At 37.4% G+C, this 576,716-nt stretch overlaps 2 protein-coding genes, 3 long non-coding RNA genes and 2 pseudogenes across 16 annotated transcripts in view; 4 read left to right on the plus strand and 3 right to left on the minus strand.

Annotated features, from left to right (window-relative positions):
- The first annotated feature begins 36,999 nt into the window (after window positions 1-36,999).
- LOC147580230 (uncharacterized) lies at window positions 37,000-79,405 on the plus strand. The gene is made up of 3 exons (XR_015252659.1): window positions 37,000-37,375; window positions 76,125-76,251; window positions 78,956-79,405. It is a non-coding gene; the product is annotated as an uncharacterized LOC147580230 (long non-coding RNA).
- A 14,488-nt stretch (window positions 79,406-93,893) lies between these two features.
- Window positions 93,894-326,370, minus strand: WDR72 (WD repeat domain 72). Of its 5 annotated transcripts, XM_086710722.1 has the most exons (21): window positions 326,093-326,303; window positions 299,597-299,760; window positions 295,400-295,506; window positions 289,443-289,521; window positions 288,126-288,300; window positions 287,376-287,452; window positions 286,188-286,307; window positions 285,197-285,342; window positions 284,718-284,814; window positions 279,795-279,936; window positions 270,835-271,062; window positions 268,102-268,322; window positions 264,514-264,709; window positions 234,307-234,509; window positions 186,794-187,620; window positions 184,069-184,160; window positions 179,818-179,897; window positions 173,886-174,084; window positions 102,111-102,215; window positions 98,944-98,995; window positions 93,894-96,557 (listed from the first exon to the last, which is right to left on the minus strand). In XM_086710722.1, exons 2-21 carry the CDS (start codon window positions 299,747-299,749, stop codon window positions 96,554-96,556), a joined length of 3,303 nt encoding a protein of 1,100 aa, XP_086566848.1. In that variant the 5' UTR covers window positions 299,750-299,760; window positions 326,093-326,303; the 3' UTR covers window positions 93,894-96,553. The 5 variants fall into 5 exon arrangements, with proteins under 5 accessions (XP_086566848.1, XP_086566851.1, XP_086566850.1 ...); XM_086710725.1 differs by lacking the exon at window positions 98,944-98,995 and having other exon boundaries at window positions 326,246-326,370; XM_086710724.1 differs by lacking the exon at window positions 98,944-98,995 and having other exon boundaries at window positions 93,894-95,451.
- Window positions 325,301-394,072, plus strand: LOC147580231 (uncharacterized). Of its 3 annotated transcripts, none has more exons than XR_015252660.1 (8): window positions 325,301-326,590; window positions 338,625-338,742; window positions 349,120-349,202; window positions 367,551-367,673; window positions 377,782-377,892; window positions 385,114-385,228; window positions 387,183-387,262; window positions 393,445-394,072. It is a non-coding gene; the product is annotated as an uncharacterized LOC147580231 (long non-coding RNA). The 3 variants fall into 3 exon arrangements; XR_015252662.1 differs by having other exon boundaries at window positions 325,302-326,590; window positions 367,551-367,636; XR_015252661.1 differs by lacking the exon at window positions 377,782-377,892 and having other exon boundaries at window positions 325,307-326,590.
- LOC112855575 (epithelial cell adhesion molecule pseudogene) lies at window positions 354,429-355,924 on the minus strand (annotated as a pseudogene).
- Window positions 359,325-359,389, minus strand: LOC112856770 (U4 spliceosomal RNA; annotated as a pseudogene).
- Window positions 394,073-397,991: 3,919 nt separating the features above from the next.
- LOC147580232 (uncharacterized) lies at window positions 397,992-455,294 on the plus strand. Of its 2 annotated transcripts, XR_015252664.1 has the most exons (6): window positions 397,992-409,161; window positions 412,570-412,776; window positions 423,223-423,274; window positions 432,081-432,328; window positions 433,624-433,742; window positions 455,131-455,294. It is a non-coding gene; the product is annotated as an uncharacterized LOC147580232 (long non-coding RNA). The 2 variants fall into 2 exon arrangements; XR_015252663.1 differs by having other exon boundaries at window positions 397,992-412,776.
- Window positions 455,295-515,684: 60,390 nt separating this feature from the next.
- UNC13C (unc-13 homolog C) overlaps window positions 515,685-576,716 on the plus strand; it is a 627,591-nt gene continuing 566,559 nt past the window's right edge. For 3 of the 5 annotated variants that reach the window (XM_086710726.1, XM_086710727.1, XM_025918786.2), the window contains exons 1-6: window positions 515,686-516,347; window positions 519,338-519,412; window positions 531,591-531,686; window positions 534,600-534,721; window positions 535,676-535,740; window positions 548,904-552,152. In XM_086710726.1, the coding sequence (XP_086566852.1) occupies window positions 549,161-552,152 (2,992 nt within the window). In that variant the 5' untranslated portion in view covers window positions 515,686-516,347; window positions 519,338-519,412; window positions 531,591-531,686; ... (1 more) ...; window positions 535,676-535,740; window positions 548,904-549,160. Of the gene's footprint in view, window positions 516,348-519,337; window positions 519,413-531,590; window positions 531,687-534,599; window positions 534,722-535,675; window positions 535,741-548,903; window positions 552,153-576,716 lie in introns of all 5 variants that reach the window. The other 2 variants (XM_086710729.1, XM_086710728.1) reach the window with 2 other exon arrangements.

Below are 576,716 nucleotides of genomic sequence, written 5' to 3' on the forward strand. Positions count from 1 at the left end.
TCTGTTCAACATTCTTATGAAATATATTTTATTGTTTTCCCCATTTTACAGATGAGGCAATGAAGGTTTACTGATGTGCTAAAATTACACCAGTAGTGATCAGCTGCAGTTTTTCTCTTCCACCATGTTATGTTCCCCTTATTCCCAGAGACCTCCCAGTTTCTGAACATCTTTAACTACTCGTGCAACCATTTATCTGAACTGTCTGGTCCACATGCTTTCAAAATTCCCATTGTTCCCCTGGTATCTGGTTTGTGCCCATGACAAGGCATAAAACTAACTTTTAAAATTATTAAAACAGATATGTGCATTATCTTTTCTCTGGGCCACAATATAGAGAAAAAATGGTTTTTGGAAAAAGAAAGCTTAAACTTTGATTATGTCAATCATTGACTGTGAGATCTGGCTCAATCTCTTGCATCCTTTTTATCACAGATCTTATACCTGTGTGTACTCTTGGAATTGTGAGCATTTCCTCATCTGTAAATTGGGAATAATAACACTTGCCTAGTTTTAAGGAGTAAATGAGATTCCAGGGAGAAAAAGCTTAGTTAGCCAACAGTAAATGTTAAAAATAGCAATGATTATTATTATTTTTTAAATTATTACCATCCACCTAGAAGAATGAACTTTGAGATAGATGAACAAATGGCTAAGCATTGTATGATAAAACCAGGAGGGCCTGAACAAAAATGTTCTATGCCTTTCTGTCTATAAATGTTTCCATACTTGCACAAGTATGCAAGTATGAAAGATGCATACATAAGGATTTTCATCATTACATTGTTTGTAAATGTAGAACACAGGATGTCTTTGACTTTGGCTAATTGATTATGGTGTCTCTCTAGTGCTGAATTGGATGAGCAGTCTACTTAATTTGTGTAAGAGGAAACATCCTGAGCCTGGTAACTGAAAGTTGGGTGAAATCACCATAGCAGGAAAGTTTCAACCCCACCACACCCTGTACCTGAACCAGAGTGCAGACCTGGAGTCCCTGGAATGAAGTAGCATTTGAATCCCCTAGAGGAAGGAGCTTGCAGCACTGCCAAAAATGTATCCTGTAAATCCCCCTCCTGGACTTCTCTGTGACAAAAGTCAATGGAAAACAGTGACAGCTCACTAGAGGCAGGACCCAGACTCTTCAGGCATGAAAAATTATGTCACCCCACCAGACTAGGAACACCTCTAGCCAAGGTGCTTATCAAAGGTAATAAAACATGAAAAGGGTAGTGGGATAACGGAGTTCTAAATACTAAGTGTAACCATGTGACGAGTTACAGAAACAAAGACTATAATGGTTATGAACATTTCTTCCATATTTTGGTCTCAATGTATTTGCATATATATTAGCCAATTCTGTCTTTCCCCTTCCCATTTCTCAAATGTAAGATGTGTTCACCTCATTATAAGAAAAAAAAAACATTGAGACTATGTGCGGTGATGGATGTTAACCAAACTAATTGTGATGATCATTTCACAGTATTCACATATACTAAATCACTATGTTGTAAACCTAAAACTAGAACAATGTTATACGTCAATTATAACGCAATGAGAATAGAAAAAAATGTGTTAACAATAGTTAACCTTATAGTTCAGTATAAATGTCAGGCTATCAAAAGGGGAATGTGACTCAGAAGAGGAAAGAACATCAGCCAAACTATGAGTAGAATGACTTTGTTTTCCCTTTGTATAGAGAGTGTGTTTTGATTGCAGGAAGAATAGTTGCATCATGTTAGTTGTAAATAAGATTTTGCTATTGTCTTTATTTGGAAGTTATGTGTGGTTAAGGAAATATGTATGGACACGTTGACAAGGTGGTTTTGTATTTTGTCAACTTTGCTAAGCTGGAGCTGTTTCCCAGAATTCTCTGTCCTGTAGGACTTTGGACTAGGGCTGGTCACAAGAGATATTTACATAAGATTTGGAAGGTGAATTTAAGCAGCAGCCTTTTTTCAAGCACCAAAAGTGGCTGCAGGGAGCCAGACAGCTCCTGCACCTTGTTGCAGATCTGCTGGCCCGCACGCAGGCCTCCCTCCCTCCTGGCAGACCTCCTCCTTCACCTTCCTGGGTCAGGTATGGGTTTGGTCCCAGGGCTGAAGGTGCCACCTTCTGCAGGTCACCCACCTCATCAAGATTAGTCATTAAAAGCCAGACATGAGTTCCAGTCTGCCCTTGCTCTCTCTTATTTCATGTACATTTTTTTTCTCCCCAGCTGCTATCACAGCTGACCAGTAGTAAATTCAGCCCAATGCCAGGTGCAACACCCTTGCAGAGACTTCTTCACCACTTCTCAGAGTTGTGTAAGATCTAATCCCTGTTAAAAATCCCATGTTTTTCACTATTGAGAATGGTTTTGCTTCTGTGGTCAGACTCTGACTTATACACTTTTCTTTGCTTTTTATTTAAAATTTGATAATCTGAATATACAGCTTTTCATGACAGAAGGCTTTATCATGCTGATCCCACACTTCCTGTGGCTGTGGCCACAATTAGCTGGAGGAGAGTAGCACCTGTTCCCCAGGATGATGCAAGCACTGTCCATTTGCTGCAGTTCCCAACTGGCCCTTTTCACTCATTTATATTTTATGCCTGATCCCCCAAATCATTTGGGTTTGTGACTCCTAGACTGGAGACATTCTTTAAAGGTCTGGTATGATTTCTGTTCTATTGCCTGACATAGATCAAACAACATTTTCAAGTTGGTTGAGTGACCTGTGACAAAGTTCTAGTATCTCATTAATATAACTATTCTGTATTAAAGTTAGTATTACATCCTTGGTAGGCAGAGAATCACACCCATACTTCATTCACTGTGAACAAACTCAGGTACTTCCCCCAGAAGGAGAACATTAAGTCAATAAAAGAGCGTGATGGAAATTATGCTTTTCACAAGCTTTGGAGTTAGAAGGGTCTTGAGACAATACCCACTTGGCCAGTTTTAGACTTTGCTCTACTGTCATCTGACTTCCTTTGAGACTCTTCTGGTCTTGGAGATGAGACTGTGGGTGTCAGCAGGTGAGGCTCCTCCATTTTGTTCAACCAGAGAAGCTTCCCATTACTTGTTTCATGTTGGGTTTCTGCTGAACTTTATTTTTCTGTAAAGGAAGACCTTGTCTAACCCTTTCATTTCACAGATGAGGAAATTCAGGCACAAAGGGTCTCAGAGTTGACACCTACCTACTGAGTGAGGTCCAATAAGATCTCAGGACAGCAGACTTCCATCTAAAGATTTAGCCATACACCCACAGTCTTAAGAGGCAATTGTATTTGTTGGGCCAATAGAACCCAGATTATAACTCAAGAGCAGAAAAATCAACTTCTTGACCTACCCACAAGGGTGAAATTTGAGATGTTGCTCATTCCCAGCTGGGCAGGGAAGACTTCAAGCCCTTATTATTAGTCTTTTGAGGTTTCTATACCAGGACCTGAATGAATAAGAAATAGAGAAACATTCAGAAGTTATTTATTTCCCTAGTTAACCAAGGCAGTTTATTTTATTTTTTTCTTAAAGAAGAGGCATCTTGTTCCCTTTAAATCCACTTAGACAAAAACTAGATGTTATTGACAGAAGGCCTGCGATATGCATCTCAGGTTTTATATGGGGATTTTCATTTTGTCACATCCAGTTTAAGCCACCAGCCTAATTTAATTACAATTAATGAATCACCATTTACCCTGAGGCAAAACCAGGTTTTCTTGCTGAAGAGGTGTTCAGTGCATAGCATTCAAATTCATGACCTAGACCTCAAATTAACGGGCTGTCCATTAAGAATGGATGAGTGGCTTTGAAGACTGCATTTATCAGTTGTCGACAGTCCTCTCTTGCAGTCCCCAGTGGTCCCTTTGGAAGAGACAATCAGAACAGGAAGATACTGCAAAGGGAATGTCCAGGGCTCCCTAATGCCAAATGAGGTTTCATTAAAGGACAGTTTTGCCCTTCTGGGGTGGAGTCCATGAAGTGGTAGTTAGCCCTGGGGTCTAAAAGGAGGCTCTGTCTCAGCAGCAGGATTTTCTGTACCCAGAAAGAAATCATCCCTCTTAGAAATTGAATCTTTCCCACAACAGGGGATGTTTCCATCCTGTATCTTTCCCCTGTTGGGGAAAAGCTAATGGAACCCTACTCCCAATTCAGGCAGTGAGGATTTGGTGAGTGCCTATATATGTGCCTAAGCATCAAGATATGTAGACAACAATACCAATAAGTGTAGTATTACGTGTAAATATGAGGGGCAGAGACAATCTTGGGTCGAGATAGGAAAGGATTTCATCTTACAGAGTTGTCAGTCATGCCGTCTTTGCCAGGGTTGATTATCCAGCTGGTCTAATTGGCTGGCTTGGTGGCCCTTTCTTTTTTCTATTGCTCCATTGGTCAAAGAGGGCACCATTCCATGAGAGCAAAGGGTCATCTTAGGTAAGTGCTATGGGAGCTGTGCTTCCCTGCGAGCCCTCTGATGATGCAGGATGCAGAGACTGAGATGGACTGGCTGGGCATCAGAAGAGGTATCTCAGGAGGTGTGAGAGTGACCATGAGAGGTGAGAAGGCATTCCTGGTACTGTCATCAGGAGGTACAAAGGCTACCTGCAGCCAGGCCCATCCATAAGCAGGACATGGCTCTGCCTGGAGGGTGAGGTCCTCTCAGGAGCCAGCAGGAATGATGACTGAGTCAGCCTTTCTGGCACCTGTGCTCTGATCTGCAGCAGTCACTGAGGATGCTGTGGCTGTGGCTGCTTTTAGTGGATCACTGCCGTCCTAAAATCCATCTTCACCTGGTTGCCACGCAATTGGCCCTTCATTTCTGTTCAGCATGGTATTGAGTTCACAGCTGTTTGCCCTTAAGGCATCAGCCATAGTCTCACCTCTGGCCTTCACCAGACCCCCTAAAGTCTCACGACTTCTTGATCGCTGGCTTATCCCCGTTTCTCCAAAGAAGATAAAAACAGCGTAGTAACTATCTTCTTCCAATATCTACTGCTGCCACCTTTCTGTAGTCACTTCCTTATTTGAAAAACCTGCCTTCTTATATTGGCAAATCACCCTGCTGCCTCTGCCCTAACTGGTACATGAGGCTGAAAAATGGGGATGCTGAACTGCAGAGCTAGGGGGAAGTACACTAACTCTGAGAAAATGAAGTTTATGAAGTTTGAACTTAACCTTCCTGATTGCCTCCCCTATACCTCTTACCAGCATCCCTCTCTTCTCTTTCTATCAGTATCAGCCCATGGCATGTGATAAGCTAAGTGGGAATGTCCAGTTCAATATTTGATACATATTCCCTCACTTAGTAGGACAGAGCAGAGCCCACAGGATCATATGAAAGTAAATAACCTGGTTCTTGCCCTCAAAATGCTGATCATTTTGTTGAGGAAACATCATCATAACAACCACAACCACCACCCCCATCACTCCCACTCCCCACATGCAATTAAATAGCAAGAGAATGATGCAAGAGTTGTTATAGAAGATGCCAAATATGTATTCTTGAACTTAAGTGTACCATGTGTTGGGTGGAGGCAGGGAGTTTGTGGGATGGGTACTCAGGGCACACTTTATAATGTAAGAGTGATTTAAGCTTATTCAGAAAGAGGGTGAGAATTTGATGAGCACCATTGTAGTTTGCCATGATACCTTAGCATCATATTCTCTACTTATTTGATGTGTATCTAGGTTTTCTCCTCAGGTAGACTGCAAGTTTTGAGTTCAGGAACCCTGCCCATCCAGGTTCCGTCTGAATCTTGCTCCAGTCACAATGAAAAACACCATGTCTTCTTGAAGTATATGCCAGAGGCATGCACTAGATTGACTCAACTGAAATCACACTCTGAGAATATTTGTCTACACAGGAAAGAACTTAAAGTCTGAGGCCAGCTTGAGTAAAAAGGGATCTTCAGGCAGCAAAGGTCATGCAGACCATCCCAGGAAATGCAGTTTCTTTTCTCTGAGCAACTGCAGGCATGGTCAAAAAAATCTCCTTTCTAGCCTATACTTTCCAGAAAATCCCAATGAGTTTGTGCTAATAATTCTTCTAATAATTATAATCTTATTATTGTTTTCCCCAAGAGAGAATTGCCATGAAGCTTAAGATTCAGACTCTCACTCATATTGACACCTCCTAAATTCTTTTGCCTAAGAATTTTAAATTCCTTTTCTAAAAGAGGGCCCTCAAAATGATATTAGTAGCTTCAGTTCCCAGAAAGTTTGGACCTGCCCCTGCAATTTATCATTTATTTACTAAATGTTTTTTTCATGGAAGCCCAGCAATAGTCTCATGAAGTAAATTTTATATAATTTAGACTTTATCAGGAGTCCCAGAGAGTTTAACTGACTTGCTCAAGGTCACACAGCAAGTTAATAAAGATTCAACTTCTATAAATAAGTTTCAGAGCAGAGATGAGATATTCTTATAAATTATCCAAGATTGAGCATTGGAGTCTTTTCATTTCCTCTCCCAGACAGTGAAAATGAGAACACAGCTCTGAGTAACATTATGTTCTTTCAAAGCTACCCTCTGCCTGTAAGGTGAGAAGCCTGGGGTTGCGGTCCTAGGCTAGCAAGGCTCATGGGAGCAGATGCCAAATGGAATTCTGTGGTTGTTTATTAGTGCTTAAAGTCCACCACATTCTCCGCTTCAAACTACAGCAGCAATGGGTTAGAAAACAGCATTAGAAAAACTGAGTTAATTTAATAACATGTGTGGGGCATCCAAACTGTTGATAGTTTCTGAGTTTCATATTGTTTTCTCTCTCTCTCTCTCTCTCTCTTTTTTTTTTTTTTTTTTTTTTTTTTTTTTTTGCCGTAGGGGAGTCAATCATGTCTTATAGGATGTTTTCTTGTTTGTTTGTTTTGGTTTGGGTTGTTTTTTTTTTTTGTATGGGAAAGAATTGTGCCAACAGCCAGTCATTTGTGAAAAGTTCTTCATCAGCATTAGTGAGTATCTATTGTGAGCTCTGCAGTATGCAAGGAGCTGGCCACTGTGAATACGGCAGTCTTGAGTATTTAGGAAAACAGTTATCTCTTTCTGTAAAACCCTGGTTCTCTCGGATTCCTGAAGCTGAGGCCCCATCAGAGAACCAGGAACAGAGGTAGAAGGCCTGCATGAGGGGGCCATGTTTCCAAAGCCCTCTAATGTACGTTTTCTGACCTTTTCTTAAAGTTAGGTTTTAGCAATATCATGATACAGTTGAACAGAGACATTGATAATACATCCTGAAACCTGTGTTCCATTTCCAGACTACACAAACTATAGTGTATTATAGGTTTATCAATTAAAAACAAATCCTTCCATTATCTTGCAAATAGCACATTTATATATCATTGCATTTTTGGTGACAGAAGTGCTAATTTATGGAATGCAAATATTTCAATTTATCACATTTCTGATAGCCCTATTCTGACATCTCATCATAGTGAAATGGCATAGGAGCCAGCCCTCCATAGGTCTCTGAGAAGTCCTGGTCTTAAAGGGCTATTTACCAGAATGCCTGGCCTTGGCCTCCTTGGCCTTGCATTGTCAGCCCTCACAAATTTCTCTGGTCTCCTCCCATATCACACTCCCTTTTGCTCATCATTTCATGACTCCAGTCTTCATGCCCTGGACCTTAATCCATGCTATTCTTGCCTGCTCAGCTTCCATGGGTCTGGCCCCATAACAGTCTTCACATCACAATTTAAACATCACCTCCTCAGAGGCTTTTTCTTGATTTCTCACCATGTTAGCTACTCTATTAAGCTCTGGCAGCTTTTGTAACACTAATCACATTATACAGACCCCAATTATATTTAAATAGTCACTTGCAGGAAACCTATTTGTGTGGCTTGGATCCATCTTACCTCCAGAACACCTAGTTAAACTTGGCCCAGCCCTTATTTCCAAGTTTGCTTTTGTTTTGTCCTCTTCCAAAACTGGGGTGTGCAGTTAAGATTCTGTGCCCTGTCCCTTGTGTCTCATAACCTAGATGGAAAGATTGTAGCTTGGCTCTTCACTGGTTTTCAACCAAAGAAAATCCACTTGCCATCAAGCGATTCATGTGTTTAGACCCTGGTTAAAGAGGTGAGAGACAGGAAAGGACCAGAGTGCACAGGTGTCTAATGTTTCCTTGGGACTACCTTTCATCTCTCTTCCTCACTTCCTGCCACTAGAGTTTAGAGTGATCTATGGTTTCTTTCCTTTTGGGAGGCAGAAGAGATAAAAATGGTTCTACCAACATTAGGCTCATTGAGTTACATATGCTGCTACTTCCAGCAAGCATGTCAATTAATTTTTCTAAAAATGCCAGCCATCTCTAATGGGTTTCTGATACATACAGTCATCTCCATCTATTTCATGATTAGCTAATTGCTCTCCCACTTGAAGGTAAGCTCCCTGAGAGCAGATAATATGACTACTGTCTTCACTGCTAAACCCCTAGAACTTGTGTGACATAAAGCATTAACAGACCTTAAAATATTTGTCAAATCAATGAATGAATAAGTAAAATTTAACCCCTAAAAGTGAACAAGATGGAGCACGAATGGCCACTTGCCAGGCATTGTGTTAAATGCTTTATATCTGATACTTTAATTCTTAACAATTCTATGATTTGAGTGGATAACTGTTGTTATCCCCATTTTATAGATGAGGAAATTGAGGCTTTGTGAGTATTTTTCAGTGTCACACTCCTTATATGTGCTGGAGCCTGCATTCAAACCCATGCCTTTCTGGTTCCACAGCCTGAGCTTTGACCACTTTGTTCTTTTGTTTCACTGCCTTTCGACATAGAGAGCAGCAACAGCAGGAAAGGTAATAATAATGATGGCTGTGCTTATTGAATACTGTGTTCTTATTACTATGCTAACTATTTATAAAAACTATGTTTATTGCTGTCAAAAACTTGTGAAATAGGAATTATTGTTGTCTTCATTTTATAGATGGGGAAACTGAGGCTTAGAGAGAACCATCTAACCACTCATAAGCTATTTAGATAATTTTGAATATAAATCAACAGAACAGCCACACAAAATCCATGTAACTTAATTTTTGCCATATTTCAACTATTGAAGCACACAGACCTTTCTAATAATATTCAGAGAGGCAGTGTCACACCAGAAGCTTTCTCAGAGGCTGGTGTCTCACAAATGATAGACCCTCTGTTTCTGGGAGCTTTTTGTGTTACTTCCCACAATTATTTTTCATTTCCCTCTGCTGAGCAAGCCAGTAATTGGTGCCCTCTCATCTAGTTGCTCTCTGGATGACAAATCACATTACTCTGAATTTCCCATCACTTTCTAACTATTTCTAAGGCCAGTGGTCAAAAACGACAAATGAAACTTTGATCACCTGTCCTCATAACAGGGAGTCTGAGCTTCCAAAGGCCCCTAGTTGCTGGTCACAAGGTCCATGGCTTCTGGAGGCCCCAAAGAGGGACTCAGATCAGGCAGACACAAACCTTAAAGGTTTTGAGCTGTATTAATTTCCTGTGCCTTCCAAAACACAGTACCACAAACTTAGTGGCTTAAAACAATAGAAATATGTTCTCTCTCAGAAGTCCAAAATCAAGTTGTGTACAGGGTAATACTCCCTGGGGACCTTATTGGAGAACATGTCCTTGCCTTCTTTTGCTTTTGGTGGCTCTAGGTTTCCCTTGGCTATGACTATGTAACTCAGATCTCTGCCTCTGTCTTCACATGGCCTTCTTGTCTGTCTTTTCTAAGGGCACTTGTCATTGGATTTAGAGCCCACCCTGTTAATCCAGGATGATCTCATTTTGAGACTCTTAATTGCATCTGGAAAGATCATCTTTTTAAATACCATAGTCCCTCCTTATCTGTGGAGGAAACGTTCTAAGACCTCCAGTGGATGCCTGAAATTGCATTTAGTAATAAACCCTATCTATACTATGTTTTTTCCTATGCACACATATATATGAAAAATACTAGTTTACAAATTAGGCATAAAAAGAGATTAACAACATAACTAAAGTAAAACAGAACAATTGTAACAATAAATTTTATGTGAATATTATGTAATGTTATATAACAATAAAATTTATGTGAATGCAGTCTCTGTCTCAAAATATCTTATTGTATGGTACTAACCCTTCTTCTTGTGATGATATGAGATGATAAAGTACCTACATGATGAGATGAAATGAGGTAAATAACATAGACACTGAGAAGTAGCATAACACTACTATTAACCTTCTGATGATATGTCAGGAGGATAATCTGCTTCCAGAATGCAGTTGACCATGGGTAAAGGTAACTTAAACTGTGAATAAGGACGATTACTGTAAGATCACATATACGGGTACTGGGGTAAAGACTTGGTTGTATCTCCTTTGGGGATCACCATTCAACTCACTTCAGGGTCCATGCAGATTTCTTTCTGCTAGCTCCAAGTTTTAGCCTGGGGATGGCAAGAGGCTGAGGAATATCATTAAATGCACAGGTGCTCAGCTTTTAAACAACTTGGTGGTTACTTTCCCAGCTTTTATTTTATGAACAATTATTGTGCACATCTACTGTGCTTGGCACTAGGAGCTCAGAGCTAACCTGAACTGCAAGCCTGTTCTCTACTTCTCAAAATCTAATCAGACAGACAAGGTCATAAATACTCATGGGTCAGTGTGGCATGTTCTCTAAAAGAGGAACGGTACAAAGCATGCAGTGTGTTCAGTGAACATATGAAGAAGAGAGGACAGGCAATCTCGATTCTCTTCTATTACCAAGGAACTTGAGGACCAGTGAGACTGAATTATCTAAGATCCCACAAGATGGAACCAAGGCTTAAACCCAGAGCTTCTGATGGTTACTTAGAGGCCACATGCTTCTGGCCTCTGAAAACAAAGAATTTGTCCTCTTAGAAGGCAGATCATCACATCCTTATGACTTTGGTTTGGATTCTACAAAATTCTATGAGATCTGGAGAGCTGTTGTGGAGAAAGGTCATATAGACTGGTGGTTATCTAATGTTCTTGCTTTTTGTCTCATCAAGCTTTCTTTTCTTTTTTCTTTATTTCTTTCTTTTCTGAGTCAAGAGATAGTGGATATGGAAACCCAAACTATCTTTTGATAAGATGTTTTCAAGCAACAGTGAGACAGTCCCTGATTTGCAAACTCTTTACAATCCAGATGGTATAGCTCAATTTTGGTGTCTGAAAGAATTTTGACCTTGAAAACAACCACCCACACCTCCATTGATAGAAGATTATTACAAAAATAATGGAAGATTGCAAACTATTATCAATACTTTTTATGCTGCCAATTAAGCTGGGTGTGTTCTCTACTCCAGGCTTACTGCTGGACTTTCTCTGTTCTGAGACAGATGTCAAAGCAATTCTGTCAAGTAGTTTCTCTGGGTCACAATTCTTTCTGGGGACACAATGTGGTCAAAGGGTTGTTGGTGAAGTCTGCTTTAAAAAATGTGTAAGTTGATTTAGCTGTTCCGAAAGGAGTTATTGCTAAGACCGCTTTAGGTCCTAAGAAGTATTTTCTTTCTGTCAAAAATTATTGTAGCTATTTTTTAGTTCACGTAGATAATGTCATAGAAAGAAGAGCATTTGTGGTTTGTTGTTCCAATATAAAAAGAACATTAAAAATGGAAGAAGACATTATGGAAAGGAAAAGGGATAGGGGCAACATAGAAGGTGTCTTGGTTGAGTAGGAATCATCAGAAGCCCACTAAGGATATGACAAGAGGTCAGGCAGCATAAGCCCACCTAGAGTTGTACAGCCCTTGGTTACTTGTAGATGTGTTCCTTATATCCTGGATTTCTCCTGTCTGATCCAAATTATGAATTGAATCCTGTCATGCTCCTGTTGAAAAGCTTCAATGACTCCCCTTAGTTCCTAAGATGGAGCTCAAACTTCTTCATTTTCCTTTAGCCCCATCCTTTGCCACATCAGCAGTCACAAGACCTGTAGCTCTCCACACAGCACACAGGCCCATGCCTCTGTGTGACACTCCTGCTGGTTCCGCAGAGTAGAATTCTCTGTTCCTGCTCATCTGCCAAAACCCTCAGTTCAAGCCTTCTCCCCAGAGGTGCTCCCTGGTGTTCCCCAATCCCCTACTCCACTTCTGTCATACACACCATCTTGCACATACCAACTCACTAGCTAAGTGGCCTTGGGCAAGTTATTTCATCTCTATCTCAGTTTCTTTATCTATAACATGGTGATAATAGAAAGGTCATTGTGAATGACATGTAAAGCTTTTTTTTTTTTTTTTTTTTGAGTTCCTGAATATATATCTGCAGCAGTTTTCATAGTGTATTTAATCATTAATTTATATTTCTCTCTCCTCTGGAGTCACCATTCTATTTTCTGTCTACCAAAAATAACTAAGCTTCAAGTATCCTGGAGATTAGTGTCCTCGCTTAGCCAAGAAAGAGTAAAAACAGGTTTGCTTTGCTAACTTTTAGCTAATAGGTAACATAAACCTGGATTTTTTAGGAGACATAGTCTTCCTAAGAGAGGGCATAACATGTTTCTGTAAAGGAGTGGGGGCTGTGTCTCATACTTACCCTGAACCCAGAGGAGGCTGGATTACGAATCGTGCCTGACTGGCTGCCAGGAGATCAGGGTGTGGGTGGGAGCCATGGTGGAAGGATCTTTGTTCTACTATTGGTGCTATTCATTCATTGAATGAAGCTGCTACCTTGTTTTGGTGATGTGACCAAAGATGAGGGTCCTCCCATATTTCCACAGCCACATGGCTGCTCTTTCCCAGATTCCTATATAACCCTAGGGAGGTGATGGGGTCTCCAAACACATGACTGAGATTAGAATATTACAACTCAGGGCATCTGGGTGGCTTAGTCAGTTGAGCATCCAACATCTGCTCAGGTCATGTTCGTGAGTTTGAGACCCACATCGGGCTTGCTGCTGTCAGCCTATCAGTACAGAGCAGGCTTCCGATCTTCTAGTCCCTCTCTGCCCCTCCCCCACTTGCAGCCTCTCAAAAATAAATAAACATAAACAAAAAAAAGAATATCACAACTCTATGAATAGAGGCTCAGAGCCATATATGACTTTACTTGGAGCATATAAAGCTTGTTTAAAGTTATTTTTTCTATCTGAATTATGTGGAACAAATGCATACTCCTTCCATTTACAGTTTGTATAGTTCTGTGTGTGTGTGTGTGTGAATGAGTGTATTTGTTAGTCTATATTTGATGGTACGTGTAATATTAGATGAAAGGGCAGGTAATAAGAGTTGCCAGACTTATCAGAGAAAAATAACAGATGCTTTGTTAAATTTAAATTACAGATATTCATAGTAAGGATTTAGGATAAGAATATCCCATGAAATATTTGGGATGTACTTATATAAAAATATATTCATTTGTTTATCTTAATTCAAACTTAGCTGGGCTCTTTCATTTCATTTGGCGACGCTAGCAGGTACTTATATCTGTGTGTGCATGTGTATGTGTTCGTGTGTGTATGTGTGTGTGTGTGTGTGTGTGTGTGTGTGTGCATTACTAGATGCTTGCATTGCTAGATTAGTTACTGTAATTTCCTTTTTCTCTTGTTTAACTTGACTAAAGATTCAGGGAGTCCTGGAATGGGGATAAGGAGATACATCCTAAAAGCCTGGATAGAAAAAGTTTCCCAAAATTCAGAAAGACTTCAGCGTAACAGCCGGAAGAACAAAGCTGAGAGAACTCTTAACTTCAATGGAAAGGGCCAGCTTTCAGCTATGCTTCCAGGGCCAAATGAAAGCCTGAAAGGCCTGAAGGGATATGAAGGCCATCAGTGTGTTCTGGTAAGGTGTGATGGGAACCACATGAGCTGTAGCCAAATTTGTGTTTGCTGTGTGAGCCGACACAAGTTGTTTAACCTCTCTGAGCTTTAATTTTACTGTCGGCAAAATGAAACATAAGACCTTAGAACAGTGTACCTAGGCAAAAGTGCCTGGCATGTTACAATAATTGTGAATGTTTTTGGATTCCCTGAGGTATCTTAAAACACACTGGGTTAAGTCAAGCATAATATTCAGCCCACTTCTGTGTCTCATCCCCTTCCCACCTTTTTCTTCTTCTCAGTGGGGTCAACCTTTGATACACACTATCAGGACAGCAATGCTTAGTAGTGTTATCTATTCTTTTGTATACTCTAGCATACTATCTAGAAATAATGGCATTCATGCCAGGCAACAGGTATAAGCCAAAACTGCCCCATGTAAACCAAATGTCCCAGGCTTACCAGGACTTCCCTTTTAAGAGCTTCCTTGGGTCTGCTCACATTCCAGACCTTTCCAGGTTGGGTCTCCTGGTGTACAAAGGGGCATTTCCATAAAAAAGGCAGCTTGCCTCCATGGATAACTGTGACAGTCAAGCCAGTTTATATAGAGGAGTTCATTCTCAAGATCCAGGGCTAATGTGCAAGGCAGGAATCTTAATTCCTCTTCCTCCTTCTGAGCAGTCTGGCAGAATTCTGGGCATGGTATCTGTAGTGTGCTCCCCTTGTTCCAGCTTAAATAGCTCAATTCCTCCTGTGGGCTGTACCATGTGCTCCTGAAATAGGATATGGCTTGGACCTGGGCATTTGGAAGATTTCTTCTACTAACCTGGGTTGATAACTGCTCCATTGAAGTAGTTCATCCGTGCATCCTTTTCTCTCTTGACTACCATTTCACCAGAAGAGAATTAAATGTCCATAGATTTAATTAATTCTGCCCTTGTAAGCCAATCATTGCATGCTTTCAAGTGCATATTTGCAAATGCTGGGGCTGTCTTTGACTTGATTCTCTGTGCCAGAGCCTCTTGTGTCCATAATCCCTCCAGGCTTAGGCCAGTTGGCTGCTTCAAAGGGCCAATCATCTTGGATGGTTCCACAGTAAAGACTTAAAGTTTCTCTACAAGGCTAGACTGAAAGAGCTCTTTTCCAGCTGACTTGGTTTTATCAGCCACAATAACAGCCAGTCAATGAGCTATCTATGGACTCATGCATGGTTGATCCAATTCAGTTGTTAAGGTGCCTGAAATAACATCAATCCTATTGATTGCTTCACCATTAATGACAATCAGCCCTTATGATGACAAAAAAAAAAAAAAAAAACCAAAAAAAAAAAAAAACCAAAAAACAACCCTTATTTGATTGGGAAATTATCAATAGAGTCATAAGCATGACATGTAGATATGGCCCAAGTGGGTCCCAGAGGACTTTTTTCCCCCTTAATTCCAAAAGATGAGTCTTCCTGATTGTGATTATAATCAGAAAATGGCACTGTGTATAAAGGGGAAGGGGGAGACAAAAGGTGAGACCCACCTTAAGACAAACAGTCCTTTTCTCAGCACACATAAGGTTTTTGCTTTGATTAGTGATCGTAGCCAAAAGAGCTATGTTTTAATCCTCATAATTGCCCCGAATTTATAGTAGTCACTTCATTCCTCACAGAGACCCACCTGTTTTCTCAAATGCACATAAGCAGGCAATGGCACCTGGAATAGTCCATAATTTTAACACTTGTCTTGAGTTGGTGATAAATGAGCTGAATTGATGCAGAATGATTGCCTGCAATCTGCTTTTTTCTTTCCATTTTTCTTCAAATGGAAGGAAACAAAATGTATATGGAAATATATATTTTATATGTACACACACACACACATATATATATATATATATATATATATATATATATGTATATGTACATACATTCTTTGCATCTTTCTGGTTTGTCTTCATTTGTTTCTTGTTTGAATAGAAAAGAGCAAGTCTGATTCACTACGCATTCAGAGGAAGAAAAAGTGTTTTATGCCAAGGTTTCAAAATACACTTCATTTTAATTTTAGAAGTAGGTAGAGGCTACTTATACATTTTTTAAAAAATTTAAAAGTTTCAAAAAAAAAAGAAAAGTTACATTTAAGGCACCTGTGTGGCTCAGTCATTTAAGCGGCCAACTCTTGATTTTGGCTCAAGTCATGATCTCAGGATCATAGGATCAAGCCCTGCATTGGGCTCCATGCTGGGCATGGAGCCTGCTTACAATTCTGTCTCTCTTTTCCTCTGCCCTTCTCTCCTACTCATACTCTCTCATTCTTTTATTCTTTCTCTAAAAAAAAAAGTTTCAAAACCTGAAATTACATTGAAACACTAAACTTATAAAATATGAGAAAGTATCCAAAAAGTCATTTTGTAGAAGAGATAATTTTTATAGAATGAGAATTCCAAATGAATACAGAAACATGAGAATGGAAACATACAAATTAAAAACATTTAAAAGTATTGACATGCAAATCCATAAACTATTTTTCCTGTTGGAAAACAAACTAATGCATTACATCAGCAGTGTACGGTATCTTTAGATAAAAATATGCTTTTTCCAGTTTGAGTTTTTTGGTTGTAGGGAAGTGTGATCAGATTATGCAGGGTGGAGAAATAGAAGCAAAGGAACCAAACTAAATTAGTAGTTAATCTCTCTCATTAAAGGACATGTAACGGATAAATCCAGATTCAGAGCTCATCTTTCCTATTTCTGGTGGGCTCTGTGCATTTCTCTTTTACTCTCAGCAAGGTCAAATTATTTTCTATATTATGATTTTGACTTCTGCTTAACGGGCAGAGATGTAAGACTATTCCGATGATGGCTGTCCAAGTCTGCTTCACCTTTTGGCTAGGATTGAGGATCTTAAAAATAAATGGCCCTGTTCTATTTTCTAAGACTAGGTTATACAGCATAGTATCAACTGGACTCAATGAAACAGAATAGCAACTGTGATATTATGCACATGATCTGATAGAACTTTGTGATTCAAATTATGTAACTGAATTACCTTTCACTTCTTAATGCGTCTCCTGCATTAAACTTGACCACAGAAATCAACTTATACTTGAAGAAATGCTAACCTCTTATTTTACCATAGGGTGACAAATACTGGTCCTGTCATCAGATAATGATTTTATGGGGGGAGGAGGCTATAACCAAATTTTCTTTTGAAAATTCAAATTACATTTAAGTGGCAACTAATATTTATGGTCTTGAAGTATAGAATGCTTACCTTTTAACAAAAAGAAGTATTTCATTGTGTTCTGTAATTGGGAAAAACAGCAGGCTGTGGGACATGATGCTGTAAAAAGATCACTTGGGCTGCAGGGTGGATGGTCCTCATACAGAACAAGTTTAGGCTAGTTTGAAGGGAGTCGTGCTCTTGTTTCAGAAGCTATGCTTTTGCTCTAGCTAAAGCCAATATCCCAACTCCTCTATTACTTTCTTTCCATTCTGCCCTAACTTTCTTACTCACTGACTATATGACTCTGGAGTGGGAGGGATTTATTTCCTCTAGAACTTAGTTTTCCCATCTGGAAAATGAGGATTCAAGGCTTACTCAGTGTTTCAGAAACATTTATTCTGATGGCATATCCTTGAAAGATGCTGTTCATGCAAGCAATGTCTTTGGCGTACCCAGATTTAGCAAAGCTCAGAGTACTATGAGAATTTGTTAGTTACTCTATGATTGTGCATCAATGGGAGCCATACATTGTTGGTTGTGGAGAAGGGAAGGTGCCCTCTGAAACATCTGCTTTTCCCCTATTCAATAAGCCTTCCACTGTGCAAATGACTGAGAATTAAGTTCCTTTAGATATAACTTGGAATGATCTCTAATTTAAATATATATATAGTTTTTGAGAGAGAGCGTGTATAAGCAGGGGAGAAGGGTGTGTGTGTGTGGAGAGAGAGAGAGAGAGAGAGAGAGAGAGAGAGAGAGAGAGGGAGAGAGAGAGAGATGGAGAATCTTAAGCAGGCTCATGCTCAGTGAGCAAGCCGGATGTGGGGCTCAATCCCACAATCATGGGATCATGAACTGAGCAGAAATCAAAGAGTTGGATACTCAAGCAACTGAGCCACCCAACTGCCCTTAAATATATTTTTTAAGTGCTTTGGTACTGTATTTTGCTTAACAAATTGTTTCTTACTTTGCTCCCAACTGTTTAGAAGACCTAAGTGTTCTGTGAGGCTGTAATAAGGAAATGCAGGATCTCTGAAATGAGAATGAACAGAATTCTGTTTTATCAAGTAATAAATCTCACAAATAGTATCGAGGAGAAGAAACCAGATACAAAAGAGTAAATACTGCACAATTCCATTTGCATAAAGTTGAAAACAGGGGAAATTAGCAGACTGTGAAAGAAATTTGACTGGTAGTTACATTCGTTGGGAGGAATCAGACTGGAGAGGCAGGAGGTGGACTTCTGGGGTTCTGATAAAGTTCTGCTTCTTCATTTGGGTAGGGGTGTTCAGTTTGTGAAAACTCACCCCACTCTATGCTTAATGTCTGAACATTTTTCCATACAGATGTGTTTACTTAAAATGAATACATAAATAAAAGATATGCTGGGCTAGCTGCTCTCGAAGGGAAAAATAGCACAGAATAACATCAATATTACTTGTTGAGTGTTAACCATGTGCCAAGCACTGGTAAAGGTTTATGGATACATTATCTCACTTAATTCTCACAGCACTATTAGAATACTCTTAATATCCTCAGTTTACGGATGAGAAAGCACAGAACAGACAGATAAATTTGTCCAAGGTCCATACAGGGAGTAAGCCATTGAGACAGGTCACAGAATGCAGACTGTTGATTGCAGAGTGCATGCTCTGAACCATGGCACTTCAGTAAATGATGCACGCTGTCATAGCCCCAGGTGTGTCTGGGGGCAAGTCCTTTACTGTCCTGCAGCCTCCGTTTCCTTCACTGCCTCTTTTATAGCTCCCACACTCTGGTTTCATTTCTATTGGCTCACAGATTCATTCAAATGTGCCCCGCTTCCCTTTAAGTTCTTGCCCCGCTCCCCTCAGAACTCTCCTGGGACAGCCCAATGAGACATTAGCATACAAATAGAACTTTAACCTGAAGTACAATTGCAGAACACTTCTTCTTTGTGGGTGAGCGGATGCTGTATGTGAGGGTTGCCTGAATTTGTTCCAGGGCAATGCTGCCCTTGTTATTACTTAGCACAATTCTGCCAACCTTCAATCATTTTTGCCGCATCCTTGCCACCACCCAAACAGGGCCCTGGCCATGCTGCTGCAGTATTCATTAGGATGGGATTTTACCTGGATAATGCCTTTTGAGGAATGCATCCCAGCATTTGAGGCAGCTCCCAGCAGAACAACCTGCCATTTGTGATGCCTCCGTCAGGTTAAACATTTTAGATTAATCAATAAGTAAATGGCAAATAAATGGCATGAGCTCCATGTCCAATATAAATGAGATCAAAGGAAGAAGCAGAAAAGGGCAGTTTCGGCATTGTCCAATATGCCTTGAGCATGCTGCCTTCAGCTCTGTCTACTTGAGGCGAAATATCTAGATGAAAAGTGAACAGTGAAGTGCATCATCCAGATGTTTTAGAACATCAGGGTGTCTGGTGTCCTTTACCTTAACACACTGACTTCATTTTGAGGTGCCAGAGGTGCTATTGTTCTGAATCTCCGTCACCCAGAAGAAAGGTCAGGACTCTGGCGAGCCATTCTCCTTCCTACAGTATAAACTGAACTGGCTGGCCCCAGAATACAGTGGGATGAAAATGCCACAGAAGCATCCCTAGCTTTGAGAATTTGCCAAACACTGCCCCAAGTATGCGTTTCATAAAGAATTCCATTCATTTCTCCCAATTCTTTCTGCTAATTTACTTCAGTTACACTTTTCAGATGTGTAATATCTCATTCTTGAGGAAAAATATGTTGCAGCCAAAAGAGCTGACCTTCATGCGTTTTCAGACTCTCTGCTGTGTACCTGACAAATGAGGCACCAAGGCCTTTCCATATTCTGTTTGGGGGTCTATTGGCTGAGGAATCCTTGGTCATCCCACCTGCCTGGCATCTAGGATCATGATGAATTGTCTCCAACTCTGGCCTCAGATTGTTTTTTAACATTTAATTTAGTTTCTTCCTGTGCTTGGATGAACATGGCCATGTTATGGATTTCTGCTCTAATGTACACCAGCAGGCTGGAAGAACAAGCCTCAGCAAGCTGTGGAAATTAGAGAGGCTGGATCAATAGGCAAGGTCATGACCCCCCGGCTCCGATTCTGTACACTGTCCTGAAATTCTCTCCCTTGAAAATCCTCCTGCTGCTTCTAATGTGAATCCGTGTGTATTCCCAGAGAGGAATTCATGTAAACCAGCCTACCCCAACCTCTCACATCTCAGGGAGGGACACCCATAATCACAAACACTGAAAAATTTGTGTAAACAACAGCCTAGGAATATAAATATCTAGGCATTTGCTTTATGTGCAGTTTGTTAACTCCATTGTCTAAAGACCCTTTCACAAGAAGGACAAATAGATGAGGACAAAGAGAAAACAGACCTGCCAATTCTGGAGCAAACCTCCAAGAAATTATCCTGTATCACACGTGTACCTTAAACAAAGGGACACCGTCTTCTGTGCCTACGCCTTGAAATTTTTATGGAACACGGAATTTTAAAAATCAGCCTGTTTTAACCTCTAAGAAATATCTCTGGGCTCAAATAGATTGAGGAGAAAATATTTGAAAATAGTTTAAAACATAGCTGGTGCTAATACAAATTTAGATCTTGTTGATATAAAGGACCTACATTCCCAAACACAAAGCAATATCCATAACAATCTAGTTTTCTATCTGGAGATTTACAAGTTGATGTGGTTCAGAGTTATAATTTTCCTGGGTGGAAATAACTAATGCATCAAAACTTCAAACCTGCAAAAGCAAACCCACTACTGGTAATTTATCATATTCACTAATCACTGGTTCCAAAACGACCTGACATCCAAATGATCAATTCTGGAAAAAAAAATCTTAAAGATCTGTCTTTTTGAGGAGAAGGTTAAGGATGTGCGAAAAATGGGAGAAGGGAGGTTCAGATCAAGAGGAGAGATAGGAGGCCTCAAGAGCTGCTTATCATCTGGAATGTGGGTGCTACTTTCACTTGGTAAATCTGAAGCCACAGAGCCCAGAAAAGCAGGATCTCTTTTATTTGGAGAGTAAATTCAGTATGTGATAAGGCACATCTTTATCTAAACCTCTTATTCAGGAACAACAACAGGAGCACATTCTATACAGCCCAGTAATTCTACAATATTTGGTAGTTTTGCTTCAGAATTTAGGTACCTGGGTCGTATTCAGAAGATGACCTTTGCTTCATTTGTGACAAACCACTGAGCAAATCTCCTGTGTTTCTATTATGTCAGAGATTTTTAGATGAAATAATGTCACGTTTAAAATCCTCAGATGGATGAGAAACTTAACAGAAACCCATGGGGGAGAAGAAAAAAAAAAGAGGTTAGAGTGGGAGAGAGCCAAAGCATAAGAGACTCTTAAAAACTGAGAACAAACTGAGGGTTGATGGGGGGTGGGAGGGAGGGGAGGGTGGGTGATGGGTATTGAGGAGGGCATCTTTTGGGATGAGCACTGGGTGTTGTATGGAAACCAATTTGACAATAAACTTCATATATTGAAAAAATAAAATAAAATAAAATCTTCAGATGGAAAATTAGTTTTTTTAAAATATTGCTTTGTACTTAAGAATGAAGATCTTTGCTTGCAAAGGATATTATTTACAAGAACTCAGAAAAAATGAGGATGTTTTCTTAGTAGCATAGGGACTAATTGCAAAAGAGAAGAGGATTCTACCTCCCAATGCCAGACTCTGCCTTCTGATACAGGGATTTACCTTTGTTATGGCAATTTAATGCTGCATAACAAGTTACCCCCAAAATTAGTGGCTCAAAACAAAAACAGAATTTATCTGTTGTTCATGAACCTGCAATTTGGACAAAGCTTGATGTATATAGCTCATCTCTGTCCCACATGGCAGCAGCTGAGGCATCCTGAATCATCTGGAGGCTTCTTTACTCAACCTTGATATTGGCTGGGGCCTCTGCTCCTCTTCTTGGGGCCTCTCTACATGTTCTCTCTACCTGGGCTAATTTGGACTTTCTCACAGCCTGATAGGAGGCTTTCTCAGAGAGGAGCCAAAGTCCCGCAAAGATCTAGCCCTGGATGTCACGTAGCATCCCTTCTGCCTTACTCTATTGGTTGAAGCAATCACAAGCCACTGCCCCAACTCAAGGGGAGAGAACAAAGACCTCACCTTTCAGTGGGAGGAGCCATCACATTGTAAGCTATTGGAAATGGAGACATTGTTGCTTGTATGAAATAACATCTGCCATAATCTGTCTTCTGGACATAACAATTCAAATACCCACACATGCAAAATATACTCATGCCTTCCCTCTAGCCCTACAGATTTCATCCCATTGAAGCCTCAGCTTAAAGTCTGGGATCTCATCATCTAAATCCGGTCTCCAAGAGTAGAACACTTCTCTAGGGTGATTCCTCAGTTTCAGCTTCTGGAGCCCTGTGGACCAAAGAGATATAGCTGCATGTAGATGGGTAGCTCATCTTTGCTCCACTTGGCAGCAGATAGGGTGGCTCTAAGGCTGGGGACTTATCTCATCTAAAGTGTCATTCACTCACATGTCCAATAGGTGCTGCTGGTTATTGGCTGAAGGCCTCAGTTTCTCTCCAGGTGAAACTTTGTGGTCTCTTGTGTGGTGAGTTTAGGCTTCCTCTTAGCATGATAGCTGGCTTTCCCAGAACAAACATCCTAAGGAGAGAGCTAGCTGAATGCTGTTGTCTTTTTGTGAGCTGGCCTCAGAAGTCACAGAGCATCACCCTGCTGCACCCTATTGGTTAGAGCAGTCCCGAGCTCTTGCAGATGCAATTGGAGGAGCCCTAGGCTTCACTCTCAGTGGGGGAGGCCTCCAAAGCACACTGTAAGAAGCGTAGGTGGGAAATATCATTATGGTCATTTAGGAAAACGTAATCTGCTGGAATAGTCTACCTTGCAACTGGTGCCCTTCACATTGGGGCTGAGTGGCTAGTGGTCAGTAGTGCTGTAGGGGTGGGGAGCAGATTCTACTATGGGTAGACAGTTTAACTAAATGACCCTTGATGTTTCTTCCAACACTCAGATTATGACACTATGAAAAGGCCAACTGAACCTAGGTGATCTGAAGATATCATGCAGCCCAACTGTGTAGCTTTGTGACATATAAGAAAAGGGGCAGGAGAAATGGGATGTATGGATAAATTGAAGATGCCAAGAGTGTAGTCGTAGGATAGTCTGTGTCCAAATATTATGCCCTTGTCTGCTAACAAGAGCAACAGACTGTGACCTCAGCCAGTCCTGAGGTGTACTGTTCTGGCTGGTGAGGAAGGTGGCAGCTTATACAGGAGTTTTATGTTAAAGACTAACAGCAGGGTGAAACCTGAAAGCTCCAGTTGGAAGGGGTTGTACTCTCTGCCATCCCAGAATGTAGGCTCATGCAAAAAGCTGTGACCCTTTGGACTAATAAGAGTTAAATGCAATTGTGTGTGTGAAAGGGCTTTATAAACTGTAAAGTGATGCATCAGAGTTGTTTATTGTGTTGGGATTTCCATTCATACAGCAGAGACTTTTGCAAACGAAGCCAAACCCTCTTTTACTTTCTGGCCCACATGTGGATTGCTTACTTTTGGTCAGATTATCTTTCCATGAAGTGGTCTGTGTGCCTTTCCTGTGAGCCCCTTTCTTAATATTCTTAGTGAACCAGTTTGGTTAAAATAACCAATAGCAGGGGCTGTGTCAGTGGACGCAGCTAGGAGTGTATTGCTGTGGTTCTGCTCGTTGTCTCATATTGTGTCCTCTCCTCATTAGTTTTTCAAAACCAGGCACTTTTTCTGCTGCCCTTCGCTGGGCTGGCTTCCAACAGTACCTTGCTCTGGGGCAGAATTGTACTGGCGAATACATAATTCAGTGGTTTGTACTTTGCATCTATTAACCATGGCACCAAATGCAGGAATGACACAATGGTGAGGCTTTTGCTTAGATAGTGTTTTTTCTGAGTGAAGCTTAACATTCAAACCAATTTATAGTTCCTTTGCATAGTAGATAAGTATCATAATAGTCTTTTAATAGATGACTCAACGGAAATACATACATTATAAGGTCAATGTCACTGCAAATTATTACAAAAGGTCCAATTCAAGGGTCCTAACTCCCCATGTCTAACTTTTACTACTAGATTATGCATAGTACATAGTAGGTATTTGAAAATATCTATTGAACTTTATTATATTATCAATAGGTAATTAAATAAAATGCAACTTCAAGACTTTTTTTTTTTTTAATCCAAGACTGACTTAAAACAGACTCATTCAACTTATTTGAAAATCTCTGGCAGAATAATAACCATTATGTTTCCATTGGATAAATGATGGCAGCCCAATAATGTCTCAACTAACTAAATATCATATTTTTAATTATATTTAACTTGCCTTATGCTAGTTTTGGAAGTAGCAAAAGAGCTATTGATGTAAGTCTTTCTTTCTTTTCCATATCTTACACTTCAAAGATTTTATTTATTTTGTTATACAAAGTATGAATATTCATTATTATACTCATTCATACAACAAACCTAAGGATCTGTTCGTATAGATATTACTCCCACTTAAAAGATAGGAATCAAAAGGCTAGAAGAAATTTATTGGGAATTTGATCTTAGGCTCATTCTCTGGTTTGATTCTCTTTCTATAATCTATTATTTTTAAGTAACAAAATAATAACAATAGCAATAATAACAATAATAACAATAACAACTCTTTATTGGGCATTTATTGTATTCCAGACTCTGTGCTAAACATTTCACCCCCATTATCTCATATAATCTTCACAACAGCTCTTGAAGGAGACACTGTTACTAGTTTCATTTTACAGATGAATAAACTCAGACTGTGAGAGTTTGGGTAACTTACTAAAACTAGTAAGTGAAAGAGATGGATTTTGAAACTATACCAAAGTCTTTAACCACAACACTGTACAATTTCTCATGCCAGGTGCCATGGGAAAAAAAAAAACTGGAGATGGTGGGAAGGAGTGTGGGTGAAAGACATGGGCATGTACAGACTTTTTTTTTCCTAAAAGAGCATTTTAAATTACACAGTTAAGATTCAGTCATTATGTGAGTGAAACCCGTACTCCGGGAAACTTAAAGCTTCTCTCCTGCCCCCCATTCCATTGTCATAGACCAGTTGGTGTTCAAGTAGGAAGGAATGTGCTCTGGAGTGAATTTATATTTTATAAGATGGAATAGGCCATTTTCATGCCCCATTCACTCAGGCCTGTTCTCTATCTGTATTCTGATATCACCTAAGCATCTGTCCACTCAAGGGTATCATCCAACTTGGACAGGCCAGCCTGTGTAAACCACACTTTCCAGTTGCCTGGTTATCATTACTAATGTATCAGAATGCTTTCTGAGAACTTCTGTGCATCTTTCAAACCAGTGAACCACAGTTTTCTTATTCGATGTCTTGTCTCTAGAAATTAGCCTTCTTGTTTAATGTGATCCTTTTCCTCTGCCTCACTCTAGTTCTTCATGGCCTCCACTGTTTGCTGCACATCAGCTACTGTCATTGATGCTTCAGGCAGTGATTCGGAATATTTATTAAGAAGTTTTCTCTGGGAGATCTTTTGTCCTGGTCTTCAGTAACCCAAAGTTTTGGGAAATAGCAAATGAGTCTAGGAACTTAACTTAGCCTGACCCTGGGATGTCAAGGTATATATAAGATATCTTAATACAAGTGTTGTCAAGTTAAGCAGAGGAAGACCAGGTTCTTGAGTTCCATTATTATGATACTATTAAACTATTAAACTTCCCATAATAGTGTTGAAGATCACATGATGACTGATTTTCTAAGAGACTCAACAGTATGTTGGAATCAATATTGTTGATAGCTGGTGAACACACACACACACACACAAACTTATGGCCCAAATATTCTTCCACTGTTCCTTTCTGAACCTTAAATATGACCTGGGTCCAGACACTTCCATTTCTTTTCTTTTCATTCTATCTGGGTCCAGACACTTCCATTTCTTTTCTTTTCATTCTATCATTAAAATACATTTCCTCTTCAAGCGTTTTTCTGAATAATTTTAGGTTGAAAATTCCCCTAAATTGCTTTTTACCTAAACAGGAAGCTCCCAGGGTTTTCCAATTACTTGCTATTCCATGTCATGTATAATCATATTATATAAGTAACTTTAGGAGTGTGAACTGGGGTTGCCAGAGTCTGAATGTTTGTGTCCCACAAAATTAATATGTTGAAATACTAACCACCAAAGATGATGGAATAAGAAAGTGAGGTCTTGGGGAGGTGGTTAGGTCATGAGGATGAGGCCTTCATGGATGGGATTAGTGCTCCTACAAAAGAGACCCCACAAAGGTCCCTCACCCCTTCTACCATGTAAGGACACTGTAAGAAGTCTATGACACAGAAGAGGACTCTTACCTGACTGGGACGGCACCATGATCTTGGATTTTCAGCCTCCAAACCTGTGAGAAATATATCTGTGTTGTTTATAGACACTCATTTGGTGGTATTTTGTTCAGTGCAGAACCCAACAGATGAGTGGATCTGGCTCACGAACCATGAGATCATGACCTGAGCTGAAGTCGGACACTTAACCAGTTAAGCCACCCAGGCACCCCTATAAATACTATCATCTTGAAGGAACCTGAAATTTCTATACATGTTATCCTTAATTATCTGCCATAGTAATATTTTCAAGATTATAATGATTTCTTTCCAGCTAAATCCAAAGCATGTCATTTGACCTTTATGTCTTTTCTTTGCAATTCTTAATATTATTCACCATTCTTTTCAATCTTGTGAAAAAATTTTCCCTAATAAATGGTTTCCCTGTTTTTTTCCCCACCTCTCTGATTTTTTTTTTCTCCTCATGTGGGGACATCAGTTTTGGGTTTGTTTTGTTTGTTTGTTTGTTTTTAAATAATTACTCAAATGTGGAGCATCTAGGTACCAGGACATATATGAAATCATACAGGGCTCTTCTTAGGCCTTGGCACATAATGAAATTTGACATGCAAGATTTTAAATTTGCCTGGGGTCAATGTTACCTGTATTCCTTTTAATTTCTCCCGTTTGGAATGGTAATATCTATCTCATACCTGTCCACTTTGGAAGCAGAAATTTTTTGTTTCTAAAAAGTTTGTTTCTAAGATGGATAGAGGAGATTTTTTTGCTTCAGAATGATCCATACCTAGAATTTTACCCTGCCTTAATTTAGATGATGAGACTGAGGACTTTTGAGCTTATGGTATTTAGGTAAGGTTTTTGAACATAAAATTAATGCTTTAAAAGCTTGAGACTTTGGGAGATTTTTGTATTGGGTGAATGTGTTTTGCATGTGGGATGGATTTTAATTTGGGATGGCCAGTGAGAGGATTTCATTGTGTTTAATGGCGGCTCCCCAAAAATGTGCTCACGTGAAACCTATGAACGTAGCCTTATTTGGAAAAAGTTTTTACAGATCTTATTAAATCTGATTAAATTATTTTTAGATAATATCATCCCATATTATGTGGCGGGGTCTAGATCCAATGACAAGTGTTCTTATAAGCAAAAATCATGAAGATATTTGAGAGACAGTGAGTAGAAGGCTTTGTAAAGAAAGAGGCAGCTTGAGAGCGCCTGGGTGGCTCAGTTGGTTGAGCATCCAACTTGGTTGAGCTCAGGTCATGATCTCACGGGCTGTGGATTCGAGACCCACTTCGGGCTTGCTGCTGTTAGCATGGAGCCCACTTCTGATCCTCTGTACCCCCTCTCTCTCTGCCCCTCCCCTACTCACAGCTCTCTCTCTGTTTCTCAAAAATGTATAAACATTAAAAAAAAAAAGGAGGCAGCATGAAGTTATGTATTGCAGGAGCCAAGTATTGCCTGGAGCCTCTAAAAATCTGGATGAGGAAAGAAAGGATTCTCCACTAGAGACTTTGGAGAGAGTGTGGGCCCTGCCAACAACTTGATTTCAGATTTCTGACCTCCGAACTTTGAAAGAATCGATCTCCACTAGTTTTTTGTTTTTTGTAATTTTAAATTTTTATTATTGAAATATAATTGATATACAATGTCATATTAGTTTTAGGTGTACACCATAGGTTCAACAATTCTTTATGTTAAGCAATGCTCATCACAATGAGTGTAGTTATGATCTGGGGGACCTCAGTTCTTCTTTTTTTTTTTTTTTAGAAAGAAAGAGGGAGCACAAGCTGTAAAGGGAGATAGAATCTTAATCAGGCTTTGTGCCCAATGCGGAGCTTGATGTAGGGCTCAATCTCACAACCCTGAGACCATGACCTGGCCCAAAACCAACGGTCGAACACTTAACTGATTGAGTCACCCAAGTGCCCCGGGACCTCAGTTCTTGCTTATCAGCTTTAATTTCTCCAGAATCTCACCCTGAGATTTGGGAGTTTTGTACCATTGCTGTGTAGATGACTTTGTAATCTGCTTCTCCAACTTCTCCAAAAGTTCTGTAGCCTTTATCCTGCTGTTTTCTTAAGATCAGCATATACCAAATGTAACCCATCATTTCTCCACCCAGATTTTTGTTTTTGTTTTGATTTGTCCATTTCTTTTTTTTTTATGTTTATTTTTATGTTTATTTCTGAGAGGGGGGCAGGGCAAAGAGAGTAGCAGTCTCTGTGTGAGAGCTCAAACTCATGAACGCTGAGATAATGACCTGAGCTGAAGTTGGATGCTTAACCAACTAAGCCACCCAGGCACCCCTTGATTTGTCCATTTCTGAGAAAAATTAAGATTAAAATTTAGGTTAATGTGGACTGATATGGTAGCTGATAAAATTAGAAGAAAGGAATGTACTTGCAAGAATTTTCCAGGGAATAAATATAGGATTTAATGACTGGTGAGATATAAGGAATGATTCAAAGATAAAGACATTATTAGTAGCCTAAGCATCTCTTCAGTGTCCTGGAAATAGGCTCCACATCACTTTTGACTCCACAGTTTGTTCACACCTTACCTCCTTTCCCCAACCAGCCAATGTACTTTTAAAAAACAGCTCTGTTTTATTTTTATCTTCTACCAAGCCATCATAGCTGTAGAATTTTGTTAAAAGAATGAGTAAATGCAATGAATTGATCTCACTTTCAACTTTTCCTGAGGAGATTGATGTGAACTTCCAGTGGCTGCCAGCAGCTTTGAAAGCTCATTCTCTCAATTCAGGTCTCTGCTGACAACTTTTGGAGGCCATTGTTTCCAATTTGTGGTGAGAGTATAAAATCCACATGATTCTTTCAGCAGCCCCCCATCTATGTCAGAATGTTTGGAAACACAAACATTCCAGGTCTTGGTTAGCCCCTGCTGAGAGGTCTGACCCTCTTCTGCCATTTCTAGCTCTGTTCATCCCTTCACCAGGGCACTATGTGGCCCCTGTGGTGGGCATAAACACAGCCCCCCAAAGATGTCTACACTCTCATCCCAGTAACCTGTGAATATTATAGGTTACATGGCAAAAAGACTTTGAAGATATGATTAATCCTTTGTTGTGGGAAATATCCTGGATTAACCAGGGCACCTAGTATAAGCACAAGTGTCTTTATAAGGGAAGAGGAAAGCACAAGAGTCAAAGGAGGAGATGTGATAATGGAAGCAGAGGTCAGAATGGTATTGCTGGAAGGAGACCACAAGCCAAAGAATAAGGCCAAGCTTCTAGAATCTGGAAAAGTTAAGAAACGGATTTCCCACTGGAGCTTATGGGAGACATGTAGCCCTGTAAGACTGGTTTTTGGATTTCTGAAATCCAGAACTGTAAGATAATAAATTTGTGCTGTTTTAAGCCTCTAAGTTTGTGATAACTTGTTATAGCAGCTGTAAGAATCTACTAATCCCCTAAACCAATATTCTTCAGCACTGTTATCCTAGTCATTGCTTAAGACTCACCCTTCTAGGGGCGCCTGGGTGGCGCAGTCTGTTAATCGTCCGACTTCAGCTCAGGTCACGATCTCGCGGTCCGTGAGTTCGAGCCCCGCGTCAGGCTCTGGGCTGATGGCTCGGAGCCTGGAGCCTGTTTCCGATTCTGTGTCTCCCTCTCTCTCTGCCCCTCCCCCGTTCATGCTCTGTCTCTCTCTGTCCCAAAAATAAATAAACGTTAAAAAAAAAATAAAAAAAAAAGACTCACCCTTCTGTTTATCCATTTTCCTTCAGACTCTCATCCTTTCACATTGCTTTGTACTTCCTCTGCTCATCTAACCTCCCACTGATTCTCTTCTTCTCAAAACTTTTCAAATCCTGTAAATTCTCTAGACTTTCTGTTATGTTGCACAAAACCTCCCCTGTGTTCTCAGGCTCTCCACCAAATATGTTCCCTAACTGCTAGCTTTAACTGTGAAATGCTCTTTCCTGAGGACACCAACATCCCTGAAATTCCCTCAAGAAGATGCCTTTATCTTTCTTACATTTCCAAGTATCTCACTTCCAAAAATGTATAGCTTGTCAAACATTACACTTCTATCCTGTGTAAAAATCCCTGGTCCTTACAGACTACTCATGATATTTGGCCACATCACTCTTGATTTCTTGTCATTCTCATTTTCTAGCCTCATGGTTACTTCCTCCTCATTTATTGAAGATTTTAACCCTGGGTCAGTGAATTGTATCTCTGTCCCAAGCTCTGTTGTCATCTTGGGGATTTGAGAATTCTTAAGAACAATGTAGCCTCACCAATCCATTTCTTGATCTCTTATACTCCAGTAACCTTCATCTCCACTCTAGCCATTAATTTCCAAGGGCATATTCTGGGCCTTTTCATCACTTAGAATTTCTCCTCCTCTGAAATCCTGCATTCAAATATAGTATAAAAAACTAAGTCAAAAAATTAAACATACAAATAACCAGAATGTATTATCTAGCCCCACGACACCCCACCTCAAAGGAAATATCTGTTCTTCTCATGATGCCTGGTTTAGTAAATGGTAACACCATTCACACATGTGTCTAAGATATCACCTGGGTACTGTCTTTAATTCTTTTTAAGTGTATTTCTTTATTTTGAGAGAGAGAGAATGAGCCAGCAGGGGAGAGGCAGAGAGAGAGAGGGAGAGAGAGAATCTCAAGCAGCCTCTCTGTGCTGTCAGCAAGGAGCCCGATGTGGGACTCCAACTCACGAATCATGAGATCATGACCTGAACCAAAACCAAGAGTTGAACGCTTAACTGACTGAGCCCCCCAAGCGCCCAGGTACTGTCTTTAAGTCCACCTCTGTCTCCCAATTTTCACATCCAGTCAGTCACTATAAACTCCTACGGAGTTTAACTTAATCTCTGAAGCCTGTCCTTTAATCTCCAGCCCCATCATCATTACACTAAATAAACTTTCTTCTGGATCACTGCTGATTTCTAATTGTTCTCTCTCCAACTGACTCTCAATACCCCTTAAACTCAATTCTTTACAGAATTTGGGTGATCTTTCTGAAATATGTTACAATCATGTTACTTCTCTGCTTAAAATGTTTCAAGAGTTTCCCATTGCCTTTGTAATAAAGTTCATTTTAATGTATCTTTAATGACTGACTGCTGCTTACCCAGGTAGCTTCACCTGGTGTACCTGCCACGTACTGTCTTTTCTCCCCTACCACCCTTAAACAAAGTCATTCTAAAGTGGTGAATTACTTTAAGTTTACCAAACTAATGTTGCTGTTGGTGTCACTTTCAAGCTTTTCTACATGCTGTTCTCTCTAGCAATAACTCTGTTTCACACCTTTACTTATCTGATGGCATCATATGTCCTTTGGATCTTAGAGAGCCAGTTGCTTTTTCTGAAAAGCCTTACTTTATTTCACATCCGGCCTCCTCATCTCATCATTGAAAAAGGCTCCTTTTTCATGGAGCAACCTGTACATATATCTGCTGTAACACTTGTCATTCTCTACAACAACTCTGTCTTGAGTTATCTCTTCAACTAGTTCATAAACTTGAGGAAGCACTGTGTCCTTTTTGGTCATGAAGCCTCAATGCATGACATAGACAATCCGTAATTTTTACTGAAGTAACAGATTAACTAAGTATAGATTTGTGTTCCTAGATACACTATCTCTTATTTTCTTTATTAATTTGGGGCTTCTTGTATTTATCCTAATTGGAGCTAAACTTTACATCTAGATTAAATAATGTCTTTTTAAAAACTTTTTTTTAATGTTTATTTATTCCTGAGAGAGAGAGAGACAGAGCATGAGCAGGGGGGAGGAGAGAGAGAGAGAGAGAGAGAGAGAGAGAGAGAGAGAGAGAGAGAGAGAGAATGTGAAGCAGTCTCCAGGCTCTGAGCTGTCAGCACAGAGCCTGATGCAGGACTCAAACTTGTGACTTGTGAGCAGTGAAGTCACGACCTGAGCTGAAGTCTGACACTTAACCAACTGATCCATCCAGGCACCCCCATTAGTGCTTTAAAATAAATTCATCAGGGGCACCTAGGTTGCTCACTTGGTTAAGTATCTGGCTTCAGCTCAGGTCATGATCTCATAGTTCATGAGTTTGAGCCTGTGTCGGGCTCTGTGCTGACAGCTCAGAGTCTGGAGCCTGCTTCTGTCTCTCTCTCTCTCTCTCTCTCTCTCTCTCTCTCTCCCTCTGCCCCTCCCCAACTTGTGTTTTCTCTCAATCTCTCTCTCTCTCAAAAATAAATAAGATAAACATTTAAATAAACATTTAAGGAAATAATTAAATACATAAACAAATTTATTCATTATTAGTCACAGGATCAATTTACATGCTTTTTGAAAAATTAGAGTACATACATTTGTAAAATATGTGAACACATAAACTTGCAATAACTGTAGTATCTACTAGACTTGAGAACTGCTCATAGTTTGAGAACCTTTTGATAATCATTAAGATCCATTCTACCATTAACAGTCTCTGGTTTCATTAGTTTAGGTAATTTCCATTCATTAGTTAGACAAGAGCTTCTCCCTCTCCTTAATTCAGCATTTCCTAAATTTTGTACCATGGAAATCTAATGGTTGATTGAAAAAAGGTATTTCAGAATAAGCAGTTTTTAGAAATGCACATTACATTAAATAAGCATTAAATTTTTTAATGTTTATTTATTTTTGAGAGAGAGAGAGAGATAGAGACAGAATGTGAGTGGGAGAGAGACAGAGAGAGAGGGAGACAAAGAATCCGAAGCAGCTTCCAGGCTCTGAGCTGTCAGCACAGAGTCTGACACGGTGCTTGAACTCACGAAATGTAAGATCATGACCTGAGTCAAAGTTGGACACTTAACTGACTGAGCCACCCAGGCGCCCTGGGAAATGCACATAGTATTATCCTCTTAGAGATGCTTCATGTGTATAAAGACTCTGAAAAATACTACAGTAAAGAAATTTTTTACATGATTCAATCCAGCATTCCCCAATGTTATTTGTCAATGGAGCAGTTTTTTTCCCCAATGGAACACTATTAACATATGATATCTTGGAGCACTGATTTGAGAAAACATGATTTGCTACATGTTACATGTTACTACTGGGTGGGGCACTCTCGGCCAAGGGGACAAGAGATCCAAGAGCACCACATCCCACTGGTTTTTGTAGGCATTATGTATTTATCATCAGCTGGGGACCAATGCTGAGTAGATGTGCATGGCAGTATGAAAGATTTTGATCTGGAGACGTGGCCACCCATGCAAATCACATACTCACTGAACCAAATTCAGGGCATTGTAGAAATACTGAAAAATCCATTTGACCTCCCAGTGTAGTTGCAAGTCTTTCTGTCCTAAAGATATAACCATGCTTTGCAGTTTCTCAGATGCTGACCCTTAAGAAGTGCAGTTTGCACGAGGAGGCTGATTCTATGCCAGCAGAGAAACACTACTTTCAATGTGATGTGATGAGTTTTCTGCAGATACCTCTGTAGTCTTTGGCATTCCAGCCTGTACTAATCCACCACGTTTGCCAGAATAAGTGCAGAGGATCTCAGTAATGTCCCTGGTTCAGCACAGACATACTTAGTATCCAAGGCAGGCTCGAGAAGAGATGAGGAAATTCTTCTGGGCGTAGCCCTAAGGTCAACAAATTGGAAAAAGCCACAACTCACCCTTGGGAAGGATTAAATACGCTGACATCCTCCAAATTGATTTACCTAGATCAGACCACATGTTAATGAGGCAGGCAAGTTACTCTAATTCATCGTTACTATTCTAAATGCAGAGACCTTTTCACATTAAAGGGGTGGGACCACGGATTCAAATGAACATTGCTTACTTAGGGCTTGTCACTCACCCTGCCTGGACCAGTGTCCTCAGAGCCATTTACAATCTTTGTCCTCTGAACTGCACCAAAAAGAACTGGACATTCAAAGAGCACAGCTCCCAAGAAGTGAAGTGAGTTTTCCTCCTCTGTTATCTGCACCTCTGAATAGAGATACATGAATGCTCTTAGCCAGCAAAGTGTGAGCATTTAGATTTCCTCTGGGTGCAGACATTTCTAAGTGCTCTCAGAATTTCTGTTATTTGAAGGATCCCTTGAAAATGTCTCAGTCACTTTTCAAGACTGATTCCTCAATAGCACTGAAACACTATTTATACCACAGATGCAATGTCTACAGATCTCAACTTTGTCCAAATTGTGAGTTGGGAGGGAAGGATTTCTTCATGGCTTCACACCTATCACTGAGCTTTATCCTCACAAAAAGGTAAAGTTCCTGCCTATATGACAGCAATATTTATCAGTATGTTATAATTCATACACATACAGTACTTTGGAAACTTAATAAATTATTAAGTTTCCCTAATAGGTAAATAAATACATAAGTTGAAGAGCCACATAGTAAATATTTCAGGCCCTGTGCTCTTTGCAACTTTTCAACTCTGCTGTTAATAGTGTGAAAGCCACCATAAACAGTGTGTAAACAAATGTGTGTCACTATATTCCACTAAATTTTTATTTATGGACAACAATGAAATTGGATCTTTGTATTTTTTATCTCGGAAAATATGATTCTTTAAAAAAATTTTATTCAGTGTGCCTTAGTGGCTCAGTTGGTTGAATGATTCACTTTGGCTCAGGTCACGATCTCACAGTCTCTGCGTTTGAGCCCCTGTGTCAGGCTCTGTGCTGACAGCTTGGAGCCTGGAGCCTGATTCAGATTCTGTGTCTCCCTCTCTTTCTGCCCCTCTCCCACTCTCTCTCTCTCTCTCTCAAAAATAAATAAACATTAAAAAAAAAAGAAAAGAAATTAAAATTTTTTTCAACAATTAAATAGTGTAAAAACCATTCTTTGCTAGTGGGGTCATACTAAAACAGGTGGCAGGCTTCATTTGGCCCATAATTTATTGAACCCTGCTTTAACACATAGCTTTGAAAAAAAATCATAAAACCTCTTTGCTTATGTTTCCTTCTTAAGTTTTTTATCAACATTAACTCATCCTACTTGATTTGGAGAGAAAATCAGTGGAACTATGAAAACACATACAGAACAATTATTGCAGCATATAAATATGAGGAATTTCACATTTTACTTTTACAGAGTTATAAAAGTAGTGAGAAGACAAAAAATCAAGAGACATCAAGACAATTTTCCTTGCAATATGTACTTTGAGAAAAATTGCTATAATTATTCATTTACTTTCACTACTCTTTGACTTAATTTTTTCCTAGAAAAATGTACTCCTAGATTCATAATGGATTGTGAATTTTGCTTTCTAACAAATGACTGTTCATTATTCATAGTCATAGAAAACACACAATAAAAATTACTTTTTCTGATTACAAAAGCTATATTTGTTTATTTTAGATTACATGGAAAATGCACAAGAGCACAGTTTACTTCTAGTTCAAAAAAGATGGGGTTTAAAATCAAGAGATTAAAAAAAATCTTTTCTCATGTGTCGATAGCTATTATATAAAAGTTTTTCTGTTGGCAAATCAAATGTCAAAACACTTGGCTAGGAGGCTTATAGTTTAACCCTGCGCCTAGACCCAGGGTGAAGCAAAGGTCTCTAATTCTAAATATTTGTTGGTAAATGTTGCTCCACTAGCTACTTGGAAATCAGTTTCCATCAGATTAGGTAAAGCCTGCTAACCAAACAAAGCAGCAGTTGTAACTGCAGTCAGAAAACAGCCTGTTTTTCTTCTTCCTGTGCCTGTGCTGCATCAGTTTGTCCCTGGCCTGAGTCCTCTCCCCTCCACCTTCTTTGGTATAAAATGTCTTTGGTTTGCAAAGCAATATCAGTGAGTTTATTAGTACATTTTATGACAGGCTCACTATGAGCTGTGTGCGGCACAGGTGTTCATTCTTTCAGAAGGCCCCATCTGTGTGACTGGGCCTTCTTTGAGTAGGCTCACTTGTTGGCAGGTAGCTCAAAGCAACACCCCTGTAGCTTCCCTTTAATGGGAATATGAACATTGAGAGGGAAGCTGTGGACTTACAGGGCTTTCTTGAAGCAAATTCAGCTCTTTAAAGAAAAATAACAACAATTCTTTGCCTGCAAACCCCTCTTCCCTGCCCCCAGTGCACACCCCCAAATCAGACAGGCCAGATGTTTATGAAAACTGCAGTTTCCGCAATCAAAAGTACAACATTTACCATAGCTTTTATCAAAGATTTCAATTCCCCTCATCTTAAGGAAAATGACCCTTTTATTTTGTTGTGGACATAAAATTATGGCCCTGGGAAAATTGGAAGCATTTCTGTTGAGGGAAATCAATTTTCTCACTGCCATATATGATCAACATGTCACAGCCATCACCCAGATAATAATAGTAAAGTACAAGTAAAATGGCTGGTAATACTGGCTATAAAGATAGCAAAAGATAGAAGCAAGATAACACCCCCACCCTCCCCTACCCTTTTTTAAAGCATGTTTGCAGAAAGGAAAGAAGAAGACGAAGATAAGCCTCTAAAGGTTATTTTTGTTCCCCTAATTTTCTTCCTTCCCACCCCACTTTCTTCCTTTTGCTAGTGCTTTCTAGAGTGTAAGTATTTTATTTTGTGTACTAATCGGCCAAAGCATTAATGAAACTGTAGAGATATGTGTTCTTCCTGGAAAAGAGTAAGCACTTTATGTGTAAACCACTCTGGCTGCTTTTCAATCATCCTGTTAATGGGTGGCTAATTGTCAAAAGATGTGACCAGAGCGGGATGACCCAAGAGTGTGTTTAGGGGGGAGGCAATAGGGAAAGTACAGAAGCAGCTTCTTAATTTGGATCCAGCAAACAAAAGGAAACATCAAATCTGACCTCGCTGCTGGAGTGTTAATGGCTTTCTCCCATCGCGCCCCCTGCCACTTAGCATCTTTTGTGCCCCACCCTGGGAAGCTTCCCGGCAGAAGTGTGCATTAGCAGAACTCTACAGTTACAAAATGCTGCTTACTACAGACAAGGGAAAAAAAACCTTCAGTGATTAAATGTTCTTTGGACAAACACATCCATAGCTATAAAAGTACCATTTTTATTTCAGGCAAGCCTCTCAGTGATGTCCCTGCTGTGGCCACCAGCACAAAGGAGTGTTTTACCTAGAACGTCAGTGAAACCCTTCAAAGAAGATCCAGGTACTATCTCTCTTTATAGAAAAGTTGGCCCCACACATGAATATGGGAAGATAAAACTTCATTAATTCAGGCCAAGACCATAACTGAGAAAACAGCAGACAAGGTTTTAGCAAAACTCTAAATATTTTAAATAATTTAACCATTTACAAACAAAAAAGAATGAACAAAAATAATCATAAACAAATAAGCAATAGCAAAGACAAAAACCTAACTGCTTATTTTGGAATGCAAATGAGAATGGGAAGTAAGAATGAAAGGGAAAAATAATGACATCTAAGCTCAGGGAATCTCACCGATATAGTAAATATGTCTGTACAAAGATGTTCTTAGAAGTATTATTTAGAATTGAAAATAACCTATATGACTAGCAATAAAGAATTTAGAAAGACAAAGTGTGGCATATACATTGGATAACATGTTTCGCAGCTATTAGAAATATTGGTTTTGGAAAAAATAATACTTCAAAAAATATGAAAAAGCATATACTATAGTTTTAAGTAAAAAATAGTAAGTTATAGCCATTGGAAAAAAATGCAAGCCCAGGAAAACATACCAGAAGGATGTTATGGTTGTGTTAGGATGGTAGTATTATGGGTGAAATATGCTTCCCTTCTATTCCAATTGGTAATGATTTGGATATTGTATTGATTAAAAACAAAACAAACAAAAGCACAGGAAAAAAAAGCCCCAAGAAACTCTTTGATGGGGAAGAACATCATTCAAAAAGGAGCATTCTTTTTTCTCCACATTTTATTAGAATTTTTCCTGTTTTTAGGTGGTAAATTGAAAACAAAATGACACTTCAGGCTCTTTCTAGCCTAGAAGAAGCTATGTCACTCTGCTTCTAACAGCAAAGGCTCCAATGCCCTCACAACTCAGACTTTAGAACGTCATATGCTTCTGTACTGCTGATTCCAGATGTGACATGGAATTTGGAGATTTTAGACAATGCCTAATGTTAAATGACATTTAAGTAGATAATGTCTGCACTCCAAAATCAGCTTTTTCCCCCCATTTATTTTATACCATTTCCTCCAAAACCTGTTTTTCCTTATACAGTGAATGTGTGAATAGTTCATCTGAAAGTTTGTTTCTAGCTAAATCTCTTCTTTTTAAAAGACTAAGAGTTGGGGCACCTGAGTGGCTCAGTTGGTTGACTGTCCAATTCTTGATTTTGGCTCAGGTCATGATCTCATGATTCATGAGTTGGAGCCCTGCGTTGGGCTCTATGCTGACAGTGTGTAGCCTGCCTGGGATTCTCTCTTTCTGCTCCTCCCTGCTTGCATGCTCTATCTCCCTCTCAAAATAAATAAACAAACTAAAAAAAATAAATAAAATAAAAGACCAAGGCTTATCTGAGGTATCCATATCCCAGTCCATTTCCTGTTCACACTTCCACAAACGGGTGGACTATCTTCAGGTCACGATGCAAGTTCTGCATCAGGAAGCTACCGTCCTAATGGAGGAGACTGGTTGCCTGTTGGCCCACTTATCGCTGTGGCTGATCAGGCTCTCAACTCTCCAGACAGTGGGTGGACCATGTGTTGGAAAAGATCAAACTCAGTGGCTTATTGGAGTGGAATGGTTGGGAGAGAGGTGTTCAAAGAACACTTCCTGTCAGTTAGTAAAAGCACATCAATAAAAATAAATCAATGCCTACTTGTTTTCTAGGAATCTGCTTCATATTCAGCAAAGGCTCCCATTATGCTGCATTTCTAATCACGTAGCCTAGAAAAGATGTGGTTTAAGCTAGAGTAAAATATCCTGAAGAAAAGCATTACTCAGATTCTGAATCTTGCTTTGTGCACCAAAATATAAAGCAAAGATAGACTCAACGAAAAACAAATGAAAATGTTCTGTGACATATTTGGGAAATGGATTGTGAAAGAATTGCATTGGACTGGATAATTTAGGTTTGATTCCTGACTTGTTAATTTACCTTCTGTGTGGCTTTGATTCTTTCTTCCCCTCTTAGGGTGTTAGTTTTATTAATTGTAAAGCAAAAGGACTGAACTAGATCAGGGGACTCTAGGTGGAACATACACCACCACTCACCTTTGCAACACTTGTAACAGACATTGTTAGTCAATTGTGGCTCTTTCTCGCTGAGCCAAGCTGAGGCCTCAGAATCCATTTGATGGTGCTCTTGGAAGCCATTACTAATCAATAAGTTTAGATATGATGGATAAAACTTTCCAATTACAGACAAAAATGAGTTCCTGAGTCTCTGACCCTCCATGACTCTATATATTTTTTCTCAGTCCTTAACAGAACAGAATTAAGATCTCCTCTTTTAGATATCTAGACCACAAGTACACTGACACTCTGTAGGCTGCAGATCAACAGTGGTCCCAATTTACATGTAAGTGGTACTGTGTTTCAAGAATAACTGTGCTAAAAGCATCAGTTTGTCCAAATTCTGTTTCCCTTTCTAGTAGCCAATTTGTACCAATGGCAGATAGCTAGTGTTTCTTTGTCTGGCTTGAGTTCCCTGGCAATCCATACTACTACTATGTTATGTAGTACAGTAAAAAGGCAGCATTATTAATTCTTACAAGTGCAGGGTGATATTCATTCATAATTTTAATAGTTGACTTAAAATGTTATATATAATTTTATTTTCTTCCCAATCCATAAAAAAACAGAGCAATATTGACCCCTTATATAGATCAGCTGTTATGTGTTTCAGAATCCAACTGAACTGTCGCATTATATGCTCATGCTATGAAAATACTACCATGTCCCTTCTCCAAAACCTGAGCTTGCTCCCACTGATTCATTGGGTCCAGACTCATGCTTTGTTCTTTGTAGCCTGTTATTAGTTGGATTTATCACTGTGCCCTCATGTCTCATTATTTATCTTTACAATGTTACTCTGGGCTTGCTGTCTCCTTTCACTGGCCTGGGATCAGGGTGAGGCAAGTGAGGAGATGAGGGTGCAAAATCTAAAAAAGCAAGATCTCAGAGTTGTGCCTTCTTAAATTTTGCACCCTAGACAGGTCATTTGCCTTATTGTAGTTCTGGCCTTGCCTTGTGTGATCAATTAAAAATAGCAATTTTTATTTCTTTACTGGTTTTCAGCTCTTTAAAGTCAATTCACATGTGTGATCTAATTTTATTCTCTCAGTCCCTAAAAAGGCCAATAATTGATTTCCCCCATTCTACGAGGATACACATATTTTAGTTTGAGAAAAGTTAAAAGTCAGGAAGTATTAGAACTCACTATCATGTGTTCTGAATCTGAGCAGAATATTCTTTCTAGCAGAATGAAACCTCACCTCCTTTTCTGTGTTCTGTGACAGGGCATGCCTTTCTCTTCCTTCAAAATCCACACTTTCACTAACTTTTTAGTTCTAATTACTTCATTTATTCCAAGATTTTTCCCATTCCCATGTATTATTCCTCATTTGTTTTGCAAATGTGTATTACGTAGTATTACCTCTTACCTTTTTGGAGGCATCCTCTTTCCTTAATAGCTTGAATATTTTTTGAGATGTGAATGATGTGTAATACATAAAATCCTTTATTTCTAGAAAGTGTGAACTTTTAAATGGACTCTGTGAAGGATAGAAAGATTTGTATTTATAGTCAAGTTTTATAGATGAGGAAACTGAGTGATAAGGAAGTATGAGGACAGCTAGCAGTTATTAAGGACATCGATGTTGCAAGGACTGTGCTTAACAGTTAACATACAACATTTTCATGGATTTCACAAACCAATGAGGTAGTTGTTGGTATTCACATTTTAAAGATGAAAAAACAAAGCTTTAGAGAAAATAGCCAACTGCATACAATCATAGCACTTATAAATTCAGTGCCAGAATTCAATCCCAGGTCTGGCTCTATAATCCATGCATTTGAATGATCAGTCCAGGGCTGCAGAACCAGTGATGGTCAAATTGGAATTTGGGCCTGCGACTTAGTTCCTTTTTTATTGCCCTAGTCTGCTTCTGATTTTCTCAAAAGAGTATAGATATTTAATGCCTTTTTATTGTAAGTGAACTGATATTATATTAATTTTAGCTTATCTTTACTTTAATAATTTAAATGTCCCCTTACTCAAAATGAAAGCCTAAATAGAAACATTACCAATGTCTACATCTGCTACTTGGTTATGGGATGGATACAATGTCTTTGGAGAATGCAAATATAAAGATGGCTCAGTAGGATGTAGGCTTCATGTCTGTGTCTTGCAGGTTAAGAAGCATAAGAAAGTTTGTGATTATTAAGCACAGGTGGATCCCTAAGGGCATAAGAGAAGTGGGTTGTGGGAACAGTATGGCACAGGGATGGCAAATAAGCAGCATGACTAATCTATCCCAGCCTTCTTTCCAGAGGGGCTCTGCAGTGCCTCGCAATCCATCTCTGTACAGAACTCCAGGCAGCCACTACCCATAGACCAGGGCTGACTCTAGAAAGAAAAGTCAACTGTGAGGTGAAAGAGACTTAGTTACCAATCCAAAAATGCTACTTATTGGCTGAGTGGCCCTGGGCAGGTTATTTAACCTTGAAGATCCTCCATCATCTCATTATTAAGTAGAGGTAATGGTAGTACCTTCTTCCCCAGGTTGCTGGCAGGGTTAAAATGAGATACATATAGCACAGGCCCTGAACAGACATTAAGTATCCTTGCAAAGAAAATAGAGAAAATGCCTCTTTTAACTTTCCTTTCTAATAGCAAGTTATCCACAAAATAAAAAATAATAATGCAATATCTGGCCCCATCTTTTTTTGTTTTTTTAATTTCTGAGCTTAATCAGAGTAATTTTGAGTTTTCATGATTTTTTTTGTTCCTTTTTAAAGGTGTAATGCCATGAGCTCATGGAATTTAGAGTCAGCCAGACCTAGGTTTGAGTTACAATTCTGTCATTGACTTGGAAACTAGGGATAAATTGCTAAACTTACCAAGCATCTGTCTCCTCATCTATAAAACAGGAATGACATTACCTATACCACAAAGCTATTGTGAGATTAAAAAAGACAAAACACATAAGCCATAAATCACTTGGTAAATATTCTTGGTAATCATTCCTGCAAGGCAGGTCTCTAAGGGGCACCTGTGCCCATTCCAGTGAAAGGAGCCATCTGGCCATGACACTGCACTTTGAGCTTGTCCTGTTTAGTGCGACCATTGTGCTAACTGCTGTTTACCCAACTCTGATGAAGTTACTCAGTTCTCGTCCTTGGCTGCTTCCTGGCCTTTGTGCAATATCTCCTGATTTGAGGCTGGATCCCTGCAGATCATATGACCTGGTCACAACAGAAATGGTTACGCTTTAACTTGCGTTAGTAACCAGTGTTATGAACTATCAAGTGGAAAGAGACTGAAGGTGCTGGGGATCAGAGTTGGGGAATATCAAGGATGCTGTTCTACCTAATCTTTTGCATCTGATTCAATAATTATTGATTGCCTACCATGCACCAGTCTCCGAGGATATAAACAGGACATGGCCCTGCCTTGGGGAGCTCAGAGCCTGGTGAGATGTAGCAAGAATAAATTTTCCTTTATATGAACAGTTACACAAAAAGTAAGTTGGATATAATAAGGTTCCTTCAAGAAATATGTGTAAGAGTACACATGCCCACTTCAAAGAGAGTACATTTCTTAAAAGATCCCTTTGAGATTGAAAGAAAGAGAATACATATTTCTTTAAAGAAAAATAGAACTAGGGGCGCCTGGGTGGCGCAGTCGGTTAAGCGTCCGACTTCAGCCAGGTCACGATCTCGCGGTCCGTGAGTTCGAGCCCCGCGTCGGGCTCTGGGCTGATGGCTCGGAGCCTGGAGCCTGTTTCCGATTCTGTGTCTCCCTCTCTCTCTGCCCCTCCCCCGCTCATGCTCTGTCTCTCTCTGTCCCAAAAATAAATAAAAAACGTTGAAAAAAAAAATTAAAAAAAAAAAAAAAGAAAAATAGAACTAAAAGCTACCAAGACATACGCAGACTTCAATGTATATGTATAATTTTTGTGGAATATATATTGAAAATGATATAATACATATATTATAATATATAATAACTTTAAAACTCAGTGAACTTTCACAAACTGGACACACTTAAGTAAACAATAAGCAGACTGAGAAACAGAACCTTACCAGCACCCTAGAATCTGCCCCATCATGTCCTTTCTGATAGCATCAAATATAGTTTTGTATCTGTGCACTTTATATAAATAGAATCATATAGTATAGTATGCATATTTTAAGAACATTTTCCCATCAAATTTAAATGTATTATTTGATGCTTTCTTCATTAAATTAAACCAGGAAAGGTTGATTTACTGTGTAGCATAGGCTTGAAATAAAGTATTCTCAGGCTTACATAAACATTTCCAACTGTTTCTGCCCAGGATGATGTCTTAGTACCTGAATGTTCTGATTCTGGAGGTTACACTTCAGAATGTGAACTCATTCATTAGAAAAAGCTTTATTTGATGGAGGGCCAGGTACCTGCTTCCCAGCAACACAGCTTAAGTAAATGCCCAACTCAGACAGTCAACATTACTGTCTCAAAAATCTTTCATTCTGACATATTATCACACATTTGTCATTAGGGAACTGCATACTCACATATGTCCATAAATATTTGGTCTTAGTAGACCCAGGTTGACCTGCTTGAGAATCAGAACAAGGAAAAATCTTATCTCTGTCCTTGGAAAACATACAATTAAATGAAGGGAAAGTTTGAATGTGGCCTCTGAGAGACTCTGTTTCCCTGAAAACAAAATCATTTTGCTCTAGTCAATCAATAACTACATGGTAAATGTGAATCTTAGGCTCAGAAAGAGGTTATCGGCCACAACATTTCTTAACACTTTCATAATGTTATCAGGAATTAAAAGGTAACATTTATCAAATATTTACAAGTTGCGTGGGACACAGCACAGTGTAAACATATGAATCTGATAATATCCAAGCTACAGTTTTAAAACAGATCCAAAAAAATCTCAAAAATGTTTGCTCTTCAATGATACATTCTCCATCATGTAAAAATTTAACCATTGAGATGCTCTAATGACATGTGGAATGGGTCACACCAGGAAGAATGTATCTCAGGTGAAAGGTCAATATCAACAGAGATGAAAGAGATTGCATTAGGCAGGTTATGCCAACCAGGAAGGACAAACATTTTCTACATGAATGTAGGAAAAAAACCTATTATATAATGGAAAATGTGAGGCAAATATTATTTTATTTCAGTTGATTACATATGAAAGGTGTGTGCTAAAGTACACAAAAAAGAAATAGTCCTGTCTTCCTGTGGTTAACTCCATTCTGTCTTTTGCTGTATGTGGTGGCATTTGTCCATATTTTGGGTGGACAGAAACCTCATTTATCTTTCTCCTTCCCCAGTCCCTTGAGCACTTTGCCTCTGTATTAGGGCTTTGCCCAGTCCAGAGCCTCCATCACCACTTCCATTGTGGTGGATCTTTTATTGCATTAATTAGAGATGGTCTAGAAAAGGGGAGGAAAAGGAGCAGGAAGAGTGGAACATAAGCTGGTGGACAACAATCTTTAGAAAATATAAGATCATTAGCTGGAAAAAAAATAGAGTCACATAGCCCCAATACCTCAATCTCAGCACCCCCATCCTCCTGGTGAACTTGAATGATTCAGGACATTGCTGTTCAGTTTGTACCTCGTATACTGCTGCCGTCTCTGTTGTGTTTCACCTCAGGGCCATGTGTGATGGCCACAGCTCAGACAGAAGTGGAGTGGGCCTGACTAGAGAGTAAGCTATATAGCTATAGTGCTCTGAAAGATTTAGGACAGTGAAATAACACTTTCCAGAAAAGAAAATTTCCTAAAGTAGATTTTATTGGTGGAGCATTTGTTTCTTTGCTTTCAGAGTTGAAAGTGCTTACATTGTGAATTTCTTAGCCTTTAAATCTGAGAAGTGTGTTAAGCTTTACAATGATGGTGGATGGCAGCTAGAAATTCAAGGTTGTATTACAATGGTAATTGGAAATAAGGCCCAAATGGCCTTGTAGAAATAAAACAACAACAACAACAACAACAACAAAATGTTTCTTTCTAAAACACAATAAATGAAGATTTTTATCAAATATGGGAAGAGAAACTGGGGACAAAGAGAACCAGAACTTAAATATCATGAAACATTGGGCAACTACAGAACAGGCATACATACATACATTTTTTTTATTTCAGCATTTTGCTGTGAATGAAATACTGCAAACTATAAAAGGTAATAATTTGTTTTTATTTACATGCATGTAATCATAAGCTTTTTAAATTGGGCAATATAATGTAAACCAGACACCAGTTCATTAAATTGGAACTCTAATGGATATTCACCCTGTGTAAATAGGGTGGGAAAAAGGAGAGCTTTAGAACTAATTGACTTCCTGCCCCAGGCACCCAAACATCTTTCTGCAACTCTGGATTTGTCCCTCCAGGATACTACTGCCAAAATGATCAACACAAGGTCCCAAAATAACAATTTATTCTGCCCAAAGGACATTGTGCCCTCAGTCTCCTGGCCAGATGAATTGGCACAATTACATCCTTCTCTCTTGCTTTCCCCCTCAGGATATCCTAGGTGTCAGGGCTTTACATGTTGCGATGATTCAGAGCAAAAAATCTGCTAAGAGGAAAGACGGTGCTACAAGCGTCTTCTTAGATTCTTAGGTCCAAACTGATGGAGCGAAACACAAATCCTCCAATGGTCTGTTTCCTTCAAAACTTCGCTGCCCCTCAGGCACATCCACAGATCAAGTGGAAAGTTAATCCTTTCCTGACTCCTGACACAAATATGTTGGCGTTAACCAACAACAGCCCCAAATTAGCCGATTTTAAGTCTTCTTTCCCTTCACCAAGAATTAGCAACTTAAAGACCATTGTGCAAATGCCAGTTAATCTGCTGAGCTCCAGTTCTCTGTCTGAAGGAATCCAACAGAAAAATATACATTCATATCTGCTTTTGAAAAAAAATTTTTTAACATTTATTTATTTTTGAGACAGAGAGAGACAGAGCATGAACGGGGGAGGGGCAGAGAGAGAGGGAGACACAGAACCGGAAGCAGGCTCCAGGCTCTGAGCCATCAGCCCAGAGCCGGACGCAGGGCTGGAACTCGCGGACCGTGAGATGGTGACCTGAGCTGAAGTCGGACGCTTAACCGACTGAGCCACCCAGGCGCCCCTCATATCTGCTTTTGGAAAGAAAACTCTGTTCAACATGGTTGTTGGATCATTTCCTCTTATTTGCTTTGCCTCTTTTGCCTTAAAACTCCCTTCTATCAGCACATTCTTTGGACAGAGCTGTGTTTTGGGGGGGAAAAATTTCCTTTACTCATTTTTCTTTCTGAGTCAGACTCACTGAGCTCTGCATGAACAGACCCTTTCATGAGGAAACCCCACAGCTCACTCTCAGGATGTTCAGGAACAGGTGTGTGTCTGCTGAAAAAGCTTTTCTCAGTATAAATAAGCTCAAGGTAGGGTTCTTAACAAAGAGCTGGGAAGTTGGAAGAAGGTGGTCATTTCCTCAGAGGCTCAACATCTGACCCCACTGAGGTCCTCACTTTCAAGTACTAGGATGAGTGATTCTAAAACCCACACACAGGTGGGCACTTGAACAGTGTTTTTGACCCTGAAGAGCTGCCTGCTAGGGAATTACTCACCAGCAGTATTTCACTGCCATTTAAAGAAAATGGTTTGGTTACTTCCTAAAGTGAGGGATAGGGAGAAGAAAAGGGCCAGGTAGATTGTTCCCAGTGAAAATGAAAAAAGAGGAGAGATTTACATAAGTCCTTAGTAGTTCTTTAAGACTAAACTCTTACTTATAAATTTTTTTTAACAAATTTAGAAGTAGATGGGATTCTTACCAAGAGGGACATAGCTTTCTATTGACTTTTCATTTTAATGAGGATTAGTTTGAAGGATCACCTTCATTCTCCATTTATTTGCTCATTTGTTCATTCATTCAGTCAATATTAATTATTAAGTGCCTACTTATGCCAGGTGTGGTGGCAGGTATGGGGATACAACAGTGAGCCCAACTGGTCACCTCTACCTCTCCATGTAGGTGAAAAACAAGAAATGGATCAACTAATCACACAAATAAACATGAAATTACTAAGCTCTCCAAGGGCAGGGACATGGGACTATGCAAACCCGTAAGAGTGTTGTTCATCCTAGTTAGGAAGGTCAGGAAATACTTACCAGAGGAAGTTATAATTGAGTCTGGATGTGGAGGGGGAGTAGTACTCAAAGAACTGAAGGTATGGCTGGACTGGGGAGAGCGAGGATGAATGGGAGATAAGATAGAGCAGAAACAGACCTTTAGGGATGGGATCGTGCAGGCTCTCATTACCGGCAATGTGAAGGCATGGACGTTATCCTAAGAGCAATGGAAAGCTATCAGGGGGTTTTACACAGGAGAAATGATAGGATATGATCCAAGATGACATGACGTGACATAATACTATTAGGTTGGATTTCTGTGCCTGCAGCATGTTGGTGGTGGTAAGAACAGAAGGGCAGGCAGGCTATCAATAGACTGAAAGAGACCAGAAAGGTGAGTGGTACAGGTTATTTCATTTAGAAATCTTTACACATTAATTAAATCAATCTGATACAAGGTAAATCAGATTTCTTTTTTTTTTTTTTTTTGTCTAACACCTCATAAAATTCTTCTTTGGGACCTACTTACATTTTCCCACTCTCTTCCTAAGAGATCCTTCCCTCTGTTTATTCAACAGAAGATTTGCTTCTGCCATTTTATAAGCCAAAATCACTTAGCCTAACTGTCTAAGAATCTTTATTTGTAAAAGGGCTAATTATAGTCTCCAGGCTTTCCTTATGGAGTGAGTTATTATGAGTGTAATCTGCAGTTATAGGTATGAAAGTTACCTGTACACTAGAATACATGAGATCAATGTAGGTTGGCATTATTGCAATGCTTCTAATTATGTGTGATGTCTACCTTCTCTGGGAGTTAATGGAATGTTGATATGAATATTCTGGCAGGAAAAATAAGTTTAGGTGTTTTAATTATGATACTCATCAGATTCCTAGATAAGGCAACAATTAGTTCAGAATTAATGGAGCAAAACAGAGACAGACCCAGAGAGCAAATTGGGGCAACTTTGTAGCCACAGCCTCAGGTCTCTGGATATTATGAGACTATACTCCAACCCATTTACCATGGTGAAAAGGCATGTTTAATCCAGTAGGTGGCAACTGTGTCCTCAGAATGCATCCATTCACAACTGTGAGGAGTTGGAAAGGCTCTAAGAACTGAGAAATGAGGGTTGCCTGGGTGACCTAGCTGGCTAAGTGTCTGACTTCAGCTCAAGTCATGATCTCATGAGCTCAGAGCCTGGAGCCTGCTTCGTATTCTGTGTCTCCCTCTCTGTCTGCTCCTCCCCCTGCTTACACTCTGTCTCAAAAATAAATAGACATTTTTAAAAAAGATTAAAAAAGAACGTAGAAATGATATCATTGTTGTCTTTGGGGGGCACTGGTAGAGAAGAGCCTCTGGTCTCCCCAGAAGAACAAATAGCTATGCTTAATTAACCTCCACCTTCTGTTTGTGTAAGCAGGCTTAGGATTTGATCAAACAAATCTACTTTAACAGGAGGGGGGCACATCTCAGGGAGGGGAACAAGTAGCAGAACAGTCATGGGAGAGAAGAAAATAAAAACATACCAAACTTATTATAGAGCTTTCTATCCAAATTCCATGGAGGCCAAGCTACTGCAGGAATCTGGGTCTCTCAGATACTTCTGTTCTCTGTCCTCTTGCCCCTTTTTCATTAAATTTTGGCATAATCTCTGATGACTTTCAGAATAGAAAGAGCCTGTTCATTTTCCAGGGATGCACTAGGCAGTCATGAACTTGATTGTGTAGAGGAGGGCAGAAAAAAGAACTAAGGTGTTGGGGGCATCCTCTTCATCTGTGAGCATCACCTTCCACACATTGAGAATCAATTCTAACTTTATAACCTTCTGTGTTTCTCCTAAGGTCATCTCAAATTGTATTAGAAAAGTACTCCCCAAACTGAAGCAGTGAATTCTAATGTACGATAACCTTGTCTAGATATTTCTACTCTGTCTTGGTAAAGTAGTACTCCTTGGGGAAAGTTGTGAAGAGGTGCTGAAGAAATCCAAACCAGGCCTTATGAGATGTTTCCATTTGAGAGCAGAGAGGGCTCTTAGGGTCTGAGGAGGTAAGACCCTGAGAATCCCACTTCCTGTTCCTTAAGGAGCCTTTGGGATGCTATGTTTGTGACTATGTGTGTCTGTGTGTGCAGCAGGAAGTAGAGGAGTTGCACATTTACCTTTGTAAGAGATAGCGAATATAAAGGGGAGCCGAAGAATCTTCTGGAAGTTAGGATGGTCTATCAAATCTAATAAACGCTTACTAACATGAATGCAGTTTGAGATGCTCTTGAAGATGGGTAGGACTTAGGAGGCTGAGGTAGATTGGGAATTGGCAAGACATTGCAAGTAGAAGAAATAGGTGGAACAAGGAAAATAAAATATGAAATGTAGGACTTAGACAAAAAAACATCTAGTCAGTCAATATAGCTATACATTTCTGAGTTGATTAGAAAGGGAAATAAGGCTGGAAAGCTTAAGTATGGTCAAATTATAGAGAGCTTGGAAGGCCAGTCAGGAAGGTGGGAGGACCATTGATTCAATCACTCTGAAATATTTATGTAGTGTGACTATGTGCCAAACACAATTCCAGGTGCTTGAGATACATTGGGAAGCAAAAAAAAAAAAAAAAAAAAAAAGAATGTTTCTGCTGTTACAGGATTTACATTCTAGGAATGACAATCTGCTATTTATCTGCCTTTCATTCAGAATGTCCATGAACTAAATTCATCTCTACAACAACCCCATATGGTTGGTATTATTATTAACCTGCTTTAAAGATGGGAAACTGAGGCACAGGGAGGTTAAACATATTGCCCAAGGTCACACAGTTGGTAAATGTCTAGAGTGGCTCTTAACAACTGCATAATACTAGTTGTAAGAGCTGAAGGAAGAGAATTTCAAGGTGGTATGTTTGGCAAAAGGGGTAAGTGCAAGATTATACTGTAATAAAATACCATAGACGGACTAGGTGACTTAAACAACAGACATTTATTTCTCTCAGTTTTGCAAGGAAGCCTGAGATCCGGCTGCTAATATGGTCAGATTCTGGTGAGAGCTCTCTTCCTGGCTCACAGGCAACCACCTTCTTGCTGTGTGTTTACATGTCCTTTCCTTTGTGCTTGTGCTGTTCTTCTTCTTTCTTTTTTTAACCACTCTGTCATGGTGTGATTGGCCACAAAGAGCTGTGCATATATGTACTAAATGTATACAACTTGATCAGTTTGGAAATAAGTATGCACCCATTAAACCACTACCACAATCTATACCATAAATCTATTCATCACATCTAAAAGTTTCCTCCTGTTCTATTTATTATTATTGTTATTATTATGTATGTATGTATACTAAGAACTCTTAATTAAAACAGTCAAACTGAGAAGCAAAGAGTAGAATGGTGGTTGCCAGGACCTAGGAGGAGGGAGAATCCGGGAGGTATTAGTCAAAAGGTTTTAAGTTTCAGTTATGCAAGACAAAAAAGTCCTAGAGTTTTACCATCAGCATAGTGCCTATAGTTAACAATATCATATCGTATACTTAAACATTTCTAAGACAATAGATCTTATATTAAGTGTTTCCTTCCTCTTCTTACAAGGCCCCCAATCCTATAGGAGTAGGATCCTACTATTATGATCTTATTTAGCCTTAATTACTCCTAAAAGCTGTATCTCCAAATACAGTCACACTGGGTTGGGACTTCAGTATTTGAATTTGGGGGAGGGACACAATTCAGTCCATAGTACCAGGCAATACTAAGATTTTAAAAATCACCTAGTATTTGTATCCAGGCTTACTGCCTACCTATGTTTTCTCATTTAATCCTAGTCATAACCCTAGGAAGTAGACAATATTCTTCCCATTTTACAGATTGTGGAAATATATAGTTACAAGAATTTAAAGAAGTTTTTTAACCACTTGTACATCTATTGATGGCCCCTGACCTAAAACCCCTAGTCCACTTTCTCTGTACCACACTCCACTGCTCAGCTGCCGGCCACGATTCTTACTCAGTGCATGGCTGGGTACTAAAGGCTTTGTGACCGCTGGAAAGGAAGCACTCATTCTACACAAGAGGCTTCTGCTGTGCACAGAAGCCCAATGGCTGCTGAGAACCTGGCAGAGCTTCCTGGGTACTCTGGGAAACAACTCTCTGCCCCAGGGAACCTAGTATGGAGAGGAGATGCAGAAAAAGAGGGTTTGGATAGTGAATTTATCTGAGTCAGTTTAAGAAAAATGATTTTTTAAAAAGATTGTTTTATTTTTTTAAGGAGCTTTCAGAGGGAAAAATGGTACAACATTTTCCAGGGTAGAATGACTTAATTTAGTGACTGGGGGAAATTAAAATGTGTTTTCCGCAAAAGGAAATCTGAACCTCCTTTTTTTATAGCCACCTTTCATGGACTTTCTTTTTTAAATGTCTTCATTTTCTCATTCATTTCTACATGGTTTGCTATTCGCACGGCTCTATGTAAAGGCTGCCATGAAAAAGGAGCCTGTGGCTAAAACCATGAGAAAGACATTAGTGAAATAGTTTGTTAATTTTCCCAAGACATCTATCTGATCTTCTAGGTAGAACCATGAAGAGTTGGGATGTCTAGAAACTGACTTGCCCCTCAGGTGATAAGAAGTGAGTATTAACGGCATTCTATCACTTGGATATTTTGTACCAATAGGTCTGTGGGAAAGGTAAATCAAAATAGGAGCTAAATTCAACAGCTTATATTTGAACAAGTTACTGTGTTTTCTCATAAACTCATAATAAGTAACATAGATACATGGGTTTCATACCAGATGTCTTTTATTAGTGAGCTAATATTTATCTCCTGAAATTCTAATAGCTCATCTTTTCTTTCAAACACTCTCAGATCCTACATTTAATTGAATAGTTGCTCTGCCCTTGGAGAATTCACATATGTTAAATAATTTAATCTTAATGACCTACTGAAATGTGGTTATTTCCATGTTACAAGAGAGGAAACTGAGTGATGCCTGCCAGTTTTAGCTCCTGTAAGTTCACTGAGGACTGTGCCTGTTCATCATATGTACAGGGCTCACACAAATATCTGCCACATGGTAGTGGTCAGTATTTATGAAATTCCTGAAGAAAAACATAGCCAATTTCAAACTCAGATTTTAGGCTCTTAACAGCAATAAGAGTGACTTATGACATCAGAATGACTTGTATGGTAATCCTCATAGAAAATTATTTTCCTAAGTATTGCAACATTATAGACACACTCTGCAAATACCCATTTCAATTTACTACTCTTTTTAATAATGTAAGGAACATATGTTTACTGTATAAGAATTCTGGAATACAAATGATCAGTAAGAACAACAAACAGGGCGCCTGGGTGGCTCAGTGAGTGAAGTGTCCGATTTCAGCTCAGGTCATGATCTTGTAGTTTGTGGGTATGAGCCCTGCATCAGGCTCCATACTTTTTAGTGCAGAGCCTCTTGGGATTTTCTCTCTCTCTGCCCCTGCCTGACTCATACTCTCTTCTCTATCTCAAAATAAATAAAAGTTAAACAACAACAGCAAACAAATTTAAATCACTTGATACCAGGCCACTTAGAACACCTGCCTCTGTCTTGCAGCATCCTGTGCTCTGATAAAAATCTGTACCCTTTTTTTCAATTTTTTATTATTACTGAAGTATAGTTAATATATTAGTTTCAGGTTTATAACACTGTAATTCAAAAATTCTATACGTTACTCCGTGCTCACTGTTGTAAGTATAATCACCATCTATCACCTTACAGCACTATTACAATATTATTGGCTATATTCCCTATGCTGTACTTTTCATTTCTGCGACTTATGCATTTTATAACTGGAAGTTTGTATCTGTTAGTCCCTGCACCTAGTTCACCCATCCCGCCTCCCCTTCTCCTTTGCCAACCGCCAGTTCTCTTGTATTTATGAGTCTGTTCCTGTTTTCCTGCTTATTTGTCATTTGTTTTGGTTTTGAGATTTCACACATTAGTGAAATCATATGGTATTTGTTTTTCTCTGACTTATTTTACTTAACATAATACCCTCTAGGTCTATCTATGTTGTCACAAATGACAAGATTTCATCCTATTTTAATGGCTGAGTAATATTCCATTGCATACACATACTACATCCATCTTCTTTATCTGTATTTTCTTTCTTAACAAAAGGAGTGTTCTGTTCTTCCCATCTACCTTCCTGAGTTCTCCTTGGAGTCAAAGACAAGATGGGTTCTCTCTTTATGATCACCCAACAGGATCTAATAGGACCATCCCTTAAGGCTGTGGACCAGAAACGGGGATAACAAAGCTCCCATTTCAAACAGTTTTATCCAATTGCTATCAGTTAAAAACAAGCACCAGGGACAGCCTGAGAAGAGCAATGACTTTGTCCTCAATCTCAGTTGCTCAGTGTAAAGAACAAATTTAGGTGATTTGGTATTAAATCCCCAGATAAAATCCAGATCTGTCATAGCCATTCTATCTCCCAGATCCTAGCTAGTGAGCTACCCACTATCACAAGCCTTTTGGTTTTCCAAATTCTTTTCTCCTGCAATCTAGGACTTAGACACATTGAATTATATATACTTGACTAACTAAAATGTATCCTTGCTTCTCTGACTTCATTTCACATAAGTGATAACTAAAAGGCTGATATGATTGGTAAGTATAAGGAAGAAGCTGCCTATTCCAGTAAAATTTGTTTAGCACTGTGAAACAGAGCTTTGTTTTTCCCTCAGCTCATACTTCTCCTTGGTTCCCTAAAGTCATTGTGCTCAGCCTGACTGTGTCAGGTCCCTCTTTTCCAAGGTTTTTGCTAAAGGTATTGCCATCACTCTGACTCCACAAGAGCTTTCATTTCTTATTCTTTTATTATGATTTTTAAGATGTAAGTCTTGATTTTTGTGAGAGGTCAGGGAAGACTGGCAAATGTAGAAGGGAGAAAAAAGAGTAACATGATATTTTCTATAGAAAAATGCATTTTGGGTGTCAAGAGCTGACAGGGGAAAAACACACAGACATTCATGGCAAAATTGTTGATGGAAGCTTAGGGGACTAATCCTGATGCTTACTTTATTTTCTTTTTAATGGGATGTCAGTTCTGAAGAATAAACAGTCTTTCCTGAATCCAGAGTTATAAGCACTTATTTGTCTAGATAAAGTACAGAAAAGAAATATTGTGTGCTGTGGCCCATAAGTCATCTTCATGGCCTTTCAGGTAAACTACCAAGGATTTTTACTGTTCAACTCAGTGGAACACAAATTGGTAAACTGAGAGCTAACTGATCACAGCCATTGAAGCAGTTCATAGCTGACACCCAAAATTTCATCTTAATCTGAAGTGGCAACATCAATTACCTAAAAACGTGCCACAGTAGGGAATGCCCACATCCCCTATTATGGGCAAAAGGAGAAAGGAGCATGTATCAGATGCTTCAAGGAAAGGCCTATTTTATTCTGAGACTTCTTCCAAGTGTTCCCTACCAGAGGAGTAGAGTGTGGTCACCCTGCCCCTCATTCCCAACACTCCATAAGGCAGCACCTGTACAGAAATGTGGATCACAAAATACAAAGATGCAAAATGGGATTGTAGCACAGGACAAACACAGAAATAAGGTTACTGTAGTCAGTATGTTTAACAGCCTGTCCCTCTGTTCTAGTATCATGAATTGTGGAGGCAGGAACACTAGCAGTCAGAGTGTGAATAGCTAAAAATCAATTTAAAATCTGAACGAGGCACAATTGCTGAAGGAAGGCTGAGAATTCTTTGCAATTGCTCTGAAAAGCTAATGACAAGAGGAAGCTGTGAGTGAAGTGCAGAATGGCATGAAGCAAAATCAAAGAGCATGTGACAAGCAGACAATGTAAAATCTTAATGACAAAAGAAAATGTGAAATGATCTCACCAGGTTCTTACTGAGGAATGTTGGAAAGTTAATACCAGAGCCATATTATCCATTATAACATTAGAATACATTTAATTCCAATAGAGTTTCCTTCCTTGCAAATGGTTTACATAGTCCTTAAATTTGAACAATGGTGGTATAATGGGAAAACACTTGGAACCCAGAGCTGGCCTCAAGCCCTACCTGAGCCTATTGCTAACTGCTCATTTAGTCCACTCAGTCATTCCAAGAACACTTTTTGAAAACCTATATATTTTACACTCCATTTGTGTTGAAGCAACTGTCTAATAGTTTTGGAACTCAGATTACACATATGGAAACAGGGATGGTAATTCATATACTGACAACCTTGTAAGGTCTACAGAGAATCAGATGAGAGAGTGTTAAAATTAACTGGACTATGGCTGTAACTTTTCCTTTTTTTTCCAGACAATTCTAGCTAATAAATAAGCTCATTTAAGTTATTTAAACCTGGTCTAAATAATGTGGTAATTAAGTTGGCACTATGACTGCAGAAACTATCTTTTGGTCTTCTGAGCTACCACTGAACCTCTAGGCAGCACTGAGGCATCATTCTGAATGCTTTTAACACTCCATATGTGGTTCAATTTTACTAGAAAACTGTCAAATATCAATTGGATTAATAGGATTCCATTGATCTCTACACCTGGTTAGATAGAAAATATCAGATTTAGAAACTATCACATAAAAAAAAATAGTCCTCTGTTGTTCATAAACAGGTTGAGAAGTTAGTAGAGAAGCCTTGAGTGAGCTGCAGCTTGGCACAGACACCTCCTCTTGTCTTCCAGAAAGCCTTCCCTTGTCAATTTGTGCTCAGGTCGATTCAAAGGACACATTGTACTGGTGCCAACATTCAACATGCTTATGAAAATGCCTCTCCATTCTTTCCTGTTTCCACAGAGGCTTGTCTTTAAAATGGCCCTGCTGAGTGTTGGTAAACTCAATTGATAGAGTAGCCAGAACATTAGCATATGTATCTCTCTAGCTCAGGAATGGAAGAAAAGTTGGTTTCTCTTACTTTACTTTTATGTGGTTGCTCAATGAATGAGAGTTTAGACATAAAGCTTCTCCTTCTTTTCTGGCTTATTTTCTTACCAATGATCAAGCTTCTTCTGGTATGCAAATGGGCCATTTAAAAGGCAGAAAACAAAATCCTGTAATTATGTGGAGTAATTTTGACCTTATTACCAGGCTTTTAGTGTATATGTAAAGTCAGAAAAAGAACAAACGTCTCTCAAGACCTGCGCTAGGTAATGGTCAGCAATGTTACCAAATAGAGAACTTTTCCCCTGCCTGTAACCGTAAGAACACCATTGTAGCTGTCCCTGCTTGCATGTCCTTCCTCTTGCATGGGGCATGTTTGTCTGCATTGAGCTTTAGATTCCACACAGCATTGTCCCTGACACTCTCTAATTTCATAATCACAAGTCGGCAAAGTTTATTATCTCCAATTTATAGAGAATAATTCCAAAGTATGAATTGATCTTCAGGGCTTCAGTGAACTTGACTGAAATTCAGGTCTTCTGACTATAGGACTTTGCTGGTGAGTTTCTGAAACAGCTTGTATGCCTAGGAAAGGAGAACTAGCACTGGGTGAAAGACAGATTGTCACCATGTCTTAGGTCCTTTATGTGAGTCACCTTAACACCAATTTGTATACAAAAATTCACAAAGAAATTCAAACTTCACAATTTATGTTTTTACTACCCTAATCATTTTAGCATTCTGTCTACTTTGATAGAATGCACTACATATGTAGGTATGTTGTAAAACTTCTTCCACGTTCTCTTAACCCATCATATTAAAAACCATGCCTTCATACTCCTAGCATTTAACAGTATAATGGGGCTGTTTTAAAAATAATGTATTTTGAGGCTGCATTGATAGAAATACACTATTTGGAATGTACAAGGGGATAGCACCATTCTGTGCTAGGTCGGGTCACATCTCAAACACAACTTTCAGTTCAGCACATTGATAAAATTAATATTGTGTATGTCCAGAGGATCATGCGTCCACCACCGGGAACTAGGGATTTGGGCCTGGGGATGAAAAAATGTAGGGTGAACATGATTGCTGTCTTCACATTTGCAAAGGCTGTCAGGGGAAGACAGATTAGACTCACTCCATGCCGCCCTCCAGGGCTGAACGAGATTCAGTGTGTGGCAGCCACAGGGTGGCTAATTGAGGCTCAATGGAAGGAAGAGTTTTCTAAATTATTAGATCAGTTCACATTGGACTGAGTTGCCTCGAGCTATAGGTTGCTCCCAGGTACCAGAAATGTGCTCACAAAGGCTGAGCCATCCTTTGGCAGAATTGCCAATGCAGGTATTCAAGAACTGGAAAGGGATGTAAGGAAATATCTCAGATACCTTGTATTCCAGATATTCTTGGGTCCTAGGATTCATGGCGAAGCAGCATGCTCAGAGCCTTCTCTCTTGTTTTCAGACCATCGAAACTAGTTTTGTTAAAAACACTTCCACCAACAGGAAAACAGGAATTTGTTGGTTTTGTATATCCCTTTGGGTTTATTCTCAATTCTTCCTTATTTTCTCTCATTTAGGGAGAAGATTTTATTCCGTAGTGGAAATATAGATATCATTGAATTTCTTTTTTTTTTAAAATTAATTTGTTATTTTGAGAGAGGAAGAGACAATGCAAGTGGTGGAGGGGCAGAGAAAGAGGAGAGCGAGAATCCCAAGCAGGCTTCATGCTGCTAGCACAGAGCCTGATGCAGGGCTTGAACTCATGAAACCACAATATCATGATCTGAGCTGAAACCAAAAGCCAGACACTTAACTGACTGAGCCACTTAGGCACCCCAACATCATTGAATTTCTTATAAACTCCTGAAATTTAAAATAAATTGTCAGTGTTTTTCTTTCTAAAGACTTTGTGTTTTTAGAGCAGTTTTAGGTTCACAGCAAAATTAAGAGGAAGTACAGAGATTTCCTATATACCTTCTGCCCCTAAATATGCATAGCCCCTCCCATTATCAACATCCCCCACCAGAATGGTACATTTGTTATAATTGATGAACCTACATTGACACGTGATTATCAGCCGAAGTCCACAGCCTACATTAGGGTTCTCTCTTGGTAATGTACATTGAATGGGTTTGGATGAATGTATAATGGCATGCATCAATCATTATATTTTTTCTATATTCATTTTCTGTGAAAGCATGGTATCACTTGGTGGGGGATATTGATGATGGGGGAGGCTATGCATGGATGGGAACAGAGGATATATGAGAAATCTCTGTATCTTCCTCTCAATTTTGCACAAACCTAAAACTTTTATTAAACATGAAGTCTATATTTTTTAAAAGTTTGTGCAAAAGGACCTTGAGCCTACCACATTTCTGAGAATGTGATTGTACTGCTAGTTCATGAGCCCTCTGGTCTTTTTATCGGCAAGAAAGAAAAGGCACATTCAAACTTCATAATTGAGTTGAGTGTAGTATAGAAATGTTTCAAAGATAGGATGGGGCTTAGAAAAATAAATTGTACAGGACCTAGGGTCTAATAATAGTGGGCACAGTTACTACTCTGAAAAAGTAACAGGGAAGAACAGTTTCAAAAACCCACTGAGTGTCTCTGTGTAGAAAGAATTACTGTCTGGTATAGAGACTAGGCCAGCCCACCATGACCTGGCAGGGGTGGAGCTGAGAGAAAGCTCTCTCATTTTTATTTCTTCCCACCCTCTGTCAACTGCTAGTGCCTCTTATTGGTAGAACCAACTGAAAGCCTGTGGGCAAGGGCACCTGTCAGTGCTGTCCACATGTATCAGCCTTACAGGGCAGAGTAGGATAGGAGAAGAACTCAGAGTGGACATGGAGAGGCCAGAAGGAAATGATCAACACTGTCCTCTCTCATAGCACTCACTGAGTTGGTCATTTCCTATCTGCTGTCTTTGAAGCCTGGAATGTACCTGTTAGCAGAGCCTATTTAATTGACTAAGACTTAGAATTGGCTTTAAAATAAGATTAAAAGCAGTCATTGTTTTAAAAGAAATGTTCTATCTTCTGATTATGAGAACTAAGTAATTTAACAATAAATATTTCAGTGTAAACCAAATATTTGGGTTCATTTAAGAAAGGGTTTTATAGTAGGAGATTTATAAAAATCTCATACTTCCCAAAATGCTTTATTGGAATTGAAATGCTCCTTCTCCCAAACTAGCCATGCTTCTTACTGTCTTTTCCTTCCAAAGCCATCTGGTATGGTCTTTGATGGGAAATCTGTGATATACCTTCTAATTTCATTCTAAACATTCATATTCAATACAACAATGTATCATCATGTTTAGATAATTGAAATATTCAATATTTTTAGCTAGGTTAAATGAAAGGAAGATCATTTAAACATTACTCTTTGTTGTATGGCCTGTAACAACTTGCCAATAGAAGATACACATACTACTTATGGCATATAAAATGCCATAGTGTTGGGGAAATCAATAAGGTTATGACTGGAGAAAGAGGGATGGGCTAAATGGTCATCCCAGATTCCACGCACACATTTCCCTCTCTTCATCTATAAGGAATTATCAGAAAGCAAGTGAGTCTGGTATTTAAACATAAATTCATCTGTAATTTGGTGCTTTTCAATGGAGGTTTTCAGAGCTCAATTTCAGTTTCATCTCAAAGTGGAATTTCAGAGTTACTTGACAATAACAGGTTTGCTCTTGAAAAATGAAAGTGGAAAGTGAAGTCTGGACTCCCCACTCCCACTTACCATGTCATAGACTTTCACCTTCTTCCAGAGTGAAGAGCATGCTCAATGTTGATGGAAACACAGTGAGCTACCTTGTGGGAACTACTTTAGTGCAGCTAAATGTTTACTGTAGCAGAAATGTTCAAATCTTGTTGACAAATTCATAGCGCTAAAAGCAAAAGCGTTTCATAGCCTTATAGGTCCAGGTATGTTATATCCTGTGAAATCTAATATGAATTTGGACTCCAATAAAATATATGCAAAAGGCCCATATTTTGATCCTGAATTCCTCTAGTTTTTCATATAGGAGAGTTTTCTATGTGATGCATCCAACTGGAGGAACCGGTAAGATAATCAAGAACAAAGGTCTGTTGTGCTGCCCCAAGGAGTAGATCCAGATGGTCTCCTGAAGAGAAATTGTCCCCAAACAATTACCATCTTTTGCTTTGGGGACCAGGTAGGAAGGAGGTGTTTAAGCTGAGTATTTGTACATATTCTTTGGAACTGTTTAGATTCTTTTTTTTCAACGTTTTTGTTTTTTTTTTTTTTTTTTTTATTTTTGGGACAGAGAGAGACAGAGCATGAACAGGGGAGGGGCAGAGAGAGAGGGAGACACAGAATCGGAAACAGGCTCCAGGCTCCGAGCCATCAGCCCAGAGCCTGACGCGGGGCTTGAACTCACGGACCGCGAGATCGTGACCTGGCTGAAGTCGGACGCTTAACCGACTGCGCCACCCAGGCGCCCCGGAACTGTTTAGATTCTGATGAGGATGCAAGAGGTATTAGAAGTGTCTCAGATATAAAAACTATGCCTAATAAAAGCTAAAAATCAAATCCTCTGTTTAATACTTTGGAATTATTTCTGTTTAAATTTGGTAGAAAAACTATCAAACTATTAGTAGAATTTCTAAAAACTTTGGTGTAAATGATGGAAAGACAAAATATATATATAATTCATTGCCAGGAATTAGATTTAAGGGTATTAGCAAATTTGTTAACTTGTGGTCTGAGTTTAAAATTAGCAGGTTCTTAGGTAGCACTGCTCAATTACACCAGATATATTCTAAGGATATAATAGGACTCCATTTAGGTCATTAATATGTGACTCTCTTAATAATTTACTTTTTGATAAATATTGTCCAAGTGAAAATTTTTTTCAGATTCAACATGTTGCTTTTCCTAGAAAAATACCCAAAGCAGATGACTTTCCTAAGTAAAGCTGAAACTTGTAGAAATTAATCAAAAGGACATCTTTGTTCAAATAATTGGGGTTGGGCAGAGGGAGAACCCAGAACACAATGCATGTTATCCGAACCCTTGCACAAATATATCTTGGGAGACCAAGCTGGCTAGCTTGGTTCTTTTGCAATAGAGTCGGTTTAGAAAGCAACATAAAACCTTCACTATCTCATGTGTATTTAGTACACTTTACAGTGTTTTGGTAATAGAAATATTAGAAGAGTTTGTCAGAGTGTGAAAATGACAAGTGATTACATATAAATTTTGTCTTATGTTTCAGGTGGGAATAGAGGCAAAGAATGGTGTACAGTGGTCATACTTTTTCTTGAATGTTTGTACCATTTAACAAATAAGATCAGAAAGTGCTCTACCTACTGCCTTTTTCCAAAGTTATCCCTCACTGGAAGAAGAAAAAAAAAAAGCAATAATATAGTTAGCAATTATCAAGGAGTAAGAAATGATTGCTGGGTTTAAGCCAATGGTAGAATAAAGCATTTTCTTTCAAAATCCTGCAGAAGTCCATAGAGAAGTGAGTGGCAATTGCTAAGCATTATTTGTTCCCAAGATCATATTTTCTTACATGGGTGACCTTGGACAAAACATTAAAACTTCATTATATGTCAAGACACTCACTGCTCTACCATTCCTCAGCAGTTCCCCATCGTTTGAGGATGACGTTGTGACTACTCTGAATGGCATAAAAGATTCTTCACAACCTAACCCTTGGCTGCCTCTTCAATCTCATGTCCTAACACTCATACATCCCCCCATCACCACAAATGTATCACAATTAATTATTGTAGATCTTAAGTGGACTGTGTCTGCAAGCCCCCTTGCCTTCCTTTACTTATTTAATAAATATTTTGGGGGTATATACTGTGTGTCAGACACTGAGCCAAGGGCTAATAATAAATGGTGAGCAAGGCAACATGATCCAAGGCCTCATGCAATTTATGGTAGAGTGGGGATAACAAAGAAACAGAACACCCCCCCACACACACACCAACAACAACAATAAATAAATAAATATAAATAAAATAATTATAGATTGTGATAGGTGCTGGGAAGGGAAAATAAACAGAGGGTTAACATAGAGACAAAAGGGAATGATGAGTGTGAGGTGGTGACATTTGGTATGTGCCAGGTGAAGACCTGGGACAAAGACTTCCAGACCAAGAAAAAAACATATACAAGTTCTAAGTATGGAAGATTTTCTAAAGTTCGGTGAATTAATAAAGGCCAGTGTGGCTGGAGTATGGTGTGGAGGACATAGCATGAGGTGAAGGTGAAGAGGTAGCTTCAGATCAAGCAGTCCTATCGCTCATAGCAAGGAGTTTTATTCCAAGTGCAATCAAAAGTTATTGGTTAGATTTAAGCAAAGTTGTAACATGGCTTAATTTATGTTTTAAAAAGATTGTTCTGGCTTTGTGTGATGAATGAATAAAAGAAAGACAATAGAGAAAGTGGGTGGAACAGTTACTTAGGCTATTCTGGCAGACCAAAAAAAAGGGATAATAGCAGATGCATTCAAGAGATATAGGGGGGAAGAATTATCAATGCAATTGAATTTTTCTGTTTTCTGACTTATTTCTATTACCTTAAAGTCCCAAACCAAGCATCCCCTACAAAACTAAGCTACTTTGAAAGCCTCTTAATCCCACAGGGTTAGAGACCCCCTTGTTCTCTAAGCAGCCTGTCACATGGCTCTACAATGTGACATACCATAATATTGACTTCCTTGCCTGCCTTCTGTAAGACTGTGAACTATTTTTAGAATAATGGCTGTGTCTTGTCCATTTCTGTATCCTTGGCCTGAGAACAGAGCCCAGTGTGTAAGAGGTGCTCAGTAGATGTCAAATGTGTGTGTGAATCTTGCCTTCTAGATTGTTGGAGAGCTCTTCACATGACTTGCAACACTGAACGGAAGCCAGATCTAGGCACTTGGGATTGATTCTGATATTGAAAGGATTGTGGAAGAGCTTCTGCATACCAAAGACACCTACATGTATTAGAAGTGACCAACACATCCCAGACAGGAAGCCAAATTGATTTTCCAAAGCCACTTTGGGGGGAAGAGTTCTTGACTAAGGTAGACTTTCTCAAAAGTGTTTTGAGTTCCATTTCTAAACCTTGCTGTGACATTTACAGTTCAGAAAAGCTTGCAGCACATAGCTTACCAGACACTGTCATTTTTGACAAGGAGTTTGCATTTATCAGTCGTGTGTCTGGGAACTGTTGGGCAGAATCATAACCAAGCTGTCACCAGGGCCTCCTATTACCTTCAAGCAGATTCATTTTAATTCACCTCCATAAAGATTTAAGTGCCTAACATGAAACTTAAGGTGTTGTGCCTGGCTGTTAAAATAGAGATTGATGTCAGAATATTTCTAAAAGATCTCTATTCATAAGGAACTCACAGCCCTGTGGGGCAAACAACTGAACAGGCATTGCTGTTGAGGACGATAAGAAGTTACAGTGTGTACATATAACATTATATGTATGCACGTAGTAAGAGAAAACATAATAATTTATGTTTTCTTCTGGAAGGAGGAGTAGAATGTATATTTGGTCAAAAGGAACTTAACTTGAACTGGATTAGTAGTTTACCTGTCTCTCTGTCAGCTTCCCAGATGCAGGGAAGCCAAAGGCTTAAAGGCATTGGCTTCAGAGATAGACTGTCTGGGTTCAAATCAATTACTTTATGACCTGTATAACCTCTACCAAGTTATTCAACAATTATTCACCCCAGCTTACTCAACTGTTAAATGGGATAATAATAGTACATACCCTGTAGTGTTGCTATGAGGATTAACTAAGTTTGTACGTAAGAACATGATAATGTCATTCCAGGCAGTGAAAATAGTATGACCAGAAGCAATGGGTGTCCATGGAATGTCAAGGAATTGCAAATCTCTGTGAACAGAGTATATGGTATATTTGAAGAGGGAGATTGGAGAAGAGATTGGAAACACAGTGTGTGGCCCAGATCCTGAAGTGTTTGTAAAACATGCTAAGAAATTTGGATTTGATGCTATAGGTAATGAGGAGCTGCCAATGGTTTCAAACAAGGAAGTGGTGTGACCAGATCTATGTCTTAGAAAGACTCTTTTGTCAAGAGTAGAAGGGTTGGACTAGAAAGGGAAAGAATGAAAGGCAGAGAGTCGAAGCAAGTGATTATAGCAGTAATCCATGAGAGATGATTCAAAACCCATAATGAACAATAGGGAATGCTAACCTGCTCAGTTTAAGGTTTCTCAGGTATTTTGACCATAGGATTCTTCTTTCCTTATATAATATTCCAAGAATTCCTCAGGATTCAGTTTGGGAATGCTAGCTTAACACCTGCTAATTAAAAAAAAATTTTTTTTTTAATTTGCTCCCTTTACATTTTTCTGCATCTCAGATTTGCTATTCCTAGCACCCAGCAGGGAATCATGATCACAGACAGAGCTACTTGTACATTATCTGACATGGACAAGTTAGCAGATCAACGAATGAGCAAGTGTTTCATGGAAGCTGAGTTTATGCTGAGATCTTTGGATTTGCACATCAGCCAGTCCTTTGCCATAATGTTCTCTTCCCTTTGCCAGAGAAGCTTTGTGAGGAGAATAGTGTGATAAAAGTTGTATTTGAGGAATATTAATCTGTTGTTGGCCTATTTGGGGTGGTATAATGCTCTGGAAGCTTAGAATTCCCTTTCCAATGCATTTGGTGCAGTTCTCTCTGAATATAAAAATAACAAATCCTTAGAATATGCTAGGTATACTTACCTATAGCAGTAATCCATGAGAGATGATTCAAAACCCAGAATGGGGTATGAACAGTAGGGAATGCTAACCTGCTCAGTTTAAGGTTTCTCAGATTATTTTGACCATAGGATTCTAAGTGCTACATACTTGGACAATACACACACACACACACACACACACACACACACACACACACACACACTTATTCTTCATAATAACCCTATAAGGCAGAACTGATATTTTCCCTATTTTATGGATGTGCTGAGTCACAGAGAAAGCCAAAATCACATAGCTAGTAAAAGGCAAAACAAGGAGTGTCAGTGGCAACAGCTGGTGTGTGAAAGAATGTGTGAGTGAATGAGTGAGGGAGTGAACAGAGTAAAAGAACAAGAGATTATTAGTAAGCATTAGGAAAGTAAGAAGAAATTAAGGACAGTTTAAGGACAACATTAGAAGCCAAAACGGGAAAACAGGCCCCTGGTTAACCTGGGCAGTATTCCAAAGAAATTACTCTTCAAATGAGAGAGTTTGAAGTAGTGGTAGTAAAGAAAAAAAAAGTGAAATTCACTCAAGATTACAGTAAATAGGGCACATTGGGAAAGTTAACACATTTCTCTGCTGTCAAGATCAAGCTCTTGTATTATTATTGGCTTCTATAAGTGGCATTTGAAACAGATACCATTTCAACTGCAAAGAGTTTACTGAGTAAGACCCAAGAAATGTTTTCAATTTGCTGGATTCCGTGACCTCGAGAATAGAAATGGCATCTGTGTATCTAGAAAGAGGTGCAGAATATGTCCTATGGAAGGCTTGCTGACACAGTTCTAAACAAGACATCAGTCCCTACCTGAACCTGTCCATAAGCATGTACCTAGCCCTGTGTTAGGTGTTGTCAGGGACAAAAGCATAAATATTATCAATCAATAAACATTCCCAAAGTATACACTAGGGCTAAATGGATAAGATATAATCCCTAATCGCAAAAACCTCCTAATCAACTAGGAGAGAAATGGTACAAACACAGCGATACATTTAGATGACAGGTTTATAAAAACTCCTGTCCCAATAAAACATACCTAGTAAAGTGTACTATGAAAATAAAGTACAGAGTTATATAATAAGACCAAAACCACAAAATAAATTTAAATAAGAATGGCTCAATAAGGATTCAAGACAGGAGAAGGAATTTCAGGTGGGTCTAGGTTATTAAATAAATGATGAGGAGGAGGAGAAAAATGTTTCAAGAAGGAAAGAGAGCAGCAGTACTTAATGCTGATTACAAATCAGGGACACTGAAATGGTTAAAAATATAATAATCATAATCATAACCATAATGTCTTTGGGCTTCCTCATTGAAGAAAGATTTCACTGACCTTGACTTATGAAATTAATTACCCAAAGCATATAATGCTAACTGCAAACTGTTATTTCTTCTGAAAGCAAGGTCCATTCTTGGATGTTTCTGATTTCACTCTCCCCACCTTTCTACATTGGGGTTTTGGTCTTCAGAGTCCTATAGACCTTCTCTAACACTTTCAATTCTTGTGTTTCCAAGGTTGGCATCAATAGGCATTATGAGTCATTTGTTCACACAACATAGAAATTCTGCCTTCTTACTAGTTTAGAATTCTGTCCTTCTCTGACCCGTCCTTGACCCCAAAAGAGGCACAGCTGAGCACTTATCCAATTAGGCTCATCCTTATGCTAAAGAGGTATGCCCAGGCCAGTATCATCTACACACTGTACTTTTATATGAGTGCACAGCTCATGTGTCATAGCAGGCAACCTGGTGCTGACATACAGCAAACCCTGATTACCATCAATCTGCTCCCAGAACCATGTACCCAACCATCACAAGATATCACTTTGGGGCTGACACCTTTGGGGCCTAGTCCCAGCCAGGATATGTGAGTCACCTAGGAATGACAGTCTGATCAAAATGCATGATGGATAGGGCCTAACCATCATCCCATCACTCATGAGCAAGGAGGCAAAAATTGTCAAGGTAGGGGTGTCAGGTGTGGGGAAGGTAATTTCTGACAGGTGATTAATGCCAGGAGCTAGCAATCATCCAGGTACTGCCAGGAGAAATGGGCAGTTGTATATATTTTTCTCTATGACAGTGCCTCCCTTCCCCCACTCTTGACCTCTGGTTTTACAATGTTGCAGAAAAGCCTCACAGATGATTTTTTTCTCTTTCCCAAATTCTAAATATTCATGCCACTCAAAATCTAGAGCTTATATACCTTCTACATGCACACCTACCCCAATGTAATTCTAGTTAAGATTTCATAGCCCCATTGTCTTTTGAAAATCAACTGATATCTCCCTAGTTAATGTTACTCTGATGGTTATTAAGGAAGCGATAGGTCAGTCTGCCTTGGGCCAAATCTTGGTTTTGTCTAAGGCCCTGAGAAAATGATTGTACTTGTCTTTGTCTCAGCCTTCTCACCCTATAAAATAAGATTGATTTGAGGATTAAAGGAGGATCTCTCACCTTTATGGTTTATGATAAATGCTTAATAAATACTATGTACTATGGTTACTGTCCCTCTGCTGTGCTTGTTATGTATGAGAAAATTTTCAAAAACTGCATATTTTGTGAAACATGGGATACCTGAAGGAGACAGATAAAATGGTCAAGGGTAGAGGGTACTTGGACACTTGAATTAAACCAAAATGAGTGTGGGTCCTTTGAGATAGGAATTAGAACAAAATAGCAAAAGACAGAGAAGAGAAGCCATGCTTGAAACTGCTGAGTTCTGGTCCTTCTCTCCACTGAGCCCCAGATAGCGAAACCATCAACTTATTCAATATGTGGAGGATTCTGTGGAGGTGGTACAGAACCAGAGGTGTTAATTACCCCAGGACTCATTGGTGCAGCAAGTGGTGAGGAGAAATCCCGTCTGAGGTCACAGCAGGAACAGGTGTAGATATGCTGAGCATGAACAGCTTCACCCAGGCTCCAGGCAAGAGACAGAAGCCACACTGGCTATTTTAACAGAGAGAATTTGATATAAAGGTTTGTTAGGTTTTGAAAAACTGAAAAGGCAAAGGAACTCTGAGGTATTACGAAGGTAGCAACTGCAAAGAGCAGCTTCAAGCCCTTTGGTCGAGGGAACCAAGGGGAGAGGCTATAATTATTCCAACTTAGAAGCTTGGAGCCCTGTGGAGCTGAGAGTCAGACCTCTGAGGAGGGGGTGCTACTCAGCTGAAGCCGGGGATTTTGAAAGATGTCATGTGCTGGTTTTTCGAGTATGGGAAAAACTAACAGGGTTCAGCTGCTGTTACCAGAATATGGATGCTTACTGGGGTGAAGAAATGAGGCTGAGGGGCCACTGACAAGAACAGGAAACCCATAGGAAGGAAGGAGCAAGTCCCTTCTCTCCACAGCAGCCTTGCAGTCTCCCTCTGGCAACTGCTATTGGACGCACCCAGGAAGGAGCCACTGGCAAAGCAGAAATACGTCGTTTGCACCCTTCCACCCCACAGGGACCCAAAGTAGGGTAGAGAAGGGTGGATGTGGTGCTGAGAAACAGTAACTTACTAACTGGCATACTGTCTATGCCACCCATCCAGATGCAGGATAAACATGCCTACTGTGTGCCAAAGACTAGAGACTAAGATGTACTACGTTACCCTCCAGGGACTCAGGCAAAGGAAGGAGAGAAAAAAAACAAAGAGAATATGACTTGGAAGCATGACTAAGAAATGTAAACCAGTGTGGAGGAGAGAGGAAGGATGGGAAAGAAACTGCCCAGAGCGACAAGTTAAAAATGAGATCTGCTGGATGAAGACAAAGAAAGTAGGTAGACACTGATATATGGAAGAACAAATCAGGAAGGGTCTTATATGCCACATATGGAATTGAGATTTTTTTTTCCTGAAGGCAATGAAAAAATAGTTTTCATCTGATGCAATAGGTTTATGTTTTGATCAAAAAGTTTTTGAAAGTGGTTAGGATGGCAGCAGACTGGTTGGATTTTAAAAGTTGCAATAGTCTAGAAATAAATGTTTAATTGAGGTTTTTAAATAATTAATACATTTACAAAATAAAAATGATATGAAAGGCAGATATTAAGAAATCTCCCCTATAGATAACCATTTTCTTTTTTGTTCAACCTTTTGATGTTACTTTATCTAAATACAAGTGAACATGAACATGTATTTCACTTTTTCTCCCTGTCTTGCACAATCTTTTCTTATTTCAAGCAATGCCAGAATGAGAGTCTCCAAAGTAAGATTTCTGGTCCAGTGGGTAAATGCTTTTGTAATTTTGGTAGACATTGCCAAACGCAGTGAAGATTTTCCTTTTCTAGATGTATCATTTTGTACTCCCACCAGCATGACAGGAGAGCCCCTCTTTTCTCACGGTCTGGCCAACAATGTGTGCTGTGAACACTTTTGGAATTTTGGCCATATGGTAGTTGAGAGATAGAATGTCAATGTAGTCTCTCTAAGTGAAATCGTGCTCTTGTTTCATGCTTAGGGACCATTTGTATTTCTTTTCTTCTTTTTCTTTTTTTTGGGGGGGTCTCTATTTAGATCTTTTAGCTGTTTTTCTTTTGGGTTCTTTGGAAATGTTACTCATTCCCCACCCCCATCCCCCATTTTCTAAGGGTTGCAAATGTTTTTCCCAGTTGCTGATTTCTTTTTGAATTGGCTTCTGGCTTTTGTTTTGTTTGCCATGCAAACATAGTTTCCTAATCTCGGTTTATGAAAGAATTCACACATTCATTCTATAAATACGTTTATTATTTTATTTTCACATTTAAAATATTTCAGTGCAGGAGCCTGGGTGGCTCAGTCACTTAAGTGTCCAAGTTTGGCACACGTCATGATCTTGCAGTCTGTGAGTTCGAGCCCCACATCAGGCTTGTGCTGGCAGCTCAGAGCCTGGAGACTGCTTTAGATTCTGTGTCTCCCTCTCTCTCTGTCCCTCCCCTGCTCATACTCTGTCTTTCTCTGTCTCTCTCTCTCTCACTCTCAAAAATAAATAAACATTAAAAAAATTAAAATACTTCAGTACATTCAGAGTTTATACTGATATACAATATGAGGCACAGATAGAATATTATCTTTCCTAAATGGCTACCCAGTGATGCTAATGCCTTTTATTAAAATGTCCATTTTCACCTCACTGATTTGAGATATCATTATTATCATATTTTAAATCTCCCTATATACCTAGGCTTTCTTCTGGAGATTTGTTCCATTCCATTGATCAATTTGTCTCATCCTGAGTCAATACCACACTGTTTTAATTATTGATGCTTTATAATATATAATATATGTTTTAGCTTGGTAAACATCAAGTTGCCTCTTTTAGCTATTTTTTCAGCGCTTGGATTTTTCTTTTCAGTATATGAAGTTTATTGTCAAATTGGTTTCCATACAACACCCAGTGCTCATCCCAAACGGTGCCCTCCTCAATACCCATCACCCACCTTCCCCTCCCTCCCACCCCCCATCAACCCTCAGTTTGTTCTCAGTTTTTAAGAGTCTCTTATGCTTTGGCTCTCTTCCACTTTAACCTCTTTTTTTTTTCCTTCCCCTCCCCCATGGGTTTCTGTTAAGTTTCTCAGGATCCACATAAGAGTGAAACCATATGGTGTCTGTCTTTCTCTGTATGGCTTATTTCACTTAGCATAACACTCTCCAGTTCCATCCATGTCGCTACAAAGGGCCATATTTCATTCTTTCTCATTGCCAAGTAGTATTCCATTGTGTATATAAACCACAATTTCTTTATCGATTCATCAGTTGATGGACATTTAGGCTCTTTCCATAATTTAGCTATTGTTGAGAGTGCTGCTATAAACATTGGGGTACAAGTGCCCCTATCAGCACTTGGATTTTTTAGAGGAGTTTTAGTTTTACAACAAAATTGAAAGGAAGGTCCATAGGTTTCCCATATATCCTCTGCCCTGACACAAACATAGCCTCCACTATCATCAGCATCCCCCACCAGAGTGGTACATTTGTTACAACTGATGGACCTGCATTGATACATCATAATTACCAAGGTCCACATTTACCTTATGGTTCACTCTTGATGTTGTACATTTGGAGAAATGTATAATGACATGTATCCATTACTACAGTATCATACACAGAATTTTCTTTGTCCCACCAAATCCTCTATTTCTTGCCCACCCCACTACCCCTCCTTCTCCTGGCAATCACTGATTTTTTGTATTATTTCTATAGTTTTGCTTTTACCAGAATGTCATATAGTTGGAATCATATAGTAAGTCCCCTTTTCAGATTGGCTTCATTCACTTAGTGATACGCATTTAAGGTTCCTTTATGTATTTTCATGGTTTGATAGTTCATTTCTTTCTAGCACTAAGTAATATTCCTTTGTTGGATATACCACAGTTTATCCATTCACCTACTGAAGGACTTCTTGGTCATTTCCACGTTTTGGCAGACATCCTTGTGCAGCTATAGAGCTGCTATAAACATCTTTGCCCAGGTTTTTGTGTGGACCTTCAACTCCTTTGGATAATACCAAGGAGGGTAACTGCTGGATAGTATGTTAAGAATTTGTTTAGTTTTGTAAGAAACTACCAAACTATCTTCCAAAGTGACTATTCCATTTTGCATTCCCAAAACCCATGAGTGAGAGAGAGTTCCTGTTATCAGTGTTCCAGATTTTGACCATTCTAATAGGTGTTTGTAGTGGTTCCTTATTATTGTTTTAATTTTCATTTACCTGATCACCTATGATATGGAACATCTCTTCATGTGCTTATTTTTCATCTACATACCTTCCTTGGTGAGGTGTCTTGTTAATGTCTTTGGCCCATTTTCTAATAGCATTGTTTGTTTTCTTATTGTTGAGTTTTAAGAGATTTTGGTTTTTTTGTTCTTATATTTTTTTGGATAACTGTCCTTTATCAAATATGTCTTTTACAAATATTTACTCCCAGTCTATGACTTGTCTTCTTACTCTCTTAATAGTGTCTTTCATAGAGCATACACTTTTAATTTTAAGGAAGTCCAGCTTTACAATTATTTATTTCACAGATCTTATCTTTATTGTTGAATCTATACAGATATCATCATACCCAAAGTCGTGCAGATTTTCTCCTATGTTATCTTCTAGGAGTTTTATAGGTTTGCATTTTATATTTAGGTCTATGACCCATTTCAAGCTAGTTTTAGTGAATGCTGTAAGGTTTGTGTCTACATTCCCTTTTTTGCATGTGGATGTCCAGTTGTTCCAACACCATTTGTTGAAGACACTGCATTTGCTTCATTGTATTGCCTCTGGTTTTTTGTCAAAGATCAGTTGACTATGTTTATGTGGGTCTATTTTTTGGGTCTTTTTCTTCTCTAGATTCAGTGTCTTATGTGTACTTTAAATATTTATTTTATTATATCCTGCAGTTTAATAGGTTATTTGTGCGTGTCTCCCTATGTCCTGCCCTATGCCACCACCAGCATCATACCCCATTTCACTCTACCACCAACTCTAATTTCAAATACTGGGGCCTGTATCAGCTCACAGCAGAAGCCCAATATTTGCTGCCTTTGTACATTCTTAAGAAATGTGAATTTTAGAACTAATTATAATTAAACCTGCTGAATCTGATTACCTACTCTTCTAAAAGCACAATGAGTGGGTGAAAAGTCTCTAGACTGCAATACTTCGAGGAGTGGCTTAGTCCTACTGTCTCAGATGGCTGGGATGCTTGTCCTCTTCTGGGTGTATTCTAATGGCACTTAGGAATTACCTCTACGTTTACTCTCAGTTTCCATGTACTATATACTAGGGCACTGGGCCCTGGGGAGAAACCTTATAATATAGATCACTTCTCCTTTGTCCAACACTCCTTAAATTAGCCAGATTTTTCTTCTATTCTGCAACCTTTTTCACTGTGGTTACACAAGACACAATCCACTGAGCCTGCTCCCTCCTTATACATTGACTCCCTTCCAGGTTAGACTCCACTGCACTCCCTTTGGCTCCTGGCTGCTTCCCTGGGCCTCCCTGTCCTCCCAAAGCAGACCTTTGGCTACCAGTTGTCTCACAGCCTCTCTACCTACCATCTGCCCCATGGGAGATATTGCATTGTTACATCTTTCTCTTTCTCACTCTCTATATCATAAAAGAATTATTTACTTGAATAGAAGCCCCATTCCCCAAGGAGACAGACCAGAAATTTTTTTTCTATGGTTCTTCAGGTTTTCTCATTTTCCCTTTAGTAAAGCAGCAGGATCCTGAGGCTGGGTTTTAAACATGTCACTCTCCATATGAGTTTCCCTGGCCCTACTGGCCTCTGTTTTGACTCTTTCTTCTTCTTTTTTTTTTTTTTTCTTTTTGTTTTCTTCCTTTTTTTTTCCTGTTCTTCCTTCATGGCAGAGTAGCAAATATCACTAATATTGTTGCACTTTCCAGCAGCAATACCCTTATTTCTAAGCTTAATGTCTTAATAATAATGGACTTCAATTTTTGATCACCAGCAGTACCAAGATTTTTTCTGGATTTTATGTTCTGTTCTCACCCTCTAGGATTCAGATCTGTTCTGAACTTCACTTTAGAAGATGTAGTTTTCTTTTTATTTTCAATCAACCTAACAGCAATTAAATTAGTTTAGCTGACAAAACCACTTTTGACTGATAGAAACATGGATGAAAGCATAGATGATAGATAGATAGATGGATAGATAGATGGATAGATTCTTTTCTCTAAATCAGAGTTTCTTGACCTTGGGACTATTGACATTTGGGGCTGGATAATTCTTTATTGTGGAAGGCTGTCCTGTTTATTGCAGGATGTTTAACAGCATCCCTGGCCGTTTTCTATCTGCTAGACAGTAGTCTCCCTCCACCTCCCCAAGTTCTACAACTGAAAATATCTTCAGATATCACCAAAAGTCCTTAGGGGACAAAATCATCCCCCATTGGGAGTCCCTGCTTTAAATCCATTATGTTTCTAATTATTTGTACATAATAATGACAATATTTTATAGTATTTTTAAAGTTAATATACATTGTGTGAATACTGTAGGCCAAGCCAGACTTTCACATATAAATTTATCCTGTGCTTAAAATATCTCTGCAAATTAAGTATAAGGAAACAGAATTTAGAGAAAGTCAAATAGCTAATAAATGGTGAGGCTGTCTTTTAAGCAATTAGCCAATTTCAAAGCTCATGCTTTTTTCAATTATGTCATACATTTTACATCTTGCCTTGTATGACATAGCTGTATCTATCTATGGACATCTTTTCTTTGAGGATGAAGTGCTTTGTTTTCTTTCCTTTTTTTTTTTTTTTTCTTTTAGCTCATTAGTTCTAAATCTAAGCATGGTACTTGGCTCATAGCAGATATCAAGGAATATTAGTTGAGCTGAATATCTTTTAGTTTGGTCCGAGAATGAAATATTGCCATACTTTGCACATAATAGGTTCTTAATAAATATTTGCTTAATGAATATGCTACATAGTCTAGGAAAAGTAGGTGGCTTACCTTCTATTGGTTTTCTACATCCTTCTGAACTTTTACAGTGAGGGGTAGGGAAGAGATGGGGATAATTTCAAGATAGGATATGTACTTCTTTTCATCTGTGACTTTAATATAACCTTTCTATTTTTTTAAAGTTTATTCTTTATTTTGGGAGAGAAAGAGAGTGTGTGCATGTGTGTGGGGGAAGGGGCAGAGAGAGAGGGGGGTGGTGAGAGAATCCTAAGCAGGCTCTGCGCTAACATGGGGCTCATCTCACAAACCAAAAGATCATGACCTGAGCCGAGATCAAGAGTCAGCTTAACTGACTGAGCAACCCTTGTGCTCCAATATAACCTTTCTAAATCTTTTCCTTTCTACTCATTAGTTCTTTCAAATCTGGTCTTGGTCAACAATCCTAATCAGAGTAATGTTGTGTTGTCTTTCCATGGCACCATTTTCTGAGGAAGAAGAGCTGTGTTGCAAGCAGTATTCAATTTATCCTAAGTCTTCAGTGAGGAGAGTAGGGGATATTATGTTTTTCTTTTAAGTAGACAGAGTTATTTGGAGGCATCAAATAACTGACACAGCCAAAGATTATTAAATCAAATTCCTGACTCCTAATCTGTAGTATTACCATTACTAAAGTTAACTTTTTAAGAAATAATAGAAACTTTGCTCTCTTTAACCCCCATGATTTAATCAGCAAACTTGGAATGTTTCCTATGGATATACATTGTGGAAATGAAGAAGAAGACTTTTATTGTGTGCCTATACTATCCTGACTACTCTGACAGTCACTTTAAATTTGTAAGCTCATTTTGGAGTAGGTATTAGCATCTGCATTTTTAAAAATGAGGCTGAGAGAAATTAAGAAACTCCCCAAATCTACAGCTGGAAGTAACAGAAACTGGCATCAAACTGGCTCAGGCTTCAAACTATTTCTAATATTCTACTATTTCTACAATTGTTCTGTTTTAATTAATTTCCACAAACTCTGCTATAAATAAGGAGCAGTCAAAACAAATCTGCACTTAGAAAAGGTTTCCTTAGGTCCCCAAGGTTTTCAAGAGTCAGCCTTCCCACTTTTTCCCACAGAAAAAGTAGAAATGGAGGAGATTATCTCTGGGTCCACATGTTGTACAAATGAAGCAAGAGTGTAAGGCATGTTGGTCTGGAGGGGCTAGAAGTGTAAAACATACGTACTCTTGCCATCTCCCCAAGCCAAGACTGGGACCATTATGTGTATGGAAAGGTTGCTGCTTTGTACTCCAGAGATTGTTGTATTTCTCTAGTAGATGAAGTGATTCCAGGATACTCCACATGGCACTTTGGGATTCTTACAGATGAAAGGTGCTATATACATGTCAGGTATTACTATACAGCACTTATAAAAAGTGTTTCCACTTATTGGTGTGGACTCATTGTTGAAAAGCTTAGAGATGATAGTTATTGCTGGTAATAGCAGTCAGAATAGCAGTGTAAATGGCCTTTTTTGCTATAATTTGCTCCATATCTTACTGGGTTTTTTTTTGTGTTTTTTTTCTCCATAATCCAGGGTGGCCTAGAACAAAAGAGGAAGATATTTGCTGACAAGGCTTAAAAATAGAAGGATGACTGTTTTTCGTATTGTGATCAAGGTCAACAGCAAGGAAGAAATTTACATGAGTGCATCATAAATGAAGGTAGACCACAAGAAGTAGTTTTTAAAATTACTATATGTGACATTATTGCTTTTAAAACTCATAGTCTAAATGTTATTACCTTCTGACAGTGCATCCACTATAATTGGGAATTGTACACATTTTATTGGTAGAAAAGACAATATAATTTAATGTCTTTATATTTAGAAACTAATTTTAAAATATCCTTAGGCAGTCATCTAGGCTCTGCATCATTTGCTTGGCCAATTTTACTACCAACATGTGTCCATTGGCTTCCTAACTATTCTTTAACCATCTATAAGAAGCCACTACAGAGATATGCCCATCACCTTACCCTGGTGTCCCTGAACTCTTCACAGTCAGCTATTGTTCAGTCAAATAGTGCTGTCTTGGGAAGCAAAACATCCCAATTTTTTTTTTTTTTTTATTTAATCCCCATTTGGCCTCAAATATCCACTTATATATCCACTTTAGTGCCAGGAAAACTTCAAAATGGCAGAGAAATGAGACTTTCCTTTGTCTTTTCTCTGAGACTTGACAAAACTACTCTTCATATTTATTATGCACTGGCTACAACTTTTGGATCACAAACCATTGTCATATACATTTGCTTATATAATTCTCAAGATTTCTTTTTAAATGTCTTTTATTTTTTCTTTCATTTTTTGAGGGAAGAGGGGAAGAGGGAGAGGGAGAGAGAGAATCTTAAGCAAGCCCCATGCCCAGCTCAAAGCCCAATGCACAGGCTCAGTCTCATGCCCATGAGATCATGACCTGGGCTGAAATCAGGAGTTGGGCTCAACTGACTGAGTCACCCAGGCACCCCTCAAAATTTTTTGAATTAGGCATGATTCTTACTTTTCAGAGAAGGAAACTGAATTTGGAAAGGTTAAATGAAATGCCCCAGAGTATACAACCACTAAATCTAGTCAGAATTAGATTTCAAATTCAGGTCTCTTGATTTCAAATTCTAAGAGTTTTCCTTTAGATGAGGGGTTGAGACACTTTCTATAAGGGGTTAGATAGTAAATATTTTCAGCTTTTCAGGTTATAGGATTTCTGTTGCAACTGTTTAGTTTTGCCTGTGTAGAGAGAAAGCAGTCACGGGAAAAAAAAGGTAAATAAGTGGCTGTGTTCCAATAAAACTTTATTTACAAACCAGGCAGCAGTTGGGCTGTAGTTTGCCAACCTCTGCTTTATAGTATGCTTCTCCTATAATTGTACTCCATTTGTGATTTATTTATGGAATCTCTTCTGATTAAGTTTTCACAAAGTTTATTTATAATAATTAGAAGAGAAAATAATAGTGCTGTCTCCTATCCTAAGCTGCTATGCTGACAAAATTTACTAGTTTAATAGTCGATTAGTAGAGTAGAAATAGCACTGGACTTAGAGTAAAACACTTGGATTAGAAAATGGGCTCAGGGCATCTGGGTGGCTAAGTCAGTTGAGCAACCTACTCTTGATTTCAGCTCAGGTCATGATCTCAGAGGTGTGGGATCCAGCCCCGTGTCAGGTTCTGTGCTGAGCATGGAGCCTCTGCTTCTCTCCCCTGCTCAAGCTCTCTCTCTCTCTCTCTCTCTCTCTCTCTCTCAAAAAAAAAAAAAAAAAAAAAAAAAAAGTAAATGGGCTCCATATAACCTCAAACAGGAATCACTAACTTCTTTAAGACCCAAGCTATTAGGGGGGCGCCTGGGTGGCGCAGTCGGTTAAGCGTCCGACTTCAGCCAGGTCACGATCTCGCGGTCCGTGAGTTCGAGCCCCGCATCGGGCTCTGGGCTGATGGCTCAGAGCCTGGAGCCTGTTTCTGATTCTGTGTCTCCCTCTCTTTCTGCCCCTCGCCCGTTCATGCTCTGTCTCTCTCTGTCCCAAAAATAAATAAACGTTGAAAAAAAAAATTAAAAAAAAAAAAAAAAAAAAGACCCAAGCTATTAGGGACATGATTTTAACAGTCATTTCAATTAGCTAAACCTGTTGTGGTCATTGTTTCACAATGTATATAAATCAAACCATCGTGCTGTTTGTCTTAAATTTATAGTGATGTATATCAATTATTTCTAAATAAAACTTGAAAAACTAAGTAAATTAATTACATTTAAAAATTAAAAAAAAATCAAGGTTGAAAAAAAAAAAAAACAGTCCTTCCACTGGGTAGCCATAAGGATCAAACGTGGTACATTTGGCAATGACTAAACCAGTACCTGCTGCATACTAAGCCCTCAATAAAGACTTGTCAGATCTCTGGTTTAACATAACTAGAGCTTTCTTTCTTATAATTCTGGGATTTGGGTTAAGAAATAGCAGCATGTCATTTCATGTGTGTTTGTTGAGCCATTAGTTTATTACATCAAAATGGAGTTTGGGGCTAAAAAAAGACAGCTTTCTATAGAATTCTGGGGTTGTGAATATAACTATATTTTCACTACAATTGGTTTTTCAGCTATTCAGTTTAATCAGAGTTGTGGTAGCCATTGGTCTCCCCTCCCCAAATCCATTCTACTTTCAAATAAATCATCTAGAATTCTGTTAATCTTATTTATCTTGTTGGCGATTGGTTTTGGAATATGCATGTTTCCAGTCCCAGTCATTGAAACAAGAGAATTATTCTGTTTAGAAGCTTCTCAAAAAAGTTTACTCCCTCCTACAAAGGAGACATGAAAAGAGACAGTGCCTTTCACCCTTAACACATCTTTCTCACTGGAGATTTTGTCTGGAATTAATACAGCTAGCTTGAAACCTTGAGGGGCCAGCTGAGGGCAAAGCTGCCACATAGAAGATGGCAGAGCAGAAGGATGGAAAGAACTGGAACTTTTGATGACCCTGTGGAGCCTCTGAAGCAACCAAGGTAGGAATCTTGTTATGTTAGGTAACAAGATTATCTAAGATATTGTTTAAGCTCATTTGATTGGAGTATTTGATTGCTTGAAGCTATGATATAGCTTCCTATCATATATTGTTCTTTTAAAAATTTTTATTTAATGGCTAATGATGAAAATAAGAAATTTTGGGTTGCTGTCTTCTTTCTGCCAGTCTGATTAACTGAATGATTTCCACATAATCATTTTACTTCTATGAGTTTTAGTTTTTTTATTTGTGTAATGGAGTCAAATCAAAGGATTAAACTTCAAATAAATTTACCTGTTCTAATAATCTCTAAATCCATGATAATGCACAAAATGCCTCCTTAATTCTTTTTCATACGTGTTTTGGTCTAGATCTGCTCTGTCCTGTATGTTAGCCATTAGCCACATATAGCTGGTCCATATTGAGATGTCCCATATAGGCGCCTGGGTGGTGTAGTTGGTTAAGCGTTCGACTTCAGCCAGGTCACGATCTTGCGGTCCGTGAGTTCGAGCCCCGCGTCAGGCTCTGGGCTGATGGCTCAGAGCCTGGAGCCTGTTTCCGATTCTGTGTCTTCCTCTCTCTCTGCCCCTCCCCCATTCATGCTCTGTCTCTCTCTGTCCCAAAAATAAATAAACGTTGAGATGTCCCATACATGTAAAATATGAATAGAGTTTTGAAGATTTGGTATGAAAAAAAGGACTATAAAATATCTCATACATTATTTTTATATAACTTACATGTTGCAATGATATTTTGGATTCATAGGGTTAAATAAAATTTATTATTAAAATTAATTTTACTTCTTTTTTTAGTGCTAAAATCTACTTTTTTTTTTTTAACTAAAAACTGAAGGAAAGGGCAACAGACTGATAAGTCAGGCAGGGCTCTTATACTGCAGTCTTGAGAAGAATTCCTTCTCTTTCAGGAAATAGGTCTTCAACTGAAGAGTTGGTGCTTCCCCACATTATAGAGGGTAATAGGATTTACTCAAGGTCTACTGATTTAAATATCAATCACACCTAAACAATACCTTCACAGCAACACTGGTGTTTGACCAAATAACTGGTCACCATTGCCTAACCAAGGTGACATGTAAAATCAACCATCACAATTCCCATATTATTTTCCTCTGCTCTAAAATTCGTTTGCCTTCTGTAATTGAAAACATAGTATGTTTTTATACTCATCAATAATTTGAGTTGTATTACTCTCTAGTTTCTTATACATTTTGCTCCCCCCCCCCTTATTGCCAGCAGCATTTATTATGTTAGGAGAAAGATGACAAGACACACAAGCAAAGAAAATACCTTTGAGCTTCAGTAAGATTTGCATCTAGGGTATAATGTTTATTTCACAAACAACTAATCTGAGAAAATAGACAAGTTGGGCTATCTCACTGCAGAGGGGTAAAGAGTGCATGGGGAGGGCAAAGAGAAGACAAGTAACGTAGATGTAGGTGGATTCCTAAAAAGCAATCCTGTGTCTCATCCACAGTCTGTTTCCTAGTTGGGGGTTGGGTGCACAATAGAAACTTGAGATAAAATTCAGAATTCAAGAACTCTGGATAACTCCATCTGGATTTTGAGGTAGAGCTCATGAGGATTGCAAGCTCGACAGAAGTTTCCTGCATGCAGTACAACGTAGACACGATTGAGTAGAAATGCCTGAGACAGTCACGTTCCATGTCAGTGAAGTGCAGGAGATTCAGGTCATTTTTGTCCATCTCCCTCAGTCTGGAGGGACCTGAAAGTGAGCCAGACAAGAGATGCCTCTTGCTAGAAAAGAGGGTGGAAACAGCTGAGATACGTATGGACAGATGACAAAAGACCAGATAGGAATGAGGCAGAACATTTTTCCCCTCTGGACATTGTTGTATCCGGATATAATATTATCTGTCATCTAGTATAGACAGATGATTACTGAATAGTTCACGGATTCCAACAACCCTCAACTACTAGACCTACCTTACCTAAGTTGAAGGTGACCATATATCTCCATTTTTCTAGGATATCCTTGATTTATATTAGTTGCCTCATGCAAAACTCTTAAATAGTGGTTCTTCTCACTAAAGAAATTAAAACTAAAAAACTAAAAATTATGTGGTCACCCAACTAAGCTCTCAAAACTTAGGTGTGATATATGGGAAAAAGTAGAAAGCCTGAACCAGTTGAGATTATGTTTCTTCTACCTGGAAAAATGAGGAGGAAAATGTAAAATAGAAATTAAATTCATTTATGGGGAAAATAAAATTGAGTTTTTGGCAGGCCTGAGAGTATGTGCTGAAATTCACCTTTTCTAATGTAAAAGGCACCTAAAGGAGCTTACATCTTCAAGTCCATTACACTATGCACAAACCATTACTTCAATATGATAGGATATATAATACATTTTATGTATTTAGTTTCTGGCTCAAGTTCTCAGAATGCCTTTATCCTAGCAGCAAATGGAATCCTCACTAATTTATTATAATAAGATGGTAGAAAGCAAGGGATGCTTTATAAAGGGCTTCACCAGCCCAGCTAAGGGGATTTGGACTGTATTTAAAGGAATAAAAGAATGAGATTTGTATTTTAGAGTATTGGCTTGGGCAACAATGCAGATGATGGACTGGAGGAGGACTAGCCAGAAGGCTCCTGTGGCAATTTTAATGGTAAATAAGTCTGAAGTAACAGTGAGGATGCCAGAAAAGAGATAGGGAAGCCATTTAAAAAATCATAGAAAAAAAATATTTGGACATCAATTTTACACTGGGAATGAGAAACAAAGAGAACATTTGTAGAGGTGGAAAATGAGTTCAGTGTTGGACACATTGTCTTAAGTTTCCTCAGGAGGAGATGGTGGTTTTTCAGGTGAATTTTTGGGTTTGGAGTTGACACGAAGTTGTGTATGAGGAACATGTGATTTGGAGGTACCAGCTTATAAGAGGGTAAGTAGTAAGCACTGAAAAAAAGAGAGAAAGAGAGAGAGAAAAGAGGAAAAAAATATAGTGGTTACTTTCTCTTAGTCTTTTAGTATATGTAAAAATAACCTAAGTAAATTTTATGTCAAAATCAGGCTAGAAGGTATTTTTCTGAAATAAAAATAAAGCTCAATAACATACTTTATGAGCTTTTTGTTGGGAATTTCATAGGAAGAATTTTACCTTTGACCAGTGTTTCTCTACTGGGGGTATGTTGTCCCATAGGGGACATCTAACAATGTCTAGAAATGGGTTGTTATAACTACAGGGGGTCATGGGAAGGGACTGTTACTGGCATCTGGTGGTAGAGGCCAAGGATGCTACTAAATATCCTACAATTCACAAGACAGCCCTCACCAAACAAAGAATTAGCCAGCTCAAAATGTCAATAGTGCTGAGGTTGAGAAACCTCTGCCTTAGACAATTGAGCTAAGAATTTTGTTGAAAGAGCTGAAATCACCCTTAAATTGGTTTTCTGATCAAGAAACACCACAGAAAGACTTTGATGTAATGCATGAAAGTACCTTGATATCCTGGCTGAGAAGTCCATTCCAGTTAGCTTTTGTAACTCAAAAGGCCACTTACCTGCTCAAAAGCTCTTGTGTGCACAAGAGCACACTGGGTGCACGTCACATTGAGGGCTCCAAGGAAGTACAGAATTTTTACCTGTGGATCCCTCCAACATAGGTTAGCAGTTGATGCAAAGTTAAGTTCTATATGGGAGTGGATGGGAAAGCACATGCCACTAAAGACACCTAAAAAATAGAAGGTTGAAAATGGCCGCTAATTTTGGCTATTGCCTTGTCACATATGAGGATAAAAGGTGGTGGAAGTGGTCAGCAATATAAGGTAGTGGTTAAGAGCATGGGTTGCTGAATCCAGCTCTCTGAGCTTGCAAGACTCTTGGTCCTATAATTCACTAGTTGTATGAGCTCAAGCAAATTACTTATCCTCTCATTTGCTGCTCTCTTTTTCATCTGTAAAATAGGGATAAGATTAATACTTGCCTCAAAGAGTTGTGTTTGAGAGTAAATCAAATATCATTCTCAGAGCTTAGTCAAGTGATTGAGGCCTCATGGGCTCTCAGTAAATGCCATCTACATGGCTTGAGGAGGCTAGCAAAGAGGGTCTTATCAATGGAGCAAAAGACGACCTAGCGCTAGCCTACTGCTTTGAAGCCCTTTCTCTAAGGGCTCTTAGGTAACTGACGCAAAGGTACTTGTAGTATTAATGCTGTGATTATGACAATACTTCTTGTTTCTTTTTAATCAAATTAACAATGTGCTGGTCAATATATTTTTTTTTAATTTTTTTTAACGTTTATTTATTTTTGAGACAGAGAGAGACAGAGCATGAACGGGGGAGGGTCAGAGAGAGGGAGACACAGAATCTGAAATAGGCTCCAGGCTCTGAGCTGTCAGCACAGAGCCCGACGCGGGGCTCGAACTCACGGACCGCGAGATCATGACCTGAGCCGAAGTCGGCCACTTAACCGACTGAGCCACCCAGGCGCCCTGGTCAATATTTTTTAAAAGTGGTAACATTCTTGCTCTTGATTCAACTAGTTTTTACCATAATGAATGGAAGTAGATAAAATAGATTCATGCTTTTCAAATTGTAGTTCTCATAAGCCTAATGAAAAACTTGGGAACCACAGATAAGACAGGCAGTTATAAAAGACTCTAAATGATTCCAGGGTCTGAATGCAGTACCTGTGTGCATACAAACTACAGTGTCATATTTAAACACTTTTGTCACTGCTTATGAGCTGTGTGATCTTTGGGAAATTACTTAGCCCTTCTGTGTTTTTCCCCACCTATAAAATGAACATTGAAACTATCCCATGAAATGGCTGTGAAGATTGAGTGAGAAACAATATGTAAACTATTAGGCATAGCACACACAGAAAATGTTCAGTAAATGTTAGCTGTTAATATTTTATGTAATTAGCAAACACAAAAGTAAACGTGTACAAAATTCAAATGACTCTTTAAAGATAAACTTTGAGATGCCAGAGAAATTTCACATTTGTAGTGTGGTATTTTAAGGCTGCTTTGTACACTAGTTAGCTTTTCTTCTAAGAAGCCTGTAGTAAATTTTTGACAAGCATAGATGCAGAAGGTGACCTTCTAGTCCACTGGATAACTATGTAGCATAGAATATTTTGACCAATGTTCTTAGATGCTATCCAAAAAAAAACAAAAACAAAAACAAAAAAAAACCAACAAACCTTATGAATAGCTACCTACTCAATATTATTTTCAGCTGTTTAAAGTTTCACTATCTCACACTCATTAATCACACATTACGCTCATTAATCACATTACAAAGGAGGATCATTAACAACTATGGCCAGATGTGCAGGAAAATCCCCTGCCTGGAAGCCATGCCTGCTGGGTCGCTCTGCAGACTGAGTCACAGGCAACTGTCAGAGAACTTGGAATGGGGGACATGGCTAGGGTTTACAAGAACTGTACAATCTGGGTAATTTCTTGAGCTATGATCCTAAACAACCAGAGAGATGCAAACATAGAACCGCATATAGGGCAAGCAGAGGTAAGACACTCCAAGATTCCAGATAACTCTTCTTGTTAATAAATTCAATATACAATCATTTGAATCTGTGAAGTGAGAATTTACCCACTCTTTCAGATTAATTGAATTCTCAATTTTAGTGATTTCTTGGCTATTCTCCTCTCTCTCTGACTCTCTCCCTCTTTCTCTCATTAGAATAATAATTACTTTGTAATAATCATTATTGGTATTATTCACAATTGGACCATGTAATATACTATGATTACATTTCATCTCTTCTTTTGCTTAGTTTTCTGTCATACAAAATCCCTGTCACTAACTGATTACCAAGCTCATCAATAGAACCCTAAAATTGCTCTCCGTTTAGTAAGGCTTACTGGCGTTGTTATGGAGCCCTCCTTACTAGCGTCCGCACTTTCTGCTACAACTGGTGGGTTGCTTTCTAGGCCTGTATACAGCAGTTCACATGCCATTTATCTTCACCATCCTTTGGGGGTTTCTTCTTTCCTATGTTCCATGTGCTGCTCATTCTTGGTTTACTCCATTTTGTAGGTGAATTATATCCTCCAGTAATTGTATGCGAAACGGTGCATAGGATAGATGGAGTGGCTAAATACCAAATTCCAGGATGGAAATGGTTTTCGTGGGGATATTAAGTCACTGCCCCATTTTCTTCTAGCATCTGGAATTGCATTTGAGAAGTCTAATGCCATTCTGATTGCCTATCATTCACATTGGGCTAAAGTTCTCTTCCTTTTTCTAAAGTTTTTGAAATCATCCCTTTGCCTCCAGTGTTCTGAACTTTCACTAGAATATGCTTTCAGGTGAATCATTTTCATTAATTTTTGAGGAGCACACTATGGATTCTTTCAATCCGGAATTTGTTTCATCATTTCTGGAAAATTAGCATGATTTTATTTTCCATGATTTTCTTCCCTCTAATTTCTCTGTTTACCTTTTCTGGATCTCTCATTAATATTTTTAATATTGGACCTCTAATTGAATTAATCTGTACATTTTTTAACTGTTTTTCCTAGTTTCTTCCTGGGAGGTCTCCCCAATTATATCTTTTTTTTTTTTAATGTTTATTTATTTCTGAGAGAGAAAGACAGAGCGTGAGTGGGGGAGGGGCAGAGAGAGAGGAGGACACAGACTCTGAAGCAGGCTCCAGGCTCTGAGCTGTCAGCACAGAACCCGACGCAGGGCTTGAACCCACAAACCGTGAGATCATGACCCCCGCCGAAGTCAGATGCTCAACCGACTGAGCCACCCAGGCGCCCCGCCCCAATTATATCTTGCAAACATTTTTTAGAGAAAAAAAAAGTGCTAGCTTTTGAATGTGCATATGTATGTTTTATTTACTGCGGCATTCACAATGGCTAGAACAGTGCCTGGCACATAGTAGAAATTGGGGGAAAAAGGTGTGTTGAATTGAATAAATGAATGGTACCACATATTTTTAAATTCTTGAATGTTCTGTTTTTATAGTCTCCTTTTTGTTTCTTTTTTTTTTAATTTTTTTAAACATTTATTTATTTTTGAGAGACAGAGAGCAGGAACAGGGGAGGGGCAGAGAGAGAGGGAGACACAGAATCCGAAACAGGCTCCAGGCTCTGAGCTGCCGGCACAGAGCCCGACGCGGGGCTCGAACTCACGAACTGTGAGATCATGACCTGAGCCGAAGTCACATGCTTAACCAACTGAGCCACCCAGGCGCCCCTCCTTTTTGTATCTTGAAGGTAATTTCCTCACTTATCTCTCTGATTACATTAATTATAGATGTTTTGGGATTGTTTTTTACATTACCCTCTATCACCTGTTTCTGCTCTTTCTGCATGTTTGTTTTGGTTTCTCTCTTTTGAATTAAAAGCTTTATTCATATATTTGGTGATCTTTGGCTTTCCAGCTAGTGAAGCACAAAAATACTTTGTGTTTGGGAATAGGTCAGAGTGCTAGTCTTCCCTATGAGGTTTTCTGGTTATGATGTTTCACTGGAAGAGCCTGAGTAGTCAGCATCTGTAGGTCTTTTGTTCTCAGGCTGTATTTTTTTTTTTTTAATTTTTAGAATTGTGGTAAAATATACATAATATAAATTTTACCATTTTAACTATTTTTAAGTGTATACTTGAGTAGTGTTAAGTATATTCACATTGTTGTGCTGCCAATCTCTAGAACTCTTTCCTCTTGCAAAACTAAAACTCTATACCCATTAAACAACAACTCCTCAGTCCTCCCTTCCCTCCTTCTCTTCCCCCTCCCAGTAACCTCTCTTTTTCTTTCTGTCTGTATAATTTTACCCTAGTTTCCTCAGTAAGTGGAATTACACAGTATTTGTCATTTTATTGGACATTTTACCAGATTATTTCACTTAGGATAATGTCTTTAAGGTTAATCCATGTTGTAGCATGCATAAGATTTTCTTTCCTTTTTGAAGTTGAACAATATTCTATTGTATGTATATACATCTTATTTATCATTCATTCGTTGATGGACAGTTGAGTTGCTTCCACCCTTTTTGGCTATCGTGAATAATGCTGCTGTGAACATGGGTGTACAAATATAATTTTGAGATCCTGCTTTTAGATATTCTTTTGAACATATATCCACTAGTAGAATTGCTGGATTATATTGGAATTCTATTATACATTTTTTGAGGCACTGCTATACTGTTTACCACAGCAGCTGCACCATTTGACATTCCCACCAATGTAGCACAAGAGTTCCAATTTCTCAGCATCCTCATCAATACTTGTCATTTTGCGTTTTTGTTTTGTTTTTTGATAGTAGCCATTCTAATGGGTGTGAGGTGGTAACTCATTGTGGGTTTGATTTACACTTCCCTAATGATTAGTGATGTTGAGCATCTTTTCAAGTGCTTATTGGCCTCAGGCTTGTTATTTTATCATAAAAGAGTCATCTGTCTCTTGTCTAGTGTTAAGAAGAATGGTTATCAGCATCTTTGGAGCAAAACAGAAGGGAGCTAGGGTGAGGGTGTGGTCATCAGTGTACAGATTTTTACCCATCCTTTTTTTTTCAGGATGATGTCCTTGCTCTCAGCTAGTCTTACTGTCCTGAACCATAATCCTTCCTATTCAGCCTGACCAGGGAGGGAACCCCCAGGTATTTTTTTTTTTTACCATTAAATATGAAATTTATTGTCAAATTGGTTTCCATACAACACCCAGGGCTCATTCCAACAGGTGCCCTCCTCAAGACCCATCACCCACCCTCCCCTCCCTCCCACCCCCATCAACCCTCGGTTTGTTCTCAGTTTTTAAGAGTCTCTTATGTTTTGGCTCCCTCCCTCTCTAACTTTTTTTTTTTTTCCCTTCCCCTCCCCCATGGTCTTCTGTTAAGTTTCTCAGGATCCACATAAGAGTGAAAACATATGGTATCTGTCTTTCTCTCTATGACTTAATTCACTTAGCATAACACTCTCCAGTTAACATCTTATTCAACAAATAACTGTACTTTAGACTGACTACAGTATTATGTAGACATACCCTTTTTTTTTTTTTATGTAGACATACTCTTTTTTTTTTTTATATGAAATTTATTGTCAAATTGGTTTCCATACAACACCCAGTGCTCATCCCAAAAGGTGCCCTCCTCAATACCCATCACCCACCCTCTCCTCCCTCCCACCCCCCATCAACCCTTAGTTTGTTCTCAGTTCTCAACAGTCTCTTATGCTTTGGCTCTCTCCCACTCTAACCTCTTTTTTTTTTTTCCTTCCCCTCCCCCATGGGGAACCCCCAGGTATTAACTGGGGTAAGAAGTCAGAGTGAGAATCAAGGTGATTAACTTTCTTTGAAACAGTTTTCCTGTACCCCCACAAAAGTCACAGCTGACTCCAATTTTTGAGCCATTAGGACCCCTGCAACACCAAGCAGCTCATTTCTTGGCATCATCTTCTGTGGCATTTATTTGCTTTCTGGCTTTTAAAAATTTGCTGTTGTTATTCCTTTCCCCATTCTCTATTGTTTTGTTGGGTTCTTGTATTTTATCCCATTATTCCAGTGAAGCTTTAGGAGAGGATGGAGATAAATGTGTCTTTAATTTGCCATTTTAATTGAAAATCCTCCTGGTCATTTTATTATTATTCCTGACCAACACCCTTTTTTTCCACTTAGAGAAGAGGGTGGAAGGGAACAGAAGTAATGAAATGTTGTAAGATGTTTCACCAAACGTTATTAAAGTAAAAATAAGGATGAGTATCCTTCTCTAGGTACATTCTTATGTTTGATGCTTCTGATGCCACTTCTGGTCAGCCCCACTTTAACCCTTCCTTGACTCAGGTTTTCTGACCTATTCATCAATTTTCAGATTTTTGCCTCATGGGAGAAATTTCTAATATATACCAACCTTAGCAGGAAGGTAGAATTTAATATATGCTGTTTGGTTGTACCCATGATCTTTCAGGGGTTCATTGACTTTCTAAGTTGTGGTATACTTCTTTACAAGTACTTACATGTTTAGGTTTGGTCCATTCATCACATTCATGTAAAGCTATAGAAACATGTTTGCTAGTGTCATCTGATAATATGAAGACTGATAGAAGAGAAAAGCTACCTGTCATTTTATACAACCTTAGATGGACCATGGCCTATCCTACTCTGACACAAAACATTCTCAGAGGATTATCTTTCAGGACCCAGAAGAAAAACTATGAGCTATTTACTATTTATTATTATCCACTGAGCTTGGGAAAGCCTTGACCTTTAAATAAATTGTCAACAACTGAAATTAGCCTTTGATCCTGGGAGTACTAGTTAACATGAAACATTTTAAAAGAAGAAATTTTCATTAAACCAACCTGTTTAGCTTGTTTATGCCAAAATGCTCTCCCAGTCTGAGTAAAAAGCTTGTTCAAGCATTATAGTGCCATGATGGTTGATGAGAATTAATATTATTATAAAAATAGGCATTTTGGGCATGTATACTGATTTCAATTATTTGTAATACTACATTCAATAATAACAATACGGGCATATGGTGCCTGAGAAATTGAAATTATTAGTCTTAATGCAGAGTTAAGAGAACTGAGCTTCTGAGTATTATATAAATTACTTTTCTAATGTCACTCAGCTAGTAAGAAAGTGAAGGGGCTGAGACACAATGCCAGTACTTCACATTCCACATTCAATGCCTGGTATAATGAAAAATACTTGCTTTGAATTACATAGATATTTGCAGAAAGTGATCAAGGTTATGAAGGACAAGAGAAGTTAGAAGTGATATTAATGAGATTGAGAAGTATTAGATACAGAACCCTTTCCTCACCTTCCTCAAACCCTTCAATGACCTCCTTATAGCCTGGGAATTTAATTATTATGAGCTTTATCTGAGCCTGGAGTTGTATATATGGATGGTACTTTGGACATGTTGTCCAACCCTACATAAAAAGAACACTCTAAAGATTCCTTCACAAAAGCTACCAATATTTGCTATAACAGGTACTAATTTTTGCAAAATGCTAGAAATTGAAGAAATTCTTCCTGATAATCAGTTTCCAATACTAAAGAAGAACAGACTTATTAACATAGACATGGTCATCCTTGTTTCATTTCTGCCTAGGTACAGGAGCCACTGCCTTTCTCAAGGCAATGATCCATATCCATGCAATGTCTCAACACCCTCACTGTTAGCCTGTAAATCCTGTTTGTCTTCTGGCCCCACATTCAGGTGCCATGGGCCTCTCTGCTTGGACATAGCCTTCATTTGATTTGCACACACCTAACTTGAATGCAATCTCCTCTATTTAGAATAATCAGAGGAAATAGCTTCATATGGAAGATGAAAGGAAAATCCACAATTACTAAATTCCCTGGCTTCATAGATGTTTACAAAGAATGAAAGGAGAGGCTTTTGCTATTTCCCAGAAAAGCCTAGGTGGTCATGGAATAAACCAGTTTTCTTCCTTTTTCTTGAGAGAAAAGCTTTAGCTTGAGAGAAGGTAAAGAATTAAGATCCTAGTAAATAAAGAAACAAAAGCCTAATACTACCAACATGTACGAGAGCAGAATATGACTTCTGTATTAAGGGAAATGATGAATGTTTTCACATTATGGGAACCACTTTAGCACAACCTTAAAATAGTGTTTTAGAGATATGTGAGGACATAGAGAAATTTGTCTCTACACTTTAAACCTTTTCTCTTCCACAAGGGTTTTTAGTAAGAATGTGGTTTAGACTAGAGCTTGGAGAATGTGAAAGAAAATTTCTAGCCTTGAGTGTTGCTGCCACCTACATGGCAGGAAGCCTACAAACAAAACCTCACACCTTTGCAGACAGGAATCAACTGAAATATACTTTCTATGGAATCACACTTCAGAAATCCCCAAATTTGTTTCTTGACTATCTGAAAGACAACTGAAATGATAATATTTTATATATTTGCCTCACTTCCTGTCTGAAATTCTTCCATAAATTGGACCAGATGGTTTTGCTTAGATTGGCGAAAATACACTGATCATTTGAAATAGAGGCTGATCCAAGGAAATCTTCCTTATCATTAAAACGGTCCTAAGTGCAACCTGGTCCCTGTGGCTATGATTGTTTTAGGGACAGGATGAAGGCTCTTAATCTCACTGTTATAGGTTTGTTCTTTCTTTCCTTCCCTCCCCTCCCTGGAACCCTCTAAAATACAAAAAGAAAAATTTAAATACTATTTCTCTTTTGATTATGATTGTAAATTGAAATAGAGATAACATAGATGGAAGAAGTCTTTTCATATAGATAAGAGAGTTTATTTCTGATAGGAAATGTAGTTGCCACTGCACAATTAACAGAAAATCTCTTTAAAAGTCTAGAGGAAACTTGTGATGTGTCAAGAACACGTCATAGACCGTCCTTTTATCTTAGATGGCATCATTCTAGGACATGATGCTCCGTTACTGAGGCTGTGTGAAAACACCTCCTCCCCTGAAAATACACATGCAAGATCGAAAAGCCAATTGATGACTTTACAGATAATTGCAATTAAAATAATTGCTAAGTGAATAAATGATAGGTTTGCAAGCATGTACCAACCAATTATTCCTATTGCATAATGCTATGGATACTGGTGTTTTGCTGGCATTTGGCACTTTGCAGATTTAGGCAGGGCTATACTAAACAGGTACAAATTATCTTTGGTGTTAAAAACCTTGTATCCTTGAATGAAAAATTACTGCTACCTTTCCAATTAGTAGTGTGTTGACGACAGAAAGGATCCTTAAAATTGATGATAGGAAAACATGCTCTGTGCAATGAAAAAAGGCATTTGGAGAAACATTGTCAAAAGGAAGAACCATCGATGCCCAATATTTCCCCCTGTACACCACTAGAAGTAAGCCATTTCAAACATTCTCAATGGTTTATGGCTTTAGTTTTCACAGGGTTTTGTATCATTATAATCTTTCTCACAATGATGTGATTGTTCCAGTCTATTTACCTGTGGTATACTTTTTGGGATAAAGGTGTATCTATCCAGATTTAATAAACAGGGCCTAAGACTAGGGGGGTGGCAAAAGAACTCAGTACTCGGGATGAATGTATTTTAATACAAAATTTAAAAAGTCAGATTAATGCCCCAAATCCATGATACCAAAATTTAAAATAAAATGGGATCTGAGAAAGTTGGTTGAAGGGTGGCAGGAGTGAGGGAATTGTGGCAAGGCAGTCTGTGCCCTGCCAATGAGATGAGATGAGGTGACACACGATGTCTTCCAGGGTTTCAGGCTGGATGGACCCCACCCCCCACCCCCACCGTGGCATGCGCACACTGAGAGACCTGTTCATTTCTTGTTTGCATGTTTCTCATACATGCCATCTGTAAGGTCCTTGATGAAATCATAGCACAAAGTGTCTTCGGGACAAGGCCACATAACTTCATCAGAAAGGAAGCCATTCCAGAAAGCTTTAACTTGGCAACTTTTTTAGTTGTGCTGTTTTGAAATTATTTTACGATGCTAACTACGTACATGTTTACAAAGCAAGGACTTTCATATTTAATTACATACAACTTTGGGTCCTTGACATGTACAACAAGACTTCATGGAGAATCACAGCATATATAGTACTGCTTTTAAATAACTGTATAATCAAATGTATGCAATATAAAATTTTAAAAATTATATGAATAAGTCCATTCTGTGAAAATAAGACTTCAGAATCAATTGGCATTAATGTACTCTGAGCCTTCATTTTAAACACATGGCATAACACAATTCTTGTTGTTTGTTTTTTTTTTTTTTTAATTTTTTTTTTTCTTTTTCTTTTTCAACGTTTTTATTTATTTTTGGGACAGAGAGAGACAGAGCATGAATGGGGGAGGGTCAGAGAGAGAGGGAGACACAGAATCGGAAACAGGCTCCAGGCTCTGAGCCATCAGCCCAGAGCCTGACGCGGGGCTCGAACTCACGGACCGCGAGATCGTGACCTGGCTGAAGTCGGACGCTTAACCGACTGCGCCACCCAGGCGCCCCTGTTGTTTTTTTTTAAACATTTATTTATTATTGATAGAGACAGAGCATGAGAATGGGAGGGGTAGAGAGAGGGAAGACACAGAATCTGAAGCAGGCTCCGGGCTCTGAGCTGTCAGCACAGAGCCCGATGTGGGGCTGGAACCCACAAACCGCGAGATCATGACCTGAGCCCAAGTCGGATGCTTAACCGACTGAGCCACCCAGGTGCCCTGTCAATTCTTAAAATTTCAATTCTTGCATGTCCTCTAAAGATTGAAGAGAAACACTATCTTTTCTAAAATGTTCACTTGAATAATTATAAAAGTTTTTTTTTTTTTTAATACAGAACATCAGAGGAAAATGTGCAAGGAGGGAAATAAAAATCACCTCAAGTACTACTATCTAGGGATAGAATGTTAATTAATATTCAGCAAAATGTTTTCCTATCATTTTTCTAATAGTGACACATTCAAAGCAGCCTTAACTAGTTTCTAATACAGCAACAGAATGTTTCAGGTCTGAGGCCACCTCTCTAATTGTGTGTTTAGAATATTATAAATTTTACCTTATATTTGAAGTGTTTTACAGTGTTCAGATTGCTTTCCAGAGACCATCTTGTGGACTGACTTTGTCCAAGCCCTGAGAGGATGTTCTCCACATCCAGGGGGAAGCAAGGCTCTCTGACAAGTACAGCAAAGACAAGCTACCTGAACATATGGTGGTGAGGCCTGGGCCCTTAAACTTTTCCCCAGCAATAGAGTAGCCTGTATGTAATTCCACAATGAGTAACAGAATCCCCACTTGGAAATTTGAAAATCTGATACTCCTTGGAGGGAAATAGATAATCCTAAATATCACCAAGATTAACGACAAAAAAGAAACACAAGATGATTTTTTAATTAATTATTTATGACAACAACAAGGAAGACACTGGATACAAACAAATTAGCTGCTTGCTAATACAATTACTTCCCTTGCTAGGCCAACAAAGGATAAGCACCTATTCAAGAAGCAAAGAATTTTGAGTTTTTAGCTGTGGTACCAAGGGATTAGGGTCACCATGTGGCTGATCCACTTAACTGGGTGGCAACTTGCTATTTCAAGTTCTCCTTATGAGAAACATTGCTGAAACATGCTGAACATAAGTCAATATAAGGAAATCATTTTTTAAATTTTTTTTTAACGTTTATTTATTTTTGAGATAGAGAGAGACAGAGCATGAACGGGGGAGGGTCAGAGAGAGGGAGACACAGAATCCGAAGCAGGCTCCAGGCTCTAAGCCGTCAGCACAGAGCCCGATGCGGGGCTCGAACTCACGGACCGTGAGATCATGACCTGAGCCGAAGTCGGACGCTCAACCGACTGAGCCACCCACGCGCCCCAGGAAATCATTTTTAAACAGACGGGTGGACTTGCCCACATTTGCACCTGGATATTGGAGAATGCTATTTAAATGTCTTTCTCTAAAACTTCATTTTTAGGAATTAAAAGCTTTAATAGTTAATGGTGTTGGCCTCCAGAATTCATATCGATAAAAGAAGATTAAAATTAGTCATTTAATACAAATTATTAAATTTTAGCAAGTGCAAAATGTGATTCCAAAAAATCTTAAAAATCTCATTTAGTAATGTCAGCGTTATGCCAATTCTAATTTCCTATATCTGGTGACATCATAAAATATTTATCAAGGATTCAATATTGGTTTCCTTAGTCCCGGAAAATGCTAAATATGGCAACTGCTTAAATTTATTTTTATTCTTCATTGAAAAGGGAATAATAGGACATAGCTATAAAAACAAAGCTTATTTTTAATAAATATAACAGAACTTAAGCATTCAAATAAGTTTTAACTATTAAAATTGCCCTCTTGAGAGAATATATACATATTTGAAAGTGCCATCATAAAAATATTTTTGGTAGACCTTCTTGTAATGACCTACAGAGCCAGGGCACAGCATGTAAGAAAATGGTTTCCATTGCCTAGCTTGCTACCTTCCTTTATTTTGAAACTTATTCCAAGTAGCTGTGGACTATTTCTAATGTGTGTGTGTGTGTGGGGGGGGGGGGGGGGGAGTGTGTATATATGTTGATTTTCAAAAGATGACAATTTTCCATGATTATTCATATTGATAATATGTTACTCTTTGTGAAGTACAACTCAAAAACAATTTCAAGCAATGATGTCATATTACTAGGAGACAAAAAAATGAACACAGGTTTATGTCTGCTTTAAAGGAGTCACACTCATTGGATGTCTATGTTTTGGTATATTCATCCAGGTCAGTCATTACTTATAAGTTCCTTAAAGGTAGAGACCATTATATATAGCTATTCCAATATATAGTTCTCTTCTCTAATCTCCCATTGCATCCCAGCATAGGACCAGATGCTGCTGCCCTCAAAAATGTTTGTTGAATTGAAGTGACTGGAACTTCCCTATTAGATAGATAAATAGATAGACAAGTAGGTAGATAGGTAGGTAGGTAGGTAGGTAGGTAGGTAGGTAGATAATATCTTTAACATTTTTAACATTTTATTTCCATTTTTATGGATTAGGCAATATTTGTATTTATATGCACACTACTTTTCAATGATTTTCTATCAATCCAGGAATTATACAATATAAGGCACAGCAAATAAATCAGATCACTAAGGGCTTTAATAGATGAGAACTTTGTTCCTATTTATATTGCTTTCATATTTTATTTTAAAAATTCCTGCTAGTCAAGCTTCTTTCTGGGAAAAGAACTACAAGAGTTTATACTTAATAAGGATCAATTGTGATGTGCCGTAAGTAGATATATAGTTTACATGTGTATGGCCAGCAAAATCAACCTTTGGCTGAAGACATTAGCTTCTATATCATTAGAAGTCCAAATGAACCTGACCACATAAGATTGGTCCCTGTTATACTGTCTATCACTTATTTGGGCTAATTGATGACTAAATGGAACTCAGTATTTGTTGACAACATTTCATGCTTTGATGAGATTTACTGCAGGGTGACTGAGCCATATTAAAGCATATACTAAAACAAAATGTCCTAACCTAGCAAATCAAATAAATTTAGTAAAGTTTTAGATTAAATACATTGAAGCATCATTAAATTTAGAAGCATTGTATCTTATTTAAAAGCAATGTGGTTTTAATGTTGCCTGTATCATTTAGGAACTGAAAAGATAGAAGAAAATCTAAAACAGTGTTAAAATTTGTGTCTGCAGACTGACATTGCTTGTTGTAAATTTTAAAGGAAAATAAGAAGCAAGAATATAGAATGATTTCCACAATGTTTTTCAAAAATTAGATCAATTTGGATATTTTTAATCAGTAATTACATTTTCAATACACTCTTTCTAAGGCATTAGCAAATCTACTTACAATCTAATAATGACCAATAACAGCATAGTTTTTAATACAACAATAAACAAATGGCATGTTTGGGTTTCATAGTTTGTCCAAATCCAATTCCTATAGATAAGATTCCATTTAGCACAGTTTACAGGAGCACACCTTTGCTATCCATGAATGATGCCTTGGCTTACCTAGAAAGGAAACAGATTATCAGGTTATATAGTAAATAAAGAAAGAAGTAAGAAAGAAGAAAGGAGGAAGAAGGTGAGAGGGGAATGGAAAAACAGGGAAGGATGAAAAGAAGGAAGGAATGAGGAAGGAAGTGAAGGAAGAAAAGAATTACCTATAATTTCTATATTTCTTTTCTATGCTATAATATAATATGTTACTATAATAAAAATATTTTTATAAACTAGGCTTCAGGCAAATGGATTGTACACATTATTATGACAGGTGGCAAGTTGTTTTTTTCTTTTAATTGCCAAGAAAGATGACAGTTTTCAACAAGATGAGTTGGATTTGAAATTAATGAATTTGCATAAATTTCAAGTAGGTCAGTTTCTCTCAAGGAAACCCACAACTGCAGTTTTAGGATCAAATGTTATAAATGGTAGTTTATAAACTGGTTTGAATTCAAGAATCAAAAGAGCATTTATTTTTCAAACTACTTAGATGCTTGTCATTGTAGCCTAAAAACTATCACTTGTTTTAAATTATTTTGACTATCAAACATACTGGAGCATTGTGCCTTAGTTAACTATTTCTAAATACATTTATATTAATGACATGACCATGCAAACATAATAACTCCTACACCTACTGGCAAAGACTCAAAAAACTGGTTATTTGGCTTAGTTAAATATATATTATACATTTATATATATAGCTACATGTATAATTATGTGTGTGTGTGTGTGTGTGTGTGTGTGTGTGTGTTTATGTCTAGAATTTTACATCTTTTAAAAATTATTAGCTTAATGCTTAAATTTTTCCATTTGGGTAACTTTTTAAAAATGTTCATATTGTTAAACTCAACTAGAAGAAAGGGCTTATGTGTTTTTACTACTGAAATTGTTCTTACTTCTAGAACATTTTTTTTTTTTTAGCACTAACCCTAAGAAGTGTGTTCTCGATAGCTATGATTGATGGGCTGCTCACACATTCCACATTTTTTCTGCTTCATGCATCATCATCAGCCATCTCCAACACTCCAGTCCTGAATCTGTCCTACTTTCTGTTACCTGATTTTTGCTGTTGATTCATGAGCTAGAATAGTAAAAGAAAAAAAAAACCCTCCATCTTGGCTTTTCACAATGTAGTATCCGCTGGAAACTGTGAGAAACCTAGTTTTGTTCATCAGATTCATGCAAATGCAATATTGATTGACAATGATGTATATAGATCTATACACATAACGTGCTATATAAAAACCACTAAAATGTTCTATTAATGGCAGAATGCATACTGATTATAAACTACTTCAGAATGACGTGAAAATGCTGATCTGAATGCCTTTTTTTGTACTTTCAAGCTCTCTCTTGTCACTGCTATTTTTCAGTTGAAGCTATGTTTAAGTGCCCTGTCCCTAGTGCACTAGGAAGTAAAATCCTTAATTTTCCAAGCCAATAAGGTGATAAAAGCTCAAGGTCTCTCATTAACACTTGGATAAAAATTGTGAATGTCACACTAAATTTTTTATCATCATGAGTGCAAAGATAAGGGACAAGGAACGCTTTTTATTATATTCTGGAGAATAGGAATTGAGCTTTAATCATTGTGTATGAAGCAGTCAACAAGAAGTTAACCAGCAAAAGACTGCACTAAACTATTTTTGTGATAGCATCTTTCAGATTCAGAAGTGATGGGGCTTTAAAGAGCCAAAGAAAGAAAGCCATTATAATGGCCCTAAAATCTGAAAACAAAGGGAGCTGTAAGTTCACAACGTTATCTCGGTGCTTCTATTACTAGACATCAAGTTATTCCCACAGGTTTTGGGAATGTATAAATGCCAGTGAAGAAGCAAGTAGACTTCACAGAGTCTAAGCCAGAAACTTCAATCTGGGATTCACCTGTGAGTCAAAACTCTTTGCTAATGAATTATTCCAAAGGAAAGACACTGCTGAGGGAGACCTTAACCTAACAGACAAGACCTCCAGGTTCACTGACAGGGTCAGAGCAGTAAGAATGCTCTGGTCTAAAGTTGCTTTGCCAACCTTAATGGACTGCAGGCACTCACCTGGGTATACAGCATGAACCAATAAAGAGATCACAACGGCATGATGAATAGGTAGAGTGCTCCAGAGACCAGGTGAACAACCACTTCACCAGTCCTCTAAATTGTGACCTGTATGCACACTCCGGCCCATTTACAAATGGGTCATCCTAGTCACTTCACTCCTGAAGAAGCAGTGATGTCAGTGGGAAAGTAAACAATCTTCTGACTGAGTTCAAAACCCTTTGCGTTCAAAGATAATCAATTCATAAAGTCAATCTTATTTTTTACATAAATTAAAAAAATCGATTTTACCAATGGAATTTTAAAATATTATATCAATGTTTAAGAAACTTTGACTTTACCTTAAAGAATAAACTATTATAGTTTTTCTGTGCTTCAATATCCCTTTCCTCTCTGCAAATGCAAATGAATTGGTATCACAAATATGAAACTCTAAGGTTTAAAGTAAAATTATGTTTAGAGGATTTGCAAAGAAAAGACTTTATTTGGAAAGAACAATATATGAGGCAATATTCTTGAACTGTGCTTGGATGGAAAAATGATTTTTGTTTTCATTTTATATGTGCTGTTTGAACAACTGGTTTGTTCATTAAAAATGATGTAATAAATATATTAGTCATTTAGAGTTGCATAGATAAAACCATGTAAGGTCAATATCCATTAAAGCTAGAAGACTGACCACATTCAACTTTGTAACGGGGGGATTTTGCATGTACATGAAAATATTAGAAGGACTTTTAAATGAACGATGATATGCCAGGTGAAAACGGTGAGAATGATGCATTCAGATTTAAATGCACTCCTTTCCATATAGGGAATAATGAATATACCAATGCAGTTATAAGCTTAGCTATGGAAGCACCTCTCTTGATTTGACAGCACCTTCCCAAAGCTTATCACTTAAAACCCCCAAATTTTGCCTTTTCTTCTAACAAAAGTGGTTAAATATACTTTCCAGAAGAACACCATTCATACGTGGTAAAAAGAGGTACCCAAACCACCAAAGTGATGTTTATAGTTTTGGAGCCCCTCCATCTGAATGCCTTGCTATTTTTTTAGTTAATTGTGGGACACTGAGAAGTGGACAGTCATATTTTCACAGTTCGAGAAAGTCCCTCTATGCCACCAATTTCTCATATCTTCCTTCGTGCTCAGTTTTAGGAATTGTCCCTCTCAAATGCTCATACTTCAAGGAAATGCACTCTCTCATCAAAATCTTTCTTACTAAACAAGCACCTCTGTCAGAAGTGTCTTAATTTCTTATCACAGAATTTTATCCACACAAGGAGCAATAAATAATTCATGTCATTGCCTCTTTGTTGTGTGTCCCTGAACTGCACAGAGCTGGAAGGCTGACAGCTGTGTCAGGACAAGCACCAAAGATCTGACATGACAAGTGACTAACAAGTTTCTTTCAGTTCATAGTGAAAGAAGACAATGGCCCAAAGTACAGAAAGAAATCCTGAAACAAAATAAAACTGCTTCTTTCTTTTTACCTAAGTGTTTGCTATGAGCTTATTTCCAACCCACAAGCCCTGGTCATTTTATAGGACTGCCCAGCCCCCTTTATTCCTCACACTCGCTTGGCCATTTACGCCTGGCCACGGATCAATATGAGCAATTCTTGGAGAAATACGATGTCTCCATGACAACCAAGCCACAAATTCTCAGTGGAAGGCAGTGAGACCAGTAGTGAACTCTCCAGAGGTTTCTAGGCCTATAAGGCAAGATGTCTTAAAATGCAGGAATGGACAGAGGAAAAAGCCAGAGTAATTCATTCTTTATTACCCGTTTAATGATGTCCGATGTATAGAACAGTACTCACTTTTTAAGTTAAGATTCTTTATCAGTACCTCTCTTTACTAATTAATCTTTGTTTTGATATATGCTTTTGTTTATATCAATCAAATGAACTATGTTATATTTGAATTTTACTACAATTCCACTCATATTGAGGGATGACCGAAATTTATACTACTTTTGAAATGACATAAAGCCAATCTATTCTTGCCCAAAACAGTGAACAGTTAACACAAGTAAAAACTTGACTCATGGATTTAACTGCTTAGGGTTTATAGGAAACTATGTATTAAGACAGTTTAAAAATCTAGTCACTATTAGGCAATCTTTGTCAAAACTAAAAGCAATTTATAAATAATTTAATAGAAATTTAATGCTACCACTACTCTCTCCCTGTTAGAGTGGGACTAACCTGCATTTGTTTTTTTAGATACTATGGCAGCGGGTGGGATTAACGTTCTGATTAAAATTTTCTGTCGTTGTGAAAGGTGCCATTTGTCAGTTCCATGGGATGCTAAAGCAGAAGTGTGGTTGAGAACAGACACACTGCAGCAGTTCATCTTTTGAGGAATCTTGGTGTAGTGGAGGGAACTGAAATACAATGCCATCGCCACTGGGCCTATTGGGGTTCCGAGATGACTTAGGGGACCTGACATAGATTGCAGGCTGCACCTTTCACTGAAAATTAAATCTCAGTAGCTCTCCTCGGGGAAGGATCAGGGGACTGTTTGCAGCTGCCCCCTGTCAGCGAAGGCTACAAGATTTGGAAATCTCTTAACTAAGCTGACAGGCCACAGAGAGGATGAATCAAAAATCTGATACAAGGATCAGCACACAAAGATGCAAGAGGGTCGAGGGTACCCAGCAGCCAGAGAAAACAGGGAAGAAAAACTGTTCGGTGGGGGGAGATAGTTAACTCTTTCACTCATGGTAATAAGGTACCTTCTAGCACCTTAAGGCTTTGCAGTGATCCAGGAATGTCATTCAACCTCCACAGGATTTTTTTTTTCCTTTTAATTAATTATCTGTTAAAGACTAGGCATGTTTTGAAGCAAGACAGAAGCAGAAACAAAAATCCATGCATAAGTGTTTCTGGCTCTATCCTTCCAGTATATTTCTGTCTATTCTTTCTACAAAGAAAATACAAACATAAGCAACTTGGGATGTAGCATGAGGAAGGGTTATTACTTTCTTTTGTTCTGTTTGTTCCAAACAGTTGACATGTCCATGAGTCCATTACTGTTATGCTAAAATCGTCCAGATTAGAGCACTTTTGTCCAGGTGAGAGCATTGTTTGTATTTAGAAAGGTAAATAGATTGTAATGGTGGCAATCTGTGTCTCTTTTGTCTCTAACTCTCTCCTTCCGCTTGATCCCATTATTTGAAATATTTAAAATGCTGCCACTTCTCCAGTTTTCAATCTCGGCCTCTATTCTCCAGTTTAGCTTAAAATTGATGATAATGAACTAATAGTGTCAGCTTCCCTTCTCAGTCATAAAGCCTTTGTACTTCCTCCAACTGAATTCCTGATGAAAGAGGAAAAGGTAACAGCTCCACACTGTGACCCCTGGAGGTGACCATTAATTTGACAGTGCAGCTGCTAAGAGAAAACAGCATTACAATGTCCTCCCCGCCACCCCCTTCCAAGGACCCCAAAGCTGTGTCAAATTTATCATTTTATACTTGACTATTTTTAAATGGCTTTCACCTGGACTCTCAGACTCTTCCAAGACACATCTGTCAGGCATGTCCTCAGTGTCTTGGAACTTTGCCGAGTTTGAGTCGCTGTCATGCTTGACCGGACTGACTGGAGCTATTAAAAGGGGGGAGAGAGAGAGAGAGAAGAAAGAGAGAACAGTGAAAAAGTAGTAATAAACACCACTGAAACATTTCCTTTAAGTTCCACAGATATTTCCAGGGACACACTATGTAAACACAAATAATAAATTGAAATAAAATGTATCCTCTAAGTATGTATTGGCAGACATGTAATTAGTTGCAAAATCTATAGATGAGACTTTATCTTACAAGAAAAATAAGTTCATGGCATCAGCTTAAAAGCTACAAAGTAACAAAGTGATCCCTTCAAAGTAGAAATCGTATTTTTAATGCATAAATCTAAAACAATATAGTCAATTAACAGCCACAGGACACAGACGGAACGTTGGGCTGGTTAGTTAGAAAGACCAGCTCTGTGTGGATGCAATGGTTCCTTTTGTCGCACAAATCACAGCTGGTGAACATTTTTTATGCATTTTGTTTCTCCTTCATCAAATTAAAAACTCTAAACACACAAAAAATAAAAGCCTTATACAAATAAAATTTAAAATAGAGAATAAATACTTCGCAAATGTTTAATAAGAAGGACCAATGTTTGAACGGTGATTTCACACAACTTGTCTCCAAACAACTTGTCATTATTATCTGGGTAGGAATTATGAACAGAAATAGAAATGAGCACAGAAATCTAAAATTTCCTATAAGCACATTATACCACTAGTTCATTAGAGAAACAGTCTCAAGTTTCCACATTTTTGCACAAGTTGTAATACTTGGTTTAACTTATCTCCCTGAGTAACGTATTTCCATGTTATATTTGTTCAAGGAATCCCTTGTCAGGAAGAGTGGATATTGGCTTCATGAAAAAAACTCTGTGAATAACAAAACAGAGCAATTCCCCAATAATATAAATTGTTATACTTACTTGTTTGAAGCCAAACTACATAAATATGTATATTATTGACTATTGCTAATTTTATCTATCACAAATTTCTGCAATAAACACTACTACGGTCTCTTCAGATCTTGATAACACACACGACATATTATTTATAGGCCATAAAAACAAAAAAGAAAATATATAAGCCATTCATGAAATAGTATGTTTGTTGGCACAGTGAGTAGGCCTGGCCACTGTTCCTAAACCTCCATTAGGAAATGATAGAGCAAACACAGAGGCTGGAGGCTGTGTCACTTCACACACATACTCAATAAGTGACACAAAGGAACACAACCCAAGGTCTAAAGCAGCATGAGCAGAACTCACACCACCCACACTCCTCATCTTCTTTCCATGGAGTTTTTATTGCATTGGTGATCGTAACCTGAGGCCTACTGTATACACACCTTAAAGGAGACTAGTAACATAATTCTGATCCAAATATTCTCTTGAGTTTCACCAACCTCTCAGAACACAGTTCTCCTCTGTTCTGTCAAAGTGTGAGCATAGAGTTTGAATCCAGTGCTTCTCTAAAACCTTTTATTAGAGAACAAAATATGGGAAACGTATGAAATTCTGGCATTTAAGTTTTCAAAAAAAATATGGAAGTACATAGCATGTCTGTTTTATTCATCTCTGTATGCCATGGGCCATCAGAGGTATTCTTAAAGGATTTGTGGAATGAATGAGTGAACAAATGAATGAAACAAAGGTACCATGCTAGATGTCCTCCTGGCCCACGAGGGTATGTGCTTTGAATTATCTTCAACTAGATCCATTCAGTTTCTTGTTTAGGCCCACTTGAGACAAAGGTTGCATATTTATAAAATGGTGGTGGGGGTAGTGTATAATTTGAAGGGGAGACACATATGGCCTAAGTAGTTATTGGTGTAATTCCCTTTAATTTAATTTTTCTCGGTTTAGATCATATTTACAGATTATTTTTTAATCCATCAATTTTTGTAATATGTTTAAGCAGATAATTAAATGTATCAAAGTTGCAGAAAACTATTACACTGGTCAAGATTTACTAGACTGTTTTAATTTTTTTATCCCTAAATATCTTGTTAATTTTCTGAAATATTTACATTGGTGTTTCTAATAGGAGATTACTAGGGGATTCATCATACAGCTAAATCTATTATTAACAGCCAATGAGTTAGCACCTGTGTTTATTTGGGCAAATGCATTCCACTTGTCATCCCATACATTGTTCTTTCATAATTTAAAACTTTCATTCATTGATTCATTCATTTATTCTTCCAGTAAGACTCTTTTCTAGATATAAGGACTTCAAGGAGGAGAGCATGGTATTAGAACCACATAGCAAATGCCAGTAACAATTTTTAGTGACAATAAAGTGGTCCCAGGTTGAACTGACATCCCAAACCTCTCAAGAAAGTCAGAAAGTTAGGTATAGTTGTAGCTGCATGATCTTCATTAAACTCACACTAGTAGGTACCCTGCAGCTATTTTTGTCTCTACCTCTGATTCTGAAGGGTGTCTTTGTGAAGGGGTAGGAGAGTAGAAAGGGTATTATTCTTCAGATATTTTGCTTAATTACATTTCAGCTTCCAAATTTGAGATGGAACATGATTTGTCATTTTTACTGGCTAATTTATAGAGTACCTGGTTAAATTTACTATATAGGAAATACCTTCATTCTGTCAGTTGGGAACAGCAGACATTGGAGAAGTTAATTATTGCCATTTCACTTTTTTTTTTTTTGATAGGCTAATCTTTGCAATTGTTCTTTTGGGTGTTTTCTGTGATGTTTCATCATTAAACTCTGACATGATGTGTGACCAGAGCTTCCCTAATGAATCATTTCAAAAACAATGAAATCAACAAATATTGATCTAGCCCTTATTATGGGTAGAACTCTGTGCTAGACCATGGGAGGGGTAAAAAGAAAATAAAGGCATTTCAAATGTGCCCTCATACAACTTGTGATCTAGTTGAGGTATAATGAAAAGTAACTAGTAGGAGCATTAGAGACAATATTCCAAGAGTGACATACTTTTTAGGAATGCAGCAGTAATTCTCCTGTAATAGGAGGATTGGGGAGTGAATTTTGAATTCCTTGGAAAGGAGTATGGGTAGCCCAAAGGGAGCTCATTCAAGGCAAAAGAAAAAAAGGTGTGAACCCAGGCATGGTCAAAAAATACATTAGCCTAGTGTCACAAATGTATTTAACAGAATGTTGCTGCCTACTTTTATATGCATTTTTAATGAATTCTCTTAACATATCTCTTTGAGCTTTCCCTAAATTGCTGCTGTGGCTAATTCTTCTCACCTGTAGAAGTTAGCTATAGACAGGTTTTTCCTTGCCCTAGATAGTCAATAATTTGATCTTTACTGATGGTGGGCCCATTTATCACAGTAAGTTGTCCTTTCACTATACATATTGACTTTTATTTATCAATACCCAAGTCCATTTGTAGCTCATCACTAAAGTTCTTGGATATTTTCAGTAGTTTTTGAAGATGCATTTTAAAGCTTGTTAGAGAGATACTTTTGACATCAATATAGTGCAAATGATTGTTAGGTTCATCCTTAACTTAAAATCAACTGTTTATTTCCTCTGTAATGGATTCTGAAACAGTCCACATTTGGGGGAAGTGGGGCAAAAAAGACAAACTCTTCTTGACAGTTCTACCACCGAAAGATGTAAGGCTATTCCATTTACTCATCATGTACCTCAAAATGTTGACAGCGGAAACACCAATGTTCTAAATATCTTTGTAATGTCTTTGGTAGTGAAACAGAGAAATCCATGTACTTTGTATGGATGTGTTTGACTATAATGTGTTTAGCTATGAATATAATTCTAGATATTAAAGAAATGAATAGTTCAATGGTAGAAGAAACTCAGAAGATTGTATGACAAAGACACTATAGAAGGATTTACCGTAAGACCATGTGGTGACAGGGTCACCGTGTGGTGACAGTGGTTATGCTCCTCCATCTCCCTGTATACTCTATTTTGGTTTCAGTTAACCTCCAAAAATTCCCTCCTTCCCTTTGCCATCATTTGCAGAAAAATGGTATTAGCTTTTAAAGGTGGCTAACTCTAGGCAGCAAATAATTCCAAGAATTATTCTCCCCACCCCCCAGTAAGACAAGAGAGTGACCACTGGAAAAATCTCCATTCATCTCCACTAACAGCAGCTGGTTCTTCCAAGCTAGGCCAGTTCTGTAGACTAAATAGAGCCCCTGTTAAAAATCCATGTCATTTACAATGTGAATAAAATCTGCACTACAAATAGTGTTTTCAATACAATGACTTATGAATGATTTAAAAATAGATCCCATCCATCATATGTATGGACTTTTTGGAAGTATTGAGGATATTTATAGAAAACCATTAATAAAAAGATATAACAGTTTGAAATGTTGGTCTGAGTAGAATAAACCACTGTAGTAGCAGATAAAACTCAGAAAAAATCTTAATGACATCTTACTCAAGGGGACAAAAATAATGTACAGGTTGCAGAAGTCAGGAAAGACTAAAAGACCACTCAGATTTGTGGAATTAGCAGTGGAGAAGTCAAAGACCTGAGTTCAGATCTACTAGCTCAATATGGTGGCTAAGAGTTGATCACTTTCTTGGTTGATCGTTTAGGTCTCTTGGCAATCTTAAGGCATTCCTATGAATCAACTAAACAAACAAACAAACAAACAACTTTCTGCAGGCTTAGAAGAAAGAAAAACTACGTTAAATTCAAGAAGTAAATACTAATGCAACAGTCACAGATCACCAAAGACTGTTATATATTTTAAATTAGAGGGAGACATAATCAGTGAAAAGATTTGAAGTGCTAACACCAAATTTGTAAACAAAGAGGATGCCATTTGAATAGACCCCTAATTCACTTTACAAAGTGGTTCTCTCAGGACAGATGTCCCATCAGGAAAACATATTTAGCTAAAGAACTATGTACTTATTACCCCTACTTTAAGAGTATCTACTGAGATAATCAAGTGATAGGACCTTTTAATTATATTTGCATAATAATAGCTTATTTTTACTGCATCCTGCATCAGGCTTCAGGCTTATTTTTGTCAGTGTGGACTGGAAACTGGGGAAAAAATCAGATAAAGATGCCCAGAATTAAATAAAATATCTAATGCTTCTTTATAACTAAGTAATAACTGTTTTATGGACAAGTTCAGTTAACATTAAACTTAGGTGTTTTTGCTATCTCTCTGAAATTCTAATCTGACATGGAATATTTTCTGGATGACATTTTCTAGTATGAATTGCTTTAAGGATGACATTTTCAACTGGTAGAAAAATGAATTTTCTAAAATGCTGGGAAGGGTAACTATTATTTTGGTATCTTTACTAGATGTATAGAATTAAAATTATATTTAATTTAAATATTTTGAATGTATGTATATTACACACACATACACACACAGGATCAGATTTTTGACTACTTAGTCTAAGAGGAAAAAAATCTCTCTATAGCTAACTTCTACAAGTGAAATGCATGAGTGGAACAGCCAACTAATTTGGAGGAAGGAAAATGTGAATGCTAAAAAAGACAATCAATTAATGAATCTTTTTAAACAATGCTTTATTCCTTTCAGATACAGAAATTCCTCTGTCATCCAAATGTTTGGGCAGTGGGATGCTTTGGTAAGGTTGATAAATAAGCACATACGTCTCTAGCCCTATGCGAGGCACAAGGCACATACTTAGAGTACTTATTAAATGACTGAGTGAAACTGCTAATGAGCTTTCCTAAAAATTGAAAACCAAAGGTTAATTTCACTTATAGTTTAAGGGGAAAATCTCAAGGTCAGGCCTAGAGTTTACAGCTCAAACATACCCAAACAACCCTGCAATCTATTATTAATGTCAATAGGCAGTCTGCATAAAGAAGGAGGCTCTATCTTCCTTATTTCTGAGTGCAAAATGAAATTCCTCATTTTTTGGCATCCAAATATATATATGAATTGGAACAAAAATGAGTATCAACAATTTCATCATAGGGATGAAATTCTGAGTTCCCGGGGAGATATAATATGTTGCACTGGACAAAAGTGAAATTAATAGGATTCAGAAGATCTGTTTTTTAATTCTACCTCTGGTCCTAATAGTGTGACCTTGTGATTTTGAGTATGTCATTTTATTCTCCTGGACTCAGGTCCTTTTATTAATAAAATAAGAGAAATGGACCGGACAACTTCCTTGACATCTTCTGGCTCGGAAGCTCAAACACTCCTCCAGTTAACAATTCAAGACAATCAACTACTCAGTGTGTCATTGAACAAGATACCAAGATGGTAAATGGCTACTACATGAGCCTTAGAAATAATGACTTCTAAAGCTCTTTTGGAATTAAGTAAGATTGGTATTTTTCTACAAGTGGCAATGTCCAGTCTGACTGAGGACATCAAGGCAGCTTCAGAGGGATACTTGGGTAGTTGCAATGCTAGGGTCAGGCAGCCCTATGGAAAGATGACCGAGAAATAACTGAGGCTGCACCATGGCTACTAGTGAGAACAAACAAGGTGACTCCTTGGCATAGAAAAGCATCTGTCAGATGTTTACCAATGGTGCAAAACACATCTTTAAAAACAAATCTTGAAAAAAAAATCAGTTATATCTTACCCTTCTTCGAATCGTACTTATTCAGTTCATTTACTTAAACAATCCCTCTCTTTATCAATCAATTTGGCAAATATGAACTTTGGTGCAAGATAAATCATCCTAAACTAACTTAACTGGGTCCATGTAATAATTGCAAGAAGCACAGATGCAGCAGATGAGCCCTAGTCTGGATGTTACACGGTCTAAGTTAGGTTAGGCTTCATATGTGCTGGACTCCTCTGAGGCCTGGGTCCGTCTTGGCTTTCAGGCCTTAGGCATGATGAGCTTCCCAGTTATTATTTGTGAAATGAATGCAGAGGTGTGGTGTTCTTGTGGAATTAATTGTGTTTTCCTCAAGTCAAATCTCTTAAAGGGCAACTATTTCTATTCCTTTTATATGTAAGGATGGGGCCAATGAAGTCATTTGTCTTAGTCAAGCCTGACATGAAAACCAACTCTAATCAAATTATCTAGACTCTCAGACTGAAACAGACTACAGAGACAGATCGGAGGTAGAGTGGGAGGGTATGACAAAGGAAATGTGTGAGGTAAGTTGGGAATTGGAAAGGAGCATAACAGGTAATGATGCAACTGTTTCTTCTCTTTCTGCTGTGTTTCCTCAGCCCCCAAAAGAGTAATTCTTGAGTTACCAGTGAGGGTTTTGCCTGAATTTCTTTATGTACTCCTTTATAGTACCATTTCCTTGGCAAGCAGTGCTCCCAGGAGAGAGGGGGTGAGCAGGTGAGCAGGCACCATTTTGAAAAACATCAAATCAAAATAATTTGCTCAACTTTGGTTCCTGAACATTAATGAATAAATTCAGAGTGGCAATAACTCAAGGAAACATTATTTGTTATTATTTTTTATATTTATGTATCATCATTGGGTAAAGAAGATAATTTCTAGATGCAAGAAATAAACTGGTCAAATCAGCAAGCTCAATCCCAGCTTGCTATGTTTTACTGAGAGATAATTATTCAAGACAAAGAGACTCAGGAACATCTTATCTGAAAGGACTCTGTCCTCACTAAAAGGAACTATAGGTGATGGATGGATTCTAAGAATATATAGAAATTAACTCACACTCTTCATGCCATTTAGGTTCTGCAAAATTCATTTAACTTTTCTAGTAAGGACCAAATCCTATGGTAAATGCACAAATGCATTCATTTTGCTGTTCAGAAGTTCAAGAAGTTGAAAGCAGGAATAGATTTCAAAGCTGAAAACAAATATATCCCTACATATTGATAAATTGAAGAACAGTCAGTACAGGAAGAATTATAGAGGAAACTTATAGTCAACTTCCCAGCTTGAATTTGAAAATTTAAAAGAAGGTCAGGAAAACAAAAGATACCCTTCAATCAAAAGAGCATCAAGCTAGCATTTGAGACTAGAGATAAATGTGATTTATATATGAACTTAAGATAAGGATTCCCAGCATAGGGCAATTTAAAACAGCAAAGTCTACAGTTATCCATGAGGAAAAATGCCAAAAACATTTTTCCTCTTGAATTGGTGGGAGAAGAAACTGTCAAATGGCCCGACCATTGGAATTCATAAGAGCAGCAACCCTTCCATAGGCTGAACCTAAGACGACACCATCAGCATGGGGAGGATAGTTGGCAGGCAGTCTCAAATTCCCAGCTGATAGTCATCTCTATCTCAGGGGAGAACGTTTGTCTCAGATGGTTAATCAAGTGTCAGAGCTCTTTCATCTCCTAGATAGGAAATGGAAAATAAGGAAATCAAATTATCTAGACTATGCCTTAGTTTTCTACTCCTTTGTCAACATTAAGAAGGATGCAAGGAAGAAAAGGTCTAAGTTACTGCATTTTGTATCATTAGGCTTCATTACTCTGAAGGTGATTTATTTTTATTTAAATGACATCAAATGCTATGTTAGTGGACTTGAGAACTTACTGAAATTGAACGTAAGATATGCTTGGATGCTAATAATGTGCTTAACCACTGTATTATAATACAATCAGTGGCAAGCATCACTCTCTTATACATGCCCTCATACCAGGCAGAGAAAGCATAGGTAGTCTGTTGGCATTGATTGTTTCTTATGGTTATGCATATAAAATGTAGCCACTCATTTCAAAATATTAATTTTGCTGGGGGATAAATCATTGAAGGATGCCTTCTCAAATCCTCAAGCTGAGTCACTGCATAACATCCAGTATTTGTACTAATATGTCTAAGAGATGGTTGTCCAAAATGTAGAAATGACCTTGATAAGTAATACAAACTCTCATTTTCATACTAAGCAAGCCAGCGGCATCGCCAAATAAAGGGTAAGAGAAACATACCTAAAGAAAGTAACATTTTAAAGAGCAAACATGCATATGGATAAAGGGAAGCCAGTACCTATAATCTAGTGAGACTTTGAAAAAACTATGTTCAATACAAAAAAGATGTTTTTATAATGAAGAACTAAGTAATAGGTAACAAAAGGTAAGGGACAGATATTTCTAGGTAAGACAGTATAAAACAGTGACCTAGATCACTGTAAAATATCCCTCCTCCTAAATTTTTACAAGTTGTTTGGAAGAATACATAGTAAATCTCTAGGACTATAGACCACACTAAGAGTTCCTGAGTTGTGAAATGTGAGACTAATTAGATTAGCTATGGAAAACAATTGTGAGGCTGAATCACTGGGAACACATGCTGTGTACACATTTCAGTATAGTAAATTCTGGGAACTATTTAAAGGAAACATGATCCAAGTAACAAGTATAAATAACAAGGACATGGCTCTGAGCTATCATTGACTATGACTCAAGGATATTAGGCCAATGTAAAAATGTAGGCAAATGGTTAACTAAAGGCTGGCACTTTAGGAAGGGGACAGCCAACACACAAAAAAACAACCATCCAGGGGCGCCTGGATGGCTCAGTTGTTTGAGAGTCTGACTTCAGTTCAGGTCGTGATTTCACTGCTTGTGAGTTCAAGCCCCATGTCAAGCTCTGTGCTGACAGCTCAGAGCCTGGAGCCTGCTTTGGATCCTGTGTCTCCCTCTCTCTCTGCCCCTCTCCTGCTTGTGCTCTCTCTGAAAGATGAATAAACATTAAAAAAAATTTTGTTAAGGAAAAAAAATAAACCAACCACAAGAAAACCAACAAGTGAGCCCAGGAAGCCCCTGGATCTGAAACCCTGTATGTGCCTCCAGAGATTGTAGCCAATATAGCATATGGTGGAATTTAAAAAGCCAACCAAAGGTCTGGGAAGAATTACGAGGGAGGAGAGTCTATATCATATCAGAAAATCTCAGGAAGAAATTGGGAGGACCAAAGACTCCAGCATGGAAGTAAATGTGAAGAAGGTGACTGATATTTGTAAACTTCCCAAGAAATTATATATGCCTACTACTGCCATTTTCTCTCCTCTAGTTCCTCCAACCCCTCAAGATGATTATGCTGTCACCCTACTTTCCAGTTCCAGGGTCATTCCTCTATTTTAATAGCCTGGTAAGAGATGTCTCTCCCTCCAGTAACTCTTTAAATTGAAGTGAGTCATATCCCTAAAACCAGGATCTGATCATGTGGCTTCTGTGTAGAAAAACCTGCAAGCACTTCTGTTCAGTCAGCAATGGGGAATTCTAGAGCCATGGATTGAAGACCTTTCATAATACAGCCTCAATTCAAACTTAGAGTCTCACTGGGTGCTGGCCTCCTCCGCTCCTCCCTATTTTAGACTCTGATATCATATATTATAGCTGAATGAGACCACTCATTGTCCCATGGGTATGCCATTTATTTTCTACATCAGTGCCTGTGTGAAGATCCCCAACTTGAGATATCTTCTGTCACCCCATATGCAATTCCCCACTTGACAAAATGCTCCCCCCTTATTCAAGACTCAGTTCAAATGCAACCTTTTCCATGAAGTCTTTATCAACCTACCAGATAACATTAATTTTTCTCCCTTCTTCTGTTTCTTAGCACTGTATTTGGCCTGTGTTATTCTTCTTATCCCACTCATTGCTTATGTCTGACTACCTCACTGCATTACATTTAATAAGGAAGAAAGATATATAGACACATCTTAAAATTTTGAGACTGATGTCATGAGAACAACTGTGCTTCTCTAGTGAGTTCAAGTGCTGCAATCAGAAGCCTGGGCTAGAAGAATTACAGGCCTGATTCAGTGTGCCTTTTTCTGTCCTCCATAGCCTGTCCCAGACAGCTGGAGATTCATAGATTGTATTCTTGTTCCACAAATATTATGAGTCCAATGCATCAATTGGCAGTGGATGCTGAGTAAGTTGCCTTGCTCTGTATGGAATAAGGCTATGTAGACAATGGGTGGACAATGTTGAGGGAGATCTCTAGTCAAAAGCATGATTTTTTTAAAATCTGTTTTTATTTTTACATTTATTTATTTTTGAAAGACAGAGCATGAGCAGGGGAAGGGCAGAGAGAGAGGGAGACACAGAATCTGAAGCAGGCTCCAGACTCTGAGCTGTCACCACAGAGCCCGATGCGGGGCTCGAACCCACGAACTGTGAGTTCGTGACCTGAGCCAAAGTTGGACACTCAACCGACTGAGCCACCCAGGCGCTCCAAGCATGATTTTTACAATGGTCACTTCCCTTACCTTCAAAGAGCTTTATAAAGTAAAAGTCATCCATTGCAAAATATTGTACCTAGCTCCTACAACAGAAGGAAAATTCACCGATTTCCACTCTCTTTTCCTCACTCTCATAAATCATAAAGTTAAATTTACACTAGGGATTTTATTTCTCTGAACTCAATGTACAGGCATAAAACAGATTTTGTTCTCACAGGACATCCCATTTTTGTTTCATTAGTTCAAGGAAAGGGTCACTCAATTTTTAAAGCATTTAGTTTGATCTTTGCTATGATTCATGCTATCTAACATCCACAGACACACTCTATATACTGAAATGTATCTTATATATGGAATGTGTCTCTATGGACCCCATAATGGTGGTACCTTCACATAAAGTACCAAAAGCTACCTTACAGATACATGAGTCTGGGAAAGGTGACCAGAAAAAGAAAATACCAAAGAAAAAGAAAATTATTTGTTGAATATGTAAATAGTTTTTGTTTTACCCAAGTTATTATTCCAAGGTAATTTTGTCTCTCTCTCTCTGAAAGGCAAAATGCTTCCCTGGAGATGGAGGAGGGAAAGCTTTAAAAAATATTCCCCAAATATAAGGCCTAAATTTATTCTCATTCTATTTCATACATTTGCATTCTACGATTAACCATCTCACTGATTCTCCAGAGAGAAAGGTGATAAAAATTTTTATTAATATAATAAAGAAAAAAAGAAATAAAGATGATTTGTCATAATATAGCTAGATAAAATGAATTCTTGTGATCTTAATGTAAGAACAGACTATGATCTCTAAAGCAATACTGAATTATGGAAACATGATTTTTACATAATAGAACCATTTATACTTACCATTTAATCATATTAAATAATAATTCTTATGATTCTATTGGTTCATATGCTTTTTGTCTCTAAATTCTTCCCATGGAACAGTTAAGATATTTTAAAAGGTTTTCTCATTCTATTGCTATTAAGAGGCTTTCTTCCCCTCCTCTAATGGTGAAAATTTGATTTTCCATGCTGATGATCTACAGGGAACCATGATCATCAGGCTTTGCATAGAACCTCCCTTTCTTCATGAATTAAAGATCACATAGATTTATTCCTCAAAAGGCGAATAGGGAGAGGAGATTTGGATTAAACTCATTTTGCCAAATTATGGTTATTATTTTGTTTTAAAACCTAAAGATCTCAGATAGGAGGTTTGACCAACCAAGCACAGCACAGTTGGAGTTTGCAAAATGGCAGCTCGAACAGGGAGGCAGCTGTTCTCTCCAGGCATTTCTCTCATATTTCCTACGGGAAAGAAGTCCAACTTAAAGACATTCGGTACAGTAAGAGTAGGGAGGTAAACACAAATGCTTCAGAGGTCCATTTCATTGACAAATCTATACACAGATCAAATTGGCCCTTCCAAGAATAAACAGCCCCGCATCCCCACTGCCCACCTTCCCCCATCCTGAGGAACAGAATCTCAGAGATTCCAACCCACATATGGCAGAAGACCCTGGCCTCCAGTCAGCCAGCTAGTTATCCATGGAAGTGGCTCAAGGCTGACACCCAGATTGACTGGTTCACACTAATTTACTTCACACAGATTCCATTTATCTCCTAGAAGATCCCCTGGCAGCAGCTTATAATGGCATATCCTAGGATGCCTGCCTACATGAGTTTTTAAAGCGGCAGCGCTTGATGAATCTGAGTCCAGAAAACAGTTCACAGATTGAGGAGTAGGTGCAATCAGAAAACATTAAGAGGCACAGCTGGGACTTGGTAGCTTGCTTGACTGGTCTGAGCAGCTGAGCATTAACTGTGTCTGCTTTTCTGCTGGCTGCTCACCGCCACTGGGGCAAATCAGAGAGCCACTCCCTTTTTTCTTTACTACTCACGCTCCAAAGGAAAAGCGGAAAGAAAGTGCATGACCATCCAAGTAGCATGTGCAGCTGTAGGGAAAGCTAATTTGACCATTTAACCTTTACTCTTTAAATACTATGATATTGCTGATCTAGATAAAACTAGAGCTGATAGCTCTAAGATGCTGGATATTTGCACTAGGCAAAATGTTGCTAGGAAAAAAAAAAGTAAAAGAGAACTCCAAATTATTTTCTTTACTTTCAACACTGTGGAGCTAGTTGGTTACCATCTCAAAGCCTGCTCTCCTGTGTCTATGGTAGAGCTTGGGGAAAAGACACAAAAGGGTTAGATATTTATCAAAAGAATAAATGGGTGGGTAAATGTATGAGCAAACAAGTCACTATTATCGATTTGATAGTTTAGAAGTGTGGTGAACCACTGACTATTTTTAAATTAAGGCATAAAATGCTGAGAATCCTAATGGTAACATGGTCAGTTTCCAAAAGCAGAGAACTGAGATGTTTTAATGGCAGTGAAGCTAACAGCATTAAACAATAACAATTCCGTGGCAAATCTAAAGCAGTGACAGAGCACATTTAGTACTTAGAAGGTTAAACACTGGGTTGCAGTAGCTGCTTGGTGGAAAAAAAGTAGGATTAAGGCTTTTGCATGAGCTTTGACATGATTGTGTTGTCTGCCTGCTGCCTTAAGCTTTGAAAAACAGCTGGGATCATCTTCTTATAAGCTCCAACCCGAAGATGTTTAAGCAGTCCCCAATCCAATTAAACAGTGGTAAATAGAAGAAAGAATTTTACTGAGCACCATCATCACATTTTTTTCCTTAATGAAAAACAGCATAATTGCGGGTTACACAGATCCTTAATCTCACATTAAATCTAATAGATTGCTGATTTCTACAGAGCATGGCAGTCCCTGCTTTCTATGTTGGTGTGCTTAATTTTAGGTCATTATCCTTTATTATGTGACTTGTAATCCCTAAAGCCCATGATTGTGTCTGGATATTTGGCAAGGATTGTACTTGGCAATACAGGGATTCTACTTCTAAGAGTGATGATTTAATTGAAAGATATAGTATGATTAGATGTTGAAAGAATTACATATATTGCTTTTCTTTTGTAATTGCCTAGCTTTATAAGTGTTTCCACTATTTAAGATCACCCTTCAGTTTTGGGACTCTGCTAAAAAAGACAGCTTTCACAACTGAAAGACAAGTAGCTTATTGTTATGGAAATGTATCCATATGCTGTTAAAATAGCCAATTCAAATAAAATCCTGGCTCATCCACAAACTGGGTAATTAGGCAAGTTGCTTAATCTTTTTATGTCTCAGTTTCCTCATCTACAAAATAGTAGTAGTAGTAATATGATTAACAGTAATAATTCTACCAGAAGTATAGATTTGTTGTTACAATTAAATGAGTTAAAACATGCAAAGTGATTGGACTAGTGGCTAGAAAGCAGAAACCTAAATTAGTCCAATATTATTACTATTTCTAAATATGTCCTTGCTCAGAAATGTGTGTAAATGGCAGTAAGATATTCTTTCTTTCAGATCAAGGTTCTTTATTATACTAGCAATATAGTAATATTTAATTTCTCTGACCTAATAATGAAATATTTTAAATAGTTATATAATCTTGAACTTCACTTAAAATTGCAGAAACAAGAAGGTAATGTTAGTGGCCCATTTAAAAAAAAAAACATTTAAAGAGCATGTGGGTTTGTATCCATTTGATGATATGTATAACCAAATGAAATTCTGCTGAAGTCATCTGTAATTCTCCTTTTTCCTATCAAGAGTGCAGAATATGATAGAAGTAAAACTGGCTTCTGATAATGCAAGCAAACTAAACAGTCTTTCACCATGACTTATGTATGATCCTGGATTGCCAGTCTTTTTACTGGTTTCCATTCACATATAATATTTTAGGAATGTGTTAGGATTGAAATTGAAAGTCTAATCCAGCTCAGCCCCATCAAGACAAAAGCGTTCCTGAAGGGTGGTCATTGGATGGAGCACAAAACAAAAGATAGAAATAGTGGCTTACTTGTTACTGACTGACATTCCCTTTCTCATTCATTTCTAGGGTAGATCGCACCATATCAAATAATAACAATAAAACAATTCTTTTCCTTGGACATCAGGTTAAACCAAGAAAAAAAAAACATGTTTACATCTATCTTAATTAATCACAAATTTGAAAAAAATTATACATTTCTGTTCATCATTATGTTTCATAAACATAAATCATACAGGTTTGTTTTTAGCCATGGCTAAAAACATGTCCAGTTTGATCCAGATATTTTTACTGCTGTTCCTCCTGTCTCCATACATGTAGTTGGTCACAAAAATGGTCAGATCCCTACATGATTGATTCCTCTGTAAAAGCAGCTCAAATAACTGGATCAGAGTCTTAGTGATTGGCAAGCTCTTAGCAAGTACATTTAGGTATTAAGTAAGTATTGCCTTGCTTTTGGTCTTTTATACTCCATGAAATCCCATCAATATGAATTTATTAACAAGAGCAGTATCACAAACTTAAAATTCAAAATATAAACAGAATAAGAGGTGGGTCATATTACTCCTAAGAGAAAGAAAATCAGATTGTCCTAAGATTTTGATGAGAATTCTTTACCCCAGAAAATGGAAAAACATGGTTTAAAAATCCAAGGAAGGAAAAATTTGAGCTAAGATTTTCTATCCAGCAAAACTGACCCTTAACCATAAAGGCTGTAAGCTGAGATGAGCATGCAATAGTTTAAGGAATTTTATTCAAACAATCCTTTGCTAAAGGATCTACTAGAGAATGAGTTCTAGACAACCAGCATAACGGAACAGACATCAGAGGTAAGGTAAAACATCAGAGCAGTAGGTAATCACCAAATATACATGTGTACCTATAAAACTGAGACTGAGTGCTTGTTTTAGAAATGACTGTATGTTCTGACAATGCAGGGATAGATCAACCATGAAAATAGAGAGAATTGGAAGGATAAGGAGAGTGCATAAAAAGCAAGATAAACTCACTGATTACATTATGGGTATTACCTGAGAGTTAAAGAATATTACTTCTTTTATTATTAAAGTATGTTTGACATATAATAGTATCTTAGTTTCAGGTATACAACATAGTGACATGACAGTTACATACATTACTAAATGCTAACCACAATAAGTGTGGTTACCATCTGTCACCATACAAAGTTATTACAATATTATTGACTATATTCCCTGTGCTGTACTTTTCATCCCATGACTTATTTAGTTTATAACTGGAAATTTGTACGTCTTATTCCTGTTCACCTATTTCATACATCCTCCCAACATCCCTCCAACTGTGGCAACCACCACTTTGTTCTCTGTATTTATGAGTCTGTTTCTGTTTCTGTTTGTTTGTTTAATTTAAAAGAATATTACTTCAAATTAGATGCTGGGAGAGAAGGAGCGGGCATGTTATTAGCAAAGTTATTTCAATATTGCTCATAGTTGAGAACCAATCAATAATGGAAAATAAAAAAGTATTATATAAAGGTATTAGCATAAAGGTAAACATTGGAACAAAAAAATAAACTTTCCCAAATATTATCCCTGACCCTCCCCCCAACAAAAAAGCAGAGAGGGGAGAGATTTTGAAGAAAATAAAATGAAACAGACCATATAGTGAAACAATATGTACAATTTCATCTATTTGTGTATATGCACAAATTTACCAACATCATCAATAGATATTAATGGAGTTAATTAATCTGTCAGAAGAAAAGATGATCAGACTGGTTAACAAAGTAAATTCTAACACTGTGTTATATAAGAGAGACATACTAAAAACAGAGATTAGGAGAGATTAAAAATAAAAGGATGGACAGGATATAAACAAATTAAAAACAAAAAGTAGCAGTCATAGTTTTATTGAACACGATACATTGTAAACCAGAGCTCATTATATAAGGACACAAAGAAGGATATTTTATGATACTAAAAACTACAATTTACAATGAAGTTATTTCAATTACTAATATATGTGCACATAATAACCCAGCTACTTTAATAAAACAGAGACTACAGGAAGTACAAAGCAAAACAAAAACTAGTAACAGATAACTTTAACACATTTCTCCCAATCTAAGACAGACAATGGAGACAAAATATTGACAAGTATATAGAAAACTTACACAACTAAATCAATATGGTAGGTCTAATAATCAAACTCTGAATGCTAATAATAGACAGAATACCTGTTCTTAAGTGCACATAAATCATTCATGAAAATTGGCCACATTTTAAACTCCAAAGTAACTTCCCAATATTCCAAGGAATAGAACTAGTACAGACAATATTCTCTGATCATGATACATTGAAATTGGAAATTAATAAGTATCAAAAAAAGAAAACAAAAAATCTTTCCACCCAGAAATTTAAAAAAGTATTAGTAAATAACTTTTGGCTCAAAATGGAAATCCAATACAAGTTGAATAAGTTTTTCAAAATTACAGTAATTAACATAACATAAAACTTAACAGAATCTATGAAATTAATGCACAATTAATCCTGTTGTGAAAGGACATTTTATAGCATTAAAGAGCCAATTAATAAGAGTGAAAATGAATTAAATATCCAATTCAAAAAGGTACATAAAGAAAAATATGGTAAAACAAAAGAAACCAAAATGAAACAATTACTAAAGATATTGAGTGAGAGAAAAATAAAACAGAAAAACCAAGAAAGAAATCCAAAAGTTGTTTTTTAAAAAATAATCATAAAATAAGCACTAACAAATTTAACCAAGAAATATAGGGAAATTCATGATCACCCAATATAAATAATGAAAAAGGGGAAATAGCTATCAATAGAGAGGGAATTTTAAAAAGTCCTAAGAGATAAGAGGGTGCTCAACCCTATACAAATTATTTTAAAATCTAGATTAAGTAATTTTATGGAAAAGTTGTTACTGGTCAAAAGGTCAAATACACAACCACCAGAGCAGAAATGGGGAAAGAAAACTTACTTGATAAAATTTAATACTTATTTGTATGAAAAAAACATAATAAAATATGGTTGTTGGCTATTTCCTTGATATGATAAAATATATATGCCTCACCCCAAAGCCAGCATCCTACTTACTAAAGAAAAACCAGTGACTTTCCCACAAAAGTAAGGGAAACAACAGAATACTTACTTTTTCCATATAACATGTTAGCAATATTCATCAATGCAATTGGCCAAACAAAAACAATTGGAAACATAGTAACTGGAAATGGAGTTGTACACCCAATTTTTATTAGAAGATACAATTTCATATTTGGGAGCCCAGAGAATCTATGAAAAAACTCCTTTGAGAAAAGAAAAAAAGAATTTAGTTAAGTAGTATGATATATATATTGATACTTTTCAAAAATGCAAACAAAACCAGTTAGAAGATATAACGAAAAAGATCTATTTATAATAATTAAAAAATAATAAGAAATATCCAAAATTTATATGACAAAACTTTTAATCACCCTTAAAAGACACAAAAGTAGATTTGAAGAAATAGAGTTGAATAAGATACAATTATTCTTGTAAGAAAAAGCTTTGAGCCAGTAATTGAATTATTTAACTATGTAAATCTAGTCCTATGGCATACTATTTAAAAAAATGTTCAGAGATGTTAAGTCACAGAGATGCTATTTTAGTGGAAGAGCATAGCCTTAGATCTGAATTTATAATTTGGTGTTTAATAGACTACACTCAGTTTCCTAAGAATTGTAATCAAAATATGAGAAAATATCCAAAAACATTTTTTTTAGAGAGAGAGTGCACATGCACAAGTCGGGGAGGGGCAAAGGGAGAAGGAAAGAGAATCTCAAGTAGGCTCTATGCCCAGCAGAGAGGCCAATGTGGGGCTGGATCTCATGACCCTGAGATCATGACCTAAGCTGAAACCAAGAATCAGCTGCTTAGCTGACTAAACTGCCCAGGAGCCACCTAAAACAATTTTTAATTTTTTTTTAATGTTTTTATTTATTTTTGAGACAGAGAGAGGCAGAGCATGAGCAGGGGAGGGGCAGAGAGAGAGGGAGACACAGCATCGGAAGCAGCCTCCAGGCTCTGCGCTGTCAGCACAGAGCCCGACGCGGGGCTCGAACTCACGGACTGTGAGATCATGACCTGAGCCGAAGCCGGACGCTTAACCGACTGAGCCACCCAGGCGCCCCCCAAAACAATTTTTAAGCTTATTTATTTATTTTTGAGAGACGGGGGGGGGGGTGGCGGGGGAGGGGCAGACCAAGAGGGAGAGAGAGAATCCCAAGCAGGCTCCACACTGTCAGTGCAAAGCCTGACACGGGGCTTGATCCCACGAACCATGAGATCATGACCTGAGCCAAAATGAAAAGTCGGGTGCCTAACCTACTGCGCCACCCAGGTACCCCTGCAAAACCAATACTATAAAGATTTTAAACATAAAATTTAAACAAATAGAGTGAATATTTTTATCAAAATTTCTGGAAATGATTTCTGTTTGAAATGAATTGCATGAGTATTTCATGCTGTACTATTGCTGAGTGCCTAAAGCACTATTATAACATCATTAATTCTATGAACACTAAGCACTGACTGGGTGCCAGGAACCGTGTGAGGAGTTGGGGTACCCAATGGTGATCAATCTCTGTATTTCATTGGTAATCTTTATATTTCAGATGTCATGATTCTACACAATAACCATCAACCGTTTGCTATACTCAATATAGGGTAAAAGGCAGACCAAGAAAACAGCCCAGAGTAGACAGGAACAGGGAACATCCAAAATCTCCTCCTCACAAGAACTGTATTAGTCTCCACTGGATGTCATGCTTGGAATGAATGGTTTTCATTGCCTTGCTCAGCTTAAATTTCTGAGACTCAGAAGATTAACTGGTTGGTTGATCTACAGGCAACTGCCCACCCCTTGTCCATACTGTAGTAATGGTAGAAGAACTGATCTGCCAGTAGGTGCTTCAGGCATGCTTATGCCATCTGAAGTGGGAGCACAAATGACTATGTTGTCTCTGCAGCAATGCACAAAGAAAATGGGGTGTTCTCATGGCAGCAATTAGTGTTGGGAAACAACAACAACAAAAAACCCCACAAATGTCACTGATTTCAAAAGGCTGATATGATAAGCTGCATGACTGTGCAGTTGACCACTTGGATTTGTCTGCTGTATTAGGTCCATGCTGAATGTGAGACAGCCTTGTTGAATGAAAAATGACAAGTATAAAATTGATCATAGGGCATCCATCCACTCTGCTGAATCCCAACAGTAGTTTAGAGTTATGTGCTGATCACCTCCTACTTGAAACTTCCTTCCTTTAGGTAAAGTAGTGCATGCTAGCATTGTGTCATATTCCAGACCTTCCATCTAAATGTACCCATTGTACATGTCTTTTGGAGGTAAGACTTTGCAAAGAAAAGAGGAATGTGCAGCACCACCCTCCCCTATAGGGTAAACAGAGCGGGCCTGATTGAGGGTGTGAACACTACCTTGCTGCATGGTTTGTCTCCCCCACACACTGGGCTTGAAATTCCTGTTGGGCATCTGCACCTTGTACAGAATTGTGGCCGACTTCAAAGAGAGTGATTTTGAGGAGAGTTAGTCACCAAAAGGAGAAAGGTAGGCATTAATCTTTAATAAGCTCCATTTACTAATTTATAGAGGCAACAGGAATTGGGGTGAGGAGAAAAAAGTAAGCACTGAGGGAACTCTCTGTAGTGAATGCTAATGATTTTCTGACCATGCCATGAACTGTGCTTTTGTGTGTGTGTGTGGGGGGGGGGGGGGGGGTAGGGAGGATGTATAGCTCGATTGTATAATATTACATATAGCTTTGTAGTTTAAAAGTGATTATAAGATTTTAAAAACCAGCTCCAGCCACGTAAAAATGGAAGAGCCATTTGCCAGATGGGGCTTGTAGGTCGTTAAGTAGTTAAGAAGACATTTTTAGAACACAGTCAACAGAGACAGATTAGTATAACCAGTAGTGCAAATAGTGCTCACGTTTTTGTGGTCATCTTCTTAATGCCAATATAGAAAAGGTTGGGAATGACAGACAAGAAGCTTTAGAAACATCTTGGGGAAACTTAAAGGAGAGAAAGAACTAATACCTGTGCCCTGAGTATAAAGAATACAAACTTCTAAGTAAGAAGAGTTTGCATCAGTTAAGTATGGACAGCATTATGTATTCTTATAGATTTTTATTTCATTCAACAACCTTTTATTTATTCAACATTTTATTAATTCAACAACAAACGTATTTTGGGGACCCTAGTAAATCAGATACTGTCCGAGGTGAAGGCGAAGTAATACAAATAAAGGAAAAGCATAGTTGATGCCCTTATAGATCTCACAGTTTGACAAGGAAGGGATATTGGGCAAGGGATTACAATCACATGTGATGAATGTCATGTAAGGTGACCACAGAGTGCTTTTGGAATATGCAGCAAGGGGACATTAGACTATTTTGTTTCTTGAGAGAACTAGAAGGTAGAAAACTCTTTAAACTTTATTTATTTATTTATTTAAATTGAGACAAAGAGACAGTGTTTGAGCAGGGTAGGGACAGAGAAAGAGGGAGAGAGAGAATCCCAAGCAGGCTCTGCACTGTCAGCATAGTGCCGGAGGCAGGGCTCAATCCCACAAACCATGAGATCATGACCTGAGCCAAAACCAGAATCAAAAGTTTAACCAACTGAGCCACCCAGGTGCCCCAACAAACTCTTTAAAAATTAAGTCAGTCTTCAGAAGCTTTTGTTATTGAAGCTATTGTATATGTATATATATTTACACACTTCATGCCCTTTAATACTTAAAACAACCCTGCCAAGTAGATATATATTTCCACATTTATCAATGAGGAAATTTAAACTCAAGGTAGTTAAAGTAATGTGTCCTACTCACACACATTTGGCTTCAAAAACAAGCCAATTTGAAGAGGTTTTTGTTGTTTATGTTAAAGGCATGAAGTACATAGACTGCAAAGAAAGGTCATCTTTGACAAGAGCACCTTAATGGTTAAGAAGTCCATTATTAAGGTGAAGTTTTACTCTTAAATTTGCCTAGGCTTTGGTTTTATAATCAGCAATTTCCACCTTGCATGCGATGCCTTTCCTACCAAAGGAAATTATCTTCTCAGTATTCATGTTAGCCCGTTGCTCCTAGTAATGCAAGCCCCACAAGCAGGGAATGGCACAGCCCATCTGTCTTGTGGGGTGGTGATCATATGCTCCTATTCTAGCTGTGGCCTGGACTGAAATCAGGAGACCTCAGAACAAGCATGTATTTCATGTGGTTAGTGGGAAGGGATGAGATGGGGAAGGAGGCCCATCCAAGCCTTCATTGCTTTCACAGACTTCAGCACTCATCTTCAAAGTGTAATCTCTGGACCAGCAGCATCAGCGTCACTGGGGGAACTTGTTAGACTTGCAGATCTCAAGTCTGATCCCAGACCTACTGACTCAACAACTCTGAGTGTGGGCACAGGAATATATTTTAACAAGTCTTTTAGGTGATTCTGACACATACTTGAATCTGAGAACCACTGAACCACTCTACCCTCTTTCTTTGAACCATTTTTAAGTGCTTGTCTAGCTTTGTGCCTACAAGTATAAAGAGATATGAAGGCGGAGATCATTTAAAAGACTGATTTGTGCTTTCTTTCCACATAGAACAACATTTGAAGGATCAAGTTGTCTGCATTTCTCTCTTACCATGACGGGTACTGAGTTAGGAAAAGGTAGTGTCTTGCACCCAAGGGAATTAAAGAAGAGGTTAAGAGATATTGTGGAATGACTGCTTTTATAATTGAGGTGAATTGAATGACAAAGCTCTGATTACTCTATTAAGGCCACATGAATTCTGGTCTGAGGTCCCGACATACCCTTTATCTCCCTAGCTTCTCTCTTTCCTCCACAGTAAATGTTGGGGTCTCCACAGAAGCAGTGGCAAGAATCATACACATCAGGCAGAGGCTGCAAACCTGGCTCTACATTAGGATCACCTAGAACGATTTATGAACATACCTACAACTAGCCTAATTCAAAGCAATTAAATCAGAATCTTGAAGTGGGTGGGGGAGGGGAGTGAAGCCCAGGTGATTCCAATTAGCCCAGGTGATTCCAGCAATGGGAACTATTGACTGTAGCAAATTCATCGCTATTAAATTAGATAAACTACTTAGAGCGCCTTCGTCAGTACCAGGCATATACCACAAGTGTTTAATAAATGTCCCGTCCTTTATCTCTTTCCCTTACTCTAAAAAAATGTTGTGGAAAGTAAAAGTACCAATTAACATATTTTTCTAAGCAGTTAGAGTCTATGTGCCTCTCTACTTCTTAATTTCTCATAATACTTTGCCTTTGCTAAAGAGTTTCTAAAACTCATTATATTTCATATTTTAATGTCTAAATGTTTCTTCCTTGTACGTCTTTTTTTTCTCAACCCAGATGTAAATTCCTTGAATGCAGGGAGTCTCCTGTTGTAAGTTTCAGAATCCCTTTCCTTACAGGACCTGACGTTCATGATCATTCTAATTGCTACTTCTCAACATCTACAATAGGTAACCACAGGGCTCCTGATGTAGAAGCCAGTTTGTTTCTCCTGACTGTGTTTTACCCTTGAACCATGATCTACTGCCCAGATTTTTGCCTTGTTCTTGTGCCCAACTCCATAATACATTTCAAAATTCAAGTATTTAAGCCCCAGATTTAGGTCTAGGATTTCCCACTTATCTCTGCCATCTGTCATTATTTGCTTTCCTTTTCATTCACATAGGTACTTTTCATTCATGAAGATACATAGTAATCTTCCTGGGTGAACCATTGGTGTCTTTCTTAGTAATACAAGTTCCACAAATCAGAAGTTCAGTTAAGCTAGAAAAATCTAAGTTTAATTAAATTCAATCACTATTTATGGAATACTCCTTGGTGACAAGTACTGTGAAAAGTATTGAGGAAATAGACATGATGAGCCATAATCTATGTTCTACAGTTGCTTCCCCCTGTCATGGGTCTTGTCCAGGGATCAACAAACTTTTCTTAAAGGGACAGATAGTAAGTAGTTTAGACTTGTGGCTATACAGTCCCTATTCTAACTATTCAACTCTGCAGTTGTAGCACAAAAGCAGCCACAGCAAATACGTGAACTAATGGGTGTAGTTGTACTCCAATAACACTTTATTTACAAAAACAGACAGCAGGGTAGACTTGGAGTACAGGTTATCATTTGCAGACTCATGGTCTTGAACATTTCTGGTTGGCTCATCAAGCCCCAGTTGAGTTTCCACAGCATAATGATGGCAGTAATGTTAATTGAGAGCTCATCAGATCCTCTAAACCTAGGACTATAACATAGAATTCCCTCCATCCTTACACGTATTAAGCATTAAATTAAACATAAAAATTACTTTGTCTTCCCATTCAAAGCCCCATCCAACCACCACCAGGGTCCAGCAGAGAAAAAGATGTGTTTTGGTTTCTTCCATAGGAAATGGTTAGGGAAATGGTCAGTGACTTTCTGTAAATATATTGTCTCCCAGATAAATAGGACTCCATTCTAGAAGTGCTATAAATCAAGAAGAAGAGAGAATGAAAGCACCATTAATTCAAGGAATATTTACTGAGCACTGGCTATGTGACAGGTCCTGGAATATAGGTGTTGGGGATGGAGTGGCATATAAAACACGCATGATCTCCATCATCTATAAAGCTTAGAATCTTGCTAGGAGACCTACAATAAATATATAAATATAAAACAATGTAAATAGTCACTAATTACACATGAAAGCAAGTGATTTGAAAGACAATCACAGGGTGCTGTGAGAATGAATAATGAAGTGATAGGGAAGGCAGCAGCAGATACCTGTGCAGTGAGACCTGAAATGAGTAGAAATTACATGAAGAGTACCTGATGGAAAAGATCACAGGCTGAATGAGTGCCTTACAGAAGTTTGTGAAAGCCCTGAGGCAGGAAAGAGCTTGGTCCAGTATGGGGACTGGAAGGCTATGTGGCTGGAGTCCAGAAAATGGGGAAGCAGCTGGCAGGGACTAAAGCTGGAGACACAGAAGGATCAGACCATAAACTTAATAGAACTCGTTAAGAATTTTGTACTGTATCCTAAATGCAATGAGAAGACCTGGAATAACTTATGCAGGGAGGGGCACGATTAGACTTTGACTTTTAAAAGAATATTCTGACTGCTGTGTAAAAAAAAAAAAAAAAAAAAGTCTTGGAAGGGAAATTTGATCAAGCCCATTCTCCACCTTCCTCCTTCCAGCACCTTCTCTGGAGGAAGTGCCTTTATGCATTTTAAGTACCGAGTAAGGGGATGGGTAAAGAGAGAAAGTCATCTCTTCCTTCCCCAGGGTATAAACTGGACACACTTATTACCATAAATTCGCTTCCCTGTGCTAACACACAATTACAATGCTATCTACAAATCAAATAAGAAAATCAGAATCCCACTTATGAATCATAAAGTCACCATATAAAACAATTTCACTTTAAGATTCAAACATTATGGTCTGGACAAAAAGCAGGGAACCAGGGACAAACACTCACTTGAAGAGGATTCTGCTAATGAAAGGCATCAAAGAAATAGTAAAAATAGATGTAGAGGGATGACTCAGGTGTAGAAGATTTAGAATACACACACACGCACACACACACAGATGTGCATGCACATACCCATGAGCATGCACACACAATCTGCTGAGCAGGAAGCTTCTGACCCTATCTAGCAGTTGGTCTCCATTTGGTATCAGAGTCCTGTAAGATCAGGGTCAGTGAGGGAGGAAGTGGAGTGACCACTTGGCCATCTGCTGCTGAGCATATGCAGAGAAAGGACAGAATGTGTTGTTTGGAATGCCCCATAAGTGTCACCTGACATTTTTAGATTATCCCCAAATGAATTGTTTTACATCTGTGTGTGTGTGTGTGTGTGTGTGTGTGTGTGTGTGTGCATGTATATACTATTATGTATAAATACACAAAGACACAGATTCAGTGTCAGGTAATTTCATATTGGTAACAAAACCATATATCCATGATTAGAGTTGTAATGTTAGCTGTATGGTATATTAATGCCTCACTAGGCCCATGAATGCCACATAGTTTCCACTACTTGTTTACTAGCTTGTCAGAGTTATTCATCATATGCAGTGTCACAAAGCACATGGTCACATCTCATATGTCTGCTTCAAGGGCAGGACCAATGTGACCTTTGACTTTTTATTTTCCAAAAGATAAAATCATTCCTTAGGAAGATTGTCTATTTGCACAGCTATGCAATCTGCTATCGAAGGAGTCTCGATCTTTTGTAGTATTGCTTGTTAAATGTTTATAGATAATTTTCTACTATGAAGCTAGATGTCTGAATATTTTCAAATCTATTCTCTACTGGAACGGGTCTTAAACTGCTTCTCTTTCCTTATGTTTTATGATAAGAAACATAGAAAATAACAAGGTGGTTCAGAAAAGTCTTTTTATTGGATGATGAAAAACGTGTTTAATAAAAAGAATGCTCCCAAACATATTATAGTATATCTTGTCATATTATATATTGGAGGACATATTATATGTTTATCACTTATTTCTCTTATTGAAGCAAATATTAACCAGTAAAATCTAATGCCATTTGAGTCCATCCTCTTTTGCCTTAGAAACCTGTGACTACTGAAAGTCAGAGTTAGCATGGTGAGTACTAGTTTATGTGAAGTTCAGAAGACCTACAGGAAGTGGGCTGAAAGATTAAAATTACAGCCAAGAAAATCATTTCAACCATTGTCAACAGTCAATATCATTTAAATCTCTAGAACTCTTATAAAAAAAATAAAGGAGAAATAAAGGCTAATGCCTTTCTTTTGAGGATCTTTCCATAGCCAATGCTTCAGAATATTACATTTTTAGATAGGGGAGGAAAAAATAATAATGCCTGTAGAAAGGAGAGGTAATTTTATTATCTGGCAAGATAGTGGCTTCATCATTAAAAAATTCAACCAACTAGAATACACCGTCCTTTGACCTAGTAGATAAGAGGTCAGAAAGCAATTTTGAATAATAAATGAGACCTGTTGACCTCATGACCCAAATCTGGCAGGGTCAGTGTTTCCCCTTTCACCAGATGCTGATGGCAGACACACACACACAGACAGCTCAGCTAATGAGCTGCCTCAACCCAGGTTGTAGGTGCTGTAGTATTTTAGTGTTATGTAGCACAAGAGAGAAAAGGTTTTTAAAGCGGTTATGCTATGTAAAGAGATATTTATAGAAATATTTCTGTTCTCTTATGGAGGCTCCTTTCTTGCTTCTTAAATGTTTCTATTTAGTTGGTAAATTTAGTGGAAACCTAAGGGTTGGCCAAGATCTTTCTTCTAATGCTGATTTCTTTTATTATTTTAGCATTGGCAAAAAGTAAAACTTTCTTTTGCTATATTTATTTCATTTATATGATGATGTTTATAAGGTGATGTTTATAAGAATTTTCCGAATATGGAAATGAACCTACTTATCTCTAAAGGTGTGACTTTTGCCCTTCATTTGACTGCAAATAGTCCTTGTATTTAGATAAGGGATTTAGATGTACATAGTATTAAGCTATATGGATATTTCTGATATAGTAATTAGTTAAAATGTTTAACCTTATTTGAATTACACAGTAATCTAATCTAGAATTTTTAATTTTCACTAAAACCAAAAACAGAAATACAGTTAAACTAAAGTATCTATCCTTACAATTTTAATCTTTAAAATTTTCATTATTGCTTTTGGGGAAAATCAGCTGTTGTAAAGCCAGTTTGGTAAATATTTTTAGTATTTTAATAAATATCTTTTAATATGTCTCATTTTGACATCTTTGATTAAGAATAGTACATTTAATTTGTGTTTTCTTGGTATTCTTTTAAATAAAAAATGTCAGGAGTCTGGCAAAATTCCAGTTTAGCTAATTACATTTATCTTATTAGGTCTCCTTTTAGCTTTCAACTGAAAATTATATTCTTTTTCACTCTTCACATTAAACTCTTGACAATTTGTGAATTGCAAAAGGACCACTTAGAAAAATAACATTATCTCCCCTTACAATAATATAACACATTTGAGTAGGGAATGTTTTGAACAAACTGTTTGTTGTTTACCGCAAACTGGGAAACAAAAAAAAGCTAACAGTGGAGGATTCGGAGAAAATGGCACCACCACACATTCATCACAATTTCCCATATCTGCCAAAATGAGAAAAGCAAAATGGCAGCCAAAGGTGGTTGTTAACTGGTTTCAAGCCTATTCAACTTGATTCAACTAAATAAATATATATTGAACTTTTGGTGTGCAGGGTCTTGGTGAGTGTCATTTTGTTATATGAAAACATTATGTCCTATGCATATTGAACTTTTCTACAAAGTCACAAGTTTTCAAAGTAAATGCACTTGACTTAGATTTATGGTAAGGTTACACTCTCCTTAATAATATGGAATTCTCCTGCTATATTCACATATACCAGCTGAACTGTGAGACAGGAAAATAAAGAAAGTGAATTTACAGGCTTTAAGGAGAATAAAATGATACCTGACTGTGGGTACTGTGGAGCATTTCTTAGTCCCTTTTAAGTACTTCACATTTCCTTTCATTTTTATCTCATTATGACCTTAGTTGTTTGCTGGGGATTATTTAACAATCTGCTCTAAGAAAAACAAAAACAAAACCCCTAAACCCTAATTTGAACCATTTGCTGATTTTCTTGGTATGAATTCTTCCACCATAACCAACTTCAAGCTACCAAGTGACATCCCTGAACATGGAACTGGGCAGAGAGGCATACAATTGGCTCTCATGAGGCAGTGCTAGCTGGCTCCATCATACCACTGGACAAAAGGCAGATATTAGTGTCTTCATTTTGGAGTTGGAAAACTGATATGGAGAGATTAGGGGACTGACCTTAGATGAAGAGGTAAGGAATAGTAGGGTTGAAACTAGATACCTTTTACTACCACGTTCTAGGTTTTCTTCCCTTTTCTGTACTGTGAAGCCAGAAGGAGCACTGGAGATGGAACAAGAGGGCCTTACAGTAAAGAATAAAGCCAGCTGCCCCAGACATCATTTTCCCTAAACCCCTTTGACTAGGTTTGCTTCTTTTTCCTAAATGAAGACTATTTTGCCCTTATGTAAGCAGGTGCTCATAAAAATGTATAGGCTGAGGATGCATTGGTCTCTCTCTGCATTTAAGTACTTTTACATTCCTGACCATCCAGTGGTAGGTGGTGGCCAGTAACAGTAAATAAACAGTAAATGAAGTCTGTTCTTTTCTGGAGTCCTTTCTCATAATGTTCATCTGGGGTTATACACCAAATGAACCATTTTGGGGAGGGGGTAGGGGAGGGGAGGCAAATGTCCCAGTCCATTCACTCAAAAACAAAGCAAAATAAAACTAGTTTAACACGACAATAATTAAATTTGTTTTCATCTGGCAGAACTGTGAGACAAATCTGGTCCAAGGCTTTATTTAGTAGATTTTGAACTACTAAACAGAGCTCTGTTTAGATTTTGAAGACTAATGAAAAAACAAAAATCCATATCAAATATCTAGAGCAGGGGTGAGGAACCTCTGGCCTTTTTACTTCATTTCATCTAGGCAATAAGGCAGATTAAAGGCAATACCCTGATTTATTCTTATAAATAGTAAAAGGCAACATGTAATTGAGGGTCTTCAGCTATAATCTATTAAAATGTCACAAGTTGGGGCTATCATTCTTAACATTTTCATCTTATTAGTTTTTCTCCTGTTGGTTCATGTGCTTCTTTCTCACTTTTATCCCTTCTATCCATTATGCTGTAAAAATGTATTTATTTTTTTTGAATTTTTTATAACTTAAAAAAAATTTAAGTTTATTTATTTTGAGAATGAGACAGCACAAGTGGGGGAGGGGCAGAGAGAGAGGGAGAGAGAGAGAATCCCAAGTAGGCTCCACACTGCAGCACAGAGCCTGACCTGGAGGCTTGAACCCATGAAGCTACAAGATCATGACCTGAGTGATACCAAGAGTCGGTCACTTAACTGAGCGACCCAGGCACTCCAAGTCTATTTCTTATTTGTGGTCTTCTTTGCCATTTTCAAATCCCTATTAATGTAACAACAAACAATCTACTGTGTCATATTTCTCTCAACTCATCTGCCCCTCCCCTATCACCCACACTGCAAAGTAAATTAAAATGAGGTTTGGTTTATTTCTTTTAAATTAGGAGCACTTATTTGATTATTTTGCTGGATATATACCTTGCAATGAAAAAAAAAAAAAGTTTCCCAGCCCTGCATGATAGTATGACCTTGCAAAGAATACAGTAGGTCTTACATCCATTACCTAAAAAGTCTTATAGTACTCCTTCAGAAAGGGGGGCTATTATTTTCATTTTACAAAATAAAGATAGACGAAAGAAATGAGGTAATGTTTTTAAGCAAATAGCAAAATGAACTGACACTTGAATCTGTGTTTCTGCATTATTATTCTATGACATTTTCTACTATCCTACAGTATTCAAAATCAAAATATACACTAAATTTTTAAACACCTTTTCCTTGAAGATAAATGTTTGGGTGAAAATATATTCCAACATTTCCTTATGGAGAAAACAAGTAATAATGGTCTCCTTTACTTGCCAATGTAAATGTTTAACTGACATAATGAAAAGGTAAATGTATAAATGGAGCTCATACAATATCCATCCCTTGGAGAAAACATGTTATCAGCAATTAAATAATGAGATTGAGTAAATTAAAAGAGTATGAAGATATATGATGATGAAAACCATTTAAGATTTTCAGCATAAGAAAAAATGATAAAGTATTGTGTTAAAAACTAAGGATTAGGGTTCCCTTCATTTTTAGTTTTCATTATGTTGCAAAGAAGTCACTTTTTTTCTAATCTGTTACCTCACAGAATTCACATAAGTGTTTCTAGAATCACTGCCTCTCGTAGGGTCTGGAAATCAGCAGGGTGACATCCAGCAGTGTTCCTGTACATGGATGGATGGAACTGACTTATCAACTGTCACCTATATCACCCAATCATCCATGTGAAGAAGGCTGACTTGGCACCGAGCTGGCAATTATCTGGTGAACCCAGCCCAGTGAACTGCCTAGACTGATAAAAGTTCAAAGAATAAATATAATTGCACTGGGAAATCATCAAGAATCCTTTCTGATGATTCAAAAATGCAATATCTTGACTAGATGCAATTTACAATAGCAGCCCAACCAAACCATCAAAAATAAGACAAAAAATACAGACTGCTATCACGGGTATTTTATAACCTAGTTCAAAGCATAACATAAATCTAGTCTTACAAAAATATAAAGTATATTATAAAACATGCCAAGTACATGTAGAAGTTACTAATGTCATACAACACACATTACACATACAACACAATACATCCACATACATTGCATATACACATACAATAACTTGAATGAAGAATTCAGGTTATTAGAGCACCAATGAAAAGGTGTTTCATTCTGAATAGGTAAAAAAGAAAAGAGGAAAAAAGGTTTATTGACAACAGTAGGAATCTGTCTTCAACAATTAAACAATGGATACTTCCAGGGTTGCCTTGGCTAGAATAAGAAACTGCACTTTAAAAGGTAATTTACGGGGCGCCTGGGTGGCGCAGTCGGTTAAGCGTCCGACTTCAGCCAGGTCACGATCTCGCGCTCCGTGAGTTCGAGCCCCGCGTCGGGCTCTGGGCTGATGGCTCAGAGCCTGGAGCCTGTTTCCGATTCTGTGTCTCCCTCTCTCTCTGCCCCTCGCCCGTTCATGCTCTGTCTCTCTCTGTCCCAAAAATAAATAAACGTTGAAAAAAAAATTAAAAAAAAAAAGTAATTTACTTTATTAGCTCTTAATATATCAGGCTATCCAGAGAGCTTAGATACCAAGAGGCAGTGCCACAGCAGTCAGGACAAAGTGAATAGTTACAGTGTCATTACACTTAGTGATCTAAGGTTAGGACATTCTTTCCTGTTTTCTAAGTGAAGGGAGACATTTGTATTCAGCATTTATTCAATTTTCTTGAACTGTCAGATAATCTTGTAGAAACAAGTTGACTGATGCCTTTAATATGGTAATAAGAGTACCAAGGTAAGGAGCACTATATGTAAACTTTTGTGTGAACTTCAGGGTCCCTTGGACATTAATATGGCTAAGAGTTTCATCTGACATGCCACATCCAAAGCAATTATACTAACTGCTAGCAAGAATATGTCCAGAAGATCTCTAATGCTTTATGTGGACCCAACAAGAAATAGTGCCTTGATTGATGAGCAATGTCTGCCATAAGCTAGGAATGAAGATGAAGAAACTCTCATGGTGCCTTTTGTGATCTTGTGTAATGAGATCTGGGCTGAGGTCAAGAGACACCCAACCAACCAATGAACTTGGGAAAATGACCATCAAACATCGTGAGACTTAGTTCCTTTACCTTTAAATAAGGGGGGAGGCTACTACATAATTTCCAAGGTTCCTATTAGCCGTAAGATTATTTACTAACACCTAATATTTGTACAGTGAAATTAAAATTCAAAAAAATGTTTTATGTATGTAAATTTCTTGTATAATTACTATTAATTTATAGATAAAGAAACTAAAGCTCAAGGAGGCTAACCAAGGTGACACATACAGTGGTGCTAGAATTAAAACAGTTTTCATCCAACTAACACAATGCCTCACACATATACAAATGTACATTTTTACAAACATGCCAACTATATTTCCTACTTTAGCACCTACCAAATTGTCAAGTGCCAATTCCCTGACTCCTCCCTCCTGGGATTCCCATCTCTTGACCACAGTAGAGATTACTATTCTCTCTGAGCCCTGACATAGTATGAGACTCCTCAACACATCACTGCTAGAGCCACTACCAGTTGATGGGTCTCTCACAGGAGCATCTAGTCCCCTGGACTTCCTCCACAATGAAAAAGGTTTCCAGCTAGAGTCAACCCTTGAGGCCCAGAAGAGAGTGAAACAACAGATACTTTCCTTCCCCAGATCTTGCTATCTGCTTTGTGGGTCATGAAAACAAATGAGCCATAATGTTGTCCATGAAAAGCACTGGGGAAAGCTGTTTAGTACGTTTGCTGATATTGACTTGAAAAAAATCAACAACCCTGTTATACAAATCTGAAGAAAGAAAATGCTTCTAGTATCTTAACTGCTATATCTAGGTTATATGGAAAAGTGGGTAAAGAATGGCCTCTATTGTCAATGTCGAAATAGTAGCAATCATGGAACCATGGAGAGTGGGGTAGAGCTCAGGACAGGAGCCCAATCCTCTGTCTTTCCAGACATTGATTAACACAACTCCACTGCTACCGTAAATGTGTTTTGGAATCCAGCACTCATTTCATAATAGGAATTTATAGCCTCCAATATTAATTTTAATGTCTTATCCAATCTTAATAGCAAACAATTATCCTGTAATAGTATACCCTTAGTTGCCACATTTAAAACATTATCCTTGACATATTTGATTCCAGAGTACCTCTTCCTATCACCTAGCAGTTTTTTGGGGGATTGCTCCAGTAGATCACCTGTTCAAGACAAACTAAATTACAAGTCTAGCATCAGGTAGTCCTGATATTTTTTTTTAATGTTTATTTATTTTTGAGACAGAGAGACACAGAGCATGAACGGGGGAGGGTCAGAGAGAGAGGGAGACACAGAATCCGAAGCAGGCTCCAGGCTCTGAGCTGTCAGCACAGAGCCTGATGCGGGGCTCGAACTCACGGACCGTGAGATCGTGACCTGAGCCGAAGTCGGACGTTTAACCGACTGAGCCACCCAGGCGCCCCCTGATATTTTTTAAAAATGAGAAAAAAATTCTATGTGTCAAATTTCATTAGATGAAACTTCATTAAATATTATTCTGTAGATACTACCCTCTGTCTTCGGTCTTTAGAGAAATGACTTAGGGGTGGAGTGAAGGAGGTACAAGGATTATTTGATTACCTCTCACAATGATGATTTAGCAACTCAACATTCCATTAAAGTATGTTTGATGCAATGTTGAATTGATTTCCTAATTTATAAATTCAAAAATTAAACTCTACCCATTAGGTTGCTGTGTAAGAGAGTACCCTATATTGTATTCCAAAACATTATGTTGAGGAGTTCTTGATTTTATGTGCAACTTCTTCCTTCCAATTGAGCCAACGAGTGAGGCTGGCTTATTCTGATTCACAACAGTAAATGGCACCTACCTTTTGTTTTCATTTGCTTGATAGGAGTTTTTATACTGACACAAGAAAACAGCCTTAGAATAAAAAATCTCATAATGAAACTTTTCCTTTTTTTTTTTCTTGGCTTTTCAAACAATGGGGCACTGTACTTTTTAACTTACTCTATTTGTATACTTAAAATGTGGATTTTAAAAGTCAAATCCGCTTTCTTGGAGAGTAAAATCTTGGGCAGTTATCCCTTCAGGTATCTTCAGGTATGAAGCAGAGCCAGCATTTAGTCAACAGAAAAAAAAAAATCAAAAAGGAATAGCAACCTTAAATGGGTTACTTGTAACTTGGTATGGTGTTTTTCTGCTTGAGGTTTTTTTTATTTGTTTTGTTTTGTTTTGTTTTGTTAATTGAAAGACATGGACTCTGCTACTGCCATAGTATTTTCACTTTCTTGTAGCCAGAGCTAGAAGAGATACTCTTCGTTCTCAATACGAATGACATTTAATGTGTTAAATGTGTGGATTCGTGGTGTTTTTTTTTCCCCAATACAATGAAAGTTAAAGAAAAAGCATGCAGATTTTCTTTTCATTTTAAAAAATATGTTTTTAAAGATTATGTGAAGATCAGCCTCCCCAATAGACTCTTATTTTCTCTTACAGTATCTGTAGGAAAACCTCATTTGCAGACAGCTGCAATATGAGCTTCCTTTTCTTGCCCTGTCATTGACCTCCAACCTGATCTGAAAGAATCACCTTCTTTCAAAGTGAGAAGTTATTCATTTACCATAATAGCTCTATTCCAGGCCTCCTTAGCAGAAACTGACAATTGTGCCCAAATAAGAAGGTTTTGTGATCCTGACTACTGTTCTTACACAAGAGGACAAAACCACTACGAAATTTCCGTTCTGACAGCCACAGTAGGTGGCCATAAAGTTGCTGTTTAAAACTATGGCTGATGTGCGGCGATCACAAAAAGAGAAAGAAAAAATCATTAGGAGTTTGCACTTGCTCGGACTATATACTGGGGTTTGCCAATTATGTTCTCTTAACTTGACAGCTTATTCATTGAGCAAAAGCTGCTACATTAGAAGTTAGCTGACAGTCTGCTGTATGCAACTTTAAAATAAAACCACTTCATGAAGAGAAGTGAGAAACATAAATGATAAGCCTATTGGATAATCATTACAAATAAATAAAAAGCCTTTGATACAAGCAATTAGTCACAAGCATTACAAGCTGAAATGCAGTCCAGTGTTAAAGAGACAGTTTAGAAGCACATGGCACATTTATCACAGCTCCACAGACAAGTTATTGAGCTGTCTGTGAAAAAACAGAGCCAAACAGGAAAGCTTTCAGCAGCGAGCAGCAGTTGAGGTCCTTGATTGATAGAGCTAGATGATGCAAAGCTGTCCAATGGCTTTCTGCAAAATAAAGTGAAGGAACTCAAGGTCTTTCATGGCGCTCTCTGACCACAGATGAACAGCTACTTTATTACGACCCAGATTGAGGTTGCGCTTTGCTCCATATTCTGCCACTTTCTGATGCACACGGTTGACTTGACCAACCAGCCATTGTGTTTAACATAAGGACCTGACATCCTCACATTGTTTTTTAAAGGTTTACTATAAAGGACTGAAGATCACACTGGTTAAAAGCTCAGATTCTTTACTTGTCCTTACCAGCAACTGTTTTAACTGCCATGAATTGTGTTATGGCAGGCTTCCCATGCTGATCCACTTCTTTCTTCCTGCCCATCTTGTAACTCCAAAGACTCCAAGCAAGGATGGTCAGTACCATGACCCTAATATGTCAGGTAGTTTTCCCCCAAGAGTCAAGGTGCTGTATTGATTCATATTTTAAGTTTGTGCTTTAAAATAGTGAATGAGTTTTAGATAGGGCAAGGACACTGTTCTGAGTATTGTTTAAGAAAAGGCCATCAACTTTTCAGTTGCTTTTAGTAGGTTTCAAAAACTGAAATTTGTCTTGTTATGGAGTTTAACAGGAAATAATAAAATGCATTGATCATTTCTAGAGTTAATAAATTCTAACCAAATTTATTAATCTCAAAATAACCATGTTCCATTCTTCTTAAGTTATTCTAAAGAAAGAGAGAGAGAGAGAAAGAGAGAGAATAAATGAGAAAGAAGAGAAAGACTTGCTTTAGAATCATTTTTAAAGGTTACAGTCTTCCACACTATCTTTTTATACATCATTTCCAAACAGAGCTCACGCTGTAAAGATATTCTTACCTTAATCCTTTGTGTGAGATTAGAAGATTAGAAATCTTCAAGTTCTACTCCTTTATTGACATTTTAGGGACAAACATTTTACTGACCTTTAGACTATTTTATTTTGAGTATCATAAATTGCATTGTTCAGAACACTTGGATTTCTATCTTTCGTAAATGAGTAAACTGATGTAGCACTTTGAACAAAAGGATTTCATCTTAAATTAATTATGATAAGGATATATTTATTTCTAAAACTTAAGTGTGTAACCGAAACCTAATATTAGACCTCCTCTCCCCCCGCTACCAAAAAAAATAGGAATTTTCTTCTATTTTTCAATTTCTTGAGAAGGAAACAAAGCTATTTAAAGCTATTAATCTGTCCAGAACCTATATTCATCTCCTGAATGTAGAAATATAAAGCAAAGTAGTTATAAAAAACATAGTCAAAGTATGACAGTTTTACTTTGTTCAAGCAGTGTGAATATTCCTCTCCATAAAACAAGTACATGCCTTGCTGCATTTGGGCTCTATTTCTTTTCACAGCTGAAAAGGGGAAAATGGTTTGCTTCTCTCTAGGAACTCACATATTTCTCAATACCTCAGTTTCTTGCAAACTGAAGTAACTGGCACTTACTGGATTCTTAGACTTTTTAAGACCTCACCCCACAAAAGTAAGAACTCTGCATTTTACCAGGATCCCAGATGATTCATATAAATAATCAGGTTTGAAAATCTCTGCTTTAGGGGCGCCTGGGTGGCGCAGTTGGTTAAGCGTCCGACTTCAGCCAGGTCACGATCTCGCGGTCCGTGAGTTCGAGCCCCGCATCAGGCTCTGGGCTGATGGCTCAGAGCCTGGAGCCTGTTTCTGATTCTGTGTCTCCCTCTCTCTCTGCCCCTCCCCCGTTCATGCTCTGTCTCTCTCTGTCCCAAAAATAAATAAACATTGAAAAAAAAAAAAAAAAAGAAAAGTTCTGCTTTAATGAGGTAGTGCTTAGTCCTGCCTGTGTTTAGGTTCACCTGAGGACCTCTTTATTTTTTTAATATAATTTATTGTTAAATTGGTTTCCATACAACACCCAGTGCTCATCCCAACAAGTGCCCTCCTCAATGTGCATCACTCACTTTCCCCTCTCCCCCACCCCGCATTAACCCTTAGTTTGTTCTCAGTATTTAAGAGTCTCTTTTGGTTTGCCTCCCTCCCTCTATGTAACTTTTCCCCCCTCCCCTCCCCTCCATGGTCTTCTATTAAGTCTCTCAAGATCCACATATGAGTGAAAACATATGATATCTTTCTCTGACTGACTTATTTCACTTAGCATAATACCGTCCAGTTCCATCCACATTGCTGCAAATGGCCAGATTTCATTCTTTCTCATTGCCAAGTAGTATTCCATTGTATATATATCACATCTTCTTTATCCATTCGTCAGTTGATGGACATTTAGGTTCTTTCCATAATTTGGCTATTGTTGAAAGTGCTGCTATAAACATTGGGGTACATGTGCCCCTATGCATCAGCACTCCTGTATCCCTTGGGTAAATTTCTAGCATTGCTATTGTTTGTTTTTAAAGCTCCCACGTGATTCATATGTGCAACTGGAGGTAGGTACCACCATTCTGATCAAAGCTATGGATCCTGTTGTGTTTGTCTTTTTCCAGCAGCTGCTAGGAAGCTCAACTAGTCATATGTATCTTTTAGGTAGAGTATAATATATATATATATATTTAAATTCCAGCTTTATTGAGGTATACTTGACAAGTAATAATAGAAAGATATTTAAAGTGTACATTGTAGTGGTTTGATATATGTATGCATTATGAAAGGACCCCCCCCCCATCTAGTTAATTGACACATCCATTACCTCACATATTTGTTTTTCCTTTTTTTCTTTTTTGAGAACATTTCAGTTCTACTTTCTTAGCAAGTTTCAATTATACAATACAGTGTTAGTAATTGTACTCACTGTGTTTCACATTAGGTCCTCAGACCTGATTCATCTTGTAGCTGAAAATCTGTAGGTACCCTTTTATCACCCTCTCCTCATTTTCCCGCTCCCACCACCAGTCCCTGGCAAACACTGCTACTCTGTTTTTATGAGTTTAATTTTTTTTAAAGACTTCATATAAGCAATACCATGCAGTTTTGTATTTCTCTCTCTGGCTTATTTCATTTAGCACATGCCCTCAAGTTCCACTTGTGTTGTTCACAAATGGTGTAAATTATATTAATTACCATTTTATATTAAGAGCAACAAACAGTAAGTTAAAAACTAATATACATATATCTCATGCTAGTCATTGCACTAAATTTTTTTAATGTTTGTTTTTCTTGAGAGAGAGAGCCCACAAGCAGTTTGTGGGGCAGAGGGCGAGAGAGAGAGAGAGAGAGAGAGAGAGAGGGAGGGAGGGGGAGAGAGAGAGAGAGAGAGAGAGAGAATCCCAAGCAAGCTCCATGCTCAGTGCAGAGCCCAACGCAGGGTTCCATCTTATGACCAAGAGATCATGACCTAAGCCAAAATCAAAAGTCAGATGCTTAACCAACTGAGCCACCCAGGAACTCTTAAATTTTTCTTACGTATTTTTTTCATTTAACCCTCAGAGGAATATTACCTTTCCTATTTTACATATCAGCCAACTGAGACTATGAGGGGTTGAATACACTGATCAAAGTCAGATAGCTTATTAGTAACAGAACACCCAGGAATCAAAAGCACTTGTGTCTGACTATAAACTTACACTTTTATATCTCTGTGTATTCAATTGTTACAGCTTCTTTCCACCTGTAAAATAATTTTCTCTAAATTTCTACCTCTGTTCCTGACATACACATGTGCGTGCACACACACACACACACACACACACACACACACTAATTTTTCAGTTGCTAGGTTTGGTTTAGATTCTGAAGTTATAGGTGGACCTCAAACTTTAGCATGGATTAGAATCACCTGGGTTTTTTTTTTTTTTTTTTTTTTGGTTTTGGTTTTTTTAAATACAGGTCACTGATTCTAGGTCTTGGGTGGGCCCCAAGAATTTTTATTTCTGAAGAGATCCCAGGTGATGCTCAAACTGCTGGTCTATGCTTTAAGAATCACTGGGCTGGATTAATTGTAATGGATGTTATTATATTAGCGGTCTTTATTATGAGTTTCCTCAAATCACTTATGTAAATAAGGTGCATATAAATACAAATAGGAAAGAAGGATGATGATATATAAACTATGTTCATTAGATCTAACAATAAAATAAAGCTTCAAATAAGAAGTGATTTCCTATGCACTGCTGCAACCCCTTCCTGAGAGATCAATGGACTTCAACAGTCTCTTTTCTACAAAGCTAAAATTAGACCTGGTGTGGGTGGCAGGCAATGCCAGTACTTGAAAAGTCCAAGAAACTTACATTATGATATTGTTTATTTAGAAAATAAATTAGCAATTATGAACAGTTTTAAGGTCTTCTATGCTTTGTGTTCCCTAAGTTACTTAAATCATATCAAGATACATCTAATTATTCCACAAAATGTTTTGCTTGAAGTTATAAATTATAGTACCTGAAACAATAAAAGCAACGGAATATTGTTGAGTTTATCTCAGTGATTTATGCTCTTAGTGCAAAATTGACAATTTAAGATATTCACTTGGTTTTTCTTCATCACTTTTGAAAAGAAATTTCCCACAAAACAGAATAGTAGCTAGGAAGATGCCCCTAATTATTTGTGTTAGATATTGGTCAGATGAGATTCAGAAAATAGTATTTGTATCCATCTCAGCAAAGGCAAATCTTTGCAACTTTATCATTAGAAGTTAACAAGACTGATTTATTACACTGGAAATCAGGCATAGAAAATATGAAACTATTTTAATAGCCTCTTTCTCTTCCTGGCCTGTGTCAAGTTTAAAAGAAACCAATATGTATCTTTTACTGATAACTTCAGTGGCACATGTACTTCGAGCTGTTAAGAAAAGCAAGATCTATGTGTTGTAACAAAGGAGTTTTGAAAATACTCATTAACACCCACATTTGAGGCGAAGCCGTTTGATCTAGTAATAGGAATGTCAGTTGGAACACAATTCTTAAGGTTTTTTTTTTTTTTTTTTTTTAATGTGAAATACTGTTCCTGCTGAAAGTTGGTTAAAGAGCATGGGCTTGCCTATCACACTGATTACTTGATGTAATAGTAAGCAAGCTTCAGTGAACTGTGTGTCTTCCATCTTCCCAATCACTTAGGGATGGGCATCAGAGCTTGCCATCCATCATCCCTGGCCTGAAACATACGGTGCATCAGCAATCTTGGGCTGACCTAAATGATAGTAAATGCTGCTATGCTGTTCACAATAAGAAATTGTTGTCCACTGAATTACAGGTTTGTGATTAGATTGCTAACATGGCCAACTTGATGTATAAGTGAAGTGTCCAGGGAAGATATTCTTTAGGATCTTCTGAAGATTAATTTATACCCTTGAAATGTAGACCAATCACAGAGTCAAAAAATATGTCAAGGTATTTTTCTTGTAACCAAGAAAGCCCAGCTGTTATAACAGTCATTAATTTATTTCCGGCACCTTTATCTGCAACAGAATTTAATAAACAAGTTGTCTAATGGCTATCACCTTGACATGTCTAAAATTACCCAATATGATAATTAATTTCTTTGAAGTCAAATTCACATGGGAGCAATGGTTATATACTATTAGATATATCAACCTGAAATCTTGCTTATAATTTAAATTTACACATTTAAAAATGTTTAAATATGTCCAAATTCCTATCTGAGATTTCTGGTTGTGTGCTGTGCTCTCATACCTCAAACTTTGTCTAAAGATATCATGTAAATTACTTGGTAGACATGCTATGTATTATTTCCTTTGCTTCCTTTCCTAAGATTAAAATAGGTGGAATTAAAAATTGAACGTTAAAGAAATTCTCTCCAGGTCAACCACACAGCCCTAAAAGAAGAGTGGTTCAGGAAATTGGAGGCCTGGCTTTGACGCTGGGTTTTCTGTCTGAATTTGCTGTATCACCTTAGATAAGCCACTTGACTGCTCTCACCATCAGCATCCACATTCAGCATCAAAAAATGATATTTGCTAGTCTAGCCAAAGTCTTATTCAGAAGGCTGGCATTCATTTCTTCAACATTTACTGAACACCCCTATTTTTCAGTCACATTGCTAAATACATGAAATGAGGAAGGCATAAGTCCAGCTGATAGCCTAGTGGAAAGGGACAGACTAGAAAACAGGCAAGTACAGTGGAAAGCTTAGTGTGCAGAAAAGCCAGCCAGGAACTTATGAAAAATGAAAATTCTGAGGATCCACAAGCCCAGATTCTGAGTCAACAAATCTAGCTTGGCTCAGATATATAACGTTTTAATTTGCATTCCAGATGATTCTAACACATAACCAGTGGTCTACAAGATAATTTCCTAAGTGCAAAGAGTAAGTGTGGGTGCTTCTGAGTATATAGGATAAACAACTTATCAATCTTAAAAGCCCAGAAAAGGTTTTGGAAAAAGGTAGTAGAGAAATGGAAACTTCACAGGCCTCATCTGGGCACAGTGGAGGGAAGAGAGGGGAAAGCGTTCCAAGCAAGGAAATTGCATGAGAAGGAGAGTTCTTGGGGACTTGAGATAGCTGAGTCAGAAAGCAAGAGGCAAAGAGAAGACAGTCATTTGAAGGAGTTGGAAGGAGCCTATCATGAAGGACATCTGTTTCTCTTTTTAATAATTTATTTTTTGAACACATGTGCATTGAACGAGATGTGTAAAAAGGATATACAATTAAAAATTCTTCTTCCATCCTTTCTCTGCCTACCCATTTCTCTTTCTGGAAGGAAAACACCATTAACAATATTATAGGTATTAAATGCATATACAATAATGTATTAACATATATTTCTAACACCCTGTCCCAAGAAATTAAAGGATAACCTATATTATGCATAGTTCTGTACCTTGCATTTTTGGCATGGTAATATGTTGGAGATTGAACCACATCTTACTCTCTATAAACACTGCATATAGTATATGGTATATACATATAGCATGATTTATTTTGCCATTCATCTGCTGGTAGACAATTAGCTTGTTTCCAATCTTTGGCTGTTACAATACTATAAAGAATAAACTTGTACCTAAGTCATTTCAAACATTTGCATTTATCTAAACTCCAAGAAACAGAATTTTGGAGTCAAGGGGTATTAGCACTTAACATGTTGGTATATTTTGCCAAATTGTTCTCCATGAGGCTGTACCAATCTGCAATCCCATTGGCAAGGTATGAGAGGATTGTTTCCTTATTCTCCATAAAGAAGTTTGACCTTTATCTTGAGGACACGGTGGAGTAAATAGAGTTTTAAGAGGAAGAATGACCTGAGTAGGCTTATATTTTAGAAAGATACCCCTCACTGCAATGTGAAGAACGGATGCATTGGAGTAGGTAAGATAGGAAGAAAGAAGGGTGGTTAGAAGCTCAGCAGTTAGCCAAGAAGAGATAACCTGCTATGAATTAGGTGAACAGACAAGGATTTTCATCGAGTGTATATTATACGCCAGACTCTGTGCTGAGCATGTAAACTACTATCACATTTATTACTTACAACAACACTGATGGGTAGCTATTGTTATTTCTAGTTTCAGACACAGAAAAAATAAACAAACAAAACAAAGCTGCAGCTCATAAGTTAATTAGTGGTCTATGTTTCTGCAGGTAGCTCATGGCAAAACTGGAACTGAAATCCACTGAAGTATGGTTCAGGGCACGTACTTTGAACCACGATAATATCCTGTTTATGATGGAAAAAAGTAGATTCATTTGGGACTTACCAAAGAGGTAGAATTGACAGAATTTGGCAATTGATTATACACAGAAGATAAGGAAAAGGAATTGATCACTATTATCTGCCAAAACTGGGAACCCAAAAATATTTACAATTGGGAAGCAAGGGAGAGATGTAAGGGGAGAAATTGATTTTTTGTCTGCGGTGCCAGTGGGAGGTGAAGTCAAGGATGTCTCTACTGTCTGAGAACCAGGAGAGTGGTCTGGTCTGGAGATATAGTTGGGGGCATATGGCCACTGTGCTGGGGAGTCACGAGCATGGATGAGCTCACCCCGGGAGCAACATTAAAGGGACAGATGAGGAGAACATGAAAGAAACTAAGAATAAACCAGAGGTAAGAAAAAAGGTAAGAAAACCAGAAGAAAATGTTATCCCCAAGCCAAATAAAAACAAACTGAAACAAAAACACTTTTAATTACTTTACAAAGAAATTCTTAATAACTCTTTTTTTTTTTCATGTCTCAGATCTCTCATGTATTATGAAAGTAATGTTCGTAAAATGTTCCCTGAACACAAGGGAAAAATAGGTTACTAACACATCTCCACCAGTACCGTCTTGCGGAGGTGATAGTCCAGGGGAAAATCGCTTTCCCTAAGCTGGCTGAGAGTCCTGATACATTTCTTTAAAGCTCTAATAACCATGCAGAAAAGTGTCAAATTGAGGATTTAAAGGCAACAGCTGTAGTCTCGGGAGAATGTCTGGGAGTGATTCCTATGTACCTGACATAACTCAGAAGCAGGAGAGTCGTACTCAATGGCTAGGAGAATTCTCCTGCACCACCTCATATAAATCTACGGAGGGCTACCCGAAGGTTTATGTGAGCTGTGTGTCCAACATGTGTTAGAAAATCAGTCTCGTTATATTTTCCCTGTAAATCCTTCCAGGAGTCTTCGAGGTTTAAGGGGGACCTTCACATTTGGAATCGAGAAATGAGTATAGATTTTCTGAGACTGCCTGGATTGTGTAATATGCAGTTCATACGATATATTTGGGGGGAAGAATATGTAGGTGCTGTCAGTCAGTTGATGGATTCAGTCTCAAGAAGTTCCAACCTGCCTGCTCTCCCCAGTTCCCTTCTAAGAAAACAAAGCAAGACAAAACAAAACAAAACAAAACAAAAAAACAAAAAACCTCTTCTCAAAGGAAATACATCGTGTCTGAAAGTGGCTTGAACAATCTCAGTAGCATAACTAGTGTGTGGCATGACCTGGAGAGATGAGAATGATTTTCTTGTTTAACAGTTTATACAATCTATCTTGTAAATTACAAATAATATTCTCTTTTGTTAGCAAATCACCTTCCACTCCTGAATACACCAAAGTTGAAAATTTAGGATTAGACTGAAATGCAGAATACACATTTTTTATGTGCCTAAACTGATTGTTTTAGGAACAGAAGCCCTGAAAATTATATAAATAAAATTGTGGTATTAGTAAATGATTCTAAAAAAACAAGTATCTAATATATACTGTTAATATTTAAATAAAATTAATAGCAAGATTTTTAATAAACAATTTTAAATTATTAGACCAGATTTTCTATTTTATAAGTAGAAAAAAAACCTGAAATAATTCTTTCTAAGCTTTATTAGAAATATCTTAAAATTAAAATTCCTCCATTCTATAAAATTTTATCTTCAAAGTCAATTGCTCATTATCCCAGACATAACAAACATAGTTGCCTTAAACAGAAAAAGAAAAAAATATTGTTTACTTAGAGTGTTCCAAATCAAGCTTTGATTTTAGACACTTTTTTCTCCTAAGTTTGTTTTCTTTAAGCAAACTCTACCTATAATTCTAAATATTAGGCAATAAATAGCTGATTTTTGAACACAGGTGGGCATATTTACATCAAATGTGAAAGAATTATTTACTGTTTAATATGTGAATCACATATGTGTGAATCACACATTTATGTAAACATTTAGAAGCAGCAGCTTTCTTTCTTTCTTTCTTTCTTTCTTTCTTTCTTTCTTTCTTTCTTTCTTTCTTTCTTTCTTTCTTTCTTTCTTTCTTTTCAGTGCTGATACCCTGAAATAAACAGCTTTCAAGGGCATTTCCTCTTAAGCACATAAACCTTTGTTTTTGCAGACTCTTAACATGTTCAGAAAAGTGAAATCAATTCCTATGCAGTAGAAAATAGGGATTTTCTAACCAATCTTGTACTCAAAGCAGTAACTCCGACTTCTTGATTGGCACTGTTTGAACAGTAACAGGGAGCTCATTACACCAGGAGGCCGACCAGTTCATCATTCAACAACAGATCTACATTGGAATATTTTTCCCTGAATACTGTACACAAACCTCCCTACATGTCTAGCAATGGTCCTTGCTCTAGCTTCTGGAACAATCCCAACAGACCTCCCTGCTTTCACTAGGGTGCTCACTAGTCATGTCCCTCATACTAAGATTTTATCTTTTGAAGTAAATCATTCCTATTTGTAGTCAGTATTCCACTTCATAGTTTAGAAAGTTCTCCTTACTTCCTGCTCTAAAAGCGCTAACAATCCTCTCTAGCAGGACTATAGACCATCTCACTCAAATATCACACAATATTTAGGGTTATTATTTCCCAGAAGTTGGGCACTTAGCTTCTATCAAGGCAACCGATGTTATAAGCATATATAACTCAAAGATACTGTTGACACATACAAATTTCCATTGTCTTTGGGTTCTAGCGCAGAGTAGAGGACATTTTTAATTAAGATATAGTTAAATTATAAAACAATATTCAATTTACCAATTTGTCTGAGGGTAATTAGAAAAATTGGAAGAACTCAGAGTATTTCAGCACAGTAAGGAGTTCACTGAGACATACACACAAGTCCAAGGTTTTCTCTCCTCCTTACAGGACTTACAGTCCGCTCCTTTCTGCGCACGTGATCATTCCTCTTTCTCTCTGCAGATGAGGCTTCTATGCTTTGAATTCCTATAGCCATCCCATCCCTGCCTTTATGTGGTCATTCTGATTTATATCAAATAGAAGCCGTACTGGGCTTCTACATTCCCAACTTCCAATTTTGGGGGCAGAAAAATTTCATTTTGTCCCAGATCTCTAGCCACTACTGGTCCAATTAGAGATAAGTGGGGTCATAAGGTTACATGACCAGTAAGTAGCTCATGTATCTGCACTGTAGGTACAGGTTCTCTGAAAGGTCACGGGCAGGCTGTAAAGAAAAGGAAGCATCCACAGGCATCCTGAGTGTTGTCTACTATAATGCTATTGAAGCACGTGTCTGTTGGCTAAAACTCAGTATTAAACAGACAGCCAAGATTGATTTATCATCATAGAATAGTCAAACTTTTCTTGGGAAAGAATTTTTTAAAGTTTTTATTCACTTATTTGTTTAGAGAGAAAGAGAGTGTGTGCACAATGCATGCACACATCGGGGAGGAGCAGAGAGAGAGGGAGAGAGAGAATCCCAACCAGGCTCTGCACTGTCGGCACCAGAGTCCAATGTAGGGCTTCAACTCATGAACTGTAAGATCATGACCTCAGCTGAAATCAAGAGTCAAAAACTTAACTGACTGAGCCACCCAGGTGGCCCAAATAGTCACACTCTTAATCACCCTCTCAAGTCATGAGAATTTCATATGTCAGGAATTCCATTAAATATCTGCACTGGCTTATGAGACATTTATTTGCATTCACAAGACCAATGTAGAATGTGAGTCCAAGGAATAAGCCACCTGGATATCCTAAAGAAATATAGTTGCTGTAGCTTTAATTAAGCCCCTCCTCACAGAGTACTCAGGTCTGCTCTCACAAGAGTAATGATCTCATTTATCATGTGCCCCATGCCCCAGGATGACATTATGTGAGTGAGTGAATATAACTGGTGCTGTTCCAGATGCCTTTACTTTTTTTGTTTTGGTTTACTTGTTTATCTTTATAGTAATGATTAATTAACCAAAAATGAACCAAAAAAGAAAAAAAAAACAAACAATGAACATTTAAAGTAGGTAGACTTTCTGGTCTTCAGTAAAAGGTGTGCAAAGGTGATTCATACTCAACAATACAGTAGGTATGAGTTGGTCTTCCACCAAGGACAATGCTTTTGTAGGTACATACTATCTCACTTTTTCTTTTTTTCTTATGATTTCTTTCTCTCACACTGAAGGATTATATTTTTAAAAAAACTTTTTAATAAAAAAAAAACAAGAGACAATTTTTAGGATCTAGGGCTAGGCAGAATTTCTGTTAGCCTTGACTCCAAAAGTACAACCTCTCAAAGAAAATAATGATAAAATGGACTTCATCAAGATAAAAAAAAATCTCTGCAGGAGAGAATGGGAGCACTGCTGCCAGAAACTCTTGACCTTTCTCTAGAAACTGTCCTCAGCCAGATAAGCCAACTTGACTAGAGATTCCCAGGAAGTTGCATGTCCCTCTGCGTAACAATGACTGATACTGGGGTAAAGAAAAGCCTTGGGTCTTTTATCACTATCCATGCTGTACTCCCGGTATTGCTCTTTTGGAAATGCTCCTGACCTTCATCAGCATCCAGTAGCAAGTAGGGCTGTCCCTTCTGGACAAGCACATCTTTATCATTTCACCACAAATACTAATTTTCCACAATGACTGGAGTTTTTTTTTTTTTTTTTATTATTATTATTAATTGGAAATCCAACGAAAGGACAGCAGTATTATGTTGCTATATGGAATACCAGGGCTCATCGACTTGGGGCAGGGAGGAGATAAAGGTGGCAAAGTTTTGATCAGAGACTTTCTCCCATAGTTCATGGATTCCAAACAGTGAAAACCAACTCTGAGAGCAAATGTTGTGCTAGAAAACTGTTTATTTTGGGGGTGCCTGGGTGGCTCAGTTGGTTAAGCGTCCTACTTTGGCTCAGGTCATGATCTCATAGTTCGTGGGTTCGAGCCCTGCGGCAGGCTCTGTGCTGACAGCTCAGAGCCTGGAGCCTGCCTGCTTCAGATTTTATGTCTCCCTCTCTCTCTGTCCTCCCCTGCTCACGCTCTATCTCTCTCCCTCTCTCTTAAAAATAAATTAAAACTTTTTAAAAATTTTAAAAAAGAAAACTTTATTTTTTCTTTCTGTGACATTCAAACATTAACTGAGTTAACTTTGTTCTTCATTTGCTAAGTACCTTATTTTGTCCCAAATGATATCCCCAAATGTGTTATGTGAATGTGTGTGTATATTTCCTTTATAGTAAGATACCATCAATTCCAAATGTGTCATGAATTGTATAACCCTTGTTAAGCTGAAAGAAATTCTACATCTACTGTCCACATTTTGTATCTCACAATGGCACGCTATTCTTACAATACAATTCCCTTTCTTTTCCAATGTGCTAATAATGTTAGAGTCGAACACTGTGTGTGTTCAGAGGCTAGGATTTTCCTGATTCACTCTTGGCTGTTGTCTTTCCGTACAATATCATTTGATAAACTGCTTTTCACTATTCTTGCTTGCAATATTCACTGCTTTATCAGTTTGGACATCAGTTATTTCACTTGCATTTCCTTTGTGTTAATGTCACAGTTTTTTATTTCTAAAACATTTTTAATTAAGTGACCTTTCCCAGGTATTAAGCAGATCCTCTTGAAAGCCATCTGGAAACTTCTTAGCCCTTTATAATGAGTGAGTCGATTGTAAGGATAGCTCCAGATTGAAAATTTGATGGTCTCTTATAAAAGATTTACCTATTTCTACTGTCTTCAATCATATCTCTTGGTGTGATAGGCATTCTTCTGAATATAAGGGCATTGCATTTCGGTTTTACATCAAAGTGTAATGCTTCTGAAGATACTTTAAGTGACAATTAAAAATCCAAACTTACTTTAAAATTTAGCCAAAAGTAGTGCTGCTAATGCAAATAATTCAGCCAAGGTGAAAACTACATGAGGAGATCCCTTCTACACATGGCTAATTTCATGCATAGGCAATGACCTTAATTCTGTAGGTGACTGGTAACTGTCTTTAACTTAGATTCATGTATTCATTCAACAAATATTTATTTACAGCCTAATGTTGACAAGTGTTGACATAGGTATGAGGGAAATAGAATTAAAAAACATAGATAAAATCTTTATTTTCATTGAACTTATGTTCTAAGATTTATAAGAGGCACCAGAGTTCTGAAATGATAAAATGTGGAGAAAATGTATAAAATATGTCTCTCAGAATAGAGAAAAAAAAGTCATGTTGCTTTAGTGTCTTTAAAATTAGATTTCTTATTCAACTGTTTCTAGCGCCTTTAATCTTATTAAAACTTCTCCAAGAGTCTACTTTCATATTCACATATTTTCCTTGAAAAAAATTCTTTCATTATATAACTTGTAAACCAAAATATTAGTTTTATATAAGAAATAAAACAAAACCCAGAACTTTTTCTCCTCCTTTTTTTATTTCTAAAAAACAAATTAACAGAAAATTTCCATAGGATATATTCCAATTATTTTTTCTGTACTCAGATATGGAAATGTATATATGGAGAGGGAGATGGAGAACATAGGTATCCATGATGGCAGTGCTGTGTAGGATTTAAAATAACTCATACATTAGTCCCTCACTTCAATGCAAGGAAAACTTCCATTGGATACTGTCCTAGAATGTGTCTAACCAAGCTGCTAAAAATTAAACATAATATTGTACATATGTATTTAAATTTATATGTACATATGTGTGTATATAATTTATGTATATATGTTATGCTTTGATACCTACATATTTCAAAAGCAATATAAAGAAATAAGTGGTAGTTTTTTTGTTTTGTTTGTTTTGTTTTGTTTTTATGTGAGTAGTAACGTGTTCCAAACTCAACAGGAGTATCACTACTAGCTGTATCCAAGTGAACATGCACTTCCATGTGTAAAAGTGTTTTTTTGCTGTGCTTTTCTGTTTGTTTTTTGAGAGAGAGAGAGAGAGAGCGTAGAGCAGAGGAGAGGGGCAGAAGGAGAGAGAGAGAGAGAGAGAGAGAGAGAGAGAGAGAGAGAGAGAAAGAGAGCTAGAGAGAGAACCTTAAGCAGGCTCCACGCCCCTCACAGAGCTCTATATGTGACTTCATCTCACCACCTTGAGATCATGACCTGAACTGAAATCAAGTGTCAGAGGCTTAACCAACTAAGCCACCCAGGCACCCAAAGATGTAAATGTTAACTTAATCTTTGATGTTCCTGGGAAGTGATTCGTGGCCAGTTTCTCAACATGCCAAGGAGGTGCCTTATATCTGGGTACTGACACTTTATGTATTAGGCTATAATCAATAGTACTTGTTACATGCTCTTTCAGTGAAATAAATTGTGCCTGTTCTACAAATAAAGTTTTAATTACTAACACAAACATCCTCATTTTGAAATCTAGTAGCCCTGTATATTCCCTAACACAGCTTCATTACCAGGTGTAAAAATTAACCTAGGGTTTAAAAGTCTTAAATGTTGATATTTGAAAAGTATAGCCTGAGCCTGTGTGTTGCTTTTTTTATGCAAAAAGATCTTTTATAAGGGAGACTGAACTCAGTTTTCTCATCTATAAAATGGAGATGATAGTTCTAGCTCACAAAGTGGTTATCGGAATCAAATTAGATAATGTGTGCAAAGCACAAAGAATTTTTGGGCTGCTACTAAAGTTGGGGAATGGTAAAAATTTGAATTTGAACATTGAGGCCCATAATTGGATTAATGTTAACCCTTTGCATTTTAATAGCTGCTGTAAACGCTCATGAGACACAGATATTTAATTACTAATGTTAAGCCTACACAATCATTTAGCCCATTCAACTATCTCAGAGGGTAGAACTGACAGCCAATAACTTCAGCAGGTTGGAAGAAGACATCTCCAGAGCCCAATGAGACAACTAGTCTCCCTGCTTTAGCCCCTTCGATCTTTGATCCATCTACCGTACTCAGAAATAACTAAATCATAAGCCTGACAACTTCCTACAGTATAACATACAAAACCATTCACAAACTGGCTCCACCCCAACATTAAGCCTGCTCCATTCACCCATGAGATTACATTGTAATTACACCCCTCAGATAGTTCCTATGACATTGTGTAATTGTTAATTTGTCAGATTTTGCACCAAGGGCTGTACCTCAAAGTACAGTAGTTTGGCTAGGGTCAAGTCAATCAGTGCATGCCTCTCCACATCTCCCAAGATAATCACACTTGAAAGGAATCCCCATTGTTAGCATTTTTCACAGATTCCTTGAGATATCAGTAAGATAAACATTTTGAAATGAAAATTTAAGGTTATTCAGAAAAGAGAAGTAAGTAACTCTCCATAAGCAGGTGGGTTCAGGGCAGCCATTCCTAGTGACTTAAGCAAAGAACACACTTAATGTACTTCATGTCTCATTGCTTTTTGTATGTATGATAACTTGTGCAGTGCCCATTACTTATTAGGTGAAATTTAGATGCCCATTAAATGATGATTCCCTTCTTCTTCCCTTCCTCCTCTAACCCTACCAATGCACACACACACACACAGAATTTTTCAAGCTAATGCTGCCTCTTCATGGTATTGAGCAAGGCAAAATCTCAGTTCCTGTGAGAACCTAGTGAAAACTGAATACAGCAGTTTGGTGGGGACTGAGATGACCTGGAGCGCACACTCATTTGGAAAAGGTTGTTTCTTGGGGTGCCTAGGTGGCTCAGTCGGTTAAGCATTTGATTTTGGCTCAGGTCATGATCTTATGGTTCGTGGGTTCAAGCCCTGAATCAGGCTGTGTGCTAACAGCTCGGAGCCTGGACCCTGCTTTAGATTCTGTGTCTCCTTGTCTCTCTGCCCCTCCCTTGCTCATGGTCTCTCTCTGTCTCAAAAATAAGTAAACATTAAAAAAAAAATTAAGGGAAAGGTTGTTTCTCCTAGCCCTCTGCTACTCCTCTCCAACTTAACATCATCACACTAAAATGACAACTCGATATGACCTTTCTTGCTATTTTTCATGGGAAGCCCAGAAATCCAAAATATTTTGTGAAATCTCCTGGTTTTTAAATGTTGTCAGTTAAATTATTTTTCTTTACCCCCACGAAGCACTGTGTAAATTAAACAAAATACACATACAGGGAAGCAGTTTGGACTTGTACTACAGATCTTGAAGACTTGGCAGTCTAGAAGTACTACTATACGCATGTGAGCATGAAAGATCCACTGTTCTTTCCAAAAGACTAGGATGCTACTTGTAAGCACCCAGGCTGTTCATGGCTGGGTTCCAATGTGCTGTCTTCTCTTATGTAAGGACTTTGGTCAGTACCTGACTCACAAAATTATGGCTCTCATTTTAATCAGCAAGGAAGAATTTCTGCACTGTAAAATCTTATTAAGGGAATTTGATTGCAAATTGAATGTAGTCCAGCACCTCTCCAAAGCTCATTTAAGATATTTGATATTTGAAAGAAAAAGCCTAAATGGGCATGTTAACTATCCATTGACCTATACTATTCCAAATTCTATCCTGCACTCTCAGACCATCAGAATATAATGTCTTAGACTACATTATCTCAGTCAATCAAAGATATGGTTTCTGAGCTATGACTCAATATCATGTTCTTTGATTTTATAGATGGCTGATATAATAAATTACCATATTTGAGAGCATTTTTTCATAACTTTTGGAAAACTGGAGGTATATTCTACTGTGTGATGTAATACTACCTTATATTGGAATTCATGTGATAAATTCCCGGAAAAATAGTTCCAGGAAAGGATGTTTATCCTCACAGTTGCATCTGTATATGATTTCTTAATGGAAAATAATTTCTTTTCTTTAGTTGCCAAACCAAACTTCAAAGACATTAAGTGAAAATAAGAATCCTAGGCTTGTTTCTGAATTTTTGAAGCCCTTGTTGACCACTTTATTTTCCACTAATGTTAACATTGGCTTTAGATTTTAGAATAACCCAGTTATAATAGTTTGCTTTATTTTATTTGATTTGATTCTCAGTGGCCAACGTTAAAAAAATATATTTGCTAAATTTTCTATATTATTGCTTTTCTTTTTAATTCATAAATACAATTTCTTGAAATAAAGATATTCCATATATATCACAGATTTTGGTGAGTATCTGCTTCCAAAATGTGTTCTTCAGTACTTATAACAGGCCTGAATTTTTGATTTTAGAAGTACATTATTTGTGGATTTAAATGCATATTGTATTTCTAGAATTCCTAGAATTTTCACATCTGCTTATCAAATATTTATTAAGAATCTGAAAAAAATATCTGTTAAATGTCTTGCACTGACCTAAGCATTGGAAATATAATGGTGAGCACGTTATATTCTTTTCCAATCATGGAGCTCATAGTCTCATGGGAAGTAGACAAGAAACCAGGCAATGACAACTACAGGGCAGTCAGTGCAGTGACAGAAGTATAGGGTAGGCCACCCAACCTATTTCGGGGGAAGATAGAGTGCATCTCAGAGAATGTAATATTCCATTTGGAACATGAAGCTCTCAGGCAACAGTGGGAGAGGGGAAAGACTTTCAGGGAGGGGCTGTAGACTCCACAAGGCTGTCCTTTTCACCATTGTATCCTCAGAGGCTTGCTCAATGCTTGGCTCATGAGAGGCACTCAAAAAATTTTTAAGTAAATAAATGAGTGATAAAATAGCATGTGTGAAGCCCGAGAGCCAAGTGGGGACAGGTCCTTTAGAGGAACCAAAAGGGCTTGGTTTGGCTACATTGTAAAGTTTGAGGTGGGTGGGAGTGCACAAGATAGGACTAGAGAGGTATCCAGCAGCCAGGTAAAAATTATCCTTGTGAATCATTTAAATAATATGCACTTTACCCTAAAAGAAAAGGGAAGCCATGTGGGTTTAAAGAATTTTTTTAAGGATGCCTGGGTGGGTCAGTAGGTTAAGCGTGCAGGTCATGATCTCATGGTATATGGGTTCGAGCCTCTTGTCAAGCTCTGTGCTGACAGCTCAGAGCTTGGAGCCTGCTTCCAATTCTGTGTCTCCTGCTCTCTCTGCCCCTCCCCAACTCGTTCTCTCTCTCTGTCTCTCTCTGTCTCTGTCTCTCTCTCTCAAAAATAAATAAACATTAAAAAAAAGACTTTTTTAAAACACCACAAAAAAGTTTAAAAATAATAAAATAAATACTTTTTTTTCCTTTTCTGCATAAGAACTTGACCTTTGGTTAGCTCTAGCTGAATTCCCTTGGCAACTTGATAAAGGTTGAATGTTAATTACATCTCAGGGTGACATTACTGATCATAAAACTGGCCCCTTATTGGTAAACTGTATCTGGAGTATGAGGGACTATACATGAACCATAGAAGTGTTCATTATGATAACTTGAGGCTTCCCTGTGAGTGAACTTGGCAAGCCATGCCTAAGGAATTATTGCCAGAGTTATAAAGCTGTTTTGTGGGGTGACTCCCACAGTTGAGCCTCTGGACAACTGCAAGGAACCCCAGATGAGGAAGGCCCATTGCTGCCCTGAAGACAGCGGTGGTTCTTGATCTTTGTCCCTCTTAGTACACAAGGTGAGGTGTGGTGCATCATCCTCTTGTGAGTCTGAATGTTTGGTTGAGCCTAGAGAAGAAGGAGGGCACTAAACAACTGTAGGGTTGTAAATAGGAGAGTTAATATGAACAGATTTGTTTTTTATAGGACCACTTTAGCTGTTGGAAGCAATTTCCTCTAGGACATGTTACTCTAAGAATACATTGGCCAAAATTAGTTATAGTCTTGCTGAAATAAGATGGAAGCTTACAAGAAGGGAGAAAAGAGAAAAAAGTTCCATCCTGTAAATTTCATCTAGACCTTGATGCTCTAAAGCCCACTAATTGGGATTTACAGGAATGCAAACTAGTTTCCATATCTTTTGTGTGTGTGGCTCCTCTGCCACTTATTGGGGGAATAGCAAACTTGACTGGCAAATGAGAGCATCTGGAGGGAAAGAGAAAACACTAAATGGCACCATTTAAAAAAAAATCAGCAAATAATTGGGAAGAGTGAGGTTTGAATACTGTCTCACTCCTTAACTAGCTGTGTGACCTTAAGTAAGTCACTGGGCCTCTTTGATCTTCAAGTTTCTGGGCAGAAAAACAAAGGGCTTAGACTAAGTGACCTACAAAGAATCTGGACTCAAAGGTCCTGTGACTCCTATTATCTGAGTACCACTCATATGCTTTGTACTATACTAATCTCTAATCCCCTCCTTCTACCAAAAAAGACATTCAAAATCAAGTAAACACCAGATCCCTGTAACAGAAAGATCAAGGAGTAAGGGCCAGCAGCCGGAGTCAGTTCTTAGTCCAAAATAGAGTTGAGGACTCTGTTATTTTTCTACACCTGAATTTTACTCTGTGTAGCATGATGATCACCTCTATAGCTGAAGACCATTATTATGTGCTTTAGACTAAGACTGTGCTCTTTAGCCATCTTGAAGAAAGACATAAAAATCCAGTATAATTTAAGCCTGACATCTAAAGCAGATACGAAGTGAAAATAATTAATTTTAAAAAGCGCATCTCCAAGAGATCTAAGCACTTCCATATCTTAAGGGGACACTAAAATGTACTGACATATGGTTATGTGACATTAAAAATGCAAGGGAAACCTCCGTTTTTACAAAAAGTTTCAAATTAGGAATTTTAGTGAAAAGCATTGCGTTGTACTTCTAGGAAATCTCATCATGATCTCAGCGTAATAACCATTTGTAAAAGAACCCTTCACGGGGTCCATGCCAGGGAGCATTATTGGAAAATGGCCCGCTCCGACGACTTCCTGGAATTCCTCTCTGTGCAAGTCAGCAGCTTGCTTGGCACCAACTGGGCACTAAACTGAGACAGGAGAAGTGTAAGGGTACACTCCTAGGTGACACAGTTTGTGGTTTATAGCTTGAGTCTTGAAACAAGGCAGCTAGACAACAGCTGAGGCTCTTCAAGCCACGAGGTCAGTCTTTATTTTTAATAAAACATAAAACTAAAAGTAGCCATTGAAAAAACAGAACAGGGGTCATTAGGCAAGTATGTGGCATTGCCACGCTGCAACATACTAGGTGCAGGGTGTACAGAAGAAATGACATAGCCTCTCCTCATGATGGTGTCCAGCGGTTTCCAACCTGCATTTCATAGAATCTCAGCATTTCTCAGAGGGAACTACATAATCATCGGATTCAAACCATCTTTTAAAATAAGTACCCTAGCTATTATTAAAGAATTGTGATTTTAAAAGGCAAATTTTATACTAATTTTTAATACACTTTGAAACTATAAACACATTGATTTATGCTGCCAAATAACGGTTTCTGTGCAGATCCAAGATTTATCTATGTACTTATATTTAAATTTATAAACGCACCATTGATTAAAGAGGTTGCGTGTGTGTTTCCATGTTTGTAGTAGGCAGTTTTACTCATGTAAAAACACACAAACAAGTGCTATTGAAGTACTAATCTGCTTACCAGGATGAATCATCTTTTTTCACTATAGTGTATCCAAAACAATATACCTAATAAATTGGATGGGGAGACAAAAATTTTATATGACTATCCTCTACCCATCTTAATTTCAAATTTCATAATTCATTGAAATATCCTTGAACTAAGTGTTTAACTTTGTAATATGTAAATTATTATAAATTAAACTAATAAGATAACATTTGTCTATTTGATTGATTGCTTTATTTTTACAAAAGATTCAGATGCTTATGAAAGCTTTTAAACACCAACTTAGATCTTTTCTCAAATAACAACAAGAAACTAGTCATTGATAAAAATCTTTACATATGTTCATGCTTTACATAGGAGATAGAAGCTTATTAGTGAAGCTTGGCTTTATTTTTCTAATATTTTGCCAAGTTTTAATTACAGATAATTGCATATAAAGATCAAAAGAATATAATTTTCTTTATAGTGTAGAAATTACCTTGTAGTAACTCTGTGATATTTCAACAACTATGTATATGGGGAGAGCGTATTTTCTCTTTCTCCAGGAATCAAAAATGGAATATTTTGGAAATTGTGTTTTAAAAAAGCAGTTCATACTAGAAAAAGCCTATGGAGTTTTAATTGACTTTTTCATATCTGATTTGATAAAATGAATGAATAATTTTGAATTTCTGCTGTACATTAAAAGAATATATTAAAAACACTAAAATGTATAATTATGGCTTGTAAATTTGGGAAAATGAAGATTGGGCATGGAGGAGACAGGGAAAATGAGACTACAGGCAATACCACGAGGAAGGGAAACCTGCCAGTTGTAATAAATAAGATGACTTATGATGCCTTCACCCTCTTCATATAGTTATAACTGGAGCATCTAAGTGCTTTATACCATTAGTCACTATTATATCAGTTTCATTTTTACATTTTTTCAGTGCCTTTTATACGTATGATTTATGCCTACAGAATAACTACAGAAACCATACATCCCTTACATACAGATTCCAGAAGAAGACAGAACTCAGCTAAGTAAACTTTTAAGTCCAGTCTGTAATGGTGTTATAAGACACATGGTTTTCCAGGAAAACATACTCCTGTAGCTTCCCCTTTTCACGTATGGACTTCATCCAGGGCGCTACCGCTTTCTTAAGCTATATTATGGTGGAATCTTATCCTTTATAATGTTTTGGAGAAAGCTGAGGGTGGCGCCTGCACAATTTGATTTGGTGTAAAAATACACACCAAATCTGATTTCTGTTACATTAAGGCGTTCTCTGACAAAATACACAGAACAAGAAATGAAGTGAATTGTGTTTTAGAAATATCTTGCAAGCTTGTTTCCCCGAATACCTGACCACTAATTTTTAAAAATGGATCAAAACCCACTTTAATTGAATATTTAATAGATGATTTAATGGTCAAGTTAAGATACATCTTAAATGCTAAATATAAAAATGATTTGTGTTTGCTTACTGGAAATATTTGTAATACAAGTAAACATATATAATAAACTAATATTTAAAGCAAATTTACTATGGAAGAAATGAAATGACTATCTTTAATTTATAAATATACTACATTCATCAAACTATATTTTTGACTAATAGTTGGCTTTTATAATATGAATATCATAACAGTAGATTACCATTAACAGTAGAAATAATTTAACTCATTTTTTAAAATGTGCAATATATTTTCCTCTAAAATGAGCCATTGGAAATATAAAAATGGTAATGTTCTCCTAGGGAAAGGCCTGAATTAATAAGCTAGAGGGAAACATATCAATTTTCATAAATAAATGAGCTTACTCTTTTATAAATTCCATTTCCACATGATGACCCATGATGTAGTACGATTTATAGAGAAGAATCTGAGATGTGCAAATTGGAGAATGTGATCTGGTCTAAGGCTGTTTTCTAATGAGTCATAACAACATAGCAAAGGTACTTAAGTCTGTCATGCTCTGGTTTTCCTCTCACTGAAATGGTCAAAGGCTCACCTCATTTGACATCTGCTAAGAGAAATAAAAATACATGCCAAAACCTTTTGAAAAACGTAAGGTGTTATTTAAGTCTAGGAAAATCATGCTAATAGTTTGAAAATAATCCAGCTAATTTTTTTTGTTTCTAAAAATAATGTTCAAATAGATATTTGGGGGGTCCTGAAATGGCCATTTATTCACAGTACAATGTAAATAGACTTTAGCTAATTTAGAGAGCTTGAAATGTGTGATCCCTAAGAAAATTCCAAAAACTCCTTTGTATCTCTCAATATTAAACACAGACACCTTATGTTATCTGAGTTGTACTATTACATAGATTCCCCTGACATCTTTACTACAGAAAAAAAGGACAATTAAAACTTTCTATTCCCTTCCGGTATTACAAGAACAGACAAATGTTAACAGGTATGTTACTGATTCACACAGGTGTGAGTAGGCCGTGCTGTACTGTGTTACAGGTATTTTGCCATTACCTTCTGAAACACTGTTTCATAGTGCAGGGTATGTCATATAAAAAATAAATGATACTTCCCAATCTCAGCAGTTTGAAAGAAACATAAATCAATGGTGTAAGGGAAGCAGGTGATGTAATGACTCTAGACTTAAGTAGATGGCTTGAAGAGATGGATCATGAAGCTTAACCTTTGAAATTATTCATTGGATATTAATATAAACACATGGAAAAGCACATTTCAAAGTTACCTTGCTTTGCTAAAATTCTATTCATTAAATCAAGAGTTTTTAAATGGTAAAGAGAAATAACACATCCTATTCCTGGAAACTGTCTAATAGCAAACACTTAATAAGCCTGGTCTTACTTAATGTTTTAGTTAAGGATGTTTGTAGAAAAGGAGGTCAATAATGTCTACATAAATCCACATACATGAAAAAAAAATGGATGGTGAAACCCAAACTTGTCAATAAATGGTAATGATACAAATGCATCCAAAAGAGATGAGAAATCAGACCAAATTTTAATGCATAAAAATTGGGAAAAAAATAAGAACTGATTTAAGGAGGGTGGAGATTGAGATAATGGTCATATATAAAGGAAGATAAATACCTTTAAATTAGCAACAAGAACGATAGCAACTCAGGAGGTGTTACTGATGGGATCTGGACTCTGATGATCCTGATTGACATTTAGTGTTTGGTGTAAAAGCAGGGAGGCAAAATTTCCCTTTGTAATGTGAACATACCCTCTTTCTCCATGTGAGACATGAAGCACTCATGTTCCACCTCAGTAACCTAGCTTCATGAAGAGGCAATAAAAAGTTAAGAAAAGTAAGTTCTGCTTTACAAATAAAATTCTAAACAGAAACACGGGGTTTCTTTCTATCTCCTGCTTTACTCACTCTCTACTTTACACTAAAACATCTCACTTCTCCTCTTAAAAGAATTTTTAATGCTTCCCTTTATCTTTGAGGAAAAAGCCCCATACCAGAACCTTTACATTCTAGGTGCCTCAGCTTCCGAATCCAAACCAGAGCATCCTCATTTCCTGTTATCTTGCGAACACCAAATTTATCCCCATTTCCTCTGTGTTGTCCTCATGTTAAATATTTTGCCTGAGATATCCTCCACCAAGCTTCTTCTCAATGGTGTTACTTGGGTCCTTCCAGAAGCAGATGTTAAGATGGAGTTAGGAATGCAAAAGGTTTATTGGAGATTAAGACTTGTGAAAGAAAAAAAAAGGGGGAGAGGCAAAAGCAGAATTGGGTAAGGAGTTCTCTATTCACTATGCAGATCTGACAAAAGTCTCCTTCATCCCAGTGGAAACTCCAAAGCAAAGACTGGCTGTTGGAGGAGGTCTGTTTGGACTAAAAATAGCTAGGCTCTTGTACCACTACCTTCCTCAGTCATTGTCCCACGTCTGTTCCAAAATGGGGATGGATCCTGGAGATGCCAATAGCTGGAAGCTGTCAACTAGCCACATTCTTCACAGCTGGACAAGTAGACCTTTCTAGTAGAGTGATCTAGGCAGTTCATCTCTCCATGTCTGCAACACTGCTATTCTCCAAAGCACATGTGAATGTCTACTCCTGTGCAAAACCTACAAAAAAATCATCCTCAGGCACCTGGCGGCTCTCCATGCTTGCACAATAATGGGAACTTTTCTCACACCACATCATGGTCTCACTATGTTTACAGGGCTTTGCCTTTTGGAAAGTAGAAACTGCATCATAGTCTGCTCAGATTCCTAGTAGATAGCTTGAGAAACACAATTCCTATCATATAACATATTCAAAAGAGACAGATCAAATTGATGAATGGATGGATGGACTGATCCAATTGGTTATTCCCTACTTTGGTGCAGAGACACCAAGGGATATATCTTGTATATGTCAAGAGATATGAGCATTTCAAAATATAATTTTAATATACTTTAAGTATTAATGGCATGGATGAGACACATTAAAAATTACTATATTCTAAGCCAAGGTTTTGGAATTATGTTCCTTATCATTTAAATGAACTTATGTATCTTTTTTCAACCATTTTTCTCATTTCCAGTTTTCTCAATTTACAAATTAGGAAATAGTTCATTTAGTTTAGTTTAGTTTTTTTTTTTTTTTTTTTTTTTTTTTTTTAATTTTTAAGTAGCCTCTGTGCCCAACATGGATGGGGCTTGAACTCATGACCCCGAGATCAAGAGTCATATGCTCCACTGACTGAGCCAGCCAGGTGCTTCCAGTTTATCGAATTATTAAATTCTAGGATAAACCAGTTTTATTCTGTATTGTAAAATAATTTCAATTGAAAATTTTGGATTTTTCTTCGATGACTTCATGGAGTATGCTTAGTAGCTTAGTAAGACACATTTTTCATTTAATCAGCCAACAAATTGACTCTATGCCAGGCCTGGAACTAAGCTTGTAGGACATATAGATAAAAGTGAAAAAATAGGACAAGAAAATCTTTTTCTAATGGAAGAGACAATTGCAATAAGATAATTTACTACATAGCCTGGGAAGTGCTATGACAGAAGTATACACACAGTGGGTGGAACACAGAGGAAGTAACAAACACGAGAGATCCAAGAAAGGAACTCCTTGAATTAGTTGGAGGTTACTAATTAGATTTTTATCTCTCTGTGCATAAAAGAGGGGAGGGGCAGAAACAAGGAAAGCCTCAGAATGTAGAAGAATCAATCCCTTTCCTGAAGTCAGTAGTTCTCAGCAGGGTTGGTACTGCCCCCCTGGGGGAAGGCTTTGGAAACTGCTGGGCCAAGGAACACCGGTTTTCCCCAATGATTATGGAGACACTGGCATTTAGTGGTCAGGGACTAGAAATGCCAGATGCCTTGCAGTGTTCAGGATAGTCCTTCACAGTGAAAAATTGTCCTGACATTTCACATGTTTTTCACATATTCCAATGGACATTTATGAAAGTAAAAGCCCTGTGTATAATTTCCTGAGCCCAGAATCTAACTAGTTTACACAGACCTTTCAAAGTTTTAATATACCCCCAAATTTTTAAGAAGGCCTTTAACCCTGTATAAGAAGTGGCCAAATTTTTCTGCTGCTGTTGTCCATATCTTTGCCAATAAAATCCATTTGAACACCCACGTCACTGACAACACTACCACATGTGTGTGGGAGTCTGCATTAACAGCAATGGGATGTGTCCAGGCCAGCATTTTTATTATATATTTTAGTGTGGTCATGCCCAAACTTTTACCTACTGAGATCCATATTATTTCATTATAAATTACTTATTCTTTTGATTTTTCCTTTAAACTGTAGAGCGGTCATATTACTTAAGAACTTCATTTAGGCTTATAAGGGGGCATCACATACTATTGGCTATGTAGTCTGTGCTAGGATTGAGAGAGTTGAAAACCATAATACTTAAACTTTTTCTAAGATTCCAAAACCCACCTCATTCAGATGAAAAGAAACACAGGAGGCTGGAAAAATGTCCACCATTACCATGCTCTTACGTATATCGCTAGGGAGTGCTTTTATGTTGCCCCCAGATAAGCAGGGCTGCCTGGCTGGCAGACAGGTGTTCCAGAATAGATATAAAAGGCCCATGTTCACCTGTAATGGGTAAAAGATTTTTTTAAAAAAGGTAACAACTCTTCTTTGAACTGTCTCCATTTCTTGTAGCTTATTATTGAAAATGAAGTACTCTGCCTTGTTTTTTTTGTTTGTTTGCCTTCAAACATCTGTCAGCATTATTTTTTTCTGGTGGCTCTCTAGACAGATAAATTACTCTTAAACTGAATAGATAAATTTGAAGAAATGCCTCTGAATTAACACTTTAGGAAAAAAATCATCCCTATAATGATCTTTTCCATTCTCTTCCTACCTAGAGACCATTAACATATTGTTTAGCATTTCTTCCATTCTGCCTTATAGACTAGTTCTTTAATACATGTCTGCCACTGTCATTTATCATTCATCTGCTCACTCAGGCAACAAACATTTAATGAGCACCCATCATGCCCCACGTGGTACATTAGCAGCTAGGAGCACAAGATTAATAAGTTCCAACTTTTGCCCTCAAGGAGTTTAGAGAGGTGGGAAAGAAAGCAAATAACAAACAATTAGAGTGCCAGATGATATACACTATTTTAGAAGGATATACAAGAAGTGTAAAAAGTGATGTAATTGAAAATTCCAGTACCTTCCATTGAACTTTAGATATAATAAGTACTAAATGAGAGATTTTGTGTGAAATTAATTCAAATTGTTCCAAGACTAAAAATTGGACAGATACACTGATGAGTTGAAATGGAAAATAAACCTCCTGCCAGAATGTCACAATGATATTCTTATTGAATGGGATATTCCAATGGCAGGTGGAGATGAATGGATAATTTTTTTTTCTTCAGACACCATTCTTCAGCCAGATTGTCTTGGCATGTGCCAGACACTGTGCTATCTGCTGAGAATACAAAGCTGAATAAATCCCTGCTTTTTATCTCAAGGAGTTTAGTTGTACCGAAATTTCTAGAACTAGGGATGCACATCCATATTGGCTAAAGGGATTGGATTTGATGGAGGAACTAATATCACACCAAGTCCCAGGCTCAGGGATCAAATCAATGGGGAGGAGGCTGACCCGGTTGAGCAGGTTGTAAATAGAATTCCTAGTTAGCAGCATAAGGGCTACCGGCTACAAGAGATCACGAATGAGCCAGAAGTCCAGAGAGAGGCAGATAAGTCAGAACCCAGCCTGTGAATCCAAATACTGAGGAAATAGTGTTTGATGCAGCAGTTCCTTAAATAGTCTCATGGAGAAGGTGTAGCAGCATGAGGAATAAGAAGACAAGTTTTAGGCAAGGCTTGGGGCTCTCTAAAAATATCAGATGATTGAAATTAGATCATGACAAAATGACTAGTGACGAGCCAAACAATAAGCCATAAGGAAAGAGAAGATTTCTGGATGGTTACAAACTAGATCCATTCATGTGTCTAGTTTTAAATTTTTGCAACCTGCTGTGTATAACGTACGGTCCTAGGATGATGATGCTTAGAAAACACAATTTCAGTGAATATTCAAGATTATGTATATCTGGCTGCTAAAGAAATGCAATCAGCTGATTTTCCTTGTTTCCTCTTTCTCTCACTAATTAGGAGTTGGCTGAATCTTTAGTGCAAGCTTTTCCATGGCCCATCCATTTATCTATCCACTCAATAAATACTTATTACCAGCTACTAGGTAAAGGACCATCCAAGGGGATGGGAGGAAAAAAGATAAATAGACCCGACCTCTGTCCTTGAGGGGTCAGCGTTGGGAGACCAGTCTGAGCTCCGGAGAACAATAGTACAAAACACATCGATTTCAGCGACAGAATCTAGATCACTTTTTCTTTGTCAATAAATTTAAATGGGTATGCAGACAATAATCAATAAAGTGGTGCCTGCACAACTGTTACCAAGGAAATATTTAAGTCAATTCCTTGATGCTACTGTCTCTGTGCAGTCGGGCCAGGTTGGCATTCTGATTGCTCATGAGGAAAAAAGACGATGAAATACTCTAGTTCATATGCCAAGATGAAAATCATCAATCTCAATCTCTGTGAAAGATGAAACTACTTTTGGAAAAAGAACAGTGAACTCTATCAGTCTTTCTAAGGCAATGCAATCTTTAAGATGATACAGAGAGGGCAGACACAGTGGAGAAGTTCATAAGAATTTATATGGGAGAAAAGGGAAGTGATGAAATTTCTCCATCAATTTTACAGGAAGCTAAAAATAATACAGGACATATATTAAACCCAAATGACAACCATGTTTTTTGAAAGGTATGTAATGTATTCTAGGTGCTAAATAATTTAATCGCTTATCACAAATAAATTCATCTTCATCTAACATATGAATACCTTGATATTTATGTAAGATTTTCTATTACATAATTCAAATTAATCTATAAAAATGAAATTTTATATTTCCTCTTCTCCTCCTCCCCTAACTGCCAACCCATACCCCTTTCAACTAGTATGTTTATGCCAATTTTTTTTTAATATTTTACTTTTAAGTAATCGCTACACCCAACGTGGGGCTTGAACTACAACCCCAAGATCAAGAGTTGCATGTTCTACTGACTGAGCCAGCCAGGAGTCCCTGTATATGCTAATTTTTTTTTCTAGCATTTACCAGTTGGCATTTCTAGTTCCCAGATATAAAACCTTCTGTTTTTTAACCCCTAAAACTTATGTAAATTTATATTCCAAATGAAAGTCTTTAGCATTAAGTATGTCTTTAATGGAATAGCTTAGAGTGCCATACCCAAAGGTTAGTAGAAATTAGGTGTTTTGTATTTTCTGATGAATTTCTTCATGAGATTCTTCCCATGTTGTTTTGCCAAATATCTGCCCCACCCCAGGTAATACCTATCTCTATAACTGTCCTACAGGAAGCACTTGGTAAATACTTGCCAAGTTTAGAGGCGGTGAAGGAGAATTGTGGTTAATTGGGACAAAGAGCCTACATTTTGAAACCAGACTGCTTGGTTTTGACTCCTGGTTCTGTCATTTGCTGGTAATGAGAACTTGGGCAAGATATTTAACTTCTTTATATATTTTTTTCATCAGTAAAATGGGGATAATGATACTACCTCTCCCCACAGAACTGTTGCCTGGATCAGATAATTTAAGGTATGTGAAGCACTAAGAACACAGTAAGCTATTAATGTTAGTTGTTCGTCATGTCATTATTATTGTCCTTATTCTGGAAGGCTGAGACTTAGAAAAGGAAGGCATTGGCACAGTGTGATTCAAAGAGGACATAGATGTTTTCCAAAGCAGAAATTAAAGGCCTGTGGGTTTCTCTCTGATGTCCAGGCTCCTCATTCACACATGTATTAATCAGATGATTCTTGGGAGGAAGAAAAAGGCATACGTGTCTCTAGTACTCTTAGCAAACAGCTACCATCTCCCACTCCAACTTTTGACTTGGTTAAATCATGTTCATCTTTCAGGTCTTGGATTAGGCATCTTTTTTTTTTCTAAGAAACCTTTAAAACCTCAAAGACTGGGTTTGAGGCCTCTCTGATGTGCTCCTGCAGGCTCCTGTGGCCTTGGACACACTTCATAGCTACCCTGATGTTAGTTTGTGTCTTCAACTGGAGATTTTCAATTGATTCACTGTGGCACCCCTTACTGTTGGATCGGTACATAGAGGCATAGAGGAGTGATACAGAGGAGATATGCATGGAAGCTTTATTCAAAGTTTTGGAGACAGCACAGTGTGCCATGTGGAATATCAGGTTACCCACCCTGAATAAGCAAAAGCTTATCACATCTGCCTTCTTCGCCTAATCCACCCAAGGGCTATGGTTGGGGTACTTTCATGCAGAAAATAACAAGGAGGATCTCTGAAGCATTTATTTAATATATTAAATAAATATATTATATATGCATATATATATGCTTTTTATTATATATGCATACATATCCTTGTTTATGAATAATATACATGCTATTAGTATATCAACATTATGTGTATTATACGAAATACACAAAACTATAAATTTCAAAAAGAAGTCTTTAACACACACACAGCACACACACACACACACACACACACACACACACACCTCCTGATAGAGCTTAAGATAAACTTGGCAATGCCACTTACATCTTATTTGCTTAAGCTTGCACTACCAGTATTATCTTCAGTCCATGGTTTCTTGGTAAGAAATTCTTGTCCATTTTCTGAGGGTTAGTTTAGTTAATACTAGAAAATAAAATCTGTGGGTCATCTAGGCAGGGACACTTGAAACTGAACACAGTAGGGACAGCCTTCTGTAAAGTAGGTCTTCCACTCTTCCTTCAGCACACCTGGAATACCACTTGTGAGTGACACTGCACTACCTGACATAAGAGTCAAGTCAGGATACCCAAGTCAACCCATATATCAAATATTTTTTGTTTGAAAAAAACTTAAGTATAGACTTTCATGATCTTATTCATCTGTATCTAACCCATCAGCAAATACTGTAAGTTACACTTCAATATACATTCATAATCTGATCACTTCTTCATCCAAGCCACCATATTTGTTCCAAGCTGCCATCATCTAGGTTATCATAATGGCCTCCCAACTGGTCTCCTTGCTTCTCTCCTTGGTCCTTGAACTGGAGACAACATTAAAAATATGTGTCCTTTGTTTGCTCAAATTGTTTCCTATCTCTCTCAGAGAGAAAGCCTAAGACCTTACTATGACACCCAAGGCCTTCAATGATATATCTCCCATTACATTTCTGCTTCTTGCTTATGCTCATCACACAGACCTATCCTAAATGGCTTCTGTAGCCTTAAAGAGGAATGCCTTGGCCTTCTCACTTAGCCTGGGGAGTTCACAGAGGGTGGAAGTTGCATTTGCTATTAATAAAGGTAGTCAAGAGGCGCCTGGGTGGCTCAGTTGTTTGAGCATCAGACTTTGGCTCAGGTCATGATCTTGTGGTTCGTGGGGTCAAGCCTGGCATCTGGTTCTGTGCTGACAGCTTAGAGCCTGGAGCCTGTGTCTCCTTCTTTCTCTGCCCCTCCCCCACTCACGCTCTGTCTCTTTGTCTCAAAAATAAATATTAAAAAAAATTTTAATAAAATAAAATAAAGAAAGTCAAGAAAGTTTCCCTGTGAGGTAGTCAACTCTATTTCAAAGCCTTTCCACCACTAGACAGATTTCCTTCTGCGAAATTCAAAAGGCAGAAGGAAACCTGTCCTGATCCAGTCCTTTTGCTGATGGCCACCAGGACTAGAAAACTTTTCTGTTGAATTTATTTACCTTTATTTACCACAAATGCATGGTTTTATTTAAACAAAGAACACATTTTCATTATTTAATTTTGTAGATAAGTCTTTGAAAATGATGCATGTAGTAAAGATTATTTGCAATACCCATATTTGATGCATCATTTTCACAACCACACAGTTTAACATGAATTTAAATTCAGCCAATAATTTCCAAGTGGCAGTTTTATCTACAAAGCCTCCATTTCTATTTCAACCAATTTATTTGATGGAACAATTTAGAGCACTTGTTTCAACTGATCCAGATAACATTAAAAACAATAAAAGGAAATAACTTTCAAATGCATTTTAATAATAGAAACCATTGCTGTTTTTAAAGCAATGAATCTTAGTTTCAAATGTGAGTGTTAATTCTGCAAATTCCTATTAAACAGATTAAGGAGGAGAGCAATGTAACTGTTATAAAATGTAAACCCAGATAAAATCCAGCACTCTCCCATAAAATACTGATACACAAATATTAATATCTCAAGTAAAATACATGCTGTGAAATATAACAAGTGAAAACACTGAAAATAAATAAGATACAAAATTGTAAAGTTCAAACACACATTATACTTCAGTTCTCACTTCACTTGATTTCCATTGCTTTGTAGATGCATCTCATGTTCAAATAGTTCAAGAAACCTGGTGATTTTCTTTATTATGAGGGCTGAGATGGCAATGATTGAACACTCTGCATTTTCTTTGGTAATAGAAAGTATGATTTATGAGAGGAGAATAAAAATCTAAGAAAACCATTCAATAAATTATTTAATTTTCAGACCATGCTGATTTAGAGCAAATTTCCTTCATGCTGCCAGTATGGAAAATGCAGTTGACTGGATTAGAACACAGTGTTTAACAGAATATCTGGGTTTGCCTCCCCGTTTTTATTTTGTGATTCTAGACAAGGCATATAAACTCTTTTAAGCCCCACTTCATCCAGTTTTGAACAGTGGGATCATAATATGAACAATGTCTCAAAGTACAAGATACACACCACCAGTGGCATTCAAGAAAGCTGGCATAGTGATAGACTTTTTTACAAATACTATTTATTTTAATGTGTCTGCGAAAGATACATAATTAATATGTCAAAAAACATACAGAGGTAATTTTTCAAGATAAGCCTAAGCACCATGGGAATCTCTCTTTTTCAGTGAGTAGTTTCTTTTCAGAGCTACTCAGAAACTTCATTTCCCTGAACATGGACACTTAAAAAAATGTAAAACTGTTTACATAAATGTCTCAAATCTTGGAAAGAGAGACAGGGTTCATGTGAATTAGTGAGAATTAAAGGAAAAAGTGAGTTAACATTCATAAAGTACTTAGCATAGTGTTGGAGTGTATTAAGAAAACAATAATTGTTGCTATTTTTCCTTATAATATATTATTGCCATATTGCTATACTGCTAATAAACTCAATATACCCCACTTTGGCATAAAAGAAGTTTATGAATATCTGTTCATAAGAAGGGCATCATCTGTTAATTTCCAAATGATTTACAAATAAGATGCATTAAGAAATCAAAAAACCAAGAAAGAATAAAAGAAATGGGGGGGGGGGGCAGGTGGATGGGAGCTCACAGAGGACAAATGAGCAAGGACCTGAAAATAAAACAACATAAATCATTTATCATAAGAATATTTGGTGATAGGTGTGGTGACACTGGGTCAAAGTAAATCTGCCTATAAAATTCAAGGAATAATCACACCTGGTGCGTAGTTCCTACATCATTTCCTTTTCCTTAACCTTTGAATTAGAATATCTGAAATAAATAAAATAGCTTTTTCCTTACCTATTTTTAAAATTCCAACAAGTAATATATTATATACCACATAATAAAGGTCCAAAACTTTTCTTGTAATTTGACTAAGTTCCTCTGAATATTTTAAAACATAGGTGTTTTGTTTTGTTTTGTTTTGTTTTGTTCCAAAAAGAGAGAAAGAAAGGGAATGTTAATACCCAACATAATATTGCTTGGAAATGTTCCTCTTCAATGCATGTTATATGTTTCCATTAATTTCAATTATGGTTAGTATTTTCCAACAGACCCCATTTCCCAAGAAGATACATGCTCAGCATTTTGGTAATGTCTTATTTCTTTTAAATAAAACTTCCAAATTTCATCCACCAATTATCACAAACTAACTCTAATTTTTTTTTAACATTGGCAAAGGATCATTCAATAATGATCAATAATATCTTAGATATTAAGATAGTTAATTATCTAACTTAAATTCCAGATGTCTTCAGTCATAATAAGACTAAATTCCATAGTATATTTCCAATACCCAAGAATTAGTTGGGGACAGAACAGGGCCCAATCTAGTGAAACTTCAAATAATGGATAAGCTATGTGACAGCAAAACTTATCAAAAGTTTGACCTTGGTAACCTGCCATGAATTTCTCAACAAGAAAAGAGGGCTATGGGCCAAAGGATAAGTTAGACAGTCAAACTTAGGGATAAAACATATAAATGCCACATAATGACAGTTAACACATGATGAATGATACTAGCTGTCTTTGGGGAGTTGGAAGAAATGTATTAATGACCCTGTGGGTGCTTGCCGAATGAATCAAGAACCCACATGCACTCACTGAAAATTAATTTAGAAAGGAATTTTTCTCTTCTTGCTTGAAAGGTGTAATACAACTACAATTATGTGATATGATCAAAAAGGAGCTCCTGCAACTGGGTGAATTTATCAGATAATTAAAACTAATTTCTGGACAACAGACAAACAAATGACTTGAAATTGCCATTGAGCTTTATCAAATTGCTTATTGAATTGACCATCCTCAGTGCCTGTCTTGGCATTAGGAAATATTCTATCTATTTTGATATTTGGCCTTCCAGAAGAAGCCTCTCTCTGCTACATATCCTCTCTCACTACATAATGCTATCCAGTCAGTAATCTTATAAAAATAATAAGAACTAAATGTAATATATTTTTAAGAATGACACCTGTCCTAGGATTTAACATTTTAAATATGGTACCATTTCTCTGAGTCCCAAATGAATAAAAAGAAAATCTCTTTTTGAAAGCTAAAAGAAATACCTAATAATTTTTAATAACCTGGAACAAGTAAATTTGTAATGTGTTTTCCCTGAAAAAATATATATATTTGATCATAAATTAATTTGTTAAGAAAAGCTTACTAAGTGAGTTTGAAAATTATATTTTTACTTTTAAAAATTGCTTTTTATTTATTTTTTTTAAGCCACAGTGAATGGACTGAAAAATCAGGTAACATTTTGCAGCAGAAATTGAGATTCAATTGCTATCCATGAACCATACACATTATCATCATGAAGTTACAATGACAAAATTTGTTATAAAATCAAGTGGTCCACCTATCAATGAGTTTAATTTCAGTTTGTACTACATTTCTTATTTTTAGAAAAGGAAAAGAAACCAGGCACATGGCTATTATCAAGGTATCAAATGAAAACAAATTTAGGATCCATTACTATCAAGGTATTCTTAAAATGTATATCCCATTAAGCCAATAGTGTTAATCCTGTTTTCATTTTTAATTACTTCATTTAAAAACATTTTAATAAACAATATAAATTTTTGTTCTGGGAAGTATTTATTGATTATAACAGAATTTAGAAATTTTTTAGAAACCTGAGAATTATAAGAAGAAATTGATAGCAGAATAGGTCAGAAGCAGGGCACTTGGCTCGGTCTTTGCAGAAATGATATATTGTGAACTCATATTCTCAATACGCTCTAAGTAGTAGAAAAGTTCTGATGAAAGTGCATGTCCATAAATTTTGCACTTACTTTGCAGAGGCAAGGTGTCTGTAGTACAGTGTAACTCTACCTCCTCCCGGGTCCATTCCGTCTCCTGCAGAATCTGTCTCATCTCACAGTGAACATCCTCTGTCATGGACACTGGTTGACTGTTGCCTACTCTCTTACTCAAGGTCTTCATGTGCTGTTGAACTTCTGCCAAGAGAACAGCTTGTATTGCTTCAGTTACCTATAAAGATTTTTTTAAATATATTTTTTAATATTATTACAAATGCTTGGGGTCTTATAGAAAACTGACTTAAATAGGTTTCACATAAATTGTAATGCTCCATTCCACTACAATTAGCCTCTGAAACCATTGAAATGCAGATACGAAGCACTGGAACCCAAACGGTCACCCTTCAGCAAACATAAGAGATTCTGGATCCTGAGAAACTTAACAGAAGACCATGGGGGGAGGGGAAGGGGGGGAATACAGTTATAGAGAGGGAGGGAGGCAAACCATAAGAGACTCTTAAATATTGAGAACAAACTGAGGGCTGATGGGGGTGGGGGAAAGGGGAAAGTGGGTGATGGGCATTGAGGAGGGCACCTGTTGGGATGAGCAATGGGTGTTGTATGGAAACCAATTTGACAATAAATTATATTTAATATAAAAAAATAAAAATAAATTTTTTACACATTGTGAAAAAAATAAATTGCACAGATTTTTTTTTTTAATTTTTTTTCAACGTTTTTTATTTATTTTTGGGACAGAGAGAGACAGAGCATGAATGGGGGAGGGGCAGAGAGAGAGGAAGACACAGAATCGGAAACAGGCTCCAGGCTCTGAGCCATCAGCCCAGAGCCCGACGCGGGGCTCGAACTCACGGACCGCAAGATCGTGACCTGGCTGAAGTCGGACGCTTAACCGACTGCGCCACCCAGGCGCCCCAAAATTGCACAGATTTTTAATGGGAAAAAAAAGAGATTCTGAAAGGAAAAGTTGGAAGCAGTTCTTTGTTCTTTCTCCTAAGGTATTTTCATTTCCACCAGAAGGCAAAGAAAATTAATGTGAATGTATTATACTGCTCTTAAAGACAAATTTAGCTCCTCAAATAATGTCTAGCTCTAAAGCACTGTTTAGCTAAAAACACTTTAACTAGGTTTAATACAGAAAGCTAAAGGCAAGATTTTAAGAATAAATCTCACTAAACTGTGTATATGTGCACATGGTTTTGCACAGTTTAAAAATACTGCAAAGCTTGCCTTCCAGTTATTGTACATGTCCAGCGAAGGATCTTTGATTGGGTGAACCAGGAGGGGAATGCTTGTCACAGGGCATCTAATCCAATGTCTTCATTTTTTTCAATGAAAACCCTGAGACATGACATCCCAAGTTCCACAAAGATATGGTGGACAGGTCTTCTGACCCCTAATTCTGTATCCTTTGTAGTATATGTCCTCCCAAGGTTCTATACTCTTACTCCTCAGTAAAAAGCCAGCGACAATGTACCTTGGCCTCTTCCTGGCAAGATAGGAGACAAGGTCCAGCAGTTAGCTAGAACTCAAGGAAAGCCAAGAGCTGAGTCAATGAGAGAATTGGAAGGACATCGCTGACCTAGGTGACCCTGGGACACTTTCCCATTATCTTCCTCTGGCTGACACTTTCCCATTATCTTCCTCTGTTCCTACAGCCACACCCCAATGCCTGCTCCTCTTCCCCTCAAAAGCCTGACCTCTGTCAAGATTACTCATCCACCATTGCCACTATCCCCTCTGCATTATCCCCAGTCTACCCACAGGATGCCTAGAGCTAGGGCTTTGGGACAGCACCAACTGAGCCTACTGATCTGGAGATGCCGACACCAAAAGCAGAAAAGGCATTCATCTAAATATTTGTTCAGTCTCTTGTAAGTGCTGTGGTAGCATGTGCTATCTCCAGGCTCCAGGGACACTCAGAGAACTTATGCTGATGGCAGATGTTCACTGAACTGCCATGGCAGGATAAAGGCACTTGACTTTTACATATAGGGAGCTACACAAAAGTCTCAGGGCAGCTTCCTGATCCCTGACCATCCCCCCCTGTTCTTGTCTCCTCAAATGCTCATACTCAAATGCTTGGTCCGGTTGTGGACAAAAAGGCTAATGACAGATGTGATTTTACTATTGCCTATCAAGGCTACTAATACTGTAGTATCTCCTGTCACAGTATAGCCTGTGACATGATGCTTGCTCATATACATCATGTGACGAGATACTCAACATGGTGATAGCCATTGCACACCATGGTTTCAGCATGCAGTTCTGTATATCACAATACTGGTGAGCCATGGCTGTTAATATCTACCGTGTGATGAGATATATATGAACTATTAGATATGATATTTACTAACATATTATTCCATATTATATTAAGAGAACCATGCTTATTAGGTATGTCATATGATGGGACAGACAATTATTGATGAACAGTTTTACATCACTGAATTTATTTCGTTTTAACTCTGTCACACATTTTATTTGACAGCACTGCCTCCAAGATGTGGCAGAAAGAGCTCTGAATCAGAAATGAGAAAGCCCGAGTTTCTGATCCAACTATGACAATTATCACAAAGGCAACTTTTGCCAAGTCATGTACTACTCTGGGACTTCATGTGCTCACTTATAAAACAAAGACTGTGATGGTGGGTGAGGCTATGATGAGAGCTTTCAATCACTGAAACCTGTATGGAATTTGCTTCTGTCTCCACCTATAAATCAGGAGGATACTGAAGGATATCCTGGAATAGATCTGGATTGTGGTCTGTCCTTCAGAATGGGCAGTTTGGCCACATGCTCCCATGGGATCATGTCTCCCTTCTCACACTGGGATTACCATCTCTGAGGAGCACTTACAATTGCAGTTAGAATGTCCTATACACTGGATATAATATCCTATCACAACTTGGGTCAATATTCTTTCCTAAAAATATACAGGGATGTATGCAATTTCACTGAATGTTCCTAATTACTTTATATAGATTTATATATCATGACCATATTTTTTAACTATTTAATTTGGGGGCTTTTTGACATATTTGTCACTACCAATGCATATTGCAAGAGTAAAGAGTATGAGTATCATTGAATAATAAGAGGAAGCATAAATAATCGAATAAAACATATTAAACCATAATCAGTAGGATACTCAGAACCATAAAACTTAAAAGTGAATACTGAATGGTGTACACCCAATTAGAAACAAACTCAAACACACACTTTGTGCTCAGTGTGAAATCAATACTCAGCATGCCTCCAATCCACAGACAGATGGTACATCTTATAAGCATGTAATAATGTTATCACAGTGGTGATATGTGTGTGTATCTGGTGTATATCTGGTATAGCTGTGTGTATCTGGTGTATATCTGGTATACCGTGGGTACTTAATAAATGCCAATGGAATTGAAATAGATTCTGTATTCAAAAGTAGAAAGTGTGGAAAGTAGGCTTTATTGATAATTTCTGTCTATCAATACTTAAATCCCTCTAGTATATAAATATAGTAGATACATTTTATAAATAGTAAAGACAGAATTTACTCCAACAAAATATAAAATTTTTAAACAACATTTTATGTAACTTTTTGATTTAAGTAATGAGAGAATTGAAAGCACTATGACTATAAAGCTGTCTTCTAAATGCATATAAATAATTTTCTCTGAAAAGACAGCTATGCAAAGTATTACACCTTTATGTACAGAGATTTAAGAGAAGGTTTACAAATCCACTGGCTGGAAAGAGACAACCACAAATCTGGGCCACATACTTATTTCTAGAAATACTCCTATGCCATAGGCAAGGTAAAAAATTTAATGGTTTTCTACTAAAACTTTGACTCAGTAAAGTTCTGTAAAATAGCAGAGCATCATGAAGACTCGTAAGAGCCCCTGTGTCCTGCTTATGGTTCCAATGTCCAGATTTTCCAGTATAAAACCATTTTGTCAACACTCAGGTTGACACTGAATTTTCATGTGTTTGCAGCAGCTCCTGGAAAAGCAATACTCCCCAGAGGCCTGGATGTCATGATTTCCCCACTGGTGTTATATTATAAAATCCAGAAAATTTAGAGAAGTATCAGCAAATTAGCAACTCTAAAACCTAACTGTTGCTTTTCCAGGATTTCTTTCTTTTTAACAAAATTTTTAAATTTAATTATTTTATTTGAGAGAGAGAGAGAACATGAGTGGGATAAAGGGGCAGGGGGAAATAGAGAGAGAGAGAGAGAGAGAGAGAGAAAGAGAATTTCAAGCATAAAATAAATAATCAACAATTAAACCTATATCCCCGGGTTATTTATCAGGTTAGTGGCAGAGTCAAGAGGAGAGCTTTGAAGCTTAGACTTCCTATAGAGTGAGTAATAAATGTTCTAGTAACATTTGTCGCACTGCCAAACTTTACACAAGGTCATAGAATCATAGAACCTTAAAGGTCCATTAGTCCAAACTTGTCCAAACCCTATTAAAATTTACTTGAAGGTCAAATGAGCTATTACAAAATATCTTTAGTTAGAGCAATTCAGGATAAATTTTCTGTTGAATTCTTTTCCTTAAGGTTTTTTTCCCCTTGTTGAGGAATTGTTAGGCTGGGGGTAGGAGTGGAAATCTTATCTTTAACAGAGACTCTTAGTGTGGTTACTAATATGCTGGTAAAGTCAACATGTACTAATATTTATTTGATTGTCACAGAGGCTTTTTGAATAGCTATCCATTCATTCGTTAACTATTATTGACAGGCTGCTGTGACTACTGCTTTTCTGGGTATTGGTGAAGGAGGGGTGAGTGGGACACACCAAGTCCCTGCTCTCAGCAAGTTTCTAGAACACCAAGAAGACAGAAGGTAAGCAAGCAAAAAAGCAAAGGGTATGATTTCCATTAAAAGCAATTGCAACAAAGAAAGTAAAACTGGGTAATGTGATGGTGACTGGAGGGAAGCATGGGTGGGGAGGGTATGGTGACATTAGGTGGGTAATCAGGCAGGACTTCTCTGAGCAGTTGGCTTTTGAGCAAAGACCTGAATAATGAATGAAAAAACGAGAATTCCTGCCCAAGAGAACAGTCTTGAGGTGGGAATGAGCTTTCTGTATTTTTAAAATAAAATGGTCAATGTAGCTACTTAGAGCCTCGGGGGAATGATGAGCAAAGAGGTTAGGTTAGTGGCAAATCATGTATAAACCTGTAGGCCACGGTAAGAAGTTTCAATAGCCATTCCAACTGTGTTTGTTTGGTTTTGTGGTGTCAACTCCACAGTGTGTTCTGAGTAACTTACTTGTTTTCCTATAACCAAGAATAAACACTTGTAATTGGAATTATTGCTATGCTTGTTTTGCAAATTTGACATTTCTTACGCTCATGAAGAATAAAGTTCCAATAAATATTCATCTAATCAATGCTCAGATTAGATTTATTGTACAATGCACAAAGCCACTTGGTAAGATTTTAGGATCCCCAAAAGCCTTAAAAGAGATGGAAGGGCTTAAATTGGTCCGTGAGGAAACCAGCTCTCTAAAGCAGCTTACAGATGAGGACTCTCAAGATAGAAAAATGATTCCTAAGTACACACACCAAATTCTCAAGCTGAGGGACTTTTTTGTCATGGCACAGTTTGAAATCAAATAATAGACAATTCTGCCACAATATGACACTTCAATAGGCAATAAGTTACCTGCAACAACAGGAACATCCCCTCCTCAGGCCCCTCTATTCATACCTCCTAACCTGGTGCATCCTTGCATATGTCTTTTTCCACTTTTTCCCTCAATTATTAGTCTCTGTGTTAGTCTTGTTAAATGAAGTGCCTGGGAGGAAATATTTTGTGAGGAGAGCAGTACCCATTTACTGGTTCTCTCAGGTTAAGAGGAGTATGAATGAACCACTCATTGGATAGAAAGGAATAGCAAGGAACTCTTCTAATAACTTCAGGAACATGCACTATATCATACCTGCACAGACTGGTCTCTCCAACAGGAAATTAGCTTCAAAAGTGAAATGTCAGCTTCAGGTATATGGGATTCACTTTTACCTAGAAATACATAGAATACATTTTATAACTTGAGAGTATTAAAAAATGGATGCTACCCAATGATCTTCAATCCTGGCTGCATGTTAGAATCGCCTGGGAAGCATATTTTTCCACAAACACCAATGTCCAGGCTCCATCTTTCAGAGATTCTGATTTTAGGTCCCAGGGGGGAGGGAAAGGCAAGCATTGGTACTTTGTAAAAGTACCTCAGATGATTTTCATGTATAACCAGAGTCAAGAACCATTTATTAATTTATATGTATTTCTAATGATTATACTAATACATATTCATATCAAATCAAATTCATCTTTATACCTTAAACCCATCTTTGTAGTTTTTGCCAGCAGAATGCAATGACTAATACTCCCACCCAAGACAGATTGCCAAATTTTTACAATTCCTTTCTCATGCAAATAGGTCCTGAAATACTACCTTGCTATGAATCAGTATCTATCACACAGAAATCATATAAAAGACTTCCTTTGATTTGTCCTTACCCAGTTATACTACTCTGATCAATAGATATAGCACTTATGTTTTAATTTGACTCATTTTGTTATGTATTGTTTCTTTTAAGTTTGCCCTTTTGAATGTCCTTTCTATCTATTTGCCTTAATGTTCAGTGTGAAATTTTAAGAGTGAGCTAGAGCTTGGTTTATTTAAATTGATCTGTAGAGTGTCCAGCAGCCCCCTACACAAAAGAGCACTTAATAAGTGCCTTTTCATTAATTGAAAATGTACATATTATCATCCAAATGAAAAATTGATCAATTAAGGCTTTCTGATGGCTAAAGTATATTATCTAGGTGCCAGATCCTAGGAGTGAGATAAGGAAAAATGATGACGGCTTGCATTGGAGGGAAAATTACTGTAATTGTCTATCTAAATTAATGTATTAATATGTGTTTGAAATTCTGGTATTAACTGTTTAGGTTAGTATTATTCCAGTATGGTTTTCATAGAATCACCATTTTACATATTAATATATGTGTCTGTGTATGTACAAATATCTAATTTATAAATATTTTGTATTTTATATATATTTTATATATCATGTTAGTGGTCAAGGGAAATGTGATAGAAAATATTGAACATATTTCTATCTTCAGTCAACTGAGAATATTAAAAAAATATATAAGAAACTTCTGACTCATTATCATTATTTTTCCCTGAAGGAACATATGATGTGAATTTTAAATGACCAAGATCGGCGCATAAAACACGTAAGTATGATAGAACACTATGATTTTGAAGTCATATTCTCCATTTCTTCAGGAGCACAGCAGGTAAGAGAAAATTTTCTTTTGATCTCTCTCCTTCCCCACCCCGCCCTTATTCTGTTGACCTTGTGACTCTACCATCAAAGCTAAGTATTGGTCTCAACTGTAACTACTTACTGGCATCATGGGGTACTTCACAGTGCACTTTAATGTGATGTTAAAATTTTAATATGAGGTAGAAATGAGAGCCAACTTTTCTTGCCAATGTCAGTAAGCTAAAGAATTAATTGCAACATCAGGGGGAAAGATAAAAAGAAAACACCCCAGGCTTACCAATATTACTGAGTCACCATTTTTGCTGACACAAGTGGGTATTGGTTCCTGTCAACCCTTTAGAATGAGCACCTCAAAGTATTATTTTATTCTCCAGGCTTTGACTTTATTGAATTAATAGCATAAAATGAATCCCTCCTTTCCCTTCACCTCCCATATTCCAGTTATTAAAACACAAAACCATGTTTCCTTAGGACCTAGGTGAATCTTAAATGCTATAAATACGACCTCTAAACACGAGGGAGATTATTCAATAATGACACTAGTTGCTCTTGGCTTTGGCTGGGGCACCTGGAGCCTCCATGGCTCTGGTTAGCAATTCTCTTGGTCTCTGCAGAAACCACTCATATTATGCCTTGAATTCTAATCCCTTTATTAATGTCATAAAAAATTAAAATGAGGATAAATGTCCTGTTAAGGGCTACAGTTTAAGGATAAGGCAGGCAATCCAGACTGGGACCATTTGAAGGGGACACTGGTTGTAATCATAACTGAGAAGTATATTGACATAATGGAAAGAGCAAGTCGTTGGGGTCAGAGTCCTGGCCTCTCTGCTTAACAGCTGTTTGCCTCTGAGTGAGTCATCTAACTTCCCTGAGCCCCAATTTTCCTGAGGGTAAAACAGAGATAGTCCCTCCTACTGTGTGAGATTGTTTATATATTGAGATAATATGTGTAAAATCATTAGCATAATTCTTTGAATATACTAGTTACTCAAAAATTGGAAGCTATTAATAAACTCTCACTTTAAAATATTCAAAATATTCTTTTCAATAGACTTGAGAGGGCCCCTATGTACCATTGTTCAGGGCATCTTAATGTACTGATCATATGCTGTACAACTTTGGAGGCATAGTGCATGTCAAGTCCAGAATCTCATTCCCATTTTGCAAATGTAGTAAATAAACTTTTAAGGGAGTAAAAGAAATGCCCCAAATTGCATAAGTAGTAAGTGGCAGGACTAGATCTTAAACTTCAGCCATCTATTTTCAAAACCATTGTTCTATTTACTATTTACCCATGAATCCAAAGGTATTTAATTCCTTGAAGGCATTGCTCTGGGAACTGGAGACACAGCAGTGAAAAAAACTGTCATAAATAAATAATAACCCCCATGGAGCTTTCATTTTAGTAGCAGGACGTAGATGGCAAGTGAAAAAAAAAATATATATATATATATTACATCAGAAAATGAAAAGAATTTTGGAAAACAGTAAAATAGGGAATGGGGTAGAGTGTGCTGGGGAAAAAGGAGGGCACCTTCGTCGATGAGATGGCATTTGAGCAAGAAGGAAGGATGTAAGGTGGAGGTGGGGGGCAGCAGGTTGACCTCTGGAATCTGAGAAAAGAACATTCTAGGGAGTGGAAATAGCCAGTGCAAAGGCCCTATGTTTGGGTAAGAGTAAAAAGTCCAGTGTAGCTGGAGCACGCTCAGCAAGGGGAACCCCAAAGAGATGAAGTCAGGTGAGGGCGTGTGTGCAATGACAGAGGCAGAACAGCCAGGTTATATTGGGCCTTGTCTGCTGTCCTAGAGACTGGCTTTTATTCAGAGTGAAACAGAAGCCACTGAAATGTGTTGAACAAAAGCATGAGGTTCTGACTCAGTTTCTGATAGGTCGTTTTTGCTGCTTGATTGTGAACAGTGTGTGAAGCGGAAATAGGAGCACAAGGGTGGTTAGGAGGCTTCTGTTACTGTAGTCCAGGCAGGAGGGGATGAAGGCTCAGGGGTGGTCATGCGGGTAGAGAGAAACAGAATCTGGAATATATTCTGAAGGTAGAACCAACATGTTTATTATTAAAAGATTGGAATGTGGGGTATGAGAAAAAGGGGAAAGTCAAAACGACACCAAAGTTCTTGGTCTGAACAACTAGACGGGCAGATTTGCCATTTACTGAGATGTCAAAAATTTAGATGGGGCACGTGGGTGGCTCAGTAGGTTAAATGTTCAACTTCAGTTTAGGTCATGATCTCACAGTCTGTGGGTTCAAGCTCCATGTTGGGCTCTGTGCTGACAGCTCAGAGCCTAGATTCTGCTTCTGATTCTGTGTCTCCCTCTCTCTATGCCCCTATCCCACCCCTGTCTCTCAAAAATAAATAAGCATTAATTTTTTTTTTTAATTTAGAAAAGCAGATTTTGAGGATAAATTAGCGATTTGGCATCAAAAGAAAATATAAGCACTAAGACTATTTCTCAGAAGAATTCAAAGACCACTATAACCTTCTGAAAAAGCTATAAAATTCTCTAATATAATAATCACTTATTTGCTAATAAAGATACTGATGTAATAATCTTTCCCATAAATCACATGTGACCTTAATTTAATAACCAAATATTTCTTTTGCTGAAAAGTTTCAGATTTTCAGGCATTTCAAAGATCATTTGATGAAATTCATCACACTGAATGTCTTATAATGTTATTTATTTTAATAAAACATCATGTATATTTAAAATACAGGCAGAATACAGAAGTATAGCCATGTGAAATGAAAACTAAATCAAACAATAAATACACGTAATGATCCTTCTAAATTGTTGAGTGCTATCCAGTTATGGATAGGCAAGTTATTTTATTTCATAGAAGAAAAAAAATGAGGCTATATCTGTAACTCCCTTACCATTTCGTAAGTAACCATAGAAGCTTGAAATATTCGAAATCTCATTCCCGGGAATTCTTGCCTTGTTGTGCACAGATTCCATTTTGAAAGACCTGTGGGGGAAAAAACAAAGGATATTATTAAAAATGTATGAAAAGTATTTTAGAAATCAATTGAAGAGTGCACGACCACTTCAAAAAATTCAGGAACTGAACACAGATTATTTTTAGCAATGTTGTCCACATTAATGTCTTTGGTAAATCTTTATTTCCCCACTTTGTTCCTACCCGGAACCTTAATCCCTGTTGAATTGTGAACCTTAGTTTATACCAGAATTACCTTGTGACTCACTTTTGTAGGAGTCCCACTATGTTAAGTCCTGTAATTTGTGGCTAATGCAATGAATTTTTCAATCCTAAAATGTTGATATCTGCCAAAGAGTTCTCCCCAGGTACAATAAGGACCTGATGGAGGCAGGCTTTACACTAGTGCCAGTGATTTAATCATAGGAACTTTGAGATACTCTTCAGGAATACTCTCATAGGCAGATGGCTTTTTCCTTAAAATGCATTTACGTCATGTACCCAGTTAAGTACACCAGGATTTTCTCAACCTTCACAACCACAGTGAAATGTTAGCAAAACAGCCAAATCTGTTGGAAGGATTTGGTGTGACAAATCCAATACACGTTATTTTGATTTCCTAAAAAATGACATACAGTCCCTGACAGCAGATCAAAGTTGAAGTGACTATTTTACGGAGGCAGTCTCTAATCCTGACACCTCTACTCAATGATTTTTTTCTTAATGAAGAATTTTGTAAAGAATGAACTAATGTATGACAACAATTTTAAGGCCATTTAGTGGAAAGCATGCTGAAAGCCCTTAATCTCCCTTTAGGACACCAGACACATCCTCTACATTCTGTACTTCTTATCAGGAGCAAACTCAGAATGAAAACTTCCAGCAAACAGTAACTCATCAACTTAGTGGGGTCATGATTAGGCAAATATAATTTGTTAGCAGCCTAGATTTTTAAGAATTTGAAGAAATCTTAGTAGTCACCTATCCCATCCACTTCATATCCTACATGAGGAAAGCCAGGCCCAGAGGGGCTAAGTGACTTGTCCAAAGCGACATGGCTAGTTAAACAACAAAACCAGGATTTATTCCCAGGTTTTCTGGCTTCAGGCTGACGGGATTTTTGTTAACCATATTTAAGTGCTTTGTAATTTTCTTAGTACTAGAAGGGAAAATAAAAGAAGCCTATTTGAAATTTAAATGTGTGTGTGTATATATAACATATTTATATTTTATATTTATAAACAGAAAAAAAGAAAAGAGGAAAATTAAGTATGCAAATCACAGAAATTTACCAGTCTGTTTCCTCCCTCTTAAGGCCACAGAACAGAAAATGGGAAATGCTACAGTATAGAATCATTATAATGGAAGGAAGCATAACACTGAATCCTATGTAATCCACATAGACTTGCTACCCAACTTGCTAGGTCTACTGAGGGCAGAAACTGTGCCTATTATATAGTGCCTGGCACAGATACATGTTGAACTGAGCTCCTATCACATAACAGAAATGTCAAGGACCATTTACCGCCATGTAGTAGGCACTTCAGACAATGTCTCTTCTGTGAAGGCTTTCTGTTGGTTTCATCTCACACTAACTATTCTCTTTACTCTGGCCACCAAAATACTTATCTATACTACAAATATTTTTCTTCATTCCTTTGCCCTACTTCAGTGTTTCTATTTATTTCATGTGTATTATTTTTATCATTTGAATTAGTTCCTACCCAAATGAGACATTTATTTATACTTCCTCTGTAGGCTAGTGCTAAGGATATATTCAGTAAGCACCTGAATTCAATCCTCTAACATCATACAATGAAAAGCTATACTAATTTTAGCAGTGGAAGAAGGTAAACACACAGAGTTAAGTTTAGTAATTAATGCGGCTCTGGAATTAGAATGGAGCTCTGCTTTGAATCAGCCTCTAAGGAGGTGAATTTGTCTTGAAGATAAATTCTCAAGACTCAATGCCCTCATCTTTACAAGGAGCAAATTAATAATACCTATATGCCAGCTTTGCATATTAAATGAAATCATGTAAGTGCTTACATGGTGACTAATAGATATTAAACATGCAAAAAACAATAGCTATTGTTACTAAAGTGTACTTTTTGTAAATGAATTGCTGATAGCTTCCTCTAGTTTAATACACCAAAGTATAAATTAAATGGTGGGATTTCAGGTATGAAATTTTAAAACTTTTTCTGATGATATATGAAATACATTATTATTGGCATTTACTTAAATGTTCTTTGTTCATATTTAATTCACAGCAAGTAAAACGGATTTCAACGTGTGTATGAATCAATCTATCTATCATCCACCTTTCTATCTACCTATCTATTATTTCATTCATCATCCAACACTATGATTTTCCTGGCACATATTATGAAAGCAATATATATTTGTTGAATGAATAAATTTTAAAATATATAGATTTATTGCCCAGATTATCCTCTAATCTCAATGAATTAATAGCAAGATTTTTCTTAAATGTGTTTTAAGCTAAAGGAGTTGCTGCATATTTAGTCTTCACTTAGGAGACTAAAAGAAAGGAGGATGGAAAGGAGGGCGGTAGGTTAGAGAGATGAATGAATACAGCAAATAATGATAATTTTTAATGTCCCAAATAACAATAGTCAAAATCTTTATGCATGTCTTACCTGTCAATTCCACATGCCAACTCTAAAGGTGTGTTAACTAACTTATTAACTGCAAATAGTCTGTTCAATAAATAAACTATAGTGTTTAGGGTGTTTGACTCTTGCGAAGAATCACAATTATTTTCCAGCCCTCTTGGCATCCCAACTTGGTTTGGAAGAGTGGACGTGTATTTATTTGACAAGTCCAAAACTTTTTTGGAAAATAAATTTACTTTTGAATAGTCTTTTTTCATTTCGGCATTGCATAAATCCCAACCCGGCAGCATCAATGAGAAGTGATCCTCATTTGAGGCAAGTCCTAAAGAAACAGAACCCTGAAGCTTTAAAATATCTAGATGCTTAATGCACAGATTATCAAATTCTTTATCTACTCCCCACGGCAAAAAGCAAGAGAGGAACAATTTAGCTGTGTCTATCGTGACGTTGGCATCCACTTTTCTTGATGGCTTGGGGTGCATCTTTTTGGAGTTCTTTATTTTCTTCTGCCTTTTAATGCCTTCATTATCTCCTAAGGATTTGGCAGTATTCTCTCCCTGGGCTGGGTTCTCACTGACAGGCTTGGCTTGTGCCTCTGCTGAGAGAGAACCAGAGGCAGTTTTATTTCTTTTCAGAGTCAGTGTTTTCTTCTCAACTGTGCTTTTGGCTCTTCTCAGGATCTCACTACCATAGAATGAATTGGAAGGGTCAACGTCACAGACTGGAGTTGGCAGCAAAAGTTCAACAAGGTTTTCCAGATCAAATAGAAGGATATGAAAGCCAATGTCACTCCATCTTGTCTTCACAGGCAAGACATTAAAAGGTCCTGAGAAAGGCTTGACATCAGCAACCTAAAGGAGATTTAAAAAAATATATGTGTGTCAAAGTTCTTATTTTTAAGTGATTTTATTAAAGTGTCTATGATATTAAAATGGCATAAAAAGAAAGTATTAAGTAGCAGTACAACTAAAGGCAAGTCATTTGAATTTTTTTTGTCTTAGCTCTAAACATTCCCCTCTAAATTAAACGTTCTATATTCTAATAGTTCATAAAAAGTTATTTTTTCTTCCTAAGTCTTTTATTTTTCCTCTTAAAAAATGTGAATTAGGCCTATGGAGTAAGATGGCATCAGATTTATGTCCTCTAATATATGATTTCATGTTTTCATATCAGCATAGCCATGAATATACAACAGGGAAAAAGTGGGTTTGAAAATTAAGGAGAAGAATAGAACATCTGCAAGAATTTAGGAAGTCTTGACAAGAATTTTCTCACCAAATTTGTTTAAAATTTTAAATATTTGGAAGTAACCTAAATGTTAACCAATATCATATAACTATTTTTTTGTAAGCTTTGCCTAACAAACTTGCATTTATTATTTCTCTGCCTAAAATGATTTTGCCCAAAATATTGGCATGGTGGGCTCTCATACTTCAGTTATGTTTCTGTTCATTAAGAGGCCTTCCTTGAGTGCCCTCTCCCCTCACACCCATTAGTCTCCATCCTCTTCCTTGCTTTTTTTCTTCCTAGTACCTCTGGTTACCTTGTATAACATAAAATATAACTTGTTTACTGTATATTTTCCCCAGTAGCATTCAGACTCCACCTTTGCAGGAATTCTGTGCATTGTTTTGCCCCCAAGGCCTATAAAATGATGCTGCTATATAGTTACTAAGGAACTCAGTCAGTATGTGTTGACTGAATGATTAACGTATGTATGCAATGGAATACCATTAAAATATTTTAAATGTTTAAAAATTTTTATTTTAGAGAGAGAGAGAGAGAAAAAACAAATGGGGAGAGGGGAAGAGAGAGAGAGAGAAAGAGAGAGAGAGTATCAAGTAGGCTCTGCACTGAGCAGGGAGCCCAAAGTGGGGCTCCGTCTCACTACTGTGAGATCATGACCTGAAATCAAGAGTCGGATGCTTAACTGACTGATCCACCCAAGTGCCTCAACATTAACATATTTTAAAATGATGATGTAAAACTTTATTTATTGAGGAAAAAATGTGATGTGTGCTCTGTTAAGCAGAAAAAATAATCCTCCTTTTGTAAAACTACGTGTGTGTGAATATATAATTTTATATATTGATATAAATATACGTAAGTATATGTATATATACACATATATTTAATATATAAATAAATGTATGTATACATTATGTACAGTTAATATATATAGTCAACATAAATATATATAATATATAGTCACACACACGCTATATATATAAAATATATGTTTTATATACAGTCATAAAAGGCATGCACCAAAATTAACAATAGTTAATTGGAAAGAGAGAATTAAAAGGGTTTTTATACCTTAGGGGTTTTTTGCAATTTTTTGCAATGATATCTTTAATTTATGACCATAAAAAAGAAAGCTGAAAAAAATCAACCATTAAAACAATTTAAAGGTGAAAAAAAATGGGGCAAATTAAGAAAAATAATGTATTTCCATTAATAAGTACAAAGTTTAGTATAATTATTAATAAATGATTTTTGCAAATCAAAATATAGTACCATACAGTTTGAAAAATGAGCAAGTAACATCAATAGCAATTCACAAAAATAACATCCAAATTAAAGTAGGAAAAGAAAAAAAAAATAAAACGTAACCAAAAAGTGAAACTAAAATAGTAATAGCATTCATTACCTACTAATTTGGCAAAGAAGGCTTCTTACATTATTTATTATTATGTAATGTTTAGTACATACAAAATAACATGTAAGCCGTTAATTTAGTTCTTTTAGGACCTAACATCAATGTTGTATATGGAGAAACATGGGCATAACTATATAGCATCATTATTCATAATTGCCCCAGACTAGAAGCAACCTAAATGCCCACCGACAATGGAATGAATAGAGACATTGTGATGTATCCAGGCAATGAAAAAATAAGCAACAGTGAAAATGAGAAAACTATAGACATTCAACAATGTGGAGAATGTGTGATTCTACCAGCATAATGTTGACCAAAGAAGCCAGACACAAAATAATTAACCGTATGACTTTATTCATGTTAAGTTTGAAGAAAACAGGGGCAGGGGCACCTGGGTGGCTCAGTCATTTAAGCAACCTACTTTTGATTTAGGCACAGATCATGATCTGGAGACTGGTCATGAGATGGAGCCCCAAGTTGGGCTCCATGCTGGGCATGGAACTTGCTTAAGATTCTTTCTTTTCCTGTCCATTGCCCCTCCCCCACTCTCTCAATAAACAAAGAAACAAAAAAAAATAGAGGCAAAACACCCTAAGGTTTAAGGATGTATGCACAGATATTAAATCTATAAGGATAGTAGTTACTTTTTGAGTATAGGAAGGACATAGTTTCTACAGTGCTGAATATTTTATTACTTAATCTACATAGTGATTATGTAGGTGTCTGCTTTGAGGTAATTCATTGTGCTACATTTTTGTCCTATGTTATTTTTTCTACAGTTTATACGTTGCATAGTAAATAATGCTTATGAAATATTAAAGGAATGTTAACAAAGTGCCCCCATCCAACTAAAAAACAGAACCAGACCTGATTCTATACCCTTGACTGCTTTCAGAGGTAACCAATATCTTGAATTTCATGTTTATGATTTCTTTGGTTTTATTTATTTATTTATTTATTCATTCATTCATTTATTTAATGTCTATTTATTTTTGAGAGGGGGGAGAGGTGGAGAGAGAGGAAGATACAGAATCTGAAGCAGGCTCCAGGCTCTGAGCTGTCAGCACAGAGCTAGATGCGGGGCTTGAACTCCTGGACCTTGAGATGATAACCTGAGCTGAAGTTGGACACTTAACCAACTGAGCCCCCCGGGCGTCCCTCTTTGGTTTCATTTAATGTCTTAACCTTAAATAGTCCAACTGACTATTTTTTTTTGTTTTTTTTTGAATTTTGATATAAATATTAACATTTTTTCCAATTTGCTTTATTATGCTGAAATTTATATTTCTAGGATTCGATGATTATAGCTGTAGTTCTTTCATTTTTGCTGCTGTAAAATATTATGCTATATGATAATACAGTTTATGTATCTATTGTTTTTAAGTGGCCATTTAAATTATTTGCAAGATTTACTATTGCAAAAAGAAAAAAAAAGTTACAGTGAATATTCTTCTGGTAAAGACTTCTGGTTCACATTTGCAAAAATTTCTAGAGTGACAGTGATAATTCATAAGACATGCACTTCTTTAACTAGGAGATTATCCCAAATTCTTCTTCCAAGTGATTTGTACCAATCTGTGAATCTCAGTACCATTGTATGATGAGTTTCCATATGCCACATCATCATTAATACAGGATCTTATTTTTGTCAATATAGGGGGTATAATTTGGTATCCCTTGTAGTTTTAATTTTCATTTCTTTAATTATTACCATTAACTGAGTATCAAGGCAATAGTTCATTGGCCTTTTCATGATTGTTCTATAAAGTACCTACCTATGGCTTTTGTAAACCTTCTATTTATCCTTTTATTATTGATTTTAGGGTTATGTATTTATTCCAGAAGTTATCTTTTGCTGGTTATGTGATCCACATACCTTCTATTTGTGGCTTGTCTTTACATTATTTTTTAAAAGCGTTCTCTGATAAACATTGAGTTCCTATTTTACTACTGTCAAACTTAGGAAACATTTACTTTAAAGATTATACTTTCTGTGTCTTCTTTACAAAGAAAAATGAAAACTTTCCCTATTCAGAGGAAATAAAAACATTCACATATACTTATCCCAAAATTTAAAGTTTCACACACTTTTTGATTCTTTAATACTTTTTCATTTTTGTGGTGTGCTTACACTAGGAAATTATTTTCATACTTTTTACCTTGATATCCAATATTCCAATATCACTTGTGAATCTCTTCTTTTCTCACTGATCTGCTGCCTGGGACTTGAATCAATTTACCTAGGACTCAGGACATTCCATAGTATCCATAGCTTTACAAAAAGACTTCAGATCGGGTGGATAGGTTCTCCTATCTTGTTCTTCCTATGATCTTTTATTCTTTCATATAAATTTGAGGATGCTTGTCAAGTTCCAGATTGTATCTCACGCTTACTTAGACCATGCTTAATTTCTTTTGCTAGTTTAATGATTGTTCAGAGGGATGTTTATATTATTTGCTTATCATTTTTTAAAAACTTTCTGTAGCTATGGGTCTGTTTTCATTTCTGATATTAGTTTGTTGCTTCTGTTGTTTTTTTTCTTGCCAGAAGTTTGTCAATTTTTTTTTTGTTTTTTAAATATGAAATTTATAGTCAAATTGGTTTCCATACAACAACCAGTGCCCATCCCAACAGGTGCCCTCCTCAATGCTCATTGCCCACCCTCCCCTCCCTCCCACCCCCATCAACCCTCAGCTTGTTCTCAGTTTTTAAGAGTCTCTTATGTTTTGGCTTCCTCCCTCTCTGACCTCTTTTTTTTTTCCTTCCCCTCCCCCATGGTCTTCTGTTAAGTTTCTCGGGATCCACAAAGAAGTTTGTCAATTTTGATATTCTTTTCAAAGAATCAAATTTTGACTTTGTAGATCATCTCAATGGAATAATGTTTTTCTTGGAAGGTCACTTCACTGAGTATACTATTTTAATTGGACTTATTTTCTCACAGCATTTTTGAAGGCATTATTCTGTAGTCTTTTGGTTTCCTTTGATGCGGTTGAGGTGTCAGCTGGTAGTCTGTCACTCCATCTGTCTTTTCTCTGCTGCTTTTTAGATCTTTTTGTCTTTAATATTCTGCATAGAATCATGGAATCACTAGAATTCTTTTTAGGTGGGGATGCTTTCCCCCAATCCTACATTGTATCTGAGTATTCCTATCTTTAATTTTGTTAAGTTCTCAGACTTACCTTTTTGCATATTTTTTCTATCCATCCCATGAACTCTGTACAGGACTTTGATGAGCTGGCTGTTTGTCAGACACTCTATCTTTTTTCATTTTTTTTTTTTTTAATCTCTGTGTCTTTCTGTGCTACATGCTGAGCATCACTTCAGAATTCTCTTTTATCTTGCCTATTTTCTTCTTACCTGTCTCTACTATCACATTTAACTTCCCCTTGAGTTTTTAATTTTGATTTTTGCATTTTAATCTCTATAAGTTCTATTTGATCCCTTTAAAAACACATTTTTACAGTTATTTCTTACTCATATTTTTAAACCTTTATTTTTATTAATTTATTTTTTAATGTTTATTTCTTTATTTATTTTGAGAGAGAAAGAGAGAGAGAGAGAGAGCAAGCAGGGGAGGGGCAGAGAGAGAGGAAGAGAATCCCAAGCAGGCTCCACACTTTGTGTGGAGCCTGATGTGGGGCTCAAACCCACCAACTGTGAGATCATGACCTGAGCCGAAACCAAGAGTTGGACACTTAACAGAGCCACCCAGGAGCCCTGCTTTTTTTTTTTTTTTTTTTAAGTACTTATTTTTGTATGGTGTATCTGTAATTCCTATTTTTAAAATCTTTGTGTGACTCTGCTTTTTGATTTTGCTGGTGCTTTTCTGTTGCCTTATGTTTTGTAACTGTGTGTATGCATGTGTGAAACGTTATCAGTGAGAATCCTTTGAGTCATGGGTTGAAGATGCATTCTTCAAAAGAGAATCTGTATCTGTGACTGTCAGATACCCAGGGAGTATAAATGTTTATTAGCCCCACTGATAGATAAAAATTGGGTTTGTAAATAGTGTCAAAAATTAAAATTCAGTAGCTCCTCCTTATCCATAGTGTATATGTTCCAAAGACTCCTAGTAGATGCCTGAAATCACAGATTGCACTGAAACCTGTATTTACTGTTTCCCTATGCATACATACCTATGATAAAGTTTAATTTGTAAGTTAGGCACAGGAAGAGATTAATGATAATAACTAATAATAAAATAGAACTTTAGAAGAATATATTGCAATAAAAGTTATGTGAATGTGGTCCCTCTCTGAAAATCTCTTATTGTACAGTACTCACCCTACTTCTTGTGATAATGTGAGATGATAAAATGCCTAGAGAGGAAGTAAAATGAGGCAAATGACGTAGGCACTGTGGCATAGTTTGAGGTTACCATTGACTTTCTGATAATATGTCAGGAGAAGGATCATCTGCTTCTGAACCATGGGTAAGTGAAACCACGGATGAGGGAGGAACTACTGTATTTTGTTTCAATAAGCAATAGAGAAAATGGGCGCTCTGTTACATTATACAATGGGTGTAAATTGGTACCCCTTTTATGAAAGGCAATTGGTGCAGTGTATCAACAACTTTAAAATATATATACCATTTGGAGCACCTGGGTCCCTCAGTTGGTTAAGGATCTGACTCTTGATTTTGGCTCATGATCTCATGGTTCATGAGATTGAACTCTGTATCCAGCTATGTAATGACACCATGGAGATTGCTTGGGATTCTCTCTCTCCCTCTCTCTCTGACCCTCCCCTGCTCTTCTGTGTGCATGCATGCATGATCTCTCTTTCTCTCTCTCTCTCTCTCTCAAAATAAATAAACTTTTAAAAAACATTCTATACCACTGAATATAGAAATTCTTTTAAAAATGATTTATTCTAAGTGTCAAATTACAAAGATACACAAAATTACATGAGAAAGAATATTCATTGTAGAACTTTCTACAGCAATAAGCTGAAAATAAATGTCCCATAGTATAGATTTGGCTAAATATATTATGATATCTGCACACATTAAAATAAGCAGCTCTTAAAAAGAGTTTTTGTATATAATGCCATGGCAAGAAATTCACATATATTTTCTATGGAAAAATACCTAGATTTAAAAAGCACAATTACATTTTTTATAAAATTGCAGAGATTTCTTAACATCTCCTTTTAATTTGTCTATTTTTTTAAAGATTTTATTTTAAAGTAATCTCTACATCCAACATTGGGCTTGAACTCACAACCTTGAGATTAAGAGCTGTATGCTCTACCAACTGAGCTAGCCAGGTGCCCCTTGATTATATCGATTTTTCAAATTTCTACAAAAGCCTGCATTTTTACCATACTAAAAGTAATAAGGCTATCTAGATGTTTTTAACATTGTGCTTTACTCCCTCAAAAATACATTAACCAGATTAAATTTAGAGGCGTAAGAAGATTTACTAGATAAATAATCAAAGGTTAATATTTTAGGTATATAAACAACTCATAAAAATTAATAGTAAAATACTAATATTTCAAGAAATAAAATGAGCAATAAAACCAAAAATATCACAGCGGGGGATAGTATTTAAGCCATTTGTCTCAATAAAAAGGAAACAAGTATAAAATTTTACATATTATACTGGTTTTGAACCCTTAAATTTGCTAAAATTTTCTCAAACTTATAACAAACCAAAAGTAGAGTATCCCATGCTGTTCAGTGTTCATTTTAACAGGACTCTGATGACATCTAGATGGCCTTCTTCTTTTTCCAAAACATGATGACATGTATCAAGAGTCTTAAAAATATTCAGTATCGTTTTCTCTAACTGAGATGCACATGTTCTTGGAGGCTACCATTCCCAGGTCCATGTTTTGGGTTTATTTCTGTTTCTGTTCATTCAGCAGACATTCAGGAGGTTCTTGCTGGGTGCCTACTGAGTAGAACCTGGTATGCGTAGCTGTCCACAGAATACAGAACAAGACTCAGCATCTGCAAAGATGCAGCTCCCACTTTTTACACTCAGAGGGTAGGTCTCAGCAAGAACGACATAGCTAGGATAAGGACAAAGTAAGGACAAATGTAGGAAACTATGAAGGTCTGGAGCAGGTACCTCACATCCGGCCTTGATAACACAAGGAGTCTAAGCAGAAGTGACAACAGACTGCAATCTGAAAGATTCAGAAGAAATGAACTAAAGAAAAATGCAAGACCAGGTACTCTAGGCAAAGAGAAAAACATGAGAGGACCGCTGGAGTGATGGCTGGAGGAGGGGTGAGGATACGTGTAGAGAGCATGCACTGTGGCAATTTTAGTACTCCTGGAGAGCAGAATGTGGGAGTGGAGGATGAGCCAGACAGGACAGGAGCCAGATTACATTAAAGCCTTGCAAACTCTGTTGAGTCTCAGATTTATTCTAATCGCAGTTATGAGCCTCGAAGGGGTGTTTAAGCGAGGAAGTCACCTATTAACAAACTGTAGCTATGATTACTTATGAATTATGGGTTAATCAAGCATGTGGAAGACAGACTGCCACACTCCTATGTAGCTCCACTTCCCCAAAGCTATAATCTCTGGCCAGTGTCTAGACTCCTCAATTACTAGGACAATCAGAATCGTAGCCATGATTCTAGCAATATGACATGTTCCCTGGTCTGGTCTTGTCCTTGTATTTTGTGATCCATACAGCCAAAATAGACCAATTGCACTGCTGTAAACAAAGATCCTACATTTCTGTCCCTAAATATGATCACCTTAAGCCTCAGAAGCAACTGGACACTTTACAAAATTTTCAAATCATAAACATTATTCCAATTTTTTTTTAACATACAACAAAGTTGGTTTTCATTTGGAAACAAGTCAATTTAGATTATAAGTATAAAACGTTGCTATATTTTAAATGATTGAATATTATAATTCTATAATTATAATTCTATAATCATCATTGTTTAAAAATTTTTAAACCTTGGGGCACCTGGGCGGTTCATTCAGTTAAGTGTCTCAACTCCTGATTTCTGCTCAGGTCATGATCTCATGGTCCATGAGTTGGAGCCCCACATCTGGCTTCGCACTGTCAGCGCTTGGAATTCTCTCTCCCTCTCTGCCCCTCCCCTGCTCATGCTGTCTCTCACTGTCTCAAAATAAATAAATACAACTTTAAAAAATAAATTAAAAAAATTAAAAATTTTAAGAAATAGTATATTTTTAAAGTCATGTCACCAAAGGACTTTAAAAACAATATTAGCATCATTTTGAACCTAAGTAATATGGAGTGACAACAAATGCCAATAATAATAATTCTTGTTTTCACATTAATAGATTGGACATGCACAATTTTTAGTAATGTTTAGCAAAGTCTATAAAAAATGTTAACCTTATTTATATTCGTATTTGTATGGTAGTATATATACTATATATTCCACAAATGCAGATTCTATTCAAAGTAGAATGCTAAATAATGACTGAATATTGTGCAAAAATATAAATATAATTATGTTACTTTTAGAATGATAAAGTCTATATAAACCATCATTTTAACAGAACTGTTTTAGAGACATTCATCAGTCTGATTACAATTAGAAAGTCTAGAGCAAGTAACTACATATGAAAAGTATTTCATTCAATCTATGGCACTGCAAAAATGTAAGGGCTAAATATAAATTTTAAGTTATTAGTTCATGTATTGTTTATAGAATGCCCTGTGATTGCCTGACAGATAGTTTCCCAAAATGTGTTGTCCAGGCTTTGCACACATGGAGAAGGTGCTAGTATTTTCCCAAACATCCCATCGCTTTTTGTTCCACTGTTTCAAGTTCCAGGTTGAAGCAGGACAGGTGTTGTTAACAATCAGGACAGTGAGAGGGTAGCACTAAGGGACAATGGTCCATTCCAACCTCTGAACTTTGTGAGCCTGGGGAGTAAAATGGTATTGATATATCTACATGTGAATGCTCTAAACAGCAGGTGGGGAGTAGGAAGAGGCACACAGAGCCCAGCTCTTTGTGTGAGTACACAGACTTTGGGAAAAGCTACTGAGTCAGAAAGTCTGCAAGTAGAATCCCAGATGGCCAGCGGAACACAAATTATTCTTCCACTACCCGCAATAACCCAAATAAATGACAAGTAAAACTAAGGGCAACAACACAAAATTCAAACTCTCAACAACCTAATATACACATAAAAAGGAGAAGCAAAAAGACCCAAAAGTTTAGGGGAAAAAATGTAATAAATGTTAAGGTATAAGTCTAACATCTTTATTTTAAAAAGTCTACTCATTTATTTATTTTTTTTTTCCTGTGTCCTGCTGTGTTCAGCTTGTGCCTCATCTTTTTCTATCTGATTCAGAAAGACAAAATGGTTAAACAAGACTGGTTTTACCCCCTGCCTTTGAAGGTGGAAATGCACTGTCTGACAACATGTTCTGATAAAACTTCTCTCTGAAAACATATTGGATCCCCCACTGAGTTTGTTGTGAAAGAATCTGACCTGCCCAACCTACCACAACCACAAAATAAGTTTGGTAAAACTGATGCTTAGAACCACCTTCATCTTCTCACTTTTGTGACTTTGTGCAATAGTAATTAATTTAAATATTTAAACACTATGTGAAAAAACATATAGATGATAGCTGCAAAAATATTCTTGGAATCTGGCTGTGTTAGAGCCGGAAGAATTTAGAAATTATCTGATCTTAAACAAAGGGAAAATGAGGAATAGAGAAGTAAAGTGAGTTGCTCAGTTAGCCTTTTGCTAAATAGCCAAGTCAGGGTTTCCAAGTACATTTTTTTTCCCCTGACTATTCTTCTGATGATATTATATGACTGAAATTTCCCCAAGAATAGAATAATGTTTCTTATTTATGATTTCTAAGATGTACAAAGGGGTCTCATTAGCTAAGCATTCATTGTATGAAACACCATATTCATTGAAATGTATAAAAATGAAAAAGCCATCATTACATAAAAACATTCCCTAATGAACTGATCACTTATAAAACCAGGACCCAAACACGGCCTCCTTTCTAACATAAAGTCCCACCTCCACCCATTAGTCAGGCTGTCACTGATTATCAAATGATGCAATCCAATCACAGAGTAGATGGCAAATGCTGTTAAAAATCAAAGTAAATGATCCGGTTGCCTCAGTCGGTTAAGCCATCTGACTTCAGCTCAGGTCATGATCTCACCATTCCTGGGTTGGAGCCCCACATTGGGATCTGTGCTGACAGCTTGGAGCCTGGAGACTGCTTCAGATTGTGTCTCCCTCTATCTCTGCCCCTACCCTGCCCATGCTCTCTCTCTCTCTCTCTCTCAAAGATAAATAAACATTAAAAAAATTGAAAATAATAGAAATAAAAACAAAAATGAATGATTACACTGCATGCAGACAGGGAGGCCAGAACTATCTGCGTCACACCCAATGCCACTGACAAGGATCCAGCAGAGGAGACCAGTTAACAACTGAAGAAGAGAAAATTAATTCAGATGCTTCAAATGACAAATCTTTTAATATAAAGTATATAAGAGAGGCCTTTGGGAAACTTATCTTTTCAATACTTTTTATAAAATAACTATATTATGAAATTCAAAAAATGAAGGGTGACATATTGTGTGCCATACAATTAAATTAGAAAAAAAATTACACAAGACAAATCACACAATTTGTTCTATAGTCATTTAAAGAATTAGTGTGGGGGCGCCTGGGTGGCGCAGTCGGTTAAGCGTCCGACTTCAACCAGGTCACGATCTCATGGTCCGTGAGTTCGAGCCCCGCGTCGGGCTCTGGGCTGATGGCTCAGAGCCTGGAGCCTGTTTCCGATTCTGTGTCTCCCTCTCTCTCTGCCCCTCGCCCGTTCATGCTCTGTCTCTCTCTGTCCCAAAAATAAATAAACGTTGAAAAAAAAAATTAAAAAAAAAAGAATTAGTGTGTGGAGCACCTCAGTGGCTCAGTCGGTTAAGCATCCAACTCTTGGTTTCAGCTTAGGTCATGATCTCACGGGTTTGTGAGATTGAGCCCTGCTTTAGGCTCTGTGCTGGGCAGTAAGGAATCTGCTTGGGATTCTCTCTCTCCCTCTCTCTTGCCCTCCACCCCTCCTCCCACACACTCTCTGTCTCAAAAATAAATAAATTAATTAAAAAAAAAGAATTAGTGTATAATTGTAATCATAATCTAAACTTAGTTAATATAAAATAAATTACATTACTTTAACAATTTAATTTCATTTTTTTTCTTTTTTTTTCCTTTTTTTTTTTTCTTTTCTTTCAACGTTTATTTATTTTTGGGATAGAGAGAGACAGAGCATGAACGGGGGAGGGACAGAGAGAGAGGGAGACACAGAATCGGAAACAGGCTCCAGGCTCTGAGCCATCAGCCCAGAGCCCGACGCGGGGCTCGAACTCACGGACCGCGAGATCGTGACCTGGCTGAAGTCGGACGCTTAACCGACTGCGCCACCCAGGCGCCCCTTTAATTTCATTTTTAAAGTTAACTTTAAAAATTTAAGTTTAATAGTTAATAGTTAATAGTTTAAAAGTTTAATAGTTAACTCATCAGATGAACTTGTCATTTCCAATTCCTCTGACTACTGATAGATAACTTTCTACTTTCTGTGTGTTAATCACAGGAACTAGGATATTTACTTTTCAGTAATTTCACCTCTTCTTGTTCTCAACCTTCTTTTCCCAGGTGTACTTATAACTTTAATTGCATATTTTAATAACTTATGTCAACATTGAAGCACTCTGCATGTAAAATATAGTACCTAAAAAAAATAAAGTGTGGTAATCTGAAAGACTCTATGGTGAGGGGTTACTCTAAAAACTACTGGCTAATGAGATATGGATGAAGCCACTTTAATAGATTTGAACATAATCATAAAAATATATACAAGTATTCTGCTAGTTGCTCTGAAAATTTCTAAATTATTTCTATTCATCAAATAAACAAAAATTGGAAGTCACAGTTGATGCATTACAGGTGTAGCTTATGCAAGAAAAAAATATTAGGAATTTTACAAAATGTATCTATCCTCAACGGAAAGTATCCACATCAAAAGATTTATGACAATAAAAGTTTTTCAATAAAAGATGATAAAAGTTTTACTGAAAAGGTAATGTAATTTCCTGAAGTAGAAAATTTTCTGAGAAATAATTTTACAGTGTAGATGAATATATAATCTAACATATAAGAAGTTATCTTCAAAACTTATGCCACAAAAAGCAGAGGACATGGTACCTCTATAAAAAAAGAAATTATGCTACCTGCCTACATCTTTGCTACTAAAAATTTCAGGTAGTTTTTTTGCTTTTGCTTTATGAAAAAATGTAGAGGTTTTAAAAATATAAGTTGACTTTTTAAAAAATAATTTATTGTCATTAGCTAACATACAGTATATAGAGTGTAGTCTTGGCTTTGGAAGTAGATTCCCATGATTCATCACTTACATACAACACCCAATGTTCATCCCAGCAAGTGCCCTCCTCAATGCCCGTCACCCATTTTCCCCACCCTCTCAACCCCCCACCCCTATCAACCCTCAGTTTGTTCTCTGTATTTGAGTCTCTTATGGTTTGTCTCCCTGTTTGTAACTTATTTTTCCTTCCCTTCCCCCATGTTCTTCTGTTAAGTTTCTCAAATTCCACATATGAGTGAAAACATATGATATCTGTCTTTTTCTGACTGACTTATTTCACTTAGCGTAATACCCTCCAGTTCCATCCACGTTGTCGCAAATGGCCAGCTTTCATTCTTTTTCATTGCCTAGCAGTATTCCAGTGTGTGTGTGTGTGTGTGTGTGTGTGTGTGTGTGTATAGAATTTGAAGCAAACTATTTCTTCCAAAGGTATACCAATAATAGATGAAATATTTTTTTTATTTTTTTTTAACGTTTTTATTTATTTTTTGGACAGAGAGAGACAGAGCATGAACGAGGGAGGGGCAGAGAGAGAGGGAGACACAGAATCGGAAACAGGCTCCAGGCTCTGAGCCATCAGCCCAGAGCCTGATGCGGGGCTCGAACTCACGGACCGCGAGATCGTGACCTGGCTGAAGTCGGACGCTTAACCGACTGCGCCACCCAGGCGCCCCGAAATATTTTTTTTAAAAGACACACAAGAAGGGTTAGCCAAGCTCAAAAAGAAAGTAAACATCTCTGAGGACCAAACACAGAACAGGAACACAAAATGCTGAATAGAGCTAAAGTCGTAGGTCTGCTAAGATCAGATCTACAAGCCGGTGATTGGGCTTTAGAATTTGACTCCTAAGGATAATGTCAGGTCTGGGGGCAGGGGTGGATGACCTAGAAAAATTGTGATATCACTTGTATCTGAATCAACCCAAAAGCTAGTTCAGTGATTAGACAGACATACACCCACTATCAGTACAGTTCAGGCCTCATTCTGAACTCAGGACCTTGAGGAAGTAGACAAAAGCAACAGTAAAACCAACAGAGAATATCAGCTGAGCACAGAGGGAGAGAGAGAAAAATAAAAAACATCAAAACACACAAAAAAAATCTCCTCTAGATATTAGTTTGTAAACCAAAATATCAAAGTGTAGGAAAACTAATAATCAGAAAGACAGCTAAAAAATAAAAGCTGCGACATATATCTACTCTAGGTGAAATCAGTGCCATAGAATAAACTGACAAAAATGAACAAAAAAATTAAAGAATTAATACAAAAATGAACAAGAAGATATGAAAGAAAAAAAGCAAAAACAAAATGAATAAATGAAAAAGAATTTATTAGAAATATTAAGAAAATATGATAACTATATTAAAAATGCTGTAAAGGCAGATTAGGAAACAGTTATGAATAATAAATATGCCAACAGTTTGTGAAACAACTATACCTATAAGACTATTTTTCAATTCAGATCTCAGCTTATGGAGCAAACTCAGGTAGATCCCTTCACTTAAGAAAATGTTAAATTAATGGTACCTTGGGGCAAGTTTTACCTAACCCTCTATAGCCCTACGTCCACACAGACAGGAAGGAAGTTTAATGAGCTGGCCTAGAAATTGAACACCCTTGATGCCATTGTTGCCTTTTTTTTTTTTTTTTTTTTTTGTAGAAAAAATTCAGTCAAAGCTCCAAGCAACCAATTTATAAACTTTGGGAATATAATCCATCCTCATGTTCAGGCTGCTTGCTTATTTCTTTTTTATTGTTTCAATGCATCCATTGATGTGGCCTGGCTTTAAGTTATGCTTTATTATTACTTAATTCATATAAAAATTAAAGCCTCACATTCAGCGCCATGACATTTTAACTCCAAACTCATGTTTTAACAATCCCTTTTGTCTTTCTTAACACCTTTATTGAAGTGCTATATGCATACCATAAAATTCATCATTGTAAGTGTTCAATAATCTTTAGTAAATTTACAGAGCTGTGCCACCATTACCACAATCCAGTTCTAAAACATCTCCATTACCCCAAAAAGATCCCTTGGGACTATTTGCTGCCACAACCCATTCCTATCCCTTCTCCCAGGCAGCCGTTGATACACTTTCTGCCTCCAGAAAGGAATTTTCCTTTTCTGGACATGTTATGTGAATGGAATCATTCGATAGGTGGACTTTTGCATCTGGCTTCTTTCACATTAGCATAATGCTGTGAGATTCATTCCTGTTGTAGTACGTATAAATACTGCACTCTTTTTTATTGCTGCATCCTTATTAGTTTTATACTGGACAAATTATCTTATAATTGAGGAGAAATAAAAGTGTTTTTACATTTTCCATCTGAGATCTTCTTTATACTAATGAAAACGTGTTCTCTGCACAACATTTCTTTCCTTCCACATCTTTACCATATGAGTCTATGGACCTTCGTCATTTTACGTGGCCTTTTCCCAGAACATCTTTACTTGTAGCCTGCCTCAAACCCAGCCTGCACAGCACTGCTGCAGTAATTCAGGGTAAACATAAATGAATAATAAAAAATAAAGAAAAGGAAAATTCTTGGAGCATATTAGTTTCAGAGTCTCAAAAGCTCCCAAATGCCTGTAGAATTAAGTCCAAACTCACTGGGTTGGTACACCCAGATTTCCAGTCAAGCCCTTTTCTCCCTCTCTTGTGAACCTTTGCTACCCCTCCTCCTTCAATTGGTCCCATTTCTCTGACTGATCCTCCTGCACGTTTCACTTATTTCTACACGTGAGAAAGAGAAGGGGAGGGGCAGAGACAGACAGAATCTCAACCAGGCTCTGAGCTGCTAGTGCAGAGCCCAATGTGGGGCTCAAACTCAGTAACTGTGAGATCATGACCTGAGCCAAAAATGAGAGTTGGATGCTTAAGCTCCTGAGCCACCCAGGCGCCCCTCTGCTTGTTCTTCAATGGTGATCCTTGTCCTCTTCTTGAGCTCTACACCAAATCCTACCTCCCTCAGTGTTGCATCCTTGCTCACTGCAGCCCCATATTCTCTCTCTCCTCCCTCAACTCTTGAGCCATCACTCTCTGTACCACACTTTTTAAAACCAAAAAAATTTTTTGGTGTTTATTTATTTTTGAGACAGAGAGAGACAGAGCATGAAAGGGGGAGGGGCAGAGTGGGAGGGAGACACAGAATTTGAAGCAGGCTCCAGGCTCTGAGCTGTCAGCACAGAACCTGACACGGGGCTCAAACTCACAAACTGTGAGATCATGACCTGAGCCAAAGTCAGACGCTTAACCAACTGAGCCACCAGGCGCCCCTCTGTACCACGCTTTTATCCTCAGACAGTAGTCACAAATTGTTCATGTGTGGAAGCTTAATTTTCCCCCCAAAGTGAAGCTCTTTGAACCCCAGAAACTGTATTTTCTGGTGTGAGCTATTTGAGAGCAGGATTCATGTCAGATTCTTCTTTTCCTTCTCTTTCTTCTTTCCTCTTCCTCCTTTTCCTCCTTTGCAAATCAATATTTTGCAAATAGTATTCAAGAATATTCATGGAATGAAAAAATTATGTCTCTTACACAACCAGGAAAATGAATGCATGAAATAGTACTAACTGATCAATGAAAGCAGTTGGTTTCTCTTTCACTCTCAGACAAGAAGTGAACAAAAATTCAATTTTACTGTCAGGACTTCACCAACAAAGAGCCAGAAAAAGATCACAGGATAGGTGTGTGCAGTCTCTCACTGGAACATGAGACAGAGTCCTTTTTTCAGGGATGAGGGAAAAAGCCAAGTGCCACTTTGGTGGGTGCCCTCTAAAGGCAGGTCTGTCCCTGCCAAATATTCTTGGTGCTTTAGCAAAGTCAGAGATGCTCAGGTTTGCTTTCAATCTAGCAGAGCTTTGATTTCCTTTCAAACAGACAACAGAGGATTACCCTGGGATAGAAAAATCACACCAGAAAGAACAATGACAGATTTCTACTCCACAGCAACACGGCAAAGGTTTATTTAAACATGGTCCTGGAAGTAAAAAAAAAAAAAAAAAAAAAAAAAAGACATTTGGTTAGCGGTATTTTTTTTATTTATTTACTTTTGAGAGAGAGGGAGAGAGAGAGAGGGTGAGAGAGTGTGTGGAGAGGAGGGGCAGAGAGAGGGGGAGAGAGAGAGAATCCCAAGCAGGCTCCACACTGTCAGTGCAAAGCCTGACTTGGGGCTTGAGCTCACAAACTGTGAGATCATGACCTGAGCCGAAGTTGGACACTTAACCGACTGAACTACCCAGGTGCCCTTAGTGGTATTTTAACAAATGAAATACCCTTCTAGATTTGTAATCAAGGTTGTATACTTCCTCCTAATCACATTCTTTGGCATACACATTTCACCAAGTTTCAGGGAAGCATACTGAAAAGTCAGAAACTGTTTCTAACTTTAAAATATCACGGAGGTATTATTTGTTATCTAAAACATGTATTAAACCATAGTTCCTGCAACACCAGCCTCCTCAATAAAGAAAGTTGGCTTCATCTCCTGAACACGCTGGTGGCAACGTTCTTCTGCTGAACCAGGCTTTACATCAGAATACCATATTTTCCTTCTCTTCTCTTAAATCCTCTCTTTCTTCAATGTCTCTCACACTGTGTCCCCTCATTCATTTATTCATCTACCCATCAACTCTTCACTAAGCATGTACTGTGTGCCAGGCACTGGGTCATATGAAGACTCAATGGTGAGCAGGACAGACACGGTCCCTGAAGCATGCACATTGAAGTCTGATTGACCTCACTCAGATCCCTTCCAGACTCCTCTTCTAATTGTGATGGGCACGTGCCACTGCTGCCTGATTCTACTGCTATTAATCATTTGTCTTGGCCTTTCAGTCTTTTCTGATTTCTCTGCCTGTGTGTGTCCTTATGTTGAAAATGCCCCAGTAGTCATCTACAGAAAATCTACTCCCAAAGAAAACTCACCTCCCTAAGAGACTTCCCCTCTTCTGATCTCCTTTTTTAATTGTAATCTTGCTTTCCTTCGGTGTTTCATGATGCTGTTATTTCTTTTACAACATTCGCCTTTATCATCACACACACATACACACACACACACACACACCACTATTTTCAATCATTCCAATCTCTAAAAAAGCTGACCATGCCTCAGCCTCAGTGCATTCCACCAGCAGGAATTGGTTCTGTTAAGCATCATAAAACCTGAGGTATTTTACAGAATACTTCACTGTACCTAAAAGAGTCAGACAAGCTGAGTCATATAACCGTGGAGGGTAAATGTACTGACTCCATGGCATTCTCCTTCTAGTAAATATTCAATACTGAAAAATAATACTTGAAAGTTTTATTCCAGGTCTTTTTGAAAAAAAAGCAAAATCCAGCACATAAAAAAATACATTAAGGATGCTTTTGTTTAGGGTAACTTGGGATTCAGCCCTTGGGTGTTAGTGATGCACGTTTCCATAAACCCATCTCTAACCTTTGTGTGACCAGAGAAATTCACTTAAGAAACTGTCGCCTAAGTGAAAAATAAGTGCCTCACAACACTAGCCCATTTAAGCACCTAATTACAGGGTCAGTCAAGAGTCAACCTGCCCCATAACAGATTGCCTTCGTCAGTGGGTTCCTGTCTACCCAGAGCTTCTGTTAGTGTGCCTCCACTCCTGGCTCCTGGTATACTTGGATGTCATTGCCCTGACTTTGGACTATAACTCTTCAAAAATTTTACTGATGCAGAATTTGGGGTAATTTGGAAAAGGACAAATGTGTTCCTTAAGTAAGCCATTTCTCTATAGATTACAAATGAAAACCACGGTTTTCTTTCACTTCTCTGAACATGTTTGCACTTAAAGTCATAGAACGCTTTTCTAGGTCTTTTTAAAAGTCTTTGAAATGAAATTTCAGATGGAAAACTATTTAAATTGTTGGTTAAATTCTTAGACTATGCTCCAGCAAGATTGTTTCAAAACATACTTTAACCAAAAGTGAATATATCTAAGTTATTTTGTCATACCATTAAAGACTTTAGCACTTCTTTTAATATTTATTAATATGATAGGAAATTTGTATTGATGTTTTTCAGTGAGAAAAACCTAATGACTATTGGTATTTTTCTATAGTTTAAGTGTTAATATTTGGCCTGTTTCCTAATTTACATTTATCTTTTCCTTATCAATTTGTAAGAGTCCTTTTGTATGTAAAGATACTAATCAAGTCTCATTAGGCTTTAAATTTATAGATTTTGAGAATTTCCACAATTAAAAAAATGTAAATAGTAAAAACTACAACTTTTATTTCATGTATCTTTTGCGAATTTTGCTACTCTTAGGACCTTCACAATGCAATTGCTAAAAATATCATTACCTATTTTCTCCTGGTAATCTATCTTCCTATATTAAAACTTTCATTCATCTGAAGTTTATTTTTGTGAAAGGTAGACAGTAGGGATATCATTCTATATTTTATCCAAGAATTACACTCAATTGTACAAAAGCTACTTATTAACTTTACACTTTTAAGTGGCACTTTCCCAAAGGTCAGCTTATGATTTATATACATGCTTATTCCTAGACTTTTTTTTTCTTTCCCATTTATCTTTTGCCTGTTCTTGAGTTACTTCTGAACTCTACTGCAGATGATAGGTAGATAGATGGATAGATGATAGATAGATGTACTTAATATCTGAGAAGGAAACCCCATGCCCATCATTCCTCTTTTGCTAATTTTTCTTACCTCATTTTATACATTTATTCTTCCAGAAGAATTCTATAATCAAATCATTAAGGTCCTAAAAATTCACCAAGGAGATTTTGAAAGTTATTGTTATTAAATTTACAGATTTGTGACTATGGAAATCTTTAAAATACTGAGGTTTCCCTCTGGTATTCCACAATGTTATTGAATCAAGACTTTTTTTGTCTTTGGGTGATTTTTAAAACATGTGTTCATATGGTTCTTACATATTTCTTATGAAATTTATCCCTATTACTTTTTTTTATTGCTATATCAATGGAATTTTTATATTCATTGTTATTTTCTAACTTTTGCTTTTTGTATTAGCACATAAATTTTGTTTCGGCACTATCATGCTTAACTTTATTTCTTGTTTCATTAGATTTTCTGTTCTATTCATTTTTATATTTTAAAAGTTTATTTATTTATGTGTATATATATATATATTTTTTAACATTTATTCATTTTTGAGAGTGAGAGAGACAGAGCATGAACAAGGGAGGGGCAGAGAGAGAGGGAGACACAGAATTGGAAACAGGCTCCAGGCTCCGAGCTGTCTGCACAGAGCCGGATACCAGGCTCGAACTCCCGGAGTGTGAGATCATGACCTGAGCCGAAGTCGGACGCTCAACCGACTGAGCCACCCAGGTGCCCCTATTTATTTATTTTTGAGAGAGAGAGAAAGTAGGGGAGAGGGAGACAAAGAATCAATCCCAAGCAGGCTCCACCCTGCCAGCTCAGAGCCTGAGGCGGGGCTCAAACTCACGAACTGTGAGATCACAACAAAATCAAGTCAGATGCTTAAGCGACTGAGCCACCCAGGCATTCCTGTTCTATTCATGTTTTATATAGATTATCCGCTATTATATTTGAATGAAGAGGATTCGTTTCATTCTTTCCATTCCTATTTTTTCTTTTTCTTTACCTGTGATATTTGCTAATATTTTCAGAAAAAAAGAAACACGTTAATAATAGTAGGGATGGCATATTATTATAAATTAAATTGGTATTATTATTGCTTTTTTTTGAGACAGAGAGAGAGAAAGAGAGAGAGAGAGCATACGCACGCATGAATGGGGGAGGGACACTGGGAGAGGGAGAGAGAGAATCTTAAGCATGCTCCACCCCAGCCCAGAGCCTGACCAAGGGCTTGATCTCACAACTATGAGATCATGACCTGAGCCGAAATCAAAAGTTCGACTCTTAGCCAACTGAGCCACCCAGGCGCCCCTGAGTAACCACCCCACAATAATCCCTGTCTTTTAAATGTAATTTATGCAATAATAACAGGTAATTGAAAAAAATACTGGATCTGTTTTAACAACATAAACTAGTAAAGAGTGCACATTAATTTATAACCCTCAGTAGTTTTCCTCATCAAATAGTTTCTGAGAGAAAAAACTAAAATAGGATTTATCGGAGGGTCAGTAAAAATCTAACCAGGTCTGTACGTACATACTAATATAGGAGAATGTCTGCCAAATATTTTTGACATAATAAAGCAACTTGTAGAATAGTCTCTAATATAATTTCATATCTATGTGAAAGAGCAATTTATACACACAGACATACACACATGTTTTTGTTTTATGATCTAGAAAGGAACAAAACAGCAGCATCATAATATGGAAGCTAACACAAGGGCGGTGGTTTGAAGAGTGAGAGAGGTTTCTTCACTATCCATAAATGTCAGGGTCCTCCCTGGACTGTCAAGCACTCATTTCCTAAAATTCAGCCTTGATCCATTAGTGATACATGAAAACCAATACTGCTACATTGTTTTTTGGAAAGTTTTAAATTACAACACAAACCATACTTGAAAAAGTCAAATTACCGTATATATTACTGACATGATATCCAGGAAAAAAAATGGTTTTATTTGTTCTCCCCCTCTCAAATATATCAAGACATGCCATCTACTTTAACTGATTTAATACACATTACCACATAAAAATTTCATGGAAAGTACAACTTAAATGCTATTTTACCTATGTTCTTGTCTCTGAGGCTGTTTACCATTGGGATTCAACTTATTCTGGGAACTCTGCTACCTCTAATATACACATTTCCATTAGCTGATGGAGAGTCCCACATTGGTTTACCCTCTTTCCTAACATACTAGTTATTTTCCTAAGAAGACACACATTCCTGATGAATGGGCTCCTCCCTGTGCCTGCTGCCTTGTCCTTAATTTGATTCGAAGGTGGAAAATACAAGTTAGAAAGAAAAATAAAGGAATTGTTTAATAAGTGTAATGATAAATTATCATTTATCCAGTATCAAAAGCTTTCACACGTTTTCACTTTAGAAATGCTTGGTGTAAAAAATTGAATTCAGAGCTAACCTCGATATGGACTTAGGACATTTTTTGGTTTATGAAGACGTAAGACGTGGAGCATGATGAGTGCCTGGTCTCCATACCAGCAGCAAATTAATTACTTAATGTAATAATAACAGTGCTTATTGACTAGAAGACTTTAATTCAGCAAGTCAAATAATTCTTCAAAGTGCAGAAACAGGATATTAGAATTATTTTTTTCCCTGAAATGCCTTCCTCTGGCCTTGAGAAGGTGGTAAAGCTCCATTCTAGCCTTCAAAGCTGAAGCTCCTAGTTCTTTCGAAGCACAAAGCATTTTGGTTTCTAAAATAGGTAGGAGCTGGCTTAGGGCATGCTTCCCACTAAATTGCCTTTGGGGCAGTCGAATACAGTGCTGAGAACCTGGTCAAAATAAAAGCAGCTGGTGGAGGACAGCCTGAATCTGGTCTGGAGCTTTCTAACTGCTCATGTGTCTAGTTTTAATTCAGAATAATCCTCAATAGTGATTGCTTAAATTAAAAGCTGAAATGTGTATGTTTGCGTGTAGAAAGAAAAAAAAGAACACTTCAACAATTTAGTAATTTCCATGATCTAACCTAAAATGTCTAAACTTTAATTGAAAAGAAAGTTTCATGGAGAATTATAATAACATGCTGTTGAATTTTATACATGGAAGATAAATGTGGGAAACACTACTTTATCCATTAAAAATATACACGGTAACAAACTTTTAATGCACTTACTTGGACCTTCAGTTATAAAAACATAATCAAGTTTAAGTGTTGTGTTTAACTTTAAATGTTAAGTTAATATTGCTTTCTATATAATTATTCCTGGAAGAAATTTTCTATCATAACCTGAGGAAAATGGGGTATCTCTCAGTCATAAAATTAAGTGATCCTTGAAGTAAAATTAAGTATTTGAGGAAGGTAAGAGTATCCATATGCTTACTGATTTTTATTCATTCAATAAGGGTGAAGAAGACACTTTAAAGCAGACACAAAAAACAAACTAAAATACAAACTGCATCTCCCATATACAACTGGAAATGTGAGATAAGATTTATTTTATTATGTTTGTGCCTGCAATTAGAAATTTTTCTCCTTTAATCTATCTTTTCTCGATGCTATATATAGTTTATCTTAAGATATTTTTAAGGAAAAAAATCTAGATGTTCAAAAGAGCTCATTTATATTTCTCCATGGGAATTTTATCTTCATTGACAGAAACCAGTAACTATTTTTAAAAGGATTTTTTTATTGATTGACTAAATGAAAAAGATCTACACGGGGCTTTGCTCATATTGCACCAAACACATTTCAACAGTTATAACAAATGACTTCATTTTACAGAAAACCATAAGCAGGTAGGGATATACCAGTTACAAAATGCATAGATCTTACAAAAGTATGCAGAACCATTGGTGGAACAATAGGAAAGAACAAGCAACCCAACAATGCATAAATCAAACAACAAGGTGTAAATGAAAGTGCCAGCCATTCATTTTTAGATCCTTTGAGCCCTTGGTTGCTGGAGATAGTTGGTAGTAAAAACTGTCTCCCTCCAAAGGGTCGTGGAGAGCAGAGTGATTGGCAGCACAAATAGAAGACAAAGGAGAAAGCCTTCAATCTGCAGCTGATGCACAGGAAGAACATGGGGAGCTGAGTTTACAATAGAGCCAACATTACCAAGCTTATGGCATGGGCAATCATGGGGCCACCACACATCCCGGGTATCAGCAGGGCATCCATTTTCAGCTAAGTGTTAGAGTACCTTTTTGCTTTCTCTCACCACTGCAGGGGTAAAACAACCTGGTGGGGGAAACACACTGACTGGTAATAAATTACTATATTGGATACTTTTTGTTTTCTTTCTGCAATGACTTTACTGTGTATTCTTGCTATCATTACCAATTAAAGTGGAGCCTGCTTTAGCGAACTGTATCTAACGGTATATCAGTCCCGATGCTCCAATTGCTTTGGCAAGTATCACAGGGTCAAGAGGCTCTTTTGACCTTTATCATCTAAGTCTTTCTGACCACTCACTATTTGAAGCAATCTCAGCTGAACAGATGGACACTTTCTGCGACACTATAAAGCTTAGAATATAAAGATAAATGAAATTGTCTTTCAGGCTTCAAACTGGTTTATGAGTGTAAAATACTGTTAGTGTATCCTACAAAATCTCCAGGTTTAAAGTGCACACTCTGACTCTGGCTAATGGATAAAATTGCTTGCTTCTTTTTTAATTGTAGATTTTGCTTTTTCATCTGAGGAAGAGCAGAATTCTATAAGGGTTACTTGGTTATATTTAATTAGTATCATAATAGCCTATTTAAAATGCAGGGTGTACTTTTCATTACTGTGCAATGGTATTACTACATGTTTTCTGTTTTAAATTAGTGATGCATCAAAACAATTATACCATACACAGAAAAAACTAAGACATAAGTGCTGCATGAAGTAAAAATGCAGATTTTAATTTGCCTTAGACATAATTTTTCTCTCTTTACATCATTCACTTGCTGGAAGGAGAGTCTAGTATTTTTACATATCTGGAGGTGGAAGAAAAATGATTAAGCAACAGCTTTATATTTCATCAGTCTGTTCATGTTAGCATATCATTATGGTTATTTGAATATTTGAAAATTTTTAGTTTAACCTAAAGTAGCAGATGTAGAAAATTTTCTTCACTTAAACAGAAGCCTAGTCTCCTTTACAAGTGACCATATAATTTATAGTTTATACCAAGCCACTTTTGAGAGTGAAAAGGTACACTATTAATTACATTGGAAAAATAAGCATGTACTAGAATGTCTCAGTGAAACTGGATGTGTGGTAATACTATCTTAAAGGAAACTGGCAACGAATATGTTTATTTTTTAAAAATCTATATTTCTGTATCATTCTTAAAATGTCATTACTTTTCTGTAAATCACAATTATAACTCTATAAGTCAACTTTTGAATTACTAAAAAAAAAGAAATGTTTTTGTTTTTGCTTTTTAACTTTCATGTTCAATTTATTAGTGCCAACTCTTAAAAACTTCTAATTGTATGGGTAGCCTGGCTGGCTTAGTCAGTACAGCATGCAACTCTTCATCTTGGGGTTGTAAGTTTGAGCCCCACATTGAGTGCAGAGCTTACTTAAAAATAATAAAATCTTTAAAAAAAATCCTTCTAACTGTAGTAAACAAACAAACAAACAAAAATGACCAAAGCCCCAGTCATAAGAATATTACTGAATTCTTTAAAGCTTTTATTTCTGGGGCACCTGGGTAGCTCAGCCAGTTAAGCATCTGACTCTTGATCTTGGCTCAGGTCATGATCTCACAATCCTGAGACTGAGCCCCACGTTGGGCTCTGTGCTGACAGTGCAGATTCTGCTTGGGATTCTCTCTCTCCCTCTTCTCTATATCTCCCCTGCTCATGCTCTCTCTCTTTCCCTCTCTCTCTCACTCAAAATAAATAAACATTAGAAAGAAAGCTTTTTATTTCTATATTTTGTGCTTCTAAAGTCCATAAAGCTATTATTTTGTTATAGTATTTCCAAAATAACCTCTAAGCAATCAAATAAATTTCTGTAAGGTAAACAGATTTGGTTGCTGGCAAGTGAGAAATAATAGGTATACTTGATTTAGAGTTAAACCACCCAACACTTTTGAAGAGCTAACAAGTTCAGGGAGAGAAGGAGTGATAGAGAAAGAAAAAGAAGGTAAACAAAAGCACCTGGGGGGGGGGGCGTCAGAAAAAATGTTTCAGGGCACCCTAGATTGGGAACAGGCTAACAGAATATAGACAAATATCAGGGACAAATGCATCCTCCCTACAAGGAACCACAATCACAGGTGTGTCCTCACCCTCTGAAAAGGGATAAAAACCAAATACGAGCTTTGAAGTTTCAGGGTTTTATAAGTAATTCTGAAAAGCAAATGCACAACACAATCGCCTTTCTAGACAGTGAAATACTTTAGTGACAGAAATCAACTTCCAGAAAGACTCTTAGAGAATTCAGGAAAAAAAAAAAAAAAACGCAAGATGAGGTATGGCCACATAGGAATTATGGAAACTAATTCACATAATCAAATGCTCTGGATTGAATATGTCACCCCAAAATTCATATGTTGAAATGCTAATTCAATACTATGGTATTGGGAGGTGGGGATGTTGACAGTAATTAGGTCATGAGGGTAGAGGGCTCGTGTATGGGATTAGTGCCCTTACAAGAACAGATCAGAGAGCCAGTTAGCTCTCTTTCCCCCACGTGAAAACACAACAAAAAGAGAGCCATCTACAACCAGGAAGAGGGTTCTCACCAAAAATCGTATCAGCTGGTACCTTGACCTTGGACTTCCCAGCCTCCAGAACTATGAAAAATAAACTTCTGTTTTTGGCTTGTGTTTTTCACAAGCCACCCAGTCTATGGTATTTTGTGAGAGCAGCTCAAGCTAAGATATTAAATCAAAAACAAAAACAAAATCTAGAGATAATTAAGGGTCTTAGCTGATAAGCCTATTTAATATTCTATTGAAGCCCCCAAATTCCCCTAAAATATAGAGCATCACATTATTAGAGACAAAATAGAAAGAATTGTTTATATTGGTGCAAAACTATAGTGAGGACTCCATTAGAATGCTGATAAATCTGACCAGATCCCAGGAACAAAATGTGAAGGAGTAGAATCATTTCTGCACACAAAAAGACTAAAAAATAACATGACTCAGTCTGGAAACTTGAAAAGATATGTGTCACTATCATAAAATCATAATAATACAGAATATATAAAATGTTGACTCAGACATCAAATTCTGAATTACTGAAGAGGCTAAAGATACTTACATATATTCATAGATTTAAAAAATTAGTAAAATAAGGGGCATTCGAATGAGAACTTAACTGTGGAAAAACAACTTTTGCTATTCATATGACCTCACTCATATGAGGACTTTAAGACATAGAATAGATGAACACAGTGGAGGGAAACCAAAATAATATAAAAACAGGGAGGGGTACAAACCATAAGACACTCTGAAATATGGAGAACAAACAGGGGTTGCTGGAGGAATAGTGGGAGGGGGGATGGGCTAAATGGGTAAGGGGCATTAAGGATTCTACTCCTGAAATCATTGTTGCACTATATGCTAACTAACTTTGATGTAAATTTAAAAAATAAAAAAAAAAGAAATTCAACTTTTGCTATATTGTTTCTGCCTTTAATAAACAACAGTAATACTACTTACACAGTATTAAAAATACAGATAAACAAAAAGAAAATTAACCTTATCCATAATCATAACATCCAAGGAGATTCTTAACTTTTTGAAGTATAAATCTGACAAGAAACTGGTCTTTTCCATTCCATGCTTATGGATTAGAAGAACAAATATTGGTAAAATCTCTATCTACCCAAGCAGCCTACACATTTAATGCAATCCCTATCAAATCCCTATCCCAGCATTTTTCATGAAGTACAACAAACAATCCTAAAATTTTTATGGAACCACAAAAGGCCCCAAAAAGCCAAAGCAATCTTGACAAAGAAAAGGTAAAGCTGGCATAATTCCAGATTTGAAATTATATTACAAAACTGTAGTGATCAGAACAGTAGGGTACCAGCACAAAAATGGAAAAGACTAGAAAACCCAGAAATGGACCCACCTCTGTATGGTCAACTGATCCTCCACAAAGCCAGAAATACTATCCAATGGAAAAAAGACAGTCTCTTCAACAAATAGTGTTGGGAAAACTGGACAACAACATACAGAAGAATGAAACTGGACCACTTTCTTACACCATACACAAAAATAAATTCAAAATGGATGAAAGACCTATATATGAGACAGGACACCATCAAAATCCTAGAGAACACAGGAAGCAGCCTCTTTGACCTCTTTGACCTCAGCCATAGCAACTTCTTACTAGACATGTGTCCTGAGGCCAGGGAAACAAAAGCAAAAATAAACAATTGGGACTTCATCAAAATAAAAAGCTTCTATACAGTGAAGGAAACAATCAACAAAACTAAAAGGTAACCTATGGAAAGGGAGAAGATATTTGCAAATGACAAAGGGTTAGTACACAAAATCTATAAAGAACTTATTAAACTCAACCCCCTAAAAACCAAATAATTCAGTTAAGAAATGGGCAGGAGACATGAATAGACATTTTTCCAAAGAAGACATCCAGATGGCTAACAGATACATGAAAAGAGGCCCAACATCACTCATTATCAGGGAAATACAAATCAAAACTACAATGGGATACCACCTCACACCTCTCAGAATGGCTAAAATTAGTAACACAAGAAACAAGTGTTGACAAGGATGCAGAGAAAGAGGAACCCCCCTGTACTACTGGTAGGAATGCAAACTGATGCAGCCATGCTGGAGAATAGTATGGAGGTTCCTCAAAAAGTTAAGATAGAACTACCCTATGATCCAGCAATTGTACTACTAGGTATTTACCCAATGGATACAAAAATACTGATTTGAAGGGACACATGTACCCCAATGTTTATATCAGCACTATCAATAATAGCCAAATTGTGAGAAGAGCCCAAATGTTTTATCGACTAAAGAAGATGTGAATTTTTGAAATAACGAAATTTTGCCATTTTTAATGACATGAATGGAGCTAGAGAGTATTATGCTAAGCAAAAAATAAGTCAGTCAGAAAAAGATAAATGCCATATGATTTCACGTATATGTGGAATTTAAGAAACAAAAGTGAACATAGAAGGGAAAAAGAGAGAGGCAAACCAGGAAATGGACTCTATATAGAGTGTGATGAGCATGTGATGAGCACTGGGTGTAGTATATGTCAGTGATGAATCACTGAATTCTATACCTGAAATTAATATTACACTGTAAGTTAAATAACTGGAATTTAAATAAAAAATTGAAAAAAAAAAGGAACTAGGCATTTCCACAAAACTTCTTATAATTTTACAGATAAAAGTGTCTTAGAAGTTAGTATCTGTGTAGCCATTAGTATAACTATTAAATAATTCAGTTATCTGTCTTTCCCAGTACATGGCTTCTGCTTCATTAGTTTGGTTATGACCATGAAGAGCAGAGAGACCCCCTTCTGATTTCAGATTGGTACATGGAGTAAATGAAGAAATAAACTTGGGTTGTTTTTAGCTAATGAGATTTGGGGCATTGTTGTTAGCCTATGTTGATCTAGACTGTATGCAACTTGATTTATTAATAGATGAATGAATAGATAGGTAACTACAAAGGAAAAACACTATCGTGTTTCTTCTCTACTCTTTTCTCTGCTACTATCATACTCAAACTTCTGTACTTTCAATAGTTCTGACACCTGATGTGTGAGAAGCTTTACCCATACCAAGCAATTCTCAGACACCAGATGGGACATGTGTCCTATAATTTAGCTCAATTTTGATACTACCTATCTGCACATAACATCACTATAGGTTAAGGGCTTGGTCCCACAAGACTGCCCCACTTCAGATATCAATTAAAACTCCAGGTTGTCACTTGTATTTCTGACCAACAAGCTATCAACAGAGAATTTTAATGACCATCCCTTCAAGTTTGATCATTTGCCAGTATAGTTCACAGAACTCAGGAAAACAGTTTACTTACTAGATTGCCAGTTTGTTATAAAGGATATTAAAGGATACAAATGAGGTGTCAAGTTGAAGAGCTATATAAGGACAAGATATGTATGAAGGAGCAGGATGCTTCCACTCCCTAAGAGCAGCCGGCTCCCATATCTGTGTTCAACAATCCAGAAGTTCTCTGAAATCTGACCTTTAGGTTTTTATGGAGACAACATCGCATGGGCATGGTTGATTAAATCATTGACCGTTGGTGATTAATTCAACCTTCAACCTCTCTCCCTGTCCTGAGGTCATTGGGTGGGGCTGAAAATTCCAACCATCTAAGCACCTGCCTGGTTCCTGGCAACCAGCCCCCATCCAGGGCCTTTCCAAAACTGACCTCATTAACATAAACTCAGGTGTGTTTGAAAGGCTTGTTATGAATAACAAAAGACAGTTTTAGGACTCTCATTGCAGGAAACTCCATGGGTTTTGGGAGCTCTGTGCCAGGAACCTTGTAATCAACACAACTACTGAAGTGCCAAAGTTGAAATTAGAACACAAATTGACTATTCCACTCTGGTGCTCTTTCCGCCCTATAAAATGTGATCTCATTTGCTTATGTGCTGTATGCTTTTCTTAGAAACTACTAGAAGACATAAAACCATCCCTTAGCCCCCATTTCTGAAAGGTGTTCACAACTGTTTGAATAAATCCTTCATAATTCAACTTTGGTTTAATCTGCATCCTAGAAAAAAATTCAATGACACTGACTGAAAAAAAAGTACTCAGTATTGAATTTAAAAGCAATTTAAGCAATTTCATTAAAAAGCTAAAATATATGAGGCAGGAAAGATATGCTCCCATATGTCCTATATGTTCTCTTTAAATAGCAATTGTTTCCTTCAATTTTTGTACCTCTCTCTGTGTATAACTGTCAATTAGGACAACAAGTATGTGTTGCTAAATTACTCTGTACTTACCCCCTAGAGATGAAAACTAATTAAAAGAGATGTGCTGTAGATGTGCTGATTTGACTTACTCCAAACACCTTTGCTTCCCAACTATGACATGTAAGTCAGTGCTACCATGCTGATGCTTTCCAAACATCATGCTAATAAGCTTATTATTGGCCAAAAGGTCAGAAAAGGATGTAGGTTGAAGGAAACATAACTTAATCAGAATTGGTTTACCACTAAGTAGACCAAAGGGGGAAAAAGTGCTTCCTCTATTTGGAATGATTCTTACGTGTATTTACATAAAGAATAAATAACCAGTCGAACACTTATTTTAGGTGTATATCTCTGTGTGACCACTAGCTATTTTAGTCAATTCAATTTAACATATACTTATTAAATTGAAATCAATACCTACAGAATACACTCACTCAGAAATATATAATTTAAAGTTTATGGAAAAGAGTTCTTTCAAATGACCATTTCGCAATAAATAACTGCATTTCTAGTAATTGATTGACAAGATCAAATTTGTAGACTACCTTGAAGAAATAAGCATTAGGGGAAATACGACAAAAATGTTCAAAAAGCCAAAATGGATTTCACCACCCAGGGTTCCAAAATTGATTTAAAACTGTTATAACTTTTAGCAAAGAGGGAGCATTGTAAGAATATTTGTTAATGACAATAACCAAATACCGTTTTTCCAGTGGAAAGCTTCCATTTCTCTTCTTGTAGCCTATTACACTGAATTATAATAGAATCTAATCACAATATTGCCTACCGCAGGGGTTAGAAAATCATGACCAACAGGTCAAATATTGCCTACCACCTCTTTTTTGTAAATAAAATATAATTGGAACTCAAAAATAGTCATTCGTTTACATATCCTATGTGGCTGTTTTAGTGTTGCAGAAGCACAGTTGTGTAGTTATGACAAACTCTAGGGCTCACAAAGATTTAACTATCTGGTCCTTTAAGAAAAAGTTTGCCTGTCCCCGGACTATTCAAAATTTACAGGAATTTTAGATAGATAAAAAATATTTTTTGTAGGCAGTATGACGATATAAATATAAAGCAGGCAATTTAAGTTGTTAAATATCCTCAGTTCAGGTTAAGTTATACTTTAACAGAGGATTCTAAAGCTTGTATTGATTGTTTTATGGGATTTTCCACTCCAAATATAAGTTGTTCTCAGAAGTCCAAGGCCAGGTTCAAAGACTTCTTTTTCTTTTCCTTCAGGACTCGAAGACACAGTCATCTTCCACCATTTCCTACTATGTATTCTATGTCCAGTCATGTCATTTCTCATCAGTCCCCTGTTCACCACCCCTCTTTATATTTTGGGGTTTGGATCTGCTGTTCCCCACAGCAAAATCTTATTCATCCATCAAGATTTAGACCTAATATCGCTTCCACATTCTGTGGCTAGCATTGGTCTCGCCATATAGAGAGGCTCCGGTAGCACTTTGGGCTGTAGGTGTACAAAACACACATGCTGTATCATGGCTTTTTCCAATTTGATGTTCAGAAACTCAGCGCTCATTAGTAATTTCCTTCTCTTGCTGCACCTATACAATAGTTTCCTCTTCTCCAAACCCCTATCCTCTAATCCAATTTTCCCCAAAGCAACCAAAGTGATCTATTCAAAACACAAATCAGAAGTGCCATGACAACCAGGACTTTGTTGAAAATTCCTAGTATCAGGAAAAGTGTCTGGCACGTGGTAGGTGTTCAATGAATATTTGCTGAATAAATATTTTCTTCTGTATTCTATGCTACAAAATTTAAGTTAACAAAGTAGTTCTTTGTTTTTAAGGATCTTAAGGCCTAATTGAGAAGCTAAGAAAAACAAATAGTTGCAAAATAACTAGGTAATCCATAGTTCATTTACAGGTGTTTAACTGGTAGGTGCATATTAAATAGTGCATGTGTATGTTGTGCTATGGGTAGGATTTGACTAGGTGGAGAGAAGAACATCTCTTATACATGAGATAAGGCACATGGAGAGTGGAGTCAGCCAGGCAGCCATGTGGAGGGGAACTGGCTTGTCTGCATTTACTGACATGCTTTCCTCCCTGGAGGAAAGGAGACAGGGAAGAAGAGCAAATCTTAGGAGGCTTGGCATCTCTTGGGACTGCTAATCCAGCACGCTACCCCATGTTCCCACAAAAAAGAGTTAAACAAAAGCACTGACTGTCATACACATCACAGAGTGGAATCATCCCCCCTCACCAACCTCTCAGAGAGAGGGTTCAGCAATTTGCAAATAATCTAGGCAAGTAGGAAGCAATGTGTACCACCTAAAGGATGCAAGGTTGTGCCAGAGACTCTGCATCTGGGAAATGAAACATAAATCAGGCCTCTTCATATTTATTACACTTACATTTCTAAAAGTTATTACAAACCTGTTGATTAGATTGTTGTTGGCTTCAGGGGTTTTGTATTGAGGGGAGGGCTTAGCAAAGTAATTATTTGAGGGAAGCAGAGGGCCTATGATATACGCTACAATCCTCAGGCTATTTTTGAGTGCTTATTTTAGATAACTTTGTTACTAGAAAAAAGAGTCTGAGATTTAAGGGCAAGTGAACAGGGCAATAATATAAACTTTGGTGGTGTAAGAAACCATTTAACCACACTGCCTTTTAATCTTTCTGAATCTATATCAGCTCACCATTGTGCCCATCTTACCCACAGTGAATCATTCCTCCCAATGTGCTACACATCCTAAATTTCATCACCAGTATTTAATAAATCTTTTCTTATAAACTTTTGAATTGATTTGGACTGGTCTAAATATCAATATGCCTTATAAACTTTTGAATTGATTGGGGCTGGTGTTTAAATATTGGTGGGGTAGCTGTTGTGTTTCCACAGCCTCTTTCCTATGTTGTTATTGACAATTTTTTTTTTTGCTAGGTCAAATAATACGTAAGATCAAATAATACGTAAACCCAATTTGGACTTAAAGCAATTGTCTAGCAAAATAAATACATATTATATTTCTAGAAGTCATTTAAACTTTTTTTCTCTTACAATTCAAAAAAGGCTGTATCTTCCACCTTCTTACCATCTATTTTTCATGTTTATACTTTATCAGCTGTCAGTCCAGGTGTTCATTCAACAAATATTTCTGAATGCCTGCCTTGTGTTAGGTGATGAGGATACTGTACTAAACTAGCAGAGCAGGTCACCGCCCTTTTTGAGCTTATACTGTCGGGGGGCAGGGGGGTGGTGCAGAAGACACAAAATGAAATAAGAAGGATGCTGAGAAAGAAAATAATGGAATGTGGGCTGATACTTACTTTAAAGGAAGTGATATTGAAGCTTACACTTCAAGGTAAAGAACCAGAGAGAAAAGATTCTGGCAGTTAACTAGCTGTCAGGGAAACAGGAGCTGGGTGTTTTTGTTTGTTTGTTTGTTTGTTTTTCTTAAATAAGGCCAAGTAGCTTGCAATTAAATATTTGTGTTATGGTCCCAAATCTACAGGTGACATTTTTCAATATAATTTTGGATTTTATTCTGATGATGAATATAACTGAGATTAATAATAATTGAATGTCCATTTCCAAAGCTCTTTTCTTCTCAAGGCTCTTGTTTTCCAAGACAAGTGTCAAAATCAAATTTAAAACTCAGAAGGTATTCTTGCTAAGAAAAGAAAATATATAGTTCCCACCTTAAGAGATACAAGAAAAATTACATAATAATAACACTGATTAGCAATGTGAATTTTATGAACATTTTGAAATGTTAAAGGGGATATTTTATAGGTTTTAATTATGTCCAGAATTTGGACACAAAATTTGGAAACAAAGTCACCAGAGGATAGCAAAAACTCGATTTAAATTCTTTCCTGAGTATCACTCAAGAACTACCGACTATACCTGCTCTAATTTTCAAGCAAGTGAAGTAAGTTTTGTTTTGTTTTGTTTTTTTCTTTTTAGGAAACTTTTAATTATAATATGGTGTTGAATGTTTACCCTTAATGAAAGTCAGCATATCCTGAAAATGGCAATTAAAAGCAATCATATTAAATGATTTATTAAAAAGACATCAGGAAACTGTAAGAGGGCTGTAAAAGTTTTAAAGGGGCATAATATATCATTTCTACATAATGAAGTACTGAATATCTTGTAGATTATATTGTTTAGTTCTGATATATTTCATGCTTTGCCTATGAATTAAGCACCACTTATAATGCTTTCTTTTCAGATAGATAAAATAAGGGCCAAAAATCCTCAGGCTTAATTAATTCATGAATTCTTATTCTGATAAAGAATAAGAACATATATTTTAAAATTCAAGAGCTTAGTCCTAGAATCAGTGGATATAGAATATTAGGTGAAGGCAAAAACCCATCAAGCTGTAGTCCCATAACTGGGCCGGAAGAACAGTGATGCAAACCATCATGTGGGTGCTGTTCATTATCTGCAAACTCATTTCTGGTGTAACTCATGAAATCTGTTCTATCTGATCCCAACTGTTTCCTTGAGTACCATAGAGGGTTTATCATTTAAGTCAGGTGTGTATTTCATGGCAGAATTTATCATGAATAACAGAATTACCATAAAAAGGAAAATTAAATTTTTGAATGTAATATACTCAAAACTGGTAGTTTTCTGCTACTGTCCTACTAATTCTAGGCATCCTTGATAACACCAGAAATTTAATACCTAAGGTAAAAAAATGTTCTAAAGATTGGTTAAGCTGATTATTAACATAGCTAAACATCAAAGGCAAAAAGGAAAATAATCCTTAAGAGACTGTAAAGACAACTTGTTATCATCTATAAATTTAGTAGAGGACCAAGATAGGCCCTTGGTAATTAAAGATGTTAGACTGCTAATCATATGATAACAAATTTTGTGAAAATCTTCTTAGATTCAGAGAGTCATACCCACTGTCAAATTATTTTCTTGTTTAAGCCTCATGATATAATCTTGTAGAAAGAGACAGGACCCATGTTATTCTCTCCATACTCTGCTGTATGATCACATGATCTCTGCCATGCTATGGTTTTGGTAAAACAGGGTTTGGCTTAAGAGACAGAAGAGACAGATCTCCTATAGCCCAGGCCAACTCCCTGAAGGAACAGACAGGATGAAGAGGTCCTAAGAGTCTTGATTCAAATTTCAGAAATGATTAGTAATAGGACAGCTAATCAGGGCACTTAGGCAGGGGTTAAATGTTTCAGAATGAGGAGAAGGTAATAGTCCTAAAACAGCACCCACCCTGGGGCACCTGGGTGGCTCAGGTGATTGAGTGTCTGACTCTTGGGGTCGTGGGAATGAGCCCTGCATCAGGCTTCATGGAGCCTGCTTAAGGTTCTTTCCATTTTTCCCTCTGTCCCTCTCCCCAGCTTGCGTGCGCGCGCGCTCTCTCTCTCTCTCTCTCATTCAAATGAATAAAATGAAAAAAGAAAATTTAAGCAAAAACAAAAACAGAAACAGCAGCCACCCTGAGTTAGAATTACTTTCCATCTATAAGCAGAATTGTAAGACTGCCCCCAAGATTCTCAGCACCTCATAAAATATATCTTCTTCCAGTTATTCAACCAAACACAAATCTAGGTACTGTTGTGAAGGGATTGTGCTGATGTAATTAAGGTTCCAAATCAGTTGACTTTAAAATAGGGAGATTATATGAGTCACCCTGATTTAATAACATAGATTTTTTGAAAGCAGAGAGGTTATTTTTGGCTGCTGGCAGAGGGAGAAGTAAGAGATTCAGACTATAAGGGGGCTTGATACAAAACAATTTCTCCACTGTTGGCTTCAAGATTAAGGGGGCAATCTGGCAAGGTATGTGTGGTCCCTGTTGACAGCCAGCAAGAAAACAGGGACCCAGTCCGACAACCACAAGGAACTGAATTCTTCCAATAACCTGAATGAGCTTGGAAGAGGGCCCCCAGCCTCAGGTGGCAGAGCACCCCCAGGTCACACCTAGATTTCAGCCATGGGAGACCCTGCACAGAGAATCCAACCAGGCCATGCCAGACTCCTGGCACACGATTAGATAAACTATGACATGGTAAATGTGTATGACTCTGAGCCTCTATGATTGTAGTAATTTGTTCCATGGCAATAGGAAACTAAAATGCCATCATTTTGAAGAGTTCAGGCAGAAGCCGGAGTGGTCATCTGTGAGAGCCGAGCCTGAGGTTTCTGGTTCCTGGAAAGGCAACTTGTAAGGAAGAGGTATACTAAGTAGGGTTTTCAGAGAAAAGAAAAATCAGAGATCCAAGCAAAGCTTAAATCCTATCAACTAATCACAGCAAAAGCAGGGAACTCTAAAATTCAAGGCTATAGAAACAATCCCAAACTGACTTTTAGTATACCAGATGCCTGGCTTAGCTGTCAATGAACGTTCAAGGAAATGGGCAGGAAAGTAAAGACAGGATAACACAGGAGCCCGGCAGTGAGAGAAATTTGGCCAGTAAGAGCCTGGCTGCAGGGTCCATCCATCAGCGCATTCAGCTACACTGGGACTAACGGAGCAGAGACAGGAACCAACAGGCCCAGTTCTGTATCTAAACCTAATTTACTGTATGGTTCAATCGAGACTGGGCTCTAACATCCTCCTGGTAAAGGTAAGAAAAGAGAAAACAGCAACTTGATCACTTTTCGCTCTAACATGGCACAGTGCCGAAACCAGAAATAAAGGATCTGGTGAACTTGTGCTCCTCCATTACTACTCTTTATGCATTCAGATTAATATTTTACTTCAGGGGGCTAAAGGGAAAACAAAACTTTTGCTGCCAGAGTAAATGGAGAGGACCAACTTCTGTGTAATGACCAGAGACCTCTAGTGCAAACAGGAAGAAAGTAATAAAGGTGAGTATGACTTTATAGTTTGTGAGCTTTCCTAATGGCTCTCTAGAAACCAGAAGGTCTTGGACAACACATGAAGACCAAAAAAACTCAAAATTTACAAGTGTCATTCCTATGCGAATTTGCACGGAGTTCAATATGTGCATAAGAAGCCCCTGCTCTCACAGCAGTTTCTCTTTTTGTTTTCTTTTTTTAAATGTTTATTTATTTTTGAGAGAGAAAGGGAGAGAGAGAGATAGACAGAGCTTGAGTGGGGGTGCGGCAGAGAGAGAGAGAGGGAGACACAGATTCTGAAGCAGACTCCAGGCTCTGAGCTGTCAGCACAGAGCCCAACACGGCTCAAATTCACGGCCTGCGAGATCATGACCTGAGTCAATGTCGGAAGCTTAACCGACTGAGCCACCCAGGTGCCCCTCACAGCAGTTTCTTATGACCATTTTTTTCTATGGAATGATCATACTTGGACACAAAGCTTATGCAGGATGTTTTAATTTAGTATCAAAACAGCTGTTTCCAGAGTAATATGAGCTTCATTGTATACAGAGAATTGCAAATAATGTCATTTATGTCATTATTTGAGTTTAATGACATAAGTGCCATTTGGGGATGCAGAGAACTGGTTATGCCTTTAAGGATGTCACTATTAAAAATGCAATACAGAAAAATGGATGAGGATATTAGCAGGATATATTCCTCAATAAGTTCATGCTCTTTTAGTTCCAGTGAATAAAGCTAAAGTCTTAATACATTTTGTTTTTACTAACATAGGGGAAACATTCCATGAGAATAAATACTTTCTTTTCTGAGAACTGCTTCCTGTTACATTTTTGCCTTTGTAGCTCTCTCAGGACCAGTTTCAACATAAGTCATTGGTACAGAAGTAGTGTTCCTGTTGGGATTCCTTTAAATGGGTCCAGATGGTACTCTCAGTCAATAAGTGATATTACCAGCTTTCAAGAAGAAAGATTTTATTCCTCTTCTTTTCTTTCCTGTTATAAGCCACTAGCCCTTTTAGTTAACTCAACATCTGAATTTCTAGAAACTTCATTTTTTACACCTGAAAATACCATCCGTTGTGGTAGTCATAAAGAAGAGGATATAAACACAAGATATTCCTGATCTAGGACGATACCTTGGTCACTGAGGAAACTCCAAGTTTCTGCAAAAAGATAACATTTACCATCACTTTGTCATCAGAACTGGCAAATGGTCCAACAACAGAACGTCCAAATCCACTGAGATGAATTTTGATCCCAGCAGATATAGACCTCTTTCGGTAGGCTGAAGACTTTTGGGTCCTACAAGAAGCAGGGTCTTAACAAATTTGGAAAAGTCACAGATTTTCAAAAAGCAAAAGCAATTTACAATTGAGAAGAAAGTAAGAAAGAAAAGAAGAAATGAGGGAGGAAAAAGTCCCTAAACAGTCATGGGGCAGTAATATGATATGGACAAGATTACAGAATTCATAGTTTCTATAACACCTATACAAAATTGTTAATGTAAATGGAGGCAATTTACAGTCATACTTTAATAAATTATGCCACGCTGTCCCAAGGTTAAGCTAAAAAATTACAATGCCTGATGTGTTTAACTTCTACTTACATTTCTATTCTGGAGTATCCACCCTGCAAGTGAACTGATAACAACAACTAGAATATTTAATTCAAAAAAGATCTATGATCTTAGATTTCTGTGTTTCTTACAGGGCTGATGAATACTTGGGGGAAGAGGACAGAGGAACTAAGCTAAATCTAAGAGAAAACTAGTACTGAAGAAATGATATAAACATTTATTCGCTGAAAGGGTTTACTTTAGAATTAACAAAAGAGAGAACCTTTTTTTGGAACCAGCTAAAAGCAATGCAGAACAAATCCTTTCTCCCAGAAATCACGACTGCCTATCAGCAATTATAAAAACAATAACACTGACCTTGAATCAGCCTTAAAGGTCTTTGTATACAATTATATTATCAGCTTTATGAATTTTCAGTTGCTACCTCAGCCACAAATTCGATAAATGCAGAGTTGGTCAGTAATAGGAAGACAGCTATTTTAACAGCCTTCACTGGAAAAGACATTTGAGAAAGTATGTGGTATACCAGCATTTTTCATGTTAAAAATGACAACTCTTTCAAGTCCTGCTCAGCATACCTTTGATGAAGGCTTATGACATCTCAGGTAAACAGCAATAAAAAATAAAATTATATTCACACAGAACTAGAAATGATTTAAATAAATAATACCTGCAATGCTAGGAAATCAACAGTCAGCTAAAAGCTTTTTATACCTAGAAAATTTTCCTTTTATTCAATATTAGAATTCAAAGTGAACTCTTGAAACATTTTTTTTCTCTTCTTGAGTTTATAATTTCACTTCCTCTTCTGTAATCTTAAACGTAACAGCTAGCAAGGGCAGAGAAACCCAATGCAAAAAGATTCCGCGAGCGTAGTTACTGAAATTAACAGATTCAGTATCTTTTACCAGCAGCCAGGTATCATAGCAACCTTGTATTGCTGAAAACTGCTAGAAGACTCTTCAAAACCAGCAAGACTATGCTTTAGGGAAATCTTTGACAACGATGGGGACATTACTGGCTGTCAACATCTGTGGGTGTTGCTATGGGCACAGCCACAAAGAACCCTGCTGTCCACACAAAAAGGTATACACGCAGAGAAGGTGGGAGGGACACAGATAAATTGATAAGAAAATCAAAAAGAAGAAATAATTGCACTGGCAACATACAATAGGCACACAATTTTGAGACCATGTTTTACACTAATTCTCTTCCATTGAAGCTAGAGAATCCAAATTCAACTTAACTGTAATTGTGACTAAACATGAACCAGGGGGTGGAAATAATATCCTAAAACTCTGCACTTGTACCATTTATCACAAGTCTTAATTTAAAACTCGAAGTGAATTGCATTTAAAATAATATTTAAACTTCCACTTATAAGCCCTTGATAGTCGTTTATAAATCTACAGAAGAGAAAAGAACAGGTTACCATGAACAAGAACCCAATATTGATTTTTCGGCGGTGCAGTAAGGCATCTCCATTCTATTTGGCTGCTGTCAAAGCCACTCTTTAACAGCTGGAGTCAAATTGCACTATTTACAGCAAGAGCCCTTGTCAAGTGGACCATAAGTATCCTAACAATACACTATTCAAATGGCACTTTGCCACACAAATTGCTGACTTGATGAATAACCTATGTCAATGACTAAGGCCAATATAAAAGTTTCATTTTTATGAGAGGCTTTACATTCACACATTAAGTAAGCTTTCTTTGAAGAACCATTAGGCTATATATTTCAGGCCTTTGGACGCTGAAAATAATTAAAATCTGTTTAAATACATCAAGGGAACTTGACAACATTAATATGGATCTGGTGTTAACTACATTTGTCACACGAGTCAGAACAGTGCCCTTCTGTTCCTGGCACTCCCCACCGGCACGTGCAGCACAATGCGGGACTTAAACCAGCCACGCACCATGAAATACGAGCATTCTCCTTTTGTGCCTCTAATTTACATGGCCAACGAATGTTTAGATACAAGCAAGGCTTTGAAGTCCTGTGAGGAAATCCATGGTTGCTTCTGGGTGAAGAGAGACAGCTGGAGTCATTTAATGGCGTGTTTCCTACTTTTCACAGTGACTCAGAGACCTCCTAAATTAGTTTTGAAAGAAAGCTGTGCTATGCTTTTCATACTTTCCCTCACCATTGAGGTAACTTTGCATCGAAAAGTTTCAACTGATGCCACAAAGTGAGAAAGTGACAGTCTTCATAAAGGAGCCATTAAAAAAGCTATTCAGTATTACAGAAATTTTTATTTAACTATTACATGTTATAGAAATGGTTACACTGTCAAAAATTTGCATCTCTTCATGTATTCAGAGAGCGAATCAGTTTGGTATATTTCTCTGCTACTATTTCCCTATCTTACTAGGAAGTGTGTTGTCACTTAGGAGCTCAAATTTTATGCTGAGATTCACTAGATGAAAATACTCAGAACAAAAATGTTCGTCCAGAGAGAAATTCCTATATTTTAGTGAAGTGCCAGCATATCTAATAATAAAAATTTATTTTCTTTTAAAATTATACAAAACTGAATCAAAGTATTTTTTACATTAGAAAACAAATAGCTATACACTTTTTGTTACATTTAAACAATATACCAAAAATTACTCTTCAAAAAAGTAAAAATTATCATTCTTTATTAAGGGTTTATCCCATTGCAATGCAATGAATTGTTTTCAAATACATACTATTTGTTCTTTTCTGTAGTGATTTAAATATTGGCAGTAAAATATAAATAATTCAATAAAACTGAGCTAATGTACAACATGTAATGTCACATGAATTATTATTTCATATTTATAAATGTAAATTTGCAGGTGACGTTTTAAGGCATTATTTAAAAACTGCTCTAAATCTATTTTGGTTACGTTTTCGTGTCATAAAATATGAAAGAACTAACATTTCATTTTGATAAAGTGATTAGTAGTGGGGTCCAGTTTTTTATTGGTGGCCTACCAGTGCAGCATCCCTGTTTTACGAGTCGTAGCAGGATAAAGTGCTAATAAGATTTTTCACCAAATGGAACAAAACAGACATCACTTAAGGTCAAGTAAAGGTTAAAAAAATACAAACATATTTCTAGAAAGCTCACTGGAATATAAACAAATGTAAATGCATTCTTTACAATCAATTTTCTATGTTTGGATAAAGATGTATGTATAAGTACATCATTTAAAGGAAATGCCATTAAAAAATCTTCTTTGGGGGCGCCTGGGTGGCTCAGTCAGTTGAGCGACGGGCTTCGGCTCAGGTCATGATCTCAAGGTTTGTGAATTCGAGCCCCGTATTGGGCTCTGTGCTGAGATCTCAGAGCCTGGAGCCTGCTTCTGATTCTGTCTCTCCCTCTCTCTCTGCCCCTCCCCCACTCATGCTCTGTTTCTCTCTGTCTCAGAAATAAATAAACATAAAAAAATTAAAAACAAAATCTTCTTTGGATTGGGAGCTATAATGTGCACGTTTGTTTTCCTAAAAAGGCAGATTTCCAAAACATATGCATGTCATGGTTTCTGTCGGGAAACAGACTCGATGCAAAGTCTTTTGGATTGCATTCCACATAGTGCATAAGTTGGAATAAGTTGTTTTATTAAAAATCCAGATATCTAGGGAGAGGAGAAGTGTTGGCTGTTTTGTCAGTTCCTCCTAGTGCCTCATGACCTCTAACTCTAGAGAAGACTATCTAGATCATAAATTGGCCAACTATAAGCAGTGAGCATCAAATCTGGCCTGCTGCCTGTGTTTGTAAATAAAGTTTTATTGGAACACAACCACACTCATTTGCTTAAGAATTGTTTAGCTTCTGTGCTTCAACAGCAGAGTTGAGTAATTACAACAGTGAAAATCTGGACCACAAAGCCTAAAATGTTTACCACCTGATTCTTTACAAAAAAGTTTGCTTATTCCTAGTGGAGTTCAACATTGTCCAATCCAAATAAAATACAAACCACATATATAACTGTAAACTGCCCAGTAGCCATATTACCCCCCCACACACACACACTCAGAAACAGGTGAAATTGATTTCACTACCATATTTTATTTAACCCTATATATACAAAGGTCATTTTTAACATGTGTGTTAGCCAGATTTCAAGTGTTCAATAGCCACATGTGATCAATGGCTACCATATTAAAGAGTGCAACACTAAACAATCAACTAGGGGGAGCTCTTGGGGCCCCATTCTATAGAAAATCTTTTTTTTTTTTTTTTTAAAGAAATTTCCTGGACACTACAATGGGTCTAAATTGTGACAGTTAAAATAATCCTGTTTATTACTCATTTATAGACAAGAAATGAAAAACAACAACAACCAAACAAAAAACAAAGGAGTTTAAAACCAACCGACAGACAAAACAGACCTTCTCTCTCCTTAAAATATGATGAAGCTACTAAGCTTTCTGCCATGTAGAGATGATTTTAGTAAGGTTGTTTATATCCTACTTTGAAGCTAAATTCCTCCCACTGCAATTTAAACAGTTTCTATCTTGTTTTATCCTCAGCAGACTCGGAGAAAAGCAGTTCCCCATCACTAATATGATATTGTATTCCTTTAAATCCTTTAAGACTCTGGTCCTCTCTACCCCAAAGATTTTTCTTTGTCTAGCTGCACAAATTCAACTCCTCTAGCATTTCATTGGACCCATTTTCAAAGCGTCGTATTGTATTTGTTGTTCTCTGTAAAACAACAGAGAACAACAGATCTGTTTCCAAATCTATATGCTCTCTTCAAACGCAAGAAGAAAACTTGAATACACAATTCAAATAAATCCCAAATATTTCAAAACACAAGTAGCTCACCACACAGATCTAACATGGTATTTTTCTGTTTAAACAGTCCACTGTACCCTTTGAAAAAACTTCCCTGCATGTCACAAAAATCCACATAAAAAAAGTTCTGAAACACAAAGTAACTTTTAGACATTTGTGCATTTCACAGGGTTACTCTCCCTCATTTTCCCACCTATAAAACAAGTGTGATTCAAATCCTCTTCTTTAAAACTAACTAATTTTCTTATGAAAATACACGAAGCATTTTATTATAGCAACAATAAGGAGAATGGGGAATTTATAAGCACTCCTGAAATTTCGTGCATATTCAATTTGTAAATAAGAGTAAGATACAATAATCTCAACAGCTTAAGTCAAAAAGGCTGAAAGGAAGATACGCAGCACTTAATTGATGAAGATATAACTTAGGGAAAGCACAAATTAAAAAAAGCTCTAATTAGCAGTAAGCTCAATAATAATAGAAGCATGGTGCATAGAACAAAGGAGGAGATAGGCCTGTCTGATTAAGCTCTGAAGAAAACGAAGGTTGGAAATCACAGTCATCAAAGGCAAAGGGCAGTAGCAAGGAAATAAAGCCAGAACAAGCCTAAGAGTAGGAAAACAAGACCCTGGCATTTTATTGCTTCCTGGAGTCAAGAAAGAAACAAAATTACATAAAGAAAATGAAATCTATATATACTATTACCACTACCTAAACGGTAACTCTGAGGTCCTCCAAGAAACTGAAAGAAATAGTAATCAGTTTACCTTGTGGGAATTAAACTAGTAAAATAGGCACTTGATGAATGAGATTTGCTCCTGCAGACCCTAGGCATCTGACATGCACGAGTCCAGAGACATCCCCAAGTTCTCATCTACTATTCTAGCCTATAATTCCCACTATAAGATGCACAGTCTATTATGCATAGAAAGCAACAGAGCCACATTAAGATGGGAATGCTTGGTGGCCATCTGGGCTCACTCACTGGGCTTTTTTGACCTCAATCTTACAACACATTTGATTCAGTTTCCCACCTTTGGAGACTAAGGCCTTATGACTGTAATTTTCATTCGTGAATGTTAAAGTTTCATCATATTGACATAACTTTCCTCATAAAATATGACCCCTTTCAAAAACATGAAAAGCACATTTGGCAATCTATAGCCAATTTGCCTAAATGAGAAAACAAACAACGAGGAGCTGTAAAGCCTGATGACTAGTTTTAACATCTGAAGGAGGAAACTATAAACAAAAGTGGGTGGCCTAAATGGAGACTTTAAAAATCCAAAATTTAGGAATTTTTCAATGTTTATCAGCCTTGATATATCATTGTATATCAGATTATATCAATGTATATCAATTGTATATTTCCACGTATATCAGACTCTCAGAGCTCAGTGAACGAGCACCTCCTGCCTCTGACTCCATGCTCCTCAAGGAGCCCTGTGTGAAAACTTCATCTCTCTCTTCTCCCCGACTACCTGTAGCTTTGCTACAGTGAGAATATGCTGAGGGGTGAACAAAATGTCAATTATATTTATCATTGTAGATCGGACAATTGTCATTCTACTTTATATATGTATTGCTTCGGTGTTTGGTTAGTGTGGTTCAGTTCTCAAAAGACTGATAAATCTAAATCAAAGCTCTGAACCCAAAAAGCACACTGGACCCCTGCCTCTCCCCCCTGTACTCTGAGGCATAGCTTGAGCAGCCCATGGATCTTTCTTGAAGATGACACATCCTTTTGCCTCTAACCATACACATGGATGTGAGATAAACAAAACCTTATTTAAAGTCTTTATTAATAATATTTTAGCAGTCTTCATAACACTACTAAAATAATCAAAAATGTTAATAATATCAGCTAAACTTTGATTTAGAGATCCCATTTTTAGAAATATATCCCATTAATACTGAATATGAAAAAAAGCTTTAAGGTTCATAGATATGTTATTCATGAAAGTGAAACATAAAAAAAAACCCATATATTAATCCATAGGAAAATAATCTAATCAGTAATAGTATACCCAAACTATAGAGCATGATGTAGTCATTAAAAAGACATAGATAATATTAGGAAAATATGTTTACATGGAAAATACTCCATTAGATATATACATATAAATGACATAATTATAACAACATGATGAAGGGATCACTTAGAAATATAGATGACAAAAAAGATGGAAAAGTTCCTTAAAGAAATCAGATAAAATACTATATCATTTTAAAACTGAAAAGAAGAAAGCTGATCCAAATTTCAGTGAAGACTTGGTTTATGAAACTAAATGCAAACTCCATCACTGTGTATTAATTGAGGCTTGGAATTCTAAAGAGCTGGTGATCCTACAGGTGCTGAGTATATCAAAAAACTTGTCCATACAATGATCCAGTTTTTGTAATACTGTTTTGGTTTATCTGTAATAACCATTTTAAAGAAGAGGTCATCTATACTCGACTGAAAAAATGGATGCAGAGCCCAGAATACAGCCCCTCCCCCAACTGAAAACCATGTGGAAGTCAAGAGTTAATATAAGATTGACTCAATTATGATAGCTGGAACCTATCTTGTCAAAAAGAATGCTATACCAAGCATAATAATCACTTAAAAATTATCCTGATTCACCCAAGATCATTTGGTATATATGTCTGTCTGGTGCAATCATCTCTTAAGTTCTTGTTTTTGTGCTGATATTTAATTGCCTCATATTCATGAAGGCATATGATTTCTTACTCGAAGTTGATCATGTTTTCTGTGAGCAGCAATTTGGTTTGAACTTACCTTCCATGAAGACTCCACCTGCAGACCAGGGCAAGGTATTGGCCCAAATTGACAGGAGCTGGAGGGTCTCTGTTCTACACTTTTGTGCTTATGTGTCTCTGAGGTAACTGGAAGTGCAAATTCAGGCTTTAGAGGCTGTGAATCATCACAACAATTGAGAATTATTCTTGCTCTTTCTCCTGTTTCATGTCTTTCCAAAGTGCCTGGAAAAACAAGATTAGAAAATTTTTTTTAAAATATGCATATTTTAAAAAATATGCAAAATATTTATCCCAAAAGGATGAAAAGAACAAAACACTTTTATCAGAAAAATCACAATTCTTTAAGTTATCATGCCTTCTTAACAACTGAAAAAGCAGCCTAGGAGCTTTCTTTAAATTATTCAAATCATCATCTTACAAAGGCTGAAATTATGGACTTGCAAGCTTATCTTCCCCTTTGTGCGTTTTTACCCACTGAAATCAACAGGGCATTTAATGTCTTTAACAGTAAAATCTCTTACTTATTATACAGTATGCAAGTGATCAATAACAACCAACTATGGAATATTTTAGTGCTGTCCCCTAGTGTTTCAACTCACAAACAACAGAGAACCACAGTGGTTTTTGCTTAAAAAAAGAGATTCTGTTGGTAATATATATATACATAATTTAAGTGGATGGAACACATAAGAACACAGATACTTTGTATTACTACATCCTTCACTCAGGGGCTCTCACAACTTCAGGAATGCAGGCCACTCTAGAAATTCGTTATTGTTGTTGTTATTGTTGCTATTACGTCCTTTGACGTTTATTTATGTTATTAGAAAAACAACAACAACAACAACAATTCTTTGCCCTCTTCTCTGCCATTCCTCCAGTTCCAGAATTTCAAGGTTCTGTAACTTCAATCTAAAGTTAAAAGGAACAAGTACAAAACAGGGCGAAAGTATCAGAACACAATTCACAAGGAGTTAGTGCTTTTATAAAATATGATGCCAAACTCTCACTGAAATAAATATGAATTAATCATGACCACTGTCTCTTCCTTTGCATTATTCATTCTATGTTAAATATATAACCTATATCCTACTAAGTAAAGATGCTAAAGAAAATTAACTTGACATACAATCTTAATACAGATTTTGTCTCATATTACTCCTTCCCTATCAGTAAGAAAGTAGCTGTACTAATTGTTAAGAAAGAAAAAGGTAATTCTTACTAATAGTATTCAGAAAATATAAATTTAAGGGAATTACAATAAGAATATAGAAAGAATTCCATACCACCGTGTCTTTAGATAAGTGGAAGATTACAACTACCCAGTCTTTTCTCATTTTTCCTTCTCTCTTCCGTATCATTCCTTTATAGCAACTAAACTACCATTAGTTGGTACTTTGGATTCTAAATCACAACAGCTACAATGCTAAAATACTGGGTTGAAGTTTCATCTCTAGTCTCTTAACAATGATTTTTTTTTTTTCATTATAACATTTCTGCATTCATTAACTGACACATTTAGCATACAAACTCGCAAGCATGTTATTTCTCTAGGCTTTTTGGTCCAGTCAAGATTGGTATATCTTGAACAAATAAAGCAGGCAGGAACAAGAAAACCCCTTCTCCCAAGGATGATAATAACAAAAGTTTCTCAAACCAAAGATAATACTTCTTACTCCTTTATGAAAAGGACTATGTTCCAGAACTTGTAACTGTGACACCTAACAAAATTCACTGACTTTCTGAGATATCTCTCTTTGCATATGGTATCACCATGGATATTTTCTCCTCATTGGTTTTCTGTGGCTTCTCAAACTATGATTTTTTAAAAATGATTTTGAGAATTCTTGGGAAAGAATTTACTGTACTTTGATACATATGATATGTGCCTATACTATACATTTTAGATACACACATTTATTACTCTATACCTAATGTCTTACACAAACATAACTATCTCTTGTATTTCTCAGTGATGAAAACAGTTTACCCATGAACTTGGGCAGTTGTAATCTATTTTCATTCATGCATAGATAAATAATCAACTTAGCATCTACTATGGGTCATTCACTGTGCCAGATGCTGGCAATTTATACTAAACAAGAATGGCTCAGTCCTGGCCCCTCTCTAGCTTACTTAACATCTAACGGTTGTGTAGAGGCAAGAAATATCTGAAAACTAATCTGCTATAATATTTAAAATAACACAAAGCTATTTTCACTGCAAACAAAAAATCTCACATTCTAACAAAATGGTGGACACTTGGTTTTGTGAACAATAGTTTCCATCATGATTAACTGTAAAATATGTGAAGATAATTATGTGAGGCACAAATAAGACATAAGGAAGGACAATAGCTTTTAAAAGCCCTTGGTCAAAACCCTGAGAATGGATAGATAGGGATTCCCAGGTATGCCAGATATCAATGCATTGCTGCTTAGTCCCAGGTTCGTCCTTCATTGCCTGTGCTGTGAAAATGGATATGTGTTCTTTTAAATGTTTTTCCTGGGGCGCCTGGGTGGCTCAGTTGGTTGGGTTCAGGTCATGATCTCATGGTTTGTGGGTTCGAGCTCCACATCAGGCTCAATGCTGACAGCACAGAGCCTGGAGCATGCTTCGGATTCTAGGTCTTCCTTGCTCTCTGCCCCTCCCCCGCTCATGCTTTGTATGTTTCTCTCTCTCAAAAATGAATAAACATTAGAAAAAATTAAACATTTCTCCTTCAGTAGCTGGTACAATGTCAACCTTTGAGGATAAAACATCATGGAAAATCCTAGTAGAAGAAAAGGTTCTCCCCAGCGTGAGCGGCTTCCCCAGCACTAGGCCTGTAGTACTTGGCAGCCAGCAGCACCCAGCAGGCAGCAGCCCCCTTTGGCACACCCTTTGTGTGGTTGTATGACACAGTACTCCCAGTGAGACATCTCCCTGTGAACAGCTTGCCCTAGCAGCCTAGGGAGCATATTTCTTGCAAGTTCCACCACACCACACTATACTATACCATACCACACCCCTCTCCTCCACACCACACCCCACCACACCACACCAGCTTCTCTACCTTCCAGTGACCACAGCTATGACCTCTCCAGTAAAATCAAGATCTTCACCCTAAGGAATCTCTTCCATGGGCAGCTTATCTCAGTTCTAGGAGTAGTGGTTGCCTCTTAAATCTTCTATTCCTGTATTCTTTAGAGTTTTCTTTAGCTGTTATCAACCAATTCCTCATCAAATTCTTTGTGATAGTTAATAATTCTTCGTATTAAACGTTCTCTGTTCAAATTACTGGGTCATTTCTCCCTCTTGATTAGACAGATTAATATACCACGATAAAACATTCTTGATACAGAATGTTCTTTTTAATACATCCTGAAATTAAGGAATTCACATAACTCCAGGGACATATTTAAATTGTTAGAAGAGTCTATAGCAAAACGAGTAACCTAGGAGGGATGGCATTACCCTGACAAGGTCCAACAAAGCATGCCTTTGTAACTCTGATAAGCTGTCTCTGGCAACAGACAGAATAGTCACTGCTTCTTGATATTAAAGAAATATCAGAAAGTGAAGGTTTACAAAATTGCTTAATTCAACATGCAATTTCAAGAGAACTTTTGCTTTCCAAAGTGAACTCAATGATTACTAGAACTTTCTTTTTTCTTTGCACTGTGCTACATCGAGAATACAAGCTAACTCACACTTAACTCTGCACTGAATCAATCTGAACATGATAAGGACAGACATGTATGAATTATATATTAACTTGCATGATAAGATCATTTCCTCTTTCAGGGTAGATATTATGTGAAAAATACCATAAAATCTATTACAAGTAAAATCGCACTGTATTAAAATGCTTTCTAGGCAATTATGTATCTTGCATTTTTTTCTATTATTTTGTCATTAATATATGAGTTTTAATACAACTTATTCTAATCCTAAACTAATAATAGTACCCTTGAGGATGGAATCAATCCTAAAACAGCTTACAACAATTAGCGTCCTAACAAAGTAAAGGAAAGATGACACCAGTAAGCATTAGAAACACTTTTACTGACCCCAAACTGCTTATTCCTTCGAAAAGCAAGTGCACAGAATTACAAGGAGTAGCAAGATCCTCCCGGCAGAGCCCTAGGCCCATACTGACAATATTTCCACTTGTATGTCCTGCTATTACCACCAATCCAACAGTGCATACCTAATCACTTTTTTTTCCTAACCAAAACTTTCCCTGTGACCCCCCCCCCCCAACTTTTCAACCCTGTCCAGCCATTGTCCTCTCTACTTGTCAAGGATGACAGCATGGAGACATCACTGCACGGTGGCTACGAGAAGACTCAGCACCAGATTGCCCTGCACGTGAATCCTGGTTTTCCTTTATCAGTTGTGTGGTTCTGGGCAAGTCATTTTACATTTCTGTGCCTCTGTTTCCTCACCTGTGCAATGGGCTTAAATAATAATTCTCACCTCACAGGGTTACTATGAGGATTATATTGAACAGATTTTTATTTTATTTTATTTTATTTTATTTTATTTTATTTTATTTTATTATTAATTTTTTGAGACAGAGAGATGGTGCACATGAGTGAGGGGCAATGAGACAGAGAGAGAGAGAAAGAGAAGCAAGGCTCACCAGGGCTTGTGTTTTACCCAAAGAGGGGCTCGTGTTCACCCGAAGCAGGGCTCCAGCTCACCCAGTGTGAGACTCAAACTGTGACACAAACTGTGAGATCACGACCCGAGCTGAAGTCAGAGGTTTAACGACTGAGCCACTCAGGTACCCATTGAGTAGATATTTTAAAAGGCTTAGAAGGTTCTGGCACACAGTATATGCTGTGCTACATGATAGCCCCCCTCTGACACATGACAAGTTCTCATTCAGACCTTTGTGAGCAGTTTAACAAACTTTCTTGGCTCTGTGGCTCTGGGATCTGCCTGACACCCAGGCCTGAGGTCACTGGGCATATGACCACAGTGGGCCCCCACTGTTTCCTACCTGCGACTCAAATGTCTCTTCAATCAGCCTTGTTTCTCAGGCTAGGTTATAATCACAATCAGTAGGATTATATATCTGACTTATTTTTTAATCCTCTTTAGTAAACCAGGCTGAAGTCTGGCCTAAATTAAAGGATAGATAAATACTTCTTAATGGATTATATGACATCAGCAACCTGGCTAATGATTTTTTACTGTGGCTACACTTGGGATTAAATCCAAACTCCTTGACCTATAAGTCATATTCTTGCCTCTGATTCCTCCCATGTCATCCTCCCCTTGCTCACAAATCAGATCTTTTTTTTTTTTTAATTTTTTTTTCAACATTTATTTATTTTTGGGACAGAGAGAGACAGAGCATGAACGGGGGAGGGGCAGAGAGAGAGGGAGACACAGAATCGGAAACAGGCTCCAGGCTCCGAGCTATCAGCCCAGAGCCCGACGCGGGGCTCGAACTCACGGAGCGCGAGATCGTGACCTGGCTGAAGTCGGACGCTTAACCGACTGCGCCACCCAGGCGCCCCACAAATCAGATCTTTTTAAAATCATCCTTAGAATAAACAAATCCTTGCCTGCTAGGTCTAGCCATTCTTTAAGTATTAGCTGAATATCTCACCTCCTCAGAGATGCCTTCTAAAGAAAATCCTTATCCTCTCTTGCATTGTTTTCTATGTCAGCTTCTTCCCTTTATTTTACAGAACTTAACACATTTGTAATTGGTGTATTTTATTTGCTTACTTAAATTCAGGGCTGCCTCCTTACCAGATAATAGATAGATAGATAGATATGTCTATCTATCTATCTATCTATCTATCTATCTATCTATATCAATATCTACATATATCTAGATATCGATATAGATACATAGATACATAGATACACATTTTGGCAAGTATATATTCTATGAGAGCTTGCAACAAAGCAGGGCTCAATACCTGTTCACCGAATGAATAAGTTAAAATGTTACCCTTTCCCTATAGCAGTGGAAGGAGAAGGCTATGAAGGCATCAGAGCATAACAGGGTCCAGTGTGACAGGAGTTAATGCCAAACTATACTCATTATAAACGCTGACCCCAGCACCAAGAGATTGTCAGCCCTGGGAACAGTGTGTCATTCACATGCCTGGTACCTGCACTACCTCTCCACTATGTTGCCAGGTCCTTACTGATGCCTCGAGAATTTGGAACTGGAAACAGCGAATCAGTCTCCAAATGCAACATGTTGACTTATGGAGTGGTCATTTCATGCTCCATGGACTAAGGAGCAGAATATGCTAGAATACAGAGAGAAAAGACTAAGAAAATGCACAGGAAGAGACAGAAAATGCACAGAGAGGGAAGAAAAGGGAGGCAGAGAGAGGGAGAGAGAGACAGACCCTCAACTTTCTAGTTCTGTGTTTAGTCCTTTCTAAGGACTATTGCCCCTCTGAAGCCTCTGCAGCACACCCCTGAGTCCTTACAGTAAGTACTTCTTTCTGATAAAACCAACTTAATTCGGCTTCAAACTGCTTCCTAGCTACCTGAAGGACCTAATAAAGAGGGAACAGAGATGTTTCTTCTATTGTTGAAAAGGCCGAGTTGGAGAACATCCAAACAGATATGTAAAGTTAACAGTGTAGAGTTCCAGGTAGTGGTAGAAGCACAGAGACAAAGGCTGAGGCATGAGCAGCAACTGGGTGCGGACTAAATCTCAACGAAAGAATATCATCTCCAGCAGAGTTTGCAGTGAGATGTGTCAAGACACCAGCACAAAACCTTTAGAAATTTCTGTACACAAAGAAGAAAGAAGAGGAAAAGAGGAAGACTCAGAAACCGTTGTAAATCAGTATGTTTCTAAAGGACAGCCATATTTTAAATGCATTAGCATTGCAGGGGCACCTGGCTGGCTCAGTTGGTTAAGTGTCTGACTCTTGATTTCGGCTCAGGTCATGATCTCATGGTTCAGAAGCCTGAGCCCCACATCGGGCTCTACACTGACAATGCGGAGCCTGCTTGGGATTCTCTCTCTGCCCCTCCCCTGCTCTCTCTCTCTCTCTCTCTCTCAAAATAAATAAACTTAAAAAAATAAATAAATGCATTAGGATTCTCGATGCATATAGGATACCTATAGGGTTTCTTTTTTTTGCCTGTTTTGATATATGAGTTTTAATATATGGCAAATAATCACTTTGTGATGTGCCTGTTATGAAATTTGATTTTGAAGTACCAAGCTATCTTAAAGCAAGATGTGTTACCATGAAGGATGCTGCTTTCAGTTGTGGGAGAAGAGCAAGGCAGAGTAAAGAGAATACTTTCAGATGATAAAATATGGCTTAAAGATGTAACAGACTTGAATGTCTATGTAAAGAAAGGGAAGAAGGAATAGTAATATTCCAACCGTTAATTCCTTTCCAAATAGCCAAAACTTGCTCCTTTGATTTTATGTCTCTTGTAATTGGCCCATATTTTTAATATTTGCTATCTTCTATCTAAACAGTTATTTCAGCTTTCACTAATAGTTACTTTCCAAGATCAACAAAATTATCGTGGCCTATTACCAATTAATGGATAGTTTTAAATTACTTATTTTAAATCTCCAACCAGCCAAATTCTATCCTAATACTTAATAATTCCCACTAAATCAGTGGGAAAAGGAATAGCTACTATCCCAAAAGGAACAGAAATCATTAAAAAAGAAATCATAGTCACTTGATGAATCTATCAGCAAATGATCAGAAATAAATTGATTCAAAAATAATACCCAGATAGAGTAACATTGTATCACAATGTACAGAAACATTTTATTTACTTAAAGTTACACGTAAATAAATGTGACACAGTGACTAACTTACTATAATCCATGGTGTTTTTCCTCAGAACAATGCAGGAGAACATCTTCCTCAAAATAAAATTACTACAGGAACATAAAATCCTCCCAGGCCACTAAAACCATATATATTGTAAACCTACAAATTTTATTGTGTTTTTTATTTTGATTCCAGAGTAATTAACATATGTCGTTAAATTAGTTCATATTAGGTGTGCAATATAGTGATTTAACAATTGTGTGGATTACTCAGTGTTCATCAGAATGACTGTACTCATAATCCCCTTCATCTAAGTACCTCCACCTTCGGTAACCATCAGTTAAACCTACAAATCTTAAACAATTTGTTTCACCAAAAAATAAAAACTTTTTTTTCTTTTTGGTTAAATAGTCTCCACTCGTAGCACAGAACCCAGCATGAGGCTTGAACTCATGACCCCAAGATCAAAACCTGAGCCAAGATCAAGAGTCAGATGCTTAACTCGCTTAACTCACTGAGACACCCACGTACTCCTAAAAACATTTTCAATTAAATATTCAGCTTACTGTGGGATTGTGAAAAATCAAAATTTGGTAAATAATTCCTATTATGGAATTAGCAGTGAATATAAATTGTACTTATATGAAGAACGCTTACAACAAAAACAAAAAATATGTACGTGGATACATTATAGAATTAAGTCTCTTTTCAGGCCAGCATTTTATAACTGATTCCACCACGATATTGGGCTGTGAGAGAGAGGACAGAAATATTTCAGAGTACCTATCTCTAAAACAGAATATAGTAAAAAAAAAAAAAAAAAAGGCCTCATTATCAAATTTAGCAGTCAAATTCATGAAATCAGGTTTCAGCAAAACAGCTAACTGACAGCTGTCATCAAAATCCACTTATCAAGGAATTTGACCACTGGGTCTGTTGTAAGATTTATCATTTATCTTGTTACACACGAAGTTCATTGCCTTTTTTCACAGAAGGGTAAGGAGATGGACTGGGTGTCCCCTTACTAACAAAACCATTTCACAATTATTTCATCTTACTCCAGAAAATGTATAACTGATGGAGATTCTGATCAGAGATGGAGAATCCTGAAGGTATCAAACGTAGCTAACTAGAAAGTAAAGGAAGGGTGGGGAAAAGGAAAGGACCTGAAAACATTAAATTAGGCATAAAGGTACATACGGTCACTCCTTAATATACTTGAATAAAATATATTCAGCTGTAAAATAGGTTGTCAAGGATGTGGCTCATTTTGTTCCATATAGAGGTCCTAATATGATAACAGACTTACAATTGGCTTGGAGTCAAACTTCTACACCTGAAGGGTATATACATTTTTACAAAGTCCCTGACCACCACGACCTTAACCCCAGCTCTGTCACTGCCTCCAGCATATTCAGAGCAATACTGGGACTTATCAGCTGGGCCACACTCAACTCTCCAGAAAAACAGAATAAAGGGGTGGGGGTGGGCTGAAAGAAAAAAAAGGCTTGACACACATAAGGGTGTATGGTTGCTGAGATGTATACAGAATACAAATAATGCATTCATTTTAAATAAATTTTAAACTAACATTCTCTTTGCAAGGTATGTACTTAAACATGTGCTAACACCATAGAATCTTCTATGACTAACTGAATTTTTAACCTCACTCTAAACTTAATACAATTTACAATTTAAGAGGTGATAGTCACAGAGAGTGTTTGTGTATTATGATGTGAAGAATGTATTTAATTAAGTTTGTAATTACCCATCATATACAAAACATTAAAATTGTACTGCTTCTGAGTTTTGCAAAATGTCATTCACTCTGTTTTGTTTGATTTTTTTTTAAAGCTGGTATGTGTATTTTTTAATTTTAAAATATTTCAAGAATAGTTTTTTTTTTCCCCTCTCATGCTCTTGGTGGAAGGTTAAGTTAATTAGAGCATACAATATCCTTGATGAGATTTGATTCTATCATTTCTTCACTTAGGTAAATATCTTGCTGACTTGATCTGGAATTTTGCCTGGATAGAGGAATTATATTGGGAAAGAAAAAAATGGGGTACAGTCTCCTGAAAAAGGTGCTGGATAATGGGTGAGGGCATATGAAAAGTCTCCTTTTTTAGGGGGGTGGGTACAGTGGAGCTGGGAGGCAAAAGCATTTAATTGCAATCAATTTTCCCTTTGGGACATGGCAGTCTTTCCCTGAGGCAAATAATGGGTGATCAGAGCTCCAGCAGGCGTGTCAGGGTTTAGTTCGAAAGCACCAATGCTCTGTGTACCCTCACTATAGTCCTGACTCCCCAGGCCATCTGTAAAATTTCATTCCCTGTTCCTTTACCCAATAATCTTTTCCCATCTCTTCAATCTTCTATCCCATGGACTCACTCGGCCATGGGAACCTCCAGAAAGAATCCTACCTGAACACCAGCATGACAGGCAGAATTCTAAGAATAATCCCCAGTGGCCAGATCTTCATGTGATGCCCTCCCTGGTGACTATGATGGAATAGCACTACAATGATTATGTCGTGACATGGCAAATAAAATTAAGGCTTCTAATCAGCTGACCTTAAAATAGGGAGATTATTCAGGTGGGTCAGGCCTATTTAGGTGAGCCTTTTAAAAGCAGAGAATTTTCTCTAGCTGGTGAATTGAGGGGGAAGTCAGAGAGATTTAAAGCATTAGAGGGATCCAAAGTGTCATTACTGGTTTGAAGATGGAGAAGGCCACATACAAAGGTCAGAGTGGCCTCTAGACAGTGACAGCTGGTGAACAACCAGCAAGGACCTCAGACCTACAGCCATAAAGAACTAAATTCTGCCAAGGATCTGAATGAGCTTGAAAGTGAGTGAGTTGTTCCCCAGGGCTTCCAGCTGAGATCCCAGGTGGCTGAACCTTGAATTTGGCCTGTGACCAAGCAGAGAACCTAGCTGATCTCACTTGGGCTTCCTACTTATGAACCGTGACTGTAAATGGACGTTGCTTTAAGTGACTAAATTTGTGGAAATTTGTTACACGGCAACAGAGAGCTAATACAATTAGGATTTGCCGCAATGCTTTTACTTTGGACCAGATTTAGACCTCAAATTTGTTATTCTTTTTTTAATTATTTCATGTGAAATTTCCTGCTTCATAAACTAGTCACATAGAGTCATCAAGTCATAAAAAGTAATAAATGTGAAGACTGGTTAGACATTTACTTTTTTTTTAATAACCCCTTCTCTCATCCTCATGGTCTATTAGGAGCCATGAAGATATTTGTTAAATAGCTGGTAATAAACAATCATATAACACATGAAAAAAAATGCCTTTTAGGGGTGCTTAGGTGACCCAGTCTATTAAATGTCTGACTCCTGATTTTGGCTTAGATCATGATCTCATGGTTCCTGAGTTTGAGCCCTGCACTGGGCTCTGCACAGACAATTGGAGCCTGCTTGGGATTCTCTCTCTGCCTGTCTCCTGCTCACTCTTTCTCTCTCAAAACTAAATAAATAAACTTTAAAAAGCACTCAATTATTTTGGAAAAAATCATATGTAAGATACATATTATCATCATTATCACCATAATTACTATTAGCTACCACTGAGGCTTTTTAAGTGCTAAAGCACTTTGCTTAGCACTTAATATACATCTTATTTAACTTCTGTTTAATTTTATTTATTTTTATGTTATTTTATTTTTCAGAGAGTGTAAGCAGGAGAGGGGCAGAGAGAGAGGGAGACACAGACTCTGAAGCAGGCTCCAGGCTCCACCACAGACCATGAGCACTAGCATGTTCAGCAATGAGGGTTTTTTTTTTAATGTTTTATTTTATTTACTTATTTATTTATTTTTGAGACAGAGACAGCATGAGCAGAGGAGGGGCAGAGAGAGAGGGGGACAGAGGATCCAAAGCTCTGTGCTGGCAGCAGAGAGCCCAATGAAAGTCTCAGCCTCACAAACCAGCAGATCATGACCTGAGCTGAAGTTGGACATCAACCAACCAAGCTACCCAGGTGCCTTAACGCTGAGTTTAAAATAGTAGATAATGTTTGGGGTGCCTGGCGGTTCAGTCAATTGAGTGGCCAACACTTGATTTCAGCTCATGTCATGATCCCAGGGATCCCAGGCCCTCTTTCTCTCTCTCTCTCTAAAATAATAATAATAATAATAATAATAATAATAATAATAATAAAATAGGTAATGTTTGGTTGGCAAAATGGAGAAGAGAATTGAAGAGTTTGACTGACAAGGTAATCAGTTAGGAAATTTTCAATAGTTTATGCAAAAGATAATAAAAACCCCAATCTAAATCTATGTCTAAATCTATGTCTCTAAACCATTTTATTTTTAAACGTTCTTGGCGCCTCTGAAATATATAATTCCATGCCTTACTGGAGGCTTACAAAATAAAATGCACCATATAATTTATCTTTCAATGATCACAGTTCATCACCAGACACTGTTGATAGTATTGGGCCCAGGAAACAGTACTTCCCTCTGAGATTACTGATCAGGACTGTCATCAAATGAACTGTTTAGGTTTCTTACATAGCCAGGGGCCTTTGGTGGATTCCTAACTACATAGAACTGTTTCCTTATCCTTCTTTAGCCAGAATATGTTTAGTTTTTTTAATTTGAGTAGAGTTGACAGTGTCCAACATAGTGATTAGACAAATTTATAAGTCATGTGTAACTACCATCTGACACTACACATCACTATTAAAATATCACTGATTATGTTTTTTATGCTGTGGCTTTTATTCCCATGACTTATTTATTCCATAACTGGAGGCCTGTATCTCCCACTCCCCTTCACCCATTTTGCTCATCTCCCTATCTCCCTCTCCTATGGCAAATGAATTTGTTCTGTATATTTATAGGTCTGATTCTGCTTTTTGTTTGTGTATTCAATTTCTTTTCTAAGAATTCACGTATGAGTGAAATCATACAGTGTTTGTCTTTCTCAGTCTGACTCATTTTACTTAGCATAATACCCTATAGGTCCATCCATGCTGTCACAGATAGCATGATCTCATCCTTTTTTATGGCTGTGTGATATTCCATTACATATAAATATATATATTTATATATTAAAGAATATAGATAGGTCTTCTGGCATCAGCCATTATCTTACTCAGTGAATTAGAATTAGATTCTAAATTAGAAGATAACAATGGAACATTATTCAGCCTTAAAAATAGAGAGTGATCTGACACATGTTACAACACAGATGAACCTTGAGGACACTATGCTAAGTGAAATAAACCAGTCACAAAAAAAGCCCCACAAATATTGTATGATTTTACTTATATCTTATATCATATAAGTATGATTCTACTTCTATGAGTAATCAAATTTATATAGAGAGAAAGTAGAATGATGATGGTCAAGAGCTGAGGGGAGGAAGGAGTGGGAACTTATTTTTTAATGGGTACAGAGTTTCACTTGGGGAAGATGAAAATTTTCCAGATGTGGATGGTGGTGATGGTTCCACAATATGAATGCACTTAATGCCACTAAATGGTGCACTGAAAAACTGTTAAAATAGCAAATTTTATGTTATATATATTTCACCACACACACAAAAAGCAACTCTGTTGATGAGACAGCTCAAGGAAAATACAAACAAAAAGATAAGTACACTGAGAAGAGACAGAGGGAATGATAGAGAGGGCTTGAGGAATCAGCACAACCTGAGAAACAGGCGCTGTTGGTTATTAGGGGAAGGGGATGCCATGGAAGGCATGGAGAGAAAGAGAAAAGAAGGACATTGGTGACAGTGACTGCAGAGAAGTCAAGTACCTGCCACCCAGAGGATGACAACTGAACCTGGCAGTGAGGGAACCTCAAGAAGAGGAATAGTGTAGACAAAAGCCAGATTAAAATACGTTCAATAAAGGGGAGACAAGAAAGCAAAGACACAGGGTATAGATGGCAATTTGTAGGAAACTATCATTTACTTTGGGGAGAATGACAAAGATAATAGAAGCTCACAATTCCTTATCCAAAACATTTAGATCCACAAGGTTTTAGAATTCAGGATTTTTTTTTTATTTTGGAGAGATAAGATAATGCACATAGGTTTATTGTTAAATAGCTGTAGGAGAGTCTTGTAGAGAAGACAGTAATCAAACAAGTCATTTATCTGCAGAAAAAAAGAATATTTACACTCAGTGGAATAAATAACCTCATGTGAGTTAAGATTTGGTTTTGTTGCTTTACCATAAACTAATAAAAAACACTTTTTTCAGAGCTTTTGAGATTTTGAATTGTGGCAAAAAGAATGTGAAACTGTATTGAAAATAATCAGTAGCCAGGAGGCCAGAAGTAATGAAACAGATAATCTCTGAGATGAGTTGCTAGGATATTCAGTTTACGGTAACGTAGGATATCACATCATGCATTTGACTTCTCCTTCTATCTATACAGGTAAGCTAAGTCATCTAATTCCAAACCTCAGGTTGTACCGATTGTTTTTTCTCTGTCATCTAAATTAAATTGTGATTTGCTAAAGATTCTTTTAAATCTAGTGCTTTAAAGAAAACACAACTTCCTTTATGAAATCAATGATGATGGATAGCTTTGCTAATAGACCAATTTTGGGGGAATGATCATAGTTGTAAGAAATGGAGACAACAAAATTAATAAAAAATTATGGCCATAAAATAAGGAACATATTAACAATGGGGTTTTCAAACTAGACTTACAAATGATGCTTCTGGAAGTAAGAAAAAATGTGATGATTAAAAAAAAGTTAGGGGGGCCTGGGTGGCGTAGTCGGTTAAGCGTCCGACTTCAGCCAGGTCACGATCTCGCGGTCTGTGAGTTCGAGCCCCGCGTCAGGCTCTGGGCTGATAGCTCAGAGCCTGGAGCCTCTTTCCGATTCTGTGTCTCCCTTTCTCTCTGCCCCTCCCCCGTTCATGCTCTGTCTCTCTCTGTCCCAAAAATAAATAAAAACGTTGAAAAAAGAAAAAAAAAAGTTAAACCTCCAGTGCAAATCATGGCTTCAAAGTAAATTGTTTTGTCAAATCTGTGTGTGTGTGTGTGTGTGTGTGTGTGTGTGTGTGTGTCAAATCTTCTTATTCCAATTACTTTCCTAGAATCCTAAGCCCTAAATGTTCTCAGTTCTGATCTATCATTTAGTTAAATTATTTGGATAAAGTCTTTATCCAAATGGATAAATAAAAGACTTTATCCAAATCATTTAACTAAATTTGCAAAAATAATTTGCTATCCACTTAAATGATGAACTAACTATAAGATGACATCCTGTGTCCCTCAATGGAGCTTCTGTTACTCTGATGCTTCCAAGTGGCTGCAAAAAGCTCTTTGTCTTCTCAGCACATGGATGTAGAGGGGGAATGGAATCCACATGCACTTGAATGTGAAAAGGACTGGGGAAAATAGTGGACCAATCCATGCCCAGGACTTTTTGACAGGCTGAGATTAGCAACCAACCTTTTCTATAGCACACAAGATAAAATCTGGCATTCCCACAGTCAAACTTTCTGCTCACCACTCCTAGTCAAGGATTTGACCTTTGGATTTCGTTTTCACCTGATTCATCCCTAGAAACATAAAAGGCTCTTCCCATCAAATCCTAACAAGTTAGTGGGAGAGGTTGGATATTATTGATACATTCAGATGAATTAAGTGCATCCAATATCCTTTATCTTTTAGCCAGATCAGAGAACCTACTTTCCCAGAGAATAACAATCATTACAGTCCACTGAGTCTTGCTTTCCAATCATTTCTGTGGCAGCTGGCTACTGGGAAGTTGCTAGGGAATTGAAAGGCAGCATGAGGAGGGGCAGATGGCTCCTTTGGGTTTATTTTGCCAAATATGGCAGCTGTGAAACCCACTAACGTTCCAGGTGTCCATATAAAATGCTTGCAGAAGGGGCCAAACTAAGGAGGAGCCACAGAGCAACCATCCCGATGTGTTCTGCTGCTGTGGAATAAGCTCCTGAGAACATTAAATTCAGATATGTAACAGAAGTATCCAACAAGCACTTGATCCAAAAGTGTAATTAGACTGCAGAAATCAGCTAAAAGTGGTAATAGCAAGTATTTTCTTTACCAAAGTAAAACCCAGAAAGATAGCAATTGACAAGGTAAACAATAAGGCAGTTAAGGGTACTACTTAATTGGTCAAAGTAACTTTAAGAGAAAAAAATATTTAGCTTTATCATTTGAATGAGACTGTATTGATTTTCATATAAGTTTCGGAGCATACAAAATGTTCCAAAGATATCCTGCAAATATCACAACAATATGCTTAATACATATTAACATGATAGGAGATTGAAAAAAAAAAGGTAGGTTGAATAATAGCTTAATTAAAAGGGACACACATATACATACACGTAAACACCTGTGTATGTGTTTTACCAGATAACAATTTATCATATAATGTAGATTTTTAAAAATAAGTCAGGGATATCTAAAAATAATATAGAGCCATGTTCATAGGAAGTATAATTCTGTAATAAAATGTAGATAATTGTTCAAATGTTTATAACTAGTAAGAATTGACAAAGAAGCAAATCCAAATTTGGGAAAAAATTATTTGTGTTTATTTTAATAGCATTTCAATGCAATATCTAGATCTTAAAGGGCACAGTAGAAACTACCTCATGTAGATAACATTTTTTCTTGAGTTGTTCTACATCTGTGGAATTTCCTCACTTTGAAAAGATTGTGAAATTATAAGATCAAATTAACATTTATATAATTTCACCAAACTAGAGATCTATGTTCACTAGGTAGAATTATAGAAGACTACTGTGTGTGTGTGTGTGTGTGTGTGTGTGTGTGTGTTTCATGTAGGAGGTGTGAGCATGCATTCACGTGTGTTTGTGTGTGTATGCATTTACATGTGTCTAATAATGTAATGTAATAATTTATATCAATGTAAAAAATATACAATGAGCCTTATATGCTACTCTTCAGTGATACAGTGTTCATTGTTGGATTTGATTTAATAAGGTTAAATTATTTATTATTGTATTTTTGCTCTGATATATGTATATGTGTCATACACATACAGAAACCTCTTAACTTCTTTTCATGCCATGGACCCCTTCAGCAGTCTGGGGAAAGGTGGTGAACCAGCCTTTTTTCACAATATTGGTTTAAAATGTCAAAAGTAAGGGGCCACTGGGTGGCTCAGTAGGTTAAGCGTCCGATTTCAGGTCAGGCCATGACCTAACAGTCCATGAGTTCAAGCCCCACGTTGGGCTCTGTGCTGACAGCTCAGAGCCTGGAGCCTGCTTCAGATTCTGTGTCTCCCTCTCTCTCTGCCCCTCCCCTGCTCATGCTTTGTCTCTCTCTGTCTCAAAAATAAATAAAAACATTAAAAAATAAAAAAATAAGAAAGTAAAATGTCAAAAATAAAATACATAGTATTACAAAGGATATCAATTATGTTGAAACGCAATAATCAAAATATATTAAAAACCAAACTTATATGCTTCTTTATTAAAGCATGAAATGACAACACCTAGTGGTATACCTAAAAGTTTATGGCAGTGCGAAACATAAATGGTACTTTGAGGTACTGGTGACAATTGTGGTGCAATATGAAAATATCTGTGACATCTATTGTTTACAGTGTCACAGGTAATGCTAATATTGCTGTGAAGCAATTTGCTACATTCAAAGTGGAAAGAAACACTTCATTTCATTTAGCAGTCTCTTTAAAAAGGAATTTGTGGATCGTGGAGTCAGTGTAAGGTTAGGTTGTGTATCTGAGACCTTAATCCTTCTTTAGGAAGGCCTGGATTGCTATATACTTCCCTCTTAGGACCGCTTTTGCTGTGTCCCAGAGGTTTTGGGCTGTGGTGTTATCATTTTCATTGGCTTCCATGTACCTTTTTTTAATTAATTTTTTTAAGTTTATTTATTTATTTTGAGAGAGACAAAAATAGTGCAAATGGAGGAGGAGCAAGAGAGGGAGACAGAGAATCCCAACCAGGCTCTGCACGGTCAGCTTGGAGTCTGATGTGGGGCTTGAACTCACAAAACTGTGAGATCATGACCTGAGCTGAAACCAAGAGTCGGATACTTAATTGACTGAACCACCCAGGCACCCCAGCTTCCATGTACTTTTTAATTTCCTCTCTAGCTTCTCGGTTATCCCATTCATTCTTTAGTAGGATGTTCTTTAGTCTCCAAGTATTTGTTATCTTTCCAAATTTTTTCTTGTGGTTGATTTCGAGTTTCATAATGTTATGGTCTGAAAATATGCACAGTATGATCTCAATCTTTTTGTACTTGTTGAGGGCTGATTTGTGTCCTAGTATGTGATCTTTTCTAGAGAATGTTCCATGTGCACTGGAGAAGAATGTATATTCTGCTGTTTTAGGATGAAATGTTCTGAATATATCTGTTAAGTCTATCTGGTCCAGTGTGTCATTCAAAGCCATTGTTTCCTTGTTGACTGTCCGTTTAGATGATCTCTCCATTGTTGTAAGTGGGGTGTTGAAGTCCCCTACTATGATGGTATTTTTATCAATGAGTTACTTTATGTTTGTGATTAATTGATATATATATTTGGGTGCTCACACATTTGGAGCTTAAATGTTAACAATTGTTAGGTCTTCTTGGTGGATAGACCCCTTAATAATGATATAATGCCCTTCTTCATCTCTTGTTACACTCTTTATTTTAAATCTAGATTGTCTGATATAAGTATGGTTACTCTGGCTTTCCTTTGTCGACCATTAGCATGATAGATGTTCTCCATTCCCTTTCTTTTCAATCTGAAGGTGTATTTAGGTCTAAAGTGGGTCTCTTGTAAACAGCATATAGATAGATCTTGTTTTCTTATCCATTCTGTTACCCTATGTCTTTTGATTGGAGCATTTAGTCCATTGATATTTAGAGTGACTACTGAAAGATACAAATTTATTGCCATTATGTTTCTTGTAGAGTTGGAATGTCTGGTGGTGTTCTCTGGTCCTTTCTAGTCTTTGTTGCTTTTGGTATTCATTCATTCATTCATTCATTCATTCATTCATTGCTTTTCTCCCCTCAGAGAGTCCCCCTTAAAATTTCTTGTAGGGCTGGTTTAGTGGTCATGAACTCCTTTAATCTTTGTTTGTCTGGGAAACTTTTAATCTCTCCTTCTATTTTGAATGACAGCCTTGCTGGATAAAAAATTCTTGGCTGCATATTTTTCCCGATTCAGCACATTGAATATATCCTGCCATTCCTTTCTGGCCTGTGAAGTTTCTGTGCATAGGTTTGCTGCAAACCTTATCTGTCTTCCCTCATAGGTTCAGAACTTTTTTTCCTTTGCTACTTTCATGATTCTCTCCTTGCCTGAGTATTTTGTGAATCTGACTATCATATGCTTTGTCAATGGTCGGTTTTTGTTGAATCTAATGGGAGTCCTCTGTGCTTCCTGGATTTTGATGTCTGTATCATTTCCCAGGTTAGGAAAGTTTTCCACTATGATTTGCTCACATAACCCTTCTACCCCTTTTCTCTCTTTTCATCTTCTGGGACCCCTATGATTCTGATGTTGTTCCTTTTTAATGAGTCACTTATTTCTCTAATTCTTTTTTTTTTAACTTTTTAAATTTATTTTTGAGACAGAGAGAGACAGAGTATGAACAGGGGAGGTTCAGAGAGAGAGGGAGACACAGAATATGAAACAGGCTCCAGGCTCTGAGCCATCAGCACAGAGCCCGACGTGGGGCTCAAACTCACGGACTATGAGATCATGACCTGAGCCAAAGTCAGACTGTCAACTGACTGAGCCACCCAGGCACCCCCTATTTATCTAATTCTTAAATCATGCTCTTTTGCCTTATTCTCCCTCTTTTTTTCTGCTTCATTATTCTCCATAAGTTTGTCCTCTATATTGCTGATTTGCTGCTCTTCCTCATCCACCTTGCTGCCTTGGCAAGCATTTGAGATTGCAGCTCAGTTATAGCATTTTTTATTTCATCCTGACTAGCTTTTACTTCTTTTATCTCTGAAGAAAGGGATTCTAATCTATTTTCAACCCCAGCTAGTATTCTTTTTTTTTTTTATTTTTTTTAACGTTTATTTATTTTTGAGACAGAGAGAGACAGAGCATGAACAGGGGAGGGGCAGAGAGAGAGGGAGACACAGAATCTGAAACAGGCTCCAGGCTCTGAGCTGTCAGCACAGAGCCCGACACGGGGCTCTAACTCACGGACCGCGAGATCATGACCTGAGCCGAAGTCGGCCGCTCAACCGACTGAGCCACCCAGGCGCCCCCCCAGCTAGTGTTCTTATTACCATGACTCTAAATTCTGGTTCAGACATCTTGCTTGTTCTGTGTTGATTAAGTCCCTGGCTGTTGTTTCTTCCTGCTCTTTCTTTTGGGGTGAATTCCTTTGTTTCATCATTTTGAAGGGAGAAAAGGAATTAATGAGGTAAAAAAAATAAAAATTAAAAAAATTAAAATTAAAAAAACCTGAAAATTAAAAAATTAAAAACAACACACACACACACAAATCAAATAAATGATGCTAGGTCCTAGGTGCGTTTTGGTCTGGGTGTTGAAAGGAGCTTGATAGATTAAAGTGGGGGGAGAAAAAAGAAAAAGAAAAAAAGGAAAACGTTTGAAAATTTGAAATAATGAATAGAATGAAGTAGAATAAAATGAAATGATGTAAGTAAAATAGAATTTGAAAAATTTACAAAAAGGTAAAAAATATAGTAGAAAAAATTAAAGAAAAATATTTTTAATAAAAATTGAAAATAAAAATATTTTTTTTTCTCTTTCTGTATTCAAGAAAAAGAAAAACAAAAAAAAGAAAAAAAAAAGAAAATTGAATAGACGGGTCAGTGAACACACTGAAATACGATTGAAATTACATCGTTTTCTCCTAGAAGTCAACCTTTCAAGTACTTTATAGTCCATAAACTAAGCAGGCAAAGAGACCTGTGTTCCTGAAGAACGAGCTTGGCCCCGCTAGGCAGGGCTTAGTGTAACGTCTCTGTTTTCCACTAGATGGCGCTGCTTAGCTTACCGGAGTGCATTGTTGTGGCGCTTGTAGGTGCGTGCGCATGCACCAGAGGGTTGAAAATGGCGTAACCCAGCTACCGACCTCTAGTGTAAGACTCTGTTTTCCCTGCTCAGCATTGGCACACCTGTCCTTTGTCTTTGGCTTCTGTCCTTCCCGCTTTTACACTGTCCGTGACCAAGCCGTCAGGTTGCCAGGCAGCACCTCCTTCCTGAGTTTTATCTCAGATGCGGCTGTTTTTCCTGACCCCTCACTTCTGAGGGACTGTGGTTTTGACCCGCTCAGACCTTCTGGAGGAGGGTCTCACGGAGCAATGGCTGGGTGCCCCCTGGCCCCCAGAAGCACTCGTGGGACTGCGCTACTGCCGATGCCAGAGACTGTGGTTGGGTGCAAGCCCACTCCAGAAAAAGTTCACGCTATCGTGTAGCAGCAGCGTTTCAGGGATTATGGCAAATCACAACACACATCTGGCTCTAGGCTTCACTCTTAACAACCTTGTTCCAGCACGAGCAGGTGTGGTTGTTCTCCAGGATCCACTGGGACTTTTGCCTGTGGAGAGTCCTACCAGCAGGGGAACCGCCTTTCACCATGTCGCCCAAAGACCTCCTGGACTTCACTCTGCTCCTGGGGATTCGCCTTTCCCACCAGCACAGCCAGGTATCGAACTGCGGCGTTTCAGAGTCTGCACTCCCCCTGTTTATACAGTATTAATGGAATTTAAACCCTCTCCTTTCTCCTTTCTCCCTTTTTAGTTCAGTCCCTGCAGCTGTTTCCACTTTTCCACTTTCTCTCCAGCTGCTTTTGGTGGGGGGGAGGGTACTTTTCCCGTATCCCCCCTACCCCCCATCCCTGTCCTCTCTCTGCAAGCAAAAATCGCTCTCTGCCCTCTGCGGGTTCTCTCTCCCCCCCGTTCACCTCTCCGTGTCGCGTACTTGCTTATTTCTGTGGTTCAGGTTGTGCAGATTGTTGTGTTAATCCTCAAATCACTTTTCTAGGTGTGCAGGATGGTTTATTTCATGGACACAAGATGCAAAAAAAACTTCCATGCTGTTCCTCTATCTTGGCTCCTTCCCTCTTTCTTTTCCTGATTATAAGTATTCTAGTAACTGTGAAGTGGTATCTCATCACGATTTTGATTTCCATTTCCCTGACGGCTAATGACGTTGAAATCTTTTCACGAGCTTGTCCGTCGTTTGCATAGCTTCCTTGAAGAAGGAAATATTTGAGTTCTTTTTCCTTTGTAAAGTTGAGTTGCTTGTCTTTGTGTTGTAAGAGTTCTTTATATACACGCTTGATATTAAACCCTTATCAAATATATAATTTGCAGGGGTGCATGGGTGGCTCAGTCAGTTAAGCGTACAACTTTGGCTCACATCATGATCTCACGGTCTGTGGGTTTTGAGCTCTGCATCGGGCTCTGTGCTGACAGCTCAGAGCCTGGAACCCGCCTCAGATTCTGTGTCCCCTCTCTCTCTGCCCTTCCCCTACTCACGCTCTGTCTCTCTCTCTCTCTCTCTCAAAAGTAAATAAACATTAAAATATTAATATATATATATATAATTTGAAAATAATTTCCTCCATTTTATAGGCTGTCTTTTCACATTCTGGATAATGCACAAAAGGTTTTAATTTTATGAAGTCTCATTTCTTATTTTTTATTTCTTGCTGTAGTTTCATTTTTATTAGAGCAACCATGTGGTGTATGTGTATGTAGATATATATGTATGTATGTGTGCATACATATATATACACACATACATACATGTGCTTATGTGCATGCATGTGTTTGTGTATACACATATGTGTTTATATGTATGCACATATATGTGTATATGTATACACGTGTATGTATGTATATACGTGTATATATTTATAATACATGAACACATACATAATTAATAAAAATAATACATTAGTAAATAAGTGACATTAATAAAAATAAATCCAGTATTCTTACATATAGTAATGTCCTACGTCTTTTCTGCAACATTGTGTTAAGTGTCGTCACATCAAGTAAGGCTCTGATCAATTTAATTTAATGATTTGCCAAAGAGTGAACAAATTAACAGAGGCAGAATCTACTGTATCTAAATATTAGGCAATAACATTCATTTGATACATTAGGAGTGAATAATGAGTCATAAATGCAAACTGCTATGGTAATATATGAAGGATTTATAGTAAGTCCAGTTAATATTTATTTAGTGCTAAATTCTATGAAGAGATGGTGAATCTTTGAGGAATTCAAAGTAGACTGGAGTAACACTGATTGGAAAGGGTAGAGAACAAGAATTCTAACCTAGCAGTCTAAATCCCAGGGCTCATGATCATTACTTCTCTGGATGCTAATTCCCACTTGAGACATTAAACTTTGACAATTGAGCAAATATTTTAGTAGTTAACCTGCAAAGTTCATATACTAAAGTGTGTACATACACATGAACATATACACACATGCACACACACACAATATTACATGAATCAAAATCTCAAATTATAGTGTAGCTGTGATAACGAGGGCCAGAGAGGAGGAAATAAAGATTCAAAAAATAGACAGCAAACTAAAAATACGTGTTGAGTAATAACATCAGTAATTATTATAATAAAGAAGAAAAGGGCATGGAAAAGGTGATGTAGGAAAAATCCCATCCTGCACTTTAATGTATCCTATTTTTCTTTTCTAAAAACAATCATCCCAAGAGGGTTCCATCTGTAATCTACCACAACAAAATAGCGTGGCTTTGAGAAAATAACATACTGGGGAGACAATTACCTGCCGGATGCTGCATACCCAAAATCTACCCTTAACACACACACATAATGAATGTCATCATCTGGTTGTGCTGACAAGGCACCTGTATCTGCAGAGGGGTGACCTTGATGAGAAAACCAAGCAAAACCGCCCATCAGAATGGTATGGTTGGTAACTAGTGGAATTAAAAAATATATATTTTATATGCTATACAACTATAAATAAAGGAAACAAGGTAATACTTGTGGGCTGGAAAATTACTTCTCCATGCAGTGACCTTGTATGATATTTTGGTGTGGCAAAGTAAGAATTTAACCACATGATTCTACTCTTTTGGGAATAATATGACTACATGTTTCTGGGAATTTGTGTCGTCCATACAAGTATATATCCCTCACCCTAAACAATTAAAGCAAACTCAGATCTATAGTAGAAGATTAAATGCTAAATATTTTCTAAAATTATGGCCTATTAGCTATTACTTGACAAACCTTATCTTACCTTTCTTAATAGTTTTATTTTTAATATTTTTAAGACTATGTATTTTGAAGCCACAAAATAATAAATGCTTCATGTATATGGTATCATAATAGACTAAATAATTTTCTAACTGGTACTAATTTCACTAAGAAAAAGAAATTAAGAAAGAAAATTTAACACCTGTGGTAAAAATAACTCTGAAATGTACTCTCTTCTTCCTGACTTCCTTAATTTCGTATGCATAGGCTTTGTTCCAATGGTCTGTTTATAAGATAGTTGTTTTAAGATTCAGAATGTGTTTTCCCACAGAAACCATGTCATAACCAGAGGCTGGGTCCTCAGGCCAGGCTCTTGGAGTAAAGCTTCCTGCTCAAGGTCACACAGCTCACATTACCTGAGCAGAAACAGGAATAAATGGACAAAAATAGACTCACATGGACCCTGAGTTCTACCCAGTCACTGGCAACAACCTCAGTCTCCCTTGAACTCTGGGCTGTAAGCCACTTCTCAGACTTCCTTAGGACTGCAGTCTACCATTGGTGGAATACCTTTCAATATTCTTCCTGAAGCAAGGAGCACTCACCTCACCAGCAGGAGTCATGGGAATGGACTGGCAGCTGCCCATAACCCGTGCAGCGTATCTATGAGCTTCGCAAACAGGGGAAAACATTTCAGCATGTTTTGGGGTGACTGTCCTCCCATGGGCACAGGAAAGATTGCCCTAAGCAGTGATACACATGTTTGCTTCTCCTTCCCTCCCATCAGCTGTCACTCGTGCTGTCAGAGTGCCTGCCACTAACACTGTCTGGACTTGCAATTTGCTGTTTCTAATCCGTCATCTGAGAAATCAGATGACCAGAGCTGTTAGAACAGTGTGTAAATTGAGAGCCAGGCTCTGTGAGAGATAGCCAGAGACCCTCTCCTTGAGGAGAGCATCAGCACGTTTCCTGGCAGCCATTTCTTTTCTTCTCGGACATTTCCTTATCTAATTCCCTGTTTGACAGTCTCAAAAAGCTGACCCACTTCTGCAAGAGGTGTTGCTGTGTACAGTACAGTGGGAAACAAACCAAAAGAGACACACATCCTAGTGCAGGTGCCCTATACCTAGTCAGGGGATCTTCAGACTCAAAAAAATCTCTCTGCATTCCATCTCCTCACTAGCAAAATGGGTATAAACATACAGAGTTAACATGGCATAATGGATTAAAAATTATAAGCTGCTTTAGAATGAGATATTATGAAAATCATGATCTTTAAAAAGAACTATCATCATTCTTAGAAGTCTATAAAGCACACTGCAGGGCAAATCCAGCCTGCTACCTGCTTTTGTAAATAAAGTTTTATTGGAACACAGCTTCACTGACTCTTTTATATATTTTCTATGGCTTCTCTTGTGCCACAGGGCAGAGTTTGGTAGTTACAAAAGAGATCATATGGCCCATAAAACTGAAAAACTTTACTATCCAGTTCTTTGCAGAAGTTTTCCTGACATATCTTATCAAGAATTTTTTTTTTTCATGTAAGTAAGTTTGGTTTCATTTTCACACACACATGCGCGCACACACACACAGACACACACATTGCTTAATATGGCATATTTTGCAACACAGACCATAAGCTTAACAGAAGACCTTCAAGAATAATAACAAGTGTTATATTAGTAACACATGAGAAATTCATGACACAAGTTTTCTATTATGTAAATCTAGTACAGTGAACAGTAAAGTCCTCAGAATTATTTTAAATTCAATTCTTAAAGGAATAATGAGCTCAGAGCTGAGATTTATTTCTGGTGTGTATTTTAGGGGAACAAAATCAGTATTACATTATCCCTATTGTGTCTCACAGCAACGAGGGTGACAAAGCCGCCCAGAGTTGTCAGTGCCAAACACATTGCGGAAGCTCAAATATTAATCAAAATGACATCTCCAATTTTTTCCCTTCCTAATCAGGCCTAAACATCATGGGACATCCGGCAAATCAATAAGAGAAACTAGATGCCCTCATCACTCCCAACCTGGCAGCACTGCATTTTTAGCCAGAAGATGAGGGCCTTCACTGTTACATAAATACTTCCCTGCTTTGGTTGTTTGCCTCCCCTGGGGATGAACATGCCCACCTATGGCTCCAAACTTTACCCTGGCATGCATCCGACTATGCCACCTGTCACAATAAGAAACACTTCTTAGGATTTCGAGATAAAATAGGAATGTGGACATATGGCTCTAGAGTATGCTTGTGCATCCTACCCCAGAGAATAAATAAATGAATACATAAATCTCATGAATAAAGTGAAAATAGGCTGTTTTAAAGGGTTGTGAAAAACTGACAAACTCTCATATTCTGTCCTCCACACCTGGGGAAGGTGGCACAGGGACTGACCTATGCCCCACCCTCGACCTTCTACCAAAGCGGGCTTCTGGCACAGTTGAGAATGAATTACGTTTAGCTTCAGTCCCCTTCCCCTGCCTTTTCTTTCTAGGCCCCTTTCCCGCAAATCTGTATCCCACTGACACCTCCTATTTTCTCTCTATGAGCTTTGGAGTGCTCTAATGCTGGAAGATCTGGAAAATGCTTTGTTGTCAGTTTATCCCTCCTTCATGTATTTAGAGGAGGCAGAGTACTGGGGAAATGGAGCAGGGAGTAAGTCTAGTCGCACATGGAACTAAGTGTGAACCTTCTAGTAAAGCTTAAAGGAAAAAAAAATCCAGGAAAATTGCCTGGAGTAGAAAATACACAGACTTACACCTGAGGAGATGAGACAGGCCCCATAAACTCCAGAAATCGTAGGGGAGAGTTGGAGAAGAATGCTACCTACAGTTGGGCAGCCATGATGTAAAAGCCACTACATGGGTCAATGTTAAGGTAAACTCATTTTTACTCAGTCTAAGGTCCAAGAAAATATGTTAGTTAATTCATTCATTTACGTATCCGTGTGCCAGGTAAATCAGTGAGCAAGCACATTCTATAGCCTCATAGGCCTCTTTCAAATTGTTTTGGCCTTAGCTGGTATTTTTCCACTCATTTTATGAAACTATAAACAGAAGAGGTTTCCGATCCTGAATTTTCTCACTTCTACAGAGAAATGATGCAACAGACATCTAGCACAGTGAATGTGATGGAAGTATTTTAGTCAGATGAAATCCAGCTAAGGAAAGAAAAAGTAGTTCATTACATTTTAAACAAAATTGGAATTGCAGAGGTTAAAGGCAACCCAAAATAAAGCCAATACCAAACACAGACTACAAGGAACAACATAAACTTATCCAGAAAAGGATGAGCATGGTGAGGAAATTTAGGGTGTCAGCCATGTGCACAGTGTTGGGGATTCAAATGAGATTGCTAATGGGAGGATATTCTGAAAAACTGAAGAGGCACATCACAAATATGAATGCATTTATGTAATTATTAGTAATATTTTCATCAATTATAAGTTCCGTCTTAGGTTGAGTTAAGCTTGTTTATGAAGTATTAATGTAGATAACCATGAGATAAATAGCCTCACAGTCTCATTTGAAACAAACATTTCATAGTTTTATTTGGCTCTAAACGTGTACACATTATTTGATATGGAAATTCTATTTTATTTTTTATTTATTTTGAGAGACAGAGAGAGTGAGTGGGTGAGGGGCAGAGAGAGAGAGAGAGGGAGAGAGAGAATCCCAAGTAGGCTCCATACTGTCAGCTCAGAGCCTGATGCGGGGCTCAAAACTCATGAACTGCGAGATCATGACCTGAGCCAAAACCAGGAGTCAGATGTTTAACTGGCTGAGCTCCCCAGGGGATCCTGATATGGAAATTCTAAAATAAACCTTTTTTTTAAAGGAAAAAATATACATGACCAGCTATAGAAGGTTCCCAAGCTAGAGTATGGTGGTCCATAGTGGCCACAATACCAATTACTGACCATTGACAACCTACTCCACCCTTTCCCTACTCCTCTGCATCTGCTCTGTGCCCCTGCCTAATGCCTAGAACTGAATGTCCCTCCTCTCCGACTTGCAGTTGGATCAAACTAATGAATGTGATTGCAGAGGGAGAGAGAAAATAATTTCTTCCAACTCTTTCTTTGTCTCAGTCCTGCATCTCTGGGAGGAGCTGTTTGTCTTCCATGACTTCAGGGAATGAATGACCATTCCTCCATAGCCTCGACTCTCACAGGGTTCCACTAACACTATTTTCTCCTCTTGTTGCTTCAGCCCTAGGGAAGTGATAAGAGCTTCCTGATACTACCAGTGTCTGGGTGATGGGAGCCTCACTATCCATTCCTTATCTGTTCCCTAAGTCCCATCCACACCCTTATAAATAGTCCTTTCATTAAAGTCTCTCCATTTGACCTACCCAGGTTAAATTCAATTTTCTGCCAGGACCATGACTGAAACACAATATAGGCATCTATTTATTGACATAGAAAGATGTGTGACAAAGCAGATCAAAATATTAATAGCAGTTATCTTTAGGCAGTAGGATAGGATTATTTGCTTTTCTTTATTTTTTTCTGTAGTTTTCAAATGTTCTACAATATTTAGTTATGGATTGGGGAGTATAAAAATAATAAAATTAAAATGCGATGTGGGAATAAATACAGATTCAAGACGTACTAGTGGCTTGGCTTCCCCCCTTTACTGACCACCCCATCAAAAACTACATAAATAAAAAATTGCACAGGCTGAGAGGTATCCTGATGGGGCAATGGAAGCGTAAACACTTGTCAGTACCCAGAAATCTCTTTATTCTCACTAGATTCTATTTTCTAGGAAAAATAGGTTTGGTTAGCCAGTATTCACAATTTCACAACTGAAAACAATGCAATTGCACATATTTATAAGTGCATGTGTTTTACAGACTTAGATTCCACAAGCAGAAATCAAGATTTTACTGCATTCTTTGATCATATTAATAATAGTTAACTATTACTAAGGCCTTAACACCTATAGGCACTGTTTACAAGCATGGTCAGTATTAGTTAATTTAATCCTGACAGGAGGGTGGTATCATTACTCCCATTTCATAGATGAAGAAATTGACATGCAGTGAAGCCAAGTTATTGCCCAAGGCCAACCTTTGTTAGCAGGTCCTGGAAGCAAGCCCAGGCTTTAGAGCTCATTTTATCCATTATACTCCATTGTCACTCAGGTTGATAGATTACCTAAGAATTCTAAAACTCTCCTAATTTTGTGCATATTGTGCAAAGAAAGACAGGGCCCTCATACTGGTTCACCACTTATTAGCAATGTAATCTTGCACATGTACAAATCAGTTACAAATTCATCATCAATAGAATGGGGAATAAAACCTCCTCCACCTACACTAGAAGTTGTGATAATCTAATGGGAAATGAATATAAGGCCATCAAAGCTGTAAAGCAAGGTACAAACGTAAGACAGAATTATATTGCACCCTCCATACACCAGTACATTAGTCATCATCATTAACACATGAAAGTCAAATGTAAAGAAAATAGCAATTATTTTGGTGAAGTATGACTCTAAACTATAATATTATAAACTATCCAGTCTGTTAATAACCCCCAACATAAAACCACCACTGATTAATCAATAAATATCATGCTATGATTTCAGTGAAATGTACTCTCAAGCACACTCCCCTGACTCCCGTTCATTAATTACCTTGCCTTATTTGATAAGTTCCCAGCATCTGCCTGAAATGTGTTACTCTCAATCTTAAGTTACACTGTAAAACTTTTTTTTTTAAACTTTGAAGTTCAAACTGTACATTCTCCACACGACGACGTCAAAAGTTCAATTGAGACACTCAGTTTTCAGTTTCCCTGACTCAACTTTTTGCAGTTTTGTAATTAATTATATTCCATTATTACTGATCATCAATTAGCTCAAAATGTTGCTGAGATCATGAGTATGCTGAAGAAGGCAGAATTTAATGATAATTTGAGACTAGTAGGACACTAAATTTCTCTCTTGTTAATAATTAAAGTAGATAACTTATGTTTTTATTTATAGCTTCCAGAAATATCCGGCTCATTCCTGTGCAATGCTCTGTCAGCTAATCATCAGTTGGTCAAGATCTGACTTGGGCCACTGTGTTTTATTTTCCATACATGCCTTCAACCAAAGCCATTAAACGCAGCCCAACCAAAGGTTAAAGCAGGTGAGGTGGTCACCATGTAGTCTCTGGAACTCTCCACCCAGCCAAATGCTTTGATGCATAAATATGTAAAGAATCAAAGGGGTAACGTTCCAATTTACCTGTTTCAATTTCCCAGATGTAAGCGGAGTCGTCAGCACATCCAACAATTAAAAAATTCTCAACTGGGTGCCATTTTATCATCCTCACGGGGAAAAGGTGCTTCCGGGCATGCAGGAGGCACCTCTTCCCCTCAAGGTGAAGGAGAGCCACGGAATGGTCACTGCACACACAGCAAATTACCTGATCACTTCTTAGCTATGGGAAAACAAAACAGAACAAAATAAAACAGAGTTATTTGTAAGTGAATAATCAAATGCTTTTCTTAAAATTAAATGAGATTTTCCCCCCTAGTGACATAAAAATATTTTGTTTAAACATGATTTACAAAATGACATTTCTGTTTTCTATAGGACCTTTTCACATAACACTATAAAGAGGGGTTTTAAACACCAAGTCGATTTTAAATTCAGCAACTTATTAGGAAAGTCAAGAGACACAATGAAAAAGGAGAATTCCAAGCCAAATCTACTTATAAGATAAATGAAGGACTTGACCATCACTCAGCAAATTCAGGCAGCGAGGCAGACATCGGAAATAATGCAGAATAAAATAAACCCCAGAACTAATTTGTTGCCACAAAAAGAAGCTATTTGTAGACACAAGCTTAGGCCCAAGGGTATCATGAGCTGCTATTTTCCACTTAGAGCCTCAGAATGTGATTTGGTGTTCCCAGAACTATTCAGATTCTAATCCAAACAGGAAACTCAGTGTAGACACAATCTAAAAGAGGTAAGCATTAGATAGTTCCAACTGAATGCACAGCTTCAAAGACACAAGGATCAAAAATAGGCTCACAGGACAAAGATTCTTAAGATACTTTTTAAAAAGTCAGCATGTGGTTACCTTGAACACAGTTTAGGACAAAGACCATACATGCTGGTTGCTGTGAGGCTAATCTGGGAGGAGTTTACAGGGCAGGTCTGTGCCTCACCAAGAGGGCCGTGTGTTAGTCAGCCTGTGATGGGGGGTGGGTGGGATGGGGTGAGGGGGAGAGGGGGAGTAGGTAGTGGTTCTTCTGCCTCTTTGCTTCCTTTCTAACCATTTTTTGCAATGTGGATGCTCCTACCTTCACTAGGGTACCTAGCCAGAGTTTCAGCTGCTGTTTAAAGCTTTCTTTGGGATCCCCTGAGAACCTCCCCATGCCCATTACTGATCTCTTTCTGTGGGGTGTTGGGGAGCAAGTTATTTTTCCTAATTCTTTCTAAGGAGACTACAAAAATCCCGAGGGGAAAAAAAAATCACAAAATGGCAGGTGTGATATATGGGGAACCCAGACACATAGAATAAGGCAGATGGCATTGCTTCCCTACTACTATTACCTGTTAGAGAACCAGCACAGCCCACAGCTTCTAGAATAGAGAGCCCAATGTACTTCAGGAAAATTATACTTACATATAACATGTGAACATACACACAACATGTGAACACAGATCCTGTAGCCAGAGGTAGACATACACTAGAGACCCACACTAGGACAATCAGATTCTCTTTTCTACACATTTGAAATTGCTAAAAGAAGTTACAGGAACAAGCAAGAGAAAGGAGTCATCACAAGGGGCACCTGGGTGGCTCAGTGGATAAATGTCTGACTTAGGCTCAGGTCATGAGCTCATGGTTCACGTGTTTGAGTCAGCACGCGTAGCCCGCTTCGTATCCTCTGTCCCCCTCTCTCTGCCCCTCCCCTGTTCTCTCTCTCTGTCTCTCTCTCTCTCTCTCTCAAAAATAAACAAACATTAAAAAAGAAACAAAAGGAGAAATCACAGAAAACAGACTCCTTTGAGATAGGAAACTTGAAGAGTTTCCTGAATATAAGTTTCCTGAATATAAGTTTCTGAATATAAGTTCAAACTGCACAGAGTCCTTGCTGTAGTGTTTTGTCTTGAGTGTCTAAAATATTGCCTCTTAGGCCCTTTCAATAAACCTCCTTTTTATTTGGCTTGGTTTCAATGGATTATGGTCCTTGGAATTAAGTCATTTATGACTGAGGCAAAAGTAAAAGAGGTCAGGATTTGACTACTGTCCTGGAGCTTTGAGGAAAAAAAAATGGTTAAAGGAGGGAACTTCAGAATAAAAGACATATCAAAGTATCCCAGATCACCATATATAAGTCTTTTTTTTAAGTCCCTTAACTTTGTTTCACTGATTTATTTCTTTCATGATGCCTTACTACAAAAATACAGTGTAAGTTTGCTCTGAGTTTACTTTGAAGCTGAGTTTTTAAGTATTATTACAGAGAAATAATTTTGGCAAGTCAATTGCCAATTTTGGCAAGTAATTGACAAACTCAGGAAACTCAAAAGTTAATCATTCATATTTTAACAAAGATGTCAGCTTTATGGAAACTGAAGTTAAATTCATATTGCATAAGAAAATATTATCTGTAAATATTTCCTTTTGTCCTGCCCAAGGTAGATGCTCAGAAATTTGTTAAAGCTCTGTATTTGTTAAACAAATGAAAGAGAGCAAACAAAAACCTATTTAAGAAAAGGAAAATAATAACTATAAATATTGTTATAAAAGTAAATTATTGAAGGCAAAAGTTATTTTCTAATGTATAGAATCCTATATATTTTAATTGCTTCCATATTGAGTGTCAATTACTTTTCTTAAAAAAAAATAATACGGGGCGCCCGGGTGGCTCAGTCAGTTAAGCGTGTCACTTTGGCTCAGGTCATGATCTCATGGTTCATGAGTTCCAGCCCTGCATTGGGCTCTCTGCTGTCACCCCAGAGCCCTGCTTTGGATCCTTTGTCCCCATCTCTCTCTGCCCCTTCCCTGCTCACACACATGCACACTCTGTCTCTCTCTCAAAAATACAATAAACATTAAAAAAATAATAACAAAAATTAAAAAAATAAAACTGTTAAAATTAAGACATAGAATTGGGGGGGAAAAGAAAGTAAATTAACTGGCTTTTGTAAAGCCAAGAATTGACAGAATCTTTAGAATCAAATTATTTGCATAAGCTGTAATCATAGTAAAATGCATATAAAAATTTAGAAAGGAATTCATAAAATTTACCCCGTTGTATTAAGAATATATAGAACTTTTCTGTGGGAACATGGGTTCCCATTGTAAAAAAACCCATTGTTTTTAAACATTCTGCAATGTTATATAACTTTTATTTTTTTTTAATTTTTTTTAACGTTTATTTATTTTTGAGACAGAGAGAGACAGAGCATGAACGGGGGAGGGTCAGAGAGAGGGAGACACAGAATCCGAAATAGGTTCCAGGCTCTGAGCTGTCAGCACAGAGCCCGACGCGGGGCTTGAACTCACGGACTGCGAGATCATGACCTGAGCCGAAGTCGGCCGCTCAACCGACTGAGCCACCCAGGCGCCCCATGCAATGTTATATAACTTTTAAATTAGGGGCACCTGGGTGTCTCAGTTAAGCGTCTGACTTGATTTTGGCTCAGGTCAAGATCTGTGGTTTGTGAGTTTGAGCCCCACATTGGACTCCATACTGACAACATGGAGCCTGCTTGGGATTCTCCTTTTCCCTCTCTCTCTGTCCCTCCCCATCTCATGTTCTCTCTCTAAGTAAATTTTTAAAAAAATATGTTTTACTGTTTTTCTTAACTTACTCTGAAGTTCTCTGGTGACATCAAAAGACTTGTTACTGGACCAGCCTCCAAAAAGAATTTATGCAAAACTTCTTCAGTGAAGATATTCCACAAGATGACACATGAGTCCTGGTCCCCAGATAGAAGCCAACTTTGGTCTAATTTTGAAGAGAGACCATGTGGGTAAAGTAATGACGTAACGCTTTGGTGATGGCCTTTGAGAACTTTATGAGGAAGGGAATCTGGAAAACAACGAAACACCAAATAATGAAAAAATTATTTTTGCTCAAGAAATAGTGTTGAAATTTTCTTTTATAAAATTTTAATGAAAGGAAGATACACATAATTAAAGCGAGGCTGTTGGTTTAAAAAAATGAATGACCAATCAGTGGACCATTTCAAAGGCAAGTGTCTCCTCATAAGTTATGTCATGCTTTTGATGAAGCATTAAAGCCGGTTGTTCGAAGTCTACCAATTCTTTAAGGATGTTAGCAGGTTACTAATTCCAGTGCCATCAAATAACAAAGGCTGTTCTAAAAGAGTGAACAAAAATTAATCTCAGAACATCACTGCTGCCCTTTCAAAAAGCATAACCAAGTCTAGTATAAAAGAAAAGCAAAGTTTCACAGAACATTTTTGCCTCCAAAAATATTAGATTATCTGGTTCTACCTCTTCGTTTTACAGGTAAAGTATCTGAGGCTCAAAGAAGTTACGTGACTTGAATCCAAGTGTGAAAAAGCACAGCATAATGTTTAAGAGCATTGCTTTGCTATTACATGAATGCTTTGGTTTTCTAGGTATGTCACTTACTAGATGGGTCACCATGACAAGTTGCTTTTCCCCTCTAAGCCACAGGTACTGCATCTGAAAAACTTGCGACAATAATAGCCTTGTTTCACACAAGACTGTTGTGTAGAATAAATAAGATAATGTCCTTCGTTTCCTAGCACTAGCACTTGGTAGGAATGTGGGTATTTCATACCACAGATGTACTAGAACACAGGACTACTGACACTCAGTTTCCATACTGCCTCTTCATCATTAGCTAAAACTAAAAAAAAAAAAATTAAATAAAAAAAAATTAGAGAAGACCACAGACTACAAACCCTCTTTACACAAACTAAAAAAGAGTCCCCAAGAATCATTATTACTTCAGTTAAAGAATCATTAGTTATTTCACTTACAGGAGGCACATCCTCAGTTTATATCCCCTTAGCAAACCAATTAATGAATATTAATTCAGATATTCAAGTCCAATTTAGCTTTATGCTTGCTTTCTGGATGAGAAAAACCAGCCTACATAAAAAGTGCTAAGGTCTTAAGCTTTTTCACTAACTTTTAATCGTAGCTGTTGAGCTGTTGAGCAGTACTATACCTCTCCTAGGTTCATTGCTATCCCTCCTCTCTTTTAGGCAATCACTGAATACAAGTTAGTAACATTTAGTAAGTAGTCAAAGTAAGCTGAGAACAGGTGGTAGGCAAGGTAACAAGGTGTGTCTTAAAAATTGAGATTTGGCCTTAAATCTTAAGGACCTAACAGTCTAATAGGATCCATGCATTAAAAAATATTAGATATTATCTACACATCCCCAAATCTCAATCACTTCCTACATTTTCCTTCCTTTCCTTGTCTTATGTAAATAAGACAACTTCTGCATAACAGTCTTTATTTAATAGGTATTCACTTTTGAAATACACAAAAATGTGTAAGAACATATTTACACTTCATTAACAGAGAAATAAAAATTAAAACAGGAAGATACCATTTTGTTCTGATCAGCAAATACTAAAAAGTTTAATAGCACACAAAGTAGGCTAAGGTATGGGGAAAAAGTCACTTTCATAGGCTGTTAGTGGACACACTTGTACACAGATGTTCTATGGAGAACATTTTTAGATAAATTTTCAAAATTAAAAATATTCCTAAGTGTTGATCCAGTAATTCTACTCCTGCAACTAATACTATAGGTATGACCATATATATGTACAAAGATGGTTAATTCAGCATTTTCTGTTGTAGCCAAAGACTACAAAAACTGAAACACCCATTATTAAGAGATTTTTTTTTTAAATTTTTTTTTCAACGTTTATTTATTTTTGGGACAGAGAGAGACAGAGCATGAACGGGGGAGGGGCAGAGAGAGAGGGAGACACAGAATCGGAAACAGGCTCCAGGCTCTGAGCCATCAGCCCAGAGCCCGACACGGGGCTCGAACTCATGGACCGTGAGATCGTGACCTGGCTGAAGTCGGACGCCAACCGACTGCGCCACCCAGGCACCCCTAAGAGATTTTTTAAATGAAAATTTAATTATTATTAGTCATTTAAAATGAACTCATAAAGAATGTGCTCCAAAATATTTTAAGTTATGTTTCAGGGTATTTCTGTAAAGTGTATAGTTTGTATAATATATAATATATTGTATAATATAATTAAAAGAATGCATATTGCTATGTTGCTATGTACTTGCATATGCAGAGAAAATTTCAAGAAGCGTATAAGGAAACTTAATAGCAGTTGCTTTTGGTGAAGGGAGCAGGAAGATCAAGGGAAAAAAGAAATATATTTCTCATTGTATCAATGACTTTTAAAAAAAAAATCCAGATATGTGTTTTACTTTAACATTCAAATATGTACACATTAATTAGCAAATGTCAGCACATTTTTTAAGCTTCGGCAATCTTCTTAGTACAGCTTGTTAAAGTTGAAGCTTAAGTAAATTAAATAAATAAGGTTACATAAAATTCAATGACCTTTTAATAAAGAACCGCCTTCTAGAAGTCCTGCTTTGGCAGCATTCAAAGCCTGTGTAATCAAAATGGTCCCATCTTCACAGCCACATATTAGTTTATCAAGACTTGAAACATACTCTGATGAAGTGACTACCACCGTTCCAGCCCCAGGGACATGGTCGATAATACTCATGGTATGATGCTTATCAAAATTATCTTGAAGGGTCCAGGTGTCAGTTATTGGTATTTCTAAAGGGAAAACACACAAAAAGGGAAAATTTGGCTTTTAAATTCATCATAGACATGGAAACTGTTATCAAGGGACCATCCCTTGGGGTACACAGAGCTCTTTTGCCATCTGAACAGTGGCTATATGCAGACAAGTTCTCTTGCCATGTATTGTCTTTACTCAAAATGCTATCTCTTTGGTCCTGTCCTTCAAGGAGCCTCAGAATAGATGTGTATTAGTGCATTCATTTTAGACCTAGGTCAACTGAAAAGAACAGAGAAATTCTTGCAGTGATGTAAAGTGGTGGTCCAGTCTCATGAGTTCTCTATTTGTCTCAGCAATGTTAAAAAGGAAAACTGAGGGTCTGTTAGTTGTGTGAGGAAAATGGAATGAATGTATTCTTTAAATATTAGGGGTATGGGTATCTCTAAATCATACCAAGCCCCCAATTATCTATGAATTACTAAGAGCACTGGTTATCATTCTATATAGTTCACCACCCAAGCATTTGAACTGGCTGTCAAGTAGGCTCAGGAAGGGAGAGAGGCTTGGATCTAGGAGCAAAGAGGGTGAGTTAAAGCCAACCTATTTCTCTATTAAAGGGCACCCCTAATCTTGCAGTACACGTGCCACAGTGACTGTGAAAAACCTAGAGCCCAAACCTTAGATGAGCATTAAGAATTGTCGTAGATATCTATGGTTCTAATTATTGTGGGGTTTTTTTTACTGTTTTTTTTTTTTTTTAATTTACATCCAAGTTATTTAGTATATAGTGCAACAGTGATTTCAGGAGTAGATTCTTTAATGCCCCTTACGCATTTAGCCCATCCCCTTCCCACAACCCCTCCAGCAACCCTCTGTTTGTTCTCCATATTTAAGAGTCTCTTATGTTTTGTCCCCCTTCCTGCTTTTATATTATTTTTGCTTCTATTCCCTTGTGTTCATCTGTTCTGTGTCTTAAAGTCCTCATATGAGTGAAGTCATATGATATTTGTCTTTCTCTGACTAATTTTGCTTAGCCTAATACCCTCTAGTTCCATCAACGTAGTTGCAAATGGCAAGATTTCACTCTTTTTGATTGCCAAGTAATAATCCATTGTGTGTGTGTGTGTACGTGTGTGTGTGTGTGTGTGTAAAATCCATTGTGTGTGTGTGTGTGTGTAAAATCCATTGTGTGTGTGTATGTGTGTGTGTGTATACCACATCTTCTTTATCCATTCATCCATCAGTGGATATTTGGGCTTTTCCATACGTTGGCTATTGTTGATATTGCTGCTATAAACATTGGGGTGCATATGCCCCTTTGAAACAGCATACCTGTATCCCTTGGATAAATACTAGTAGTGAAATTGCTGGATCATAGGGTAGTTCTATTTTTAACTTTTTGAGGAACCTCCATACTGTTTTCCAGAGTGGCTGCACCAGCTTGCATTCCCACCAACAGTGCAAAAGAGATCCTCTTTCTCCACATCCTTGCCAACATCTGCTCTTGCCCAAGTTGTTAATGTTAGCCATTCTGACCAGTGTGAGGTGGTACCTCATTGTGGTTTTTTTTTTTTTTAATATATGAAATTTATTGTCAAATTGGTTTCCATACAACACCCAGTGCTCATCCCAAAAGGTGCCCTCCTCAATACCCATCACCCACCCTCTCCTCCCTCCCACCCCCCATCAACCCTCAGTTTGTTCTCAGTCCTCATTGTGGTTTTGATTTGTATTTCCCTGATGATGAGTGATGTGGAGCATTTTTCATGTGGCAGATGGCCATCTGAATGTCCAACTTCTTTGGAGAAGTGTCTATTCATGTCTTTTGACCATTTCTTCACTGGATTATTTGTTTTTTTTTTGGGTGTTGAGTTTGATAAGTTCTTTATAGATTTTGGATACTAGCCCTTTATCTGATAGGTCGTTTGCAAATATCTTCTGCCATTCTGTCAGTTGCCTTTTAGTTTTGCTGATTGTTTCCTTCTCTGTGCAGAAGCTTTTTATTTTTATGAGGTCCCCATAGTTCATTTTTGCTTTTGTTTCCCTTGCCTCCAGAGATGTGTTGAGTACGAAGTTGCTGTGGCCAAGATCAAAGAGGTTTTGCCTGCTTTCTCCTTGAGGATTTTGATGGCTTCCTGTCTTACACTGAGGTCTTTCATCCATTTTGAGTTTCTTTTTGTGTATGGTGTAAGAAAGTGGTCCAGGTTAATTTTCTGCATGTCTCTGTCCAGTTTTCCCAGCACCACTTGCTGAAGAGACTGTCTTTATTCCACTGAATATTCTTTCCTGCTTTGTCGAAGATTAGTTGGCCATACGTTTGTGAGAACCCACTTCTGGGTTTTCTGTTCTGTTCCATTGATCTGAGTGTCTGTTCTTGTGCCAGTACCATATTGTCTTGATGATTACAGCTTTGGAATACAGCTTGAAGTCTGGACTTGTGATGCCTCCTGTTTGGTTTTCCTTTTCGAGGTTGCTTTGGCTCTTTGGGGTCTTTTCTGGTTCCATACAAAGTTTAGGATTGTTTGTTCTAGCTCTGTGAAGAATGCTGGTGTTATTTTGATAGGGATTGCATTGAATATGTAGATTGCTTTGGGTAGTATCGATATTTTAACAACATTTGTTCTTACTATCGAGGAGCATGGATTCTTTTTCCATTTATTTGTGTCTTCTTCAATTTCTTTCATAAGCTTTCTATAGTTTTCAGTGTATAGATTTTTCACCTCTTTGGTTAGATTTATTCCTAGGTATTTTATGGTTTCTGGTGCAATTGTAAATGGAATCAATTCCTTGATTTCTCTTTCTATTGCTTCATTGTTGGTGAATAGGAATGCAACTGATTTCTGTGCATTGATTTTATATCCTGTCATTTTGCTGAATTCATGGACCAGTTCTAGCAGTTTTTTGCTGAAATCTTTGGGGTTTTCCATATTAAGTATCACGTCATCTTGAAAGAGTGAAAGTTTGACCTCCTCCTGGCTGATTTGGATGCCTTTTATTTCTTTGTGTTGTCTGATTGCAAAGGCTAAGACTTCCAACACTATGTTGAATAACAGTGGCAAGAGTGGTCTTGTTCCTGACCTTAGGGGGAAAGCTCTCAGATATTCCCCACTGAGGATGATATTGGCATTCATATATAGCTTTTATGATCTCAAGGTATAATACTTTTTTCCTACTTTCTTGAGGGTTTTTGTCTAGAAAGGATGCTGTATTTTGTCAAATGCTTTCCTTGCATCTGTTGAGAGGATCATGTGGTTCTTGTCTTTTCTTTTATTAATGTGATGAATCAGCCCTGCATCCCAGGTAGGGATTCAGGTAGGATTCACCACTTCATTGTGGTGAATAATTTTTTTAATGTATTGTTGGATCTGGTTGGCTAATATCTTGTTGAGGATTTTTGCATCCATGTTTATCAGGGAAATTGGTCTTAGTTATTCTTTGTAGTGGGGTCTTTGTCTGGTTTTGGAATCAAGGTAATGCTGGCTTCATAGAAAGAATTTGGAAGTTTTCCTCCCATTTCTATTTTTTAGAACAGCTTCAAGAGGATAGGTTTTAACTCTTCCTTAAATGTTTGGTAGAATTCCCTTGGAAAGGTATCTGGCCCTGGACTCTTGTTTTTTTGGGAGATTTTTTTTATTACTAATTTGATTTCTTTACTGGTAATGGTCTGTTCCAATTTTGTATTTCATCCTGTTTCAGTTTTGGTAACTTTATATGTTTCTAGGAACTTGTCCATTTCTTCCAGATTCCCCATTTTATTGGTGTGTAATTGCTTATAATGTTGTCTTATTGTTTTTATTTCTGCTATGTTGGTTGTGATCTCTCCTCTTTCTTGATTTTATTTATTTGGCTCCTTTCCTTTTTCTTTTTGATCAAACTGGCTAGTGGTTTATCAATTTTGTTAACTCCTTCAAAGAACCAGCTTCTGGTTTCATTGATCTGTTTTACTGTTTTTGTTTTGTTTTGTTTTGTTTTGTTTTGTTTTGGTTTGGTTTGGTTTGGTTTTGATACCATTGATTTCTGCTCTACTCTTTATTATTTCCTGTCTTCTGCTGGTTTTGGGTTTTGTTTGCTGTTCTTTTCCCAGATCTTTTAGGTGTAAGGTTACGTTGTGGATCTGAGACCTTTCTTCTTCCTGTATGAAGGCCTGGATTGCTATATACTTCCCTCTTAGGACTGCCTTTGCTGCATCCCAGAGGTTTTGGGCTGTGGTGTTATCATTTTCATTGGCTTCCATGTACTTTTTAATTTCTTCTTTAACTTCTTGGTTAGCCCATTCATTCTTTAGTAGGATGTTCTTTAGTCTCCAGGTATTTGTTATCTTTCCAAATTTTTTCTTGTGGTTGATCTCGAGTTTCATATCATTGTGGTCTGAAAATATGCACGGTATAATCTCGATCTTTTGAACTTGTTGAGGGCTGATTTGTGTCCCAGCTGGTGATCTATTCTGGACAATGTTCCATGTGCACTGGAGAAGAATGTATATTCCACTGTTTTAGGATAAAATGTTCTGAATATATTTGTTAAGTCCATCTGGTCCAGTGTGTCATTCAAAGCCATTGTTTCCTTGTTGACTGTCTGTTTAGATGATCTCTCCATTGTTGTAGGTGGGGTGTTGAAGTCCCCTACTATGATGGTATTATTATCATTGAGTTTCTTATGTTTGTGATTAACTGATTTATGTATTTGGGTGCTCACACATTTGGAGCTTAAATGTTTACAATTGCTAGGTCTTCTTGGTGGATAGACCCCTTCATTATGATATAACAGCCTTCTTCATCTCTTGTTACAGTCCTTATTTTAAAATCTAGATTGTCTGATATAAGTATGGCTACTCTGGCTTTCTTTTGTCAACCATTAGCATGATAGATGTTCTCCATCCCCTTACTTTTCAATCTGAAGGTGACTTTAGGTCTAAAGTGGGTCTCTTGTAAACAGCATATAGATAGCTCTTATTTTCTTATCCATTCTGTTACCCTATGTCTTTTGATTAGAGCATTTAGTCCATTGATATTTAGAGAGAGTACTGAAACATATGAATTTATTGCCATTATGTTTCTTGTAGAGTTGGGAGTGTCTGATGGTGTTCTCTGGTCCTTTCTAGTCTTTGTTGCTTTTGGTATTTATGTATGTATGTATGTATGTATGTATGTATGTATTTATAATTTGCTCATTCATTCATTCATTTATTGCTTTTCTCCTCTCAGAGAGCCCCCCTTAAAATTTCTTGCAGGGCTGGTTTAGTGTTCATGAACTCCTTTATTTTTTGTCTGGGAAACTTTTAGTCTCTCCTTCTATTTTGAATGACAGCCTTGCTGGATAAAGAATTCTTGGCTGCATATTTTTTCTGATTTAGCACATTGAATATATCCTGCCATTCCTTTCTGGCCTGCCAAGTTTCTGTGGATAGGTCTGCTGCAAACCTGATCTGTCTTCCCTCGTAGGTTAAGGACTTTTTTCCCCTTGCTGCTTTCATGATTCTTTCTTTGCTTGAGTATTTTGTGATTTAGACTATGATGTGCTTTGTCGATGGTCGGTTTTTGTTGAATCTAATGGGAGTCCTCTGTGTTTCCTGGATTTTGATGTCTGTGTCATTTCCCAGGTTAGGAAAGTTTTCCACTATGATTTGCTCACATAACCCTTCTAAGCCTATTTCTCTCTCTTCATCTTCTGGGACCCCTATGATTCTGATGTTGTTCCTTTTTAATGAATCACTGATTTCTCTAATTTTTAAATCATGTTCTTTTGCCTTAGTCTCCCTCTTTTTTTCTGCTTCATTATTCTCCATAAGTTTGTTGTCTATATCGCTGATTTGCTGCTCTTCCTCATCCACTCTTGCCGCCTTGGCAAGCATTTGAGATTGAAGGTCAGTTATAGCATTTTTTTATTTCATCTCGACTAGCTTTTACTTTGTTTTTATCTCTGAAGAAAGGGATTCTAATATATTTTCAACCCCAGCTAGTATTCTTATTATCATGATTCTAAATTCTGGTTCAGATATCTTGCTTGTATCTCTGTTGATTAAGTCCCTGGCTTTTGTTTCTTTCTGCTTTTTCTTTTGGGTGAATTCCTTTGTTTCATAATTTTGAAGGAAGAAAAGGAATAAGGTAAAAACAAATTAAAATTAAAAAATTAAAAACAACACACACACACACACACACACACACACACACACACACACAGAAATCAAATAAATGATGTTAGATCCTAGGTGTGTTTTGGTCTGAGTGTTGAAAGGAGCTTGATAGATTAGAGAAAAAGTGGGGGGAGAAAAAAAGAAAAAGAAAAAAAAGGAAAACGTTTGAAAATTTGAAATAATGAATAGAATGAAATAGAATAAAATGAAATGATGGAAGTAAAATAGAATTTGAAAAATTTACAAAAAAGTAAAAAATATAGTAGAAAAAATTAAAGAAAAATATTTTTAATAAAAATTGAAAATAAAAATAATATTTTCTTTCTGTATTCAAGAAAAAGAAAAGAAATGAAAAAGAAAACAAAAAGAAAATTGAATAGATGGACCAGTGAACAGACTGAAATACAATTGAAATTACATCATTTTCCCCTAGGAGTCAAACTGTGAAGCAATTTATAGTCCATAAACTAAGCAGGCATGGAGACGTGTGGTATTCCTGAAGAGCAAGCTTGGCCAAGTTGGGTGGGGCCTAGTGAAATGGCTCCACTCTCCACTAGATGACACTGCTTAGCTTACTCAGGTGGATTGTTGTGGCCCATGTAGGTCTGTATGCACATGTGTGGGAGGGGTAAAAATGGCATCACCCAGCTACCCAGTCTTTAGTATCAGAACTCTCTTCTCCCCGATTAGCAATGGCGCACCCATCCTTTGTCTCTGGCTTCTGTCTACTCCCTGCTTTTACACTGTCCATTACCAAGCCGTCAGGTTGCCAGGTGGCACCTTCCTCCTGAGTTTTATCTCAGATGCAGCTGTGTTTCCTGACCCCTCATTTCTGAGGGACTGCAGCTTTGACCCGTTCTACCCTTCTGCAGGAGGGTCTCACCAAGTAAGGGCCAGGTGCTGGCTGTACCCAGGAAAGTTCACGGGACCATGCTGCTGTTGATGCCCAGAAACTGCCGCTGGGTGACAGCCCAGCCCAGAAAAAGTTCACATGATCATGTAGCAGCAGCGTTTCAGGGATTATGGAAAATCACAACACACATCTGGCTCCAGGCTTCACTCTTCACAACCTTGTTCCAGCACCAGCAAATATGGTTGTTCTCCAGGGTCTGATGGGACCTTTGCCTGTGGGGAGTCCTCCCAGCAGGGGAACCGCCTCTCCTCATGTGGTCCGAAGACCTCCCAGACTTCACTCTGCTCCTGGGGATTCACCCTTCCCACCAGAGCACCTGCTGTTATCAAACTGCGGAGTTTCAGACTCTGCACTCCCCCTGTTTATACATTCTTAATGGAATTTAAACCCTCTCCTTTCTCCTTTCTCCATTTTTAGTTCAGTCCCTGCGGCTGTTTCCACTTTTCCACTTTCTCTCCAGCTGCTTTTGTTGGTGGTGGTGGTGGGGTGCTTTTCCTGTATTCTCCCCACCATCTCCGTCCTCCCTCCACAAGCAGAAACCACTCTCTTCCCTCCGCAGCTTCTGTCTCCCCCAGTTCATCTCTCTGCACCACTGTGTTCTGTGGTTCAGGTTGTGCAGATTGTTGTGTAATCTTCACATCAGTTTTCTAGGTGTGCAGGATAGTTTAGTGTTTATCTGGCTCTATTTCATTCACACGAGACACAAAAAAAACTTCCATGCTGTTCCGCCATCTTGGCTTCTCTTCTCTATTGTTCTAATTATAAAGAAGGTTACGTAAATGCTTCCTTAATTCCACTGCTGACGGTGGAACATACATGAGAAATCCTAGGGCAACCATTAGGTGGCCTTAGCAGGGGCATGGTATACATTTTAATTCTTAAAATTGAACTTGTAAGAAACTTTTCCATACACCATACCAGGTTCTAAATCTTTTTTTTTTTTTTTTTTTTTTTTTTTTTGGCCATTTTCTTATTAACCTAGGACTATTAGGAACCGTTTTGAAAACATTTGGGACAAAGAACCTTAAAATTATGCCAGTGAATTTGTTAAGTAACAGAAACTTGTGCTTTGGAATTCAAATGTGGAGGACTGTGTTTCTGCTGTGCCCAAGACAATGATTCACAGATGACTTAATGATTTGGGAGTAAGGGAAAAAGAGTAAGATGGGCTTTCTCATTTTGGAATACCTAAGTCTCAGGAGCTTGAAGGTTCTCCACAATAATGTTTCCTTTAATGACTTCAGTTTTGTATTCTAAGAAAAATGAAAATAAGCAAATGCTAAATCATCTAATCATTCAAAGAGCCAAATGGTTTAGTGGCCAAGTTTATATCTGTCCCTCCTGTTCCAAGCAGCTGTAATAATACCAATAGAGGAACTGGTTGTAAAGGGTACAGGATATGGGCATGACAAATTCAAAAACATGAGTATGGCATGTCAACCTATCCTACATCCATATATAAGCATCCATTTCATTTGAATAAAACATCATTCCTGTTAAATTGATGTTAATTTGAATTGTATCGGTTGTATTGTTGTATAAGATCTAGAAACATCATGTTTATACCTCCTTTTATGTTGGCACCTAATGCATAGTGGTGGTACACGAGAAAATTTGTCTTATTTGTAGCCTCATGTTACTCAAATGAGAAAAACACTGAGTTAATTATAAACTAGTTCTCAGAAGACATGTGATTAGAAATAGATTAGAAACTGTCTTACCTCTAGGAGAGCCATCAAACTTGGATACAGGAACATCAGGAATGTGCCACAAAGTAATTCTTCCCGAGACTTCTCCAGAGAATAGTATCTTATAAAAAGGCTCTTTCCTTTCATTCATGTAGCCCATAACAAAGGAAAGGCCCTGGTCCAAAATAAAAGGTTAGCTTTTATGTAGAAAAAAATATCTGAATATAAAATGACAACCACTATTTTCAAATGGAGGAACAAGACTTCATAGATTAACTGAATTGTTTCCATTTGCTTCCTGATCTTTCAAAAATTTCAGGTAACTTAAGTGACATTATCTCTTACTCAAGACAAAAAAAAATTTATAAAATAAGCAAAGTCCACAGCTAGACTTCAGAGAGTTACTAAGACTATTTAACATGTACTTAATGTTCTGTGTCTGTATTACACATAATGTTAGAGGCTTTACATTTATTCTGCTAAATAATCCTCACATTAATTCTCTGAGGTTGGCACTATCATTGTCTCCATTTCCCAAATGAATAAACTGAGAGTGGAGAGGTTGATTTACCTAAAGTGTTATAGACAGCAAAGAGTCCGTGTCTTCATGACCATACCCTACTGTCCACTAAGGAGGCCTGATTTCTTCATAGTCCCTTAAGTTCCATTGTCAATTACAATAGCAACAAGTAATATATGTGTGGTAATTTTGTGTTATTAACATGCTTTCAACTTTCTGTTAACTACTTTTCATATTTAATATATTTGATTTTAAACATTCTAGGAGATCAGAAATAAAAATGAGTCCATAACATAAACAATAAACAAATAAATACTAATATAATTAAGTATATAGTTATAGTTTATATTAATGTATTATATATTTATGTACATAAGGCTATAATTTTGCTGAGGCAGAGTATGAATATTAAGCACCAGAGTTCTGGAAGACATGCTTTTATCAGTGTAATGGGTCTAGAGTCTCTAGTGCCTGAGTGCAGTGCAGATGTTCTCTGGGAAGACTTGCATATAGAGATTATGAACAAGGCATCAAAATTATTAAGAGATTATAAAAACAAAAACTTCTTTTGATATACAAAGAAAAGTCACCCTGGAAAGAAAGCCAACTGCTGGTGCTAGAAGTAAAGAAGTCTAAGAAAGTGATAGATAGTTCCTCATTAGAAAATATGTTTGAAGGTCAGGACTTTGATGTATTATTGGAAAAATTCTGTAATGTATCTGAGGAGTATTAAAGGCCAAAGCATTGCTATATTTATTCCTCACAACAAAGCTACAGAGTAAGTAAACACTGCCATTATTCCTGTTATGGAGAAAAGAAAACTAATACAGGAAGAGAGTAAGAAAGGAATCCAAGATCATACAACCAAGGTAGTCCTCCAACATGAGAGCACTGCAGAGGAGAAACAGCTCCTAGGAAGTTGCTTCTACAGATTTAGAAGGCACTTTCAAGTCTTATACTTCTCAATCCATCACTTTTGTAGGTGTTAGAAACTGTGTCAATACAATTTGGGTAAACCAGCAAACTAGCTTCTCAAACTCTCTTGACCTTGAAGAACCTTAGAACTGACTAGTTCCACTCCCTCATGATTTTGATACAGAGAAGCTGAGCCGTTACTCGGTTCCTGTGGTTGGTGGCAGGCAGCATGCCTCATTTCCCCCAACAGCATATGCTCCGGTGCTGCTGTTCTCCCTCTGTACCTACTATGCCACTGCCATTCATCACTTGCTCACACCCACACCTTGTCACCTCTGCCCTCATCCTTTGCAGTATCCCTCTCTGATTCTGCTATTCACTTGGACACTCCCCTCAGAGCCCCTTACCATATGAACTCTGATTTGTCACCACAGTACCCAGGGTGTATCACAAGGAACACCTGCCCTACAGGAGGTAATAAAATAGCCCTTAAGAGCGAATTCTCGGGGCACCTGTGTAGCTCAATTGGTTAAGCATCTGACTCTTGATTGTGGTTCAGGTCCTGATCTCACAGTTCATGGGACTGAACCCCACATCAGGCTCTGTGCTGACAGCATGGAGCCTGTTTGGTGTTTGGGATCCTCCCTCTCCCTCTCTCCCTGCCCCTCCCCTGCTCCCTCTCTCTTTCTCTCTCTCAAAATAAATTAAGCATTACAAAAACAAAAACAAAAACAACCAAAAAACCCAGAAAATTCTCTTGAGTTAACTGCCTGGGTTCAACTCCTGGTTTTAGCACATACTAACTCTATTAAAAGCACCAATTACTTGATTTAGACAATTTACTTAACCTCTCTGTGTCTCATTTTCCCTAAATGTGAAAGAAGGCCAGTAAAAACACCTACTCTATAGGATTGCTGTCAGGATTAATGAATTGATAAAGGTGAGGTGCTTAGAATGGTGCCCTGCATTTGGCACATACTCAGTACCTATGAACCATTCTTATTATCCACTTTTCGGAACAACTGAGAAACTTGCTCCAAAGTCCAACTGCCAGACTTGGGCCAAACTGCCCAGGTTCAAATCCTAGGAATTAACCTTTCTGAACATGATTTGCAAAGTGAGGCCATGGTGGGAATGCATGTAAATGGAGGAGTGTGTATATTTGATAATAACAAGGACTAAAAAAAAAATTACCCATCAGCATCATCGTTATTACTCTTAGTTCATGCACCCAAATTCCTTACATGCAATCTTCAGGCTATCTCTGCCTCAACTACCCCTTAACTCAGCACTGCAGAGTTACTCCACAGCTAAGACTCTGAAAGCCAATACCTTATCTCAACAACCAGGACCCCTGCCACAGGCCTCAGTGATCATCAGCTGTCATTAGAACCTTGGGAGACTCTCACGAAGCTGCTGAAAGGAAGGGCGAGTCTCATTTTGCTACTACAACTCCATCAGCAGATATATTCTGAACATCACAAATGGTAACTGTGGGAACATGTTACTGTTACACACTGAGATTTATGTCTATTGGTGCCATTCCAAAAGAAGAGTCTACTTAATACTACATATTTATAGAATACCCTTTTCTAAGCTCCTTGTACTTATCAAACTTATCTCCCACCCCATCAAAATGCTACCTTCTAACTTCAGGAGAGATTAAGAAATCTTATAGTTAGTGAATATTGGCGATGTTTTGAATAAGGAAAACAATGTCAGACTTTAACTTCTGGCTGGACAAAGGGCAAGCAAGAGTGTGAGGGTGGGTAGACTAGCTTCTTTAAGTTTCCAAGTATTCTATTCATATTTCACTGGCTTCCTAGTATTAACTGTCGTTGTCTAAACAAGAATTGTTGCGGGGCATCTGGGTGGCTCAGTCGGTTAAGCAGACACCTCCAGCTCAGGTCATGATCTCGTGGTTCGTGAGTTTGAGCCCTGTGTCAGGCTCTGTGCAGACAGCTTGGAGCCTGCTTCAGATTTTCTCTCTCTCTCTCCCCTTCCCTCAATAGCATGTGTCCTCTTTCTCTCTCTCAAAAATAAACTTAAAAAAAAGAATATTTAAACATTATTGATAGATGATCCATAGATCTATGTCTTCATATTTTGAGGAACAAAATAAGGTGGCTTCCCCTAAGGTTAGTATTTTTTTTAAGTTAATTTGCAATTGCTGTGTTTTTCTTCAGCACCAATATGTGCAGTCGACTAGAAGATCTTAAAGGATACTACCTACATTTTAGCTTTTGGGGAAAACTGCTTTATAAAAAGTGCATTCTGGTGCTAAAGGAAAGAATGGGCAGGCAGGTCCTTTACAAAATAACTAAAAATGCTTTTTCTAAGTAAGCCACACTACTGCTCTTATAATCAACAGTGAAGCCACTCACAGATGACTTTAGAAATAGTGTTTGATGCCACAATTCTGAAGTTTGCCTGTGCCCCAGTGGCACTTAGAGTTCTAATTTTGGGCTTGCAGTTTTTTAATCAAGTTTTTGCAACAAAATCCTATAGATATGTTAAAGGTACAATTACAGAACTATAGGTTCTCCAGTGGCTAAACTGTGAAATTAAGCAAACCATCAGTCCGTAAAAAAATAACGTTTCCTTGGTTGACACGTCAGTAATCCAAAGTCCTTATTCTCCATGAAATACCTCCTTGGATAATTAACTGATGACTAAGTCCACAGGTTAACAATCATAACAGCAAGAACAAACCTCATTTTGGTTAGCACTACTAAAATAAAACAACTTTAAATGATCAGACTTCATAGAGTGTAAAGATAAAATTCAGTCAAGTAAAAACACACAATTATATCCTCAAGTCTGCCAGGACTCACAATTATACTTGTTTTACCAAGAAAATTTATTCAGAAGAATAGCTAAACATATGCGAAAATGATAATATTGAGATTAAAAAAAGCAGGATATAAACCATTTGATAAAATTTAAAAACTGGAGTAGACACATCAAAATGTTAATAACTTCATATCAAATCATTTCTCCAAAGGGTCAGTGAACAGTGTGTGTGTGTGGCAAGGTGGGGGGTGGGGGCGAGGGAGTGAGAGAGAATGAATATGGCAAAATGTTGACAATTGGTAGATGAGTGGAGGTAGATGATGGAGGGTAGGTGAGTGATCATTGTACTATTCTTGAAACTTTTTAAATATTTGAAAATTTTCCCATTAAAATAAGTAAATACATAAAATATGTTCCTTGTGAATATTTATGGTGGCAAAATTATGAATTTTAGTTCCTCCACTTTTAACTTTTAATTTTAACTTTCATAATTTTTCTATAACAAATATATATCATTTAGTTACTCCAGCTTTAAAATATATATTTTTCGAAGGCAAAGTTTTCTCTTCAGTACCCATTAACAATTAGATTTGATTTTCTCGTTGACAACTTCATGCGATTCTTCCATTCAATTTTTTCAAGTCTGATTCTCTGTTACAGACAAAGCAACACTTATCTAAGACGCAGAGTGAAGCAGCTTTGAGGCAGTCACTCTCTCCTTGCATTACCTTATTTTCCTGCACAGAAGTAGAGCACAGTAAATGAGGATAAATGGTCTCTTTAAGCACTCTTCCATCAGCAGGGTATATGCTTTTTGAAAGCCCACTGCATGGTGAAAAATAAAAAGCAGAGTTGAGAACTTTGAGGTTCTTTATTCGTTTTTTTCCTCCTCCCACTTTCAAAAGCCGGATGGTACCATTCAAGTTTCTAAACTCTAGTTAGAAATTGTTGGGTTAATAATTACAAGTGACTTTTTGAAAACCCAGCACCAGCTGTACAAGTTATACATGGTTAATCTCATTCCTTCATCCCCTGCTGTTTCATACAAAGGCTGAAGCCTCCCAAGCCCAGGGTAAATCTTCCAGTGCCAAAGTTGTTTTGTTCTGGTTTTTGATCATGGGCAGCATGCAGGGATTTTTCCATAATAAACCTCCCAAAGTTCATTTTCTACCTGAATGTTTTGTATGCCGCTCCCATCTGAGCCCACCTGTTCAGCAGCTGATAGATAAAACTGTGACCATCTTCTGTCCAGATGATGATTCTGTGAGCAGCAAGCACCTCTCCCCCAGCAAAAAACTGCCCACTTCTGCTAACTTCGGTCCGCAGAAGGGAAAAATCACAATAGTCATAAACCTAAAATACAAAATTAATGATGTACATTAACAAAAGCTTCTAATCTAATCTGTCAATGAGATGAAAGATAAATTATGCTTATCAAGACTATTTAGATGGCAGTGTTAATGCAACAATATATTAAATATTAATAACAGGACACACTGTACTCATGCGCCAAGATAATTTTTTACTAGTACTTATTTTTTTCATTTATCCTAAGGTAGGTTTAATGAATAAACTTTATACCATTCCAGAATGTGCCCATTAAGCACAGAAGCCAAAAATCCCAAAATTTATATGTTATTTTATTCCTTCTATATGGTAGTCCAACTTCAACTTTTAAAAATTTGTTACACAAAAAGTTTACACAGCAGAAACCTTTTGATACACTACATATTGTATATTTTTGTTCAAAAATATAGTATCAACATATAAGTAAGATACTGTAGTTTTGTTAGCTGGGCCAGTTATATGAAACATAAAAAGGGATGCTATCAAATGATAATAACTTAGCTCTTCTTTCTTGATGGAGAGATCAGTGAATATACTCATAAGAAAGTAGAGTCTCTAAAAATGAATATAGCAACTATGCAGAAAAGGAACAAAGCCTATAAATAAAATCAATGTATGTAGATGAAAGGGTTTAGTTTGCTTTTTAATTTTAAAGTTCAGGCATCAAATTTTTAAAGTAATCCAGAGATAAATGCTCATTATTGTCATGGTCTGTTGCTAATAAAATTGGGATCTACTTTATATATATAATATCCTGAGAAGCAAAACAGCTGAGTGCAGGGAGAGGAAAATTGATAGAAATGGGTCATAAAAGACAACTAATTCAATTTATCGTGTCATTTTTATAATACCTTCCAACATTTAGAAAATACCACCAATAAAAGTCTCTCCGTATATGTGCAAAATCGTATTGCCCGGCAGTTCAGGGAGTCGAGAAATTTGGATTCCTTCTCGTAGACATCTTGTTTTTCCTTCAGAAGGAATGAGAACACTTTAGTGCCGGTTCTAGGTAATTTATACATGACTTGCTCTGCTGTACACCTGAAGTAGATCAGACCATTTTTATAAAAAACAAAAAAACAAAAAACAACTGCCCGTTTCCTTTTGAGTTCCCTGAACTAAGAAATCACTTCACAAGAGAAACCATGAACAGGAAACCCACTTGGCTTCAAGGATTCCTCATATATAATCGTTCCTACAAGCATTCTGTGGGGCACTGTGCTGGATGCTGAGAATGTAAAGATAGGAATAAGTTTCTCATTTTCAGATGTGGTGGAAAGACAAAACAAAACAAAAAAAGTAACATATTAAAAAACAACAACTGCAGTACCTTAACTGCTAAAAAAGAAAAATGAATAAGTGCTTTGAAAAAACAAAAGCATGGCCAACACAGAACATCTAGAATACCATATTCACAGTAAGTTTCTGATGATGCTGGTGTGTGTTTCTTGGGCTCATTATGGCAACACAATTCCTAGGCTTCCTCTAGGAATTTCCAAGAAATTCCAAAGGAGAGCTCAGAGCATGGGGCAGCTGAAACAATTTTATCATCAGCATATAGAATATGACTGTTTTTTTGTCCACCACCTCAAATTGTAGCCTGATGCAGGAACAGGTGAATATACTCGACTCCCAGTGCATGTGACCCCAGCTGTTCACAGTAATCTCCTGCCACATACACTCAGAAGAAAGGGGGTCTTTCTGCTGTAAGGGTCAGAAACATATTCATCTATGATGGACTTTATTTTTATTAAAATGTAATCAATGTGTGTGTGTGTGTGTGTGTGTGTGTGTGTGTGTGTGTACACGTACGTGCCCATAAAAACATTTGTATATGCCCTGAGAACAGGTTGGAAGGAGACAGTCTAATTGTTATCAATTAGAGGAGTGATGGGGGGAGTACACAGAGGTAAAATTTATATACTTCTACATTATTTGAACTCTTAACAATGAGCAGGTAACACCTTTATAATTAATTTAAAAAAAACAATAAATATGCTTGAAATTGGAGAATAAAGAATAGAGTTTCACAAACCAACCTGAATGCTGTTGATAGATGAAGAGAGATCCCATACTTTGAGCTCACCAGCTACTGATACCACCAAGAGAGAATCTTCTGTAAAAACAATAAAGGTCACATAAAAGTTGACCACTGTTATAAGTGGTTGCTGTAGAGATCATTTCACAGTCATTTAAGGATTATGTAGGGTTATGTAGGTGGAACATATTCAACTTTAGGATTATTTTTCTGATAAAAAATAAACATTTTAGATCACATTTTAAGTTTGTTTCAAAATGTCAAAATGACCCCCATGTAATAGAGAGCCACTAAATAGAGAGCCACTAAAAGCAGAGCCACATTGCAAATGATTATGTTGTCAACATTACATCTTATTATTTCAGAAATAAGTAAGGAGCCAACCTTCCCTCATTACGGAAATCGAATTATCTTCTTTACTACATCCAGAAGACACAGCAAAGCAAAAGTTCCAAGCGTCTTGCTAATCCACCACAAACGTCTGCTTGTCACTCCTGAAATGTACCGATGAACTGGGTCATGGAAACACGGTCTCCTCTTTTCATTTCATCTTGACCTCTTGCTGACTTTCTAACGACTTGAACCATTGGCTTGGGTGTTCTCAGTTTTTTGATTTGGCTTAGAGAACTATCCCCACCGACAGGTAAACATAAAGAAGTATTCTGAGCTCTTGCCCAGTAGCTCAACACATAGTTCAAAAGTGATCTTTTTATATGCATTCTCTTAGTGTTCTATAAGACCCAACTATTACCTTGAATTCTCATGGAGTGTACAATGCACAGGCAGTTGATCCAATCAGGAGACTGAGATGATATAAAAGTGTGAATAACAGCCAAACTTTTAGCATCGATGATAAGAACATCTTGATATTCTCCACAACACAAAAGCCAGCCTTCCCCTGTCATCCGGAAGGAGCAGTGGTAATACTATGGAAATGGAATTCAAAGCAAGAGTTTAATTATCACTAGCAATTAACAGAATTTGGGCCATGGTGAAGACTCCTCTGATTTTAGTTTTATCATCTATTCAATGAAGCTATTTACTTGAATGAATAGCAAGTTAAATTTCTTTTAGTTCAATGATTCCACATTGCTAAAGTATTGATTTGGGGCTTGAGTCTCCTTTGTATTTCAGTATTTTTCCTGAGAAAGGGGGATCTTTTTAGGAAGAGTGAATCTTATTCCAATCATAGAAAGTTCACAATTGTTTTATTTCTAGAACGCTATGTAGAAATAGACAGCAACAAAAATCAGTTCTTCTGGCAACATTGCTTCATGTTAATAAGAAATAAACGTGTAGGAAGAGTGTGTGAGGAATTCTAGTGCCAAGTAAGTTTTGAGAACAGCTTTTATCAAAGATTGAGTAACACATTCTACTCCAGACAGACTCTCTCACTATTAAGATTTTGGCACCAGAAAGGAGTTTGTGAATATTGCAGTGCAAGTCCTCAATGCTAAAAGCAATGAGTAAAACATTAAAAAACACTGTCAGCACCATTGGTATAATGCAACTGCCTTACCTGTATGCTGGGAGTCTATCTACCAAAAGGTAAAATCTCTTTTAAATACTGGGAAATAAAGGTATGGCTATACCTTTTGCTCTCTTTTCCTAAATAAGAAATTCAGAAATTAAGAACCTATATACCTAAAAATAGTTAAAATTAAAGACAAGAAAACCTTTTTTGCTTTATAAAATAATTTGTCATTAAAACCGAATCTTTCTACGTGTGTATCTGTGTGTGTGTGTGTGTGTGTGTGTGTGTGTGTGTGTGTGTGTGTGTGTGTGTTTGGAGTGTAACTAAGTAAAACAAACTGTCTTTCAAATGTACCTATGTTAGAAAGACAGAAAAATAAAGGAAGAATCAGGAAAACAATTCTTGAATAGTTAACTTTGGGGGGAAAATGCCAAAATAACAGATGATAACTGACAGTGTTCTATTTCAGGAACAAAAGAAAAATTAAAGAAAAGAATATCCCCCCCAAAGACATTTCTTTAAATATGTGCCTAGAAAATGCTCTAAAGGAATTGTAGAATCCAGAAATGTTCTGAAGGGACTGAATGTACTTACACAGATTGCAGTGTGCCTGTAAGGAAGCATGGCCTTCTCCACACGCTGTCCGTTCGTGACATTCCAAACACACATCTCCCTAGCAGAGATAACTTGGTATTATTCTCTGTCATTTCCAGTCAATTGGCTGAAATAATTTTTGTGCCACCAAGTTTTTCTGTAGTGCTGCACTTAAATGCAACCTGATCGTTTATGTGGCTTTTTGTTACAGATTACTGAGCAAGAAAATGTTGTGGTCATTAGCAGGGATGACATACTGTATCTGTGTCTTTTTGTTTGGGTAATTACACCCTGCCGCCAGCCTACAGACCTTACCTTAGCACCAACCTGACCTAAAACAAATTGTGTGGATATAGCTATCACAGTCTGTTAGAGTGACAGTACAACAATCTTTCCATGGAAACTGCATCCTCTTGAAAATGGTTTATTTCACTGAACTTAAACTACATATTCTGAAAAGCATAACGCATCAAGGGCTGCATCTTCTGGAGCCGAGGTATCATTTTTATAAAAATAAACAGTGCCACCAAGAGGCTATATTTGGTCTATAATTGATAATGGTTTATTTCTTTGCTTATCCTGAAATGCTGAAATCATACTTGCTGCTGCATGTTTAGAAAATTCTAATTGTTTACAAAACTCTGACTTGGTTGCATATATGTTACAAAGACGTACATACCATTAGGAAACACAGTGATAAAATGCATCCAAGTACAGGGCAATTTAAATCTGTGTGATTTCAGTTCACAAAAACCAGAATGGCTGTTTGAGAGTTGTTTGGTAATATTCTTCAGCTTTCACACTTCCAACACATAAGCAAAACTTTCCATGAAAAAATTAAGGATAGCTTTATTAGCTCTAAGGGAGAAGCTGCTATTAAGAAGCAAAAGATACGAATTAATCATAGTAAATGCTAGATGCATTTGGTGTTTGCCAGCCTTTTTGTTTTTCTGGCCAAACACTGGAAATCAATCTTTAAATCAGTGGTTCTCTACCTGGGGCGATTTTGTCTCCCAAAGGATATCCGACAATGATAAGAGATTTTTGGTTGTCACAACCAGGAACACACTACTGGCATCTAGTGGGGAAAGGCCAGGAATGCTGCTAAATATCCAGCAATGCACAGGAGGGCCCCACAACAAAGAATTCTCCCGGTGCTCCAAAATGTCCTTAGTACTGAGGCTGAGAAATCATGTTCTAGATATAAAAACAAAATATTCATAGTTTTTTCTCTCTGTTTATATCCAAACGTATTCCAAAAAGGATTTGAGGCAATATGAAAACTCATCTAACTCAATAAAACAAAGGGAAAATGTGCACACGTGTGTGTGTGTGTGTGTGTGTGTGTGTGTGTGTGTGTGTGTGTGAAATAAAACTAGGAAAAAAGGTAGAAATTGAAATAATATATCTCAAAGGTAAAAAAAAAGTGTCAAAGATAAAAATAAATAGAACTTTAAGTCACTATTAATATAAAAGTTTAGCTTCATAAGGAATTGGAGTTTATTAACATGGTTCTCAACTCTAGCTATACATCGCCTGTGCATATTTCAAAAATTATACATAGAGATTCTAATTCCATGGCTCTGTGTTGGAGTCCCCACATGTAGGTTTTGCAAAGCTCCTGGTCATTAATCTGTTTCTAGATAAGGCTATCTCTAAACCAGTGGTTCTCAACTGGCTATACATGAGAGTTATCAGGGAACTTTTTAAAAATACTGGGGCTAGGACCCAGACATCAAGCCATGCTAATAAAATCCCATTTTCCAAGGTTGGAGCCTGTATCAGTAAAAGCTCTCTCTGTGATACCAATGTTTCTCTTGGATTCTAATGTTTTCCCTATTTGTTTGCTTATTATCTTATTTTCTATCTTAAAGTAAGAAAATATATATACAAAAATACCACAAAGCAAAAATTGACTCTTATGCTTAGCAGTTCTTTTTAAGAAAAGAAAGCAAATGTGTTGTGTTTCAAAAACAGCATTGACATTTTAGCTGGAACAGTACAAGTTACATATTTAATAAGAACACAGGAAAATTAACTGTTAAAATGTGCATTCTTCTTTTCCTTTTGAAATACTGTTACCAAAGTTTCTACATAGATTAAATCATCTTCAATTAAAAAGGAAGCTTAACTCAAAAAAATTGTTTAACAATTGCCAAAATTTTTAAATTTTTGATTTTTTTAATTTCAGTTAAAAGAGGAACACAGAGGAAAGTATCTGCAACATATAAAATTAGAAAATTGTTAAATTCCCACTGATTTCCTTAAGAAAAGCCCCCACCCCTTTTTACTCAATCTGTATCTCTACCTCAGCAGCTCAATAAAAATTCATCCAGTGGATAAGCAGATCAGTCACCACTCTTATATCCACTTTTCTACTTTCAGAAATAGACTATTTTCTTTGGTCCATGCTTATTCTTATATTTATTTGCCTATAAAGTTGTTATGAATATAATTTTAATAAAACATCTAGAGGGAGAGGAGATAAACATGGTTTGCCATCTTGAATCCAAGTCCCTTATGTTCTTCAAACTCTCTTTTATCTTCCATTATACTTTTAGGGTTTCATTGGCATTCTCAGGTTCCATTCTGCTTCTGGAATGCTGGTTTCCCTTAGTTTTGTCTTAGGCTTTCTTACCATCTCACATTTCGCACTCTCTCTGAGTGAATTATCTACTCCCATCACTTCAGGTAGCACCCATATGATGTTGGAATCCCAGACCAATTCACTGAGCTCTACATTTCCATACACAACTGGCTATTAGATGTCTCTACCTAAATGACTTGCAAGACTTCACACTCTTCATATTCACAATGAAGCAAAACACCCGCCTGCCTTTGTTTTCTATTCTCAGCGAATGGTATCATCACCAATGAGTTTCCCAAGTCATTCTTGACATCACACTTTCTCTCACTGCCCCCATGTTCAGTACTCACTATACCAGATGTGTTCTCTGAACAAGCAGCATCAGCATTGTCCAGGAAACGTCTTAGAAATGCAAGTTCTTGAACCTTAGCCTGGACCTACTGAACCCATATCTCTGGAAGTGGGGCCAGAAGCCTGTTATTTAAACCAGCTCTGTAAGTGGTCCTACTGCAAGCTCAGGTTGGAGAAGCACTGCCCTGGAAGACTCTAAGACTGGGTACTTGCCCAACTTTCTTACTTCTCGCTTGTGATTAAAAGTTTTTTTAATAAGTAATAACCCCCTTTATCAATGCCAAGGCTTTTTTTGCCTTAAGGTTTTATTAACTACATGTATTTATTAACATAAAATATTTACATAGCAAATATCAACATTTTGGTCATTATTCATCTGGTAAATCTTTTTTCCATCCATTTACTTTTAACCTTTCTATGTCCTTAAGCTGTTTTTGTCTTTTAAATTGTATGACCATCTATGTGATTTAACTAGAGGGCTCGGTCTCAGTTGAGATTATGGTTTTAGTCAGATTTATCTCAACTACATTATTCTGTGCTTTCTATTTGCCCCATTTATTTTGTCTCCTTTGGATTAAATAACATTATTTTTCTTTTCCAAATTGTAAGTTCTGTATTCTATTTCTTTTATTTTGATTTCTTCTATCTGTTCTTGTAGCAGCTACCCTGGAAATATGTACATCTAGCTTGTTTTTTTTTTTTTTTTTTTTTGTACATCTAGCTTAAAGCCTAAAGTTATTCAACATCTTTACCCACCTCTAGAACAAGAACATGTGGGATCTGATCACTACACTATCCTATGTGATTGTTGACTAGAATTGACATATTTATAGATTGTGTGTATATATGGCGGTGGGGGGTGGGAGGTATATATAAACATTATTGTCTTCTAATCTATATTTATTTGCATTTTCTAAAACGTTGCTGGTTTTGTTCAATATTCCTTCTTCCATCTCAGCTCTTCTGTATGAAATCATTGTGTTTCTTACTGAAGAATGTCATTTACAATTCTGGTGCTTATAGAGGGTCTATGGGCAGTGAACATTCTTAGTATTTGTCTTAAATACTTACTTAAATAGTTAGCATTATATTAATACTTATTAATACTTAGATACTTAAGTACTAATTACTTAAATACTTAATAAATGCTTAACATTTGTCTTAAATACCTATTGTGACCTTATTTTTTTAAAAGACATTTTTGCTAGAGATACAATTCTAAGTTGGCAGATATTTTCTCTCAGCTTTTTGAAGATATTTCACTGCTGTCTAGTTTCCATTTTACTGTTGAGAAGTCAGCTTAATTACATTCCTTTATAAATCTGCTTTTTCCCACTAACTCCTTTCAGGATTTTATTTTTCTCTGGCATTCTCTGGCATTGTCTGTTTCAACATCAGGCCTCCAGGTATCTATTTCCTTTCATGTATCCTGGGATTCATTGGGATTCCTGAATCTTAGGATTTATGCCTATTGATGACATCATACTTTGGGGGAAAAATGAAATACTGAGTCAAAGCAATTTTGTGCCTCTTTGATCAACTTGGAAGCAGAAATGCTAAGTCCACAGTCATTCCCAAGTCTACTCAAAGCTAAAGTCATTGTTTGGGACATAATGGACCAAGCCTAGTACACTAATAACTTCCAGCAGATTAAACCAAGATTTGCTAAGTATGCAATAGCTGAAATATAGATACTGCCTAAAAAGTATCTCACAGATGCAGGCTAAGTTTTGCATCTTGAAGGAACAGAATTCTAGAAAATTCAAATCATCTTGGAAAAGAAAGACCAAACCAGACTCTTTGGCTCTTTAATAATCATATTTGCAGGGTCATACAGCTAAATTCATCTATCATCAAGAATATGCCCGTTAACCTTAGTTTCTTTTTTGGAGCTAGACTACTATGGGCAAAAACCTCAAGCTGGAACTCAATTACTTTCCAGAGCTATTTCTCATTTAGCTATTAATTTTCTCAATTCTCCAAGTAGACTCAGAAAAATAAAAAATTGCCATCTCCCAAATTCTCTAGACTGGGAATGGGAGTCCTAGCATATGAAAGCTACTAGCAATTGTTAAAAAAAGAATGTACCAGTGCATTTCACTTTAGCCTCATCCAAAATTCAATCTCTCTAGGTTTAACAATTACGTCTTTGCTATAAGCTATGAGAACAGCTTTGATATCTGTTTCACTAGCATTTTTTTAAACTATTAAGTTTCTACAAGGTGGACACTCATTATTCTTTTCATTCTCAGAATTCAGAGCCATGTAATTTCTTCTCAGATTAAAAACAAAAAGGAGGGGTTTCTCTTGTTTCAACCTGTAATCCAATCCCTGATTCACAAATGCATGCTGAATCGATTCTGCATTCCTGGGTTTACTTTGGCAAATAACTCATCAGCTGAGCCCAGTAGATCTTCCATCAGTGAGGCTTTTCTCTTACAGCTTAGTTCTATTTCATTGGAATAAAGCTTGCTTCCATGAAACTGCACCCAAATCACAGTCTATTTCCCCTTTTTCCCATCATCCCACTTACCACTGAGTCCTCTCTTCTGTTTCTTCTATAATGATATCAGACGAGTGTATTACGTAAGGAGTATAACTATTGAGTTGTTGTACAAAACTATGAAGGCTTGGATAGTTTGCTTAAGAGCTCAAAGTGAGTTACAACTTGAAAAAAGACAAGCACCCAGACTTTTCCGTTTTCAGATTCTGTAACAGGTGGCATTTGCCAGTATCTTTTACACAGGGAGGCTGCCACAAGGCCTGATACACAAGTTGGGGTGTTTATTCTGATCTTAATCCAGAAAAAAAAGAGTATTAAATTGGGAAACATAGTACTGATCACATTCCTTGGGATCATGACACAAATTACCATTCAAGATCAAAATTTTCCTATATGTAAAAGGAACATGATAATCACTAAGATTTCCTTCAACTCCTGAATTCTGTACCCCATTAATTGGTTTTAAAAAGGTAGAGAGAATACAGATGGTTACAAAGTTGCACACATCTTACATACCCATTTTCAGCAGCACTAACGACATAGGGCTGTTTAGAGAAGTCTCTCGCTTTTGCCAAACATGTTACAGAAGCCGAATGACCAAACAGAAGTTCTTTAGCTGAAATCTGAAAATGATCAGGGTAAGCTTTTAAACAGTTGTAAACTTCTTAAGAATATAAACATCATTTTATGTGACTATTCATAATTCTGATTAGAAAATCCTGTTATATTATGTTTTTGCTCTACATACGTTTTAGGAAAACTGATTTATGCCACATGAAAATCCACAGAATAAAAAAAATCTATTTTTTAATGTTTATTTATTTTTGAGAAAGAGAGAGAAAGAGAGAGAGAGAGAGAGCACAATTGGGGTTGGCGCAGTGAGAGAGGGAGACACAGAATCCGAGGCAGGCTCCAGGCTCTGAGCTGTCAGCACAGAGACCCATCCGGGGCCTAAACCCATGAACTGTGAGATCATGACCTGAGCCTAAGTTGGCACTCAACCAACTGAGCCACCCAGGCACCCCTAAAAAAATACCCAGATACAGGAATCGTGTTGTACACATTTTTTGGTTTTTGTTTTCGGTTTTATATCCATCTTGACAACTAAACAATCACCAGACCTGTTTTACAACATCTAGGTTTTGAATACAAGTAAGTCAGTGTTGATGTTTATTATGCACAAAATGTGCCTCAAATGATAGCAGCATGTTAACGTGCAAATTTCAGAATGCAGAAATGAGTTTACAAAATAATACAAAGAAAACATTACCCTTTTTGTAATCATTATAACCTTACTGTAACCTTATGTGGCTTCTTGCCTCAGAAATAAAAAGTAATAAAAACTAATTTTTCCACATTAAAAGTCAGATTTTAACTAAGCTCTTATTTAAAAACACCAATTTTTAAACATGAGTTTAAAAATATGGCATTGAAGGTTAATTCTTCCATTATCTCATGTGTGAAAGATGTCCAGTGCTCTTTGTTTTTATAAAACAAGATTGTGAAAATCAAATTACAAAACAGGAAACATGCAAGATCCCTTCAAATGGAGAAGAGGTTGTCAGTAGGGACTAAAAATTTAATTTGAATGACTAGAAAATTTGTAATAAAACTTATCCTATGGGTAATAATCTATTTCCAAATTAATTCATATTCATTATGCTTTTTCTGAACTATGTAAACATATCCATAGATGATAACCAAATCATATCAATGAGTACAAATTATTTCTCTGCCTTCATTTTATTTCTATCATAATCAGCAATACTTCTCTAAAAGATGTTAGATTAAATTTCCAGTACTACAAAGAAGTTTTGTGGTTGGTTAGAACCATTTAAAACCCAAGTTCTTATTCCACCTTTTTCCTGGGAAATCCAGAAGGTCCCATCTCAGAAAATAACATACTGTCTTTCCCCGTCATCACATTTGAGAACACATACCCCCAGGCATTTAACACCTTTCCATATATTACAGGCCAAATTAAGCAATGAATCAGGGCAAATCAAGGACATTCCCTCTCCTAGAGAAAATCCACTATGAATAAAACAGCATAAAGGAATTCCATTGCTTTGCATATGGAGTCCTCATTCTGCTACTAACTCCCCACATGTAGTTGAATAAGCTCTGACTCTTCAGTATAATCTCTTCATTTTATCATATTCTGGAACTGCTGTGAGGAATAACAACAACAACAAAAATCCACCATCATACCTGCTCATTGTCATGATGAAATCCACGGCACCTTTACTTCCATTCATGGGCTCTACCTGTATCAAGCATTGCCAACCCCGCCCAATGCCAAGAGCTTCCAATAGCACAAATGGGAACACACAACTTGCTGAGCATCCACCATATCCAGGCACTAGTGCAACTATGAACAGGGTCTCATCCCCCATTTCACAGATGAAGAAATCAAGGCTCAATGAATATGTCATTTGTTTGACATCAAAGTTGGTAAATGTCAGAACTAGAACCTGATCAATCTCTCCATTCTCTTCCTATACACAATATTGCTACTCTTCAGTTTGTCATTGTTGTGTTTCCTTCTGAGTATTAAATAGGAAGAAAAATAGAACACAGCAACACTCAGGGAATATATCTGGAAGGATGTTCAACTCACCTTTCTCTATGCTTAAAAGTGTTAAAAATACCAGAAAACACAAGTGAAGTAGTTCTTAGCATGAAACCTTGGAGAAGCTCCTCACTGGGAGACCCCACGAAGAGGTCTTTGGGAGTCGGACCCTGAGTTTGGGATGCATGTGTTGAGAAGCCCAGGACAGGGAGCTACGTATTCTCTAGCTTCCCGGTACCCTACAGTCCCACCACCCATGAACAGGGAAAAACTGACATGTGTTTCTAATCCCCTAATGAATACTTGGATGCTCCAAGATGTCCAGAACTTAAATCACCTCCTTTCCCTTCCTGTTCCTATTTTCTAATCATCTCTATTCCTTATACAAATACAGGATACCATCACACCACCAGTCCCACCCACCACTCAAACCCCAAATATAAGGTAACCTTGACTGTTCTTGCACATTTACCCACACTCCAATCATTTGCTCAGTTCCTCCCATTCTTTCTTCTTAGTATCTTCCCAGTTTTCATCTCCTTTTCTTCCCCTCTGTCACTGACTTTGTTCATACTCAAAAACTTTCTTGCCTAAATTAACGTAGAGGCTCCTACCATAGTCACTGTCCTTTATCTCTTCTCCCTCTGCCGTCAGTATGCCCTTGACATTAATACCAAATGATAGTCTAAATCACAAATATAATAATATAGTATTATGTCATCTTCTTGCATAAATCATCTCAAAATCCCTTAATTTTGCCACTGCTTTTAATTAGCACATGGTATTAGTTCTTGCTAGTTAATTTTTTTAAATCTAAATCCCTCAGCCCTCAAGGTACTCAGAGTACCTTGTATTATCACATATATGCACAGCATTAGCCAATATCCTTCCTTTACTGCACTGCAGCCCCTTTGATGGCCAGCACCAAGTCTTGTCGTTCGTGTTTGAACCGAGGTACACAGCGTACTGCCTAACTTATATGTAGTCAATAAATGCATGTCGAATAAATGCTGAATAAATACAAGGAACGTACGTAAAAAGATACAAATGCTAGGATTCCAAATTTCTTAAGCTTATTGCATCCTACCTATTATATAACACAACTACTCCAGCCAGAAACCACTATACTGAAATATTAAAAACAGTAGCAAGACATTTGAAGCCATTTAGAAGTGTGAGTATAAACTCTAAGAGATAATACATGTGGTGGGCCACTTTTTTCAAAGCTCAACTGTTGCAATAAGACCAGTTCCTTCTTTCTGGGATGTTCATAAACATTGAGCTGAGCTGCTCTGCTATGCAGTTCTTGGCAGTCCTGCAGTGTAACTCTTCTGTGATGGGAGATGTTAATTAATTACACTATAAAATAGAATTACAATTAATTGTTAATTTAGGTTTTAAAGTGACAAACTTTAAAGGCTAAAAATAGTCTTTGATCTTTAAAAGGCTTCTTAATGAGGGCAGTATACTTTAAGTACATCATTAGTTTAAGTGTTCAAATTGGGTCTAGAGGCTGCTAGCACTAAGCAAATATCTATTCCAATATGTTAAATGTTTATGACTTGGGACAGGGACAATTAATTGCCAATCAATGGGCCAAAACCTAGGTGAAGTCAGGTTCTGAGATAGGAAGACGACAATAGTAAAGTGGATTTAGAGCTTTTTGATGTGATCTTTAAAAATCACATGCAAGCAGAGACTAAAAGAATAGCAAGAAGGCCAAACTGACAGAAACACCCAGATAATTAAGATATTACTCATTTAGTTAATAGCGGTTTTCAAGGGTGCCCTTTGTTTAGATTAACGAGCCATAATTTTTAGAATTATACTTATATGTCTGTAGTTCAGTTACTTAAACATATAATTCAGGATGTAAAATGGTAACACTCAGCACAGCTTCAAGGGTGATAACACTTAGCTGGTAGCTAAGATTAGCAATATTCTTAATAAAATTTTCAAATAGGATCTTGATCCATCATATAGTACTTCATTTTCTCCAAATTCAGAAGTAAAACCAATTTATTACTTCAGTAATCACCTACTTAACAATCATGCGAAACGTCCACTGTCATTGCAGGAAGAATCAAATTGTGTTTATATTGGGAGTGCTTTCTGTTTCAATGTTAATCACTTTCACTAACCTTTAGTTCAGGTGAGAGATTCCAGAGACAGAGCTGACCTTCTTGACTTCCAGTCACAATGGTTTGCTGGTCATCAGTGATCATGATGGCAGTGATGCTGTGCAGAGGGGCCTTCTTCCCCCAGAGCGCCACTGCCTGCAGGGAGCACCTCATGCTGACAGAATCTTGAACAAACAGAGAAGGGAAGTGGACACAGTCATCATTCAAAAATTTGGGAAGACTGATCATGTCACAAAGTGGACTCACCACGATCTAAACTCTGGGATGTATTCTCCCAGAGATGGGGAAAAGGGTGCTTCCCTGTCAATTAGAGGAGAAGGCACTCATTAGGCATTGAAATTACCATGCTCAGTATTAATCCATCAAAGAGAAATGGCTTTTATCCCAATTTGTGACTTTATTTATTTTTTTTTTAAAGTAGGATCCATACCCAGCAAGGAACCCAGTGCAGGGCTCAAACTCGCAACCGTGAAATTAAGACCTGAGAGCCAAAATCAAGCGTCAGCCTTCTAACCAGCTGAGCCACCCAGGTGCCCTTCAGTTAGTAACTATTAATGCAGACAAAGAGAAGGATAGGAATAATCTACCCACTCCACACACAGCTCTGACTACGGGTGATCCTGACTTGCTCCAAAGCCCAGCTAGGCCTCTTAAGAAGAATAGAGCTGGCTACACACTATAATACGAAGACAGCTTTGCATACTTTTTCCCCCAAAACGTCATCACTTCACCTAAGTAACAAATATCTGAACTTTGTAATTAAGAAGTAAATCTTTCCTATAAAAACGGTCTTTTCTAGTCTTCAAAGATTCATGCATGATTGTCTTGATTTCTGTCATATTCATGTTCTGTTTTTAGTTCACTTATTTTTGTATTTGATATCTTTCTCAATAAGAATTTTCATGAAATTACTACCTTCATGTACAAGTTACAAGGGTTAAGATGAATAAGCAATTATCAAAAAAAGCTTGCCTGTATATCCCCCAAAATGATCTCAAATATCACCTAGGGATATGTGCATTACTGTTTGTGCCACACTGAGTTAAATGTTTCCCCCAAATAGGCATTCTTTTCTGAAATCACAAATAATTTGGTGATTAATCATGCTATAAATCTTTAGAGTAGATTAGTATGTTTCCTCTTATGACTTCATAGTATCTAACTAGTCTTATTAAAAATGTCAAAGATAAGAGAGGGAAAAAGATGCCAAACTTACTTCCCACATTTGGCTTAAGAAAGTTAACAAAATGAAAAACCTTCTGTCCTGCAGGACTTCTGGTACTGAAGCATAAGCAGGACAAGTGCCAATATAAGTTATTAAAATTTATGGTACATATTCTTTGTAATGTTTAATTACACATAGGCTCACACACATATAAACAGGGGTATGCACTACACTATGAACACAAATTCAATGTAGGCAGTGCTTAACCCATAAACTGGTTCCTTTCAAAAATTTACTTATAGTTCAGCTGTTTGGAATTCAATACCTACTTCCTGATGGTTCACTTCGTAGGTCAGTACACAAGTGGCCTGTACTATTCTTACCACAGGCCCCAGGCACCATGAAACTAAGATTTCTATGCGAAATATCTGGAACTTTGCAATTCAGACTACCAGAACCACACATATTAATCACATTACTAAGCTAACCAATGAGTTCTGATTTCAATAACACTGTAATCTGAACTTGGACTTCTGCTTCAAACACAGAGAAAGAATGTTCTCTCTCTCTCTTTCTCTGTGTGTGTGTGTGTGTGTGTGTATGTGTGTACATGTGTTTGTGTGTTTTAATTGTTGCTTAATAGTCATGCTTTTAAGTAAGTCTAGGAAATTCCAGGCATTACAAGTCTAAGAGAAACCTGAAATGAGAGCTGAGTCTGTACATGGATCTGTTGGCTAGAAGTTTAAGTGTTAATCCCCACTTAAGGGCGAGAGCCCTTCCTTGCTCAATGAAATGGAATCTAAAATAACTCCAACACTACTCAGAAAGATAAGGAAGCTGATTTCCAAAACTCCCAAGAAAAACATGCCAAACCTGAACCACAAAACAGGTTTAATAAAAAATATCATGACATACATATAATGCCAGAATCCCCACGTGCAGAAACCCATGTAAAAAAGTGTCCTCAGGTCAAAGGTACCAGTGGGAAGCCTTTCAAAAACACTACACACTTATTAGACAATCTCAAAACTTTAAAAACATCAGGCCAAGTATTAAGAATGTAGAAGAACCGAACACATACACTGCTGTTAGAAATGTACAATGGAAAATAGTTTGATAGTTTTTTTTGTTTTACAAAGTGAAATGTGCTTACTACATGACCCAGTCAATTCATCCCTAGGTCTCACCCAAGAAGAAAAAAAAAAAAGCAAGTATTTATACAAAGACTTCGACCAAGTAGGATTCTATTTGTAATAGCTAAAAACTGGAAACAACTGAAATGTCCACTATGGGATGAATGGATAAACAAATTATGGGATAGCCACACAATAGAATACTATTCAGCAATAAAAAGGCATGAACTCTTAATCAGCACAACACAGATGAAACTGAAAATAATTATATTGAGTGAAAATAGTAGCTAAAAAGAATAAATACGGTATGACTCCATTTCTATAAAATTCTAGAAAATTCAGATTAATCCAGGACAACAGAAAGCAGGTCAGTGGTTGCCTATGGACAGGAGAAAGGGACAGGGATTAAAGAGTTTGCAAAGAAGAATGAAGAAACTTCTGAGGATGGTAGACATGCATTATTTTGACTGTAGTGATTGTCTCATGAATGAACACATTATGTTAAAACATATACAATTGTACATTTTCAATACATATACATAGACATATAAATACACTGCATTTCTGTTACACTTTAATAAAACTATTTTTTAAAAAAGAAAGCATTTTATTTTTTTAAATTTTTTTTTCAACGTTTTTTATTTTTTTTTGGGACAGAGAGAGACAGAGCATGAACGGGGGAGGGGCAGAGAGAGAGGGAGACACAGAATCAGAAACAGGCTCCAGGCTCCGAGCCATCAGCCCAGAGCCTGACGCGGGGCTCGAACTCACGGACCGTGAGATCGTGACCTGGCTGAAGTCGGACGCTTAACCGACTGCGCCACCCAGGCGCCCCAAGAAAGCATTTTAAAAGATACTTCACAACCAAACTCCCAATTAAAAATTACAAAACATTCAAGAAAATAATACACCATAAGTAAACAGAAAGATCAGTACACCAGGAACTAACACTAACAGAAAAATATAAAACTTATTGCAAAAGAAGAACAAATGTATTAAGTTATTTTAAACTATTAAAGAGACAAAAGAAGAAATTTAAAACCCTAGGAAAAAAGACAGCCTACAAAAAAATAAACAGAATTTTAAAACAAACAGATACTACTTCTAGAAATAAAACATAATCATTGGACTATAACAAATGTCAAGAGAATAAATCAAAATAGACTCAAGTGAAGAGAGAATCAATGGACTTAAAGATAATTCTCAAGAAATTACCCAGAGGGAAAAAAGGCAAGGAGTAGTAAAGAAAGAGAACGTTGAATGAAAGAAATCAGGGAGGTAAGATCAAACAGAGATATTAAGAGGTATAGATAACGCAATGAAAACACCCAACATTTATCTAATATAAGCTCCAAAAAAAGGTAGAACCCTTTCTCTTCCTGGCTAGTTCACTCCTAAAACCACTGGACAGAGAAAACTTGAATGGAGTGTCAGAGCTCATATAGGGTGAGGAGGGCATCTGAGAACACATGAAATTGGAGCCCAGGAAGGATAAGTAAGATGCCCAAACACGGGGCAGGTCTGTGTGAGATGCACAACCCAAGCAGAGTGAAGAGGGACAGTGTGTGCAAGGCTGTCTCATACTGGGTGTTGGGGCCTGAGCAAGAAGGAAAGAGTTGACACTGTGAGGATGATGAAGGAAGTGGGGTTCAGAAACCTGGGTAAGGTGAGAAGGGTATTTGTACTGAAGGCAGATCCAGTGAGGAGTGCTAAAACCCAAGCAGGGTGATGTGGTTTTCATGCTTGGTAAGGAGGTACTGGCACAGGGGAGTCAGAGGCTGGACAGGGTGATGTGAACTTCCATTTACAGGGATGGCCTGGCCTAGAGTGCAGGAGCCCAGGGAGGCTAAGGAAGGCAGGCATGCTGGGGGAGGTTCAGCATGTCTTGGCTGTATGAGAAGGAGCACTAACAGAAAGTGTAACCAGACACAGGGAATACAGTGGCTGAGCAGAGTATTCACATCTGGGGTTAGCAGACAGATCCTCCAGGGGTGATGAAGCCATCTAGTGATCAGGAGGACATCCGCACAGAAAGCAAGGCAGCAGCATTTACAGAAAATTGGTTACATTCAGAGTAATTGATCAAATAATGAATATGTTAACAAGATAACAGGAACCAGGTTTCTTATTACCAGAAAAGAGAGTTGGAAGTAGAAAAGGAAGAAAACTAGAACACTCTCTGTGATGTTGCAATGGAATCAGAGGTTTTGGTATGAAGACATGCACCACACATACACACTTGCCATCTCTGTTCCCCAAGGGCCGAGGAGCAGCAACAACTCCCACAGCAACAACTCACTTAGCATCTTCTAAATACTATTTTTTTTCCCTTTTTAAAGTTTATTTATTTATTTTGAGAGAGGGAGAGAGAGAGAGAGAATGCAAGAGTGGGGCAGTGGCCGAGAGAGAGAGGGTGGGAGAGACTCCCATTCAGGGTTCGAACTCAGGAAGAGTGAGATCATGACCTGACTGGAATTCAAGAGTCTGATGCTTAACCAACAGAGCCATCCAGGCACCCCCTCAATATGAGTCTTTACTAAAAGGAGCTGGGTTTCTTGGGAAATTGGTTGATTCCAGGTGTGGAACAGGGAAAATCCAAAATGATACCGGCATATATTATTGTTGAAAGCAAGGAAGTGCTCAGAGAGTGACAGGATGTATCAAAGGGACACAGAAGCCAGGTTGAATGGACGCCCACCAGCCAAGTTATGGACAATATGGAAATCAAAGTGAATCATGCTAGGAACAGATTGAAACTCATGGAATAAAATGGGAAGCCATGCGTTCACACTGATAATTACTAATTACAAAGGGGAAAAAAAGAGTAACTTTACAGAAGAGCCTAGCAAATGATGGAAGTAAGCATCCGTGATGTGGCATATCAGAGTCACATGCCACTGGATAGGATGCTGTGAGGCGAACTCGGCACTACTTCTGTGGTGTTCCTGCCAAAGATGTGTGACTTGAATCTAATGGTGACGAATACAAACCGAAGGGCTCTGTGAAATAACTGAACTGTAATTTTCAAAAAGGCCAAAGAAGTTCATGAAAGTCAAAAACTAAGAAACCGCTCCAACTAAAGACTCAAGAGACAGGACAACTAAATGCAAGACATGGGTCTCGCCTGGATCCTCTTACTACTGCAGACATTACTAGGATAACTGGCAATACTTGAGTGGGGTCTAGGACTGAATAGTAGGAATAGATCAATGCTAATTTTCTAATTTTCTAATTTTGAAGCGTGATTATATACGAGATTATATAGGAGAACATCTTTGTTCTAAGAAATACAAATTAATTCTTCAAAGATGGAGTAATAGATTGGCAAATTACTCTTAAATAGTTTTCATGAAAATAGTTCTGTGTACTATACTTACTGCTCACCCCAATTTTGAAATATTTTATAAGCATTGTTTTCAAATTTTTATTTATTTATTTTGAAAGAGAGAGAGAGACAGGGAGAGAGACAAAATCCTAAGTAGGCTCCAGGCTGTCAGCACAGAGCCCGATGCAGGACTCAAACTCATGAGCCCCAAGATCATGACCTGAGCTGAAATCAAGAGTCAGATGCTTAACCAACTCAGCCACAGGGGTGCCCCATAAGTTTGAAATATTTTTAAGGCATATTATTAATGGGTCTGCCACTTTCCAGACTATTTCAAAGATACAAAACTCAGATTTAAGAATCTAATGTGTTAAGGAGGATTAAACTAAAAATAAATGGACACCAAAGGACATCTTAGAGAAACCATAGAGAAACACTACATTAAAGGCAAAGCATGAAGGAAATAAAACAAAACAACCTAAAAAAGGAGCATCAAGTATGCTCAAAGTAGATCTCTCCACAGCAACATTAAGGCCCAAAGCTACTGGAATATTACCTGTAAAATGCTGAGGATCAATGTCAACCTAGGTTTTTATACTTAGCTATCACTCAAAGTGAGGGCTATATAAAGACATTTTCCTAACAAATAAGGCCTGAGAGAATACAGCATTCACAGATAAATCGTGGGCCCAAATCGCCATCACTCCCAAGGGCTCCATGGTATTTCAACCCAAGGCAATTATTATGCATCATGGCACTGACTGGCTGAGTAAAACACGGTAAGATGGCCAACACACTGTTTAAGAAGGCAGAAAAGCAGAAAGTAATAGTTTTAACAACTTCGAAGACAGAGTTAAATAGTAAGTTTCACTTATCAGGAAAATTCACCTTTGGGGCATAAGTCATTCCTGTGAATACGAGGTAATATGATAGATGTGAAGATCACAAAGCTGGTAGTGAGAAGAATGGCTTGGGTGTGTTTTAACATTCTCCTCCTAAGAAACACTACACCTAACTTTGTATTGGTCTTTTCAGCGTGGCTTCTAGTATTACAGCAAAAATCACCATCTGGAAGTCATGTGCACTTTAGCCTCACTCTTCCCGTAGCTAACATGTGCTTCTCAGAACTAAGAAGTGGTAGAAAAGGGCGTTCTCAGGGTCACACTGTTCCAAAGGAAGCCAGGAATTTTTTGTCTATAGGCATTGTGCACTTGGCTCTTGTCTAAGGACTCTCCTGTCACCTTTTCAAGCTCACTTAGGAAACTGGAGTCAAGGAAATTTGTCTAGACTACCAAGAAGAAACTATAGCAGACATAAATTTGGGAAACATTTGCCAGGGAATTAGTACATTGTAATTATTAACTAACATTATGCTGAAGATAAATAATTCCTGAGGGGAGTTATTTATAGCCCCTTTACTCTGGAAAATCAACTTCTCTTGCTTGAATCATTGCAACATTGTCTACCCAATAATCAGCTACTTTGTATTATTCTGGTTTCCTATTTCCCCTAAAATTATCTGCTGTGCAGTGATGTCTCCCTAATGAAATGAAACACTACTGCAAGGTTAGTGTAGTGCCTAGCCCACAATGGGTACTTGAAAAATACTACTTTAAATTTGAACAATATTATTGTATTATATGATTTTGATGCTTCTTCCTTCTATTCTTTGTGAAGATGGGAATCATTCCTTAATCCTTATTATATTCTCTACAGTGCCCGAGGCACAGTATTTTGAACATGAGAAAACAATGAGGTCTTGGTTGAATAAATTATCTTCTGTATTATTTTTCAGCTCTATATTCCAAAAGGAGGGAGCTAATTAAGATTACAGACTTTAAGTCAGGTTAGACTTAAATGTGAGTCATTTAATCACCCTGGCTCTTGTTTTCTCGTCTCTAACCTGGAAATGATAATGATGCCTAAACCAGGGCTATTGTCAAGGTGAAATGAGATCATGTTTATAATGTGAAAGACATAGTGGTATTCAACAAATTACTATACTTTTTTTTTTTTTAGCTCCATACTTCTGGATCATAGCAACAGTTACCCATGTATCAAACTTTTCCACCATTACACTTTTGCTTTATTCTTAATTCAAATTAAATTCGTTTCAAATTCACTAGATTTTAAATCCTCCCAGGGCAGTCTGTCTGTTTTATCTATTGTTGTATTCTCTAGTCTCAGAAAAGGGCTTAGGACCGGCAGGAACTCTGTAACTACTTACTGAATGAATAAACGAATGAATGGAAATGTACACTATACTCTGAAGACTCATGTCTAGGAAAGCATCCACCCATGCAAATGTTTACAAATGTTTAATACACAACAAAATACAGGGCACTTGGAATTTAGAAAATCAAGTAAATCTAGGATTCCATAGATTAAAATGCTTAAAAGTCATAGTATTCATAACATCCAAGTTAGAAAACAAAAAGCACCAAGGCCAAAGCCACAGGAAATCAGATCTCAACCAGAATTCATCCTGGACAATCTGGATTGCTAAATAGAGTAAAAACATACCTGGAATTCAGAGACCTCATTCCAGGGCTTCTATAACCACTTACTAACTTATTTCCAGATTATAAAGTTGATACGTAATAAATGAGGACACTAACACCTGTGTTCCCTACTTTTCAGTATTCTTATTAGGTATACATTCAGTGATATAAATAAAAGCACATGGGTATAAATATACAAATTATGTTATCATTATTTTATAAACTTCCTTAAATTTAGAATTTATGGCAAGAAGTGGTTTTAGGGATCATTAATCTAATCCCTCTCTAATCTCTCTTATAAGAAAGTTAATAATGAAAAATGTGGTCTACATAAATCTTAAGGTCACTTCTAACCATGAGATTCTTAGAGACTAAGCAAATTGTACAGTGAGAGCTAGTAACTGATTAAAAGGTTGCATATCTCAGTAGTCACTTTTTTCCCAAACTATCTTTTTCTCTTTTTTTGAAAAAAATTTTAAAAATTAACTCCAGAAACTTAGCACCTTATTGTCAAAAAGAAAGAGAGCAAATCCACAACTTGAGACCCTGTATACAGAAATTTCCCAGAAATCAGTAATCAAAAATAATCCTCAAAGGAAAAAAGTCTATTGTAGAGTCTCTACAGGAAACTACGTGATATGATATGTTATGCCCCTGACAGAAGTATAATGTCCCCTTTCAAATAATTACGTGTCTAGACGAGTATTAAAAGCCTTGGAAAGGGCTTCCAAACCTCTATCACAGCCCTCAGTTTAAACCATTGTATTCCAAATGTGAGTGCCTGAATATTTCAGAATGTCTTAATCATGACTACAAGTAGATTATTACGGGTCCTTTAATGACTTTTAAATCTGGCCTATTTAAAGGCAATTGACAATAAACACTTCCAATGGAGAAAAAAAAAGTGAACCTTATAAATGAAACACTCCCATGGACAGGGATAAAGTTACAGACTCTAATACAAAGGGCAAATAAATGTCCTTCTTTTGGATCTAGTCACAGTACCAAGTACAATATTTTATAGTGTGATATTGTATCTTACAACTTATATAAGCAATATGATCAATATTTTATCATATAATCAGTAAAGTGTTAAAATAATCACATACACACACACACGCACACACACATACACACATGCACACATGCAGGTCTACTCTTAAGTGACTTTCAAATAATTTCTAGACAAATTTTTAACTGCAGCCTATCCAGTTATCACAATGGGTTCTCAAGATGAGAAGATGAATGGCCTCAAAAAAGCTCACAATCCATAGTTTTAAATTCTTTTTAAAAAAAATATATGAAATTTATTGTCAAATTGGTTTCCATACAACACCCAGTGCTCATCCCAAAATATGCCCTCTTCAATACCCATCACCCACCCTCCCCTCCCTCCCATCCCCCATCAGCCCTCATTTTGTTCTCATTTTTTAAGAGTCTCTTATGCTTTGGCTCTCTCCCACTCTAACCTGTCTCTTTTTTTTTCCTTCCCCTAGTTTTAAATTCTTTGGGGGAAAAGACCCATGTAAATGCATCACTCACTAGTTATATAGTTATATATATATATATTCCAATATATATATTGCAATATATATTGGAATATATATATATATATATTCATTCCACAACTTGTCCCAAAGTGGCTTCAATAGTATGTAACAAGTGCTCTGGAAACATCCAGGTGCTATGAAAACACAGAGCCTATGTTGTTATCTATAGAAAGTAGGTGATGTTTCATCAACTTTTCCTTCCTTTGGATTTTTGTACCTTTCTTCAATAACATATAGTCCCTCAAAACCCTTTTCATTCATATATATACATATACATACATGAATATACATATACATATATACACTCATATACATACATATATATACCTATATATACCTATATATAGGTATATATATTTATTATTTTTTATTATTTTGTCATTTCCAAATAGTATAATAAAAATGATTTTGAGGAAAAAAGATTATTATAGATCTAGTAATTTTCAAAGTGTGTAGTATAAAGCTGGTTTTAATATAGTTTAAATAGGGGCGCCTGGGTGGCACAGTCGGTTGGGCGTCCGACTTCAGCCAGGTCACGATCTCGCGGTCCGTGAGTTCGAGCCCTGCGTCAGGCTCTGGGCTGATGGCTCGGAGCCTGGAGCCTGTTTCCGATTCTGTGTCTCCCTCTCTCTCTGCCCCTCCCCCGCTCATGCTCTGTCTCTCTCTGTCCCAAAAATAAATAAATACATTGAGAAAAAAAATTTTTTTTTAAAAAATAATATAGTTTAAATATATATAAAGACAAATTCAATTTATACATAACTGAAAACAAGAGCATAATATTAAATTTAAGCATGTTATTTAAATATATGATATTTAATAGATTAAACATTAGGTATATGTCAAACAAGACCAAAACTACCTTTCTGATATGTTTAGATTTCCTACCTTTTACGGTTAACAAAGTCAATCTGTTCATTTATATAACTTCAACATTTTGTTGCCAAATAAGAGAGAAGATTTCAGACTGTTACTTACAAATAGTTTGTAGTCATTCAAAACACATGAAGTTTGTGAATATGTTTACTCACTAGGAAAAACCATACTCCGTGAAATCATTATAATTTTCTCCTTTTAATATTTGTTAATTTTCATATTTAATATCAATTAATATTGATATACTATTAATTTTTAAAGTACTAGTGACAGCTTGATATTCCACATAAGAATACTTATCAGATGAATGCACCAACAGACTAAAGGAACACTTTGTAGTGAATATGCAGAATTGTTACTGTTTTCATTCTCATTGACACAGGATTTCAACAGTAGAGTTCTCTGTGCTTGTTTTCTGTAACCATGTAGAAATTAAATAAATCAGAGCTTCCCAGATGTATGCCATGACACATACTAGGTTGTGAAAAGCTGATAGGAGGGGGTAAGAGAAATTGAAACCCTCCACCCAGTATGTACAAAGATAATTTTTTCTGTGTTCATGCTTTGGCATGAAAAAGGGTGAGAAACAGTGAATTAAGTAAAATTTGTCAAGAAGCATAAATGATTTAAAGCTATAGAAGGTCCAAACCATTACAGAGTTTGGAAAACCATACTCACAATTAAGAAATAAGCCTCCTGGTGATGCAGCCATGCTGAAGCCACTAACTATTGCACAAACTCACATGATAGCACCTGGGAACTCCCAAGTTGTTTCATTTTCAAGGGAAAATGTCTTTAAGTAATGTATTTTTAGATAAAAATAGCAAAGGGCTACCTCCTCCAACAATGTGAGCTTCCTGATCACCTCCCAAACTTATAGGGGCTCTTAAATCACCAGGGGGAAAACATCTGCAAAACTGTAAATTACAGCTCGCAAAGGATGGATATGTATTTTCATTGTTTGATCACTAGTCCCTTGCACACTCCCTGCCACATACAAAACACTCAGTAAATACTCCTTAAATGACTATATTTCACCTTGAATATGAGGCAGGATTTCAGTAGAAACTAGAAGAAACTTTATAAACGTGGAGTTCAACTCCTATTCTGCTGATGAGAAAGTAGAGGAAAGGTGATGTGACTTTCTCAGAACCAGTGAATCTTCTTATTCTGGTAGAACTTATCTTTAGAGGGAAATAATCACCCTGGTGTCCCTCTCTGTGTGCCACACAAATGGATGGAAATAATTGTTTCTGAGTATACACTCATCATTAGGTTTATTTAGCACACCACTATATCCATTAATTGGGTTTAAAATAGATTATTGTGGGGGCGCCTGGGTGGCGCAGTCGGTTAAGCGTCTGACTTCAGCCAGGTCACGATCTCGCGGTCCGTGAGTTCCAGCCCCGCGTCGGGCTCTGGGCTGATGGCTCAGAGCCTGGAGCCTGTTTCCGATTCTGTGTCTCCCTCTCTCTCTGTCCCTCCCCCGTTCATGCTCTGTCTCTCTCGGTCCCAAAAATAAATAAACGTTGAAAAAAAAAAAGATTATTGTGAAGAAAATAGGCAAGAAAATATAATAGAGTCACATAACTCTTGGTCTTTTTTCCCCCTTAATAGCTAGCAAATATTCTTTGAGCCTCAGTTTTCCCATCTACAAAATGAAGAAAATAGTTACCTTGGAGAATTGATGTGAAGATAGGTGATTCTGTATAGAATTGGTGATTTCTGTACAGAAAACACCTTCATAATTCCTTGTTCATAACTGGCACTCAGTAAATCTTTATTAAATAAATGAATAAGGCTATGGATCACTATAATTTTACATAATGGGCAGAGAATGTGACTATTACTTTCTAGCAATAGCTTTCTTAGTGTGAGATTCCCTATGCTACTTTTGCAATACTGGCAATTACAGTTTCTTTTCTAAAACTGTGGTTATATACTAGAACATTTGGCCATGAAAAAGTACAATTGTTATTATACTAAACTCTATGATTATCTTAAAATTAATGACTCCAGATTCAATAAATAAAAATATAGGATATCCAATTAAATTGGAAATTCAGATAAGTAACAAATTTGTTTAATATAAGTGTGTCCGAGGCTATATTTTGGTCATGTTTACACCAAAAAAACCAACTTTAATTCCATAGGACATGCTTATAAAAATGGTTTGTTTATCTGAAATTCAAATTTAACTGGATGTGCCTGTAGGCATCCTAGGGCTGCTTGCAACTCTAGGCTACAGACACAAGGAAGCCTTGAAGATCACAGTCACTGCCTTCCTTCCTTCCACAGATGAGGATATGAAAGCCCAGGGAAATTGCTTACTTAGCCCACTTCAAAGAGAGTGGCTGAGAACCAGACCACGTCTCCTACCAACCCATCCAGCATTCTCTCCCTGCACACCATGACAACAGAGACTTCCCTTCCGGAAAGTCTTAGTAATCTGCTAAGCAAAATGTTTTATTACTTTGATAGTTCTTTGAAAAATAAGCAAACAAACAAAAAATAAAAAGTCAAGCAAAACAACAACAATAAAACCTCTTGTGCATCCAAGCTCCAACATGGCCTCCACTGCCTTGGGCTAACACGCGCCTGTTTCTTTCTCCATGAATACAATTACCTAGCAAGTGTAAGAAAAGAAGACACACCAATGCAGTCCCCATCCTTCTCACTGCCATCTTCTTCCCTGTAACAATTTGTTTTTATCTCTCTGACTTGTCTGGGGTTAGCAAAATAATGAGTATGATGCAAATGTGGTTTTGTGACTGCTGTCTACCGGGCACTGGAATTGTTTACTTGTCATAAATAGCTTCAGAGACACGCCCAGACACCGAGTCTCTGCCTCACCAGCCTCAGAGACAGACACAAATCTTGAACCCCTTGACTGAGGACAGCCAACCAAAGAATACAAATGGTAAAGTCCCCCATTACCATGCATGAATTCTGAATAAATCTGACCAAAGTAAATATATGTGAGGAAAATTAAAATAGTATAGCTGTTAACAATAGAAGCTTTAGTATAAAACAGACCTGGGTTTGAATCTCAGATCGGCCACTTATACCATTGTATGACCTCTCAGAATCCCATCCCCAGAGTGAAGGGAAACCCCAACTACTTTGTTCAAAACTCAATATACGGGTGCTGAGGAACCCAAATAAATTATTTCATGATTCCTTCCTTCATCTTGAAACCAGTGGGCATGTTTTCTTCTAATTTTTGAGTTTAGGTTAAAGTGCTAGGACTATTAAAATCCATCAAATTGAACACTTGAAATGGGTGCAGTTTATTGTATGTAAAATTTTGCCTTAATAAAGCTGAAAAAAAATAGAGATTGGAGACCTGAGTAAAGTAGTTTGGCTTACGTCACACAGCTAGCTAGTAAGGGACAACAAACAGGCAGAGAGCAAAGTAGGGCTTTGTGAAGGAAGAAGAAGACTGGAGAGAAAATGTCTGGGTGTCAGGGTAGGCCACAGTGAGAGCTACTTTTGCCGCAAGGAATATGAAGCAAGCCGCCTCAGGAGTCTGCAGGAACCAAAGGGTTCCTGCACAGCTGGTCTCCACAGAAGCCTTGTCTGCCCAAACCTGTCTGTTTGCAGATGTTCCTGAAGTAAAAGGTCTTATTTTATCAACAGATTGTAATCAGATCACTCCTTAGAAAAGGTTAAAGAAAAATGTTTCTACTAAGGCCAAGACTGCCCGTGGCATATTTGAATAACACATAAAATTCTACTTGGTCCACCCAGTGGAGCTTGACTGTTTCAGAATTAACTCCTAACCAACATCAAAACTAAAGTCCTCCATGAAAAATTTATACACTAAAAACCATAGAAACCTTATGAAAGAAATTGAAGAAGACACAAAAAAATGGAAAAAGATTCCATGCTCCTGGATAAGAACAAATATTGTTAAAATGTCAATACTACCCAAAGCAATCTACATATTCAATGTAATCCCTATCAAAATAACACGAGCATTCTTCATAGAGCTAGAACAAACAATCCTAAAATTTGTATGGAACCAGAAAAGACCCCGAATAGTCAAAGCAATCTTGAAAAAGAAAACCAAAGCAGGAGGCATCACAATCCCGGACTTCAAGCTATCCTACAAAGCTGTATCATCAAGACAGTACAGTACTAGCACAAAAACAGACACTCAGATCAATGGAACAGGATAGAGAACCCAGCAATGGACCCACAAACGTATGGCCAACTAATCTTTGACAAAGCAGGAAAAAATACCCGATGGAATAAAGACAGTCTCTTCAGCAAGTGGTGCTGAGAAAACTGGACAGCGACATGCAGAAGAATGAACCTGGACCACTTTCTTACACCATACACAAAAGTAAACTCAAAATGAATGAAAGACCTCAATGTAAGACAGGAAGCCATCAAAATCCTTGAGGAGAAAGCAAGCAAAAACCTCTTTGATCTTGGCTGCAGCAACTTCTTACTCAACACGTCTCTGGAGGCAAGGGAAACAAAAGCAAAAATGAACTACTGGGTCCTCATCAAAATAAAAATCTTCTGTACAGAGAAGAAAACAATCAGCAAAACTAAAAGGCAACAGACAGAATGGGAGAAGATACATGCAAACGACATATGAGATAAAGGGTTAGTACCCCAAATCTATAAAGAACTTATCAAACTCAACACCCAAAAAACAAATATTCCAGTGAAAAAATGGGCAAAAGACATGAATAGACACTTCTCCAAAGAAGACATCCAGATGGCCAACTGACACATGAAAAAATGCTCAGCATCCCTCATCATCAGGGAAATACAAATCAAAAGCACCATGAGATACCACCTTACACCTGTCAGAATGGCTAACATTAACAACTCAGGGAACAACAGATGTTGGCGAGGATGCAGAGAAAGAGGCTCTCTTTTGCATTGTTGGTGGGAATGCAAGCTGGTGCAGCCACTCTGGAGAACAGTATGGATGTTCCTCAAAAAATAGAACTACCCTACGACCCAGCAATTGCACTACTAGGCATTTATCCACGGGATACAGGTGTGCTGTCTTGAAGGGACACATGCACCCCCATGTTTATAGCAGCACTATCAACAATAGCCAAAGTATGTAAAGAGCCCAAATTTCCATCGATGGATGAATGGATAAAGAAGATGTGGTATATATATATACAATGGAGTATTACTCGGCAATCAAAAAGAATGAAATCTTGCCATTTGCAACTATGTGGATGGAACTGGAGGGTATTAGGCTAAGTGAAATTAGTCAGAGAAAGACAAATATCATATGACTTCACTAATATGAGGAATTTAAGAAACAAAACAGATGAACGTAAGGGAAGAGAAACAAAAATAATATAAAAACAAGGAGGGGGAAAAACATAAGAGACTCTTAAATATGGAGAACAGAGGGTTACTGGAAAGGTTCTGGGAGGGTGGATGGGCTAAATGGGTAAGGGGCATTAAGGAATCTGTTCCTGAAATCATTGTTGAACTATATGCTAACTAATTTGGATACAATTAAAAAAAAGAAAGCTAAACTCATCCAAAAATGTTATTATTGAGTGACTGCTACTTAGGAAACTCTAGAAAGTAATGTGTCTTAGGTATGGAATGTCTTAGCAGGTAAAGTAAATGGTAAAATAACTCAGGGGTCAAGGAATGAATGAAACACACAATGCAGAGTAATCTCTGAATTCCACTCATGAGCTAGAACGTATATAAAACAAACCAGCCAAGGAATCACATACCTATCGCTATACAGATGAAATTTCCATCATAGCTTACAGCTCCCCCAGCCTTCTGTGTCAAAGATTTTCACAAAATAGTACCTCCAACTTCACCTCCTTGCTCAGTAAGCCGTAGTGCAACAAAGCTCACACAGCCAAATTAATGCAAAAGTGTTCCATTTACAGTTACTGTCAAAGACATGAGAGTTCGGCTGGTAAAAGAAATACGGGAAGGAGAACTCATTTCTTTTTTCGTGGTTCCTTCACTTTTATTCATATTCAATCAGTAACAACTTCATGGAATTCCAATCCTCTTGTCTAAAACCTTAGTTTTAGGCTGTAAGATGTAGATTTTTCCCCCATTAGTTTATTCTATATTTAACTCTCTGAATATTTACAATGAACCTGTTGTTTTTAAACCTACAAGTATCTAACATGAACAAAATAATACCAGTTTATTAGACCACTCTTAAATAAATTCAACATATATTTATTGAGAACCACATATATTCAAAGTGATGGGCTGGGCTGCAGAGAACACAAAGAATAAGAAAACATAGTCCCTGATTTCAAAGTATTTACAACTGAGTCATTTGAGGATTAATTTTAATTAAGTATTCCTGCTATTAGAAGAGTGTGTGTGTGTGTGTGTGTGTGTGTGTGTGTGTGTGTGTGTGAATTCTGAAAACCTAATTCCAATCTTGAGGCTTTTTTTTGTTTGTTTGTTTTTGCTAAGTATAATCTATAAAACTGTTTGGCTAATATGTTTATTTAAATTAACTCAGTTCATTTTAGTATCAAATCAACTTATTTAAGAATAAATTAAGTGATTTAAGAGTCTCCTTTAAAGTTATTTTATCATTAATATCCATAAAATCAAGAAGTTTGATGAGCTGGTTAGATTTTTTTTTTTTCAAAATGCACATTAAAATAAATATTTGTCTATGACCATAAATGTTTGCTGTGTACCGCCTAAAATCCCCGTGGGAAATATGACTCCTATCCATTACCATACTGAAGTCTTTTCTTCTACTCCTTGAAAACCTCACCCCAACTGAGGAAATTGTTTGCACCCCAATATTTTGGACTGATGATCTTTACTTCCAACTAACCAAGAAAATCAAGGCACTTAAACATGAGCTTCCTCTCATCACATCAACATTCTGCATCTTTTCCTTAGTTTTAGCCTAATTTTGTAAGATTCCCATACAAATCTCCTCTAATAACATTTTTATCCCTATCCCAAATTTCATCTTCTGTCACCTCAGTTACTCCTTTTATTAACCCTATTTCTTGTATCCTCAAGTGGTTTCCTTTTTTCTTGGCCCCTTTGCTTTTACTCAATATTCATTTAATTAACAAATATTTATTGAGTATCTGCTATGTGTCAGAAACTGTGCAAGATTCTAAGGATACAGACAAGAAAAACAATGTCACATACCTCAAGATGCTCAATGGTGTGTCTAAGGGACATAGGCATGTCTGGCATCACCAAGAGTGTAATGAGTGCTATTTACCGTAAATGCAAGTGTGTTTGTGGGGGAAATACAAGTGGAGCTTGAACTCAAACATTGGAAGGATTTCCCCAAGGAGATAACACCTAGGCTCAAACCCTAAATCTTAGACACTTGATGGTTTTATGATCCAGGCAAGTACGTGGTAACTTCAAACTTTCTTCATCCATGAAATGGGAATAATGTCTACCTTACCAAGTTGTAATAAGACTAAGGACACAGCATGTGCCCAGTATTGAGGTCCTGTAATTAGTCGGCTTGGATTTGAATGCTAAATCTACTACTATATATCCTCAGGCAGATTAATTTACAATTTCATATTGGGTTCCTCATCAGTAAAATGTAAATAAGTAATAATATCAACCCAATAGAATTCATACAAGAGTTAAATGTGATAATCCATGGGAATCATCAGGTAGATAGTAAGCATTCAATAAGTGTTAGCTGCTATTATTAGAAGGCTTTTTTTCAATCTCAAAATCTGTGTATAAATCCTGCTAAATAAATAGTAGAATGATAAGTGGAATCCTTGTCATTTGTAATCCTTCATTCTGTTATTCATAATTTACAGTGGATTCCATCTAGTAAGTAAACCAAGCAGGAACAATGAAGGTAAAACTCCAAAGTGCCAAAATGTCAAAATAGAACAAAATCTACCATCTTTCCATCCACTAAGGGTTGAATTGAGCCCACCCCAAAATTCATATATTGAAGTCCTAACTCAGTACCTCAGAATGTGACCTTGTTTGGAGACAGGGTCAGAATTAATTAAGTGAAGAGATGAGGTCATACTGGATTGGGGTGTGGCTCAAACCCAATGATACCGGCATCCCTTGTAAAACAAGAAAATTTGGTGACAGATGCACACAGGGAGAGAGACATGAAGATGATTTCAGAAATGGGGGTCACACTTGTACAAGGTAAGGAACAGCAAAGACTGCCAGCAAACCACCAGCAGCTAGTCTGAAACAGATTCTTCCTCACAGGCCTCAGAAGGAAAGAACCCTGACATCACCTTATTTCAGACACCTAGCCTCTCAAACCATGACATAATACATTTCTGTCACTTAAATCATGCAATTTGCCTTACTGTGTTATGACAGCCATAGCAACTAATATACCTAACCTGACTGATAGATATTTTCTTTCTGTTTCTTTCTGTTTCTTTCTAGTCAGAATGTAGCCCTTAAAAACATAACTATTCTTGAGATAACACTTAAATTTTAGTCTGAATCACATAGTCATTTACCAAATTTTCTTTTCTACTTCTTTTGTATAAATCTCCTTTCCATCCATTTTATAGGTTCCCTAATATTTTTTTTTTAATTTTTTTTTTCAACGTTTTATTTATTTGGGACAGAGAGAGACAGAGCATGAACGGGGGAGGGGCAGAGAGAGAGGGAGACACAGAATCGGAAACAGGCTCCAGGCTCTGAGCCATCAGCCCAGAGCCTGACGCGGGGCTCGAACTCACGGACCGTGAGATCGTGACCTGGCTGAAGTCGGACGCTTAACCGACTGCGCCACCCAGGCGCCCCCCTAATATATTAATTTTATTCATTCCACAAGTATTTATTGAAAGCCCCAATAAATTAAAGAAAAAAAAAAAAACAACAAAGATTCTTGACCTCTAAGAATTTACAACCTATGAGTCAAGTCATAAGCATGTAAATATCTGATACAAAGTATGCCACGTCAAGTATTCCCCAGGTACAAGACCAAAGCATACCTCAATCCCATAGTGGTCAATGGCATAGGATTCTCTCTTAGAAAAGTTATGTGTTTTCCGTCAGGCCCATGCCTCCTTCCTTGGTGGTGATATTTACTTCACTTTCCCCAACTTCAGCACAAGCTGACATTGGAAGTCAGCTCACTGCCATTATGACAGTCCCTGCCTCCCAGAAAAACAGATGGAAGGCACTCCCACAGGCAGAAATACAGAGCTATGTAGACAAGTCCTGTTTGGAGAAGCCTCCTGAAATGCCCACGATTCTAGTGTTCTCTGATTTTGCCCACAAAACAGGAATTCCTCAGCCAGGGAACATTACAAACTCATCCTTTTGCACTCCAGGATCCCAGCAGAAGCTTGGCCAAAAGAGAACTATATCAAGAAGGATGTAATAAAAAGTAAATAATTTTATGAAAAGTAAAAAGATGATAGATAGATAGATAGATAGATAGATAGATAGATAAAAGAAGGCTTATGAATGCAGAATTCCATGGTGGTTTGGAGTGGTTGAGGAGGGACATGACTTGAAGGTCATAATGCAAAGGGACTTTAGCTTTACAAGAATATTGTTTTTCTTTGTTTTTTTTTAAAGTCATTTCCTGGATTACCAGCCCATTCTACCATTAATTCAAGATACAGGAGGTGAGCCATTTGCAGCCATTCTTTTCACTATTGTAGATTTTCTGTCACACTCACCATTTATGTTAATAGGAAAAGGAGGCCTGGTGAATCTAAATCCCTAGGCTAGAATTACATTACTGGATCTGTCTGACTACAAGGCCCATCCCACTTCTCACAAGGCTTGAGAGTGAGCTTAACCACAAAGGCACCATTACCAACTGATGCTTTACAGTTTATGGCTTTGTGTACAGACAAACCAGTCCTCCTATTTTTTTAAAAAAACAAAACAAAACAAAAACAACTTAGGTTCAACCACAGGAGTGGTTCAGGGGCCAAATCTCTCTTCAATTTAAAGGTAAATATGTGAGTAGATTTTCTGTGCTTCATCTACAAAACCTATTCATTACATGCGTGAGTACATGCACGGGCAAGTGTGTTTTCTAAGAATGAGGACTTAATACAAGAACAAACAAAAAATAAGCTCATCATAACACCAGTGTCATGGAAAAGGACTCTTTGTACAAAGTGAGATGTCCATACTGCCATGATTTCAATGCAGTGTATGTGACAAGAAGTGGCTGAGGGAGACAGGCAAGGGCTAGACCTTACGTCTGTGCAACTGTGGCACTTTCCAACATATCCTGGCCTCTGCTTACTCTCGTCATCTCTGCTCTGCTGGCTTTTTACTGACGAAACAAGTCACTGTCCAGTGGCATCAAGAAATTCTGTCCCTAGGCCATAAATAAATGCCCAACTCCTATAGTTCATGGGTGTATGAGAGCCCAAGAGGCCTAGAATCGATCCAACCCATTTTAACTAGCAAGAAACTACCCAGTAATACCTTGTTTGTATTTCTTGGAGGAGGGACACCAGAAACACTTATTTCATTCTACACAATAATTCACCACAATCAGAGAGAGCACAGCAAGGGCAACACCATCTCCCAGCTGCTGATTACATCAAAGGCTTGCAGCACAAATTCAATTTTATGATGTTAATCTCGGCCTGCCACTCAGAAATTTTCTCTGAGGGATATGATTTTTCTCTGGATTTCATTTTAAGAATGATTTTTTTTTCGTCCACAATCAATAAAGATATGTTTTCATCAAAAGACTCTATCTTGGTAGAATTCAATTGGCTATTTCAATCCCTTTTGGTGACACAATATTAATTAAAATAGTTTATGTTGCACTTCAGCTGGAAAAAGAGGCAGTGAAAATAGAAGCTACTCAGAACACATGTTCTATACACATCAACATAGAGGGCAGAAAATAATTTTCTCTTTCTCCAGGCAGCAGACATTAGCTATTCAACAGAGTTGCTCTGACTTGGTTTATTTCTGTGATCTCACTGCAAAAACAACAAACAAACAAGAAAATTGAAGCTCTTTATGTTTGTATTTTTTTGTTCAAAAGGAAATCAAAATACACATCAAAAAGTTGCTTCAAAGACTCAGGTTTCATTACCTCAAGAAGTGGAGAAATAAGTGTCTTTGTGCCTACGTGGAATGATGGGCTTTTAAGAATCACAGTCACTGTTTCTCCTAATTAAAAAAAAATACATAAATAAAAATATAAATACATAAATGCAATACTATTAAAATTTACTTTTATTTTCAATTTCTCAATAATGATTATAATCGAATACATTATATTTCTCAAAAGCAAACACACAGAATTAGCATAGAGGTTTTCACATTTAAAAGAGAGGAGAGGGGTGCCTGGATAGCTCAGTCAGTTAAGCTTCCAACTCGGCTCAGGTCATGATCTCCTGGTTTGTGGGTTCGAGCCCCGTGTAGGGCTCTGTGCTGACAGTTCAGAGCCTGGAGCCTGCTTTGGATTCTGTGTTTCCCTCTTTCTCTGCTCCTCCCCAACTCGTGCTCTTTCTCTCAAAAAGTAAATAAACATTAAAAAAATTAAAAAAAAAAACGACAACCAAAAGGTAAGTTGACTTGGTTAAAAGTGGGGGGAGTGCACTAGAGTTTGGAATTGTTTACACACTTGAATAATAATGGCAAGGCCTAGACAAATTATACTGTTCTCCAAAGAGTGCATGTAAATGTGTACATGAATGTGGAAAAACACTGGTTAAAAAAAGAAAAAGCATCCATCAATACCATCACTACCACAGGGCTTATTAAGATGCAGATTCCTGGGGCGCCTGGGTGGCGCAGTCGGTTAAGCGTCCGACTTCAGCCAGGTCACGATCTCGCGCTCCGTGAGTTCGAGCCCCGCGTCGGGCTCTGGGCTGATGGCTCAGAGCCTGGAGCCTGTTTCCGATTCTGTGTCTCCCTCTCTCTCTGCCCCTCCCCCGTTCGTGCTCTGTCTCTCTCTGTCCCAAAAATAAATAAAACGTTGAAAAAAAAAAAAAAAAAGATGCAGATTCCTGGGCCTCAGGCGGATATGATATCTCTGAACCTCTAAGACATAGGGTCCAGAAATTTTAACTAGCTCTCCAAATGTTCTTATTACACTTGAGGCTAAAGAATTGGAATCAAATTCAGCACCCCTCATGCACAGCACAGCTAATGAAATAGTGAAATTAATTGATGAAAATAAATTAACATTCACTAAATGAATGACTAAAAACAACAATTCCCTCAAAAAGTTCTTATTCAGGGCCTAGTCTACATGGCCTAGTGAGAATGCCAATCCCTGGCCTGATGTGAGCCTTCCATAGCAAACAGGGCTGGCCTGACCCCAAAAACTATTTTCACTATAATGACTGAAACTGAAAGTAGTTAAATTCTTTTGTTGTCTATTACTGTCTAAATGGCTTGTGGAAAAATTTCCTGCTTTGTATGGCTTTGCAACAAAACAGTCTGATGTGTTCTTTTTGAAATCCTTGTGGGGAAAGGGTCTAAAGGGGGTTCACTCTAGATATTCAATTGTTCAGTAAATTTGCCCAATGTTTGCAAGTGGGATGACTCATGCATGATCAAATTTGATTTTGAGGTGAAGTCTACCAAATTTAAAAGGATTTTAATGTTAACAATACCAAGAAAAAGTCAAAAGGGCTTTGGATGCAAAGATCATGACCTGAGCAGACAGAGTCACCCAGGTACCCCAGTTTACTTTTTATAATATGCCTGAAAGTCATAAATCCCATCTACACTCAAGGCTAGATTAGTGTTGTATTTTCTGCACTCAAGAGAAGGAGATGATAGAACCATATCAGTTGATTGTAAACTGCACATCAGACAGCCTCTTGTTTTATATGCAACTAAGTCTTCCAACAAAATTGTAAGGTAGACACCCTGCTAGAGAGACTCAAAGAGTAAATAAGTACCTGATAGTGTAAAATAATATATGATCCTCATTTTACGTTTGAGGAAACTAAAGCTCAGAGAGGCAAAATAATTTACCCATGTCCTATAGCCAGTAAAGGATGGGGCAACATGGGAACAGTGTGCCATGATTTATGTCTGTCATGCTCTCTCATCCTGTCAGACTTCCAAACAAATTTCTCCCTTGGCCCAGAAAGCTCTTTCTCAGCATTTCTACCTGGCAAACTCCTACAAAACTGGAATCTTCCAAATTGGAACTAAATTTTAACTCCTTTGAGGATCCTCTGGCTGATATTTAGCACTCCTATTCCCCCAGCATTCCCTACGCTACATTTATCAGACCACTTACTACTCTGCTCTAATTATTGCTGTGTCTGTTTCCTAAAGTATATTATGAATGCTTGGAAGGCAGAAACCTGTCTCTTTCCCACACATTCTGCTGGCAGGGAATTTTACATATACCAAGAAGTCCAAAACATGTTGAAGGAAAAGTCAAAGAATTAATGTACTAGTTATGAATGAATGTTATAAAGCTTCAAGAGTTGTCTCTCTTTTCTCCTTTGCCTCCCTCCCCCCTCCCCCCACCCCCAGACAAGTCAATGTGTTAAGTGACCATTTTGAGTGTAACTCTGATGTCTGCACAAAGAGTAAAAAGCAGATGTACAAAAATGTCCTTGGCAATAGCTGTTCATTCTAATTTCTACTAAAGCAGACTAAAATCACATCAGTTTCCTGGGCCCTCACAACTCACCACTGACTCAGAGGAAACATAGTCAATTAACCATGAAGTTGACTGATTCAATTAATTACAATTCTCTCACCCCATACTTGCTTACTTGTTAAACACTCATGTGTAGGATCTTATGTTTTTCTAGGTTAAATTTCATCTTGTTAAAAGAAAAAGGGGAAATCAGTGCTGAAAAAAAAAGTTCCTATCATTTATTGACTTTTAAGTTTAGACACTTTGCTACTTATATGATATACATCATTTCATTTGATCTTCATAATGATCCCAGGGCTTATTATTATCTCTACTCTAAACACGAAGAAGATGAAGCTTGAAGAACATACGTAGCTTGCTCAGGATCAGAGCTAGAAAGTAGAAACAGTCCCCAAAACTCATGCCGTCAAACACCACACCACACTGTTGAAGTGGGGCTGGGGGGTGGGGTCCAGCATGCTAGGACTTTTCCTGGAAATGTAAGCAAATTCTAGAAGAGATAGTCCTCTAGAGCAGGGATATCTTGCTCTAGAAATGAGGATTTGCCTTTTATAGCAGAGTTTGGACACCTAAATGTCCTTTAAGACCAAAGACAATCTTATTTTGAAGATAAAAATGACACACATAAGTTAAAGGACTTGCTGACGACCCCAGAGTTAATTTGGCCCAGAGGGCTCTGGAGATGATCTGGTACTAGAAGTTACTGCACAAATTGTTTTAATCCTGATCCCCATCTCATCTCCCTGCCTCTAATTCAGTCTAGAGCAGGAATGAATCTAAAACTGTTAACAACTAGGAGAAAATAAGTATGTATTAAGAACAGGGTTCCAGAGATGTCCTTTAAAATGTACTGACAGAGTTATTAATAAGAGATGCCACATATTGTGAGTAACATTATTAAATAATAGAACAAATAAGTGATTATCAAGCCACAAAGATAGCTGAATCCAGCAATCTTGAAAACCTTCAAATATTTAGAATACCAGTATTTTCAAGGTTCCATGAAGTTATTTCATAAATACACCTCTATTCCCGTTGGCATGTATAAACTGGAAACACAGATTTCTATTGATTTTTATTGATAAAATATTTATAATTTAAAAATATCTTTCCCAAAAAGAGGTAAAAATACTGGAACTCAACACAGAGTCTCAATTTTTGTGGTTTAATAAAATAATAATCCCTTCACTAGATCACTTCAGGGACAGTTTGCTTTTCTCCTCTAGCCCTTTGTATTCTTTTTTTTTTTTTTTAATCCCTTTGTATTCTTTACAGAAAACACTATGGGTGCATTTTAATACTGAAGGAAATAGAGGGCAAAGGAACAAGAAGTCACAAGACCAAACTAATCACAAGTACTTGCATGACAAAGTTGGTTGCTTTCTTCACCCCTGGTCTTTAAGTGGTAAGAATTAAGGAGAGGAGGGGGTTAGTGCATTTTATGTTGGGGTGACAGAGTTAGGGGGCTTAGGGAGGCTGGGAAAGGGAGGTGGGGATGGGGAGGGAAAGAGGATGAAAGGAACAAAAGTTTCAAACCCTTTCCTCAGGTTAAAGTATTTCTAACTGGTGACCTAGCCTCCAATAGTTGACCTTGAACTCATTTAGAATAAAACCTCGAGAGGAAGGAAGAAAAAGTTCATGCTCCTATATAATAGTGTTCTATTTGTATTTAGTCAACTGTTTGGAAATGCACACAAAAATGCTGTAATGAATGAGGAGGGCGGAATGAGGAAGCACCCGTCCCCAAAGGGAATATTCCTACTACTTCAACTTTTCCAGATTTTTGTCAGTGCAGACATCTCCCCCCCTCCCGCCGCTTTATTTTCCTGCCACATGTCCAACTTTGCAAGTGGCGAAGTCTTGGGTCCGCAGTCTTTATTACTGTCTCAGCCATCGGTGCACGGCAAGGAAGTTTTCGCCAGATGCCTGGAGCCCCCAAGGGGGCACTCCTCGCGACGCTCATCCACCGGATCTTTTTCCCCCGACCAGACACTTTTTTTTTTTTTTTTTTAACTGATTCAATCGACTCCCATTCCTTAGAAGTCCGACTTCCCAGCCCCAAGAAACTCTCTCAGTAGTGAATGGTGGGTCCCTAAAGGTCTCTAGGAGCAGACGCCTCCCAGGACCGCTTGTAGAGATACAGAGGCCCACACCAACCCAGCCCGTGTCCCTACCCTGGAGCGCGCGCGCGCGCGCGCACACACACACACACACACACACACACACTCACGAAAGGACCAATTTGACAGATGAGTGGCTTCGGTCACTACTGATGCGACATCTGGACAAGAGTTTGAACAGAGAATTTTCCACGTGCAAGAACTTGGAGCAAAATAAGAGGTTCTAGCAAGTGCTAGGCGCGCTCACCTTTCTTCCCTGCCCCTCAGTATCCAGACTCAGGCTGCGCGGTCAGTTAGGGCGGGAAGCCAAGCAGCAGCACAAGCCCAAGCCGTGGGCAGTCAGAAACCCACCGCCTGGGACCCAGGAGCCTGAGCCGAGCCCAGAGGACGCCCAACCTACCCGAGCCACAGGGCGGCGAAGCAGCAGGTGTCTGGACAGCCAGGCAGCCGAGCGGCTGGACAGCGGGGAGGCCCTGGGGACTGACCGGCCCCGCCCCGCCCCGGCCCGGCCCCGCCCCGGCCCCAGCCCCCTGCCCTGCTCCCGCCTCCGGCCCCCGGCTCCCGCCGGGCTCCGGCTCCCTCCGGCCGCAGCTGCCCGGCCGGCTCAGCGCACCCCGCCTGCGGTCCCGCCGGCCCTCCCCGTCGCGTTGGTGGCGGCGGCGACCGGAACAGGCCCGCCCGCAGCCTCGGAGGTGCGCTGCCCTACAGCGCTGGAGGGAGTTCAGATGAACTGAGGAAAATCCAGGTGGGTCACGTGGTATAGACCCCAGGCCCCAGCCCTGGCAGACCTTGGAGAAGGGGTGAAAGGAAGTCCGCTCAATACTGCATCCTCCCTGGGGCGCCTGGTGGGTCAGTGGGTTAAGTGTCTGACTTCGGCTCAGGTCATGGTCTCACCGTTAGTGAGTTTGAGCCCCGCGTGGGACTCAGCGCTGAAAGCTTGCTCAGAGCCCGGAGCCCAGAGCCTGGAGCCTGCTTGGGATTCTGTGTCTGCTTCTCTCTCTAACCCTCCCCTGCTCGCGCTCTGTCTCACTCTATCCCTCAAAAATAAATATATGTAATAAAAAATTAAAATACTGCATCCTCCCTTCCAGGGAGAGTGAATCTAGGTTTAGAGAATGGGTGAGAAATTCGGTTTTTCATTGAAAACCAGCAGTCAAGACTGAAACCAGCATTCTAACCAGCAATGAGATAGTGGACCAAGTACCACAACTGACTGGATGTTTTAGAAAAACGGGAGGGACGTTTTGTTTTTCTGGGGTTTCTCAGCTATTTTATTTTACTTACAAAATCCAGTGGGCAACTTAGTCTTGGATTTTTTTTTTTTTTAATATTTGTTTTTGATAGAGAAACAGAGTCGGTGTGAGCGGGAGAGACAGAGAGGGAGACATAGAATCCCAAGGAGGCTCCAGGCTCAGAGCTGTCAGCAGAGCCCAGGGTGAGGCTGGAAGCCACTAACTCCCACTAACCCCTAGATCATGACCTGAGCTCAAGATCTGAGCTCATGACCTGAGGGAAATTCTGAAGCTTTCCGACTGAGCCACCCAGGTGCCCTTGCTTAGTCCTGGATTCTAAGGCTTCTGGAAGCTGGTGGGGAGAGATTTTAACCACACTCCCTTTTCAGGGATGGTCAGGTCTGTGTCAGATCACAACTTTTAGGTCTCCCCTCAGGGAAGACTTCACATATCCTGGACTTTACTGCATGAAGCCCCTCTAACTAGGACAGTCTTCCCACCTTCATCATCTTCTGTGCCTTGTTAGTTCCCAGTCTTAGTTCATCAGAATTGTCACTTCCCCGCTTGCAAGTTAGCTGTTCTGCTGTTCGTTCCCAAGATACCTCACTTCCTGTGTCATAACACTGGTCACAACTTACTGCAATTAATTATTTGTTGCATTGGCCTCCCCTGCTTGACTGTAAAGGTGAGGACAGTAGATAGGGACAGTGGGTGGGGACAGTAAAAGTGGTATAGTACATACATAATTAGTAAAATAAGTCAGAAAGACAAATAGTGTATGATTTCACTTACATGTGAAATCTAAAAAACAAATGAACAAAACAAAACAGAAGCAGATTCACAGATATAGGAAACTGCTGGTTACCAGAGTAGGGAGGGATTGGGTGTTGGGTGAAATAGGTGAAGGAAATTAAGAGGTACAAACTTCCAGTTATAGATTAAGTGAGTCATGGGGATTTCATGTGCAGCATAGGGAATATAGTCAATAATATTGTAATAACTGTATGGTGCAGTTGGTGATTAGACTTGGGGGGATCATTTGCAATGCATAAAAATATTAGATCACTATGATATACACCTGAAACTAGTAAGATATTAGTATGGCAATTATACTCTAATTAATTTTTTTATTTAAAAATTGCTTAAAATAAATAAATCAATATTGTGGCATGATGATATGCATGTGGCAGTTGACTGGTAAGGTACCCCCAGCCCCCACTTTTTTTTTTTTGAATCCAAGAATACATTTTTATTTATTTTTATTTTTTTTGAAATTTATTGTCAAATTGGTTTCCATACAACACCCAGTGCTCATCCCAAAAGATGCCCTCTTCAATACCCATCACCCACCCTCCCCTCCCTCCCAACTCCCCCCATCAACCCTCAGTTTGTTCTCAGTTTTTAAGAGTCTCTTATGCTTTGGCTCTCTCCCACTCTAACCTCTTTTTTTTTTTTCCTTCCCCTCCCCCATGGGTTTCTGTTAAGTTTCTCAGGATCCACATAAGAGTGAAAACATATGATATCTGTCTTTCTCTGTATCAGCCCCCACTTCTTTAATGAACTTTTCTCACCTATCCTTGCCTTCTAAGTCTGCAGAATTTTACTTCAGAGTTAATACCTCCATCCCTATCAACCATCCACAAGTCTTCATTTCATTTCTTGAACAGAGCCTTCTTCAGTCTTCACACACGTGCAAGTGTGGTTCCTTTGATCAGCTGTGCCATAACTTGCTTGGTGGTCATAAAGGCCCTCAACCATGCTATGTCTCAGATCAGGACCTTTGATATTTTTAAGACCTATGAAAATGGGGAGGAGGGAAGGAAAAAAAATTAAGTTGAAGAAAGTTTTAATAATACTAATTTATTGGCTTTTATGCCAATACAGTCATTGACCGTGTTGGACTTTCAAAAATCTGTAATACTAGAAAACAGTAAAAGTACTCTTCCCACTTCTTTGTTTTCTAGAAAATGGGAAATGGTTTACTGGAATGAATCTTCCTTCCCCAATGACGTTTAAGACTTGCCTTACTGATAAGACTTACCTTGTTTATCTAAGACAAGGCTGGACACAGGTCCTCCAAATTCCCATTCTATGCATTGTAAGTGATTCTGTGAACTGTATGTGCTCACTAACCAATCTAGACAAACTACCTGCCACCTCAACGTGACCAAACTTTGGTTAGGCTTCTCTTTTTCTCCCAGGCCCCAAACTTTGACCTCCTCTCAGCCTGAACTGGCATAAATCCCTCCTTACCAGATGAAAAGATGCTGATCTCTGGATAAAACTTTGTCTTCTCCACTGTAAGATCGTGCCACTCTGGCTAATCCCACTTCTCCACTTCCTGTTCTTTCCAGAATTGTTTGTCCCTCCCTAGAACCGAAAACACATTTTTCACCTCACTTTTGAAAGGTTTGCCAGTCTAAGGATTAAAGCTTTCTCCCTATTGCATTTGTCCCTTATAAAGTCATTTTGGATGAAGTCTCTCCTTACCTTAGTTTATTGTTTTTATTTGACCTTGTAAAATATAATTTTTAATAGTCTTCATGGAGAAAGGCGTCCTGAAAGTAAAAGTACCCTTCCTCAGGTTTCTGTCTATAAAATGAAGAAGTACAACTAATGAATTCAGAAGCCGAATTTCCAAAGAAAGTCAGACCTTCCAGACTCTGCAGGAAGAGCAAGCTGGCAGCTGAAGAAAGCCAAGCCAAGGGCTTGAGGTGTTTCCTTTGGCTAGCCTGATATTGCTGCTGTTTTGTTTGTGTGTTTGTTTTTAATTGAATTTGAATGTCACAGTTCTTACCACTCCGTATAGTCTTCACCATCTTATTACCTATTTGACCACCAAAAACATTTACAACTTGTGTCACTAGAATTTTTTTGTGCTCTCAGCAAAGCACCTTAAATTACAAAATTCCCTTTCCTTCCACCGCATCAATAAGGATACCCAGGCACTGATGTCTATTAATATTTATACTGGAGGATTCAGGTGTTTGAACAAAAGAACAAATATTTCATTTACAGTTGAAATGTGTTTCTTTGGTGATAAGATGCCATCCAGCACAATGCTGTCTCCTTTTTAAGCACTAAAAGATTTTTGCTAGATAAAATAAATAGCCCTGGAGGGTGTGTGGTAATTTAACTTCAAATCAGAATACATTCTCTGACATATTATAATATAAATATGAATAGAAAGAATGTAGGAGGGAAATGGTTTGGCCAGTTCTGTGAAATACCTTGTGGTGGTTTTTTTTTTAAAAATTTTTTTTTTCAACGTTTATTTATTTTTGGGACAGAGAGAGACAGAGCATGAACGGGCGAGGGGCAGAGAGAGAGGGAGACACAGAATCGGAAACAGGCTCCAGGCTCTGAGCCATCAGCCCAGAGCCCGACGCGGGGCTCGAACTCACGGACCGCGAGATCGTGACCTGGCTGAAGTCGGACGCTTAACCGACTGCGCCACCCAGGCGCCCCTTGGTGGTTTTAATGCATGTCCAAAACTTCTATGATTCTCCCCGCCTCCTCCCCCCTTTGGTGGATCCTAATTACCCTCCCTGGAGTCTGGGCTGTATTTAGTGAGGCTTCTAACAATAGAATGTGGTAGGAATGATGGAGAGTAAATATCAAATGTACATCATAAAATGACATAATTTTCCCCTTATTCTCACTGTCCCTTGGATCACTCTCTCAGCTAACATGTTGTCAGGATATTCAAGCAACTCTATGGAAAGGTCCACGTGATTAGGAGCTAAGGTCTTCTGCCAATAGCCCTTGAAGAGCTGAAGCCACCTCATTTGAGGATGCCATTTTAGAGATGGATCCTCCAGTCCCAGCTGACATCTTAACTGCACCCTCATGAGATACCCTGCAGCAGACCCATACAGTTCAGCCAGTCTTGAATCCTGACTCACAGGTCCTCAGGCACAATAAATGCTTATTGTTCTTAAGCCACCAAGTTTTGTGATGACTTGTTACATAACACCTGTCAAAATACATCCTGATGGAGGGAGGTGGCAACACCACAGCCACATCTGGTTTCCAGAGGCAGCAGTGCCTTGCTTCCAGCAGCAGCATCCAGTGGCGAGAAGCAGAGGGACCAAGGTCTGTGCCGGGTGCTGGTGGCAGTGGTGCCTCCATAGTAAAGTGCTGTGGTCTGATTTTGGATTTTGTCATGACTCCATAATATCTAAACTTAGTTTTCCATTTTCTGAGACAGATCTAGTATCCTTTTACAAAATCCTTTTCTGCTTAGATTACCAGTTAATTGCTTCCTCTTGCACACAAACTGAAAACCCTGACTGATGCAGGCAGATACTACCTCTCTTTTATAGATGAGAACATTGAGGACCAAAGTTGCTAAATGATACGTCATTAGATTCAAGTAGCAAGTGATAGAATTGAAATAAATTGACTAGTACAGATTAAGTGAAGCAAACAAACATTTAAATTTAACATTTAAAAGATAAAGGGCTTAGGGGCCTCTGGGTGGCTCAGTCAATTAAGTGTCTGACTCTTGATTTTGGCTCAGGTCATGGTCTCATAGTTGGTTCAGTTCATGAGACTGAGCCTCAAATCAGGCTCTGTGCTGACAGTGCAGAGCCTGCTTGGGATTCCCTGTGTCCCTATCTCTCTGCTCCTCCCCCACTTTCTCTCTTTCTCTCTCTCTCAAAATAAATAAATAAATTAAAAAAAAAAGATAAGGGGCTCTATATACTAAAAAAAAAGGAGAAAGAAAAATATTTTTCAGCTGTTTCTCCCAGCGCTGTTGGATGCGGTGACAATGGTAGAGTCCCCTGAACGCAGTTCTCAGTAGCAGAACCTGGAGGCATGTGTTCCCAGAGGAGGAACAACACCTGCTTCTTCCAGTGCAAACCTGCCCACCTTCAATAGTTCGAGGACTAATTGTTTAATGAGTTTATCTATGTACAGTAGGTTAGGTAAACTAGATTACGTTTATATGAAATTCTGCCCAGGTAGTGAATCAAAATCCTGGCAGAGCAGCGTGCCGCTATTGATCTCATAGACGCCACAGCGTGTCCCCCATGTTGGCTTTAGAGGGAGAACATGAGCTTTAGCAGGGCTTCTCTGCACATGCATGGTACGGAAAATCTTCTATACCTTCTGTAGTGCTTTTCAGGTTGTCCTTTAAAGAGTTTTTGATTAGACAGTTTTTTTTTTACTTGATAAGCTCTTCCCTCTGGACACACAGGCCTTGTCAAGGTCCAGGCCAGAAACCTGGGTCTCTCAGCCGTGTGCTGAGGGTGGCAGATCCCTCTGTCCCCAGTGTCCATAAGCACTAGACTTTGTCATTTTGGTGCTGCGGATTGATTGATCCAGTGGCTACATTTGCTAATTAACATGAGTCTTTTTCCTTATTTAAAAGGAGTCCCTCTTGCTGAAAGTAGATGATTACTATCACTGTAGTGTTCTGAAAGTATTAAGTTTGTGCTGAAACCCATTGCCTTTTCGTACAAATGACATTTGTTCTTTCTGTGAAAAAGCATTACCCTGGAGTGTGTTTGTACAACAGACCCTTACAATGGTGAAGCGTTGTTTTTGTTTTTGTTTTTGTTTTTACCATATCATTATTTTTAATGTCCAGAATTTATAATACAAGGGCCAGAGATTTCTCCCCAATTCAAGTTTATAAATTTTTGATTGGCTTGTGAGGCCAGTAGGGATACTTCTTTTTGTCTAATTTGGTTTCTGGGAAGACTTCATTCAGGTCCTCAATGCTCATCTGATCAAATGGAATTATGTTCTTCATCTTCTCCAGCTCTTTTTCATATAATGCAATCCTGGCCTTTGAGAGAGACAAAAACTCAGCACAACTTTTCACATCTTCTTTTTCTTCAGCATCCACCTGGACAGTATATTTATCCTATGGCACAGGAACCTTCAGGACATTAAACTTCTTCTCAAAGTCCTGTACCAAGCCAGCCTTTGTCACATTGAGCTTGTAGTCAATTGACCAGGTAGATAGCAGGTGGATTCTCAGGGAGAGTAGCCAACCCGGAGGTGAGGGTCTTATTCTAGGATTTCAGAGAGTTAGCAATGGCCTTCTGGCCTTTCTTTTTAAACCAGCTTTTCATGCTGGCTTTCTGCCCTGATCCAACATTATAGCAATGAACCCCTAACTGCTACAAAATGGACCATGTCCTTCCAAACTTCCTTGATATTGTACAGACACTTCTTCCTGCAAATGCTTTTTTCTGTGCCATCTGTGCCTCCCACACATTTCAATCAATTTGCCTCTTCTTACTTTGAAATCCAGTTTTAGTGATGATTCCTCTTTGTGTCCTTATCTGAGCCCTCAGGAAGAGGTAATTATTTTCATCCACTCCTAATGCTCTCCCAGGGTTCTGTTTCTATCCATGATAAAATGCTTATTAAGCTTATTTACCTTTCTGAACAATCCTACCCAAGGATTGACTCCAGACTCTGCCTAACTAATGGTGAGTACTGAAAAATGAGGGGCTTGGGACAAAATCTACTTAGTGAACAAGATCCCAGTGCTTCAATGCCATCAGCTGTACGAATAATGTCAGCTAGGTATATAACCTCATGTAGGACACTAGAAACATTTCTCAAAATAAAATTGAATGTCCAAAATCTGTAAAAAACTTATCAAACTCAACACCCAAAAACCAAATATTCCAGTGAAGAAATGGGCAAAAGACATGAATAGACACTTCTCCAAAGAAGACATCCACATGGCCAACCAACACATGAAAAAATGCTCAATGTTGCTCATCATCACAGAAATAAAAATCAAAACCACAGTGAGATACCACCTCACACCTGTGAGAATGGCTAACATTAACAACTCAGGCAACAACAGATGTTGGTGAAGATGCAGAGAAAGAGGATCTTTTGTGCACTGCTGGTGGGAATGCAAGCTGGTACAGCCACTCTGGAAAACAGTATGGAGGTTCCTCAAAAAATTACAATAGAACTACTCTATGACCCAGCAATTGCACTACTAGGCATTTATCCAAGGGATACAGGTATGCTGTTTCAAAGGGACATATGCACCCCAATGTTTATAGCAGCACTACCAACAATAGCCAAAGTATGGAAAGAGCCCAGATGTCCATTGATGGATGAATGGATAAAGAAGATGTGGTACATATATACAATGGAGTATTACTTGGCAATCAAAAAGAATGAAATCTTGCCATTTGCAATGTGGATGGAACTAGAGGATATTATTCTAAGTGAAATTAGTCAGTCAGAGAGAGACAAATGTCATATGACTTCACTCATATGAGGACTTTTTTTTTTTTCAACGTTTATTTATTTTTGGGACAGAGAGAGACAGAGCATGAACGGGGGAGGGGCAGAGAGAGAGGGAGACACAGAATCGGAAACAGGCTCCAGGCTCTGAGCCATCAGCCCAGAGCCGGACACGGGGCTCGAACTCACGGACCGCGAGATCGTGACTTGGCTGAAGTCGGACGCTTAACCGACTGCGCCACCCAGGTGTCCCTCATATGAGGACTTTAAGACACAGAACAGATGAACATAAGGGAAGGGAAGCAAAAATAAAATAAAAACAAGGAGGGGGGATAAAACATAAGAGACTCTTAAATATGGAGAACAAACAGAGGGTTACTGGAGGGGTTGTAGAAGGGGGGATGGGCTAAATGGGTAAGGGGCATTAGGGAATCTGTTCCTGAAATCATTGTTTCACTATATGCTAACTAATTTGGATGTAAATTAAATTTTTTTTTTTTCCAACGTTTATTTATTTTTGGGACAGAGAGAGACAGAGCATGAACGGGCGAGGGGCAGAGAGAGAGGGAGACACAGAATCGGAAACAGGCTCCAGGCTCTGAGCCATCAGCCCAGAGCCCGACGCGGGGCTCGAACTCACGGACCGCGAGATCGTGACCTGGCTGAAGTCGGACGCTTAACCGACTGCGCCACCCAGGCGCCCCATAATTTGGATGTAAATTAAAAAAAATAAAATTTAAATAAAATAAAATTGAGTGATTCTAAAAAAGACCTCAAGAAAATGACATTTGCAAGTTTCTCAAGTAAATCGGTGAGTACTCATCTGACTGTGAATGCCACTACTGACAAATCCAACCCTTACACAAAGATTGTCCACTTAGATTTTAGTATCTTTCATTTTTTAATGAAAAATAAAGGATTGCCAGAGTTTTGTAGAAAACCTCCAACATGAAAGAGATTAAAACATACCGATTAGAAAAGGGAAAAGGAAGAAGTAGAGACAATTCAGGGAACAGAATAAAATATCAATTCTCAGAGATAGGAAGAACTTAATCCATTAAGGAAGACTAAGAGTCTATATTTAAAAAAAGAAACAGAATGAAAACGTTCTTTTAAATTAAAACTGTACTAAAAGTATGCATATTAATTCCAGTATAGTTAGCATATAATGTTATATTAGTTTCAGGTGTGCAATATAGTGATTCAGCAGTCCTATACATTACTCACTACTCATCTTCTTAAGTGTATTCTTAATCCTCATCACCTATTTTACCCATCTCTCCATTCACCTCCCCTCTGGCTACCATCAGTTTGCTGTCTATAGTTAAGAGTCTGTTTCATGGTTTATCTCTTTTGTTTGTTTGTTTTGTTTTGTAAATTCCACCTATGAGTGAAATCATATGGTTGTTTGTCTTTCTGACTGGCTTGTTTCACTCATGTTTTGCAAATTTCATTCTTTTTTAAAGATTTTATTTTATTTTTTAATGTTTATTTAGTTTGGAGAGAGAGAGCAAGGGAGCTGGGGAGGGGCAGAGAGAGAGACTCCCAAGCAGGCTCCATGCCATCAGTGCAGAGTTCGATGTAGGGCTTAAACTGACAAACTGTGAGATCATGACCTGAGCCGAAATCAAGAATCAGACGCTCAACTGACTGAGCCATCCAGGTGCCCCAGATTTTATGTCTAAGTAATGCTATCTATATCTATATCTATATCTATATCTATATCTATATCTATATATCTCAACATCTTTATTCAGTCATCTATCAATGGGCAGAGACTGTTTCTACAATTTGGCTATGGTAAATAATGCTACAATACACATATGGGTGCATATATCCTTTTGAATTAGTGTTTTTGTCATCTTTGGGTAAATACGCAGTAGTGGAATTACTAGATCATAGAGTAGTTCTATTTTTATTTTTTTCAGTTACCTCCATACTGTTTTGTACAATGGCTATAGCATTTGCATTTACTAACAGTGCACAAGGGTTCTTTTTTCTCCACATCCTTTCCAACACTTTTTGGAACACAAGAGTGTTCTTAATTTAGCCATTTTAACAGGTATGATGTTATGTCTCATTGTGGTTTTGGTTTGCATTTCCCTGATGGTGAGTGATGTTGAGCATCTTTTCATGTGTCTGTTGGCCATCTGATTGTCTTTGGAGAAATTTCTGTTCATGTCTTCTGCCCATTTTTAATTGGATTATTATTATTATTATTATCATTATTATTATTATTTTGATTATTATTTTGATGTTGAGTTGTGTAAGTTTTTTATATATTTTGGATACTAACCCTTTATTGGATATGTCATTTGAAAATATCTTCTCCCATTCCATTCTCCTCTCCCTCTAGTGTTTAGGTATATGGTGTCATACTTTATTTACATCCTTTTATTTTGTGAATCCCTAGACTTATTTTTACATATACACTTAATTTTATTGTGTTTGTGCTTCCAACTTTTCTTATTCCTACTTACCATCTCTCCTTTCTACTCAGAGTCCCTTTTAATATTTCTCATAGGGCTGGTCTAGTGGTAATGAAATCCTTTAACTTTTGTTTGTCTGGGAAACTCTTTGTCCTTCTATCTGAATGATAGCCTTGTTAGATAGAGTATTCTTATTCTTGATTGCAGGTGTTTTGTGTATGTGTGTGTATGAGTGTGTGTGTGTGTGTGTGTGTGTGTGTGTGTGTGTGTGTGTTTTCTTTCTTTTTTTCCTAGTGCTTTGAATATGTCAAGCCATTCTTTTCTGGCCTGCAAAGTTTCCAGTGGAAAATTAGCTGATGACCTTATGGGGTTTCCCTTGTATGTAACTGTTTTCTCTTGCTGCTTTTAAAATTCTCTTTATCACTACTTTTTGCCATTTTAATTACTTTGTGACTTGGTGTGAACCTCCTTGGGTTGATTTTGTTGGAGGCTGTCTGTGCCTCCTGGATCTGGATTTCTGTTTCTCTCCCCAGATTCAGGAAGTTTGCAGCCATTATTTCTTCAAATAAATTTTCTTACCCCTTTTTTGTGTCTTCTCCTGGAAACCCTATAATGCAAATGTTATTGTGCTTGATGTTGGCACTGAGTTCCCTCGGTCTAATTTCATTTTTATTTTATTTGTTTCTCTCTCCTGTTCAGTTTGATGGTTTTCCATTACTTTGTCCTCAAGGTCTTGTATCTGTTCTTCTGCTTCTTTAGTCTACTATTTATTCCACCTAGTGTATCTTTAATTTGAGTTATTTACATATGATTGGTTATTTTTTGTTTTGTATCACTTTTTGAAGGTCTCACTGAAGTCTTCCACTCTTCTCCAGTCCAGTGAGTCTCTTTATAACCATTACTTTAAATTATATATCAGGCATATTACACTTCTCCATTTCATTTAGCTCTCTTGTTGTGATTTTGTCCTGTTCTTTGATTTGAGACATATTCCTGTTTCCTTATTTTGTCTAACCCTCTGTGCCTGTTTCTATGTGTTAGGAAAGTCAGATACATCTCCTCCTCTTGCAAGTAGTGGCATTATGAAGAAGAGGTCCTGTATTATTCTGCAGTCTTCTGTTCAACAGACCCTGGTTCTTCAGTGGTGTCCTCTATTTGTGATGTGTGCACTCTGATGTTTTGGCTGACCTGCTTTTGCCTTCAATCCAGTCATCTGCAATAACTTTCTCTGTATATTGTGGGCAGGGTTTGGTCCCTGTGTTGTTAGTTGGCCAGTTTGGAGCCACTTTGGGCTTGAGTTGAGTCAGACCAGGTGTTTACCAGAGATCCAATAATACTGGACTACAGAGCACTTTCCCTGTGTTATGCTGTGAGAAGCTTTCATTGGTGGGCAGGGCCTACAGTCAGACCAGACCAGATGTCTTCCCCCAGACCACTGCTGGGGCCACTGTTGGACTGGTATGTGTGTGGTTATCCTCCCCTCACCCCAGAGCAGAAGTGTCTTCAGAGTGGTGCTGGCTCTTTTGGAGATACTTGCGCTCTGCCAGGCTTGTGACACCAATTTGGATAGGCTTTGGCCAAGGATGTATTAGAGCAGGCAGGTCCACTGGAGAGTATAGAGGTGGAACATGTGTGTTAACAAGGTTTATGCATGTCTGTTGTGGGAGGAGATCTGGAGCTTCTTTAGAAAACTCTTGCTACAAGAATGTAGGGGGTGAGTCCCCAGTAGAATGCAGAGACCAGTTGTGGGATACCTTCAAGGTCCACGATGGTCTGCTGTGGGAGGGGTCTTACAGTCCCCCTGAGTGAGGTTTCCCATGTTGGAGTGGATGCGGTGCACTGTTAACAAATTAGGTGGATAGTATTGGTATTGCGCTTGTTCCTGCAGGTGTCCCTGTGTCTAGGCTGAGGCAAATGGAACTGGGGGAGGCAAATGGAACTGGCCAGCTCCTTTGTTGCTGGAGAAGAATCCTAAAGAGGCATGCCCCTCCAACATGTGCTCTGAGGTTTGTAAATAAATCTTCTTCCCGTACACCCCTGGCATTTGTCAGATGGCTGATACTATGCTGTATCTTGGTGGGGCTGTTTATTGTGCTGTCTCTTTAAGGGCAGTAACTCAGATTCCTATTGATCTCCAACCTCTAGATAGCCAAGCTAACTGATATTTAAAGTTCCAGTTGTTAAGCCTTGCTGATTGTCAGAACTCACAAAATTAAGCCGTATGGTTTCAAAGCCAAATGTTATGAGGATTTGTCTCCCCTGTGCAGGTTCTCTGTGCCTGGCGTGCTTGGTTTGAGTGTCTCTCTCCCCTCTCTGTGCCTGCAATGACCCTACACCCTGTGGACAGTCACATAGCTCCTTTTAGCTCCTGAATGTGTATCTCTGCCCTTCCTACTTTCTTTGATGTGGCCTCTTCTCTACATTTTGTTCTGGAGAATCTATTCTATTCTGCCAGTCTTCAGCTTGTTTTCTGACTTATTTACACTGATGTGGGTGTTGTTTAGTTGTATCTATGGGACAAGATGAGCTTAGGATCTTCCTACTCTTCCATCTTCCCCAAAAGTCCTAAAATGTATATGTTTTAATGGAAAGGTTGAAAAATAAAGCTAAGTCAATCTTTCTGAAAGTAAATGACAAAGAGATTAACAATGGGAAAGAAAAGAAAACTAGAAGTTAATCTAGGAGTTCCAACACACTACTCGTCATTCTGAAAAGAACAGTGGAAAGTTAGAGTGGAAATGATAGATCAAAGAAATAACAGAAGGAAATCTAACAGAAATAAAGGACATATCTCTTGAGGGGGGGGGGAGATAGGGAGGGAGGCAAACCATAAGAGACTCTTAAAAACTGAGAATAAACTGAGGGTTGATGGGGGGTGGGAGGGAGGGGAAAGTGGGTGATGGGCATTGGGGAGGGCACCTGTTGGGATCAGCACTGGTGTTGTATGGAAACCAATTTGACAGTAAATTTCATATTAAAAAAAAAGGACATACGTCTTATATCAAAAAGTCTACTGGCTGTGTGGGAAAGTAAAAATAAAATCCTGTATGCAAAGCTTTATTGCAGCTTTATTCATAAAAGGAAATAACTCAAATATCCTTCAACTAGTGAATATACAAACTCTGATATAGCCATATATACATCTAGGGAAACACTCAATATTATAAACATTTTCCCAAACTACAGTATTGATGTAATCCCAATCAAATTTGCATGAGTATTTCCAAGTATATTGGTAAACTGATTCTAAAAATTATGTAAAAAGACAAAGGAACTAGGATTCAGCAATTGTGAAAAAGAACAAATTTGGAGGATGCAGACTCTCTGGTTTCAAAACTTATTATCAAACTACAGTAACATACTATACTATAATGGTAGTGGTGAAAAGAAAGACAGAGATATCAGTGAAATGAAGTAGAGGGTAGTGACACAGACCTGTACATACACAGTCAATTGATTTGTTTTTAAAGGTACAAAGACAATTAAATGGAGAAATTAGACAAAAGATAATTAAATGGCTGACCTTCTTTTACCTTCAGTCCAGTCATATCTTTCTCTATGTATTGTGGGCAGGGTTTGGTCCCTGTGTTGTTAGTTGGCCAGTTTGGAGCCACTTTGGGCTTGAGTTGAGTCAGACCAGGTGTTTACCAGAGATCCAAGAGTAATGGACTACTTTTCATTAAATGGTCTTGGAACTATTGTCATCCATATGTTAAATGAATAAATGAATGAATGAGTGAATGTGTAGGTAAATGAATAGGTGAGTTAACTTCAACCCATACTTTGTACTTTAAAGTTTCTAGATATGACACAAAAGCATGATCCAGAAAAGAAAAAAGATAGAAAAGTTGAATATCATCAAAATTAAGCACTTAATGGTTGGGAAAAAATCGTGTGAAAAAAGAAAATTGAACAGATAGCCAATTGTGTGTGGGGAGTGTGTATGTGTGGGGTGTGTATGTGTGCATGCTTTTCTGAACTGAAATGAAGTTGAAGATCCTTGGGTGACTTTTAAAGAAGTTACAAGCCTGTGAAACTAGAAGCTTAAAAAAATGATGGCAGATTTTTGATTATAGTAGTGCCATTGCACAACCTTTAATATAATATTTTAGGTGAAAAGGTATTATTTAGACAGGTTATTTTTCTAACACTTGATTTCAAGGTCAAATATATTTTTTTCTTCCTGTTTTAGAAGTGCCTACAGTGTAAGAAAAATGAGAAAAGACAAGTAAATATATTTTTATGATAGAATTCTTGAGCTTAAAAATGACAGATATTGAAGCAATTTGAAGTTCTTACTATAGCAGTGACCAAACCTAGTTATTTCTAAGTTCTAAATGCTTCATGCAAAAGCAAAATAATTACCTGAGACAGTGTTATAGAATGAATGACCCAGATACAGTTTGGATTTTGCTGTCTCCTTGTGTATTCTGCTCAGCTGTCTATATAAATGATTGTAACATTGTGTACTTAATCATCAGCAAATGGAAGTTTCCAGAAGAAAAACTGTCCCATAGATTTTAGCACACTCTGACATGAAAGGAAGGTTAAGTCTCAGAACTTAATTATATTAACATCCCAGGAAGGGTCAAGGAACAGAGTAATCTATAGTTAGTATCCTCGTACTATATATGTTATTTTGAGACCATCAATTCATAAACTGAACTCCAGTTTATAACAGCAACAATACCTTATGTTTGGATAGTGTTTCTTCAACAAACTCCATACATATATATTTTTTAATGTACCATTTTGTTATGCAATAGTTTTATTTTTTCTTCATTTTTAATTATTTTATGTGAGTTGGCACACAATGTTACATTAGTTTCAGGTGTATGACATACTGATTTCACAACTCTGTATGTTATGCTCGTCACAAATGTAGCTACCATCTGTCACCATACAACACTATTACAATGTCACTGACTATATTCCCCATGCTGTGCCTTTTATTTCCATGACTTTTTCATTCCGTACCTGGAAGTCTGTATCTCCCAGTCTCCTTCACCCATTTTGCCCATCACCCTACCCTTCCTTCTGGCAACCATCAGGACTGATTCTGCTTTTTGTTTGTTTATTCATTTGTTTTGCTTTTTATTTTTTTAATGTAATTTATTGTCAAATTGGCTAACAGACAGTGTTTACAGTGTGCTCTTGGTTTTGGGGGTGGATTCCTGTGGTTCATCGCTTATATACAACACCCAGTGCTCATCCCAACAAGTGCCTTCCTCAACACCATTTTGCTTTTTAGATTCCACATATGAATGAAATCATATGGTATTTGTCTGTCTCAGTATGATTTATATCTCTTAGCATAATACCCGTAGGTCCATCCATTTTGTCACAAATAATAAGATCTCATTCTTTTCTAACACCATATCCAAAAATAAACTCAAAACAGATTAAAGATCTAAATGTGAGACCTGAAACCATAAAAATCTTGAGGGGAACACGGGCAGTAATTTCTTTGACATTGGCTGTAGCAACATTTTCCTAGATATTCATAAGGTAAGGAAAACAAAAGCATAAACTATTGGGACTACATCAGAATAAAAAGCTTCTATGCAATGAAGGAAACCATCAACAAAACAAAAGGCAACCTACTGAACAGAAGATATTTGTAAATGATACATCACATGTGTATTTTAACTGATATGATGTAAGGTGAAAGGATATGACTTTGAAATCATTTGCTTTTGACTTTGCATTGCATTTGGCAATTCTGCATAATGTCATTTTGAAGTGAATCCTAGCTTTCATCCTAAGCAGTTGTTTCCTTTGAATTGTCTTTCATGTTTTGATCCCTTTATTTGAATCCAGTTCAATCTATGGATAATATATACTTCCCTCAGTTCTCAACCTTCCATCCTCGGAAAGAATCCAGATCACTTTCCATTTTCCCCACTCTCATCTGTTGATTAATTTCACTCTCTCTGGTTCGTCAGTCTTCTCTACTCCCACCTCATGATGATGCCCTGTTTTGTTTTAGGTTTCTCTTCCACTCTACTATTTACCTCTTTTTCCCCATTCTTTTCCCTTTAATGGCACATGTCAAAATTGTGATTACACATCCATTTGCTTATTTACTTATTTTTCCCCATTGGGTTATTGTAAGATGCATGATGGTAGTGACTCAATCAGATTCTTTCACTACTATACCCAGAGTGCTTAGGACATAGTAGATGCTTAATAAAATTTGTTGAATAATAAAATAAATAACTAAACTTATCTTACCGGTTAACCATGTATAAAAAATATTAAAGTTAGTTCCTAATTCAAATCTTAAAAATAAATTCTAAATGAATTAAAAATTTAGAAGTTAATAGAATGAAACTGCAAAATTTTCTGAGTAAATATTAAAAAAATTTCTTAATGTTTATTTTTGAGAGAGAGAGAGACAGAGCATGAGTGGGGGGAGGGCCAGAGAGAAAGGGAGACACAGAATCCAAAGCAGGCTCCAGGCTCTGAGCTCTCAGCACAGAGCCTGACATGGGGCTCGAACCTACGGACCACAAGATTATGACCTGACCCAAAGTCAGATGCCCAACTGACTAAGCTGCTCAGGTGCCCCTCTGAGTAAGTATTTTAAAACTTTGGTGTGGCATTTCTTTGTCATATTTCTTCCTCCTCCACGTCTTCTACTTTTTCATCTCTTCCTCCTGTCTATACTTGTCTTTTTTTCTGTTCTGTTTTTGTAATAGAAACATACAAATCATACACAGTTATTGCCTTTAAAAAATACAAAAATACTATCAAGAAAATGAAAGGTCATTTGTATTCCATCCACCCATTTACCCCATACAAACCCTGTTTTTCATTTGAGAAAAGCAGTCTGTGTACGGGCCAGAAGCTGAAATCATCTACAAAAATACTGATAAATTTTACTGTGTATAATTTAAAATAAACTATGCATCAGACCCATTGTAAGCAAATTTAAAAGGCAAGTGACAAACTTAGAAAAATACTTTCAAGTCATGTTAAAACCATTATGATCTGTGGTGGACTAAATATGGCAGCGTATTCTTTGTCACCCCTCCATTGAGAGATAGTTTATTTCTCACCATCTTGAATATGGCTCAACTCTGTGATTTCTTAACTAATAGAAGATAGCAGAAGTTTTGCTCTGCCATTTGGACCTAAGCCTATGAAGGTCTGATAGCTTCCACTTGTGCACTTTGGGGAGTACTGAGCTTCTATGGAAAAAGTGTAATTACTATGCCAGAGAGATGCATGAAGAGACCACCTGGAGAAACCATGTGGAAAGGAGAGGCTCTGAGATCTGATTCTACAATGAGAAGAAGAGAGGGCCAATTCCAGACTCTAACGAAATGACTCCAACTTGGGACAACATCTGATGGCATCCTCATGAGGTATCCAAAGCAAAGCAGTAGAATTATCCTGCTAAGCCCAGTCAACCTCAAAGTCACGGCCATAAAAAAATGATTGACATTTAAGGCAGTAATCAACAACTGAAATGGAATTAGTAGCCATCTTAGTCTACTTGGGCTCCTATAAAAAATACCGTAGCCTGGGTGGCTTATAAACAATATTTATTTCTCACAGTTCTGGAGGCTGAGAGATCCAAGATCATGGTGCTAGCATATTTTGATGCCAGATGAGGGTGCACTTCCTGATTCATAAACTGTGCCTTCTAGCTGTAACCTCACGTGGTGGAAAGTGTTAGCAAAGTGTGGGGTCTCTTTTATGAGGACAAATTCCATTCATGAATTGCACCCTTATGACCTAATCAGCCTCCTGAAGACCACTGATTTGGGCATTAAGCTTCAGTGTATGAATTTTAGAAGGACACAAACATTCAGTCCATAGCAGTAGCTAAAAATACTATTGAATGAAAAATGTGAAATATGTGGCTTTCGCCTTGGGACTGGATTGGGGCCAAAGCTTTATTGACCTCAAGGATATTGTAAAAGTTAGTCTGATCATAAACTGAATTGTATCCTCACACACAGCACAGTGTTAAGAAAATGGTATAGTTGCTGAATAAATATCAGATAAGTAAACAAATGAGGTCTTATAAACAAGTAAAACAAATGGGCAAAATGAATAAATAGGCATTTTATCCAGAGCATAAATATCCAGTACATAAATAAAAACTTGCTCAGTGTCATGAATATTTAAAGAAATGAGAATTGGAATAGTATCCTGGCTGGGTGTTTGTTTTGCCTATTAAATTGATCAAAATAAAATATAATGGTACTAGGAAGGCACATGCTGTTATATTTGCCAGTGTGAGTGAACGCTGATTAGATGTTTTTGGAGGGCAGTTAGCAATATGCATTAAATGCCTCAAAAATTCATATGCTCTTGGGGCACCTGGGTGGGTCATTTGGTTAAGTAAGCATCCGACTTCAGTTCAGATCATGATCTCGTGGTTTGTGGATTCAAGCCTGGCATCTGGCTCTGTGCTGATAGCTCGGAGCCTGGAGCCTGCTTTGGATTCTCTGTCTCCCTGTGGTTCTCTGCTCCTCCCCCACTCACGCTGTGTCTCTCTCTTTCTCACTCTCAAAAATAAAAATAAACATTAAAAAAGTAAATTAAATTAAAACAAGAAATTTAAAAAAATTCATATAAGGACACTTGGGTGGCTCAGTTGATTCAGCTTCTGACTTTGGCTTATGTCACGATCTCATGGTTCATGGTTTGAGCCCCGTGTTGGATTCTGTGCTCTGTGCAGAGCCTGGAGCCTGCTTTGGATTCTGTGTCTTCCTCTCTTTCTGCTCCTACCCCACTTGCACTCTGTCTCTCTCTCTCTCTCAAAAAATAAATGAACATCAAAAAAGAAATTAAAAATGCTTATGCTCTTTGACTCAGTAATTTAATTTTTAAAAAAATTTCCTGAGAGAAAAATTAAGGATTACACAAATTTTTAGCCATAAAGATTATCTCAATGAAGGATTTTTTATCGTAATTAAAACTTTATGATTATCTAACTTGAGGTGAATTAAGTTGTGGTATAGCAAAAATGGTGTTGTGAAATTATATTTATTGGCTTGAAAAGATGATCCTGGTACATTTCTGAGTAAAAAAAGCAGGCCACATAATGACGTGTTTGGCATGATCCCATTATTATTGAAATAATTATACAATATATAATATAAAGTAAATTATACTATTATATATAATTTTAAACTTTTTCATGTATATGAAGTAGATCATATCATATGCCACATATATGACATATGTATATGATACATGTCATGATATGCAATATATTTCATATATATATATGAAAAAAGCCTGAGAAAGCATCCAAGCGAGTGTTAGCAGGTAAACTGAGCAGTGTAAGTGAGACTAGAGAAGCATGCAGGTGTCATTCAGGACTTTTAGTTCCTAATAGATATTTGGTTGTTTTCCCAACAGCAGGATGGAACCATGTAAAATTTTCAAGCATATTTACAGTAAGATCTGGTTGTAAAGATTGCAATGAGGAATATTTTGGAGGTGAGCAAAAGAAACAGCTGAAACATAGTGACTAAGAATTTGGACCCCAGAGCAAGACAGTCTGCAGTTGAACCTACACTACCCAATTTAACAGCCATGTAACCTTGGGCAACATATGTAATCTCTCTGGGCCCCAAGTTTCCTCATCTATAAAATGATGATGATAATAGTGCTTACCTCCCAGGAAGGTTATGAAGATTAAGTAATGCAGTATAAAATGTTCAGAATAGGACGTCACACCTACTAAGCTCTATATGTTGTTGTAATCCTGCTTTTAAAAAGAGGCTTGCGGAGATTAAGTAACTTGCTGAAGGCCATGCAACTGTAATTTTGAAGTAGTCATGTAGCTTCAGTTGAAGATAAGGTGGAATGATAGCATGTTCCCTGGGTTATAGTATGGCATACTACATCACCAGTTAGTATCCCAAAGGAAGAACAACTCTAGCTGTCAAAAATGTGATAATAAATAAATCATGATGGTACTTGCATATGCATAAGGTAGGTAAAATGTGAGTGGAGTTATATTTTTTTTATTTGAGATGACTGTAAATATTATATATTTTTCATCAAGGTAAAAAGTAAGTATAAAGACAAACTAAGTGTATCCTCGCGTGTTTTACCTAATCCATCTGACTAACTCCTTCCAATGCAATGCCTCTCCTCCTTAAGTAGGGGGGAGGATGGACGGATTTAAAATGGGGAAAGAAACAGAGTGATGTATACTACTCCCGGTGGATTTAACCCCTCATCTGCCTAACTTTAAAGTTTATGCTTAGTCTATTGATTTACAGGCTTTCACTTCTGTTAAAATGCATCGCTGTTGTCAATTTGCAACTCTGGAGATAACATTGATGAGCAGCTCAAATCTCCTTGGTTACCACAAAGTGACACTGCCAGGAATGGTTTATTAACATGTCTGGCTGCTGACAAACTTGTCATGTGGGAAAAGTTAGGGGAGACCTACCCTTTGGGAGCTTTCAACCAGTTTATTTGTTCTAGCTCCCACTTCAACTTGTTATCTCCCTGAGAGCATACTTATTCCTAACTTTCCCCCTCCTAAATCCCATTTCATCGAAAAGGGCATTGGACCCATTGTATCTCATTAACCTGTGCTGATGAGTCAGTAATGCTGATTGGTTATCCCATGTTGTTGTGCATTCAAATACAACAATCAAGAAATGTTTAGGCTCTCATTATTCACTCAACAAAAATATGTAGTGAACATTTATAATATAATATATATTATATTTAGTGAACACCTTGAGGGAAAAAAAAAGCAGTAAACAATCTATAAGACCTTAGTTCTATGTTGTAGAATTTGATACATTTTGTTTCAAACTGATAGTGTGAACACCTAGGAAGAATTCCTCCCCAGTCAACTTCTTGTTCTAGTGCTTCTTTTTTCTTTCTCCCTTAGTACCGTTCTCTCTCTTTATTTCCATGTTTGTTATTAATTTTCCATTACGCATCATAGGAAAGGCCAGAGGTATTGAAGTTTTCTGTATCTGTTAGCAGTGGATTCAGTGGATTAAGGTATTTTTATCTGGTACACTAATTGATCACTGTGCTTACTGCCTTTATCTCTCCTCCTTAGAGGGTAATATTTTAATTCCCAAAACTTTATCAAGATCTTCCCAATTTAGACTATATTTCATTATTGATTAGTCCTTTCTTCTCTACTCATTTCCATATAACAGCTAAGCCTCACATTAATTTGGGTCTTTTATGGATCTAATGTATGTGCAAGAGTGCTATACTGTCATTTTTTTAAAACCCAGATTAAGAATGTATTGATGAAATTTCAGATATCCTAAGCCGGCCAAATAATGAGAAAGGTTCACATTCAAGAAAAGGAGTTCTGGGATGCCTGGGTGGTTGACTTAAGCATCCAAGTCTTGATTTCAGCTCAGATCATGATCTCACGGTTCATGGGTTCGAGCCCCACGTCAGGCTCTGTACTGGCAGTGTAGAGCCTGCTTGGGATTCTTGCTCTGCCTCTTTCTGCTGCTACCCTATTTGCATGCTCATGTGCACACACTCTCTCTTTCTCAAAATAAATGAACTTAAAAAAATTTTTTAAATGGTAAAAAAAATAAAATGAATCCAAATGGTTGAACCTCCTATGACATCTCTTGGAAACAAATAAAAGTAATGGTTGTAAAAGACCTAGTGAAGTTAAGAAGCCTCTGCTTCTTTTGTAGGATGATAGCACAGCAAAGGACCTGGAAAGATCATAAGACAAAAGTAGCTCTCTGCTGAGGGCAGTACTGCCCCTCGGGGGCATTTTGGTTGTGACCCCTAATGCCTAGGGTTGCTCCTGGCATTTAGTGCCAGGGGCCCAGTATACCCACAGCACAGTGCCTACCACTGCTTAGTATAAGCAACATAGTTGGTTGATTCATTTTCCAAGGGTAATGAAATGCATGGTGGAATAGTTTCCCCAAGGTCGTATGCCCAGTTGGTGCCTGAACTGGAGACAGAGCTTGGAACTCCATTCCAGGATTTTTCTCACCCGACTGACTTTTGTACATAAATGCTCTTTATACAGCCAAAGGAAAATTGTCCAATTCAAAAGATTCTTTAAGGTGTAATATTCTCATTCTCTTCAGATTATTCCCACACTCTGATTCTCAGTGACATTTCAAACTGCATAAGAAAATCACTCTCATTTTGCAGTTGTAACTTGTAAATTTTATTTTTGGAGGGGGGTGGTAAGTTTTGTTGTTATCCCTTCAAAAATGCTTTTATTAAACTTGATCTTTTGCTTTATTTCCCTACTCAATCCAAATAACTTTTGACCACTTTAGGAAATCAAACTTACTTTCAAATGCATATAATGTGCTGTTTTTAAGCATCGAAAGGAATGAACATGCAATTCTCATTCAGCATATTGAACTAACTCCAAGTGCATCATTTCCCAGGTGTTGTGTTGGGTTCATGGATGCAGAAGATATACTACCAAAGGAAAAGAAAAGCATGATCCTTCCTTCAGACATGTGAAAAAGTAAGTCCGATATACTGGTTATGGTGATATTATGGGATGCTATATGAATGTTGAGAAAGGCCACTTAAATCCCAATGTTGGCAGTCAGATAGGCCTTCTGGAAGGTTGATGTCCCAGTTGAGAATTGAGGGGTAGCAGGTGATAATCATACACGTGGTAGTAAGACAGAGGTTGGGGTAAGCAGAATAGGAGATAGAAATCTAGACAAAGAACAGGTTGGGTTATACAGGGAAATGTGTCGCAACTGTAGAAGAGCAAATAGCTTACTTTGGCAGAAACATAGATAAGCTTGTCTGTCAGTTGAGAAATGGAATGGAAGGGATAAAGAGGCAAAGACGAGACCCGACGAGACAGATAAGCCAGGCCAGAGAGTTTGAGTTCTATCTCGAGGGAAGTAAGTAACCATTGAATGGTTTTAAGAAGAGAATTGGTAATTACAGAAATAGAATTTTGAATAAACAGTTAGCTTCTAAAAATCAGAGCTTCATAGGATACACCCATTGGATGCAGTATATTCTTTTGACATTCTTGTTGAAATTCATCCTCACCACTCCCATCGATGTTGTATATGTGTTTCTCGTCCTAGAGTGAGTTTGGCTCAGATCCTATCCTTTTACTGTCAGTGACAAGCCCCTGTCTCCAACCAATACTTTTAATTAGTGCTCATCATTGCTGGGGACAGATGTTGTCGTAGTAAAGAATGAGGAGATGTTAGTTCAGAGTGCACAAGGACAGTGTCAAAGAGGGAGGACTTAAGGCATTATTATACATACAACACAATTAAATATTAATGAAAAATGGTACTTTTCCTGTCATTACCAGGCTTTTGTTTTGCAAAGACAAACTACTAGATGAAATAGTGGAAGATATATAGCATTATTTCTGTCTGAATGAATGTTGGAGATGTAGGTAACAGTATTTTTTAAAAAATGTGCTTCCACAAATTGCCAAAGGGTAGGTAGGTAAAAAGTGTCCACTGGATATACGTGCAATAATTAAAGAGATATTTTGAGTGCTGACCAAGGAATGTTGTTTTGTTTTTTTTTAAATGTGTAACAATAATAGCACTTTATTGACTTCTTTTCACATTAGATTAAAGTACCATCCTTACTCACGTGTTTACTTTGTAGGAGTTGTCGAATTTTGCATGCTGATATACAAGCAAAAACTCAGTTTGAGCCTCAATAAAGTAGAAGTAAAACATTCTTCAGAAGATTGACTATGAAAAAAGTAATAAACTTGGTAGGAGTGAAAGAGTAAAGGTTTTCTCAAGATAGAAGAGCTTTGTACTCATTTAAAATCAGATGGCAAGAAGACAGGTGGCAAGAGATTAAAGATATTGGAGAAGGGAAAAGAAATAGGACATTTGTTTTTTTCTGAGACAACATGAAGGAATGAAAGAAAATAAATTGAGACACGAGAACATAGAGGCAAATAGGTGAGAAACAGAAAATCATTATTTATACCTCCTCTGTTTTCTCAAAGAATTTGATTTTGAGGCAGCTTATAAAAAATGACACAGGAATAATGAAGTTAATAAACAGAAGGGAAAAAAAAAACCCTGAGGACTTAGGAGGAGGAAGCAAATATGATATCATGACGTCTAACATAGTTTGAAGACAGAGGGTCAAATTTGTCTCTGAAGCTTTTGACAGTCAAGGAAGAGGGCAAAGGTGATATGTGTCCAGTTATCTCTTGCTGCATAACAAGCCACCTCACACCAGTGACTTATAACATTACCAATCATTTATGATTGTTTCTCATGGATCTGTGAGGTGCTTGTAGTTCAGCAGGGATTTTCTGGCTCTTAGTCTCTCATGCATTTGTAGTCAGTGGCTGAGGTTTGAATCATCTAAAGACTTGCTCATTCACATATCTGGTGCCTGGGATAGGAAGACTCAACAACTGGGCTGGAATAGCTAAAGCTCCCCAGGTGTCTCCATCTCTGTGTGATCTCTCTAGCATGGCAGCTTCAGGGTACTTGGCACATGGCACATGGTCCAAAATGAAGCCAGCAGAATCTCTCTTCCCTTTATGACCTGGCCTTGGAAGTCACTCGGCATCACTTCCTCTGAAGTTCTTTAGAAGCAAGTATCTAAGCTGATCTATGTTCAAGTAGAGGGGAATTATACTTACCTTTTTAAAGAGAGGAAATGCCAAATAATTTGCAGCACGTTTTAAAACAACCACATGATGCAATAGATTCTCATTGTCAAAAAGGCAGCAGTGTGTCAGTTGTCCACGTTTACACCTGATGTTGTCCGTCTTTTGTTTTAAACATAGTAAGGGGGAAGATCACCAACTGTAAGAGTAGAGATAAAAAGAGCGTGACATTAAAGAGGAAGGTGTGTGTTTGGAATTTATCCAGATAGGAGCATGTGACCCCAACACAGTAGAGCTTTGCTTCTCAAAGCATGGTCTAGGACCAGTGGCATCTGCACACTTAGAGCTTGTTAGAAATGCAGAATCTTGGCCCCTGCCTCAGACCTACTGAATCAGAATTGCATCTTAGCAAGACCACAGGGGATTCCTATGCAGAATAAATTTTGAAAAGCACTGCTCAAGAGGTTAAATAGAGTTGTTGGGTCATGGGGGGAGGGACAGAATATTCCTGTGTATGCACTTAGAGTGGGCCATGCGTCTTCCTTCATGGGACAGTAACAGAATATGAGTGGGATAAAAAATTACTAAAGAGAAGTCATCTGAGTTTGAAAATTCCATGCATTCATTGACCTTTATAAATGGCATGGATGTGGGCGCCTGGGTGGCTCAGTTGGTTAAGCGGCTGACTTCAGCTCAGGTCATGATCTCACGGTTCGTGAGTTCGAGCCCCACATCGGGCTCTGTGCTAACTGCTTAGAGCCTGCAGCCTGCTTTGGATTCTGTGTCTCCCTCTCTCTCTGCCCCTCCCCTACTCATGCTCTGTCTCTCTTTCTCAAAATTGAATAAACATTACAATTGAATAAACATTAAAAAATTAAAAAATATATATAAATGGTATGGATGTGGGTATTTAGGTGGAATTGAAATGGAAATAAGATCTAAATAGATTGGGGGAGGAAGGGTGCAGTTATGGGGGATGAAGGCTGAAATAAGCCTTGGGAGCTGATATTACAGAAATACAAACAATGGTATCCAAATAAGTGGCAGGCAGAAAGGGAAAATACCAAGTTAGTTTTCAGAGATAGATAAATATTATTTTGGTGCACTGGAATTGTGTTAGATGGAATATTACTTAAAGCAAGTAAATTATTGACTGAGTCATTAACTTTGTTTTATAGAAATATCTGCAGTAATGATATTTATTATCCTGATAAATATCCTGTGTATAGTTAAGGGCAGACAACCAGCAGAACAGTATCAAATATAGCAAATTTCAGTGCATCATCACTGATATTTCCAACTGTGGTTTGTATTAAGAGTGTAGAGCTTGGAGAGTGAGGAGATCTTTGGAGATATGGCTGATACCAATTCTAGGCCAGGAAATGTGCTAAATGTGTCTAGAATATCTTGGCATATTGAAGGATAGGGGAGTTATTAGAGACAACTGGGTTCATGTCTAATGGACGCCAGAGGCAATTTGCAGGGGTTTGCACTTGCCAAAGATGGGATAATATTGGCAACAAAAAGAATAATAATGATAATGGATTGAGACACATAAAATATATTAAAATCCATTAGTTCTTAATGATACTTGCACACAAAAATTCTCATTAGTCACCTTTGAATATGCTATGGAACCAACACTTTATTCTGAAAACTGGTAAATGAAGTGAAACAATCAAGCATTTGTATCACATTTCTTGTATCAATAGTATTTAAGGGTGCCAAATAGTTAATTAGGGTAGACCTTCTAAAAGAATTCTAGTGAATAAATAGGGAAGCAATGGTAGAATTAGAATATCACCATCGAACTCCTAATGAAATAATGGATTTAGGCCATGATCATCAGTGGCTATTAAAACTATTAGGTGAATTTCTTATAGGGAGCTTTGTAATGGTAGAGCAGGCTGGTAACTGCAAATCCACTGCCCGTTCTTGATGTAACAAAAAGAGAAACAACTAGATATTATGTGCTTCCTAATGGAACTACCCAACACTCCTATAGAATAGTCATGCCATAAATCTGGGCTGAGTCTGATCAAGCCTTTAGCTTTCCAGAAAATATAAGAGCCAGGAGAATGTATGAAAAGTCCGCAGAGGGAAACAATCAGCAAAGTTTAAAAGGTGGAAATCTACAACAAATCTTCCACAAATAAAATTATGAGGGAAGAAAAACTGTGAGAGAAAATTTAAAGATTAAAAGATATGTAACAGACTTTGGGTTTCAGTTCTGACCAGGAAAGATCTAGGAAATCATCACTCTCATTCTTAAAATAAGAAAATAATGTTGAAAAAAGACCCATTAGAGAACTGAGGTTATGGGGCAACTGCCACCCCCAAATCTGGAGAGATAGGTGAATACAGAGAAGCTTAGCCAAGATCAGCTGACATGGAGCAGAAAGCACTAAAGCCATAAGAAGTTAAAAGCATTTAAATAAGTTTGATGAATTCCCGAAGGCTCCTGTGGACAAGGTCAAGAGTGAGAAAGTGCCATAGTCCCAGGCTTAGAGGGTCCCCATACTTTCAGAAGTTTTACTTCCAGAATTCTACCAGAGTTTCTAGGTATAGGTCTGTTGGGGGGGGGGACACAACCTTTTGGGTAGGATAAGGAAAAATGAATAATTTTGAATTATGCTCCTGGGAAAAGCAACCATTTGAAATACTCCCAGAGTAGACTTCATGACAAAGGGCTGTCCTCCTTAATTGAAACAAAATAAAATACTCGACCCACAGGCAAGGAAATAATAAGCCAACTTTAGCCCCTCTGGCTTTTCTGCCTCACCTAAAAGGAGAAAAAAAAGAAGCTAAAGAACATTTATGAAGGTCACAGCCCAGGGACATACACTGTTAAAAGACCCTTAAAGGAGTAAAAGCCTGACATATAAGATTATCGAACACTCCCCCTTCCCATACCTTATCATCACATCAACAGGATGTCAGTATAATAACAGTGGATTACAACTGAGAAAGCTGCAAGACACAGACTCGATTTAAGAAATGGTACTTAAAGAACCACCTCTCCCCCAAAAAAGAAGGGAACTTAGAAGACACGAGAAAAAATCAAAGCTTTGTCAGCTACAACTACAGCAAACCTTCAGCACAGTCCAGCTTGCTAGATCAACGTAAAACCTCACACAACAGCCCTGTTTATTTCAATTCCCATTACTCAGTGTATCATGTCCTGCTTTCAACAAGAAATTGCAAGGCATTCTTTTTTTTTCAGCTTTAAAATGTTTTAATTTCACAATTAAAAAAAAGTTTATATGTATAAGACTCAAAGTAAATAGAAAGGCAGCTTTCAATCACAAACGGATGAGAGGAGTCATTCAAACTGTATTATGGAAGCATATTTAAGGCAATTTAAACAATTTAAGGCAATACACCTCAATGTTAGACATAAATAATTTTAACTATGCTGTCCGTTCTGGGTTTTCTATCAGATCTGCATATATATGACACTTGGGGTCAACTTTTAAGATTGGTAACGTTGATTTGAAACTCCTTATATTTTGAGTACAGGTTTTACTGTTATAAATACCGTTACAAATAGAAGATGTCAACTAACAAAACAGTAGTCCTCAAAGATCTCTTTGTCCTGTGCTCATACATGTGTAATCTGCTTGCTAATTTACCTTCTCGTAGTTACTCTTCAAATTATAGTCATTATGAATTGAGTTCCCTGTGCATCTCACCTGTCTCCTTTATCTCAGCCTTCTCATACTTTGCCATTCTGTTCTTTCTGAAAATAACCAGCACGAGTCCAGCAATAACTGCTAATATCACAATCACAGTGACAGCAATAATACCAGCTTGTAGTTCTTGCATTGAAAATTCAGGTGGTTTTTCATCCATATAGTAAATTTCAGTTTGACCAGGATCCAGATCCAATTGTTGCCCATTTACCCTCAGGCCCATTCTATTGGAATGGAACAAAGATTAATTTGTAACATTTTTTTTCAAAATAATAAGCCATATCAGCTATGAGATGAGAATGAGAAAACTCATTCTGAGTTTTCTGAGATGAATTTTGCATCAGATCAATAGTGATAAGATCATTCTCACACAGAATATTTTTGATGTATTTTGGATCCAGTAGATAGTGAGTTGGGATTGCTTCCTTAAGCATACATAGTCTTCAAACTTTGAACATCTTGAGGTGTTTCTCTTGTTTGTATTTTAGTTCAGTGATGATCCAGTAGGTCCTCACTCGTTCGGAGTAGAACTTCTCAGTTCTTCTGACCTCAACAGTGTTCACATTCCAGCACATGGTGGTGCCATTGTACTGCTTAGCTTTAAAGAGCTCCTTCTCATCACTGTCAGGATCATAGAGCCCATTGTTATTCTGGAAAGCCCTCTCAGGCCTTGCTCTTCTCCCAGACTTTGAGTCAGTCATTTCTGCCTTCATCACCAAACATTTCGTTGCCAGTTTTGAGCGAATAACGGAATTTTGTGTATCAGTTGAAGCACACTCACACTGACCATGTGTGTTCAAAGACCAGTCTGGGCAGTTTGTAGTTTTCACAGACACATTCTTTCTGAGCTGTGGCCACTGTCATGGTGGCCACTGTGAGTAGGAGTCCGAATGTGAGGACCCAGGGATGTGCGTGTGTGCAAGGCATTCTAAAAGGCAAGAAAAAGAACAGTCTAAAGAAACAAAGCAAGCATCAGAGCCAGGCTCCAATGTAGCACAAATTTTAGAAATATCAGATAGGGAATTTAAAACAACTATGATTCAGTGATTAATATGTGAAGTGGTCCAGTAGGAGAAGGAGAGCATGAAAAAAAAAAAAAAAGATGAGTAATGTAAGTAAAGGGAAAATAAGTAAAAATCAAAAAGGAATATTAAAAACCAAAAACACTGTGACAGAAATGAAGAATACCCTTTATGGCTTCACCTGACTGGACATAGCCAAGGAAAGAATCAGTGAGCTTGAAGATAAATCAGTAAAATTTTCCAAACTGAAATGCAAAGAAAAAAGTAATAAAAGAACAAAATATTCAAGAGCTATGGGAAAATTATAAGTCATATAACATATACATAATTGGAATACTAAAAGGAGAAGAGAGAAAAGAGCAGAAGAAATACTTGAAGGAATGGTTGAGGTTTTTGAAATTAATAACAAAAAACAACTACAGATCCAGGAAACTTAGAGAACACTAAGCAAGACACACACACACACACACGCACGCACACACACACACACGATAGATCATATTCACAAGGCCTAAAATCAAAGATGAGAAAATTTTGAAAGAAGTCAGAAGAAAGAAAATACCATTAAATAAACAGTAATAAAAATCACAGTGGTATGAGCCAGAATCCATACACGCAGAAAGAGATTAGAATAAAATATTTACCATGTTGAATGAATAAAAACCACCAACTTGAAATGCTGTGTTCAACAAATTTACCTTCAAAAGTGAAAGAGAAACAAGTACTTCCTCAGAAAACTAAAAGCTAAGGGAATTTGTCAATAGTATACCTGCCCTGTAAAAACTGTTAAAGAAGTCCTTCAGAGGAAAAGAAAATGATACAGGTCAGAAACTCAGATCTACATGAAGAAACAGTGCATTGGAAATGAAAAAACAGTAATTGAAAAAAATGTCTTATTCTTAATTGTGTTAACAATTGTTCAAAATAATAATTGTAGCAACGTTAGATGATCATGGCATATGGGTAAGTAAAATGAATGACAGCAATGTTACAAGGGATGGAAGGGAGGACTTGGGAATACTTTTATATGGTACCTTCACAACCTGTGAAGTGGCATATTATTTGAAAAGTAAACTCAGATGAGCTGTAAGTATATGTATATTATACACTGTAGGGTAACCACTAAAAAAGGCGAAAAAAGAAGTGTAATTTATTTGCTAACAGAGGAGAGAAAATGGAATCATGTGAAATATTCAATTAAAAATAGAGAAATGAGAAAAAGAGATTTTAAAAAAGGAGCAAAGCACAATTGGGATGTATAGAAAACAGTTAAAAATATGGCATATATATTTTTTAATTTTTTGCATGTCTTTATTTTTGAGAGAAAGAAAGAGACAGAGTACTAGCAAGGGAGGGGCAGAGACAGAGGGGGACACAGACTCTGAAGTGGACTCCAGGCTCTGAGCTGTCAGCACAGAGCCCGACGTGGGGCTTGAACTCATGAACTGTGAGATCATGACCTGAGCCGAAGTCAGAGGTTTAACCGACTGAGCCACCCAGGTGCCCCAAAACATGGCATATATTAATTCAATTGTATCAATAGTCATTTTAAATGTGAATGTTCTAAATACATCAATTAAATGACAGAGACTTTTGTGGTAGATAAAAACACAAGGCCCAACTATATGTTGTCTATAAGAAACTCACTTCAATGAAAGAGGTACAGATAGGTTAAAAATAAAGAATGTGAAAGGACCTATCATGACAACACTAATCAAAAGAAAGATGGAATCGTTAGGTTAATTTCAGACAATCCAGACTTAAGAACAAGGAAAATTACCAGGAATAAAGAGGGCATTACATAATGATAAATCATTCAATTTTTCTAAGATGACATAATAATACTTAAAATGTTTGCTTCTTACAAAAGAGCATCAAAATACATAAGACAAAATTGTTATGATTGCAAGCAAATATAGACATTCAAAATTCTATGAACAACTTCAACATCCTTTTTTCAGTAATTGATACATCCAACAGGCAGAAAATCAATAAGGGTAGGATTGAACTATACAACACCATCAATCAACTGCATCCAAATGATATTTATAGAGTATTTACTCTAATATCAGCATATACATATTCTCAAGCTCATGGAACATTCACCAAAATGGGTTATGTTCCAGACCATAATATACACTTTAAAATTTTAAATAATAGAAATTATCCAAAATGTGTTCTCAGACCAAATGGAATCAAACTGGAAATCAATTTAAAAAAATACAAATATAGGTTACACAATACATAAATAAATAACATATCAAAGAAATGTCTTAGAGATAGTAAAATATTTTGGACTAAATGAAAATAAAAATACAACTTATAAAAATTTGTGGGTTACAGGAAGAGCAATACTTAGAGGGAAATTATAGCACCAAATGCACATGTATTAGAAAATAAGATATATCTAAAATCAATTTAAACTTCCACATTAAGAAAGTATAGAAAGAAGAATAATATAAGCCTAATCTAAGTAGAAGGCAAGAAATAAAAAAAATTAAAGCATATATCAAATTGAAATTGAAAATGTTAATTTAATAAAAATTTTTAAATAAACTAAAAGCTGCTTCTTTGGAAAAATTTCTTTGGAAAATTTATAAACCTCTAGCCATCCAGAGTAAACAAGAAAAAAAATGATACAAATTACTAATATCAGAATGAAAGAGGTGGTATCACTACTGATATCATGGACATTAAATGGATAATAAATACTGTGAACAACTCTATGCCTACAATTTTGAATACTTAGATGAAATGGATCGATTACTTGAAAAATACTATAAGAGAGGGAAAAACTACTTCTTCTACTCATTTGAGTTCAACTGGAGCTCTGTAACAAAACACAAGAGAAAATCAGTAAGTTTTTGAACCTCTATACCTCATATTTACAAGGAAGAAACTCAGAGATGAGTAATTTAAAGAAGTGGTTTAGAACTCCAACTTATATAGCATCTTATCCAAAAAACAATACAGTTTTTAGAAGAGTGACAAGACAAAGAAAAATAGTCTTATGCTTCCAGGGTGGCAAACCATAGGAAGGCAAATATATGAGGGGAAACTACTAGAGTAAGTTTTTTCTTCTGACTCCTTTGCTGTCATTCTGAGCTGATCAGAGTCTCTGTTCACCTTCAAAAAAAGAAAATATATATCCTACATTTAGGGAGAAAAAGAGAGCTTTTCCTGTTTACTGCTTAATTGCCTTTAGCTCAAAATAATTCTTATGCCAAAGAGATATGTTTTAGGGTGACATATTCTGATTTTCTTCAACACAAACTACCAATATGCACACACCACAGAATAGGTAATCCATTAGCAATAATCGCGCCTCGGATAAACCTCATTGGCTACGATACTGCCACTGCGCAAAGCTCAGAATAGATCATTTAAATAGGCCTATGTTGAAGTAATTGTATCGAGAATTTATAACCTTCAAAAAGGAAGGCAACAGGCCCAACTAGTTTCACTGATGAATCATCCTACCAACTATTTAAGGAAGAAATGATACCAAGTCTCTACATTCTCTTTCAGAAATAAGCAGCAGAAGGAATAATTCTTAGTTCATTCTATAAGGCCAGCATTATCCTAATATCAAAACCACATAATGATATTACAAAAAGAAAATTGTAGACAAATATTTCTCATAATCGTAGATGTAAAAATCCTCAACAAAATATTAGCAAATTCAGGGCACCTGGGTGGCTCAGTCAGTTAAGCGGCTGAGGTCATGATCTCACGGTTCACCAAGTTTGAGCCCCGCGATAGCTCTGTGCTGACAGCTCAGAGCCTGGGGCCTGCTTCGGAGTCTGTCTCCCTGTCTGTTCCCCTCCCCTGTTCTCTCTCTCTCTCTCTCTCTCTCTCTCTCTCTCTCAAAAATAAATAAATATTGAAAAAAATTTAATTAGCAAATTGGATCTAAAAATGTATAAGGATAATTGTACATCATAACTAAGCAGGATGTATTCCAATTATTCAAGGCTAGTTCAACATTCAAATATCAATTAATGCAATCCATCCTATCAGCAGGCAAAAGAAGACAAATGTTATTATCATATCCATGATCCAGAAGAAACATTTGACAAAATCTTATACCCATTCATGGTAAAACTTCTAAAACTAGCCTTGAGGGAGTTTTCTCAACTTGGTAAAGAATCTAAAAACCCTGCATTTAACATCACACTTATTGGTGATAATCTGAATGCTTTCCCCTAAAATTAGTAATAAGGCAAGCATGTCTCTTCTCACCACTCCTGTTCAACATTGTGCTGGAAGTCATAGCTAGTACGATAAGAAAAGGAAATAAGCACTATATAGAGTAGAAGGAATAAAACAGTTTTGGTTTGCAGATGATATAATTTTCTGCTTAAAAAGTCACAATGCATCAATGAAAAGATTAAAAAAATCCTAGAACTAAGTGATTACAGCAAGGTCATAGGACTCAAGACTAATAGATAAAAGTCAATTGCTTTCCCATATCTGAGCAACAAATAGGTAGGATTTGAAATAAAAAATACAATGCTGTTTCCATTAGCACCAAAATAAATGAATACAATTAAGTAACTGGCATACAAATAGCAAAATATGTATAAGATCTAAATGAAAAAAATCTACAGAACTTTTATGAAAGACATCAGAGATCTAAATAAATGGAGAGATGTTTCATGTTTATTAATAGGAAAACAATATTGTTAAGATGTCAGTTCTTCTCAACTTGATCTATAGATTCAATTTAATCCCAACTAAAATTTTAGCAAGTTATTTTTGTGGACATTGGCAAACTGATTCTAAAGTTTATATTGAGAGGGAAGACCCAGAATAGCCAGTGCAATACTAAAGAAGAACAAAATTGGAGAACTGACACTATCCACTTCAAGACTTATTATAAGCCTAGTAGTGTTAGTGAAAGCATAAATAAATAGATCGGTCGATGAGTATAGAGAGCCAAGAAATAGACCCACAAAATATTGTCAACTGATCTTTTTTTTTTTTAAATTTTTTTTTTTTTTTTTTTCAGCATTTATTTATTTTTGGGACAAAGAGAGACAGAGCATGAACGGGGGAGGGGCAGAGAGAGAGGGAGACATAGAATCGGAAACAGGCTCCAGGCTCTGAGCCATCAGCCCAGAGCCCGACGCGGGGCCCGAACTCACGGACCGCGAGATCGTGACCTGGCTGAAGTCGGACGCTTAACCGACTGCGCCACCCAGGCGCCCCTCAACTGATCTTTTACAAAGAGGCAAAGACAATTCAACGGGTAAAGGATAATCTTTTCAACAAATGGTACTGGGGCAAGTCGACACTCACATGCAAAATAAGCTAGACACAGACATTGCATGTTTCACAAAAAATTAACTCAAAATGGATCATAGACCTAAATGTAAAACATAAAGCTAGAAAATTTCTGGAAAACCTTTTTTTCCTCAAAACGTATAACCCTTGCCTAATCATGATCAAAACTTACATAATTTCTAATAAAGGAGCATCCCACAATGTACCTGACCAGTACTCCTCAAAACTGGCAAGTTTGTAAAAACAAGGAAAGTCTGAGAAACTGTTACAGCCAAGAGAGGCAATTTTTATTCAGAGTTTCCTTTTATTTATGAGATACTTCAAGAAAAATAAAAACACTTCTCTGCTGATGGTACCGTTTGTGTCATCTCAAAGTGGACTTGACTTTTGTTCTTGAGTATAGGTCACATGTTTCTGGTTTTTTTTTGCATGCCTACTGAGCTTTGACTGGATACTTTCTATAGTAGACACGTGGAAGAGTGACTTTTATTTTGGGCAGCACTTAACTTGGCTTCATGCTCAGACTCATACCCATACTCTGTCCCCTCTGCAGTCAGTAACTGACATTTCCCTCAGATCTGTGATTTTCAGACTCTGGGATTTTGTTTTGTCTGGGGAGAGTTGTTTGGGTTTTTTTGTTTTGTTTTGTTTTTACTAGTTCCTTCATGGTCTCCCCTGTGAATATTAGTTTAGTGGTCAGCCAACACTTCAGGTCAATATTGGTTGCTTATTTTAGGACTCATTCTCTATGTGATTCTTCCCTTCCAAGCTCTCTTCTGTAGCTTTCTGTTTGCCCTCCAAACCCTGAACTCTGGCCTCCTCTCCTTCAGATCAGTAAGGCTTTGGCATTTTGATGCCTCGAGCTGCTGTGCAGATTGGGAATTGTCCCCAGGCAAGAAGCTACAAATTCCCCAGTGTCACTAGGTACAATTCCTGTTTTGTCAGAGTAGATTTTCTTCCAGTTTCTATCTGCTTTTGATTGCTCTCCAGTGTCTCCAAATGGGCTTTCTACTTAAATAGTTTAGTTAAAATTTTAAACTTTAATCTGTGGACCTTTAATCTTTGGTCTATCCAAGCTACTCTACCATTATCAGATAAAAGAATCAGTCAATGAAGTCTTTCGGAAGTTCAGCAAAGTTTAGCCTACTTAAAAAAATCTTTTTTTGCTTATTTATTTATTTTGAGACAGAAAGAGACAGCAAACAGAGGAAGAGCAGAGAGAGGGGGAGAAAGAGAATTCCCAAGTAGGCTCTGCACTGTCAGCACAGAACCTGATGGGGGCTCAAACCAGCTAACCATGAGATCATGACCTGAGCCAAAACCAACAGTCAGTCACTTAACCGAGTGAGCCACCCAGGTGCCCCAAGTTTAGCCTACTTTAAAATGAGAACTCTGCTCTGTTTCTTACCATTTTTTTATTCCATAAGCACTTATTTACTGTTTACTAAGTACCAGGAACTTTTCTAAGTTCTTTGCAAATACTAACTCATTTATTTCTTACAAACAGCCCCTATGGAAACTGCTATTATCGTTTCCATTTGTCAACAGAAAAACTGACGTAAAGAGAGGTTGTTACTTGCCCATGTTTGCACAGCCAACAGAGGGGCTAATTGCTGGACACAGCACACTGTTTAGCCAGAGCTCATTTTTCTCCTCTATTAAAAAACCAGAGGTTGATGCAGGGATTCTGAATGCCCCTCAAATCATGCCATCATGTTGCCCTTTATAATTTATGGGAGTGAATAAAATAGAAGTCTCTATCAAGATATCCTGATTGTAGGGCTGAGTCTCCCATTAATTTTACACATGACTTTGATATATCATGTCTCTTATCTCTCACCTCCAGTTTCCTTATCTATAAAGTGGAGTGGTAGTAAATTTAACTCTAGAACTCTGTTCTCCAAAAGATCAGAAGTGTCATCCACCTGTGTATATTCTCTTTGTCTTCACTAGAGGGGGAAGTGATACCAGACAGTTGTGGTTAAGAGAATTGAAAACAACTCCAGTGAAAAAAGTTTACTTTTCATTTTTTTTTTCCTGACTGTGTAACACTATTCATTTGAAAAAATGTAGGACAGGGGCGCCTGGCTGGCTCAGTTGGTTAAACATCGACTGTTCATTTCAGCTCAGGTCATGATCTCAAGGTTCGCGAGATGTAGACCCATGTGGGGCTCTGTGCTGACACTGCAGAGCCTGCTTGGGATTCTTTCTCTCCCTCTCTCTTCCCCTTCCCTACTATCTCTCTCTTTCTCTGTCTCTGTCAACATAAAAATAGAAGTAAACATTAAAAAAAAGTAGGACATATAGAAAAACATAAAGAAGAAAAAATCATATAAAGTACCCTTGTTTTGACCATTTTGTATTCCTGTTGGCTAACTTCTGGACCTCCTTCACTGTAGAGGTAGAAATGCTGGTTTCCCAATCTCCCATTTCAGCTGGGGTGTGGACACAAGACTGAGGCTGTGCCCTAGATGGAGATCTGAAGACACAAAAAAAAGCAGAGATGGGAAAGAATCCACACTGGTAGGAGGTCCAGCCTCAGAGTTTCAGCTCCTTTTACTTCTGAGGCAAAAATGTCAGTGATACAGGGACACTGGTAAAGACAGCCCTCTGTCCACCATGAAGTTTAATGGGGGTACTGGGCTTTACTGAGTGTCTCAGGTCTATACACTGATATCTTTCATTACGTTGAGGGACTTTTCAGACAATGCCTGTGGTGTGGGGACTTCACCAAACTGGTTTCTGGGTGATTTTTAACACTGCTCCTGGCATCCTCAGTTTGCCTGGAGGGCCCTATATACTCCCCACCCTTAAGATTCTGTGAACTAAGATCTTTTAAAATCAGTGTCTTTTTTGTTTAAAACAACCAGAATTTTTTTTCTAGTGCTTGAAACTACAAATCTTACCTGAAGCACCCTCTCCCAGAGACAACCCCTGTTGCTATTTTGGTGAATGTTATGAGGGCTTTTTAAAGATTAAAAACCATTAATTAATTAATTAATTAATAACAATATATTGAAATTCAATTAATAAGGCAGTAGATATTTGCAAGTAAAGACCTCTCCTGTAAACCCCAAATTACATTACCAAGTCAGCCAGCAGCTTTACGAAAACAGAGTCAGCCTTCTAAGATATACAGTAAATGATTTTTCACTAAGGTCTCAGGACCTAGCCAATGTTTCCCTAGAGCTTTTCCAGACTTCTGAATCATCTGAAGGAATCTATTAAAAAAAGAAGTATCTGGCCCCCAGTACATGTTCCCCTGATGTAGTTTTAAATGTTTCCCAATACATACAATGTGGTTGGAGGACTTTTTATCCTTTAGATGCCTCTGCTTAAATGTTCTGCTCCATAAAACATGTCCCAAACTGAGTCTGTCCTTTTTACATAAATATCTGCTTCTCCTGGATCCCCTATTTTTGTGTGTGAATGAGAGCTTTTAGATCTCTAAGTCAGATACCTCATAGTCATCCTTGCCTATTGTCTTTCCCTCCCATTCTACATTTGCTTGGTTACTGTATTATCTGGAATACAACTGGAATTTCAGCTGGATTGGAACTGGATTCTAATGTGGCTGGTGCATAGAGCTACTTCTTCCCTTGTGTCCTCAACCTCTAATTGTTCTGATTGCCAGATTTCCATGAGTGCTGAGAACTCTCCCCACGTTAGGAGTTTATACAGTGTTACCGGATGGACAGAGTGCAGGTAGAGAGTACCTACAGAAAGAATTTATTCTAAGCAGAGAAGGTATCTAGCATGAGCCTTTTGACTTAGCAACAGGGACTGAAGGTTGGAGTTGTGCAAGGCAGTGACTGCTTTGTGGAGTCATGCCAATCCAGCTATCTCAGTAGCAAGTACTTCCTGGGGAAAAATGGATGGCATGTGTCCTGGGGACCTCTCTCACTACACCTATAGCACATCTTTGTTCAAAATACCCTGTTTTGGACACTCTGCAATTAAATACAGCAAGAGTTGGAGGGATGTTCGTTGGACACCCCTTCTCATTTTGTAAGATATTGTGGGGCTTCTGCTGCACTTTAAGACTGAGAGCACTGGTGGTCAGGGAAAATGAGCAAATTTCTGGATTTCAGAGCAGAAGATGCTGGTGGCACATGGCACCCTGAAATGTTTGTTGTTCTCAAACTTTCAGAAATATTTTGGGAATACGTACAAGAAAAAATGGAAGTCTTTGAGCAGGTGAGGCTTGGAGCAAGATTAGAATATGAGTTGGTGTGGCTCAATCTTTCCTCACAGGCTGGTGAGGTTTGGAGATATGCACCTTTTATAGACGTCTCTCAGATTTGTCTCCTTCTCTCTCCCCCACATGCCACTGCCTACTTCTTTTCTCACCTGGACTACCTTGCCAACTTCTTAACCTGTATCCTGTGTTCTGTGCTGTCTTCTCCAAGTTCCAATCCACACGTGTGCCAGATTGATTTTCTGTGGCAAAAATTTGATTATGTCCCTCTTCTGCTAAAAAAGCTCGTGGCTCCCCCCCCTTTTTTTTTGAAAAGCATTCAATCGCCTGTAGTGATTAGGAAGATTTTTTTTCTGAATTGACATCAATCATCTTGCATAGACCTTTCATTCAGCCTTCCTATCTTGCACCTTGTGCTCTGGTCACATTTAACTGCTGGCAGTTTTATGAACTGGCCATGCATTTTATTTTTGTGCATTTCAATATCTTCCTTATCTTTAGATCTGCAGTGCTTAATGCAATGTCTGTGCATATGATAGTTGCTCAATTCACTGAAAAAATGAATGAATCAAACCTGTTCACATGAGATTGAATCAAGAGTGAAAAATTGCAAGACTCAATCATTTCCAAAAGGTGATGAAATTCGAAGTTGTAATAACACTAGTAACAATAGAAATATTATTACTAGGGGCACCTGGGTGGCTTAGTCGGTTGAGCATCCGACTTCGGCTCAGGTCATGATCTCATAGCTCGTGAGTTTGAGCCCAGCATCGGGCTCTGTGCTGACAGCTCAGAGCCTGGAGCCTGCTTCAGAATCTGTGTGTCCCTCTCTCTCTGCCCCTAACCCACTCACATTCTGTCTCTGTCTCTCTCAAAAATGAATAAACATTTAAAAAAATTTTTTAAAAAGAAATATTATTACTAAACACTATTGGTAACAATAGTTTTGAGCACCGACTATGTATCAGGTACTCTTGACATAAGATATATTGTAATAACTCTTTAATTCTCATCACAATCCTGTGAAGTAAATACCACTATATCCATTTAACAGAAAGGAAAGCTGAGGCACAGTGTATTTCAGTAATTTGCTTAGATTAACCTGGCCAGCAAAAGATTGAGCCAAAATTTGAGCACAATCAAAATGACAGCAGAACCTGCATTATATTGCTCTGGAATACACCATAGGGGGAGAACTCCCATGGCATGAAGGTGAAGGTCTTTGGTTTTGAAAAGTTTCAAGAATTGTAGTATCAAGGTGTTACAAGAAATATTGACGTGAACTTTTTGTTGCCTGTTAATTGTCTACCTTCCCTCACTAGAAAGAAAACACCATTGGATGAAAGAACCTGTCTCTCTTTCACATTTCATACCTAGTGCCTAGAAAGTGCGTAGAAAGCATATATCAACAGTAGGTGCTCCATAAATATTTGTGGAAAGAGGTGAGGAAGAAAGGAATCTACAGTCTATCTATCTGATAGATACAAAGGATCTATCAGAATTACAAAAGGTCTGCTTTAGGCATTACCCTGATTTTATCAAATGTATTTTATATTGCTTAAGTGCATATGACTTTCCTTTCTCCTCAGTTTTCTGGTGTTGTGCATAATTGGTGTTTAATAAGTAATTATTGATTGTTTGAAGAATGTCAGAAAAATTAATGAAAGAGTTCGAAATGGACACTCATTCCAGTTGTCTCTGCCTTTCAATATATCTGACTGTTTTACAGCCCAATGGAGTTATATAAAATTAATAATAATACAGATGATATTGTCCACAGGAATGAAAATTAGTTGTATCTGGTGGAATGTAATTGTTGACCCATTTTATTTTGGCATTCCTTTTCTGACTATACACATGTATCCTTTGAATTCTTCTTTGAACAGTTTACAAGAATTTACTGGTTTTCTCATTAGTGAATGAGTTAGGTAAAATCTTTGACCCAGGATCATTCTGTATCTGCCTGAGTCCCGATTATACCCTCTCTTAACAACTATCCTTTAACAGGACAAAACACATACAAAAGCAATTTTTTTTCCATTCACAGCCATATTTCTTCATAGAAATGAGCATTGATAGTATTTGTGAAATCTCTAGATCCAGCCATTCAATTATGAGGACCCATCTTGAATGGTTTGTATTGGGGGTTAAACCTTGTATTTCTGCCCAGGTAAGGCACAACTTCCTTTTAAAATATCAACTCTTGGTTGATGGGGGGTGGGAGGGAGGGGAGGGTGGGTGATGGGTATTGAGGAAGGCACATTTTGGGATGAGCACTGGGTGTTTTATGGAACCAATTTGACAATAAATTTAATATATTAAAAAAATTAAAAAAAATAAAATAAAATATCAACTCTTACACAACTTTGAGAAGCGGGGAGCCAGGTAGAAATTTACACTGCCTTCATAAACATGTTAGGACTCTGTCCACCAGATGTCACCCTGACATCTTAGGATCCATAGAAAACAAAATTAGCTTTCCTTTTATAAGCAGGTTATTTTGGGGGGCACCTGGGTGGCCGAGTCGGTTAAGCCTCTGACTTGGGCTCATGTCATGATCTCACGGTTCATGACCTCAAGCCCTGCATCGGGCTGTGTGCTGACAGCTCAGAGCATGGATCCCGCTTTGGATTCTGTCTCCCTTTCTCTCTGTTCCTCCCCCACTCGCGCTCTGTCTCAGTGTTTCTCTCTCAAAAATAAATAAAGATTAAAAAAAGTTATAAGTAGGATAATTTTTTTAAATTTTTTTAACATTTATTTATTTTTGAGACAGAGAGAGATAGAGCATGAATGGGGGAGGGGCAGAGAGACAGGGAGACACAGAATCGGAAGCAGGCTCCAGGCTCTGAGCCATCAGCCCAGAGCCTGACGTGGGGCTCGAACTCACGGACCGCGAGATCGTGACCTGAGCTGAAGTCGGACGCTCAACCGACTGAGCCACCCAGGCACCCCGAGTAGGATAATTTTCAATAGTGCAATATAAACTGGTGGTATCTAATTTCTTAAAATAGGGGCTGAGGCAGGCAAGATTGGAGACAAAACTCAGGTCTTCATGTTTCTCCACATTCCTGCTTACCTGAGATGCTTTTCCATTTAACATTGCAAATTTTTCTCTCACTATTTAGTTATGATGCACCTTTTCCTAAAAGTACTCTCTTAATTAAAATATGGTCATTCACAAATAAGTGTAAAATGCACGGTCATTTTCTGTATCACATAAGAGGTCTTAAATCTAGAGTAGTATCCATTCAGACATCATCCATAGTGACAGTCTTTGAGGATTATGACAAAGACTCTCTTCTGGATCAAACTTCAGTCAGGCTCCTCTGAGCTATCTTTTCAAGTAGGCTTTATCCTTAGGTCTTGTCTTTGTCCTGTCTACTCCAGTTGTAGTAAGAATCCTGCAAACTTAGTTTAGCAAGAATCCCCCACCCTTGATACCTTGGCTTGCCTTCAACAAGAATCTTGTTAGTTGGTTTAGCAAAAATCTCCCTACCCTTGATGTCTCCTCTTTGTAGTTTTATCCACTGACACCTCACTCTGTTCCTTTGCTACAAATATCCAGTTTTCTTTGCTATATTTGTAGTTGAGCCCAATCTCTTTGCTGTTTTGTTATAGTCTTGGCACCTATTACAATAGTGCTGAATAAAGTCTTGTTAAATTATATATTTTAACAAGTGTGTGTGCTCTATAATGAGAAACTAAGATTGATCTTTCTCACCAAAAGTTTTCCATCATTTTCCAAAATTTGTACTTTGATATTTTAATTTTTTACATTACTTTTCTGGCTTTTCAAGGTACATGATACCAAAGATCAAGTAATCCATTTATTTATTACCGTTTGTTTTTATGGACCTGTACATATAGACAGAGAACCAAAGTTTCTGTAGCATATATTATATGTCAGGTTCTTTACATGTATAATTTATATGTTAGTTAAATTATCTTGAGTTTTTTCAGGTTTGCTTAAGATTATTAGAAAACTCCATGCCATGCATAGTAAAGAATGTCATCTGTCTGAGTCTTGATGGGGGAGAATCCTGGGTGTTTCACATTTCTTTTCATCACCTGTGGCTCCACTCTTCTGAATTTTTTTCTTAAGTTTTTATTTCACTCAAAGTTAGTTAACATACAGTATAATATTAGTTTCAGGTGTACAATTTAATGATTCAACACTTACATACAGCACCCAGTGCTCCTGAATTCTTGATCTCACTTGTATTTTTCTTTCTATGATTTTTTTTTCTATACTCTCTAAAGACCCAGTATGTGATGCAAAACATTTTATTTCCTTCCAAATGCTGGTCATACAGAGATTCAGGAAGTTTAATAATTTGTTTAACACACAGTGATGGAGCAAAGACATAACTTTAAGTTTGCCTTCACACCCAGAAATATTTCTAGTCACTTTTCTTCCTGACATATTTGCTAACTACATATGGTGGGCAGGGAACTAATAATATAAAATGGATTTGGCGTATGAAATAGGAAACCATATGAAATAGTGAAAATTTGTAAATTTTTATTTCAAAGGGAAACTTCTATTGTTTAAAGCAGTGATTCTCATATATCCATTAATTTATGTGGCTATTCTTACCATAGGTTTTGTAATAGTTAATTATATATAAAGTAATCTAAAATTCAAATGTGCAAAGTAACGTAGTTCTAATTCTGTTAACAAGAGATTACCTCTCTACCAACGCCGATACCAGAATGGGCCACTAGGTGTCATTCTGGCACAGAAATTATCAAAAAGGCCCTCAGGAAACCAGTGAGCTCACTTTCAAGGTAGAAAGATACTGTTTTGCCCTTTCAAGTACAGTACATGAATTTTGTGTCCACTCAGCCCTCAATATCCATCTGCCCTAGGGAAAGATTAAAATTGTTTCATTGAGGTAAAAGTATTCTACTGCCAAGAGAAATGTAATAGATGGCTTTTGATATTCAAAGTAGGGTGATTCCTAACAGATTTAATAATAAAGATAAATCTCTTTTCGAATAGTAACAAAAAAGACAATATACTAGGGAATAAACCTAACAAGAATATGCAAAACCCGTATGAGGAAAACTTCACAGCAGTCTTGAAAGACACAACAGACTTGAGCAAATTAAAAGGCATCCCTTCTTTATGGATAGAATGTGTCAATGACATGTAGATGTCAGTTCTCCTTAAGTTAGCACTTTCATTTAGTGCTATCTCAATTGCAATACCACAAGTATTTCTGGAGCAAGAGAAATTGATTCTAAGGTTCATATAAGAAAATAAGCTTGGGGCACCTGGGTGGCTCAGTAGGTTGAGCGTCCGACTTCAGTTCAGATCAGGATCCCACAATTTGTGAGTTCGAGCCCCGCATAGGGCTCTGTGCTGACAGCTCAGAGCCTGGAGCCAGTTTCAGATTCTGTGTCTACCTCTCTCTGCCCCTTCCCTGCTCATGCTCTGTCTCTCTCTGTCTCTCAAAAATGAATAAACGTTAAAAAAATTTAAAAAAAAAAAGAAAAGAAGCTTGTAAGAATAGCTGTGAAAGTTCTGTTTAAAGAAGAAAAATGAGGGTCCCTAGCCCTACCAGATATTAAAACATACTATACTGCCTCTGTAATTAAAACACCATGGTATTGCTGGATAATAGATTAGTGAAGAGATTCAAATCCAGAAATATACCGAAGTATATATAGAAATGTATTATATTTTACATGTGGCTACTCAAATCCCTGGGGGTAAAGGTGGGCTTTTAAATAAATGATAGGGTGGCAACTTGATGGTCATTGAATCACCCTATATCATACAAAGAATGAACTCCAAATAGATCAAAGATGTCAATGTAAAAATATCACATAACTTAAAAGAAAAAGGCTAAGTTCAAATAAATATAAGAAGAAAAGTACCCTGCCAATTTTACACTGAAGCGCTCATCTATTAATATGAAACAAAACATAGACATGGTTATTCGTTCCGGCATTACTTCTAAGCACGAAAGATTAGAAATAACCTTCATGCCCATCCATAGGAGGATGACTAAATAAACTGTGGCACATCCATACAATGGAGTTATTTGTGGCCAAAAATAGAACATGGTATTTAGAAATTGAAGATCTCTGATATGGAGTGTTTCCAGACATATTGTTAAGTTGGAAAAAGAAGCATAAAGAATATAGCATACTAACTTTTGCATAAGAAAGAAGGGAGATAAATGCACGTTTTTTTGTAAATGAATAAAAAGGAGAAGAAGAAAAAGAAGACAACAAAATAGAGTAGTTATAAACTAGAAATTATTTTTTTAATTAAAAAATTTTTTTTCTTAATGTTTTATTTATTTTTGAGACAGAGAGAGACAGAGCATGAGCAGGGGAGGGGCAGAAAGAGAGGGAGACACAGAATCTGAATCAGGCTCCAGGCTCTGAGCTGTCAGCCCAGAGCCCGACGCAGGGCTCAAACTCAGGAACCGCGAGATCATGACCTCAGCCGAAGTTGGATGCTCATCCGACTGAGCCACCCAGGCGCCCCTTTTAATTTTTATTTATTTATTTATTTATTTATTTATTTATTTATTTATTTATTTATTTATATTTATTTATTTATATTTATTTATTTATTTATTTATTTATTTATAATTTTTTATTTATTTTTAATATATGAAATTTATTGTCAAATTGGTTTCCATACGACACCCAGTGCTCATCCCAAAAGATGCCCTCTTCAATACCCATCACCCACCCTCTCCTGCCTCCCACCCCCATCAAACCTCAGTTTGTTCTCAGTTTTTAAGAGTCTCTTTATGCTTTGGCTCTCTCCCACTCTAACCTCTTTTTTTTTTCCTTCCCCTCCCCCATGGGTTTCTGTTAAGTTTCTCAGGATCCACATAAGAGTGAAAACATATGGTATCTGTCTTTCTCTGTATGGCTTCCTTTTAATTTTGTTTAATGTTTATTTATTTTTGAGAGAGAGAGACAGGCAGAGCATGAGAGAGGAAGAATAGAACTTGAAGCAGGCTCCAGGCTCCGAGCTGTTAGCACAGAGCCCGAGGTGGGGCTCGAACTCACGAACCGTGAGATCATGACCTGAGCGGAAGTCAGATGCTTAACCAACTAAGCCACCCAGGTGCCCCATATAAACTAGAAATTCTTAAAAAATGGTCACCTAAATGGGAAGAGTGGTAACAGGATGAAGATGAAACTTCTGTTTATATCATTTAAAAAAAAATAGTTTTGGCCTTTTTACCACATTTTGGCAAAACAATTGATCTGGACTCTAAAAATATTAATGGCATAAAAGACAAAACAGAGAAATATCCTAGCTTAAAGGAAACTAAAGAACTTTTTTTTAAGTGCACAAGTTACAAAGACACTTTCCTTGTGAAACTTCAATGAGATTTTAAAAGTTATAAAAAACATATGTCTTTTATGATGCCCTCAGAGAGCACTGTTAAAGAGCACCAGTAACCTTTCTCTGTCCCACCTCATTTTGCTCATACTTTTGAGTAGTTAAAGTTCTGTATTAACATTAGGAGACATGGAGAATAATCATCCAATATGAAAAGTAAGGGGGAGAAAAGCCTGCTATTTAGGCTATGAGATGAGGGGTGTCCTCTTTTCAAATTTGTTCTTTTTTTTTTTTTTTTTTTAATTTACATCCAAGTTAGTTAGCATATAGTGCAACAATGATTTCAGGGGTAGATTCCTTAATGTCCCTTACCCATTTAGCTCATTCCCCCCCCACACACACACCCCTCCAGAAACCCTATGTTTGTTCTCCATATTTAAGAGTCTCTCATGTTTTGTCCCCCTCCCTGTTCTTATATTATTTTTACTTCCCTTCCCTTGTGTTCATCTGTTCTGTGTCTTAAAGCCCTCATATGAGTGAAGTCACATGATATTTGTCTTTCTCTGACTGACTAATTTTGCTTAGCATAATACCCTCTAGTTCCATTCACATATTTGCAAATGGCAAGACTTCATTCTTTTTGATTGCCGAGTAATACTCCATTGTATATATATACCACATTTTCTTTATTCATTTGTCTATCAATGGACATTTGGGGTCTTTACATCTTTGGCTATTGTTGATATTGCTGCTATAAACATGGGGGTGCATGTGTCCCTTCGAAACAGCACACCTGTATCCCTTGGATAAATACCTAGTAGTGCAATTGCTGGATCATAGGGTAGTTCTATTTTTAATTTTTTGAGGAACCTCCATATTCTTTTCCAGAGTGGCTGCACCAGTTTGCATTCCCACCAAGAGTGCAAAAGAGAATCTCTTTCTCCACATCCTCGCCAACATCTGCTCTTGCCTGAGTTGTTAATGTTAGCCATTCTGACCGGTGTGAGGTGGTACCTCATTGTGATTTTGATTTGTATTTCCCTGATGATGAGTGATGTGGAGCATTTTTCATGTGGCAGATGGCCATCTGAATGTCCAACTTCTTTGGAGAAGTGTCTATTCATGTCTTTTGCCCATTTCTTCACTGGATTATTTGTTTTTTTGGGTGTTGAGTTTGATAAGTTCTTTATAGATTTTGGATACTAACCCTTTATTTGATATGTGGTTTACAAATATCTTCTCCCATTTCATTGGTTGTCTTTTAGTTTTGCTGATTATTTCCTTTGCTGTGCAAAAGCTTTTTATTTTGATGAGGTCCCAATAGTTCATTTTTGCTTTTGTTTCCCTTGCCTCCAGAGATGTGTTGAGTAAGAAGTTGCTGCAGCCAAGATCAAAGAGGTTTTGCCTGCTTTCTCCTCAAGGATTTTGATGGCTTCCTGTCTTACTTTGAGGTCTTTCATCCATTTTGAGTTTATTTTTGTGCATGGTGTAAGAAAGTGGTCCAGGTTCATTTTTCTGCATGTCTCTGTCCAGTTTTCCCAGCACCACTTGCTGAAGAGACTGTCTTTATTCCATTGGGTATTTTTTCTTGCTTTGTCAAAGATTAGTTGGGCATATGTTTTTGGGTCCACTTCTGCGTTCTCTATTCTGTTCCACTGAGCTGAGTGTCTGTTCTTGTGCCAGTACCATACTGTCTTGATGATTACAGCTTTGTAGTATAGCTTGAAGTCCGGGATTGTGATGCCTCCTGCTTTGGTTTTCTTTTTCAAGATTGCTTTGACTATTTGGGGTCTTTTCTGGTTCCATACAAATTTTAGGATTGTTTGTTCTAGCTCTGTGAAGAATGCTGGTGTTATTTTGATAGGGATTGCATTGAATATGTAGATTGCTTTGCGTAGTATTGACATTTTAACAATATTTGTTCTTATTCAGGAGCATGGAATCTTTTTCCATTTTTTTTTGTCTCTTCTTCATTTTGCTTCATAAGCTTTCTATAGTTTTCAGTGTATAGATTCTTTACCTCTTTGGTTATATTTATTCCTAGGTATTTTATGGGTTTTGGTGCAATTGTAAATGATATAGTTTCCTTGATTTCCCTTTCTGTTGCTTCATTTTGGTGTTTAGAAATGCAACCAATTTCTGTGCATTGATTTTATATCCTGCCACTTTTCTGAATTCATGGATCAGTTCTAGCAGTCTTTTGGTGGAATCTTTTGGGTTTTCCATATGAAGTATCATGTCATCTGCGAAGAATGAAGGTTTGACCTCCCCTTGGCTGCTTTGGATGCCTTTTATTTCTTTGTGTTGTCTGATTGCTCAGGCTAAGACTTCCAGTACTATGTTGAATAACAGTGTTGACTGTGGACATCCCTGTCTTGTTCCTGACCTTAGGAGGAAAGCTTTCAGTTTTTCCCCATTGAGGATGATATTAACATTGGGTCTTTCGTAACGTTGGGCTTTTATGATCTCGAGGTATGATTCTTCTGTCCCTACTTTCTTGAGGGTTTTTATCAAGAAAGGATGTTGTATTTTGTCAAATGCTTTCTCTGCATCTATTGAGATGATCATGTGGTTCTTGTCCTTTCTTTTATTGATGTGATGAATCACATTGATTGTTTTTGCAGATATTGAACCAGCCCTGCATCCCAGGTATAAATCCTACTTGGTCGTGGTGAAAATTTTTTTTTAATATATTGTTGGATCTGGTTGGCTAATATCTTGTTGAGGATTTTTGCATCCATGTTCATCAGAGAAATTGGTCTATAGTTCTCCTTTGTAGTGGGTTCTTTGTCTGGTTTTGGAATCAAGGTAATGCTGGCTTCATAGAAAGAGTTGGGAAGTCTTCCTTCCATTTCTTTTTTTTTTTTTTTTTTTGAACACCTTCAAGAGAATAGGTGTTAACTCTTCCTTAAATGTTTGGTAGAATTCCCCCTGGAAATCCATCTGGCCCTGGACTCTTGTTTTTTGGGAGATTTTTGATTACTAATTCAATCTCTTCAGATATGGTCTTAAATCTTTGAAATTCAATAGGTAAATTAACCTAATTTTTAAATGAAACGTTCCTTTCATTTAGACATGAAAATCACTTTGGAATTATTGCTTAAATTGAGAAAAAAAAAGAGAAGTCTGGGTTATAGGAAACAATACATTAATTAGTTTAACAAGAGTACCTGCAAAAATATTTTATTTTCCTCAAGTGAAAAAAATATATTCCTATGTAAATTTGTAAGTTAAAATCCAATACTGGAAAATAATTTGAACATTTATTAGGATACTTTGTTTGGTAAACTATAGGTAGAATTACCTGATATTTTTTGCCTGTGACCTGAGGTAAGGACTAAGCTTGTTAGATGATATTTGTGAAAGAAAATTGTTATTTTAGAAGAGTATGAGAAATCAATGTTAAGTACTCCTGTATAGTGCCAAATCATCGTAAGGTAGATCTTTTGTTAGTTGTGTAACCCATCAAATTGAATTTAAAAAGTTTGGATCTTAATTAGTCATGTTATGATCCAAAAAAGAAAAGTAACTCCATTGAAGAGTTCAAGTTATATATTAATATTTATTTTGGCAAATTTCAAACATGAACTCAAGTAAAGGGAATAATATAATTAATAATAACTTTCCACCCATGTCTAATCTTGTTTTATCTATAATGACCTCCATGTCCCTTCCTTTTAATTATTTTGAAGCAAATCACAGACATCAGATCATTTTAAGATTATATTATTATGTATTATTAGGATCTTTATAGTCATTCCTATTATTATGAAGTGGGTACATCTAAGATACTAGCATTAGCAGACCTCAGCACATAAAATAATACATTGTGTTTTTATAGTACTTTAGTTGATCAAACTGTACTAGTACCTTGTGGCGTATGTCACATGAACTTGACAGCTCCCCAAACCTCTTTTTTTATGATATCTTTTGCTATAACAGCAAATGTGATGTGTTTTATTATACAATAAAATGTCAGTTTGGGGACATCTGCAATAGTCTCATGAACAAATATTTTACAGATGATTAATGTGTGATATTACAAAGTTGCACATCAGTAAAGGATCTGTTCAAAGTATAAAATAGATGAATGGGTTTTAACACAATAGAGTATGAAAAATTCAGTGATATGGCTTTATATTCCATAGAGCAACTCACCTAAAAAGCTACACCTATTGAGTTTTGATATAGTGTCAAAGAAGAATATTCATAATTATCTGAAAGGCTATTAAAATACTACTTCTTTGTCCAACTACATGTCTGTGTGAGACCATATTTTCTTTATTATACTTCAACCAAAACAGCATGTTAAAACAGATAAAGGCAGGGGTGCCTGGGTGGCTCAGTCGGTTGAGCATCTGACTTTGGCTCAGGTCATGATCTCACGGTCAGTGAGTTTGAGCTCCATGTCAGGCTCTGTGCTGACAGCTGAGAACCTGGAGCCTGCTTTGGATTCTGTGTCTCCCTCTTTCTCTGCCCTTCCCCTTCTTGTGTCTTTCTCTCTCTCTCAAAAATAAATAAACACTAAAAAATTTTGAAAAAACCCAGATAAATGCAGGAGCAGATATGATAATTTAATTGTCTTCTAAGAAGCCTGATATTAAAGGGTTTTCAAAATTGTAGGACAAAGTCACAATTCTTGTTACTATTTTTTGAAAATATAGACAATTTTAAAGACTTTTTAATGTTAAAACATGTTTATTATTGTTATTTTAAAGTAAATAACATTTTTTAAAACTCTTAGTTTATTTCTTTAACAAGGTAAATATTAAGGAAATATAAAATAACCCATATCAACAAAAGTTCTTTCTGGTCCTCAATTATTTTTAGGTGGAGAGAATTCTTGAGCCCAAAAAGATTCAGAATCACTTATTTAACTTCTTTCCTATTCAAGGAGATGGAAGGAAATATATAGAAGCATACCTTGTTTTATTTTGCTTTGCTTTATTGTACTTTGCAGATACTGCATATTTTACAAACTGAAGGTTTGTGAGTATTTTTCATTGAGCAAATCTGTCAGTGCAATTTTTCCAAAGCATTTGCTCATGTCGTGTCTCTGTGTCACATTTTGGTGAGTCCCCTAATATTTCAAACTTTTCCATTATTATTGTATTTATTATGGTGACCTGTGATCAGAAATGTATTGTAATTGATTTGGAGTGCAATGAACTATGACCATATAAGATGGCACACTTGGTCGGTAAATGTTGTTTGTGTTCTGATGGCTCTACCAATTGGCTGTTCCCCTGTGTCTCTCCCTCTCCTTGGGTCTCTCTCTTGCCTGAGACACAACAGTATTGAAACCAGGCCAACTGATAACCCTACAATGGGCCCCTAAGTGTTTAAGTGAAAGAAGAGTTGCATGTCTCTCACTTTAAATTGAAAGCTAGAAATTATTAAGCTTAATGAGGAAGGAATGTTGAAAGCTGAGCTAGGCCAAAAACTAAACCTGTGCATCAAACACTTTGCCAAGTTGTGAAGGCAGAGGAAGAGTTCTTGAAGAAATTTACAAATGCTACTCTAGCGAACACACAAATGATAAGAAAGCCAAACAGCCTTGTTGATAATAGGGAAAAAGTCTGAGTTGTCTGGATAGAAGGTCAAACAAGCCACAAGTCCTCTTAAACCAAAGCCTAATTCAGAGTGAAGCCCTGACTGTCGTCAATTTTACAAAGGCTGAGAGATGAGGAAGGTGCGGAAGAAAAGTCTGAAGCTAAGAGAGGTTGGTTCATGTGGTTTAAGAAAGAAGCCCTCTCCATAATGTAAAAGTACAAGATGAAACAGCAAGTGCTGATGTAGAAGCTGCATCAGAAGGTCTGGATAAGATAATTAATTATCCAGAAGGTCTAGATAAGATAATTAATGAAGGTGGGTACAGATTTTCAATGTAAGATGAAGCAGCTTTATATTGGAAGAAGATGCCATCTAGGACTTTTGTAACTGGGGAGAAGTCAATGCCTGGCTTCAAAGCTTCAGACGACAGGCTGACTCTCTTGTTAGGGGCTAATGCACCTGATGAATTCAATGCTTATTTATCATTCTGAAAGCCCTAGGGCCGTTAAGAATGATGCTAAATCTACTCGACTGATGCTCCTTAAATGGAACAACCAAACCTGGATGGCAACACATCTACAACAGTTGTCTACAACAGTTTACTGAATATTTTAAGCCCACGATGTCACCTACTGCAGAGCAAAAAAAAAAAAAAAAAAAACTTCTTTCAAAACATTACTGCTTACTGACTGTGCATCTTGTCCTCCAAGAGCTCTGATAAGATGTACAATGAGGTTAGTGTTTTCATGCCTGCTAACACAACATCCACCCTGCAGCCCACGGATCAAGGAATAATTTTGACTTTTAAGCCTCATTATTTAAGAAATACATTTTATAAACTGTAGCTGCCACAGATGGTGATTCCCTTGGTGGATCTTGGCAAAGTGAATTGAAAACTTTCTAGAAAGCATTCATCATTCTATATGCTGTTAAGAACATTTATGATTCACAGAATGAGGTCAAAATATCAACATGAATGGGAGTTTGGAAGAAATTTATTGTAACCCTCATGAATGAATTTGAGGGGTTCAAGACTTCAGTGGACAAAGTAACAATAGATTTGGTGGAAATAGCAAGAGAACTAGAATTGCAAATGGAGCCTGAAGATATGACCGAATTGCTGCAAACTTATGATAAAACTTTAACTGATGAGGAGCTGTTACTTATGGCTGAACAAAGAAAGTGGTTTCTTGAGATGGCACCTGGTCCTGGTGAATATGCCATGAAGACTGTTGAAATGACAACAAAGGACTTAGAATATTACATAAACTTAACTGATAAAGCAAGGGACAAGGTTTGTTGGAATTGACTCTGATTTTGAAACAAATTCTACTGTAGGTAAAATGTTATCAAACAGCAACATATGCTACAGAGAAATTGTTGATGAAAGGAAGAGTCAGTCCACACAGTGAAGTTCATTGTTGTCTTCTTTTAAGAAATTGCCACAGCCATTCCAATCTTCAGCAACCACCACCCTGATCCGTCAGCAACTATTAACATCGAGGCAGGACCTCCAGCAGCCAAAACATTCTGACTCTGTGAAAGCTCACGTATTTTCAAATATGGCTCTATTCTTTTTTTTTTTTTTTTTTATCAATTTTTTAATTTAAATTCCAGTTAGTTAGCCTACAGTGTAATAGTAGTTTCAGGTGTAGAATTTAGTGATTCATTGCTTGCATACAATACCCAGTGCTCATCACAAGTGCTCTCCTCAATACCCATCACCCATTTAACCCATCTCTTCCCCCACCTCCCCTCCAGTAAACCTCAGTGTGTTCTCTGTAGTTAGGAGTCTGCTTTGTGGTTGTCCCTCTATGTTCATTTGGTTTATTTCCTCAGTTCCACATATCAGTGAAATCGTATGGCATTTGTCTTTCTCTGACTGATTTACTTTGCTTAGCATAATACACTCTAGCTCCATCCACATCATTGCAAATGGCAAGATTTCATTCTTTTTGATGGCTGAGTAATATTCTTTTGTATTTATATACCACATCTTCTTTATCCATTCTTCAGTTGATGAATGAATTTGGGCTCTTTCCATAATTTGGCTATTGTTGATAACACTGCTATCAATACCAGCGTGCATGTGTCCCTTCGAGTCAGTATTTTTGTAACCTTTGGGTAAATGTGGTGCAATTTCTGGGTCATAGGGTAGTTCTATTCTTATTTTTGAAGAACCTCCATACTGTTTTCCAGAGTGGCTGCACTGGTTTTGCATTCTTGATTTTTAAAAAACCCTGTTTGGAATAGGAATTCAACTTGGATGGTTGCATTTTGTGGCCAGGAGGACAAATTGAAGACCCATATAGTACTTCTGTTTTCTTTCCTTCCATTTTCCACCATAATTTATGGGCTACAGATTGAATTTAACCTGCGTTGGAATCAAAGGTTTTTTTCATCCTTCCCATTAGGAAAACCTTGGTGAGTCTTGTCCAAGATTGTCACTTATTAAAAAATATTCTCCTCCATAACTTAGACACATAGAAAATTTTACAGTTTATTTTTTTTCTAATTTTTTTAACGTTTATTTACTTTTGAGACAGAGAGACAGAGCACGAACGGGGGAGGGTCAGAGAGAGAGAGGGAGACACAGAATCTGAAACAGGCTCCAGGCTCTGAGCTGTCAGCACAGAGCCTGACACAGGGCTCGAACTCACTAGCCGTGAGATCATGACCTGAGCTGAAGTCGGACGCTTAACCGACTGAGCCACCCAGGCGCCCCAAAAATTTTACAGTTTAAATTCCTACTCACAGCTTAGTGTTTTGGCCTCCCATCTCATCGTAATTGGAAAAAGAGTTAGAATATGAAATGAAAGCAAAATGACTGAAACAATCTATAGATATAATTGGAAATTATCTATTTAGGGATGAAGACGTTTCTACTCGGAATTAAGACATTTCTACTTGTTACTATTTACGTATTCAAAATTAATTAAGGATGCAAGAGTCTCTTCCCAGCTAGACTCTGAGCACCTTCGGAACAGCAACTATCTCAGTCGGTTTGGTTAGCCCTCGCCTACTCAGCAAATGAAACACATAAAGTACTAAGTCTGTATTTGTTTAATTGTAGAATAAAATTGACTTATAAAGTGTACTTTTCCTCTAATTTAAAATCCTTTTATTCTTGCATATAATTTATCTCATTATATAGCATAGATGTTAATTACCATGTTACATAATGTATCATTTTGGGGAAAAAAAAGTTAGGAAAGCTGTCTGGTCAAGATTCGTGCGTTGAAAATCTGCAAAGTTTCCTTGTACACAATCCACCTACCAGTTTTTTTTCCTTTATCACTTGGTAGGAATAGGAGGATTTTTATTGTTAATTTTCATTAAGGAAGATGGTTAATCTAAATGGGAAATAGGTATTATAATATAAACACAATCTCCTCCAACCCAGAAATCCTCTCCACATAGTTGAGAAGGAAGAAGCTTTACTATTGAATAAGCATTAAAACAGAATGTGATGTGCATCTCAGGAGATCAACTAACAGATTGCAAAGACAGAGCATCCCCCACCCCCAAACCTTTTATATAACCAAGCAGGTACAACCCATTACTTACATGTTCTCAAAATAAAAAATAACTAGTTCTCAAATAAGCGGTCTTGACAACACCATTTGTCACATACAGTTCATCCCAACCTTACTTAGAAATTGGGGTGACCATCTGTGCTGTGTTTATCCAGAGGAAAACCAAACTTTTCATGTCTTTATAACATGAGACAGTTTTGCAACTGGAGCAAGCTGCACAGGGAAGTGACCCTCCCACAGAAAGTGGGAGATAGTGGCGTTACCTTCCTTGATGTTTACATTTCAAACAGATGGCTCTGAGTCCTTGAGAAAGAGTTTCCCAGATTATAAAGCTGACAAAATGTTGATCTAGTCTTCAAAGGGATTTACATACATTTCAAAGGAGATAGTACTTAAAGTTATAATTTTTCTAAGTAAATGCTCAAAGAAAAAGGAGGACAGGGAAATCTCTTCATTTATTTGCAAGAGAGAACATTAAGCCTCCTGTATTTCATTTGTAATTGTCCCTACAGTACCTACTATCTGGCTACTTCATGCAGTCCTTTATGGGAGATGAGTGGGGTGGCGAAGAGAGGGAGGGAGCACTGCTCTCATCGCTCTTATCCCCTGCTTTGTTTGTCATTTTCTCCTGTTTCTGAATGTTAACCTCAGCCCTTGTTGGCCAGGCTGTGACTTGAAGTGACTACTGTCCTGCAAGTGGAAAAGACTCCTTTAAGTTTGTTCTTCCAGATACTGGCATGGGGAGATGTCTGGGAACAGCTTTCTCAACTTCCTCTCCCTTGGTCTCAGGTTCACAAGCCCCCAGTTTAACCTGTAGTTAGTAAATGCCCGTTTAGTCAATAAAGGGATTAAATTGTCTCTTTAATCGTGATCCAAATTATTTCTCTTTTTTCCCCTGTTACAAAGTTATTCTTTATGTTTCCTTTTTAAAACTTTTTTGCATTGCAGGTATGAGCCACCAAAAGGCCTGGTTCAAATAAGCACGTTAGTGAATGTGTCTGAGAAAGCTTTCTTCTCTCCCTCCTCGGATGTCACACTCTCCTGGCTTTCCTCCTGTGTCACTGGCTACTACTTCTTGGTCTCCTTACTTGCAACTTTTCCTCTACTTGACCCCCAAATGAAAGAGAGCATCTGAGTAGAGTCAAATGTTATTTGTTCACTATCATCACTCCATACGTCGTTTCTTCTAGTACCATGGATTTAATACCATCTGATATTGATTAATCTATGTCTATATCTCCAGCTCTTATATCTCCTATCAGTTCCAAACTTTCATATCAATAGCTTACTTGAAAACTCAACTAAATATCTGAACAGTAATGCAAACTGTACATGTAGAAGTAGAATCTTAATGTTCCCAGTTCTACCCTTCCTTCAGCCTTCTTAATTTAATGGCACCATTATTCATTTAACCAGTCAAGCAAAACACAAAACAAAACAAAGACCTAAGAGTCATTTCACTGACTTACATGATTTAACCTAAGTTCTGTTAATTCTACTTCTAAAATATATTTCATATCCACTTCCTCTGTCAATTTTTTTTTATTTTAAGAGGCAGAGAGAGAGAGAGAGAGAATTCCAAGCAGACTCTGCCCTGTCAGCACAGAGCCTAATGCAGGGCTTGAACTCACGAACTGTGAGATCATGATCTGAGCTGAAACCAAGAGCCGAGGCTCCACCTGCTAAGCCACCCAGGTGCCCCCCTCTGTGAATTCTTACAGCCACCAACCCCAGTTCATATACCATCCTTTCCCAGGAAAGAAGGAGAAACTGCCTTTCAATCAGCTCTCAGCTTTCACTCTTAAACCTCTTTCTCCCTATACCAGTGGCCATGATCTTTTGATTGTAAATCTTATTCATTTGGTAATTTTATGATAACCCTTTAAGAACTTTCCACTGCATTTAAATTAAAATTCTTTTTTTTAAGTTTTTATTTAAATTCCAGTTAGGTAACATACAGTGTAATATTAGTTTCCAGGGTACAATATAGTGATTCAACACTTCCAAACTACACCTGGTGCTCAGCGTAAGTGCACTCCTTAATCCCCATCACCTATTTAACTCAACCCCACACATACCTCCCCGCTAGTAACTTCTAGAATCAATTTGTTCCCAATAGTTAAGTGTCTGCTTCTTGGCTTGCCTCTCTCTCTCTTTCTTTTTTTTTTCACCCTTGTCCTTTGTAAGTCAGAGAAAGACAGATACCATAGGATTTCATTCATATGTGGAGTAGAAGAAACAAAACAAATTAAAATTATTTAAAAAAAATTAATGTTTATTTCTCAGACAGAGACTGAGCATGAGTGAGGGAGGGGCAGAGAGAGAGAAGGAGACACAGAATCCGAAGCAGGCCCCTGGCTCTGAGCTGTCAGCATGGAGCCTGATGCGGGGCTCAAACTCACAAACCATGAGATCATGACCTGAGCCAAAGTCGGTTGCTCAACCGACTGAGCCACCCAAGTGCCCCACAAATTAAAATTCTTTATTGGAATGTCCTTCATACTTTTTATTCAAATGCTCCTAGATATTTAAAAGTGGACAACTAAAAGTAAATATTGGAGAAAAGTCCCTTGCATTAGAAAAGTTAACATTTTAAAATTAAAAAAGTTACATCTTTCTCCTAAATATATTTAACTATCCAGTTATTAAATATAATAAGCAAAATTATTTTGTAAAATCATCTTGTAGTGAGATGAGACATGGAAATTTTCTTTAATTAGATCATATTTCTGTGGATTGTAACAGTTTTTACAGCTAGAATAAGACAGGGTTCAAGATTCAGCATTAGTTCCATTTTTATTATATACTTTAGGATTTTTTTTTGCATAGACAAATTTTGACTGTACAGATCATTCAGATGTGCCTTAATTAGTGTGATAGAGACATGTATCCCTCAGAAATATTATATATGGCTACATTAGTGATTTCATTTCATGGTTAAAACCATTAATTTATAATTATGCATTTGATGGAACAGCCGTATTGTATCAACATCTGAGAGGGAGGAATCCATCCTAATTGACCAAAGCTGGCTCTCTATAGTTCAGAACATGTAATTTGGGAACATTTTGTTCTATGCTGGAACACACTTAAGTGGATGTTAAGAGTGCAATTTAACCAACTCTGTAGAAATTAACAGCAAAAAGAAGAAACAGTGTTAGTCATTATTAAGTGTGTACTTATAAAACATGTGCTCTTTACAGGAGAGTCTATAACATATTCCTGTTATTTTAAACTTAATAATTGAATCACGAAAATATATAGAATACTGGATAAGTGGCCGAGTGACAGCAAGCAGGGGGCTTTCAACCAAGTATGGTAAGTAATGGGTTTATAGCACTCAGTGATCTTTTGTCAAAAGTTAATGAGATGTATCTTTTCCAATTCTAAATAAATATTATTTGTCTTATTTCCCATATATGTATGTTTTTCTTTATAATGTAATATTGATTAGAAGTAAGCTTAAAAAATCTTTGACCTCTTCCTAAGATCATGCAAAACATGCAGGTGAGACACTGGACTACCTCATGGATGGTAGCAGTGTACAATATCACTTTGGCTATATTACCAGAACTCACCCCAAATTATGGCCCTCCTTAGATCTGGATCTAAACTGATTCATGTGTAAAATGGAGCCTATAGTCACTGATTCTTCCAGATACCTCACATACAGATTTCAATATACTCCTTTCTCTGTAGATTTCTTTTTTTTTTTAGGTTTTTTTTTTTTTTTTTTTTGAGAGAGAGAGAGAGAGATAGAGAATGAGTCGGGGAGGGGCAGAGAGAGAGGGAGACCGAGAATCCCAAGCAGCGATGTGGGGCTTGAACTCACGAGAACCGTGAGATCATGACCTGAGCCAAAGCCAAGAGTCGAACAATTAATCCAACTGAGCCACCCACGTGCCCCTCTGTAGCTTTCTTTCTAAAAAACCTTATAGTTGCTGAGTTTCAGTTGATACCACAATGCCTTATTTAATTTTTCCTACTTAAAGGGTCAATGTTTCTTTCAGAAAAATATAACATTTAAAAATCTATACTTTTTAAGTGATATATTTCCCTTAGAAAAATATTAAAAATTAAACAGAATCGATTAATTATTTTAAAAAGACAAACTGGTTTCACCATTATTATTTTTTTCAAATCACATACTTCATGAGACTCTGGTTTTCTTTTTCTAGTTTAATTCTTTTGAAAATCATGATTAGATTGCAGATGCAGTCACAGCAGGCCATCTTTCCAAGGTGAGGGCCATTCCATCAGGACTTATGCAGGTGTCTGTTCTCTAAAAACAATCTCAGCAAGAAGTGGGCAATGGAATTTTATTTTTGCAAGGCAGAATTCTATAAACAGGTTGTGATTTTAGTGTATATTTTGTCCATTGCCTTGAATTTTTTATATTGATCCTTTAATACTATTTTCTTTTTCTATACAACAGACAAGAAATACGGAGAATCCTATTTTTTTTTTCCACTGTAAAAGTAAATCCAAAGGAATAAAATACTGTATATTTGACAGTATATGTATGGTAGGAACACAGATTTTAGTGTCAAATTGACTAGGTTCAAATCCCAACGGTGCCACCAAACTATATGATGTTGGGAATGGTACTGTACTTGTCTGTGCCTCAGTTTCTTTATTTGTAAAATAGACATAATGTTAATAGTAACTATACCATATGGTTGCTAAGAAATGAAATGAGCCATTCAGGTAAATCATCTGATCCCAAAAAGTGTTCAGTAAGCATTAGCTAACACCATCCAAGACAAACTACTGTTGGTGATTTGCTCTTAGGCTTTTTTCTCATATATTTTCAACATTTGTTATAATAATAATAATAATAATAATAATGTATGTGTATATGTATATCCTGCTTTTCTTTTGAAATTAACTTTTAATAATTTTTAATAATTTTATGACTACAAAATTGTTACACACTCTTTGTTACAAAAAAATATACAGATAACACATTGCCTCAAATATTGCTTTGATCATGGAAGCCATTTAAAATGCTTTTTCTAGAGTATCTTAGAACACTGGTGTAAACAGCTGAGGACAACTCTCCTCATCTGTGAGAAAGCATAATATAAGTGAAAATTGGTTACTTGTCCCAAGGGAAATTAGACATTCTTCCCACAATGAGTCTTCAGGGGGCACTTATAATGGGGTCCTTATGCTGGCTGCCTCATTGATAGATATGTGATTTAAAGCCAGTGTCTCCAAGAGAAACAGTCCATTTACTGCTCATCACCAGTTGCTATCTTATTTCATTCAGGATAGAGTTCCCAGAAGACTTCATCAGCAGGAAAGAAGCTCTAATAATGTGGAATAGAAATACCAGAAGACTCCTATCAGGTCAGCTTGCTGCAACAAAATACCACAAGCTGAGTGGCTTAAAGAGCAGAAATTTGTTTTTTACCTTTCTGAAGGCTGGAAGTCCAAGATTGAGGTTGTTGGCAGATTTGGTTTGTGGTGAAAGTTATTTTCCTGGCTGGCAGATGGCCACCTTTTTGCTGTGTCTTCACAAGATAAAGAAATAGAAACAGAGGGACAGAGAGAGATAGGTCTTCTTCTTCTTCTTTTTCTTCTCCCCCCTCCTCCTCCTCCTCTTCCTCCACCTTCTTCCTCTTCTTGAGAGACAGAGCATGTGAGCTGAATAGAGGAGAAGAGGGAGGGAAGGAGGGAGAGAGAGAGAGAGAAAGAGAGAGAGAGACAGAGAGAGAGAGAGACAGAGAGAGAGAGAGAGAGAGAGAGAGAGAGAGAGAATCCCAAGCAGGATTATTGAGCCCGATGCAGGACTCAGTCTCCCATCCCTGGGATCATGATCAGAGCTAACTTCAAGAGCTGGATGCTCAACTGACTGAGCCACCCAGGCATTGCTCTTCCTCTTCTTAAAAAGCCACATTTCTATCTGATTGGGGCTCTGCCATTATGATATTATTTAATTTTAATTACCTCCTAAAGACCTTATTTCCAAATATAGTTATATTGGGAGTTAGGGCTTCAACATATGAATTTTGGGAGGACAGCAATTCAGTTCGTAGTAGCTCCTATGTTCTGTGCAGGGGAATGTCAATCTTTCATTCTGGGTCAGTGCATTTTCCTTGTCCCATCATGTAACAGAAAAGGAATTTCTCTGTTTTGTTTAACATCTAACATCATCATGAAAACAATAAATGAACATCTTACTGTGTGCTAGGAACTATGATGGATCCTGGGGCTTAAACTCTGTTCTTCAGAAAATCCATTGCCTCCATTTTGTCAACTCATGCTATGTTTCAAACCTTTTGATGGCTTTTACCTCATTCATTTGGCCAAACTTACCTTTCACGTAATAGTCCACTATGAGCCACTCACCATACTTCATTTCTTCATTCTACAAATGCTTCTGAGTGCTTACCACATGCTGGGTATGTTGCAGGCATTGCTGATACACAGGCAATGTAAACAAAGTTTCTGCTTTCATGGAATTTAAAGCCAGTATGGGGTTCCAACAAGGAACGAACAAAATAACATGCTATCAGTTAGGAACCCTTATTGTGAAGACATAATAAGGAGGCAAGGAGGAGAGAGAGCAATTTAGGTGAGTATATGTGCTATTTTGGATAGAGTGGTTAAGGAAGCTTTCCTGGATAATGTGGGCATTTGAATACGGACTTGAATAATTGAAGGAGGAAGTTGTGTGACTATTTAGGGAAAGGGCATTTCAGGCAGAGGGCAGAGCAAATGCAGAGTTGTTGAAGTGGGAACACGCTTGAAGTATTTGTGAAATAGTAAGCTGACCAAAGGGGATGAGGGAAATAAACTAGGAGAAAGAAAGATTGAAGAATGTAATTGAAGAGAGAGCCAGGGACCCAATCATGTAAGACTGGGTGGCATGGTAAGTCTTTGAGTTTCAAGTAGATAGGAAACTTTTTCTAAGTTTCTATTATCTTATCAGGAAACCTTTAGAATAGGGGACAGAGTTGGTGGCTGTGTTGAGACTAGGAGACTAGGTGGCAAGTGTGGAGAGAGGAGGCGCTCCTGCTTATAGAAGTTGTCCAGTCTAGAAGGCCCATCTCTGCCTCACTGATATACATCACTGAATTCGTGCTTCCTCATCTTTACTCTGAGCTCCTTGTTCGGCACCATTCCACTCCTCTCCACTTGTTCAGTGCTTTGTGATCCCCAGCTCATCTCATTGGCTGATTTAATCCATGTCCAGTGTGTTTTATATTTTATTTAATATTGCAGGCAACTTCACATACATTAACATTCTTGGTTTCTCCCAACTAAATCCATTATTTTGAGAATGATTTCCTAATTTTGTATGATGCTGTCTTACTAAAGTAACACTTTTCTTACTTGAAGATATCTGACTCCAAAACCTTATCTAAATGGAATGCAGAGAATCCAGAAGAGGAAGCCTCTGCTAGAAAAGATGCCCCAAATCCATGAGCTCAAGTTCACATATTTTCTTCTTACAACTTCATCTCCACAAATGACTATTGGAAGAGATACAAGATAAATGTTCATGGTGCACTGTGGCAAGAAGGTTCCCTCTGTCCTTGTTTCTGGGGATTCCACTTATAATCCCACTGAGGGTGAAGGAGAATTTGTTTTTCCCCAGCTGACAGGATAGAGCATTCAACTCACTCAACATGATGTAGGGTAAAGTCAGTCCAATATCTCTAAACCACTCTATCAGTAGGAAATAGTGGGGACACCCAAAGGAACAGAATATGATATTTTGACCAGAAGAAGGAAGAATGTGTCTGATATTTTTTAAAGTTTTGTATTGAGAGGTCCTAGGAGGGCTATAGTTGACAAATTAGGAAGCATTTCTAACTCTTAAGCTTTCTGTTATTCTTGCCAGCTTCCATTTCTTTCCACTATCCACCTTCCACTTTGTCTAACTCATTTCCACCTCTGTATCTGGAGGAAAAGAGGGTGAATTTTGTATATCATTCTATATCATCATCTTATTATTTAAGAACTAGAGAGAAATTTCTGGAAATAATGAAAAAATAGAACAAAATGCATAGAAGTGTCTCAGGAATGCCTGCTAGAGCATTACTATTTGTAATGGTGACTGCAGTGCTCGCTTCGGCAGCACATATACTAAAATTGTAATGGTGACTGCATAATACATTTATTTAAGTTTAGCACCTATTTTTTATGTTGCAGAGTTGGCACCTGAATTAATCAAGATAAATGAGCTGGCCCTGAAAATAATGAGCAGTGTCTAAACAACTGTGGCATAGGTTTTCAATGAATGTCTCTTGAATTGAATTCAATTTCAATACTAATCTGTCCCATTAAATTAATTATATAAATCCTGAGAAAGACAACTTGTATATCCAGCTTATAATTATGACAGCTGTGAAAAGATAGGAAGGCCCTCGGTAGACTCCTTAATGACAGTGGAGTGGATGTTTTACTCAGGTTTCCAATAGACCCCTAAACCCTGAGAGATCTGGCTTCATCGTTATCAGTTGCATGAGGCAAAATTTTTCTAAGTCTCTATTTTCTTATCTACAAAATGGTAATAATGATTGACACCTCCCCCACTTAGACTTTGACAAGAGAGACCCCTGGCCTGGGCCTCACCCTGGTCCTTTTCTGATTATGGCCCTCCACAAGATGTGAAGTTAACAGGGTCAAGGAGATGCATCCATTCAGAGGCTAAAGTGCCCCAACTCTGCCCCACAGCCCAGCTCTGAGCACTGAGGTCTCTAGAATTTCAAGTTTGTGGGGCTCTGAGGGGCTGTGTCAGAGATGAAAGGTATATGGACAGATGAAAGGGGTATGTTCCACTGAGGATCCACAGTGTGCATTTCAGTCATCTTGTGCAGTGCAGGTGCAGCCTGAGGTGAGAAAAGAGGGGTACACCAGGGATGGGTACCCTAGAGTATAAAACTCCAAGGGGTGAGAGAATATCAAAATGAAACCTGAAATTCTAGGTAGTTATGTGGCATATTTTAAAAGATGAGGATAGACTGTATTGTATTTAGCGTGTTGTTAGCTTGATTCATTATTATTATTTTTTAATTTTTTTTAACGTTTATTCGTTTCTTAAGAGACAGAGAGAGACAGTGCATGAATGGGGGAGGGGCAGAGAGAGAGGGAGACACAGAATCCGAAGCAGGCTCCACAAACTGACGGCATAGAGCCCGACGCAGGGCTTGAACTCACGGACCATGAGATCATGACCTGAGCAGAAGTCGGATGCTTAACTGACTGAGCCACCCAGGAACCCCTGATTCATTATTATTTGTAAATATTATTTGTAATTTGAGATCATTGCAGATTCACATGAAGATGTAAGAAATAATACTGAGGGATCTCTTGTACACTTTGCCTAATTTACCCCAAAGATAACATTTTGCAAAACATGACATGACATCACGACCAAGATACTGACATTTGTACAACCCAAAGATTATATTCTGATTTCCCCAGTTTTACTTGTACTCATTGTTATTTATGTGTGTGTTAAGTTCTGTACATTTTATTACCTGCATAGATTCATGTATTTGCTCCCACAGTCAAGACACTTCTGATACCACAACGACTCCTTGTGGATTTATTACTTTTAAATATGTAGGCATATAGAATGTCCCAGCAAAGTACTTTTAAAATTAAATGTTTGGTCTAGGCTAAATTAAGAGTAAAGTAATAAATCAGAATGGGGAACATTTCTGAAAGGGAAAATGCTTCCTGAGACAAAATGCTACTATTAACCCAGTCATTCCATTATGAGAGGCTTTTCTCCCACCTATATTTAGAGATGGGGTTGTGGGAGAGTTGTAGTTGAAATTGCTGCCTCTGATTCCTAGGACAGGCTGTTTCTCCATATTCCTTATTGCTCAGCACCCCACCTCTACATATTGTTTCCTCAACACTCTTTTTGTTCTTTATTGCTCAATGTTCTGCATCTATGAACATAGGAAAGCTGACACTGTATAACCCTCATATTTCAGCAAAGGTCTTGGGCTTCCTAAGGAGCTCTGATTTTTATAGAGTTTGTAGAAGGCTAATCTTTTTTTTTTAAATTTTTTTTCCAATGTTTATTTATTTTGGGGACAGAGAGAGACAGAGCATGAACAGGGGAGGGTCAGAGAGAGAGGGAGACGCAGAATCAGAAACAGGCTCCAGGCTCTGAGCCATCGGCCCAGAGCCTGACGCGGGGCTCAAACTCACGGACCACGAGATCGTGACCTGGCTGAAGTCAGACGCTTAACTGACTGCGCCACCCAGGCACCCCTGTAGAAGGCTAATCTTATTGGGACCTATAAACTTCTCAGGCTTATGCTCTACCCTGGTTATAGACTTTTAGGGCAAGTAGTAAGGCATAACTAATAAAGTGAACTTATGTTCTGCTGGGGCCATTGAATAAGGCAGAAAGGAATTTTATTATCTGCTAATAGTGGGAGTTGTTGTTGAAGGGTGTGGAAAAAGAAAAAAAAACACTATGAGAGGAAGAGACAAAGTAAGAAACTCATGAAACATAATCAGATGAAAAGAATTGGAGTTAGATTACAGTCAGGAATCACGTTTGGAACAGTTCCACCCTTGAACTTCCGCAGCCTGTCCCAGATGTTCTGTGGTCTACTCTGGAATCCCTGTGATAGTTGGCAGGAGCCCCCCTCCACCAGTTACAGCCTGTTGGATCCTTGACAGGCTGGCTCGTTCTTCAAGCTCTTCTTTTCCAGTCCTTTGGCTTCTAAGTCTCTGCATTTTTAGCAGTTGGTTGACTCTTAGCAGGAGCCAAGACCTAATCTGGGAATGAAGCCAGGACCCAGGGCATCCAAAAGGCAAAAATTGGCTGTGAAAATAAACCTAGCACTTCCTCGGGGACTCTGGTATGTTAGCAATGTTGTGGAAGCAAACCTGCTATTTACTTTGGTGTCGGAATTTACACACACACACACACACGTATATAAATTTATATATATGTGAAGCTGAAGAAGTTTAAGAAAGATCATTTCTGATCTTCTAGAGAAGGAGCTCAATAGATAATGTCTAAAATTATGAAATCCTGAAGTAGCAACACTGCAAGTTATAAATAGAGCCTCCCCTAAGGTATGTAGGATGCAGGATAATACTTTTGTAGTGCCTTTTTTTTTACATAAACAATTCAGTGTAAGGTGTGTGATAAAGTTCATAGGCCCATGAAAGATATCAGGATTTGATTTATTTGCAGATGTAGAGAAAAGAAGAGGTATTTACATTTGGGAAGTATCATAGTGTCCAGGAACACCTCTTCTAGTTCAGGCACAGAAACCATAGCATTGTGTTCTTTATTGTCAACAGTTCCATTCTTGGCTAATTTCATATCTCTTCACTGCCCTGAGAAAAAAGATAGCAGTACTGTTATTACTCATAAGGCACTATTTCTTCAGAATCTGTATTGAAATAATATAGATCTTACTTTACAGTTCCCTAATTCTACGTATTTAATGCTGGTTAAACCATTACTTTCTGTGAATACTGTTTTCCAGTGACTCGGAAAAGCTGATGGGGTGTTACATTAACAGAGACTATCTCTTGTCTAGCACAGCTGAAGACTGACCCTGGAGATTGATATGTCTTCATGCACTGGAGGCAATTAGAGCAAACGGATGAGAAGGGCCTGTTGGTATTCAGGAGCAACAGTCTCAAGAACCCTGGGGGGGCGGGGCACAGCACTTCTGTAGGACTGCTTGACAGTGGATAGTGCCGTTGGCAGAGGGCATACAGGCGAAAGAATTTCCACCATCACCACCAAAACCACACGCCCATGTTTGGATGCTGTAGACCTGAAGTAGCAGGATAATTGGAACATGGATGGGTGAGATCCATTGCACAGGCTTCTTGGTGCAGCTCTAAGCCAAGGGTCAACAGTGGAAAGTTGGAAGTCCAGGGTCTGAACTTATCCTGTGTCTGATATAAATGAGTCATCCCACATCAGCAAGTAAGCACCATATTAATGGTTCGGTCTTAGAAGATCCCAAGAAAGAAATACTTGTTTTGTCCAGCAGGAGTGATCTGATCTGCTAGAACCAGATCCGTGCCTAGATCTGAAACCATGCCTGGATCTGGTACCAGATCCGTGCCTGGTCTCTTGGTGGTACTGGTCTGAAACATGAAGGCAAATGCAAGAAGAAACAGTTAAAGAATTTAAATATTCTTTATCTCTGATTTATTCTTTTTTTTTTTTTTTAATTTTTTTTTTTCCAACGTTTATTTATTTTTGGGACAGAGAGAGACAGAGCATGAACGGGCGAGGGGCAGAGAGAGAGGGAGACACAGAATCGGAAACAGGCTCCAGGCTCTGAGCCATCAGCCCAGAGCCTGACGCGGGGCTCGAACTCATGGACCGCGAGATCGTGACCTGGCTGAAGTCGGACGCCTAACCGACTGCGCCACCCAGGCGCCCCTATCTCTGATTTATTCTTAGAGAAGGGCTCCTGAGGAGGAAAAGGAGAGTCAAGGGATCACTGTTTCTTGTAACAAGCCTTGTACTAGTATGTTAGTTTTTTAAGTTCTATACATGTATTACTTCAAAAAATAAAAATTAAAAAATGAATATATCAAAACAAAACAAAATAAAGTCAAGTTATAGTATATAGCCTTTTTTATAATCTGCCTTTTCTATCTAATGATATATCTCGAACATTTCCCCATATTCTCATAAAATATGACTTGATGATTAAATAGTATTCTACCACACAGATGTGCCATAGCCATAACTGACTTAACAATTTTCTTACTTTGGATATTTAAGTGATTTCCAGTTTGTCTTTGTGGAATGGAAATCAGCAGGAATTCGGCACTTCCACATTCGGTGCCCGATGCACTTGCTAAAAATGACCTTTCATTCTGTCTGTTGCTTCCAGCCCTTGTTTCTGGAAACTTGCTGTATCAACCCTCTCCCCTAATAGATCTTGTTATATGACAGTGTAGCTAAGAGTGTGGCTGCAGCAAGCCAGGTGGACCTGGGTTCAAATCATAAACCTCCCATTTTTCAGCTCTCAAAGACTCAGTGATCTTATATTTAAAAAAGGATTACTGTAAGGATTATATGAAACATTGTATCTAAATTTATGGAGATACCTAGTTGATAATGGTATTATCATTTATTGGCTCTTCTCTGATACCTATTTATTGAGGTTTTAATGTGGCAGGTCTTGTGATGGGTGCTAAAGGTGCAAAGATGGGAGAAACAAGCAAGCCCTGATCTGTGACTATTACAGTGTCACATTATAGAAAATCATCAAGCTATCGCATTTTAAAAAATTCAGAATTGCAGCTATGCCAAATGCCAAAGAAGAGAGAGACCATGTGCAATGCATACCTGTCATAGGAGATTTGATACAGTCACAGAGCGGCCCTGCGTTCTCATAGGGATATCAGTCTTTGCCTTATGATTCTGGACAAAAAGAGAGGGCAGCAAGAAGATTGGTATCCTCCACCAGAAAACACGGTATTTGGTTTAAGATGTTGGGGTTTTTTGTTTGTTGTTTTGTTTTGTTTTGTTTTGTTTTGTTTTGTCGTCTGTGTTCATTCTCACAGAACAGAAACTGTATGCATGTGACTTTGCAATGAAACAGTGCAGACTGGGACCGGTGGGAAATATCTTTAACTCTTTCCTGCCCACTGTTCATGGCCTTCAGTCATCTTTCCTGTTTATAGCATCTGTGCTCCGAGAGCCTTTTCATGTGCCTCCAGGATGGACCATTGTAATGTGCTTCTTTGACTAAGGTCCGTTGTCTTCCAGCTTTACTATGCCACCCTGGCTGTCTTTGTATCTCTAGGGCTTAGCAGGGTACCTGACACAAAGCAGCTTCTCACAACATGCAAAGCAGGTTGACTGAAATCTAATATCGTATTTCAGGGCAGGGCAGACATCACCTGCTCAGGAAGAGGTAGGGAGGAAGGAAGGGACTTCTGGTCCCTGAATATACTAGAGCCCTAAGACAATTCAGTGTGAAAAGGAGTGGATGGAAAATATCAAGAGGCAGCTCCTAGAAAGGGTTCAATGTAAAGGTGGGGAGGGAATTCCAGACAGGGAGACATGAAGTACATGGGCAAAAAAGGATAGCAACCTTATCTGTAGTAGGAGTATCAGTGTATGGCTGTGCCAGGAGCAGGGAGAGGTTGGGGAGAGGCTGTTAGGGAGATCAATAGTAGATGGCACTGGGAAAGTACTCGGAGCTGAGTTGTGAAATACCTTCTGCCATTAATATTAGAGACACATTTAAAATAAAACGCATAGGCTGGAGAAAAGCAGAGGGCTTTAAAAAGATAGAATTTAAGTACTGCTAATTATCTGACAGCACAGAAAAATAATAGAGCAAAACAAATCCTCCCAGCTGTGATCAGCATGCTTAAGGATCTTGAACTTCACAAGCTGGCCAGGAACTAAAACTTCTGGGATCTGATATCCTTGCTCCTGACCTTGCAATTCCAGAGTTAATATTGTGTTCAGTGTCTGAAGGTAAAGGGATCTTCAGACCAGAAAAATATTGTATCTTATTTTTTTTCATTAGGGATTAGTTTTTGTATCTTTATTTTTAAAATATGTAAACAGTAAGGTTTGTGACTTTACTTAATGAATAAACTAGTCATTAACAAGTTTCTTCATACACCAGGAGCCTAGAAAGTTTATTTATATAAGCTTTTAAGTTTATGAAAGAAAGTTAAGAAATCTGTTACTGAGTAAATAGGGGCTTAATATGCTTTCTTCCATTCCATGGTGTATAGATTGCTTGTAAGAGTTGTGTGAACATATTGCTGTATGTAGAATTGTGGTTCCCAGGAACTCGCTTCATTAGCTGTCATCCTAATTTCTAGAAACACACTTTCAAGTTTATGTTGGCTGGGCTGTGAGGCTGCTGGCTCTGGTCCCTTCTGAGGATTCAGAATTTGAGATCTTGGCCAGAACAGATGACACCGACCAGTGGACAGTCATAGAAATTTTGCCATCAAACATTCTGATTTGGTGTGAGGCCTGTGGAAAAAGGTGTATGCATCAGAGTCCTACAAAACAGAAGTCACAACTCAAGTTAGGAGAATTTGACAAGGGTTTATTGATGATGGCCTAATTACAAAAGTTCAAAGGACTGAAAGTCATATAGGAGTTTCTAAGAGCTGAGAAGTCCTTTCATACCCAGCCTTGCATATCATTGTCTGTTTGGAAAATAAAATGCAGTGTACCTGTGTGCATATGTCAATTGTCTTATGTACAATTAAAACAAATCAGGAGGGGAAAATAAAAGACTAAAGAAAACCTAACATAGCAGAGTGTCTTGGAACCAAATTGTGGTTCTTCAATTTAGAATACTTTGCCTTACGTGGGAGCACAGTTCTGGAGAAAAGTAGCTGGTTCTTTCTGTTTAGCAGATACACCTGTCTGCTGCTGGGACACCCCACTGGCATCTTTATTCTCCATTTCCAGCTCTGCTCAGTATCTGCCTTATTGATTGGCTGCCCACCAAATCAAGAGCTGATCTGCCTTATTGAAAAACCCAGTTGTTCACAATATGTTTTCATTAGTGTACTAAGTGGTATAAACATTTTAATCTTAAACAGCACTACAGTGCCTGCCCTGCCACTTTAAATTAACCTCATTTGTGTTCTCAGTCCTGAGACTGTACAATGGGCTTTTCATTGGCTGAGATGGATGCTATAGCTTTTTTTTTTTAATTTTTTAATATTTATTTATGGGAGGCAGAGAGACAGAGTGCAAGCAGGGGAGGGGCAGAGAGAGAGGGAGACACAGAATCCAAAGCAGGCTTCAGGCTCTGAGCTGTCAGCACAGAGCTCGAGGTGGGGCTGGAACCCACAATCCACGAGGTCATGACCTGAGCAGAAGTCTGATGCTTTTTTTTTTTTTTTAATTTTTTTTTTTTTCAACAGTTATTTATTTTTGGGACAGAGAGAGACAGAGCATGAACAGGGGAGGGGCAGAGAGAGAGGGAGACACAGAATCGGAAACAGGCTCCAGGCTCTGAGCCATCAGCCCAGAGCCTGACGCGGGGCTCGAACTCACGGACCGCGAGATCGTGACCTGGCTGAAGTCAGACGCTTAACCGACTGCGCCACCCAGGCGCCCCAGAAGTCTGATGCTTAACCGACTGAGCCATCCAGGCGCCCTGGATGCTATAGCTTTAGCAGCTGTTTTACAAAAGAGGTGCCAGGCTGCACCAGGTAGCACGCAGAGAACATTAGGAGACAGTGGGAGAGGGAGACAATCTTTTCTGAAAGTTGTCATGTTTTCCTTTGTAAAAAGCAAAGGTACATGTTTATGGTTACTGGTTTTTTTGTGCATAATGTGAGGTAGGGATCTGATTTCACTTTTTTTTTCATTTGAAATTTTCCCTTATTACCATTTATTGAAAGTCCACCCTTTCCCCACTGATTTATGATGCCACTTTGTTAGGGATCACTTTTCTTTATATGTGCTGGTAAGATTCTGAGGTCTGGATTGTGTTCTACTACTGGTTGTTTTATTAAATTCTTTTTTTTTTTTTTTTTTTTCAGACAGAGTGCACGTGCGCAAATGGGGGAGAGGAAGATAGCTAGGGAGACACAGAATCCGAAGCAGGCTCCAGGCTCCAAGCTGTCAGCATAGAGACTGATGCGGGGCTCGAACTCAAGAACTGTGAGATCATGACCTGAGGTGAAGTCTGACGCCCAACTGACTGAGCCATTCAGGCACCCCCTATTTTGTTAAATTTTTAAATCCAGGCTTTCCTATCATCTCTCCAAATGAATTTGGCTTAATAATCTTTGTTTGCTATTTTCTTGGGTAATGCTTCCTCCTTTAATCATGAGTTTTTTGTAATATTTTTTACATTTTTTTTCTGTCCTACAAAAATTTTTAAATTGATTTCTATTTTTCCATGAAAAATTTGTTTTAAGATTTTGATTGGAATTGCATAAATTTATGGGACAATTTGGAAAAATCAATATCTTTAAATATTATTTTGTTATTATATGCATAATATATTTATTCTTTAATTATCTAATTTAATACTTTCAAAAGTTTTGTAATTTTCCCCCCAAAAATTGTCCCACATATGTTATGTCATTCATTCATTTACTTGTTATTTTTTAGAAGGCTTACTTTTCAAGCCAGCAAACTTGCCAGCCTACTTGTATCATTCTTGATTTTAAAGAAATGTGTTTATTTTATTTTATTTTATTTTTGGTTTTTATTATATATATATGTGTGTGTGTGTGTGTATATATATGTATGTATATAATATGTATAGATATAATATATAATGTATATAATATATATAATGTATATAATATGTATATAATATGTATAGATATGTATGTGCATGTGTATATGTATACTTTGTGTGTGTGTGTGTGTGTGGTCCCTGTGTGTTCTTTCACTGTAAGAAACCTGGCTCCCCAAAATACCACATTTACTTATTTGTTCAATTCTATAATATATCTATTGTAATTTTAGAACTACTCCACTATAATCTTTAGTGACAATTTTTATTAGTAAGAATACTTTTATTCTTTTTTTTAATGTTTATTTATTTTTGGGAGGGCGCAAGTTGGGGAGGGGCAGACAAAGGGAGACAGAGGATCCACAGCCAGCTCCATGCTGACAAGCTGGCAGCAGCAAGCCCAATATGGGGCTTGAACCCATGAACTGTGAGATCATGATCTGAGCCAAAGTCATATGTTCAACCCACTGAGTCTCCCAGGTGCCTCAAGAACACTATCATTCTTAAAGAATATTTTCTGATAATATATCGCTTCACCAGCTTTCATCCTTTTTTTCTCACCCTTTTAGTGTCTTTATGTTTCAGCTTTGACTACCATAAACAGCCTGCGAATTTTGTTACCTACTATAATAGTTTACTGTGAACTTTTTTTTTTTTTTTTAGCTCATTTACATTATTAAAATTACTGAGTCTGGGCCTATTTCTAACATCTTATATGGTGCTTATGGTGCTTCCTATTTGTTCTTCTTTTTCTTTTCCTCCACTTTCCCCCTGTCTCACTTTCATTGAATTGATAAGTTTTTGGCTCTTTCTGTTTGGAAGTTATATACACTGTTTTTGCTTGTTTTTTAAAGGTTGCTAGTCAAATTTTGATATGCATATATAGCTTAATAATGCTTAATATTAATTAATAACTATATGAGAATTTTAGAACACTTAAGTCTAATCACCAGCTTCTTATTCTACATGTTATTGCTAGCAAGTATTTTATTTCTGCCCTGTCTTTTACTGTTTCCTCCTATCCATTAAGACTCATATCTCTAAGTTTATGAAAATTGCAAATATTTCCTGTGATTTGTTACTTGCAACCACACGAACTTTTAAACGATTAAAGAGTAGCTTTTCCAACTTCATGTTGGGTGTCTCTACTAAGATTTCACTCCCTCAACACTATGTAATAACCAGCAATTGATATTATTATTTTTATTTTTAGGCATACAGAATTGCTTCTGCATAATGAAATTATACTCAGAGGAAGAAGATTGCATGTTCGTATTTTAGCTATAAGGATAGATAGCAACTATATGTCTGAGAACTTTTCCTCTTATTCTGAATTTCAGAGATTATCTCATTAGAATTTCAACTCCACCAAATAGAGATAATGTTGTAAACTAAGTAATTTATTGAGAGCTTGCTGTGAAGGAGTTTATCAGTATTCTGTGGAAAGGCATAAGGTGAAATCTGCTTCTAGCAAGTGAACTCTAGAAAGTCACACTGGGAAAGATCATGGAGAAAAGAAAGCCTGTACTAGAAACTTGTGAGACTTGAGCTGTCATAAACCAAGGTACTTGGCACCAGAGGTGAACTCTGAGGACAAGGTTCAAAATGGTGATGAGCAGCAAATGGTTAACATAACCTCATTCTGCCCCGATGTCCAGGGCTTATAACACTTGTATTATTCTTCCATTAGTTTTATGGGTCCCATTTTGGCTATGAGCCAAGACATTGAGGAAGTGTCAGTGTGAGCCTTCAAGGCTGCAATGGGAAGGCAAAGAGGAACATATATGAATGAGCTGGATCCATCATCTGTGAGCAGAGAAGATTAGGGGGCACAGTCTGGCCCAGCAAAAGATATTTCTAGGCGCCAGTATTTCGGTGCGATAATCTTAAGTGTTAGATTCAGAGGGTCAGTCCAGGCTCAAGCTGTCAGGTGTAGGCAAGAAATCCAGGAGCTCAGGTGTTGGTGAAAACAAAGTACAGATGGTCTCATAAATAGCGATAATTTGCTTTCCTTTGCCTTTTTTTTTTTTTGAACACCTACTGCATACCAAGCAATTCATATACATTATCTCTAATGTTCCCAAGGATCTTGAAAAATTGGAGTATTTTCAATCCCCATTTTACATGAAGAAACTCAGATTAAAAGGTATTAAGAGACTTGACCATTTTACATCTATACATCAGTAAAACTAGGGTCTAAATACTAGTTTATTTCACTCTGGAGTCTGATTTTTCCACTACCCCTAGCATCTCTCAATGAAATGAACTCAATGTTTTCAACTGGGTCTTGACAGTTCCAACCATAGGTTAGACTGAAAAATATGCATTTTTCTTACTTTAAAATATATCTTGGATAGATTTTCTTATTCTGCACTCTTTTCACATCCTATTCCTCAAGTTGTTTTTATTATGCATAGATCTGGAGGCAACTAATAGACATTTAAAAAGTCAGGTCAAAAAATAAGATAGCTGAGAGCCAATATGTGGAAAGATTACTATATTCAATTAAAAAAAGTTTATAGTACATGTGATAAATGGGTACTTTCCACAAGATGCCCTAGGAATAGGTTTATGATTTTGATTTGGGGAAAATTGTTTACTTAATAAGACCTCTGGTCTTATTTAATGGAAACGAGTACTGGAAGATTGTCACAGGTCTTATGTAGATTTGTACTATTTGCCAGAGATAGTAAATAAGATTGTCACTGCAGCTGATTAATTTTCAGGACAAAATTTGCATCTCCTCTCTTCAGGGATATTGTTGCCATGGTGATATTGTGACATCAAGCTTTGCGCAGAGGGTTGCTGCCTCTTACCTGTAGACTTTGGCTTGCACTGTGTAGGAAGAATTTCTGGACCACTTGGAGAAATTTATATATAAATTTAACATATATAATATGTCAAAGCCAAGGTAAGGGTAGAGAAATGTCTATTAAGATGCTGACCCAGTGACTGTCATAATACCTCTATTTTGATGTCCATTTTAATATTCTGAAGATAAGTGAGAACATTAAACTATATATTTTCATTTGCATAAATTTAAGCTTCCAGTAAAGTGTTTTTCTTTTACACTCTGAAAATGTAGTCTCGTTTGTAAAAGAATTGGAATCATTGAATACTAGAAAGAATATTGACTTTAGGGTGGGGAAATAGAAATTAAAGTCCAATATTACTTTTTACTATGTGACTTTGAATTTAATCCCCTTGAATTTGTTTTGCTTATTTATAAAGTGTTGAGAAGATAAAAAAAAAAAAACAAACATTTTCCAGGTATAAAGTACTCTGTTTCATTTTTTCTGCCTTAATATTTCTATTCTAGAGAAATGGATTGGGTCAGTTATTTGGTCAATATATCAGACTTTTTAGGATGGACTCTTTTTTTTTTTTTTTGCTATGTTTGCTTGTATTTTACTGATTTTTTTTTACAATAGACAATGAAACAATAAGACTAATGATATTGTTCACAGAGGGACCAATGGATGAGAAGAGGAAACCTGATCTCAATGTTATACGCCTATGGAAAAAGAAGATTCCATAAAGTAGAATGTAAATAAAGGCAAAATATATAGTCTTAGAGTCAAGAGAGTAAATGAAAATTTATAGGAATTAGTTAAGAGACTGCACATTTAAATACAACAAAGAAGCCCAACAAAGAAGAGCTGAAAAGTTTCCCTTGGGATCAGCATTTAGGAAGTTAGTAATTAGAGCAATTCCCTGAGATCTGTTGAGAGGCTGTATTTCAGTGAAATGAGAAATGGGTGGATATCAAAAAATGGGAGTTGAAAGCGGAGATCACTCATTGAAGAATCATGGATAAAAAGAGAAGGAGAGAAATCTGATGGCCTCAGGAGTAGTACATAGGATCAGGGAGAATTTAAAATCTTTTCAAAATAGAAGACCCTGAGTATGTTGATAGGCTCAGAAGAAGCAGCCTGTTTCAAGCTGTGATATATAAAAGGGGGAATTAAAAAGGTGGCTCCAGCTGAGGGAAAAATCAATGAACACAAGAGCTTTGAACAGGAAAGACATCACCTCTGAAATCAGAAGAAAGAAGGCAGAAGTGTGTGTCAGTGTGCACTAGTGTGTTGACTGGGAATCAGAAAGATGAGTGAGGCCACTACTGATAATTTAAATTTTCTTTGTGAAGTAGAAGGCAAGGTTATATGTGAGACAGGGAAATTTGGCCATTGTTAAAGGAAAACAACTAGCCTTTTGTTAAAGGTGGAAAGATTGATTTTATTCAGGCTATTGCAGTAGGATAGAGACTTCAGTGTAAACTGAGCTCATATCTGCTAAAACAGATTTTTAAATGTTGGGGTATACTAAAGGAAAAGTACTGAAAGGTATTGGTCGGGGTTGGGGAGGTTTATCTATGTGACTAGGTCAGCTGTGTTTGCTAATCGGTACTTAATCAAAGTTAAGCTCCTACCCTCACACAGGTATTGGGAGACACAGATGGACGCTATCTTGTTGATTACATTTCAAAAGGATGGCTCCCAGGTCTTCAAGAAAGACATTCCTGGGTTATAGAAGATACATCTCAAAGGTATAGAGGAAAGGTTTACAGCTGCAAGTTTTTTAAAGCAAATGTTCCAGAAAAAGGAGATCGGGATCCTATAGTCAGATTTTGGCTAGAACAAACAGCAATTTCTTTTGGGAGCATTGGGCTTTCTTGGGCATTTTAAGGAGACTGGGATCATCATTGTAGGGACATGGGCTTGAACTGATAGAAGTCCTGCTAGGGTTTTGCCAATAAGGAATTCCGAGAAGAGTGTTTGTCACCATATTAGTGTTTGACTTTTTCAAGATCATACTGATTTGGATCATTCAGGTGTGAAACCACAAGATGAGGCAGTGAGCCTGATATATAAAGTTTAAGCAATTTCAGAGAAAGCTCTTTAAACTGATCATATAAAAACTGATGCCAGAATGTTCAGTTTAGAGCAATATGGAAAACTCAGACAAATAGGTTAAAGAGTACACAACTACAAAACCAACATGAAAGAAGGGGCTATGGATCAGAGCTAGAAGACAGGCACAGTGACTGTGTACGTGAGCTAGCTCTAGAAAATCTAATCTCATAGGGTAGGGCCCAACTATAGCGCTGAGGGTTGTGAATAGTACTGATGGAAAGATCTAAGCAGAGCCGTTGTCTTAGCCTACAGAAACTTATTTGAGTATAGTTTTGGACCATGATGTTAGGACCAAAGAAAGTTCCCAAGGAACTTGATATACCTGGACCCAAAGTAAAGAACAACTAGCTGAAGAGACCTCATGTGAAAAATTTTAATTTCTTAACTTTCCAGTGACCAAGTTCAAGATTAATTCTATAATTTGGAACAGAATTGGATTTGCAGGATTTTAACTTTTAGCAGTTATGAATTTGTGTCAAGAACTATGGAAAATGTCAACTGACCCTGCCTAGCAAAAAGAGAAAGATCATGGAGCAAGAACTAGGCAAGATATCTCATTGGCTCATATTCTACATTTTATCCTGGAGGAAGGTATAGAGATATTGACTTAAAGGCAGGGACCATTCAATGGTACAAATGGCAAAGATGAAATAATATGGTTAAACATGAACATGTGGTGAAGTAGATATGTTTTCTTCACCTACTCGGTAAGTACCTCTTTTGCATTCCTAACCCATGTAGTTTGAGTGAATCTGAATGAACCTCCAGTGAAAGAGGTAAACATATAACCAAAGTTGGGCCAATCAAAGCACTTCATAAGGTTAAAGTGATTGATTGAGGCTGGGCACATGACATTTCATTTGTCATATTAATGTTCATAAAATTACTTATAATTTATCACTCTTTTGGTGTCTGGACAGTCTCTAGTGATGTTCTCTCATTTCATGCCTGATGGTAATTTGTGTTGTCTCTCCCAATATCCTTCTGTCTGTCTGTCTGTCTCTCTCTGTCTGTCTCTTTGTCTCTCTCCCCTCCCCTCCCTTTCTCTCTCCTGCTTTGCTCCTCATTGCTTTTTCTTTTTTTTAAGTTTATTTATTTATTTTGAGAGGGAGAGAGAGAAAGAGAAGGAGAGAGAATCACAAGTACACTCCACGCTGTCAGTATAGAGACCAACACAGGGCTCAGGCTCACAAACCATGAGATCATGACCTGAGCCGAAATCAAGAGTCACGTGCTTAACCTACTGAGCCACCCAGGCACCTCTCCCCTCATTCCTTTTTCTTGATCAGTCTAGTTAGAGGTTTTTCACTATGTTTTGGATTGATTTTCTCTATTTATCTCTAGTTTCTATCTCACTGGTTTCTGTTCTTTTTTTTTTTTCATTCTAATTACCTTGGGTTTAATTTGTTCTTCTTTTACTAGCTTCTTCAAGTAGAAGCTTAGATTATTCTTTTTAGTCCATAACGATGCCCCTGCCCACCAAATTATATTATATTGGGCTTTTATTTTCATTTGTTTAAAATATTTTCTTCTGGTACTCCTTTGTGATTGAGTGGAAACCAGGTTATCTGCTTTCTTGAGCAATTATTAGTAAAATAGAGAAAAGAGTATTATATATCTGAGTAAATTGTGAGAAAACTTATTGGAACTTTAAAAGACACTCTTAGTAACTGATATGCCCACAACCCAGTTGTTTAGCATATAAGGGAAAGGTAAGAATATTTGACTCAGATGCACACACATACCCAAGCACATGCAGGCTCATGAACCTTGATTTCTGCTTATATGCCGTGATTTGGCCTATGCCTCCAGCTCCCTCAGATATGTGTATTTGATAGAAGCTGCTTGCCTGAAGTCATTTTCAGAGAATATATTCCTCATCATGGTCATGCAGCAGAGGATATTTGAATTACAGCAACTTAAGGTTTTATTAGTCCAAGTAATTTTGAATTTTAGATGGGAGACTTTAAACTGAGAAACACCTTTGAATCCTAAATGAATTACTTTGATGTTGGTTTTATAATTACTGTCATGGGCAGTGTTAAGAGGAATTTGAGCTAATCTGCATTAAAAAATGAGCTATTTCTATTTTACTTGCTTAAGGGTCAAAAAAGACAGGAAATAATAAAGAAGAGGGGAAAAGGAAGCTAGAACGGAAAATAAAATAGCATGCTGGGAGGCTGGAGCCCAGGGTATAGGTTTTTAAAATCCAGGAAGTGGTGATGAGGAGGAGAAGGAAGGAAGAGGGAAAGATAAGGAAGGAGGAGGTATTTGAGAAAGAAGACTCCCTAATACTGAATGTTATTTGTGTTTCTGTGATGTAAACACTTCCAATACCTCAAATCTTGGGGAGAGAGACACAAAAGCAAATGAGTTCTGTAAATTTTGCAGAATTAAGGAGGAATGTTGGTTTCCACATCTGCATTGGCACCGGGCAGAATAGAAATAGCCTGCAAGAGATGGAAACTGAGCTAAAATTAGGAGTAGAAGCTCGGAATCGGATTTGGGAATGTAAACTCCTGGGAATTTTCAGAAATCTGAGAGAAGACATTAAACTTTTCAAACGCTATGGAAGAGATATCTAGCAAAATATTATTGTAGATTTATTGAGCAGAATGACCCTAAGTGACCCTGTGTTAACCTCAGGCCCTGTGCTGCCAAACACCAATAGTACTCTGTCACTGAGCATCTATTATTAACCTACCGCTCCTGGCAATGGCAGTCTGCTGGGGAAAAGCTATGCAGAGAAATAGTTCCATTTCTTCCTCAGATTTTGGCATAGGATTAGGAGGAAAATTATATGAAAAATGAAATGATTTCATGTGACTGTTACATGATAAACCAGCTTTCTTGGGTGACATATTATCAGGCTGAAAGTGTGTGGCATGAAGGTTTTCCTCAAATTGTTTAAAATAATGTATGCAAAGTTATTTTTAAAACAACTTAGTCACCCAGAATTTATTTCATTCCCAAAGGCAGTTCATAAATTAAGATTTACACTTAACATGCTGCTTTCTTAATTTGGAGCATGTTAATATAAGAAAATGACACATGTTATTTTGGGGCTTCTAACTCAGCTCTTGCAGAAATGCTGTTTTTATGCTCTATATGAAAGTTATATATCATATTTTCATGTTTAATTTCTTCATTTTTGATATGTACATCTATAATATTGGTGGTTATATAGAAATGAGACTAGGAAATATATTATCTAGTATTCTGTCAATCCGAACTGTTTTATAGCATGTTTCCACAGTGAAAATTGAAGATAACAGTGTAAATAAAACAGTATAAGATTTTGATATGTGGTTTGAATCATTTGCCTGAGAATATTATTACATTAAATTATGCTTGATTTCATCTTAGTATTTTGACATGACTGATAAAATCTTCAATGATAAAAACAACAGAGTTGTATGTCATTCATTGTCTCATTTTTTGCCTCATAATGAGATTTGGAAACAGGCTCAGAAAAATAATGCTTGTCTGTGGCATAATGGCTGATGCACTGCCTCTTAAATTCTACAAGTGTAAATATGCATAAAGTTCATATTCATGATTTATTTTAATCTTCAAAAGAATTGATACATTGGTTTGAATAAATACCCAGCAGGGTTCCATCGTAGTTTCATGACTCAAGCTGTAATTTATGCCATATATATTTTTTATTTGAGATTGAAATATTATAAGAAGTTCTTATATGCATTTAGAAATATCCATTGGTAATTTTGTTTGATATTTGAAGTCTGCTGTATTCAATATCAAAAATTATTAACTTTGATTTTTCTTTTCTTTTGTTTGTACTTTGTAAACGAGCACATACTACTTACAGGGCAATAACGCTAATTATCATGCATTCACCAACACCGTTAATAAACAGAGAAAAACAAAATAAAATAAAAAATAACTCTAGGTAGTCTTTATAATATTTTGAGTTATTTTAAAATGTTGAATATTTAAACATTAGTATGGTTGTGTGGTATGAAGGCATTAATTTGTATAGTTATTGATTGCATTTGCCAAAATGAATTAATTGTCTTCAAACTTTTTTTTTTTTTCAAATCAAACACAGTTTATTACCCTAACTTGCCTCACAAAATCAAATTGCAAGCAGGAATGGATGGTCTGAGCTGATTGTTTCCAGATTTGTAAATTTCACAGACCAGTGAAATTAAAAGGAAAACAAATGAAGAAATTGGCATAGGTTTGTTACTATTTCCTATTGCCAATGACTGTGTTAAACAAAACAAAATGAAATTATTTACAATTATCATTATTTCATAAAAGAGGATATATAAACAGCTCCCCCCAAAAGGAAAAAAAAAAACAGGTGGTTATAATCTCATACGGAAGAAGTCTTGTTTATAAAACAAATTCTCTCTCATATTTATTTTTCATTGTTTATGCCATGAATTCCAACCTCATGTTCAGAAAACTTTATCTAAATGGATATCAAGGGAACATATTTCTCAGCTATTACCCAGACACTCTTTTTATCTTCCTGTCCAGATTCTTGGCTCCACACTTCATTCCTGATCCCTGTTTGTGTTGTCTTCGCATTGCATAATCCTTCTAATTTCATACCTGGCTTTGGAGACCTAGGTGTTCTGTAAAGATTTTGGGCTATGCACACTCCCTTGGTTTTATCATTTCTGCTGATTTAGGGTGAAAAATCCCTGTGCTACCCTCCTGCCCCTTGGAATTCCCACCCTAGCTGTGATAGCCTCAGCTTTGATAAAAAATTCAGATATATTTTCCCCAACCTAAATCAAATTTCAGTTCTGCTAGTTATATCAGCACAGTCCATCTTCTCTTCCTGGATATTAATTATTCCTTTTCACCAATGACATTTAAAATAAGAACACATTTTGTTCAGTTGTATAATATAGTTATCTTAAGCTTTGAAAATATGTGGGTTTTTTAATAATTATTATTTGTTTTTAATGTTTATTTATTTTTGAGAAAGACAGAGAGACAGAGTGCAAGCAGGGGAGGAGCAGAGAGAGAAGGAGATACACAATCTGAGGCACGTTCCAGGCTCTGAGCTATCAGCACAGAGCCCAATGCGGGGCTCCAACCCACGAACTGTGAGATCATGACCTGAGCTGAAGTTGGACACTTAACCCAGGTACTCCTATAATTATTTTTTTAAACACAATTTACTGAGGTGAGGTCACATGATGATATGTTTTAAATGATATTTTATAGATTGTAGGACCTGAAATTTTCAAGATTTCAAAATAAAAAAAGGGTGTTCTGAGGATCCTCAAGCAGGTAACCTCAAGGTGAAGGGAGCCATAGCAATCATGTTCCACTATGCCATCCATAATGCAGAATAATGATGTCTGAATTAAATGCTCATCCAACCTCCATTTGGACACTCCTAGTCATGGAGAGTTCATTGCCATATAAGTTATCTCATTCTATTGTAGGACATCATCATGGAAATTTCTCTCCTAGAATGACCTAAAATCTGCAACTCTGTATCTTTTTTCTAATAATAACCTTTCAAGTATTTGAAGATAGTTATCAACTCCCTCAGGAGTCTTTGCTTCTCTAGGGTAAACATTATTAGTCCTTTCATCTATTCACTTTTCATATGACATATTTTTTGGACCTTAATCTTTTAGACTGAATTTTCCTAAATATATTGACTATTTTCACAGTGTTTTTTTATTTATTTTTTTTAACGTTTATTTATTTTTTAGACAGAGAGAAACAGAGCATGAATGGGAGAGGGTCAGAGAGAGAGGGAGACACAGAATCTGAAACAGGCTCCAGGCTCTGAGCGATCAGCACAGACCCCGATGCGGGGCTCGAACTCACGGACCGCGAGATCATCACCTGAGCCGAAGTCAGATGCTTAACCGACTGAGCCACCCAGGCGCCCCTACAGTGTTTTTTTTAATGTTTATTTATTTTGGAGAGAGAGAGAGAGAGGCGGGGGGCAAGGGGTAGAGAGAAGGGAGACCCAGAATCCAAAGCAGGCTCCAGGCTCTGAGCTGTCAGCCCAGAGCCTGATGTGGACTTGAACCCACGAACCCATGACCCAAGCCGATGTCAGACACTTAACCGACTGAGCAACCCAGGAGCCCCCATTTTCACAGTGTTTTTATTCATGCCAGCTTCTGGCTGGTCACCACATTCCTGAAAAAAATTCTACAAAACAGAGCATGGTTGACTATTTCTTTTGGATCATCTGAACAAAGTACTCCGATTAATTAATACAGCATAAGACTAGGTTAGATCCTCAAAGATGTTCACATGAATTTTGTAATACAAAAATCCCTAGATTTAATCTTTGTGCTAAAATAGATTCTTTCTATCCAGTTTTTGTTTGAATTTCTGAACCAAAATGTAGGGCTTCAGATTTAACTTTGTGAAAATTAATGTTGCCAATACATTTTAGCACTCTCTGTAAGATGGAGATACTTTACATTATTTAAAGAAAGATCACTTTAAATCTTGTTGTATTATATAATATATGTATTTCTCCATCTACTCTTATTTGCACATTCAGCTCAGTTATTTTAAAATAAATTTGTGTCAAAGATAAACAACAAAATGAATATGCTCAGAAACTCTACAGTTGAGACTTCTCATCAAGTTTATACTCTGACATTAATTCACATTAATTGAATATAGTTTTGAATATAAGTCCAATTAAATATATTATTATTCAGCACATGTTTTATTCAGAGGTATGATTGGAAACTTTATTGCTTCCTTTCTAAAAGATAATAATATCTGAATAGCCATCTCAAACATAAAATGACCATATTCAGTAGTTTTACACATATTAGTTTTATTTTCTGGAAGTTTGTTGGACTTTTTTTTTTTTCCACCAAAATGTAAAGTCTTTATAAGAAATGTGTTAGTTAACACAGATCCTTTAGAAAGGAGGGCCTGAGGAGCAAAGTGTTGCTGCCTAAAGAGGTACAAGCATGTGTGTGTGGTAAGATAAAGAGAAAAAAGGAACTGAGGCAAGGAACAGAGTGAGTGGAACAGAGCCAGTAGGTTTCTCAGTGGGCATGTTTGCTTAATATTTAGTACTTCCCAGAAGATTGTAAGGAGTAATCCCACCTCAGTGCATGGAAGAGAGTTAAAAGGGGGAAATATATCTGCCTTGGTCTGTGTTATCTCCTGCTTTGTATCAGTCAAGATTCACCCACACTTACTCCCCATATCCCACCAGCTCAACTACCTTGTCCTTCCAACTTTGTTCTCCCCTGGTATATCTGTGCCTGTCAGTACGTAGTTAAGAGGCAGCAAATCTCAAACCTGGAATTAAACCACATGTATTAGTCAGCTTAGGTTGCCATAACAAAATACCGTAGGTTGGGTAGCCTAAACAACTGATTTCTAAAAGTTCTGGAGGCTGGAAAGTCCAAGGTCAGAGTGCCAACCTGGTCAGGTGGTGGTGACAGCTCTCTTGCTGGCATGCAGATAGCTACCTTCTTGCTGTGTCCTCACATGGCAGTGGAAGAGACAGAGTCTGAAGTCTCTTCTTCAAAGGGTGCTAATCTCATGCTGAAGATCCCACCCTCAGGGGTTCAATATGTGGGGACACAATTCATTCTATAGCACCCTCCCCCTCAAATTCATGTCTTTCTTACATGAAAAATACATTCATTCCATCTCAACAGCTCCAACACTTTTAGTTCATTCTATTATCAACTCTAAAGTCTGTTAGAGTCCAAAGTCTTATCTGAGTGTCTTTTAAAGCAGATATGGGTGAGATTCAAGATTCAACTAATGCTAAGGCAAAATTCTAATCTAACTGTGAACCTGTGAAACCAGACAAGTTATATGCTTTCAAAACACAATGGTATTCCTATTCCAAGAGGTAGAAGTGGGGAGGAGAAAAGGGGCGACAGGCCCCAAGCAAGTCCAAGACCTAACAAGGCAAATTATATTAGATCTCAAGGCTGGAGAAAATCCTCTGGTTGGATGTTCTGTCGTCTACACCCAGTAGGGTGACAGCATACCCATCCCGCCATCACCACCATGACCCTTTGGGGCAGCCCTGTCCCTTTTGGTCAATATTGGGCAGAAAACAATAGAAATACAACACATTGCTAATGTGTAAATTAATATAATCTTTCCAGAGAACAACTTTGCAATGCAAACCAAAAGCCATAAAATTTTGCATATCTTCTGGAGCAGTGACTTCAAGTGTAGCTATTTATAGTAATAATATTTCTATAGTTGCATAAAATATTATAATACAAGAATGTTTATCACAATAATTATATTAAAATGAAACATGTGGAAACCCCAAATATCAACAGAGATTGATGTAGTTACTCAGTAGCCTAATGTGCAGACAAAAAGAATGACAATTAACATCTCACTCAGACTATTTAATGTCATATAAGAAATCCAATGTATAATATATAAATGAAGCAGGTTATCAAACAACATGTGAAATTGTGGTAGATGCTGTGTGTGTCACAGCCATGTACCTTCACCCTCACTATTTCAGTCTATGCTTGCTCGACTTCTAATTGCTGGATTCTACTTCTGTTTGCCTGAGTTTTCTTTGTCCAGGTGCTTAGCAGGCCAGAATGCTGAAGAATAATGCTCCTGGATGCGTACTTGCCCAATAATTGATGGAGTTCATGTACAAATAGCCCAGTCACACACTCTTTTGCTGAAGTGACTTTGAGAACAGTGTTCCATACTGACTCCCAGAGTTCCTCATTGGGATCAGATCCAAGAATCCACAGTGATGACTTCCCAGGTAATGTACCCTCTGTTGGCTGCTTTGTTTTCCCTGACTCACTTTTCTACCTTCCTACCTGTGTTTCCTGATGTCATCACTCAGGTGAATGACTAGCAATCAAATCCTTGTCTCAGGGTCTTCGTCTAGGTACATGCAACTTAAAATACAATTCAAACAATTTCAATTAAAAATAATATTTATGTCTCTATAAAACTGATTGCATATATGTCCATTGAATTAGCAATTCTGGTTTTTACTGGGGCTGTTGAGATTATAGATGGACATTTTCTTCCTTTTTCCCTATTTGCATTATTTTGAACAGACGTGGAAGAAGCAAAACCATAATACAAGTTATTTTAAACAGGAAAAAACAACAAATGCCTTTTATCTTGTTCACTCTTTCTCAATCCTATTCTCATTTCAGTCCCTTCAAAGGAAAGCTACTTAATATGAGTTCTACTGATTTATAGTGCAAAGACAGTGTGTAATTATATAATGGCTTTTAGTCAAAGGAATATTAAAGGTAATACAGGCCTCAAGCTGTTCCTGTAGCAAGTGAGTTTCAATTTTAAACTTTCAATGTTCTTTCTGCCTTGGCTACGTCTTTAAATATTTCAGAGCTAAGAAATTCTGTTTTTCACCAGAAGAGGATTGACCTGTATAAACCAATAGCATTTTCAGAATTGTAGGTACAGATATGCCTGAAAAGTACCCTTTTCCTAGATTGTGTTATTTTAAAGTAATCCTGATTCCTTTTATATGAAAAGGTATCAGACCTCAGGACTTCAGAAATGTTCATTTTCACAAAAGCTTGAAGGATAGTTGTTTGCTTATCATGCAATTCTATTTGTAAGGCTGGAGAGAAAAGTAAATTCTTTAGACAAATCTTTAAGTCTTTGAAATGAGTATTTCTGTGAGTGGAAAGGGTGTGGAGCCAAGAGTTAGGAGACTTGAATTCATAGCCTTGGACCAGCTAGTGACCTGTTTGTTCAGCTGTGGGGTTAATAAACTTCAGGCAGAGACAAAGGAATGAGCAAAGTAAAGGAATGTGTTAATATCTATTGGGAACAGGCAAGTTGCATAATGAGTAAAGTGATCTATTTTGGACCATTTTTTTTTAATGTTGATAAACACATGAGTACTGAGAGGTATTTCTTTACCCTAAGAAAAGCAATGGTGCAGGTTTGGCTGATAGTAACAAATGCACTTGGTCTCAGTTATAAAGGGTGTATGGGAACTGTGGTCTACGGATGATTGTATTAGTTTGCTAGGGCTACCATAATAAAATATCACAGAGTGGGTGACTTAAACAACAGAAACTGCTTTCTTCCAATTCTGCAGGCTGGAAGTCCAAGATCAAGGCTTCTGCAGGAGTAGTTTCTCCTGAGGCCACTCTCCTGGCCTTACAGATGGCCATCTTCTTAATGTGTCCTCTCATGACCTCTTCTCTGTGCATACACTCCTGGTGTTTCTTCATGTAAGGACACCAGTCCTGTTGGATTAGGTCCCTGCTCTAAGAGACTGATTTTAAGTTAATCATCTCTTTAAAGACCTTTTCTCCAAATAGGGCTACATTCTGAAGTGCTAAGGACTGGGACTTCAACATATGAATTTTGGGGTACACTATTCAGTCCATAACAGTGACTTGGGTAGTAAGGACGATGAAGGCTCAGATCTGGGGACTGCTGAACTCCATAATTTAATGATCTATCAAAATCTATTTTGAATCTCAGACTATATTTTTCTTCATATAGCTTTGAAAATCTGTTTCTAAAATTATATTTCTATGTGTCTGTTTCTTTTCTTTTGAATTGTAAATATAGAAAATTGCTAAAAATTGGCTCCACTTAAAAGTGAGTTGACTATGAAACATTCACACACAAAAAAAATTGATTATATATTAGGCCAAAAGAAAAAAATGTCAATACATCCCCTAAGGGGGAAATCCTGAAACTACAGCAATAGATCAAGAAATCAATGACTAAAAGATGGTAAAAAAAAAAAAAAAAAAAAAAAAACAAAGTAAAGGAAGATAGTAAAATAATTGCAAATAAAGCATTTTAAAAAAAAAAAACTCTTCTAAAAACTCAGGTTAACAAGGCAAGTAAAAACTATGTGGTAGCAAGGGTAGTAATGAAAACTTTTCAATTATTCCTATTCAGTACTCTGAAATTATGATTTTATTAAATCAAAGTTATAACAATAAATTAATCTTTATAAATAAATAGGAGTAAAAAAATAAAATGTATTAAAACTATATTTTTGGAAAACAAAACAATTCAAAATGTATGTGCTATACATTCTGCCTCAGAAGGCAGATAAGTTGCAATACTAAAGAAATAAGAATAACAGAATTAATGAAGATGAGAGCATAAATTAATGAAACAGAAAAGAAAATATTTATCTTCAGAGTGATTTCTTTTTCTTTCCAGAGCTATTTCTTTAAAAAGACCATCTAAACAACACAGATACACAACATCCATGATGGGAAATTATTTACTTAGATTTTGAAGAAATTTAACTATTTTAAATGAGTACTACCTATAAACATTTATATCGATAAATTTGACAATATAGCTCAAATGAATACCCTTCCTGAAAAAATTAGCAATTTGTACTCAAGAATAGTTAGAAACTATAACTAAAGAAACTCTAAAGAATAGTTAGAAACTATAAATCAAAGAGCTCTTTCCCCTCTTCACCCCTGACCCATAGGTATCAAAATGTTTGGACAGCAAATCCAATTCAATTTGTAAGGCACAAAAATTTGAGATATTAAAGCTATTTAAAAACATAGATAAATATATACAAATTAATAATTCATACTATGAAAATGGTATGTTTTAGTTCTAAAAATGTTGGAAGAGAGCACCAAAAAAAAGGAAATTTGTGGACTTCTCCTATATATGAACATAGAAACAAAAATATTAATGACAGCCATCTAATATAATCTAGCACAATATTAAAACAGCACTGTGCTATATTTCAGAAATACAAAGATGGCTCAGCATTTAGAAATCTATTAAAGTAATTCACTACATCAGTAATTAAGGAGAGAAAGTACATGATAGATGCTAGAAAGGTCCTCTGATGAAGTTTAACATCCATTTCTGAGGAACATCTTTAGTAACTTGTAAATCAAAGGAAATATGCTTAGTTTTAAAAGTTTTTTTTGAATCAGTAGTTAACAGCAGAAATCATACTCATTAAGAAACACTAGAGGAATTTCCCATAAATTTAGGAAAAAGACAAGGATGCCCACTCATTACTATTATTAACATCAGGCTGGAGACCCAAGGATATGAATGGGCAGTTACAGAAGACTGCAAATGAACAATAAACATGAGAAAATATGCTCATCTCTAGTAATAATAGGAATGAAAACTAAAACTACAATAAAATGTAATTTTTACTTATTGGATAAAAGATTAACAGTGCTTGATTTTGATGCAATTGCTCTCATTACCTAAGCCCTTCTTATGTTCCTTCCTGTCTCAGTGCCCCTACTTCTCTATGGATTAATGAAAATCACTTTCATTAGAACTAGTTCTAAAACTAGAACTAGTTCTTTCATAATTCCAGAACCTCAAGGCATCCACTGACAGTCGATGGCTTTCTCTTCTGAAAAAAAAAAAAAAAACAAAACTGCAGATTGGAAAGATCTGAGTAGTTGAGGGAGGGTTGGGATGGAGTGGGGGGAGAGCTTTGGTCCTGTGGATGGTGGTGGTTTTTCTCTTTCTTTCTTTCTTTCTTTTTTTTTTGTAATTTTTAACGTGTATTTATTTTTGAGGGAGAGAGAGAGAGAGAGAAACAGACCACGAGTGAGGCAGGAGTGGGGGTGGGGGTGGACAGAGAGCGAGGGAGACACAGAATCCAAAGCAGGGTCCAGGCTCTGGGCTGTCAGCACAGAGCCTGACGTGGGGCTCAAACTCACTAACCATGAGATCATGACCTGAGAAGTCAGCCACCTGACTGACTTAGCCACCCAGGCGCCCTGGTGGTTGTTATTTATTTTTTTTTTTTAAGTGTCTGAGAATAAATACACCTTGCCACTGTAAGGATTGATTTCCTTCCTGCCCATTAACATGACTTAAATCCTATTTCCTGAAAATAGTAACCATTACAGTCTTTTGCTATGGTGCAATCTTTTCCTTGTTCAAGGTTATACTACAAACCTCTATCACATTAATCTACCTATGAATAGAAAATGGTCAATTTGCTGATTTCTAATCCCCAGAAATCTCCACTGCCACTTGACTGTATTTGCAGTAGGCAGGGAAGGGTGGAGGACATTTCAATGCACTCTCACTTTGGTAGCAATGGGCAGAAAAATTGTATTACACGATTGGACTTCAACAAAAAAAGCAGCCAGAGGCCATTTGGACTGGCAGTCTAGTTCTTAATCACAAAAGAATTAATGAAGAATTAATGATTCATCTAAGCCCTGTGCTATCTTTCCTGGATCTGGAGGCTAAATGCTGGGAATGTCTTGTTAACTGTGCTGAGGGGTCAGAAGAGGGACTCTCAGGGAGACCTTATAGCTTGCGCAGGCTGCCCCAGTAGGGTCCTTCTCTTTGCCTAATGTACAAGGTATTCTTGCTTGGGAAAGTGCCCTATCCACAAAAAGTCATATATCTTATCTTGTTGAGACCACAGGCAGTTAGGATGGTTGATTTTTGCTTCTGGCCAAACCATAAAGAGCTAAAAATGACCCATATAGTCTGGAGGGATGAAAATAAGATAGATTCTGAGTAATAGATTCAATTCCATTACTCAGGGATGTATAAAAAGTGAAGTTTTCTATAGAGACTTCACTGAGACCAAGATTTAATAACAAGAATAATCCTAAGGACAGAAAGGTAACTGTTAGTCCACCATTTTGGATCAGAGATAAAGATCTTGGGTCAGAGTTGGGGTTTGAAAAGTATAAATCTTTAGTGCAGTGGATGACCAATGGTTCCTGCAGTCACAGAGGACCACCACATGGGGGTGGCAAACCTTTGCAATCATGAAGGAGCCAGCGCAACTTGTTTCTGGGTTGTGAGTCTCAGGTGAGATATCACATAGGTCATGAGCTACCTAAAAGCAGTTGTTCACACACGGGTATAATCATTCATGATTTTGTTTTCTTGTGAAGATATTTAATAATAAGAAGAAAATCATTATTTTTCTCCATGCTGTCATACATTGCTTTATAAAAAGAGGAATCCATAACGACTGCCTTGTGAGCTTATTCATTTTTACCTGAATATCAGATATATTTCTCCTCTCCTGGAAAACAGTTCATTAATCAAATTTGAGGGTTCCTTTATCTTTGTTCCAAATACATTAACTAATTCTATCAATATCCTTATTACATGGAGATCAAATCTTTTGAGTTCCTCATTATCATTCTATAGCACAGTTTTGTCTAAATCCTTCTCCTTCAGTAAAACATTGGAGATATTTTATGTCTTAAGTTCACCAAGTCTCATGCACTAGAAATTCTTTTTTCCACTTTTTCTTCTCAAACAGTTATTTTCTATCTTTATATAATGTTGATATACATTGAATGTTGCTAGCTGTTCACTGTCCCCTGATTTCATCCTCTTCTTTTCTATAGTGACACAACTCCTGAATTTTAGCTGTGCATGCTGTTCCTTTAAACCTTTTTTTCTTTTCTTTTTTTCCCCCCACTAGCTGGAATGGAGATTTCATGGGCCATGTGCATGAATGATCTCACTGATGGCAGAGCAACAAAATCAAGGGCCTGTGGCCATCAGTGAGATGGCTCAGTAGCAAGTGAGTCTATATACTAATACAAGCATCTAATATGTGCCAGGTGATAGTTGAGCACATTATGTGCATTACCATATTTAATCTTCGTAACCACTCTGTAACACAAGTCTTGTCATTATTGCCATTTTACAAATGAGTGAATCAAGGGACTTAAGTTTGGCCAAAGCCACACAGCTAATAAGTGGGAGACCTAGAGCCTCTGCTCTGAACCATCATGCCATGTATCTACTCAAGGATGACTCCATTCCTTCCCTCATTTCTCACATATAATTAGGACCACAGCCTGCAAATCATTCTTGATGCTAGTGTTGGAATCTATTCCTTTCTTCCAGTTCTGCTACCATAAGCCACCCCTGTTCTCCCCCGGTAGTTTCCCAGCTGCCAATCATATTCTCTTTAATTCGTTTTCTTTTTAACGTCCAAAGTTACCTGCCTCCCCAAATAGATTTGATGGCTTGGATTCCTTGTCAAATTCTTTAACAAAGGCCCTTGTTTATGATATGGCTCCTGGAATGTCTTTTTGACCTCCTAATTTTTGCCCCGCTTCCTCTGTCAACCCCCACACCATCTTTTCTCTAGTCCCCACTAATACTAATTGACCTTTGCTCATGCCGTGTTCAGCCATGTGTATTCCTGCCTTGGAGCATTTGCACGTGCCTGGAATATTAATTCATGACTCTCCCTCGCTGACTCCTCCTCCTCCCTTAGGTTCAGCTTATGTCTGAATTTTGGAAAGCGTTCTCTGACTCTTTGAATCTGTGCTGGCTGATAACTCCAAGAAGCAGCTCTGGTCATTTGAATCAGGTATAACATTTGCCTTTATGTCTCTGATATATTCTTGACAAGCCTATCAACTCCTTGAGGGAAGATCTCTTTTGTTTATTGCTATATCCAGTTGAGATCACAGGGCCTGGCATAAACTAGGCATTTAATAAATATATTTGGAATGACTGAATAAATGGATGAAACTGGGAGGTGGCAGCAGATGGCCATGAGGCTCCCTAGGTCTGTGCTTGTGACCTTGGTTCAGGTCTGAAATTATGAATTCTGGAATCGGAAACATTGATTTTGTGTGGTTTCTTCTTCACCAAGCATCTTGATTATAGCAAGCACTTAAAATGGCCTACCCCAATATCATCCTACTAAGTTAGGATTATTACAAAGGTGAGTGCTTATGCTTTAACTCTTCAACTTGTAGTTGTTGTACCCCTTTACCCGCCAAAAATATGTGAGGGAAATATTCCTCTGCTGCTGGTTTCTGCAGCTGGTGGTGTTGGAAATGTCCATATACTGGATGTGTGAAGTGGATGAAGCCAAAAATTTTCAAGGGAACCCACAGAGAGCAGCTATTGTGATGTGTCGCAGTGTCCTCTGATCTAAGCTTCAGGAAATCTGGCTCATTGTTCATGTTTCTGGACTCACAGTCAAATGCCCTAGTGAGCCATGTATCTTCTTTATCTCTGCCTCAGCATTCGGTAAGTTCTGCCATACTACACCAGCTTTATTCTCAGAGCAGGGAGAACAAGGGGGTGATGGTCACAGCATCTTTCACAGGAAGTTGTGGGGTTAGGAGTGAAGATTTTATGAGTTGGAAAGGAGAAATCACTCTAGGCCAGCCACCTTGATCTCTTCATATTTTCTCTTAAAATGACTACCATCCATAGCTTATTTTTTCTCTTTCCAATACAAGATGCGGGGAGGTGGGGCTGTTAGTAGTGGACAATGGTAATCATGATCTAAGTTCAAAAACCTTAAATCAAGTTAGCTATCCTTTATTGTTATCTCCAGATTTGGATGTTTGCCAAGATCTTTAAATTCTGCGTGCCAAACACCAGTGCTGTCTGTCCTTTCTATTCCATTTCAGTAGTCATCACATGGGTGTAAAAGCCTCAGTGACTATGAGTCATCAGACTAACTGTAACAACTTCCTCTCCAGGCTCCATGTCTGTAGGCTCTGCATCTTTAATTTACCGTACACGCTATAACTCAATTAATCCTCATGAAGGTCTGTACTGACCTGGTCCCAAACCTTGGCTATTCTCCATGACCTTCAGGATAAATTTCAAATGCTAATAATTCAAGATGCTCATAATCTGGGCTCAATTTACCTGTGCAGTATAACATCTTATTGTTTCTCTAGGTTGATTATACCTATAACTGACCTTGTTGGGGAGAGGTCTTATTTTCTCCATTTTCTTCAGCAAGCTAAAGCTCTTTAAATGACAAATCCATCAGGTTCCATGGCTTTTTGGTCAGTCTAGTTCTTAAAAACTCCCCTGTACTGCAATTTTTAAATTCTAGTTTTTAAAAATTTTTTTTTAATGTTTGTTTATTTTTAACAGAGAGAGAGAGAGAGAGAGAGAGAGAGATTCAGAGACAGAGCATGAGTGGGGGAAGGGGCAGAGAGCGAGGGAGACACAGAACCCGAAGCAGGCTCCAGGCTCCGAGCTGTCAGCACAGACACCTAATGGGGCACATGGGTGGCTCAGTTGGTCAAGCGTCTGACTTTGGCTCAGGTCATGATCTCGCAATCTGTGAGTTCGAGCCCCGCGTCGCGCACTGTGCTGACAGCTTGGAGCCTGGAGCCTGTTTCGGATTCTTTGTCTCCTTCGCTCTCTGCGCCTCTTCCTCACACTCTCTCTCTCTCTCTCTCTCTTTCTCTGTGTCTTTCTCTCAAAACATAAACATTAAAAAACTTAAAAATAAATAAAACTCTACTTTTATCTCCTCCCTTCCATTTAATAGGCTTCATCTGTGTCCTGGAGATCTTTAGGATGTTCTTGCCCTCCTCTTTATCTTCTTTCCCTGGTTCTAGATCCTTTGGTGTGTTAAGGAGGGGGAGGAAATCCCTTTTTCTTTGGTGGTCATTGTAATCTTCTTTCCGGGGTTGTACCTGTTTCTCTACTATCAACTCATTGTCAATGCCTTCTGTGTTTTCCTTACCGAATTGTGGGATTGTTAGCTGCTCTACAGCCACATCCCTTCCTTAATCCCCATGTCCCCCTTGTCCTCTTCCTCAGCTCAAAGAGGTTCCAAAGGCAAATCATTTTATATGCTGATATATTCCAATCATGAAATGAAAGATCAGTTACCCTTGTGTACTGAGTAAATCTCTTGGAGATGACATCACTTGGCTTTGGGGGAGGATTAAGCACCCGTCCCCCTTTTATGGAGAGGAGAGGGGAAAATAATATGAAACTCTTGCCCTGGCAGATGACTTATATTTTTGAAATTTCCTCCACTCCCATACCCCCACCATTGCACATTCTTCTGCTAGTGTAGACTGTCATGAGGTAATGGTTGTAGGATAGATAACATAGCTTAGTTACCTCTAAAAAGCCTTAAAGGAGTGTCTAACGTTTTCAGAATGTGCTTTTTTTGGCTGTTGGTCCTTAGCTTTAAGTTCTGGGAAATTAGGAAAAGTCTAACTCAGTGTTCTTATAGATTCCCAAATAGGCATATTTCTTATAATAAAAATAATAGCTGGATTTTACTATGCATTGAAAAGGCTAACTATTGTACAAGTACTTTGTTGCATTATCCCATTTAATCCTCTAACCACCTAATAGAGTATGTATTATTAGTATCATTCTCATTTGATAGATGAAGCGCTTGAAGTGTAAATAAGTTATACAACTTTTCTAAGGTCATATATGCAGGAAGTGGCAGTACCAGGACAAACCCAGGTCTGTCTGACTTCTGTACCCACACTCAACCTCTATGACATGTTGTCTCCAAATATACCATGAACTTTGCCTTTATCCATATTGTTGAAATTAGACTTTAGAGATTATCCACTTAGATATTTCCATCATGCAGGTCAGAGCCTTCACTGAGAGAGGATAGGTGAATTTGTCAAGGTCACATATCAGAACTTCCTCTCCTGAAATACCTCCTTTGCTATCCTATATATCTAGACCCTCTGTAGCCTTCAGTACCTAGCTCAGGTCCCATCTCATCCCACCTCCTAAAGCCTTTCCTGTCCAGCCCAGTCCTCAGTGGTCTCACTTTCCTCTGAAACTGACACCATGTCCTGCTGGTATACCATTTACTTGGCATTTCCACATAGACTGTCTTGCCATTTATTTAATTCCCATGTGACTAATTTAAAAAATCATTCCACGTGCACATGCCTTTCTGCGTCATATAGATTGTAAGTAACATGAGCAGTACTTTAAAAACTATTTTCTCAGGTTGCATTTTCATTTTAGATTATTATAAATGTGTTGAGCACCTAACAAGGTTAACGCAACATACCTGGAGATGAGTAAGAAATTCTCTAATCTCAAGGAACTTTCTGCTTTGTAAAGAAAATAGTTTAGGTGCATACATTATTGTTTTTAAAAGAACAAGTAATATAAATGCCAAAAGTATGAAACTTGAAAGGACAGATCATATCAGGTTTGAGAAGATTTGGGAGGCTTCTTAGAGGAAGCAGATGAAAGATCAGCCCTGAAGGTGAAGATGTGGGTTTATGAGCATTGAAGGCCAAGAAAAACCAAAAGGAAAGAAATGGTGCTCAGGGAAAAGGGCTCATTATGTCCTCTTTTGCAGTGTGGAGGCCCCACAGGTTGACTACAGATTACAGACTTTGTTTGACCAGTACAATATCTCTTTACCAATTATAATCTGAATGTCCTTAGGTAGTCACGCCTACTCTTCATACTCTCTGTTGTTTTGCAACAGGCCTGCCTAGACTCTGAAGCTTTTGGAGTGAGGAGATAACAGGAGGATGCTGGTAAGATGGCTGGAAGACCAATGTAATACCAGGGTAGAGATTTTCAACCAAACGAGTCATTGGGGAAGACCCAAGTTTTGGAGGGAAAGAGTAATGTGATAGGAGCTGCACTTTGAGGTGGTAAGTCTGGCAGTGATATAGAAGATTGATTTAGAAGAAGGAAGTGGGGATCAAGAATTCAATGCTCCCTATGTTCCCTTGCAGCCTATGGCACAGGTAGGTGTAGCTCTCCAACAGTTCTTGTGGCCCGTGTCGCAATGTTGGCCTTGTCCTGTGTTCCCTAATGTTTTCTGTTGTAGCATTCTTTACTCACGCACTAAAGATCTGGAGTTGTGCCTTGCATCTTTTGCGTGTCACACCATGTTGGCATACGGCAGGCAGTCCACGGACAGTTGTTTGACTGGCAATTCTGTGTTACTTCCCTGGAGACAACTAGAGTGGTGAGGAAGGACATTAGTTGATATGCTCTATCAGTTTATGTTATTAAAGAATTTCTTTCAGATAGATACTCAAGCACAGAGTGTGTGTTCTAAAATGCTTTTGTTTTGTTCTAGTCCCAACATAATGACATTTTATGCTAGAATCTTTCACGTTCAAGATAATATATCTTCCTTTTGTAGTCTGACATACATGATATGATCTGAATTATTCAGGATTGTTTTAGCTCATGTTGCATTTTGAAGTCTAATATGCAGAGAAATTTTGACATAATGTGGTGCTAAACTCACTCATTAATACATGGGAGGCTTTTCCTAATTCAATGGAAATTTAAAGCCTATAACGTCAAGTACCAAAGCTACTGAGTTTCAGGGAGGCATCTTCTCACTTGAGTTCTTCTCAAAATCAAACCTTCCTATTTCAATATTGTAATTAAAAATGTAGGCTTGAAGGATTGGCTCGGTGGTCTGTTGATCTTTGTAGGGAAAGTGGACAGGGCTCACAGGACAGCTGCCACATGTTATCTACCACACTATAAAACAAGAATGTGGTGATTTAACAAAAATGCTAGAGATGTATTGGTTTCTTCTATAAAAAGCCTCAAGTCTCATGGTGCTCACACACCTGGTCTTGGAAACCAAATAAGCAGTGCAGGAACTGTTGTCTGGACCAGGGGTTTTTGTTCCAAATAGTTTTTGTAACATTATCTTTAGACAGTTCTCTCCAGGTTTATGTTTCATTATCTTATGTTTTTGTTTGTTTGTTTTTTACAAAATATGGGCAAAAAGTTGTAATTACCCATTCAACTGTTTCATCTTAGAAGTATTTTTTGTTGTATCTTTAGACTTTTTTTGTGATTATAAAAACAATATAATTTTAAAAACAAAACAACAGAGGTGAATGAGATAGAGTAGACTTCCTATGATTCCTGTCCCCAGACAACAACCACTGCCAACTATTTCACCTTTTGATGTCAAATGTCATAGCCAGCTAGATAAGAGGGATTCTTGGTGGTTAGACCAAAAGAGTAAGTAATGGTGTTTCTGTAAGTCCAACTGTGAAATATTCTTTGAAAGTCAGTGAGGCAGTTTGCTTCATGTTTGGATTTTATCTTGGTCTAAGATCTTACAAATTAGCATCTTAACTCTGTGGCTGTGGAAGGACTGCTTGCTGACTACAGTTTAGATCTATTAAACTCTTCTGTGCTATAATTTAAATCAGTGGCTGAATTAACCTGGTGGATAACTTACTGGATCCTAGAGATACTGCAAGTGGTTTCCCTGGGTTATTTAGGAAGTTGTCCAGATAAATTCCCTCTGGGGTAACATAGTAACGTGCCAAACAGTCTAGGTTGAAAAAGTCATGTTAAGATAATTATTCAACTTGATTATATTAATCATGAAAATGTTTCAGTGGTCCACAGGTAGTTTGTAGCAGAGCTAGAAAAGACTCCTGTTCTCCTTTACTTTACCCTTCCCAATGTCTCCTGCCCCATCGATCCCTTCAATCCAATGTAGTTCTGAAATCATTTCATCATTACAGCTTTTGTATAAGTCCCTGTTGCACTGTTGAAAAACTGCTACTATTTTGTTCATGGAATCAGCCAATAAACGTACCTCCGAAGCAATTAACATGCTTATGCAAACTGTTTGACATTTGAAGTAATGATATCCTTTAGAATATTTGTAATATTATGTTATGACCTCTTTGACTTTCATTTTAAAATAATTTTTGCTTTTGAGCAATTAAAAATTAAATAAAATCTGGAGATGGTTCTCGTGCAAGAGTCATCTCCAAATGCTATAAAAAAGACATGCCATGGGGCGCCTGGGTGGGTCAGTCGGTTAAGCGGCCGACTTTGGCTCAGGTCACGATCTCGCAGTCCGTGAGTTCAAGCCCCGCGTCGGGCTCTGTACTGACAGCTCAGAGACTGGAGCCTGTTTCAGATTCTTTGTCTCCCTCTCTCTCTGCCCCTCCCCTGTTCATGCTCTGTCTCTCTCTGTCTCAAAAATAAATAAACGTTAAAAAAATTTTTTTTTAAATAAAAAAGACATGCCATGCACATTTTGATTGCCTTATAAAAGTGACAATTATAAAAGCATATTAAAAAGTAAAAAAAAGGGGCGCCTGGGTGGCGCAGTCGGTTAAGCGTCCGACTTCAGCCAGGTCACGATCTCACGGTCCGTGAGTTCGAGCCCCGCGTCAGGCTCTGGGCTGATGGCTCAGAGCCTGGAGCCTGTTTCCGATTCTGTGTCTCCCTCTCTCTCTGCCCCTCCCCCGTTCATGCTCTGTCTCTCTCTGTCCCACAAATAAATAAAAACGTTGAAAAAAAATTTTAAAAAAAAAAAAAAAAAAAAAAAAAGTAAAAAAAAATAGCAAAGAAAATGTTCTTCCATGATTTTAAATAGGTTTAATTTTTTAATTTTTAAAAAATTTTTAATTCTAGTGTAATTTAACATACAATGTTACATTTGTTTCAGGTGTGCAATACAGTGATTCAACAATTCTGTACATTACTCAGTGCTCATTAGGAGAAGTGTGTGCTTAATCCCCTTAACCTATTTCACCCATCCCCCCCACCCACCTTCCCTCAGGTGACCATCAGTTTGTTCTGTAAATTTAAGAATATGTTTTTTTGTTTGTTTGTCCCTCTATTTTTTTTAAATGTTTGTTTATTTTTGAGAGAGAGAGAGAGTAGGAGAGAGGTGGAGAGAGAGGGAGAGGCTCTAGGCTCTGAGCTGTCAGCACAGAACCCAATGCGGGGCTCTAACTGGCAAACATTGACATCATGACCTGAACCGAAGTCAGACACTTAACTGACTGAGCCACCCAGGCACCCCTGTTTGTCTCTTTTTTTCTTTGTTTGTTTTGCCTCTCAAATTGCAGATATGAATGAAATCATGTTATATTTGTGTTTCTCTTGAGTTATTTCACTTAGCATTAGATCCATCCATGTTGTTGAACTTGGCAGGATTTCACTCTTTTTTATGGCTGAGTAATATTCTTTTATATCACATTTTCTTTATCCATTCTTCTATAGATGGACACTTGAGTTGCTTCCATGTCTTGGCTATTGTAAGTAATGCTGCAGTAAATGTAGGGGTACATATATCTTTTTTAATTAATGGTTTCATTTTCTTTGGGTAAATACCCAATAATGGAATTACTTGATCATAGGATAGATCTATTTTTAACTTTTTGAGGAACCTCTATACTGTTTTCCACATTGGCTACACCAGTTTGTGTTTTCACCAGCAGTGCACCAGTGTTCTTTTTCTTCACATCCTTGTCAATGCTTGTTGTTTCTTGTGTCTTTGATCTTAGACATTCTGACAGGTGTCAGGTGATTTCTCATTGTAGTTTTGATTTGTGTTTCTCTGATGATGAGTGATGTTGAGCACATTTTCATGTGTCTGTTGGCCATCTGGATGTCTTCTTTGGAGAAATGTCTGTTCATGTCTTCTTCCCATTTTAATTGGATTAATTTTATTAAAAGAATGTGTAGGAATAGTCTTTATGTTAATAGCTATTTATAGACTTTTAGTAAACCAGGAACTTTGTTCTTGTAGTTCCTTTAAATATACCAATGACTTTTTTGAAGTAAATCCTGATTTTTTTAAAATAAAAAAGATACATACAGGTCACGTAATCTAATGTATAAAGTATGACAGAAAAATTTAAATTTCTTATGCTACATGTGTGTATGTGTATAATTTTTCTTTTTGGATTGTTTTTAGGCAACACATTTTATCAAGGGTGACTGGCATTTTTGTTTAAACCATACAGTTACCTACAAAACTGAAATAGGGTTACTGTTAGAAAAAAAAATAAACAGGACAAGTACTGTGCCCATTTTACAGACGGGGAAGTGACCCTTCGATCATAAATTGCTAGAAAGTGGTGAGGCTAGAAGTAAATTTCAGCCTCCACTGAGAGATTTTCCAGTGCTCTCCCTGCTACATTTTTTTTTGCTCGTCTTTTTCAGTTTTGGTTCAGCCACCCAAGGAAATAACCAGGAACAAAGCCAAGAACAAAAAGAGTCTGCAAATGTCATAATGAGAGCTCTGGATGAACAGTAATTTTACTCAGGTCTGAGAATTAGAAAGCTGGCTGGAAAACCGTATTATGAAGATTGAGGAAACTAGATGGCAAATCACTGTTCATTCAGAAAAACTTTATTGACCAGTTACTTAAATTGCAAAGAAGTTAATTTGTGTTGCAGCAGCACCTTTGCAAGTATTTTCTGAAGAGCTGAAGAAAAAGCCCAATAGTGTTGGAACTGCATGTTTAGTTTTCAGAGAATTGTGGGCACAGCTTCAGGGGACACCTGCAGGTCAGCATTTTGGTGACAGCATGAAAGGGCTTTAGCTTCAGGAAGCTTCAGTGAGGTCAGCTGGGGGCTCTCCTGGGACCAAATCCTGATCTCTGATTAGGATAACCCACTCTGCTCATGAAATGAGATTTCTTTTTTTTTTTTTTTTTAATTTTTTTTTTAACGTTTATTTATTTTTGAGACAGAGAGAGACAGAGCATGAATGGGGGAGGGTCAGAGAGAGGGAGACACAGAATCTGAAACAGGCTCCAGGCTCTGAGCTGTCAGCACAGAGCCCGACGCGGGGCTCGAACTCACGGAGTGTGAGATCGTGACCTGAGCCGAAGTCGGCCGCTTAACCGACTGAGCCACCCAGGCGCCCCTGAAATGAGATTTCTAATGGGAATTAACCACAGCTTATTTTTCCTGTCTTTAAAAGCAAGCTGCTTTGTCATGCTTCCTTTACTGAAATCATCACACAAAAAAAGGGTTTTGAGAATTTTCTGCTTAAGACACTACAACAGATAATAGACAAAATAAGATATAGGCGATTGCTCACTGGCCCCCTCCCAACACCATTGCTTCTTACTCCCCTTAGAGATTACCCAAATGTGTTTTAGGATAACAATGGCTTAGCTTTAATGTTCATGAATAAAACAACGACCCTGTAAGAGTCTGAATTTGGAAGGTAATAAAGAAACATATCAAGAGAGAAAAGAAACTTGGGGCTGAATTAGAAGTGCAATTGGAAAGAAGCAATCTTTCTTCTGTATAGCCCCAAGTAATGTTGGCCTTGTCAAATGCATCACAGGTTTTAAGTCACACTTCAGCAGCATCTGAGCCACAGTGAGGATTAAGCCCATCCTTTAAAGGCTGCATTAACTTCTCCAAACCAGCTGGAGAAGTTGTGTGTGTGTGCAAATTTACATCTAATTGGTTTTGTTTGTTTTGCTCTGTGAAGGGGGAGAAGTAATACTTATTAAGTGTCTCAGTTCTTTTGAGCCTCAAAATAGCCAGGCCAGTTGGAGAGATTGCTGCTTACCCATACTTATTAAGTGTCTCAGTTCTTTTGAGCCTCAAAATAGCCAGGCCAGTTGGAGAGATTGCTGCTTACCCAAGTTTCCGTGGATAGGGAATGTTAAGAGTTGAAAATTGTGTCCTGTCTGTACAGCTGTGTGCCATCCCTATCTCCATTGTCAAAGTAGTGATTTTAAATACATGAAAATTTAAAAAGTTTCATCTTATACTGGGATCATAACTTCTGATTTGAAGACATTTGAAGTGGAATGCATGTAAATTTTGAAGAAGTTTTGCTCAGCCATCCATCACTTTCGGTCACCTTAAGCCAGATTCACATGAATGAGAAATGATGTAGAGTGTCCTTTAGAGGATGAATAGAGGCTGCCAACTTCTTCATCATCTTCCTTGGTCACAGTTTAATTATCCAGTGGTGGGCATCTGCCTTAAGCTGCCAAATGGAGCTTTTAACCACCAGATTAGAACTTCTATAGTCAGTTTTCTCTGGTCATGGACATTGTGAGGGTTGAAAGTTAATTTTTGTCAACTTGAGATTAGAGTTCTGATCAATACATTCATTCATTTGGAAAGTATTCAGAAGACTTATGTTCTCAAAAAATCTTTCAGTAGCTTCCAATAAGCAGAGTATTCTGCATTTGTTACATAAAATCATAAAGGGACCCTGTTAAAATACAAATATTATTGAGAAGGACCGTACATCTAGTCTCTAACGTCTGTGATTTCTTTAACATTTATGATCTTTCCGTTATCCATTCAGCCACCTCTTTGAGTCTTGTTAGAAAAGTCAGCACAGATCAATGTCGAAGGTAAAGAAAGTCCAGAAACAAACATTATAGGAGGTAGGGATAAGACACCTTTGGTGTGAAGATGCCCAGAATGTGTAAAACTGTGGGAAGTTAACCTTTGTAAAATGGGTATAAATAGTACTTAGCTTTGAGGGTTATATGAAGATTATTTGGGATAATACATTGAATATGGCATCTAGTTCTTATTTTATGTTCAGCTAATGTCAGCTATTACTATTATAATAAAATATTAAAATATTTAACATAATTGAATATGTTTTATTTATGAACTGCTTGAAAATTTTCCATTGTCTCATTGCTATTTTTTTATTATACAGATCTATATAAAATATGTTATTATCTTTGAGATTTGCAAGTCTGGAGATTATCTTTTCTATACTACTTTTGTTTATAATAGTTTTGTATATACCTAAGGTTATCATATTGCAATTCATTACTCTTGTGATCCAGAGTTATTACTTCTATTTGTGTTTGTATGTTTGTGTAATGATTAATTTTTTACTGTGTCAGACATATTTTATATCTCATGACAGGGAATCAGAATTACTCATGCTGACAAGCCTTGATGACTTGTATGGCTCTTTGAAAAAAGACATGTCCATGCTTTTTTCACATTTCTACACTTTTCCACCATTTGATAATATAACGGAGTTAGCTGAGGCATAATTTATACTTGTTAAAAATCAATTTGGTGGTGATGGGCCACTCTTGACCTCAAACTTTGTCCAGTCAAAATGCCCAAGAAATAGTTTTGGTGGAGAGGTGAGTGTAACATTTCTAAGGTCCCAATTTATGTACTAGTATGATCTTTACAAAGGTTATTAAGCATTAAATAGTTTGGGCAACCTTTTCTCTACTCATGATGATATTACTATTGTAGTAATATAGTAGTAATGCAGACGACTTCTAGCCATTTTTAGTAGATGGCTTCTTGTCTTCTTTTTTTTTTTTTTGGAATACCCAGAGAATCTGGGAAGAACTATGCGTCTACAGCATCTTAGAAAACCCGTGTTATAAGAAAAGATGTAATGAAGAACCAGCAATTGACTTTTTTTAATGTAAAATGATGCAAATTTATTATCTTACCATAGGTGAATGCCAGCCTTGGGAAAGGGCAGGGCCGCTGGTGGTAGATCTGGGTTGCAGGCTGTAACTTTAGGACCCTCAAAAATGAGGAATTTCTTTTCACTTCTGACACCAACTATTATTGCTGTTTGCTTTGAAATACTCCCTCTTGGTATCAGTCAGAGCCCTGCAAAAGCTGACAAGTACAGCGTATTTCTCAGTTTTTTGGGTGGACTCACAAGCAAAACTCTCAAAAGATAACTGCCTTTTTTGCATGAGATTCAAGAGTTACTTTAATTTTCTTAAACCAAAAAGAGAGAGCCAAATGCCAGTTCACGTCTATCATATGCCCTTTCATAGAGCTGTTGGTAAAGCAATTAAATGCATAAATGACAGAAATGATAGATATTGGTTCCATTATTGCTATTTCATGCAGACAGAGTTATATTTCCCCAAGATTAGATTTTTATGACAAGAATTTTTTTTTTGTAGTCATAATACAGAACTGTTATTTGTCAAAGAAGTAATATTTGTTTTTGGCTGTTGGTGAAATCTCAGAGGAAAAATTTCCAGACTCCATTTTACTTTTAAGAAGTACATAAACCTGAAGAGTAAGTTTTTTCTTTCAAAATAGGTTTTGTTTTGACTTTGAAAACCTCAGACTTCCACGAAGCATTGTAATGTTTGGAATAAGCATATAAAATATTTCAGGGTACTGGGATTTATCTTTTTTCGTAACTCTAGGCAAAAATTCCTAGGGCAAGTCTGAGGATAGATTTTTTTTTTTTTTTTCACTCTCCAACTTGCCTCGATGCTGAGGTCTGGGGGAAATGCTTTGGGTCCCCTGCATAGCCAAGGTTAAGTGTGCACAAGGCCAGTGGAGACCCTCATTGTTGTTACAGTGGGTAACAAAAGAGATTCACAGAGTGCTGAATTCTGGAAGGGACTATCCAAATCAACTACATAACGCTGTCATTTCTCAAATGGGAAACTGAAGTACAGGGAGATGAAGGGACCTGTCAAGGTCATCTGATCAGCTAGTGTCACGGTTGTGATCCAGGGAGACTCCCCATTTAGTGATTTTTTTTTTTCTCAGTAATTTCCCAGGATCCTTTTTTACTTCAATTTTGATTTGCTTCCATTCCAGTCCATTCCAGTCCATTCCAGCTGGTCCCTGATATTGACGTGGGTGCTGTTTTGGCCTCAATCCTGCCCTCTGCCTGTATTCACCGAGTGGGATTTCCCCACCAGAAACCTTCGCATTCTCTGAGTCATTTGGACTTGGACTTACTTGTCCAGAAGTTTTAGTTCCTGGAGAACTTGAGAAGGACTCCTTCTCCAGTTGTTGGACTTTATTCCCCCTGCTGCTGCTCCACACCACCACAGCTTATTCAGGTACTACTTTCTGTCAGGCCTCATGCTTGGCACTTTATACAACTAGTTCATGTACTCCACACAACAGCCCTTTAATGTGGGCATTTTACCACCTTGCAGCTGAGGAGTCAAAGCTCAGGAATCAAATCTCATCCCCATCACCTTACAGTGGTAAGTGCAGAACGAGACTAAAACCGAGGAATATCCAAATCCCATTCTCTTTCCGTGGCATTGTTCAGTTCCAGTCTGAAACGCTTAAGGCTCAGACTTTGAGTAACAAATTGTTGTAACTTGCACTGCCTCGGGGACTCTGTCTCCCATTTATCTGCTCTGCAAAACATCTTTATGTATTAACGCATGAGCCTTCTCTGTGTGGGCCTGTCTGATGCTAGGACTTCCTAGCTTTCTGATCTTAGAGCTCTGCCTTCCATATTCTGCCTTGTTATATGTTCTGGATGTGGGAATGGGAACAGTTAAATGTCACTCTGCTGGCTGAAACAGTAACTTCCTGATTGAAACTCCAGCGGAAATTGGACCTTCCAAAAGGCAAGATCATAGAATGCTCTGATATGTTTGATGAAACACTGTGGGATATTTCCACCCACTTCCCTACCTCCCATTTCTGCAGCTTAAGGGACAAATTCCAGTTTTAACCATTTCACTTTCAAGAAGGCATCATGGTCAGAAAGGGTCTGTGGCAGGACTGGTTCCAAGAGCCGCCAAAGGACTTCCGCTGCCTTGGCAAGTTGTATCTACCTAGTGTGTGCCCTCCTTTGTTGCAGCTCCTTAGATTTAAAGATGCTTAGAAGGCTCTCATGTGATAGCCTTACATTAAGTATATCCAGGGAGGATACAATACTGCATGAATACAAAGGAGGGGAAAATATTCATTGAGTGCTTATTAGGTGCATAAAAGTATGCCATACATTTTCACATGTATTACCAATTGATCCCTACAATAAGTGTATGAAGTATGGAATTTATTCATATTTTAGACGGACATTAAAAGTCTTATTTAGGCTCACATAACTAGAAATGGGTACCATTGGCATTTGAAGCTAGATGAGACTAACTTTATGTATATTACAAGGCTACCCTAAATACTCCAGAAGCTGTGCCCCAGGCTCCTGTCATCCTATCCACCATTACTCTCATTCTATGTGGGTTAGATGGGGACCCTGGCTTCGGAAATCCTAATAAGAATCTTCACTAATCTTTGAAATTTTGATTTCCATTCATCAAAGAACGACAATTTACATTGTTACACAGAGACTAAATTATAACTCTATCATTCTCATTTTCCCCACCCCACTCAGTCACTGGACAGTTCTTGGTGAAGAATGATGCTCCTTATTGCAGCGTGCCCCTTCTGCCTTGGCAAAGACCCAGCACGTTCTTCCACCTGATGGTTTGATGAAAAACCAAGGTAATATCTGTTTTGTTTATATGTTGAGTCCCTAATGGAGAAGAATCCAACTGACTAGTGTGTCTGTCAAATCCTTCTTTTTCTGGATTGATAACTACAAACCTGAACTTGAAAAGAAAGTGAATCTATTCCTAACCATTGTGCACTCGCTTGCTCTTTTTCTTTCTTTCTGTCTTTTTTCTTTCTCACGCTCTTCCTGTCTCTCTCTCTCCCGTCTTCCCCAGCCGCTCATGCTTTCATCTCCTATGGCCAGCTCTACCCAACTCAGCAACATCTTGGCTGAATACATGGCCAGTATGCACTCAGTCTTCTTTTTAAAAGACATTCCTTCCTATGAGGCTGAAGACAGATTATTTATGTAATTTTATTGTTATAATTCAGGTCACCTTTCTAAACTTGAATTTGTTTTTTTCTGAAAAACAAGGAGATTAAACTGGAAATATTTTAAGATTCAATGTCACACTGGTTAAAATGAATAAATCTTTTTTTTTTAATAAGTAGTGCTGTCTTTCTTTTTGTGATATTTATTTATTTTTGAGAGAGAGAGAGAGAGAGAGAGGCGCCATGAGTGGGGGAGAGGCAGAGAGAAGAGGGAGACACAGAATCTGAAGCAGACTCCAGGCTCTAAGCTGTCAGCACAGAGCCCGACGTGGGGCTCGAACCCATGAATCCTGAGCTGGTCAGACGTTTAACAGACTGAGCCACCCACATGCCCCATAAAATGAATGAATCTTAATGAGCATTTTTTAATTATCCTGCATAAGGTTTTAGTAATGGCCCTCACAAGCCACAGGTGACTTCTGTCCAGCACTATGAGGCAGGGATTTGTTGCCATTTCTCTCCGATTCTATCAGGGCAGAGCCTCCTTCTTTCCACCCCCTCCTTATGGACATCTCATTCTTTTAGTTCCCTTATTTGTTTCTATAGTTCCCTTATTTGTTTCTCAGTCACCCACTACTTCACTCTCCCTCTGTCTTTAGGGTCTTACTAGGCAGGGGTTTCTATCCCCAATTTTCCCTAATTCCCAACTAAGACTGGTTCTGTCCATACTTGTTACAGATTTCATCAGACCATATTCAATTCAACAAATGTTTTTCTAGTGCCAGTCATGTGCAAGCCTGTGATGGTTGCTATGCTTTCATTCTAGGGATACAGCCTCACCAAGGAGCAAGTTTTGTAGAAAGAAAAGTCTGGAGTAATTTTATTTTATTTATTTTAATTTTCACTTTTATTCAAATATAATTTATTGTCAAATTAGCTAAAATGCAGTGTATATTGTGTGCTCTTGGCTTTGGGAGTAGATTCCCATGATTCATTGCTTACATAAAACACTCAGTGCTCATCCCAACAAGTGCCCTCCTGAATGCCCATCACCCATTTTCCCCTCCCCCTCCCCCATCAGCCCTTAGTTTTTTCCCTATTTAAGAGTCTCTTGGGGTGCCTGGGTGGCTCTGTTGGTTAAGTGCCCCACTTCAGCTCAGGTCATGATTTTACTGTTCAGAATTCGAGCCCAGCGTCGAGCTCTGTGCTGAGAGCCCAGAGCCTGAAGTCTGTTTCAGATTCTGTGTCTCCCTCTCTCTTCCTCTGCCCCTCCCACTCTCATGCTGTCTGTCTCTCTGTCTCTCAAAAATAAATAAACATTAAAAAAATTTTTTTAAAGTCTCTTATGGTTTGCCTCCTTCTCTGTTTGAAACTATTTTTTTTTCTCCTTCCCTTCCCCTGTGGTCTTCTGTTAAGTTTCTCAAATTCTACATATGAGTGAAAACATATGTTATCTCTCTTTCTTGGACTGACTTATTTCACTCAGCATCATACCCTCCAGTTCCATCCACGTTGTTGCAAATGGCAGGATTTCGTTCTTTCTCATTGTCATATATATATGATGGAATACTACATATATATATATATATATATATATATATATATATACACATACCACATCTTCTTTATTCATAATTCTCCCTTTTTGAAGGACTTCTGTATTTTTCCTAATCTTCAAATAAGAATATGATTTAAAAAATAAGCTTTTTATATGTTTATAAGAATCTTTATAAGAAAAAATATATATGACATGTTACGTACATAGTTTAAGGTTTCCAAAAAGAGAGAAATAATATACTTATCTACTGGGTTCCGTATCTTATACTTTGTTTTCAAGAGTATCAATGTCCCACTGATGAGGATTCGAATTTTAAAAACCTCTATTTTGTATTTAAGGAATTTGATAAGTTATGGAAAAAATGAGATAGGTAATTGAGGTTACTTGTGAATTATGAAAGTATTTATTAATATATTTTATGCTTATTAAAATAACAGGGTAAAAGCAGCCTTTTAAATAAAGAGAATGTAATAGTTTACATATTTTAAATTAGTAGTAATGGACAATGTACCACTCCTTGCTCAAAGAAACTCGTTTTAGGATTTTATTCTTCCAAGTTTTAATGAGATACTTACTAGTTTATTTAGTGTTGCTGTGTATTATGTGGGCTTATCCTCCTGAATTTGTTCCAAAAGAAATTGGAGTGGAAGTGTTAATTCTTGCCTTCTAGGTCCCCACAGTGATTGCAGAAACACAGAGTAATTAATGAATGAGAAGAAACAAATAAATAAAGCACTGGGGATTCTTTAGCATAGTTATGGAAGCATTTCTCAGCCCTGAGAAATTTTCTTTTCTTTTCTTTCTTTCCTTTTCTATTCAAAGACCCTTAAAACACAGCTTTAAAGCTCAGTGTTAATCTCCCTCAGATTTCTTTATGTCTCATTGGAAGTATTCCAGCTCCTTCGTCCCTCCTGCTGAATGTCACTTTTTGCATGAAAACGTTCTTTAACTTGGAAATTTGGAAATTTCCTTTTTGGAATCCCACTCGCTCTAACTTCCAGTGCAATTACTTTGGTACTCATTCTATTCATCTTCATTATATTGTAAGCTTGTCAAGCTCTATATTCCCTCATCTTTGTTTATCCAGCAGCATCTATCAGGGACCTTGCTGAGAATGAAAACTCAACAAATATTGGCTGAAATGAATTATTGAGTTACTGTTTGGTACCACTGTATGGGCAGTGGAAAGTTAATATTTATTTTCTGAACAGAAAAGAATGACCAAAACATGCCCTTTGTCTAATGTGTGATTGTTTCTTTGCAACTTTATTATATGTTAGATTGGACCATATTTAATTGCTATTTTGTAGTTCAAAATTGATGAAAGTTGAAAATATTGACAATTTCATATAGTTTAATTTATATTATTAATTTATTTTCAAATGTTTCAGAAGTACATGTATGGCTTTTGGACACTCAGATAGCAACCATTAATCTTTCAGATCCCAAGGAGGTTTTTATAGTATAGAATATAATTTGTGACCAGTCAGTCCACTCTATCTGAATACTCTCCATTTTTTTCCTTTAGTTTTTTTTTCCAAACAAGCTCCATCTCTTTAGTGATAAAGCTAATTAGTTCTCAAATTTTCAAAAGCATTTAGAATGTTATGTGAATAGAAGCATTTTTTTTTTCCTGAAGAGTTTCAAAGCCAGTGATCTTTATTTTGTTTTTCTTTTTTTTAAGTTTTTTTTGATGTTTATTTATTTTTGAAGGAGAGAGAGACAGAGTGTGAGTGGGGGAGGGGCAGAGAGAGAGAGAGAGAGAGAGGGAGACACAGAATCCGAAGGAGGCCCCAGGCTCTGAGCTGTCAGCACAGAGCCCGATGCAGGGCTCAAACCCACAAACCACGAGATCATGACCTGACCTGAAGTCAGATGCTCAGCCAACTGAGCCACCCAGGCGCCCCAATTTTGTTTTTCTTTTTATTCATATTTTTATTATTTAGAAAACAATATTTGGAAAGAATGGATTTGTTGCCATTCAGTTATGGGTCTCCCCCCCTTTTTTTGCCTACGGCAGAGATTTATGTGGAAAAAATTTATAGGTATTGGGTTTTTTGTGCCTATCCAGTTCAACATACAATCTGTTTTAGGGATCTTAAGATGCACATATCAAAAACTGAACTGGTGATTTGCTCCCCCTCAAAACCTTCTTCATGTCAACTAATGGCAACTTCATCATTACAACAGAACAGGTCAAAATGCATAGGATCACTGCTGGGTCTTGTTTTCACACTCCACATCCAATCAGTCAGAAATTCCCTTTTGAGTTTACCTTTACTTCCACTTCTCTCACTGTGGCTCAGACTACCATTACCTCTTATCTACAATACTGCATTGACCTCCAAAAAATTCTCCTTGCTTCTCTTCTTTTTCTTTTATTTTCCATTTTCAAAGAGTAGTCAAAATGACACTCTTAAAACATGAGTCAAATCATCTTGCTCTTCTGCTGAAAACTTTACCATGGTTCTTCATTTCCCTCAGAGAGAAAGCCAGAGGGTTTACAAGTGTCTACAAGGCTCTATATGATCTGCCTCCTCCCCCTATAACCACTCCCAATCCTGCCCCATCATCTCTCTGACTTCCTCCCTTCTCTCATTCTGACTCTTCCACTTAACCTTCTGACTTGAACCTGCCAGGTACTTTCCCATTGAGAGAACAACTCAAACAAGTGTACTGCACATAAGCAGGTGCTCAGTAAATATTTATTGGGTTAAATTGAACTGAAGTTAGCTCACAATTGGTAACCATTATGATAAGATTTAGTACTTGGGATTACCATCCTTCTTTTACTTGAGTTGTATCTCAAAGTATCCCCCAATGCACAAGCTCCTTTCCTCTTTCAGTAATGTGGGCTTGGGAGAATTTCCATGGTATATTTTTAAGAGATAAATAAGATTTAGAACAGTATAAGTGTCCTAATTATTCAAATTATGGATAAGCATAGTGTTTGGAGAATTGACCAATGTAGGAGGGCTTTTCTAATTCTGTGAAATGATGTGGCATAATTGTCCAATTGTCCATGATCAAATCAGAGATTTATAAGGATGTTGTCTCCAGGATACCACCTGCCTAATTTAAATTTAGTAGAGAATGAAAAATATAAATTGTTAGGTAAATGCATAGCTACAAGCTTTAATTTTTGTAATTTATTCACAAACATGACACTATTGGCAAATAGCCTGAATGGTAAGACCTTTATTCTGATCATAAATTATACCACTGTTTACAAAAATTTACGAATGGTTGTCTAATTTTTTTGAGATGACCTTTCATAGCAATAAGTAATTTTGTTTTTCAAAGGAATTATATAATGAAACATCGTCTTGGACTCTCTGATGGCCAGTGTAAGAATATATGTTTATTTTTGCCTCTGCTCATGGTACTTCACATAGAACATTAAATTTCTTTATTTATGAAGTCAGTGTTCCCTAAGGACAATATGAGTAATATGCAGAAATGAGTTTCTTTTGAAGTTTTTGTTGTGTTGACTAACAATTTGTTTATAATAACTATGTTAAGGTGAACAAATTCATTTTTTGAGTAAAAATTTTCATTTGCAGTGTAAAAGATTTTTTTTTATTTTTTTTTTAAATTTTTTTCAACGTTTTTATTTATTTTTGGGACAGAGAGAGACAGAGCATGAACGGGGGAGGGGCAGAGAGAGAGGGAGACACAGAATCCGAAACAGGCTCCAGGCTCTGAGCCATGAGCCCAGAGCCTGACATGGGGCTCGAACTCACGGACTGCGAGATCGTGACCCGGCTGAAGTCGGACGCTTAACCGACTGCGCCACCCAGGCTCCCCAAAGATTTTTTTTTAAATACAATCTCTGTTAGGCTCAAGCAAGATTTCTGTACTGAAGTTAGGAATATTACTAGTGACTAAAATATTTGGTAAATAGCTTTTGAATTTGTGAATAAAATTTGCCAGTAAACACATCTAATTCTATATCTTATTATTTTTAGAATAGTTGGTATTTTGTAGGCTTCAAGAAACCTTAAGGATCTAATGATTTTTGAGAAAAGTTAAAATATAGGCATTAATCTTATTTAAGTATATGCCATACATGCCAAGATTTTAAAATTACAGCAACAAAAAGTTGGCATATTGATTTAAATGCATCCCAAATAAGGTTTAAGAGACCTATTTAGGAATTGTGGCTAGAAAAAGTAATGAAATTTGATAAAGCTCAGGTGCTGTAATGCTCTGTATGGTAAGTGAGTGATCAAGTTCTGGTCTTCACTTTGGCATATGAAAAGTTTGGAAGTCATCACTCCTCATGTTCACAAGAGAAAAGTTGAACGCAGTAAAAAATAAATGACTATTTTTGGATCCATCAGATAATTTAGTTTACAGGGTACACCACACCTTGAAATCTGTAGGTACAGGTGAAAACAGAAAATCACAGAAACATTCAGTTTATCTGGGGCAGAAGCCACTGGAGCCATAAACGTATACCCTACCAGTTTCTCCTGGTGAAGATCCAAGAAAAGTCCTCTCTTGTTTCTGAGGGAGAAAGTAACCATTTTGAAATACAACCAGAGGTAAGAAACACTTGTCAAGGTCACAGCCCAAGGACACAGGCCCATTAAAAGTCTGAGATTGAGTCCTAAGACTACAGAAAACCCTTCCTCCCCGGCACCTTAACACTGCATCAACAGGGCTCCAGTATAACAGCAGTGGATTACAACTGAGAGCTGCAAGATGCAGATGCTGTTTAAGAAGGAGTTATTAGGGAAATGAAATCAACAGAAGAGACAAAAATAGTCACCAGACCAAACAGAAGCCTCTGGCACCTCTAGCAACATTAAACACAGACCAACTCCTATCCAGATTAACAGGAAACATCATTGTGTTAGTCTGCTTGGGCTGCCATAACAAAATACCTTAAGAGTGACTTAAACAACAAAAATTTCTTTCTGCACAGTTCTGGAGGCTGGAAAGTCTAAGATCTGAGTGCCAGCAGGGTCCATGTTTAGTTTCTGATGAGAGTTATTTTCTTAGCCTATAGAGGGCTGCCTTATTGCTGTGCCCTCACTTGGTCTTTCCTCTGTGTGTGCACAGAAGTGCAAGTGGAGGGAGAGAGAAACAGGGAAGGGTAGAGGGAGGGGGAGGGGCCGACCGAAAGGGAGGGAGACAGAGACAAAGAGAGATATCTCATAAGGACAGTAAACCTCAATCCTATCAGATTAAGACATTACCCTATGACCTCATTTAACATTAATTGCCTCCTTAAAGCCCCTATTCCCAAATATAGTCAGATCGGAGGTTAGAGTTTCAACATATAAATTTGGGGTGCGGGGCACAATTTAGTACCTAGCAGTCATGATAAAGGCACATTTATATTATATTCTATTATCCAATGTGTTATGTCTGATATTCACTAAAATACTTCAAGGCATATTAAAAGGCAAGAAACTTCACAGACTGAAGAGATAAAGCAAGTATCAAAACCAAACTCAGAGATGACACAGATTTTGGAATTATCAGATAAGGCATTTAAAATAACTATCATTCATATGTCAAAGGTTCTAATGAAAAAAAAGAAACAGTACACCTTAATAGATGGGTAATGTAAGCAGAGAAATGGGAACTGTAAGAAAGAACCAAAGGACATGCTAGAAATTAAAAACAGAAATTCAGAATGTCTTGATGGGCTCATCAGTAGAATGGACAAGTCAAGGCAAGAATCAATGAGCTTGAAGATACGTGAATAGAAACCTACACAACTAAAATGTAAAGAGAAAAGCCCAGAACAGAGTATCTAAGAAGTAAGGACAAGAGACCAACTGTAACAAAAGATGTTCCCATTGCTCTTATGAGTTAGGAAAGGTTTTGGGAGCTGCGAGCCAGAAAACATGGACAAGAGCCAAAATATATAAATCACAACATCATAAAAAATATACGGATTGAGGAGGAAGAAACAAAACTGTTTTTGTTTGCAGATTACAAGGTGTAACGAAGAATGTCATACAACTAACAAAACAAAGCATCTTTGAACTAAGTAACAAGTATTGGCAATATCACAGGATATGAGGCTGATATACAAAAGCCAATTGCTTTTCTATATGTCAGCAATGAATAGTTGCATTTTTAAGTCAAAAGTATACTATTTGTATTAGCACCAAAAAAATGGACATACTTAACTATAAATCCAACAAAATATGTGAAGGGTCTCTATGTAGAAAAAACTCAAAATTCTGATGAAAGAAATCAAAGAAGATCTAAGTCAATGAATAGATTTTCATTTTCAGGTATTGGAAATGTCACTTTTTCCCAACTTGATCTATGGATTCAGCACAATCCCAATCAAAATCCCAACAAGCTGTTTTGTGGATATTTACAAATTGATATTTAAGTTTTTACAGAAAGGCAAAAGGCCCAGAATAGCCAACAGAAGACTGAGGAAGAATGAAGTTGGCAGACTGATGTTACCTGACTTTAAGACTTACTTATCCCAAGACTACACTGCAGTAATCAAGACAGTGTAATTTCAGGATAACAATAGACACAAAGATCAACAGAAGACCATATGTTGGAAAATTAGATGACCTTGAGTTTGGTGATGGGTTTTTAGATACAGCACCAAAAGCACAATCCATGAAAGAAAAATATTGGTAAGTTGAATATTATTGTAATTCAGAAATTCTGCTCTGTGAAAAGACACTACTAACAAATTAAACTAATAAGTCATGGACTATGATAAAATATTTTAAGACATACATCTTATGAAGAAGTTATATCCAAAACATACAAAGAATTTCTAAAACTCAAAAAACAAAACAAACCAAAAAACAACCCAATTAAACATCTAAGAGATCTCAATAAACATCTCACCAAAGAAGATATACAGATAGCAAGTAAGCATACAAAAAGACTATCAACATCACTCCTCACTAGTGAATATAAATTAAAACAGCAACAGATATCACTAAGCGCCTATTAAAATGGCTAAATTCCCCAAACTGACAATATCAAATGCTAGTGAGGATGCAGACAAATAGGAACTCTCATCCATTGCCAGTAGGAATGCAAAAATGATACAGCTACTTCAGAAGACAGGCAGTTTCAGGGGCACCTGGTTGAGTGTCTGACTTTGGCCCAGGTCATGTTCTCACACCTCATGAGTTCGAGCCCCACATCAGGTTCTGTGCTGATAGCTTGGAGCCTGGAGCCTGTTTCAAATTCTGTCTCAGTCTCTCTGCCCCCCACCTGCTTGTGCGCGCTCTCTCTCTCTCTCAAATATAAATAAACATAAAAAAAAAAGACAGGCAGTTTCTTACAAAGCTAAACATAGTGTTATCATATAACCCAGTTATTGTGCTCCTAGGTACTTCTCCAACTGAATTGAAAACTTATATCCACACAAAAACCTACAGGCAAATGTTTACAGCAGCTTTATTAATAATCACCAAAAATTGGCAACAATCAAGATATCCTTCAATTTGGTGAATGTATAAAGAAATTCTGCTATATTCCTATGATAAAATATTACTTACCAATAAAAATTGGTAAGCTATCAAGCCATGAAAAGATATGGATAAACTTTTAATGCAATTCTAAGTGAAATAAGCTAATTTTAGCAGTTTATATACTGTAAGATCACAATTATATTGCATTCTTAAAAACTATAGAAAAAAAGATCAGTGGTTGCCAGGAATTCAGGAAAAGACAGAGTCGGGATAAGTAGGTGAAGTTAGTTGGTTTTGTTTGTTTGTTTGTTTTTAAACCACAGTACTATTCATGTGTGATGCTGTAATGATCGAGTTGTGAGATTATAGATCTGTCAAAACCTATAGACCTTTATAACACCAAGAGTGCACTTTAATATGTAGGCAAATTATTTTTATTAACAAATCATTTAGAAGATCATGGGATTTCAGGAAGCAATGTAGACTGTGACAAAAGAATAGAAATTTACCATAATTGTACGAAACAGTCTCTCTGATAGAGATTGGAAAAAGGTGCTAATACAAGTAAATTTGGAAATTAGTGGATTCTAACACCAAAGACACAAGGAAAAATACATAAGCACTGGACTCTCATCAATAAAGTTTCTTTTTTCCCCATCAAATTCACGTTAAGAATTTGTGCAGTCCAAGTTCTTAAAAGGTTTGAGAAATCACTGTTCTTTAATGAGCATTGAAAGCATAAGCTAAGATTAATGTTAATATAGTGTTTAATGTTAATATCTTTAACAAAGATAGGGTTCCTGTAAGGTGCAAAGACATTAAGAATGTCTGAGTCTGGGGGCGCCTGGGTGACTCTGTCTGTTAAGCAATATGATATTTCTGTATCTGTATATTGGAATTGAATGATATGTGAATGAATTATAAGGGAGCGAAGCCAAGTTTCTCACTGGTGGATTGGCAATTTATAGATTACTGAGGACAGGAGGCTAGAATGATCCGTATGGTAATGGATAAGAGTTGGAGACATTAGTAAGCATTCATGTGTAGGCAATTATGTATGGAAACATTGTAGATCTGTGTATATACATATATTTGCTCTGTCAGCTGAGAGGGCCTAAAAACAGAAAAGACAGCCTAGCACTAATTAGTACATCTAACACCCAATCTTGATTTATTCTTTTTTCTTTTTAACGTTTTATTTTATTTTTGAGAGAGAGAGAGAGAGAGTGTGAACGGGGGGGGAGGGGGGGGAAGGAGACACAGAATCTGAAGCAGGCTTCAGGGTAGGAGCTGTCAGCACAGAAACCTGACAAGGGCTTGAACCCACCAGCTGTGAGATCGTGATCTGAGCCAAGCTTAACTGACTGAACCACTCAGGTGCCCCCCAATCTTGATTTCTAATGCCATTCAATACTTGATATTTTCTAATACCAAAGCTCCTTGGAGACATAGGTGTTTCTAGAACTAGAGAAGGAACTATTCAAGATGAGTTTGAAGTTCATCTTTATATTCTAGAAAGTAAGGGAGTGCTTGAAGACACACACACAAAGAGACAAAAAATTAGCAAACCCAAACCCACATTGATGGGGGAATGGCAGAGGGGCATGGGAGCCAACTGAAAGATCTCCTAAATGGGCAAAGCTAGAAAAAATTGACAACAAAATATAGTATTATTTGATTATAACTCAAAGTATAAAGAAAGTATCTATGAGTTTATACTGATATAAGTAAATAATTGAATAAATTAATAAATGGGGAGAAAAAAAATCTCTAATGCAGAAATTTTATAATTTATGAAGATGTTCCACCCTAAAGGAGAGGCAGTGTGATTATTCCTTAAGTATGGCTGTGCATAGTAGTCACATTCTTACAAAGAATACTTAAAAAGTGAGAGGTAAGTAACCTTACAGTAAACTAATAAACATTATTTGAGCCAAATAATCAAGTTCAACATCACCAGTCATAAATCAGATTGATAGTATGTATGTACCTCTGATATGCTGTCATGAAATTGACATTGTACCTCTGATTTTTCTCTCAAAAGCCATAACTCTAGTCTAATCGTGAGAAAAACGTCAGACAAATTACATCCAAGAACTGTTTGTATGATCTCAATTTTCTAAATCTAAAGCTGTTCTAAAATAAAAGTTAGTTAAAAGTTGACTACATTTAAAAATGCCCAATATAATCCACACCCTTATAATCCTTTATTATTTAATGTTTATTTTTCACTCTGTTCTGCATTGTATTATAGTGATAATTATAACGCTTCCAAATTAAATATGTATAGTTATCCAGTGAAAATTTTCATGAATAAAGCCTTTTCTATTATGAGGACTATTTCTTTAAGGTATTTCCTTAGAAATGAAATTCTCGGGGTGCCTGGGTGGCTCAGTCGGTTAAGGGGCCAACTTCAGCTCAGATCATGATCTCGCGGTCCGTGAGTTCGAGCCCCGCGTCGGGCTCTGTGCTGACAGCTCAGAGCCTGGACCCTGTTTCGGATTCTGTGTCTCCCTCTCTCTGACCCTCCCCTGTTCATGCTCTGTCTCTCCCTGTCTCAAAAATAAATAAAACGTTAAAAAAAATTAAAAAAAAAAAGAAATGAAATTATCAAGTCAGTAGGTAATGTCTTTGTCTTTTGAAAGATAGTTTGTAGAAGATTTAGGCATGATAAGATTTAAATCTTAGAAGAAGTAATTGAATATTCATAAATTGATAAAATAAAAGCATTTTGTATAAACTATATTTTAGAATGCTTCTATAAACATAATTAAAATATATCCTAGCATAACTAAGCAGTATATCTAACTAATAATACATATAATCCCTTGTAGATGAGTTTTGTATTCTCCAGCTGTCTGTGAGATTAGAATGTGTACAGACAGCTGAAGAATGAATACTGCTTTTTGTGTTCCTTAGGAGTTTCTTAGGAGTTATAGATGAGAAGGATTTACCCATCTCTGGATTTATTATATTATTATTAATATTTCCACTAGTTTTATGCTGAATAACAGTATGAATATTGTTTTGCAATATTCAATATTATTATTATTACGAGAGTACTTTGGATGCTGAAGTAGACATACATTTGTCCCCTAAGCAATACAGCATACTAGTTGCTTATTCAATTTCTACTCAGTCCTGTTCAGGGTAGCTGAATATTTTTCAGCAGAGGCACTCAGTCAGCGAAAAATATTCATGTTTCCCAGCCTCCCTAAAGATGAAAGGGGTTTCTCCTGGGGATTTCTAAGGAAGTCACTTTCCTAATGCAGACACTACTCTTCATTCCTTCTTCTTTCTTTGCTATGCCTGGAACATGAATGTGAAACAGCTGTTTTGCATAATGGCCATGAGCATAAAAGCTATACCCTAAGCACAGTGAGTGAAACACTGAAAGTACCCAGGACTGTAGTGACATCATTAAACATTCTACCAGTCCTAAACTGCCTCCCTCTTACCTTCTTGTTAAATAAGAATGATAAACTTTATTTGGGAAAGTTAAAAAGTTAATTTATTTGGTCTTTGTTACATGTAATTACTTAAAAACTGTGAAAATTGGGGCGCCTGGGTGGCGCAGTCGGTTAAGCGTCCGACTTCAGCCAGGTCACGATCTCACGGTCCGGGAGTTCGAGCCCCGCGTCGGGCTCTGGGCTGATGGCTCAGAGCCTGGAGCCTGTTTCCGATTCTGTGTCTCCCTCTCTCTCTGCCCCTCCCCCGTTCATGCTCTGTCTCTGTCTGTCCCAAAAATAAATAAACATTGAAAAAAAAATTAAAAAAAAAAAAACTGTGAAAATTACTAGTGGAGTTCAGCCTCCTCATTTTGTAGAGAAAGTAACTAACCCTTACTCCCCTCTTTCACTTTGTAACACCTTATCCAACATTATTCTTCATGTTGTCTAAAATCAGCTGAAATATTTACTGCCTGTAAACAATATATATATATTATAAATGTATACAATAAATAAATATAATATAAATTATAAATATACATTTACTGTCTGTCTTCCATACTAAAATGTAAGTTCTATGATGTTAAGGACTTGATCTTTCTTGTTCATTGCTTTATCCCTAGCAGCTAGAACAATGTTTCTTATAACAGAGACATTCAGTGTTCCCTGAAGTAATGAATGAATCAGTGAGACCTCAGAGGTGTTCTGTGATTAGATCAAGAAGATGATTAAAATAGGAATTAAAATTCAATCTCCTCATAACCAGCTCAGTAATTCCTTATTATATTACTTGGTGCTGTGAGGCTCTTTTAAGTCATTGGATAGCAATGATAATTCTATACACAAAAACACAAATTTAAATAGCAACATATTACAATTCATTTGAATCTATTCTTCATGTCATCAAATTCTTGTAATATTTCTTCAGCCTTGTCCCTCATATAATGCTATTTTTGCCACTTTTCCTGGATTGCCTTAGACTAGAAGTTCTAGTCAAGGGCTCTAGTTAAAGGGCTGTATACACAGATCTCTTTCTTGGAAAATCACAAAGCATATTAGCATATTAAAGATTCCTATATGTACTATAATTTAAAAGTCCCTTTAACTTTACCTTAACACTTTCCATGTTTATTTTCTTTCATAATGCCCTGCCTATCTTCATTTTGTGGCTAACCTCTACTAAAACTTTGAAGGAATTAATGTTACACTTTAAAAAACTATGGGTCTTGACCATTGTAGTTGTAGTTGGGTATTTTATGTCCTTCAATTGCTTATGATAAAAACTTTGATGAGTGGCACTTGGGTGGCTCAGTTGGTTAAGCATCTGACTTTGGCTTAGGTCATGATCTCATGGTTCCTGAGTTCAAGCCCCGTGTTGGTCTCCGTAGTGACAGCTCAGAGCCTCGAGACTGCTTCAGATTCTGTGTCTCCCCTCAATCTGCCCCTCTCCTGCTCATGCACTGTCTCTGTCTCTCTCTCTCTCTCAAAAATAAATAAACATTAAACAAATTTTAAAAAGAGGGCACTTGGTGGCTCAGTTGGTTAAGTGTCTGACTTCAGCTCAGCCTCAGGTCATGATCTCACAGTTCGTCAATTCAAGCCTTGTGTCAGGCTCTGTGCTGACAGCTCAGAGCCTATAGCCTGCTCCAAATTCTGTGTCTCCCTCTCTTGCTGCCCCTCCCCTGCTCATGTTCTGTCTCTCTTTCTCTCTCAAAAATAAACATTAAAACATTTTTTTAAACTTTGATGTGCATTGGTATCTGAGGATAAAAAAATCTTACTCCTTACAAGTGTTTTCTTATTGGGCCAACTCTCCCAGCTATTTGATTCATGCTGGTCAGTTCAATGCAGGAACTTCTGGATCACTTTCTCCTGCTAGTAGAAACAGTACTAAAAATACAGCCTATTTTCCTTTTCCACAAAGATTATGACCACGATTACCACCACCACATCATCACCATCACCATCACCATCATCATCACCATCACCATCATCACCATCACCATCATCACCATCACCACCATCATCATCATCACCACCATCATCATCATCACTACCATCACCATCATCACCATCACCATCATCACCATCACCACCATCATCATCATCACTACCATCACCATCATCACCATCACCATCACCATCATCACCATCACCATCACCACCATCATCATCATCATCATTTTTGAGTATTAAAGTTGGAATTACACTAGTATTTTTAAGCCAATAGTATTTTTAAACTAGTATTATTTAAACAAATAAACATATTTGTCTTTTAAACAGGGTTCTAATAAAATTATTTTAAATGATCAGGGTGAAATTTAAGGTTATAAAGTACAATTTTTCTTGACTTCAGTGATTCTAAAAGTCTATTTAAATTCTTGCCCACAGACACAAATACCCCATATACTCAGACACACACACTTCCCCCCCCCCCCCATAGCTGTATGTATTCTTTAAAAAAAAATCAAACTTTTCCCTAATTGGTTTGCTACATCACAGCCTAAAATAGGAAGTCACTATGGCTTCTTCTTATTCCCTTGTAAATGAGAAAAGATTTAAAAGGCATCAGCTTATTGAGGGAGCAGACTGTTGACTAGGCCACTTTAAAGTTTACAGGTCTTAAGAAGTAGGTAGTCAATATGTTTTTTTTTTTTTTTAATTTTTTTTTTTTTCAACGTTTATTTATTTTTGGGACAGGGAGAGACAGAGCATGAACGGGGGAGGGGCAGAGAGAGAGGGAGACACAGAATCAGAAACAGGCTCCAGGCTCCGAGCCATCAGCCCAGAGCCCGACGCGGGGCTCGAACTCACGGACCGCGAGATCGTGACCTGGCTGAAGTCGGACGCTTAACCGACTGCGCCACCCAGGCGCCCCAATAGTCAATATGTTTTAAAAGAACATAGAAGCATTTTTTTTGGGCCAGCCAATAATGACTTAGAGAATATTATATATGTAAGTGATGAATCATTAAATTCTACTCCTGAAACCAATATTACCTATTACACTATATTTTAAGTAACTAGAATTTAAATACTTTTCTGAAACAAAAATAAAATAAATAGAATCAAATAATAAGACTCAGCATTTCTCATATATATATGTATACACACACACACATACACACATATATATCACTTCTATACTATCATGAAGGAAAAAATAAAAAAATAAAGAAAACCTTATCCTTCATCTTCATAAAATCCTAGATGCACCCTACCTTGCTCTCTGTACTAGTCTGCAAGTTGTCTTCCATTCTATATTATTTAGGAAGTTGTGTGTATGCTGTAACATCATATAGAGTGAAAGAAGAAAAATAATACAATTTATATAACTTTGTTTCAAACAAATAAATACATTTCTACTGTCTGGAAAAAAAGAATATTGTTGATCTTTAAATTAGCATTTAAATGAGAATCTCCAGAAATTTATTTTCTAGGATATTGTTAAAAGGATCTGATTTAATTAGACATATCTGAGCTTTAATCCACCACTTTGCCAAATTCAAAATGGTGAGTTATGTTAGGACTTTCTTCTTGGCTTTTCTTTGTTCTGGTGATTCTGCTCAGAAACCATGGCTTTAAATACCACCAGATTACTCCTAAGTGCACATCTCCATTCTTAACCTCTGTTGAGCTCCAGACTTATATATCTAAGTGCTTCCTTGTACATTTGTCTCTCTTTGGAAATATAATGGACATATCAAGCTTAAGATTTTCTAAATAGAAATCTTACTTCTATATACTGCCACAACACTGTTTTCCTTTGTTTTCATTTATTCACATGCCCAAACTCAGTTGCTCAGAACCACAACCAATTAAAAATTTCCCTTTATTCTTATATTCCATTTCCAATCTATTACTAAGTCCCATGAGTGCTTCTTCCTAAATATATTCAAACCTGACAACTTGAAACCACTTGTACTGATAAACCGTGATCTAAGCCTCTTTTACTTCTCTTTTGTTCTATTGCTTGTTGCCCTTCTTACGGGTCTCCTCAGTCCATTCTTGTCCTCTTGTGGTCCCTTCTTCATATTACCAAAGTACTCTTTCCAAAGAGTAAGTCCTATTGTGTCATTCTGCTCTTTAGTGGCTTCACAGGTCAATGAGAAGACTGTCCAAGTCCTTACCATGGCCAGCAAGTCCCTACATAATCTGGTTCTTGCTTACCTCTCTCACCCTTTCTCCTATCCTAATGTATTTACTGACTACATTTCTGCAGCCTTATTTTTTTGTTTTTTGGGTTTTTTTTTTCTTTTTTGGTCCCTTAAACACACCATGCTCATTTCCTCTTGGGACCTTTGTGCTTGTTATTTCTTCTGACTCTAATACTCTTCTCACGTACAGTCTCATGGTCATCACTGAAGACTCAAATCATTGGCGCTTCTCAGAGAGGTTTCCTCTGATCACATTAACTCCAGTAGGATCCTGTCCACACAAATCCCTTTATTCTGTTGCCATGCTGTACCTACTTACATACATGTTCAGTATCTATGTCCATTTGAATATATCTTTGAGGTCAAGGAATTTGATGATTGTGTATCCCTAGGGCCTAACAGAGAGCCTCTTGTAACAGGTGCTCTATAAGAACTTGTTGACTGTGAATAAATATAGATTGTTTCACTTAATTCTCATCTTTCTCTAATCTCTTCCTTCAAATCACTTTCTTTCCAAATTAGACTTCTAGAAACACTGGTTTCTTGTGTTCAAGAGCACAATAGCTTCCTCAAAGAATAAACTTCCACATTCCTCTTCCTGAATTTCAAAATACTAACTTCCTTAACTCACTTTTCTGGAACTTTTAGTCACTCTTCCCCAAAATGAACCTTGGCAGTAACACTAATTCCCCTGTCCCTGAGAAAGTCTCCAGTCTCTCATCTTTGCTATCCCCCTCTCATTCGGGATTCTCACCCAATTCCACATGGTTCAATTTTCCTTCTTTCACTAAGCACTACTCCAACCTATAGAAAGCTCTTCCTTTTCTGCCATATGTAACTTATTTTTTATATTGTCATGATGTTGCTAGAACATATCCTTATCCTATTTTATATATGTGTGGATAATCCCCTGAAAGTAAAGACTGAATCTGAATATTAAAATGTACCCTTAATCTCCTAGCTCAATGTTCCACAGATAGTACATCTATTTGATTCTAGTTTCAATAGACATAGTAACAAAATTATTTATTTGCTGTAAACACTTATTTACTGTAAAAAAAATACACATATAGAAAAGCACAATGATGAACAAAAGGCAACTGACATTTAATCTCATTGTCAGGAAAACAATGGAGTATAAGGTGAAGATTGTGGATAACTGGAGTCACATAATTCACCTAAGGAGGACAGCCATAGCACATGTCCAGGGCCTATTACTGTATAAATATGGAGGCCCAGTGTTCGCTGAACTTGCATTTTATTTTTTTTTCAATAAGAACAAGAAATGCAAATGTATAGCTTTTATCTGAAATCACACATTTTTAAATGTTTAACATATCTGAGACCCGAATTTGCAATCTTCATTTTGTACTTCTGCAATGCTGACTCAGAGAATATCCAATGTTGTTAATTAGCTGAATTCCAGGAGTCCACAATTTATTTTGCCCACTTTATCTTCATTTTTATTTTTACTTAGAAACTATTCCTCTTGTGTCTCCTCTCCCATACTATTCTTAACAATTTACCAAAGTTTTAAAAAAATATTTAATGTGTGTTTTTTGATGATGAAGATAGAAAAATTAGAAAATACTGGAAAGTATAAATAAAAATGTAAGAATAATTCTACATATTGCTATCTTTTTATTCATTTTCTTTTTATATTTAGTCTATGGCATATTTAATTAATATAGAAAAGTCACTAGATTTATTTTTCATGACAGAAATTCTCCATGAAATTAAATACTCTTGATAAACATTATTTAAATGTCTGCATAGATTTCTATTGTGTGGACATACCATAATTATTTAATTAATAATTATTTTGATTTATGTATTTATAAGTAATTAATTATGATTCATTTCCTTATAGAGCTACATGTCTATCATTGGACAATTAGATTGTTTCCAGTTTTTTTCCCCATGAGCAACTTTGCAATGAACATTTTTGTACCTAAACTGCATTTTCAATTATTTTATTAGAAGCGAAGTTAATAGATCCCAATATATGAATATTTTTGAGGTCAAATTTATTTCCAAAAACATTTTGCCAATTTACAATGCTGCCGGCGATGAGGTGATATATTTTACTATATCCAGAATATTTGGATAATCTCGTTAAAAAAAAAAAAAAGAAAAAGGTAACTGATAATTCTACGTCTCTATCCTCTCCTCCGGTCTTCTCTTTGCTACTGACTTACTTTAGCAGATGACCTTTATTCCTATTTAAAATGAAAATTGAGGATTCTTATCTCTCTCTCTACAGTTACCATACTCATTCTTATTCCTTTCCACTTGCCTCAATAAAAGAAATTATTTTTGTTTTCAGCTAATACTTCTGCCTGTACTTTAGCACTCATGTTTTTCCATATCCTCCAACACTGTGCTTGATTTCAAGGCCACACCTCTGCCTTCAGTGTTTTCAATATCTTCCTCTCTTAGGTTCTTTCCTCACAGCTTATAACAGTATTTGAATTTATTTTATTAAAAAAGCCTTTTGTCATACTTGTTTTCCCTTCTAGTTGCACTCTTATTTTCTTTTCTTTTACAACCAAGTTTCTTTGAGTGGTTTTAACTCCCTACCTTTTTTTCCACTTCTAAGACTTTCCTGAACATGGATATCCCTACTTTTCTGGAACAAATTTTGCTCAGATCACCAGGGATCTACTGTATGTAAATGCCATCTAGGTGTACTTTTCTAGAGATAGGAGACAGACAGATCTAAGGAAGTCACAGCCGAATTTCAACCTCAACAGGATTACCAGTTGTGGCCAAGGATTGATAGAAATGGGAGAGAAAGAAGACTGATATAGTCAGAAAGTGCACTGAAGAAAGTAATAATAACAACATAACGTGAGTAGTTTTAGGAAGCAGAAACCAAACGTAGTAGCAGGAAAACTAATCAGGGAGAGAAGAGACCACTGCAATCACAGGTAGGGGACCAGAAAATAGCTGAGATTAACAAATGTGATGTATTTATTCATTCAGTTATTTAATTAACTCATGTCAAACACTTCCTACACATTAAGCACAGGGAATATAGCATTTTAAGGGGTAGATAATTCATTGTCAATATCAGTAGAAGCAAGAAATTTGTAGTTTGCAAAAACTGCAGAAACAGTTTGATCAGGAGTCTTCAAGGGGACTTAGGGGACAAAGATGCCTAGTGACTGGGGCATAAATGGATCCCAGTATCATCAACAACAGAAAAGGCAACTGGAACTCATTTTGGAACAATATAAAGAATGGAGGAAGGAAATAATGATGTTAAAAGGAATAAGGAATTATAAGAAAGACAGGGAAAATCAGAATCAGTAGATGTTTCAAAGGTGGTAGTGATGAGGCTGGAATGCTGGGACATTTATTCTAATAAAAGTTCCTTTGGAAAGCCAATGGAAATCACAGTCAATCTGAAGTTTTATTCTGTTTTAAATAAAGACTAGATAATGCCAATATAATCATTTGTTTGCTTTAAAAGTATTCTCTAATACAGGGGATAAAGTCTTCATAAAATATTCAAATAAGTTATGTTGGTATATAGATATTAGTTTCCATTTTGGGACTGCAAAGCTAATGCAGACTGCATGACATCAGATCCACTCAGATTTCAAGATTTCTTTGACCCCAACAGATGTAACACATTAGAATATCCTAGTGTAAATAAAAGGGTCCAGACATATTGTTCTACATCAAAAGATTTCTTGATGGAGCCTATCGAAATAAATCAGAAGCAGATCCATCAAATGTCACTTGAAATATTTCAGAGTATAATCTCTCAAGAGAAAATAATTTCCATTCTAATTAAGCTTCCTGAATTTGAAATCCAGCCAGAACAAGACAAATCCGATCAGTCTTCTTCATTAACTTAAGATCCTAATGATATGCCCGTGTGAAACTGGATGGCTGCAAGGCTGACCAGATAATTTTCCTTTCTTCAGTCCCATTGCCCCCAGCTAAATCAATAGAGTGGCAATTCCCACCAATCTCCAAGCTATCCACAATGGTCAGACCAGGTACACTGGTGTCCAGTAACTTTGTTCCGTAATCTGAGAGCAGGCTTAGGGAATCAGGCAGTAGGCATGATCTGGTAATGGGAAACTGGAAATGGAGGGGCTGTGTTGAAATCTAGGTCAGGCAGGAAGTCATATGTGCAACATAATTGGCTGTGAATGAGAAGGCATTTAGTGACCACAGATCTCTCTGAGAACTGTTTTGGTGGTTGGGGGTAGTGAAAAAAGTTAGATAATGCAGTTTCAGTCTGAGATAGGGAATGCTTAGTTTTAGACCTTGGAAGCACGTAAGTAAGGAAAGATAATGTGAAGTAGAGATGACCTTGAGCAGTGACATAAAAGGTCAAAACAATCTTTGAACCTCAGTGGGTCCTTAACATGAATATCCACATACCTAATAATTCTTAATGGATTGGCTAACAGATTGACTAGTTTACATGCCAAATGCAACCCTTACAATTATTATTTTAAATCTTACAGGTTCAATAAGAAGCCCTTTGTCTTGGGGAAACTGAATTTTCCTGCTGAGATGGTAGACCATACTTGGTTGTGTTTCCAGTTCGAAATAGTGCCATATTTATCAAACAACACTTTTAAATATCATTTGAGAAATTTATGGGATCTTCACTTTTCTTATTTGTAAATGATGTAGTATTTAATGAATTTATCCAAATGAATTTATACATTTATCCAAATGAATTTATACAAATAAATGCACATTATAAAGCATAATAATTTGGAATACAAATATAATGGGAAATCTCATTTTAATTTTTATCCATATGAACTGTCCTGTTGCAATGTATAAATGCAAGAATATATCTTCATGTAAATATTTTCAATAAAAAATGAGCAAAACCATCCTTTCAGTGTTTGCTGGATTAACTCTAAATTATTTTGTTTGCCTTCAGGTCATTAGGGATATTACCACATTACTTTAACAAAGTAACATTCGATTTTGCAGAATTTAAAATGTATTCATAAAATATGTTATTCTAAGGTTTATAGAAGAATCTTGAAGTCTTGAAATCTGAGGTTCTTGTTCTTTTTTGTTTGTCTGTTTGTTTACTTATTTATTCTGTGAGAGAGAGAGAGAGGGAGAGGAAGCAGAGCTGGGGAGGGGCAGAAAGGGAGAGAGAGAAAGGATCCCAAGCAGGCTCTGCACTGTCAGCACAGAGCCTGACTTGGAGCTTGAAATCACAAACTGTAAGATCATGACTTGAGCCAAAATCAGGAGTCAGACGCTTAACTGACTTAGCCACCGAAATGCTGCTCTCAGGTTCTTAAAGCAAATGTTCTTCTCACATACCTCAAATTATATCAATGAGAAGAGACCCTATATTTTCATGGTTCTGAGCATAAATTTTGAATTAATCAGTTTGCTGGGCTTATGCTCTAGTTTTACTACTCGTTAACTACACATTACTGAACCTTTATGATGCCTCGTTTTGTTCATGTGAAGACTAGTTATAATAGTAATTACAACCTATAAGTGTGGTGAGGATTAATGAAATTAGGAAATCGTTAAAACAGTAACCTACAGGGGTGCCTGAGTAGTTCAGTCGGTTAAGTGTCCGACTCTTGATTTCAGCTCAGGTCACGAGATTGAGGCCAGTGTTGTAGGACCTTGTGCTAGACCTGGATTGCTAAGATTTTCTCTTCCTCTTTCTCTGCCCCTCCCCTGCTCTTGTGCAAACAGATGCCTGTGAATGGCTCCCAAAAAAACCCAAAATAAAAACGAAGCAAGACAAAAAGAAAACAGTAACTTACATAGTAAGTGTTAGATAGTATCATAAAAATCTCTCTAGAGTAAATAGGTATTCCAAGGGGCTTGGAAGTGAGGTATGCCTGGAGTGGAAATCATAAGAGAAATGATTCATATGTGTTGGGCAATGAGTGTATGACACATGAAACTGTCTGCTTCAGGGTAGAGATATTAAAAATAAGAGTGTGTGCTGCTACCCTTGACACATTAAGCAGATTGAAATTGCACATAATATAATACATGTAAGTGATGAGGGAGCATAAGGCAAGCTGACAGGCTCCCAACCCACCCAGGTGGGATTTGTGTGCTATTCCTCAGGCACTCCTGGCTGCCCAAGAACAAAGGAAAGGGGAAAAACAAATGGTTAACTGATAGAGATCATGGTCCTGCAGGACCGAGTCTCCATCTATTTACAAATATCTTAGTAAATCCCAAGAAAAAGGCAATCTTATCAATAGCCTAATCTCCAGCAACCTATAGACTCCGTTTCCTGGAGCCCCCAACATCACCCATAGTGATGTGGGAAACACAGGCAGAAGGAAATGGCAGATAGAACTAAATTTCCTTATGACCTGCAGCCCGTGGACAAAAACTTGAGGCTGGCAGAGTAAAACATTTATCCTGAATTTCCCTACTCTCTTAATGCTAATGTGTTGCTAGAGGGAAAACAACCTTCTCTTGACAATAGCTAGGCCTCCAGTATCCAATGAGTCTTCTTTAGCATATGAAAATCCCATTGGAAAGTTCCCCTGGACTTTACCTCCCCCAACTTCTTAGTATTTAACCAGTCTCTCCTCCTGGTCCCAGGGCAGCTCTTTTTGTTGGGTCCTGTCCCCATGCTTTATAATAAGATCACCTTTTTGCATCAAAGATATCTTCAAGAATTCTCTCTTGGCTGTTGGCTCCGGACCCTGTGAACCTCACTATCACCCCAAAAACCTCATCCGTAAGTATCTACTGTCCCAATTTCTTGCTAAAGTGAAATGTTCAGAGGCTGAGAGAACCCTGGGAGACCATCGAAAGTCTCCATAACGGAGTTATATAAATAGCCCTACGCCTACTCCAGGTCTGCCAATCCAACACAGACTATTTACATCGCTGCATCTGAAATTCCACAGATTTCTGATGTTCAACATTCGTTTTAACAAACATCCACGTAGGTGGCATCTGATGATCCTTCTGACAAGTATTCTGCATTCTTCTAGCAATGACCTTCTCCCTTCTGCTTGGCATGTAGCTGGACTAGTCAATCAAGGTGTCCCATTCTTCTTTAGCCAAGAGATCAGCTAAGACTTCTTGGAGTAGCTTGATAAAATTTGAAGTGGGGTTCATGAGCAAACAGCTAAGAAAGAATTCTTGGGATATTCTTGGTACAAAAAGGTGGTTTTGTTCTAGCACAGGGACAGGACCCCTGGGCAGAAAGAGCTACACACAAGGATTGTGAGGAGTGACTGTTTATGTACTTTTAAGTTTGTGGAGGGAAGAGGGTTAAAGATAAACTAAGTTTCTAAGAAATTTGTGTCTGCTGAAAGCAGGGTCTTACAGGACCCTGAAGATTTAGCTATTGTGAAGATGAGGTTGCTTTTATTTTATTTTATTTTTTTTTCAACGTTTATTTATTTTTGGGACAGAGAGAGACAGAGCATGAACGGGGGAGGGGCAGAGAGAGAGGGAGACACAGAATCGGAAACAGGCTCCAGGCTCTGAGCCATCAGCCCAGAGCCCGACGCGGGGCTCGAACCCACGGACCGCGACATCGTGACCTGGCTGAAGTCGGACGCTTAACCGACTACACCACCCAGGCGCCCCGGTTACTTTTAGTTTTTAATGAAATGTAAGCTTTAACGCATTAAGGCAGCCATAAAATTCTGGAGGAATGTTACACGCTGCATGTCTCTGATATCTACCAGTGGGCTGCAAGGTATAAGGAGATTTAATTTAAACTGCATTTTTCTTCCCTTTGTTTCCCTCATCATTTCTGACTTAGTTACAAATAAAACCCCAAAGCGTAAATTTAGAGCCCTCTGGAATTTTGCCATGGTTGGGACCTGAGTAAAATAGCTTTCTGCTGGCTGTTCCCAAAGAAGAGGGACTCGTCCTCCCTCCTCTCTGTCCCCACTTCCTGGTTGTGCCAGTGTGTCAGCCTCAGACCCACATGAGTCCAAGGGAGCAGCACTAGAGACTGTGGAGATTCCAGGCCAACTCTGCTCCAGGTTGTTCAGTTCTGGGCCTGATCCCTGGGGCCCAGATCAGCTCAATTCACCAATCAGAGGGCCAGGGGCACTTTTCACAGAAACACTCTACTCAGGCAAGATATTTTATAAGCTGAAAAATCTGTGGGGATATTGCTTTTTCCCCACAGAAAACATGTTGGGGAGACAATTGTGTGTGTGTGTGTGTGTGTGTGTGTGTGTATTTTCACACTTCTTTTCCTTCTAGGCCAAATCAATTCACCCACGACCCATGTCATAAGTTCTGTCTGAAAGCTGCATCTATCTGCTTCCCACAAAACTGTCACACTTCTTGATGGAGACTTTTCTGGGTATCTTTAGCAAAACACCACTTAAATTTACATGTAACTGAATTTAGAGGTATACCATCTTTCCATTAGAGTACTACAGTTTATCAATTAGAATTAAAAAAAAATGAAAATATTTAGTAAAGCCAAAGGCTCCTGACTTTTGATTCATTCTGTAAATATAATTTTGAGCACATTCTTGTGCTTGAAATTAGGGCAGGCAGGGTGGCTGGGCAGGGCGAATGATTAATATAAGAGTTTCTACCCCAAGGAGTTAATACTCAAGCAGAGAGTCTAACCCATGCATGATTAGCTGTAATACAGAGGACACCCTTTAATGCTTACTTAGTCCTACTGGGTTTTAAAAGAGGAATACAATAACCATGTTGTAGAGAAGACAGTGTCTTGGGTATTATAAAGGCCTAAAGAGAAACTGTGAGACAAATGAGAACCTTACCCAAATTCTAGTAGATTAAATGAAAATTAGAGAAAAACAACTGTATATTTATCAAACATCTGGAGAAGAAATAACTTTTTATGTCAAGGAAAAAAAGTAGATCATAAATGAAAACATTTACAAATGGAACTACTTATTGTGATTTTTAAAATAGTTCAGTCAGGAGAACCTGGGTGGCTCAGTCGGCTAAGTATCCGACATCAGGTCATGATCTCACAGTTTGTGAGTTTGAGCCTCACATTGGGCTCTCTGCTGTCAGTGAGGAGCCTGCTTAGGATCCTCTGTCCCCTTCCCTCTCTACCCTTTACCCACTCTCTTTCAAAAAATAAACATTAAAAAATTAAAAAATAAAATATTTCAATCATATGAAAAATTTTAAACAACCAAAATAAAAATATAGAATATAGACTGAGAAAACAATGTAGCTATTATGACCAAGAGAGGATTAACAATTTTTATATATAAAGTGTTCATACAAACAAATGTCACAAAGGCCTCAAAAGAGAAATGAACAAAGGATTTACGTGGATGTTTAATAAATGATGGAATTCAATTAATAAACACCTGTTTGAGAATCATGTTCAACTTTACTAGCAAGCAAAATAAAAATTAAAACACAAAGTATCACATTTTGCTTATTACGTCAGTAAAAGTTTAAAACAAAAATAAATCAGTAGTGTCACACTGTAGTACATTAAATATTCGTTAATGAAAAAATAAAAGAGCTATACTGATGTGTGGGGAAATAGCTTATACTTACATAAATGGTTTAGAATAAAAGCTTAGGGCAGAAAGCGCCACCACGGGGCGAAAACACCCAAGGTTAGCTAATGAGATATTATAATGGGACCAGGAGTAACTTGTTACGTCACCTGCAGGAAATTACTTTCCATCTGGAGCCAATGTATCTTGATCACAAACTCCACTTGCTCCCTACCCGTTGCTTCTTACTCACACAAGTTACTAATTACTGTCTGATTGTTTTCCTCACATTCACCACGTGGTAATAGCTTGTGAGCTCAATAAATACGGAGACGAAATGCTTGTTTGGGGTTCCTGTCTTTTCCTTGTCGTTCGCTTCTCTGTTAATTCAAGTTTGTGTCCGCTCTCTTACGGGACAAGAGAGAAGACTAGACTGCTAGTTTGCAACATTGACGAATGCTGGTGGAAATATAAGATATAATCTATCCGTGTGAATCAAGGTACTGTTTGAATTCTGTTCATTAGTCTTTATCTCAGTTTTCTAATCTGTAAAATGGAGGGAAAGGCATGCACTACTTTGAGTATTCCTTCCTTATTTAATTTTCTTAGCGGAGGGAAGAGAAAGAATGGCAGGGTTTTCATAAAATATTGTCTAGTTTCACGTGTTTCGGGAGAGTCAGATCTTCCTGGGGCTGGGCGTTCTGGTAGCAGTAGGATCAAAAGAAGAGCACCCAGAAGGAGAAGTGAGACTCTAAGAAGAAGTTGTGCATGCTTGTGTAATATGTTCTGAACCTGCCTCTAGTGAGAGGCTTCTGCTAGGATTTTCCTTGCTCAAAACTTGGATGGCTTTTAAATTCTGTTTTAGTAAGGTTGACTGGTTATCCACTTTCCATCCTAATTCACTGTTTATGTGCTTGTCTTCTGTTTTTGATTCTAAAGGCAACTCATTTGCAGAAGCAAGAGGGATTCAAATCCACGGTGCCCTGAGGCCCTGCTCCCCCCTCACCTCCCGACCTGGCACCCAGGCTGCAACTGCCTGAAAGAAGTAGGTATTTGGCTTCAGGCCCAGTTGTTTTCCTCTGTGGTCCACAACTGTTTACTTCCCTCCTAAAGGTCTTTTATTTTCCTCCCCTCTTGTCACATGTCACACTCATCCACGGTCTTTTTGGTTAAGGCCGAGGTGAAAATAATATCTCAACGTTGAACCTTTCATAGCTTGTAAATGATCTTCCCTCTTCCTTAGAGGACCATTGGTCTGTGATATTGATCTTTTTGTCCCTGTCTAGGGAGTCTTTACTATGTGGGTCCCCTGCTATCAATCTAAGTCAGGGTTGAGCATTGGGACTGTCCCAGTCCTTGTAGCTGAAAGTACATGCTGTCTGGGGCTTCTGGAGATGGCACGCTCCCATTGCCTGGTGACGGCTGGACCCACAGGGACCCGAAAACTGGCTGTTTTCCAAACGAAAGACTAGTAGTAAAGTAAGGATCCTCAGCCAGATGCTTCTTCCTGCCAGCGCCTGTCATCAGAGAGCCTCTAGCCCACATACCATGGAATTGATCTGGTAGTATAAATTATGTGCTTGTGAATCTGGGGTGTTACCTAGTGCTTTAGAGTACTTTCTAGAAAGATGGGGACACAAGGGACTTTTCTACAGGCGCAGTGTTTGTGTGTCTCTGACTGCAGGAGGGAGGAGTGAACAGTGGGATGTCTTCTCCAATCTTATCTTAAGTGGAGGTATAAGCAGCTTTAAAATTCATGTGACTGTAATAATACAGAATTGGAGCAGTCATTATCTAACATATTTTTCCCCCCTGAAGTTTTGCAAATCTCTCATTGTCATGGTAATACGGTGTAATAATTAAATGTGTGGGCTCTGGGCTCACTTTGTGGCTTGGACACTTACTGCATTTGTGACGTTGCACAGGTTATGTAAGCATTATGATGTCTCTTTTCCTTTTGTTAAAAAGCGGGGGGTTAAGAATAATGCTTACTCTGGAGTTGGGAGAATGAAATGAGTAGAATGGTTGGCGAGCCAGAGACCAGTCTGGCGCATCACAAACATACTGGCGCGCGTTATCAGGAGAGTCTACTTGTTTTCCTAGGAGACCGACCATGCATGCTTCAGCGAATCGGTGCTCTTAGGATACTGCCTCCCATGTTGAATAATAAATTAGTTCCCTGGCTGTAATCAGAATGATTCTCAGAGGACAGGTCCTTGGAGCTGCTTGGGTGCTGATTTCTAAACAAAATGTAAAAAAGCTCATGTACATTCCTGGCCGGCACATGTCCATCTCCAATATCCTCGTGTGATTGTAGGCATGCTCTAATGTTACAAGAAGCTGACACAGTCTTTGGTTGGAACAGTGTGAATTTTAGATTGTAGCCAAGTATAGGCAATAATTGTAAATCAATTTCCAAGGGTAAGACTAGATGTCAGTGGGTACTTAAGTCTTCATTAAAAAGCATAAATCAGTTGTCCGTATTATACTGGAAAACATGCCACATATAACATGGTACAGTATTTTCAAGGTAAGTATCTAAAGTTTTGGTGAAAAATGCTCTGCAACCAGCCTCTGAGTATTATTAAATGTATACTTTGAGATTAGTATCTTGATATAAATCTTATAAAAACTAAAATCCTTCATTAAAATCTCTCCACACTGATGATGATACTCACATACCCTATTGATTTCCATGTTCTTTGTCAATCTTTATACATGAATACAGGCTTCTGTATATTAGAATATAATGTATAATTTTGCATTTCATCCTTATTTAGCCCTTGAGCAGTTTGTTCCTTGTATAACAAAATCCTTGCAACTACTCATTTTAAGGTATAGACAGTCTTCTGTTGGATAAGTACTGTTTTACCATTTTTTTTCTTGTGGATGTTACAATTGTTTTCATACTTCTGTTAAGATAACCCTATAGCATATTAATTTGTACATAACCTCTTTGTGGGATTTTTTTCTCTAGGCATCAATTTAAAAAATGGCATACTCGTAATATTAACTAGACTGTCGTCTTCTTACACACTATTAGCTTCTTTGTGTATAAGGCCCTCTTGTGAATAAACCCCAGACAAAGAGTTGGAGGGTATGCAGCATGGAGGCAGAGTAGATGAAGTTTTCTCTAGGGAGAACCACTTGTTGTCTCTCAAAAACAAAACCAAACCCCCAAAAACAAAACCTGAGTATTTTACATGTTTCAAACCCTCTTGGCCCTGAGTATCTGGTGAGCAAAAAGCCATGGTCCTTGTCCTCCTCGAGATTGAATCTAGTGAGGGAGCCTTCTTAACTAATTGCGGTTACTGTTGGAAGTCTTATTTGTACAACAATGAAATGTATATTTCATAAGAGTTGTTTTTTGGTGTCGTTTTCGTTTTTTCAGGACTGAATAAGTCAAGAGACTCAGTAATTTTTTGAAAAAGTAACACGGGAGCTTTGTTGTGAAGGATGAATAGAAATTAGATTAGGGCACGAGGGTGTTTTCAAGGTAGTGGGTAGAGCATTTGAACCAGCCCTGTGGCAGGAGGAAAAAGGATCATTGGAGATAGGAAAGCCAGGCCCAGGTAGCTGGAACACCGATCTTGACGCATCCTCTGTTTTCTGGGACAAGAAGGCACATCCTTCTAGAATATTTTCTCTGGGTGAGAATGGGGGAATGGATGGATTGCTTTTATTGCTTAATTATTTATTGATTTAAAAAAAAATTTTTTTAAGGTTTATTCATTTTTCAGAGACTGAGTGTGAGGTGGGGAGAGGCAGAGAGAGAGGGCGACACAGAATCTGAAGCAGGCTCCGGGCTCCAAGCTGTCAGCACAGACCCTGACAAGGGGCCCGAACTCAGGTATGGTGAGATCATGACCTGAGCTGAAGTCAGATGCTTAACGGACTGAGCCACCCAGACACCCCTTTTTATTTGTTATGCTGCAAACTCCTCATTGCTGTGGTAAAAACTGTTTCTAATGTTGGTAAAAGCCTTCAAAGTTGGTTGGTGGTCACTATAGGCTTATTAAAAATACTGCGTTTATAATTCATAAGAAAGTTGTCATTGAATAGCTCATTTTAAGAAAGGAAATTTACGTCTGCAACCTTAAGTTAATAAAAAGCATTTCATTTTTAAGCTGACTTCTGAGTCAAGCAAAGCAAAAATAAATATTCTGGTTGACATTAAAGTTAGCCAAATGTCTGTAGAGATTATATATTGCATGTGAAAGGAAGTCAAATTGTTTAAATATCATCCTTCTAGCTCTCGAATCTAATAACTTCTTCAGTGGTGTATCAAGTTTCTAAATGTCACGACAAATTATGGCTATTTATTACTTTATCTTGGGGCTATAAAAGACTCAGAATACTTATACTTTGGCGTGTAGGTGGAGATGGGTGGAGCTTGCAGTGCTTTGGATCCAGCTGTGTGAATGAATGCTGTGTTATGGCCACCTTCTATTTTCATGCCATTTTACATTTTCTAGAAGCATCTTAATATCTCTTACTGTATTAAAAATCCAGTTTTAGAACCAGAATGGACTTTGAGTTAGTTGAAAGGAGTTTTCAACGGAAAAAGCAATGGCCTTAGAGCAATGTGTTCAAACTAAAGCTCTGTGATCTAGGTAATTGGTGTTGGATCAATCATATAAACTCTTGGCAACAAGGTGTCCTCATTTCTACACTGGTGTTACTAGTACCACATTTGGGAGACTGCCTTGAGCAATAATAGACGTCATAAACGAGAAAGGTTCCTAGGAGATGTTTATATAAATACTTTTAGCAATACAACACATGTTCACACCCCAACTCATTAATACAGGCAAACCTACAAGTACACGGTTCCCAGCCAGGTACTATTGACTCAGTTTTACAGGTGATGAAACGGAATCGGATGGGGACAAGCCGCTTGTTAAAGACGAGTTATCAAGAATGAATTACAACAAAATGCAGGTCTCCTGACTCTTGGTCTTGGATATTTACCTCCATTCCTGTCCTTCACCTTTGGAACTTCTTACCCTGCCACATGTTCTCTTCTTTGGGGATTTATTCCTTCTTGTATTAGGTGGAAAATAAATAGCAACTTCAATGGGTTTTATTAACATGACCCTCTGACCTCAAACTACTACTGTTTTATATCTTATAAAAGATCTCTCTTACCATAAACTATTAAATTACAACAATAGAGAATGCAATATGGTAGAAAGAAACTAACCTGGACAGTGCAGTGACTAGCTATATGATTTTTTTTGAAATAAGACACTTAAGGCATAGAAAGGTTATCAAAAAAAATACTAGACTGGAATATAGATGTAGACTTTTCTGCCCTTAATATTTTTGAGAATCTATGCATAGAAATAATAATTGAAGTGCTCATTACTTACCAGAGCAATTATTAGCAGTGAAATGCGTGAGGTGTATTTCCGTAGTTGGTGCTTACTAAGCCATTCTATACATTATCCTAGAGGGTTTTTCTACTAAATTATTTCAGCACTTGGTTGGTAAGGACTTCTCATGGGAATTGATGTATTCATTTTGTATTTGTATGTTTATGAACCGCAGCAGGAATACAATACTACCTTTTGCACTCGTTCACTGAACTACTTAACATACAAGCAGATCAAATGTGTAATTTTTGTGATGCCTTCCATTCACCCAAGTGGAAACAATTACACTGAAAGCAGATATTTATAGCACCTACTAGAAAGCTATGTAACCATTGGTTTGTATGTCTGTTTTCTGTATTAAGACTAATGTATTTTCAGAATCTAGTCTAGAACCTGGCACATGATAGATGTTCAATAATTTTTTATTATAGAGACCTTGGAAAAACTTAATCTCCATGTGTCTGTCATTGAGTGTACTAAAAAGAACAAGTTTTATATTCTAGGGGTTTCTTCATTGCATACTTGATGCGTCGTGGTGTTTACGGTAGAAACAATGATGGTGATTGGGACAACTCAAGTCACCAAAAGCCCAATGATTTGCAGGAAACTGCTCCTGTGACCTTTGAGTGCTACTCGGAAGTGACTGTGACTCCATGTGTCCCTTCTTTCTTCAGTGTTAGCTTCCCTTATTGAGGTGACCTGATTTGTTTGCTGCTGGAAACTGTTAAAAGGTGGAGCTGCGGAGAATAGGATGCGGTTGGAAAGAGATGAGCACGCAGAAAACCGGGGGCATATACTGAGGGAGAGTTGGGTTCTTCCTTGGTGTGGAAATACCACCCTGAAAGTCTTCTCTTGGTTTGTAGGTGCTCCACAGCTGCTTCTCGGGAACACTGCAACCACGGGACCAGATTTGCAGAACTAGTGCTAGAGTTAATTGACAGCAGATTGGCCATCAGTTGTAGTTTGGGTGCTGACTGGATTATTGTAGACAACAGTAAAGGTTATTCAGTGCCAATACACTGGATTTGTTTTTAGTTCTGCCATTTACCAAATGGATGACCTTGCAGAAAGCATGTCCTCTTTCTGAGACTTCAAAAGGAATTAATGATACTTTTCCTTCTCTTTCACAGAATTGTTGTAAGACTCCATTTAGAAAAAAAGATTAGTGTTGGGAAGATGTAAGATGTTGTTACTTACCTCGTCCATTTATATTTTACTTTCATGAATTAAAAAATGACAGACCACACTATATTATTAGCTTGTGGTTAGGGGTAAATTTTAGCTTGGGGATAATTTGGGCAATTACACTGGTTTATGATCTTGGGCAAATTTAGAAGACTTGATGTGCCCTAATACAGGTTTTTAGTAGAAAATGAAAAAGCAGATCTCCTTTCCTAATCCTGAAGAAAGGTTTTGTTCCTTTTGACTAAATCGTAGGCTTTTGAACGTCGAATCATCTGAGTATACCACAATCAACATATGTCTTTAAGCACAAGTATATAAACACTGTTGATTTCAAAAATGAATGTTTCCCCTTGAAGATGCAATGTTGTTTGTAAACTGTGTTGATGATATATGGCTTATGTGTTTGTGAGCCTGCTTAGAACTAAGAATCCCCAGGTGAGATGGGAATTAGCAATCAGGAGAAAACTGTGCTTTCACAGCTGTTGTATACCAAATATTGAATCAGAGTATTGTTTCAGTCAATGATTTTTATAAAGACAAAGTAGCATTTTGTTTCATGGAGTATATCCCAGAACAAAGAGAATTTGTTGGCATTATTTCGTTTTTCAACGGAGGGGGTAAAGGTCACTTAGTGATTTGATTGGTTATTATTCATGGACTTTTATAGCAATTACCTTAGATTCTTATTTCACAGAGTATCTCAAACAGCAGGACATTTTCCTTAAAAATAATAAACCACATCATATTATATCTTTTTCATAATATAAAAACACTCTAATTTAGGAAGAGGACACAAAAAAAAACAAGATGATTTTGTTTGGGGCCTGTCAAGATCTCAAACCCCAAAGGATCTGTGTTTGGTAATACAGCCTCTCCTCCTCAGGAGAGAGGCTTACTTTCTCTGTAGCAATTAGCATTTGCCACACACCTGAAATTGGAAGGACTTCTGAGGTGAGGAAAAAATACTTTCAGAGTCTTGGTATTGATATAAATAAAGCCCCTTAGTCAAGCAGGATAGGCATGTTTTTATTTTGTAAATTCTGGCTTTTCTTAAACTCCTTCAAAAGGTAGCCTAGCCCTTTTGTTTGGACTTTAAACATAAGGCTCTCCTGGTAAAACTGTAAGCTCTAGGAGTCTGGCTGCCTCATTTAATTTGTAGTGTCATGAGAAACAATCCCCAGTGAAAAAAGAAACACCAGACTATTATTTACCAGTGACACTGGCTCTGAGCCTAATCTTGAGGTGTGTCAAAACTATTTTTTAAAGAAAGATCCTTTTTGTTTAGATCTGATGAAAAATTTCCATGCCTGACAAGATGCTTTGTTTTTGTGACCATTCCTGCCTGGGTCTGTAATACACGAAATGACTTCGCAGACCAGACCTCCTTATGTGGCTTCAAGGGCTTGGTGCCCTTGGATAAGTCCTATGGATTTTAGTGTCCTCTTCCTTTGAACACAAAGTATTTTAAGTGAAACCCATCTGGGAATTTATAAGACCTATTTGTCAGAGATGAATACATTTATCCAGGAACAATACTATTTTTGCTGATTAAAACAAGATACCTCTTTTTGGTGCGAGTGTGTGAATCTCAAAGCATAGGTGTTTGGTGAAGGAGGTGGATAGGATGATATTCTGTTGATTTTTTAAAATTTTTTTTAGCATTTATTTATTTTTGAGACAGAGAGAACATGAACAGGGGAGGGTCAGAGAAAGAAGGAGACACAGAATCTGAAACAGGCTCCAGGCTCTGAGCTGTCAGCACAGAGCCCGATGCGGGGCTCGAACTCACGGACTGTGAGATCACAACCTGTGCCGAAGTCGGACGCCCAACCGACTGAGCCACCCAGGGGCCCCTGTTGATTTTTTTTTTTAACATTTATTTGTCTTAGAGCATGAGCAGGAGAGGGGCAGAGAAAGAGAAAGACACAGAATCTGAAGCAGGTTCCAGGCTCTGAGCTATCAGCACAGAGCCCAACATGGGGCTTGCACTCATGAACTGCCAGATTATGACCTGAGTGTATCCGGAAGATGCTTACCGTCCTGAGGCACCTGGGTGGCTTAGTTGGTTATTTTTAATTTCCCAGTGTAATTAGTAAAAAATGATCATCTAGACGGTAGAGTCTGTGATTGTGAATGGTGGGAGGGAAATGTAAGATTTGGAATTTGTAAGACCTGGATGAGTAATGGCTGTATCATCGGAGGGAACCCACAGAACTCCTGAGACGTCAGTTTTCTCAGCAGTAAAGTGGGCACATACATATACATACATATATACATATATGTGTACATATATATACACACATGTGTACCTATATATGTATATACATATATGTATATATACACACAAATGTGTAAATATACATATATATACATAAATTGTATATACTGTGGATTAAAATAAAATGTGTTTCAAAGTGTTTCATGAATGTTAGAGCAGTTAGGTATTATTACTATTAGTACTACTACTGTTATTAGTATTAAAAACTAAAATTCAACTGAGTAAACTTGAAGATCCAATTGGCTTTATTAAATAATTGAGCAATATCGCATGTACCAAGTAGGGGGCTCCCAAGAGTTGTACAAAATGGAAGATTTTTATTTTTATGTATTTATTTTCACGTTTTTTTTTGAGAGGGACAGAGCACAAGGTGAGGAGGGGCAGAGGGAGAGGGAGACACAATCTGAAGCAGGCTCCAGCCTCTGAGCTGTCTGCACAGAGCCTGACGCGGGGCTCGAAACCACAAACTGTGAGATCATGAACTGAATCAAAGGCATTCACTCAACCAACTGAGCCACCCAGGCGCCCAAAATGGAAAATTTTTATATGAAGGAGGGTGAAGTAAGAACATTATTAGCAAAAGAAAAGGATTATTATGGGCAAGGTTGCTTTCTCTTAGGGAGAAGGGAAAGGGTCTTATCATGTAGGTGACTCATCTTGCTTTTGGGAATGGAGAGGGCCAGTGTGGCAGATTACTTCATCATTCATCATTGCTATTGAAACTATTTCTGGGGGAGATAGAAACCACAGTTAGATTAGGTATTAATCCCCTCTTTGGGGACTCTCCCTAAGTGGCACCATTTTGGGCATATGGTGGTTTTGTCTAGATCAACCACAGTGACTCCATAGGGTCACTCTTACATAGAGTAGTAGATGCTCACTAAACTCAACACATGTGGATGACACTATTGGGAAAATATTCTCAGAAACAACGAATCTATGTCTAGATTATTAAAACCTTGTGGGCAGGAACCATCTATTCTTTCTCTTGGACCTTATATATTTATATGAGCCCCGTGCAAAGTAGAGATGCTATGTTCTTTTTTTCTTGCATCTTTTCTAGATTTTTATTTTTTCTCATTTAGTTACAATTAATATATAATGTTCGTGTATACAGCATATTGATTCGATGATTACTTAGAGCTCACCACAATAAGTATAGTCATCATCTGTTATTCATTATTAGAGTATTATTGTTTATAATCTCCTTTTCAGAGATGAAAAGTATACCACTCCACCTCCCCTCTGGCAATCATCAGTTTGTTTCCTATATTTAAGAGTCTGTTTCTTTGTTTTGTGTTTTAGATTACACTTAAAGTGAAGTCCTGTGGTACGTCTTATTTTACTTAGTATAATACCCTCCAGGTCTATTTGTGTTTTTGCAAATGGCAAGATACCATTCTTTTTTTATGGCTGAGTAACATTCTATTGTGTGTATATATATCACATCTTCTCTCTTCATTCATCTATTGGCAGATAATTAGGTTGTTTCTCTATCTTGGTTATTGTAAAAAATACTGCAGTGAATATAGTGGTGTATGTATATTTTTAAATTGGGTTTTGATTTTCTTTGGGTAAATATCCAGCTGAGAAATCACTGGATTGTGTGTTCTATTTTTAATTTTTTGACTAACTTCCATACTGTTTTCTACAGTGGTTGCTCTGATTTACATTCCCACCAGTAGTGCACCAGGGTTCCCTTTTTTCTACATCCTTGCCAACACTTGATATTTCTTGTCTTTGTGATTTTAGCTATTATGACAGGTGTAATGTGATATCTTTTATGGTTTTGGTTTGCATTTCCCTGATGATTAGTGATGTTCAGCCTCTCTTCTTGTGTCTGTTGGCCATCTGTATGTCTTGACAAAAATGTCTTTTCAGATTGCCCATTTTTAATTAGATTGTTTTTTTTGGTGCTGAGTTGTGTAAGTTCTTCATATGATTTTATAGGAACCCTTTATCGTGTGTGTGTGTGTGTGTGTGTGTATGTTGTGTGTATATATATATATAGAGAGAGTGCGTGTGTGTGTGTGTGTATATATATATATATAAATTGTAAATATCTTCTGTTTAGTAGGTTGACTTTTTGTTTTGATGATGGTTTCCTTTCCTGTGCAAAAGATTTTCGCTTATGGTGTAGTTTTTTTTTTTTTTTTTTTTTTTTTTTTTTAATTTTTTTTTTTCAACGTTTTATTTTTGGGACAGAGAGAGACAGAGCATGAACGGGGGAGGGGCAGAGAGAGAGGGAGACACAGAATCGGAAACAGGCTCCAGGCTCTGAGCCATCAGCCCAGAGCCTGACGCGGGGCTCGAACTCACGGACCGCGAGATCGTGACCTGGCTGAAGTCGGACGCTTAACCGACTGCGCCACCCAGGCGCCCCGATAGTTTTAATAGTTTATTTTTGCTTTTGTTTCCCTTGCCTGAAGAGACATACATAGAAAAATACTGTTAAGGGCAACGTCTAATATGTTATTGCCTTTGTTTTCTCTGAGGGATTTATGGTTTCAGGTCTCACATTTAGGTCTTTAATCCATTTTGAGTTTATTTTTGTACCAGTTGTAAGAAAGTGTTCTAGTTTCATCCTTTTACATGTAGCTGGACAGTTTTCCTAGCAGTGTGGTTTTCTTTTTAACAATACTATTGGGAGAGGCAAGAGAAAGCCTAGAAAATCAAATATTTGTTTACTCTTATATTCTGTAATATTGTGCTATTCATTATAGATTCAAGAACACATGATACTGTCTGTGATCTGAAAGAACATGACTGGTGTGGGAAGTAAGTTTGTCAAAAGGATAATTGTAAGGCAATATGGTAAATGAAATAGTAGAGATAGCTACTAGATCCCAGAATAGAACTAAAGAAGTGAGAAGTTTGGCTTGAGTGAGTTTGGAAGAGCTTTCAATGGAAAAAGACATCCAGTGTTTTGATGCCTCAAGGATTGGTAGGAGTTGACTCTTGTGCCGTCGAGAAGAAGGTACTCCAGAGAGAAGGGCATGGGAGAATGAAATAGGGCAAGTTCAGGGATATGCCAGTAGCTTTCTATGCCTGGCACCCTGCTCTGACATGGGATAAATGGAGTGAGCTGAGTTCAGACAGGTAACCAAGTGGCGCATATGGAGTGTAACTTTCTAAGAGTAAGACTATACTCTAGGAAAATGTTTTAAGCAGAAAAATGGTATACGTTTATTTAACAAATACTTACATTGCACTTTCTGTGTGCTGGGCACTGTTCTAAAAGCTTTATAAATGTTCTTCTTCATAAGAATCAGATGAAGTAGATATTTTTATTTCTGTTTAACTTCTGAGGAAAGTGAGGTATAAACAGGTTAAGTCACATTCCCAAGATGACACAGCCAGTAAGTGATGGAAAGAAGATTCCACTCAGCCTCTGGATTCCACATTCTTGACCACTCCACTATTCTGCCAATCAGGATTAGTTACATGTTTTAGAAAGATCAGTTTTGCTCCTGGGTACAGGTACAAAGTCCAGGGAAGAAATCATGTATTAATGAGGTAAAAGGGAGGAAATCGGTGGTTTCAAAGGGTATGTTTGGAAGTAGAATTGACAGTAATTACTGGGCTGAATGTGGCTTATAAGGAAGTTAAGCATCTCAGGATTTGGGGTAGGTGGTAATTAAGTTAACAAGATAGGAAGTACTGGATTAAGAACGGGAGGAAAGAGACAATTGTTCGTGTGCATTCTGAAGCAGCAGTGGAATATGCAGGTGATTTGTGTAGAATTAGAATTCAAATGAAAGTTCTAAGTCTGAAATTTAGCTTTGGAAGTCATCATTGGAAACTATAGGTATATATGTGATTGCCCAGGAAATTATAAACAGATCCTTACTGATTTGGTCTGGCCTTGGAGATGTAGATACTTAAGTTTGCCCTTTTTTGGGGGGGAGGGTGCATAAAATGAGAAGGGCAAAGGGTTTGGAATAGAACTCTAGGGAGAGGTGGCTGTTGTGATATCTTCAAGAATGGTAGAATAAGCAAAATTGTATTGGTGTATTCTGCCAGCTATTAGTTGAAATAGGCATTTGTAACTGCTCAACTAGAATATCTGTCTATTCAAAGGACTCTGTTGAGATTCCCTTGAGAAGACACTTGATTATATCTGCTTTTAGCTTTGTTAAGAGAAAATTTCAATGCAGGCTCTTGTAGTTGGGATTTATAATGTAGGGTGGTTTACAGTGAATAGCCTTCCAGGGGCTGGCTAGGGTACATTCCCAGAGGCACTGCTGCTTTCACAGCGCACTGGGAGGTCTAACTTAATATTTTACTCCTTGTACAAGCAATCTTAATATACAAAAGATTATTTATGTTGGTGGAAGAACTGATTTCAGGAGTGGGACATGCCTTTTATTTTTCCTCACTGATAATTAGCCAGGAGAAAGGGATGAAGATTACATCATGTCAGGAATCATTGAAAAAAAGGGTCACACTTAGTCTTCACTAAGATGTTTTATAGAGAGTTTACCTCATTGTGCCATATGATCTTAAAATGCCATTAATTAAAAAATGATGTTGTCAGAGACTTTTGATGAATGGATCAACTCTAAATAGTTTTAAAGCACTTAGTGAAATTTAGACTGATTGGAAAAAACTTCATATTTAGATATGTAGTTGTCTATATAAAAAAATAGGTTAGACCTAAAAATGACTTTTTCAGGTGCATGTAGTGGGGACAGGCTACATTAAATACAAGGATTTGCTCTTGTACTAACTGCTTAAATACAAGAAGAATTTAAAGAGCAAAACTTCTGAGCACTTGCGTATTTCAAGTACAGTGAATTTGATTATAAACACCTTAGGGGCAGACTATTATAATAAAAGTCCTATCATCTGGCATTTTACCCACTGGAAATTTATAGAAAACAGCATTTTCCAAGTATAGATTTTATTCTAGAAAATGGCTTCAACACTACAGTTAAAGGAAGCAGTAGAATTTCCATGAGAACAGTATCAAAAAGCAAAAAGAATGACCTACTAATACTGACATAAAAGGGGGAGGACTGCGATGTCATTGGTTTTAGTTATATGATACAATGGAACAAGCCACCAAAAATATAGGGACTTAACAATGGTTTCTTTAAGATTTGGTAAAAATTTCCAGTAAAACCCTATGTGCCTGGAGATTAGTATTTTTTTCTACTTTTTAAAATTAATTTAAGTTCCTAGATAGTATAGGGCTATTAAAATTATTTGCTTTTTAGGTGTGGTAGCTTGTGTTTTTTCAGGAATGGGTATATTTCACTAAAGTTGGCAAATTTACAGTGAAAAGTGGTTCATAATATACTTGAATTATTTTTTGGTGTTTTAGAATCTATAATGATATCTCCAGTTTTATTCCTAATGTTGGTAATTTGTTTCTCCTCTTTCTCTTTGTCAGTATTGCTTGAGGTTTGTCAATTTTATTGTTATTTTTTTTTTTAATTTTTTTTTTTTCAACGTTTATTTATTTTTGGGACAGAGAGAGACAGAGCATGAACAGGGGAGGGGCAGAGAGAGAGGGAGACACAGAATCAGAAACAGGCTCCAGGCTCTGAGCCATCAGCCCAGAGCCTGACGCGGGGCTCGAACTCACAGACGGTGAGATCGTGACCTGGCTGAAGTCGGACGCTTAACCGACTGCGCCACCCAGGCGCCCCAATTTTATTGTTATTTTTAAAGAACACTTGGGTTCACTGATTTTTCTGTTGTCAATTTTATCAATTCTACTGTATTGTCTACTATTTCCATCTTTCTGCTGGCTCTCAGCTTATTTTGCTCTTCTTATTCTAGGTGCATGAGATGAGAGCTTAGATTATTGATTTGAGCCTTGGTTTTGATTGTATGCATTTAGTGCTTTAAATTCCTTGCTCAACACTACTCTAGCTATTTCCTGCAAATGTGGATATGTTGTGTTTTCATTTTTACTCCGTTCAATGTGCTTTTTAAACTTCCTTTGAGACTTCTTTGACTCCCTATTTACGAGTGTGTGGTTTTGTCTCCAAGTGTATGAAGATGGTTATCTTTCTGTTATTGATTTTGAGTTTGGATTCATTGCAGATGGGAAATATATAATTTCAATTCTTTTAAATTCCTTGAGGTTTACTCTACTGCCCATAATATGGCCAATTTTGGCATATGTTTTGTGGATGCTTGAAAAGAATGTGTATTCTACTACCGGGGGATTGTTGTACAAATGTCAACTAAATTCTATTGGTTGGTGCTATTGTTGAATTCTTCTGTATCTTTGCTAATATTTTGCCTAGTTGCTCTATCTGCTGTTGATAGAGGGTTGATGAAAGTTCGCACTATAAATGTGAATGTATCTATTTCTGTTTTCAATTTTAACAGTTCTTGAGTGACATACTATGCAGATCTCTATTTGGTGTGAATATGTTTAGTACTGGTAGGTTTTCTTGGTGGACTGACCCTTTTATCTTTATATAATGGCTCTCTCAGTGTCTGATAATTTTCTTTGCTCTAAAGTCACTAGTCTTATTTGATAATAGCTATTCTTTTTTTTTTAATTTTTTTTTTTTTTTGAAAGAGAAGAGAGAGCGGGTAAGAGGGGGAGGGGCAGAAAAAGAGAGGAGTCACAGGATCCAAAACAGGCTCCAGGCTCTGTTCTGTCAGCATAGAGCCCAACGTGGGTCTCAAACTCATGAACTGGGAGATCATGACCTGAGCCGAAGTTGGCGTTCAACCTACTGAGCCATCCAGCACCCCTCTTACTTTTTTAAACTAACATTTACACATTATCTTTGTCTACTCTTTCACTTTCAACATGCTTATATTGTTACATTGCTATTAAACTTCTTACAGACAGCATATGATGGGCTCATGCTTTACTGCACTTTTAATTGATCTGTTTAAAGGATTTACATTTAATAGATTTATTTGAATACATATATTAATATAATCATATCTATATATAACTATATTTATATCTTTTTTATTGAAATACAAAATGGCTTATCCTAAGATGGCTCCAGGCTTCTAATTGTTCTTGTTTCTTAAAGCTCTAAAAACACAGTTATTTTATTAGGTTGATAATTTAATTTGTTTGGCTCAATTTATAAATATCTTTAGCACAGAGCCTGGCAAGTTGTAATAAAAGTTCTAACTTGTTATACTTGGATTGTGGGCAAATAAATGGAATAGTCAATTTTTTGTCTTTTGTTCCCTGTATTTGCCAATGTAAACAGAAAACTTGTCCTCAACCTTACAGTGATGACTTAGGTGCAGTCAGTTAACAACAACATATATGGCCTGCTCTGGACTCTTGAATCTATCCTCTGATGAGTTCCAGGATTGTACACTGCCCCAGACTTGGGGAAGGGAAAAAACAAGATAATAAAGTGGTTAGAGGATTTTAAACTCTAAGCTCCATTAAGACAGTGTTGTATCTTCTTTGTTCACCACTTTATACTTAAAGCATAGTTACGGGCCACAGAAAACATTTGGCTAATGTTTGTCAAATGAATGAATTAATGAAATGGAGAACTGATCTATTGATCCTCAGGTCAAGAATACTCCTCAGTTGTTAGAATATCCTTTCTTGAGTTTTACTTTATTTTTAAAATTTTAATTTCAGCAGTTTATATACATGCTATATTAGTTTCAGGTATACAACACAGTGATTCACCAATTCTATACATTACTCAGTGCTTATCATGAAAGTGTACTCAATGTCCTTCACCTATTTCACCCACTCCTCCACCTACCTCTGCTTTGTAACCATCAGTTTGTTCTCTGTAGTAGAGTGTTTTTGGTTTTTCTCTTGTTTTCTTTGTTTCTTAAATTCCCCATTTGAGTGAAATCAAATGGTATTTGTCTTTCTATGACTGGTTTATTTAATATTATACCTTCTAGATCCATGTAGATGACTTTATCATCACCAAGTAATATTCTACTGTATATATTACCACATATTTGTCACCCATTCATGGGTCGATGACATTTAAGTTGCATCCATAATTTGACTGTTGTATACATGCTTCAGTGAACCTAAAGGTGCATATATCTTTTCAAATTGGTGTTTTGCTATTTGTTGGGTATATATCTAGGGGTGGAATTACTGATCATATGGTAATTCTAGTTTTAGTTTTTGGAGAAACCTCCATACTGTTTTCTTCATTGGTTGTACCAGCTTGCATTCCCACCAACAGTGCATGAGCGTTCCTTTTTCTCCACATCCTCACCAACACTTGTTTCTTGTGTTTTGATTTTAACCATTCTGACACATGTGAGGTGATATCTCATTGTAGTTTTGATTTGCATTTCGCTGATTATTAGTGATGAACAACTTTTCATGTGTCTGTTGGCCATCAGTAAGTTGTCTTTGAAGAAATGTCTGTCCATGTTTCATGTCCTTTTAAAAATTGGGTTATTTGTCTTTATGGTGTTGAGTTGCATAAATTCTTTGTGTATTTTGGATACTAACCCATTATTGGACATAGCATTTGAAAATACCTTCTCCTATTCAGTAGATTGTCTTTTAGTTTTGTTATTTCCTTAACTGTGCAAAAGGTTTTTATTTTGATACAGTCCTAGAAATTTATTTTTGCCTTTATTTCCCTTGCTTCAGAAGACATATCTAGACACATTTAGTTCATTTTGAATTTGTTTGTGTATGGTATAAGAAACTGGTCTAGTTTCATTTTTTTCCATGGGGCGGTCCCGCTTTCATAACAACATTTGTTAAAGAAACCGCCTTTTTCTCATCCCATATTGTGCCTCCTTTGTTGAAGATTAAGTGATGATATAATTGTGGGTTTATTTCTCAGCTCTATTTTGTTCTATTGATATGTGTCTATTTTTGTGCCAGATCGTACTGTTTTACTTCACTTCAGTAGTGTATGTTGATATTTAGGATTCTGATGCCTCCCGTTTTGTTTTTCACAAGATTGTTTTGTTCTTCTATTTCAAGCTTTGTGGTGTCGTACACATTTAAAGGTTATTTGTTCTAATTTGTGAATAATCCTGTTGGTATTTTGATAAGGATTGCATTAAATCTGTAGAGTGCTTTGGGTATAATGGGCATTTTAATAATCTTTTATTCCATAAGCATGGAGTATCTTTCCATTTATGTCATCTTCAATTTCTTTCATCAATGTTACATAGTTTTTAGGTATAAATCTTTTACCTTCTTGGTTAAGTACATTCCAGGGCATTTTGTTATTATTGATGCCATTATAAAATGGATTATTTTTCTTTTGGCTACTTTATTATTAGTATATAGAAATGCAACAGATTTTTTTGTATTCTTCAATCATACTGGATTCATTTATCTGCTCTCCTGGTAATTTTTTTATTTCTGGTAGTTTTTTGATGGAGTCTTAGTATAATATCATTTGCAAATAGTGAAAATTTTACTTTTTCCTTACCAATTTGGATGCCTTTTATTTCTTTTCTGATTGCTGTGGCTAGGACTTCCAAATCTATGTTGAATAATAGTGGTGAGAGTGGACATCCTTGTCTGGTTCCTGCTCTTAGGGGAAAAGTTCTGGTTTTCCACTATTTAATAGGTTTAGCTGTAGGTTTTTTATGTATGGGCTTTATTATGTTGAGGTCTGTTGCCTTTAAACCTACTTTGTTGAGGTTTTTATTTTGAGTGGCTGCTGTACTTTGTCAACAGCTTTTTCTTCATCTATTGAAATGATCATAAGGTTTTTATCTCTTATTGATGTGATATATCACATTGACTGAATCGGAAATATTGAGCCACCTTTGCATCCCAGGAATAAATCTCACTTGGTCATGGTGAATGATTTTTTAAACATACTGTTGGATTCAGTTTGCTAATATTTTATTGAGGATTTTACATGTATATTCATTAGAGTTACTGGCCTATAGTTTTATTTTTTGTAGTGTGTTTTATTTGTTTTTTTGTATCAGAGTAATGCTAGCCTCATAGAATGAATTTGAAAGCTTTCTTTCCTTTGCTATTTTTTGGATACTTGAGGAAGAATAGGGATTAAGTCTTCTTTAAATGTTGGGTAGAATTCACCTGCATAGATGTCTGGTCCTGGACCTTGGCTCCTTGGAACTTTTGATGACAGACTCAGTTTCATTGCTGGTAATTGGTCTGTTCAAATTTTCTATTTCTCCTTGATTCAGTTTTGGAAGGTTATGTGTTTCTAGGAATCAACCTATTTCTTCTAGGCTGTCAAATTTGTTGGCATACAATTTTTCATAAGTCTTTTGTAATTATTTGTATTTTTGTGGTGGTGTTTGCTATTTCTCTTCTTATGATTGTGTTTAAATCCTCTCTTTTGAGGAGTCTGGCTAAAGGTTTATCAATTTTGTAGATCTTCTCAAAGATCCAGCTCTTGATTTCATTGATCTGTTCTATTTTTTTTTGTTTAGTTTGTATTTTTCTTTCTTTTTTTTTTTTAATAAGAAATTTATTGTCAAATTGGTTTCCATACAATACCCAGTGCTCATGCCAACAGGTGCCCTCCTCAGTACCCATCACCCACCCTCCACTTCTTCCTCTCACCCCCCCATCAACCCTCAGATGGTTCTCAGTTTTTAAGAATCTCTTATGGAGGAAAAAAAAAAGGGGAGGGAGGGAACCAAACCATAGTTTCTGTTTTTCTATTTTATTTATATTTAGTTTCTATTTTTCTGTTTCATTTATTTCTGCTGTCATCTTTATATAATCTTTATTTTCCTTCTGTTTTTGGGCTTTGCTCTTTTTCTAGCTTCCGTATGTATAAGTTTAGGTGATTTATTTGAAGTTTTTCTGCTTCTTGAGGTAGACCTGTATTGCTACAAACTATCCTTTTAGGACAGCTTTTTCTGCATCCCAAAGATTTTGGACTGTTGTGTTTTCATTTTCATTTGTCTCCATGTATTTTTTCATTTCTTCTTTCATTTCTTGGTTCACCCATTCGTTGTTTGGTAGCATGTTATTTAACCTGTATGTGTGTTCTTTCCAGATTTTTTGTGAGGTTGATTTATAGTTTTGCTAACATTATGGTCAGAAAAGATCCATGGTATCCCTTGGATTTTTAAAAAATGTGTTGGCATTTGTTTTGTGGCCTAACATGTGATCTATTTTGGAGAATATGCCTTGTGCACTTGAAATGAATGTGCATTCTGGTCCTTCAGGATGGAATTTCTGAATATTTCTGCTAGATACATCTGGCTTAGTGTGTTATTCAAAGGCATTATTTCCTTGTTGATAACCTGTCTGGATGATCTATCTCTTTATATAATTGGAGTGTTAAAGCCCCTACGATTATTGTATTTCTATCAATTACTTTTTTTGTTAATAACTGACTTATGTATTTGGGTGCTCAGATGTGGGGTGCATAAATATTTACAATTGTCCTACCTTCTTTTTGGATTGTTCCCTTTTTGATTTTACAGTGTTCTTCTGTGTCTCATGTTACTGTCTTTTACTTTTATTTTTTATTTATTTTATTTTTGAGAGTGGGAGATAGTGTCCATGCGTGTAATAATGGGAGGTGGGGCAGAAAGAGATTGAGTCACCGAATCCAAAACAGGGTCCAGGTTCTGAGTTGTCAGCACAGAGCCTGACATGAGGCTTGAACCCGTGAATGGCAAGATCATGACCTGAGCAAAAGTCGGATACTTAACTGACTGAGCCACCCAGGTACCCTGCCGTCTTTGTTTTAAAGTTTATTTTGTCCACTACAAGTACTGCTACCTTGGCTTTCTTTACACTTCCATTTGTGCAATAAATGCTTTTCCATCTTTTCACTTTGAGTCTGCATGTGTCTTTAGGTCTGAAATGAGTTTCTTTTCTTTTTTATTTTTTTATTTAACGTTTATTTATTTTTGAGACCGAAAGAGACAGAGCATGAACGGGGGAGAGTCAGAGAGAGAGGGAGACACAGAATCTGAAACAGGCTTCAGGCTCTGAGTGGTCAGCACAGAGCCCGACGCGGGGCTCGAACTCACAGACTGGGAGATCATGACCTGAGCCGAAGTCGGACCCTTAACCGACTGAGCCACCCAGGTGCCCCTGGAATGAGTTTCTTGTAGCTAGCATATAGGTGGGTCTTGCTTTTTTAATTTATCCCATTTCCCTGTGTGTTTTGAGTGGAGCATTTAGTCCATTTACATTCCAAGTAATTATTTATAGGTATGTAGTTATTGTCATTTTGTTGCTTGTTTGATAGTTCATTTTTTCAGTTATATTTCTGCTCTTGCTCTCTTGTCTCACAGTTTGGTGGCTTTCTTTACTGATACACTTAGATTCCTTTATTTTTCGCATATATATTACTGGGTTTTGATTTGTGATTACTATTGGGTTTATATATAACATTTTATGCATATAGCAGTCCATAGTAAGTTCATGGTTGCTTAAGTTTGAAGACATGTACCACTCTCCCTCCTGCTTTTTAGATTTTAGGTATATGATGTCATAATTTACATCCCTTTTTGAAAATGTTTATTGTGAGAGAAAGCCAGAGGGAGCAAGTGGAGGAGGAACAGAAAGATAGGGAGAGAATTCCAAGCATGTGCTGCACTGTCAGCACAGAGCCCTATGTAGGTAGGGCTTGAACTCCTAAACCATAAAATCATGACCTGAATTGAAATTAAGAGTAGGATACTTAACCGACTGAGCCACCAAGGCAGCCCACCCCATACTTTACCTTATTTTATTTTCTGAATCCCTTGACTGATTTTGATACATACACTTAATTTTACTATTTCTGTGCTTCCTACTTTCCTTATTCCTGCTTATGGTCTTCTTCCCCCTCAAAGAATCCATTATAACATTTCTTATAGGGCTGGTTTAGTGGTCAAGAATTTATTTCACTTCTGTTTGTCTGGGAATCTCTATGTATCCTTTTATGCTGAATAAAAGCCTTGCTGGATAGAGTCTTCTTGGTTGCAGGGTTCCCTCCCACCCCGCCCTTTTCAGCATTTTGAGTATGTCTTGGCACTTCCTTCTGACCTGCAGTATTTCTGCTGAAAAGTCTGTTGGTATCCTATGGGGTTTCCCTTGTATGTGACTGTTTTCTTTTGCTGCTTTTAAATTCTCTCATTATCACTACTTTTTGCCATTTTCATTATTTTATGTCTTTCTGTGGAGTTCCTTGTCTTTGTTGGGGGCTCTGTGTGCCTCCTGGATCTGGTTTTCTGTTTTCTTCTGCAGATTTGCGAAGTTTTTAGCTATTATTTCTTCAAATAACTTCTATTTCGCCCTTGTTTTCTCTGTTCTCCTTCTGGGATACCTATAATGGAAATTGTATTATGCTTGATGATGTTCCTGAATTCCCTATGTCTATTTCGATTTTTTGTTACTATGTTTTTCTCCTTTTCAGCTTGATTGCTTTCCCTTTCTTGATCTTCCAGGTTGCAGATTAATTCCTTTGTTTCCTCTAGTTTACTATTTATTCCTTTTTTTTTTTTTTTTTTTTTTTTTTTTTTTAGTGTGTCTTAGTTACTGAGGTGTGTGTATTTATTTATTTATTTATTTTGTTGAGAGTCTCGCTGAGTTCCACCACTCTCTTTTCAAGTCTGTGGAGTATCTTTATGACCATTACTTTAAATTCTCTATCAGGCCTATTACTTGCCTACATTTTATTTAGCTCTCTTGCTGTGACTTTGTCCTTTTCTTTCATTTGAGACATATTCTTGTCTCATTTTATCTAAGTCTATGTTTGTATGTGTTAGGAAAGTCTGCTTTTGCCCCTGTTCTTGAAAGTAGTGACCTTAAGAAGAAGACATCCTGTAGGGCTCTGTAGTCCAATGTTCCATTTCACCAGCCCCTGGTGTTTCGGGGGTGTCTCCTATGTATGTTGTGTGTCCTTAACTATGTGGCTGAGCCACATTTGCCTTCTATCTGGTCATCTTGAATCATTTTATTTGTGAGTTGTGGGTAGGATTTGGTCCCTGTGTTGTTAGTGGGCCAGTCTGGGGCTGCCTTGGGTTTGAGTTGAATTAGACCAGGCATTTGCCAGAGATGTAGTAGTTCTGAATTACAGGGTGCTTTCCTTGAGTTGTCCCCTGAGAAGCTTTCACTGGGGAGTGAGAGCTGCGGTCATACCAAATGTCTGACCCCAGCCCACTGCTGGGGTGCAGTTGGATTGGTATGTGTAGTTATCTACCCCATTCCTCTGGTCAAAAGTCACTTTGAAGTGGTGCCGGCCCCTGCTGGCACTGCTTTTACATACTGTATGGCTTGTGGCAGTGCTTTGAATGTGCTGTGGACAAGGGCATATTGGAGAGAGTGTCAGCAGCAGACCCCAGGAGTGGCGTGCAGTACCAACAAGGTCTCTACTGGTCTGCTTTGAGAGGGAACCAGTAGCTATCTGGGAAAACTCCTGCAGACTCTTGGAAGGGTTGGAGGGGTTGGGGAAGTGCATAGGGTGGGACATGCTGTTAGCAAGTAAGTGGAGAATTTTGGTATTGAGCCGGTTTCCACTCTTCTCTGTGCATGTAGGCTGGTGTGTGGGAGGGAAATGGTGCCAGCCAGCTCTTTTGTTCTTTGAGAAGTCTCCTGAACATCCTTGCCCCTCCAGCACATACTGGGAGATTGGTAAATAGATCTCCTTCCCATATACCCCAAGCATTTTTCAAACTGTTGATTCTATGTTGTATCTCAGTGGGGCTGTTTATTGTGCTATCCCTTTAAGGGATAGGACTGTATGCTTGTAGCTATCCCAGAGCTGAGCCTGCTGATTTTTAAAGTTCTATGTGGTAAGCCTCTCCATTAGGCCCCTCTGATTTTCAAAGCCAAATGTTACGCAGATTCATCTTCTCCATGTAGCTTCCCTGTGTCTGAGGTGCCTGGTGGGACCTGTTCCTCTCCTCTGTCTGAACCTGTCCTTCCGTCTCCTGGACAGTCCTTGGGTCTCTTTAGTTCTGGACTGCACCTTTGCCCTTCCTACCCTCTTTGATGTGGCCTCTTCTTTACATTTAGCTGTGAAGAGTCTGTTGTGCCAATCTTTGGGTTGTTTTCTGTGTTGTTTATATTGATGTGGGTGTTATCTAGTTGTGTACAAGGGACAAAGTTTAGGATCTTCTTACTCTGTCATGTTCCCCAGAAGTCCAGATTATCCTTTCTTGAATCTTCTCCTGTCCATATTAAACCCCCATCCTCCAAGGCAGAGTTTAAAATTTAATTCCTTCACAACATTTCCTGAATCCTCTTTCCAATGAAAGCAGTCTCTCCTTTGCTTTAAATTCTATAGTCCTTTATAATGGTACTGATCACTTTCTACCTCTTTCTAGAGATACTTATTCACATATCTGAATATCTCTACAGCTCTCTTTATTTCTTGAAAGGGGCATCAATATCTCCTTGGTCTGGTCACCACAGCCCTTGATACAGGGTTTTGTACTTAATAGAGGCCCTTGTTGAAGGTCTACTGCAGAAAGTTTTGAGTACAGGAGGTGGTTGTTGGTATTGTCTGGGAGTCCTTCAATCATGATGGTGAAGGACTGGCGAGGTTGGAAGATGACCCTTCAGGGTTTACTGCAAAGAAACAGATGGGCAGAAAAACACCAAGAACCAAAACTCATGCATGGTATCAAAATGATTTTGTTTTTAGAACTATATTATGACATAATTTTGGAAAGTGACAGCAGTATCTTCTGAATAAACATTTTAACTTGTCACTAGTATTGATTGGTTGTGTAATTCAATAATGAAACTAGGTGAATATATTGTAAAGGTAAATGAGTAAGAATTTAAAGTAACAAAAAGAGTAGGCTGAGAGTATAGTTCAAAACCAAAATGTTGATTTAAATTCCACATCTCAAAAACTATCCATAAAAGAAGTACTTAGACTTTCTAACACAATAATTTTTCTTTACCTTTTATTTTCAATTTAAGTGCCAGTAAACTAAGCAGAGTATCTGGAATGTCAAAGTGATTGTTTTCTCAAAGCATCATGCCAGAACCATTTTAGGGACATGAAAAAAAAAAATGGTTTCTCAGAGTCCTGATTCAGATTTACTGAATCAGATTCTATTAGAAGGGTTTGGGAGTTTGTATTTTAAATTAAGTTCTCAGAAGATTCTTATGCATACTGAAGTCTGAAAATCATTTAATAAAGACAGTAAAATGTTGGTTGTTGAACTGATACTCAAGTACTTACTGTCTTTGAAGAAAGCATCTTACAATAAATTTGGGTTTAACTAAAATTATATTTCACCTTAAAAATGTCCACTATTTTTGTTCCTTTTCATATTGTTGGAATTACTACCCACAATGTCAGAAGCACATGCAGGAAGAAGATAAATGTCAATACACAGAAAATTTTCTAAAACAAGATCTGTGACACTTTTACCTCTGTATATTCTATCAGTACATATATGGAGAAAAATCACATTAATCCCTGTCAGGCAACTGAAGGTCATTTCTATGACAGCTTCTAAACTTAAAGGGCAGGGTCAAGATAATCAGGTAGGTATTGAGAGACTACCATATGGGACATGCCTCACATTTATGAATTTGTTTTCCACAACAGCCATGTAGACTATTTTATTTCCATTTTATAGACAGAAAATTAACAGTTGGGGAAGTCAAGTAATTTTCCAGAGAATATCTCTTTGGTTTTTTAATTTTATTAAATAGGTTGCAATTTTTTTCAACCTTTGCCTGTTAAAAAAAGGTTCACTAATGACAGAAAGAGAAGCTGATAAATACTTTGGCCTCTGTAGGGCTTGAGGTTTAGCAGCTAATTTGATGCTAGCCTTTTCTGATATAAATTTGCAGTACCCTAATTTTGTAGTAACTTTTCATCTTTGGCAACAGAAGACAATTGTCGGGAGAGCCAAGGTTTCAACTGAAATTCTTATTTTTAATGTTTACATATGGATTACAGTCAGTAGGTCTACTTCTGGCATCTGTCCATATTAGCAATCCTGATGTTTCTGTAAAATAGGAAACTTGGGACCTAAGACACAGCAACTGAATAGCAGCCAGTGATTATGTATTTTTCTCTCAGCTGAGAGAACAAGCTCAGGGTTAGCATTAGGTTACAATACTTTGTTACGCTTAGCTTAGGCATGTTTGTGTTCAAAAAGGGTTTTAGGAAACTAGCTAAGGCAAGAATACTACCTTCATAAACATATTCCCAAAAGTTTTAGTTCTTTAGGTAACAACATTTTTTGATACATTGCGATGAGAAGTATAATAATTGGATGGAAAGAACTCTAGAGTTTATTCCATTTTATAATACTCCTTGAGAGAGGAATATGGGAAGATTTTTCTCTGAATCTCTTACCTAAATTGTAAGCTATGGGCAGTGGGTTGTATAATTTCTAAAGTCTCTTTTGTGAAACTATTTAATGATGGTTTATACACGTCAGTAACATTGTGAAAATCTCTTTTGTCTTAATCCCAATTCAACTCAATGTAACTCAATAAACTGACATTCATAGATGACTAGGCACAAGCAATGACCCATCAAGGAGTCAACATGCAAGCTGAATTGGGAAGACTGAATTCCAACTTGACTCATTTCAACACTTTACCCTGGTTTCACATCTTTCTTACCTGTAGAAGCTTTCGATGATACTTGACATGGTAATGTGAATAGGCAAGTCATTTTTGTGATGCCCACTAACTGGGTTGACTTTGTATCCAGGTTTGACAGGACAGACCTTGTTTAACTCGACTGCAGATTAATTAAAACTCATTAATTATTGTAGTGACCTCTTTTAATTTTTAGAAATACCCTAGTTTGAATGATAAATTATGTAGTCACTTTTTCCCTCAAGACATTTTTCTAAAGTATGTATTGGTCTTTTAATCCCACAGATCACAAAAGGGTAGCCAGCTTTGAGAGATTAAGCAATTTGTTTAAACTTGCAAGTAGTAGAGGCAGGATGAAAATTCAGTTTTGTCTGATGCCAAAATCAATGTTCTTAATCACTATCCTGTGAGGATTACTTTTCCTACCAAATGCTAGGAAAGGTTACCTAAAATGTAACGCAGAAAAGAGTATTTCATCGTTTATTTTTATTTAAGTGCAAATAACCTTCACTCTTGGGACACCTTATATTAAATCCATCTTGTTGCAAGTTCAAGTGATTCCTTTGGCTCTGTCCCAGCAGAGCTGGAGACCAGCTGGACATGAGGATTTGGTCTTTGTTCAAGGTGTATTCATCCCTTAAGCCACAATAAATGGAAAAGTTTGGCTGCAAAGAACAAAATAAAGAGGTCACACAGGAAGATATGTCTCTTTGGGTCTCACATCTACTGTAGGACCATGTGGGGAGGCTTGGGCAATGTTGAGGCTTGTAGTGGTAGGCTAAGGTGATATCCTGAAAGCAAATGTTAAAGTAAACCATTCCTTGAGCAGTCATTGTCCTGAGAAGAAAAGAATAATCTTTTCTAGAAAGTAGGGATTCTGAAGACCTTGGACACGTGACTTGCAGCAGCATGGTCACTGCCCTAAATTTGTGTAAATGTGAACCAAAGTGGGAGATTCATAAGGTGGTTGAGAAGTAAACATGGTAATGGTGGTTAATAGGATGATGTTACTCATTGGGACAATATTATCATTTTGCTGACATGAAAAAGAAAATAAGCTGTATGGATTTAGGAGTTACTTGTGCAACATTACACAGAAATAAGCTAGATCTTGTAATGAAGACTTCTAAGTCTATATCATTCTCCCACTCATTCTCTTTCTTCCTCAGTCCACCCTCCCACTCAACAATTCTTGAATATCATGTTATTATCAAGTATTGATCGAATACCAACATGGTGCTAGGCTAGTGGTTCTAAACGTTGATGCCTGTTTAACACCTTGGGATCCTTTAAAACAAAACAAAAAACTTGTTTCTGACTGGCTACCAACCTAGACATTGATTTAGTTTGTGAGCTGTAACCTGGGCATCAGGATTGTTAAGAGTTGCCCAGGGGCGCCTGGGTGGCCCAGTTGGTTAAGTGTCCGACTTCCGCTCAGATCATGATCTCTCAGTCCGTGAGTTCGAGCCCTGCGTCCAGCTCTGTGCTGACTGCTCAGAGCCTGGAGCCTGTTTCGGATTCTGTGTCTCCCTCTCTCTCTGACCCTCCCCCATTCATGCTCTGTCTCTCTTTGTCTCAAAAATAAATAAACGTTAAAAAAAAAAAAAAGAAAAAAGTTTCCCAGATAATCCTAATCTGTAGCCAGATTGGGAATCCACTGTTCAAGGCACTTGGTTAGGAGCTAGGAATAAAAGGTAGGCAAACTGAAACCCGTAAAAAATTTGCAATGAAATAAGGGATTCAAAGCTTACATTTCTTCACATTTACAAAGAAACCACTAAAGCCCAGTGACCAACAATGTTCCTAATATTCAGGGCATATATAATAAAAATGGTGAAATTTTACAATCTCTTAAAATGTCTGTTTGTTTTTTTGTTTTTTGTTTTGAGAGGTTGTTGAAAATCAGATTGCTGAAGTGCCTTGTATTTACGTGAAGTGCTAAATGTGAAATATGTGACTTCTATGTTTGAAACATTAAGTAAAATAGATGTGAATAGAGCCAATTGTTAATGAATTAACACCTCACAACAGCTACTCTCAAGGGATAATTTAGCCTTCATTTTATATTGTGCTTCAGACTTTGATGTGATGAGAGGATTTTGAAATGCATTTTGAGAATTCTTCTTTTCCTTAGGTTCATATGGTTAAATGATCAGAGATTACATTTTATTTCTATGTGGAAAACCTCTATTAATTTCATGCAAAGCAGGCACTCTCGAATCCTGAGGGAAATGAGAAATTGATGGTTTTTCTTCTAAAAGCATGACAGGTAGGTAGGAGCTAGGCTATGTGTGCTCTAGGGCCTTCACCTTAGGAGGGCCCCAAAAGTCAAGGCACATTAGCAATGATTCTACAGCTCCTGTCCACCTCAACCTGGAGGAATCCTTAGACTCTAGCATATTTCTGAAATAGCAGTATTATGGCATCACCCAGGAGTATCATAGGACAAGCAAAATACAGATTGTCCATTCTGGATTTGGCTAAAGCTGAGGAAGTTTGCTCTAAAAATGGATGCATTACAAAAGGGGGGCAGTTGCTCTGTGGCAGGGACTGTAGGCAATGACTCAGAGTCAGAACAGATACATAGATATAACTGACATGTCCCATAGCATTTAGGATTACACTTATTAACACGTCAGTTATTGAGTTTGCTTGTGAAATCGTAAGATTGAAAAGGATATGGAAAGATCTTAGGGTTTTCTGGTTTCCTGAGAAATTGCCTCTAAGCCATCTAGGAATGATAGATTTCCTCATCACAAATCTCTCGTTGCTCTTACATCCCCTGGAAGCAATGTCAGAGCAGAATCCGGAGCTTCTTGTTAACGAACCATTAGCTGCCATATGCAATAGAGTGTGAACAGACACATGCTGTGACTTCAAAGGGATATACAGGAGCCAGGAAAGTATGCATGGCTCTGAGCTTCAAATAGAAGAGGCAGCAGCGGGGTGCCTGGGTGGCTCAGTTGGTTAAGAGTCTGACTATGGCTCAGGTCATGATCTCACGGTTTGTGGGTTTGAGCCCGGCATTGGGCACTGTGCTGAATGGCTCATAGCCTGGAGCCTGCTTTGGATCCTGTGTCTCCCTCTCTCTCTGCCCCTCCCCTGTTGGTGTGCATCTGCTCGCTCTCGCTTGCTCGCTCTCTCTCAAAAAGAAGTAAACGTTAAAAAAAAAAAAAGGCAACAGAAGAAGCAATTCTTCTTTGGTCTACCATTGTCTCCTTTCTCATTCAAAATTTTCTACATATTGTTAAAAGAGCCTGAATTTTTGTAGTGATAGGTTGTAGGAGGAATAACTACTCTGTGCCTGTCATTTTATGTCTGCCATCTCATTTAACTCAAATAGCTTGTCAGAAGCTATCTTCATTATCGCCTCAGTCAGTCTGGTAAGGTGTTTCTCTGCTGCATTCCTATAGTACTCTAGGTCTAAATCTTTATTGGCAAAATGTCTATTTGCCTCACTACAGTGTGTGCTTGAGGGTAGAGGGAGGCATTGTTTCTTTTTGAACCATAGCTGCTTAGCATAGTAATTTCACATAATAGATGTTTGAATAATTAAAATTTATTTTTAAATTAGTGACTGATACTTGCCAAGGAAATATTAATGGAATGAATAAAGAAAACTAAAGTCAACAAGTAGTTTGCTCAATGTTACATATAGCTATAAATTGATCAACTTGAAATGCAAACCCCAAAGCTCCAACTTCAGGGCAGGGCTTTTCCTGCTATCATAAGTCTCTTTAGATGAAGATGAAATCCAAAAGTAGAGGTCATTGTACATTTTTACAACTTGCCATTGAATGAGCTTTCTGGATATTGTCTTCTAACTTCAAGGAAATGAAAGTTAGGCTTCAAATGGAAGTTGTGAGTTAACTTTGTCACAGAGCTGTAAATTTAAATGGCTCTTAGGACAAGCTTATGAAAGAATAGTCAGATTTCTACTCAATGTATTGGTTTATGTTGAAGGGATAAGGCATTCTCTCTTTTTCAAACCCAAGGGAGAAAATTTCTATAAATGATAAAATGCTATGGCTAAGTTTATATTTCAGTAAAGCATATAATAAGTGACCTCTTAAGGTGCTTGAGTGGCTCAGTCAGTTGAGTGTCCGACTCTTGATTTCGGCTCAGGTCATGATCCCAGGGTTGTGTGATAGAGCCCTGCTTCGGGCTGTGTGCTGAGCATGGAGCCTGCTTAAAGTTCTTTCTCTTTATCCTTCTGCCTGTCCCCTGCTTCTGTCTCACTCACATTCTCTCTCTAAAAATAAAGAAAAATAAGAGACCTCTTCTAACCTTATGTGGAGTGTCAGCATACTATCATTTTGTTACTTGAACACTCTCCCAAATTATGGGGATACCAGAGTCCAGGTGAAAGGTTAATGCTATGGTCAAAAAGATCAAGAAATCAACATAACTTCACCGTCCACTTATAATACTAAGATGACCTGGCTAGGGTATTGGAAATTCAACTTTATGTTTCTACGTCTGATATTTTGGCAAATATATGCTGAGAATTGGAGCATATATGTTCAGTCACAGAAGCACCAAAATATGGTGCCATTAAGTGCAAGACAATTACAGGTGGATATATGTTTTGAGTTTTAATTATCTAGATGATACCTTTATCTATAGTATCCTGTGTAGAGAGAGAATCTGAACTGCTCTCTAAAGACTTTTTATACAATGGAATCAAAATTACATGTTTCTTTTGTTTTTTTTCCTCCTAAGAGTCTTATATATCAAGCCTAGGAAAAAAAGTCATTATGAGAAAAGAGAAAGCTAGAGATCATCTTTAATGCTGAACATGTGGAATTAAGGAATACAAAATTGTAAGAGACAAGGTTAGTAAGATACATGATTTTTCCCTTGCTATATTTGTGTCATTTCATTAGAATGAAAGAAACTAGGAAATGAGAAAAATTGAAACTGCTCCAGCTAAATAATGTGGGTAATTAGAGCAATCTACAGTTGGCTGAAATACAATCAAAGTGACAGGGCTTTTGAAATTCCATCCCCAAAACATTAAAATACAGTTAGAGTATTCTCTACAGAAATGAGGGGCAGGCGTGATGTGGTAGGGTGGAAGTAGATGGGGGCAGAAACTCAAGAATCCATGGAAAGTATAGTGTACCTAGAGAAGCAGTTGGTACTAAACGTCCTGAGGCTTCATACATGCACAGTCAGCTGGGTGGTCTCACAGTATCACAAAAGCCTACCTGCCCCCTCTTGCTGCTGCCTCGTGCTGGTCAATCTAGTTATGTTTCTTCCATTTAAGCATATTAAGGAATGGAGTGTTCACACAGCAAACACGTGTTTATTGCCTACAGCCTGTGGGCACTAGTCTAGGTGCTCAGAATGCTCAGTGATCGAACACAGACATCTATCATCTAGCTCCAGATTGCTATTCTTAGCTGTCAGGCAATCTTGTCTTAGATGGCCTTTGTCTACAAGACAAAACAAAAGAGAGGGCAAAGGAGTTTGGGATATTAGCAAGGATGTTACTGAAACCATGGATCTTGGAATTTAATTTGCATATGCTGGCAATTGAAAAAAGTGTGTGAAATGGGATAAAATTGGGGGCTCAGAGGGATGGATAGCTCATGGATTTTGCAGATTGGTCACACTGGGAGAAATTGAACAAGAAAAGTAACAGAAATTTTGAGCAGGGAATCATTGTGTAGTTGGACGAAGTATGGGTGATGACAATGCCCTATGGTCCAAGGAATGGATGGTAGAAGAGGAATGGAGGAAAAGATCACTGGAGTTGAGCAGGTCATGGAACTGAGACCATATTGTTGGCTAGATATTTGTGGGCTGGTAAAGTATGTTGTGTAGTGTGCGTGCGTGCGTGTGTGTGTGTGTGTGTGAAACATGGACACTCTTCACCTCTGTTTATAAAGTCATTTAGGAGCTATTGAGTACTACCCATAAGGCTGAAAACAGTTTGATATTGCCTTCACAGGAATACTTTATTGCTAAAATAGATTCTGAAATCTAGATACTATTAGTATATGTATATTAGTTATGACAGTACTTAGAGCTTCAGAGTAGTATATACAAAGTGGGAATTGACAGAAATGGGAATGTTCTCAAAGTTGTATTTTTTTTTTTTTTTTTTAAATTTTTTTTTTTCAACGTTTATTTATTTTTGGGACAGAGAGAGACAGAGCATGAACGGGCGAGGGGCAGAGAGAGGGAGACACAGAATCGGAAACAGGCTCCAGGCTCTGAGCCATCAGCCCAGAGCCCGACGCGGGGCTCGAACTCACGGACCGTGAGATCGTGACCTGGTTGAAGTCGGACGCTTAACCGACTGCGCCACCCAGGCGCCCCCAAAGTTGTGTTTTTATTTTATTTGACTATTATTATTTTTAGTGTATTTTTTTTTGAGGGGGGGGCATGCGCGAGCGAGCAGGAGATGGGCAAAGGGAGAGGGAGTCACAGAATCTGAAGCAGGCTCCAGGCTCTGAGCTGTCAGCACAGAGCCAGCTGAGGGTCTCAAACCCACAGACCGTGAGATCACGACCTGAGCTGAAGTCAGATGCTTAACTAACTGAACCACCCAGGCACCTTACAAGGTTGTGTTTTTAGAGGGGGTAGTTTTTGTTAATACTTTGTTTATTATGCTTTAAATATAAAATCCTCACAACACTGTGACTGTACTAAATGTAGTTAATGGTAAATTTTATGTTATGTGTATTGTACTACGATTAAGAAAAAATTCCTTCCCACTCCAAGCTAATCATTTTGTTTTACAGCCCAATGATTTTGACTAGCTTGATATAAATACCGATTACTTTCTGTGGTTATTGTTCAACATTCAATTATAGGATATTAAATGAGTAAGGGAAAGGGAGGAATTTGGCCTTATTTTAAATTTGGTTCAAGTCAGCACACATTTATTGGACTTCCTAGTATATGCCAGAAACAGTGCTCAGCCTTGTGTGGAGGGCAGTGGCAAACACTCAGTAGTCCCTGGAGCTCATAGTTTAGCAGGAAAGAAAGAAGCATCAATAAATGAATCTCTGGGTGTTCCTGGGTGGCTCAATTGGTTAAGCATCCGACTCTTGATTTTGGCTCAGATTGTGATCTCAGGATCTATGAGTTCAAACACCATGTTGGGCTCTGTGCTGCCCAAGTGGAGGCTGCTTGGGATTCTCTCTTTAACCCCCCCTCTCTCTCTGCCTCTCACCTGCTCATGCTTGCGCATGTGCACACATGCGTGGTCTCTCAAAATAAATAAAAATAAACCCCTATCTCTTATGAAACAAACTGATCAAAGATTACAACACAAGCTTAGACTGTTTTGGTGGGTGTAGAAGGAGACTGAGGGTGATCTTGTTCCTTATTTTCAGACCACTTACAAAGTAGTCAAAAAATTCTAAGATACGTTTCTTGTGTAAATTAGTTGCAACATGAAAATCTATAGAGCCACTACTTAAAGAGAGCTGATGGGCTATGCAGAATTTTTGCACAGGGTTTGTCATTCAGTCCCTTCCATCACCCTAGCAATAACAAAGTGTTTTAAACAATTGGGTTTAAGTTTCTAGAGTCAGAACCACCTCAAACTTGGACAGCTCTAGAGACACCTCACAATGTCTTTTTGCCCCCAAAAGTTTGATCTAAATTTCAAATGCATTCAGTCTCAGGGTCCCACATGACTGCCTAATTTAGAGAAATAATTTTGTCTCCTTGTTCCTCTACTGCCAAGATCAGTGTGAAATGAATGCCTGTGCTTGCTGTTTGCACCTGCTCCTAAAGCCTTTGTACTGCCTAATTTTCGGAGACCGATCTCCTATTCAGGGAACTCAGAATGCATCTGATGCTGGTGTCTCAACTTGATGAGGAAACATAATTCCTGACTTGTCTGAAGTTATACAGCCTTGTGATTAGTTAGAAGACTGGCTTTTTGATCCCCATCACATGCTTCCCCTACTGCCTCTGCCTGGCATCTTCTTTTTTACCCTGTTTGTACTCACACTGGTGACCATCTTCATTTAATCTTCCTACGCCTCACAGCTTCCCCACGGTTTTGTAAGGCTGAGAATACACCTTTTGGGTTTCAGGGCTCAGAGGGTTTCTAACCTAGTGTGATAAATTATCATATGTATTGTTACTTGAGACATTTCATGGCAATGTTTTCTGTCTTAACTCTCACAATCTACAGGAGATCCAAGCTGCAATATTAAAGTAGAAACTCAGTGTGGTATATATGATCTGTGTTGATCAGAACACATCTTATGGCAAAGTTTTTCATAAAGTGAATTTCTATTTACATTTTCTATGGACTTTATTACAAAATCTGAGCTGGGTATCACTGTAATAGAATTAAATAGAAAAAGCAAATCTTGAAAGATCACATTATAGAAGGAAAAATTATGACATTTTAATGTAGTGAGGTGGCTAGGAGGCAGCATTTAAAACTGCCTGCATAAGCCTCCCCACCCCCCTCCCCTTTTTTAAACCTTTTTATAGCTTCTATTTACAGAGAACATTGAGGTCACTCCCTTACTCTGGCTAATTGCAGGCACTAAGGAGATGAACTATCCTAAATAGTTGTATCATTTTCACCCATGTCATGCAGTTATTACAGGGCCATTTGCTTTTGAGTAGAATTCGATCTGGGCGGAGATCCCTACCCTGCCATTTTCAAGTCAGGCAAATAAGTAACCCTTGTAAGTTTTAGTTTCCTTATCTGTGTAATGGGGTAAAAACTACCTTATTGAGTGTTTGTAAGATCTGTATGGGATGCTCTAGTAGACTACCATGTATGGAGCCCCTCACATTATACCTCTTCCCTGTCAATGGTAGTTGGGTTTTACAGGATCACACGAATGGCACCAGAGTATTCATATCCTCCCTTGGTTAAAGTTTGACTTTCTTAGTCCACTAGTGCACACTTAAAAAAACAAAACAAAACAACAACAAAAAACCTTTCTAAATAAGAGAAGCCTGCAGAGCTATTCCCTGGATGTAAGAATAAACTGTGACAAAAATAAAACTTTGACTTGAGATTACCATGAGCATGTTTCCATTCAGTGTGAAGTAAAGAAGTGGTTTGGAAAAGACTCCATTTGCTACCTCAATCGTAATTAGCCACCTATCCATTTTAACTAATCCTAATGGCAAATACACACACTCAACTTGTGTGCAGCCAACTACTCATCCTCTTCCCAACTCTGCACATACTAAGTTGTTTTCCTTCGTCACACATCTCCGGAGTTTTTGTTGGTGTTTTCAGTGTCTTTCTGGCTTTAGTGACCTATTGCTCACACATAACGTATATAAGTTTAAGTTACACAACATGATGATTTGATACACATATATATTATGAAAACGTTATTACCACAATAAGGTTGGTTGATACTTTCCTTTTCTCATATAATTATGATTTTGTGCATTTGTGTGTTTGTGTGTTTGGTGATAGTGTTTAAGATCTACTCTCACTTTCAATATAAAATGAAGTAGTTAGTCACCTGAACTTACTCTAGTTGGAAGTTGATACTTTTGACCAATATTTCCCCATTTTCCCAACCCCTAACCCCCAACAACTACCATTCTCTGTTTCTATGAGGTCCACTTGATTAGTTTCCACATATAAGTGATCTACTCTAGTTTTGTATATTCTATAACAGGCAAAGAAAATGATGCATTTATTTTAAATTATCCTTAGAGATGGGTAAATTACAAAATTATAAAACTCAAAAGTGTGTGTGTGTGTGTGTGTGTGTGTATGTATGTATTCTTTGCCTAAATATATGGATGAGCAAAATTCCACAATTGAGTGAATGCCTGCTGTCTGACTGCCCCCAGATCTTCTGTGCTTCCCTTTGCTTTACCCCTGAGGTTTTGTTGCAGCCAACAGCCACTAAACAATGTCCTGGAGCATTCTGGGGCACTCCAGACAAAGGAGCATGGCTCAGCAGAGGGATACTAGTCTTTGCCAAGTCCTGCTCACTTACCCAACACGTGGCCATGTGTGCTTGGGTGCTTTGGTGCTATTCTGCCACCCTCCCCCCGCCCCCCAACAAGTTTACTCTGGAAGCCTTCCCCTCTGAATCATTTGTCCTCCATAAATTGACCTGTTAGCTAAGAGTTGCTGCAGTTACTGAGCTTTGTCTGAGAAAACCTGCCCTTAATCTCTTCATAATGAAGGATGAATACATAAATGAACATGGGGATGTTTTTATCACTGGGATCAGGGAAATGGCATACAAGTGTTAAAAGCAAGTTTAGAAAGTACATTTGAATCTTGATTTTGATACTGTGTGACCTCTGTAAGCCTTCATTTCCCTAATAGTAAAACAGAGGGGAAAAAAAAAAGAGGTTATTGGAAGTATTAAATTGGTTAATGTCTGCAAGTGACTAGCATAAGAACTAGTTTTACAAATGGGTAATGTTACTGCTGTAACATAATAGGTGTTACTGAATACCTCCTACCCTGCATCCTCTTCACTCCAAACATATGAGATAATGTTCCTTATACAAATTAGTACTATAGCAGAATAAATTCAACCTCAAAATGTCAAGAATTTGGGGGAAAGTGAGATGGCATGGAAATTAGAAACTCCTTTCCTATTCTCCATTTATTCCTCTTGTCTTTGTGTCTTCTTGACGTGTTTCTATAATCAAACTTGAGGAACAGTCTTACACTCATTTGTTTTTTGTTTATATAATAGTATCAAGCTCATATCTCACAATGCTAAGCATTTTGCTGGATTAAGGAATATTATTTTCTACACTGGCAACTTTAATGAAGAGATCATATAAATAAATGTATGGATCATTATATGACCAATGGAATGGGAAACACAGATTGAAAGCTAATCAGCTAATGCTTTTTAGATATTACTCCTTAAAAATACGATATTTGAGCAAATACTCTGATATATTTATTATTTCACTATAAATGTGGTTTATTTCAAGTGTGTGATTTGACTTTCACTTTTACTTTCAAATGTCTATGTGTGTTTGAGTCTGAGTTGATTACACTCTGAATCCATCCCAATTTTTTGGTAGAGCATGTGTCTGATGGATTCTCTTAGTTCCATTGGAGACTTGAGCAAACTTACCTGCCTCAAGACACAGGGAAACCTGTAAGATGCTGACTGCTCCTTTTCAGTGCTTCAGCATTCGTCAGGTAACTGGCTGCAAAAAAGAATACTGCATTATTAAACAGAGGAGAGGAATGGATTGAAGCATGGTTTTTAGTATCTTTTTTTTTTCTTCTCCAGACATAAAATGGAATCACAGAGGAGAGCTTCTGCTCTAATTAATTTTTCCCTTGGTTAGAATATCTGCCTTCTTAACTCTGCTGCCCTCATCAGAACCACCTGAAGGTAATAACTAACAAGGGTTCATCTGCCATCTTTTGTACATGACAAAATTCTGACTGCCTAGAAATCATAGGTAGTAAGTTTTCACTGTCTGAAAAAGTCATAACAAAGCCTTTTGTATAGTTGCTTCCATCATATGATTTTTCATCTTACTTTATGAAAGTCAGAAGGCTGTTGTTACTGTCCTAATTCTAAATTGACACAGAAGGTAGGTTATGTTTTTTTTTTTTTTTTAAATGAAATCTATTGTCAAGTTGCTTTCCATATAACACCCAGTGCTCATCCCAACAGGTGCCCTCCTCAGTACCTATCACCCACCCACCCCTCCCTCCCACCCCCCATCAACCCTCAGTTTGTTCTCAGTTTTTAAGAGTCTCTTATGGTTTGGCGTCCTCTCTCTCTCTAACCTTTTTTTCCTTCCTCTCCCCCATGGTCTTCTGTTAAGTTTGTCAGGATCCACATAAGACTGAAAACATATGGTATCTGTCTTTCTCTGTGTGACTTATTTCACTTAGCATAACACTTTCCAGTTCCATCCATGGTGCTACAAAAGGCCATATTTCATTCTTTCTCCTTGCCACATTCCATTGTGTATATAAACCACAATTTCTTTATGCATTCATCAGTTGATGGACATTTAGGCTCTTTCCATAATTTGGCTATAGTTGAAAGTGCTGCTATAAACATTGGGGTACAAGTGCCCCTATGCATCAGCACTCCTGTATCCCTTGGGTAAATTCCTAGCAGTGTTATTCTGGGTCATAGGGTAGATCTATTTTTAATTTTTTGAGGAATCTCCACACTGTTTTCCAGAGTGGCTGCACCAGTTTATGTTTTAATGACTTTACAGAAGGATTCTGGCATTGAGAGAATGCTTTTGAAACACAAATTAGATTTACCAGCAGGGGGCGAGCATTAGCCATGAGAAAGGCTCAGTGTTAACCACCATTTATAGAGGTTAACACTCCCCTTTTATGCACTCAAATGCTTGTGCTTAATTGTTTGGGGAATTTTAAAAGCTTTAAAATTTAAATTATATGACCTCTGTTACAAGAAGACCCTCAACTGCTGTTTTTATAGTTGACCAAATTATACCCAGACTTTTGTGATTAAAAAAAATGCTTTCTGTTTTGGTGAAGATAGTATGGAATTGCAGGATGTATCAAGCTTTGAGTTAAATCAAACATTTCTAGGTTTAAACCTCTGAGAGCTGTGTGACCTGAAGCAAATACTGTGACTTGTCTTAATTTCAGTTTCCTCATAAGAGAAATGGGGATGATAAGGTTATTTACCTCCTGTGTGGAGATAGATATATGAGATAATATATGTAAAGGATTTAGCTCTATCTGCCATTTGGTAAAATCCTGGTAAGTATTATATATCACCAGCAATGAGTACAGATTCTGGGAAAGAGTAGACCCACAAAAATAGGAATAATACCCATTGGAGAAGCCCTGCTAAGAGTAGATTTGGAAAGGCTTATGACAGGATGAGTCGGCAGAACTGAAGGGCGGACAAAATGCTCAAGGAAGTCTGATGTATGTTTCAGCTAGCAGAGGTGAATCCACACAAGAGTACCTAGCCAATGACTAAAGTTCACGGTTCACAAACCTAAAATAACTAAGAAATTGTCAGGGGAATTGAGTGCTACACATGGAAATGGAAATAAAACAGCCCGGATGGTTTTATATCCAGAAACATAATTTACAGTTAAGCAATTGTATCAGGACAGAGGGATTTTCTGCATCTATTTCAACACCCTAGCCCTTTCTGGCAGGATCCAGGGAAGAACATATCTTTTGGAGTTTGGCAAATCACAAACAGGCCCATCTGTTGTGGAAGGAAATCGTCTTTACCCATTGCTCTTTTATAGTTTGGAGTCTTGACAGATGAAAGATGTGAGCTTGGGAATCAAAAACGGGTTGTTACAATTGCAGGAAATAAAATCAGAAAGGCCCAACATGTTTATGGAGTAGAATGAGCACTGAGAGGTCTCCCAGGAAAGACTGTATCTACCTCTTTATACTGAACTATGTATTCAGGGGACAGCTAAATCAAACAGCTTGATAAAACGAGTTTGGCAACAAATTGACAATTTTGCAGGGATGTTCATCTCCTTGCTGAAAAGAGAAGTTGAAAAGGATTGATCTGTCTCCCTAAATCCTAAACACTCTGTGGATGTAGTATTTTAAGTCTAAGAATTATATTTAGTGCAACACAATATTTTTACAGTTATTTTACAGAGCTATCCCTATGGTATCCATGAAAAGTAGATAAAAATGATCTTTCTTCAAATAATTACTGGGTATTATCCCATATTTCTCTACACTCTGAGGTATGCAATGATCTCACTCAGGCAAAATAAATTCTGAAGTGATGCTTAGGTATTATTCTGGGGTATTTAAATACACATCTAAATAAAACAGGCCTGAGTACTTCCCTGACCTAGAAATCTATTAAATTAAACAAAGGCTTGGCTTACATTATTGAAACGTCATATATATGAAATACATATTCGTATATACGTGAAATGTCATATTTTTCTAAAACTCTCTTTTAGAAATAGACTCTTATCCAGGGTCAGCACCAGGTGACGATTTGACAAGCAGGAAGCAAATTTACAACCCTTAGGGTCCTCAGAGGCTGTGACAGCGGCCAGTATCACTGAAGGGAGATGGGAGCTCAGCTTAAAGCCATGTTACGTTGTCAGCCACAATCCTACGTTTATGTCACATGCTAAGGTGATTTCTGCATTTCCATACTTTCTGTGAAGGTAGCAGCTTAGCAAGACTTTCCCCCCCCCAAAGGTGGAGGTACATTTGTCTTTTGCAGTACTGTTGTCATAATAGAGATTATCATCAAGATCTCTCATGTGAAGTTAGGTAGTGCACCAGGATCCTCCAAAGTCACGTCTCATAGTATTTAGAAGCGGTCTGTGACATTCTTGAGGCTGAAATAGTTTGGGCTATGGTCAGCTTCCAGTTCTACATCTGTTAAGCAAGAAAATGTGATTGTGCAAGAAAGGAATGGTAATGATCTATATTTTTCTCTTTGTGCTAATAAACACCAAATTTTGATTTATAAAGGTATAGAACTATTGGCACATCATATTCACACAGGCCAAATAAACTTATTCTTTTGCAACCTGATCATTAGGCATAAGATGACTTTAACTATGTTTTATTATATAAAAATTTTAAACCTATTAAGTGGGAAGATTGTAATGAACTCCCATGTGTCTATCAACTGGCTTCAGTGATGATTAACCCAAGACCAGTCTTTGATTTATACCCCATCCACTTCTCCTCAGCCTAATTTGAAGCAAATCTCAGATATTTTATCATTTCATCCTTAAATATTTCAGGATGCATCTTTAAAATATTTAAACACTTTTAACATAGCCTTGTATAACATTGCTTCTCTAACATTATTAAATCAACTTTTGGATGTTTAAATTCTCCATTATCTCAAAGATTTTGTCTTTCCTCCTCTTTCCCCTCTTCCTCTTCCTTCCTCCTCCTTTCTCTCCTTCTCTTCCCTACTAATTAAAATCTGAATAAAATCTAAATATTGAATTTATTTGTTGTCTTTTAAATGTGCTTCAATCTATATTTCCTTCCTTTATTTTTTCTTTCAAAGTTTACTGCTTAAAGAAATTGTTTTAGAAGGAGTTTTACAGAGTTCTCACATTCTGGATTCTGTTGATTAGATCCCTGTGGCATACTTAACACATTCTATGATTTATATTTTATGTAAATCAGTAGTTGATCTACTGGCTTGATTAGGCTCAGGTTCAAGCATCTTTGATAGGATTATTTCATAAGTAGCTGCATATACCTTTCTATAAAAGACACATTATATTTTTCTGTTTTATAATGTTAACAACTGATGTTCAATATGACCAATTTTTTATGCCATATGCCCATTCATTTGGATTATCTGAAGTTCTGTTTATAGTGCACTTCTCAAGGTGAGAACACAAGAATATTGTTTGATTTTTGTATGTTTAAAGAACTTTGTACATCAGAAAAACACGGGCGCCTGGGTGGCTCAGTCGTTTAAGTGTCCAACTTCGGCTCAGGTCGTGATCTCACAGTTTGTGAGTTCGAGCCCCACATCAGGCTCTGTGCTGACAGCTTAGAGCCTGGAGCCTGCTTCAGATTGTGTCTGCCTCTCTCTGTGCTCCTCTCCTGTTCATGCTCTCTCTCTGTCTCCTTAAAAAAAAAATTAAAAAAAAAAATCAGTATTGTACTAGTTTCAGGTGTACAATATAGTGATTCAGTAGTTGTATACATTTTACTTACATCATCCATTTCCCCCCACCCACCTCCCCTCTGGTAAATATCAATTTGTTTTCTGTATTTAAAAGTCTGTTTTTTTTCTTTGTTTTATTTTCTTTGTTTCTTAAATTCCATATATGAGAGAAATCCTGTGGTATTTGTCTTTATCTCAGTTATTGCACATAGTATTGTACCCTCTAGATCCATCCATGATGTTGCAAATGGCAAGATTTAATTCTTTTTTATGGCTGAGTAATACTCCATTTATCTACCTCTTCTTTATCCATTCACCTAACAGTAGACACTTGGGTTGCTTCCATAATTTGGCTATTATAAATAATGCTATAATAAACATAGGGGTACATACATTTTTTGAAATGGTATATTCATATTCTTTGGGTAAATACCCAGTGGTGGAATTACTGGACCATATGTTCTATTTTTAAATTTTTGAGTGATCTCTCTGTTTTCCACAGTGGATATATCAGCTTCTACCAACCATGTGCGAAGGTTCCTTTTTTCTACTTCCTTGCCAACACTTGTTATTTCTTGTGTTTTGATTTTAGCCTTTCTGAGAAATGAGGTGATGTCTAATTGTGATTTTTATTTGCATTTCCCTGATGATTAGTGATATTGAGCATCTTTTCATAAGCCTATTGGCTATCTGTATGTCTTCTTTGGAGGAATGTCTATTCAAGTCTTCTGCCCATTTTTAATTAGTGTGTGTGTGTGTGTTGAGTTGTATAAGTTCTTTATATATTTTGGATATCAACCCATTATTGGATACATCATTTACAAATGATTTTCTCTCATTTGGTAGGTTGTCTTTTGGTTGATGGTTTTCTTTGCTACGCAAAAGGTTGTTATTTGGGTGTAGTGCTAACAGTTTAATTTTGCTTTTGTTTCCCTTGCCTCACGAGCCATATCTAGAAAAATGTTTCTATGGCTTATGTCAAAAAGTTTACTACCTGTATTTTCTTCTGGGAATTTTAGGATTTCAGGTCTCAAATTTAGATCTTTAATCACATTTTGAGTTTATTTTCTGTGTACTGTAAGAAGGTGGTTCAATTTCATTCTTTTACAAGTAGCTCTTCAGTTTTCCCATAATTTGTTGAAGAGACTTTTTCCAATTGTATATTCTTGCCTCCTTTGTCATAGATTAACTGACCATGCAAGTGTGGCTGTATTTCTGGGTTCTCGGTTCTGGTGATCTGTGTGTCTGTTTTTGTGCCTGTACCCCACTGTTTTGATTACTACAGCTTTGTAGTATAATGTTGAATTCTGGGATTGTGTTAGCTCAAGTTTTATCTTTTTCAAGGTTGCTTTGGCTATTCAGGGTCTCTGTAGTTCCCACAAATCTTAGGATTATTCCAGTTCTCTGAAAAAAGGTGTGTGTTTTTTTTTTCCTTATAAGTAACTTGGTTTTTTGTTCTGGATGTGAAATCATTAGCAGAATACTGCTGGTATTGATTTTTATGGATTAACTTTTCCAGGTATGCAATGTGTCTTCTGAAACAACACATTTCAATTTTTTTTGTTTTAAATTTGAAGAAATTTTCCTTCATTTAAATTTTTCCTTTTTCCCCCTGTTCAGATCCTTCTATTACATGCCTGTTAGATTTTCTTTGCCTAGCATTTATAGCTGTAATTTTTTCTTGAATTACTTTTACTATTTTAAATATTTTTAATTAAAAAAATTACTCCTTTTGCTTGTAGTTCTCAAAGTATTATCAGTTGTGTTTATGCATATTGTGTTTTTTCATTTCTAAAATAATTTTTCTGTTTTTTCTTTTATAACCTTCTTTATTGGTTTTCTCAAAAAAAATTTTTTTAATGTTTGTTTATTTTTGAGAGAGAGAGACACAGAGCACAAGCAGGGGAGGGGCAGAGACTGAGAGGGAGACACAATCTGAAACAGTCTCCAGGCTCTGAGCTGTCAGCACAGAGCCCAATGTCTGGGCTTACTCTTGGGAACAGTGAGATCATGACTTGAGCCAAAGTTGCATGCTTCACCAACTGAACCACCCAGGCACCCTGTGGTTTTCCTAATTGTAACTTGCATTACTCTTTCATAGCTTATATCATTATCTTAAATTGTAGCTCTTTTGAAATACTACCTTTTTTATTTTTTAAATTTTTATTTATTTTTAAGTTACTTTTTAAAATCTGTTTTGTGGGGTTTTATGTCCTGTTTTTACTTTCTAGGGAGATATTTTTGTTTTTGAAAATTTGCATATGGGAGCTGTATTTTTCTACTCACTTTTCCACAAAATTAGTTTGTAAGAACATCGATTTTTTGCAGTCATTGTGAGCTGAAGTATGTAGCTGCTGATCTCAAATGACTGACTGTGTTTTTAAGTGAGTGCCTTTGTTTTTGGGTTCTCCTGTTCTCAAGTCATTTATATGTCTTCTTGCTTCCTTCTATTTCTTCTCATACAAACGTTGAAAGTAGGAGGGTCTTGTAGCTGTTTATATTTGGGGATGAAAATATCTTACCAACTATTTTTGATTATTGGCTGTTTCTGGGATTTTGATTTTGGTATTTAGTTAGTGTCTAGTTTTAAGTGGTATTCCCTTGAACTAGTCTTGGAGGACAGCTCATCCTAAAGATTAAGGTGCCAGTAGGAAGGAAAGGAGAAGCAGAAATTATGTTAAATTCTATTGCTCTATCAAGTATTTGTCTTTCTGTTTGGCACAAGCCAGTTTGTTGACATTGGTTTGGTGGTTCCATGTAGATAGTAACGAACAGTGTCAATTGTGATTAGTTACTTAAAGAAAATTTATCCTTAGATCAGTAGATTCTAGAAAGCCTTTGTTCTTAAATAGGTAGCTTCATTTTTTTTTTCCTTTGACCTCTGTGTCTCAGTATATTTTGCCTATTTAACTTGGAGAATTTCTGAGAACCAATGAACATAACTGGGTTTTGATTCATACATGCATTCTGTGCACAATGGGGACTAACCCTGATGGTAAAATGGGATTGTTTTCATGGCTTTGGAAACTTGGCTTTGGGTACTAAAAGAAAAAGTATCCTTACTCTCTGGGCCAGAGGGAAATGTGGCTCAACTCCTTGTATATTAGAGCATTCTTTAGAGAGGAGTTAAGAGACTATATGATACATTATAAAAGCTCATTTCTCCAGGCAGTCCCAGTGGGTTTTGACTTTTGCTGTGAGAACTAGTTCCTCAGTTTTAAGATTCAGCTCATAGTTGCCTTTAGTGAATTAAGCAGGGGCCCCTGATGTTGGAAGGCTTCTATCAGTCTGAGTATGACACTGGTAAGGACAGTGGACACTTGTAAGATATCATATACTTCTCCGGATAAGGAAGAACTTAAGGAAAATAGTGTGAGGAAGCAGAGACGCTCAGGACATTGAGTGACCAAGGAAAGAGGGTTTCAGTATAATCACTGAAACTCTGGGAGGAACTTTTGGAATCAAACCTATCAACTAACAATAGCTTGTGGAAGCCACTTGTGGAAGCCAAGAAGTATCAGAAACAATGTTGGGCTAAGGAAAGATCTTAAGTCCTAAGGTATAATAAAGTTCCCATATTTGGGGTTCTCTATAAGAAAAGTGGAGTTAGTCTTGTTTTTGTGTGTCATCTTGGGAAAAGATCGGATTTTCTTCTCTCTTTGAGCTTTATAGCAAGAATCAAAAGCTGATGTCCAGTAAGCAAAGAACCCATGGTATTACTGCATTTCATTTTTACATGAAGATGGTTTTAAACATCACAAGTATTTGCCTAAGTTTCCAGATTTCTAGTCTGTTTTGAAAAAACAAGCAGATTTCTTTGGTGCTACTGTCATTAGGCAGCTATTCCTTTCATATAGGCCCTATCCTTTGTGGTGTACTATAGTCCCTACATCTTTGAATTTTACCACACTCAACTGACTCAAACCATTGACACGACCTGGTTCATTAGATCATTAGATCCATGTTAGATAATTAGGGCCATTTGTTATTCCAACCTGTGTCTTGCAAGAGAAAGAGAAAAATTATATTCTAAATACTTGGATTGAGTTTGCCATCCAGAAACTCTGGAGTTCTAGAGATCTCAGACTCACAGATTATAGTAGAAGGCATAGTCCAGGGAAAATGACCGTAGGCTGAAAAAGAAGTGAAGAAGAGTCAGAGCAGAATGACATTGGACATAAGCCTAAGAGAGACAAGAGTGAGGATGGAAAGCGCCTGAGAAATGTGAGGCACCTGAGTACAGCCTCCATTCATTCTTTTAAGGAGCTTGAGTTGGAGACAGTTCCAACATTCTCTTCTCTACCTCAAGCAAGAACTTGATAAATTATTTCTGAATGTTAATACATAGTTCAACATAATAACCCTTTCAGATAGAAATGTTTTTAAAATAAAAATTGTGGTAAAAAAACCCATAATATAAAATATGTCTTCTTAATCATTTTTAAGTATATAGTTCAGGAGTGATAAGTATATTCATATTGTCTAACAGGTACGTAGAACTTTATCTCATGAAACTAAAACTCTATTCCCATTGAACGACATCTCACTTTTCTTTCCCCAGTCCCAGACAATGACCATTCTAATACTTTACAATTCTATAAAGTAATTTGACTACTTTATGTACCTCATATAAGTGGCATCACACAGTATTTGTCTTTTTGTGACTACTTTATTTCACTTAGCATAATGTTCCATAGCTTTATCCGTGTTGTGACATGTGACAGGATTTCCTTTTTGAGGTTGGATGATAATCTATTGTTTGTATCTATTATGTTTTCTTCATCTGTTTATCCATTGATGGACTTTTGGTTTGCTTCTATCTCATGGTTATTATGAATAATGCTGCAGTGAACATGGGTACACAAATACCTCTTTGAGATCTTGCTTTCAATTCATCTGGGTTTATATCCAGAAGTGGGATTGCTGGGTTATATGGTAATTCTATTTTTAATTTGTTGAGGAAACTCCCTACTGTCGGTGATGAAACTGCATGGTGGCTGCACCATTTTATATTCCCACCAACAGTGCAGAAGAGTTACGATTTCTCCATATCTTTGTTCATATTTGTTCTTTATTTAATTTTTGGATAGTGGCCATCCTAATAAATGGGAGGTGATATCTCATTGTGGTTGTGATTTGCGTTTCTCTAATGATTAGTGACCTTGAGTATATTTTCATAGGCTTGCTATTTGTATATGTCTCATATATTTGCCATTTTTATATGTTGGCCACTTGTATATCTTCTTGGAGTATTCAAGTCTTTTCCCATTTTTTAAAAATTTATTTATTTGACAGAAAGAGCTAGGGAAGAGTAGAGACAGGGAGAAAGAGAGGGAGAGGGAGGGAGAGAGAGAAAGAATATATCCCAAGCAGGCCCCACACTGTCAGTGCAGAGCCCGAAGCGGGGCTCAAACTCATGAAACATGAATTCATGACCTGAGCCAAAATTTAGAGTCAGATGCTTAATTGATGGAGCCACCCAGGCACTACATCCTTTGCCCGTTTTTAAATTGGGTTATTTGTTTTGGGTTGCTGAGTTGTTAAAAGTTCCTTACAGATTCTGAATATTAACCTTTTATCAGATAAAGACCTATAGAACAATGTTATAGAATACAGAGCTCAGAAATAACTTCCTGTATCTGGTCAGATGATCTTTGACAACAGTGCCAAGATCACACAGTGGAGAAACAATAGTCTTCGACAAATGGTGTCAGGAAAACTAGATATCCGCGTGCAAAAGAATGAACCTGGACCTTTACACCATATACAAAAATTAACTAAAAGTGGATTAAAGGCCTTAAGTGTGAAGACTAAAATTATAAAAATCCTAGAAGAAAATATGGGGGGAAATCTTCAAGACATTGTATTTGGCAATGCCTTCTTGGATATGACATTTTAAGCACAGGCAACAAAAGCAAAAGTAGGCCAATGAAACTACATCAAACTTAAAAATTTCACATCAAAGGAAACAATCAAGGGTGAAAAGGCAACATACAGAATGGGACAAAGTATTTACGGGCAGCTGTATTTTTAATTTAGTATAGGATGATCTATTAGTGCCAAAAAAAAGTGTCTACTGGCTGTTGAAATTATAGGTGTTAAGAAGACCATGTTTTTTAAGCAGAATACCTTTCCAGAATTGTTAAAAATGCTTATTTTGGGGGCGCCTGGATGGCTCAGTTGGTTAAGCATCTGACTTCAGCTCAGGTCATGATCTCACAGTCTGTGAGTTCGAGCCCCATGTCTGGCTCTGTGCTGACAGCTCAGAGCCTGGAGCCTGCTTCTGATTCTGTGTCTCCCTCTCTCTCTGCCCCTCTCCTGCTCATGCTCTGTCTCTCTCAGTCTCAAAAATAAATAAAAACATTAAAAATTTTTTAAAATGCTTACTTTATTTCAAGGTATATGTTAGAAAACTGGTAAATTCATCTGCATGGGGGAAACTTTGATGATCTCCCTTTTAATTTTTATATGATGCTGTAAGATACTACTTTCTTCTCCCACCTTCCAAAGGTACAGTATTTCCTCTTCCAAGCCCCCTTAAATGAATGATAATGATGATGATAACAATAATGGCTGATACTCTGTCAAACTCTTTATATTTTTCAGGTATTTAATCTATAAAACAAACACATAGATTTATAGGTGCTCTTCATTTCACCTCATTTTATAGACGCCCCATAAATCAAAATTACCAACTGTATCTACGTGCTATGATGTCTGAATTACCCTAAAAAGACTATCGTTTCATTGCTTTAACTTTCTCTTCCTCCAAGTGACATACTTGATTAATTTAAAACATAGCCTTGGTTAGTTACAGAGTCTTTCTCAGTAGAATAGCCAAAGTAACCAAAGAAGTGCCGAAGAATAAATAAAGATCAAAGACATGGAAAGTGAAAAGCTCTAAAGACAAAGTTAATATAGTTCACAGTTAAGCTAGAGCCAACACTTCTGATGATAGTTAACAGAGGGTCTTTCTCCCTGGCTCCAAACCAGAAATCAGGGTTTTGTTTTTGCTTTTTTTGTTCCAGGCCTGCAGAGTGTGTAGATGTGTTCTCTGGAGAAAAACAACTAGGAAACTGAGCAGAATATGAATGTCATGTAAAAGAAAAAATGTCCAATTACATTAAATAAAATGCTCTAAGTGAATATATTTTTGATGAAAGTATTTTAGACCATTTTAATGAAATCTGTTCTTTATGGTTTGTATGCATCCTAGACCATTATTAATTTAGGTGGAAAACACTATTAGTATGAGTCATTAATCATTGCTTACAACAGAAACTGGGCAATTAAAATCACTTTAATCCAAAAATGGTTTTAAGACACCTGTTGGACAAAGCCTATATCTTCATGAATTTTGAATCTATGAGCTTCTGGGCAATAATGATTCTCACCCAGTCATCATGGAGCTCCTATTGAGGTCATTTTCATTGCTCTTGGAATGATTAGCACGTATTAAATAACTCCTGAAATACTGGAAGGTAATATGATTCAAAATTATACTCCTTAATTTTCACAAGAAAAGAAATCATTACTGTTCTTGGAAGGAAAATATAAGAATCATTGGTTTATTACTGTGTATATAAATGCTTTACCGGAGACATTTCTTCTAATATTCTGCAAGATCAAATTATGAACTTTGTTGTCAAGCATATGAAAATGTCTAGTGGGCATAAAACATGTAGCAAGCAAATATACATCATTAAAATAATAATTTTTACTTTGCTCAAACAAAGTTGAAATAAGCATTCGAGAATCCATAAAGCTAAAAAAGGAAAAATGTAACATAATGACTGAACTCATAGTACATACAAACACAGGAAACTAAGGCTCCGGGAGTTTACATAACCGATATGGCAATACAGAGAAAGCAGCAGAGCTAGGAGTGAAAGATGGGGTCTTTGGAGTTGATTTTTTAAAAGTCTTAATAAATACAAGAATTCCTCTGAAAAGGAATGGAGGTCCTCTGATGAATGGAGGTCAGGTTAATAATAGTAGAAAATAATGACAATGATATCTGGTACAAATTTTGATAATTATTATTAGATAATGATGATTGCTGAGTATGTACAACATGTCAGTATATACTGAATTACTTGGACTTTGATATTTGATTCACTAGAAACAGTATAAATAGGAATTATTTTTTTTAATTTTTACAGATGAAGTAACCAAGGCTTACTTAAGACATTTGACCAAAGTCAGAAAGAGTTCATGCTAGGGCAAAGCTGGGTAATTAGGCCTCTGATTTCCAGAGTCTGGGATTTTCAATGCTGTGTTGTATCATTAAATCATAGTTACCATAAATAAGCAAAAGTTGAAGGAGTAAGGGAATGGAAATCATTTTACTTGATATTGTCCAAATTCTGTATCTTACTAGCAATTAGAACCTCTTAAAAAACAACAACAACAACAAAAACCCTTCATCTGATAATTTGCTTGAGTATGGTGCTGACCTGAATTTTATAGATGAAGAGAAGAGAGAAACAGAATGGAGTTATAGATGCTTCACACCAAACAGCTTTCAGCATCTCCTGATGGTTACCCAAAGTCTAATGATTGTTACCCAAGTAGACTTATTTTTAAAAAGTATCTGCTTGTGTTGCCGGGTGGCTTAGTAAAAGTTCTGACTTTGGCTCAGGTAATGATCTCACGGTTTGTGAGTTTGAGCCTTACATCCAGTTCTGTGCTAATAGCATGGTGACTGCTTGGAATTTTCTCTCTCTGTCTTCTTTCTTTGCCCCTCCCCTGCTCACTCTCTCTGTCTCTGTCTCTGTCTCTCTCTCTCTCAAAAAGACTATCTGCTTAATTAAACTCTTTATTAAATTTCTAAAAGACAGCAAAATTTTCCATTGATTATGGTGTTTGAATACTGGTCAGCTACTTGCTGAAACAAGTTTTACAGTAGAAGTTTCATGCCTCATTTCTACTCTAGTTACCACCACTTACTAGTTCTATATGGTCAGGTAAGTCATGCAGGCTTTTGTAGTGTCTATCATTTTAGTATGGGGCAATCACAAGACCATTATAATTATCTTGCAGGTTTTTAAAGATAAATATCAAATGAGAAAAGGTATGTAAAAACACTTTGCAAGAGCATTAAACTTGAGACATTATTATGTTACTGACTTAACACTGTTGGAATATGTAGTTAGGTGGTTTGTTCAGGTACACATTTGTAAGACAGCTGGTGGGAACAAACGGTGCCATTTGGGCCAAGGAATAGAACAAAGCTAACTGGCTACACAGGGACTCAACCCATGTCCTTAGCCTCATTAGCTCTGCTCTACTAACTAAACTCAACCTACCTTTCATGAGTCTTTCAACTGGACATTGGTGATACAAAAATGAATGAACCAAGGTCTCTGGCAGTCAAGCCCATAAAGGCTTAGGGTAAAGAGTAAATTAATTGTTAACATACCTTATACTAAGCTACTACCACCACAGAGGCTTATAAATTGCTAAGAGGGCACAGAGAAGAGAGCCAGCAATACTGACTAGGGAAGTGTGACATTCTCCTCTTGTTCCTGAATTTGTTGAACCCCACACTTCCACATCTTTTTAAGTTGTATTTTATTTCTAGATAGGTAACATACGGTGTTACATTAGTTTCAGGTGTACAATATGCTGATTCAACAATTCCATACATCAGCTGGTGCACATGATGACAAGTGCACTCCTTAATCCCCATCACCTATTTCATCCATCCTCCAACCACCTCCCCTCTGGTAACCATCATTTTGTTCTGTATACTTAAGAGTCTTTATCTTGGTTTGTTTCTTTTTGCCTTTGCTCATTTGTTTCTTAAATTTCACAAGTGAAATCATATGATACTTGTCTTTCTCTGACTTATTTCATTTAGGACTATACTCTTTAGCTCCATCATGTCATTGCAAACAGTAAGATTTCAATCTTTTGTGGCTGAATAATAACCTATTGTATGTGTGTGTACAGCACATCTTTATCCATTTGTCAATCACTGGATACTTCGGTTGCTTCCATATCTTGGCTCTTGTAAATAATGCTGCTATAAACCTAGGGGTGCGTGTACTCTTTTGAATTAGTAAAAGTTTTACATGTTAAGAGACTATAGTGTACTTAAATCCACAAGTTGAAGAATAGTCAATCTAATTTCTCTTTGGAAATTCTAACAGTATATTTCTTCCTTTTTTTTTTTTAACGAACATTATTTCATGGATGAAAAATTCTAGAATAGCATAGCTGTGTGTTTGTGCTTTAGGGGTTCTTAGGTAGTTTCATTCAACATGTAAGCAGGAGCTGGAGTCCTCTCAAAGCTTGAATGTGGGTACAAGGTCAGCTTCTAAAATGGCTTTTTCACATGACTGTTGGTAGGGAGTCTCAGTTCCTATCTGGCAATGGGGAGGGGACTTTAGGTACTAGTCCTACGGGCTTCCTTCTAGGCTGCTTGAGTGTCCTCAGGACATGGCAGCGAATTTTACTCAGAGTGAGCAAACCAAGAGAGAGTGGGCAAAAAGAAAGCTGCAGTACTTGTATGACCTGGTCTCCAAAGTTACACAGTGTTACTTCATTTCAAAGGTACAATTTTTACATGACTTCTAATTTAATGGAAAACTTCAAGAATAGAACTTAGTGTGTGCTTTACTATCCTTAAATGAACATTTTGCAAATCTTTCCAGTCTGTGTGATGGCTTATTCCCAACTATTTGTTTGCCTATACATTATTCAGTTATACAAAGCTAGAAACAACTTAATAATTTTGATGTAAACATGTTTTTGTCTTGACTATGTTGATTATTTTAACGTTAATCCAATTCACCAATTCATCTAAATGGAAACAGGGAACCAATGACTGTTGAGTGTTTATTTTTTTAATAGGTCCAGTGATTGGTTACCATCTCCCTAAAATAAAGAGCAAGGTTTTCTAGAAAACAGAAAATGGAATTCAATACATAAAAGGTTGATTCCTGCTTTTTCAAGAATTCTCTGTTGCTTAAAGCCAAATGAACAGGCAGTAACAGAATTCTACAAGAACAGGCCTTTAACTTGATCTTTTTGGTTTAGTTAGGCTTTATTATCAATAAAAAAATGACCAGTGACCCAGAATGGTTCTTCTCCCACTTGAACCATAAATGAGACAAATGATCTGGCCCACCTTATGTTTTGGGACATGGGAGATGAATGGTACCCCAGAGGTTTTCTCCTCCTGAAATTACTGTTGAAAGATTTAAAGCAGAAATTATCTTACAGTTTCAATCAATCCATCTGTGAGTAAGTTTTGGGGCATGTACGTATCTCTAGAGGTGTTAAGTATATAAATGGAAATCGCTCATTTCCTATCCTGTGTTTTATGTTACTAATTCAAGAATTTGATAAGTTCTTGCAAAAGTGGAATGTGTCTTACTGATAAGAATGTGTAGAACTCTAACAGATTGCAGTATTCATATGATGGTGATTATATATTACTCAATTCAAGTATTTAGATGAAAACTAGCCATCAAGAGCCAAGGAAATACTGTTACAGATTTTGATGTCCCTGCAGGTCAATAAAGTTGTAAAGCTCTGTCATTCTCTCCAGTAGTGACATATTTTATTAGCATCTGGTGTCCCTCAGATACATGATTCCTGCCACTCTCAGAGATGTAAATAGTTTCCATTTTGAAATACATAACCACGATCCTGATGATTACAGCTAAGCAGTGCATCTATCAGAACACACACACTAACTTTGGAACGTTCTTGAAAGATATATTCTTTTTTTTTTTTTTTTTAATTTTTTTTTCAACGTTTTTATTTATTTTTGGGACAGAGAGAGACAGAGCATGAACGGGGGAGGGGCAGAGAGAGAGGGAGACACAGAATCGGAAACAGGCTCCAGGCTCCGAGCCATCAGCCCAGAGCCTGACGCGGGGCTCGAACTCACGGACCGCGAGATCGTGACCTGGCTGAAGTCGACGCTTAACCGACTGCGCCACCCAGGCGCCCCATTGAAAGATATATTCTTAAAAACAGACTGATGATCACCATCCCTGTTGTTGTTTCCTCTACGAGATTATTTGAATTAGAGCAATACTTTGACTCTTCTTTCATCCCAGTACATACAACACATTCTGACAACCACACAGGAATAGGGTCACCTTACCTGTATTTGCTTCTATAGGTTAGGTTTTAACATTTAATCCACTGACATTATACCCTACTTGACTGAGGTCTCCTCTACATTGCACTATTCCGGGTGCTGGGGCTCTCCACTGAGCATAGCTTCAGCACTTTGTTCTGGGTATTGTACACCCAAAGAAGAAGAAAAAGCCTCTATAAGTAGGTGTTCTTTCCTCTGTGTATTGAAGGGCATTCTTCAAAACAGTATATTGGCTAGCCTGAATTTTTCTATCTAAAAAAGTCAAGTTTTGCCCTACCTACTTTGAGATCTGACAGTTTTCCTTTGCTCCTCTTGTGTGCTTACAGCCAGGGGCAGCAAAGCTTTGTCCTGCCTACCACTCTGGAGCTGTTGAAGGCAGGGATCACGCTGCCCTAGTGTTTGCCCCACTGATGCAGCTCATTAGACCTCGAGCAGATGCTCAAGTCCATTAACAGTTACTTGAGCAGCCGGTTGAGGAAGCTGTGTGGCTGTGAGCTAAAGGTGGGGCTGAGAGCCAGGAGTGGGGAGGGCTCAGCTCCTGGCACCTGGCACATACATTGTGTTGAATTGGGGGCAGTTATTTTTAATTGTAGAGGTGTTATTGGTTGTCACCTGTAGTGGGTGGAATGGGTTTGGCACAGGTTTTGCCAAAAATGATCTGTCAGGCTTAGCTGTTGGGTTTGCTGTCAATGAGGGAATATTACATGTTCAGGTAAGGTAGAGTCCATTCTAAAGTTGGTCAGACCCATGTATCCTTACGTGTACTGAAAAATGCCACACAAATCTATACGTTCTACTGTCTAATCTGTTAATCATTGACTATTCTTCCGTCCTGGAAACACCCATCTATTTTCTAAAATGTGAGGGAAAGTAGATAGAAGAAAGATAACAGACCAGATGCAGCCTCAAATCTATAAATTATTCCAGGACTTGAGCTTCTTGAAGGCTCTATTTTAAGACCGGTACTTTTTTTTGTTTGTTTCAACAGGAGGGTTAGAGGATAGAAAATGCTTTATTGATGGAAAGTGGGAGCTGTTACTCCCTCCACCTCCTCGACTCAGCAAAACTAAAAAAGAAAGCAAGCCTGTCCAATTCCCAGCCAGATCTTTAGAACATTAACATCAAATGGAAAGACGGTCTAAGTGAGAAGCAAAACCTTTGTATTACTCTAAGTTTCCACCATTTCCCACTTTGATTTGTGTACGTGGCTTTAATTCAGATTTTTAAAGAATCACCTTCAAATGGCTTTCCACACATTAAGAAGAAAAGCATCTGGGATGGGATCCCAGCATCTATTCCCTTTAAATACAGGGTCCGGTCAGCTGCCTCTCAGTGGCTATTTGGGAATTAGACTGTGTGCCGTGTACTTTTCATGATTCCAAGCACAGCCAATTACATCTAAATCAGTAATTTTTGAATTATTCTCGTTATCAAAGAGGCTGCAAACACAGCTAGCTAGCAGAATTGGCCGCACAGTTGTCTCCTAGGTCATCTCTCTGTGATTAAAAAAAAAAAAAAAAAGGCGGGGGGGGCTGAGGAAGCTCTGGCACCCAGGCGTTTTCCCCAGCAATGAAGCTGCGTCCCACAGTTAGTTGTCAGTGTGGTGGTGACGCCGGCCACCCCTGGCAGCGGCCACGGTGCTTTTCCGTGAGCAGGGGCTGTGGCTCAGCCTGGAGGAGCTGCTCTGTACAGCAGCAGGGGCGACAGCAGAGGGAGCCGAGGCGCTCTGGGCAGAGGAGGCTGGGGGATCGCAGTGTCTGTGCTGCATTCCCCAAAGCAGCCGTGGCCCGCGCTGTGTGAAGTTCCCTGCACGCACTCAGCCGCGATGCTCCTCACCCTCAATTGTTGATGAACCTTGGCGCTCGTCAACGCACGGGAGACAACCCGGTTTGCTTTCTTAGAGACAGGGATGAGAAATGAGCTGCCGAAGCAATTTGGCAATGAGGAGAGTGAAAGGCAGTTTCATGCCAGCAGCTAAGTTGTAAAATTGCTTTGGAGGCTGCTGCCTGGGGAGCACGATAGAATTGACAAGAACAGACACCGTTGCAGACCAAAGGCATGCCTGATTGCACTTGAGTCGGATCGCTGGGATGCAGCCTCCTCTCCTGCTCTAACTATTTGTGGCTGAATAAAGGAAAGGAGACTAGAAACACGATTCCAAGTGGTATTCCTGAAGGGAAAACACATACACTCCAAAAGGAGGGGAGAAACAGCCCAGCTGGTGTGTACATTTTTTTTTTTTTTTAAAAAGGAGAATCCCTCAGGTATGTTCTTTTCCCTGTATGCGCTGCCTCATCTGCATGTGATTTTGTTTCTGTATTTTCTTGTTGATTCTTTTTGTTTGCACTTTGAATCACAGCCATGAGGGTTCTCCTAGTGTAGTAGATACATTTGTAAATGTTCAGCTCTTCTGTGTTAATAATATGGGTGGCTCTATGTAGGATCATGGACTTCTCAATCATTGCTTTATTTGAAATGCAGAATGATAAATGATTGCTTAGTTTTCACTCAACTTTCAGGGGAATATCTGCTTAGGGACAAACAAGGCTGGGATAAAAGGCTGAGATGTTTCCTAATCCTGTGGGCTTTGGGGGGCAACAGTAGACCCAATCATAAAAGTTGAAGGCTTCTAGGAAGGGGTTAAAAGCCAAAATGCCATACACTAGCACTGTGTTGCTCAAGTGTTTTTCCAGCTCAGCATTGGTCTGGAGCAAATTGAGCTTTACCAGTGGTTCTGCATTTCGACCTCTTGATCAGTCCTTCAAGACGAAGATCCTGCAGATTTGCTTTCAAGAGATGAATTGCTTAAATTGTATACTTGGTTCTGTTTTACAATTGTTCTGTGGTGCTGAAGGAGGCATTCTAAAAAAAATCCTTTTGCTTCAACAGCTCGAGTAAACCCTAACTTCTGCAATTACATCATCGATATACTTGTATAATAAAGAGAAAGGGCAACAATAGTAACGTTGGCTGCCTTTTAGTACCTTAGGCTGAAATGACAAAGCTTAAAGTCAATTTTCTTTATTAGGCTTAAAGGGAAAAAGGAAAGAGGTGGGTGGGTAACTCACATAAAAATGAGATTTTGGAAATACTCTGCGTTTCTTTAAAAAGTAAGAATATAAGTTTATCTTATTTTTAAATTAATAGTAAATATAGTGCTTTTAAAAATCTTGCAGTCTTTTATACTTGAGTACATTATTTTCATAAAAGTGGGTACAACTGGTAATACATTAAAACATACATGTATTCAAATTCAATGAGCTTTACTGGAGGGGAGAAATAAGAGAATGGGAAAGTTTGGTACCTTTTTATATATATCAAAATAATTACAGATTTTTGACTTAATACAAAGAGTTAATGCCAAAGCTCTAGAAACTGACTTTATTGTTACTAGTATTTTCTTAAGATTTCAAACTCCAAATGGAGTAGAAATAAATGAGATTTAAACTGTAATTTATGCATACTGTAAAGTAAATCACCATTCTGCTCTTTTAAAATTAAAACCTCTTTTTTGCCACATGTTAGCAATACAGAGCACTGATTTGGGCCATACAAAGAAAAAATGGGTAAATCAGGTATTTCAAAATTTCACCCTTGATATCGTTTCACAACGATATCAAAATATGGTAAATAATCACAAGCAGTTACTGGGCCAGAAGGGTGATTTGAAAGATGGGCATAAGTTGAGTTTGCATTCATTAGTATGGTATGGAAAAAATTGTGTATTTCTTTTATGTTGACATCTTGTATGAAAAACATTAGAACATCTGTAGATGAAACACAATAGCAATGACACTACAGTAATCTCACTGAATCCATTAAATGATTATTTTTCAAACTGATGAATGAACTGAGCTGAGATAATTTAAAAGAATATTCAAAACTCTCACATACCAAGTTACCAGTTCAGACCACAATGGAATTCTAAGTATAATTTCAGTCGAACTGTGAACTTGAATTTGAAAGTGAATAAACAGGTACAGGTTTATTTCCTAGCATTTGATTATTTGTTGTGAGGCTTCCACTACAGGGATTTGGAAAGTTCTTCTAGAAATTGTCATCACCATGTGCTCATCTGAAATATGAGATGAACATATTAGATAAGCCTAGAAAATTCACTTACCATGTACTTATTATTAACAAGGTAAACTATTTCCCTTCCTTGGCTGTCTATCACCTTTCTATGGTAGCTAGTCTTTACAAAGCCTTGAAGTATGTGGTACACAGAACTACTTGTTTGAGAACCAATGCTCTTTTTCCAGTCCCATTGACCTATTCGGCTAATGCATTGTAAAGTCCCTAGCGTAAGTTTTCTGAGACATAATGCCACCTGTACATCATCTTCTAGTTTTCATACCATTAGCTTTTGTTTTTCATTCTTTCCATCTCATAGTCTTTACTCTTGGAAGGACTTTCTCCAGATTTTTTGAAACGGGAATCCCCTTTCTACCTGAGAAAAACATACCTGTTGTTCAGCTGGAAATTTTCACAATTTTAAATATATGCCAAATTTGTTTCTAAACCACCCTCTTACAGATAAAAAGCCACGTTCTAATGGTGTTACAGTTTATATATAATATCAACTTATTTGATAATACCTTTAAGATAATACCACACAAGCCATAATGCAAATTGAAGGAATGAAACTTGCATCCTTTGTTGTAATGTTATTGTTGCAAGTCTTTTCCGGATCTTAAGTGTTCTGTTCTGTGCTTGGATGGCTAAACTCCAGTTCCCTTCCAACCTATAAAAGGGGGGTGGTACTTATTAATAGCCCTCTCAGTTAGTAGCTTTTGAGCCTGCAGAAGACTGAGCCCTCACTTCTATAATCTCTGTAGAGATAATGGCTATGACAGCACTGTTTGCTTCATGTGGTGTATTTGACAACATAGGAGGAAAGGTCATCTTCTAACCTCTAGATCAAAAGTTCTCTGGAGAAGTAGAAGTGAAGTCAATCATTTCTCCTTCTCTTGTGAAAATGGTTGTGATCCAAGAGGGATAAATGTTTCCTATCTCTTGCATATCCTAGTTACATCATTTAGCCCCAGCCTATAGAAAATATTATGATCTTGATATGGCAAGTATTTTATATTATTTTCCCTGCATAGTAAATTAAAGTATTTTCTGGAAATAAATACTGGTTAGCAAGATAGAAACTCAACTTAATAAATTATACTCACGGTTTGCAAAGTATGTTTAAAAAGTGATCCCAGGAGATGGGTTTTCCTCTAAAATATTTTCTTGTCTCCTTTAGACTTTTACAACTTCACCTTCAGACGGTCTCTATTCCCAACAGCCAGTCTCCATTGGTCTAAGTCCTATGTTCAAGGTAAAATACACTTTTTTTTTTCCTCTGAGCATTCTGGCTCTTAAGAATCTAAGTGCAATATGTCTTTTTGATAGACAAAAACATGTTTTGAATGAAAATATTTTGCCTCATTTGTTTCATAAATTGAAATAACATATGCCAGAGCTAGCTTTTCCAGGTATGTTAAAACTAAGGGAAAGAAAAGAAAAAGAGTACTTTTCAGATAGGGATGACTATTTCTGTTTCATAGATGGAAGAACTGATGACTTGGGCACAATCACTGAGGCATGTTTCTGAGCAGGGACACTGCTGATGTGATCCTAGAAACATTGGAGGAAGAAAGGACATGTTTTAAATCCTGTCTTTATTCAGTGGCACATAACAAAACAACCCCACCCCCCGAAAAAACCCTAAGCAAATGCTTTATCAGTGAGAACTATTTAGTAAAAATTGTCAATCAGATAAAAATAGAGAATCTGCACATTTAGACCAGAGTCCCTTGCATTTTGCTGTCTAGTAGAAAAATGCTATAGTTAGTCAAATCCTGGTTCAGTCTCCAACTGCCTGGGTAAACTGGGGCTGTCCTTTTATAAGCATTGGTTTTCTCATCTGTAAAAGACTTTGATGCTCATGAAGACTCAGTTCTTAGACTCAAATTCTGTGAAATTTACATAGTGCAGACTCTATGGAGTTGACTTTATTTGAAATGTAGTCACAGAATTACTTGATTCTGTTTTGCTTCTCCAAAGGTGAGAGGTTGATAAATATCAGTTCCTGCCTGACAAACTGAAGAAGCAGAATTAATGCTTTCAGGACTTGTACACAATTGGTCAACGTGTTTTCTTTGACATACGAGACAATGATAAGTATTAGCTTAATCGTATTCCAGATAACTGCATATTGTGTATACAGCCCTGTATTGGTGAGGCATAAAATATTTGCTGCAGCTCTGATAGATTTTGAGGTGCTGCCATTTTGTTGCAAGAAACAAATGGTATTCAGGTACTTAGCTGCTCACTTTATTAGAGTCATTCATAAAACATTTTATTGAGAGGATTTAAAATTATGGGCGCCTGGGTGGCTCAGTTGGTTGAGTGTCCAACTTAGACTCAGGTCATGATCTCATGGTCCATGAGTTCGAGTCCTGCATCAGTCTCTGTGCTGACAGCACAGAGCCTGGAGCCTACTTCGATTCTGTGTTCCCCCACCCCCCTTCCTCCTCTACTCACATTCTGTCTCTCTATCAAAAATAAACAATAAAAAAATTTACAATTAAAGTGTATGTGTATTTAGTCATGAGTAGATTTGTCCTCTCTATCCAGCTGTCTTTCCTTCTGGATGGGCACACTTGTAAGAATATGCTAGAAGGGAATTGCAGGGCCCTCTCATTGCTGAAGGGGCAAACTTGGGAAACTTCTCAAACCTATTTATGTCTTAATTTCAAAGAAGGTTGATTTGACAGGGGGAAAAATATGTAGACTAAACTCCAACTTGTAAAAATTAAAATTTAATTCTAGTTCTTGGACAATAATTGATAGGATTACAAGATAATGCTAAGTACCCAATAAATTGTCACAATATTACTGGACAGTAGAAGAACATCTTTTTTTAAAAAATAAATAAGACCTAAAGCTTGATAAATAAAGAAATTACAATAAATTCCCACATCAATTGCTTTTCTCCTCCATTTAGCCTTGAGTTAGGAGCAATTTTTTGTTCCTCTGTCTCTTTGTCCTGCTGAACTGAACTTCTTTAGTGGCCTATACTAAGTCATTAAGGGGATTTGCATTACATGTCTCCCCAAAGTAAAGAGATTGCATTCTAGTCTTCTCCAAAATGCTCTTTTTCCTAATTTCCTGTCTCCCACGCTCAAATCTCAAGTTATTTGCCCTTCCTTTTTCTTCCTCATGATCTGTATTGATGACCAAATCTTGTTTCTTTTTGGTACATCATTTCTAGCCATGCTTTCTTTCCTCTTCCTATTGTACCACCTTAGTTCACGTTCTTGTCTCTTTAGGACTAAAATACTGCTTCGATCTTCCAATTGTTCTATCTTTATGAGCCTCTATTCCTAGCATCTGTTCTGCCTGCTATTGCCAGATTCATTGTCCTAAAAAATGCCTTGATCATTGCATATGTCACTCTCTGTGCAAAAACTTTCAAGGACACCACTTTGTATACAACATTCTAAACTACTTAATATGGAAAAACAAGTAACTCTTTTACAGCAAGATTTCAGACTGCCTTTCCAGCTTTGTTTTACTTCCAGTTTCTTACCCAGTCTCTGACCCAATTAAACACAAAACTCAGTTTCCAAACACCGAGATTTTTATACAATCCTACAAACTGAATTAGTTGCAGGATTCATTTGCTAATGCATCATGGGCTTTCTTATGAGATTTCGCTTTTGGGCTTGATGTATAGTTTAGATATTTATTATTCCACCTAGTATTAAAAAAATTTTTTTAGCAATACTATAAGGCAATTAAGTACACGATCTGTGTAAACTTTGACAAATGGTTCAAAATTTCTGTTTTCTCAATCAGAAGATGATGGCACCATAAAGAGCACTGCTTCAAAGTGTTTTTACAAGAATGAAATAAACTAATATAGATTAGGTGTCCAAAGTATACTAGCTATTGTTAATTTTAATTACGTTCATATTCTTCACTACTTTATACATAGTGAGTAATCAGTAAATCTGTTTGCTTTTATATTTAATTTAAAGTCTATAATATTACTAGTTAATAGAGGAAAAGACAAGTAAGGGAAGGAGAGAGACTAGTATACAAAGTAAGAAATAACAAAAAGAAAAACAATGTCAGAAGGAAAAACCTAAGCCTCTCTTGTGACCTAAGTTAGTAATTACCTTAGCAACTACTTTTAGAACAAATTGGAATAGGTTTGAACACCCTTTTTTTTTTTTTTTTTAATGAAATCAATGGCCCTGGGATTCCAATGTTCTTATACGTGTTCTTCATAGAATAATGAAACGGCAAATCTGAATGACTTTCAGTATTACAGATCACTGAGGCTTCGTGAGGAGTCTGCCACTACAAAATGCTTCTGGGAACAAGCAGAGAGATTAGGGTATGATCAGTAACCCTGATTTATTCTCAATTTTCAGAATTTTGACTTCATGAGGCCCTCAGTAGCTCTATGGCAGATGTCAGGATCTAGCGCCTGCCCACGTAGCTCATGAACAGAACCACTGAAAGGCAGAAGTGTAGCTTCAAGAGAGGTGGAAGATGAATAAAAAGGGACGTTCCTGCCTGACTTTCCCTAGGTGGTGACCAAGGGCTCTAGACTAAGTACTACCTTTTTTCAGTTAGGGGTCCCATATCCTCCCTCATTTCTTTTGATGTGAATCTTGCCTGATAATCTAGCATGTGATTTATGGCTATCCAATTTACTGTTGGAGCACATCCAACTTCCATCCACTTTATTGGTCTTAATCACCCTGATTCCTGCTTTGTGGTATCTAGTTTCCAAAGGATTCAGCAATAACCACAATTATGGAAAGAAATCCAGGGAATTTCCAATGGTGTTTTTTTTAGTTTTCGAAAGGAATTCTTAGAGCATCTGTTTTTTTTCTGACAGGGGAGGCAATCTGACTAATTATAGACATGCTTTACACCTGCAATATTTGATTTTGGAGGAGAATTTCCCCAAAAAGAGTGAATGAGGAGTCTGAGCCAAAATATGCTCAAATTCCTTGGCTGAGCTTGAAATCTTTAAATTCCTCAGTAATGATAGTAAGGAAAGAGGCTGCCCAATAGGGGAAAAGTATCATAAACTCTAGGACTTAAAGTAAATTTGAGCCTGACTTTGTAAGTGTTCTTTGAGTTTTGTGTTCCTTGGTGAACTTTCACTTAATGTACTTAACACTATAAGCTTTGATGAGTTTCTCTCAGTTGGTTCCAGTTGTCTGTACTTGAGGCCTTATGTGCAAAATATAATTTGCTGATTGTTGTTTGGAATATACAGCTTCCTTCCATGAGAATGAAGATGTGTCTCAGAATGCAGAAAAATTATAAAGTTCACAAGATGTGACACAAATTTCAAGTGTCAAATTAGAATTATAAAATTCCAGATGTAGTTTTAAAAAAAGTATAGGAGCACCTGGGAGGTAGGAGCACCTGGGAGGTACATATCAAAGTAGTTATAGTTTCTGCATGCCTGGTTTTCAACTATTTCTTAGTTAACGCATATCGTGTTTCCCTTTTTATTGTGAACTCAGTCTCTCAGTTTGGTTATCTAAAATGCCTACAAGACAGATAATTGACTGGACTGTTTAGTGCCAGATGAAAACGTTCTAAAAAGTAAAGCTTATTCATATTTTTATGCAAAGAAATTTGTTACTGTATGTCTCTAAATATTAATGAGAAAACCAAGCAATTTGGAGTCTAATGGAAAGGTCTTATGAACTCCTATTTATCATGAATTAAAATATTTTTAAACAATTAATTGGTGCCAGTAACTTTGGAACAAGAATAAATATAATATTTGTAGGTGATGATACTACTTAAAGATTAAAAAACCCTCTTGTGTCTGCAGTACTGTATAATAATGATACATACTCATTATGATAGCTTGGAAGATTTCTAAGGGTTCCCCTTAGTGCTTTATACATTATAAAATATTAAGTTATGTTTAGCACAAATGGTGTTTACTTAATACTTTCTAATTGGTAAGTAGATGTTTGGGATAAATAGGCATTTCCTATTTAGTTAAATAACACAGTGTTAATGGTGAGAGGTGGCTGGGTAATTAGAATTCTTTTTGCTTTGAGATGTAGTAGAAATAACCTTTAGAAAGTAAGTTAACTCTTACATGGATCGATTATTAGTATTGAGGAAAATATTCTGTACCAAGATCACAAACCTGACTCCTAACACATCATATCATAAGAGAAAAACAATTGGTCATAAAGAACAAGGGGAAAAAAATGAATGTGAAGCAAAATCTATCTCTCTTCCCAAAAGAGCAATTCAAAGCCAGAATCCTACTGGAGGAAAACTTGAATAAACTCTCTGTCTGAAAAAGAGTACATTTTTTAATATTTATGGATACTAGGTTTATATTAATAATTTTGTTGAGATCACTACTGAAATTCATCTTAGGGTCCTGAGGCTTCTGCAGATGGCTACATAAGATGGGGCATGAGTGTCACAAACAATAGGAGAAAGTCAAGTTTGGGTTTGAACCATGTCCATAAAATTGCTTTTTCACAAACCCCAGCACACCAAAATGACCATGTGCACATTTTCTGTTCTTGCTGTATGCCTTAGGCTGCCTGAGGGACCTCTCCTGTACCTTTCTGACTGGGAGGTATACATCCTGCCTCTTGAGCTGCTGCCTTTGTCCTAATTAGACGAGCTTTAAAACATTGGGAGTCTAGGGGATTCCTTCTGGGTTAATTACAGAGCTGTAAGCAGCTTTTGCAGGAGAAGTGAAGCAAGTTCAGTTTTAGACAAGATGTATCTGTGTGGCTTTAATGTGTGATTGCCTGTGCAGGGGCCAGAAGGTTTGGCTTTCCTGACACCTGTCTCCCTCACCATCTAGTCTGGTCTTAATTGCTAGTGCCTATAACTGTCTTCTTTTCTATTCTTCATGAGACTGTGAGTTCCTTGACAGTAAGGCGTGTGCCGTTATCATTGCCAAACCGATGGAATGCTTACATATATTAAAGAGAAAGACAGAAAACCCTGGTGAATTAAAATGATTCTGATGGATACAGTACAACAATTTCCTGTGTTTGACATTGTTAATAACAAAAGATAAAGCTTGAACAAATTTTATTGATATTTTATTTTATTAAAATTGTTTTTTAATGTTTATTAAGAGAGACACAGAGTGTGAGTCGGGGAGGGGCAGAGAGAGAGAGAGACACAGAATCCGAAGCAGGCTCCAGGCTCCAGGCTCCAAGAGGCTCCAAGCTGTTAGCACAGAGCCCAACACCGGGCTTGAACTCACGAACCATGAGATCATGACCTGAGCCGAAGTCGGCCGCTTAACCAATTGAGCTACCCAGGCACCCCAGCTTTTTTTTTTTCTTCTGCTATTACAAATACAGCCAGATACAAACCAGAGGGAGGATTATTTCTGATTATGCGTTCAAGTATTTGTTAGTTTGGAAACATGGATGGTATATAGATGATCTGCAAGCTAATGTCAATGTTAAATTCTCTAGAGAATTGGCTTTTTCTTTTTTTTGGCAAAATTTGCTAAATACTTTTGTAATGTAAGTATCACTCCATTGATTATACCTGTTTTTTGAATGTAAAGTTGCTTATACTGATGCATAATAGAGTTTTTGTTGGTTTGTTTTAAACAACAGGCAGTATGGTCATTCTGTCTTCCACATTTAAAAAGACCTGTGCTAGGTGTTAACATGTAACACTGCAGTCGCCCTTCGTCTCAGTTTTGGCAGAGATCTCTAGCACTGTCATAATACAGAAATCAGAGGAAGTATTGGATTGAAAAGTCTAAGCTTATATTCCTGTTTATTTCAGTCGTCCTTCCCACCATCCTTAAGCAGGATAATGAGATAGGGGTTACTTTAATGGGGGAGAAATCAGAAAGGGAGAATAGGCCAGCTTGCCCAAAAGGTAAATGAGCCATGACAACTATGAATATCTGTTTCCTCACCTTAACCCAGTCACTTATTCTGGTGTGTGTGTGTGTGTGTGTGTGTGTGTGTGTGTGTGTGTGTGTGTGTGTGTAGAATCTTCTCCCTATTAAAACACAGCTGTTTTGTGTCGCATTCCCTTACTACTTTGTAATTCTTTGTTCCATACATTCAGATAATTATCCCATGTATACACAGGGCCATATATGAAAGAGAGACCATAAGTAAAGAATAAACAATTACAAAACTATCAAGAGAATGCAACAAACGATTAGGAAGATTAAATGCAGGAGTGTGGGGGAATGTCTTGCTCTCTGCTGGCCAAAAAACTAGCTTCAATTGGTTTATTCCCATCTGTATATAAAGGACATATTAGAGTCATGCTTTAATGCTGTGTGATAAAAATTTTAAATCTTTGATTAAAATGTTTAGAAGTTTATTATTTACTTAACTTATTTATAAAGGCAGAGAGAGGGAGAGAAAGAGAATCCCAAGCAGGCTCCACACTGTCAGCCTAGAACCTGAAGCAGGGCTCAGACTCATGAACCATGAGATCATGGCCTGAGCTGAAATTAAGAGTCAGGCGTTTAGCTGACTGAACTACTCAGGATCCCCTTAAATCTTACATTTTTAAAAGTTTCAGTAGTAGTATATGCACATATACTTCCTACATCACACTCCTTTCTAAGAATTAGAAATTGTCTTTACACTTTACTTTTTATTGTGTATGTGGATTTACTTTTTGCTACTAGTGAAGTTGGAACCTGTAGAGAATGACAAAATAGTTTCAAGGAAAAGAAACTGTTAGAAGTACAAAAGTACTATTTGTTTATTTGGTAAGATTTCAGGGCCATGAAGTTGTCACGTTTGGAAATGAGAACAAAAACAACTCTACTTTTCTCCCCCCAGACTACTGATGCTTTGTTACTCTAAAATTCTTCCAAATATCCCAGATGAGTAAATGAGTTAAGCTGCGCCAGTTATCAACATCTAGCTATCAGATTCTTTCCTGAAAGTTATGGTAGGTAAGGTAAGACCTGAGTAATTGGACACGTGAGGCAGAGAAAGGATTCATCATTTGGTAGCACAGAAAAGATGAACAGAGAAGAGGCCAGGTTGTTGGAAACAAAATTTGTTTACCTTACAAACTTTGTGTTTTAAGGGTTAAGCATTTCTGTGCTCCTCAGCTACAAGGCTCAGACCAACTAGCTGAAAGCATTATTAGATGCTAGGAAACCTTTGATTTATTACTGAAAGTTTGAACCTCTTGACCCCTTTCACCTGTTGTGCTCATCCTCCCAACCCCACTCCCTTCTGGCAACCACCAATTTGTTGTTGGTATCTATGAGGTTGGTTCATTTGTTTTGGTTTTTAGATTCCACATATAAGTGAAATCATACGGTATTTATCTTTCTCTGTCTGACCTATTTTATTTCACTTAGCATACTTTTCCCAAGGCCCATCCATGTGGTTGCAAATGGCAAGATTTCATTCTTTTTATGGCTGAGTAGTGTTCCGTTGTGTGTGTGTGTGTGTGCGCATGCACATGTGTGCATACATGTGCATATGTGTGCACGCACCTCTTTATTTACTTCTCCATTGATAGACACTTAGGTTGTTGCTGTATCTTGGCCATTATAATGTGATAAAGATAGGAGCACATGCATTTTTTAAAAAATACTCAGAAGTAGATACACTAGATCATAAAGTAGTTCTATTTTTAATTTTTTGAGGATCCTCCACACTATTGTCCACAGTGGCTTACATTCTCACCAACAGTACACAAGGGTCCTATTTTTCTCCACATCCTCACCAACACTTGTTATTTCTTGTCGTTTTGATAATAGCCATTCTAACAAGTGTGAGGTGATAACTCATTGTGGTTTTGATTTTCATTTCCCTGATGATTAATGATATTGAACAAATTTTCATGTCACTATTGGCCATCTTTAGGTCTTCTGTGGAAAAAATTCTGCTCAGGTCTTCTGTCCATTTTTTAAATCAAATTGCTATATATACTACATAGTTTTATGTGTTATTTATGTAGTTTTGTTATTCTTCTTTTATCAGATATATGATGTGCAAATACATTCTCTCATTCAGTAGGTTGTCTTTTCATTTTGTTGATGGTTTCCTTTGCTGTACAAAAGCATTTTATTCATATTATTTATTTATTACAATATTTATTTTTGAGAGGGACAGGGGCAGAGAGAGAGGCAGACAGAGAATCCAGAGTGGATTCTGCACTGACAGCACCAAGCCTGATGTGGGGCTCGAATTCACAAACCATGAGATCATGACCTGAATCAAAGTCAGACACTTAACCGACTGAGCCACCAAGGTGCCCCATGTGCAGAAGAATTTCAGTTTGATGTAGACCCACTTATTTTTGCTTTTGTTGGCTTTACTTTGGGTGTCAATCCAAATATTTGTCACTAAGACCAATGTCAAGTAGCTTACCACCCATGTTTTCTTCTAGGTGTTTTATGACTTTGGGTCTTACATTCAAGTCTTTAATCATTTTGAGTTAATTTTTGTGTAATGGTGTAAGATAGTGATCTAGTTTCAATCTTTTATACGTGGCTGTCTCTTTTCCCAGCACCATTTACTGAAGATACTATCCTTTCCCACTATGTATTTTTGCCTTTTTTGTTGTAAATTAATTGATCATATATGTGTGGGTTTATTTCTGGGCTCTCTATTCTGTTTCATTGATCTATGTGTCTTATTTTATGCCAATACTATATTGTCTTGATTACTCTAGATTTGTGATATAGTTTGAAATCAGGGATCATGATGCCTGCAGCTTTGTATCTTTATCAAGATTTCTTTGGCTATTTGGAGTGTTGTGGTTCCATACAAATATTAAGATATTTCTATGAAAAATGCCATTGAAATTTTGAAAGGGATTGCGTTAAATCTGTATATTTATTTGGATAATACAGACATTTTAATAATATTATTCCAAACCATGAGCATGGAATACCTTTTTATTTATGTGTGTCTTCTTTAGTTTTTTTCGTCAGTGACTTTTAGTTTTCAGTGTACAGGTCTTTCACCTCTTTGGTTAAGTTTATTCTTAGATGGTTTATTCTTTTTGATGCAATTGTAAATGCGATTGTTTTCTTGATTTCTATTTCTAATAGTTTGTTGCTAGTTTACATATACAACTAATTTTTGTATATTGATTTTGTACCCTGCCACTTTATTGAATTTATTTATACTAACAGGTGTGTGTGTGTGTGTGTGTGTGTGTGTGTAGTCCTTAGAATTTTCTCTATACTACACAAAGTAATGTCATTCTCAAAATAACAATTTTACTTGTCCATTTTTTCAATTTGGATGCCTTTTTTTTTTCTTTCCTAATTGCTCTGGCAAGGACTTCCAATACTATGAATACTATGTTGAATGAAGGTGGAGAGAGTGGGGATCCTTGTCTTGTTCCTGTTACCCTTGTTATTCTGTTGAGGTTCATTCCATCTACACTTTGTTGAGAACTGTTACCATAAACGGATGTGGAATTTTGTCAAATGATTTTTATGCAGCTACTGAGACAATCATATAATTTTTATACCTTTTTATTTAATAGAGTAATTTTTAATTAATTTTTTTTATTATATTTATGTGGTACATCATGTTAATTGATTTTCAGATCTTGAATCATCTTTGCATCCCTAGGATAAATGTTACTTGATTATATTGTATGATCCTTTTAATACATTGTTGAATTCAGTTTGCTAATGTTTTGTTGAGATTTTGGAATATATGTTAATCCAGAAATATGGACCTGTAATTTTTTGTGAGTCTATGATGTCTGTCTGCTTTTGATATTAGGGTAATGATGGCCTTGTAAAATGAGTTTGCAAGTGTTGCCCCTCTTCAGTTTTTTGGAATCTCGAGAAGGGTAGATAATAAAATATTTGGTAGAATTCATCAGTAAAGCCTTTCAGTCTCCTTACTAGTAATTGGTCTATTTAAAATTTCTATTTCTTCCTAATTATCTTGGAATAGTATATGATTGCAAAAATTTATCCATTTCTTCTAGGTTGTCCAATTTTTTTTGGCGTATAATTGTTGATAATAATCTCTTATGATCTTTTGTATTGTAACTTCTCCTTCATTGCTGATTTTATTTTTTTGAGTACTCTCTTTTTATCTTGGTGAGTCTAGCTAAAGGTGTATCAATTTTTCTTACCTTTTCAAAAAACTAGTGTTTACTTTTATTGATCTTTTCTATTTTATTAATTTCTACTCCAATCTTTACTATGTATTTCCCTCTGCTTACTCAAGGCTTCTTTTATTCTTATTTCTCCAGTTCCCTTAGGTATAAAGTTAGATTGAGATTTTTCTTGTTTTTTTGAGGTAGGCCTGTATGGTTAAGACTGCAACACATCATCTCTCTCCTTTACCTTGTATTATAGATACACCTTCCCTGGCTAGCACCTCTGATTGTATAATGTAGGTGGCTTAACTGGTGGGGTGACCCCTCCTTGAGGGGTCTGAGCCTTTGGTCATTTTGCCATGCTTAACCATTTCCCATCAAATTAGGCAGGGCATTATGAGGAGTTTCCTTAGTGGCTTATGTGGGTGCCAGACATACTCTTTCTTGTCCTCATAGTGTAATTTCAGCCCTATATTCTAATGATCAGAATCAGTTCTTCCTGGCGTAAGTTAAAGTGACCAGGTAGCAACCATATTTTAAGATTCACGGGGCTTTCACTGTGTCCTTATAGAAGCAGTCCTTCTCTGGGAACCAAGTGCTCCATAATTACAGAAAACAAAATTGTAGGGATGTAAAGTACAGATACTCCAAGCAGAACATTGAGAGTGATAATAAGTAGGGCCACTACTTGCTTCCCAAATATGTATTTTGTCTGCTGGGGACACAATATCATGTGATGATCATGGATTTAGAACGTATATTACATTCTGAAGTGTCCCATCCTATCAAGGTATCATTTCTAAACTGGCACTACAAATATTTCTTCAAAGGCTATTTTTAAATTTTATCAGCCTAGAAGCTTCTGGGATTTGATGCAGTATGTCATAGAACTAGTGAAATGCATAGTCATGAGCCCACTGCTGCATATCCACTACTGTGAAGTAATCCTTTTGGTCTAAGATGAAATTATGTGGATGGGAAAAGCAAATTAATATCTGCAATTGTGTTGATTTCAGTTAAAATGAAGCATTTCCCTTTCTAGAATAGAAATTCAATGTAATTAATTGTTACCAACTGGCAAGTTGATCTTAAAAGATGAATTAGGTGCTCGGCATTATTCTCTCTTGCTGTGATTTTGAACATTCATTGGCGTTAGGACGTGGATCAACATTGGTGAATGACAGCCCATGCTGTTGAGTCCATGCGTTATCTCCATTTCAACTACAATTAACCAAATAATTGTGTTTACTTGGTTATATATTGCTTCTTCCATGGCGGATGCTCTCTGATGAGCATCAACATGCAAAACCGAAGTTTTCACACTTCATGCCCATTTCCTTAAATCTATCTACATGTTTCTTACCTGGCTCTCTTTGACTTTGGTATTCCAATTTTTCTTTTTACAGGCTCCTGAGAAATTATCCAAGTGATCTCCGTTGCTCATTAGTTCTCATACATTCTTCCCGTGGACCATTCTCTTTCCACACAAAGTGGATGATCAGGTAACCCACCTCAAATTCTGCCTATTGGAAGGATTTTCCTGCACTGCTGTCATTCAGTGCCATATTAAGTGGGACTGTGTAGCAGTAGTCCATTTTCATGGACTTCCCATGTTAAGATAACCACATTCAGAGACAACCCCTCCATACACTAAGGTCAGATCCTTTTCTTCTTCCCTTAGACTTCCTTAAGGGTTATCTTCCAATGAGGGTGTGAGTGTGTGTGTACACCCACACACACTCTGAGGGAGAGGCATTGGTGCAATAGTAATGGATGACAAAGATCTAGACTACATACTCATACAGCTTACTTGTGCCCTGTGACACTGTTCATGTCTGATAATCCCAGGTATACCATTTCCATTTTATACTGAATTGCTTTTGGGTCCATCTAATCATATGATTTGGTGAGTCAAATAGAACTAACCTTCTGATAAGCAGTTTTGGCCGCATGCCACATACTCAAGTGCTCTGCATGTATTTGGGCCCAGTTGCAGATTGGGAAATACTTTTTTTTTTAATAGTGTATAGGTCCCCACCGCAGATGGCATAAAGTTTCCAGAATGGGGGGGGGGGGCGCTCAGATTGTGACTGTCCTATGGGATCTGACCATAGTTTCACAAAGTGACTTTTTTCACCACAGATATCTCTGTCCATAGTGTCTAAACTGTATCAGCCTTTGATGTTAGTAGCATATGGGCTATAGTAATACTACCAAGGATAGATTGTTACTTCCAGAACCTGCAGAGGCTACTACATTTTGAGGCAATGATTTATTTTTTATTTTGGTGGGGATATCTGGGTATCCTATAGACCACTTATTCTGAAATGCTGCCCCAGTGTTGACCTTTGAATCATAGGATTGATCTTCCTCTAGAGCACATATGTCTTATTAAGGCTGTCTTTTTCACCTTCCTGCCATGTTTTTCTCACTGGATCCAACTAACAAGATATCGTCAGTGTAGTGGTTAAATGTAATGTTCTTCTAAATATTCAGATGATCTAGGTCCCAGTGGGAGAATTAATACAGTCCCTGGGCAAGACTGTATATTCTTGTCTGCCCCATTTGAATGCGGTCTGCTTCTGATCTATTTTCCTGACAAGTATAAAAAAGAATGAATTTGCCAATTCAGTGGCCACATACCATGTATCTGAGGCTATGTTAATCTGCTGTAGCAAAGATAGCACATCTGTGAACAAGCTGCAATTGAAGTGACTACTTTGTTGAGTTTATGGTAGTTCACTATCATCCTCTAGGATCTATTTTGCTTTTGTAAGGGCAAATCTGGTGAACCAAATGAGATGAATGAAGTATGATTATGATGGGAAACAACAGCTCTGCATCATCTAAAAAATCTTTATGTGTTGTACTGATCTCTGCATTCCCCAAAATAAGGTAGTTTTTTTAATTTACTTTCTTGGCCTCCACTATGATAGCTCTTATCCCACAGGCAAAGGAATCAATGTGGAGGTTTGGCTAACTATCACATATATTCATTCCAATTAAACATTTGAAGACTGAAGAAATTACCAGTGTGTGATCCCAGATAGACTCAGTGGATCACCAAGAGTTCTATCTGAGCTACGACTATTAATATCTGCTCTTATATACCCCCACTCTAAAAGAAGGTTATAATGGTGTTCTGGTCACTTAGTGTCAGTGTCAGCTCAGACTTAGCTCTCCCAGTCCTCACCCCAAAATATTTGGGTATTCTCTTCCCTAGAATATGATTATACAAGTAGGCCTTTTTGGTGAAGGTCTATGGGAATTATTACTATTTTTATTTGTTATGATGTAGTGAGGTCCAAACCTCATTGAGACCTGGCCTCTCCTTCAGTCAATAAGTTCTGGGTGACCGTCTTCAATCTCCTGATCATCTATCCATGATTTCTTTTGCATTTCTAAATTAAACATTATCTTTGGAGGAGTTTGTATCTGTACCTCTAGGAGCTGCATTCTACTAATGATATCTTTATCTCTAAGTTGCCTCGTGGCTGCAATTCCAACATTGAATCTTAGTGTGATAATTGTACCTACCATGTTCCTGATAGAAAAATACTACTGCCTAACTTCAGTTGTTCTGTGACTCTGTCATTGCCATTGCTATTAGAGCCTAGTTCTATAACATTCCTATCCTATAGAGGGTAGCCACCACTGAGATATTCAATGATGCCACTGAGAAACTTAACACATTACTTACCTCATTGTTAAATGACGTGCCCTGCCATTGAACATTTTTTGCCTCATGAGTTTTCTGGCTTTATGTAGTATAGCCACTCTAGAACATCAACTTCTCTGAGACTTATGATCTCTTTCTGTACTGTTTGTCGTATTATTTCTACTTAGTGCAGACAATAATTTTTTCCCCAAGCTTACAAGACACATTATAGCATTGTGTTATATTGTCTTCTATGGTCCTGCCAGATGATTAATTCAGGATCATAAGAGAGTGTTTCCATAGCAATACATTCTTCCCTATTTAACCTCATATACCTCTCCATTAATGCAGCACTGACAGATTCTAGTTAACAAGTATTCTCTCAGTTCCTGTGAGTACATATGAGTACATGTATTTTGGTGAGGCCCTACAGTTTCTTTGGCATATAGTCTCTTTCCTCTCTTAATGGACCCTACATTTACTCAGCTGGATTAGGTCGTCACTTTACCCTAGTTCTTGATCTGAAGGTTCATGGGGGGTGTTTGTGGCAGATCTTGTTGGAAACTGCACGGATTTTCGTCTAAGTTAGAGACCTATGCATTGTCTTCACACAAAGATAGAGCACTAGCTGCCAATAGGGAGTGGACCACTTTTGGGGTCTTAGAAGGTTCCAGGGAATATGAAGATTCAAGAGTTACAAGTGAATTGACTCAGATGTCCCCATCTCATGACTCACAGTCCAATTTTTTCCCCCCAGTTAAGGCCCTGACCTTGGAATAGCAAACCTAAGTTGAGAATTAGAACTTCTCTGGAGCTCTGCTGCTCTTCTGATTAATTCCTGGGTCTAGTGCTCAGCTTTTTCTGCATCTGCTACAAGAGGTGAGAATTTATCTGATGACATGAACGTCCATTGTATTTACACTTAGCCTTAAGTTGGTGATTAATTATGTTTAGCCTTTAATTATCTTTCTCTACTGTATCCAGAGCCCCAGCAACAGCTATTCTATTCCATAGTGCTAATTACTTCCTCTCCTCAACTTCTCAAGTACCTGGAAATACTGTACCCACGGGTTCATTCCCTTCTACTGGTATTGCACCTCAGCCCACCCCTAGTAAATATTTTAACAATTGAATTGCTGCCACAGACGATGCTCAGAGTGACTTAACTATGTGCTTTAGCAATGAACACAAGATTCTTGACAGTTCGTAGAATGAATTATTTAGTTCTGAAGGGGTATCTCTGTGGTACACCACACTGTGCACACTTATCTTTCCATTAATTTTGGGAGTAGATTCAGATGGGAGGCTGTAGTGCAAATATTATGATTGAGATTACATTGATTTTAATTTCAAAAGTACACAGAGTGTATGTTCTCTGGGATAACTTTTTTTTATGTCCCTCTTTCTCTGAAGGCATAGAAATTTACTCAGAAGGCTTTCTCACTGATTATTTTTTAAATTATTTTTAAACTTCTATTTCTAAAATGTATTTGAAAATACCAGATTTTGGTTCCTGGATATCAAAGATTGTCTAATTTGGCATGCCATTCCTTTGGGTCTTGGCTTTGTAGTTGTCATCCAAGCCTAAAAGAAGGGTATGGACTGAGTCAGGAGGGGACAGACAAACACAGGGACATTCAGAGCCTGAATCTTAGGGTGATTTTGTGGGAGAGAGGGAGGGCTTACCTTCCTTTGTGAGAGCAATCTTTGCAAAACTTGAATTTGGATAGATAGACATTGTATATGTTAACTGCTGTGGTTATTAGAGATGTATTTTTGTACTGCCTTTTTAATTTCTTTCTTTTTTCTTATTTCCGCTACACCAGCATCTAGACGTCCTATAGATCAAATTACCAACTGCTTTCATTGTGATTGTTTATTCCCAGATGCTGTTTGAGGTAAGAGCTGGCTAATGATAAGCATGTTTTAGTTTTAAACTGAAGAGATTTTACATGTATAATTTAGTAATCCTTAGTAAAAATGTAAGATATTTTTAAAGAACTGCCTTGATATTTTGAGTTCTTCATTGGAAGCATATATTATTATACGGATCATGCTATATCTTTACTGAAGAAGCTAAAACATATTTTGCTCTTAGGAATTATGATATAAGTTCTTTATGGATTTACTTAAAAAGCACCTTGTGATATAGGAAGAGGATGAAATTGCAGCTTTGTTGAGTGAGAAACTAATTTTAATTTTAGTTGTAAGTGCCACACCCAGTTTGCTTGCATCCTGTGAAGCATAAGTAATTGACTTTCACCCAAGAGTTAGAATCAAATGAAGTTCCATTGTGTGAAGAGAACTGCACTGCACCTAATACTTTAAAGGGGAAAGGAGTGAAGATGGTAATTATGTAAGCATCTAAATTTTGGTCTGTTGCCATGCTGTGCAACATTCATTCAAATTTAAAATTCTCACTTTTACTGCAGGACAAAGATATATCTAGAGTTAAGCACAATTGGTAAGGTGAGAACAGCTAGGAAGTCCTAGTAATAGTCAAGTGTAGAAGCCTATGGTGAAGAGTAAGTGAATTTATGTTTTTAATGTGTGTGATACATGGTATGTGACTGGAATGTATTAAGACCTACAACGTTAGTTATTATGTTTTCTAAAAGAAGATACTGACCTAAAGTGTACACTGATGAGGGCCTGACCACGATGATGGCTCTGGAAGTAGAAAAGAGGTATGGGGAATGAAATTGTAAAGTTGAGAACAATAATATTTAGAAGTGGCTAGAAGTTTATGGCAGAGAAAGAGAGGAGTTAAAAGTGAACCTGGAGAACCAGTCTGTGTAACTAAGAGGATGTTGATTCTGTTAATTAGTACTATATGAAAAATTTATATAATATTGTTATGGATGTGAAGATGAATTGAAAAATGTTGAATTTGAGATATTAATGGTCATTCAGACCAGACTGGCCAATACACAATGAGGAATTAGTGCAAAGAAGAGAAGGTAGATGCAGATATTAATACTTTGGTAGTTAGAAAAAAGAGGAGTAACAGTCTCAAAATAGAAAGGCCAGTAGAGAACCTCATTAGGGTCTCTTTGTAAAGGATAAAACTTATGGAAACTGGATCTCATACTGTAGACAAAACTCATAGGCCTAGAAAGTAGTCAGAAATAAAGGCATTTTCTCCCTTTGTGGCCGTATGTTGTCTCATTTTTGCTTTTGGCTTCTTGTCTACATAGTTTGATTTTTCTGAAAATAGGTTTTCACCACTCAATTTTTACAAAGTTCAAAAGTTGGCCATTCAGGTCACAACTTTATGTCACTTTCTTATTGAAATGACCAAAAAGATCTCATGAACTCCATGTTCCAACTCCCAGTTCCCAAAAGAGAGGAACTGATTAGACCGGTTTCTATCATGTGATGACTCTGGTCAAAATAGCTGTGTCCAGAGAGAGACTCCAGTAGGTCATGTTGTCATGTAGGTATATAGAATGATTTAAAGAAAGGCCAAGTGGTTAATGGCTTCAGATGCAGCAGACAGTTGGAGAAGGTTTGGTTTATACACATATTATTCATGCCCAATAAAAGAGGAATTTGGTAGAGTTCTGGGGCTAGAATCAAATAGTAGGAAGTTGGGACGCCTGGGTGGCTCAGCCGGTTAAGTGTCTGACTTCAGCTCAGGTCATGAACTTGCAGTTTGTGAGTTCGAGCCCCGCATTGGGCTTTGTGCTGACAGCTCAGAGCCTGGAGCCTGCTTCGGACTCTGTGTCTGCCTCTCTCTGCCCCTCCCCTGCTCATGCTCTGTCTTTCTCTGTCTCAAAAATAAATAAAAACATTTAAAAAAAATAAAAAAAATACCCAAATAGTAGGAAGTTGAAGATGAATGGACTCCTGAGGAAGCTGAGACCACAGGTCTCCTCTGTGCTTCAGAAGACTTTGGTAGAAGGTACAGTAACTTGAGGAGGTAACAGCATTCAGGGAAAGCTGAAAACTGTCTTTTATTCCTTTGTTTCTAATAAGGGAAGATGTAAACATGCTTATTGTTAGGTTGGATGGGCCCAGTATAGACAGACTAAGCTAAGACCCAGTATAGACAAACTAAGACACTTGCTTAAGTGAACACATAATTGTTGGAGCATTATCCCAGCGGTGGTGAGTGGTGATTCCACCAATAGCACAAGAGGAAACAGGACCTTTGGAAAGAAGATTCTTGTATCTTAGACAGGTACAGTGACCTAAGGGCTGAAATAAATGTTTTTCTGGATAGTTATTAGAGTTTTCCAACTGGATGTCATTGAACCTCTGGACAACTTCAGTCTGTCCTTAGTCAAGGGGGCTTTTTTGGTGTCAGCTAGAAGATTTCCAAATTGGTATGAAAATTGAGGCCTGGCCTTGGTGATTAGCCTGGCTGTCAATAGAACCTTTTGTTTCTTAACCATGCTGTCTTTCTACTTAGACTTGTATATTTTTGAGTGTGTAACTCTTTTTGTGTGCTGCGTGCTCTGAAGTAACACTAAATGGTGGAACTAAAAGAAGACCTAATTTTCAAAAAAAGTCCATTAAACCAGTGTCCACCATTCCAGGGAATTTCTTCTCATGGGCTACTTCCATTATCAAAGTACACATTATATTTATATTTGTTTATTTATACATCTTTATTGGAATAAGATTTTTCAACAGTGAAGTACACCGATAAGAATTTTACAGTTTGAAGATTTTTAAAAATAAACACACCTAGTACTCCTGTTGAGTTACAGAAAATCTCTATCATCCCCAAAGTTGTCTCCTGTCTCTTTCAAGTCCATTTTCTTTCTTCATAGGCAACAATTTTTGGATTGCTATTATCATAGGATAGTCTTGGTTGGTACTTAATATAAATTAAATAGAGTATTTACTCTTATATCTGACTTTTCTCAACTTAATGTTTTAGAGATTCATATGACATTTTGGCTCATTCTTTTTATTGCTTATTAGTGCCCCATTATTTTAATATAATGTAATTGGTGTATCCACTCTCCTGATGGGTAGTTTTCCACTGTTTGGCTTTCATTAATAAAGGTATCTTAGAAATTCTTCTATAAGTTTGGGAAAACATATCTTAATTTCTCTCAGGTAAATACTTAGGAATGCATTTCTGGGTCATAGTATAAGTATTAGGTTTAACTTTATAAGAAACTGCCACACAGTTTCTGGAGTAATTATATTACATTGTCTTCTGTAATGCATAAGAGTTCCAGTTGCTCCACATTCTTTCCAGCACTTGAAATGGCTGATCTTTTTAAATTTGAGCCATTTTTGTCTCTACAAAATAGTATCTCCTATTTTCTTTTAATTTACATTTTTCTGATGTAGAACAAATTGCATATCCTCATTGACCAATTAGAAATCATTTTGAAATGGTTGCTATTTATTAGGCCATTGTATTACTTTTAAGGATGTATTCTTGGCACTAGATGAAATTTTGGACAGATCAAAAGTAATAAAACTGAGTAAAATGAGCTAGAAATACCTAATCATCTATGACGGCTACTTGGTGAACAGATTTTTATTGAGACACTCAAGGTGCAGAGATCTTTAGATTTCATTAATTAGACATGTGGACATCTAATCAATGTACCACTTAGCATAAGACTTTTTTTTTTTTTTGCTGAAATACTTTATTGTATAGACGGTTCTTGTAGAAATACAGTAATAACTTAGAAATGTGAACTTTGCTCGTGCAGAATGTGTGATAATTACTTCTTCCAGGAAAGGATTAAACTTAAATCAAGAAGAGTATAACTCCTTTCCTCTTCTGTCTTATTAACATTATGTTGACTTCTATTCATGGTTGAGGAGATTAATGATAATAAATGAATTTATTTTATTTCCAATGAAAATTAAATAGCTACTAAATATCAGGTACCTTCATATATTGCATTAAGAAGAACGTGAGGGATTATATTACCTCACAATATGTGCTATAATATATGTAATACAGTATACTAAGATTGTGCATATACTTCAGAGAATGTATCCATTATGTCCAAATGAGCTTATGACGCAGATGGAGAAACACATTAGTTCTTTCCTGGGCCATCAGGGCGACCTCTGCAGGGAGATGTTGCTTGACCTGAATGTAGAATCCAACTACCTAAGTAAGAAATTCAAGACACTCCAGCTGTCTTCATGAGTTTTGGTTTAAATAGCATTTTGTTGGGGGTAGCAGAGGGGTGATAAGGAACAAAATGGAGATTAAAGAACCAAACAGTGCATCCCACCAAGAAATAAGATAGATGTGTTATTATCAAATTATCTCAAACATCTTGCAAACATTCCAAAGAAATCAGTCCTATCATTTGTGGTCCATACGTGAAGAACACAAAGAATTTCTGTGGTCCCAATCCCAGTTTCAGAAATGTTAAATTGTGAAAATGTATGTCTTAGAATTAATAAAATACAGTAAAACCACTGTGCATTTCTTAGCCATCCCTTTAGAATACGTAACATTTTAAAGACTTAACTTTTAACTAGGTAGGACACTACAAATTATTATCTTCTTCGTAAACCTTTAGAGCTAGTATGACTCTTACTCTACCTTGAAAAAAATATTGGCCAATTTTCATTAGTTGAAGTTAACAGAGAAGAGAGGTTATGTTACCATGGAGCTTTCTTGACTGCCCTACAGTTGGGCAAGGAGTGGGAGGGGAGAAAAGGTCTCCTCAGATGGAAATCTTATTTTTACTTAATAAAAAAATTTATTTATTTTGAGAGGGAGCACGTGTGCAAGCAGGGGAGGGGCAGAGAGAGAGAATTCCAAGCAGGCTCCACGCTATCAGAGTGGAGTCCAGTGCTGGGCTCTAACTCATTAACTGTGCGATCATGACCTGAGCTGAAACCAAGAGTCAGATGTTGAGCCGACTGAACCACCCAGTTACCCCTATTTTTCCTTATGAATGACAATAATATTTTGAGCACTTCTGATATTACAAGAACTACTGTAATTTTTATTTAGTCATTACGCACCATGAGGAAGTTGGTACCATTATCTCATTTATCAGGTGAGGAAGCTGAGGAACAGAGAGTTTAAACTCTGTTTATCGTGTTCAGCTTGTATGTAGCAGAGCTATGGTTCAGAGCAGACTGGCTTAAGCCTCCACCCTATGCTCCCCTCCTAAATTAATGAATGGTGTACACTGGAATTCAACTGGGCACCAAGTAGAATATACCTCTTCCTCAGCAAGGATGGAGGTGCTCTGACAGAACTGATGGCATTTTGCTTTGAACAATGTGGAGGAGTATGGTTTCAAATCATGCAGAAATTGTTAAATTTCTAGGATCTCTGATGTTTCTAGGATCTTGGTGTTCTTGTTTTTAAAAAGAGAGTAATATTTTACCTTGTGAGGTTCTTTGGAGCACAAAGTAATTATTTTAACATACTGAAGACCAAGTAGACATGCGCGCGTGTGTGTGTGTGTGAGGTGATTTGTCTTACAGGAGTCGGGGACCCTGCCTAGGCATTGGACGACACTAGGCTGATAATGTGTCCATCTAACCTGGTGGGACACAGATGTGAAAAACATGAGAAGTAGTAATGGCTTTTTTTCCAGAATGGGTATTCTTCCTCAATGGCCTTACTTTACACAGCGCAAATCTCTAATAGAATTCCAACATGTCGAAATTGCTCACAAGATTTCCTTTTAGAAATCTCTTTCATCAAAGGATTTCTAGTTCCCGAAAATTACAGACTTGACTATAGAGAATCAAGGTAAAAGTCAAATTATTTAGGAGTCAGATTATCATATCAGAGAACATTGGGCACAGTAGGAAGTTGCCAGCCCCTTGGATGAGATTTCTTTAGAGGAAGGCAAAACAACATAGGGAGAAAAATAAAACACTGAAGTTGAGGCAGGAGACCTGCATTTTTGTTCCATCTCTGCTGTGTGAACTTAGGTTAGTATTTTGACCTTTCTGGGTTTTCATTTCATGCTGTGCCTAATTTGAGGATTAGCACTTCTCAGACTGTATTCCCCAAGCCCTAGGATTCTGTAGAGAGGCTATATGGGCTGTAGCTGATGTGGAAGCAGCAGGTAACATGGGGCTCCAGTTGTATTCCCTTATTTCAACCCAAGGAGCTCTGCTTTACTAATTGTATCATTGGGTTTCCACATCTGCTTTTGTCTGGGAGGGGGGGAAGTATGGATTTTTTGAAGCGAAAACAAAAAAAAATGCACTTATCTCTGGGATGATAGCATTCCAAGTTGCACATTTGTAAGCCAGGATACTTATGCTCTACTATCCATGCATGTAAGTGGGCAGAAGTTGCAAAGACTAAAATAAACATAGTTTTTATCCTCAAGTGATGTGCAGCATAGCTGGGAAGAGGGCAAGGCCATGCACGAGAGAGTAAGAGAGCAAAGCTTATTGCAAGGTTCTCAGTCTCTCATCTCTGACCTACCCTTCTACTTCCCTCCTTTGGTAGAAGACTCACTCCATCCCCAAGCTTCTTTGTTGTCTCCCTCTTTGTGATATCCCTCACATGCTTTGTTTTTTAATTTTTAATGTTTGTTTATTTTTGAGAGGAGGGAGGGGCAGAGGGAGAGGGAGACACAGAATCTGAAGCAGGCTCCAGGCCCTGAGCTGTCAGCACAAGAGCCTGATGTGGGGCTCAAACTCAAGAACTGATATCATGGCCTGAGTTGAGGTTGGATGTGAACTGACTGAGCCACCCAGGCACCCCAATCTCCCTCCTATTCTTGAGGAATATTCTAATAAGCCATTTATACCAAGATACAGAATGGCTGATAAGCCTCAAAACGTAGAGTCCAAAACGAAGTCGGATGCTCAACTGACTGAGCCACCCAGGTGCCCCTAAGAACCAAAATTTTAAGTAAAGGGAATAAAGCTCTAATATAAGAAACTAGAGTAGATTCTTCTTGACAGGGAAGTTCTTCAAGCATAATACATAGGTAATTGCCTTTTTCTCTAACTTTGGTTCTGATCAGCTTTACAGTATAGTGGTGTTTATGACTAAGGACTGAAGCCAGTCAGTTTGGTTTGCAATCTATCTACATAACTTGCTAGCTGTGTGGCTTTGGGCTAGCTACTCAAGTTCCCAGTTTCTCAGTTTCTTCATCTGTAAAATGGGGGTTAATAACACTACCTCTTGCAGAGCTTACAATCAAACATTAATGTAGTAATATATACAAAGCCCTCAGGATGGAGTATGACCTAAAATAAGCATTAAAAATGGAAAACGTGTAAAAGAGCTATGTGATGAATAGTTTAGAAGAATAAAGACTGAATATCATGATTCAGGTCATAAAAATTATATGAAAAATAAAGAAGATGACCAAATAAAGAAAATTTTGTGGAAAAGATGAGTTTTGATCTATCCTTTAAATGATTGAGATCAGTAAAACTGGAGGACGTTCTAGGCAAGGTGAAGAACATGAATAAAAGAAACAATGAAAGAATACTTTAGTGCATCCATGGAACCATAAAGTGGCCTAATGTAGAGTTGGTATAGTCTGTAGTTGGAGACAAAGAAGAAAAAAATAGCATTTAAGAAAGTTTAGATGGAAATCAGCATGTGGCATGGTTTAGAATGGTGTGAAATATTACTGTAGGAGGTCAGTAAGCTATTGCTGTATTAATTGTCTGAAGTAAGAAGAATGTATGTCACTATAGTGAAGGAAGCAAGTTTTTGAGTCCAGAGACCCAAGCACCTACCTTCGCAACTCTGAGATTTACCACCTTCAAACATAAACTACAGATAATAACTTTATTAGGTTACCATGCAAATCATATGAGTTGATACACACAGAAGTACTTTGTAGGTTCCAAAGTTCTTAAAGAAGGATTAATACTAGATGTCATCATTTATTCAGAAAATAACAATGGGAGTAAGTAAAAAATATAAATGGGCTATAGTTAGGTGAAGAAATCACATATCTAATTATCAAAAATAAAGAAGACACAGGGGAGTCTGGGTGGCTCAGTCGGTTGGGTGTCTGACTTGGGCCCAGGTCATGATCTCAGGGTTTGTTGGTTCTACCCCGTGTCAGGCTTTGTGGTGACAGCTCAGAGCCTGGAGACTGCTTTGAATTCTATGTCTCCCTCTGTCTCTGCCCCTTCCTACTCAAACTCTGTCTCTCAAAAATAAACAAACATTGAAAGAAAAATTTAAAGAAGACACAATTCATTTGACTTTCATTCTTGGGAAAATAGGTCTTACTGTTTATTTTTTTTAAGATAATTTATTAGCTCAGGGTAAACCTCTTAATCACTTTATGGTTTTAACATTTTTATTGAAAAAAAATTTTGATACATAAATACCCAGTTCACCTACTTTCATGTGTTTGGTAAGAAACTAAATTGTTTATTGATCTGAAAGTGCTTTAACTTAATTCTGGTAAGGATTTAGCAATACATTACTGTTTAAAGGTTCATTAGCTCTTTTAGCCCAGTAGCGTACCTAGCTTTATAGTCATAGTAAATAGTTCTCTAACAAAATGAATTTAACATACCTGCAAAAATATTTTACTTTATATTCTACCCTAGTATTACTTTCAGAGCTTACATACTTGGAATCCAAATCTGGGGTTGGAGTCAGGTTGTGTTTCTTGTTAATTGCATGGCCTAAGTCAAATTTCCTAAAAAAAACTTGAAACTTTAGCTTTTCTTACCTGGAAAATAATAATACATATTTCACACAATCATGGAAATGAAATGAGGTAAATTTTAAAAAATTATACACATGTGGTGCTTGGCACATAGTAAGTAACAATTAAATATTCTTATTATTTTTCCATAACAACCTACTCTGGTAAGATTTTGAATTCAAGTAGTTGAGAATCCTATGATATCATGGTCTTTCCCTATCTCCTTGACCCCCTTCTCCCTTCCTCATAAATGGAACTTCTCAACCTAAGTTTCAAAACTTGTCACATTCTGTCAGCATTTTGTCCATCCAGACTCCTCTCCCTCTTTTCCCTATCTTTCTTCAGGGTGGATCTTTCTCCCTCTTCGGACAGGACATGAATGTTTGTGATAAATGACCTCTGCTCACACTGCTTGTCTTTCTCTGGATTAAGTCCAGCTCAGCCATCTTAGGCTTCTTGGATCTCTATTATTCATCTATTAACTTATGGACTTATTATTTGTCTATTCATTCATTTATATACTTACTCATATGCCCAACAAACATTATGAGTCTACTACATATCAGGCAAAATGGATATTTAAAGTTAAATAAAACACAACTTCACATCTCCAAGAGTTCACAGTTCTGGGAGAGATGCAGTTAACACATTTTACATAAATAATTGCTGTAAGAGTTACCATAACAAAGGTACATTTAAGGCCCTGTGGGAGCAGACCAGAGGAGCCACTGACTCCGAGGAGGTCAAACAGGGTGATGTTGATCCTTGCTGGGTCTGGGATATGTAGATTTTTTAGAGATGTTCATGAGACAGACATGTGGAGGTGAAGTAAAGAAGAAAGGATGGGAGGCAGAATGAACAGCATAGACAAAGCACACTGGTGAGTTAATGGTATGGTAATCAAGCAATTGTTACTACCTCATCATGAATGGGGCAAATGTGCTTGTGGTAGTGACAGGAAATATACCAGTTAAAACTGTCAGCATTTTAGGTAGGAGGATTTATATATTAGGAAAATTGGAGAGAAGAGCCAAGTTTGAGTCAGGAAGACCATATAGAATACAATGGTAATAATTCAGATGAGAAACTGTGGAGTTCAGAACTAAGGTATTACTCAAAGGATGAGATGATATATTCCATCAATGTGGACATAGGATGAACCATAGGGGAGCTAGAATGACTCCTGAGTATATGTCTCAAGGAAGTAGTAATTATGATAATAATTGAATTAATTCATGAAAACAACTAGGTTAGATGGAGTTTAATTTTGGGCAACCAGGTGAAGATATTTAAGTGGCTAAAATGAAGGCCAATTCTTTTTCTTTAAAATGAGTTTCAGGGGCGCCTGGGTGGCTCAGTCGGTTAAGCGTCCGACTTCAGCTCAGGTCACGATCTCGTGGTCCTTGAGTTCGAGCCCCGTGTCGGGCTCTGGGCTGATGGCTCAGAGCCTGGAGCCTGCTTCCGATTCTGTGTCTACCTCTCTCTCTGCCCCTCCCCTGTTCATGCTCTGTCTCTCTCTGTCTTAAAAATAAATAAACATTAAAAAAATTTTTTTTAAAATGAGTTTTAAATAAGTTCACACCTGTGAAGCCATCATCACAATCTATGCCATAAACCTATTCATCATCTCTATCCACTTTTTTTAAAATTGCATTTTGTGATATGAACACTTAATGCAGATCTACGTGTTGAGCAAAAATTGTAAGTATACAATACAGTATTAATTATTGGCACTATGCTGTATAGCTGATATCTAGGATTTATTCATCTTTCGTAACTGGAACTTTGTACCCTTAACCCAGTTCTTTTTTTTTTTTTTTTAATGTTAATTTTGAGAGACACAGATCATGAGCGGTGGAGGGGCAGAGAGAGAGAGGGAGACACAGTCTCCAAAGCAGGCTCCAGTCTCTGAGCTGTCAGCACAGAGCTTGCCACAGGGCTCAAACTCACGAACCATGAGGTATGACTTGAGCAGAAGTCAGATGCTTAACCAACTTAGCCATCCAGGTGCCCCTAGGCCAGTTCTTCAGTAAGCATTTATTGAGTGCTTATCATGTGTGCTGAATACAGGATGTTTACAATAGGACAAGTTACAGTTTTTACCCTTAAGGAAGATCTACTGAATGGAGAAAGAAATAAGACTGTAATACAGAAGAGTTCTAATTGCCTATGAACTGGGTTGTGGGTGTGTGGCAGAGAGAGTGAAACACTCAGTTTGGGACACTGGCGAGGTCTTCACAGGACAAATGATTGTGGACTTTATAATTTTTACAGACAGGGTGGGCAAGATACTAGTGATATGTTAGGTAGAGAATAGAAAAGTTACTAAGGTGTGAAAGATCATAGAGCCCTTAGTGAATACAAAGTCACTTTATGTGGTCGGAATATAGAGCAAGTAGGTATGTAGGTACAACAGTGGACGCATGCCCTTGGGTTCGTGTTTTTTGAGGCATGGCTTCAATTCAGGTTGAATTTTCCTGATTAAAAATTTTCCAACAATTATTGCCTAGAACAATAGTTCCGAACAAATAATGCAGGTCAGGAAATGTATAATGATTTCATGAAATGTCAGAAGCATTAACAAAATTGTTGCTTTCATTTAAACAAAGAGTAAGCACTTTTTTGAGGTATGATAGACTCAGGATCATGAGTTGAATGCTGATTAGAGTAGTTTATTCTATGAAAGTTAGTTTTAAAATAATTTACCTACCCTACTGCCAATTGCCAAAGTCTTCTCTCCACAAGAAAAGTTTGTCAAGGGGTACAAAAAGTATTTTCTTTTTAAATTTTAATTTAGTAGTCAATTTCTTGACACTTACAGAAGTGGAAAGCAGGTCCTGGCTTATAATTATGAATGAATACCAAACTGGTTCAGACAAGAGGAATTAGACTCTTAATAGTTTATGAGACCCAGAAGACAAGGACTTCTTTAGAATCTCTCTCCTCCATCGTTATGCTTCCCATTCTCATTTACATTGCCTTGCTTCTTCTTGTGAAGCTTGTCTCCTGGCCAGAGCATTTTTCCCTTCACGTCCCTGCAGAATGTCAGTGAGGTAAAAATGGAAGATTTCTAAGGAGAGGGAGCTGATAGCCAGCCAGCTCCTAGAACAATATGCAGTTGGTGATGTATTCTTTAAAGAATTACATAGATTATTTGTCCACTCAAATATGTAGTTCAATGTTAGGAAAGGCTTTTTGGCTGTTACCAGTATTTTTGTGGTTTCTTTCAGCTGTAAAATAGTTAAGCTCAATTCCACAAAATTTTGTTTAGAACCTACCGCATACAAGGTATGGTACTATTGAACCAGGAAAATTAATGTAAACTTTTTCTCTCTTTTCTCTTACTTCATGTAATTCATGAAATTAATCATCGTAAATATTAGTTACTGGTGTGGTCATTTGCATTATAAAGTATCAACTCATTGGATGAGTTCTACCTAACCAATTTTTGATTCTCAGTAGGTAACTTTTATTTGTGACACAATTTCCTTTTGTAATTTGGTACTCTATCTCCAGTCAGAGTTCTGCCCTGGGGATGGGTTCCCTGCCATTTGCCACAAGGCTGTACCAGTTGATTGGGATGGCTCAACTCTTTCAAGTCATGTCCTCTCAAAACTTGGATATATTAAATCCAAGCATGTTTTCAAATATGTTTCTCTTGGTATTTATTTCATTATATGAAATATTTCTCACTTGGATGACTTTATTATTTAAGAAATTCCCACTCTATCTAGAAAAGTAAAACGTTATTTGAACAAGAAAAGGGCTTACACATATGAATAATATGAATTTGATGAGTTTTAAATGTCTAGATTGGAGGAAAATTTAAATTTAAATGCTGAGGTTTGTGTAAACGGAATTTTAGAAAAGGAAACAGTGGAAATGATAATATGTCGTTAATATAGCTTTTTAAATTGGCCTATAATCTTACACAGCCTTTTCTAAATAGCCATTATTACCTTTTATTACTGTGTGAGTTGTGTCCCCTAATTAATGATTTAAAAAGAAAAATATAACTTTAATGTAGTTATTGGTACCAATTTGCTTTATAGTTATTTTAAAAATAACTCTGTACTGAAATTCACATACTCCTCTGCTCCCCTCAGCAATGTTTCATACATTGTGTATCTTGACTACTTCAGAAATATGTTAGAAATGGGATTAATCTAGGGGCGCCTGGGTGGCGCAGTCGGTTAAGCGTCCGGCTTCAGCCAGGTCACGATCTCGCGGTCCGTGAGTTCGAGCCCCGCGTCAGGCTCTGGGCTGATGGCTCAGAGCCTGGAGCCTGTTTCCGATTCTATGTCTCCCTCTCTCTGCCCCTCCCCCGTTCATGCTCTGTCTCTCTCTGTCCCAAAAATAAATAAACGTTGAAAAAAAATTTAAAAAAAAAAAAAAAAAAAAGAAATGGGATTAATCTAGAATTGAATTCTGATAATCATTTCAACATTTCTTTCTTTTAGACACTATATGAAGTTATGTGGAAATGAGAGAGATTCATGAAACCCCTTCTCCGGGAGAGAATATCTTTCATAAATGGAGCTTTGCTTATGGTTGTCACAGGACATTGACACTGCAGCAGAACCATGGCTGCCATTCTTGGTAGTTTCAGTAATTCACAAAACATCTGAACAGAGATGCTTGCCTTGGATTTACAGATTTTCATCCTGATACTTTGTTTACTACTTTGGGGCAGGAAAACTTGCACTAATTGCTCTCCATGGTGGCTAATCTTTTCAAGAGCCTGATTTTACCTTACATACATAAGCTTTGCAAAGGAATGTTTACAAAGAAACTGGGAAATACAACCAAAAAAAAAGAGAATCGTCAGCACAAAAAGGATCAAGACTTTCCTACTGCTGGCCAGACCAAAACCCCTAAATTTTCTAATACCTTAAAAAGCACTGTAAAGAAGATTGCGAAGTGTTCATCTACTCGCAACTTATCCACTGAAGAAGACGAGACTAATAAAGAATTTTCCCTGTCACCAACATTCAGTTACCGAGTAGCTATCGCCAATGGCCTACAAAAGAATATTAATGTAACTAACAGTGATAATGAGGATCTGCTTCAAGAGTTATCTTCAATTGAGAGTTCCTATTCAGAATCACTCAATGAACTAAGGAGTAGTACAGAAAACCAGGCACAGTCAACACACACAATGCCAGTTAGACGCAATAGAAAGAGTTCAAGCAGCCTGGCCCCCTCTGAGGGCAGTTCTGATGGAGAACGCACTTTACATAGCTTAAAGCTAGGAGCTTTACGCAAACTGAGAAAATGGAAAAAGAGTCAGGAATGTGTTTCATCAGATTCAGAGTTGAGCACAATGAAGAAAACCTGGGGAATAAGAAGTAAATCTTTGGACAGAACTGCACGAAACCCAAAGACAAATGCCCTCGAGCCAGGATTCAGTTCCTCTGGCTGCATTAGCCAAACACATGATGTCATGGAAATGATCTTTAAGGAACTTCAGGGGATAAGTCAGATCGAAACGGAACTCTCTGAACTACGAGGGCATGTCAATGCTCTCAAGCATTCTATAGATGAGATCTCCAGCAGTGTGGAGGTTGTACAAAGTGAAATTGAGCAGCTACGTACAGGGTTTGTCCAATCTCGGAGGGAAACCAGAGACATTCATGATTATATTAAACATTTAGGTCATATGGGTAGCAAGGCAAGCCTGAGGTTTCTAAATGTGCCTGAAGAAAGATTTGAATACATTGAAAGTGTGGTGTATCAAATTCTAGTAGATAAAATGGGCTTTTCAGATGTACCAAATGCAATTAAAATTGAATTTGCTCAAAGGATAGGACACCAGAGGGACTGCCCAAATGCAAAGCCTCGACCCATACTCGTGTACTTTGAAACCCCTCAGCAAAGAGATTCTGTATTAAAAAAATCATACAAACTCAAAGGAACAGGCATTGGAATCTCAACAGATATTCTTACTCATGACATAAGAGAAAGAAAAGAAAGAGGGATACCATCCTCCCAGACATATGAAAGCATGGATATAAAGCTGTCTACTCCAGAGCCCAAAAGCAAGAAGAATAATTGGCAGTCACCTGATGACAGTGATGGAGAGCTGGAATCTGACCTCAATAGAAATAGTTACGCTGTGCTTTCCAAGTCAGAGTTTCCAACAAAAGGAAGTACTTCCAAGTCAAGTTCAAAATCACACAATTCAAGAGCCAAGAATAAAACTGCTAGTGGCAGCAGAATTTCAAGTAAGTCTGATTATGATAAAATTTCCTCACAATTGCCAGAATCAGATAATTTGGAAAAACAAACTACAACCCATTATGCAGATGCTACACCCCTCTGGCATTCACAGAGTGATTTTTTCACTGCTAAACTTAGTCGTTCTGAATCAGATTTTTCCAAGTTGTGTCAATCTTACTCAGAGGATTTTTCAGAAAATCAGTTTTTCACTAGAACTAACGGAAGCTCCCTCCTGTCATCTTCAGACCGAGAACTTTGGCAGAGGAAGCAGGAGGGCACAGCCACCTTGTATGACAGTCCTCAGAATCAACATTTGAAAGGGGCACTTCAGGGTGTCCAAGGGCAGAGTGAAATTGAGAACACAGAAACTGTGGATAGTGGAATGAGTAATGGTATGGTATGTGCATCTGCGGACAGAAGTCATTACAGTGATTCTCAGCTCTCTTTACATGAGGATCTTTGTCCGTGGAAGGAATGGAATCAAGTAGAGCAAGGCACTGATTTAGGTTTAGATTCATCCACCCAGGAAGCTTTTGACTATGACACAAACAGTCTATCTGATCAACAACTAGATGTTTACAATAAAGACCTAGAAGACTTGGGAAAGGGCCACAGTGACTTTCAGGATGACTCTGAGAGCTATGATTTAACCCAAGATGACAATTCATCTCCATGCCCTGGGTTGGATAATGAACCACAAGGCCAATGGGTTGGCCAATATGATTCTTACCAGGAAGCAAATTCTAATGATCTGTACCAAAATCAAAACCAATTGTCCATGATGTATCGAAGTCAAAGTGAATTGCAAAGCGATGATTCAGAGGATGCCCCACCCAAATCTTGGCATAGTCGATTAAGTATTGACCTTTCTGATAAGTCTTTCAGTTTCCCAAAATTTGGATCTACATTACAGAGAGCTAAATCAGCACTGGAAGTGGTATGGAACAAAAGCACACAGAGTCTCAGTGGGTATGAAGATAGTGGCTCTTCCTTAATGGGGAGATTTCGGACATTATCCCAATCAACTGCAAATGAGTCAAGTACCACCCTTGATTCTGATGTCTACACAGAGCCTTTTTACTACAAAGCAGAGGATGAGGAGGACTATAGTGAACCAGTGGCTGATAATGAGACAGATTATGTTGAAGTGATGGAGCAAGTCCTTGCAAAGCTAGAAAACAGGACTAGTATGACTGAAACAGATGAACAAATGCAGGTATACGATCATCCTTCATATGAAACACCTTATGAAACCCCACAAGATGAGGGTTATGACGTGCAGGCAGATGATATGGTTAGTGAAGGAGGATTGGAGACATTAAATGAAACATCAGCTGAAATGGAAATAAAAGAAGATGAAAACCAAAACATCCCTGAACAGCCCATGGAAATCATAAAGCCAAAGAGAATTCGTCCTTCTTTCAAAGAAGCAGCTTTAAAAGCCTATAAGAAACAAATGGCAGAATTAGAAGAGAAGATCCTGGCTGGAGGTACTCATGTTTACATGCTACATTTTGAGCTAGTTGTATTTTAACGTTGGGTGGTGCTTCTTTAGAGTATGTTCTGTATTTACTCTTGGGAGAAAGAATGTATTTGCAAGAAATTTGCATGTTTATTCTGAGAAGGGTATTAGTTTACTCTGCTCCCCCCACAAGTTGGGCTTGATGATTTAAAATCAGGGTGTTTTCAAATAGGTCATACTAAAATGAGCCCAGATTTCTCTGCTAGGGTTAGGAACAAACCCCATTTCATATTAACTAACTTTGTGGCATCAGTCATCAAAAGGAAAAAAAAAAGGGGGGGGGGCAAGTGAAATCGAACAGCAACCCGGAATTACTTTTTGGTTCTATTAGGTTTACAAGGATGAAGAGAATGCTATAATTTTAAAGAATTAGGAACCATAGATTCCAGTTTTACCCCTCCCATCAAATCTATACTTTGAAGCCTGCCATAAGGGGGAGGTGGATATGCATAGCCAACCCTAGCCAGTCCCATGGAGGACCATTGCCTCCATCACTGCTTACTGATGAAGCTGAGGGAGTACAGTATAGCCAAAACCCTAGGCCATGACTGAATGGTCACAAAGCACTCTTTGAAGAGGAGTCAGTAATGAGTCAAGTTCTCTCCTAAAGAGAAGTCTCTTCCCCCCTTATGATATTGAAAAGAGCTATTCTTATAAAATTCTCATTTAAGAATTTTACTTGATTTTTCCGAGGGAACAATTTTGGTTCATCCACTTTTGAAAACTAGCCACTTGTAAATAGGTGTTTTTGACTTTTTATTTTCTACCAAACTTCACCTGCACTTACCCCAATCTCTTAGCATTTATGTTATTTCCATGCTTATCACTTTTATCTTTAGGGTAGTTTGATATTATCTCAGTTGTAATGAATTTTATATTGTTAAAGTTCTCCTTATTTATGGCATTGTAGTCTTTAATGTATTTACATAACATTTCTTAAAGGTATATATTAAGATGATCAGCTGTCCTTGCCATTATGAAATAATATAACAATTTCCTCAGCCAGTAGCTGATGACAGCATCTTTGTCTTGAACAAATTTGTTGTTAGACATTCCTTAAAACTGGTGATTTTCTTGTTGATAGGGATAGATTGTTGAATAGTCAGATACCTTTATTGTTAAACTGTTTCAGGCCCTAAGGCAATCGAAATAACAATTAGGATTATGTAACTTATTTAAAGAACAACATGAGTTAAAGGGATCTTGGGTGCCTTGGCTGTGACTTTGTTGTTTTCAGGAGGCAGTTCTCAACTATATTTAAAGCCAACGTGAATGTGCAGAGTAATCAAAATTTTATGAAATAATAATTCATACTGGAATAATAACTATCTTATTTAAGAGTGATGTTTAATATTTAGATATCCTTATTACTGAAACTCAGTTAATAGTTTCTTGGGATAAAGGCCAACATGTGGATTCAGGTAAGTCTACTTAAGGGCATCTTAAGACTAACCAGAGTGCTTGAGTATGTGTCTATTGTGATTTAATAGATGTTTTAATGCCAGGTGGTTAAAGTATCTGAAATGTTAGGCAATATTATAAAAATTCCAAAACTATAAATTTCAAAAAGTTGATCGCCATTAACTTTTAAAAATTCCAAGTTAGCTTATGTTTTCACGCATATGTGGATCTTCAGAAAATTAACAGAAGACCATGGGGGAGGGGGAGGGGAAGGGGAAAAAAAAGTTACAGAGAGGGAGGGAGACAAACCATAAGAGACTCTTGGATACTGAGAACAAACTGAAGGTTGATGCAGGGTGGGGGAGAGGGGAAAGTGGGTGATGGGCATCGAGGAGGGCACTTGTTAGGATGAACACTGGGTGTTGTATAGAAACCAATTTGACCATAAATTATATTAAAAACAAAAAATTCCAAAGTAGCAAATATCTACAAAGTAGATTGTTAGGAGTATTGACCCTTCAAGTAGTTAACAACCTTAATAGTCCAGTGGCACTTTTCCTTAGAGAACAGAAATATACTTAGTTAACTGCACATCACCAATTTAAGAATCTGAAAATAGGTAAAACAATGTTGTGCCATATACCTGATATCTTGGGCCTCGCTATAGAGCACCTAGACCCCTCCGCCATCTTGGAGTTTGACATGTTATCCTTGAGCTAGCTTTGAATGGAATCTGTTGGGTATCATTTATCCTGAAGGAAATCAGACACACATCTTTAAGATGCGCTCTGGTTGCTTGAAAGGCACCAGATTGACTACCCAGGAGGCTGCAGTAGCCTAGATTTTAAAGGCCATCTTTTCTTCCTTTGGCAGCAGTCAGGCAGTTGTCTCCCTCCTGTGCCACCAATATGCCTCAGGAGGAAGGACAGCCAAAGAAGGGCATTTTTCAGGCCCCTTGACTGCTCAGAGCATTCCAGTGAGGTGCCAATTGTCGTGATGGATTTTGTGCCCATGGCCATCTGCTTACTGGGCTTTGGGCAGATGCCAATAGATTTTTCTCTCCGTGACTACCATGGAGAGGCTCTCCATCATTAGGTAGCAGAGCTGTTTTTTTTTTTTTTTTTTCTTTTTCCATTACTAATCTGCCAAGATTAGACTGTAGAGTTCTTGCTATAAAACTCCATAGGATGCTGTTGCCCTGATAGAGCTTTATGGAATTAGAAGTTCATAAATTTAATTGATTTCAACTTCTGTCCTCAGGGTCCTGGTAAAGAGGAATTTTAAAGACCCCAATGTTTATATGCACGGATATTTGGTCATAGTGTTTTTGAGAACTTTCACCTTGAATAGTGTGCCAGTGGGGAAAGGATTTTGTAATGTGTGTAGCCAAAAACTCGATGAGGTCATATTCTTCCCTTGTTGCTGAACCCTGCTGAGTGGTACCTTTTGTGTAGCTGGCCTGAACCCCACACCATGGTAGTGACTCTTGGATCCCTTACTTCCAGTCCTGCTGGAATTAACTATTGTCTCCTCTGAATTCTCAGATACCTGCCTTTTATGGCACTAGCTTCTACCTTACATACTGACAGTTTCTCATTTTCTCTTCTAAATTGTCTTCTAAAGGTGAGAGGTTTGTTGTTTTCATTCTTTCATTTGCACTGTGCCTAGACCAATGCTTTATATGGAGTAGTCACTGAGTTAATATGTGTTGGATGAATGCTGAATCAAGGGGAACAGTATACTAAATAGAAAGCACAACAAGTTTCAAAGTCAAATCCAAAGTGTGGCCCATAAGACTATGACTTTATGTTTTGAGAGTTTAGAAGTATGGTTTGAAATAAAAGCTTGTTATTACTATTTAAAATTTATTTAAAAGTTCTTACATTTAAAAAATTATAAATTTGGGTATAGTTGATACATGATGTTACATTAGTTTCAGGTGTTCAACATAGTAATTTGACAAGTTTATACATTATACTGTGCTCACCCAAAGTGTAGCTACCATCTGTCACCATACAATGTTATTATGGTACCGTTGACTATATCCCCTATGTTGTACCTTTTATTCCCATAACTTATTCATTCCATAACTTGAAGCTAGTATCTCCCATTCCCCTTTACCCAATTTGTCTATTCCCCCAACTCCCTCCCTCTGGCAAGCATCAGTTTGTTGTCTGTATTTATAGGTCTGATTCTGTTTTTTATTTGTTCATTTATTCATTTATTTATATTTGTTAGATTCCACTAATGAGTGGAATTGTATGGTATTTATCTTTCTTAGTCTGACTTATTTCATTTAGCATAATACCCTCTAGGTCCATCTATGTTGTCACAAATGGCAAGAAGTCATCCTTTTTATGGCTGTGTAGTATTCCTGTATACTGTGTGTGAGTGTGTGTCCCCCCACATACTCCCCCCACCCACACCCCACATCTTCCCTATCTCTTCATCAGTTGTATTGTTTCTATAACTTGACTATTATCAATAATGCTGCAGTAAGCATAGGAGTGCATATATCTTTTTGAATTAGTAAAAGCTTATTATTGAGTACTAGTACATACTAGATACTTTCCAGGCAGTTTATTTGTTTATTTTTATTTCTTACAACACCACTAGGAATTATTCTGTTATGATTCTGTTTTACAGGTAAGGAAACTGAGATGGTGAAAACCTGCATAACTTACTCAATGTCATACAGATAGTAAGAGGAGGGTCCAGAGTTAAATAGATGGTTATTTTGATTATTTAGAGCAGCCATATGCTAACTCACTTCAGAGATTAGGTATTCATGTTTTAAGGTGGAAAAACATGATCAAAAAGGAAGGACAGCATTAGTCACAGTTTTATTACAACTAAAGGATTTTCATTAAAAAACAGTAATAATGTGAAAGGCACTGAGGTTTTGATATAAAATAGTTCATTCTTAGTTTTTCTGTTACAAGTCCTTGGTACATCGTATAAATCAAGGCTTGTAGAGCCCAATAAATACTGCACGACAGCACCTTGAGGGATGATTTATTTGAAGTCTGAGTACACTTGACGTGGAATTAGAGTCTAACATCAGTTGGAAGTAAATTTTTTTAGCAGAACAAAAATCTCATTTTGTTTTGAAATGCCATTCCCAGGCTGTGTGTAGATTCTGAAAGAGACTGTGACATCTGTGATTAGCATAATTAATGATATTTTTACCATGGTGTGCATTTTGTTTTCTAATAGCTATCGAGTTTTGTGGAAATATTTTGGCTTCCAACAAAGATATGCAGTTGAATGTAAAATATTTTCCTAAGATTGAGACTTTATTACATTGGACGGGTGGTTCCCAACCTGGCTGGTTGTTAGAATCATCTGGGGAGCTTTTGTAGTACTTTTGTTCCCAACAAGTGTTGTACAATTATAAATTTTTAGGATTATGTCATAAACGTTTGATTTTGTGGTTCTGTATTTGGGACCATGGATATTTATCCAAAATTGTATGTGTTAATGATGAATTATATGTGCACTTTTAAATAAAACTCACACACACACACACACACACACACACACATAAAATCATAATAAAAGAAAATCCAGAAAATCCCAAGGTTTAAAGTAAAATTAACATCTCCTTCTATTCTTCAGAGAAAGATGATTTGTTTGACACTCTATAAACATATATATACCTCCTTTATTTTTAAATTTAACATAAATGATATTACATGTCATATACGCATGTTCTGCATCTTGCTATTGTCATATATATATTTGAAAGATGTTCCATATGGTTCCACCATAGTTCTACAAATGGTGGAGAATGCATAGAATATAAATTTACTTAAGTTTCTTTTTCTTTCAATCAAAAGGACATTTTTAGAATTCTGTATATTTTAACATGATGAAATAGGCATGATCAAAATAGGCAAGAATAAAAACATGACTTTTTCCCCTTTAGGTCAATCACATTTGTGAGAAGGCTAGTTATTCTTTCTATGATGATGTAACCTATACATCTCCAAGATTAAATCTCTGGAATTGACTTAAATTCTGGGATTAATGTTTAAGAAGAATAATATTTCAACTACGTTTTGGGGCTTTTCTGGCCCAAATCTATCAAGAGATACTTCTCAAACTTTAGAGTCCAGGCCAGGAGGGATGGGATGTGCCTTTTTAATATACTCCCTAAGTGCTTCTGATGTAGGTGATCATCAGAACACATTTAAAGAGTACTGTGTAGCAAACATTTCACCTACCCATTTATTTAGAGTTGTTTTCTCTCTTCTTTTTTTTTAAATTAGAACAGATAGAATCAGTCTAAGGAAATACAGGTATACTTTTCTTAACTTAAAAACAAATACAGAATTATTTCCTAGTTCTCCAGAGCAGTAGGTTATCACATTTATGGAAAGATTTTGGTAATATCTACTCATTAAAGCATAGGCAAGAAACAGATATATTCCTTGAAAGGTGTATGTAAACTGAAAATTTTAGAAAGTAGCTATTTGAAAAATTCTAGGAGATTTTGCCATAGAAAATATTCAGCGAATCACCCATCATCCTACATATCCCACATTTTATTTTTTTTTGTTTGTTTTTACATTTTACTGTTTTTGCATGTTTGAGACTTGAGGAGGAGGAGGAGGAGGAGGAGGTGGAGGAGGAGGAGGAGGAGGAGTAGAAGTAGTAGAAGATCTTTCCTTAAAGTAAGTATAGCAGTACTGGTCATGGTAGAAGGCAACCCATGTATAAAATGTTCCATTAAAATGCAATGTATAGTAATAAACTTGTGGTTTAGTATGGTTTGATTTTTAATATTCTAGAATTACCTATAATACAAAGGGATTGTTTTGAGTTTTGAAACAGAAGATCTAGAAAGAATATCTGTGAAGAGTGAAGTGGCCAAGGTCCCCTAGGGGGAGCAGAAACAGCTGGCATCTTTACTTCTTGCTACACATAAAGTCCAAATGCACAGGTACAGATGTCCTTCTAGGATACAGGACTGGAAGTCAAAGGGAGTTCCCTTTGAGTAGGGAGACAAGTAATGGTGGTATATTATGAGGAGATTAGGTCAAAGTGGAGCCAAAGGTTTCCTTTTCTTTTGGTTTTCTTTCTTTGTTCCTTTTCTTATTTGTTTAGTTTTTGGTTTCATTTTGTTTTTGTTTTTGTTGTTTAAGTGAAGCCAAGTTTTAAAATATACTCTGGTGTGAGGTAGAACTAAGAGAAAGACTTAAGAAGTCAATACATATTTAATACTTTCCTATCATATTTGGTTCTAGATATTTTAAGATGTTCAATTCTTGCTATAAACTTGGGATGATTTTCTATTTATTAACATATAATTTATATATATAATCTCTGTGATTGATTGATTTTTGTAATCTCTGCATTTTAAAAATGAGATGGCTGAGTCTCGGAGAAGCAAAAGTGAGTCTAGGTCATACAGCTATAATAAGAGTATTGATGTAATGTGATGTTCATCTGACAAAATCCGAAGACTGATGCTATTTCTGTGACGTCCTATTGCAACTGTCTTATCATGAAAGGGCATGGCTCATGTGCTTCATGGTCAGCCAGTTTTGTGTTAGCTGCTGTAGTAGTGATCTCTTTTAACAAAAAAAATGAGTAATAATGATTTGGGCTAAGAGATACATCACCTTTTTAGGAAGTTGAGATAATCTGGAAGGGTGACACTTGTCACATTGAAAAAAGTTATAAGGGGGGCGCCTGGGTGGCGCAGTCGGTTAAGCGTCCGACTTCAGCCAGGTCACGATCTCGCGGTCCGTGAGTTCGAGCCCCGCGTCGGGCTCTGGGCTGATGGCTCAGAGCCTGGAGCCTGTTTCCGAATCTGTGTCTCCCTCTCTCTCTGCCCCTCCCCTCTTCATGCTCTGTCTCTCTCTGTCCCAAAAATAAATAAACGTTGAAAAAAAAAAAAAAAAAAAGAAAAAAGTTATAAGGGATAAAGAGTTGTTAATAACAGTAGTTTTTGAGGAATTAAAGCCTTCTATAGAAGGCAGGAAAGAAATTCACAAAGATATACAAAGGCCCTCTTAAAAATAAAAATGTAGAGTTCAAATTGTTTATTTATAATTATTAATGGCTCCCAAACTAAAGTACTTTGTAGAAAAGCTAAAAATGGAACACATTTTTCAAGAAAATATTTACTGCCAATGAAACGTGATACTTTCCAGATTGTACTGGGGGTGTTGCTTCAAAGACTGCAGTACAAATTTCCAAATTCCAGAGATTCAAGAGTTTTTTGTCAAATTCTCAGATAAATAGGTTTCTTTTTTGGTTCTACTAATGTCATTGTTCATGTTCTTCATGTAAGTTCAGAACAAGATTCTATAGAAATTATGACTCACTTGAGAATTTTCTTCTTGGAATAAAGCTCTGAACTCTGACATAAGACAGAGAAAAGTATAGCTTAATCAGTTGTTATTGATTATATTAAAATGGGAGATACTAGGACCTGGGACAGTTATACCCAATGGGGTAATTCTGGATGTGAGATAAAACTCAGCAAGTGAAGTTAGAAAGTCCAGTGTAGAAGAGAAAATCTTCCATCTGGAGATAATATTTTGGACTATGGATAACTATTAAACCATCTGGGAGTCTAGCTCTGGGTGTCAACTGAGTGAATAGAGAAGAGTTGGGCACAAAGAGTATTGAGGACTGAGCTGGGCTGGAAGTTGTTTTCGCTGGTAGGGCCTTGGTTACTTGGTTAGGAACTAAGGAAGGCTCTAAACATCCCAGAGTGGGAGCTGGTAAGAGAAAAGCAAATCCCAGAGGGATTGATATACTAGCAAGTTATCAGGAGGTGACCTAGTTACCTGAACTAGGGTCCAAAGTCAGGAATGAGTCTCTAAAACAGATAAAAAAGTCAAATTGTTCCACTAGCATCCAGAAACTGAGTCTCCTTAAGGGCAGAATGATTTGATGCTGAGGCGCAGGTTGCTGGGATGCCCTGACCCCAAATAGGACTATTCCTCATATTTAAGATATTAACTTAGGTTGCCTCCATAGACTACAAGACCAGATAGAACTGAATGCAGTAATTAACTTCTTTAGTATGTCTTATTTCAATTTAGAAGTATGCTGCTGCTTGTCCTTTTTATTTTTTAAAGTGTAGTTATTTATTGTGAGACAGAGCAGGGGGGAGGGGGAGAGAGAGGATCCCAAGCAGGTGTTGCGCTGTGACTGTGCAGCCTGATGCAAAGCTCGAACTCACAAACCGTGAAATCGTGATCCTTGCTGAAACCAACTCAGATGCTTAACCAACTGAGCCACCCAGGCTCTCCCCATCCTTCTTTTTAAAGGTAAATATGTTATGGAATCTTGTCAAGTACACCATTCATCAAACTTCGTTCATCCGGCTCTCAACTAGTCACCCAAATAAAAGAAATCTTCAGAGGCTAAAGTGGCTACCATTCAGCAGATTCAAACAACTGTGATAGGACTCTTTTGGCAATCCCAAAGGGTCCTAAAATTAAAGTGAGAAATGCCATTTTATTTTTATTTAGAATAAATGCATGTCCCTACTCATTCCAACAATCCTCATTGCTCTCAACTTATCCCTCACTTTTACCCCAGTTCAACAATGGTAACATTTAAAAAGGATGGTACTTATTTTGACAGAAGCACATATATTAATTTTCTTAAGAACTCTATAAGGTGGGTAGCTTAATATTGTATAACATTTGTTGAGTATTTTTTGGTTGCTAGACACTATTCTAAATATATTACACTATATTTACATAATCCTCCAAATAACCCTATTAGATGAGTACTATTATCTCTATTTTATAAATGAGAAACAAAGATAGGGTAACTTAATTAAGGGGAGAAACTACTTTAAAAAGTGGCAGAACCAAGATTTAGAATTAGGTGTTTCTCTTCTAGATTCTATGTGCCTAACTACTACAGTGTAGTTGAGGACTTTGGAAATTAAATGTTGGTATTCAACTTTACACGATGGAGACCTGATAAGGCAAGATGTCGATTTACCTGACAGCACTGATTTGTCAGCAGACCTATAATTACAAACTGTTCTCTCAAACCATAGGCAAGCATTCAAGCTATCATATCATTCTCCCATTTTACATAATGTTATTACAGGCAACATGATTATCCAGGTGTTATTTCTGTGTAACTTGTGATAAAAGAAATTGTTGATGGCATGTAATAGTGGCAATAAGAAATGACAGTTGAATATGATCATTTTTCTCAGAGAGGTAGGTTAAGGTTCCCCTTAATGCCTTTTCTGATGCTCTGTGAAGTCTTGTGGAAAGCTGATGGTTTTAGTTTTCTATTTCTGTTCTTTAGTGATTACAATTAAAAATATACATACTCAGGGTGCCTGGGTGGCTCAGTCGGTTGAGCGTCTTGATTTCGACTCAGGTCATGATCTTGCAGTCTGTGAGTTCGAGCCCCACGTCAGGCTCTGTGCTGACAGCTTGGAGCCTGGAGCCTGCTTCGGATTCTGTGTCTCCCTGTCACTCTGCCCCTCCCTGCTCATGCTCTGTCTCTGTCAAAAATAAACATTTAAAAAAATTAAAAAAATACATACTCTTCTGGGCAACCACACACACAGAAAATTGAATTCACTGAGTGCTTTAATAGGGGTATTCTATTTGAAGGAAACCAATAGGAAATTCTCAAGGTTTTCAATATTCCCGTTGCATTCTGAGCACATAAAACAATTTTAATATTTTAAAAAGTTAATTATCACATATATTTAATATGTGATATATAAATATATGTATTTATATTTATATAAATTTATATATCACATATATATAAATATATATATGTGATATATAAAACATCAATGAGATAGACTATAGCCAATCTCCCCAAGTCTCTGACCTCAAGGTAATTACTGGTAGTTATATAGATTGTAAAACCAACAAGTCATGGGACCAGTATCAATCCAGGACTTTTGTATCCTACTCTGGTACTCTTTGCACAACAACATGTTTTAGCTACTTGCACATATTTATGCTTTTTTACCTGGACATTAGAGCCTCTGGTCTGTAACAAATTTCTGGGGGCTGTGTTGAGTTATTGCTCTGCTGAGTTTAGTGGTTCTCAGAATTTAGAGTGCATAAAAATCACCTGAGAGTACTTGGTTAAAAATATAAGTTATTTGATACAATCTCCAGTTGGTTCCAATGTGGGATGATCCATGAATCATATTAAGAAATGCCTAATGGCTATTAGTTAATAGACCTTAGTGCTTTTCTCCCTTCATTCTTTCTTGAGTGATTTCATTTGATTTTTTGGCTTAAGTTCCCATCTGTGTGCTGATGGTTCTAAATCAGTGTCTTTGGGCTAATTCTCCAAGCTTAGTCCATTATATACATTTATTCTTTCCATCATTAATTGACCCACTCGTGAACTCATTCTTCAGTAAATATTGAATCATCTGCCTGGGCATTGGGATCAAGTGGTGATAAATCTTATTTGGCCTTTGTACTTGTTAAGTGGGTGAGATGAACTTAAAATTTTAAAGTTACACTATATAATTTTAACCATTTATAGCTGCTGTAGAAGTAAATACAAAGTGTTAAAAGAATATTCTAGTTTGGAGGTTAGAGAAGACTTCTGATAGTAATGAAATTTGATCTGAGATCTGAAGATTAAATATACTGAACTAAGAGGAAGGAAAAAGAGCATTCGAGGAAGAGGAAAGAGCATGGACCAGGGTCTTAAGGCAGAAAATGACTTGACATATTTGAGGAACCTAAAGAAAGCCAGGTGCACCTGACCTACATCAAGCAAGGCAGAGAAGGGTATGAAACAAATCTGGTGTAGTAATCAGAAGCCAGATTTTTCTGAGTCCTGTGGATCACTTGGGGATTTTGCTGCTGTTGTTTTTTCCTCTTAGTAATCATGGAAAGCTGTGAAAGGGATTACTATAATGAGTTGTAGGACTTCTATAAAATAGGAGACCGCTCATGCCTCAGATACGTCATGCCTAGCACTGAACTCTTTTCTTTGTTTCCTAATCCTGCTTCTCCTTCTGGGTTTCCTGTCTCAATAAATGACACCGCAATCCTCTTGTTTGCTTGGGTCAGAGAATCATCCTCTTTGGCAACTTCACTGTCAGGCTAGTGGACATTTGCATCCTTTCTGGCCATCCGGCACCTGAATTCCTTTCCTGTTGGTGTTCCTGAGTGTGGGAGCCCTTGGAGGGAGAGTGCCCGTATCTTGCTGCGGGAAGAAGCTGAAGGGACTGGACATTACTTCTCCCCATGCCCAGCAGCCTTGGCTTGAACACATGACTCAGAACTGGCAGATGGGAAGCTTCTGCCCAGGACTTTGAGTTTGAATTTGTCATTTCATAAGCTCTGACATTTTTACCACATAATGATCTCTCAAATACAGTCTTCTCAGTCACCATTATCTCCACCCTGGTTCTAGAAGCTGCCTTCTCTTGTGTGGACTATGTTAGAGCTTCCGGACTAGTCTTCCTCTTTGTCCTATTACCCCTGCCCCTTCCCCTATCTGTCACGTCTCTGCATACAAATATGCAAAACTACAAAAAAAAATTCTTTGTAGTTACTTCTAGCATGAGGTCCAAACGAGCAGTGAATCCATTGTGCTGAAGATGCCTGCTTGCTTGCTGTACCCCCTCATGAGGCTGTAAACTCGCAGGAAGCAGGGGCTGTGCTGTACCCTGACATCTCTCATACTGCCCACTGTGACCAGCAATGAGACAGTGGAAGATTGTGTATAGGAGCCTGGGCTGTGGAGTCAGCCTACAATTGTGCAATCTTAAACAAGTTGTTTACTTTCTCTGTAGTTCACTTTCCTCACTGAAAAAATGAAGAGATCACAAGAATATGTGAGAATAAAACAAACATAAGATGGACTTGAGCCGAACCAGTAGGTAATCAGTAGGGAGCCAATTTACTTAAGAAGCACCAAGACTTCTTTTGATCTTAAATAATTTCTGAGAAGTATGCACCAAAGCCAAATGGTACAATTGCTTTCCTATATATTTTTTAACTGAAGTAAAATTACCATACATAATGCATTTTGGGAAGTGATCAATTAGGTGAGTATTTTTGTGGTTTGAATCCTTGAAAAACTCTGGGCACAAGCTGCTTGAGGGAGTATTAATAGCTAGTTATTGATGTTTTCCTAAAAGACAAAGAAATGCAACAGCCTCAACTCCCTGGCTTGTTAACTTCTTTGCCTTGGGGAAGTTTCGACCTAGAGAACCAAGTAAGTCCATCAACATTTATTGAATACTTAGAAGTGTGATGAGCTCAGGATGAGGGCCTTGGGAAGAGAGAAAACAGAGGATGCAAAGACATACATTCTTTCCTTGATGAGGTTAGTCTCATTCAGGTCAATTCAGCATTATTTCCTGAGTGAACTGTTGTGAGAATCATCATGGCTTATAGCCAAATATTATTATTAAGTTGTTGATTTAAAAAATACTGATTAGTATGTACCTGAATGTGCAGGTCATCAGAGTTAGAAGAGTAGACACAGGAAAGATAATTTATAACTAGAGAACGAATGACAGTTATGTTTTACTTAGTAATTATTAACTAATTCATAGTAGTTATTACTACTAATGAACTTTAGAGGATAAAAAGGAGTCCTAACATCAAAACTACTGACATTTATTCAACCCAAACTACATATCAGAAGTAAGTACTTCATGTGCATTTATTTAGCTAGCTTAAGTGTCTACACACACTTGAGAGGTACACCAGATGTTTCTGGAACTCCGTGTTACACTCCTGAGCCTTCCTCTGATCTCAGATGCAGCTGTGGTGGACCACAGCATGGGAGTTCGGCCTCATCCTTCACTGATAGCTTCCAACCTTCTGTTCTTTCAGATTTCTGCCTTGAAGTCTCCCTGATGTTCAGGGATTCCTTCAGCAATATTCAACAAGGGCCTTCAGTGGTTATTAGGTAAATGCTGCAGACTTCCATTCTTTATGAGACCACACCTCTGGAGGTACTCGCTGGGTCAAAGCCCTATTGTCTGTAGCAGCAACTTCAGTAATGTACCCTTACATTGGTGTCTCTTCCTCCTATCCGTCATCCTCCCTGTTCCTCATTCCTGCTTCCAGATTACCTCTCAGAGAAACTTCCTACCCTCATGTCTTTGCCCCAGACTCTGCTGGGGGAACGCAAACCAAGACCTGAGGTCAAGACTAGTTATGTCTTTATTTTATCCATGGGATAACAGAGCCTTGGACCAGTAAGCTGAGTATCGCTTACCTTGCTGACTCACCTTAAGCAGAACCAGGGTTTGAATGTCTGTTCTTAAATGACTTACCCAAAATTTTGTGAACAATATGAAGGTACTTGTAAAAGAGGCCTAACCAATCACAGTAAGAATGCTTAGGTTTGAGGGGCCTTCAAACTGATCTCAGGCAGTGAGGTGAATTGGGTTAGAACCTATTGTTAGCGATACCAGTAAGTGAGCAAAAACACTTTGGTATACATTGGAAAACACCAGGACAAAATTGTATAGAAGTCAGTAGGGCTTCTATCATCCTGTTCCCCCACTCATTCCAGTCCCTTTCTACCCCAATCTTCTGGGTTGGCAGTGCTGGGTCTTTTGATTGTTAAGTGTCCTGTGGCCACCTGCTCTTTGCTTCATCATCTCCTGCCCTTCTTAACATTCCTTTGTACAATGACTCTGATATTTATTGTTCTTAATTTTTAGTTAATAAGCTACATCTCCTGGGAATGTTTGCATTTTTATGCCTTTTCTGTTACACAGTGGCAGGTTTTTCTGCTGACGAAGGCATTTTAGGCAGTTGCAAACAGGTGGGGTATAGTTTTTGGAAAGCATAGCTTGTCCAGATATCCTGACATCATACCATTTTAGCAACTAAGCACACATAAGGCTGAGCTTGAATGAAATCACCTTTGAACAATTTGGATTTTCTACATTTTGAAGTGGACGGACTGATAGAAATAAATGGAAAGAAACAGCATTATTTCTGTCCATTTGGGAAGGTGCACACATGTATGTATTTGCCTGTGTGAATGTTCATGCGTGCATAAAGACTGAGGAAGATTACATCAAATTTATAGTTCGGGATCCAATGATTGCTTTGTGCTGAGTGGTATTGAGTTATGAGTGTATTCATTTATTTCTGTAATTTGATTCTGTTGGTGGCTTTGATTTCTTTGGCATTGTTCAATGTGAGTATATGAATTAGAAAAGTAGTTTGTGGGGAAGGGAGTCATTTCCACATCAAGGTAAATCAAATCGCATTGATAAGAAAACACTTTGATTATAAGGCTGAGTAAACATGGGGAATGGTTGGACCAGCGTAGAAGATAACTCTCCAGAGAAACTTTGTCCACCCTGTTGTCCTTACCCATTGAATAAGGGGATGATTACTCAAGTATTAAGTGTAAATAACTATTAGAGAATTTTTTGTCCTATTCCATTTAGCACAAGATCAGATGTTTTGAAAACTCAGATTCACACTTTTAAAGTTCAACAGTGGGGGTGCCTGGGTGGCTCAGTCAGCTGAGTGTCTGACTCTTGATTTCAATTCAGGATCTGATCTCCGGGTCATGGGATCAAGCCCCATGTCAGGGTCTGTGCTGAGTGTGGAGCCTGCTTAAGATTCTCTCTCTATCCCTCTGCTCTTCTGACCCTCTTCCCACCCCCCTCATGCTTTCTTTTCTCCAATTAATGAAATAAAGTGCAACAGTGGAAAACAAAGGAAGGCATGTAGATTTAATGTGGCATTTATTAGATTCATGGCTTTCCATGCTATCAAGAACATTTAAAATCATTTAAACCAATTCTGTCATTTAATAGTTGAGGGAAATGAGGGTCTAGAGGTTAAGTGGGTTTTTTTTTCTTTTTGTCCAAAATCACACTCTAATTGTACTGAGGAACTTACTAGAAACTGGTTCTTCTCATGTAGTCAATTGTAAAACTACATGCTGAATTGCAATAGAAGGATGCTGCTGTTGAAATAGCTCTTCTCTTAGTGATAGCATAGATGCAATTGTCTCAGAGCCCAGTACCTAATTTATAGAAAGAAATACAAATGCAAAATACTTGATGCACTACATTTACCAATATTAGAACAAAAATCTGAAAATAACAGAAATAAAAATAGAAGGAAATCTTAAAACCTTTGTGAATGTTAGAGAAACATAATTACTTGAGATAATATCTTTTTTAAAAAATTTAATATTTATTTTTTGAGAGGGAGAATGCAAGTGGGGCAGGGGCAGAGAGAGGGGGACAGAGGATCCAAAGTGGGCTCAGCACTGACAGCAGCAAGCCCAGTGAACCTGTGAACCATGAGACCATGACCTGAGCTGAAGTTGAACACTCAGCTGAGCCACCCAGGTGCTCCAATTTTGGTATATGTTAATCCTATTTTTCTCTATTAGGTGATAAGAAAAATGATTGTTTTGCTCACCTTTCTAACTTTGTTATTGTCATCAAATTTAGGGGCTGGAATGGGTATTGTAGAATTTGAGTACAGTTGTTCCCAAGCTCAATGCATGCCAACATCACCTGGGTGAATTTTACATTCAGCGGTTCTAGGCTTTCAGTCGTGAGGATTCTGACTTACTAGGCCTGGAGAAGGACCTGGGAATTTGTATTGTCACTAGGATTCCCTAAGTTTGTGAGGACCAGCAGGTTGGAGAACAAACCCGATCCCCTCGGTTCACAGATGAGAAAAGCTTAACCCAGGTATTAAATTCCTGTGCCTTTTTGGGGGGATGAGGGGTCAGCACAGTGAGTAATGGGAGGAGCCAGGTCTTCAGGAAGTTGTTCCAAGCTTCAGCTTCCTGAAAGCTCACACACTGAGCTGCTTGAGTACATGTGACCTATATGTTCTTTTACTGTGTATTTTTGTGGGCTAGAAAAAGCATCCAACAGGAGCTCTCTAGTAAAATCTCCTATTATGTATACTGCAATGTCATCATAGGGTCATTGAATGTGTTCAACTCCATGGGGAGAGCCGGAGGGAGGGTGGGAGGAGGGCAGGTTGGGAGAGAGAAATTTAAATAGTGTCAGTGATTATTCTTGCCAATTCATTCAAAGAGAATTTGCTCCTGAGTGGACTTCTCTGGTTTGCTTTCTGCCCCAGGAGGCTGACCTGTGCCTACTGAATCCAGTCTTCTTTGCCAGCAGGCTTCTGGTCAGCTTTGTAGAAGGTCAGATGCAAGAAGGGGAAAGAGGTCAGGGTATCTCTTCTCACTTCCTGCTTCGATGTCTTAGCTCTGGCTGTAGCTGTGTCTCTCTAGTTCATGGCCCTGTTGGCCACCATAGTGGCTATCACCCAGCACTGGGTGTACTGTTTTCGTCCCTTTGTCCTTAGGCCCCAGGCACAGTAACTGTTTCCCACAACATCTAGGCTCTAGGACCTTACCATTCACTTTTTATTCCCTTAACCTAATTCTCATTCTGTAACTGCCCCTTTTCTTTTTCATTTGAACTACTGGCATTCTGTTTCCTGTGGACACTTAGATTAATACAAGATGGGAATAGAATTATGTAGTCATTCTAAAATTCCTTTATAGTGCCAGTATCCCCTTGAGCCAAAGTGATTTATCTTTAAGCATACAGTGATGTGAAATTATCTTTTGCACAATTACTTGATTTACATTGCACATTGCTATACATTTTATCATTTTTTTTTATTTTAAATTTTTTTTTCAACGTTTTTTATTTATTTTTGGGACAGAGAGAAACAGAGCATGAACGGGGGAGGGGCAGAGAGAGAGGGAGACACAGCATCGGAAACAGGCTCCAGGCTCCGAGCCATCAGCCCAGAGCCTGACGCGGGGCTCGAACTCACAGACCGTGAGATCGTGACCTGGCTGAAGTCGGACGCTTAACCGACTGCGCCACCCAGGCACCCCCATTTTATCATTTTGAATACTATTAATGTACAAATTTTACACAAAACTATGCACATTGTACTTTGTGAGCTATTTAAGATGTTTTCAGACGTGATTTGACTACACAGCCTTTCCTCCTTAGACACTGATTTCAGAACCTCCTTTCTATGGTTTAGTGCAACTTTACAGTACATATCATAAATAGAAAGCTGCAGGGCGTCTGGATGGCACAGTTAAACATCTGACTCTTGATTTGAGCTCAGGTCATGATCTTACAGTTTGTGAGTTGGACCCTTGCGTCGGGCTTTGTGCTGATACTGTAGAGCCTGCTTGAGATTCTCTCTCTCTCTCTCTCTCTCTCTCTCTCTCTCTCTCTCTCTCTCTCTCTGCTTGTATCCCGCTTGCATTCTCTCTGAAAACAAACTTAAGGAAAAAAGTTTAAAACTGGGAGGAAAATTATAGAACCAACCTAGAAAACAATTCATCTAATTCCCCAAACATACAATTTACTGTGTTCCAGAAGTCTCAACAAACCCTTCAAAATGCCCCATAGATGAATGTAAATTGGTACATTCACCTTCAAGGACAATTTGGCAATATCTACCAAAGTTTTAAATAAATGTATCCTTTTTCCATCATTTTTTTCTTTTATGAAAGATGCTTTGGATATATGTAAGACTGTTCATCTCAGCACTGTCGTACATTACACAGTATACAACCTAAACATCCGTTGTTACAAATAACTTAGTATACCACCTAAACATTCATTGGCATATGAAACAGTATTGTATGGATTAGAGATCCATTAAAAGAGACTTGTTAACGTATAATGTGTTCAGAAAATACATTGTAGAGATGTAGAGATGCTTGAGATATATCAAGATATACTAAAGTGAAAAAATCCCAGATGCAGAAAGCATGTTATGTCACCCTGTTTGTGAAGTATATCCCTATGTTTTTCTTTTTTTCTTTTTTAATTTTTTAACATTTATTTATTGAGAGACAGAGAGAGACAGAGAGTGAGCAGAGAGGGGCAGAGGGAGAGGGAGACACAGAGTTTAAAGCAGGCTCCAGGCTCTGAGCTGTCAGCACAGAGCCCGACGCGGGGCTGGAACTCATGAATCGTGAGATCATGACCTGAGCCGAAGGCGGATGCTTAACTGACTGAGCCACCCAGTTGCCCTTGTTTTTCTTTTTTTGTTTTTTTAAATCATAAGCATGTATTATTTGTATAATAAAACCATGTGCCATGGTGATGACAGTGAGAAATTAGACATGCCTAACAGATACCTACTGCCGATTTACTTACTGACTTTGTAGGAACTCATTATCTCCAATTAGGAGATGCCCTATATGGGGAGCCACCTTCAAATTGCACTGCCTTCATTCCAACCACTTTCAATCTACAACCCATTGCTGGGTGCCTGCACCTTTGTCACAGGGAGGGGACTCCGGCTCTGACAAATTCCTGTGTGCACTATCACTGAGGAATGTGGAAGCTGATTTCGGTAGGTGATGAGAAGGTTTTCATCATCAAAAATGTCAGTGACACAAATGAGAATGTACGAGAGCATTATGCCAGGAAGCGGGGAAGGCCAGGGCAAGACTCCAAAAGCCTGAGCAACTCAAAGATTTCACACAGAAGGAAGGTGTTAAATCAAAGAGAGCAGGGTTTACATTCTTAGATGAAGCCATTGGCTGCCAGAAAGAGATAGAAAAGATGAATATGTGCTCATAAATTCCTCTATCTTAAAAGGCAGTTTGGGTAGTAATACTTCAGCGATTTTGTAGGCTGGCCATATGGGACTTGAGGTTGTGAAGAATTATTGCCATGCTAGGGCCTTGCAAGCCAAGTTGAGAGGTTTTTCTTCAGACCACAACCCTTTCCTTCCCAGGGACACTTGTATCTATCCACCTTTAGTCTCCTATTCATTCCTGAAGAAACTTAGAACCCTAAGCATTTGTCTGTAGATGCTAAGTGAATAGTGATAGAACACTTACAGGGGAAGTCATGGGAATGTCTTGTATAAGTTGGACAATTAGCTTTTAAACTGAACACTACCTCCCAAAACAGGCCAAACTAATTTCTAGTGTTAGAAATCAGGTTAGTTGTTGCTCTAGCAAATAGACGATCTGCTACTATATTTCAAATGTTTATAGATGCTAGCATAATTAATACATTATAAACTCATTTCAATGTGTAAGTGAATTAAAAGTTTCTATTGCTGTGATCAGTAGCTGCTAAGATAGCAAAAAAATTATTGACATTTTCTGATTGCTTACCCAGTGGCAAGTATTGTCATTATCCTTTTGGTTATATATTGAGTTACATACATTTTTTTTTTTTTTTTTTTTTTTTTTTTTGCATTATGACCCGGTGAGGAAAATATAATTATTCCCTTAACTTTATAGCTGAGGAGGGCAGGGAATAGAGAATTTAAACTGCTTGCCTAGAGCACATTATGAAGAAACTCAGAGTGGAACACCTTGGTCTTTTTGAATCTAAAATGCTTTTATCCACTTCACCCCAGTGTCTAAAAATACAACTACTATTGAAGGGGAAACCTGCAAAATTATGTGAAAGCTAAAGAGAGTCTCCAGTACTCAAAATAGCTGGAAAAGGTGATGTTAAACTTGAGCCAGCAATTTCTCTTTCAAGAAGCATTCCGGGATTAGGAACACTTTTAAATGGAAAGCACAGAGAGTACTAGGCCAGGTCTCCATTGAATGCTGGATCCTTTGGTTAGCCAAGCAATATAAAAGAAATCACATTGTTTTCACATCAGGCTCAACTTCCTGGCAGTTCTGCCTTTTCATGTGGGCAGAGTGGTCGTTTCTGGTGACCTAAGTAAAGGAAGGGCAGAAGGTTCATTAGTTTAGTGATTGTCTTTACTGTACCCGGGATCCTCTGATCTGAGTCATTGAAATTTTTCCAAGTTTGTGCAATTACAGAGATTCAGAGGTAAAATCTGAAAAATCTTTGGAAGTTCTTCATTTTGTTGTAGTCTTCTAACACCTCACGCTACCACTTGGAAAAATATTTTGGGGGACTACATCTAGCATTTTGTTTCACTCGTGGTTTTTTGTGTGTCCTATTTTTTTTCCAAAAAAAGTCACTTATATTTATTGTATGAAATTTGACAAATGTAAGAGAATCTCTATTCTTTTGCCAAAAAGTGGGACATATAAAATTGAGCCAGTTTGTGTGTGTGTGAAGATAACTTTTGAGCAAGAAAATTCTATTTATATATATTGTTTGACATTAATATTCAATTTATTAAATTTTTTTGAAATACAGTTTTTCTTGTGCTTGTAAGTTCAACCTATATATATTATTCTTTTTAGGGATATAGTAAAAATCACTTGTCAAAAGCAAGGCGGTTTTGAATTAATGTTATGTTCCATTTACAAATGAAGCTAACTATATAACTTTAAACTTTTTGAATTGCATTTCTACATTAAAATATTTGGTTTTCCCTTTGGGAATTTTAATTGACTGGTAAACAGAAGCTTCCCAAGTGATTAAGTAGTTCTTTAAAATGTAACAAGTTAAACTTATAAATAAGGTGAAGATTAAGTTTTCTTACACATCCCAACAAGGTTTAGAAACTTAAATTCTCTTTGAATAACTGAGATCACAATTCCAATATCAATTGTTTAAATTTAGAATCCTGAGGCTTATGTTAGCTTCATTAATGGTCTTAAATATTTCTAAAAGTTTTGTGGCCAAGTGTATCCAAACCCTTTGTTTCCATTTTTACAAAATCATTTTCCTAAACTTAATACATTATTTTCTATTTATAGATTTGATTTATCATCTCCATGTTAAGTTCCAAGCATTCCGCTTTAAGGCCAATTGAGGTTACAAATCAGTGGGCAGTTGTGGGCCTGGATGTGGTCTTTGATTCTCCCTGTATGTCTTACGTACAAACTGACTGCTTGTAATAGTTGCTGTAACAACAGAGACTCCTTGTCCTTGAGAGGACATTGTCATCTCCTAAGTTCAGACTATTATGATGTATATTTCTGTCTACTCCTATTGGGATTGCTTATAATTCTCTTCATGGCTGGCTTAGGTTTTATATTTATTTAATTCTCTTACTATATTTTAATGGTTTCCCATCTGGCTCAAAACATATTTTCTTTGTATGCCATCAAATATTTCACACTCATAGGTAATACATTTGAAATCTCATTTCACTTTATTGCCCATTTGTATTGTTGAAATTCGGCATACTTTTCATATTGTTCTCACTGGCAGAGCCACAATGAGATAGAATGACATGGCATTAGATACTGTATGTCCTTCGGTCTTCAGCTCCACAGACATACCACTGAAGTCAAATAAATGACAGTAAAAAATAATCACCGTCTAGAGTCCTTCCACACAGACATTGCTGTTTTTGACTTTAAGCATATTCCCTTCCATTACTCCTAAGGTTAAATTGTTTCAAGGTTCAGTTCTTGGACTCTTTTTTTTTTTTTCTATTTACACTTGCTTTTTAAGCAATCCCATTTTGTTCACTGATTTTAAATGCCACATATGTGCTGATGACAGCCACTTTTATATCTTCAACTACAGACCTTCTTCCCAAACTTGAGACTGTTATGATCCAACTGTTAACTAGAATCTAGTGTAGCATCTAACTTTTTCTCACATACCTGCTGCCCGCCATCCTTGCCTCTACTGTGCCTCCATCATCTCTGCCCTGGGTAACTGCAGTAGCCTGCAAACTCCCCTCATTGCTTCTACCTTTGACCCTTACTATCTTAGAGGATGTCATCTTATCATTCTCTGCTACAATGTTCCCTCACTTTATTCTAGGTAAGAACCAATCCCCTTACAGTGGCCCTATATCTTCTTTTCCTGTTACCTCTCCAAACTCTTTGCCTGTTGCTGAGCCCCTTACTTGGTCTGCTTCAGCCACCCTGGTTTCTTTGTGTTCCTCTAGGTCACCTGGAGCCCTCCTGCCTCAGAGTATAGTATAGGCTTGTCTTCTCAGACCTTAAGACAAAGTGAATGCAATGAGAGTAATTAATTTGCAACGAGTTTATTTTAAAAATGATGCCAGGCTAACACTGTGAAAGAGAAGAAATGAGTTAGAGATGGGAAGGAAGCCAATAAAGGGTGTGGTACTGCTGTGGCCAAGTGTATCCAAACCCTCTGAGTAACTTTAGAACCTAACCACTTAAGGTATGGGCTGTGAACCAGCAGCACTAGCATCACCTACGAGTTTGTTGAAATGATAATCTCAGACTCCAGACATGCTGGATCAGAATCTGCATTTGAACAAGGACTCCAGGTGATTGATAGGTCCTAATCGATGTCTGAAAAACACTGCTCTAGGAACTAATGTAGAACATGCCTCAGAGTTATCCCACTGAAGGGTAGGGAATCTGGAGGTGTTTATTCATCAATTCCTTGACTGTCACTGGTCAAGTCCTGATTTCAAAACCATTAATTTTGCGATTGTTGCATGCACTCACAGAGCATGCTACCAAGACTTTGCTCTAGCTCTCCTGTCAGCATGCAATGCTCTTCCTTCAGGTCTTTGCATGGCTACATCTTCTGTTTCCTCGAGGTCTTTGCTCAAATCTTACTCTCAGTGAGCCTTTCTTCCGTTTAATTTTGCAAACTGCATGCACCAAAATGGAATTCCCACTTCCCATTGTTCTGTCTTCCCCTTAAAAAAAAATTCAATTGTACTTATCTTTCTAATTCACTGTATAAGCCATTTACTTACTATGTTCAATGTTTTCCTATTCCACTAGAAAGTTAGCTTTATCATAGCAGGAAAGTTTGTCTGTTTTGCTTGCTTATCTGAAAAAATAAGTTTCTGTATTTTTAAATATTAATAAAAGTATACATAAAACTTTATATTCTACACTTTGTTTAGCATTATATCATAAATATTTCTAAAACCATGAAAACTCTTAGTAAATGTCATTTTTATTGGATGTCAAATAGTCCATTGCTTCTATAAGATACAACTTCTTACAACATTTGGCATTTAGGTTGTTTCCTGTTTTGGTGATTATAAATGATGCTCTCATGAGCTTCTCTGTGCATAAATCTGTTACATTAGAAATATTATTTCTTTACAATAGATTCTTGGAGGTCAGAATATTGAGACAGAGGCTGAAAATGACTGTCAAGACTCTTGATAAATGCATACAAAATACGTCTAACCATCAATGAATAAATTTACGTGAATCACTGTACCCTTTCTATCAACCTGAGGCAGCATAGCATAGTGACTAAGAACGTGTTTGGAGATAAGCTGGCTTGGCTTGAATGTCAATCATAAGCCAGTTCTCTGACTTATGAGTTGTGTGACTTGGACAAGTTACTTCATTTATCTGCACCTCACTTTTTTCATTTGTTAAGTGGGAATGATGAAAACAATATTACTTACCAAATAGGGTTGTTGTGAAGATGAAATTACTTAGCATAGGTAAAGCACTTACATGAGTAGCTGGTACATGATAAGTACTATGTAACTGTTAGCTATTATTATACGGAACCCTTTTTAAATTGTTAACATAAGTACTATGGAACAGTTATTAATTGGAACTCTTTTTAAATTTTTAAGTGAGTGAACTGTACTTTACCTTATTTGCATTTGAAGTTGTATCCTGAAGAAGTTGAACATTTTTCTTTATATTTGGCATTTATATTTTCTCCTTTGAGAATTTTATGTTCTCCTAGTGTTTTCTTAATTGGCTTACATAAGTAAGGATATTATTCTGTTACATTTGGGGCAAACACTTTCTAACTAAATGTTTGCTGTTTGATTGTTTATCTTTTTTTTTTTTTTTTAATTTTTTTTTTTTCAACGTTTATTTATTTTTTGGGACAGAGAGAGACAGAGCATGAACGGGGGAGGGGCAGAGAGAGAGGGAGACACAGAATCGGAAACAGGCTCCAGGCTCTGAGCCGTCAGCCCAGAGCCCGACGCGGGGCTCGAACTCACGGACCGCGAGATCGTGACCTGGCTGAAGTCGGACGCTTAACCGACTGCGCCACCCAGGAGCCCCGATTGTTTATCTTTGATATCCATAAATTATGTGATATATATATATGTATATGTATATATATATATATGTTATTTTCCTTAATCATATCTTCATTTTTAAGTGTAGATTTTCCTTATTCAGAAATCAGAGATGTTTGCCCACATTTTAGATTTTATTTGTATTATTTTTGTTTTACTTTTCACTTCTTTTATCTCCCTAAAATGCATTTTAGGTTTTTTTTGTTTGTTTTGTTTTTGGTTTTTTTTTTTTTTTTTTTTTTTTT

The sequence above is a fragment of the Puma concolor genome, chromosome B3 (genome assembly GCF_028749965.1).
Source record: "Puma concolor isolate L17-30 chromosome B3, mPumCon1.1.hap2, whole genome shotgun sequence".
Lineage (NCBI taxonomy): Eukaryota > Metazoa > Chordata > Mammalia > Carnivora > Felidae > Puma > Puma concolor.

Coding starts and splice junctions, on each gene's coding strand:
- WDR72 (XM_086710725.1), bottom strand. CDS start 299,749: ATGAGGTGCTCCCTGCAGGCAGTGGCGCTCTGGGGGAAGAAGGCCCCT. Junction 289,522..295,399: donor GTTAGTGCTGCTGAAAATGG/GTATGTAAGATG, acceptor TATCTCTGCTAG/GGAGATGTGTGTTTGGAATG. Junction 268,323..270,834: donor AGGCGGTTCTTTATTAAAAG/GTCATTGAATTT, acceptor GTTGTTTTCCAG/ATTCCCTTCCTCATAAAGTT.